Genomic DNA, 576,716 nt, shown 5'->3' with positions numbered 1-576,716 from the left:
GTCAGGGTGCAAGACAGGATTTGTTATTCAGACAGTCCAATGCTTCAATGCCCCTTTGTAGAGGTGAGAATTAATCATTGTCCTCCTTTCAGAAGAAAAGAAGAGAGCCAAACAGGTTAAGAAGTGGAAGGTTGCCAGCAGCAGCAGGATTGAGCCCCACGTGGGTGATGGCGCTGAAGAAGATGCCCTGGCCGCAGAAACCGTTACTGATAGTGCAGGTAAGTAATGTTTATTATTTTGTTCTTACTTTTAACTATTACCACCTATTGTGTATTATGGCAATCTATATTTTCCATTTCCAAAATTCTCTTTGTCTCTTTTAATGTTTGTTATTCCCCCATATGTCCTTGTGTTTTCTATAGTCCGTTTCCATAACTGACTTCCTCCAGTCTGTAGCTTTTTTATCAAACCTTTTTATTACAGTGCAAGAAACCTTTACCTCACTCCTCTTAATCAAATCTGTGCTCCATCTCTTGGCCATGCATGAAGGGAGGCTGACTTTCCCATAGCTTTCAGTTTGTCAAGATTTCAAAACTGTATGAAGCAAGGGGAGGAGCAATCTCATTTGTAGGAAACTGTGTGTAAGACATGGAAACAATTTTATTTTTATGGTTGAATTGGAGGGAATGAAAGGATTGCTTAATCAGACAGTAGATTTGTTTGCCTCTAAAATGTGCTTTTATTAAAAAAAGGATACCCACTAATAAGTACTATTCAATCTCCTCTTTATTTTTCCTTGTTTCAGGACAGCCCCCACCCCATCCATCATCGGACTGAAGCAACCTCCATCTCTGCAATTCCTGTTGGTGCAGCTGGACAGTCATATTTAATATTTTCTTCTTTTAAGCTATTATGCATTAGGGTCCCCTGTATTTTCTCCAACTTCCTCCTATCTACTTTAGGGTCCTCTTTAACCATGCATACCTGTCTTCTTGTGTTTCTTGTATATTCCCCAGCTTCCACAGCTCATGTCCTACCATCCATAGCGTTCTTCTTCTGCCTTGTCAGTAACCTTTGCCTCATCCCTCTTTTACATGTCTTGCTTTTAAAGGAAGATTCTTGGTAATGTAAAGAGGAGCGCAGGTTCAAGCATTCAAAATATGTTGGTAAACAGTAGGCTTTATTGAGCAAACAGTCAATAGTGTAGGCACTGAAATGTTTATCATGGACCCCAACAAGATGTCATGTCATACAAGGTTCCATGATGTCATGACTGCACAGCTTTGCAGGATACTATCAAATGTTCCTTCCATTGCTTTCACACCTTAATTATTTTTCCAATCTTTGCAGAGTGATGTCCCGACATAATGAAAAAAATATGTATACTCCGTCCATCAAATCTTTTGAAGTGATACTTTGGATAGTAGATAACCCAACATTAGTGATGTATTGCTTTTGTAACTTCTGCAAAACAATGGGATGGTTACAGGTATCTAAATATGTGTGTTATGTTTTGGTCTACGACCCAAATTACTCCAGCCTACTGCAGAGGAGAAAATCCGGTCTTAGGGAAGGAGCATCTGCTGAGACAAGTGGTAAGTCACTTTCCTTTACAGCATTTGTTAAGGGATTCCCCCTATTCCACCAAGCCCACTTAGAAATCCTTTTATAATGTACCCAGCCTCCTTTGTTTCTATCTCATTCACTCTACCATTCAATTGTCAGAAGAAAAGGTGTACTGCCCACCACTCACTTGCCTACAACTTACCCCAGTCTTCCTGTCCCACCCAGCCCAAAAAGTGCAACCTCATCTCGGCATGTGGAAAATTCCACTACAGTTTCTGCTTCTGTCTAACTGACTACTTGTTTGGCTTCCAATACTGTTTAATCTTCTACCTCTCACTAACTATGTGACTAAGCCTAATAACATATAACACTCAACCAGTGCATAGTTAAACATAAACCTAGTCAAAAGCCTATGTTTAACTTACTTTATCCTACACTCAGACGCGGCCAGCACAGGTAACATCTGTGGGGCAGGGGGGCGAGGTTTCATGGCGATTCATCATGGCCGCAACCTAGGGCTGCTCCACGGCCCCTCCAACCTACCACATAGATCCCATAAAAATATCCCACTGAGAGGTGCAGAATCTCTCATGGGACCATAAGTGACACCCAACAAAGCTTCCCCAGGCAAAATCGGAGGCAGTGGACCAGAGCTGTGTAGTTCGGCAACTCTGGGCCTGTAGCTGGAAAAGCCAGGGCCTCAATTATTGGAGCGGCCGGCAAGGAGGAAGAGGACATTGGGGCGACCCCTTCCCCCACCCTAGGGGGGTCGGCGGACATGTAACGAGCGGCCCGTAGCGGCCCGGGAGTCCCCCCACAGCAGTGACACTCCCGCCTGTGCTCGGGCTAACGAACTGCAGCCCCGGGCGGGCGGGCCACGACGACACCCGGACTGCGCACGTCTGTGCTGAGGCCCAGAACTACTGCTGGAGGTATGCGGGAAAGCCCCGGGACACACCCCATGTGGCCTTGATCGAAACAGGAGCCGCGTGATTCTGCTGGTGCCCCACGGAGTTGTTGATATACTTAAAGCCTGATTTACCTATGTGAACACTAAGGTGGGTGGTATGGTGTCCATAAGTGACTGCCCCTAACGTCTCCTCGCCATGAGGTGAGGCCTAGAGCTGGATGGTGATCGCGATTTTGGGGAGGAGCGCGCACAGCAACATTGCAGCTGCGCCCAACGTGGTGGAGATTGCAGGGGATCTGCAAGGCCCCACTGGGCAACACTGATGGTGGGGTGCATCCCTGCAGTAACGGGGCGGGCCCACTGTGAGAGCGGCTGATACTTATCCTTAACCTGAGCCCACTGACTTGACGTCCCCCAAGACCGCCGGCGAGAGTGCAATTCTTGCAGTGTGCTTTTGCAGTGGTTCATGGGGACATGGAGGAAAGTGCTTGGAGCGGACTCTCTGCTATGATTCTGTCACTGAAGCCGACTGCTTGGGCCACGTGAGGTGATCCGCCCTGTTTCCCCCATCTTTCCTTGACACATCGATGGCCCTTGGTTAAACCTTGCAGCAGATGCCCCCCTGCTCCTCGGAGAGTGTTTACCAGCTGGCAACGTCCTGGACCTTGGTGACAGATGGTCAGAGTGACAAACCGATGGCCTATGACTGAGTCGCTCTCCGAAACCAACACAACCAGCGAGGGTCTCCGCGATAGCTGCGGGCGGTGCCTTCGCGGCCGGCGACAGGTTGGGTGCCCACCTCCACTGCCTGCATCCGTTTTCTGAGCCCCACCACGCATCCGGGTAAGACAGAGCGGAATCAGTGTCACCTGCCTTGGTGCGCGACTGGCCTGGCAATTGGTGGAAGACCGCAAGAAGACCTCGCCAAAGATACATCTAACTAAAATCGCATCTGGGTATCCGTCCCAGGGAATTGAAAGGGCCTCCCCCTGTCTAACGCCAAGGGCTCCCGGATGTCTCAACTAAGTAGACTAGACCGATATACCTGCCCGAAGGCGGACCTTACTGAGAAGAAGGGGACTGGCGACAAACCACAGAGTGGAGCCGAGCAAGACCCTACCGAGCCCACAATGAAGAGTGGAGAAGAGTCTAGCCGGTGGCAGAGGCTGGCTCTATCTGCTTTGCGCTGTGCTCAACTACTATCACACTGTAAGCGCTGATTGTATAGCGTGTTTTTAACTTTTAGCGATTGTAGGCTAAATCTTAAAATTTTGTGTGTAATAATTTCTGTAAACAATTTCTGACTTTACCTCACCTCTAGGCTGATTCTAAAAGCTTCGGTGACTACGCATGCCACCTACTCCCGCCCCGGTCCGCCGCGTCCATTTCTGGGCATTTGATGCGGAGGGTGAGGAGGAGCCTAGCACTTCCGGGCTCAGGGCTGCCAGGTCAGCGCTCTAGTTGCGCTGTAGGTGTTTAGTACTTAAAGCCAGGTCGAACGCAGTCGCGCAGTGGAGAAGAGTCTAGCCGGTGGCAGAGGCTGGCTCTATCTGCTTTGCACTGTGCTCAACTACTATCACACTGTAAGCGCTGATTGTATAGCGTGTTTTTAACTTTTAGCGATTGTAAGCTAAATCTTAAAATTTTGTGTGTAATAATTTCTGTAAACAATTTCTGACTGCACCTCACCTCTAGCCTGATTCTAAATGCTTCGGTGACTACGCATTCCGCCTACTCCCGCCCCGGTCCGCCGCGTCCATTTCTGGGCGTTTGATGCGGAGGGTGAGGAGGAGCCTAGCACTTCCGGGCTCAGGGCTGCCAGGTCAGTGCTCTAGTTGCGCTGTAGGTGTTTAGTACTTAAAGCCAAGTCGAACGCAGTCGCGCGGTGGAGAAGAGTCTAGCCGGTGGCAGAGGCTGGCTCTATCTGCTTTGCGCTGTGCTCAACTACTATCACACTGTAAGCGCTGATTGTATAGCGTGTTTTTAACTTTTAGCGATTGTAGGCTAAATCTTAAAATTTTGTGTGTAATAATTTCTGTAAACAATTTCTGACTGCACCTCACCTCTAGGCTGATTCTAAAAGCTTTGGTGACTACGCATTCCGCCTACTCCCGCCCCGGTCCGCTGCGTCCATTTCTGGGCTTTTGATGCGGAGTGTGAGGAGGAGCCTAGCACTTCCGGGCTCAGGGCTGCCAGGTCAGCGCTCTAGTTGCCCCTATCTTTCTATAAATGTGTGTGGGCCAGCGACCGCGCAGCGGACGCGTGCAGCGGGCGCACCGGAAGCGCGCCGAAGTCGAGCCGAAGTCAAGCCCGTCTGCACCCGTCCGCGGCCGGACGGGGCTCGGGGCCATAAATCCTGGTCGACCAAAGTCCCCCTATATACGGTATGGTAGACAGGAACTGTTGGATTGACGTAAATAATTAATTTACTCTCTTAATTTCTATGCTGGTAAGTACTTAATCAATAATAACTCAATCGGAATGAAAAAAAGACAGAGTCCGTGGTGTTAGAGTTTCTAAGGGTTTTATTCCTCATAAAGGAATGGTCTTGACCAGGATATCATGTTCTGACCACCACAGGGGTGTCAGAAGGGATAGAGCAAACTTTATTGACATTACATAGCTTATATACTTAATTCACATCATAAGTAATAGTGCAAGAGGCGTAACAGCTGAGAGAAGACAAGATAACAGTATACACGTGGTACTAGTACGTAATCAAGAGGCGTGAACTAGGCGTGAACCAGAGGTGTGTGCTAGAAACGTCACTGATAGGTGACGCAAGTGGGTTGCACCAAGGGGTGGTGCTAACAGAATTGTTGCAATGTCAGCAGAAATCGGAAGCTTGGATGCGCGCGCAGCTGCATGACGTGTGATTGACGGGGTGCAGGGGACTTGACATTTACACTGACGGAAAGAGACAGAAGTCTGGCATGTCAGATCAACTTGTACTTTTATCGTATCTGATATCTGATGTTTAGGAACCATACTATCTGGGCGGAAAGGTCTCTAGGGCAGAAGCTATTCTATGCTAACTGTGGATGCGTGTATAAGCGCCTAAGTGTCTGCGTGAGAAGCGTGGGGGCACGGGGCCTTCCATGGAAGCATGGTAACAGAGGCTATGAATTGCTTGCATTGAGATGAGTGGTTTAGCTAGAAATGCATATTGAGGAATCCATTGTCTGCAGTACGAGGTGAGGCCTATGAAGGCCCGCACTTCCTTTTGTGTCTGGGGTCGTGGCATATTTACAATTAACTGAATGCGATCGGGAGTGAGCTGTCTCCCCACTTTGGACAGCAAGTGACCCAAGTACACAACTTGCTGAACACAGAATTGTAGCTTCGAAGGAGACACCTTGTGTCCCTTGTCGGCCAGGAAATGTAAAACTGTTAATGATGCTTGCTCACATTCGGGCTCATTTCGTGCGGTGATCAGTAGATCATCGACGTATTGCAGTAAAGCGGTGTTAGCTGGCATTTGGATACAATCTAGTTGTCTTTTCAGTGCTTGGCTATAGATGCTGGGGCTTTCTGTGAATCCTTGAGGTGCGCGGGAAAATTTGAAACTTCGTCCATTTAAACTGAATCCGAAGAGATATTGGCTCTCCGGATCAATAGGTACACTGAAGAAAGCGTTCTTGAGATCAATTACAGTAAAGAACGTTGCTTCTGAATCAATAGCAGTCAATAGGGAAGAGATATCGGGGACCACGGGGTACTGTGGTACAATGCATTTGTTCAGCTCTCGAAGATCAATCACCAGCCGATATACTGGCGGTGCATTGGGGTCTGTACGTTTAAGAATTGGAATGATAGGTGAATTACAGATATTGGAGTCAGTCTCTACGACCACTCCCTGGGCAATAAGCTCTTCAATGATTTTCAGTAAAGCCACTACAGCATCGGGTGGTAACTTGTATTGTCTGATTCTGGGTAGAACAACTCCTGTCTTGAGTGTAACACGATATGGAGTGATATGCATATAACCTACATCAGCTGGGCCTTTTGCCCATAAGTGATCTGGTACATTTTTCAATCTGACATCAAATTCACGTAAAACATAATGACCCTTGAAATCCCGTAGAAAGAGTCTGACTCCCTCCGGGGAACAGCATATTATGGCTCCTAGAGCCTTCAGTGTTTTAATACCTAACAGATTTTCTGGGCATGATTTCGTAAGTAACAAATCTGTAACTCGAGATAATGGACCCACAGCTAATGGTACTGGTTCCGATACTTCATTTACAATAGGCTGTCCTGAAAAACCAAGGGAAACATTCTGTGAGCCTGAGAGGGGTGCCCCTGGGACTTCATTATGACTGATTGTAGTGCGACTTGCCCCTGTATCAATTAAAAACTTTCTGTCTTTTCCCAATACGTGACTGTGTACATAAGGACCTTCTTGATCTACAGGAATTTCAATAAGAGGCAAACCACCTTCCCTCTCTAGGCTGTTTCATGTATATCGGGGGTAATCTGGATATGCAGATTGGGCATACTGGTACATCTGTTGTGAAACTTGCTGAGTCGCGGCAATGGGCTGTGGCTGCGGTACTGCTACTGTCTGTGCTGTGTGGGATGGAGCATGCATAGGCTGTGTGTTCTGCATCGGCTGTACATTTTGTGAGGTCTGTTGCTGGACCTGATCGTGTCTAGGCGGATGCGGTCTTTCTTTAGTTTTACCTGTTGAGATGTTATGTTTCAGGACTGGGCATTCATGTACATAATGACCTGGCTGTTTACAATAATTACATGTCCCTTTAACGGGAGCTGTAGTGTGATTTGTCTGGGCCCCACCTTTTCTTTGACCGTCGGCTGGGACCGTCTGAGCTACTAACATTTTCATTTTCGTGTCTTTCATACGTTTCTGTTCCTGATCTTGTTCTTCTCTAATTCTGTTCTGATGATACTGTAACATTTGTAACATCTGGGATGGCGTATTTGCCTGCCAAGTACTTTCAACTTTGTACACTCTATTTTTAACTAATGGTAGGGAATTCTCGACTAATTTGGATACAAAAAGGTGTGGATATGACTCGCTGCTTGGTTGTAGGCCACTATTTATAATGAAACATTTCTCGAATCTTGAATAGAAGTCACTAGTATCTTCATCTTGTTTCTGTTTACAGGACGAGATTGCGTCCCAATCTTCCTTTCTAGTTGTCAATAATCTTGGCAAAACCTGTACTATTAATCCGGGTAATGCTTTAGTCCTGTCCCCAAGGCCTAACCCTGGGATTCGTTTGCTTTCTTCGTCTTCTATTTCTGCCCATGCTATCTTTGTGTCCCCCACCTCCCAATCCTTTTCCTTTAATTTCTCGTAAATGCCCGTGGGCAACAGTACCTTCAACATTTTCATAATATCATCATACGTGTAATCTCCCATCAGTAACATGTCTTTGAGCTCTCTGTGAAAACCTGCAGGGTCTTTATCGTGACACGGGACTAGTTTCTTCATTTCTAACAGTTCTAACTTAGTCAGTGGTGTGTGAACATACACACGTTTCAAGACTTGATCCGCACCCATAACTGGGTGTACTTCTCGTAAGGGATTCTGACTTTCAATGCCACTCAGGCATTGCATGTGGTACGTTTTTCTTTCTGGAGGCGGGGGGGGAACATATTCAGAACTTATGAAGGTGCTATATTTATGTCGTTGTTCTAGAATTATTTGTATTAACTTGGTACTGAAACCTCTCCATCTATCCATGAGTAGTGCTTCTAATGTTTCGTGTAAGGGACCTGGATCGGAATGGTGGTTTCTGAACTTGATGAGGAGGTGCTGAATCATGTATACACCTGCTAATTTCTGCTCGTCTGGGGAAAGGTTCAAGAATGTCTGCGCTAACGTATCATCATTATATATGTCTGGGTTTTCGGCCCATAACACGGCTGACCGGGCTAGTTCCTGTTCATCCATAGAATTGAGTACATGGTACCCCATTCGGTCTCGGAGCCTTTTATCAGTTTCCTGGAACTGATGTTCAGAAGAATTCGGGTTTGTTAAAGCGGAGAGAAAAACTCTCTTGTTTTCCGGACGGATGCCTTTCCTAAGGTAGTTTCCCTTACCTACATACGCTATAGTATCTGTAGACCTTCCTGGTTCTGCAAGTTCTTCTTCCTCCTCGGAGGAAGCTTTGTCATTCCCTTTCTGGTGTGCCGTTATCACTGCCCTTCTAATTTTCTGGTACATACTGGCTATGCAAGCCCCCCTGTCATGTTTTCCTTCGGCTATATTTTGACCCCACTTGGTTAGTGCATCTAATTCACTTTGATCTGTCTCAGGCCTGTCTCGCTCTCTTATTAGACAATTTATGAAAAATCGTAATATCTGTGCTTGAATGTCAACTTTCTGTTTATCCATGGCGTCCTTGATACTGTCAGGGTCTTTCCCTGTCTGAACAAACTCATATATTCTATCTAGCCGTTCCTTCATTCCTACATAGCATAGCAAGATATCAGTGGCAGATCTTAATCGTAGTGATGCCAATATCATTAGATCGTTTTTTCCGGGTACTGGATCATATCTGCAAACTGACATGTTTTCCTTTAATGCGTCAAGGCGGGGGGACTGGATCGTGAGAGGACTCTGCGTGTCCCTAAAATTGAATCTACGTGTTAATGGCGGGGTCCGAGGACCCGCCGTCGCACCTCCTGAGGCAGATGCTTGGGCATTATCTCCTTGCGGAGTCTGGATCTGAACTTGAATTTGTCGTTTAGTAGGATCAGGTAGGACTTGTTTCGGTAGGTCAATCTTGGGTGCGGGAAGTGGCGGAGCTGGCGGAACAGGGGAGGCCTGTCGCGGTACTGGCGGAACATGATCCGGGGGCGTGGTGCCACCCCCATCCCTGTCAGTAGGCAGGGCACGAACAGGCAGATTGGTGTAAGCTGGTGCTACATCTTCTAAATATGAATTTAGGAATATGTCTTTAGTAGTTTTATGCATTACTTTAGTTGGAACTAATGGTGGCGGTAAGTTTTTCGGTATGTCTGATAGGGCCTCAGGTGTACCTTCGGCCGCGAGATACATTCCGTTTACAAGATTGTTTCGGGCACGGTCTATTTGTTCTGTTTTTACTCGGATCCCTTCAATAACTAATTCATTTTCTTGGGCTTTTTCTGATTCTTTAAGTCTGTCCTCTCTACGGAGTGCTTTCTCAGCACGCTTATGTGATTCCTTACGCCAGAATTCTATGGCGTCTTTCTGGGATTGTCTAGCTTTCTTTTTCCATAATGCTTCTTCTACCTTCATGATGCACTCGGCATCCCATGTTCCGGTAACAGGCCATCTGTGTCTTTCGTCTAGGTGCTTGGTGTAATCGGCCCATAAATCTAGATATAATATGGCATCTATGCCATGTTTGTGGTACATAAAGTTACCTGGAGTGTCCCTAGGGGGAATAGGAATTTCTTCCTCCAGTATCCCTTTCCTAGTTCCTATCTGCTTTAACTTGCTGAAAAACGGCATTTTGCTTACTTATTACTGAATGCTCAATCCTTATTCCTTAATACTGCTGACAGCTAGTTTATACGAGAAACACAAAAATGCACATTAAACGATCACATTCATACCACGACATTAATCACATAAGAAGACATTTAAAACATAGATGACTACCCCCCTATACTAGATGTACTGCTCAACAGTACAGATGCACTGATGTAACAGTGCAGAAATTCGGAAGACTAGATATACTGCTAAACAGTACAGATACACTGCCTAAAAACAGTGCAGACCGGACTTGTGTACCCAAACCCGTCTAGATACGACCCAGCAATGGTACTCACCGGGAAGCACGGAAACAGAAGGCCTCGGAAAACTCGACTGGACTCGACTCGGTACTTCGGAAAACTTCGGAAAACTTCGGAAACCTGGTGGGCCTCTTGACACCTCGGACCTTGCTTCTTTCGGCTAGGCTCTGGTCGGGATCCTCCGCACTCCTCACCGCCTCGTCTGGGCACTGATCGCAGTCTTCGTCACCTCCTTGAGTCAGAGGGAGATGCAGGAAATCCTGCCAGTACGCGTAGGTTCCTTCTAACTGATGGCAGGGGACAGAGCTTGCAACGCACCAACCGGCGCGTGAGGTGGGGGAGGGGTCCCTATTCGGGCGCCAAAATGACGTAAATAATTAATTTACTCTCTTAATTTCTATGCTGGTAAGTACTTAATCAATAATAACTCAATCGGAATGAAAAAAAGACAGAGTCCGTGGTGTTAGAGTTTCTAAGGGTTTTATTCCTCATAAAGGAATGGTCTTGACCAGGATATCATGTTCTGACCACCACAGGGGTGTCAGAAGGGATAGAGCAAACTTTATTGACATTACATAGCTTATATACTTAATTCACATCATAAGTAATAGTGCAAGAGGCGTAACAGCTGAGAGAAGACAAGATAACAGTATACACGTGGTACTAGTACGTAATCAAGAGGCGTGAACTAGGCGTGAACCAGAGGTGTGTGCTAGAAACGTCACTGATAGGTGACGCAAGTGGGTTGCACCAAGGGGTGGTGCTAACAGAATTGTTGCAATGTCAGCAGAAATCGGAAGCTTGGATGCGCGCGCAGCTGCATGACGTGTGATTGACGGGGTGCAGGGGACTTGACATTTACACTGACGGAAAGAGACAGAAGTCTGGCATGTCAGATCAACTTGTACTTTTATCGTATCTGATATCTGATGTTTAGGAACCATACTATCTGGGCGGAACGGTCTCTAGGGCAGAAGCTATTCTATGCTAACTGTGGATGCGTGTATAAGCGCCTAAGTGTCTGCGTGAGAAGCGTGGGGGCACGGGGCCTTCCATGGAAGCATGGTAACAGAGGCTATGAATTGCTTGCATTGAGACAGGTCGGCCCTTTGGCTCTGCAGCTGGAGAGGATGGTTACTGGAGCTAGTAGGCAGGAATGCATTCTCGAGGAGCGGAACAGATAACTCGAAGGTTATAGTCAGTCTTGGCAGAAAGCAGGCTGAGCTGAGCGCGAGGGGCCGCGCTGAAAGTAAGTCAGAGTTCACGGGTACAGAGGTAGCCTGGGCAGAGGCTGTCAGAGTCAGGAGCCAAAAGAGGTTCGATGGCAGAAATTCAGGGCCTACTCTGCCAGAGCAGGAAAAACATGTAGAGTGTACTACAAAAAGACGGTGGCATAGCATACTTAGGAACGGACTATATAATCCATTCATGGTGGATCTGAAAGAGGACAAGTTAACGTTGGACGCAAATGTATTTGCGTCTTCATAGCTGGCACAGGAGGGAAGTTACATGCACTTTAAGCTGGTACATGGAGTCGGTGGGGTACGCGCTAGGGAACATAACATGACCAAAAATTTATATTTCCTCAGGATCTTTGTCCTACTATCACCCTACCATGTAAACACACTATGGAGGCAGGATCGCTGCACAGCTGCTCAGTATGTCCTTTTACTCCTGAGTACGTTCCAACTAAAGCGCCCTCTAAAGGGCAGATAAAGGCGGCACTGATAAACTGCAGATCTCTCAGTAAGCATAGCATTCAAATCTATCACTTACTTGAGGATGATGCTCTAGACATCCTGTTTTTTACTGAGACCTGGTTAGGAGAACACTCAGACCCTGACATAATAGAGTCCATGCCACCTGGCTATTCCCTCTCCAGACTGGACAGGAAGGACGGCAGGGGTGGAGGGATTGCAATCGCAACCAAAGCGCCGATGGAATGCTCCATATCTCCCCTGACGATCGATCATTGTGAAGCAGGCTCTTTCACCATTATAATAGGGCCTCAACACTCCCTCTCGGGTATCCTTGTATATCGACCCCCAGGTAGGCTGTTTGATTTCACGGCTAGCCTAGTGGAAGCTACAGCTCACCTAGCCTTGAGAAAAACCAGATCCATAGTGCTTGGAGACATGAATGTTCATTTTGATGATCCCCTCGACAAATATGCTTCGGACATCAGGTCCCTACAGTTAGATCTCAAAAATCAGGACCCCTCACACAGACTAGGACACTTGTTGGACCCTGTATTTGGGAACTGGACCGGAGTGCAAACTCTTCCTCCGCTACCGGTACCCTGGTCTGATCACTTTTTAATTCCGCTGCAGATACGGGTATCTGAGACTGAGCTTAAAAAAGATAGTGAACATCGCTACCGGTGTCGGAAATGGAAACATTTTTCCCTAGACACCTTTATCCAAATACTTGAAACTGTAGGACCTCCAGGAGGATAAGACTGTGAAACTGCTTATAATCAATTACAGAACTGTATTTTAACTGCCCTAGATAGCACTGCCCCTATCCGAAATTTAGTAAACACCAAGAAGGTGAGGAAATCCACCCAGTGATTCACCCCTGAACTCCAGATAGCTAAATCTGCTTGCAAAAAACTTGAACGGGAATGGCGACCCAACTTCTGCCCGATTATTAAAACTCAATATAAAAAAGCGCAAAAGGACTATAACAAAAAGATTCAAACCACCAAAGCATTGCACTATAAAAATCGCATTGGGGAAGCAGAGAATTCTTCGAAAGAGCTTTTTAAGATCTTCAAAGAAATCTCTGTGGTAACTACTGATAACACGTCCCACAGTGACTCGGTGGAAACGTGCAACAAAATTGCCAAATACTTTGCTGGTAAGATAACTGACATGTATGCCAATTTCTCTGGTAACCTGACATCTGGTCATGGCTTTGTAGAGAGTGAAGGTGCCGCTCTCACAGAGTCATGCCTACGATGTTTCTCGGTCCCCCCTCCTGCAATACTCACGAACATCTGCAAAAGCATTAAATCGGGTTCCCCCCGGGATCCTGCTCCTCCCAAGGTACTAGGAGCAAGTCTAACAGTATTGGAGCCATACTTTAGACATGTGCTCCAAGTTTCCTTTGCTTCGGCCTGTCTTCCTGAAGAGTGGAAGAAAGCTATTGTACTCCCTATAAAAAAGAAACCCAATGTGAGCCAGGACACCTTGGAAAACTTGCGATCCATCTCTTTGCTACCTTACCTAGCAAAAGTGGCGGAAAAAATTGCCAATAATCAACTTATGGCCCATCTTGAATCCAACAATGCTCTCCATAGCTCGCATTCGGGTTTTAGGTCGGGCTACTCCACCGAGACAGCTCTCTTGAGAGCGACCGAAACTTTACGGGCAGGAGCAGATGAGGGTCATACCATGGCACTTATTATGCTGGACCTCAGTGCCGCGTTTGACACTGTAGCACATTCCATCCTGCTACAGTGTCTAAACAAAGCCGGGGTCACCAAGTCGGCACTGGGTTGGTTGAAAGCGTTCCTCACCGATCGCTGCTTTCAGGTTCAGAGAGGCACTTACCTCTCAGACAGCATAGCCTTAGAACAGGGGGTGCCTCAGGGCCCTGCCCTGAGTCCCACCCTGTTCAACCTCTATATGGACCCGCTGGCAGAGGTGCTTCAATCGTACGGCGTAGAATTAGTCTCCTACGCCGACGATACCCAACTGCTTATCTTCCTGTCCCAAGCTCCCACCACAGCTGCTGACAACTTTAAAACTTGTATGCAGGATCTTGCAGGTTGGATGACCCAACACTGCCTGAAGCTAAATGGCTCTAAAACTGAGGTTTTAGTGATAGGAGGTAAGGATGCTAGCTGGACTAAAGAATGGTGGCCATCCTGTCTTGGGCCGTTACCCACTCCTTGTAAGGAAGCAAAGAACCTGGGTATCTGGGTTGATCCCAAACTTTCTTTCGACACTCATGTCCATAAAGTTGTAGGGAAATGCTTCGGGGTTATGAAGACCCTCAACCGCACTCTGGACCTCCTTCCTCTTGAGGCCAGACGAACCATGACTCAAGCCCTAGTGACCTCACGAATAGACTACGGCAATGTGCTACTTCTAGGTACTACGGAAAAGAACATCAGAAGACTGCAGGTGCTCCAAAACATGGCAGCACGTCTAGTCCTCAGACTACCTAAAAGAGCAGCCTCAAAACCTACCCTGGCCACTCTCCATTGGCTGCCTATAAAAAAGAGAATCCTATTTAAAGCGCTCCTCATGTGCTATAAGATCACCTCACACAAAGCTCCTCCCTACCTGACAGATCTGGGCATTCCCTACGAGCCTAATAGAACCCTACGCTCTAAGGGAACAGGCTTACTCACAATCCCCCGCATAAAAAAAGCCAGAATGGGAGGCCGTTTCTTTCATGTGTTGGCAGCCAACAAATGGAACTCTCTCCCAACGATCATTAGGCTAGCGGACACTGAAGCCAAATTCAGAAAACTCTTGAAGACCTACCTATTTTCCCTCTAGTTTCCAGCTTTTTTCACCTTTCTCTGACTCTCTCTCCACAGCGCGGGGACACGCCGGGAGGGCGTCACCAGGCGCTTTATAAACCCCTTTATTATTATTATTATTATTATTATTAATGGCAGCTATCATAGGCGTCCGCACTTCTAATGACACTGTTTCCTCAGAGGTGACGCTGATCAGAGCGGATCACACAAAATACAGGGAGAAGGTCAAACAATTGGAAATCACCACTGCCTTCCTTGTGGAGGACACCTCACAACTCCAAACAGACATTGGAGAGCTTTAATCGTTTCGCAAATCCACAGAGGACAAGCTGGATGACTATGAGGGACGTCTGCGAAGCAATAACATACGCATTCTTGATGTACCAGAGAAATTGGAAGGGCCGGCTGCGGACTTTTTTATTGAGGAGCTGATCTCGACAAAGCTCCAACCAAAGGGCCTTTCTAAACTGTTCATGGTGGCACTAACCTATTTACAAAAAGCATCTGACCCTTTAACACTGTGCTGCATAATGAACTTTATTAAAGGGGCGGTCCGTTTAAGGGTAACCAGGGGAAAGAATGATGTTTAAAAATTGTTATTAATCTTTTTAATGTGTCATATTCCCTCTTTCCTTTTTGTATGATGGTAATATTAATGAGATTCTGAAATGATTTAATGCTTTTTTATTCATGTATATATGTATGTGCTTCTATGGTGATTTTTAATCATCGAATAAAGAATCTTTGAATTGAATTGAACTGTTCATGGTGGAGAGGGCCCATAGAGTGCCTGGGGGTCGCCCAAATCCTGGGCCCAACCTCGGCCAATTCTGGCCCGGCTGCTCAATTACAGAGACAGAGACACAATCCTCCTGGCGGCAAGGGTTGCTCCTCCAATCCAAGTGGATAGCTCCGAGTGCATCTTCTTTCCTGACTTCACCCGTGCGGTGCAGATGCGGCGGCGCTCCTTCCTTGATGTAAAGCAACGGTTAAGAGAAAGAGGGTCAAGTACGCCATGCTCTTCGCAGTGCGCCTGTGAGTTGAACTTGATGGTAAAAGCCACTTCTTTGATCTTCCAGAGGTGGCATCTGACTGACTGGACAGCCTCAAACCCTCACCGGACCGGGACTCTACCGACCAGTGAATCCAACAATGCTCTGTTGAAGACAGGGCCTTTGCTGCTTCACAACGCCTTTCTTCAACCACTATAGAACTTTGAACCTTTGATGCCTAGCCCAAGTTAACATAGAACTTTACACTGACATCCTGACACTCTCCCATCTGGCGACCTGAATATTGGACATGTCCTGCATCGACAATCTGCAGTGGTAGGCGGGGGGCCGATGCGGTACTGAAGCCTCCCCTTGTGTGTGTTTTTCTTTTCAGTAGAATAATTGGGCGACAGACACTCTGCATTTAAATAATATGGGCAGTTATAAGCCCGGAGTGCAGGGGAGCAGGGTGGGGGTTGTTGGGAGGGAATGTTCTTCTTTTTGAGTATTGTTTTGTTGTATTTTCTCAAAGATACAATGTGTACATGTGATCCCGTTAGGGGGATCTATGTAGCTTACAATAGAAATACAGTACAATAGGGAACTCACAATCTTAAGTTGGAATGTTAACAGGCTGGGGGACAAGATCAAGAGGAATGTTGTGTTGCATATATATTAAATGGCAAGCGCTGGACTTCGTTTTACTCCAGGAAACACACTTTGTTGGTAACTCATGTAAGGCAATGCATAGATGGGGCTATTCAATGGTAGCGCATGCAGGCTTCGCCTCTAGCTCCAGGGGAGTGGCTATTATGCAGAAAAAATTGTTTCCTTTCTTGCTCACCTCTACATACGTGGATGACGGAGGCAGATATGTTGGAGTCACAGGCTCTTGGGAGGGCAGGCTCATCACCCTCATGTCAATATACGCATCCCCCGGGATGCAGGGCACAACCTTCGCTGACTTGAGTGCAATACTCCTAACGTTGCCTGAAGGAAACCTGGTGCTTGGAGGCAATTTTAATTCTATCATCTCAAGAGCTTTAGACAGACACCCCCCTCGAGCAACTCCTCAGGCAGCTTATACATTTTCCTGTTTTCTAGAAGCAATGGGACTAATGGATGGCTGGAGGACACATCATCCCGATAAGGTACAACATACCTTCCACTCAGGGGCACACAACAGCTTATCCCGCCTGGAATATATACTGGTCCCTTCTTCGCAGATTACAGGTTTACATGAAATCTGACATCTGGCAAGGGGTATTTCAGATCATTCCCTATTATGGGTTCACATAGTGCTAGATCACACACAAGTGGGGAGAGTAGTACAATAAACCTCTGGTATCTTAAGAACCCCAAAATACGGAAAGGGCTAACCAAAACTATTGAAGAATACTTTCTAGATAACGAACACTCAGTAGAATCACCCCGGGCGCTCTGGGAAGCTTTTAAAATGGTGGTCCGAGGACAAGCCCTGTCCTTGATAGCTGGCTAAAAAAAGACAAGATGAGAGAGCTCTCAGACATAGACCAGGACTTATATCATCTAGAACAAGATGAAACCTCAGATGCCACGCCCGAAACCTTCCATTCCCTACCCCTGCGGCAGGAGGAATACCAGGCATTGTACACTGATCATGCCAAATTAATGGGGCAGGAAAGGCTGGGGCGAATATATGACTGGGGCAACAAGGCTGGCAAATTGCTCTCATGGTTAGACAAGCGTGATACGGCCAGCAGACTTGTACCAGAAATCAAGAACACTGATGGTTCCCCAGTGATGGATCCCCAAGACATAACTATCCATTTTTCAGCTCATTTTCAAACTGTATATAGTTCGGTAGCGCCGTACTCTGAAACAGACGTTGCTGATCTTATTAAGGATATAACTCTTCCTAGATTAACAGACTCAGATTTCACGTTCATGGATAGTGCACTCACTACTGACGAAATAGCTATTGCAATCAGAGCGCTAAACTGTGGGAAAGCTTTGGACCCAAATGGCATTCTGATAGAATTCTACAAGCTGCAACCGGACAAATTAGCATGTTGCCTGAAGTCTATGTTTGAGGATAGCCTAAGGGAGGGAACTTTACCGGGAGACCAAAGAATTGCAACTACAGTCACAATCCACAAAGGAGGGAAGTCCAGGGCAGAGTGCACCTTTTATCGGCCTATATCGCTGCTGAATGTGGAACCCAAAATTCTGGCTAAGGTGCTGGCCAATAGACTTATCAAGGTGATAGGCAATCTAGTTCATCCAGACCAATCAGGGTTTATGCCTAAAAGAAACATGGCCCTCAATCTGCGCCGACTATACGGAGTCCTGGGCAGGGTACTGACATTACGAGAAGACGCCGTTGTGGTCTCATTAGATGCCACCACAGCTTTCGACACATTGGAATGGCCCTACCTTTTTGCAGTACTTGCCAAGTTGGGTTTTGGGCCAAATTTCTGCCGCTGGATACGGTTGTTGTACAGAGCGCCAATGGCCCAGGTAGTCGTAAATAACAGAAAGTCTGAAACCTTTGAACTTAGCAGAGGTACCCGTCGGGGTGCCCCTTTTCTCCTTTACTGTTCGCTCTGGCCCTAGAACCACTCACAGCATGGATTTGTAAGGATGTAATGATTTGGGGGATGCGCTGGTCGGCAGAATGGGAACACCGGATCTCCTTATACGCTGATGATATTTTCCTTTATCTTACGTCCCCCAATAGATCCCTAATTGCAGCTTTTGATATATTGGCTACTTTTGGGAGGTACTCTGGGTTTCGAATCAATGTCCTTTGGGGAACTCCTCCCCCTTTGCCCTGAAATTGCCCGATTCCAGTGGTCTCAGAAGGCTTCAAATACCTGGGCATTTTTATATCTTTAGACCCTTCTGTCTGCTATGCCCCCAATCTACTCGCTCCACTGCAACGGCTCAAGAGTGATATTACACATTGGAAGTCCCTCCCGCTCTCGCTGTTGGGCAAGGCTGCCTTATTTAAAATGATTTTTTCGCCTCGCTTTCTGTATGCGCTTCGGAACTCAGCTGATCTTGTCCCAACCAATTACTTTAAAGACATCGAAGGGCTTCTTAGAGACCGGCTATGGGGAGGGAGGCCGCGCATAGCTCTGAAAAAAATAACACTTGGTGGGTATGATGGGGAAATCGGGCTGTCTGACATCAAAAAATACTACTGGGCTGCACATCTTACAGCTATCAACCACTGTACGTACGGACACCCGGACAACCGGGGATTCCTGATGGACCGATGGCTATTACCCAAAGGACCTTTTCGAGAGCACTATATTTGACGCCAATTAAATATCCACTCACCGGACTCTGCTACTAAATCAATTGGCTGGCAAAATAAATTGATGATGGCCACACCTTTGTGGAACTCACAAAAACTAGGCTATATGGGGAATTCAAAAGGATTTGACAAATGGGACCTAATAGGGATTTCCCATACAAAGACCTTTGGCTTGCGGGGTGGGTGAAGCCCTTCGGCCCTCTGCAATCTCAATATGCCCTGGCAGATTCCGAATACTACAGTTACTTACAAATCAAACACTCACTGCAAGCAACTATTCCTGAGGAGTCTGCTATACCAGACATTTCCCCACTGGAGTACAAGCTACTGGATGGCTATCTACCTGAATAGGCCATCTCCCTAACATATCTGAAGCTTATCAATAACATCGACAGGAAGGAAGCAGTCTCCTCTCCTAAGACGGTTGCTATCCCAGCGAGACTTCGAATGGTGCAATTAAAGATCCTTCATAGAATTTATATAACTGCTCCCCAATTGATACACATGGGTGGGTTGACAGACAGCTCTTGTAGGAGAGGATGCACACAACTGGGCACATCTATACACATATTATTGCACTGTGAGCAAATCCAAGAATATTGGCGCAAAACCCACGCAACCATGATTGAAGTGTTGGGGATAGACCTTAGACTGGAAGCACCTAGGTGCCTTCTAAATATCTGGGAACCTACCGACCTCAATGCATACACAACAAAATGGGTCACACTTGGATGCATGATTGCCAGGAGAAATATCGCAAAGCTCTGCGGAGCCCCGCATTTGCCCGTAGCCGTAGCCTGGGAACAAGATCTAGACTGGTGTATGTTGAGAGAGCAGACAGTGTATGTGGCTCGGGCTGTCCCCGCAAATGGTCTAAGGTTTGCGCCCCTTGGAACACCTATCGGGGAGATATATGTATACCCCCGTGATGCTGCTGAAGATGACCCCCCATCCCCGTGATTTTCAATGAGCTGTGTTGCTATATTGTGTATTACCTGATTCTACTGTAAACCAAAATGATTCTGTGATTTGTATCTCTGTGTCGAGACTGTTTAATGAAAAGATTTATAAAAAAACAAAACATCTGTGGGGCAGGGCGGGGTCAGGGTAGGGGAGAAGTCAACAGACGAAGGGATAGGGAAATTAAAATAAAAAAATGAATGAAATCACTGAACTTGTTCTCACGCATCGCAAATAAACAGTAAAACAAAGTTGAGAAAGAAGGGAAGGGGGCAGGCTTGAAACATTCTGACCCTCTAGGGTTGCTCAGGGGATCGTACATGGATGTTTAGGCTCTATTTTTCATTTTTTTTGTAAAGAAAAATAGCGGCATACGGGTACGGAAATCTGTACAATTACGAGTGTTGGCAGCCACCTTGTTTGTCGCGAGAACCGAGTGACAAGAAAACAGTAAAACAAAGTTGAGAAATTGGGAAAGGGGGAAAGGGGGCAGGGTAGAAACATTCTGACTCTATAGGCTTACTCAGGGGGTGGTACATGGATATTTAGGCTCAGTTTTTATTTTATTTTTTATAAAAAATCACAGGGTACTCATGCAGTACTCGTACGTGGTGGAAAAGGTGAAAAAAAACTAGAAGTCTGTTTTATTCATTAGGTCCCAGAGGGGCAAATTACGGGGGCATTTTCTTTCCATAATGGGGGGCTTATAAGGTGCCCCAAGCACTGGGGAACGCCACTCGTCTGGTTTTATTTTGAAGTATGCGGGTGGTGTTACGGTTCTACTCCCCGCAGTCTCGGGGAGCAGCACCCCTCGGGGCTATTTAAAAAAAAAAATGTTTTGAGCTCTCCCTCACTCCCCGTACACGTTGTGGGGAATGCCACCTTTTTGAGGCAGTAATATGTAAAATGACCTTCCAGTTCCGGGTACCTGCACTGTCTGGGGTTTTTTATTAATGTTGGGAGGGCGTCGCGCTGCCCTCTTAGTGGAACCATTGATGGTCCTGGGGAGCACCATTTCTCAGGGCCGGCTCTTGCAGTGTGTTGGAGTGCGTACTCCCGGGACACTGCTGTTGGTATGGTAGGGCGGTACCGTAGCCGCTCCCACTTTACCACAGTAAACTGTTTTTCTATTTGAAAGAGAGAGCAGGTTAATCTGCTCTCTTTTTCAAGTAGGAAAGGAGATTGGCAGGCAAGGGGATACATTATCGCCGCTTTTATCGGTAGGAAACTGCCGCTAAAGCGGCGATAATGGGCTTGATAATATAGCCTTGTTAATTTCCATAGAGGCTAGTGTTCTAGAGTTAACATGGGCTTCTATGGGAAATAACAAAGCCGTATTATCAAGCTCATTATCGCCGTTTTATCAGCAGTTTCCTGCCGATAAAATGGCGATAATTTTAACACCGGTCCTTGATAATATGCACCTAAGTTTACTGGTTAATAAAAGAGGTATATTTCTATGATAGTATGTAAAACTTTCCGTTGTTTCTTTGTGCAGCAGTTGTACTCTCTATGCATGCGCAGCCTCGTTTCAAAGCCCACGTTTTCTTCTTTTTCTTTTTCTTCAAGGTATTAAATTTGCCGCTTTCTTTTCCCAGGTCGTGTGTGTCATTCTCTGCTGTACTTTTGTAATATATTAATAATCATACTTTATCTATATTTATTTGAAACATAGTGCCGAGGCGCCAAACGTTTATTACGTACTCCGTCCAACGCCATTTTAGTAGTTTTTCACCGTTATTTTTATTATATCTGTTACTTTCATTTTACCGTCCTACTATTTTCTGTGATCGATGAGATTACCTGCCACAGACACCACAGTGTTTGTCCTTGACCTCTGATGTTATACTCCGTCCACCGCCATTTTATTAGTTTTCCACCATTATTTTTATTATATCTGTTACTTTCATTTTACCGCCCTCCTATTTTCTCTGTGATCGATGAGATTTTCTGCCACAGACACCACGGTGTTTGTCCTTGGCCTCTGATGTTATCAGACTTGGTCACACGTATATGTAAAAACTAATTTGAAGGACGTAAGCCACAGCCAATACAACGTGTGTCCATCAACACAAAGACATTATTAAGAATATGTATTTATCATGCGTGGTAAATGCATAGTAGTTTTAAATGCATGCATGGTAAAGGCATGCCTGGTAAAGCTATATGCGTGCGAATGGCTTCGTGGTGACGATCACGCGTGCTTATGACCGCATTGTATTGGCCGTTTCCCCCAGGATACTGCAGCAACCGGGTCTGGGCATCGTGGACTCCAGGGCAGTAGGCGGAGGGCCACGCAGCTCCTCATACAATATAGAAATCTTTGTGGGGTGATTGTTTCCGTGGTTTGATGGGCATGATTGAGGTCCACACATTTAATTTTGTAGTGGGGTACGTTTTAAACGGGAAAATGTGGCATGAGGTTTGTAAATGTGGTACACATTATTTCGTATTAATTTGATTTCTTTTGTAAGTTGTAGTCTATCCAGAGGAAATATAACTCAGTAGTTTTCAATCCTAGTCTTGAACATCTTTCTATAGTATTTCAACATTATTTTATTGTGGACCATCATACCCCCCACTCCCCCCACAAAATAAAAGCAGTATGCAGTTTTTTTAATTAACTTTTATTAAAACAATAACTCTAAACGAAACTTAATTATAACTATATTAGAAGCAACTAGAAAAATAACTTTAAAAAAGAACAATATTATAAACAAATTGTGAAATGGACTCCAAAAGATGTCCAATGGTAATCTGCAAAACAAAAAAGAAAATTAGAGATTAGAATTATGTAGATGTGAGTAAATGGAGCGCGTCCAAATATCCACGAGGAGGAGCGGCGGAGAACGGAGACCTTACTATAGGTACCGTCGCGTACTAATGCACTACACCCTGCTTTGAGCCGGTTACTCTACCGGGAAGCCCGACCCCCCCCCCCCCCGCCTTGGAGTTTCCCCTAAGGGATCCGGAACCACTACATCTCCGGAGTTGCCAAAGTGACACCTTCCAGCTAACCGGGGGTCTCGAATTACCATTTTTCTTTGGAATTGAGTACGAAGCCTTTTTCAGGAATACATCCTGGTCTACTGTGATCTCGCTTATACATCAGTTTCCTAGGAGGGACCTCATCTAGGACTGTCGCATGGACCCGACTTCTTTGTACCTTGCCCTGATGAAATTCCCTAGGCACGAATGGGAATGAAACGCGTTGGCTGTGCCGTTGTATATGAAAATAAAGAACACACTTTGAATAAGAACAGAAGATCTACGCTTTTCTTTGGACTTTCTTAGAACATTGACTTCATTGAGTGCGCCTCTCTACTTCTCTATAGTATTGCTCAGATATACATCCACGGCAGCGGATGGTGAGAGTAGCGGCACCACCAAATATTTCTGAAACAGACAAAGTCGATGTGCGAAACCTTGGTCAGCTGCTGTGTGCTTTTGCTTACAAATGAGCTGAAGCATTACAAGTCAAGGTAACTCTACGGTTTTACGTGTGCAGTGTGCCTGGTACAATTCACTTCTGTTATAATGCCGCCTTTAAGTGGTGTCTATATGGAAGTAAAAAACAACAAACTTGTGAATGGAGGGTCCCAGGGAATGTTTAATGACCACACAGTTATATCCCCTGAACAGAAGTACAATTAAACACACAAATAACTGTGGGTCAAGAAGAATGTGTCTTTTATAGAGCGTGTCACGGTGACTGAGTGTGTGTTGAATAATTTGTTAGAGCAGCACACAACAGAGTGTCGCACTAGGAGGGAAGATATCCATCAGTTTATCGTCCTTTGCCGCCCTGTCATCATTTGAACCCTTCCTAGGGTGTGGAAGCTGAGTTGTTGCCACTTCAATAAGGAAAGGGAAGTGCGCGGTAAAGGGAGTGGTAGTTACTCGATAACTGAGGAGCAGTGCAAGAGAAAATGTATGAAAATCAAAAGGAGAAAGGAGAAAAAGGTGCTCTATGTTAAAATTGGATAATGAACGCTAAGGAACTTTATTCTGGTGCCGTTCATTTCCAAGGTTAAAAGATAAATCAGTGCAATACAACCAGTGAGTGAACCTAATAGTCACTGGTTTATCATGGTGGTCGACATGTTTCTGCGGTCTAAAGATCACTAAGTATCACCCGCTTTATCAGGACCTAAGGTATATGCTACTGCTCAATGTGCAAGAAAATAAGTTCTTTGATACAGATACAGATATCACCTGATCAAACCTGGTAATCCTCCTGAGTGTGTGGGGGAGGTCCAGGGAAGGCGTCATCAAGACACAGACAACACAGATAAAAAGACACATACAAAGATAAAAACGACATTAACAAAATTAATGTAAATCATTTAGCATTATCGACTCGTGATATGGCATTCCTGTTACGTCAATTACCAATCACTCATCAACTGAGGTCCTCTCGCTCACCTTTAGGGTAAGAGGAACGTGCCACTCCTCGCCTGGCTACAGCTCAGGAAGATAGTACACCGCTCTAGAATGTAGAGGAAATGGGATGTAAAGTCAAGAAAACCCCTGCGAGTGCCTGACATGTGGGCACTACAACAAGTAGAGATATACCAATATACCCCTATTTTCTGGGGTATGTTTTCTTAATGTAAGTATCGTGGGCATGAGGTTTATCACCAATTATCATTGGAGCAGAGGGGTGAAAGACCGCATGCAACTATTATCATTGTACTGACTCAGCGGCGTATCACATGGGTAATGCATGTGTAGTACCCCCATAGAGGAAAAAGTGCTCAATCGCGGTCCTGGCTTTGTGGCAACCACCCCCGGAGATGCTTTTCAAACCCAGGTAGAGATTTCTAAATTCTTCCGTAAGATACAGCTTCACTTCTTCTTTGAAAAAAACACGATGGAAGATAATACAGAGAACACTGCCAATGTACAGAATACAGGATTGAGGAATACATCAACGTTTACACCTCTAAGCTCCACAGTTCCAGCGAAAGTTATAACTTTCGAAGAAGCGGTGACACACGATGTACAAAACCTATTCAGGGAAAGACAGAAACCGTTCATCAACATCACCAAAGCTGAACAGCAGGCACTACAAGACCTGTCAAAAGACCCCCTTATCACCATAAAACCATCTGATAAGGGTCGAGCGACGGTCCTGCTTGACACAACAACTTACAGAACAGAGTGTTCTAAGCACTTGAGCGACAATCGGTCTTATCGCCTCCTATCGGAAGATCCAACACCCAGACTGACAACCAAGATTGGTCATCTGATTGAAGAGGCCCTTTCAGAAGGATGGATAACCCCGAATGAAGGAAGCTATCTGCGCAGAGCACATCCTATGGTGCCTTATTTTTAAATCTTACCTAAGATACATAAGAAACAGAGACCTCCACCAGGCCGGCCGATAATATCAGGCATCGGCTCATTAATGGAACCCCTTTCATCCTTTGTGGATGTCTTTCTGAGGCCGTTAGTACGGACCATGCAGTCCTACTTACAAGACACCAAAGACATGCTGAGGCTTTTGCCTGAAATCGAATTCGATCCAACATCAGACATATTGGTGTCCTTCGATGTGGAATCGCTTTACTCCTCGATTCCACAGGACGAAACCCTGGAGGTCATTGAACATCTTCTGAATGAGAGTGATCACGACTCCATCACGCCAGTCCCTTTTATCATGGATCTCGCATCGATAGCAATGAAAGACAATTTCTTTCAATTTGAGGATAACTACTACCTACAGACGTCGGGCACCAGCATGGGCAGCGTTTTCGCGCCGAGCCTGGCGAACCTCTACATGCACAAATTTGAACAAGACCACGCACTTAACATCGCAAACCCGTATCTACCATCTGTGCGGGTTTGGAAAAGATATGTAGATGACATTTTGGTCATATGGCATGGCAATGTGCATGACCTGATGGATTTCCACAGCTGGTTGAACCACTGCAACAATTTTCTCAAATTCACCATCGAATACGACCACCATTCGCTGGCTTTCCTGGACCTGCTAATAACCGTATGTCCAGAAGGACTGAGATCTGAGCTATATAAGAAACCCATGGCTCGTAACTCGCTCTTAGAATATGGGAGCTGCCATCCAAAATATCTCCGGGACAACCTCCCATTTGGACAATTTTTACGTGTTCAACGTAACTGTTCAACCAAGGAGACCTTTAACAAGCACGCCAAGGATCTTGAAGAAAAATTACTAGAAAGGAAATATCCAAGGAAACTGATTCGAACCTCAAAAAAGAGGGCTGCTAACAACAACCGGGAGGCCCTATTGGAGCCGGCTCTCCCCAAAGAACAGATTGACAGGATAACATGTGTAAATACATTCAGCACAAGATCTAACGCCATCCAACAGATCATCCGTAAACATTGGAAGATCTTGAAAACAGGCCAGGATAAGTTAGAGCAACCTCTCTTTGCCTTCAAGAGAGGTACCAGCAATAGAGATCAGCTGGTCAACACAAGACCCAGGACTGAGAATACTCGTCAAATTGGGACACTCTAGGACATGCCCCCAGTGACAGGACACCACCCGTGTGGTAACTGTGCTGCATGTCCTCAAACAAGAAAATCCACCAGTATTGATATTGGAACTAGTAGAGCCTGGGAACAAAGGCGCTTCACTAACTGCAATAGCAGTAATTTGATATATTTGATCACCTGCCCTTGCTCCCTAAGATACGTAGGAATGAAAACCGGGAAAATAAGAACGAGGATCTCTGAGCATAAAAGTACTATCCGCTGTAAAAAACAGGCAACTCGGCTCACTAATCACTTCATAGAAGTCAACCACAAACCCACAGACTTCCAATGGACAGTACTAGAGCAACCTCAGATTCCTACTCATATCACTGATGTTTCTAAATACCTCTTCAGGATTGAACAAAAATGGTTTTATAAACTCAACACGGACAAGGGTGGCCTAAATGAGGACATCCCTTGGATGTCCTTGTAACAACATTGTAATTTTCACTACAATAGATACTCTGCTACTTCCAATCGATCTCTGATGAAATCATATTGTCCTAGTCACTCCGGATTTTTTCTACCTGCCTCTTCCCAAGATGGCCAACTTACTTCTATAGACAGGTGGACGTTGACAAAATTATGAGCAATTAGCTTAATTGCATACACTCGTGGCTGTTTTATAATATCATGATAACCTGTTTAATTTAACAGTCACAAACCGTACAATGAGACCTGATATGCCACTACCATCATATCGGCATGTCTCCGAGCATATGTACTTGAAAACTGATGTGCCTCATTAACGTTACGATGAGACCTGGTATGCCACTATCATTATATCGGTATGTCTCCGATTATAGGCCACACTCCACATGATGAGACCTGGTATGCAACTATCATTATATCGGCATGTCTCCGATTATAGGTATTTGATAACTGATGTGCCACACTAACATTACCAGCGTGATACACGATCCCTCAAAGACCTTTTTCCAACGTCTATAATTAGTTCGATATATTCTGTATAACCATCGCAGTTGTTTCAATCATTTGCCGTAAAAACGGAAAATGTAAACAATAGCGAGGTGGGCCAGACTACGTTTCCCGGCATACCACGTCGCATGCAAATTACGTCACACCCACGTCACGTGATTACGGCTCCAAAAAACAAACAAATAGCGATGATTCCTCCCTCCCGTTACCTCCCCGAGCAGCACAGACGGCTGCCGAGTGTACCGACGGGCAGGTAAGCCCAGGAGACTAGACCCTTTTGTTTAACAGTGAGTAGCGCTCTAGGCTCCCGTTTAACACCTTAACACCCGAGCACGGACAGGGTGTGGGAAGCCAACTTAGTCCATCTTTGTTTAGACTTGTTTTGTTTTGTTAACAGCGAGTTACGCTTCACGCTCCCGATAACGAGCGCCGACAGCCTGGGGGTAAAAAGCTAAGCCCAGTCTAGCGGACATATAGCACTACTAGATACTCTGTCATTAGAGCTATTTACAATAAGGGAATAGGTCTTGATATATTTTTGTTAGGGATATCTGGTTCTCAGTAGTATACAATCAGAATGTAAACGAAATAGCTTCCGTGTGGAAAGCAAACTTAGTCCATCTCTGTCTAGACCTGTTTTGTTTTTGTTGTTATTAACAGCGAGTTACGCTTCATGCTCCCAATAACGAGCGCGGACTACCCGGGGTTAACAAGCTAAGCCCAGTCCAGCGGGCATATAGCATTACTAGATACCCTGCCATTAGAGCTATTTACACTAAGGGAATAGGTCTTGACATACTTTACAAGGGATATCTCGCTCTCAATATCAAATAATCAGAAAGTAAGCGACATAGCTTGACATTCAAGCCATCTCGGTGTCTTCCAATTTTAATACTACACACGCATTACCCGCGTGATACGCCGCTGAGTCAGTACAAAGATAATAGTTGCATGCGGTCTTTCACCCCTCTGCTCCAATGATAATTGGTGATAAACCTCATGCCCACGATACTTACATTAAGAAAACATACCCCAGAAAATAGGGGTATATTGGTATATCTCTACTTGTTGTAGCGCCCACATGTCAGGCACTCGCAGGGGTTTTCTTGACTTTACATCCCATTTCCTCTACATTCTAGAGAGGTGCACTATCTTCCTGAGCTTTAGCCAGGCGAGGAGTGGCACGTTCCTCTTACCCTAAAGGTGAGCGAGAGGACCTCAGTTGATGAGTGATTGGTAATTGACGTAACAGGAATGCCATATCATGAGTTGATAATGCTAAATGACTTACATTAATTTTGTTAATGTCGTTTTTATCTTTGTATGTGTCTTTTTATCTGTGTTGTCTGTGTCTTGATGACGCCTTCCCTGGACCTCCCCCACACACTCAGGAGGATTACCAGGTTTGATCAGGTGATATCTGTATCTGTATCAAATAACTTATTTTCTCGCACATTGAGCAGTAGCATATACCTTAGGTCCTGATGATGCGGGTGATACTTAGTGATCTTTAGACCGCAGAAACATGTCGACCACCATGATAAACCAGTGACTATTAGGGTCACTCACTGGTTGTATTGCACTGATTTATCTTTTAACCTTGGAAATTAACGGCACCAGAATAAAGTTCCTTAGCGTTCATTATCCAATTTTAACATAGAGCACCTTTTTCTCCTTTCTCCTTTTGATTTTCATAAATTTTCTCTTGCACTGCTCCTCAGTTATCGAGTAACTACCACTCCCTTTACCGCGCACTTCCCTTTCCTTGTTGAAGTGGCAACAACTCAGCTTCCACACCCTGGGAAGGGTTCAAATGATGACAGGGCGGCAAAGGACGATAAACTGATGGATATCTTCCCTCCTAGTGCAACACTCTGTTGTGTGCTGTTCTAACAAATTATTCAACACACACTCAGTCACCGTGACACACTCTATAAAAGACACATTCTTCTTGACCCACAGTTATTTGTGTGTTTAATTGTCTATATGGAAGTGCCTACTGCGTTACTGACAGAAAAGTGGCACAACGGGATTGTAAAGATGCAGACTTATTTCTAATGCATTGCAATGAAGGCTTTGTAGATCTAGGCCTTTGTGCTTACCGTTGTATAAACACTGCGGCCAAACTCTTCGGCCAGTTGAATACACAACTTCTTTTGAACAATTCTTCTACAAGTCCAAGCAGACAGCAGTGTCTATAAGTTTAGGAGAGAAAGAGAAATGATGTCACAGAGAGCAAGAGAAAGAAAGAGAGAGAGAAAGCAACATTAAAACTGTCTCGCAGAGTCTGGAGTTGATTTATTCTTGAAAAGTCACACATAGATTTAGAAGCTCCTTCGTCACTTTCTCTATGTTAAAAGTGACAGAAAAGTGCCGTAATAAGTTTGTAGATCTGTTTGTCAGACTGTTGTATCCTATCTGCACACTACGCATTCTCTCCTTTCACAAATAAAGGTAAGATTACGTTTTTACTGCGTTACTGACGTACAAGTGGCACAACAGGATTGTAAATATTGCGACTTATTTCTAATGCATTGCTATGAAGGGATTGTATATGTAGGCTGCTGTGCTTACCTTGTATAAACAGTGCGGCAATCAGACTTCACAACTTGACTTGAACTCTTCTTCTATAGGTCAAAGTATATTCAATACGTTGCAGAGAATTCCATTGCTGCTGCTCGATAGGGCTTGATTGCTTCTGAAGGATGTTTGGTGAAGGAAACAAAAGGACATTTTGATTAATCATCGTAAACTGAGTTGCAAAACTACTGTCAAGAGTGAATTTTAATGTGGTTTTTAATATTCCGTACTTAGACTGTTGCAGCCCATTGAGTCTCAGAGTTTGGAGTTGAGAGTTTTTCTTGAAAAGTCAGACGCAGATTTACAAGCTACTTGCGTCACTTTCCCCATGTTAAAAGTGACAAAAAAGTGGCGTAATAAGCTTCTAGATCTGTTTGTCAGACTTTTGTAACCTATCTGTTGTCACTTGTCGGAGGTAATTATACATTTCTACACCGTGAAGCTGCTGCAGACTACCGAGTCTTTCCTTTCATAAATAATTTGTTGTTGTTTCTGAAAGAAAGGGGCATATTATTAAGCAAGGGCGATACATTATCGCCTCTTTTATGTGGAGGAAACTGCCGATAAAGCGGCGATAATGGGCTTGGTGATATGCCCTTGTGAATTCCCATAGCAGCCCAGGTTAACACAAGAACCTGGGCTACTATGGGAATTCACAAGGGCATAATATCAAGCCCATTATCGCCGCTTTATCAGCAGTTTCCTGACGATAAAAGCGGCGATAATGTATCGCCATTGCTTGATAATATGGTCTCAATTCTTTGTCACCTAGTGCCATCGGGGTGATTGAAAGATGGTGCTGTAGGTGTGGAAGAAGTATTCAGGGTACTCAAGAAAGTTAACTACTAGATTTCAGATAAGGTTGTATATAGCAGAGTGGAGATAGTTTCGTCAAAAACTTTAAAAAAGGAAGAGAAACAGGAAGAGAAACAATGTGAGAGAGTAAGAAAGAGAAAGAGAAAAAAGGACTTTAAAACGTGGGAGACACACACACGACAGGGGGGTGTACGTGAAGCGAGAGGCGCAACCACAGTAAAAATTTTCAGGGGGGGGCTTAAGTTCAAACAAAAAGAAGAGTGGAGCTGCAGGGGCTTTAAGCGGGGGGGATCATCAAAGCCTCATTAACAAGCAAAATGTCTTTAAAAGACCTGTGACGTACTCGGGTGCGACTGTGTGTGGGCGCAGGAAGGTATGTCATCCTAGCTGAAGCCTCGTTAGCCCAATGTGTGTTTTGCGCGCCTGCTGCATACTATAGATTGTCTCCTTTTACAGATAAGTTCAGAAACAAGCTTCTTTGCTCACCTTGTGCTACTGCTGTCTTCATTGTTACATGATCCATAGGGAAGTTGTACATCTAAAAGGAATTAAAAGAAAGATGTTGTGATTGATAATTGTTGCTAAATTAATTTGGAGTTAGATAATATTGCGGTTTTATAGACATTCATTGTCATATTTGTACGTACCAGGGAGCATATTATCAAGAACCAGTGATAAAATTATCGCCGTTTTATCGGCAGGAAACTGCTGATAAAACAGCGATAATGGGCTTGATAATTCGCCCTTGTTAATTCCCATAGAAGCCCATGTTCTGGGGTTAACATTGGCTTTTATGGGAATTAACCAGGGCGAATTATCAAGCCGACTATCACCGTTTTATCGGCAGTTTCCTGCCGATAAAACGGTGATAATTTTAACAGCGGTTCTTGATAATATGTCCCTGTTTGTATTGTGAATATATTCTGGACATTTCAGCGATTATAAAAACGTTAGTGCTATTGCGAAAAAAAATTATACATGTAAATTAATACATTATATAGGAGTGCATTTGTGTAAAATATTAAGTCGCATTTTTGTATGTAGTCGGCGACAACCCTTTGACTCCTTCTGATGCATACTCAAGTGTCACTGCTCACCTTTTGGGGAAACGACAGTTTCTTCATTATGTAGTCACGATCTCCAACAAAGACGTCTCATATATGGTGCCGAATCTTGATATCTCTATGGCTAACAACATACTCGTGCTCCCATTATAATCGCAGGTTGTTGACCTGCTCAGTGCTTCGGGCACTACTAACTCAGTGACCAAAGAGGCCACGCATGTAGTAGTGGACCCCTGGTTTGGTGCTTTGGTAACAACTCTAAAATGGCATACAACACGTGCGCTCCGTCTTTTTTATAGATAGGGTCACGTGTGTAGTGACGAATGCGCTGGATGGGTGTGGTGTGGGTGTATACCAACCATGCGGGAGTGTGTGTGTCGATCTGACAACCAGACCTGCAACTAAGAAATCACTACAATTGAAGTTTGGGACTTGTACTTTTGTTGTGTTTTCCTAGTACCGTAAGTGTGGCCTTTTTTTTTCTAAGTGACGTTACAGAGTCAGCATGTATGTTGCCTATTTTGTGACGCATTGTATTGTACAATGCGTTTCAAAAACTAGTTGTGGTAGGGTGCTTCTAAATTAAACTGTGTACTCTGCTTACGAGTTTGTTGAGTGTAGAAGTATAGATTTTTTTTCTATTTCGTATTCTATCATAATTGTGCTGACTTTTCTGCTTTAGCGTGCAGTACTATATTATTTTATAAATAAGAAACTGTTGAAATCATGTTTGAAATTAGAATGTAAGCATGTAAGCTGCTCTCTGTGTGGAATAGCAATGCTGGCTCCCGCAGGAAGTGGGGAACTGGCTGGGATCGTCGAGGCCTTGGGGCTGTTTCCACGATCTGCAATGTTAGATTTGAGCCCCGGGAGATGGGGTTCCTTGGGAATTATAGAAAATTATGTCATTAGTGATGTCATGAGTGATGTCACTGACTATGTCATGAGTGATGTAATATGTGATGTCATCAACAGTGCATTGCGGGCGCGCGAGTTATAGTTAGCTGAACTAACTATAACGGAGGAATATCAATGGTTTTGTATGAGAGAAATGTCCCGCTAACTATAACATCGGTGAAACCTATGGTTTTTTCAGTGAATTTTTAAGGTTTTTTAAATGCTAATATCTAACTATAACGTGCCTGAAACCTATGATTTTTTCAGTGAATTTCTAAGGTCTTTTTAAATGCTAATTCCTAACTATAACGTGCCTGAAACATATATTTTTTTAGTGAATATATATATAAATATATATTTTTGGCAAAACTCCCCAGTTTCCCGGGAAAAACGGGCCACACTCATCTTGAAGTAAAGATCCAATTCTATATTCCATTCCTTTGATCTGCATCATTTTACTGTGTGCTGAACAGATACTGGATACCTCCTACGCGTTTCGGCATTACAAATGCCTTGATCATGGTAATTTGCTGCAATCGTTACTTTGCTTTAAACATTTTCAAACATACAAGTGAAATTGCGTCATTTTCTGTTGTATGTCCATTGACTATAGTCTTTCTGGGACATGTAGTGCATTGCTAAAATAACCATGAATTGCATCAACCATGGTTTTAGGAAGTTCTGGCATGGATTTTGTATCAGGAATATTTATACTATTTACAACTTTGTGATTAACAATATGGCATTCAATTAGATGCTGAATTATAACCCAGTGTCTCTGGTGACCATGGTATCCCATCCATACTGGTATCTTTTGCTTTGATGTGCTCAGCCACTTGCCACTGTACGAATTATCAGTCTTTGTCCGTGGGCATGCTCCTTTATTTGCAGATTGGTGCGCCTTCCCTTCACATTGTATATGCACTGTCTTAACTCAATGTTTTTCTTGGCGGAAACAGATCTTTTCTTCTTTGCCTATTTGGACTTCTTCCCTTTGTTTTCAAACCCCCATTACTGGTTAGAGTAGCATTAAACACAGTTAAGGAGGAAGCACTACCAACACAGTGACAACGGAGACTGGTATCCAGACCTGTCCCATCACAAAATAATTATCTTATTGTGTCCATTCTCTTGCCTCTCCAAGCTTTTAGTATTTCCCACCTGATCTATCTTTTCATGTGTCGTTTAGTAGGCTACTTACCTTACCTCTTCTAGTCCAGAACCCCCTGCAAAAAGTGTTGAAAACCAGAATATAAATGACCATACACAGCCCAGCATCCTTTTAATGGCTTGATCAGGTTGAGCTGCACCCATCATCTCATCAGTGTCAGTAATATTTGTATACTACTTACTGTCCTTACCATACCCTCAGTAACTACTGACCTCTTATTAGGTCCTTGAAAAGTCAACATATAGCATAAACAATAATCACTCCATCCCTAGAGATTCTTTTCCTACCAGAGTAGATAAAGCAATGTCAAGCTACCTTGCCTACAATTTGTCAATACCACAATGCATGGTTTTTAAAAGTGCCTTCTTTACCCTAGTGGTGATGGCCAACAACCCTAACAGAAAAAGTATTACACGGCTTTCAATAGGACATCATACTTATTACAAATGTATCTGGTGACATGCACTAGTACATCACAGCCAGGAACTAGACTCAGGGCCTGATTTAGATGTTAGTGGGACTGGTCCAGCCATCGCTTTTTCAGCGCTCTTCCCGACCACTGCATTGGTGATCTGCCCACTTGATTTAGATGTTGGCTCATCACTGAAGTAAAGACTACTGCAGTACCATCAAAAGCTACTGTTGGAGGGAATCCTGCCCAGATACCCGCCATCCAGATTTTGATGTGCCTTTCCGCCGAGGCAACTGTATCGGGGCAATATCGGATTGCGAGTTGGCAGAATCGATGACGAAACGGGTTAAAACTCACCTTTTTAGGGTCCCACCACTGAATCCATCTTGAACGCCATTGACCAGGTTCTTCTTGTGCTGCTAGTACTTGATGATGATGCTCAGCCACCCCGTTGTCAATGGAATCTAAGATAGGCTTTTGTTTTGGGTGTGGGCGTACATTCCATAGTGTGTATGGTGTTGGTGTGCAATGCTATATGGAACAAAAATGGGCAGTACACATTACCTACATGTGCATTTTGACAGATTAACAACATGCATGTGTATTAAGATGAAAATAGGTAGTACTTACCTTCCTGCACACCAAAATGACCTCACTCCATCAGGGCTTCATGACCAGGACACCACCAGCACAATGGGAACAGCTAAATCAGTTCAGAGCAACCCAACAGATGACGATGGAGCACGGGAACCAGCAGAGAAGAGCACCCCTCGGCAGTTTCCTGTCTACTGCTGCAACATCTAAATATGGTGGGAGGACCACTGTCAGCTTGATGGAGTACTTGGGATCATCGCCTCAGAGGGGTTGTGGTAGTCCTGTCAAGATCTAAACCAGCCCCTAAAAGAAAAGTCAGAATGTAAGGAAAATTCAAGACTGAGACTATCATAATAAAACAACAATTAGCAACATAGTTTTGAGTTACTGACTAAAGTAAGCATAATTAACCCCTCAAGATTCAGGAGGAGTCAGTAGGATTCAGTACAATGTTACCTCAATACAATATATGAAGCAGAGATTGTGGAACATTATCTTTCCTCAGGCACACATTGATGTCATTAAGTCTCTCCACTACCATGTCCCTTTCATGCCTCCATAGCAGTGATGTTGGGCAAATGTCAGTTTTGGGAAACACCTCCAGTAAAAGTTGGCATTCGCATTAGGAATGTCCGCCCCACCAAGTGTAAGATCTGTTTGTGTGTAGAAATTTACACACAACTCAACTGATCACACAACCTGATGAAAGAGGGTTATGTATATTATGAATGAATGGGTAGTGGGTATTAGGGAAACGTGAGAGATAGACTAAGACAACATTCATCATGTTGTTGAGCCCATCACATCTGTTGTGGAAGGAATAGATGACAGTTCAGTTACCAATTACAAACAGTCCTTCAGCCCAAAGACTTCCATCTTAGCTAATCCATTTGTTACCTAGACTTCAAAAATGCAAAATATGGAGGACGCAAGTAATTAAAAAAATTGTTAAAGGTATGAAACGGAAATAATACTGTATACAAATGGATTGTGCATTCTTCTGTCACTGTCGGTCTTGGATTTAGGGCTGAACTGCAAAGCTAGAGCATTCTTCCTTAAGACTAGATAGCCTATGAAGCACAAAAATAAAATGTCAAGGAAAGTAAGGTAGGCATGGTACTACCTGAGGAGCAAGAGGGCATAGGATTGTGCAGTGGTGTGTCACTAACTAATTAAGAAAAAACTATTTTGTTCGACCAATCCCCGACAGCTATTTCATGTACCCGACTGATCTCTCTAAACAATAACAAAATGTTGCTGTGTTCATTCAAGCAGACCATAAGTCAAACACTTATTTAAAATTTGCAGTTTTCGTCATAAATCTGAATTTACCTAACGGACACATATCTCAAGTCCACAGTTGTAGACCTCTTTGGGGCCTCTTGTTTCCAATTGAAACAAATAGGCAATGATAATATCTTCTGACCGTTGCCAATGATACTCCGATTTCACCTGAAAGAGATAGAATTCTGGTGTTGGAAAGGAGAATTTGAAGATCAGTTTAGTTTTGGAAAATAAAGTGAACGTTCTCAGAAGAACTTATAGATGATGCTAACAAAAGGAAAATGAAAGTATATGTTAGGTATGAATGTAACATGCGTATTGTGTGAAATGACACAAGATTACGCAGAATTATGTGAGGAGCAAAACCCTGCAATTAGCACTATTTATATTTGCACAAAATGCACTCTTGGGTCCAAAATAAGCCCAAGGATGCAATTTGCGCTAAGAAAATAGTGCTACATGCAACAACACAGGAACATCCGATTACTCAAACAGGTTTAACTATGTACAAAGCTTTATTTCGATATAGAGATATCTTAAAAGCACATACCAATAAAAATACAATGCATGTTATTAATAAAAACACTTAATAAATAGTTGCTCCAATTGCTCTGATGTAGTTCAAATTTTGTAAAGGCCTATAATGTATCCCAGTAAAATGTGAAAGGCATGGATTGATGCAAAATGATCCCCATGAACATTACATTATCATGAGTAGCTTACAGGACACTCCAGTCCAGCACAGCATGAATAATTTTTATGGTAATACTCATTATTGTACGTAAGGTACTTGTTCCAAGTGTGTTGTTTTTATACCTAAGTATCTGTTTTCTCTATTGAAGTGATACATAATATAGGGCAGTATTTTCTTCACTGGCAGCCCAGAAACGGAATGAAACAGAAGATAAAGTTGGGAGATATCCTGATTTTAAATTCTTTTTAGCATACTGAGACTTTGAACTTATCAACATTTGCTCATTTCAAAGGCAATGGTTGAACCGAAGATTGAGATACTTTTTCCCATCTCTCCTCACTCAGCTAGCCCAGGCCAAATAACTGATGTGTGCAAAACCAACAATTGATGGACAGAATGCAGAACAATGCATGCATTCACCCCAGTACAGAGATCTGGGCCCAAATGCATTGCTTTTTTTGCTCCCCATGACATTCCAGTTTGAACTCAGCAATATGAAAATCATTCTTGGCCCTGTGCCCAATTCGAAAGCCCAGCCCAAACTACCGGGCCATGTCCTCCCCGGAATGGAAACAAGCATCCTAGGACCGGTTTCGGGGTTTCACCCCTCATCAGCTAGGATAGCTTGAATCCAGTGGCATGAAGAGCACGGGACCCACATCTGGGCATACTCCTACCACTCAGGTTGACAAATCTAAAAACCACAATTGATGGATAGAATGCAGAACAATGTCATACTTTCACCCCAGTACAGAGCTCTGGGCCTAAATCCATCAGTTTTTTTCTCCTCATGCCATTCTAGTCTGTACCCAGCCTTATGCAAATCAGTTTTGACCATGCTTCCAATGGGAATAGTCCAGTCCGAACTCCCTGGCCATGTTTGAGCATTCTGTCCATCACTTTTTGCATTTGTCGCCCTAAGTGGGAAAGTTATGCCCAGAATTTGGCCCCGTGCTCACCATCCCACTGGAGTCAAGTTAGCCTGACTGATGAGGGGGGTATTCTGAAACCAGTCCCTAGATGCTTGTTTCTGGTTCAGGGAAGACCTGGCTTGGCAGTTTGAGCTGGACTGTTCCCATGAGGCGCAGGGTCAAGAACGTTTGCATATTGCTGAGTTTGAACTGAGGTGGTGAAGTGTGCTAATGAAGGATGATGGATTCAACCCAGATCTGTGACTGAGGTAAGTGTCTGAAAAGTTTTAGTGCTCAGTACATCATCTTCTTGTGCTTGCCCTAATTTGGCAGGAAATGCCCAGGCATGGGTCCCTTGATCACTTTCCCACTGGATTGAAGCTAGTCTGGCTGATGAGGAGTGTTACCCTCATCAGCCAGGGTAACACCCTGGTCCGAGGTTGTTTCTTTCCGGTTCAGGGAAGACCTGGCTTGGCAGTTCGGGCTGGACTGTTTCCATGAGGCACAAGGTCAATGCTGATTTGCATATAGCTGGGTATGAACTGAGGTGGTGAAGTGAGCTAAAGAACGATGATGGGCTAAATGCAGGTCTGTGACTGGGGGTGAGTGTCTGAAAAGTGTCAGCGCTCTGTCTATCATCTCATTGTGTTTGCTTTGTTTGCCCTAAGTTGGCAGGGTATGCCCAGTCGTGGGTCCCGTGCTCACTTTGCCACTCGATTTCAGCTAGCCTAGCTGATGAGGGGTGTTACCGCAAAACTGGTCCCAGCATGTTTGTTTCTGATTCAGGGAAGACCCAGCATTGCAGTTCGGGCTGGACTGTTCCCATGAGGCACAGGATCAATGCTGATTTGCATATAGCTGGGTCTGAACTAAGGTGGTGCAGTGAGCTAAAGGACGATGATGGACTCAACCCAGATCTGTGACTGGGGTGAGTGACTGAAAAGTTTTAGAGCTCAGTCCATCTTCTCATTGTGTTTACTTTGTTCACCCTAAGTTGGCAGGGGATGCCCAGACATGTGTCCCTTGCTCACTTTCCCACTGGATTCAAGCTAGCCTGGCTGATGAGGGGTGTTACCCCGAAACTGGTCAGAGGATGCTTGTTTCTGGTTCAGGGAAGACTCAGCTTGGCAGTTCGGGCTGGGCACCGGGTCAAGACTGCTTTGCGTCTGAACAGAGGTGGCGAAGTGAGCTAAAGCACGATTATGGATTCAACCCAGATCCATCATCTTCTTGTGTTTGCTTTGTTCACCCTAAGTTGGCTGGCTATGCCCGTACGTGGGACTCTTGCTCACTTTGCCACTCGATTCAAGCTGGCCTGGCTGATGAGGGGTGTTTTCCCTAAACCGGTCCTAGGATGCTTGTTTCCCGTCCAGGGAAGACATCGCTTGGCCATTTGGTTGTGACTGTTCCTATGAGGCACAGGGTCAAGACTGATTTGCATGTAGCTGTGTCTGAAATGGGGTGGCAAAGTAAGCTAATGAATGCTGATGGATTCAACCCAGATCTGTGACTCGGGTTGAGTGTCTGAAAAGTTTCAATGCTCCATCCATCATCTCCTTGTGTTGGCTTTGTTTGCCCTTAGTTGGCAGGGTATGCACAGACATGGGTCCCTTGCTCACTTTGCCACTGGATTCAAGCTATCCTGGATGAGGATGGGTTGAAGGACCTGGTTCTCTAGAGCCGCACAGGTTGTACACAACCACCTGCTATGCCATCCCAAGAATGAAGAGTCGGTCAGACAGTAGAGAATGAAAATTTACATTCATTCAGGAATATACTCTGCAGAGGAGCCCAGTCAGACCTTCACCCTAGAATGTTTGTCGAGGGGACTGACTTCCCAGTTAGATAAAACCTTCTGAGAGACTTCCGCCACGCTCCTAATAGAAAAATACCGGCCTGAGTGGGGATGAACAAAGGATGTACAGAGAGATGAACTAACACCTGCCAGATGGGTGCACTATCAGTAGCCGAAGGCCACTATGCCGGGTCTCAGCGTCTCCTAATGTGGGAGCAGGGCTACATGCATACAATGGAATGCAGAAGCAGAATAATTGTCTGTTAGTGAGTTGAGTTACAGCCTTGGGCAGGAATGAGAAAATGGTGGAAAACGAGGCAGTATTTGTGAGGCCTGCACAAATAACATGAATACATTTGTCCTTCACTGGGAACCAAACACCCAATTGTAGCACCTGACTCTTGGAGGATAGCTTTGCTGAGCAGTCTGTGGCTTACTCAAGGGTGGTGGTGTGGGCTAGTTATCGCCATTACAGGTGCACAGCAATAACACTCAATAATTGATTGTCTAGTCTTTGCTTTATAAAAGTTAGAGTACATTTATTAAACACACACACTACTCAATACTATGCACTAATTTACAAATATACATAAGCTGTTTGAATTACTTTGTGACATTGCATAACATCTCCACCCCTCCTGCTGGGGGTGGGGTCTAGTACCACCACTCCAAGGCATGTACATCATCTTGCTCCCAAATGCAGTTAGTTGAACTAACCTGGAGCAAGGGTCCTGCGCACTGGAATCATCCCAGCAACAACCCACCCCGTTACCTCAACAAGCATTTAAAACAGGTACAACGGCCCTGGTGAGACACAACCCTGACTGAGCATTTCCTACGACCATGAAGTATACACCTCTACATCTTAAGGGCTAACAGTCTGGGTTGTTCACCTAAACGCAGCAGCAAAAATACATGTTTAAGCATCACTTTAGAATAACAGTACTCATCACATTTGTTTGACATTAGAATGCGTTGCAATGACATCCCCTAAAGCATCACAGATGAAATCACAGGATTAAGCATATACAGACCGACACCCTAGCAGGAATGTCTGGCAACATAATCCCATTTTGCTTATGACATCACCTTACACAGGTACTTCACATTACACATGTGACTTTCAGTCCCACTAAAAGAAATAACCCCAAGAGCTGTTAAAAAGCTGGCTGAGCCCTTGAGGGTTTTTTTCTTCCAGTTCTCCAGAAGACTTAGGGTGGTACTTTCCTCTTCAAGCTGGAGGAGACTGCATTGCTCCTGCAGCTCTCCTGGCAACGTGCACTCATCTGGTGGTGACCCCATCCTCCTGGGGTCACCACTCACTGAAAATGAGCATTCTCATGATGTTCTGCATGGTCTCTGCAAAAGATTATGAGGCGCTCTTCCCCCATCACTGCATATCTAATGAGCGGATCTCCCACTGTGCCAGGGAGAGCTGTGCTGCAGATAATGGCGGCCCTCCGCCGCCTTGGCCCTTCGTTGGTGGCCCGGTCCCACCTGGACCCCGTGACTGCCCACAGGTGAGGTTGGTGCTACACGTCTCGGAGAGTCCACTCCTGGCCGCTCCAGTCGCTTTACTTTTGGTGGGGGCCTGGTCCCACCGGACCCCCAGGGGGAGGTATTTCAGCTTGGGGAGCACACCCCCGGCTGGTCCTGCCGATTCCCCACCCGGCCGGCACCTCCATGCGCAACCGCTGGAACCAGCACATCCATTCTGGTCTGCCCTCTCCAGCGGGCAGACATGCCGAGTGCCGCTAGCCTAGTGAGGGCCACTGAGAAGTGTAATGGCACTCCCCCTCCTTTCCTCGGCTGTGGTGAGTGCAGTGGCACTTCCACATTCTCGCAGTATCACACGAGGGCTCGGGGTTGGGATCCCGGGTCCCAGGGCATCTTCTTTGGGGGGCCAGGGTGGGCTCCTGGTGCCCCATGCTCGACCTTACGTGGAGCACGACGGCACTCCCCAACTTTTTTCTCCTGCCGGGGTACCGGAGATGGGGTCCCAGACCAGGAGGCTTCTTCACGGGGAGCGCGACGACGCTCCCCGTCTTTTCTTCTGGCTGCGAGGGGGGACCCCCTCTTCCTCACTGACAGCATCGGGCCCAGAGTTTGGATCCTAGGCCCCAGAGTTCTCTTCAAGGGGGGTGGCACAACTGCGCTCCCCCTCCACCAATGTCTTCGGGGACCAGGGTGGGCTCCTGTCACCACATGGAGGCAATTTCACGGGGAACTCAACTGCGCTTCTCGACTTTACTTCTTCTGGGGCAGACCCGGGACCTGACCCACCCCGGGGGCACATTTGAGACCAGGGGCGGAGCCCCACGTGCTTTGTCATCGGTCCATTTAGAAGTCAAAGGTTGATTACCTTCTGGGGGCATATCTCGGCCCCCAGGTGGACAATTTTGGTGATCTTGGTCTCTTCTTGCTCCTGGTGGTGCACTCCAGCCACTGGGAGCACTTTCCTTCACCCTCCTGGTCACACGGAGGGTGGATTCAGCAGGGAGCTATCTTCACTGGCTCCCAGCACCAGCACCACCACCAGCCTTTCGCCTGGCTCTGTGGAAGTTGGCAGAGTTCACTGTTAGCATGAGTTGAAGCCATTTTGTTTGTGGCCTCCATTTTAGTTAAGCCACATGTTTGCCGTGGGTTTACCCATCTTCACTGTTGCCTGCTTCTCTATTTCACCTGAATCATCATCTATAGTTAACTCCTTCAGCACTGAGCCAGAGCACTGCGCATACCCAGAAAGGCCTGTAGCTGCTAGAATACACCTGTCGTAAATGTTACTGTCAGGCAATTTTAACTGATGTCAGCAACTATGTAACTCCTCCCATTCTGTTGACTAAGTGATTCTAATGTATCCTTATATGTGAATAGCTATCCGTGTGTATACTTTTTGAGCCTTCCCGCTTACTCAGCTACAAACTGGCTATAAAAGGTCCATGGTTTTGGTACTCCGGGTACTGCTTCATATATTGCCCGAGGGTTATGTATTGATGTAGTCCCACTCATGAGTGTTAATAAATTACTTTCTTGGTATTACATCTTCCGTGCCAATCTCTTTTTGTTAGTCTGAGGACTCAAGTATGCAGAAGATCGAACCCCTGCACCAGTGTGCCCCTGAAAAGGCTCACTCCCACAAATTGGCGTCCATCACGTGGGGCTCATCGGAGACCCGGCTGCCCAACAAAGTGGTCTTGACGGCGGTCTGGAATCTCGCTGAGGTCGTACGCTGCATTAGGAGACCCTTGTATTTGCAGACCAACGTGCTTTTCTGATTTTCCCGATTTGACCCCCCAGGTGGCGACCGGTCCCCGACTGAGATCCCTTTGGAATTCGTCTTACAGTGACCATTAGGTCAATTCAGAGCTTGGCAGTAGGAGGCTGGAGATTTTTGCTCGGTAAGGTCGCTAAAGCGGCACTCTTGATTTTTGACCAAAATTCTGGTTTGGTTTAGGTAATATGTGTGTTTCATCATACATAGCCAGGCAATGAGGAGATTTTTCTCTAACTTTTGAATTTATGAACAGTACTGTATTTGTGGTAAGTATTATTTTGTTATAATATTATATTTAGTATAATATTTATGACATGAATGTCACTAGCACGCTTCGTAGAATGTGTTGCTTTCTTGGAGGTACCAAAATGGATTTAGAATGAAGTCAGCCGGCTCCACGTGAGGGAACACCAAATAGGTATATGTACATTAAAACTGTATTCCTTCCATAATGTATAGTGCACTGTGGAACAAATACACTAAAAAGGATCTGGATCTACGATGGCCAATAAATGGGTCATTTCATCTTAGAAAGATTTAGTATGTGGAAAAATGTGTGTTTAAGCGTAATAGCAGACAAGATATGTTTAACTGTGTACAAATGTGGGAGGAAGAGGCACATGAAAGAGTGAGGAAAGAGCAAGCTTTAGCAGAAAAAGAACAGCACAAAAATATCTATATGAAAGCACTGGAAATTAAAAATAAAGAAATGAAGGAAATAAAAGAGTAAGAGGATAGGGAGCATTGTTTACAGGTAAATGGCCAATACCCTGTCTGGTGCCCCCTTAATCCTCTACTTAATCAGCCTCAGTATGATTCAATTTTGTAAGACCAATCTCTGCCTCCATATAATTTTCCCTCAGCCTCAGAGGATGATTCTGATGATGATAAATCTTACCCAGGTCAGAAACGGACAGAATTAGATGGAAAACTTGCTCTTTCTTGACCGCTGATCCTGCGGCTTTTCTTAGATCTGCTGTCCGTAAAGCAGCTCAGGGTACCACCTCTGCTCCAGACATTATAGCAGATGTTCAGCAATGGCCAGAATCAGAGCAGTTATATTATGCAGAGTCCTTTACTGGACAAGTAATAGAAAATTGTAAGAAACATTCTAAAGAGTTAGAGCCTGTTGATAAAAAATCTGATCATAAACAATTGAGTGACAGCCTTTTTCTCCCTTCCCTGGTAGCCAATTTAATTAGACGTGTGGGTACAAACTGATGCGTTCCATTTACGAGAGGAGAAAAAGGCAGCTGCCACAGCTGAAAAAGCAGTTCAGACCCCCTTGCCACAGGAGGAAGATCCAGGGACAGATAAGGATAATGTGAAGCTGTGCCTTTATATGTCCCTCCTAGGGGTGGGAAAACAAGTGACAATAAAGATTCAACTGATGCGAAGGGATATTTTGTTTATAATTGGATCTATAGATAGAGAGAAAATATGCAGAAAGAGAGCCTGCACAGAAACCGCAACAAGATATCTTAGGCCTTCCAAAGGCTATAATAACTAAATTGAAAACCCTTATACCTCCTAAAAAGATAGATTGGACTATGTTATCGTCCTGTAAGCAGAAACCGGATGAGCCAGTTTCTGATTCCTTTACACGTTTTGAGGAGACATTCCATGACTTTTCTAGGCAGTCATTGACAGATGACATGGGCAAGCATCTGTTCATTGACAAATTTGTCGTGAACATGTTGCCAGAAATAGCTATTGGCCTAAAGGCCAGCGAGTGTTCATGGACTAACTCTTCCCTAGTCTCTCCTTTGACTATGGCTCAGTATTATGAACTTCAGGAATTGGAAGCTAAGGACAAGGAGGATAAAAAAGCTAAAGATTTAAAGACAAAGTTATGTTAGCTCAGGTTTATGGTCCATCTTATAGAGGTGAAGGTAGAGGCGGACGTGTGATGTATCGCCCCGGTGCACCCTCTTTCCCTCGAGCTACTTTGTCTTCTGATCAGTCAGCTTATTGTAAATAGGTAGGACATTGGCATTTTGAGTGCCCACTTATGCAAGGTCAGCAGTATCAGCGTGGTATTGGACAAATGAGAAGCCGCCCAGGGAATCTAGCAAATAGGGGAAGTATGAATAATCGCACTAGGTTTGAAGCAGTAAAGCATACTCAGAATTCTTCTAATACTTTCGACTGGCGAAATCAATATCAAATGTCTGATTATTCGACTGATGATTTGAAGGATTCTAATTATGCATTGGAATGCTTAGGATGGGGTAAGGAACCAGTTGAAATCCCAGTAGATCAGAAGGGCCCCTATGTATATGCAAATGTCTTGGGTTCTACTGATCGGTTTCTGATTCATATAGGAACTACCCGTAGCGCTCTGTCTAAACAATCGGTTCCAAGGGCTCTCCTGTTTAGCTTAACAATGACATCGATAGGCTTTGATTGGCTGCCTTCCCTTAGCCCACTGTCACAACCACTTGCATTTCATGTTGATAAAGTTACTGGAGCATGTCCTTTTTTTCTTCCCCTTAAAACACCAGACAATATTGTGGGTCTCGATATGCTCAAACATTTTTGTGCTACGATACGATGTTCCCCTGAAGGTGTACATGTTATTTTGAATGATAATTATCCCATCGTTGAGAGGTCTTGTCTCATTAGAGAAGATGTTGCTTTGGCATCACTACCTAGTACCTTGTGGGCTACATCAGATACTGATGTGGGACAAATGGTTATCCCACCAGTTCACATTCAAGTAAAGGAAAGTGCTTTATTGCCACAACTTCCCCAATATAAAATATCAAAAGAAGGTGAAGAGGCACTAATATGTATTGTTCAAGGTCTGATTGGAGTTGGGGTTGTGGAAGAAGTCCCCTACAATATTTGCAATAGCCCTATCCTTCCTACACTGATACTAAAATATACAGGTTTATCATTGAGTTTCGAGAGGTTAATAAGATCGTAGTGCCCCAATATTCGGTAGTCTCTGACATTACAACACTTCTTACCATGGTTTCTTCGACTGCTACTACATTTACTGTGATTGATTTGAAGAATGCTTTCTTATCGATACCTATTCATCCTGACAGTCGTTATTTGTTCTCCTTCACTTTGAATAATCGATCATTCAGATTTTGTAGAGCTCCACAGGGGTATACAGAGAGTCCTAGTATTTATAGTCAGGCATTGAAAAGACAGCTTGATTCTTTCCCTGTGCCAAAAGGGATGGCTCTCATACAATATGTCGATGACATCTTGTTGGCTGCAGATACTCCTGACAAGTTTGAAGAAGGAACACAGTCATTGCTCTCCTTTCTTGCTTCTCACCATCACAAGGTTTCTAGGAAGAAATTGCTATATTATAGCCTGCAGGCTACCTATTTAGGTCACCTCCTGTTTAAGGAGAAACGTGCTCTCACACCAGACCGCATTCAAGCTATTTTAGACACACCTGTGCCCCGTACTCAAAAGGATGTTTGTGCACTGATTGGCCTTACTTCTTTTTGTAGACAATGGATCCCTAGCTTTTCACATATTGTTAAACCTTTGTTTGCCCTTTTGACTAAAGACACTACGGTGCCCCTCCCATGGATGACCAAATGCCAGGCTGCTTTTCAACAATTACGTCATACTCTGTGTTCTGCAACAGTATTAGGCACTCCAGACTACACTAAGGCTGTACTCTATGTACACAAGAGGGACGGTTGCGCTCTCTCAGTTTTAACACAGACACATTGTGATAAGCAGCGTCCTTGTGCATATTTCTCGGCTGTCCTCGATCCAGTCGCTCGTGCGTTGCTTGGGTGTTTTCACTCTGGGGAAGCAGCAGCTATGTCCCTAAGTCAGAGTGATGGAATAGTCTTGTTACATAGATTGCTTGTGTTAGTACCCTATACAGTTGATGCCCTGTTGAACCAAACAAAAACACACTATTTAACTAGTGCTTGCTTGACTGGATATGAATTGACACTTTTGGCCCCTCATATTACCTTAAAAAGATGTTCAACTCTTAATCTGGCTACTCTATTGCCGTTACCAGCTACTCAGTCCCAGTCACAAGAATCCCATGACTGTATATTCCTTACTGAGGAACAGACAAAGGGTTGTGTTGACCTGCAAGATACGCCCCTTTCAAGTGTTGGTGGGGAATTTTGGGTTGATGGGTCTTGTTTGAAACTGCCAGATGGCACAACATCATCTGCATATGCAATTACAATACTTCAGACCGTAGTTGAGACAACTTGCATCCCAGCTGAGTTGATAGCATTAACGAGTGCGTGTGAGCTTAGAACTGATTTGTCTGCTAACATCAACACCGATAGCCGATACGCCTTTAGAGTGGCTCACGATTTTGGGCTACTCTGGAAGGAAAGAGGCGTCCTTACACAACATGGGACACAAATAGTGCATAGAGAGTTAGTGCGTAATTTTCTTACTGCCTTGACATACCCTAAGAAAGTAGCGATTGTTAAGTATATAGCACACAAGAAAGTGACTGATAAAATAGGACAGGGCAATGCCAATGCAGCAAAGTACTACATCTATGTACATGGTTAAATCCCAGTTTGAACGTTGGCATGATGCCAGGCAAGAGGTGCAAGACCTGCAAAAATCTGCCTCTGCTGAGGAATAAGACCAATGGTCTAAGGAGAGAACATCGGATGATGAGGGCTGCTGGAGGAATAAAGACATGGCCAAATGGATATTGCCCACAGCCTACTTACATCCCATGATTCACATGGCACATGGGCCGGCACATGTTGGAGCATCCTCAATAGCAAAGTTACGTATGCAAGTTTGGGATCATCCAGACATTACCGGCACAGCTAAAAAGACAGTTCAATCTTGTCTGAATTTTCTTCAGTATAATCTTGGAAAGGGAACACGAACTCCTGAAGGAGGGTTTGCCACACCAATTGCACTTTTTGAGGTACTGCAAATGGATTATATCCAGCTTGAACGCTGTAATAACTTGAAGTATGTCCTAGTGGTGGTATGTGCCTTTAATAAGTGGATAGAGGCGTACGCTACGAAAGATAATACAGCTCTTACTATAGCAACGGTGCTTATAAAAGAGTTTTCACTCAGATTTGGTGTTTGCCGACTTTTGTGGAGTGACAACGGATCCCATTTCATTGGACAAGTTGTTGAGTATGTCTTGAAGGGATTGGGAACTAAGCAGAAGTTTCATGCTGCTTTTCACCCACAATCAGCAGGGCTAGTGGAATGCTGCAATTCTACCCTCAAGCTTAAGTTGGCAAAAATACAGGCTTCCACATCTCTAAAATGGACAAATGCACTGCCCTTGGCATTGCTATCCATTAGATCGGTGCCACATACACGGCCTGGCCTCACACCGTATGAGGTAGTATTTGGGAGCCCAATGAATATTTTAGAAGTTCCTGAGCCATGCCCTATATATGATGTACCTTATGTGCTGATGAGTGAGTACTTGTCTCAGTTGACTGACAGCTTGCTTTCTATTCATCAACAGGTTCGAGAATCTCTTTCTGACAGGTCACAAGGTGATGGTCATGATCTATGGTCTGGTGACCAGGTTATGGTGAAAGTGTTAGAGAGGTAGAACAGCCTGGAACCGAGGTGGCGTGGCCCGGAGCAGGTGCTCTTGGCGACCGGAACTGTAGTGCGGGTGACCAATTGGAAGAACTGGATCCACTCCACCCACTGCAGGAGGGTGCCGTCCCCCTTGGTGGAGCCTACTACATTGACCGATCATCGTGATATCCTGGACGCCGAGAGAGGCCAAGCTGCGTCACCTACAGAACCTGAGGAAGTGTTCCTGGACCACATGATCCCCGGTGCATCTTGATATCAGCTGCGACCATGGAAACTTTGTTGTTGAAAGAGACTGGTTATGTCACTGTCCTGGTTTATGAAAACCTGAGTAGCAAAGGGGGGACCCAAATAGCGATACCCGTCTCAACCTCAGTGAAGAAACTAACGACTACCCAGGACCTTAGTGTGAAGATCTGCGTTGTTGTTCAACATCGAGATAAAAATGTCTGCAGGAAAGAAATTAGAGTCTGTGATTGAAAGCTAATGTTCATTATTGGACTCACTTCCATTGTTATCATCATTGCTACAATATTTATTTATTTATAGGTTTGTAGGGTGCTCAGCTACCCAAAAAGGGTTTCCCGGCGCCAAGACGGGACATAGATAGTGAAACACGACCTTCCGTTGAAGGTCATGTGTTATAGAGAGAGTAACTCCTGCTCAAAATCTACTGACTGTCACAACTCCTGTCCCCATTGAGCATCATTACTTCTCCCTTCCCTATCATGAACAGCAGCACAAAATGTCCTACCTCAACAATACTTTCATTCAAATGTTGCACCACACCCATAATGCTACGGACATTACCAACTATTGGGTGAATTGAATGATGCCATCTCATCAGAAAAAGGGAGAAACGCCATTTATTCCTCTGCCATTTTCACATAACAGCTCCTGCGGGGCCTGGTTTGCACTGCTATGGGCATCTGAAATTGCTAATATTACTTAATATGATGTAGGAAGACAACATTTTCAACTTACTAAAGTATGCTACCCTGATGAGGAAGGAGATCCACAAGCTAAAGGAACTGAAGGGAAATGGAGCCGCCTTGAACAGCAGAAATAGCAGGCGCTTGACACGTGTTGTAGAGGCTGGAACCAACCAAACAGCTATGGCAATTGGAAACATTACAGAAGAACTGCAAATTGCGAGGATTGTGGCACTCCAAAACAGAATGGTCCTCGACGTTAGGTTCGTGGTGGTGCATGGTGCATCATCGGGAGCAGCTGTTATGTTTACATCCATGATCACGCCCCTTCAGTTTTTGATGCACTCTCTAAATTGCATACGATAGCTGCTGAGATTCATCACAATTCAGGAACATGGACTTTAACTGGCTGGTTGTGGACGTTGTTCGTTACTTGGGGCTGGAAACTGTTGATAGTTCTTTGTATATTCTTTGTGATCCTACTGTCATGCTGTTTATGTATACAATGTGGCCCGATGCTTTGGTCCCTTTGTGCCTCTGCTTGTATACCCATCAAACGCAATATTAAGAATGTGAACGCCCAATATGTTTTAGACCAAGAAGGTAATGAGATGATGCAAATCGACATGTTTTCCTTGTTCCTTTGAAACCACAGAGATGTTTTCAGCTAATGCTAAAAGGGTTGTCTGTGGATGTTGGCGGAGATCACTGTTAGCATGAGCTGAAGCCATTTTGTTTGTGGCCTCCATTTTAGTTAAGCCACGTGTTTGCCATGTGCTTCCCCGTCTTCATTTTTGCCTGCTTCTCTATTTCGCCTGAGTCATCATCTATAGTTAACTACTTCAACACTGAGAAAAACCTGTAGCTGCTATAATGCACCTGTCTTAACCCCTTCCGTGCTCATGACGAGCTCAGCTCATCATGAGGCACAGTGCTCGTGTGCTCATGACGAGCTGAGGTCGTCATGACCACACCCATTAACATTATGGCCCAGCACAGCAGAAGATGATCTCAAGCAGCCAAGGTGTTAAATGTAACTGTCAGGCTATTTTAACTAATGTCAGCAACTATGTAACTCCTCCCACTCTGTTGACTAAGTGATTCTCATGTACCCGTATATGTGAATAGCTATTCATGTGTATACTTGTACCGCCTCTTTTTGAACCTTCATGCTTACTCAGCTGCAAACCGGCTATAAAAGCCCCATGGTTTCTGTACTCCAGATACTGCCTCATACATTGCCCGAGGGTTATCTATCGATGTAGTCCCACTCATGAGTGTTAATAAATGTCTTTCTTGGTATTACAGCTTCCATGCCAATCTCTATTTATTAGTCCGAGGACTAGAGTACGCAGAAGGGCGAACCCCTGCACCAGTGGGACCCTGAAAAGGCTCACTCCCACAGCTCTTCTCCTGAGCCTCTCTTCTTCCTGGGCAGAGGCCCCTGCTTTAGTGCACTGGTCCTGGTCTCTTCTCCTGGTGCTGTTCAGGATCCTGGGAAAGTCAGGGGTTCCTCCTTCCAACTTCCCATTGCGACAGGCTCCAGCATGCTCTGCCTCAGCAGACCACACCCCAGAGAGAGCTTCTCTTCCTGTGCAAACCCTTTTTAAAGTTTGGGGAGGGGGCTGGCAGGAAGTCTCCATTTGTTCAATCAAATAGTGACACAACACTTCACTGCCCCTGCTCCCTCCTTCCTGCCTAGGCCCCTGGGTTGGTTCAAGATGGTGTCGTCCAGGGGTCTCCTGTCACATGGTCTTTGATAGCCCCTTCACCCACGCTGCCTTCTCCCTTAAGTAGCCTGGTGCCTAGCACCCGGTGACAGCTTCTGATGGATGAGCCTGTAGCTCCACCCATCTTCTCTTCTTTGGAGAGGAAGCCTTTGGTATTGGAAGGAAGGTGATTAATCCAGCCTGCCTGGATAATCCCCAGCCAGGCCCTGGTTATGACCTGACTCGGAGAAATATGACATTTCTGGATGACCCAAAAGTAGTACCAATATGACTTTGGACTCCGCAGAATACTTCTTCTCACACAAGTTACAGTGGACTCTAGTGTGTGTCTGGAATTTGTAGGCTCTAAGAAAGTGAAACTAGCACATGGACTCAACATCCCCATAGGAGAACAATGAATTGTAAACAGTAAAACACACTGACTTTTCCAGGCATGTTTCTTCCCAGTGTATAAAACCTATTCCATGTCACCACTCAATTCTGCATAAGTCCTGCCACACCATTCACTTTGTATCTGCTCCGGGGATGCGCATGCTAGGAATCTCCCCTGCAAAACCCATACAGGTATGCACACGCATGTACACATGTGTCTGCATGTAACCAGCCCAGTGACCCTTACTCCAGCTGCTGCGCAGTGGCCTAGTCAAGCTAGGGGGACACCATTAATATCCACATGCAGTCTCTTGCATTATGAATTCACTGGTGGTGAGTCTCAACTTATGAGGCTCTCCCACAGTAAAAGCTCAACAAATAGGTGCTCAAAAAGCAAAAAATACGGGCGGCTCAGAGTGTCAGAACCGCCTTCTAACAGAAAATAATAACGAAGAACAGTATTCTTCTGAGGCAAGCAGATTTGGAAATAAAGCCTAGCATGAGCACAGCCCAAACAATCTTCTAGTGATTGCGAAATACAAAATGGAGTCACACAAACTACCAAAAGCTTACATTCTGCAAGCAAGGAAAACTCAGTGGGTTGCATAGCATGAATGCAAATGGTGTCTATTTAGCCACATATTGCTAACATAACATAGCATAAGAAATGCATTGCGGAAAAGGCAATTTCAAATCTAACAGACCCTTCTTTTAGCATATGTGGCTAAAAGCTTTATTTCTATCCAGCAGGGTTTTTACAATTGTAAGTGGGAAGAAAGAAAATGCATGGTCACTCAAATCACAAAGGGAAACTAGACAGTACAGGTATATCAACATGTGTATAATCTTCTGGGTTTAAGGCACCATCCTTTTCAGCTGATGTAGGTGTATACCCTTGGTGCACTACTATGCTCTTCAACACTGTCATAATCAGACTGTAGTAAAACTATTAAAATGTTCATTATTATGAAGTAGGGGAGCTATAAAAAACACATTGACCTAAGATAGATGTACATTAATGCTCAACAATCCTTCTATCTCCTTCTGAAACATGATCTCAGCATCTGTAGTGTATGGATGTTCTTTCTTTAGCACTTAATGTACTTATGCAGTAAATGCTAAAAACTGGGAGACAATGTATACAAGGGTCTATTTGTCGTATCACATATTTTATATTATAACTGAGGATGGGCACAATTCGTAGATGCGGCAGCAAATACAATGGGGATGAAAAACAAACTGTCATACTAACTATCATGGCAGGTCTCTAACTAATATACACATTCTTTTGTAGGGCATGAATTACTAAGGAGCATATTAACAAGGAACAGGGAAAATTAACGAGAAGGGCGCTTAGAATTCATTTTTTTAACGCCCTCTATCGCTGGATTATATCGCCTGGTTATCGCGTTATTAACAATGCTAAGTGCCGAGGCGATAAATAATCCAGCGATAGCGGCATTTTGGGAGGTTATCGCTGGTAATGCAGTGATAAAACTACAAGGATAGGGATATCCCTGTTGATAGCCCATGGTAGACTTAGCCATGTAATCCACCTCCCATTGGAGAACATGGTTTAAGTCTGAAAATTAACAGACGTAAAAAAGCAGCGTTACCCGTGGTTAACGCTGCTTTTTTGTCTCTAACAGGGTTAGCATGAAGCTTGATAATAGGAGAAATGTCGCTTAGCAAAAATTCTCCTATTATTTTGCTCTGGAATGCCCACTTTGCATCTCATTAGAGATGCAAAGTAAAGCATAGTGAAAAAGGGCGCTAACATGCGATTTTGCATGTTAGCACCCTCTTGTTGATAGGGTGATATTTTTATCTCCGCTTCTTTGGATTTTAAAGCCAAAAAAGTGGAGATAAAGCCTTTGTTAATAAGCCCCTAAATGCCATATTGAGGACTGGAGAACTGATTCGAAGGTACACCAATATGAACAACCGTATTATCATGTTGTGTACTCCAATGCTCTCCTAAGCGAGGGGCCAAAGTAATAAGCATGTCCACAAGGGCAACTGGTGTTTTATAAACCTTGGAGTACACAGGATACCTTTCTTTCATGGAGTGGGGATATTCCTAACGCCATTATAGGGCCCTTTTCCTCATCAATTTAGGGAACAAAAGGATACATGGTGATTGGGAGCGAAATACAACACAATAGAATTGGTGGCCAGGGAACAAGAGGATGGGCAAAACTCTTCTGACCAGAGCCTTCACTTCTATGCTCCTATTGTTCATCTACCGTAGGTGCTATTGAGCACCGGCGGTGGAGCTGTGCGTCCAGCTCGTATCCAGATCTCAGGGCAGGGCAAGGTATTTCTTCCTCTGGAATCACAGTCACTTTGCTCTGTTCATTGACTGTCCAAACAATGCACCAAACTCTCTTCCTCTACTCTACCTCTGGTACCTTAGACAGGGTACCCGCACACTATTCTTCATCCACAAAGTCCTTTCCTAATAACCCTATTCTACCTCGGTGCACTGTTCCTCTGTCGGGTGGATGTCATACCCTACCCAAAAGGGGGTCAAAGGAAGAATGGGGTCAGACTCATGATTGACCAAGGGGCAAAGGCTCAAACATAGGTGAGCTCTTGAGCTAGGCTCAATGAGCTGGGTCTGAGGCACAAGTAGCCCAACGGGTTGGGGTTCCTAGATAGCCCTTCTCTCTCTTTCTCCTTTTCAGTGGTACTGCCTCGTCCAGCATGTCTTTGTTCTGCAGCTTCGCCTTGGTTGTAGTCATAGGCGTTCCATAACGAGCAGCCAGGCTGTGCATTGCGTCCGACCCTTCTCTCCTTCTTTGTGACTGAATGCGTTCCAGACCTATTAGTGAGTATAAAATGAACTTTTGTGAACTGGCAAGGGTAAAACGTTACACAATTAATCTTTCTCTCCCAATCCCAATAGTAGGGTAAACCTTAATTCTGTTACTGAGCTGTGAAAGAAGAATGCAGACCTTATCTGTCCATTCCTATATTATTTTTCTGAAGAATTTCAAAAGGGTATTTCAAGGCAATGGCTTCTTTGTGTTTCTTGTCTTAGCAAGCTTGTGCTGAATAAGTCATAGAGATCACAACACGTCTTCTACTTTGTGAACCTTTGCTACAGTGCAGAACTGCAGACACCTCCAGAATTATTTTTGTCTTGAGGAAGTCAACATAAATATTGCATTTGTGACCATGTTATAGGCGTGGCGGGGCAGTCTAAAACTGCTAATTTAAAAAAGAGATCCCATTTGTACTAAGTAACGGAAAAGTTAAGCATAATGTAGCAAGTACACAAATTCTCAAGCAAAACTTGTTGTTGCAAACAAACTCCTGTAGAGCTATACTTTCTTAAGAAACTGTTAACCACTAAAAATGTGTGGTGCACATTTACTGAGGACATACAGGCACCCTTTCTAGCATTGTGAATCATGTGCACTATAGTTTTCGTGATCTTGGCCATGTGTTATCATATGCAAGGGAAAAAACCCTATTCACCAGCTCTTGTAAGGCTGTCAGCTCAATAACACAGGCTAACTGATAAAGGACTTGTGATGCCTCTGCGGCCATATGTAGTATTGCAATAACATGAGCAATAGTGGTGTTGCCACCTGGAAATTTAAACAAGAGCCACTGACATATAGCTCCCCTTAAGGATCAAATAAGGGAGCATCAGTCTAGTCTACCCGTCCTTTCATCTTCATCCATTTCCAATTCCATTAGTTTACAGAAAGGAGGGACAGTAACATAGTGTACTTCAAGGTGGCACATTTATTTTAATATTTCTAAATATATATTATTTTATCCTGGCAATTTGTTCAAACAGTGTTATTTTTTAGCCAATTAGACGTGCACTGGTGAGGTGCTGTGTCTTTGTTTATTCAAAAGCATATTCACAGCATTCTCTGAAATGAATGGCTAAAGCGAGTCCACCCGATTGTGTCATGGCTGTTCTTAGAACGCTCTGGTAGGCTCAAAGAGAGTAAAAGCCCACAACAACAAGCTGTCTTGCATACTTACCATGCAAAACAGTACACAACAATACACATAGTAAGCACATAAGCCAAGGAAAATGTAAAATGTACAGTCGTCTTGTGTACGCACAACACAAAACAGGACACAACAATACATGTACCAAGCACAGTATCTACAGAAAAACGTAATGTTAGTTGCCCAAAAAGACGCTTTGATGCATGTCATGCATCTTATGCATTGTTAATGCACTTAATTTGCCCTGGAGCTAGTCTCCTGATTTTCCCAGGAGCTAGTTTCCTCCCCCCTTCAACAGTAGGCCACCTAAGAAGGTGACTTCCTGTCAAAAATATTACCCCATTTGTAGATGGGCACGAGCAGACAGACTGATCCCAAAGATAATGTATAAAGTATTTGTGCAAATATGCACAGTAACACAATAAAGACACCAACAAAAGGACTCTACATCAACAAGACAATCAAGTCACAAAAAGACAGAAACGCACAGAAATGGTGAACAAGAAAAATCTGCATCCTCAAAGTGCTGTGTTCAAACACAGACCTTAAAAACCATACTTACTTAAAGATGTATTTTGAAATTCTGATCGTATTTCTATTCTATATCTTATCTCTATGAAGGATACACTTGTTAAATGTTACAAAAATTCCCCATCCCAGTTTAGCAGCAGGACAGCCTTTTAATGAAAAGGCTTGCTTGTCCGCCTGCTTATTTTATTTTACTTAAAGTCCTGCTCTTGTTTATGATGTGATTTGGGGAACTGGGGGGAATTTTGACATGTTTATTGTGAATACAGTGATTTTAATGTAATTCCAGAAATATGTTCTTTAAATATCGCTAGGAGTGTGTTATACTCCCTTCATCTGATTTTTGCTCTTTCCCGAGGCCAGTTCAGTTTTCCACCCATTTTGGACATGCCTCGCGCTAATCGCGATCAGCGATCTAGTCGCTGCACGCTGTACACTGTCATCTCCCTAAACCTATTTAATGGCTTTCACTTGGACGGGCTGCGGACGCGTGCAGCGGGTGCGTCGAAGGCGCGCCTAAGGCAAGCCCATCTGCGCCCATCAGCGCCCATCAGATGTCAGGGCCAGGAATGCTGCCCGAGTCGAGCCATCCACCAACATCTCCCAGTTAGCGAGTGAGTATTTAAAAACCCTCAGACCCTCAGCATGCCCTTCTGATAGTGCCTACTCTTTGCCCCCTATTTCGGACTTTGTCTGCCCTGACTGTGGCTTCACCTTTACACCTGAATTCCCCCCTGCAACATGCTTAGGAAATCATATATGCCTCTGCACATTAGAGCTGCTCTTATCAATGCTAGATCATTGAAGAAGCACTGTGTGGACATAGCCGACCTGGTATCTGACAATTCGTTAGATCTTCTGTTTGTGACCGAGACTTGGCTGGATGCTCCCTCTAACCCTATTGTTGCTCTGGCCATGCCAGTCAGCTATACATTTCTTCGAGCTGACTGCTCTGAGGTTAGGGGAGGGGGACTGGCCTTTCTGTATAGGGATAATTGGGCTCTCATAGTGAAACATCGAATCTGTGGAGTGATTGTGGGATGCGGTGGTAATTGAGCGGCCACTGAGTTTTTCATACTATTTGGTCCTAGGTGATGTAAATCTTCACCTTGACCAACCTGAGGGGTGTGACTCTGCTGCCCTTCTTGACTCTCTTCATACGGTGCAGCTTTCTCAATGGGTCAGTCATCCTACCCATCAAGGAGGCAACACCTTAGACCCGACTTGTTCAAATTTTCCCATTCTGGCTGTAAAGCCCCTGCCAGTCTCTTGGTCGGACCACTTCCCTTTATTTTTTTCCTGGGAAGTCACGCCGCCTGCACAACTGGCCCGCAGCCTGCACCATCCGACTTATAGCAGAATTGACCCTCTCCAGTTCATTAGTTCTTTGGCTACCTCCCGGCCCTCTCTCCAAGAAGACCTCGAGGGTAATGTCTCCAGGTTTTCGGACTGGATTGCAGATTCGGTGTCTACCCTATCTGCTTTGCGTCCGCCCAAGCTGACAAGAGACTCCCCTTCTAAGCCCTGGTTTTCTCTTGATTTAAAGCCTTGAAACATGATTGCAAAATACTGGAGAGGGTGTGGCGCTCCAGTGGCTACTGTTCAAAAGCTAAACTTGCACTTAGAGTCAAACAAAAAAGCTACTATGCTGCCATTGTGGTTGCTAAAGGCCATTGCTACACTTCACGCATCGACCTGGCTAACAACAATTCAAAAGAAATCTTTGCAATCGTGCAAAGCTTTATGTCCCCCACTGCTCAGGCTCATGCCACGTCAGCTTCGGAGTCCTGGTGCAACACTCTTTCTAAGTTCTTCCTGGATAAAATACGCATTATACAAGATACTTTTGTTGCCCCTACTAGGGTGCCCTCAATTGCCTTACTGGGGCCTGGCCCTGTTAAAGTTGCTCTCCACTTTTTGGACAATGGATCCATCTTGCTCACTAAAAATTCTTAAGGGCTTGAAGTCAGGCTCTCCAAACTATCCCTGCACTGCTAGACTCCTTGCTGCTGCTGCAGACATTATTAATATCGACGTCAATGTAACAGTTAACATGTTTCTTTCGAAGGGCGAGGTCCCAGTGTCTTGGAAGCAGGCACTAATCCTTCCGATTATTAAGAAGCCATCGCTTGACCCGTTGCTACCCGGTAAATAGCGTCCTATTTTGATTCTGCCAAGTTTGGCTAAGGTCTGCAAAAAGGTGGTTACGAATCAACTCACCAACCATGTGGAGGTATCAGGTCTGCTGCACTCGATACAATCTGGTTTCCGGTCATTGCACAGCACGGAGTCGGCATTGCTGGAGGTGTTGGAGGTGATCAGGGAGTAATAAACACAGAGTGTCCACGGGTCTATCTACAACAAATCAACCTAAAAAAGATATGGACCAGCAAGGCCAGTGTGTGACAGAGTGCCCTAAAGGTACACCTAATGGATAAAGATACCCTTCAGTCACTATCCAATACCACCCTAGTCATCATCTGGGCTTCCTTATAACCCACTCATAGTGAATCATAAAAGATGTATATGAGTACTAGCTGGACACGTCCAAAAAATTATGAAGCACAGAGTCACTTGGAAGATGTTAATCAAAGGCATGAAGTGATGGGTAAAAAATGGAAAGAATTGCAGTGAGTGAAAATATGTGAAGTAATGGTGAGTTAAAATTGTGTAAATGAGAGAAGCATGAGTTTATTATTATCGCTCAGTTGCCCAAGACTAAATACACTGCAAAGAAATGGCAGTTGTAACAAATATCTGCCAATATAGTTTATGTGGTCAACATGTTTCAGCAGAAAAACAGGACACTATTATCCCCTGCCTTTGTCAGATCTCAATCAATAAATTGCTACTGCAAAAAGTGAATATATAGGAGAATAATTAGATCAATGAAACCATTTCACCTGGAATCCTAGGTGTCTGGTCACTCCTGTATGTGGATTTCTCAACCACTGTAAAGAAATAATGTTTGTTACATATCAGAGAAAGGGAAAACAAAATAAAAACATTGGTGTCTCCAAATATAGACATCCTCTTTTAGCACAATTACCATACTGTGAGTGTTGCATCAAAGTTAGCTTCAGTTAGTACACCGATATGCAGTGTATAACTGTTCCTCCTTACCTAGTTAGCAGGAGTGCATGGCCTCACCTCACCTGGCTTCGGCTCAGGGAGAAGAAGCACCGCTCGGTTAAAAACAAAAAGAAGGCATAGACATGACCCATGTTGCATGACCCACTCCTTGCGGTAAGAATGTGCATGTTAGAACAATATATACCATACCTATCATTATTGATACTTAACAAATGAGTCAAACATGATCCTCATCCAATTAGACAAAATCTATATTTCATGGTGCCAGATGTAAGTTCCATAAATACTCAGGTGTCATCTTTTTGTATATTGGATGCTCGTATCGTATAATGTCCGCTCAGCAAACTAACCAGAGAATTACGATTTTGCATCTGCCAAAGTATCTCCAGCAAGATAGGTTCAACCACGATTTACTCATTGTAGATCAAACTAAACATCCCGGTAATATTCCACACCTTGCCCCAGTTCGAAAATCTCAAAATAATGCCTGTAAGACACATATAAAGCCCTTTGTTTGGCCGTAACTTCCTAATTCCGTGCTGCCATAAGCTTTTAGACAGACCGCTCGAACTTACACAGTTATTGTCAAGACTCACCTCGAGATCTAACCAAGAAGCGTATTTACGGAATAAGTCCCCATTCAGTGGCTCACAGTAAGAGAACAGACACGAAAGATGCCTGCTCCTGTTCTAATGACACGCACACACACAGCCAGCTCACCTCTCTGTTGGTACTCCTGACGGTCAACCGAGCCGTCTCGGGGAGGTGACTGGTAGTGTGTAGTCGCCATCTTTTTTGGTGAGTCAATCATGTGATGCGGAAGGGCAGTCACATGATCGTGAGTATGTATTAATAAACACTCATGGGAAATGAAGTCTGAAATGCAAAGGGCATACCAATCGGAACTACCTCTCTGCAAAAACATACTTGTTTCGAGTGATTTATGATTATCTGTTTTTTATAAAAGAAATATTACGAGCATTATTTTCTGTATTTTCTGATTCTGGCAAAGTCAATGTTAGAAGCCCAGTAAGATTTCCCCTGTCAATAAAACTTTATTGACAGTGTTGTTCCGTAAACATTGTGTCTGTATTGGTGAATATTTTACTTGCCAAAAGGCATCGCACGCATGGAAAACAAATAATTATTCAGTATCAAATAATTTTTATGTTCTCCGTTTATCAATAAAGAAATATTCCAACAATTGCTTATGTGATGTTTTATGGTTTAAGCACAGCTAATACGACAAACCCTGTAATTCTATCCTCCGTCAATACAGCTTTATTGGCAGTCTAGTATACGTGAACCTTATCTAGACATTAGCAAACTATTTCTTATATGTTGCCATGGTGCGCACAGAGTGGTAACAATAATATAATACTGATATAGCCAAAATGATCAGTGGGCAGAGGGCCCCATCTAGATTTGTGCGAGAATGTTGGAAAAACCTTGAGAAAAAAAGGGGCTTTAGTGGTGCACAACAAGCTTGCTGGAGGAACAACCCATTCGCCACAGATTCAACCTTCCAGAAAATGAAAGCACTGAGTTATAATGATACTTGATTTCATTTTGTTTCAACGAGAATACTGTAGACTTGTTTCTTTATGGTTGAGAGGAGACAAATATGACACGCAATCTGACCTATCAAAGAGTTATGTGAGTCTATTCGTATTATGAAAGAATAAAGTCAAGCTTATTTCTTTTAGATGTCAGATGAATTTTTTTTATAATTCTTAATTTACTGCCTTACAGTGACATCCACGGGATTTCATCATTCAGTCCCTTTGTCAGTCCCTACTCTGTAAACCCATTTCTGTTCCTTAATCAGTAGATATTTGTAAATATCTGTCACATGGTCTGGGATGAACGGCTGTTCTATAACTGTCCACTCAAACTCAGTTGGACCATGTTTGGCTTCCAGAAAGTAGCTTGTCAATTTAGTCACTTGTTTCTTACAGCGTATTGTGCTCTTGTGTTCAGAAATACGCAGTTTAATTTTCCGTGTCGTCATGCCTAAGTATTTTAACTGACATGGGAAAGTGATCATATATATTAATTTATCACTATTACAGTTAGTAAACTTCTTTTGTTGCCACAAACGATTTGTACCTATGTCTATGGTAACTGATTTGCGTGTCTGAGGGCATGCTGCACAAGTCCCACATGGATGGTGCCCTTGTACAGCTCGTAAGTCCCACATTGTGCCAACAGCACGTTGCGCTTCGCTTTTAGGTCGTGTGTGAACCAATTGATCTTTCAAGTTAGGAGCACATTTAAAAGTAAAGAGGGAGGGGCTGTATGGACTCTTGTCCTGTGTTTAGAATAGACCAATGTTTCCTTATGACTTTTTGTATGTAATTTGACATTGTAATGTAGGTGTTAACAAAGGTCAATCTTCGAGTATTTTATTTTGGTATTGCCGGTTCTAGTAGTGCTTCTCTATTATTATTATCTGCACGTTTTAGGGATTGGCGCCCCAGCTTCTTTAGGTACTTTCTTGAATTTAACTGTTCAGCTAAGGTGGAAGAATGTTCTTTAAATGCCTCTTTCGTAGAACAGTTTCTTTGAATTCTCAGGAACTGTCCATACGGAAGGTTATTCCTTAATGACCTAGAATGACAGCTATCATAGCACAGCAGTGAATTTTGTGCCATGGGTTTTCTGTACAGTTCCGATTCAAGACCCGAAGGGCTGGCTGATATTAATAGGTTCAGAAAAGCCAGCTAGTTTTTATTATGTTCAACTGTAAATCGCAAAAAAACATTCCTGCTGTTGAGCCAATGTAGAAACAGATGGAGATTTTTAATATTTCCTTGCCATATGATGAAGATATCGTCAATATAGCGTTTCCAAACTCGTATTGAGTCTTGGTAAGGGTTTGTAGGTGTTAAAATATGCTCCTGCTCAAAGCTGTGGACATAAGGATTCGCTAGACTTGGAGCAAAAACGCTCCCCACACTTGTGCCCGAAGTCTGCAAATAAATCATGTCCTCAAAACGAAAAAAGTTTTCCTTCATGGCAAGACTGGCGCATGCCATGATGAACTGGACCGGGGTTATAGAATCCAAATTTCTCTCTGTAAGTAGAGCGGCAATCACCTCCAAGGTATCATCCTGAGGGATAGAGGTGTACAACGACTCTACGTCGAATGACATTAGAAAGTCAGTCCTAATGTCAAATTCAATGTCAGGTGATCAGGGAGTGCCAAGACGCCAGAGGGAGAGCAGCTCTAGTCTTGCTAGATCTCTCGGCCGAGTTTGACACAGTGCCCCACTCCTTACTCCTTGATTGCTTCTCAGAGTTAGGCATTTCCGGGTCCGTGCTGTGCTGGATCAGGTCCTTCCTGGGGGGCCGGTCACAGCAGGTCTGGCTTCCACCATTTGTCCCAGTGCCTCAGCAGGTGGCCACTGGTGTCCAGCAGGGGTCATCCATTAGTACCCTACTTTTTAACATCTATGTCACCCCCTGGTTTATCTAGCGGAATCCTTAGGGGCTAAGGTGATGGCCTACGCTTATGACACTCAGCATCTGTTCTCTTGGGGTAGGGACGATGACTCAGTCCTTGCTGCACACCACTGCCTATCCTCTGTGTTTCACTGGCTTGCTCAGGCGCAGCTGAAGTGCAATGAGGAGAAGTCTAAGGTCCTCTTATATGGCTCGTTTCCTGCCAACTTCAGAGAGAGGCTATGGCCACCTGGCTTCCCCCTGCCTAGTGCGTAGAAAAATGCAGCTAAAATTCTGGGTGTGTGGTTCAATGAAAATTTGAACTTTTCAACACAGGTCAAGAAGCTGGTGGGGACCTGTTGTGGCACCCTTAAGGCACTGAGGAAGTGTCTTCCTCTTCTCCCTAGACCTGCCAAAGAAACATTGGTCAGTGCGTTGTTCCTGTTCTATCTGGACTATGCGAACGCACTCTTTGTGGGTATCCCTGGCTACCTCCTAAAGAAGTTGCAAGTAGTCCAAAACTCGTATGCTAGACTCCTACTGGGTCTGTCTAAAAGGTGTAGTGTGAGCGCTTATCTGCACACCCTGCAGTGGCTCCCAGTGGAGTCTCAGATAAAATGTAAAATGTTGACCATTACTCATATGGGCCCCTATGGTATTTGCCCCATTTACCTACAGAAGAGATTTGCTTTTACAACCCAGGCAGACAACTTCGCTCCTCCTCTCAGTTACTGATGCAGATCCCTAGGTTCAACCATCAAAGGCTTGGCGTGAGCTCTTTTGTTCGGGAAGCTTACTTGGCACTGGCATTGCGTGGCATCCAGGATCCTATAACTTCAAAAAAAACTAAAAACCCTTCTCTTCTAGCACTGCTAGGTTTAGCTTCCTTTTCCACTGCAGGCGGCAGGACACTCTGGTGAGTAGCTGTGCGTGATACAAATAAATATAACATAACATAACATAATGGTGAAAAAGGAAATAAAATAGCAGCATTTCACCACCAGGACAGGCCACACACACACCAGCACACATCAGTGTTGCACAAACACTGCACCCTGCCTAGTGATGTACCCTGGGCCTATCATAGATGTGTCCTATGTTCAAACTGTGTACAGGCGTTCCGATGGAAGGCCTGAGGCATCTTTTCCGGGCTACCCATGTGGGTGGCACTATCAACGCTGCATGCCTACTAGTAGTTATTTATTTACCAGCTCTGGCACCAGCAGTGCACTTCACTAGGGATCTACTAATAAAAACCACTATGCCAATCAGGGGAAACCTAGCACAATATCAATTTACACAGAAAGCACTCGCACTCTTACACTGATCTGCAGTGGCAAAATACCCAAGGCATCTAAGCTAGCAAAAACAAAACCCAGCACAGCACTAACATTGAGGAGGTGGCGGCAAAAAGTCAGGGGAAACCACACCAAGGATGCCATGTGTAGCACCATGCAACTGTACTTTCCTGGAACTTTAGTGTGTGTAAAAAGATGAGCAAGTAACTACCTTGTATTTTAAAACTTTGCATTGATGCCCTGTCTTTCTGCATGGTCCTAAAAGGTGCAGCAGAGCCTATATCTTTTACCAGCTAATGTTATTCTAAACAAACACCCATCAGCTATTCTATCGGCAATACTGACAAAGAATGCGCTTCAGGTCAACAGCAGAAAAATATTGAGCAGCAGAAGAAACGTAATAATAGTCAGACCAACAGACAACTGGAGGGCCACATTTTTATTTTTCCTTTGAACTGTACACAGGTCAGTCACAAATTGCAAACACAATCAAATAAAGGACCATTACAATCTACCAGCCTTCTCCTCACCAGCACCTTCCTCAACCAAATACTGAATCATACACTACAAGGCTCATGAAATCTTCAGGAATCCCAGCTCTACATCACCAGTTGCCCACAAAATGGGTGGCACATCTGAAAAACTTGAGGGAAAACAAACACTACTCTCTACTGAGGAAATATAAATTTTATGGTCAATTAATGTTCCCTACCGTGTACCCCACCGTCTCCATGTACCAGCTTAAAGTGCATGTAACTTCCCTCCTGTGCCAGCTATGAAGACGCAAATACATTTGCGTCCAACGTTAACATGTCCTCTTTCAGACCCACCCTGAATGGGTTGAATGCTCCGTTCCTAAGTATGCTATGCCAACGTCTTTTTGTGGTGTACTTTACACGTTTTTCAGCTCTGGCAAAGTAGGCCCTGAATTCTGCCATCGAGCCTTTTTCTGTTTTCTGACTCCGAAAGCTTCAGCCCAGGCTGTCTCTTTACCCGTGACCTCTGCCTTACTCCCTGTGCGGCTCATGGCGCTTAGCTCAGCCTGCTGCCTGCCAAGACTGTATTCAACCTTCGAATTATCTGTTCCGCTCCTCGAAAATGCATTCCTACCTACTAGTTTAAGTAAACATCCCCCCAGCTGCAGAGCAAAGGGCCCGGCCTCACTGTCTCCGTGCAAGTAATTCATAGCCTCTGTTACCATGGAAGGCCCATGCCCCTCGCATCTCATGTAGACACTTAGGCGCTTATACACGCACTCCCAGTCAGTATAGAATAGCTTCTGCCCCAGAGACCTTTTCCGTTTAGATAATATGGTTCCCAAACATCAGATATCAGATATGATAGAGGTACGAGTTGATCTGACATGCCAGACTTCTGTCTCTTTCCGTCAGTGTAAATGTCAAGTCCCCTGCACCCTCCAGTTGCACGTCAATCACACGTCATGCAGCTGCGCGCGCATCCAGGCCTCAGATTTCTGCTGACATTACAAGATTCTACTTTGTTGCCACCCACTTGTGACACCTACCTGTGACGTTTCTAGCACACACCTCTATGTTCACGCCTAGTTCACGCCTTCTAATTACGTATCACCACCACGTGGATGCTGTTATCTTGTTTCTCTCAGCTGTTAAGCCTACTGTATTGGTTTCTATAATGTAACTTAAGTATATAAGCTATGTATTGTCAATAAAATATGGCTCTATCCCTTCCTGCACCCCGATAACCGGTCTTGACCATTCCTTTTTAAGGAATAAAACCCCTAAGAACTCTAACACCACGGACTCTGCCTCTTTCTTTCCGATTGAGTTATTAATTGATTAAGTACTTACCTGCATAGAAATTAGGACGGTAAATCAAATATTTACCACATTATTCTGGCGCCCGAATAGGGACCCCTCCCCCACCCCACGCGCCGGTTGGTGCGTTGCAAGCTCTGTCCCCTGCCATCAGTTAGACGGAACTACGCGTACTGGCAGGATTTCCTGTATCTCCCTCTGGCCCACGGAGGTGACGAAGACTGCGATCAGCACCCAGACGAGGCGGTGAGGAGTGCGGAGGATCCCGACCAGAGCCTAGCCAAAAGAAGCAAGGTCCAAGGTGTCAAGAGGCCCACCAGTTTCCGAAGTATCCACGTGTCGAGTCGAGTCCGGTCCAGTCCAGTCGAGTTTTCCGAGGCCTTCTGTTTCCGTGCTTCCCGGTGAGTACCATTGCTGGGACGTATCTAGACGGGTTTGGGTACACAAATTCGGTCTGCACTGTTTTAGACAGTGTATCTGTACTGTTTAGCAGTATATCAGTTATCCTTGTTCTTGCACTGTTCTTAACAGTGTATCTGTGCTGTTTAGCAGTACATCCAGTATAGGGGGGTAGTCATATATGTCTCAAATGTCTTTCATGTGATTAATGTCGTGGTATGAGTGACTGTTTTTAATGTGCATTATCGTGTTCCTGTATAACTAGTTTGTGTTCAGAATTAAGTAGCAAGGATTGAGCATTCAGTACTAAGTAAACAAGATGCCTTTTTTCAATAAGCTAAAGCAGATAGGAACTAGGAAAGGGATACTAGAGGAAGAAATTCCTATTCCCCCTAGGGACACTCCTGGAAATTTCATGTACCACAAGCACGGCTTAGATGCCATATTGTATCTAGATTTATGGGCCGATTATACTAAGCATCTAGACGAGAGACACAGATGGCCTGTTACCCGAACATGGGATGCCGAGTGCATCATGAAGGTAGAAGAAGCGCTGTGGAAAAAGAAAGCCAGACAATCTCAGAAAGACGCCATAGAATTTTGGCGTAAAGAATCACATAAACGTGCTGAAAAAGCACTCCGTAGAGAAGACAGACTTAGAGAAGCACCGGATAAAGTTCGAGAAGACGAATTAGTTACAGAAGGGATCCGAGTAAAATCGGAACAAGTAGACCGCGCACGAAACAATCTCGTAAATGGTATGTATCTTGTGGCCGAGGGTTCGCCTGAAGCCACTTCAGAAATACCGAAAAATCTGCCACCACCATTGGTTCCAACTAAAGTAACTCACAAGACTACTAAAGACATATTTCTGAATTCCTATCTAAACGATGTAGCACTCGCTTACACCAATCCACAGGCCCACGTCCCGCCTACTGACGGTGACGGAGGTGGCAACCCGCCCCAAGACCGCATTCTGCCACTACCGCAACAAGGTTCCCCCGTCCGACAGCCAGCTCCTCCACCTCCACCACTTCCCTCACCTAAGGTTAAGATACCAAATCCGTTCACGCCTGATCCTACAAAAAGACAAGTTCAAGTACAGATCCAAACTCCACAGAGAGATAGTGCTCAAGCATCCGCCTCAGGAGGTGCGACCGGGGGTCACCAGACCCCGCCAGCAACACATAGATTACACCTTAGGGATATGCAGAAGCATTTTTCGCTCCAATCACCCCGTCTCGACATACTCAAAGAACCGCTTCAAGTTTGCAGATACGATCCAGTACCCGGCAAAGATGATAGAATGTTTTTAGCATCACTACGCTTACGACAAGCTACAGATTACCTACTGTTTTTCTCAGGAATGAAAGAGCACCTAGATAGAATATATCACTTTGTCCAGACCGGGGAAGACCCTGACAGTATTAAGGAGGCCATGGCATATCAGAAAGTTGACACCCAAGCATATATACTACGTTTTTTCATAAATTGCTTAATAAGAGAACGAGACAGGCCTGAGACAGAACAGGATGAACTGGAGGGACTCAACAGGTGGGGTCAAAATATATCCGAAGGAAAACATGACAAAGGGGGTTGCATAGCCAGTATGTACAAGAAAATACGAAAAGCAGTAATAGAAATACACGAAAAAGAGAAAGAAAAAGCTTCCTCCTCCGAGGAGGAAGAACCTGAAGAACCAGAAAAGACTACAGATACGATAGCGTATGTAGGGAAAGGAACTTACCTTAGGAAAGGCATTCGTCCAGAAAGCAAGAGAGTTTTTCTCTCTGGCATATCAAAACCGAATTCTCCTGAACATCAGTTCCAAGAGACTGATAAAATGCTTCGAGAACGAATGGGGTACCATGTACTCAATTCTATGGATGAACAAGAACTAGCCCGGTCAGCAGTACTATGGGCTGACAATCCGAACATATACAATGATGACACTGTAGCGCAGACATTTCTGAACCTCTCCCCAGACGAACAGAAATTAGCAGGTGTATACATTTGTATTGTATTGTATTGTATAGGCATTTATATAGCGCACTACTTACCCGTAGGGTCCCAAGGCGCTTCGACCGCTGCGAAACCCTTCCTGGCTTCCCTGAGAGATGGTCCCTTAATGGGTATCTCCAGGGTGAGACCAGGCATCCCCGGCGGTCTGGTGGGGCCGTTAGTGAAGATGAGGCAAGCTAATGCCCAGAGTTGCCGAGTGTGATCGCTGATCAGAGTGGGCACCGAGGCGAGAGAATTATCGAGTCCGCTGACCCTGGTCCAGAAACATGATTCAGCACCTCCTTACGTTATACAGAAACCAACGTTCTGATCCAGGTCCCTTACACGATACATTAGAAGCACTACTCATGGATAGATGGAGAGGTCTAAGTACCAAGTTAATACAAATAATTCTAGAACAACGGCACAGATACAACACGTTCTTAAGCTCCGAATATGTTCCCGCTCCGCCCCCAGAAAGAAAAATGTATCATATGGAGCGTCTGCATGGTATTGAAAGTCAGAACCCATTACGAGAAGTGCATCCAGTTATGGGAACCGATAATAACTTGAAACGTGTGTATGTACACACACCCCTGACCAAGTTAGAACTATTGGAAATGAAGAAACTAGTACCCTGTCATGATAAAGATCCTGCAGGTTTTCACAGAGAACTTAAAGACATGTTACTGATGGGAGATTACACATATGAAGATATCATGAAAATGTTAAAGGTATTGTTGCCCACCGGCATCTACGAGAAACTTAAGGAACGAGAATGGGAGGTGGGAGACAAAAAGATTGCATGGGCAGAAATAGAAGACGAGGAGAAACTTCGTACCCCTGGGCTAGGCCTCGGGGAGAAAACGAAAGCATTACCAGGTTTGATAGTACAGGTTCTGCCAAGATTACTGACAACTAGAAAGGAAGACTGGGACGCTATCTCAGCCTGTAAACAGAAACACGATGAAGATACTAGTGACTTCTATTCAAGATTCGAGAAATGTTTCCTTATTAATAGCGGCCTTAAACCAAGTAGCGAATCGTACCCACACCTTTTTGTATCAAAATTAGTAGAGAATTCCCTGCCAGCAGTTAAAAGTCGTGTATACAAAGTTGAGAGTACATGGCAAGCAAATACGCCATCCCAGATGTTACAAAAGTTACAATACCATCAGAACAGAATTAGAGAAGAACAGGATCATGAACAGAAACGTATGAAAGACACGAAAATGAAAATGTTAGTGGCCCAGTCGGTTCCAGCCGACGGCCAGAGAAAGGGTACGACCCAGACCCAGAATTCAGCAGCTCCCGTTAAAGGGACATGCAACTATTGCAAGCAGCCAGGTCACTACGTACATGAATGCCCAGTCTTGAAACATAATATATCAACAGGTAAAACTAAAGAAAGGCCGCGTCCACCTAGACAAGACCAGGCCCAGCAACAGACTTCACAGAATACACAGCCTACGCATGCTTCGTCTCATACAGCACAGACGGTAGCGGTACCACAGCCACAGCCCATTGCCGCGACTCAGCAAGTTTCACAACAGATGTACCAGTATGCCCAATCTGCTTACCCCGATTATCCACGATACACATGAAACAGCCTAGAGAGGGAGTTGGGCTTGCCTCTTATTGAGATTCCTGTAGATCAAGAGGGTCCTTATGTACACAGTCAAGTATTGGGAAAAGACAGAAAGTTTTTAATCGACACAGGGGCAAGCCGCACAACAATCAGCCATGACGAAGTCCCAGGGGCACCCCTCTCAGGCTCACAGAATGTTTCCCTTGGTTTTTCAGGACAGCCTATTGTAAATGAGGTATCAGAACCAGTCCCCCTGGCTGTGGGTCCATTATCACGTGTTACAGACTTATTACTTACAAAATCATGTCCAGAAAATCTGTTAGGTATCAAAACATTGAAGGCTCTAGGAGCTGTGATATGTTGCTCTCCGGAAGGAGTTAGACTGTTTTTGCGAGATTTCAAGGGTCACTATGTATTACGAGAGTTTGATGTCAGATTGAAAAATGTACCGGATCACCTGTGGGCACAAGGCCCAACCGATGTAGGCTGCATGCACATTACACCATACCGTGTTACACTGAAACCAGGTGTTGTTTTACCACGAATCAGACAATACAAGTTACCACCCGATGCTGTAGTGGCTTTACTGGAAATCATTGAAGAGCTCATTGCCCAAGGAGTGGTCGTGGAGACCGACTCCAATATCTGTAATTCCCCTATCATTCCGATTCTTAAACGTACTGATCCCAATGCACCGCCAGCATATCGGCTGGTGATTGACTTACGAGAACTGAATAAATGCATTGTACCACAGTACCCTGTGGTTCCCGATATCTCTTCCCTATTGACTGCTATTGATTCTGAAGCAACGTTCTTTACTGTAATTGATCTCAAGAACGCCTTCTTCAGTGTGCCTATTGACCCAGAGAGCCAATACCTTTTCGGATTCAGTTTAAATGGACGAAGTTTCAAATTTTCACGCGCACCTCAAGGATTCACAGAAAGCCCCAGCATCTACAGTCAAGCACTGAAAAGACAACTAGATTGTATTCAAATGCCAGTTAACACCGCTTTACTGCAATACGTCGATGATCTGTTGATCACCGCACGAAGTGAACCCGAATGTGAACAAGCATCACTGACAGTTTTACATTTTCTGGCCGACAAGGGACACAAGGTGTCCCCTTCGAAGCTACAATTCTGTGTTCAGCAAGTTGTGTACTTGGGTCACTTGCTGTCCAAAGTGGGGAGACAGCTCACTCCTGATCGCATTCAGTTAATTGTAAATATGCCGCAACCCCAGACACAAAAGGAAGTGCGGGCCTTTATAGGCCTCACCTCGTACTGCAGACAATGGATCCCTCAGTATGCATTTCTAGCTAAACCACTCATTCAGTTGACAACACAGGAGGCAGCGACTTCGACTGTCCTTCCTTGGACTCAGGAACACACACAAGCCTTTGAAGAATTAAAGAAAGCTTTATGCCAAGCACCAGTTTTAGCGACACCATGTTACAGCAAACCTTTTACACTTTTTGTTACAGAACGTGATGGTACAGCGTTGTCTGTCCTCACTCAAGATCAAGCAGGTTCACATAAGCCTCGCGCTTATTTTTCAAGTACATTGGATTCAGTAGCCCAGGCACTCCCTGCGTGCTTAAAGTCAGTAGCAGCAACAGCACTAGCAATCAGACAGAGCGACTCAATTGTTTTAGGACATCAATTAACAGTACAAGTTCCACATTCTGTAGAGGTTCTTTTAAACAGAACTCAGACTCAACACTTGACTATAGCACGACTGACATGTTATGAATTAACACTATTCCAGCCACACATAGAAATCAGACGCTGCAGCATTCTGAACCCCGCTACATTGTTACCTTCAATTATGACAGATCCAGCGCCGCATGATTGTATAGAGATCATTAATACAGTAACAAAGCCCCGATGAGACTTAACCGATGTTCCATTGACAAATCCAGACCTGACACTTTACGTGGATGGTTCATGCATGAGAACAAGTAGAGGAGAATTAGTGGCCGCGTATGCAGTGACCACTGAAACTGAAGTTAAAGAAACATATCGTATTGACACACTGTCCGCTCAAGCGGCAGAGCTTATTGCTCTGACCCGAGCCTGCATACTAGCCAAGAACAGAAATGTTAACATATACACTGATTCCCGTTATGCGTTCGGAGTTGTACACGACTTCGGAATGTTATGGCAAGAACGAGGTTTCTTGACCTCTCACGGTGCCAAGATCCAACACGGTCCCCTCATTCAAGCACTGTTAGAAGCAATACATCTGCCTTCAGGCATATCTGTCATGAAGTGTAAAGCACATACTAAAGTTACAGATTCTGTTTCCCAGGGTAACAACCTGGCAGACCAGACAGCAAAACATACAGCATTGACTCACACTCAGACAACTGACGTGACAAAGACAATAGTACCGACACATTGTATGACAGTCAGGGATCCCACACTAGATGTAATCGATATTCAGACACATGCTACTGCAGATGAAATAAAGAAATGGACTGAACTAGGAGGGATCCAGACAGATCAAGGTTGGATGACGAAGGGAAAATCTACATGGTTTCTCCCCGACTCTATGGTTCAAGTCATAATCAATACAGCACATAGTCCAGCACATCTAGGAGAGAAAGCGATGTTAGACAGTTTACAGAATCTCTGGTATAACAAACACTTACGAGCAGCAGCAAAACAGAAAGTGCGTACTTGCATGATCTGTTGTCAGTTCAATCCAGGTAAAAGCGTCCTTGTAGAGCAAGGTGGATTTCATCCTCCCGATCATCCTTTTGAAGTCCTCCAGATGGATTATATCCAGATGGACCGTTGTCGAGGATTCAAATATGTCCTCGTAATTGTTTGTGCACTTTCCCGTTGGACCGAAGCATATCCAGTCTCAGATTACACTGCTCCGACCACTGCCAGGCAGCTGGTTCGAGAATTCTTCCCACGATACGGCTTGCCCCGTGTTGTGTACTCAGATAACGGACAGCCATTCTCATCCGAACTTATGAAACAAGTTTCCTTGCTGCTAGGATATCAGTGGAGATTCCATTGTGTCCGACATCCCGAAGCCGCTGGCCTTGTAGAGAGGCATAACCAGACACTAAAGACCCGCCTTGCTAAAGTTTGTAAAGAGAAAGGGGTAGACTGGATAGTCGCCCTGCCAGTTGCATTGGTCTATATGAGGATGGTCGCCCACTCGAGATCAGGACTATCCCCGTATGAAGTGGTCTTTGGCAGACCACCGAATATGTGGGGGACGCCCATACCTAAGAAAATTACCGATGTTGACTGTAATATGCTGACAGATTACCTTGCCTCCTTGATGTCTGCACTCCAATCATGTCGTTCACAGGTTGCCGCAGCCTTCCCTGACAACACTGATGTAAAGCCGCATGATGTCCGTCCCGGCGACCTGGTCTTAATTAGGAACTTCGACAGGAAAAGTCCGCTGGAGCCCCGCTGGAAAGAGCCGAAGACCGTCCTTCTTACAACGCGGACCGCTATCAAAGTTGAAGGCAGAAAGGGGTGGATCCATACAAGCCATATAAAAAAGTGTAACGAACTGATGCCAGAAAAAGACTCGTCCACCCCTTCCAAAGACTGTATCGAACCTAGAGACTTTAAAGTTCCGAAACAAGAGAAAACTCCCCAAGAGGAGTACAGATTGAAACTTCGATCTAGCAAGTCAGACAGTTTAATTGTTTAAGTCCTCCCCTAGGTGAATCGGTTAAATAGTTTCTGACATGTATCCCCTAGATCGAGATAGAGAGAGAGAGAGACAACTCAAGAAACGTACATATTGCAAATCACTCCGTAGTCACTGTATAGTGACATTATTGATTATGTTTTTTCTAAGCCTTCTGATTATTGTTGCTAGTATATTGCTTCCCATATACTACCCTATTTTCAAGCGTGAACAATCTGCTTACAATGTCACTGCTGAACATTCCTTTAGTGAATTACCTCCCCACGAACTTTCTTACAGACTCGCGCTGCGCAACAACACATTCATTAGTATGTTACATCACTCCCATCAGACTAACAATGCTACAAACTGCTGGATATGTGGCCGACTCCCTCCCTACCAGAAATACAAGGGAGTTCTGCCCCTCTTTCCGTACCCGTTCACTCACAATGGCTCCTGTGGTGCATGGTTTAGAATAATTAATTCCTTAGATCCTGATATTGCTGTTTTCAAAGGGAGCTGGGTTTGGGGAAACTTGAACTTAGTTCTGCTTAATGCCTGTTACCCTGACAAGAAGGGACTTCCCATTAGAATAGGAACTGATCTAGAAAATGAAGTATATGGATTAGGTAATTATACAATTAACCTTATGATTCTTACTGTCGAATCCGAAGCTGCACCAGTTCTCCCTGCTATGTCAGTATTACCAGTCACTGGTGATGTATGTGTCAGTAAGAAGGGTTCAGTACACTTAGGTCATAGCAAATGTACTACTGTGGTCGAATTCAGTGACCAAGGCAAATCTTCCTTTAGAGCTACCCGTCATTCCTACTTTGTTTGTGGCCATACCGCATACATACGCTTGCCTCCAGATTGGGATGGTACCTGTTATATTGCATTCCTTCTGCCCCCTGTTTTTCTAGCTCCTCCTGATTATCACAGAAATACAAATCTAGTAAAGAATAGACTCCGAAGAGATCTCCCGATTGTCGACTACACTGAAACGGCATGGGAGCAATACACAGATTTCAATAAAGGATTCTTTTTCTTCACAGGCCCAGTCCAAAATAGTAAACTAATACGCAGATTAACTAGAACACTTGAAGCAGTAGTGAATGAAACTGCCTCCGCCCTAGGTAACTTAACAGAGGAGCAGTCCGCCATGCGGGTTGTTGTTCTTCAGAATCGTCTTGTTATTGACGTCATCTTGGCAGATAGAGGCAGAGCTTGTAAGGTCATCGGGTCAAGTTGCTGTGTTTTCATCCCAGAAAACGCGCCAACGGTATATCAAGCTATTACACGTCTTCATAAAATTGCAAATCAGATACATCAGAATCCAGGCACCTGGACTTGGTCCGGTTGGTTCTGGACAACGTTAACCGCTTGGGGATGGAAGATCCTATCCTTCCTAGGCATTGCCCTTGTCATAGTATTCAGTTGCTGCCTGTGCCTACAGTGTGGGCCAGCGATTTGTGGACTGTGTGCCACATCGTGCATTGAACATTCCAGTTTTCTCTCAAAACGTGAAAGAAAGAAAGAAGAACAAATGATGTTACAAGAACAGACGGATCGATTTATGAGGATCGATATATCATGAAGGGACCGTAGGGAACAAGGAGGGAATGAGGAAATATAAATTTTATGGTCAATTAATGTTCCCTACCGTGTACCCCACCGTCTCCATGTACCAGCTTAAAGTGCATGTAACTTCCCTCCTGTGCCAGCTATGAAGACGCAAATACATTTGCGCCCAACGTTAACATGTCCTCTTTCAGACCCACCCTGAATGGGTTGAATGCTCCGTTCCTAAGTATGCTATGCCAACGTCTTTTTGTGGTGTACTTTACACGTTTTTCAGCTCTGGCAAAGTAGGCCCTGAATTCTGCCATCGAGCCTTTTTCTGTTTTCTGACTCCGAAAGCTTCAGCCCAGGCTGTCTCTTTACCCGTGACCTCTGCCTTACTCCCTGTGCGGCTCATGGCGCTTAGCTCAGCCTGCTGCCTGCCAAGACTGTATTCAACCTTCGAATTATCTGTTCTGCTCCTCGAAAATGCATTCCTACCTACTAGTTTAAGTAAACATCCCCCCAGCTGCAGAGCAAAGGGCCCGGCCTCACTGTCTCCGTTCAAGTAATTCATAGCCTCTGTTACAATGGAAGGCCCATGCCCCTCGCATCTCATGTAGACACTTAGGCGCTTATACACGCACTCCCAGTCAGTATAGAATAGCTTCTGCCCCAGAGACCTTTTCCGTTTAGATAATATGGTTCCCAAACATCAGATATCAGATATGATAGAGGTACGAGTTGATCTGACATGCCAGACTTCTGTCTCTTTCCGTCAGTGTAAATGTCAAGTCCCCTGCACCCTCCAGTTGCACGTCAATCACACGTCATGCAGCTGCGCGCGCATCCAGGCCTCAGATTTCTGCTGACATTACAAGATTCTACTTTGTTGCCACCCACTTGTGACACCTACCTGTGACGTTTCTAGCACACACCTCTATGTTCACGCCTAGTTCACGCCTTCTAATTACGTATCACTACCACGTGGATGCTGTTATCTTGTTTCTCTCAGCTGTTACGCCTACTGTATTGGTTTCTATAATGTAACTTAAGTATATAAGCTATGTATTGTCAATAAAATATGGCTCTATCCCTTCCTGCACCCCAGTGGTGTCAGGAACCCGATAACCGGTCTTGACCATTCCTTTTTAAGGAATAAAACCCCTAAGAACTCTAACACCACGGACTCTGCCTCTTTCTTTCCGATTGAGTTATTAATTGATTAAGTACTTACCTGCATAGAAATTAGGACGGTAAATCAAATATTTACCACACTACTTACATCAAGGCCCATCATAACATTCACCTGCCTGGGAATAGTGATAATAGGATGGTAAACTCATCACATGCTCACCACAACTAGGCATTAACTGAAATGAAAAAATCAAAATAAAAAAGTCAAATGCTCAGAGCAAGAGAGCCCAAAACATGTGCTAAACTAATGTGTCTGAAACACCCCCCCAATACACGCATAGCACTGTACTATGTTTAACACATAACAGAAGGAAACAATACAGACCAATCACATCCCAATATCTACAACCAAGTCGCTATTGCAAAATCACAATCAAAACAAATCTGCAAATAAACAATCAAATTCCTCTTTTGGGACACAAATCCTGTCGACTAAAATCTAAATGACACCTTCACTCCCTCATCTTTCCTCTGACTCACTGAAGGGATAGAAACAGTAGAAATAAAAGAGGTGCTGAATTTTAAAAGCAAACAAAATCAGTGATATTTGCAAATTGACATTTCTGAAAATAATGCTACAGCTGTCTATGGCTGGGCCATTTTAAAATGTGCATCTTAATCAGGAATTTGATAATTAACATCATCAGGTGTACAATTATCTGTGCTATTTAATTTGCAAGCTATTATTTTACCGCTAGGCCTGTATCACGAACAACAAATTGGCAACTTTTCTCAAATGGGTCTATTTCTGCTGACACCTTCTGTAAAACTGTACTTGTAATTTCTCTTTTTAAAACTCCTACAACAAAGTCTGGACCTTCCACTTTTTCGCAATGGATTTGGTGAATACAGAATCGTTAGTGTTAAAACTCCCATTTTCAAATACAGTAACCTGTTGAAATGAGTTCTCATTTTGTTTACGGAAATAATTCACATTTGCTCTGGACAGCTGATTAAATACATTTTTGCATTTTCCATGTTTTGTGGGAGCATTGGGGCTTGAAAAACTCCTGTCAGTGGTACCTGTTTCAGAATTGATATTTGCATTTGCTGGACTGGCACATTTTGCACATGCATTTCTCTGAGTGTGCGAATTTCCATTTGATGCATCATGTTTAAATTTACATTTCTTCTTCTAATGCTCAAATCTGTGATAAAGATGGCAAATGGATACTTTTCATAGTAGTGCAACATCCATACCTGAATTTGCACAAACCAAAACACCTTTACTTCCATCCTGTGAAACAACACCTTCTAACACACTCTCTTTATCTGCAAACAACTTACTATGAAAACGTTTCTGTGCAAACCTTCTCTGTACCATCATATGTTTTTCCTCAAACCTTTTCTGCTTCATTCCTTGTCCAGCACTATAGTATCCTTCATCCTTCAGAATACCATATATCAGCTTTCCTTGACAACAAAACAATATTTACTTACGTGCACACTAGTGTGAACAGAGAACATTAAACCAATAACCAACTGAGTAAAAAAGAATATATCATGCCACCAGCTCCAGGATACTCAATCCACAGTGTTGTAGAAACTCTGGATACCTACTTTCACAAAACTCATGAACCTATTCTACTACCTCTTGTAATGTTCCTTTAGTCCATTCTCAATTATCATCTTTTCCTGGCATTCTGCCTTTCAGACAACAAAAACCTGGCTCTGCGCTATTGCAGCTCAGCCTGTCTGTATCCGACACAGAAGCTGCTCCTTGAATGAGCCCTCTCTTCACAAAAACACTCTTTCCAGAGTCTCTTCTGTCCTGTCGGCTGCTTTCAGTCCTCCTGCTTGATGAGCCCCCTCCTTGGGAATGCCTCCCTTATCACACCGAAGGTCGTGGCAAGCTGGCCACAATTTGTATTCACATGCTATGTCTTTCAAGTTTGAACATCCTTTTTATTCTGCTAAACACTCACAGCCTAGAGTTTGAAACACTTTTCCCCAAAGTAAATACACGTTCCATTGTGGGAAAATCCAAATGAAGCTCTAAATTCAAACACACTGCTCCCTTTCCAGAACTCCAGCCTCCCCTCTTTTGTTAGAGAGAGAAAGAGCATATTCAGTGCTGCTGAAATATGAGTATGTATTTCACCTCTCCTTACTGCACCTTTATAATACGTGTCTGTTTGGCACAAAGATACATTATCATTTTAATTTTAAATGTGCATCCCTTCCTTACATTTTTCTCATGTTGCACTCTTCCTATGTCAAACAAATGTACATACTTGCTAGTACTTCTGATCAAACCATATTTCTATTTATGTATTGTTATTTTTATTCTTCAAAATTTAAAGTGTCATCCTTCCAATGGGCATCTGCAGACCACAATGACAACAAGAGACCAAATTTAGCTCATTCCAGACATTGTCAAGAAGGGGCAACACTCATCATTTTGCCTGGCAAAGGAATTTGCAAGTAATTTTCCCAAAGACGGTCGGTCCTCAGACCGTGTCAAACAAAAACCCACACAACACAGCTTACTAAGGCAAGGCATCCTCACCTCCAAACAAAAGCACAGTCGCTACTTCCTCAAACCAGCATTTCACAAACACCATCACAGATGTCGGTCTACACATCTCATAATACTCAAAAACACATCAATCAAACCACAAATCAGCCCAGAGACTGTACCAAGCTCAAGAAGACAGTCCAGAGACTGTACAAAGCTCAAGAAGACTAGCTCTAGTCCCAGGCCTCTTTGAGTGTATGCCAATTATCAGTTGGCCTGGCAGATTGTCCTCAAACAGTCCCTGTCCTTTTCTGCTTGAGCCAAATTTCCAGTTGGCATGGCAGGCTGTTCACGAACACTCTGTGTCTTTTCCAGGGGTCCGCAAACCAGCCAAAATCAAACCAAGATAGTTCTTGTCATCCAAGCAAGGCAGTTCACAAACTGCACCCAAGACAGTCCAGAGACTGTACCAATACAAGAGAAGAGGCCTCAGCCCCAGACCTTTTTCAAGAGCAAATCCATTTTCCAGTTGGCCTGGCAGATTGCCAGTGAATGGTCCCCGACCTTTTCACAAAGAGGCCAATTACTAGTTGGCCCGGTAGACTGCTCACAAGCATTCTGTGTCCCTCAAGTGTCCAGAGACCCATCAAGTTCAAGACAAGGCAGTCTGCATACTGTACCAGGACACACAGCCCATCTGCTAGTAGTGTTCAGCAAAGACAGTCCGCAGACTGTACCAGGGACACACAGTCCGTCGGCTTGTGCCGATGAACCAAGACAGTCAGAGACTATACCAGGACACATCCTGCAAGCTTGTGTTGTTTTAGAATGACCCCATTTTCCCAAGAGTCAAATCACTCACCTGGTGCACACAGATTAAGTCAAGTTATTCACCACTGCCGACTCTTCAGACCAAATGGTCAGCTCCAAGGTTTTACCTTCTCGGGACCCCAGCCGGGGACCACTAGACGAGGATCCACCCAATCAGCAGCTGCGAGAACCAAGCTTGGCGTAATGGATATGGTGCCCCGATCCACCCCTGCGACCTAATAACGGGTGAGGGGGCAACACTTCGTGGAGTACCTGTTTGGGGACCATCTGAAGGACGTGGCCCTCTAGGGCAAAGAGCATTGTACACAATCACCTGCTATGCCTTTCCAAGAATGAAGAGATGGCCAGACAGTAGAGAATGAACACTAACATTTATTCAGATATATACTCTGCAGAGGAGCCCAGTCACACCTTCACTCTGGGATGTCTGTCAAGGACTGACTACCCAACTTTCTGCAATATTAGATAAACCCTTCTGAGAGACTTAGGCCACACCCCAAATGGAAAAATACCAGCCTGAGCCAGGCATGAACAAAGGATGTACATAGAGATAGAGAGAGAGAGAGAGAGAGAGAGAGAGAGAGAGAGAGAGAGAGAGAGAGAGAGAGAGAGAGAGAGATGAGCTAACACCTGCCAGATGGCTGTAGCATCAGTAGCTCAAGACCACTGTGCCAGGTCTCAACATCTACTAACGTGGGAGCAGTGCTACATGTATACAACACAATGCAGAAGCAGAATAATTGTCTGTTAGTGAGTCGAGTTACAGCCTTGAACAGGAAAGAGAAAATAATAACAAAGTACAGTGTTCTGCTGAGGCAAGCAGATTTGTAAAAAAGCCTTGCACGAGCACAGCCCAAACAGTCTTCCAGTGATTGCGAAATACAAAATGTAGTCACACGAGCTAACTAAAGGTTACATGCTGCAAGGATAACTCAGTGGGTTGCATAACATGAATTCTAATGGTATCTATTTAGCCACATATTGCTAACCTAACAGAGCATAACAAATGCATTACTGGAAAGGGAATTTCAATTCTAAAAGAGTGTTACCCCGAAACCAATCTTAGGATGCTTTTTTCCGGTCCAGGAAAGAAATGGCTTGGCAGTTCGGTCAGAACTGTTCCCAAGAGGCACAGGGTCAAGCCTGATTTGCATACAGCTGTGTCTGAACTGGTGTGGCAAAGTGAGCTAAAGAATGATGAAGGATTCAACCCTCATCTGTGACTGGGGTGAGTGTCTGAAAAGTTTCAGCACTCTGTCCATCATCTCCTTGTGTTTGCTTTGTTTGCCCTAAGTTGGAAGGCTATGCCCAGACGTGGGTCTCTTGCTCACTTTGCCACTGCATTCGAGCTGGCTTGGCTGATGAGTATGTTACCCCAAACCCGGTCCTAGAATGCCTGTTTCCAGTCCAGGGAAGACATGGTTTGGCAGTTCGGTGCAGACTGTTCCCTTGAGGCACAGTGTCAAGACTGATGTGCATATAGCTGTGTCTGAACTGGGGTGGCAAAGTGAGCTAAAGAATGATGATGGATTCATCCCAGGTCTCTGACTGGGGGTTAGTGTCTGAAAAGTTTTAGCGCCCCAGCCATCATCTCCTTTTGCTTGCTTTGTTTGCCCTGCATTGGCAGGGTATGCCTAGACGTGGGTCCCTTGCTCACTTTGACACTGGATTCAAGATAGCCTGGCTGGTATGGGGTGTTACCCCGAAACCGGTCCTGGGATGCTTGTTTCTGAACCAGGGAAGATATGGCTTGGCAGGTCTGTCTGGACTGTTCCCATGAGGCACTGGGTTGAGACTAATTTGCAAATAGCTGTGTCTGAACTAGGGTGGCAAACTGAGCTAAAAAATGGATTCTACCCAAATCTGTAACTCGCGGTGAGTGTCTGAAAAGTTTCAGCACTCCATCCATCATCTCCTTGTGTTTGCTTTGTTTTCCCTAACTTGGCAAAGTATGCCCAGACGTGAATCCCTTGCTCACTTTGCCACTGGATTCAAGCTAGCCTGGCTGAGGCGGGGTGTTACTCCAAACCCGGTCCTAGGATGCTTGTATCCGGTCCATCAAAGACATGGCTTGGCAGTTCGATCTGGACTAATCCCATGAGTCACAGCGTCAAGACTGATGTGCATATATCTGTGTCTGAACTGGGGCGGCAAATGGGGCTAAAGAATGATGAAGGATTCAACCCAGATCTGTGACTGGGGTGAGTGTCTGAAAAGTTTCAGCGCTCCATCCATCATCTCCTTGTGTTTGATTGGTTTGCCTTAAGTTTGCAGGGTATGCACAGACGTGGGTCCCTTGCTCACTTTGCCACTGGATTCAAGCTAGACTGGCTGATGAGGGGTGTTACCCCGACCCAGTCCTAGGATGCTTGTTTCTGGTCCAGGAAAAAAATGGCTTGGCAGATCGGTTGGGACTGTTCCAAGGAGGCACAGCGTCGGGACTGATGTGTATATTGCTGTGGATCAACTGCGGCGGCAAAGTGAGCTAAAGAATAATGATGGATTTAACCCAGGTCTGTGACTGGGGGTTAGTGTCTGAAAGGTTTCAACGTCTAACCATCATCTCCTTGTGTTTGCTTTGTTTGTCCTGCTTTGGCAGGGTATGCCTAGACGTGGGTCCCTTGCTCACTTTGCCACTGGATTCAAGCTACCCTGGCTGATGAGGGGTGTTACCCCAAAATCATCCTAGGATGCTTATTTCGGTTCCAGGGAAGACATGGCTTAGCAGTTCGGTCTGGTCTGTTCCCATGAGGCATAGAGTCAAGACCGATTTGCATATAGTAGTGTCTGTACTGGTGTGGCAAAGTGAGCTAAAGAATGATGAAGGATTCAACTCAGATCTGTGACTGCGGTGAGTGTCATCTCCTTGTGTTTGCTTTGTTTGCCCTAAGTTGACAGGCTATGCCCAGATGTAGGTTGATTGCTCACTTTGCTATTGGATTCAGGCTAGCTTGGCTGCAGAGGGTGTTACCCCGAAACCGGTCCTAGGATGCTTGTTTCAAAACCAGGGAAGACAGGTCTTGGCAGTTCGGTCCGGAGTGTTCCCATGAGGCAATGTGTCAAGACTGATGTGCATATAGCTGTCTCTGAACTGGACTGGCAAAGTAAGCTAAAGAATGATGAAGGATTCAACCCAGATCTGTGACTGGGGTGATTGTCTGAAAAGATTCAGCCCTCCGTCCATCATCTCCTTGTGTTTGCTTTGTTTGCACTAAGTTGGCAGGTTATGCCCAGACATGGGTCCATTGCTCACTTTGCCACTGGATTCAAGCTAGCCTGGCTGATTAGGGGTGTTACCTCAAAACTGGTCCTAGGATACTTATTTCCGGTCCAAGGAATACTTGGTTTGGCAGTTCGGTCTGGACTGTTCCCATAAGGCACAAGGTCGAAACTGATTTCAATATAGCTGTGTCAGAACTGGGGAGGCAAAGTGAGCTAAAGAATGATGATGGATTCAACCCAGATCTGTGAGTGAGGCTGAGTGTCTAAAAAGTTTCAGTGCTTCATCCATCATTTCCTTGTGTTTGCCCTAGGTTTTCAGGGGATGCGCAGTCGTGGGTCCCTTGCTCACTTGACACTGGATTCAAGCTAGCATTGCTGACGAGGGGTGTTACCCCGAAACCAGTCCTAGGATGCTTTTTTCAAGTCCAAGGACGACATAGCTTGGCAGTTCGGTCCGGACTGTTCACATGAGGCAATGAGTAAGACTGATGTGCATATAGCTGTCTGTGAACTGGGGTGGCAAAGGGAGCTAAAGAATAATGAAGGGTTCAACCCAGATCTGTGACTAGCGTGAGTTTCTGAAAAGTTTAAGCGCTCCGTCCATCATCTCCTTGTGTCTGCTTGGTTTGCCCTAAGCTGGCAAGGTATGCCCAGTCGTGGGTCCCTTGCTTACTTTTCCACTGGATTCAAGCTAGACTGGCTGATGAGGGGTGTTACCTCGACCCCAGTCCTAGGATGCTTGCTTCTGGTCCAGGGAAGACATGGCTTGGCAGTTCGGATTGGACTGTTCCCATGAGCTACAGAGTCAAAACTGATTTGCATACAGCTGTGTCTGAACTGCTGTGGAAAAGTGAGCTAAAGAATGATGAAGGATTCAACCCACATCTGTGACTGGGGTGAGTGTCTGAAAAGTTTCAGCACTCTGTCCATCATCTCCTTGTGTTTGCTTTGTTTGCCCTAAGTTGGAAGGCTATGCCCCGCCGTGGGTCTCTTGCTCACTTTGCCACTGGATTCAAGCTAGCTTGGCTGATGAGGATGTTACCCCAAACCCGGTCCTAGGATGCTTGTTTAAAGTCCAGGAAAGACATAGCTTGGCAGTTCGGTCCGGGCTTTTCCCATAAGGCACAAGGTCAATACTGATATGCATATAGCTGTGTCTGAACTGGGGTGGCAAAGTGAGCTAAAGAATGACGATGGACTCAACCCAGATCTGTGACTGGGGTTGAGTGTCTAAAATGTTTCAGTGCTCCATCCATCATCTTTTTGTGTTTACCCTAAGTTGACAGGGTATGCCCAGACGTGGGTCCCTTGCTCACTTTGACACTGGATTCAAGCGAGCATGGCTGACAAGGGGTGTTAGCCCGAAACCGGTCCTAGGATGCTTGTTTCCAGTTCAGGGATGACATGGCTTGGTAGTTCAGTCTGGACTATTCCAATGAGGCACATGGTCAAGACTGATTTGCATATAGCTGTGTCTGAACTGGGGTGGCAAAATGAGCTTAAGAATGATAATGGATTCAACCCAGATCTGTGACAGGGGTTGAGTGTCTAAAACGTTTCAGTGCCCCATCGATCAACTCCTTTTGTTTGCCCAAAGTTGACAGGGTATGCCCAGACGTGGATTCCTTGATCACTTTGACACTGAATTCAAGCTAGCAGTGGCTGACAAGGGGTGTTACCCCGAAACCAGTCCTAGGATGCTTGTTTCCAGTACAGGGAAGACTTGGCTTGACAGTTCGTTCTGGATTGTTCATATGAGGCACAGGGTGAAGACTGATTTGAATATAGCTAAGTCTGAACTGGGGTTACAAAGTGAGCTGAAGAATGATGATGGATTCAACCCAGATCTGTGGCTGGGTGAGTGTCTGAAAAGTTTCAGCACTCAATCCATCATCTCCACATCTCCTTATGTTAGCTTTGTTTGCCCTAAGTTGGCAGAGTATGGCCAGACGTGGTTCCCTTGCTCACTTTGACACTAGATTCAAGCTTGCCTGGCTGATGCGGGTTGTTGCCCCAAACCCTTTCCTAGGATGCTTGTTTCCAGTCAAGGGAAGATATGGCTTGGCAGTTCGGTCCGGACTGTTTCCATGAGGCAAAGGGTCAAGACTGAACTGCTTATAGGTGTGTCTGAACTGTGGTGGCAAAGTGAACTAAAGAATGATGATGGATTCCACCCAGATCTGTGACGGGTTGAGTGTCTAAAAAGCTTCAGTGCTCCATCCATCATCTCCTTGTGTTTGCCCTAAGTTGGCAGGGTATGCCCAGACATGGGTCCCTTGCTCACTTTGACACTGGATTCAAGCTAGCATGGCTGGCGAGGGGTGTTACCCCGAAACTGGTCCTAGGATGCTTGTTTTAAGTCCTGGGAAGACATGGCTTGGCAGTTCGGTCCGGACTGTTCCCATGAGGCAATGCGTCAAGACTGATGTGCATATAGCTGTGTCTGAACTGGACTGGCAAAGTGAGCTAAAGAATGATGAAGGATTTAACCCAGATCTGTGACTGGGATGATTGTCTGAAAAGTTTCAGTGCTCCATCCATCATCTCCTTGTGTTTGCTTTGTTTGCACTAAGTTGGCAGGTTATGCTCAGACGTGGCTCCCTTGTTCACTTTGCCACTGGATTCAAGCTAGCCTGGCTGATACAATCAATCAATCAATCAATCATATCATTTGTAAAGCGCACTACTCACCCGTGAGGGTCTCAAAGCACTGGGGTGGGGAATGCTGCTACTGTTTGAAAAGCCAGGTCTTGAGGAGTTTTCTGAAGGTCAGCAGGTCTTGTGTCTGCCGTAGGTGGGTGTTCCAGGTCTTTGTGGCAAAGTGGGAGAACGATTTGCTGCCTGAGGTCACTCTTCGGAAGCGGGGGACTGTAGCGAGGGCGAGGTCGGCGGAGCGGAGTGGGCAGGTGGGGGTGTAGAAGCTGAGTCGTCTGTTGGGGTACGTTGGTCCGGTGTTGTGGAGTGCCTTGTGTGCGTGTGTGAGGAGCTTGAAGGTTATCTTCTTTTTGACTGGGAGCCAGGGCAGGCCTCTCAGGTGGGGTGTGATGTGGCTGCGGAGAGGGATGTCGAGGATCAGGCGTGCAGAGGCGTCCGCATGGGTTGGAGCCGTCTCATGAGTTTGGCCGAGGCTCCGGTGTAGAGGGCGTTTCCATAGTCAAACCTACTGCTGACAAGGGCCTGGGTGACTCTTTTTCTTGTTTCAGTGGGGATCCACTTGTAGATCCTACGGAGCATGCAGAGGGTGTTGAAGCAGGAGGAGAAGACTGTGTTGACCTGTTTAGTCAAGGAGAGGGTGGAGTCGAGGATGACCCTTAGGTTGTGTGCGTGGTCGGTGGGTGTTGGAGCGGTTGCCAGTGAGGTCGGCCACCAGGAGTCGTCACAGGCCGAATGGTTGGATCCGAGGATGAGGACCTCCGTCTTGTCCTAGTTCAGCTTCAGTTGGCTGTTCCTCATACATTCAGCAACGGCCTTCATTCCTTTGTGAAGGTTGGTTTTGGCGGTGTGGGGGTCCTTGTGAGGGAGAGTATCAGCTGGGTGTCATCGGCGTAGGAGAGGATGTTGAGGTTGAGCCGATGGGTGACGTGGGCGAGCGATGCCATGTATATGTTAAACAGAGTTGGGCTGAGGGATGAGCCCAGGGGTACGCCGCAGATGATATGGGGTGTTACCTCAAAACTGGTCCTAGGATGCTTATTTCCGGTCCAAGGAAGACTTGGCTTGGCAGTTCGGTCTGGACTGTTCCCATAAGCCACAAGGTCATTACTGATTTCAATATATGTCTGAACTGGGGTGGCAAAGTGAGCTAAAGAATGATAATGGATTCAACCCAGATCGGTGACTGGGGTTGAGTGTCTAAAAAGTTTCAGTGCTCCATCCATCATCTCCTTGTGTTTGCCCTAAGTTTTCAGGGTATGCGCAGACGTGGGTCCCTTGCTCACTTTGACACTGGATTCAAGCTAGCATGGCTGATGAGTGGTGTTACCCCGAAACCAGTCCTAGGATGCTTTTTTCAAGTCCAGAGAAGACATTGCTTGGCAGTTCGGTCCGGACTGTTCACATGAGGCAATGCCTCAAGACTGATGTGCATATAACTGTGTCTGAACTGGGGTGGCAAAGTGAGCTACAGAATGATGATGGACTCAACACAGGTCTGTGACTGGGGGTTAGTGTCTGAAAAGTTTCAGCGCTCCATCCATCATCTCCTTATTTGCATTGTTTGCCCTGCGTTGGCAGGGTATGCCCAGGCGTGGGTCCCTTGCTCATTTTGCCCCTGGATACAAGCTAGCCTGGCTGATGAGGGGTGTTACCCCAAAACTGGCCCTAGGATGCTTATTTCTGGTCCAAGGAAGACTTGGCTTGGCAGTTCGGTCTGGACTGTTCCCATAAGGCACAAGGTCAATACTGATTTGCATATAGTTGTGTCTGAACTGGGATGACAAAGAGGGCTAAAGAATGATGATGGATTCAACCCAGATCTGTGACTGGAGTTGCGTGTAAGAAAGGTTTAAGCACTCTGTTCATCATATCCTTTTGTTTCCTTTGTTTGCCCTAATTTGACAGGGTATACCGGACGTGGATCCCTTGCGGCCTTTTCCACTGGATTCAAGCTAACCTGGCGGATGAGTGGTGTTACCCCGAAACCGGGCCTAGGATGCCTGTGTGGCAAAGTGAGCTAAAGAATGATGAAAGATTCAACCCAGATCTGTAACTGGGGTGAGTGTCCAAAAAGATTCAGCGCTCCGTCCATCATCTCGTTGTGTTTGTTTTTTTGCCCTATGTTTGCAGGGTATGCCCAGACGTGGGTCCCTTGCGGCCTTTGCCACTGCATTCAAGCTAGCCTGGCTGATGAAGGGTGTTACCCCAAACTGGTCCTCGGATGATTGTTTCAAGTCCAAGGAAGATTTGGCTAGGCAGTTTCGTCTGGACTGTTCCCATGAGGCACATGGTCAATACTGATTTGCTTATAGCTGTGTCAGAACGGGGGGCAAAGTGAGCCAGGGTGTTCAGGAGGAAATGGAATTATATACTTAAAAAACGAAATTCTGCTGCAGAACTATGTGTCTGTGGCGGATGGATGGATGGTGGGTTGGCCAAGGCAAAATTGGAAAAAAAATAATAAAACAACAATTACAATTAAACATTAAAATAAAAACCTGGGGGGGGGAATCAACATTAATCAAAAAAAGAAATTCATATAAAAAATAATTGAAAAGAATTAAATAAAGAGTGAAAAATGTAAACCAAAGGGGGGCATGGCTTCGAGGGCGAAGATGGCGGACGCGGCTCTCTAGAGATCCTGCCGGCCCGAAATGTATCTGCTTAATTATCCTTGCCCTGAACCCTTTCCTCCATCTGCTGTTGTGGAGGTGGCTGCTGGTGACCGGGGGTGCCCGTTGGTGTGGTCGCTGGGGCCCCGGACCGTGTTTGGAGCGGCATTTGGTGGCGGTGCCTGCCGGGCCTACTCGCCGCGTGGTGAGCCGGGACCTCAATTTTTGTCCCGCCCGCCGGCTGGCCCTGGGCGCCGGGCAGACGGCAGACGGCTGAGCCCGTGGGGTTGAAGCTGAGTCGCCGGATGTGAGGTGACGGTGCACCCTGCCGCTGCTACATCCTGCGGAGTAGTGTCCTGGCGAGACGACAGCGCGGATCCGGAGATCGACCTGTATCTACTTGTCTGCCGGTAACGAGGTGCTTGCGGAGTCGACGACGTTCCGCCGGCTGGAGTGGGCGGACTGGCTGCGCCGCATCGGCGGCCTTGACTTTGGACCCGTAATTGGCAACTACTGCGCCTTAGCGGAGCGAAGCTGCCCGGGGGCCTGCTTGTGACTTGGCGTGCTGGTGGCGGTTGGCCACCGCGCGGCCTGGTGTGATCCGGACGCCCCGGCCTGGGCCCGCACGGTGGGCGTTCAAGCGGAGCGGCCCCCTTTACGGGTGTGTGTCGCCTTACTGCCTCTGCCGGAGCCATGACTAGAGGCGGGGGTGGCACGACCGCCACCAAGCAGGGAACCATCGATAAGTTCACTGGCCCTGGAGGAGGTGCCGGGGCAGCCGGAGGAGGCCAGAGTGCTGGGCCGGACAACGCGGCGTTGATGGCGGCCATTACGCAGTCCCGCAACATGTTGGATGCAAAGATCGGCGCGGTCGGTGCCGATGTGATGCTGCTGCGTCAAGATCTCCGTAACGCGGTCGCCCGCATCACCGAAACGGAGACCAAGGTCACAGCAGTGGAAGGGGATGTTGGCGCCCTTAAGAAGAAAGTTGCGGACATGGAGAGGATTCAGAAGGGCCTGGCGCTTCGTGTGGAAGATGCTGAGGGGCGGGCGCGACGAAACAATCTGCGCTTTGTTGGCTTTCCGGACGATTGTGAGAAAGGGCCCATGGATGCATTCCTGTCACAGTGGTTGGAAGGCTGGCTCCCCCCGAACACCCTGTCGCGCTGCTTTGTGGTGGAGCGCGCCCACAGGGCCTTGACGCAGAAACCGCCGGCTGGGGAGCGGCCTCGCCCGATCATCGCCAAGATCCTGAACTTCCATGACAGGGACGTCATACTCCAGGAAGCGCGGCTTAAAGACACTCTGCTCTACGACAACCATAAGATCATGATCTTCCCGGACTATACCAAACTGGTCCAGCAGCAGCGACACTCATTCCTAGCAGCAAAGGCCAAGCTGCGTGGCCTAAAAATCCAGTATTCACTGCTCTACCCGGCCCGCCTCCGGGTGATCTTCAATTCCAAGACTCATTTCTTCGACTCGCCAGAAGCCGTCTTCAGGTGGACCGACGAGGCGGTCAGGCTCCGACCGAACGTCCAGCCGGGGTTGCACTCCAGACCATCGCGCAGCTCCTCTCAAGACCGGAGCGACCCGCCCGGCAAAAGGAAACGACATCGCAAGTCCCGCTCGCGACGGAGGTCCCTATCCCGAGACCCCCTTTTGGGGGACACACAGCCCGACACGGATCAATCTGGCAAAGAATCCTGATCATCGTACGATGAGAACATCTACTGATTACCTTTGATCTGTGGCTGTACACTGCAGCGGCCAGGACTTGGATGGTGGAGCGGACGTTGACTGGTGCAGTATAGACTTATCTTTTGGCGAGTGCATGTGGCTCTCGAGGACTAGTATATATTTGTGTTGCCTTGCTTTTGGACCCGATGCCTGTGGGATGGGGGTTCGGGGCACGTTCTGTGGGCTGCCTCTTCCCTTTGGGACTGGGGGATGGTTCTGGGGGTGCGCCCTGTTGGTTAGTGGGGGGACTAGTTGGGATCCATTGGTATGGCTGGCTTTAGGCGCTATGTTTTGGGCCTGAAGTACCGTATGCCGCGACAGATACTTCATTGTTCTTTGAGGTATTGGGGTGGGGGGGTGGCTGGGGTGTTTGGTTGTTTGGGGGTGGGGGCTGGTTGAGGGGGGGGGTGGGGGTTGGGATTGTTTTCTGTGGGGTGCTCGTGATTCCTCTGATATTTGCAACTGGGGTGTTGGGGTCCTGGGTCGGGTTCTGGGGGTCGCAGAGACTAGCCCATCGTGACAATGGCTGATGCCCCGCGACCGGTACCTCCTAGTACCTCCATGCGGGTCCTGAGCTGGAATGTTCGGGGGCTCCTGGACAAGATCAAACGGGGGGCTGTGCTTCGCTGGGCGAAAAGGGATTTGACGGATGTGCTCCTCCTTCAAGAAACTCACATGTTGGGTACTAAAGCATTGAGTCTGCAGCGGTTTGGCTTCCACCAGGTGTTTCATGCAGGGTTTACAATGGGTTCGAGGGGGGTGGCCATTCTGGTCCACAGGCGGTTGTCTTATACTCATGAGCGTCAATGGCTCGATCCTCAGGGTTGGTTTGTGTTTGTGCAGGGGAAGATTGGAGTGGAGCCGGTGGTGTTTGGCAGTGTGTATGCCCCTCCCCCGCTGCAGTGGACCCTAGCGGAGAAACTATTTGCCTTGTGGACTGAGCTTCCCCATTCCCTGGCGGTGATTGGAGGCGACTGCAATGATGTGGTGGACGTGAATTTGGACAGGCAGAGGGGGCTGGGGGTCGCGGCTGTGGCCTCACCTACACGGTTGAATGCCATGATGGATGGACTGGGATGGGTGGATGTGTGGAGGCATCTGCATGCGGGGCAGCGGGAGTACACATATGTTTCTGCAGTGCACGGCTCCCTCTCACGCTTGGATTGTGTGTTCGTGCCGGGGGCCTTCCTTGACAGGGTGAAGGGGGCGGCGATCCGGCCTCGCGGGCTGTCCTCTGTAAGGTACACCAACCGTTCCGGTGGCGGATGTCCACGTGGCATCTACAGCGACCGGCTTACTCCCAACGTATGCGCTGCGCGATTGCCCGCTATTGACAGGATAACCTCACGGAGGGGTTGGACGCGGTGACGGTTTGGGAGGCTATGAAACCCGCCTTGAGGAGTGTTGACATCGCCTGGTGCGCTTCCGCACGCCGGACACGGCAGGAAAGTATTGTTACAGCGGCGGAGCGAGTGGAGGTGCTGGAGGCGCGACACCGGGAAGTGGCTGATGACAGAACACTGCGGCTGCTTCTACAAGCACAGCAGTCTTATTCCTCGGTCTTGCTGGATGGGGCTCGCCAGGCATGGCTGGCTACGCGTAGTAGGGTGTACCAGTGGGGAGACAAGTCTTGCACCATGCTCCACAGGCTTTGTCAGCAGACTCTGCAACGGATCATCTTGCCGGGGCTTATTGACGATGCAGGAGTAGTGATAACAGACCCTGCGATTCTCGCGGCGAGCTTTGCGCGCTATTACGCACGACAGTACGCCTCTCGGGAGAGCCTTTCCCCCGAGGGCATCGAGGGGTTCCTCGCGGAGGTCCCTCCTCATGCAGTCTCGGATGAAGTTCGAGATGCCTTAGATCTCCCCCTGACGGCCAAGGAATTGGGTTCCCCAGCGAATTCTATAGGAAATTCCACTTGCAACTCGGGCCACATTACAGGCGGGCGTTGGAACTGGCGCGGGAGCATGGCAGCCTGCCCCCGGACTGGCGCCACGCCGAAATTATGGTCTTCCAAAAGCCGGGCAGACCCCCTGACTGTCATGAGTCCTATCGTCCTATATCCCTCATCAATTTTGAAGCCAAGCTTCTGGCCAAGGCGCTCGCGAACCGCCTACTTCCGCATATCTTGGACCTTGTCCACCCAGATCAGGCGGGCTTTATGCCGCACCGGGCGACGAGACACAACATTCGGCGTGCGCAGGCCGCGATAGACGCAGTGGGGGAAACTGTCTATGTGACTGCCTCGGTGCGTGTCTCTGGGGCGATTTCCGAGCGGTTTCCCGTTACCAGGGGCACGCGCCAGGGATGTCCCCTCTCCCCATACCTTTTCGCGCTGGCCATGGAGCCTCTGGCCGCCCGAGTGCACCGGTATGCACTTTATCGGGGCTTTGTCTGGGGGGCAGAAACTTGGATCGCATAGCCTTGTATGCGGGTGACGTTCTTTTCTTTATGACTGACTTGCATCGCACGGGCCCTCGCATACTTGAGATGATGCGAGAGTTTGGTCAAGCATCGGGGCTCTTTCTCAATCCACGCAAATTGACCCTGTGGGTGTTGGGGGGTGAATCTGTGACATGTCCGTGGGCCGCGACCCTTCGGGTGGCAGTCGAGGGCATGAAATATTTGGGCGTCTTCCTCTCGGCCTCAGCTACGGTGGCGTGGGATCGGAACGTGCAGCCAGTGTGGGATAGGGTTCAGATGGATGTCAAGACTTGGACGCGCATGCCCCTTAATATCTATGGCCGATCGGCCATATTCAAGATGGTGGCCCTGCCACGGCTTCTCTATCAACTGCAGAATCATCCATAGAGAATAGACCCGCAGTGGTTCTGACGTGTCAACTCAGTGCTGGGCCGGTTTTTGTGGGCCGGGGGTGCCTCCAGGGTTATTAAAAACTCTTGTAGAGAGGGTGGAGCTGCGTACATGCTTTCTCTCTACATACTGCGGCGGTTTGGCGTCCACGGATCTTCTGTCCTACTACCAGGCCTCCCACCTCCTAGTGCTCAACGAGTGGTGGTATGGAGACCGTAGCGACCCGGCTTATGCTTTGGAACACTCTCTGATGGGGGGTGCCACACTCCACACCTTACTATACTCGGCCAGATGGAGGAGGATGCTGCCGAGAGTCACCCAGGTGGTCTTTGCGATCTGGCGGCAAGCTTTGCACCGTATGGGCTGGTGGGGCAGGCTGACCGCCGAGACCCCGTTATGGCATAATGGTTTGCTTCCGGCGCTGGCGTCCCTGTCCGGATTTGGCGGCTGGGATGCGATCGGGATTTCGTCCCTCGGTCATGTCCTCACTGGAAATACACTTAAGTCCTTTCAGGACCTTAGCTCTGAATTTAATATGCCCGAAATTATGGTCTTCCAAAAGCCGGGCAGACCCCCTGACCGTCATGAGTCCTATCGTCCTATATCCCTCATAAATTTTGAAGCCAAGCTTCTGGCCAAGGCGCTCGCGAACCGCCTACTTCCGCATATCTTGGACCTTGTCCACCCAGATCAGGCGGGCTTTATGCCGCACCGGGTGACGAGACACAACATTCGGCGTGCGCAGGCCGCGATAGACGCGGTGGGGGAAACCGGTGATCAGGCAGCGCTGTTGCTTGCGGACATTGATAGTGCTTTTAATTCGGTTAGCTGGACCTATCTCTTTACCCTTCTGCCGCTCCTTAATCTGGGGCCGGTGTTCACCTCCTATGCGAAATTGCTTTATACGGATGTGACTGCCTCGGTGTGTGTCTCTGGGGCGATTTCCGAGCGGTTTCCCGTTACCAGGGGCACTCGCCAGGGATGTCCCCTCTCCCCATACCTTTTTGCACTGGCCATGGAGCCTCTGGCCGCCCGAGTGCGCCGGTATGCACTTTATCGGGGCTTTGTCTGGGGGGCAGACCACTCGGATCGCATAGCCTTGTATGCGGATGACGTTCTTTTCTTTATGACTGACTTGCATCGCACGGGCCCTCGCATACTTGAGATGATGCGAGAGTTTGGTCAAGCATCGGGGCTCTTTCTCAATCCACGCAAATCGACCCTGTGGGTGTTGGGGGGTGAATCTGTGACATGTCCGTGGGCCGCGACCCTTCGGGTGGCAGTCGAGGGCATGAAATATTTGGGCGTCTTCCTCTCGGCCTCAGCTACGGTGGCGTGGGATCGGAACGTGCAGCCAGTGTGGGATAGGGTTCAGATGGATGTCAAGACTTGGACGCGCATGCCCCTTAATATCTATGGCCGATCGGCCATATTCAAGATGGTGGCCCTGCCACGGCTTCTCTATCAACTGCAGAATCATCCATAGAGAATAGACCCGCAGTGGTTCCGACGTGTCAACTCAGTGCTGGGCCGGTTTTTGTGGGCCGGGGGTGCCTCCAGGGTGGCGCTGTGTACATGCTTTCTCTCTACATACTGCGGCGGTTTGGCGTCCACGGATCTTCTGTCCTACTACCAGGCCTCCCACCTCCTAGTGCTCAACGAGTGGTGGTATGGAGACCGTAGCGACCCGGCTTATGCTTTGGAACACTCTCTGATGGGGGGTGCCACACTCCACACCTTACTATACTCGGCCAGATGGAGGAGGATGCTGCCGAGAGTCACCCAGGTGGTCTTTGCGATCTGGTGGCAAGCTTTGCACAGTATGGGCTGGTGGGGCAGGCTGACCGCCGAGACCCCGTTATGGCATAATGGTTTGCTTCCGGCGCTGGCGTCCCTGTCCGGATTTGGCGGCTGGGATGCGATCGGGATTTTGTCCCTCGGTCATGTCCTCACTGGAAATACACTTAAGTCCTTTCAGAACCTTAGCTCTGAATTTAATATGCCTAAGTCCCAATTCTTCCGGTACCTCCAGTACCGCCATGCCCTCGGCCCTAGCCTAGTGGGCTTAGATCAACTCCCCGACTTTAGTCCCATTGAAGCGAAACTCTTTATGGGGGACCTGGGCGACAAAAAGGTCGCTCAGATATACCGCTCCCTGGTTACGCACTGCTCCCCTTCCCTCTTAACATTGAAGGCCGCCTGGGAGAATGATGTTGGCCCCTTGGATGAGGATGACTGGCGTGAGGCCCTTGAATACCCCCGTGGGGCTGCTATAGCCGTCCATCTTAGATTTATTCAATTCAAATACCTTCACAGGGCATATTATACTAGGGAATGACTGTGGGCCTTATAGCCGCTCCGGAGTGCCTGAGGTGTGGTACTGAAAGGGGGACGCTCTTCCACACAGTGTGGCCTTGTGGGAGATTGACCAGATTCTGGGCTGGGGTCTGGGACTGCCTGTCAGAAGTGTTGAGGTGGGACCTTCCCCGTACCCCTAGATTGGGCCTCCTTCATGTCCTGGAGAACGTTGGGGGCAACGTCTACAAGCGACATCTTTTGCTATTGGGGCTGGTGGTGGCCAAGCGAGATCTGGCTCAGGCCTGGAAAAGTGAACGTGCCCCCCCACTCGGCGCATGGAAGGCGGGATTGGACTTTCTCATGGGGCTGGAACTGCCTGTTCTTTGAAGCCAGGAGGTGTCCGCGAAAGCATTACAAAATTTGGAAACGGTGGGCGGACTACAGGGGGCTTACTCTTGACCCCCCGATTGACATTGATGATGTTCTGCCTCCTGATGTGGACCCTGTACCTTAGGTTGTTGGCCGACACCCCTATTGCTTTCCATCTAATGTTGCTACTCTGTGAACACGTGCACTGGGCTAGGGTGGGATAAGGGGTGGGTAGTTGGGGAAGGGTGTTGAAGGGTATTTTTGGGGTTGGATGGGGTTTGTTTTCTAAAAATTTGGGTTCACTGTCATGCCATTACCTGAATATTGTTGACAGTCTCCTCCTGACTGTGGAGAGCTGTATTGATACTTGCTTGAACTCTCAATAAATAAGGTTTTGAAAAAAAAATGTAAACCAAAAACAACATTTCGTTAAAAAGAAGCAACAATTGCCGATGTTTATCTGGGAGGATGAGAAGAAACCTATTGGCGGTGCAAACTAAGAAAAATGCAAAAAATGCATGTAAAAATATATATAAGCACTGTTCATCAAAATCATATACTTAACATACATACTACAATGATCCTCAAGCATAATATTAAACTGACATCTCATACATCCATGCAAGCCTATGGCAAAGGGGCACTGGCTGGACTAACAAACTGGCTGCCAGCCAGAGCCACATGGTCAAATAACTAAACAGGCCACAACAAATAAGACTAGCATGCCTATGGCAAAAGCACACTGGCTGACTACACAAAATGGCCGCCAGCCACATGGTCACAACAGCAACCAGTAAGGAGGCATGGCCACAACAAAGAAGACGTGCAGGCATATGACAAATGCACATAGGCTGGCTACACAAAATGGCCCCAGCCACATGGTAAAAAAATGATAATAGCAACAAGGAGGCATGCTACAACAAAGAAGACATGCAGGCTTACGGCAAAAGCCCAGTGACTGGCTACGCAAAATTGCCACCAGCCACATGGAATGAGAACAAGCAGGAGGCATGGAACACAAAGAACGCATGCAGGTCTATGGTAAAAGCACACTGGCAGCCTACATAAAATGGCCACCAGATACATGGTCAAAGAACAAGCTTGAGACATTTAAAGCAAAGAACACATAAAGTCCTATGGACACTGACTAAAGGAAAAAATGGCCCCCGGTCACATGGCATGGGGAACAAAGACAGATGGTGGCCTATAACAAACCCATTCACACACTGGCCAGACAAAGGAGGCATGGTAACACAGGCGAAACCAACATTAATTCAGCAATGCGAGAAACAAAAATTAACTGGGCTTAAAAATGTTACACTAATAGATCCTCTAAATGCATCAAATATAAAGTGAAATACCCCCAAAACCCCACATTTTTTATTTTAATCCAATGCCATCCATTGCCTAAGTGATGTTCCAATTAAACAGACACCCGAGAAACAGTTTTTCCATGCACCCATTACTTGTAATGGGCCTACTGGCTGGAATGCTCATTGGAAGACTATGCCACATAGTGAATTAAATGACCATTGCAAATTTATTTAGAAATATTGAGATCATGTACAAAACTGAGCAATGCTTTTTCTTTACAAAACAACTAAAATTAAATGGAAAAAATAACTAGGCCCTACTGCAACTGCAGGCCACCCACCACAATACATTCTAAAAATCTAATTAAAGTACAAATAAGTCTTGGCATGCCCCCAATCAAAAAACAAAACTCTTACACAACAGTTTTGGAACTTACTTGAGATATCTCAAATAGAAAGTCCTTAAATCAAATGGTGTATCTGCAGCAGACAGGGAGAGTGATCGTTCCAGCTCCAAATCTGTATGAAAAATGACCAGGAGATGGACAAAGCACTGGGAGGAGACTGCTGCACAGGAACATGAAATTGGAGTCTTTGTGCCACATTCTTCCAGTTGGGAAAAAAGGCTTCTTGCAACAAAAAAAAAACAACTCCAACGGATTGCTGGAGAAGGAAATCCACTCAAAAAGCCTCTCAGCTGCTTCTCAAGCACTAAAGCAGCTCCAGCAGTGCTTTCGCAATTGCCATTGTCACTACATTGGCGCCATCACGACAGGAAGCTGTGCAAGCAAGCACGAAGAATTGCGCAAGCTCACTAGCGACCTGAGAAAATTGTGGCACTTGGTTGTGAGCGCCAAACAAATCATGAGCGTGCTCCAGAAGGGCAGAGTTCAAGAACTCCATGCTCTTCTGCGGAAGGCTCGAATCCTGCAAATTCCGCAAGCAGAGAGGAGTTTAGACCCGAGACTAGCTTCTGGGGTCTTGCAAATAAGTGAGCCTGCAGTGTTCGTGGAACCACGCAGCTCTGAGCATTTTGAAAAGAGGTGATCAGTAACATCTATGTGCTATTACTCTCTACACCGATTTTCACTGACTCATTGTCATCATCACTTCTTTCCTCACTTACTAAGCTTTCAGGAACATTACATTTCCCCAGTATCTTGAAGTTCTTCGGTTTCCGACTTCGTCCCGTATTTGGCCGCCATTTTGTATCCCGTCGCCATTTTGTGTTGCCCTCACTCAAGCAGCACGGCGAACTGAGTGTTTTTGCCTTTTCCAGCTGCTACGTGTCTCTTCTGTTAAAAAGTAACCCCCTGCCCTTGTTTACGAAACCGATGTCAGGGTCTGGCCAAGTTCACTAATCCATGTCTGGGTTGATTGATCCCTGTCTCGACTGACTATTTGGCTTCCCCTATTATTTCCTTACTTTATCGCATCCGACTGGCCTTCGCTATTCTCTCCTTGTATTCTCTTGTTACACAACTATACACAAATACGTCCTGCCACTTGCAAATTGGATTGTAGGCACTAGCGCTGATTAATTTGTGGGGAGGGGTGACACACAGGGTCTGGGAGAGGGGAGTATTTGGGACACCTGATAGTTTGTTTTCCAACTTTTCCTATTGGCTAGCTTTGTATGTATTGGGAGTATACGTTGTAAATATGTATGCTATAAAAGATTGTGCGCCACGGAATAAAGTGACAGTCTCCAGAGAACCTATTCTGTACTTCTGGGACAACTGTGCTTAGCTGCAGCTAATAAACCTGGTTTTCTACGCCCAAAAGAGTGTCTCGTGTCTCTGTCCGACAAGGCAGGTGAACTCGGGGATTTAAGGCGTATCCTGCGCCGCCAGGCCCATAAGGCCCGGTTCTCCAACTGGCGCCCAACGTGGGGCGGCTTCAGTGGTAGCGGTTCAGCCCGAGGGTTGTGAGAAGCCTTGCAAGAAAATTCCGGAGGATTCGCGAACCACGTCAAGCGACCCCTGTATGTCAAAGTGGACCGAAGGTCTTTTGCAGCACAGCTACTCCTTTCCGATGGCTGCTGACGACTGCTGCTCTGACTGCCGCCCTGCCTTGGCCCCTTTGGGGATGACTGGTATCCCAAGACGTTAGAATTTTGTTCAAAAGAAAAGCCCGGCCAGAGATGTTTGACTCTTTCCGCCTTTGGCGTAAAGAAGCCAAACAGAGAGAAATTAAGCAGGCAAAGAGAGTTAAGAAAGCGAAAGATATGACGATTATACAGGCTGCCCAGCAGTTCAAAGACAATGAGATTGATCGAGCAATTGAAGTTTCAGACAGACAGCATCGTATGGCAATAGATAGATGTTACCCTGTGTTGCCTACTTCTCCACAGAGTAAGGATCTTGACGAAGATCCCTTAATGTACTATTTGTTGAGATTGCCTCCGCCTTATGTACCAGGTGCTAACGCACCCCTATTGCTGCCACTTGTCCACCAACCTGTTGTTCAGCCAGTTGATCCAGCTCTTCCACAATTGCCCCTTCCAGTTTTGCCACCTCCGCCTCCTTTGCCACCGACTTCTGTACCTCAGTCTCCTTTGCCCTCGGTTCCTCTTGTAACGGTCAGCTCTTCTCCTCCTTTGCTTAATACCTTGTCTCCAGTTTTACTATCAGATTCTCCCTCAGCTCGTAAACGGTTGGTCGATACTGTTTCTGGTCTTTTCTCTCCCTTCTTTGGGTCTTTTTCCATGACTCCTGCTCTGTCCCGAAGGCAATCCCGTAGTCAAATCCCAGGTTCCGATGAGCGAGTTGTGTTGGACTCTCTTGCTCAGAACTGGATCATGAGTGGTCCACAGTATAGTGTGCCTGATATCCTGAGTACCTTTATGCATTGGAATGCGCCCACACAGAGATATGTTTTTAATGTTATGTGTGACAATCTTGTCAAAGGATGGGAGGATATGGATTTGGGTTCATCTCCTCAGGGTCTTTTCGACGTGCAGGCTAAATTTGATAAAGGTCTTATTGTGGATTCTGAAGTTGAAGATGCCGTTCGGACACTTGTCACTTTCAGGTCTTTATTTTCTTCTCAGACTATTCTTGAACCTGATTCTACAGTTAGACAGAAAATGAAACATTATCTTATGAGGGAAGTTCCTCCAGTATGGAGAGAAGAGGTTCCACAGGCAGGCAATATTCCCTGTGTCCCTGCTCATTTCCAGTGTACATGGGTACATGTCCCCTGGAAACGATATGAAGTCTTGGTGCTCAAACAGTCTTTACCGGACCCTCGTAAAAATCCTGCTGGATATTACAAAGAGCTGTCCCAGACTGTTGATGCGTGTATTATGAATTTGGCCGATATTGATATGCTGATGGGGAATGTAGTCCCACAAGCACTAAGGGCTCGGATTCGTAGGGAGGACCCTGACCAAGCTTTAGGTGGTAATTGGGCTGCTATAACTGTTGCGGATGCAGCACAGGTAGGTGGTGCTAAGCCAGATGATTTGATTGCACAATTGCCCGGTAGAATCATCACTTTAATGAAAATGATGATGCCTGTCTTACGTGTTAATTGGGATAAGTTAGCTGCGTGTAAGCAGAAGAAAGATGAGAGTGTCTCAGATTTCTTTACCAGTTTCAAGGAGACGTTCATTGATCACAGTGGTCAAGATATGAGTACTGAGGGTGGACAGCGATTATTCGTGGATAAATTCGTATTCAATTTACTTCCAGAATTGTCGCATAAATTGAAAGACACCGAACGTTCGTGGGCGGTTTCTTCGTCTGCACAGATATAAGCTACTGCTCAGTATTACGAGAATAGGATAAGGAAGAAAAGGATAAGGTTGAGAAGAAGACTAAAGAATTAAAAACGAACGTTCTTTTGCAACAGGCTTATCCCCCTCGTTCTGCTCAGCGCCAATTTCAACAGCCTCCCCAGCTTCAGAGGTTGTTACAAAAACCTGAACCTTTTGTTCCGCTACCTTTGCTAGGTCCTAATCAATGTGCCTATTGTAAAGAGGAAGGTCATTTTAAGAATAGCTGCACAGTTTTATTGCAGCGTAATGGTGGATTTCCAGGGCCGCGAGGCCGTGGTGGTTTTCAATCAGCACCTAGAGGTAGAGGGCGAGTTGCGTTGTCCCAAGGACAGCGTTCCTTTCCCCCTCAGAATTCTGTGAATTATTTTGATCAGCAGAATACTCAGTCTGCGCAATATTATAATGACGAATATTGTATTGAAAGTGAGGCTCCGGATTTCCACACTAGTTAGGACAGCCATGGACAAAGCAATGGAGTGGTATCAGTTCCAGTGGATTAGAATGGGCCTTATGTTGAAGTTGTTGAATTAGGTGTTTCAGAGCCATTTATTTTTTATACTGGTGCAATGAGAAGTTATATCATTCAGTCTAAACTCCCTGGGGCACCTTTGTCTGGCTTAACTAACGTTTCTGTAGGATTCTCTGGCGCCCCAGTTACTAACCCGGTTTCTTGCCCTTTGCCTATCTCGATTGGTCCTTATAATTTGGAGGCTCCGCTCATTTTAACGACTGGTTGCGGCGAGAATTTGTTGGGCTTGGACTTGTTTTAACGTCTTCATGCAACATTGTATTGTTCCCTCTCTGGTGTACATCTTACTTTAGGTGAGAAGTTGGTTTCTCCTATGTACTTGTCTAAGGACCAACTCCCACCGAATCGCATTCTCTTCCTGCTACGCTTTGGGCTACGGGTCTGAATGATGTTGGTCTGCTTCAGATTCCGCCTTACGTGGTTACTATTAAGCCTAATGTTAAATTACCACGCATTCCTCAGTATAAAATTTCCAACGATGGTGAACGAGCTTTGTTGGCTACTATCTATGATCTGGTTCAGAAGGGTGTGGTCGAAGAAACAAGAGGAAATGTTTGCAACAGACCTGTTCTACCTGTCCTTAAACGCACTGATCCTTCTCAGCCTTCTGTATATCGTTTTGTGATCGATCTTCGGGAGGTCAACTAAATTGTTGTCCCCCAGTTTCCTGTTGTCCAAGATATCACTGCCTTGCTCACAATGATCCTTGCTTCAGCTGCTTGGTTCTCAGTTATTGACCTCAAAAATGCTTTCTTCAGCATTCCTATTGCTGAGGAGAGTAGGGATATTTTTGGTTTCTCTCTCGTAGGCCGAGGTTTCCAATTCAAACGTGCACCTCAAGGCTATTGTGAGAGTCCCTCCATTTATAGTCAGGCTTTGAAATCTCAGCTCGATGCATTAATTTTGCCCCCAGGTGCCACTCTTATTCAGTATGTGGACGATTTGTTAGTTGCTGCTGATTCAGAGGATGTTTGTAAGGATGTAACTGTTTCACTGTTGCGTCATTTGTCTGACCTGCATCACAAAGTGTCACCCTCAAAATTGCAATATTGTCGCCAAGAGGTTACCTACTTAGGTCATCTCTTTTAGAAGGAGGGAAGACGATTGACCCCAGAACGTATTCAAGTAATCGCACAAATGTCTGTACCATCCACACAAAGGGAGGTGCGTGCCTTTTTGGGCATTACCTCTCATTGTAGACAGTGGATTCCAAATGTTTCTTTGTTGGCTAAACCTCTGCTGGCACTTACTCGGTAAGATACACCCCAACCTCTCCCTTGGACTAACGAATGTCAGAAGAGTTTTTCTGACTTACGTGTGGCCTTGTGTTCTGCCCCTGTGTTAGGAACTCCAGATTACAGTAAGCCTTTCACACTCTTGAAAGAGAAGGTTGCGCGTTGTCAGTTTTAACTCAACAATTTGGAGACAAACAACGGCCATGTGCCTATTTTTCGGCTACATTGGATCCAGTAGCCAAGGCATTGCCTAGTTGTCTCAGAGCTACAGCAGCAGCAGCGATTTCCATTCATCAATCTGCTGGATTGGTACTGGATAACACTCTTGTTGTTATGGTACCACATGCAGTAGATACTCTTTTGAACAGAACAAAAACACAACATCTTACGAGTGCCCGCTTGTCTGGGTATGAGCTGACGCTCTTGGCTAGTCATATACACATCAAGCGGTGTAATACTTTGAATCCAGCAACATTGTTACCCATTCCGGAAGAGAAAGACACTCAAGAACAGCATGATTGTTTTTTCCGAACAGAGGGGGAAATGAAAGGCAGAATAGACTTAAAAGACACACCACTTGTGGACCCGGATGGGATCCTATGGGTGGATGGGTCTTCTTTCAAGCTTCCTAATGGCGAGACAACTGCGGCCTATGCTGTTACCACCTTGTATACTGTAGTGGAGACAGCACGCATTACACAGAATTCAGCCCAAGCAGCTGAACTAATTGCCCTGACGAGAGCGTGTGTGTTGGCTAAGGGAAAGAGAGTAAATGTTTACACGGATAGCCAATACGCCTTTGGCGTGGCTCATAGTTTCGGTCGTTTGTGGAAGGAAAAGGGATTCTTTACTTCCCATGGGACTAAGATACAGCATGGTCAGTTGGTAACTGACCTTATCGAATCACTTGCTTTGCCTACCCAAATAACGATAGTGAAGTGTAGTGCACATAAAAAGATCACTGATTATGTGGGCCGCGGGAATGCTTTTGCAGATGAGGTAGCAAAAGAAACAGCGAGATATTCTACGAGTCGTATGTGTGTTGCAGGCCCTGCAAGATGGGTCAGAGAAGGAGGAATGTGTGAGGACACAATATAAAGTGTGAGAATGATTCAAGAAGAGGCTACTGAAAAGGAATTGAGTAAGTGGAGAGAAAGTACGGGAATGTTGCACGCGACAGGGTGTTGGACGGAATTGTCAGAACATCCGCGTTGGCTGTTACCAGACGCCTATGTACTGCCTGTAGTTACTATGGCGCATGGTCCAGCCCACATCAGTGCAAAAGGAACATGCAAACTTCTGGCTCCAGTATGGCAGAATGAAGGAATTCCTAAATGTGCGAAGAATGTGGTGAAACATTGTATCATTTGTTTGATGCATAATCAGGAAAGGAAACCCTAACTCCAGCAGGTCATTTTGCTCCCCCTACATATCCTTTTGAGGTATTACAAATTGATTACATTCATATGGAACGTTGTAATACCCTCGAGTATGTTCTGGTCATGGTGTGTGCCTTTTCCAGATGGATAGAGGCCTACCCCCTAAAGGACAATACTGCTTTGTCTCATGCTAAAGTCCTTTTGAAGGAATTCTTCCCGAGGTTTGGTTTGCCGCGAATTGTCTGGAGTGACAATGGAAGTGAATTCATAGGCCAAATTATGCAGAAGGTGTGTGCGGGTCTTGGTATTAGGCAGAAATTCCATGCGGCAAACCACCATCAGTCAGCAGGTTTGGTAGGATGCTATAATGGCACTCTCAAGCTCAAACTGGCCAAGATTCATGCCAGCACGGGTCTTGCTTGGCCCGAAGCTTTACCTTTGGCACTTTTATCAACGAGAACAACTCTACATTCTCGTTTGGGACTCAGCTCATACGAGATTGTTTTTGGGCGCCCAGCTAACGTCTGGGGAGTCCCCCGACCTAAAATGTACTCTGACATCCCATATCCTATGTTGATTGATTACTTACATGACCTCACCACTAAATTGCGTGTTCTTCACCAACAGGTTCAAAACGCTTTGCCGGAAGCTTCTGCAGATCCATGTCATTCCATTCAACCCGGAGACTGGGTTTGCCTGAAGAATTTTCAGAGTAAAAAGAATTTTGAACCTCGTTGGGGCCCGCCTCGGCAAGTACTCCCAGCAACACGTACAGCAGTAAAAGCCGTCGGAAAGAATTGGGTTCATGGCCTGCACTGCAAAAGCGTACCTTTGCCTTTGCCTTTTGACCAGTGGGTCCGTAAGGGTATAGGTGAAGGTGAAAGTGAAAGGGTGCCTCGGATTCTACCTTTCAGTAGTGCACGTCTGGATCCAACGAACTCTGAAAAAGAAGACTACAACGTGTTGCAAGAAGCTGTACCATCACATTTGCGATTGAACACAACAAATTCAGAGACTTTGTTTCGAGAGCAAACGGTACCTGATAAGACTCGGTACAACTTAAGACCCAGATCGATTAAAGACAATTGAACTTTTTCTTTCTCCTGTTTCTGGTTACACTTCCGAGAGACATTTCTTTTCACTATCCATTAAGTTGCAGGGTCACGGTAGGGGTCTTAGGCTGTGACCTGAGTAGTGACAGTAGGTCTGCAGGACTTGCAGTGTCATAGGATGGCTAATAATCACAGCTAAGTGATCTAGGAAGATTGCCGTGAGCAACGCCTCAGAGAATGGATATTAAAGTGGAAAAGAATGATAAGAAGCAAGAAATGAAAAGTAAATATAAGAAATTGTTGGTTAGTCCATGTGGCGTAACTTTATGTATTTTAATATGTTCATGTATTCTATTGGCTTGTGTGAGTTGGGTTGTTCACACTATGCAATAAGCACCTGTTCCAACTTCTGTTTCCCTGTCTTTTCCTACTACTGCCTCCCCGCATCAGTTCCATACACTCCCAGAACATGATCAAATTAGGAGAACTGAATACTTCAACAATTCATTCATCCAGTTTTTACATCAGCATCAACTGGTAGTCAATACTACTGACTGTTTGGTTTGTGGGCTCATGCCCCATAACAAAAAGAGAGGGATCCATATATAGTCCTTCCATATTCCTACGAAGGTTCCGCTTGGGCCTATTTGGCCATGCTTTCTAATGTGTACCAGAACCAACTTCGACATCCTCCTGATAGTCCATATGGTGGTGGAGCAGATTTTAGTCACAGTTCTATGATAAAGGGAATAGTGACCATGGCTAGAATTGCCGAAATTAGTAAGATTCCCGTTGATGAGAAACGAGCGTATGATGGTTGGAACGTGACTCGTTATGTTACTAGCCTTACAGATAAGGCTAGACGAAGGAGATCCCCACCAATTTGGACCGTACCTCATCGAGGTAATCTCTGTCGGCAGAAAATTGGCCAAAATTTTAAAGACCAACAGGAAGAGTGTTTGTTCCTATACATACGTTTATTCACCCCAGATTTCTTCACCGTTAGTGCCATCACAAGGCACATACTTTGTCTGTCATGATAGAGCCTACACGTGGCTTCCTACCTACTTTTCAGGAACTTGTTACGTGGTTTTTCTTCTCCCTCCGACATATACTGCTCCTTCAGGTCATCACAGAAAAAGACATGGCAGAGGGGTTATTGATTCTAAGGACACAGCAGGACAAGAAGGAGGTGACTTTATCAAAGGGTTACTTCCTTTCAGGGGCCCAATGGCCAATAGCAGAAACATTAGACAGTCAGTTCGCGTTGTTGAGGCTACCATAAATGTAACTTCTGGACCCTTGAGTAATCTAACAGCTGAATTTCAGGCGGATCGCCTTATGACTTTGCAGAATAGGATGGTTTAAGACATTGTCCTTGCAGATCGTGGAGGAGTCTGTAAATTGATTGGTCTAGTTGCTGCATTTATATTCCTGATAATCCCCCTACGGTATACCAAGCCATATCTAAATTACATGTAATTTCCGAGTCTATACACCAGGACACAGAAGATTGGACTGTGATAGGATGGTTTTAGGGACTACTGTCCACATGGAGATGGACGGTATTAACCTTCCTTGGAATGGTTTTGGCCATCATTTTCTCTTGTTGTCTTTGTTTACAATGTGGCCCTGCCATCTGCGGTCTTTGTGCCACCATGTGTGTCCCAAAGCCTGTGTCACAGAAAACAGAGAACATTAAAATGATGTTGCAGCAACAGCTTGATGACCTCATGGCCATTGACATCGACTCAGATTAACTTGAGTCCTTTGTGTTTTGCCTGAGTAATGGCAAAAGGAGGGTCTGAGGTTCTTCGGTTTCCGACTTCGTCCCGTACTTGGCCGCCATTTTGTATCCCATTGCCATTTTGCGTTGCCCTCACTCAGGCAGCATGGCGAATGGAGTGTTTTTGCCTTTTCCAGCTGCTACGTGTCTCTTCTGTTAAAAAGTACCCCCCTGCCCTTGTTTACGAAACTGATGTCAGGGTCTGGCCGAGTTCACTAATCCATGTCTGGGTTGATTGATCCCTGTCTCGACTGGCTATATGGCTTCCCCTATTCTTTCCTTACTTTATCTTATCTGACTGGCCTTCGCTATTCTCTCCTTGTATTCTCTTGTTACACAACTATCCTTTGAGGCACACAAATACGTCCTGCCACTTGCAAATTGGATTGTAGGCACTAGCGCTGATTAATTTGTGGGGAGGGGTGACACACAGGGTCTGAGAGAGGGGCATATTTGGGACACCTGATAGTTTGTTTTCTAACTTTTCCTATTGGTTAGCTTTGTATGTATCGGGAGTATACGTTGTAAATATGTGTGCTATAAAAGTTTGTCCGACACGGAATGAAGTGGCAGTCTCCTGAGAACCTACTCTGTACTTCTGGGACAACTGTGCTTAGCTGCAGCTAATGAACCTGGTTTTCTACGCCCAACAGAGTGTCTCGTGTCTCTGTCTGACAAGGCAGGTGAACTCAGGGATTTAAGGCTTACCCTGCGTCGCCAGGCCCATAAGGCCCGGTTCTCCAATCTTGGGTGGGATCCAGTCCATATCCAGATCATCATAAGGGGGGCTGGGACAAGACGGGGTGTAGTCTTTCTTTTCCCTTTAGGAGATCATGTGATGTCATTTGAGATGTCATCAGTGATGTCACTGACAATGTCATGAATAATGTAATATGTAACATCATCACCAGTGGATTGCGGGCGCGAGAGTTACAGTTAGTACAACTGCCAATAACGGAGGAATTTCAATGGTTTTGTATGAGTGAAATGTCCAGCTAACTACAACACCCCTAAAACCTATGGTTTTTACAGCGAACTTCTAAGGTTTTTTAAATGATAATTCCAAAGTATAACCTGCCTTAAACCCAAGGTTTTGTTCAGTGATTTTGAAAGATGTATTCAATAACAATTTTTAAATCTATTGATTGTTATATTTATTTCTTTGATACTGATTTACAAATATGTTTTAAATATATTCATTTTTAGATATCTTATTTTTAAGATTACATTACACATTTTTAATATATATATTTCTTTAAAAATGTAATATATATATATTTTTTTATATTTTTTAAAATATTTTTATAATAGTTTCTATTTTAATTTTTTTTACAATTTTTAGAGCAGTCCCACACCCAAAGCGCACCTCTCTTGATTGTTGTGCAGAACCTAGCTGCCATTTTACAATTGTTCTGTAGGATCTGCGTGGGGTGTGCATTGGATACATATTTTCATGCGTGATTGCTATGCGACCCATACGTGACTTCAAGCGCATACGCAACATATACGTATCACGCCACACCGCGCGCGTGCGTTTCCGCATGACATCATGTATGTGTTCAACGCGGTAAGTGTGCGACTTCCGCTAAATTGTTCGATATAAAAAAAGATATATATGTATTTAATATAAATATTAACCCCTCCCACGCTTGTGACTGAACCGTAACGCCCCTCGGGTGGGCTGTGCTGGTAACGGAATGGTTCCATCACGGCCCGCTCGCCGCGCCTGCGCGGCGCGTTCTATTGAGTGGGCGGGGCCTTGACAGAACCGTTCCAACACAAGCACAACTCACCCGAGTGGCGTGACGGAGCATTTCCATCACCAGCGCGGTAGTGCCGCGTGCCCCCGCCCCTTAGCACTGCGGTGGAATAGCCGCCGCAGTGAAAGGGTTAAGGGGAACAAAATATTATTCTTTTAGTTTTAATAAACTTTTATTACTTTTAAATGCAATTTGGAGAAGTCGCGCTAGATGCGTGCTGCGTGTACGCACCCAATGCTGATCCCATGCGACCAAAAAAAAAGAGATTTCATTGGTTTATAACACTTACTGTTCTAACTATTGAAGAACCCCATCCATTTCAATTACTCTTCTTAGACCTTCCTTACGAGAAGACCTACCCTGAAAAGAACGTCACTTTCTGTTCATTGGAAACCGGAACTTCTTTTTTGGATTCAAAGATGGCTACACCACTGAAATAATCGTCTGATTCTGATGATTTTGCTACTCAACAATTTGTACCTGCACCTCACCCTCCCAAAAGATACACATCCATTGTATGAAAATGTTTTACTTTTCCAGAGGGGCAAAAGAAATGTAATGCCACCAAAGTAACATGCAAGATTTGCCAGGCAGTACTGTCCAGAGGAGATCCGAACAAGAAATACTCTGGCACTGCTAGTATGCGCAGGCACCTCCAATCCATGCATCTTGTCAACTATGCTCACGAAGAATGTAGAAGACTGCACCAAAATGTACCTCCACCACCGGCAATACCAAGTACCTCTGCAGCATCACTTTCAACATCACAACCAGACATACGTCCCCAATTTGCGAAAGTTAGAATGCACTGCGTCAAGTGCAATTGTTTAATTTGTTATGGGGAGCAATCAGCAGACCTAATTTGCAGAGTATTTGATAACCATCAATGCTAGTTTTTTTTTATTCCCTCAAATTTCTTCGTCCTGTTGATTTTTTTTTTCTAAAAAAACAAAAAAGTTCTAAAAATAAAAAAATATATAAAAGTATAAAAAACAAAAAAAAAGTTATTTTCAGAACTAACTACTCTGGTTAAAGAAAGAGCTAAATGTATATGCTAGTGTGTGAAGTTTTACAAAAAAGTAAATATTCTGCATAATTGAGTAAAGAATGCATTTGTCATATACGGTGAATGTATAACTGCAGAACTATAAGAAAGTGCTGTACCATGACACTGTAAGCTCTGTATGCTAAAGCGTGCTGAGCTACTTCCGATGGACAGAGATGCAACATATGTACATAAATATGTTGGAAGTCTGTCCTTCCCTCTGCACTGCTGCTTAAACTGCAGGCATGTGGTAATACATGCACCCTTGCACCATGGTGCAACAATATCTGTGTCGGTGGAGTTTGTTTTTGTGCAGGAAGACACACCTGCATAACGTATCCTTTCCTTCTAAATACGGCCCCTTCATACGCAGCTCTTTACGTATATATATTACATCATTCAAGACATGGTTAGTGACATCACTGATAACATCACTGATGACATCTCATATGACATCACTTATGACAGCATCCAATAAATGTGGTTTACTTTGTTATTTAAATATGTACTATATATATAACAATCTGAATTGAAGAATAACTGGATATAAAAAATATGGATAAAGGATTTAGTAGCAGTGTGATTCATTGTTTACTTGAATAATTTATAGTGTCTAATTAAATATATGGGATAATCACTAAACTGTGTGAATATCTGTATTACTTTGTCAGTTGTTCTGTACACCGCTGCACCAGTTGGTTACTAGCTACATGAAAGTCTAGATTAGTTACTGATTAGTTAACTGAGTATTTGTATGGGAGAGTGAATGCGTGTGAGGTTCACTGGGGGGTGTCTGCCTGCCCAAAGATGTGTGAATAGTTGATTCAGTAGGTATATGACGTTAAGACTACATGTTATAACAATTGTATGGGTGAGTTAATATCTTTATGGGTGTGGTAATGAGCAAATATATCTCTCAATGGTACATGTGCAATAAAGTACAAAAATAAATGGCAGTGTGTGTGATATTTGTTGTATATAAAGAAGATATAAAGAAGTATACATATGACTCAGCGATTGCATCAGTAACTGGATGGATAACTGTATACTTGTAATAGTGATTTAATAACACTAACTATGAGTTACTATCTATATGAGTAAATGAAGTGCTGTTTGTATAAGTGTTAGGGGTAGTGTTTTAGGGTTTAGGGTAGTGTAGTGGTGTTTGTGTACTGAACGGGTTGTGCTGGCAATAAATTTAGGATTTAAGGTAGTGCATTGGTCCTTGTGTAGATTAAGGGGTCATGTTGGTAGTAGATTTAGCGTTTAGGGTAGTACACTGGTGTTTGTGTAGTGTAGGGGGTTGTGCTGAGGGTAGTGTTTTAGGGTTTAAACTAGTGCAGTGGTGTTTATGTAATATATAAGTTCATGCTTGGGGTAGTGTTTTAGGGTAGTGACATTTAAATATGTTTTATATATGTATATCTCAAGGTCGATGGAAGAATAAATGGGTATATAAATGTCTAAATGGATGATTTGTTTGTAAAATTGATTGTATAACTGACTGATTAATTGTATCTTAGTGAATACATGGGTTAGTGAGTAATGTGAAATATGTAAATATCTGTATTAGTCTCACTCATTTTTTGAATAAGTGGCTGCATGGGTTGGTGAGCAGCTACATGAGTGTCTATATAGGTTATTAGTTAGTTTATTGAGTATCAGTATGAGTGACTGAGTGTCTAGATGGTTCGGTGGGGGATATCACAGCGCATAGATGCATGAATGAGTGACTCACTGTTTGTATGCGTTTTGAAGACAGCATGTGTGCAGAACTGTATGGGAGGATGAGTGTGTGTGTATAGGTGTGTTAGTGAGTGAATGATTGTCTTTATGAGTAACTTCATATGTTTTAAACTAGTATATGTGAGTACTGATGTATATAAGTGATGACATATGAGAGTGAGGTCATGTATGAAAGACTATATAGAACTGTTGGTGAGTAAGTGGATGTTTATGCAGATTGTGGAATTACTGAATAGTTTGTTCTAACTAGTATAAGTATCTCCATTGTTTTGAAAGTGATAGTTTCTATTTTTCAATGTGTGTATCAAAGGTTATATTAGGGTGAGAGGAGGTGTGCCACTCTTTCACAAGGATGATGCCATCAGTGATGTCATCAGTGATGTCATTTGAGATGTCATCAGTGGTGTCCTTAGTGATGTCACTGACCATGTCATGAGTGATGTAGTATGTGATGTCATCAGCAGTGCATTGTGGGCGCGCAAGTTATAGTTAGCCGTACTAACTATAACAGGGGAATTTCAATAGTTGTGTATGAGTGAAATGTCCAGCTAACTATAACATGTGTGAAACCTATGTTTTTTTCAGTGAATTTCTAATGTTTTTTAAATGCTAATACCTTACTATAACTTGACTGAAACCTATAGTTTTTCAGTGAATTTGCAAGGTTTTTTAAATGCTAATTCCTAACTTTAACATGTGTAAAACCTATGTTTTTTCAGTGAATTTCAAAGGTTTTGTAAATAATGTTTAAATGAATTAATTATTATATTTCTTTCTTTTTATACTAATTTCCTACATTTTAATTATAAATATGTATATTTATTTTATTTTTTAAGTTATATTTAATATTTTTAATGTAAAATACTAACAAAACGTAATTCTAAATTGTTTTTATTAATTAATTTTTTTTCTACAATATATGAAAATGAAATTCAATATAATTCCTTTTGCATCATTTTTTGGGGGATAATCGTAAAGTACGCGTACGGTGATCGCACCGTCCTTTGTGCGGCTAATCGTACTCAGTGCGTACGCACACATAGATTGCTAATATGTTTTGACGTTATGCCGCGCATCAGGGCTTCCGCGTGACGTCATGTATGCTTGTACGGCACCCCGTACGCGTACCCCACAAAACATTTATAATGTTTAAAATGATATATCTATGTATTTAATGTAAATAATAAGGGTAGACATTATCTGGGATGACCATGAAAATAGTTTTTTTTACATTTAATAATAATAATAATAATATTAATAATACAAACTTTTATAAAGCGCCTGGTTACACTGAGGCCAGTGTGTCCCTGCGCTGTGGCGTGTCTAACAGTTAAACAGGCAAGTCTTTACCCCAACTTCTCCGATGCGAAACCTCCTCACTCTCTAACCAGAGGGAAGAGGTAGGTTTTCAGGTCTCTGCTCGCATTTCGGGTGGGAGTCTGTTTCAGTGTTGAGCAGCCTGAACTCGGAAGGAGCGCCCACCCATCCGAGCTCTTCTGAACTTGGGGACCTCAATCAGCCCTGTCCTGGAAGATCTCAATTGGCGCACAGGGGTATACGGGTTCAGCATATCCAGAAGATAGGAAGGCCCTTTACCCTGCATTGTGCAGTGACTAATTTAGCAGGGTTTTATAGAGCATCAGTTTTTTAATAGGCAGCCAGTGAAGGGATTCAAGGGCTTTCTTAGAGGACGCTCTTTTGGGCAGCATCAGGATCATATGGGCAGCCGCATTTTGTATACGCTGTAGCCGAGTGATACACCTGACATTGGCTCCCAGGTACAGGACGTTCCCATAGTCCAGCCTAGATGTAACAAGAGCATGGACAAGGGTTTTCCTGGCCGAAGTAGGGAGTAGATCAAGTGTCTTACGCATACTTCTCAGAATGCCAAAGCACTGTCCTGCCAAGCGTCTAGTATGGTGTTCGAAAGACATTTTATTGTCTAGCCAGACACCCAAATTTCTGACTTGTTCACTGGGAGAGGGTTGAGGCCCCAGCTTCTGCGTCCACCATGCCGATGTCCACACAGACAGTGCATTCCCCACCACCAACACTTCCATCTTACTTCCGTTTAATTTCAGACAATTATTGGCCATCCAGGCCTCTAATTCTTGTAGGCACATCGAGAAGTTACTGGCTGCTGCCTCATCTGGTTGGGCAAGAGACACCACAAGCTGGGTGTCATCAGCGTAGGTTACCACTTGGACCCCAAACCTTTCAGTGATCTCTGCTTTTGGAGTTACGTAGAGATTAAAAAGAGTGGGGCTCAAGCTGGACCCATGAGGCACCCCCTGATTCAGCCTGGTACTCTTCGACCGGTACGGTCCCTACGCTACTTGAAAGCTGCTATTTTGGAGGAATGATTCCAGCCACTACAAAGCTCTGCCTGCCACTCCCCCTTTTTTTAGACACTGCAGCAAGATGTGGTGTGCTACAGTGTCGAAAGCAGCGCTTAAATCCAAAAGGATAAGCGCTGTTGTCTGATCTTCATCTACCAACTTACGTATGGTTTCTGTTGATAGGAGCAAGGCAGATTCAGTAGAGTGGGACGCCCGAAAGCCTGATTGGGTGGGGTGGAGTAGTTTACATGTTTCAATGTGTTCTGTCAGTTGTAAGTTGACAAATTTCTCTGCAATTTTAGAAAAATATGGGAGAAGAGAGATTGGACGCAAGTTGTCCAATTGTTCCTCGCTAATGTTAGGTTTTTTCTTGAGCGGGAGCCCCACAGCCTCTTTCCAGGCTGACGGGACATTCCCTGACCCAAGCGAGAGATCTAACAGATGTCGTATATGGGGTTCCAGAGTTTTTATACTTTCCTTGAGTATTCTCGCGGGCGCCGGGTCATTGGGGGAGCCCGATTTAATTTTAGACTCTATGGCAATTAAGACGTCTTAATAAGCGTATATTACTTTTGAAAGCAATTACGAAAATCGAGACGGTACGTCGTACATACTTGTATTGTAAGAGCACCGTAAGTGCACTGTAAGCGTACGCAAAGCCAAGTGACCATAAAAGGAGAGTTTTGATTGGTTCATAATACTTCCTATTCCAACTGTTGAAAGACCCCTCCCCTTTTGATCATTCTACTTGGACTTTCCCAGGAGAAACATCTATTCTGTGGAGCTGTAGTCCTTTAGAACCAAACTCTACAATGGCTGCTCTTGTTCAGAGTTCATCAGAACATTCCTCTGAGGAAGATTTTGCTGCTGAGCCACCTCAGAAAAAAAGAAAAGAAGCTTTGATTTGGAAGTTTTTTTCATATCCGTAGATACAGAAAAAAGTGAATGCGCCAAAAGTAACGTGCACGATCGGTGAGGTTACTCTTTCTAGGGGTGACCCCACTAAAAAGTACTCTTTCAGGACAGCCAGCATGGTTTGCCATGTGAAAATTTTGCATCCAAATAATTATGCAAGGATGGCAACACAAAGGTTGCAGGAGAATCCTCAACCTGCAGTTCCTTCTACCTCAACTGCACCACCAACTCCTCCGAGCAGTCCGCATCCTATTATTGTGCCACAGTTTGCAGATCTTACAATTCATTGCAAACTTTGCAGAGAACTCCTTTGTTACGGTGAGCAGTCTATTGACCTCATTGTCAAGAGGAGCACAGTTGTCTAAGACAATAATTTTTTTTCTTTTTTGTTCCTGTTTCACAGTTTTTTTGTTTCCAGTTCCATTTTTTTGGTTTAAAACAAACAAAAAACCTAAAAACTTGTTGAAAAAAAATTAGAAAACTAAAAAAACTGTTCTTTTTAGAACTACCTTCACAGGTCAAAAAAAGAACTTTATTTCTATGTTAGTGTGTAAAAGTTTGTCAGAATGAATGTGTAGTTCATAAATGAATGAATGAATACATTACTAGTGTATGGTGAATGTGAAAGTGCAGAACTATAAGGAAGTACCTCCGAAGCACTTGAATGTAACACATGCACATAAATACAAGTCTATGCTTCAAATTGCACTGCTGGTGAAACTGCCTGAATGAATTTGTATGTGTTAGGAGCAGATTTAAAACCCCCTAGTGCCTCTTTTACACATCTGTTGCGTCACTTTTGTGATGCAGCAGTGGTGCTAAAGATGTGCCATGGTGTGTGGTATTTACAATGTGACGTATATGGAAGGCGCATCACATTGTAAAGTCCTTCACCAGAAGGAGGCTTTGCTGCGCAGGGGGGGGGGGAGGTGTTGTGGCACAGGAACGCCTCCTAAAAGTGACTGAGTGAAATCTATAAGATTTCATTCAGTCACTTTTGGGCTTTTGCTGCGTCAAAACCCTGCACCTGCTTGAAACAGATGTAAGGATTGACACAGCATTGTAAGCATGGGGCCCCAAGAGCATTGCTGGAGCTGCGTTGTGCTTGCAACGCAAGTCAAGCAATGCACCGCCTTCACAACACAAATACATCACATATCTGTGCCGTTTTTGCCCCATAATACACCACATTGTAAATAACGAGCATCCATGGTGGTGATGTCCCAGTGCACATTAACTGGCATATCTCTGGGTATGTACCACATATTGTACATCTGCTGATTAGTGTTTGAATGTGGTGAATGGATTACTACACACGGATCAATGAGTCACTACAAAACTACAACAGGAGGGACAGAGTGTTTGGTGGAAACGTAAGGATATAAACTAGGGAATTGAACATATAAAAGGTAAATTTGCAGGTGCATAAAACAGTGCATGCATAGTCTATAGGTGTATGAAGCAGTTCATGCACTAAGGCCCACTTTGCACCATGAGTACTGGGGTACTGGCTGAATGATTACAATTCTGCAAGGAGAGTGTGTGGCTGAATGTATAGCAGCTTTACTTTTACAACAGTGTATATGTATATATATATATATAAGCACATACTGCTGTATGGTACACTACAATACAGAAACAGTAGTATGAGAGTGTTAGGTGTAAGTATAATGATACAGACTGGGCAATTGAAGGTATAAAAGGCAAGTTTGCTGGTGTATAAAACAGTGAATGCATAGTCTATTGGGATTGGAAGCAGTCCATGCCCTAAGGCCTACTTTGGTGCATGACTACTTGGAAACCGGCTGAATGCTTACACTTCTACAAAGAGATTGTCTAGCTGAATATATAGCACCTTCACATTTACTACAGTGCATACATGAGAACATACTAATGTATAAGTCAATACAATACTAAAATAACAGTAGCAAAATGTTTGGAGGAAGTGTCAGGATCCAGACTGGGCAATCCAAAGTTTAAAAGCCAAGTTTGCAGATGTTTAGAAAAGTGCATTTATTATCTATAGGTGTTTGAAGCAGTCCATGCCTTTAGGCCTCCTTTGCTGCATGACTGGTTGGGTAGTGGCAGAATGATTACACTTCTCCAAGGAGAGTGTAGAGCTGAATGTATAACTGCAACACTTTTTGTGCAGTGTATAGATAAGCACATAGGGCCAGATGTAGGTCGACATTTACCGACCGGTAACGGCTGATTCGGCCGTTACAAACCGGTAAATGGCCATTCTAGATGTAGGTGGCCTATTTTACCAATTCAGTAGATTTACCGAATCGGTAAATTTACCAAATCGGTAAAATACCGAATCGGTAATTTTGAGATGTAAGTGGGACTCTTCTGAGTCCCACAGGCCTTACCGAATCGGTATTTTACCACCCAATCCAATTGGATGGTAAAATACCGATTCCAGGTGTGCATGCACATGTGTGCATGCACACCTATGGCATGTGACAGACAGACATGCCCTTAGGGCATGTCTGTGTGCCACATGTCCCACATGCCTGAAATCGGGGTGCTAGAGGGTGTCAAAGTGACACCCCCTGCACCCTTGCAACATTCGGTATTTACCAAATCGGTAAATACCGATTCATTCAATTACCGATTCTATCTACATCTCCCCCCTTCTAGTTTATCGATTCATAAATACCAAATCGGTAAAATTCGGTATTTATGATTCGGTAAAATATACATACCTACATCTGGCCCATAGTGCTGTATGGCTCAAAATAATACTGAAACTCTAGTGTGATAGTGTTCGCTGGAATTATAAGGATACAGACTGGGGAATTGACGGTATAAAACACAAGTTTACTGGTGCATAAAAGACTGCATGAAAAGTCTATAGGAGTTTGAAGCAGTCTATGACCTAAGGCCTATTTTAATGCATGAGTACTTAGGTACTGAGTGGATGATTACAGTTCTGCAAAGAAAGTGCCTGACTGAATTCATAACAGCTTCAGTTTTACCACAGTGCATTTATAAGGAAATACTGCTCACTATAATATTGAAACAGTAGAATGAGAGTGATTGGTGAACGTCTAATGATACAGACTGGGGAACTGAAGGTATAAAAACAAGTTTGCAGGTACATAGAAGACTGCATGCATAGTCTATACAGGTTTAAAGCAGTCCATGGCCTAAGGCCTACTTTGCTCCATGATGACTTGGGTACTGACTGGATAATTACTGTTCTGCAAGGAGAGTGTCTGACTGAATTTAAAAGAGCTTCATTTTTAGCACAGTGCATAGATAAGGACATTCTGCTGAATATCTCAGTACAATACTGAATCAGCAATCACAGAGAGTTTTCTGGAAGTGTAAGGATATAGACTGGGAAATAGAAGCTATAAAACAAAAGTTTGTTGGTGCATAGAAGAGTGCAAGCATAGTCTCTAGGGATTTGAAGCAGTCCATGCCCTAAGGCCCACTTTGCACCATGAGTACTTAGATACTAGCTGAATGATTAAAATTCTGCAAAAAGAGTGTCTCAAACCATTATTATTATATAATAATAAATGCATTCTTGTAATATCTCATAATTTAATAGAGCTTCTAAAATAATTTCATCAGGTATTTCATTTTCCTGGTTATCAATTTCAAAAGTCATATGATCAAACTCGATGTCATCTAATGCTTCCACAAAATCAGCATCCAAGGTTTCGTCTAGGAAATCACAGCTGATATCTGCAGCACTCATTTTTTCCTCTTCATTCTCTCTGCCCATAAAAGGTATGTTTAGCTCTTCTATGAGAAAGATACTAATTTCAAAACCGTCTTCTATATTGTTCTGTTGTTTTTCCATAGTGAATTTCTTATGTTGCAGGTCCTAACATAAACACTTCATTTTATCATTTTTCCTATTACATAACACAAAACTAGCTTTATCAACTATTTTGCCCTTTAATAAATATTATACAAATACCATTCTCAACAACTTTATAAGATTATATAAACATAATTATTTATATGAATGTTCAGTTATAAAATGTTCTTAAATGTTCAAACCAGTCACTCTTTATCACTATAGGAAAAAACTAAGGATGTTATAATAAAAAGCAGTACTAAAAAAAGCACAATATGTCCATTCACCTTACCTGTTCCAAACTAGTGGATGTGTTGTAGTAAAATGCAAAGAATACTGGTACACTCAGTATATATATTTAATTTTTTCAAATGTCTTTAAAAGATACAAACCATCTTTACACACTTATGTACTCCATCCATGTTTTGATACTTAAGCTCTGTAGGAGCACATCCAATCGATCATTTTTAACAGTTACTAATACTTACCTTCAAAAATAATTAAAAAAATTATATATTATAAAATTAGCATCTGTGGAAGACAAAAAAAATATAGTTACAATATATCTTTTACAACACAAAATAATTTGTGAAGCATTTCATTTGCCTTTTTTGCTGTTCTCCGAAAATATTGAATGTCACTAGAAACAGTGAGCTCAATAGTACTCATCACACAGCGGGCAAAAAAGAGACAATCAATAAGATTATCTTTAAAAAACCATTCAACATTCTCAATCACAATCTAAAAAAGAGAATTTTTCTAACAGCAATTTCTTACATAACTATGATATCTCAAACAATCTTAAAATAACAAAACACTATCATTAATTTTCATACACTGCAAATAAAGTTACTGTAAAGTTGGGGGCAACACAATGCATTAGCCGTTACAGGACCTAGCAAGGCGTTGACATTCGATGACAGGACTGATGGAGGTGTAAGACAAATGTCTAACACGCATTCCCCTCCGCAAAGCAGGCATCATAGAACAGGTAAGATGCAATCTTGCCTGATTGGTCTGAACGATAGAAGCCATGTTGTATTCAGATCTCTTAAACGAGCCAAGCCGAGAATCTGTGTTATCCTCTCACGATACCTCTGGGCACGGACCATCTGTTCCATGAGGTTCTGGGTATCGCCGGTTACTGGACTTGCCATATCAGAGCAGAAGAAATAAAAATAGTATTCCTGCTACGAGTCCCAAGATGAGAGGCAGGCCACCCAACACAGAGTGTACGAAATTTGGAAAAATCCCAAAGACTGCTTTAAATAGTGCTAACAGTCCCGAAAAATTCGTCTTAAATACATGTGCGATGCCACTGGTATCAGACATGTTTAAGATTTGACTTAACATTTCTGCGAAATGTACAGGGCAGTTTGTTGATAATAATGCATGTATCTCTGGAGATGTCCTTGCAACTTGCAGATCATACATTTCTCTTGATCATGTCCGTGGCACAGATTTTTGCAAAAGAATAGACTTTAGTCTGCCTAAAGTATCAATTTGTATAGAAGAGATATTCAATGAAGGCCATATTGCCGTCTGACTGTCTGACTTGCGAGTTGGATACAATACTTGCATACAACAAGTGACCATGGACGACACACTAACCAGATAAACTTTTCTTGGCACCATTCCACAGCAGCTGTGATCATTTAACATAATGCCATTGGATAGCTGCCTGAAAACGGGTTCTATCAGTGTGGAGGGAGTACCGTGCAGGTGGCATGAAAGGTTATTTGCAGAATCATCACAGGTTCCGTGTAAATTAATACCCTGGCACAGAAGTATACCACTTAGTGAATTTATACAATTTTTCCCACTAAGGAATACTTATTTCCCCTTATTCCAACAACTGTGTGTATATGGTAAAGTCCATGTTGACTTCATGTATTCTTTACCCAACCTTTCATACAGGCCTTCTGGTATATGCTGTAGACAATACTGAAACTGGAACATCGTTACTGGAATCATGATGGTGCCATGAATTATCCATTCTATTACAGGTTTCTCAGAAACTGTCAATGGTAATCTTTCCAGTTTTTCAATGCTCAGCACCGTATAGTCTGCTCCTCTTTGTGCCAAAGAGATTTGTCTATCTGTAAGGTTAAACCCAGTAAACAATGACCTTGCGTTGATAAGCCTCCATGGCACATAGCCTGAACGCAGATTTTGCAATGTCCAGCCTAGCTGTATTATAGAACGTAATTGAGACTGGCCATGTTGTAACATTAGCAAGTCTTGTTCCATTATGTCAATTGCAGAGGATACAATGCTGTCCAATGAATATATTCTGGAGGACAGAGTAGTTAACCCATTGTCCACTACAGAGAGAGCTTTCTCCAAGTTAATATGATCAATATCTCGTTTTCTTTCTGCAGTTTCAAATTATGTTATTTTCCAAGCCTCGTTGTACGCAGCATATATACCGGTGTATATGAAACATTTTTGCCGTGGTTTGCGAGGTCCCAATAAGAAATCTCGCAAATCATTGCTTTCTTTAAGTAAAGTCAAGTGTTGTTTAATTTCTGGAAGTGTAGAAGTTTTCAGCCATTCAAGGCATAGTTTCCCTACACTATATTTTGTTACTATCCCTGGATGTTTTCTCTGGGAGGATCTTGGATCTGGCCTGTTAAGAATTAAACCCTGTGTTTTGTTCAGGAATCTATCTTGACAGTGATTGGTGTCTGTGGGCCAGAGTAACTATTTTTTCCAATTAGGACTAGTTCTGTTCAATTTGAAAACATATTGTACGTCTATCTCTCCTTCTGTAGATTTGTTATGTTCAGGTATGGGCTTTGGTATAGACGGTTTATTTAAATCTTTTATTTTTGCTATGCCAAGACAAGATGTTTGTTGCACAGTGTCATTTAAAAACATTATTTGTTCGAGTATAATGCAGGCTCTGAATAAAGCTTCCAGACCTTGCACCTGCCATTATTTTGTGCCCCAGACAGTTTTTGTCTCGATGTTGTCTTTCCAGAAGTCGTAACCCAATAAGGACAATTTATCTTAAATGTTTGCAGAATAAACTTGTTTGGTATTGGTCAACATTGTTTTCAATCCTGTCTTATTTACATTTTTGAAATAAAACGTTTCTGGATCTGTAACATTAAACCCTGAGAAGTAAGGAAACTTTTCATAAAATGTTTTAGAGCTGCCTTTTTGTGGTGTTGGACAATGTTCCCATCGATTATACATAAAAACATTTCTCAGGCTTGCAGATTTGTGCAAATAGTGATGACCAAAATAGTTAAAACAATACATTTGTTCATAGTCTGATGACCCTTCTAAATAGTCATGTTCAGTATATTTCGTAGACATTTCTAAATCTGACAGCATATTATTAATTGTCTCAAAGTCCCAATCATCAGAGAATGTGCTGGGTGTTACAAAGTCATTCACAGAAACCTTGAACTGGTGTGGAATCCTCAGCACATCTACCGGGCCATAGATATCATAATCAGTTCTATCCCATACTATACCTCCTGGTATAGGGATGGCTGTGATGTTTACTGATGACAGTTTTCTTTTTTCAACATGTGATGATTTGTGCGGTTTTAGGACCAAGTTGATTTTCTGACTTGCTGTGTCCATTGTACTGTATTTTCCATCTATTATTTTCCCCAGACTTAAAACCAATATTAGCCAGAGCAGGAGGAAAAATGCACCTAAGCCAATCCAAAATTCAGACCATGGTGAATCCAGATATATTTTTTCAAGTTCATGAAAAAGTTCTGTCGTTTTTTCTTTGAGAGATTTCTTTGTTGTTGTATCTTCAGGTTCACTTGGATCCTCAGAAAAGTTATCAAAGTCGATGAAATATCCAAATGCAGTTCTGTCAATTGTTTGAATGGCATCAGGGTTTGTTGAAATCGCTGGAACTGATTTCTCCTTTGTCATGTTAGTGTATTCAGGTGCTACATCATTGTAGACTGGTGTTTCTGGTCGAACAGATATTTGGGTCTTCAGAGGCACGAGTTCTATTGCTTTGTTGCATAGTCCTTCTTTTCTTACTGCAGGTTCATCAAAGGTTACAAGTCTTTCAGGTTGAACCTCTTGGATTGTAGCAAGAATTTGCTGTCGGCTACATCTTGGGAGTCCACTTGGCCTACTACTTATTACTGGCCACATGTTGTGGTTTTACCAGGTCGATGGACACAACTCTGTTCTCCTTTTTACCAGCAAGGGGTGGTAATACTACTGATCTAGTTCCTTGGATTGCTAGGACAGGTACTGCTTTTCTGTAAGAAGGTCCAAATGCCTTCTTCACCGCTATCTTTTCCCTGACTAGATCCCCAATCTTTAGAATCCAGACAGGTCTTTCTGGGGCAGGTGGTTTATCTTCAGTGGCTGTTGGCTTTTGTGTTGTGTTACTCAGACTTCTGCTTGTTTCATTTAAGTCCTGTAAGACAGCCAAACGATCTTTGACATCAAAGGGTTTCTGTTTTACCACTGAAGTCTGACAATCGAGATCTTCGATTATCATTCTAGTACCAAATAGTAGCTCATAAGGAGTGATTACCCCCAGAGAATTTCTTGGCAGATTGTTAAGACTACATTGGACACTTATTAGATGTTTGACCCACCCATCACCCGAACCTAATACCTTTGCTGTTATGGATTGCTTTATGTCACGGTTTTTTCTTTCCACTACCGCATTAGCCTCAGGATGGAAGGGACTAGAATACCACAATGCAATGCCCAAACTCACCATGGCCTCTTTGTAAGCTTGAGAGCTAAACGCAGGACCCTGATCAGAATGTAGCGTGCCTATTGCGTATGTGCAGAGAAAGACTAGCAAATCCTTTATAACAGTTCTGGCGTCAGCCGAGCGCTGGGGCCCTAACCAAATAAATCTCGTGCAGGAATCCACTGTGACCATGATATATTTATAGTTGCCATCCCGTGTTAAGGGACCACAGTGGTCCAGATAAACACACGCTAGTGGTTTATCTGAAATCAAAAGGGGCGTTTGTGCAGGACGTTTCACTGTAGAGACTTTATTTTCTGGCATATATCACATTCCAGTACATAGTCTCTAGTTTGTTTCCTCATGCGTGGCCACCAGTATCTCTGTTTTAATAATGATACCATGGCGGAAACACTTGCGTGTGCAGAAGCAAGCCCTTCATGTGCTGCAATGATTAGTCCTAACCTGTGTTCCATGTTTGGTATTGCCCTATCCCCCACTCCAGGGATTCAAGCAAAAGAAACATTGTTCATATGAGTATTTTACTGGAAAAGCCTTTCTGGAGTATCTTACCACTGTCTTTGATTGAAGCAGTGACAGCTTGCATTATTTAGCTGTCTATTTTTGTTTTTGAACGGGTGATAGCAGCTACGGAAGCCGTTTGCACAGCTGCCTTCGCGGCTTCATCAGCTAATGAATTCTCTGCAACGTGAACGCCATCACGCTGATGACTCAGTGTATGTATCACATGAGTATTTTGTAGTTCTTTTTGTAATAGAACTACTTGTTCCCAAAGCAACTTATGCTTGATCGTGCCACCTTTAGCGTCTTTGAATCCGTTTTGATCCCAGTTATGCAGATACTCATTGTTAGATTGGATGCAGTAATATGAATCGCACACTATAAGTGTGGGGAATTCGTGATTGGTATTTTCAAGCTCCATCTTAAAAGCCTGTAGTTCAGCTCGCTGAGTTGTCTCCGAGTGATTGAGTTTTTGTGACCATAGGTCTAAATTTGCCTTCGCGTCAGCGACCTTTAACAATCGCGGACGCAGCACTATAGGCATGTTTACCCCCAATTGTGGGCTGTGCTGATCCATCTGTATATATTATACAGCAATAATGTTCAAGAGGAAGAATTTCGGTGGGCAGAGGACATTCGTGTTCGTATTGGAGAAATTCTTTTGTCTTTATACTAGGGTCAAAAAAGTATTGAACGTCTGTTGCAGCAAGAGAGTTAACCCATTGTATCCATCTCGGATGTAGAGCTTTTGAATTAGGAATGCTTGCTCTTGTCACTGCCTCCAAGGCAGGTACAGGTGTAACGATCATTATGCGTTTACCCTGCGCGAGAGCTCTCTTATTTGCTACCGCAGTTTTAACCGCTGTCAGAATTTTCTCTGTAGAAGTGAACTTCATTTCTGCTTGTGTGTACAAGTGTGATTTGTAAGCTATTGGTACCGTTTCTCCTTCATCAAAGGTTTGGTATGTAAATCCGCATCTTCCTGGGATGATTCGGATTACAAGGTTGAGCACGTTTTCGCGTTTGTCTAGTTTAGTGTTTGCTAACATGTGTGTTTGGACTGAACGCAAAATTTCTTTGTGTGTTTGAGTCCAAAGTGTTGGTTTAAAATCAAGTTTGATTAATTCGTAGATAGGTTTAACCCTCTCTGCGTAATTCAGAACATAAGTTCTTCCAAAATTCAGGAAACTTAGAATTGATTGTAAGTTTGTCAGCTTTTTTGGCGGTTGGAGCAGCGCACATTTCTCTAGAAAGTTTGTTGCTATGCTTTTTGGGGGAGACGACAAATTTGTCGGTGTGTCCCCAATATTGAGAAAGCGGTCAAATACCTGCTTTCTGGTGCAATATTTTGACAGAAAAATCCATTTGAAATATCTAATGTCTTTTATATTTTTTGCACACAATGTTATTCATCAGTGCTGCACTGTGTGAGTTTTGCACTGCAAATGTTTTGCAACAAGAGTTTAAGTGTCTGTAATCCAATACTAGACGATATGAAGTGTCTGGTTTGGATACAGAAAACAAAGGATTATTCATAGATGAGGTGCATGTTTCAATCACCTCCTGGCATTCAAGTTGATTTAAAATCTCCCTGACCTGTTTTTTAGCTACTTGCTTAATTGGGTACTGCCTTTGTGCAGTGGGCTGTTTTTTTAACTGGATTTTTTGGTGAGGAGAATCCTCATCCCATCCTGCGTGATTTTTATATAATGCTGTAGCTTGGTCTGCTGCCCATATTCCGGCATATGATTTTTTTTTAATTGGAATGTGATTAGAGAAGGCTGGCTTAATTCTCTCTTTGCCATGTAGGCACTCCCTGACAAATTCAGGTGGCCAATCTTGTTCAGCTAGAACAATGTCATAGCCCTTAGAGAGCTTCTCCCAAAAGAGTGCTCTTATTTTTCTAGTTATGTCCCCCTCCATCCAGAGTGTTACTTCATATAACTTATGGGGTATACTAACCCTGGTGTCTGCAGTTTCAACCTGAATGCATTCATTTATTCAAGTACACTGTCTCCAGATGATCCTTCAGGATCTTGCGAACTATGGTTACTTCTGCTGCGCTGTCTAGCATTGTCAGAGCCCACTCCCCGTTCTTGAGTTGTGTCCTCAAGATACTCGGCCTGTCTGACTTTTATGCTTGCTACCTTCTTTTTGGAAAACTGAGCTTTTTTACTTTGGTGAACAGGTTCCTTATCTTTGGACTCAACGCGTTCTTCCTTGTGTTCTGACCGTCCTCTTCTTTCCGATTTCTGCGAGGAAGTCTGAAAAGATCGAGAAGGTCGTGTATCATTATCTTGATATCTATCATGTTTTTTCAAATTATCCCTATTCCTAAGATTATATCTCTTTTCAGAGGGCTCTCTTTGGGGAGACTTGTCTCTCTGTTAGGGAGATCTTCCTCTGGGTTGAGAATATTTCTCTCTAGGAAGAGTTTGTTTATTTCTCTCCCACTACTTTTTTGGAATAGTGAGATTATTCTTAATAAATGTTTTTTCAGGATTTTCAGTAGTTGGGGCTTCAATGGTTTTCCACCCAAACTATCTCTACCTAATTCTTCATATGATTTTTCAATAATTCTGGCAAGCTCATAAGGTTGGTCTGCTATATCTGTTTCTTTTAACTTCTGGCGGATTGCCAAAGATGCTGCTTCACCTCTAATGTTAGCTAATAATATAGTTTGAAATCTTTCAGTAATTTCATACCTAGATTTAAGGCTCATTCTGGGCCATATTCATTCTGAATTTGTCTCAGAACGTCTGGTATTACCGCCATGGACAGTACACCATGTGTTTTTGTGTAGAATAAAGCAAAGACTGTACCCCAAGTGTCACAGTCCTCCACATGCAGTGCAATCCCCATTGGTAAGCAGATTGTCAGAATTCTGTGTTTTTCATGAGGTGTACTATCGGCGAATACTGCCTCTATTTGAGTATTTTATGTGCTATCCAAAACGTAATTTGTTCCCTTTTGGCAGGTAACTTACCAATGACTGACTGTATAGTCTGTGGTGTAATTTTGTTTGTGTTCCTCTGGTACGGGGTGTGTTGCGGAATTTCTATTGCTGGTTGGACTGTTAAAGTCCTCATGACATATTGAACCAATTGTCTATGTATTTTTAATAATTGTTTTAGTTGAGCTAAAAGTTCTCTATCGGACATTTCTTTAATGTTGGGATGTTGTGTATAGCTGGCTAGAACCGGCCATGTAGCTCCTGGTCTACCTAGTAGACCGAGCCTGGTAATGTGATTTTGATGTTTTAGGGCACCATTAAACCAGAGCTGATGCTCTTGGTAAGTTAGTGGAATTTCAACGTCCTCGAAAGGAACATATTCCGCTGGAGGTTCCTCTATTTTGTAGTAGTGGAACTCCTGTGTTACTGGATTTGCTTGTGGAAAAGTAATCCATGAATAGAATACCTCTGTCTGCCGATATTCATGTGCCTCTATCACAAATATAACTTTACCACCTCTTGATGATACCCCATTTTCTATATGTTTTATAGTTATGGTTTTCCTTATATTTGCCGGGATGAATATAGCATCCGGGTCATTTTGTTGGAGAGCTGTGTCATCTAAGATTGCTTTAGCTGCTATTCTAACTCTCTCCCTTTCGTCGTCATTTTTATTTACTAAAAGTTCTGAAGAACAATTTTCAAAGAAACAAAGATTAGGTGCACAATATTTTGGAACACTGTATCCTTCAACTTTGACTAAACCAAAAACGAATACATAGGATTCTCATCCTACCAAGTTTTGGCGGATATTATGCCCTTTCACCCACTCCAGGCGTCAATTGGAGTTTTTACGGGAAAGAGGGGTCTGTGTGAAAAGCACAACTGATTTACTCTAGTATCTAGTGTTAAATTATCGCCTTACCAAACGTTGGGCACCATGTAGTGTAGTTCCTATATTCCCAATAGACTCTGCGCATTGGAATAATATATCCTGTAGCTTAGACATAGGACTGAGGTCTACTAGGTCTCTACCAGCTATATTAGACTTAATTGTGAGTGCCAGCTAGCTCAGAGGTCACTACAAACTTTCTGAAATAAACAAGAATGGATTCGTTTCTGACAACCGCATAAAACATGACAACTTTGTTTCCCAAGAATAAGAAATCAAATCTCTAGAGTCGCGGAAACAATAGATAACTATTTCACTCAGTCAATCGTGCATGCTTAGTTTCACCAGGGGTGCAAGAGAAATAGAGAGACAGGAGTTTTCAATAAAAAGGTATTTATTGAACAGTCTTCTTTCTCAAGCTTTGAAAATGAACTGCTACAATAGTGAAGCTTACTATGAAGTACAATGCATATAATACGAACAGTATTATAAAGTAGTACTGTAATAGCATGATATGATTTCTAAGCCATAAAGTGCATAACATTTGTAAAATATATAAAATACTTTAAATACATACAGTGATAAAAGGATGACTAAAATACTCAACTAGTGCTTCTAGAATACGCCTACCCCGGTGTACCGAACCTAAGTTTGGTAAGAGGGAGGGAGTATAAGAGAAGGAGTTTAAGTCTAGTAATTCTCTGCCAGGAATCTGATTCCAATAATTCTCTAAGTCTAATCAGCTCCGTACTTTTGTTCTAGAATGAAAGAAGTCTTGTATCTCGTTCTCGGGACTTGATTTCCCAGAAATCCGCACGGTAGCCTGGAAACACTGGAGCTGGATTTCTCGGCAGGAGAAATGACAGAGTCTCGCAGTGCGTCTCCTGGAGGGTCGGCTTCCTTCGGCACTTGCTGCTGCAGGGCGTCGGACAAGTAGATAGTCGATATGCTTTAAACACTGTGTGTTTGTTTAGGCAAATCAAGACATATTTATACTTTGAAGGTGCTAAGTTTGACGCATGTTTGGACTTAATAATGTCACTCAAAGGCTCATTTCTTGGAAAACGCCGGGAGTTCTAGGATCTTAGTGGAAGTATCCATGCCGTATTTGGGCTGTATGGTTTAGGCCAAATATGGTAATGATTTCTATGCCTATATAAGGGAATGATAAAGTATACCTATATAAGGGCATGAATCGGGAAATTTATACTAGGGTCCGAGATTAATTTACAACACACCCTCACCAAGGTGCTACATACCACCAAAAGACGTTACGAACTGCATAAGGGTCAACTCTCTAAATCTCAACTCGGACCAACACAACAACGACTACAATGAGTCCAAAACACTTCCGCCCGACTGATCATCAATGTCCCCTGCCGCAGCCACATCACCCACCACCTGACAGATCTACACTGGCTTCATGTCAACAAGAGGATCACCTTCAAGCTCCTCACCCTAACAGCAGTAATCCTGAAAGGCCAACTTTGTTCCTAAAAGTTTGGCTTTAAAAATATAAGGTAAGAATTTGGTAACTCTTTAGGCAAACGTTGTTTAAAAACCAATTGACTGTTATTACAATGTATCCAACCTTTCAGACATTTTAAACAAACAGTGTAATGTCTAGATGTTGTAGAACATCCATCATGAAAAATAATTGCAACAGCTACAAAAGTTCTTCCTGAAATTGATACTTGAGTAGCTACAACATTTTTAATTAAAGTTTCCAATTTTCTTCCATCAGCTCTACAACATTGCCACATTCAAATTACTTACTGTCCATATCTTTGTATAAATAATGTTGATGACATTTCTAATTTACATTGGCTACACTCCATGTTTTGACTTGCTCCTCTAACTAGATTGTTAAAAGACACTGATTCACAGTCAGGTAAAGTCAAATATATGAATCTTTCAGTGTCTATGTTAGTGCTACATGTAAACAAACAATTTTCACAGTCATGTTGCCATTTATAAGAAAGGCCAAAAAGGTTTTCAATATCTATACCTTCATCTTCCAATACAACAAGCATAAACATAAAAAATTCCTGACAATCTTGCTGAATAGTCTGCGTAAATTGAGTAGAACCAGAACATATGTCCAAAACATTTTGAATATCAGAAACACTTTGGGGCAGATTTATGAGGCCCTTGCACCACGTTTATGCCGCTGTTGCGTCACGCAAGGCGGCGTAAACGTGGCGCATCCCTACGAACGATTTACAACGTGACGCATCTAGGCAGATGCGTCACGTTGTAAAGCCCTGCGCCGCTTGTGGGCGTTCCGGTGCAGGGTGGGCGTTCCGGGGCAGGTGCGCCTCGCAAAAGTGGCTGAGTGAAATCTATGAGATTTCACTCAGTCACTTTTAAGCCAATGCAGCGTCAAAAGCCTGCGCCTGCTTGAAGCAGGTGTAGGTCTTGACGCAGCATTGTTAAAATGGGGCTCCCCCGAGCCTTGCTGGAGCTGCGTCGCGCTTGCGACGCAACTCCAGCAATGCGCCACATTTCCGGCACAGATGCGTCACGCATCTGTGCCGTTTTTGCACCATGGTGCGCCGCATTATAAATGCGGCGCACCATGGCTGGCGGAGCTGTGGCGCACTGTGGCGCATGTTAACTGGCGCATCCCTGGGGATGTGCCAGTTAACATAAATCTGCCCCTTTGTATTTTACTTTTATCACTACTACATTTCTCATAAACAGAATACAACAGCAAACAGAATCTTTCTTCCCGATTTTCAACAATTTGCTGTTGCAAACTTTCAAGAAAAAAACAACATTAACAACTACCTCAGCATAGCAGTTGACACAAGAATTATTTTCAAACTGATAACCAACATTCTCTTCAACACAGTCCGTTTTTTTTGTGCTTGCAATCAAAACTTTTTTTTGGTTTATTTTTCTCTCTCCACATTTTCACTACAGATATTCCCAAATCTTCTTTTTTTACCTACCACACGCTTTTCAAATACTTGATATTGACCTAAATTGGGTGCATATTCTCTTCTTAACCTATTATACTCCTACACACAATATGCATCTGCACTAACCTTTGTCTCATCAAAATCAATCAAGAACAATCCAGATAAAGTTCTCACTCGAAACAAAGCAACATATGCCATACCCTCTTTAAACACGGTACTTCCAATATTGACTAAAGCACTATCTACACTTAAATCTTGAGATTTATGAATGGTCAGGGCACACGTCAAAGAAATAGGAAACTGTTTTCTGCGTACATACAAATCTTTTACAAGCAAAAACTGAGCTGGACAACAACTAAATTGTTGTACTTCTGCAATTTCATCAAATTTGATTTCCAAAAATTCAATACCATCTCTATTTACTTAATTAACAAAATCAACAATTTTACCCATTGCTCCATTTACTAAACCTTTTTCCACATTCAAATTACGTCGTAAAATTACCCTACAGTTTACACATACATTTTTTTCTAAAGCAGCAGTTTTACTTAACAATTTCGCTAAAGAATCCAATTTCCTCTTCAACTTTTAAGTCAAAATAATAGTGATTCCTTCATGTTCTATTTTATCTATAGTATCTTTACTTGCGTTGAACAAATCTTCATAGCTCTCAAAATCTCCAAGTAATTCCAATTGTGAACGCCACGACTTGAAAAGTTGCAGAAGAGCTAAATAATAAATTTCCCTTTTGTCAGGAGTTTCGCAACTCAGTTTACGGTGATTAATCAAATGTCCCTTTCTTTGTTTCACCAAACATCCTTCAAAACCAATCACGGCAAATATATAATTATTGATGTTTTCGGTAATATTCTGTTAAAAAATATAGTTCTGCAGCACTTCATAGAGACACTTGTTCTCAAGATGATGACTTCTATTTGGATAATATGTATGCAACATATTTGTTTTCACAATATCTGTACTTTCTGGCTCTTTTTCTGCTAAATATTCAATTTCTTGTACAGATTTAAGTACTCGATTTCGTGTTGCAGCAAGACCTAGACTCACCCAAATGATACTTCTAGATTTGGAGTATAGACTTGCAGATGATAAGCGATCCGAACATTCATACGCTCCAATTTCTCGATGAGATAACATCTTCAAACTGTAACTATATAATTTCTTACTTAGACTCTTCTCGTGGGAAATCTCTTCCCACATTTCCTTCAATTCTGTCTTTTCTGATTTGGTTGTGTAGGTTTTTACATATCGAGCAACAGCAATGGAATTGTCCGCAACATATTGAATATCCATGTTAGCGTTTCACATGGACAAAATGACTGAGATGTAGTCATTTATGTATTTTGACTCTTCATTTCTTCTTAAGTTGTAGGTATTTTTTGGAGACTTTCTTGTGGTAGTATGTCCCAAAGATGACATAAAACTGTTCACTCTTCCTTTCAATATTACAGGACGTGGAAATCCAAAACAACATTTGGTGTAGAATTTGTCCTTAGATTTGTACTTTCGACAACAGTATTTCCCACAACAATGGCTTTGGAATCGTAAGACTTGTTGTCTTAAATCCTTATCTGGTGTACTTTTGGGTATATCACATGTAGCATATTCTTCAATAAAAGACAACACAATATCATCTGGGTTTGTTCCAAATTTGGGAGCATCTTTGATCCATATTAGCATATGTATGAGAGGAGCACCTCTCGCTTGATACTCCTTTCTCCAAAAGAAATCCAGAACCTCTCCAAGAGGATGATTTTTTTATTGGTGATAAAAGACATCATAGCTTCAAATCTATGATTGAAATGCATGCATATATTAACTGGATCCAAAGAGCACAATTCTCTAGGTGTCTTGTATTCAATATTTAGTATATTTGGATTTGCCTCTCGAAGAAATTGAAGTAAATCATCCCAAGCATATTCAGCACAGCTTGGAGTAAGGAACCATGTAGGAGTTCCTAAGTTCATTAGCATACATTTAAGTTCTCCATGATGATGGTACCAGTACTCATTAGTACCAAGCTGACATTCCATGAGATTAATTAGCTGAGATTCCAAAACATTATCTTTCTGCAATACTTTATCCATAAATTCCTTTTGCCGAAACATTTTGCAGATGTACACCTGTTTTCAATATATGGTTTACTGCATAAGAAAGTCCAGATAAATCACTCTCAAACAAAAGATGAAACAAATACAGAATACATTGTTGAAATCTTGGATCTTCTGCATATAATCTTGATGTCCGGTATTCAGATGCAGGAATCAGCACAGGTCTGTCATCATATCGTCCTCCTTTTCCTGTGGGAAACAACTGAGAGAAACAATGAGCTTTTTTCCTGTGGGAAACAACTGAGAGAAACAATGAGCTTCCAATCATTTTCCCATACACTAATGGGACTTCCCTTTGCTTCTTTCATTTGGAATAACTCTATAATATTCCCCATCACTTCTTTACAATGAAGTGGATGAACACTGTAATGTTCCTAGATTTCTACAGTCCTGGACACATCCACTTTTCCAATTTCTTCAGATGGCGAGTCACTATCTTCTTCTACAGTTATTTCTTCTTCTTTCACATACACATTTTTATAATATTGATAATTTTTACCAGATACAACGTTGCCTTTTTCACTTTCCTAACACCCACTAATTCTTGACAGACTTTCTTACTCTTAGTAGGAACGCCATTAGCAAGAATACCTAGAAGTTCATCTTCTACATTTTCTACACCAATTGTTTCAATATTTTTCTTTAAATCTAGAGGCAAATATACAACTCTTCCCTTTAATCCTCTTGGTAAATTCGAAGGAGGCAATTTTCCTGTCTTAGGCTCCATACGAACAATAGCCTTATATAAATGCACACATTGAATAGACTCATTCCTTTATTTTTAACAGTGTTAATAATGTTTGATGTGGATTTTAAATCATGTACTGATGTTTTATCAAATCTGATACAATTATGTGATTTTTAAATTTATGTGTATCTTTTATGACCAAATGGTCGAAATAAAGATTGAAAATGAATAGACTCATAAGTATTTAAATCCATCAGTTCAGAAGGAATATTTACCAACTCAAGATTATTAAACACAGCTCTAGCAGGCATTTTGTTCTCATCTAAATTGTTATAACAATATTTACAAATACGCTGATCAGAACTCAAATCAAAACAATTCTCTACCAACAAATAAGTTGCAAATTTCATCCACTCATTATTATTTTCCTTTTCACTTTTTAAATACAGATCAACAGTCCTGGTCTGATTTTTATAATGAGGTCGTTGACAACAAATACAAGAATAATTTGGCCTTTCACCTGAAATCACCTGAAAATTTGTAATTTCTTGCTCAAAATTTTCTGTACTACAATGTTGTACATTCTCTTCTACATTTCCTTCTATTAATGTATCAATTTCTGTACTGTCTTCCTCATTTCCAAAGTAACTAACCTGAATTTCATCACAAACATTCATTACATCTGATACAGATCCACGCAAAAGAAATGGTGAAAAACACTTCGACAAACTTTTTTAGAAAGACAAGCCAGAGAATGACCTTACAAACCAGTATTTTCTCTCACTCTGCAAGGGTCTAGTCCTTGCAACATCTCAATCTTTTGTTCAACACTTTTCTTAGTATAGTTACGTACGAAATTGCGTAAAAAAATCAATAGATTCCGGCCGTACACTACAAATACTACTGCAATTCCGAGTGTACACTGGAGCTTTAGGACGTCTCCCTAAAACTTCATCAGCTAACACCTCTTCTGCATTTCTAGGAACAATTTTCTCTTTCTCAATAGGACAACCATTTGTAACCTCATAAGCACGACCACTGGTGTCAACTGCATGCAACAAATCATTACTCTAAAGATAACTCTCTTCATTAAAAAAAGGGTCAGAACTTGAACTGTTTCCATTCACCCAAAAAACCTCAGAAAAATGACTTCTGTTAATTGCTCTTCTGCACTTACTTTTGGCCTTCATTAAATGGATTGGCTTATTTAGTGATCAAATTCTATTAACTACTAAAACAAAAACAAAAATGTTCAATTCCAAAGCGTTCTCAACTACATTTTCTATACATTTCTTCTTGTTATAAAATGTTGGTTTTTTTTACATTTCTTAACTTCCTTGATCAAATTCGACAAAACTCTATTATAAAACATTCTTTTTCTAATTTCCTGAAAATTATTCCTCTTCCGTTTACTATATACTGCTTTTTTACAAGATGAATTCCCATGGTTGTTCTCTTTTCTCTTGCTTTCATTTTAATTTGCAGATACACAATTTGCATTTTTCGCATTGTGCACACTACTCTTAAGGTTTGATAATTTCCTCAAAAAAGTCTTTGTTCTCTTACACAGACTTTTTTTCTTTTTGTTCACACATTGTTCTTCAGGTAAATCTTGTGGATGACTTCTCTTTAAATAATACACTTTCTTTTGTTGTTTCGTTTTTTCACTTTTTGGAGGCATGATGAATTTTTTTCAGTGGTGATAAATAGAACCTATTATACAACGGGGGAGTATTAGGAGAGAAAGGTGAGAATGAATAAAGAGGGGGAATATCAGGAGAGAATAGGGAGTATTAGGAAAGAGAGGGAGAGTGTGAGGAGAGAGGGGGGAATATGAGAAGGGAGAGAGGAGCATGAGAAGAGAATGGGGAGTATGTGCAAAGAAGAGCGAGTACAAGAAGAAAGGGAAAATATAAGGAGAGAAGAGTATGTATAAGGAGAGAGGAAGGAATATAAAGAGAGAGATAGACAAAAATGTGGAGAAAAGACAAATATAAGGGGAGACTGAGTGCATAAGGAGAAAGGGGGTACTATGAGGAGACAGTAAGAACTATGAGAACAGGGGTGAATATGAAGACAAGAGGGAATATGAAGAGATGGGGAAGTATGGGAAAAAGGGGCAAGTATGAGGAGAAAAGAGAAGTCTAAGGAGAGAGGAATGTGTATGAGGAGACAAGGGAGAGTATGAGAAGAAAGAGGAAAGAATATGGAGAAAACAGGAGTTTAAGAAAAGAGAGGGTGTATTAGGAGACAAAGGGTACTATGAAGACATAGAAAAAATTATGAACAGATGGAAGAGTATGGGGAGTAAAGGAGATATGAGGAGAGAGGTGGGAGTTTGAGGAGATAAAAAAGAGTATGAGGAGAGAGAGACGAAGTGTGAGGAGAGAGGGGATAATATGAAGACAGGGGGAGTATAAGAACAGGGGTAGTATGACAAGACAAAGGTAAGAATGGGGAAAGAGGGGGAATATCAGGAGAGAGTAGGGACTATAAGGGAAGAGAGAGGGAGTGTGAGGAGGGAGGGGGGAATATGAGAAGAGGGAGAAGCGTATGAGAAGAGAACAGAGAGTATGTGCAAAGAGGAGTGAGTATAAGAAGAAAGGGGGAGTATAAGGAGAGAAAAGTATGTATAAGGAGACAGTAGGGAATATGAAGAGAGACAGAGAGAAGAATGTGGAGAAAAGAGAAATATAAGGGAAGACTGAGTGTATACGGAGAGAGGGGGTACTATGAGAAGACACTAAGAAGTATGAAGACAGGGGTGAATATGAAGACAGGAGGGAGTATGAAGAGTAGGGGAAGTATGCAAAAAGAGGGGCAACTATGAAGAAAAAGAGTATTATAAGGAAAGAGGAGTGTGTATGAGGAGAGAAGGGAGACTATGAGAACAGAGGAGGAAGAATGTGAAGAATGAGCAGTATAAGAAAAGAGCGGGTATATTAGGAGACAAAAGATACAATGAGAAGACGGCAAGAAGTAGGAGGAGACGGAAGAGTATGAGGAGTGAAGAAGGTATGAGGAGAGAGGTGCAAGTATGAAGAAAGAAGAAAGAGTGTTAGGAGACAGAGAGGTACTATGAGGTCAGAGGGGAAGTATAAAGAGAAAGGGGTCTGTATGAGGAGAGAGGGGGAGTATGACATGAAAGGGGAAAGAATATGGAAAAAGAGGCAAATATAATTTCTTAATGTACACAGACGCACAGTGTGATATTAGACAAAAAAAATGAGACCATCCATTTTTACCAAAACACATTTACTCCTGTAAAACGGTAAAGTGACTGCACACATCCCATGTATATAACTACTACTCTTTCAAAGAACACTGACTAATTTTTACAAATACATATGCAATTTACTACATTATTTTTGCCAACATTAAATCAAAAAAGTGACCCAATAGAACAACAAAAATGCAAAAGGGGCTTGTAATTCTCCCCAGAGTGTATGCAGAGAGAGAGAGAGGAGTAAGAGGAGAGAACAGGGAGAATGAAGAGGAAGATGAAGTATGAAGAGAGAGGGTGAAAATGAGGAGACTGGAGGAAGGAATATGAGGAGAGACACAGAAATATGAACACAAAGAAGGAAAGTACGGGAACAGAGGAGAACATAAGAAAAAGGGGGTAGTATGAGGAGACAGGAAGGAGTAAGTGCAGAGAGGGGGAGTATGACAAGAGAGAGTAGAAAATATGTAAAAAGGGGTGAATATAATTCCTTAATGTACACAGATGCACAGTGTGATATTAGACAAAAAAATGAGACCATGCATTTTACCAAAACATATTTACTACTGTAAAATGGTTAAGTGACTGCACACATTCCATGTATATAACTACTACATTTCAGTGGACAACCCTGACTAATTTTGCAAATACATATGCAATTTACTACATGATTTTTGTCAACATTACATCAAAATAAGTGACACAATAGAACAACAAAGACACACAAGGGGCTTGTAAATCTGCCCCAGAGTGTATGAAGGGAGAGAGGGAGGAGTAATAGGAGAGAACAGGAAGTATGAAGAGAAAGATGAAGTATTAAGAGAGAGGGGGGAAATAAGGAGAGAGGAGGAATATGAGGAGAGACAGGGGAATAGGAACACAAAGAAGGGGAGTATGAGGACAGAGGAGAATATAAGAAAAACGGGGTAGTATGAGGAGAGATGAAGGAGTAAGAGGACAGAGGAGGGAGTACAAAAAAGGGGGAGTATTATGAGACACAGGAGACAATAAGGACAGAGAGAAAATATGGAGACAGAGAGGACTATAAGGACAAAGAGCACTATGACAAGAGAAAAGTGAGAATAAGGAATAAGAGGGAATATCAGAAGAGAGGGACACTATAAGTAGAGAGAGATAGACTGTAAGGAGAGAGGGGAAAGATTATAGAAAAAAGGGCAAGTATAATTCCTTAATGTACACAGACGCTCAGTGTGATTCTAGGCAAAAAATATGAGAGCATACATTTTACAAAAACACATTTACTACACTAAAACGTTTAAGTGACAGCACACATTCCAAATATATAACTACTACCTTTCAGTGGACAACCCTGACTCATTTTGCAAATACATTTCCAATATCCTAGATTATTTTTGCCAACATTACATCCAAAAAGAGACACAATAGAACAAAAAAGAGGCGCAAGGGGCTTGTAAATCTGCCCAAGAGTGTATGCAGGGAGAGAAGGAGGAGGAGAAGGGGAGAGTAGGGAGTACGAAGAGAAAGGGGAAGTATGAACAGATAGGGGCAAAATGAGGAGACAGAAGGAATATGAGGAGCGACAGAGAATTATGAACACAGAGAGGGGGATTATAAGGACAGAGATAAATATAAAAAAGAATGAGAAAAGAGGGGAAATATCAAGAGAGAGTGGGGAGTATAAGGAAAGAGAGGGGGAGTGTGAGCAGAGGGGGGAATATGAGAAGAGAGAGATGTACATGGGAAGAAAATAGGGAGCATGTGCAAAGAAGAGAGAGTACAAGAAGAAAGGGAGAATATAAGGAGAGAAGAGTATGTATAAGGTGAGAGGAAGGAATATAAAGAGAGAGATAGACATAAGGGTGGAGAAAAGACAAATATAAGGGAAGACTGAGTGTATAAGGAGAATGGGGGTACTATGAGGAGACAGTAAGAACTATGAGAACAGGGGTGAATATGAAGACAAGAGGGAATATGAAGAGTAGGGGAAGTATGGAAGAAAAGGGGCAAGTATGATGAGAAAAGAGAAGTATAAGGAGAAAGGAATGTGTATGAGGAGAGAAGGGAGAGTATGAGAGGAGAGAGGAAAGAATGTGGAAAAAACAGGAGTATAAGAAAAGAGAGGGTGTTTTAGGAGACAAAGGGTACTATGAAGACATAGAAAACAATATGAACAGATGGAAGAGAATGAGGAGTAAAGGAGGTATGAGGAGAGAGGTGGGAGTATGAGGGGAGAAAGAAGAGTATGAGGAGAGGGAGACGAAGTGTGAGGAGAGAGGGGGGACATATGAAGACAGGGGGGAGAATAAGAACAGGGGTAGTATGAGAAGACAAAGGTGAGAATGAGGAAAGAGGGGGAATATCAGGAGAGAGTAGGCACTATAAGGAAAGAGAGAGGGAGTGTGAGGAGAGAGGGGGAATATGAGAAGAGAGAGGAGTATGAGAAGAGAACAGAGAGTATGTGCAAAGAGGGGTGAGTACAAGAAGAAAGGGGGGGTATGAGGAGAGAAAAGTATGTATAAGGAGACAGTAGGGAATATGAAGAGAGACAGAGAGAAGAATGTGGAGAAAAGAGAAATATAAGGGAAGACTGAGTGTATACGGAGAGAGGGGGTGCTATGAGAAGACACTAAGAAGTATGAAGACAGGGGTGAATATGAAGACAGGAGGGAGTATGAAGAGTAGGGGAAGTTTGCAAAAAGAGGGGCAACTATGAAGAAAAAGAGAATTATAAGGAAAGAGGAGTGTGTATGAGGAGAGAAGGGAGACTATGAGAACAGAGGAGGAAGAATGTGAAGAAAGGGCAGTATAAGAAAAGAGCAGGTGTATTAGGAGACAAAAGATACAATGAGAAGACGGCAAGAAGTAGGAAGAGACGGAAGAGTATAAGGAGTGAAGAAGGTATGAGGAGAGAGGTGCAAGTATGAAGAAAGAAGAAAGAGTGTTAGGAGACAGAGAGGTACTATGAGGACAGAGGGGAAGTATAAAGAGAAAGGGGTCTGTATGAGGAGAGAGGGGGAGTTAGACAAGAAAGGGGAGAGAATATGGAAAAAGAGGCAAATATAATTTCTTTATATACACAGACGCAAAGTGTGATATTAGACAAAAAAATGAGACCATCCATTTTACCAAAACACATTTACTAATGTAAAACGGTTAAGTGACTGCACACATCCCATGTATATAACTACTACATTTCAAAGAACAACACTGACTAATTTTGCAAATATATATGCAATTTACTACATTATTTTTGCCAACAGTACATCAAAAAAAGTGACAAAATTGAACAACAAAGACGCTCAAGGGGCTTCTAAATCTCCCAAGAGTGTATGCACAGAGAAAGGGAGGAGTAAGAGGAGAGAACAGGGAGTATGAAAAGAAAGATGAAGTATGAAGAGAGAATGGAAAATGAGCAGGCAGGAGGAATATGAGGAAAGACAGGGAAATATGAACACAAGGAAGGGGAGTATGAGGACAGAGAAGAATATAAGAAAAAGGGGTTACTATGAAGACATAGAGAGGAGTAAGAGGAGAGAGGGGGGAGTATAACAAGAGAGGGTGGAAAATATGTAAAAATGACAAGAAAGGGGAGAGAATATGGAAAATGAGGCGAATATAATTCCTTAATGTACACAGACACACAGTGTGATATTAGACAAAAAAATATGAGACCACACATTTTACCAAAACACATTTACTACTGTAAAACGGTTAAGTGACTGCACACATTCCATGTATATAACTACTACATTTTAGTGGACAACCCTGACTCATTGTGCAAATACATATACAATTTACTACATTATTTTTGCCAACATTACATCAAAAAAGTGACATAATACAACAACAAAGACGCGCAAGGGGCTTGTAAATCTGCCCCAGAGTCTATGAAGGGAGAGAGGCAGGAGTAAGAGGAGAGAACAGGGAGTATGAAGAGAAAGATGAATATGAAGGGAGAGAGGGGAAAATGAGGAGACAGGAGAAATATGAGGAGAGACAGGGAAATATGAACACAAAGAAGGGGAGTACGAGGACAGAAGAGAATATAAGAAAAAGGGGGTAGTATGAGGAGAGAGGAAGGAGTAAGCGGAGAGAGGGTGGAGTATGACAAGAGAGGGTGGAAAATATGGAAAATTGGGCGCATATAATTCTTTAACGTACACAGATGCACAATGTGATATTAGACAAAAAAACATGAGACCATGCATTTTCCCAAAACACATTTACTACTGTACAACTGTTAAGTGACTGCACACATTCCATGTATATAACTACTACATTTCAGTGGACAACCCTGACTAATTTTGCAAATACATATGTAATTTACTACATGATTTTTGCCAACGTTACATCAAAAAAAGTGACACAATAGAACAACAAAGACGCACAATGGGCTTGTAAATCTGCCCCAGAGTGTATGAAGGGAGAGAGAGAGGAGAAAGAGGAGAGAGTAGGGAGTATGAAGAAAAAGGGGAAGTATAAACAGAGAGGGGGTAAATGAGGAGACAGAAGGAATATGAGGAGAGACAGAGGAATATGAACACAGACGGGGGATTATGAGGACAGAGATGAATATAAGAAAAAGGGGATAGTATGAAGAGACAGGGAGAGGTATGAGGAGAGAGGAGATAATATGAAGACAGGGAGGAGTATAAAGACAAGGGGGGAGTATGAGGAGAGAAAGATGAGAATGAGAAAAGAGGGGAAATATGAGGAGAGAGTGGGGAGTATAAGGAAAGAAAATGGGAGAGTGAGAAGAGAGTAGGGAAAATGAGAAGAGAGAGATCATATAGAAAAAGGAGGAAATATAATTCCTTAATGTAAACAGACTCACAGTGTGATATTAGACAAAAAAATATGAAACCATGCATTTTACCAAAATACATTTACTACTATAAAACGATTAAGTGACTGCACACATCGCATATATATTACTACTACATTTCAGTGAACAACACTGACTAATTTTGCAAATACATATGCAATTTCCTTCATCATTTTTGCCAATATTACATCAAAAAAAGTGACACAATACAACAACAAAGACCGCGAGGGGCTTGTAACTCTCCCCTCAGAGTATATGCAGAGATAGATGGAGGAGTAAGAGGAGAAAACAGAAAGTATGAAGAGAAAAATGAAGTATGAAGAGAGAACGTGGAAAATAAGGAGAGAGGATGAATTTCAGGAGAGACAGGGGAATATGAACACAAAGAAGGGGAGTAAGAGGACAGAGGAGAATATAAGAAAAAACGGGTAGTATGAGGAGAGAGGAAGGAGCAAGAGGACAGAGAAGGGGGTATTAGGAGGCAGAGGACACAATGAGAACAAAGAGGAAATATGAGGATATGGGAGACTATAAGGACAAAGAACACTATGAGAAGAGAAAAGTGAGAATAAGGAATATTAGGGAATATCAGAAGAGAGAGGATACTATAAGTAGAGAGAGATATACTATAAAAAGAGAGGGGGAGATTATAGAAAAAGGGGCAAGTATAATTCGTTAATGTACACAGACGCTCAGTGTGATTCTAGGCAAAAAATATGAGACCATACATTTTACCAAAACACATTTACTACACTAAAACGTTTAAGTGACAGCACACATTCTATATTTATAACTACTACCTTTCAGTGGACAACCCTGACTCATTTTGCAAATACATTTCAAATATGCTGCTTTATTTTTGCCAACATTACATCCAAAAAGTGACACAATAGAACAACAAAGAGGCACAAGGGGCTTGTAAATCTGCCCAAGAGTGTATGCAGCAGTGTATGTATACTGACTGGGGAATTGTAAAGAGGCAGGTATGATGAGAGAGGGAGGAGTAAGAGGACAGAGAATGGAGAATAAAAAGAAGGGGGTATTAGGAGACAGAGGAGACAATGAGGACAGAGGTGAAATATGAGGACGGGTAGGACTTTGAAGACATGGAGCACTATCAGGAGAGACAAGTGAGAATAAGGAAAGAGGGGGAATATCAGTAGACAGGCGACATTATAAGCAGAGAGAAGTAGACTGTGAGGAGAGAGGGGGAAGATTATGGAAAAAGGAGCAGGTATAATTCCTTTAATATACACACACTCTCAGTGTGATACTAGGCATAAAATATGAGACCATACATTTTACCAAAACACATTTACTACACTAAAACGTTTAAGTGACTGCACACATTCTATGTATATAACTACTACATTTCAGTGGACAACTCTAACTCATTTTGCAAATACATTTCCAATCTGCTGCATTATTTACGCCAACATTACATCTAAAAAGTGACAGAATAGAACAACGAAGAGACGCAAGGGGGTTGTAAATCTGCCCAACACTGTATGCAGCAGTGTATGTATACTGACTGGGAAATTGTCAAGAGGGAGGTATGATGACAGAGAGAGGAGTAAGAGGACAGAAGAGGGAGTATAAAAAGAAGGGGAGTATTAGGAGACTGAAGAGACAATGAGGACAGAGGGGGAATATGAGGACAGGAGGGACTATGAGGACATGGTGCACTATGAGGACTGAGAAGTGATTAAAATTTAGAACACAAGCCTAATTGTAAGCAAGCAACACTATTAACTACTCTACAACTAAAAAAGCGACTGCACACATTCTACATTTTTTAGAACTGCACTTTATTGCATAAAGATGACTCACTAAACACATTAACTTACCAAATGATTTTATCACAATTGGTATCCAAATGCAGACAAACTCAGAATATGATTCTACAAACTTTAGAAGGATAAACACATTACTCTTACTAAAAATAAAAACCACCACATACGTTCTCTTACAAGTTATCAACTCACCTCTTAAGCTGATTGGTAGGTTAAGAAGAATGCCACTCACACAGCAGATAGTCTTATATAGAATCTCTCTACTTCAGTGCTTGCAGCAGAACCAAAGAATGGCACATTTTCCCTTTCAATTTACACATATATACACATTAATACCAAATCAAATTCCTTCACACATTAATTCAAAACCAAACACACATTTCTATAGGTTGAACATTTCAAACCTTTCCAACTAACATAACTTTCCACCCTACCTCCAACAGATCATGCAAAAGTCAACTGTCAACAGAGGTCAATAGTTCAGCACTCTATAAAACACTCCTCCTCAACAAGTTTAGACTATGCATAAGTACTTACTTATAAGTACCAATAAAGAAAAAAGGTCTCATTAGAATGAACCAACATATAAACACATAAACTTGACAGATCTCTGTAAAATATATTTTTAATTGATTTTTTTTTGCTTAGGCACGCTTACGGGACGACTTACAGACTTCGCACCGTACGTCGTCCGTACGTGCATGGTACCCGTACGGTAAATCTACAGTAAAAAAAAAATAGCCTTTATCACTAATTTTTTATTATCCCCGGGGACCCCACCCCCCGGGGCTGAAAAACAACATTGGGGACCGTGGGGGCGAGCCCCAATGCCCCCACGGTCCCAGCCGGCTCCCCGCGTCCTTTGGCAGCCGGCATTGCTTTTCGTCAGAGAGAGCAGCTTACATGCATAGAAAGAGCATAGGAAAGCAGTTTGCTATGGTAGGGTGGGAGCCAGGAGGCTCCTGCCCTACCATAGCAAACAGCAGTGTCCCGGGGTAGGCACCCGAGGAAATTGCAGGAGGTGGCAGTCCCCAGGGCCATAAAAGGCTCCAGGAGGGGGGGACGCACGGCCACCCCTCCCAACATTCAAAAGCCCTGAGGGGTGGTGGTCCCAGGGGCTGGGGGTCCGTCACGGAGCCCCTTATTTTCTATATTAGAGCCCCGGGGAGGTGGGGGTCCCCGGGGCGTGTGAGGAGGCTTAAGCCCACCAAACAGGTGTTTTAAAAAAATATTTTTAAAAAGAAGCCCCGAAGGGTTGGGGTCCCTGGGGATTATAAAAATTTGTGATAGAGGCTACTTTTTTTTCCGGTAGATTTACCGTGCGCGTAACATGCATGTATGTCCGTCGTACGGTGCGAAGTCTGTAAGTCGTCCCGTAAGCGTACCTAAGCCGGGAAAAAAAAAATTTTTGACCTTGGGGATCATTGTAAAACCCCCTAAGCAGCCCTAGGGGGTTAGGAAGTCCTATAGCAAATAGTAAACTTTTCCTGTCAATCTACACACTCAATCTACACACATAAACAAATAAATAACAAATCACATTTATTCCCACTTTAAATCAAAACTAAACACACTTTTCTATTGCTTGAACTTTTGAACCCTTTCCATCTGACAAAACTTTCAACCCTTCCCCCATTCCACATTCTGCCAGTTACCATAGAAACACTTCAGGGAACACCTAACTGAGCACACAGGTGAAAGGTTCATCATACATTAACGCAAATCAAAACAACAAATGTGCTTGACTTGTCAATATACCAGCCTATCTTAAATAATGTTCTTTTCTATCATTTTTTCTTAACAAATACATAACAGGCTTTTATAAAATAAAAAATCGCACCCTAGTTTTCTATCTAAAAAGTTTTCAAACAACCAAACAATTCTTTGCTTTTTTCAAAACTCCACCTATCCACCATTTTAGAAAAAAAAATCTTCAAATTGCCCTTTCATTTACAGAGACCATCTGAGTGCATCCCGACCTTTCTTCAAGATGCTTAGAGTGTGGATTGTGGGCACTGCTATATTTTCTGGAGCCAAAGGTACGCAGAACAGAGAGAAATTCACAAAGACCTAGGTTTACCAAATGTAGACATTAAATGGATTGGACAGAGAGGGTTAACGTGGCACCAATTGATGCCATTGTTGAAATCCTTTTTGCATCTCAAACACCCTGACCTCATAATTGTGCACTGTGGAGGCAATGACCTAGGCACTTTGACTAGGGTAGGGTGGAAATGTTTATGAAGGACACCTTTACTGAACTGATGTCACTTTTCCCTGAAACTACTTTGTCTATTCTAATATATGCCAAAGGCAGAATTGGAACTGCTATAATCAATTTTGTCCACAAATTGAGAAAGCTAGGAAATATATGAATAAATCTGTTTCTGCTTTTCTCCGAGACTATAGAATGGGGTCCATTTACAACAGCCATCTGAGTTCCAATATGCAAGGCATCTATAACGAGAGATGGTGTACATTTTACAGATGAATGGAACAGAGTCTTTCTCATGAACTTTAGATTTCGCATTGGTACTTACTTGTGTAGGTACTGAAATCTCCCAATAAACACAAGGGTTCTTTTTACAGCCACCCAACATGTAAACACATACTTTTCATAAATATCTAAAAAATATACTTTTATTTTTCTTGCTTAGGTACGCGTACGGGACGACTTACAGACTTCGCACCGTACGTCATCCGTACGTGCTTACATGCTGCTCTCCCTGACGAAAACCAATATGCTTTCCTACTTGAAAGAGAGAGCAGGTTTCCTGCTCTCTCTTTCAAATAGGAAAGCAGTTTGCTGTGGTAGTGAGGGAGCCACGAGGCTCCTGCCCTACCATAGCAAATAGCAGTGTCCCGGGGGTAGGCACCCCGGGACACTGCAGGAGCCGGCCCTGGGAGGTGGTGGTCCCCAGGGCCATCAAAGGCCCCCCTCCCAATATTCAAAAGCCCTGGGGGTGGTGGTATACCGGGGGATGGGGGTCCATCATGGACCCCGCTATTTTCTATATTAGAGCCCCTGGGAGGTGACGGTTCCGGGGCATGTGAGGGGGCTTAAGCCCCCCCCAGAGGTTTTTTCAATAAAAAGAGGCCCCGGGTGGCGATCCCTGGGGCAGGGGGGCCCCTCTGAACATCCCATTATCAAAAACAATAAAGCAGGCTTCGTTTTTTTGTGGTTTTTTTCACCACGTACAAGTAATGCTTTCTTCTGCCTCAGTTCTACAGAGGCACAGGATGGCTGCCAACACTTCCTGGTTTTGAGTCTTGACAGACAGCTAACAACCAATCAGCATGAAGCTCTAGCTCGTAATTGTACATTTTACGGCACGCTTACCGTACGCGTACGGTACTTCGTCTATAGATATATCTATGATTTTACTTTTTATTTTCCCAGGAACTACTGAACGGATTTACACCATTTAACAAAAAGCGTAATCTGCGAACAAAACACTACCTTTTTGCCAAATTTTGTGTAATTCCGTTCAGCAGTTCGGGTTGTAGCCGTATCTAAAGGTCCCTAAGGAAAATTGCATGGGGAAAACATGTTTTGGGACCCCCCTTTTTTCTCGGCCCCTGCTTCACGAATCATCCCAAAACTTTCAGGGAAGGAGCAGTGTGGAGCAGGCCATTTTCTTGGAGAATTTCACAAAGATTTGTCGACCGGCGCCAAAGTTATTCCAAATAGAATGTTGCGGATTTCCTATGGAATCTAGGTCCTAACTATAACTACCTACTGGCGACCGCCAGTAGGTAGTATATATATAAACTCACCCGACTCACCTGAAACTTGCACTGACCCGCTGGTTTACCCACTCCCCCATGCCACCAACTCGACGACGCCAAAACAGTGCTTGCTGGGACATGTGGTTCGTTATACTCAACACAAACTTTCATTGGTGTGCCGACTGCGTTAGGGGGAGGGGACCCAGGTGCATGAAGGTATTTTACACAGGAGGAGTGAATAAGGGATGGGACCTTTACAGTGATGGGCGCTGAGGAAGGCAACCATGCCGAAATGCATCCGCCGACGCTGGGACTTTCAATAAAGGTGTTTCCTGCTCCGAATTCCCCTTGTGGCCTCCGATCTTTTCTTGGAAGGATTTTCTGTCATATATTCTGCGCTTGCTGGCCATGCAGTATGGAAGGCCCTGCAGCATCAAGAGACTCAGAATCTAGCTGGCATCCCGCTGTTTGCAGCATTTTTGCAACCGAGGAATCCGTATTTCTGAAGTCCGCCAGAAACTTCAGGCCATAGTGAGTGGACTGAGGTATTTCATCTCGACGGGGGCGTTTTGTCTTTATTTTGGCTGCCCCTACTCATTTACTGACCTGCAGGGACTGGTGCAGCAGATCAAGGGGACCCAAGGCAGTCCATAACCCACCCGACTCACCTGAAACTTGCACCAAACAGCTGGTCTACCCACTCCCCCATGCCACCAACTCGACGATGCCAAAACAGTGCTTGCTGGGACACGTGGTTCGTTATACTCAACACGATCTTTCTTTGGTGTGCCGACTTCGTTAGGGGGAGGGGACCCAGGTTCATGAAGGTATTTTACACAGGAGGAGTGAATTAGGGATGGGACCTTTACAGTGATGGGCGCTGAGGAAGAAAACCATGCTGAAATGCATCCACCGCCGCTGGGACTTTCAATAAAGGTGTTTCCTGCTCCGATCTTTTCTTGTGAAGATTTTCTGTCATATATATATATATATATATATATATATATATATATATATATATATATATATATATATATATATATATATATATATATATATATATATATTATTTATATATGTATATATATATATATATATATATATATATATATATATACACATACACATCAAAGAGAGTTGCCCCAATGAAGCAGTCGCACACGGGGGTAGACTACACAGCTGCCACAGGCGGTAGCAGCACAACGCTCCTGCCGCACTACGTATTTCAAAGCCAAACGTGTTTCAAGTTAACAAACCCTTGTTCACTGGCAGGCAATTCATCAGCAATAGTGCACAGACTCAGCAGTTACTTTGAGGACATCAATTTATTGTGATTACAGGCTCCGCCCATGTTGGCGTTGGTTAGTTTACCCCAAGGCTTTATGGTTCTGATAGTCCAACAATGTTAAGCCAGGCTCAAGTCCCGTATACCCCAGTGGGTCACTGCAAAGTCCGTGATATCAGGAAGCACCATCGTTGCAACAATAAAACTAAAATAGTTCAAAGCGGTAGACAGGTTTGCTGTATTGCAACAAATATCAGCCCGTGTATATACATAAATATACATATATATATATACATATATATATATATATATATATATATATATATTACCTACTGGCGGTCGCCAGTAGGTATATATAGTTAGGATTTTTTCCCTATGGGATTTTTGAAAATTCTATGTCTAATAACTTTGGCGTTTGTGGACGGAATCGGCTGAAATTTTCAGGAAAATGGCACATTTTGTTTCTGAGCAGCCCCTGAAAATTTGGTGGGGTTTCGTCAAGGGGGGGGCCGAGAATAAAGGGGGGTCCCAAAACGCGTTTTTCCCATTCATTTTTCCATAGGGCGGTTGGACTCACTTTTAGCTCGAACGGCTGAATGGATTTGCACGAAACTTGGCAAAATTGTAGGGACTGTTAGCCCGATGTGCCTTTGCTAGGTCTCAATATATGTGCTTCAGTGGATTTTGAGAAATTAACGTTTAAATCAAGATATATATCTGTAACAGCGCTCCGGGCAGCGATCCGGTCCGCTTACTTTTCGCGTTTCGGAACTTTGCGCGCAGAAAGCTGATTGGCTCTCCGGTGTCTGTCAACATTCTAAACAGTCCGGAGCGGCCGCCATCTTGTCTCTCGGAAGGATCGAGAGAGAAGAAGAGGTGAAAAACGAAGGGGGAATTTAATGAAAGTGGGCAAGGTATCCCCCTCTTGACCTCCTAGGAATGTTGTTGGGGTTATTAAAGGGTCCCGTGGGGAAAAGAAAAAAAAAAAGATTTTTCACGGTAGAAGCGCTTCACGGGCCGCGAACTGGGCCGCAAACTGGTAGCGAAACGGGAATTCGCCATTTTGTGCTTCGTTAAATAAATTACTAGGTATAAGGGGGTGCGGGAGACGTATCCTAATCCCCTATGTTTCCTGAGGGTGGCTGAGGAGGCTGATATATGTTGATACATCTCTTCCAGCGGCTGTGCGTGAGCTTTTTTTTTTTTGCTGCGTGACAGTCCGGAGCGGCCGCCATCTTGTCTCTCGGTAGGATCGAGAGAGAAGAAGAGGTGAAAAACGAAGGGGGAATTTAATGAAAGGGGGCAAGGTATCACCCTCTTGACCCCCTAGGAATGTTGTTGGGGTTATTAAAGGGTCCCGTGGGGAAAAAAAAAAAAAAAATGATTTTTCACGGTAGAAGCGCTTCACGGGCCGCGAACTGGGCCGCAAACTGGTAGCGAAACGGGAATTCGCCATTTTGTGCTTCGTTAAATAAATTACTAGGTATAAGGGGGTGCGGGAGACGTATCCTAATCCCCTATGTTTCCTGAGGGTGGCTGAGGAGGCTGATATATGTTGATACATCTCTTCCAGCGGCTGCGCCATCTTGCCTTTTTTCCAATGCCACAATTTTGTCGTGCACGGCAGCCATTTTAGATGCCAGGCTGGTCCCAGGCTATCACCTACCCCTGCGGATGTAGTTTATGGCCCCAGCTGTAGAGAATTCAGACATGCCAACCCTCCCGATTCAGGCGTGTGACTACTGATTTCAGTGCTAGTCTCCCGCCTCCCGATTTCTGCAAGCAAAAACCCGGGGGCATATTACGAACAACTAGCGATAATTTTTGTCTCTAACTTGTTTAGAGACAAAAATTATCGCCGCACATCGGCGATTTTTATCGCAGATAAACCTTGCTATTATCGCAGAAAAGTAATGTAAATGTAAATGTAAATGTATAGGCATTTATATAGCGCACTACTTACCCGTAGGGTCCCAAGGCGCTTCGACCGCTGCGAAACCCTTCCTGGCTTCCCTGAGAGATGGTCCCTTAATGGGTATCTCCAGGGTGAGACCAGGCATCCCCGGCGGTCTGGTGGGGCCGTTAGTGAAGATGAGGCAAGCTAATGCCCAGAGTTGCCGAGTGTGATCGCTGATCAGAGTGGGCACCGAGGCGAGAGAATTATCGAGTCCGCTGACCCAGGTCCAGAAACCTGCCGCGCCGGGAATCGAACCCTGGTCCCGGGCCGTCCTCTGCTCTCGGGTCTGCCGCCTCTAACCAGTGAGCCACACTAGTCAGCGATATTCATGTATTATCGAGCAAATGCTCTTAGCCATGTTATCCACCTCCCATTGGATAACATGGCTAAGAACTGCTCAGGGCAGGTGTTAGATTTTGGAGATATTCGCGCTTAGCGCGAATATCTCCAAAAGTTGGTAATAGGAGATAGCGATGTTAGGGACTGTTTCCAGTCGCTAACATCTTGGCACGCCACTTTGCATGTCATTAGTGATAAGTATCACTGACATGCAAAGCGGGGCCCAAGATGGTCGCTATCTCCTTTTAGCTGTCACTAACTGGTGTTAGCGACAGCTTGGTAATAGGGAGATAATTTTATCTCCGCTTTCATGGCTTTTAAAGCCAAAAAAGCGGAGATAAACCCCCTTGATAATATGCCCCACGATTCCTTGGGGGTTTCAGCTGACAGGGCTTGGTATTGTGTTACATGGTAATTTTTCCAGGAAACGTCAGAGGGTCGATGCAGGGGTTCTAGAAGAGGTGATAAACCATTTAAGCCTCATGAACAAGCGCATGGTCTTTTAAAGATTTGTGAAGTACTCGGGGCGGCGGTGTGTGTGTGCCCTCTTTCAGGAGTGGGCGGGGGGGCACTGCCAGCAACTTGCCAGGTCAGGTAGTGTTCAACACGTGCATCACCCTTTCTCTGCCTGCTATTGCGCTCCATGCTTCGGAAAGGTAAGAAAAAGAACGTGCATTTGAGTTTGAAATGTCCGATCCTGCAGCAGCACACTTCCAAAGCCCACACATGACAATAACCCGATTCAAGGCCCTATTCACCCGTTTTTAAAAAAATAGATAACACTCCGACAAAGTAAGATTATAAAACTTTATTAACTTTTAACTATAATGAACGGAACAAAAACTAAAAACATTTAAACATTTTTCAACTCAAAAAGCAACAATGGTTAGAAGCTGTCTTTTGTGCGAATAGTCCCAAGGCAGCACAACGTGCAGAGTTCTGGACGGCACCCAGGTGATGTCGCCTGGGTGCCGCACTGGTTTTGGGATCCTACAATGCAGCACAGAAAAACAGCGTGGGGCGTCCCGGGTGGTGCGGGGGGAGGCCTCGTCAGTAGCGGTCTGTTGTGCGAATAGTCCCAAGGCAGCAGAACGCGTTGAGATGTTGATGGGACTGTGTCCAGTGTCCCATGGCTGACACAACATGTACGGCAGGCACCCAGGTGATGTCCAGTAAACTGCCGCACTGGTTTTGGTATCCTACAATGCTGCTCCGAAAATTGGCGTGCGGCGCCCCGGGGGGGGCGTGGGGGAGGCGGCGTGAACGGGCCTCCCCAGGTGGCGGCCATCTAGCTGAGTTGCGCCCGCTCTTGCGGTTACAGCGTCTCGCTCACCATGTTGTTCAGTTGCTCCCACTCTTGCAGTGCAGCGATAGGCGGCTGCCACATGGCTCTTAAAATGGCGGACGGCTCCTCGGTTTTGGGCCTGGTCCACTGAAATGGCCCTGGGACACCTTGGAACTCGGACGCTTGCCTGCTAGGGCTTGGGCTCCATTCTCGAAAAGCGTCCCCTCAGCCGTGAAGATTCTACAAAAGTCTTGGGGGCCCCCGACTCCCGCAGGCTTCCGGTGGGGAGCGGCTGCCATGATTGCTCGCGGAATGACCACGACGGAGCCACGAGATGGTGGTGCTCTCATGCTGACGCCAGCTTCAGTCTGAATGATCCAGAAACAAGGTGGGGCTTTCATCGTTTGGGAAAAAAAAATGTTCTAAACCAATGAAAAGTGTTATTTTTAGGTCATATGACCAAGCCTTCCATCTTTAGGAAACCAAAAGTAAAATGAACCAATGAAAAGTTTTATAAACAAGTCACATGACCTGTTATGCGGCATAGGGCTACAAAAAGCGTAGAAAATCCGTTGGCACGTGAGGCGGCGTCAGTAGCGGACCGATGTGCGAATAGGCCGAAGGCAGCACAACGCACCGAGATTCGGATGGCACCGAGGTGGTGTCCAGCAAATTGCCGCACTGGTGTGGCCATCCTACAATGCTGCGCCGAAAGACGGCGTGTCCAGCTGAGTTTCTCCCGCTCTTGCGGTACAGTGACTCGAACGCGCCGAGATCCGGATGGCACCGAGGTGGTGTCCAGCAAATTGCCGCACTGGTGTGGCCATCCTACAATGCTGCGCCGAAAGATGGCGTGTCCAGCTGAGTTGCGGTCACTGTTGCGGTACAGTGACTCGAACGCGCCGAGATCCGGATGGCACCGAGGTGGTGTCCAGCAAATTTCCGCACTGGTGTGGCCATCCTACAATGCTGCGCCGAAAGACGGCGTGTCCAGCTGAGTTGCGGTCACTGTTGCGGTACAGTGACTCGAACGCGCCGAGATCCGGATGGCACCGAGGTGGTGTCCAGCAAATTGCCGCACTGGTGTGGCCATCCTACAATGCTGCGCCGAAAGATGGCGTGTCCAGCTGAGTTGCGGTCACTCTTGCGGTACAGTGAGTCGAACGCGCCGAGATCTGGATGGCCCCGATGTTGTGTCCAGCAAGTTGCCGCACTGGTGTGGCCATCCTACAATGCTGCGCCGAAAGTCGGCGTGGGGTGCCCCGTTGGCTTATGAGGTGATGTCAGTAGTGGACCGATGTGTGAATAGGTCGGAACCAGCACAAGGCGCCAAGATCCGAATGGCAAGTCCTGGATGTTGAGTGCCTCAGTTGAGAGTTCTGAGCAGTGCTTGTAAGACTGTCTGAAGCTTATTTGCACCTGCTGCAGCTTCACTATTGCCCTGGTGTGGCCAAAGGTGGCACATGACATAGGCGGCCGGCTCCCGAGGTCCGGCGGAACTTTTTTCCTTTTCCTTTCTGCTTCTTTTCCTACAATCCGTTTCATCTGAAGACACGACCAGGTCCCTGAATGTGTGCAGGGGGACGCTATTGATTGAATGAAAATGGCGGCTTGACACAAAGCTGACTCAAGCGTTACTGTTGATGCTATACAGACAAAAATTGGTTTTCAGTTTGTACATTCTTCAGGTTTTTTTTTTCCATGTTATGTTATGTTATGTTAATTCTGCTTATATAGCGCATGGCTACCCCGGCAATGGGGCGTCCCAGCGCTGCGGACATACCTAGAAGCAGTGCAACACAACAGAAAAAGTGGAGCTGGGTGGAAAAGAATGGAGCTAGATGGAAGAGAACAGCCACGTTTTAATCTGTTTGCGGAATAGCAAGTGGTTGGAAGTGGCCCGAGCCCCAAGGGGGATCGAATTCCACAGCTTCGGTGCCAGGTGCCTAAAAGAGCGACCACCCGCTCGGCACCTACGGATCTTAGTCGTGCGTGCCAATGACAGGTCAGCTGAACGAAGGGCGCGCGTGGGGACATAGAAGGAGCAGAGTCCTTGCAAGGTTTGAGGGGCGGTATTGTACAGGATTTTATGCATTAGACAGAGGCTTTTAAACTGGATACGTTGTTTAACGGGAAGCCAATGTAACCGATGGAGAATAGGGGAGGTGTGGCATTTTTTTGGCAGAGCGAATAAGATGCGCGCCGCGGCATTCTGAGCTCTCTGAAGTCTGTGTATCACCGTCAAGTTAGAACCTAGCATCAGGACGTTGCAGTAGTCTAGATGGGATAAGACTAAGGCCTGAATTATAGTCTGGCGGATGCAGGGCTCAAAGAATCCGAGGATAGGTTTAAGAGAGCGCAGGCGACCATAACAGGTGCCTGCCACTTTCTTGGCATGAGTTTCCATGGAGAGTGAGTTGTCCAACATCACACCCAGGTTTTTTACAGCCTCTTTGGGGACAGGGGAGGGTCCCAGAGTAGAAGGCCACCAATGTGCATCCCATTTCTCGGTGTCTTTACCCACAATGAGTATCTCCGTCTTGGAGGAATTTAGCTGGAGATAGTTCTGTGACAGCCAGTTCGATATAGCCAGGATATCTTCCTGGAATTTAATTTGGTCAGCCCCACTGTTCTTAGAAAAGGAGAAGATGAGTTGTGTATCGTCCGCGTATGATGTTAGTTTGATGTTACGATCCCTGGCCAGCGTGGCCAGGGGGCGGACGTACACATTGAACAATGTGGGGCTGAGCGCAGAGCCCTGCGGGACTCCACAGTCCAGGGGATGTATATTGGATGAGTATGGCGGGGCGTGCACTTGGAATGAGCGGTCAGATAAGAACGACGTAAACCATCCCAAGGCACTCTCCCTGACTCCGATCTCCCACAGTCTCGCAAGCAGGATCCTGTGGGAGACCGTGTCGAAGGCCGCGCTCAAATCCAGCAGAACCAGGGCAGATGTCTCACCCTGGTCCAGCCCCTCCCTCAGATGTTCCGTAACGGCTAGCAGTGCAGATTCCGTGCTATGTTTAGCACGGAAGCCGTGCTGAGATTCGTCCAATATTCCATTCGACTCCAAATAGGTGGTTAGAGTGGAGTTAACATGAGCCTCCATCACCTTGGCAAGATATGGGAGCAAGGAGATGGGTCTAAAGCTGTCAGGTCTAGTGGGATCTAATGATGGTTTTTTTAGAAGGGGGACAACTTTAGCATGTTTCCAGGATGGGGGGATGGTCGCAGACTGGAGTGAGTTGTTAATTAACATCCGCCCTTCTCGTAAGATGGAATCCTGGAGTAGTCTGAAAAGTTCTGGCTTAACAGGATCTTCCGGGGAACCTGATTTGACTCTTTTAATCAGAGAGTCCATCTCAGTTTGCTCAATAGATGGTAAACATTGTAGTAAGAATGGCGAGTCGATGGACCCCATAAAGTTGGAATTAGCACTGGGTCTTTCTGAGGTTAAAGAGTTATAAATCCCTTTGACTTTGTCTACAAAGAAACAGGCCAGCTCTTCACATTGGGCATCGGACGCAATTAGATTACCTGGACCTTCTGGTATCTTGGTCAGATCTTTTACTAAGGTAAAAATGGTTTTGGAGCGATTGGTGCTGGAGTTGATCAGCTCTGTGTAGTATTTGGCTTTAGATAGTTTTATAAGTTTGTGGTAGGCTTTGGTAGCTACTCTGAAGTTGATTTTGGCCAAATGGTCGTACGACCTCCTCCAGAGGCGCTCCAACTGCTTACATTGTTTTTTCTGTAATGTAAGAGCCTCAGAGTACCACGGATGGGTTAGGCCCCTCTTGGGCCTAAAGCATTTCATAGGAATGAAATAGTCGAGTGATTCTTTTATCCACTCCCTATAGGCTGTGTCTGCCTCATCCAGGTTGCTCGGCCAAGTAGGGCAGGAAGAATGGAGTCTAGCTTCGAACGCTGCATTGTCAAGCTTGTTCCAGGGGCGTCTCTGCAACGGGTGAGGTGGTTTTTCCCTGCATCTAGCTGGAATCTGAATAGTAGTGAAAACCGGAAAATGATCTGTCCAGGTAAGAGGACCGGGAATGGAGACAGACGCTTCCTGGATGTTCGTGAACACCGGATCTAATAAATGGCCTGCCTGATGCGAGGGCCCTTCGACCAACTGGATAAGCTGGCAGGCTTCCATATCACCCAGGAACTTCAATATAGTGGGCGAGTCTCGACATTCAAGATGAAGGTTAAGGTCCCCCAGTACACATCCAAGTCTGATTGAGAGTTTGTAGAAAAATGGCTTCAGATTTTCCACATACTACTCTTCAACATTCTTCCTAAATGTAACAATGTGAAACTCACTAGGAGAACGGCTGTTTCTGTTTCCTTTCAAAATGCTGCCAACAATATTTTCTGAATGGAAGACACCATCTTGTAGCATAAAGGGCCGAAAGGGGTTCTGGTCTGGCCGATGTTTGGTGGAGACATTTTGACTATATCTTGGACCTGCCCGGCCTCGCCCAAAATGGCGCCGGTATAAATGGGACTCGTAACTCCTTGCCCGCAAATGTATATCTAGAAAATGTTATTGTAAGTGGCCCTGTCGTATTTTAATTACAAAATGTACGTCCACCGATTCCGCAACTGTTAGACACCTTTGTTCTTGCAACCTAATGGCCCGCTCGTTACGTTCTTCTACAGTGTAAATGTCTCCTCATCATATACGATTTCAGTTTGCTCCGTGGCCGGCCCACGTGGTTATAGGCCCGTATTTGTATACTGACATTTTCACAATAAAGGTTTTTAAAACAAAACACGGTAGTAGTATTTACATTGGTAAAGTTTTTACTTTTAGTCACTGTTTTCGAATCAGTAAAGGCAAGTGAAATAAAGCAGTCCAATTACATGACGGATAAAAGGTATAATATGTAGGAACGCAGTAAAGATAAATGCTTAAGGGCAGTTGTGTTTTTCATGTCTGCAATATAAAGTGATCGATAAGAATCTGATAATCAGGCGTATCGGCGACTAAGACAGCAGGCCGAATCTCTTTTACTCAACGGCTCCGTCATGGAAGGAAGAAACGCCCTTTTTCTCGAAAAAGGAATATATTTTACTTACAAGACAGTTGTAAATTTTCCGGGAAAGTACATTAGCCTGGAATATTATAACATATGTTTGAAAAAAATATATTGTTCGAAAACAATAAAAAGCGTAATTTTTAGGTCATATGACCAAGCTTTTCATCATTAAATTAACAAAAGTAAAATGAACCAATGAAAAGTTTTATTAACAAGTCACATGACCTGTTATGCTTACGTTACGCGCTGCGCGCCGCGCCTCGGATCACTTCCGGGTGCGGTAACGCGGCGTGTCATATAACGCATTACGCGACAACGTAGGTCAAGAATATAGTCAAAATGTCTCCACCAACCAGCGTTCGGAACACAACCCCTTTCAGCAGTCCAAAAAGTTCTGTTAAATGACAACAGAGGGGACAGGCAACAAGAACCATCAGTCAAAGAGGGGAGGGCAAGTTCTTCTCTTCCGGGTCATGTTGGGGCGCTACCGGAACTGATCGAATTGGTAGTCTACAGTGTTTCTGGATGTTTCAGACTAAAGCTGGCGTCAGCATGAGACCACTACCATCTCGTAGCTCCGTCGTGGCCATTCCACGAGCAATCATGGCAGCCGCTCCCCACCAGAAGCCTGCGGGAGTCGGAGGCCCCCAAGACTTTTGTAGAATCTTCACGGCTGAGGGGATGCTTTTCGAGAATGGGACCCAAGCCCTATCAGGGAAGCGTCCGAGTTCAAAGGTGTCCCAGGGCCATTTTAGTGGACCAGGCCCAAAACCGAAGAGCCGGCCGCCATTTTGAGAGTCCTGTGGCAGCCGCCTATCGCTGCACTGCAAGAGTGGGCGCAATTCAGCTGGATGGTGGGAAAGACGCTGTAGCCGCAAGAGTGGGCGCAACTCAGCTGGATGGGACAAGGTTCAGAATTGAAGAGTCATCAAAAGGCAAAAAGTTCCGCCGGACCCCGGGAGCCGGCCGCCTATGTCGGGGGCGATCTCAGGCTACACCAGTGCTATAAGACTTGGGGAGGGTGTCGGAGCCAAGCGTCTTCTCCGAGTCCATGGCCATCACACCGCCCCTCAGGGGCCTCCGTCAAGCTGTTTAGGAAGGTAACATATCACATTGTTTTCTAATGCAGTCAGGTCCACAAACGACACTCACTTACTTTGAGAATAGTGAAGCTGCAGTAGGTGGAAATAAGCTTCAGACAGTGTTACAAGCGCTGCTCAGAACTCTTAACTATGGCACCCAACATCCAGAACTTATGCCATTTGAGAATGGCAGTGACATCGAAGCAACTCAGGGACCAAAACCATTAACGTACTTTCACGTATGAAAATCTTACTTGGGGAGGGGGCAGGAGCGAAGCGCCCCCTCCCAGTCAGCGCCACCACACCGTATGTTGAAAATTTGAAGCCATCGTTCTACAAAGTCAACCAAACTTGGATTGAAAAATCTAGAAAAATGTACAAACTGAAAACCAGTTTTGGTCTGCATAGCATCAGTAGCAACGCTTGAGTCAGCTTTGTGTCAAGCCGCCATTTTGATTCAACAAAGCACAGGCATTGAAAAAGGCTCAAACTCAGAACTCTGAACTATGGCACCCAACATCCAGGAGCTTGCCATCCGGATCTTGGAGCCTTGTGCTGCTTTCGACCTATTCACACATCGGTCCACTACTGACATCATCTTATAAACCAACGTTATGTAAATAGTTTTTTAATAAAATGTTTTACCCTGTTTCTTTGCTGGTGTGTTGTCTATATTTTTAATATTTGCATAGGGTTTGTCGTTATTTTGTGCGGGATGGGTGATGAAGCCGAGCTGTCTTGCAGCCCTCATGGTGTGGAGCTCAGTTCATCTCACTATTTTCGTATTTCTCATGAAGGGTTGTTCCTAATATTTCTATTTTAGCGAGGTCAAAAAGAGATCCAATTAGTGGCCTACTGATTTTGCTCGATTACTTTTATTTTTTTACACGATTTTTCACTATCTGCAAAGACTAAACAGAGTATTGCGACTTTGTGCTTGTTTGTAAATAGAGAATGATCCAAAGAGAACCAATTCTAAAACAGTAAATGCTTGGACAACAATCAATCAAATGGAGAGACAAGCAGGCACAACGGATTACAACGGGGGTAAAGGCCTGCGTTAACTACCCTTCAGTATCTGCAAAGAGAGAGTACTACTAAGACAAAAGAGGGGAGGGGGGGGGGGTGCAGCGTTCAAAGCACATCAGCGTGCATAAATACGAAAATGTTTTTATCTATCACGTACTTGACATTTTAAAGCTTTTCATATTTGCTATTAAAAAACCAATGAAATTCACAGAAAAAACCATAGGTTATAGTGGATATATAGTTAGGAATTTGCATTTACAAAACCTTGAAAATTCAATGAAAAAACCATTGGTTTTAGGCCATATATAGTTAGGGATTTGCATTTACAAAACCTTATTTTACTCGCATAAAACCATTGAAATTCCATATATAGTTATAAGCGCTAACTATATATCGCGCACCCGCAATCCACTGCTGATGATGTCACATATTACATCATTCATGACATGGTTAGTGACATCACTGATGACATCACTGATGACATCTCAAGGGAGCTGGGGTGTTTTGTACCTTAGACTTGTCATCCACATACTGTCAGACCCTATTGCATCATGAGTTATGACATTTAACCTTTGTCACACCAGAAGGGGCATACATGTTTGTGCACGTGCCATTTGGATTGGCGTCCGCACATGTGATTTTTCAAATAGCAATGCACTATCTGTTCCAGGGATTGGCAAATGTATATAGTATTCATAGGATGACATTCTGATTTTCAGTGAAGACAAGAAAAATGCATGACAAAAGCTTGCATGGTGTTTTGTTGAAATTGTGTGACAGTGCATTAATGTCGATCAAGTTGGACAAGTGTAAGACTGAGAAGGATGGTGTAGAGTATTTTGGACATTGGTTGGAAGAGAATGATGTGTCACCTAAGCTGCAGTTGGTAAAAGCCCTGCATGTTGCCCTGGCACCTAAAGACAAGGATCAGTTACGTTCATTGTTGGGGTTAGCCAAATATTATTAAAGGTTTATATCAAATTTTTCAGAAAGGATAGTGAATATATGTAAAAACAAGGAATGCCACATTTGAGTAGTGTAAGGTTTGTGAACCAGCATTTGTGCAGTTCAAACAGAACATAGCACCTGCCCCTTCTCTGAAATCCTTTGACATGCGTTGCACATGTAAACTTTGCACTCATGCAAGTGTTGTGGGGTTGTGGGGTTGGGGGCAGTGTTGATGCAACACTGAGGAGAGAGAGAGTTGACGATAGCTTATGTATCCAAACCAATGAGGGAGACAGAATCAACGTTTTACATGATTGAATGAGAGACCTTGGTATGTTGGTGAGGTATAAATAGTCAAGAAGGAGCGTGTTCATCTAATCAATCAACAATCAAATATTGTAGTCTGAATAATGAGATCCTGATGCCTGCTTTGTGTTCCATTCTTTATTTGCAAGAATATTTTTTTCCAAAAGTGTTGAAATGTTTCGTAATCCAACATCAAACAAATTAATTATTGGTTTGCACAGCCTACGCGTTTAGTCTCACCTAGGGACATCATCAGGGCTGTAAAGTAAAAAACATAATATCACAATCCAATACATGATAGATTTAACAAAGACTTTATACAACAAACAATATACATTCCGACCAGTATTAATTATTCTAACAATAATGCATAAAAACCTGCCTATTTAACACTCTGCAAATCTCGGATAGAAATACCTATAGAAAGAATAATATTCTAACATTATTAAGCAAATATAATACATAAACATTGCAAATGTGAAACCCTATAATTATACATCCTGTATATGATTAACTTCCCCCTCCCCTAATGTAACCACATATTAAAGCATAGCAGCCTCCTGTACCTACATATCTCCCCTGTACCTTAAGAAATTCATTTCAAAGAAAAATGTTATTAAATGTACCTCCTATTTTATAAACAATCGAAATATGTGGAAAATAATAAATTTCTTCTGTGATCCTTCCTGTATATCAGAATGTGGTATTCCTCTCCGAATATTAAGCAAAATCTGCATAAAAACACAATTTTGCATCACTGTCAGTGTTTTCAGAACTTAATTTATTAATTAATCTTCCCGCTTGACTTTCCTCTGTCAGTCATCTAATAATAAGGCCTCTCATCTCCAGGGCTCAAATGAAATTCTATCTTCATCTTAATCTTGCATATATAGATGATATTTCATGACCTCCAACTATTTTCTAATCTGCCAAAAACAAGTACAAAAGAGATATATAGGTGTAATTCTTGTTAATTACATCTCCAAAATTGTCCCCTTATCCCCAATTATTATCTCCTTATCACATGCCCCACGCCATCCTCAACTATGTCCGGGTTATTCTAATCAGAACCGTCTCCAACCGCAAAATATTATTCTTTAATAGTACTTGATCCAAATCTGTGTCTAAAAAATATATAATGCAAAAAATATATGTATACGTCTCTGGGTATTGTGTAACTACTAAGTTTCTATTAGATACATCACTCTTCGATTACCCTTCAGCAACATACCTTGCACAACAGCCTCCAAAATAATGCTGCATCTACAGCCAGTACAATAAATACGCTGTGATGCGAGTTTCCCAACACTACCCCTATTTAAATCTCAAACTCACCAATCCTGTAAGCGGGTTTGAAACACCCTCATTTACATACGTAATACACAGTCTCCAAACTGGTCCGCTATCAGTATTACTGTCCAATAATAGTTCTAAGGCCATCCTACGCACAAAGCCGGCAATGACGTGTTCGCATTCAACAAATCCTAAGTCTAACTGGATTGGATGTCTGTCTCCTATTCAGTCCGCTACCTCTTTTCCTGTTGTTTCCGTCCTTCACAGACCGGAAATACTCTGGTATACCTGTCCTCCAATCTCCTTCTGCCTGATAAATCCACTGTGTTCTGTTACTACCAGATGTAGCGTTCTAGTGTTTCACGGGTCTCGGCTGAGACCCGGAAACACCTGCAAACATTGTAACACCTTCTGGCCAGGCGTGGGCAGGAGGCTTTAAATAAAGGGACGGTGGTTGCTCGTGGCTTCCGGTCCATGAAACCAGTAACAGTGTGTGGTCTCAGTATTTTATGTGTGCATCCCGTTAGCCCGTGGCCTGTGTGTAGTTGGCCACGTCTTGCTCCCCTACACTGGCGACGAGGGTGGGGACCATCGTGGAGGACCCCGACGAAGGAGCAAGCTGTCGTTACCGTATCTGGCGTGTAGGTGCGGTCGTGGGTCTGCACATCGCCCTGCGCCACGGTGTCGGAAGAGTGAGTGACGCCGCTGGACGACTCGAAGGCACACCGGTAAACAGCGTGACAGTGGCTGCGTGTGGGACCGGTCAGTCAGGAGCCCTGCGGGAGTCGGCGGCGCGAGGCAGGCTGTGCAGCGGAGAAGGCCCGGCTGTCGTTTCAAGTGGCGCGCACATGCGCAGAGGGCGCAACGCTACTCCCCAGCGCTGGAGACGCGCGAAGAGGCCTCCAGTCATCGCAGTGGCGGTGTGAAGCTTCACGTGGCACCGAGCAGCTGAGTACGGCTGGAGTGAGCAGTGGACAAGCACCGAAGGCAGCAGTGCCGGCGTGTGGTGTAATCAAGCACTGGTAAAGCCAAGTGTAACGATGGTTATGATGAAGGCATTGAAATAGTGGAAAGAGGGACATTGTGTGGCAATGTAAAGAGGTGTAGGCACAAAATACTCTTATGAAAGCCAAGCACACAGGAGCATCAGTCAGGCCATAGTATCAGTGCAAAAGGAAGACACAGAGCACGCAAGGAAGGCCAAGGGGTTGGAGTAGACCCAAACTATCAGGAGGATGTCGGGGCAAGATGCAGCGGCTACAGGAGGGGCACCACAGGTCGCAGCCCCTATGCAGGTAGCAGGGCCAGTGGGACATCAGGGGGCAGGACCGGTGATTCAGCAATCGCCACACTCTCAGATCAACCCAATCCCACCGTTCAGTGCACGGATTGATCCAAGCACAGCAGCACACAGATGGACGGTATGGTTGAGCCGCCTAAACAATTACTTCACGGCAACACGGGAAAAAGACAATGAGGTAAAAAGGTCCCTACTGTTGCATTTCGGAGGGGATGAACTCTATAAACTGTTTACACACCTACCAAACACAGGATTATCAACAGACTATGATGCGGCAGTACGAGCGCTGAACGCGCACTTTGACCCTCAATTGAATCCCCACTATGAAAGATTCAAATTTAGACAGTCTAAACAAAGGGAAGGAGAAACGATGGACGCTTTTCACGCAAGGCTAAGAGAGCTAATAAGCACATGTCCAGACGATGATCAGATGAAGGAGGTAACCGCCCAACTGATTCAGGGGTGCAGAAGCAAGTATTTGAGGACTCTGATCTTGATACAATCCCGCATCACACTTGATGAAATACTAATGTTAGCCAGGTCACATGAGTTGTCGGATGCCCGTGCCACGGTGATGGAATCAGCGATAAATCCGTCCGTGAGCGCGGAGGTGACCATGAAGACGGAAAGAGTGGATGCCCTGCGAAGCAGTAACCGCGGAAGCAGGGGAAGATGGCCGACCCGGACACAACGCCGCACGCCGTGCGGTGCCTGCGGATACGAAGAACACAGCCAAAATGGCTGCCCTGCACGTGGCAAGGCATGTGCCAAATGCGGGGGGCTGAACCACTTTGCCAGTGTCTGCAGGGGTGGTGCAAGAGGGAGTCTCAGAGGTCAGGAGATGGCGGGAAAGAGGACAACGAACAAGGCAGTCAGGCAACTTACCCTGGATGATGCCCGAGAAACGAATCCCTCGAGAAGAAGCAGATCGCAGCCCCATATCCGCAGCGGTTAGACGACTCGTCAACAGATGATGAGGAGGAATGTTACTACGTGTCATTCGTAAGTGAACTTAAGAGGAGGCGAAGACCGCAACCAAAATGTCAAATTCAGATCGACGGATCGACAGTGACTGGAGTGATAGATACTTGGGCCACAATTAACGTGATGGGCAGTCAACACTATAAAGCGTTAAAGCCAAGACCACAGTTGGTGCCATCGAAAGCACGCATTCTAACATATGGCAGCACCACGCCACTACCTCTGAAAGGGAAAATGACTGTGCAAGTAAAGGCAGAAGGGCAAGAGCTGACGACAACATTTCATGTGATCGATAGAGAGGCAGATCTGCTGATTGGGAGTCACACGTCGGAAGACCTCAAGTTAATAGCTTTCGCAAATGCGGTGAAGGTGCTGCACACGGAGGAGATCCTTCAAATGTTCCCGTCACTATTCCAAGGGCTAGGCACATCAAAAGACCACCAGTTAGAATGCACATCGACAAGGCGATACAACCGGTGGCGTTACGTCACAGGAGAATCCCGTTCCATCTCCGGTCAGCGGTGGAACAGGAACTGAGGAACTTAGAAGAGCAAGGGGTGATAGAGAAAGTAACCGGACAGACACCATGGGTATCGCCAATGGTGATTGCGGAGAAACCCCGACAGGCCGGAAAAATCCGGATATGCATTGATATGCGGATGCCAAACAAGGCAATCAAGAGAGAGAGACATCTCACGCCCACAGTCGATGACATCTTGACAGATTTGAATGGAGCACAGTGGTTCTCCAAGCTAGACCTCAACGCAGGTTATCATCAGCTCAAACTAGCAGAAGAGAGTTGTTACATTACAACGTTTTCTACACACTTAGGGCTGAGAAGGTATAAAAGGCTTAATTTCGGCATCACCTCTGCAGCGGAGATCTTTCAAAATACGATCAAAGAGATCTTGTCCGGACTAAACGGAGTACTAAGTGTCAGTGATGACATTCTCATCCATGCAAAAACAAGCGAAGAACATCACAAGAGATTGAAAGCCACGCTCCAGAGGCTAGCTGAGTTTGGGGTCACGTTGCACAAGGAGAAATGTCAATTCTTTAAACAATCGATTGAATTCTTCGGATATGTCTTCAATTCCGAAGGAGTCAAGGTGGACCCTTGGAAATCATCAGCGATAAAATGTGCTCCGGCCCCGACGACTGCCTCAGAGGTGAGAAGTTTCAAGGGCATGGCGCAATACTGTGCCCGATTCATTCCACAGCTAGCTACGATTGCTGAGCCCCTAAGAAACCTGACGAAGAAAGAAAACGTGTGGAGATGGTCTCAAATCGAAGCGGAAGCAGTCGACAAGATTAAAGCGGCCCTGCTGGACAGCACAACAATGGCGTATTTTGACACTACAAGATCAACGGAAATTCTCGTAGACGCCAACCTGGTAGGCTTGGGTGCGCTTCTGACTCAGGAATCAGAACCAGGTGTGTGGGTTCCCCTGGCCTTTGCAAGTAAGGCCTTCACGGCGACTGAAGCAAGGTACTCTCAGATAGAGAGAGAGGCGTTAGCAGTGAAGTGGGCCTGCAATCATTTTCACCTGTATATCACCGACAGCCCTTCAGGATGGTCACGGATCACCAACCGTTAATTCCGTTTTTTAGAGTAACGGCCCCACACCCTCCACCTCGGATTGAGAGATGGGCCTTTCAGATTCAACACTACCAAATGGAGTTAGTCTACAGACCTGGAGCAAAGAATACAGCGGATTTCCTGTCACAACATCCCCCGGAGGAACATGAGGCTGAGCGCGACCAAGAATCAAAGACAGAGGAATTTGTAGACATGGTATCCCAACTGGCGTGTCCACATGCAATGTCAGCGGAGGAAATCGTAAGTCAATACGACACTGATGCCATTATTGCCAGAGTCAAGACAGCAATAGCCACTGGGTCCTGGGAGAACTTTATACGCAATGTCAGTGACTGGAACGAAACAAACCGCGTTTCTGGAGGGTGCACAATGAGCTCAGCCAGGCAAGCATTGGGCTCATACTGCGAGGGTCACGGGATGTAATCCCGGTCTCTCTCCAAGACCAGGTGACTCTGCTAGCCCACGAGGGGCACCAAGGAACAAGAAGAATGAAGGCAAGGATGCGGGAAAAAGTGTGGTTTCCCCACATGGAAGAGAAAGTGGACAATGTAGTGAAAAACTGCAGAGCTTGTCAGTTGACTAGTGCCCCAGAAACACCAGCACCAATCATCACAGAAGAACCCGCCCCATCCCCATGGAGCTGGATCAGTCTGGACTTTGGTAGTTTCCCCGATGGGCGTGTGACAGTGGAGATGGTAGATAGTTACACCAAATACCCAGTGGTGGAACTAGCAGCGTCTACCAGTTTCGCAAATATACAGCCCCTGCTCAGTAAGACATTCGCAATGTTTGGCATTCCCCAGCGGATTAAAACAGACTATGGGCCGCCATTTCAAGGAAATGAATTCAAAGAATTCCTAAGAAGTCTAGGAGTGAGACATCATCGGGTCACTCCTCAGTGGCCCCAGGCAAATGGAGAAGCGGAACGTTTTATGAGAACTATTAACAAAACTCTCAATTGCGATGGTGGAAGGAGAGGACCCAGAGACAGCACTTCAACTGTTTTTGAGGGAATATCGAAGCACCCACCACAGCACCACACAGAGATCCCCGTGGTCGCTAATGTTTGCAGGACCCAGGCGAGATCGACTACCCATGGCAGAGAACTGTAAGCCTGCATCGTATGTGCCCGCGGACACCCAGGAGAGAAGGAGAAAAACCAATGAATGGGCAAGCCAAAAAAGGAGGGCAAAAAACAAGGAACTAACCCCAGGTGACACTGCACTGATAAAAACGCGACGACCGGGAGGGAAGTTCCGGACACCATATGAGACAGAGCCGTGGGTCATTAAAGCAACCAAAGGCACAGCAGTGACGGCACAGAAGGATGAGGAGGAAGTCACCAGGAACATGTCGTGGTTCAAACGCATTCCAGCAATGTGCGAAAATCCATCAAGTAGTGAAAGGCAGAACATTAATGCTGCGGAACAGCCGGAAAACATCATCCACACAGAAGACACTATCAACATACCCGGTTCTCCGAGAATGCCAGAGCCTGAGTTACGAACAACCAGAGGAAAAGGTCGTCACAATCTTCGACCGAACCCCAGACCTAATTCGAGGCTGGCTGAGTTTGCATGTTGACTATGTTATACTGTTTCAGAGGAAAAGAAAATACCAAGTTGGAAAGGGATGTAGCGTTCTAGTGTTTCACGGGTCTCGGCTGAGACCCGGAAACACCTGCAAACATTGTAACACCTTCTGGCCAGTTGTGGCCAGGAGGCTTTAAATAAAGGGACGGTGGTCGCCTGTGGCTTCCTGTCCATGTAACCAGTAACAGTGTGTGGTCTCAGTATTTTATGTGTGCATCCCGTTAGCCTGTGGACTGTGAGTAGTTGGCCACGTCTTGCTCCCCTACACCAATAACAGCCCATCTATGTTCGAGTAGCGATTTACAAAACAATCCGCTTTCCATGTTTATTTATAGAGTAATTTAAATACCTATTTAAAAGGGAAATTCTACTAGTTACATCTATTCCCCTTTTAATTTTACACACCATGTTAGGGTTTCTGCCACTCCCAAAACATTCTACAAAGATAAAAGTATCCCCGTTCAATCGTTCTCCGTAATCTTATACCCGTAAATGCACAAGAATTAATATAACTTAAGCTGATTGGCAGGTTATCTAATAATCAGATTTTGCATGAAAAATGGGTGAAAGCCTAGGTAAAGGATGTTGTGTTTTCAAGAAGTGTTAAAATATGTGGGAGATGAGTGTCCAAAGAGAGGGGAAGGTTCTTTTCGGTCTGATGAATATCAGCAAGTGGGAGATGAACTATCGCTCATTGATGGGATGCTGTGGAGGAATGATGTGTTGGTGGTGCTGGGAGAGCTAAAAGTCATGTCCTCGGTCCGGCACATGAGCGATATTCAGGAATGAGTGAAAGTAAGTGATGGTTAACATCTGAATACTAGTGGCCTGGCATTGACAGACACAGTATTTGGAACTGTTGAGCTTGTGCATGGAGCGATAAGTCACAGAAGACTGTGACATCCCGCGGGTGGTAACTTATAGGATGGATGCTGCTTTAAAGAAGGTTTGGTTGGATATTTCTGGACCTTATACAGTTTTAGGTGCTAGATCTGTGTATGCTCTAATGGCTGTGAATTACCATTCTAGATGGCCAGAAGTGAAGTTTACTAGATAGGTCATACATGAGACTGCCTTTCTGGAAGAGCCGTATAACAGAGAAGTGGTCAAAGAGGTGATAGTGACAGATAATGGTGTGCTGTTTGTGTCAAGTGAGATTAAAGATTTTTTGAAAAACGGGGTGTGGAGCGGGTCCATTTATCAATAGTGCAGAGATACCCCTCATGGGATGATTCGGGCTCTCTATACATTAATAAATATCAATTAAATTATCCCCAAGGGAATGGATTGGTGGAGTGGTGGAACAGAGCACTGAAGGAAGGATTACAACTGGCTTTGGGTCTGGGTGGTTTGTGTATGGAGGCTGCATGGAAGTTGATTCAGGTTTATTGTACAACACCCAATAGCGCCATTGGAAAATCACCTTTTGAATTGATGAGGGGCAGAAAAGTGAGGATGTTGTTATCTGTCGGACTTCAGAGGCAGAATGAGCAGAAGATTGTCAGTAGAGTAGATGGCAGGGAAGGACACAAATTCCCTAAGATTGGTGGTTGGTGATTGGCTGCATTTGCTTTGTGGATGTAAAGGGAAGAAGCAAATGTCTACTTTCTCTAGTCTAATGCAAGTAAAAAAGGTAAATGCACATACCATCCACCTGAGTGATGGAAATATATGGAATGTGTAAAAGGTTGTTAAGCAGGCGGACTGCATTACCAATGAACCTTTGGGAGCAACAAATTATGTGCAGACCGATGTGTTTCCAAGGAAAGCCAAGCAAGGAAGGTTCCGAGTGGCACCTGAATGGGTTAAGGACTACGAAATGTACTGAGGCGTACTTCTGTGATTTACCATGTTTTAATATTTGGCAAATCCATTGTGGTAAAGTTAGCATGTGTTTTCTCGAAGCAAAGACCTGCCAGATTTTTTCATGAAGCTGGTATGTTTAATTTGAATTAGTTTTTAGTGTATTTGTAGTCCTGTATTTCTGATATCCTTGTATGGTTTGTGGGAAGGGAGATGTGTGGCATCATGTGCCATGGAATGTTGAGGGGGTTGTGATGTATGGCATTCAAAGTGGGTCATTAAGAGCAGGCTTATGAGGGTGTGCAGCAACAGCTTCCTCTTGGATAAATAAACTTAACTTCTACAACCCACCTTCTAGTGAGGCCTCATCATTCAAAAGTGTTATACGCAGCAACACTGTATAGCAATCAGCCACAAATCAAATGAATCAGGAAAAAAACTAAAAAATGGCATAGGCCTCATCTATCAATGTTCCTTGAAATGGCTTTTAGAAGAAGCTGAAAGGGATTGAGGCACACACTGGCTGCACAAAATGGAGGAAGCTGGGTCATCTACCACATAGCTGCTGAAGAAGGAGGCAGGAAAAGCAAAGATAAAAGGGGAACCGTATACACGCACACTAACTGGCTCCACAAAATAGGGGTGACTACATTATCAGGAAAGAAGGAGGCATAGAGAAGAAAGACAAAATAACCAACACACAAGCACGCACTAACTACACAAAATAGCCACTGCTGCACACAAACAAACAGGCATGGAGAACAAAGAACACATGACAGCTTATGTCAAACACACAATGGCTACCCAAAATGGTCACCACTGCATGGCCAGCAAGAAGGAAGCATGGGGTACAAAGAAGACCGCTGCTCTGTCCTTTCTAGAGCACCACCCCCCAGAAAAAGGCACTGTATAAAAAAAGGCAAAGATATTATTTACCCAATGTGTCTGGGCCCACCCTTTCACCTGCCCGTTACCCACCAACATGAAATGACAAAAGTAAACATTAAATTAATTGTAAGAATTCCGCAACCACAATATCAACAATCTACACATACACAAACTCCCAAAAATGTAAAAATGTTGCGCAAGAAGAAGGTAGCTGAGAACAAATGAGATGTCTGGCTACATGGAACTGAACTTCAGAAGCCACCTAACACTAGCGAGCAACAGGAACATGCACATAAAAAGAAATAATAACCTACCTTTTGCATTCAATCCAAAGCCATCCCCAGCCAACTAAATGTTTTTAAAAAGCATATACCACAGCAGTGAGAATGTGAAAAATACATCCAAAACTACACACAAGGCCAAGCGTGGAGAAGCGTGGCTCAGTGGTTAGAGGCGGCAGACCCGGAAGCTGAGATCGACCGTGCACCAGGGTTCAATTCCCCGCCTCGGCGGGTCTCGGGCTCAAAGTTCCACGGACTCGACAATTCTCGCTCTGGTGCCTACTCAACTCACGGGGTCACACTCTGCGACTCTGGGCAATAGCTTGCTTAATCTCCACTACGGCCCCTCGCGGCGGGATGCCTGGCTTTCACCTTGTGGACACCCTGCCGTGGTTTCTCACAGGGGAATACCAGGACGGGTTCCCTAAGCAAGCGCCGGGACGCTCACGGGCAGCTGTGCGCTTTACAAATCCAGCACATTTACATTTACAAGTGCAGGGCTGACTACGCTCATACAGGTAAAAGAACATTACAGGAAAAGGATAAAGAGATCAGTACAAATTTCACAGAACTCATACAAGAAAATGGATACAAATTATATTCGACCTCCACCATCAAAAAGTACAAACATATCCTCCTACAGATGTTAATCTCACATGGGCCCATCCTACTCCAGGCCAAACTCCAGCTCACCCATCTACAAATATACATATAAGAAAAAAGATACAAAATGAAAAAAAGCCAATAAACATACTGCCCTCCAGCAAACAACTATCTTTTTCCAGTGTGCTACATTAAACTTACTTGTTTTTCCCCAAAAGGTTTCTAGTGGTGCGTATACAGCAAAGACTACAGACAAAGAGAGTGAGTGATGCTTTTCCTTCAAAATCCAAATGCAAAGTGGTCAAGGACTGGACAAAGCAGAGGGAGAAGTCTTCAGGACAGAAAGAGGAATGTGCTTCTATATTTACAGTTGCTTCCAAGTCTCTGTGGCACCTACTTTGTGTTTAAAAAAATAAATGTAATAAAAAGATGACTTCATGCCAAAAAAAAAATACCCACATCACCTTCAAAAAGACATTTTGAATTGACTGTCCAGTCGCACAAGTAAAATAATTTACACGAGTGGCAGACTGGACACTACCCGCATTAAATAACTCGCGTTCTCGAAATGCGCGCTGAACATGCTGTTCGCATTTGTCCTTCTGCATTGTTTTAGTGCTTCTCGCAGTCCTATTTTCCCCAAAAGGTAAAATCGGTTATGCCAGGTAGCATTTGTCCTAATAATCAATAATTACATGTCACAAGAGCAACATGCAATTACCAATATATTCCAGTGTTATTACAATTATTTCCCGGCCTCTTCCATTCGCAGGTTCAATACCTTCAAGCTTGGAATGACATTAACTTTGGCGGGTCCTCTCGTCAGTTATTGTTCAGGTCAGAGGAGGGGCAACATCTATAAGGCAGATGGGGGTTCGAAAATATGTATATGGGTTTTTATTGTGGATAATGTGGTGCCTGGACGGGAGGAGAAACTCCTCACACAAGTAAGTGCTGGCACCAAAAAAGGGTAATCAGGCTAACGAATATTATTGTGAAGTAAGTTGTAGTGAGCGCGCTAGCATGGTACGTCACGTGGCTACGTGACGTACGTTGACGTAGAGGCGCGGCAGGCGCAGCGCGGCATTCAGAGCGCGAGCAGGCTGGGCGTAGGACATGCTTTGCGCTCCTTGTATGTACGTACATGAATAAAGAGGTTGGCACCACTACCCGACTCCGAGAGTTATTGGGGGAAGAAAGTGCATCATTACAGTGGCGACGAGGGTGGGATACCGACCCACGACCCCCACCACGCAGACTACGAGAAGCACGGCGGAATGGAGTGGTGGCGCAGGAGGAACGAGGAAGGCCCGAGGGTACGCACAGCGACCCCACCCTCATAGGGCACAGCAAGGAGCGCAACGCAACCATCAGCAAGGAGAACAGAGCACCGAGAGCACAAATAGCGACGGTCGAAGAACCCTGAACAACCGAGGTAGGAAGCCAGTCACGGTCAAGGCCCACCGGTATACGCACTGGCTACTCCACCCGAACAGGAAAGGGCTGAAAGGAGCAGCCCTCCACCCTTGCTCAAGAAGGAAGAACGAAACGGTGCACCAGGGAGCCCGAGAAGCCTGGAAGGTACGCTGCCCGCAGCCTGGGCGGAGAAGATGAATGCACAAGCGGGCTACGCGATAGCGCCAGTCCAGTTCCTTCCCAGACCAGGGGAACCGCTCATGAAATGGGAGGACTGGAAGGAATACATAGACAATTTCATAGAAGTGATGGAAGACGAAAGCGAGGAGAAATTCAAGCCGCCGAGAAAGAAACGCATCCTGCTGCTAAATCTGGGCCCAGAAGGCCTAAGGATCTACAAAAGCTTGGTGCCGAAGAAGAGAGAGACAGAGGATGACGACGTGTACGCCCACGCACTGGAAGACCTAGAAGAACACTTCAAACCCTCAGTGTGCGTCTCAGTAGACAGGTTTAACTTCCAGCAAAGGAAGCAACTACCCGGGGAAACGGTGGAAGAATATGTGGCGGCGTTGAAGAAACTGGCGGTCTCGTGCAAATATGCCAACTGGGAAAGTGAATTCATAAAAGACCAAGTGGTGATGCACACCACGTGCACGAGCGTGCAGGACAAGCTATGGGCCGCAGGGGACACCTCGCTCAAGGACGTGTTGGTGATAGTTAAAAGGGCTGAACTGGCACGAAGGTGTGCAGCGGCTACGAAGAAAGAGATCGTGCCCAGTGGAACGGTGAACAAAGTAGACGATGAGGAACACCACAGGGATAATCAGGCACGGAAACAGCCAGAAAAGGGTCCCGACAAATGGCGGAACAGCCCAGGCAACCCTGGCAAACAGGCTGGAAGTAGCAAACGGCCTTGCTACAGATGCGGCAGTTGGACGCACGAGGCGCACGACCGGAAGTGCCCCGCGCTTCGCGCCAAATGCATGTTCTGTGGAATAGTCGGCCATTATGAAAAGGCGTGCAGGAAGAAGGCAGCCAAGAACGCAGTGAAGTACGTGGCCCAAGCAGCGGAGGAGCCAGAAGGGGCAGCAGAGGAAGAGGTGATCACAGTCCTCTGCATCTACGACGAAATCTTAAGCATAAACGACCGAGGCCGTGGCACCGGCGGAAGAAGAACGATGAAACCAGTCTTGGAAATGAAGATCGGAGGTGTCGAAATCCAAGTGGTGGCAGACACCGGGTCGCCTTACACCATCATCCCCCGGAGCGTGTGGGAAGAGAAGTTTGCTCCGCGACTGGGCCCCGAGCTGGACAAGCTGGACATACGTCCCGTCACCTACAACGGTGATCGAATCCCCATGGCCGGGTGCAGGAAACTGAACTTCGAGTTCAGGGGCAGAGAGGCCAGATGCAAACTGTATGTCTCCGAGAAAGGTCCCTCCGTCCTAGGGTGGCTCGACCAAGGAGACCTGGGCATCAAGCTGGACCCGGGTGGCAAGGAACAGATATTAATGATGGAGCCGGAGGAAGCGCTGGCACGAATAAATGGAGGAAGGAGTTCCCAACGGTCTTTGGAGGTTCAGTGGGCAGGCTCGACAAATTCGCGCACAAGATCATACTCAAAAAAGGAGCTGTACCGGTGGCACACAAGGTGAGAAACATCCCGCTAGCAGTAAGGGACGACGTGAAGGAAGAACTACAACAGCTGGAGAAAAGAGGGATCATTGAGCCGATAGCCTGTGCCGAATGGCTATCGCCGTTGGTGGTAGTGAAGAAACCGAATGGGAAGGTCCGTTTATGCATGGACCTACGTGAGTTGAACAAAAACATAGTGGTGGAGAAGTTTCCCCTTCCCCGGATAGAGGAGATGCTGGCCAGCACAAGGGGTATTCAGTGGTACTCCACCATAGACTTAACTTCAGCGTATCACCAGATAGCATTGCACCCAGAGAGCCGCAGCTTAACATCCTTCATAACTCCCTTCGGATGCTATTGATTCCGCCGCATGCCGTTCGGACTAGCCTCGGCGGCTGCGGTGTTTCAAAAGCTCATGCATCAGCTGTTTCAGGACCTCAAGGGAGTGCAATACTTCCAGGACGATATATTGGTGATGGGCCATGACAGGATGGACCACGACAGAAAGCTGGAGGCGGTGTTGGGCATCCTGGAAGGGAAGGGCCTCACAGCAGAATGGGCCAAGTGCCGGATAGGTATGGAGAAGGTAACGTACTTGGGCCACGAAATCAGTGCTCAAGGAGTGACTCCCAAGAGTGAAAATGTAAAGGCGATCTGCGACGCACCATCACCAGCTAACAAGGAGGAGGTCAGATCATTCCTGGGGATGGCGGAATACTATGGGAAATTCATTGAACATTTCGCCTCGAAAACTCACCATATGAGGCTGTCAACCCGAGAGAACAGCGAGTTCTGTTGGTCAGAGGAAGCTCAACGGGAATTTGAAATGATAAAGAGTGAAGTGGCAGGGGCAATTCCACTGCAAGGGTTCGACCCCCAAGGAAGCACCATACTCACTACAGATGCGAGCGATAAAGGACTGGGGGCAGTCCTCATGCAAGACCGAGGCCAAGGGAGAGTCGAAACCATATGCTTCGCATCCCGCACCCTGAATGACACTGAAAAAAGATATAGTGTGATCGAAAAGGAAATGTTGGCGGTGGTGTGGGCCATGTCCCGGTTCCGGCAGTTCCTGTGGGGCACAAGGTTCCGGTTGAGGACCGATCACAAGCCCCTGCTCAAAGTGCTCACATCGAGTGGACATGCAGAAGCGACACCGAGGATCTCGAAAATGTCGCTCAAATTAATGGAGTTCCGATATGATGTTGAACACATTCCAGGGAACAGGAACAAAGTGGCGGACTACCTGAGTAGGGCGGCAGCGATGGAGCCCAGTACAGAATGCCCCGAGGTGGGGGAAGAGTGGGTCGCACTCACCAAGGACCTCGAAGCATCCATCAGCAAACAGGAATGGAAAACGGCATATGACGGAGACCCGACTCTGGAGAAAGTGAAGGACTACATTGTAAGAGGCTGGCCGGACAAATGCAAATTAGAGCGTGGCCTTGTCCCCTACTTCGAGGTGAGAGAGGAACTATCTATGGATGACCAGGGCACATTTGTATACAGAGGGGAAAGAGTCATACCCCCGGCAACGATGATATCCAGATTGATGGACATGTTACACGAAGGCCACCTGGGAGCGGGAAAGTTGAAACTAAGGGCCAAGCAGAATTATTGGTGGCCAGGAATGGACATAAGAGCGGAAAGACATGTGAGAGAGTGCCCGAGGTGCCAGGGCGCGGACAAAACACTGAAACCATTGCGCCCTGCCCTGGGAAAGATTGATCCTCCACAAAATCCGTGGGAGGAACTGTCCATAGACATTTTAGGGCCAGTGCTGAATGCACAAGGTATACAGAAATACATATGTGTAATGGTGGATCGCTATTCAAAATGGCCGGAATTAAAGATCGAAGAAACAATGGACACTGAGAGGATAGTGAGCTTCATGGCGGAGACCTTCGTGAGAGAGGGCATCCCTAAGTGTGTCCTCAGTGACAATGGGCCCCAATTCCGCTCTGACAGATGGACCCAGTTTATGCAAAGAAACGGAATAGCGTCAAAACACACATCCATATACCACCCGGCGGGGAATGGTTTGGTGGAGCGCTTCAATAGAGTGGTGATGGGCTCGATACAAGCGGCTATTGCAGACAACAAAGACTGGGAGGCGGAGATATGGCACATGGTGTGGGCGTATCGGATAACTCCCACGAACACTGGCTATAGCCCTTTCCAGATATTGAGGGGCCGGGAGCCGTTCACCCAAGACAACAGGATATGGAAGGACAGAGTCATTAAGAGTGAGTGGTCACCGGCAGTGGTGCAAGCCAATCTAAAGAAGGCACAAGCAGTGTATACCAAACACTACGATGCAAGGAGGAATGTAAAAGACACTGCCCTCGAAAAGGGGGAATGGGTGAGAGTAAGATTGCCCACACTACAGAAAAAGGGGGAAAGTAAGTACAGCAGGCCCCTGAGAGTTGTGGAAATCAAGGGCCGGGCGGCTTTGCTGAGCGATGGAAATGTGTGGTCGCAGGATCGCATGGCCAGGTGCAATAAAATACTCAACTGGAGAAGCAGTGGCAACATGGAAGAGAGTGAGAGCAACAGTGACCACTCCAGTGACTATGGAGGTGAGGGCCCGGACTTTGGCGAAAGTAGTAATGAGGATCAAGAGGCAAGTGCAGAGTGTCAGCCGGAGGAAGACAGCAGTCGGAGTGTGCCTAGCGCGGCTGCGCTAGAGAGTGGATAAAGGGAAGAAGCAACGACTGCCAGTTCCCCGGTAAGACTGACGAGAAGGGGCAGGGCGGTGGTCCCACCAATGAGGTTCAGAGACTACGATATGAGTCAGGACTTGTTCACATAATTCGTTGGAAAAAAGGGAGATATGTAGTGAGCGCGCTAGCATGGTACGTCACGTGGCTACGTGACGTACGTTGACGTAGAGGCGCGGCAGGCGCAGCGCGGCATTCAGAGCGCGAGCAGGCTGGGCGTAGGACATGCTTTGCGCTCCTTGTATGTACGTACATGAATAAAGAGGTTGGCACCACTACCCGACTCCGAGAGTTATTGGGGGAAGAAAGTGCATCATTACATAAGTCACTCAAAGGACCAACACCTATGCTTTCTGCACACTTGTCTGTTATTCATGATGAAAGAACGTACAATCTCAAATCCCCACAGGGTTCATAACGCCCAGTTGATGGGAGGGGGATGGACATTTTAGAGTTTAGAAAATAAACGCATCGGCCTTCAGATGCTCATGATTTTTATGCTAGGCTGAGCTTGATGCAAAAAAACACCTTTTTTTAAAACTTTTAAATGTAACTTTTTCCTTTCCTTTCATTGGTCAGACCGAGCCCTCTTCATACGGGTTTGATTTGCACTATAAATGTACTGAATCTGCTTGAGGTAATGTGGAAAGAGATCTGCAGGCTAGAAATTGGCGGGATAACAAGGAAGGTAAACGTGTCCAGTCCGTGGGAAATGATGATCTCATACTACGTTTAAAAACAGTTCCACCTCTGACGCACTCGCACCCATTGCTGAGCCTGCACCTTCACCTCACAAACACATACAGTAATAGTAGAAAACATAGCCTTTTCCACTAGCGTACGAAACACTAAGCTTGGTTAAACCAATACAAATACCCATTGTGCCTGGTCAAGAAATATTGACTTCCTCCTCCTTTGATGCAGTGACAGCGTGGCTTTTTTTTTTGCTGTTATGCAGAATATGCAGTACACCATGTTCCTGTGGTTTTCGATATGTGACTCGTGTTTATCTTATAAAAAATTTCAGACGTCATGAACCGTTCAGGGTGTGGTGAAAATGAAAGGCCTTGAGGCATAACAGAATATTTTTGTTGCTCGACAAGGAAATAGGCTTTGTAGATGAATCATTTCCAACACAACTGTTAACTATTGACAAGGAAATATATTTTTAAGTGAATAATTTCTAACAAAATAACTATGAGTACTTTATGAATACAGAGAGAATTGATCAATTGGTATGGTATTGTCTATGTAACTATGGGGCATATTATCAAGCCTGGGCGATAAAATTATTGCCGCTTTATCGGCAGGAAACTACCGATAAAGTGGCGATAATGGGCTTGATAATATGCTCTATGGAATTCCAATCGAAGCTCATGTTAAATGTGAAGGACATCTAACATGAGCTTCGATTGGAATTCCATAGAGCATATTATCAAGCCCATTATCGGCAGTTTCCTGCCGATAAAGTGGCGATAATTGTATCGCCAGGCTTGATAATATGCTCCACTGTTTTCTTTTCTACCCATGAGCGAAAAAAATGCCTGCCTCTTCGTCATGCTCGTCCATCTACACGTGCTAAAATAATGACATTGTATGCAGAGCAGGTACCTTGGGGCATATTGCCAACAACTAGCGATAACTATCGCTATGTTGGTTTAGCGGCAATATTTTTATCGCCGAGCTGCGGCGATTTTTATCGCTTAGGAACCTTGCTATTATCAAGGTTTATCTCCTAAGCGATAAAAATCGGGCGAAATGCATGAATATCGCTGAAAAGTCAGCGATATTCATGCATTACCGAACTAATGCTCTTAGCCATGTTATCCACCTACCATTGGATAACATAGCTAAGAACTGCTCAGGGGCAGGTGTTAGCTTTTGGAGATATTCGCGCTTAGCGCGAATATCTCCAAAAGTCGGTAATAGGAGATAGCGATGTTAGTGACTGTTTCCAGTCGCTAACATCTTGGCACGCCCACTTTGCATGTCATTAGTGATAAATATCACTGACATGCAAAGCGGGGCCCAAGATGGTCGCTATCTCCTACCAGCTGTCGCTAACTGGTGTTAGCGACAGCTAGGTAATAGGGAGATAATTTTATCTCCGCTTTCTTGGCTTTTAAAGCCAAATAAGCGGAGATAAACCCCCTTGATAATATGCCCCCTCATCTCTTACTGCTCATATAGGCATAGGTTTGTAAGACATAAAGTGAGCGCTGATGGTGCGCTGAGCCACAGTTTTGGGCTGACTGCTATCTTCAATATCAGAAGAGATCAAGCAGCCATTTTACCACCTTAGATTGTGGTGAATAGTTGTTTGTCATTGGAACTTTACAGGAAAGTGGTATCTCCAAAGTAAAAACCAGAACACAGCAAAGAAGCATAACATAAAACAAGATAGTAGTACAACAGAACCATGACAGGCCACAACACAACAAAAGTCATAACCGACTACAATGCAAAAACAAACAAAACTAAGCACTATTCAAAACAACACCGTGCATTCCTGAAGCACAAACACATATCACAAAAGAACACAATATATCACCAGACTCCACAAAATCCAAGACAATAAAAATTCACAATGGTTCTGGCCACACATATTTAACTTCACAAATGTACTTTAATTAACAGTGCTGAACGGCTGGAAGGACATGCATAACAGGCACTCAAAAATATATGTCAGAATAGGTGTTATGATTTTGGATGGTTGAAAGCTAAGGGCAAGATTCAAAATATATCTGCGTACATGTTTCAGAAACTCACTCACATCTTACTCCTGCATAGGGCAGAAAAGTTCATTTCAAGATTATGAGAGTACAAATGCATCATATTTTCGTCTATGGAAATTACTACCTTGTGGAATTCTTGCATGTGTACATTTTACACATGCTTTTATGCTTAGAAATATAGGAATTTGGCAGAATTAGCCATATGGGAGCACATTTGGAGCTTGCAAAGCTGTTAATTTGTAAATCAGTTTACAAATATGTTTATTAGAAACGTCATTGGCAGCCTCATTGCATTGTGGGGGGTTCCCCAATCATCCAGGTACCCCTGCTGAGAAAAAAAGCATCATTTGTCAGAGTGTAATGTGTCCCAAACCACCCTCAACAGTCTACTATGGTTTTGTCCAAGATGTTTGATCTCATAGTGCATTGTGATAATGAGTTATACGAGCTACATGTACTGAAAGTATACTTCTTAGGGACAACTGCAATGGCTATCTATCTCACAACTCTGAAGAGATCATCTTTGGTTTTTTCAAACACTGTCACTCTATGAGGAGGTCGGGTGAACACCCCATTACATTTCAGAATTCTACGGGAAAATCACTGAAGGCAAGGGTTGTGCTGATTTCTAAATAGATCCTGGCTTGAGTCACCACCTCTTCCTATTCTTTTAGCATCTATGATCAACCTCCCTGTGATAAATTTCCTTTTTGCATCAGCGACTCTTCCAACTCCTCTGGAACTGCAGAGCACTCAGTAACACTTCTTCAATCATAGTCTCTTTTTCAGTAGCCCTGTCATCATTGTCCACCTACTACTGTACTTGCTTTTTATTCTTGTGTCTCTGGTCACAACTTTTCTCTTTAGTCATAAGGTCTGTCATGGCACATAAATACATTACATCGGCAGTCGTACGCCAAACATTTTGGCAGATCCTTTCAATGTATGCAGATCACTGTGAGGCCAGCAACTATCTCTAAATCTGATGGACGGATGCCCATCGGGATGGTGGAGTCAATGCCCTCAGCCGTTCAGAAGGACGAAGTACCTCTGTCAATTTCTTAATCAAGCCCTTAGTTTGGTTCTTCTGTTTCTACCAGTCAGTGTGGGCCTCACAAAATAAGGATGGGAAATGGGCTTTACAACGCTGGCAGAGCCACACGTGCCATTTCCACACATGCGCAACCATGTTTGCCTTAACCATGCATATCCCCTAACCACGCACATGCGTGGGTAATGCAGTGCGCGGTCTAGATGTGTGAATGGGTGGGCACAGCAAGAGGAAGGATCGGGAGAGGACGCAGACTGGAAAGTGGGGCTGGGGCTGGGTTTTGGGGGGCCCAGGCATAGATTTAGGGGTAGAAGGTAGTTTTCAGGGTTCGGGGGTTGGGTTCTTTATAGGGCAGAGGCCAGGGTTTTTGGGCTATGGGTGGTTGTTCAGACCCATTCATTGTTAGGGCTGCATTGTAGAGGCATGTGTGGTTTAGCTATGCGTGTCCCTGTTATACAACCAATGGGGATTCATTAGTCAGTGCATGTGAGTTACCTACCATGAACCAAAGTGACCTTGGCATGCTGAGAATGCAGTAATATTCACATTGTGTTATTGTATGTATATATGTCGTATTTGTATAGTGCAAACCTAGCCAAAAGGGAAGTAGAGTGCTGTACTGGGTCAAAGGCAAGCATACAGTCAATAAGTAGTGGGAGAGGTAGCTGGTTATTGGATTGTTGCTGAATTGTGTTGAACTGCTCTTTAAATAGGTGTGTATTGAACTCTTTTCTAAATTGGAGGAGCGTTGGGCTAGCCTTTATAGAAACAAGCGTAATGTTTCAGATTCTAGGTACATTGATGGAAAAGGCCTATTGCTATGTTCATGCTCAGGTAGAGCACTGAGTTTGACCAGCACTACTGCGAGATGAGAAGGGTGCTCAGTGGCTAACCTCAGTCCCGCATCCCCTACGGTAGGGGTCTCCTCTCCAGGGGGCCCCCTCTTGCACTTTGCACGATCTCCATGTACTTTGTAGGGGGGCCGCCTCACTTTTTGTTACACCACTGAGGTTGCGGGTCACAATTACTTTGTAAATGATGCAGTTGATCCTGTTTACAAAGAATAAAAAAATAGAATGGACACTTGTAACCGCGTTACTTCGGTTTCTTAAAAAACCCTCAGACGCGGTGATAAGATCATTTAAGCGGTGTATCTTTTGTCCGCCCCACACTTGCGTTCTAACATCGTCATCGGGTTTATTAAGTGTGCTGTATGCCTGCCTCAAGCCTGAGGCAACCTCTGATACAGTGCGGTAGTGTCCAGAGATAAATCTGTGCCCACAGTGAAAAAATAAAAATAAAAGTAAACAAAAAAAACATAAAAAAGCGAAAAGTACAAACACGTGGACCATCTCCACACGTAGCTGAAACAAGATGGTCACCATACCGATGCTTCCTAAGTTAGAATGATAGCCTTTTTAAATTAAAGCTCACCTCAAATTAGGATTGAGAATAGCACAGCATATCTAGCTGAATGTTAAGTTGTATGCTACCCACGTGTTTGTACTTTTTGCTTTTTTATGTTTCTATTACTACAGGTACAACAAAACCTCGATAAGAAACTTAGTGGTGACACAATACTCACTTTAAATACTACACAAATGGTGTGAGTATAACTTTCTTTTATATGTCCTGACGAATGCCCCATAGACCCGGCCGGGCAAGGAGGGGCAGAAACATGTTGACTGTTATTTACAAGTGGTATAATATGATCTAGTAACTCGATCTACAACTATACCCAGATTTTTTATTAACAAGCTACATCTCACCCATATTAAAATCCGTATTAGACATTAGCTTGTTTTTTATTTTTATTTTTTCACTGTGGGCACTGATTTATCTCTGGACACTACCACACTGTACCAGAGGTTGCCTCAGGCTTGAGGCAGTCATACAACAGTGTGGGGCGGAGAAAAGATACACCGCTTAAATGATCTTATCACTGCGTCTATGAGGGTTTTTTAAGAAACCGAGGTAACGCGGTTACAAGTGTCCATTCTATTTTTTGATTCTTTGTATACTGATAAGGGGAACTGAATGGACAGCTATTCCTCCTCCCTTCCTGTTGATTACCATAGTTGATCCTCTTTAAGCAACAATGCATTTTCAAGCAAGAAGCTTTGATAGGTGAACATGCTTCCTTTGTAAAATATACCACTTTATATGCACATATGTACTGCATTTTCAGACAAATAAATCCTTGTTAGGGTAACAGTTTATAGTCTTTTTTCTTTCAAATAAGCTGATGAACAGCTTTTCCACAGATTAAAACTGCAATACCCACTCCACATAAGAAAGTACTAATAACCACCATTTTGGAGACGTACAAAACCGTTACATCTTAGGTGCAACTGAAATATATTTGAATGTTATGGTACATTTCTTTAGAAGTCCTCAGTTAATGTGTCATGATACATTAAGTAAAGGTTCTGACCTGTCATGGTATATTAAGTAAAGTTTTGATGCAAGTTTACTACTCACTGTGTGCTCTCTTCCCCACCTATTTGTTTTTAGCATTTGAGCTGCTTTCTGCCCTCTTTTTCACAGCACTTGCTGCTTCAATGCATCCTCTGTCACAATGCTCTTACTTCCCAACCTACCCCCCCTACAGTCTGCAATTCCCTGTTCATTGATTCATGCACTCATCCATTCATATAGCCACCCATCCCGCCACTCGCTCAGCCATCCAACCATGGACTCATTCTTCCAGCCATACATTTAATCCCTCACACATTCATTGCCCCCACTCGCTTAACCAAATATCCATTCATTGAACAATGATGGAGGTGCACAACTTACAAAGTCCAGTAGACCAAAGATGTATGAAAAAAGTCACTTCTTTATTAGATCAAAATAATTCAAATTTTAAAACCAGTTGAATTAGAATATCATCCAACGCGTTTCGCTCCTACACTGAGAGATTCCTCAGGGCACAAAAATATATCTGCAATCAGTCAGTTTCACAAAAAGAGAATACGTAAGTTGAAATTGCTACTATATTCCTAGGCAGCGTGGTTGGTGGTATTGAAGCCAGTCGGTATCCAAAAGGATCCTTGGAGTTATGGGAGGTCAGTTTTAGTTTTTGCAATATGCAATAACAATAGAGAAGCTCTAGTCCTTGTCACACTGATCCCACGCTTCTGGAAGTCCAACCCAGAACATCCAAAGGCAGGGATCCACGCCTTAGTGAAGCTCAAGGATTGCACTAATTTATATTCCTCTCAAACAGTAACCTCGAAAAAATCTAATGAATATATAGGGAAAAATGTCCAAAGCGTAGGCTTGCAGTGACAAGCACAGATTAATATTGTCACAGTGTTGATCCACGGGAGAGAGTAACTGTAGTAAAGGGGATCCGCCTATATTATATAGCGTTGTCCATCACTCCAAACAGTTTCTGTGTGAGGGGCGGCATGGCGTGACTTGTTGCTCCCTCACATATTCATTGCCCCCACTCGCTTAACCAATTATCCATTCGTGTATTTTACATCCATGGACTCACGCTTATCCCCATATACTATACAATCACTCATCTATCGATTTATCCAACCATTTAGAGTTATAATATTCACCCACTGACTCACCACATAACCACCAATTAACGAAGGAACACTTTCCTCTAAACGCCTGATCTATTGTATCTGCCAACGCCTGCTTAAATAATATTTCAGTCCCTGAAGACAACAGTTCACTGACCCCACCTGTTGTGGAGAAGAGCTGTGCTTTTTAGACGACAATTTAGTTTCAGAAACAAAGATCACAAGAATGCCTGATCTTTAAATGGCACTTTGATAAATTTGTTGAACGAACTATAGTTTGCTGGCTTTAAAGCTCTGGCCTTCTTTGGACCTAGAGGCACAAGTCAAACATTACTGACTTGGTTGATGCTTTCATATCCTTTCTGGCATTTCAGAGAAATCAGCATCTCAAGAAATCTTTCCATTCCCAATAGGACGAGGTTTTCTTGAAGCATTTTTATTAACTAATATATAAGCTGCAATGTGCTGAAGATGTATATGGCAAAAGAGCTTCTGTATACGCGCAGACAAAAAATATCAGGTAACATTTTAGTTTCAGTAACTTCAACATTGCATGGTCACCATATTAAACATTTACCAGTGTCTAGCACCAAAATTAATTATTCACATAAAGCATTACCTTCTCTAGTGCCTCACTTGTTCTATCAAAGTCTGGTGGTATTGTAGGAATGCTTTCTGTTGGGCTTAGTTCATTTTCAAATGCTTATTTGTGTTTTCAACTTGATATGTAATTTCCTGAACCATTTTACTGTGTACCTTCATGCAAAGCAAAATATGCATATGTACAGTTCTATGTCCCTTGTTTTAGAACTAATCTTATTGTGTAGGAGGGCCGAACATTAACATGCAAATCTAAAAAATGATTTGAATTCACAACTTTACTCAAAATTCCAGAAGAACCCTTTTATTTTTAGGTTATGTATAGGTTGACTGCCAGTAGGTAATGTATGCCATTCCCATAGTAAGTAATACTTTATTGTACAGTTAATAAAAACCATTACAAAAACCATCAGCAGTAAAAAAGGAAAGTATTAAAAATATTTGTTGCAGCATAGATGATGGAGTTATTCGATTTAAGCTATATTACAAAGTGCAGTTTAAAAAAAAGTTAAAAAGAACGGAGTGTCCGTCTGCCGAATTTCGTAGCTCGCACTGCATTGCATTTTGCGATGCAAGGCGCAATACGAAATTCGTTTTATTAATTAAATTGTTTACTTACCTGCAATTATCCATATGCCGGTTTTTAGCAACCTCCACTCTGCCCCTCCCCCTCCCCACCCTCCTGCCCCACCGTAACTCCCTCCACGAGCCGTCGCTGAGTGCCTATTTCTTTTTGGAAGACTGGCTGGCATTTACCCTGAATGTTAGTAACTTTTAGTTATAGTATGCCAGTGTTTTAATTCAGTTTGAGTCTCTGAGCTGTCTTGATGTTTTGGCACTCACAGTATTGAGGGTGTGCTGTCCTTGTCCGTTTGTTCTTTCTTTGTGTTAATTCTGCTTTCTACAGCTCCAAGGTATTTTACCAGTCGGCAAGCCATTTGCACTTCGTCGCCTCTGAAGCAAGCCAGAGTTGCTTGTCTGCACGTCCTGATTCCTTTTTTTATGAATAGGGGTCTCAGTAGGTTCCTGCGATCTTGCTGCAGCTCTTTGCAGATGGTAATGAGATGTACTATGTTTTCCTCATGAGTTCCACACAGGCGACAGTTTGCCGGTTTTGGGGGCCGCAGCCAAGGGGCCATGTGGTCAGCTGAGGGTAATACTCCTAATCGTAATTTTAGGAATGTTTTTTTTGTTTTTTTAGTGAAGCTGGTCAGAAGGTATGCCTGTGTGGTGAGTTCATTGTAGGTTTGTACTGTCAGCCAGCCATGTGCTCTCTCCGTTAGTGAGGCTTTGTCTTGTAGGAGGGATTCTTTCCTAACTGTATTGTTTACAGCTTTTTTGAAACCTGCCAGGCTACCTTGCAGATCCCATAGTTGACTCGCCCCCAGCTGTTTAATTGCATCCTCTAGAAAGAGTTTTGCTGGGCAGTTGTCTTTGCTTTGTAGATCTTTCCAGAGGAGTGCGTTGAGGGTGTTTGCTCCCCCTCTGCTTATTTTGTGCCAGGTCTTAAGGTATGCTCCCTTGCGAGCAAGCTCTTCCGTAACCTGCCCAAATTTGAGTCGGATCTGCACCGGAGAAGTGTATCTCGGGAGGCCAAACATCATCCGCATTGCTCTTGTAATTACTCCTTTCAAAGTTCCGGTATCACCTGCCTCTCAATGCTTCGCTACCGTATGTAATGGATAGTTTCAGTTTGGCTTGTATCAGTTTTAGGAGTGGGGTGAAGCTTGGGCCGATGATCTTATTTTTCAAGTTCCTTAGAGATACAGCTATCATTAAGCCTCTCTTTTTTATCTCCTCACATTGCGGTTTGAAGCTCCCCCTATGATCAATAGTCACTCCCAAGTAACAATATTTATTTGTGACTTCCAATTTATTTTTATCCAGGTTCCAACTGAATGTTGGTTTCTTCTTGCGATAGTTGAGGCGCATGACTTTTGTTTTACAATAATTAATACTGAGTTTATTTGTTTTGGAGTGTTGTGCGGTGATGACGAGGAGCCGCTGTAGGCCGATCGGAGTCCGGCTGATTAGCACCAAGTCATCAGCATAAAATAAGTTAGACAATTGAGTGCCCCCCAGTTTTGGTGCATGTGAGTTGTTTTCGTTTAGTGTGGTAGATAGGTCGGCCTTAAAGAGATTAAATAAAGTTGGCGCTAGCACACATCCTTGCTTTACTCCTGTGTTAGTTGGAATTTTCTTAGTTAAAAAGTCGCCGGTACCTAGTTTAACCTGCACCCATGTATCACTGAGCAGGAGGATTAGTTGGTTCAGTAGTGTTGCTGGAATTTTCATTCTCTCCAGTTTTTGCCACAGCAGATTTCTGTTTACGCGGTCAAAGGCGGAGCTGTAGTGAATAAAACACAGGTACAAGGCTTGTTTTCCTTCTAGAGCTGAGTCGATCAGGAGTGACAAGGCAAGGATGTTTGTGGTCGTCCCCATGTTTTTTCTGAAGCCTGTTTGATTAAGTGGGATTGCTGAGGTTTCTTCCGCCCATAATGTCAGTTCCTGAAGTAAGAGGCCAGCGTAGTATTTTACTTCGTTGTCTAATAAGGCAATTAACCGATAGCTTCTTGGATCTTTCCTGTCGCCTTTTTTATATATTGGTGAGATTATTGCCCCCCTCCATGATCGTGGAATTGTCGCAGTCTGCCATATTTTTTCAAACATTGGTTTTAGAGTACGTGCCCAGTATTCTGGTGTCTGCTTGAATAATATTGGGGGTATACCATTGGGGCCTGGAGCTCCCTCTGTTCTCCCTTTGGAAATCCTATTAGTTATTTGTAGAGTCGTGATTGATACTGCTTCGTTGGTTGTCGAGGATTCTTTGAGTGGAGGCAAGTATTCTTTGCTCCTGATGTTGGTTTTGCCAGTTTCTTTCCATGTTTCGTTGGTGTCGCAGAAGTGTGTGCTAATATGGGTTGTCCAGGCATCTTCCCTCACATGGGATTCCATCGCCTGGCTTTGCTGGTGGATCAGGCCGTTAATCTTTTGCCAGAACTGTGCGCTGTTGTTTGTCTTGGCATCGTGTAGGAGTTTTCCCCAGAATGTCTCATCTGCGTCCTTTTTTAGTTGCCATATTAATTTCCTTCGGTCACCTTTTAACTGTCTTAAAGCCTGGTAGGCGGAGGGATCTATTTTTGCTCTTCGCAGAGTGTGATTAATTTGTGTCTTCAGTCTTTTTAGATTGGTATCATTTCGGAAGTTATAGTGGCTCTTGTGTATTGCATCGCTGGTCTTGCCTACTCGCTTTGTATGCACTTTTCTTTCAGCGATGTCTTTCATTTTTTTTGTGAATACCTCCCAACGTATTATCAGGTTTGATGATTCGAACTGCACTTCGTGGAGAGCGTGCTTCGCTTTCTCTAAAAGGTTTTGTGGGTCGGTAACTTTACATTTTACATGTCTTTCGTTTTTTTGTAAAGTCCGTACCCAGGTTGTTGGCGCTTGGCGGGTTTGGTATTGTCGGTGTGATTATTGTTGTTTCCTGGGGCAGGTGGTCACTGTAATCCATTGGGCAGATGTGGAAATCTCTTACCCTGTAGTACAGGCTGCGAGAGAGGAAGGTAAAGTCAATTGTAGAGCTTGCCAGTGTACTGTGGAATGTTGCAGACTGCGGTCGATCGCCTGAAAATCTACCATTCAGTGCCCTAAGGCCCAGCTCTTCTAGTTTGGCCAGCAGGCTCCTTGATGTTTTTGTGGTTCTGCCTCCCGAGTACAGTCTTGATGGTTGTACTCCCAGGCGAACGGGTCCTCGTCGTCTTTGGTTTCAGGATCCAAGGTGCTAAGCATATTTAGATTGAAGTCCCCTGTGATAATTAGGCTATTTGTGTTCTCGGTTTTCACTAGTTTTACGAGTTCTTCCTTCAGTTGTTGTGCTCCCTTCTTTTTCTCCCTGGGGTGCAGGTAGAGGTTTACTAAGATGATGTCCTCGTTTGTGTCTTGCGTGCGGAATGACAGTCGTATCGCTTGCAGTGCATTTGGGGCGGCTATGTTGTAGTCTAGTGGGGAGGCCTTCGTTATCACTGAAAGCGCGCTGTATATGGCGAGACCACCTTTCTTGTGGCTGAACAGTGAGCTCTGAGTGGGTGGTTGAAAGATCAGATTGTATCCTGATAGCACTGATGGAGACTCGGACCAAGTTTCTTGCAGAGAGATGATGGTAAATTTTGTCAAGTAGGAATTTAAGTCCGAGTCTGAGAGCTTGTCGCTTAGGCCGTTGATATCCCATGAGCATAAGCTAAGTGTACTAGTGGAATTCGCTAATTTTGTATTGTTTTGTCATTGATTTGACTCTTTTGCATTTATGGTCCTTGCGAGCCAGCTCCAGTTAGATAAGGGCTGGCTGTCATTGGCCAGTATTCTGGTGTCGGACTGGTCTAAGTACACTAGGTTCTCTGGCGTTTTGCTTCATGCTCCTCTTAGGACAGTTTTTTTGATAGATAGCTCTTTTGTTTTCTTTTGTTGACTGTCGTATAATAAGGGGTCTGGCCATTCCCATAGCACACAGTCTACTTTTCACACATACGTTGAACTATCTATAGTGTCACACCATCTTTATTTTGAAACTCGAGAAAATTGAGACACTGTGCATAGGCGTTCGAGGGATCTTGCTTTTAACATAACTTTGCTGAAAATGCAAACATTCAAAATATATGCATGCCATTCCACAAGTGCGCTTTTTCAATTGCTTGAACGGATTGGACAATATAGACGTGTAGAGACCAATTTATCTTAAAATATTATGGGATACTTTTACGACTAAAGTAGCACTTGGGCTTTGAAGGGCAGACTCTTTCAGAACGCTCAATACTGGTGCTCGTACACATTTGAGAATCCTAATGTCTATCCTTTGGAAAAGGGACAACTCCTTGTATGCTAGTGTTTGTGAAAAAGTCTGTTTTGCTGGAAGGAAGCAGAGCTCACAGGGGCTTATATACAAGCCTCTTGCTCCACCAGTGCCTCACTTTTAAAATGGGAAAATGTGACTTACTGGCAGAGCAAGGGGCTTAAATAATCTTTAGTGTCTTCGATTAGCCGCCCATCCTAAACATCCTAACCCTTTTCTGATAGTAACTTCTGAGCCCCTACTCCTACCCATTTACCCCAACCCCCCCCTCCTTGCCCTCTCCCAATATAGTTCAAAGATGTTCGTGAAACATCAGTACATTTATCCAGAGAAAAACGTGTTCACTTTGCATATTTGCGTTACCACCTCCTCTTCTTCTGCTTTTCTGCACAAGGCCCAAATGACCACACCGTCTGAGTTCAATGATTCTTTTTGGTACTTCTGCACTCCCAAACCTACAATCTTTTCCCCTTGCCTTCTCCAGAGTGCTCTTTTTTGGATACATCTAGTGACTATCCCTGGCATCTTATTGAACCTCTCTACAAATTATTAACCTGCTCTACCTGCTTCCAGACACTACCCCCTCCATTCTTTGCCAGGGCCCACAAATGGTTGTGGGTCAATTTCTTGCTGTGCAGAAGGGAATGCTTTCTCCCTCTGCGCATGTGCATGGATACTGCAGCTCTACGCCAACAAAAGTCACAAGCAAACCAGGTGTCTCTTGTTGCCTACCAAATCCCTCTGCGTGGAAGTGATGGTTCTTTCCCATCTGTGCAGTGATCGATTCGGGAAAGAGACCACTCCTGACATGCTGGTGTTTGTGGAAAAGGCTGCTTTATTAGAAGTCAGCAGAGCTCACTGTGAATTTTAAAGGCAGGAACTCAAGAGTTGTATTTTCAATGTAGCTTTATTCTTGAAAGAAGATCCCATCCAACCAGCTTCAACTCCTTCTAGAACCTCATACATTCCATCATGTCATACTGAGTTTCTACACTTATTTTAATGAGAGAGAAATACCACACATCTCCCTCCCCTAAAAACAAATATACATATAATGAAAGTAACAAGCAACTATATATGAAAGGAAAAGAAAAAAAATACATTAAACATAATCCTTCAGGTAACTTGGAGAATTTGAAGATCTTGAAGAACGCTGCAGACCAAGACCCCAAGTAGATGAAGTGGATTGCTTTTTCTTAGGAGATTTTTTAAAAGACTTCCCACCAAGGTCAGGAGACACATTCTCCAAGTTCGCTTGTCCATTCTTGACCGCAACAATACTGTTGAAGTTCCAAAATCTATGATCTTGAGTTTTGACAGCATTCTTGAAAACTTTTATAACAAGCATAGGTTTGCCATATTTAAAATTAGCATTTCCAACTTGCCCCGGTTTTTTAACCACCACCAAGTCATCAACATTTGCTTTTATAAGCTTCACCGAATTCTTTTGATCAAAATAAGATTTTCTTTGAAGTGCCTTCTTGTTTCCCTTCTTGTTTCCCTTTTCATTTAACCCATCCTCATTGCACACATCAACTCTACCCTTACTCATGCCACAACCATTGACCCAACTTGGATCAAGATAAGTATTGGGAACCCTTTTGCGAAACAAAACAAATGGAGTTTTCCCTGTGGTTGAATGGGGTGTTTTTCTATATTCTTCAACTTTCCTCAAAATTTCAGATCTCTAATCTAGAGATAAAGATTTTGCAAGGGTAATGGATTCTTTAAGGACTCTATTAAATCTCACTACCATCCCGTTGGCTTCAGGATGATAGAGAGAACACTTTTTGTGCACAATGCCACATGCTGATAAATATTCCTCCATTTCCTATGAAACAAATTGTACACCATTATCTGATGAAATTGATTTTGGCATACCCTCTCTAGAAAACAACTTCCTTAAACATTTAATATTACTAAACGAATCAATGTTTGACAAGAAGAAAACTTCTGGCCAATGCGAGTACATCTCTATCAACACTAGCAAATAGACAAAAGTACCGGAGTTGTTGATAGGTCCTAAAATGTCAATGGCTATATCATCCAATACAGCTTTGGCTCGACATCTTACAATCATAGGTTGAACCCTAGGAACTTTAGATTTATCACTCAAATTACACATCATACACTCTCGGATTTCTCTTTCCACAAATTTGTCTACACCTGGCCACCAATAAGATGATCGGAGCCTTTCTGTAGTCTTGGCAATCCCAGGATGACTAGCATGTGCTAAATTCAACAATTCTTTTCTAAGAGCCACCAAAGGAATGAGTTTGTTTCCACGAAATAAAATACCTTTGTCCACAGAAAGTTCGTCCCTCACATACCAGAAAGGCTTAGATGCCTCAGATCCACATTTTGAACTAAGCCATTTGCCTTGAATCAAAGACATCACTTCCTTGTGAGTATCATCATGAGCTACCTCGCAACACCATCTTTCCTCTGAGATGTAATTAAGTTCTACCGCACACACCGACTTATACACCTCATCGCCAATGTCATCCTCACCTTCATTACATTTATCTGAAGCCAATCTCGAAAACACATCGCAAACCATATTGTCCACTCCAGGAATGTATTTTAGGGAAAAAGAATACTCCTGAAGGGCAATAATCCACTTAGTAATGCGGCTAGAAATCATGTCCAAACCTTTACTCTCAAAAATTTCTACCGGAGGCTTATGATCTGATCTTATTTCAAAATCGACCCCACACAGAAATTTCTTCAATTTCTTCACAGCCCAGAAAATAGCCAAAGACTCCCGTTCCACTACGGAATACCTAGTCTCCGGTTCTCTTAAACTGCGAGAAAGAAACAAAATAGTCCTCATACCATTGGGACCGACCTGTTGCAAAACAGCCCCAAGGCCTTTTCAATCATCACAGTTAAGTTTCCACTGCTTAACTTTTCAAGCACAGATCTAGGACGAGCATCGTGTTGATTTAAGTCATCACCAAATAACCAGGATGTCGTCTTGGTAAATGCACATGCCATCAATACCCATGAGCAGACTTTCCATCACCCTTTGGAAAACCGAGGAAGCGGAAACAGGAAACGGAAAGTGCCAAATGGAGATATAAAGGCTGTAAAATCTCTGCAAGAAGATTCAAGTTCAATTTGATGATACGCTGAAGTCAACTCGATGGTGCTAAAGACCTTAGCACCACCCAACCTGACCAACAATACATTTATATTCGGGAGAGGATACCTATCCACAATCACATTTTTATTTAACTGGCAAAAATCAATACATAAGAGCAAATCTCCGTTAGCCTTCCTAGCAAGCCATTCGGTATCTTCAACAACCTCAATTATTCCATTACTTATAAGTTTATTTATCTCATTTTCCATTTCATCTTTGATAGCTAGAGGCACACCTCTGACCTTGCTTGAAACGGGAACGCAATTGTTTTTAAGTTTAATTCTATGCTGGTATCCCTTCAAACACCCTAGACCATCCCTAAATACCTTGGGAAATTCTGCTTTCAAATCTTTAATAAAATCACCCTCATCCTTATTTTCGATAGCACACACAGTGTCGCTTAATAAAATTTGAGGTTCAGAGTTCGGATCTAAATAAACACCCAGTTCACCCTGGTGTATCCAACTTATTAAACTGTCTCCTTTTTTTTATACACAAATTTTTCCTGAGATCATCCTCTTTCGGAATTCTATTAAACCCAGAAAATATCCATGCAATTTTATAGGTTCCCCACCATAAGCTAATGGAATGATGTCAGGTTTGAACAGTTCTACCTTATGCTTTAACCTCTTCATGAAAAAACCATTGGAAACTATGTTAATTCTAGCTCCTGAGTCAAATAATACACAAGTGGAAGAACCCTCGACCACAATTTCGTCAATAGGACATGCCTTTTTCACAGAATTGCTATTACCTTCTGAAATAATCTGCCTGCATTCAACCTCATTTGAGCTAGAATCCTCTTTTTCATTCTCTTGAATGCACACTTTTTTCACCCTCGGAAGAGGTTTAGTCTTACATATTGAAGGATAATGACCCTTCTTCTTACACTTACTGCAGACATTGCCAAGAGCAGGGCATCTTTTATCATTGGCTAAATGTCCACTTTTATCACACCTGAAACAGTTTAAAGACATGGTGGAATTACCAGATATTTTCTTGTTATTTTCAGAAAACCTCTTTGTCTTTTGTTTTCACAATGGATTTCTTTTCACTTACACTTTGTACTTTTATGTCCCCCATTTTATCGTTGTTGATAATAGCAACACATTTTAAAGAATGTTCCATTCTTTTGGCCACAGCAATCACTTCATCTAGAGTCGGCTCATCTCTGAGCCACAATTCCTCCCAAACTTTATCCATGTTGCAGCCCAACATGAATTCATCTCTTATATGCTCATCAGTTAACCCTTCAAACTTGCATGGCAAAGCTAATTTTCTCAAGTGAGTTAGATAACCCTCAACAGATTCTTCTTCACGTTGCATTCTTTTCCCGAAATGGTACCTTTCTAATATTGTACTTATCTTTGGGAGGTAGTGTTTGTCTACTTTACATATACAAATTTCGTAATCATTAAGACCATCAGCTTCAGTAGCAGACAAATCAGGTAAATTATCAAAAACATCCTGGCCTTCTCAGAGCATAAGCAATGAAGTAATACTCCTATGCACAGGAACGGGGGGAGCAGCATGACGCGAAGGAATCTTGTCCCACCCACCCACACCAAGGGATCAGCAATTGTCGCAAGGCTGAAATAGGGAAAGAGCTTTGCGAAGGAATACGCGGTGAACGGTTGGTACGGAGGCACACCGGAGAGCGGTGCGCCAGAATAGGTACTCTCACCTTCAGATGCCGCACGGCTGGGTGAGATGGCCTAAGGACAGCGGCTCTGGGATGCCTCATGGCTGGGTGACATGCGACGAAGGGAAGGGGGAATATGCAGAGACGGCGCTCCCGGCCCAGCCCCCGCTGGATGGCAGGGTACAACAAGGTCCGAAAGGTAGCGAGGCAGCCTAACTCTGGGACAACGAATATCCCCTTCCCCCACTGAGGAAGCGCAAGGAAATCCAACCTACAGAAAAAACGCCCTAAAAGGGCTAAGAGACATTGGCAAGGAAATGTATATGACATAACATGCAAATGCAAGTAATACCTGTTTCCTTGTAACCCTTAATAAACTGCGGCCAACAAATGACCACCACGAAGAAAGGTGTAGTGGCTTTCTTGGCGGAAAGGGAAGTAAGAAATGTTATGTGTAATTCACTGCGGGAGTGGGGCAGAGTGCGTAGGTTATGCAGCATGGTGCTGAGGCTAATATTCAATCTCTCACCTTCTCTCTACCAAAGCCTTGTCGGCCCAACCACATCAGTCATTCTCACTTAGGGCCAGATTTATACATTAGCTGTAAGCATGCTGCATTGCAACAGTGACAGAGTATGCTTACCACCAACATAATGGTCTGCCCACTAAATTTAGAAGCACATCATAGTTGGCCATGGTTTGGCAAACATATAGCCCTTTTTAGGTCTCGGAGACCTATTGTCGCCGAGTTCGCTCTCAAGGGAGATAGAGCGGTGCACGAGCCGACCAGGGTCTATGGACGCGCTTATGCAGGCCTTGGCCGAAGGCATGCACACACACACGCGCAGACACACACGCAGACACACACACAAACACACTCACACACACACGCGCGCGCGCACACACACACACACGTACCAAGCCCCACTTACCGCATCAGCGGCCTCAGCCACCACTCCCGACTTCTGCTGCCACCTGCCGAGACTTCTGCTGCCACCTGCCACCACTCCTGCTGCCACGCTCCCGCCTCACGAGAAGCCGTGAGCGTGCACATCCCGAAACCGGAAGTTCGGGGGTGTGCACGCTCACGGCTTGTTTAGGTCTCGGCCTGCGTAGACTGAGTAGGCCGCGGGAGTTCAGATTTCACTGAATCTGGTCGCAGCCCGTCTCCACCCTCATGTTTAAATTTTCTCTGGCTTGCTTGGGTTTGGCAGATTTAAAAGTCCCACCAGAGCTCGGCACGGCAAGGCACGGCCAGCAGCAGCTTCCCTCTGAGGGCGGCGGGGAGCGCACCAGTTACTCAGTCTGCCTCCCTCCCTACCCCTTGGACCCTCGCGCTGGGCACGTTAATGCACATCTGCTTAATGTTCAGTGTTTTCTGCAGGCTGGAGGAGGCCGCCGCGCAGTGCCTTCGCTTCTCTGGGAAGGTAGGTGGCTTCCATGGTGGACTGAGAGGGGGGATCTGAACACGCCGGGGTAACGTGGAGGCAATGCAGCCACAAGGCGCATGTTCACGGGAACTAGAAAAACATGTGCATCTTATTCTTGACACCAAGTTGCACGAATGTTTGACGCTCCATTGCTTGCACGTGTGCAAATTAAATAGGCAGCCTCTGATTTCCTAACAATGCGCTTTCCCGGACTTGGTGCTTGTAGCTGCGACTTAGGCTGTGAGCGCAGGGGATAACGCGCGCGAGAAGTGGCGGGGCAGAGGGGAGAAATGTCACAGACTCGCAGAGGAAGGAATGCAGCCTGGGGCTCGTCCGGAGCTGCCAGAGAGGAGTGTTTATTTGTAAAATAGGAAGGTAATCCGCCACCTGAGATAGAGCAATGGTGCCCACGGTAGGTGTTTTGGCTTGATTTGAACGTAACATTTTTTTCGCCTGGTGGTTGTGCAGACCGGCCTTGGTTCCCTGGCTTGTTTACCTAGCTGGTTATGGTTTGCCTCCGTTTTTTCACGAGTGGTGAATGGTCTGGAAAGGGGATAGCTGTGGGACGGGGAGTACGGCTGAAAGAAAGAAATGCCTTTTTTTCCCCTCTTGGACTCTGTACTCAGGTATTTGAATTTCAAGGCAGGAAATGCTGTGGGGGTTGGGGGATTGGAATGCGCACATTCTGCAGCGACATCTCTTTGGGGTAGATTATACTTTGCCTGGTGTAGTTATTTGCATGTAAATTAATCCAGGTTCCCTCACCTCTGTAGTGAGGTAGCTGAAGGGCGTTTTTGACATGAACCTATCCCGTTGCTTCTAGACTCTCCTTTAATAGCTCTTAAATTATGGTTCTGCTGTACTTATACCGAGTTGCGTATACATGAATCTGCACTTCTCAGCAGCATCCTTCTGCAGGAGTCCCAGGCTTTATACTTTATTTTCAGCATTTAATGCAGCGTTCAATCCCCATTAACGCTCCTGAGGTGTATTATTTGTTTGTTAATGATGTCTGTATGATCTTAAAGAAGTGCAAATAACATGTTGTGCAAAAGCCATAAGTATGAACAGATATAACACAAGTCTCGCTCACTGGGGCCAGTTTCATACCTTACAATAGTTGTATCGCTTTTTTGCCGCCCCCATGGCCCTGAGGACTTTGAAGGAGTTTTGCAGTGTACTGGTAAAATTTGACGTTTTGACTAACAGCCTGTAACCTCCCTCCTGTGTACCTCTGAGCCTTGAGATCACATTACAGTTCCTGGAGCATTCTGCTTTCAAAAGTCAGCCGGTGGAAGTTAGGATGATGACATTGAAATGTTGTTCCAACTTGAAATGTCCTCTGAAGTACATTTTACCTTATGATTATTATTTAGATTCATAGCTGTATTCAATCAATTTTAAGTCCTTTTTCTATTAAAAAAGAGGACTGGATCCTTTATAATGTCTCACTGTACTAATACACCTATTCTCAGGCTCTAGGTTCCAATTTGTGGTCAACGATTCAGTTCTTAGTTAGTCTGCTCATCCTGTCATCTTTCCAATGTTGATAATCTGACCATGAAAGTGGGGGAGGGGCTTGGAGAGGCAAAGCCCTGAGAGGGTCATGATGTCCCTCCCTTCCCTGAACTGTGGTAGTGAATAACGCTCTACACATAGGGCCACTGCAAATATAGTTTTTGCCATGACATTTTAGGTCTCAGCTAGCGTAGGCTGGCTCTGTGTGTGTGTGGCTCTGTGTGTGTGTGGCTCTGTGTGTGTGTCGGTGTGTGTGTGTGTGTGTATGTGTGTGTGGGTGACTGTGTGTGTCTCTGTGTGTGTGTATGTGTCTCTGTGTGTGTGTATGTGGCTCTGAGTGTGTGTGTGGCTCTGAGTGGGTGTGTGACTCTGTGTGTGTCTCTGTGCGTGGCTGTGTGTGTGTGTGTAGGGCTCTGTGTGTGTGTGTTGGGCTGTGTGTGTGTCTGTCTGTCTCTATGTGTGTGTGGCTGTCTGTGTGTGTGTGTGGCTCTGTCTGTGTGTGTGTGTGGCTCTGTGTGTGTGGGTGGGTGCGTGTGGCTCTGTGTGTGTGTGGCTCTGTGTGTGTATGGGAGCAAATGCAATAGGTCTCGCATTTGCGAGAGATTAAGCTATTGGCATTGTAAATGACAATGCCATTTATTTATATGTTTTAAAAATAAAAATAATGTCATGAGCAATGCCAATAGCTCTAACTTTAACAAAGACGAGACAGTTGCATTGTAAATGCTTGTTTACTACCTGTCACCACCAGAAAAACCCTGGTGGTAAGAGGCAGTTAAAAAATGTGCTCACCACACCATGGAAATTTACTTTCATAAAAAGGGGGCATTTTTATTTTTTTCAAATACAAAAATCCAATTTGAGGTTTTGTTTTTGAAAATGAAAACTTTTGAAACTTTGCTGTATGGCTCTGACGGAGCAGTACAGCGAAATTCCCATTTATTCACAGGAACCGCCATCAAGGCAGTTCCTGTGAATGCTTGAAATGCCTGTCGCGCTTAGGAACATTTAATAATTTGGCGGTTGGGACCTCCACTAGGGCAACAGAGTAAATTATGACCCGACCCCCAAATTATGAATTGGGCAATTTTGCGGTCAAACACAGATTAGAAACAGCACTTTAAATCAGAATTGATAACCTGTGACTCCTTGGCCCAGTGGGATAGATGCACAAAGCTTGAGTGAGTGAAGTACGCACTTGATCCAAAAAAGCGCCAAGGAGAGGGGATGAATAGGATTTGGATAGAAGACAGTTTTCAAGACAGTTGTGTTCCTTAACATTGATTCCCTGCAGCATTCACATTTATACCTTTTCTCACTGATCCTCTCTCTCTCTCTTTTAATCTCTCTTTTACTTTGTTCTTGGACTGTTCTCTGGCCACTGTAATTATACAACAACACAATAACTATGCATTCTTAAATGTACATTGGCATTATATGTGACATTATGTGCATGCCATTTTGTTAGTTGTGCCTTTCTTGACTGAATGACTACAAGACCTGATACACACTAACAAGATTTAGGTTGTTCTAGGAATTTTGTTCCCAACCTTTAAACTTTTTCTCTCAGAGTTTTCAGCCTAAGTAAGTTTTAACTTGAGTCTGTTTGAACTATTTAAGTGTTCATGTATAATTCAACAGTCGATTGAGAGGTATTTGCTGTGATGTTAGTGTCTTTGAACTTGATTACTAGGTTTAAATTAAACAGTTACATGCCCAATTAGTTCAAACAGCTTTTGAACTTTTGTTTATTGAATTTAGCAATATGCACATGCTTTTTTTACTCATCTGTGGTTTGAAAAAGTCATCCCAATCCATTTTCTTACTTTCAGGAAGATCTCCTCGAATTCACTGTATGCGGGATGTGGCTGAACCAAAGCACTCTTTGTACTGAGCTAGCGTAGCAACTTTCCTGTAAGCTGGAAGAATGACAACCAGGAACCTTCTTCTTCTGGAATCTCCAATTGCCAAGCAGTATTTGCCAATCAGGGAGTGCCGTTTATAGGCTTGTGAATTCAAGATGTCAACCAAGATTTGAAATCTTACACAACCATAAGATAATATTCCAGTGTCAAGCTCAAGCTACTTTGGGTATAGGTTTACATCACTTACAGGCTTTGCATTTTATTTGTCCCAACAAGAGTGCTTCCTCCAGACCCTCATCTTAATATTCAAATTGTTAGCTGTGCAACAAAGCTTTGCTTGGTCGCACAATATGTTAGGTCACAACATCTTCCAATCCAATCACCAGGCATGCCTCTTGCCTTCCACCATTGTGACTGGCATCTCCTACTCGACTTACATGCTGTCCTCACCCTCCATTGAGGACCCTTAGAACTCCTAAAAGGTCTCTCCTCACACACCTCCTGCTGTGTTCAATGCCACTCATCTCTACCTCAGGCCTTCAACTTTCATCTCTCTTCTGCTCTAACTCTCCATGTATAGCTGTATTAGCTTGGTCGATGCTCATTGCCAAATTATCCAGGGCTCGGACACCTACTCAATCTTGTTTTCTTCTACCGCCTTGTCCACAATCCACATCTCCTGTGCGGGAGTGTGGCCATCCTTCTTCCCCTTTAGTACTCCTGACAATGGTTCCCCAGGTTGGTTCTTTCTCTGTTATTCCCCCTTTCATATTGAGATTCTCGACACCAGTCCAGTGCACTCTTTCCTCAAACTGACCATTCTGTTTGCAAGGTTCTGCACTGTCATGGTACTCTGCTGCCCAACTGCTCCATTGCACCTGCTGAACATCACTGTAGGGGCCTCCATTGCAGCCCCTCTGCCCTTGGAGGTTCATGGCCTGCTTCACACGGGTCCACCTCTTTGCCTCTGTCTTCCTCTGGCACCATTTTCTTCTGGCTTGTGGGACTCTTTTTGCTTGTCAGCCTTGGTGGCCCCTTTGATGTGTCTGGGTGTCCTCTGCTTCATCCCCTCTGAGGGGGCGTCACACACACAACTAGGGTGGGTACCCCTGCTGATGCTGTTCTCTTGGGCCTTCTTCCCTGCACTTGAGTCCTGGGGTCCCATTTCCCATCATCCCACAGAAACTTTCAGAGCCCCAGCTTTGGCCACATCCATTCTTATGCTTCACAGAGTGAAATGCTTTCTCTCGCTACTCACAATGATGCCTTCTCTTGGGACACAGGTGGCCCACAACTGCTGATGCCACCCACATACAGTGTGTCTCTTTTGCCCACCACACTGCACAAGGCCTGCCATGTGAAATAAAGTATCTTTTCTCTCCAATTTTGCTAACAAATGTAGAGGGGGGTCACTCATAAGCTTTGCTTCACTGCAACTCACAGCTGCAAGCAGACATGTTGTATTTATAAATAGTATATATTGCATGGGAGACACCTAGAAGCTTACAGCATTAAGAAAACACACCCAGTGACCCTCCCCTTGTGGTGATTTTGCCCCTCTTCAGGCCAGTTTATTGAGATGGATAGTTTTCTTTTTAGCTGTGATGTCTAGAATGTCTACTGTGATCATGTGTGTTGTATTCCTTTGTTTCTGGTCATTTTATTTTGTATTGATTCTCTCATTTGCACCGAATAACACAGAAATGTATATGGCGCTCTGCAGTTCTTTCCTCTATGAGCTGAGTGTGGAGCATGCCGATAATACAAGGACAGCGCTACCTATTTCTTCACTCCGCTCCACTTCACTATCTGTTTGAAATTGAAAGGAACAAGGCCGAACATATATTAAGCATTATAGTCATATAGAACAAGAAAAACATCATATAAGTGGAACAGACGGCTCTGGACCCAACCGCAGTCTGTGCAGGTAAAGAGCGGTGGGGCGTTTGGGCTGGGTGAGGGTGGGTTTCGACAGACAACGAAAAGGGAAAATGGATTATTTCTTTAATTTTCCCTTGTGGTTGTCTGTCAATTCCCCCCCAATCTGGCCCACCGCTCTTACCTGCATGGGCCACGGCTGTCTGGATCTCGGGAGAGCTAGTGTGGTCCAATGTGTGTGTGTCCAGATGGCCGTTGTGGTGAGCATGTGATGACCTTGTGCGGTGTGCATGTAGTGTCCTGATTGGCTGAGTGTACCTAACTAAATGTGGAATCTAACTGTTGTGGTATTTGGGGAAAGCTCGCTTTTGGCCAACCATGTTTTACTGGGATCCATCTTCTGGCTCCTGTTTGTGGTGTGGATTTTGAAGGGAGGGCCAGACGGAACAATATACGCATCCTTGGGGTCCCTGAAAAAGCGGAGACTCCGGCCTTGGATCTCTTTATTGAAGATATTATCCTCAATCATCTGGAGCCCAAGGGACGGGGGAAATTTTCCACGGTTAAAGAGCGCACAGGGCGCCCAAGGGCAGACCTAGACCCGGTGCTCCCCCACGTCCGATGATCACGAGGATCCTAAATTTTAGAGACTGAGATGTAATACTACAGGCGGCCCGCACGGGGGGTCCCATTCAATATGAAAATGCCTCACTCTCCTTATTTTCGGACTTCACACAGCTCGTGCAGAAACAACGCCAAAGCTTTCTATCAGTGAAGAAGAAGCTGAGAGACAAGGGCTTACGGTATGGAATGATGTTCCCGGTGAAGTTGAGGGTGGAGGCGAAAGGGAAAACCTGGTTCTTTGACAATCCTGAGGTAGCAGCGGCTTGGATAGACTGCTTCCACTCAACCGAATCGGAGATACGTGGTCGGGAGGGAGAAGAAGACCAGCTGGAGACCGAATGAAGTAGGACGGTGGGAGTGAGACACTGAGACAATGATCAACTAGGGGACTATTCCCACTGTAGTATTGGGATGTAGATGTGGTGCTGTGGGGGTGGTGGTGGGGTGACTACAGAAGGATAGATTGTTGTTTAATATAGAGCTGGGGGGTGTAAAACATCGATTCTCCTCTCCATTACTATATTTAGTTAGGGTGTTGGGTTTGAGTGCGGGGCGACTGGCACACTGCCAGTTGGGGATGGGCGTATGCCATAAGCAGGGGTGCAGGGAGAAAGGGGGGATCCAGGATTGACAAATCTTTTTTGATTGAAGGATGTATGGTTTGGGGGTTTGTTAGGTTTTTGTTTCTCGCATCAGGTGCCAGTATTGTGATTTGATACGAGTGGAGTGGGTTCGATGTCACGTACTAGTCAGGGATCGGGGATACGGGTGCTGAGCTGGAATGTTAATGGCTTGGGTGACAACATTAAGAGAGGGATGGTAAGCCAATTAATCAGAAGACACTCCCCCGAAGTCGTATTACTGCAGGAGACACACCTTGTTGGGAAACAATGCATGGCCCTTCATAAAGGAGGATACAAACTTGTGACACAAGCTAGGTTCACATCGGGCTCTAGGGGAGTAGGTATTCTAACCAAAAATTACTTTCCATTGGATATTCAGGCTACTTGGTTGGACCGGAGAGGTAGATATGTGGGGGTATCAGGGCGGCTGGGAGGTAAGACAGTGACTTCAATATATGTACCGCCAGGTCTTCAGACTGATACATTAAAGGATTTGAGGGCTGTTTTTCCACCCCTGCCCCTGGGCCTTCTGGTGCTGGGGGGGGGGGGCTCTAGGGGAGTAGGTATTCTAACCAAAAATTACTTTCCATTGGATATTCAGGCTACTTGGTTGGACCGGAGAGGTAGATATGTGGGGGTATCAGGGCGGCTGGGAGGTAAGACAGTGACTTCAATATATGTACCGCCAGGTCTTCAGACTGATACATTAAAGGATTTGAGGGCTGTTTTTCCACCCCTGCCCCTGGGCCTTCTGGTGCTGGGGGGGGGGGGGGGGATTTCAACGCAGTACTAGATGGGGGAATAGATAGACATCCAGCATGAATACATACGCCATCCCAGAGATGACTTCCTGACTTCATTGAAACACTGGGATTGGGAGATAGTTGGAGGGTACGTAATCCGGTCCAGAGATACTTTACTCACGTGTCCGCCACACACAATAGTATGTCCAGGTTGGACTATTTACTGATACCGGCAGCCATGGCGAGCACCATCAGAGAAGCATGATATCTAGGCAGGGGCATTTCAGACCATTCCCCAATGTGGCCACAGGTCGAGTTAGGGCAACCAGTGGTTGGCAGAGTGGCCCTGATTAATGCATGGCACCTGAGGGACCCGGCCATTAAAAAGGAGTTACTACAGGTTTTGGACTGTTACTTTCAGGAAAATGTGGGCACTGTTAATTCGACGCGGTCACTGTGGGAGGCCTATAAGGTGGTGCTGAGAGGAGAGGCTCTCTCCTTGATTGCAGGCAAAAAGAAGACACACCGGGCGGAGGCACCCAGGGTGGAGGAGGAAGTGATAAGGTTAGAAGAACAGGCTGCAGAATCTGCCGCTCAGGGAGACCTTCACCTGCTGAAGTTGAAGCAGGAAGAATATAGGAGCCTCTTCAGGGAACAAGCAATTTTTCATAACCATGCAGTACAAAGCTGTATCTATGAACATGGTGACAAGGCCGGTAAGCTAATCGCTTGGTTGGAGCGTATAGAGTGGGCCTCTAGATTGGTGCCAGAGCTGGAAGGGTCCGGGTCCGACAGAATCACAGATCTGCAGGCAGTGGCAGATGCACTTTCTGAGTATTTCGGGGAGGTATATGCCTCAGCTGGTGGTTTCACAGAGATTGAGAATGGAGCCATGATCAAAGATAGTTGCCTGCCAACTCTCTCTGAAGATAATGTGAGATATCTAGACTCCTCATTCACAGATGATGAAGTAGCGCAGGCGATTGGAGGCATAAACTCTGGGAAGGCGACCGGTCCTAATGGGATACCAATAGAAATATACAAATTAAATGCCCATAAAATTGCTCCCCACATTCGTGCCATGTTTCTGGAAAGTAAGGAAGTGGGTCATCTTCTGTATGACCAGCGGGTGGCAAATATCGTTGTAATTCACAAGACAGGCAAAACTAAGACGTCTCCGTCCTCTTATAGACCCGTCTCACTTTTAAATGCCGAGCCCAAGATTTTGGCGAAATTGCTCGCCACTAGATTGGTCAAGGTCATTACAACCCTGATACACCCCAACCAATCCAGATTCATGCCGCGGCGTAACACGGCGCTGAATTTGCAGAGACTGCACAGGATATTGAGAGGTTCCTCCAAGATACTGGAACCAGCAGTTCTGGTGTCCTTGGATGCCACTATGGCGTTTGATATGGTTGAATGGGCCTATTTGTTTGCGGTTTTGGCCAAGTTGGGCTTCGGCCCGGAATTCATTGGGTGGATTCGACTGTTGTATGCTGTTCTCTTGGCCAGAGTGATCGTAAATAATTGTAAGTCAGCTGATTTTTCCCTTTGGAGGGGTACTAGATAGGGATGCCGGCTGTCCCCACTTCTCTTTGCACTGGCCTTGGAGCCACTGGCGGCATGGACCAGGTGGGACCAGTCGATACGTGGATTGCGATGGACGACAGAATGGGAAGATAACATTTCGCTTTATGCGGACGATATTCTGTTGTACCTTACTAATCCCGGGGCGTCCCTTAGTAATTTTTGGATGTCCTGGCCATATTTGGTCGTTATTCCGGGTTTGCTGTAAACTGGTCAAAGTCTGTGTTGTTCATCCTATCTGGGGCTCCGCCGGTGATTCCACAGTCATGCCCTATAAAGATTGAGCTGGAGGGGTTTAAGTATTTGGGTATATATATAACCTTGGACCCGAAAGAGAGATACAATAATAATCTAAGACCCCCCCTTAAATTGGTTTAAGAAAGATGTGGAACGTTGGAGGGCTCCCCCCCTGTCGTTGCTCGGGAGAGCAGTGTTATTTAAGATGATGGCCTTGCCTCAGTTCCTATATATACTCCAAAACACACTATAATATTTTATGGAAATAGAGGCGCTACAACGGCAGCTTCTTTGGGACGGCAGGCCCCGTATAGCTTTTGCTAAGTTAACCATCCCGTGGTATGACGGGGGCATTAGCCTCCCGGATTTGAGGGAATTTTATTGGGCCTCACACCTTGCGGCTGTGAATCATGTGGTTTATGGGCCCCCTGGAGACCCAGGCTACGCCATGGATCGTGGGCAAGCGCCGGTGGTGATATTTTAAAAGCCCTGTATGCCAAGCCTGGGAGAATCATGCTGGCGGGACCGACAGCACATGCTGTACAAGTTTGGCACGCTGCTACCAGAAGTCTGGGGTGGGAGGGAAGATTTACTTTGGCTACCCCCCTGTTCTTCTCAGAGAAGCTAGGGAGCTTGTGGAGATCCAAGGGATTTGATAAATGGGACCTCATTTGAATTAGTCAGATTAGGGATGTGTGGGGAAGCATCAATGTGCAGACATTTGACACCTTAAAAGAACAATACAGTTTAAATGATTTCTAACACTTTCGATATCGATATGGGAAGTCTTAGAAGAGCGTCGGAGGCTGAGGGACTGGAATTAGACAACGAGAACTGGGTAGAGGTGGTCTCCTCCCCTAAGGTAGTGGCCATTCAGATGAAGCTCCGATTGGTGCAACTTAAAATCTTGCATAGGTCTTATATCACGGGGCCTAGACTGAAGCATATGGGGTGAGCTGCGAGCGGAAAACGCAGGCGGGGTTGTGGAGAACTGGGCACTTTCATGCATATACTATGGCACTGTGAAGAGATACAAACCTTTTGGGTTAAGGTACATGATGAGATTAAGGAGGTGTGGGGGTGGGGCTACGACCGGAGGCCCGGATATGTATACTTAATATATGGGAACCCACGGATTTGAATGCAAACCTGAAACAGTGGGTGACGTAGGCAAAAATGGTGGCTATGTGAAATATTGCTCAGTTGTGGGGAGCTAGCCGACCGCCCCCGATTATTAAGTGGACCGAGAATTTAGATTGGTGCATGTTCAGGGAAAAGGCAGTATATGTGACCAGGGGTTGTCCAGAGAAATGGGGGAAGATTTGGGAGGCATGGTACAGTTATCGTAGTGAATTGTGCACCCCCCCGATATGTCAGAGAGAAATAGAGGCACAGATATCCCTGCGATCCCGAATTGTATAATTATGATAATTTATAATTCTGTACGTAAGACACACCAAAGCTCACAATGATGTTCATTGTTGTTCGCCTGATGCGATTGTTTATTTGTTTTTTCTTAATAAGAAGAAATCTAAAAAAAAAAAGTGCTGATTGACATGTTTATTGGAGAGAGCACAATGATTTTGACTCTAGTTACCAGTGGTAAAGTGTGCAAAGTCCTAATAGCAAACAAAAAAAGTTCAGAAAACAGGAGGGGTGAAGGCAAAACCTTTGGTGTTGAACCTGCAGGGAGTGCCAGGTCAAACAAGGCACTAAAAATTTAACTTTATATGTTCACATTGAGAAAGATATTGGATAAAGTCTCAAATGCGGGTTTTAGTAATGCATTCAACACATGGGGAAAAATCCAGGGTGGTGGTGGAAGTGCACGCTAGGGTTTAGGACTCCTGAAACATTTACGTAACCTGACCATTAAAGGTTTTAAACTAAAAAATAATCCCCAAGGAGCTTTGTATGCTCTGATTTTTGCCAACTGGCAATTTAGTTTTAAAGGGATCAGACCAATAAGGAAACTCTCCCTTAGGAAAATTAAAGCCAAAAAATGGTCAGCAGATATAAATGAACACTCGTGCATCCAGTGTCTTCTCTTATTAGACATTTTTGGCGTTCTTCTAGAAGCCTGAAGCTCCTGTTAGGCTGCATATGAGCATTCTAAGTGCTGTAGTCCTGATCTTAAAAGGTAGACAATGGAAATGCATAGCTCTCAGAGCAACGGGTTGCCTCTTGCTCCGTTCCATCACAGACATAGTTTCCAGTCCTAACCATTTCACCTAAAATCATTATTATAAGTTGTGTCAGTCAAATTAGTTGAAGGACAAAAACCAAGTCTACAACAACCAAAATGCCTCCGGCTGAAACAAAATAGCCCAGCACTGAAAGTGGTGTCCATTGTAACTAGAGGTGGGCTATTCATGGGAATAAAAAACCCAGCTAACAAAAAAAACAGGAGCAGGAGAAACATTGTTATGTAAAAGGTAGGCCAACTAGGAGAAGGTTGGGCTGGGCAGGGTCCACTTACCTTGCTGGTGTTTGATGCTGCAGTGCTCTACTCCATTTGGATATGGATGAATAGACAGTGCTGCAGAGTACAGTGTACCCCTATCCCTGTTCTTGCCCCCCCCCCCACCACCACCAGCCTCCATCCCCTCCCCCCATTTTAAGTGCACCATTGAGAGGGTTGTCGAAAGCATAATTCCAGGAGCTGTGCTGTGATAGTGCTGGTGATGAAGGGGGGAATGTTCGAAGGAGCTGGCATGTTACAGCCTCTTTAAATTTCCTTTTGAGCCAAGTGCTCTGAAAAAGTCTCCATTTCTTTTTCTGCCATTCTTTTAGCGAAAATCGAATTGTCCTGTTAAGGCCCATCAGTGATAACTTTCACACTGTCCAGAGCTGAGAGGGTGGGAACCATGAGGTAATTGAAAATGCAAAAGTCTCCTGCATTGATGCCAAGTTTCACAGGTCGCCACCTTTCCAAAAGAAAAATACTACCAGCCATTGTCCATGTTCCGTCTGCAAAGGCCCCGGGTAGTATGGTTAAAGAGAGCTTTATATAACTTTATCTGTACACATTTGAAACATGACCTTACTGTGTTTGTGTACTTTACCTATCGGATTACTAGTTCAGTTCTTACGTTGTGAAGTGCTTCCTCATATTTTCTATTTAAAGTATGTACTGGGGAAAATACCTGCTGCTTCATCCCTTCCCTTAAGATCTGGAGCGCTTTAGATGAGCACCACATTACACAAGGTCAAGTTCATTTTTTTAGGCGCAGGGGTAAAACAGTTTCAAAGTCGGCAGCTCTGGCATTCCTTTCCCCTCCATGGTGTTTTTAGAGTTTTAACACAATGATGGGTTTCATATCCTGTGAAAAACAACATTGCGTTACAATTCTAAGAAACACTTATACACTCAGGGGCAGATTTACAATTACTGGCGCATCCCTGCAAATTAGCAGGGATGCGCCAGTAATTGTGTGCCACAGCTCCGCCACCCATGATGCGCCGCATTTGGAAAGGGGCGACCACTCGGTCCCCCCGAACGTGTGGTCGGGTGCCCCGATCCCCCCGGGAAGCCATTTTGGGCGGGAGGCGTGTCACGGCTGGTATGCCCGAAGCGGCGTAGCCGGGGCGCGCCTTTTTCCCGCCCAAGAGGGGCTGTCCTAGACACCTACACCGTTGGCCACGCCCTGTAGGCGGTCGGAGGAGGGTCCACGCCCTCCCGGAGAAGAATAAATGGAGCAGCAATCCAAGGAAGCATCCTCTTGTTCCCGTGCTTGGAAGCTGCACCTCCTCGTTGCACGTGAGCCCTTGACGGAACAAGAGCCAATTTTGAGAATTTAATTTTTGTGTTTCTTCTTTCAGCGAGTTCGAAGCTTCCTGACCTAGGACCTTGAGGATTATCCGTGGACGATGCCTGGCAAGAAGGTCGGAAAGAGGGTTGGGACCGACCAGATGCTTCGTATGCTGGTGAAGGACATGGCGGACATGAAGAAGCAGATGGCGGCAATGAATGGTGCGGGTGGACCAAAGAGAGTCATCGGACCAGCATTGCCGGGAGTAGTCCCTAACGGGAGAGGTAGAAGGGCCAAGAAGGGGGCATAGGGGGGGGAGGCCCCGGTTCCCGAATCACCTCCAGCGAACCCGGTCACCCCGATCGAGGCCCCAGTTCCGGTCCCGAACGCGGGGCAACCGACCCCTGTGGTGGTCACTCCTGTGAACGAGGAGGATATGCCTCCTGAGCTGGCTGCCCAGTTGGCGGCATGGTTGGGCAGAGAGAATGAGGGGGCCACAGCTGAAGAAGCCAGGTCGATAATGAAGCAGTTGCGGCAATCGAAAGATGCTGCGAAGGCACCGTGTCCTCTTGTTTCCCCGCAAGCTCCCGTGGAACAACCAGTATCGGGCGTTGGTTCGGCAGCGACAACGGTCACAGCTACCGGTTCAGGTAAGCAGCCATTGCCGATGGCGGGGGAGGGATCGGTACCCTCAAGGAGGGAAAAAGTCGTTCAACATATCCCGATTGATGTGAAAGAAAGGATTTGGGCGGATAAATATGTGAACATGTTTTCCTTGTTGACCGATCACTATGAGATTGAGCATGTAAAAAACCAGAAAGAGTTTTTGCATCCTAGTGTATGGCGCGCAAAGATGGCGGGTTTCAGAGTAGATGAAACGATCGCCAATTGGGCCAGAGCGTTTGGAATGTTCACTGCAATTATGGGAGAACGTAGGCCCGAATTATTGGTGGAATTAGCCGTTTATCAGACACGTATCATGGAATCTTATGAATCATATGGGGGCAATCAATGGTGTTGTTATGATAGCATATTTCGTAAGTCCAAGGAGCACGACTCATCCCTGTCGTGGGATTGTTTCGACTCCATTTCCTGGCAAAAAATTGAGAAGTCGAGCACGGCGAAGTCGCCATCTTTAGGTGGAAACGGGGTTGAGCCTTCCCGCCATTCTTTGGGGGCGCCCTTTCGGGCGGGTACAAGCAGTGATCAGAACACAAGGAATAATGGCAACTCAGGTAAGAAAGGGGTCTGCTGGAGCTTTAACAGAGGCAAGTGTTCTAGGCCACAGGGGTCTTGCAGGTTCAGGCATGAGTGTGCAGGGTGCGGACAGTCCTCGCACCCCGAGAGTACGTGCAGAGCCAAGACTGGTGATACGGGAGGTAGAGGAGGTGCCAAACAGGTCTGAAGTAGACCGAGGGGCGCCTTTACCTACCCCGGTTGATATCATGGCACTGATCCCTTGGCTGAACGAATACCCTGATCATATCTCCGCCGGATTTTTGCGAGACGGTTTTTCGTATGGTTTCCGCATCCCGGCGGGGGATTTTCAGGGGGAAGCACAATGTAAGAACCAACTATCGGTTCAACAGAATACGGCGGTGGTACAGGCAAAGATTGGGAAAGAAGTGGCCCGAGGTCGGGTTGCTGGACCATATGGCATACCGCCAGTTGGCAATTTTGTTTGTTCACCTCTGGGAGTGGTCCCCAAAAAGGACCCAGGGGAGTTCAGGTTAATACATAATTTGTCAGCTCCTAGGGGCCTTTCGGTAAACGATGCGATTGACCCGGGAGTTTGTTCGGTGCGGTACGCATCCTTTGATGAGGCCGTCGCTATTTTGAATCGCCTAGGGCCCGGAGCGCTGATGGCTAAATCAGATATCGAGTCGGCGTTCCGGTTGCTCCCGGTACACCCAGATGATCAGCGTCTCCTAGGTTTTATGTTTCAGGGACGCTATTACATGGATAAATGTATGCCAATGGGTTGCTCCATCTCTTGTGCGTATTTTGAGAAATTCAGTAGTTTTTTGCAATGGGCGTTCACAAGAGCCACGGGCTTTACACATGTTATGCATTATCTTGATGATTTTCTGTTTCTGGGTGCAGCCGGGGACACGAAATGTGCACAGGCCTTGAAGGAATTCTGTAATCTTATGGAGGAGTTTGGCGTGCCGCTGGCACCCAGTAAGACGGTAGGGCCTTCTACTACACTCGAGTTTCTGGGAATTGAGCTCGATTCTGTAGAGGGGTGCTTCCGCTTGCCCAAAGAGAAGGTGATGAAATTCAGGGCCTCGCTAAAAACATGTCTCGGCGAAAGAAAAGTAACTCTCCATCAGTTACAGCAGGCTGTGGGTCAGCTTAACTTTGCCCTGAGAGTCATACCGATGGCTCGCCCCTTTTCCCGTTCTATCGCACAAGCCATGGTGGGCCTCAGGGAAGGGCACCACCGCACAAGACTGTCAACAGAGGTTTGCCAGGATATGCGCATATGGCTGGCATTTCTGGCGGATTTCAACGGTCGTGTGGTGTGGACCGAGCCACCTGTTTCCTCGGAAGAACTGGGGTTGTGGACCGACTCGGTGGGGAGTGTAGGTTTTGGCGCAATATTCGGCAATCAATGGTCGGCACGGACCTGGCCTGAGTGGTGGCACAATAATGGACTCACTGGTAATACTGGGTTTCTGGAGCTGTTCCCCATTCTGGTGGCCTTGGAAACCTGGCCAGAGGGGTTTCGTGATCGCTCTGTGGTGTTCTGGTCTGATAATATGACCGTGGTTGAGTGTATCAATAGTCAGGCAGCACGCTGCAAAAGGATTTTGAGATTACTGAAGGAAATTGTCCTGCTATGTATGAGACTAAACGTCCACTTTAGGGCAAGACACGTGCCAGGGGTATTAAACCAGGCAGTGGATGCGCTCTCTCGTTCCCATATGCAGGCCTTCCGGGGTTTTCTGCCCTCAGCGGACTCGGTGGCGGCACCATTTCCCGAAGCTCTCTGGTCTCTCGGTGCCCCGGATTACAAAACCTCGTGGGAGAGAGTCTAGCACCCAGGACAAGGAAGGCATATGAAGGGGCGTTCCGTTCTTATTGGTCCTTTTTGGGTTCAGCTAGGGGGGAGCATTGGGGGCAGGAGGAGTATGTCCTGAAATTTCTGGTATCTTTACATCAGGCAGGCAAATCAGTGGCTACGGCCAATGGGCACCGGGCCGCCATTTCTTTCATGGCACGGGCTCATGGCATCCAGGACCCCACATCGTCCTTTCTGGTACAAAAGGTGCTGCGTGGGTGGCATCGCCTTGAGGGTCGCAGAGTGGATGAGAGGTTTAGAAAGGTTGTCCCTGTTACTGTCCGTACTCCCGGCGACATGTTCATCTCAATCAGAGACGGTGCTATTCCGGGCCGCTTTTGCATTAGCATTCCATGGGGCTATGCGGGTAAGCGAACTGGTAGCAAGGAACAAGCAGGATACGGGGGAGGTCTGTGTCGAGAGCACATTCAAATTAAGGGGGAGACAATGGTAGTCTCAATTGCCAGGTCAGGGAGCGATCGGGGACAGTGTGGTAGTCCAGCGGATTCCGGGATCTCCCATGTGCCCGGTAACATGCGTTGAGGAGTATTTAGCGCCGAGGGCGGCATCATGGGGGGGAAGCTTGCTGAGGCACACCGACGCCACCCCACTGACTAGGTTTCCGTTTCAGCGGGTGCTAACAATGGCAATCGCAGCGGCGGGCTTGAACCCGGGCGATTTTGGGACCCATTCCTTCCGGATAGGGGCTGCTACAGAGGCTACAGCCAGGGGTCTGAGTGTTGAAAAAGTAAAGCGGTTGGGACGTTGGTCCTCGAACTGTTATAAAAGGTATGTGCGTTTGCACATGTTGTGAAGTTAATGTCTTGCACTCACGCTTCTTGTTTTCTGTTTGGTTTACAGTTTCGCGAGCAGGCTTTGCAGGGCAGACTGTGCAGTTGACCCGACACCTGGGGACCAGCGGTCAAAGTTCACCGGCTGAGGAAAGAGTGGTGTGGGTCGTTGGCCACTCATACGTGAGGCGCGCCGCAGACGTATTCGAAGCAGGTGACATGATTCACGTGGCTGGGGAATACGGGTACAGGGTGACCTTCCACGGAAGGGGCGGGCTCTGTATTGACCAGTTTCAAAGTTTCATTGAGGGACTGTTAGGGCGGACGAGGTCACCGCCATCTGTAATCATAGTGCATCTTGGGGGCAATGATTTGGTGACCGTTGGTCGACGAGTGCTTCTCGAGTTAATTTTGTCCACAGTAAGTTGGTTGGCAAGAAGGGTTTCGGGGTGCACAATCGCATGGTCACACATGATTCCTCGGAAGGTGTGGCGGGGGGCCCTCTCTGTGTCGGCTTTGAACCAGTCAGTAAAAAAGGTTAATAACAAGTTGAGTAGGTTGTTCCGTACAGGTAAATTGCAGTGTATTCCACATGGGTGTATCAGGGGGGACCATATGTATTTGGCGGATGGGGTCCATTTGTCCCGGGAGGGAAATGTCTTACTCATAGGAGACTTCTTAGCTTGGTTAAAGAGTTTACGTAACCATGACCTTTAGTAGGAGCTTTTGTGGGGGGTCCGGATAGCCGGTCAACTATCCGGCCTGTGGCGGTAAGGTCATGATCAGTGAGCAGTGATTGGAAGATCCCTAGAGGTGGGGCGCCACCCATTATGGATGGGAGCGCCCGGGGGGAGGCGGCCATTGGCTCCTCACACGGGGAGGCGGTACCCTTCTAAGGATGGGACCGCCGAAAGGGAAGGCGGTCAAGACCCCTCCCTGGGGAGGAGGGGCTACGGGTCCCCTCCTTGGAATTTCCAGGGGCCAGGACATCCGCGACGGCGGATGTGGTAAGCAGTGTGGGGTGGGAGGGGGGTCTACGCTACCTTCTAGACACCTCACACGAGTCCTCGGACGACCACCAAGATGGCGTCGAGTAAGTATGGGCCCCCGTTAAGACAAGGGAAATTGGAAGTTGGCACAGAGGTACAGTCCTCTGTGCGCCCGCCCCTCACAAGTAAGGGGGGGAGTCTGGTATTAGGGATCTGACACCGGTTACGACCTTGCCGTTGGCCCGTAATGTTAGGATGTACAATTTGAATCTTGAGAATGCATTTACAGGATGTTTTAGAATCGGCTAGGAGAACCTTTGTATTAGTGATATGTTAAGGTTAGCCAATAAACATCGTAATGTATAAAGGAAATTGTACATGATATGAAACTGTTATTTAATGTTTTAATTTTGTTTCATATTTTAATAAATACGGCCGGGAGGGTAACTTTCCTTCCAAAAGCTCAAGAACTGTATCCGTCTTCCCATTCTTGGGGATTGTGTTGGGAGGGGGTGACGGGTATCCAGGCCATATGGAAAGGGGCGACCACTCGGTCCCCCCGAACGTATGGTCGGGTGCCCCGATCCCCCCGGGAAGCCATTTTGGGCGGGAGGCGTGTCACGGCTGGTATGCCCGAAGCGGCGTAGCCGGGGCGCGCCTTTTTCCCGCCCAAGAGGGGCTGTCCTAGACACCTATACCGTTGGCCACGCCCTGTAGGCGGTCGGAGGAGGGTCCACGCCCTCCCGGAGAAGAATAAATGGAGCAGCAATCCAAGGAAGCATCCTCTTGTTCCCGTGCTTGGAAGCTGCACCTCCTCGTTGCACGTGAGCCCTTGACGGAACAAGAGCCAATTTTGACCCACCCACCAGCCCCTAATGACAGCGTTTGGATTGCAATAAAGTCGCTTGTGATGATATGAGCTCTTTTTTCAGGTTGTTTCTAATAAAGTGTGATGTCTTTTTTTTTCAGGTTGTTTCTAATAAAGTTGGATGTTTTGATGTAGATAAAGTTTATACTTGAAAAGCTAGTATAACTGTATATGTCGTTCGTAGTAGATTAAACAATGTCGTATTTATTTTGGTCGGGCGGTAAGGTCATGATCGGTGAGCAGTAATTGGAAGATCCCTAGAGGTGGGGCGCCACCCATTATGGATGGGAGCGCCCGGGGGGAGACGGCCATTGGCCCCTCACACGGGGAGGCGGTACCCTTCTAAGGATGGGACCGCCGAAAGGGAAGGCGGTCAAGACCCCTCCCTGGGGAGGAGGGGCTACGGGTCCCCTCCTTGGAATTTCCCGGGGCCAGGACATCCGCGACGGCGGATGTGGTAAGCAGTGTGGGGTGGGAGGGGGGTCTACGCTACCGTCTAGACACCTCACACGAGTCCTCGGACGACCACCAAGATGGCGTCGAGTAAGTATGGGCCCCCGTTAAGACAAGGGAAATTGGAAGTTGGCACAGAGGTACAGTCCTCTGTGCGCCCGCCCCTCACAAGTAAGGGGGGGAGTCTGGTATTAGGGATCTGACACCCGTTACGACCTTGCCGTTGGCCCGTAATGTTAGGATGTACAATTTGAATCTTGAGAAATGCATTTACAGGATGTTTTAGAATCGGCTAGGAGAACCTTTGTATTAGAGATATGTTAAGGTTAGCCAATAAACATCGTAATGTATAAAGGAAATTGTACATGATATGAAACTGTTATTTAATGTTTTAATTTTGTTTCATATTTTAATAATTACGGCCGGGAGGGTAACTCCCTCCCGCCTTCCAAAAGCTCAAGAACTGTATCCGTCTTCCCATTCTTGGGGATTGTGTTGGGAGGGGGTGACGGGTATCCAGGCCATATACAATGCGTGCACCATGGGGCCAAAACGGCACAGATGCGTCACGCATCTGTGCCGTAAAAGCGGCGAATTGCTGGAGTTGCATTGCAAGCGCGACGCAGCTCCAGCAATGCTCTGAGGGGACCTATTCTTTCAATGCTGCCTCAAGCCTTACGCCTACTTCAAGCAGGCACAGGGTTTTGACGCAGAATTGGCCTAAAAGTGCCTGAGTGAAATCTTGTAGATTTCACTCAGCCACTGTTAGGAGGCGTTCCTGCGCAGGAACGCCCCCCCCTGCGCAGGAACGCCTCCAAATGGTGCAGGGCTTTACAATGTGACGCATCTCCCAGATGCGGCACATTGTTAATACCCCGCACCATGGGTCTCATTTATGAGGCCGTGTGTCACTTTTACGCCGCCAGTGCGTCACTTTTTGTGACGCACCAGCAGTGTATAAAATATGCCTTGTTGCACCATATTTACAAAGTGACGCATCTAGGTAGATACCCTGCGCTACATTATACCTGCGCCAGGTGGCGTTCTGACTCAAGAAAGGATCATAGAAGTGATGCAGTAAAATCTATAAGATTTCACCGCGCCACTTCTAGGATGCAAAAGCGTCAATTTCTTACGCCTGCCTCACAGCAGGCGTAAGGTTGACACAGGCCCTTTCACATGGGGCTTGCCCCATGTGAAAGGACTAATTGCTGGAGTTCCGTCACTTTTGTGACACACTCCAGCAATGCGTCACTTTTGCGCCATACAGATATGTCAGAAATACTGACGTATCTGTAACTCCTTGCGCAAAGATGTGTCATACTGTAAATATGACGCATCATTGGTGTCGCAAGGAGGGCGCAATGAAAAGTGACGCATCGCTGTTTTCACGCAGCGATACGTCACTTTTCATAAATGAGGCCCCATGGTGCATCTTTTGCGCCGCCGCTGCGTCACAAGAGTGACGCAACGGCGGTGCAAAAGAGGCGCAAGGGCCTTGTAAATCTGCCCATCATTGTTTATTGTTGAGACTCGAGACGCGCCAAACGACAATGCGTTAGTCATGGATGTCATTTAGGAGTCGCAGGGGTCGCAATTACGACCCTTGGTTTTGCTCTTGCGACCCCTGAAAAAAGAAAAGAAGGGCTAGGATAACACGATAACAGGGCTCTTTGAGCTTTTAAAAATCATATTAGCCCGGAGCGAACGAGAAGTTAGCAGGCATATACACACAATGCTGCCTCCACCCATGCACTGGTGGCGTTGGCCTGAGCTGTATTTGCAGCATTTTGTAATGACACCACCGTGTGCCTAAACAGAAAATAAAACAAACGTGCAGCATCATTATCTATCGTTGCTGTTTGAGCGAACCAGGCAAAAAGGCGTCTGAATATAAATGTGACTGTCCTTGGACATTTGTAGCAGAGAGGGAAATAAGGCAGAGGCGAAAGACGGCCTCGTAAATAGAGATTAGAATAAGGCAACAAGACGCATGAGATTCAGATGAGGCAACTGAGAGAGCGCAATTTGAATATAAAGTATATCGTAGCCATATCTAGACGCATATGTTATAAACGCAAGAATGAAACGCATACCGTAATGTAAAATTGACGATTATAGCATAAAGGCCAACTAACGTGATAACATGGTATAGAAAATGTAAATATATTCACGTGTTAAACATGCATTAGATTTAGAAGGCCCGTATACATAATGAGTAAACATAGAAATGTGTAGAAATGCTTAAGAAATGTAGAACGTGCACAGTAGAATTCGTGTACGTGTGTAACTTTATATGGAAAGACGTAGAGAAATGTAACGTGGATAAATGTATAAGAGAACTTACATAACGATGTAACCAAGGAGAATGCATAAGTTATACTCTACGCAGTCGTATTCTATGTGTTATATATTCTTTGTAAAATGTATTCAAGTATAACTAAGACTTTTTGCTAAAATACGAATATATAAATGTATGCCAAAGGTTATACTGTGTAGAGGGGTTTTAGGAATGCTAGAAGAGTTTAGGTCATTTGTGATTGTAACCTGACTGACCAAGAGTTCGAAGGAGCATAGTCAAATGTATGTAATTTAGAGGGCTTGTAAAAGTCGTAAATAGCTTGATGTGGACGTGAGAGCCAAGAAGTCTAGCACTTGTTAGATTTAAGGTGACAATGCCGGACGGAGCTTATTGCTCGAACGTGAGGAGAGACACTTTTGAATGTGAACTATGTTTTGACAAGAGCATTCACAGGATCTAGAAGGTTAAAGAGTTGCAGGTATAAGTTAAAGACTTGTCTAAGTTCATATGACATTTGATCCGAAAGAGTCAGTAGAAGTCGCCAATGAGATGATGAAGATGACAACTAAGGAGAAAGGTCAACTTAAGGAACGACGCAAGGAATGGACCAATGGAAGAAGCAGGAAGCTGACATCATCGGGGAAAGTCCGTGGTGGGCGTCAAGGGGCGTTCCACCCACACTGTGATTGTGTATTTTAGGGACAGCACCCCGGGGAGGAGGTAGCAATTGGCGATCAGGAGAGGGCAATCAGAGAAGGGCGAATTGCTCAGAGCGAAGGCAAGGGTAGATGCCTTGAGCAGATGCGCTGAGAGATCAGAGCGCAAGGGAGCAGTAGGCCGAGGACCCTTAGAGAGAGCGGATGGGTAGGCAGATAGGGTACTGCTTCTGAAACTTAAGATTCCTTTAGAGGCTAAGAGAGTTTGAACTTCTTTGGAAGTCAAACTGCTGACACCTTTTTAGGGAAGAAACTTGCGAAGTAGGGATGTCACGTAGCATAGAGTAGGGACGGTTTTAACTTGATTATTTTATCTTACTGCAGATGACGCAGAAGGAACCACTTCACATCGAAGCTTAAGTTGCTGATATTGTAACTGATTTTGTATTTTGTATACTTTGAGATTTTATCCTGAGTGGATTGTATTGCATTCAAAATTACTTCATATAAAAACTCTTAAACTTTATCAGTTGTAAGTGGTTCTTCAGAGTGGCGTCAGTTAAAGGGGGTTTGTCTAACCTATGCGGGGGTTGTCTTTTACTCAAAGACAGATACAAATCGGTCCGAAATTGACGAATGAGATAAATTATTAAATTGATCATAATCATAAATTGATATCAAAATCTCATTCCCCGCAGTTGGTAGCAGAGTATGATGGTTATCTTCTTGAGGAAGACGACCTAGGCCAGGTTAGTTTACCCCAAGGTCCCTAGTCATCGACGACCAGAAGAAGAATTGCAGCTGGAGACGGTGCTGACGGTGCGTCGAGAGAAAAGCAGCAGAGTCGGTCGAGAGTGAGTATAAGGGTCATGCGTTGTAAGATTGCGGTGTTTTATGTTGTTCCTGTGTTGTGATGTCAAGCGGAGTTGAATGCCTGTAGTGTGATTGGGGGAAGGTTGTGAGCGCGCGCAACCGGATGAAATCTTATGTCCAGAGGACTTAAGTGGTTCGGGTGTATCGAACACCCAGAGTAATTTGTCTACCATTGAAAGGGGGTCATGAGGTACCATTGATTTCCCAACAGACCGATGATAGGGGGAGCGTATGTGTGAGTGAATGAGTAGCGGACGCTGGTCGTACGTTTACTGTGTGTAAGTAACCTATCAGTTGAGGCAAGTGTCCGACCGTAAGAGGAAAGACGCCGTGCCAGTTGAGGTAGCAATTACAGTTAGACTGTGGCCGTACAGTCAGAGAAAAGTGATCGCTTGGACGGAAGTAGTCATTTTTCAGTGTATGAATGAAAACGCATGTGAGATCGTGAGACGAGTTGAGAAAGAAGGAGAACTGCTGCAAGAGGGAACGAGTGACGTCAGCATAGAACCGCGCTGAGATTGGTTAGTTTGTCAGACGTCAGCGAAGAGTCGCACTGAGATAGGCCGAATAGCGAGAGCCGCGTAGGGATTGGTTGTTGGTTGTCATCGGGACGTAAACAAGGAAGAATAAGGGGAAAGTTGTAAAGTATCGAAAATGAAGTGTTTTAAGAGTTTAAGAGCACTCTTTAGGAGAAATAGAAGAAACTTATATGCCGGAGAAGAAGCTCCACCAGAGGGCACACCAGCTTATCATATGGCAGTAAATGTAGGCTTACATTCGATATTATGGATCTCCGAGTGGCATAGGCTAACTGAAGGGCAAAAAGAACTGGCGTTTCCAAGATTCGGAACGTTTAAATTAGATGTGTTGAACCAACTGAAGGCGACGATGCTTTCAATGAGACCTTTACCGAGGCCAACACAATTTGAAGCTCTTGGTGTGTGGTTTAGAACAGCACACGAAAGGGGCGTAAAGAGGCACCAAGAGAGAGTGAGACGATCAGTAAAGGCAGTACAGGATGCCAAATGGGATGAAGAAGCTAAGAAATGGAGAGTACAAAAGATAGAAGCGGACAAACTGTTCACCATGATAGAGGCTACGGGAGAAAGGAAACCTCTAGAACAAGAAGATGAGGAAAGCGAGTCGGAGGAGGATCTAATAGAGAGGTTATTAACAGATAGACCACCTCCATACAGCGGTGAACTTGCGAGTCCCATATTACCGCAAGCAGACGGAGCTAGGTGGGGGGAATATAAATCGATCCCAGTAACGGAGTGGGACGCTAACAAGACTGAGGAAATACCCCAAACCAGTTCTGAACAGAGAGTAGTGGGAATATTTGTGGTCCAGAAGGTGCCAGAGACGCAATGCGCTAGGTCGTACCAAATGCCGGACGCCTTGCAGGTTCCGGTTACCATAGGCCCTATTGTGTCAATCTATAACCCAGAAGGGGTTCAGCAGGATGAACAGGCACGATGGGACAGTGAAAGAGCAGAAGTGGAGAATAGGAATGCCACAATGAATCCCCACAGGCAAATACGAGCACCAATAAGTCGGAGTACCCCATTAGATTCTGCAACGGGTCCCAGGATAGAACAGGGAGGTCAAAGAGGGCCAATGGATTTGAGAGGTCCTAAACCGAAGTCTTTTAAGGAGTTAAGAGAATATTTGAAAGAATGGGAAACTGTCGAAGAGGCTCGGGGTAGGAGTTTAGAAACGGGACCTGAGTGGAGAGAGGAGGACAACAGGATTCTCTCTCATTGTGGAGCTGGCGAAAGCAGCCCCGAGTGGGAGAGAGGAAGTCAAGAGAGCAGAAGAGATACTTGTCCTACCAATAGTGGCAATAGGCCAATGTGCGAAGACAGAAGTGCAGGGTGTGGCGAAGTGCCTCGCGTCACCTTCAGTGAAGGGGAACGTAGGACACAGGAGTACCGGAATACCTTTAGGTGCACACACCATGCCCCAGGTGAAGATGTGAGACACTGGAGTCACGGAAACATGGAGAGTCGCGAAGCATCTCGACATGCATCCGGCGATAGTGGACGGAGTCAGGAGAACATAGGGAGTCGCGAAACGTCTCGCCATCCATCCGGTGATCGCGAAAGAGATCACGGGAACATGGAGGGCCGTGAAGGACCTTATCGTTTATTAAGTGACACCAGACAACAAGCGAGTTACGGTGGGTTAGAACAGAACGGTGGATCCTATCTCACATCTGGAGAAACCGAGCCGAAAAGTCGGAACGTAGGGTTGGGGGACGGAGCATTATTCCACCATACCCCACGTGAAGATGGAAAGGCTTGGGATCTAGAGGGGTGGGAACGAAGAGAAGGAAGGAAGACTCCTCATAACTCACCTGTGCTCAGGCGTAGGGCGCATAGTGGAGGTGAGAGGGATATGAGAGAACAACACAGAACTGAAATGCTGAAAGCTGAAATAAAAGCAAAACGACTTGACGTAATGAGTTTGAAGTCAGATTTGGATGAAATAATTGATGGTACAGTGTCACTAGAGAGATTAGACTTGTATACACCAGATGAAATACTGTTCTTATCCAAGGATATTACTCGTAGAGCGAGGTCAGCTCATGAGAACCTATCTAATTTGGCAAACAGGTACATGGTAGGCCTGTCGCGAACTAAGGCTTTACAGAGTAACCATAGGCTAACTTGCACAGATCGGGATCTGGATGAGCGTAGAACGATCGCGCTGAAGGTACACATAAGGGAATTGATTTTAAGTATCAGAATATGGAGAGATCTGGATAGATGGGAGGAAAGATGGTCCAAGAAGGGCTCCGTTAGACGGAGTGTGCTTGGGAAGTCCCAGGACGCAGACTTGATGCGAATGGAAGCCTTCCCTTTGCGAGAAATCGCAAATGGAAGCTACGTTCACGTGCCCTGGAGTAGGGGGGATTTGGCGGCATTTACCAATTCCTTCCCAAAGCTTAGGGATAATCCCGTTGAGTGGTACAAACAGGTAGAAAGATTCGTGAAGATCTCGAAGGTACTGTGGATCGATTTGAACACACTGTTCGATATCGTAGTACCCGGAGATCTGTGGACGGCGTGCAAGCTTAGTGTTGAATGGCCTACTTGTGAGCCTCCGAGAGATACTCGGACAAATGGTCCATCAGTTAGAGTCATGGAAAAATACGAGAGAGTAATAACATGGCTAAAAGAGAAAGTGCCAGTGCAAGACATAGACTGGGTAAAGATAGATCGAACTACTCAGGAGCCGAAGGAGACAGTTCATGAGTTCTATGAGCGATTGCTGAAAGCATTCAAACAGTACAGCGGGTTAGATGTGATGGATCCCAAGGACATAGGACAGTTTGTTTCAAAGTTTGTCCTCGGATTGAGACCAGAAATATGCCTAATGATCCAACAGCATCTGATCTGTTGGCAGAACAAACCTTTAGATGAGATTCTGAGGTATGCAAGGTACTGTAGTGACGAGATAGACTCTAAGGCAAAGAAGCTTAAAGAAAAGTTAATGCTAGTGCAAATGCAAGCTGCTGGAAAGGATAAACCGCGCCAGCAGGGAACAGGAACGCAGGCAAAGAAACAGAATAATCAGAGCAGGGATGAGGAAGAAAGACCGAGACCGAGAATGGATATCGCGACACTGAAAAAGACGACGAGATGCCATCAGTGTAATGAGGTGGGACACTGGCGACGCGAGTGTCCTTACAATGTTGAGTCAGGGGAATTAGAGCAGGAGGAGGAAGAGGTTCAGAACAACGTGGTTAAGGGAGCCACAGTCCCGAAGGGCAAGTTTGTCAGAGGGGGGACTCAGACTCCTCGAGCCCCGTTTCCTCAACCACCTCGCATCTCAAACGGAGGGAAAACCTACAGACAGATGCCATTGTTTGTAGGAGGAGAGGAATGCTACTACGTTGATCCACTTACAGGGCAGCGGGCGAATAGGGAGGAAGATTGTACTCTAGGAGCCGCCTTGGAAGTGGATCAGAGAGGACCATACGTAGAGGCTGAAATAGCGGGATGTCCTACAACATTTTTGGTGGATACGGGGGCCACTCGATCCACGTTGAGATCTGCGGTGGTCCCAGGTCTGCCAATATCAGGAGAAATGGTTCAGGTGGTAGGAGTCGCGAACAAAAGGATGACGAATCCCCTGACCGAACCAGTGTCAGTAAGGATAGGGAATTACAGTGACGAACATCAGTTTGTGATCTGCGACTCTAGTCCTGTGTGCTTACTAGGGAGAGATTTGCTGTGTAAACTGAACTGCACGATACATTGTACACCAGAAGGAGTAGAAGTGCAGACTAATGACGAGGATGCTGATTTTAAAGTCGTAAACTCAAAAGAGTGTGTGGAACTATATCCTACCATAACAGTGGAGGAGCTTCCACAGGACTTGAGGGAGAAAGTCTCAGCTGAGGTATGGGATTTTACTGGGGAAGAAATAGGATTGATCAAGGGAGTGGAACCGGTAAAAATCTTGGTAAGACCCCATGTTGAGTATCCAAGGACACCACAGTATAAGCTAACGACAGAGACGATTGCAGGAATAAAGCCTGTGATCGAATCCATGATTAAACAGGGAATACTGAAGGAGATCGTGGGTAGTCCATGTAACTCCCCGATCATGGGTTTGCAGAAACCTAGTGGAAAATACAGAATAGTGCAGGATCTTCGAAAGATTAATAACATTGTTGTCTCATGTTGTCCAGTGGTACCGAATCCATCAGTGATATTATTTCAGATACCGTTCCAAGCTGAATGGTTTACCGTGATAGATTTGTGCCAGGCTTTCTTTTCGATACCGTTAGATGAAGAGAGCCAGTATCTTTTCGCTTTCAAACTGGAAGATCGCGTCTTAACATGGTGTCGTATCCCTCAGGGGTATACAGAAAGCCCGTCGATCTTTAACCAGTTATTGAAACGAAATCTTGAGAGTCTAGTACTGCCCAAGAATTCAGTTCTGGTTCAGTACATAGACGACCTCCTAGTTGCGTCAGAAACTGAGGAAGCTTGCAGAGAAGACACCATAACCTTGCTAAATCACTTGGCCGAGAACGGGCACAAGGTGTCTCCAAGTAAGTTGCAATATTGTAAAACTGAGGTGCAATACTTGGGCCATAGGATTGAAAAGGGAAAGCGGAAGGTGTCTCCGGACAGAATAGAGGCGATTATGAAAATGAACGCGCCTACGACCCAAAGAGAAGTCAGGATGTTTCTAGGCATGGTTGGTTATTGTCGACAGTGGATAGCAAACTTTTCACTGAAGGCTAAACCGTTATTGCAACTGACGCACAAAGGAGTAAGTGATCCGGTACCATGGGACAAAGATTGTTTGATGGCATTTTTGCAGCTGAGGGAGGACTTATGTCGCGCCCCGGCTTTGGGAATGCCAGATTACACCAAACCTTTTTTGCTTTACTGCTGCGAGAGAGAGGGATGCGCTTTAGCGGTATTAGCTCAGATCCACGGAGATGCGCGCAGGCCAGTGGCGTATTTTTCGGCTACATTAGATCCAGTAGCCGCAGCGTTGCCCGGATGTCTCAAATCCGTAGCTGCAACGGGTGTCAGCATTGAGAGATCGGAGAGTGTAGTAATGGGACACCAGTTAGTGGTGTATGTGCCGCATTCTGTGGAATTGTTAATGACCAGGACCAAGACTCAGCATCTGACGAATAGCAGGCTCACACGCTACGAGCAAGTCATACTGGCTGCCGAGAATGTGACCCTAAAGAGATGCTCTGTCTTGAATCCTGCAACTTTGATGCCACTTCCGAATGAAGTGGACGATGAAAATTGTACAGATCATGACTGCCTCGATGTGACTGAACTATGTACCAAACCAAGACCTGATATCGTAGATGAGCCATTGACAGATCCAGACGAAATTTTCTTCGTTGATGGTTCATGCGTAAGAAACGATGTCGGTCAGCTGAGAGCAGCTTATGCAGTATGCACGATTACCAGAGTTATAGAAGCCGCTTGCCTGGAAGGAGTACACTCCGCACAGGTAGCTGAAATTGTCGCTTTGACTCGTGCTTGCTTAGCAGGCGACAAACTTCGAGTCACCATATACACCGATAGCCAGTATGGTTTCGGGGTAGTTCATGATTACGGGCAGTTATGGTCTCAAAGAGGTTACATGACCTCCTCGGGTTCTCCCATTAGGAATGGAGAATTCGTGAGACTTCTGTTAGAGGCTTTGCAAAAACCTATGGCCATAGCTGTGGTCAAATGTGTTGCGCATACAAAAAATGTTGATTTTGTATCACTAGGAAACAGATATGCTGATGAAGTAGCGCGCTATTGCGCAGAGCAGGGATATTCTCACACTGATGTAAAAGTGGGGGGAATCCAGGAAAGAACTGAATTGACAATGTTACTAGATACTGTAGATACATGGGATGAATTAAGAGCAGTACAAGAAAATGCACCAGATGACGAGAAAAGGAGCTGGGAAACAGCAGGTTGCGGAAAAAGTGAGATGAATTTTTGGGTTTCTGCCGACGGAAGGGCAGTATTACCAAATGAACTTGTTAGTCCAATGGCAAGGAAATTGCATGGATCAGCACACATAGGAAGAGATGCTATGGTGAGAGTATTCAGACAGACGTGGTTCAATCCTAAGTTTAGAGTAGCGGCAGAAGCAGTGTGTCAGCGATGTGCGATCTGTCAGCAACTAAATGTGGGAAAGAGAACACCAGTTACATTGAGTCACATTGGGAGGTCTGGGGGGCCTTTCAATAGGATGCAGATTGACTTTATAGAAATGCCTCCATGCAACAGACTCAGATACGTTTTAGTGATTGTCTGCATATTTTCTAGATGGGTTGAGGCTTACCCTACACGTAGGTGCGATACACTTACAGTATCAAAATTGTTACTTAGAGAGTTGATACCAAGGTTTGGGGTGCCATCCTCTTTGGAATCGGACAGAGGAACTCATTTTAATAGCGAAGTGGTGAAGATGCTGTGTTCAGCTTTGAATATCGATCAGAAGTTACACTGCAGCTATCGACCAGAAGCTTCAGGGATTGTAGAACAAATTAACAGTACCATCAAGTCCAGACTGGCTAAAGTTTGTTCATCGACATCCCTGAGTTGGCCAGACGCACTTCCAGTAGTTCTTATGAGCATACGTAGCACACCTGATAGAAGGACAGGCCTCTCTCCACACGAAGTGCTAATGGGGAGAGCTATGAGGTTGCCATCGGTTCCGACTGCAGCGCTAGTGAACATCACAGACGATTTGATCTTGGACTACTGCAAGGGACTATCTGATGCCGTTAATTCTGTGTCCCTCCAGGTCCAGGCTGCAGAGGTTCCATCAGTACAGGACTTGTGTCATGACCTGAGTCCAGGAGACTGGGTCCTGGTGAAGAAGCACGTCAGGAAGAACTGCTTAGACGTGCGTTGGCGAGGACCATTTCAAGTCATACTTGTAACGAATACCGCAGTGAAGTGTGGAGGTCTGCCAAACTGGATACATGCCTCACACACCCGAAGAGTGCCAACACCTCCAGAAGAAACAGCTCCTCTCTCGAATGAGAATCCGGCGGGAAGCGGAGAAGTCATAGAGGGGGAAAACCAAGCTGGGGAGGTGATTGAAGAAACTGAAACTGTGTTGGAACAGGGCGACGAAGGTCAGAACACTAGCGGGACCGAAGTCGCCTCAGGAGAAGAAAGTAATTGGGAGTCCGACACAGATATTGAACAGACTGAGAGTGACCAAGAGACAGGTCCTAGAATAAGGAGCGGAAAGACAAAGAGTGACGAAGCCAGTTGGCCGGAGAGAAGGAAAAGGCCAAGTACGAAAGAAAAGAAAGAAAGAACTCTTGCTCTGATCGCTGAAGAATCGGATCAGGAGGAAGAAACGACAGACTCAGGAACGGAGAGTCCACGAAGATCGAGAAGGGTACGTGTGCCCTGCAGAAGGTACGCCACCCCAGAGTGGACTTATCTAGCAGATGTATTGGGGACAGAAATCTGGGAGAGTGAAGAGCGTGAAAGTAATCGATCTCGATCCATTTGTGGCAGTGGAGATATGGATGTTGGCGCCTGGACTCGAGACTGAGGGGTTACTGACTTTCACACTTCCCATACCCCCACGTTTGAGTCAAATTCAAGATCTAGTACTAAAAAGATTACAATTTCCAACAGTTGGTCAGCAAATGTCAGAAGAAGAAGAAAAAGTTATTCGCTTTGAATTATTGATAATTGTTGTGAAAGCTGCAGGTCCGAAAATCATTGTTGATGCATAAAAAGGACTTTTGTATGTATGTTATAAAGAAGAAGATAACCTAGCGCCGAGTGGAAAGAAGAATAAAATTAGGGATTACATTTAGAGGACGGAGAAGGGCTAGGGTTGTCTGCTGCTAAGAGAGAAAAGGCATTTTTGTGAAAAAGAGACTTTATAGATAAAAAGCACTTTAAAGACTGAGAAAGCAACCAAGCAACCAAAGACTGGAAAGGAAACCATTTGCTAGAGAACGAGGTACGCTGTTTGATGACATGGAGAACGGCAACCCAAACAGAAAAGCTAGATGTATAGTAGGTACACTTATAGCAGTAGTGATATTTCTCATAATTACAGTAGTGACAATATCTTACATAATAGGACATGAGAAAGATAAAGAAATAGCGAATGTAAAAACTGTAACGACTTTGAAACCTGCTCTTATGGGAAAGAAGGAGGAGAGCACTGTTATACGTGAAAAGGCGTTACTTGCAGATGAAGCTCGTAGATTACACGTAGACGAGTCACAGGGAAATTTCAGGTCAAACGCATACGCTAAACTGTTATATGAGTATATCGATGCCATGGAGGCCAAAGATTGCTACGTTTGTATGCAATTGCCGGCTTCTGTAGACGAAGGCATTAGATATCACCATCTCCCATTGACTTATGGGATAACATGTAGTTTACTGCTTAGTATATTTTATGGTAGAGAAGGATTTGAGTACAACTTTTCAAATTATGATTCGGTACTGCCTGAAATTTCGAATTATAAGCAAATGAATAAGTGGGACTATTACAAAAAGGAGGATAGACTGGCTAAATTCTTTCTTCCTTGGGATACACTAGATACATCATATGCACGTAGAAATAATCTGACTTGCAAAGTGTCAGAGGTAGAGAAAAGGTTTATAGCACAAGTAGATGACCGATACAGAAGGCAGAAGATTCTAAAAGTGTCAGGACAATGGAAAATAGACTGGACAGAAGAAGAGAAGGCACATAAAAAGAAAGGTAGCAATGGTCCAATAGCATTGGATAGAACGCAGAAGGGAAAGTTATGCTTAGCTCGAAGCAAGACGTATTATGAGAGTGAATTTGTAGGTGAAGTTAGTTGCGAGCACTCTTTTAAACTAGAGTACTACACGAAAGATTTTATGAAAGGGATGCAAGCTATTCCGAATGTGTATTTTGTATGTGGGAGAAATGCCTATGTAAAACTTCCTGATAATTGGTATGGTTCGTGTTACTTGGCAATTGTCTTCCCCAAAATATATCATGCAAAGGATTTGGCGATAATAGAAGGAAAGGCTTCGACGAGAACGAAAAGGGAAGTAGGAGATGCAGAGGTAGTAGGAGATGTATTTGGAGCGATGTTTCCATTGTTAGGCTTGATCCTCAACGATGTTAAAATTAGAAGGTTAGCGACAGTCGTGGATAGATTGTCTGCCACTACTGCAAGGTCATTAATGTTAGTAGAAGGTGAGATGCAGTCGATCAGAGCAATGGTTTTACAGAACAGACTTGCTTTAGATGTGATATTAGCAAAGGAAGGCGGAGTTTGTAAAGCTTTGAAAGTTCAGGAATGTTGTACTTATATTCCTGATAATTCAAAACCACTTGAGAAAGTCATACGGAACATTACACAGATTCATCAAGAAATTGAAGATTTATCAAAAATAAATGTTTGGGAAAAAGTAGGAAATGGAGTGGGAAAGGTTGGAAGTTGGTTTGCTAATCTTGGCAAAAGTATAGTTTGGTATATTTTAAAGCCTGTATTAATAGTATTAATTTGCATAATTACATTAGTAGGATTAGTAAAATTGTATAAGTGGTATAGGTCGAACCAGTTACAAAGATCGATGAGAGACCAGGAAAGGAGACTAGCTGTTCTACAAGATCAACAGTATAAAAGTCTGAGAGCACTTGAATCGATAAAAAGAGGAACTGATGTAACTAGTTCTGTATAAAAGATGTATTCAAATTGCTTTTAGTGATGACTCCTAAAAGTCATCAAAGGGGGGAACTGAGAGAGCGCAATTTGAATATAAAGTATATCGTAGCCATATCTAGACGCATATGTTATAAACGCAAGAATGAAACGCATACCGTAATGTAAAATTGACGATTATAGCATAAAGGCCAACTAACGTGATAACATGGTATAGAAAATGTAAATATATTCACGTGTTAAACATGCATTAGATTTAGAAGGCCCGTATACATAATGAGTAAACATAGAAATGTGTAGAAATGCTTAAGAAATGTAGAACGTGCACAGTAGAATTCGTGTACGTGTGTAACTTTATATGGAAAGACGTAGAGAAATGTAACGTGGATAAATGTATAAGAGAACTTACATAACGATGTAACCAAGGAGAATGCATAAGTTATACTCTACGCAGTCGTATTCTATGTGTTATATATTCTATGTAAAATGTATTCAAGTATAACTAAGACTTTTTGCTAAAATACGAATATATAAATGTATGCCAAAGGTTATACTGTGTAGAGGGGTTTTAGGAATGCTAGAAGAGTTTAGGTCATTTGTGATTGTAACCTGACTGACCAAGAGTTCGAAGGAGCATAGTCAAATGTATGTAATTTAGAGGGCTTGTAAAAGTCGTAAATAGCTTGATGTGGACGTGAGAGCCAAGAAGTCTAGCACTTGTTAGATTTAAGGTGACAATGCCGGACGGAGCTTATTGCTCGAACGTGAGGAGAGACACTTTTGAATGTGAACTATGTTTTGACAAGAGCATTCACAGGATCTAGAAGGTTAAAGAGTTGCAGGTATAAGTTAAAGACTTGTCTAAGTTCATATGACATTTGATCCGAAAGAGTCAGTAGAAGTCGCCAATGAGATGATGAAGATGACAACTAAGGAGAAAGGTCAACTTAAGGAACGACGCAAGGAATGGACCAATGGAAGAAGCAGGAAGCTGACATCATCGGGGAAAGTCCGTGGTGGGCGTCAAGGGGCGTTCCACCCACACTGTGATTGTGTATTTTAGGGACAGCACCCCGGGGAGGAGGTAGCAATTGTCGATCAGAAGAGGGCAATCAGAGAAGGGCGAATTGCTCAGAGCGAAGGCAAGGGTAGATGCCTTGAGCAGATGCGCTGAGAGATCAGAGCGCAAGGGAGCAGTAGGCCGAGGACCCTTAGAGAGAGCGGATGGGTAGGCAGATAGGGTACTGCTTCTGAAACTTAAGATTCCTTTAGAGGCTAAGAGAGTTTGAACTTCTTTGGAAGTCAAACTGCTGACACCTTTTTAGGGAAGAAACTTGCGAAGTAGGGATGTCACGTAGCATAGAGTAGGGACGGTTTTAACTTGATTATTTTATCTTACTGCAGATGACGCAGAAGGAACCACTTCACATCGAAGCTTAAGTTGCTGATATTGTAACTGATTTTGTATTTTGTATACTTTGAGATTTTATCCTGAGTGGATTGTATTGCATTCAAAATTACTTCATATAAAAACTCTTAAACTTTATCAGTTGTAAGTGGTTCTTCAGAGTGGCGTCAGTTAAAGGGGGTTTGTCTAACCTATGCGGGGGTTGTCTTTTACTCAAAGACAGATACAAATCGGTCCGAAATTGACGAATGAGATAAATTATTAAATTGATCATAATCATAAATTGATATCAGAATCTCATTCCCCGCACACACAATAGCAAAGATTTTTGCGTGGGTGTGAGAGCAAGAGGGTTAGAGAGAGCGAGAGAGAGTGAAATGGAGAAATGAACTGCTGAGAAAGATGAGGAGACAGATGTTTGAAGACATAGAGGGGAGAAACGGGTGAGAGAGGTGCCAATGACAGAGAAAGGCTCAGAAGAGACTGCAGAAAGCCTGACAAAGGAAGGCAGGTGAGGGGCTTGACAGGTGCTCAGATCAGAAAGACACCGTTAAGTGAGACAGAAATAGAGGGGGAGACAGGTGTGAGGAAGAGGTGATAAAGAGACTGCTTTGAAAGAGACATCAGAGAGAAAGGTGAAAAAGACACATCTTAGAGAAGGTGAGAATGAGGCTGAGAGTAGGAGACAGATGTAAGAGGAGTGATAAAGAGAGGCTGGTGTAAGAGAAATCATAAAGAGTGATAATACAGAGAGAGGAGGAGACGGGTGAGAGAGACGTGTAATAAAGAGACGACTGGGACAGAAAGAGCTGAGAGGAGGAGGATGTACACCTGGATGACAGTTAGGAGTCACCTGGGGTCGCAGTTGCTTGGCCCTTGTACATCGCTGGCACTCCTTTTGCAACTCTTGGCCCCCCAAGATGGCAACATCAATGCAAAGATGGAAGGGGCATCTCATATATTTGTGCATTTAGGCTCTACCAACCTTCTTTCTGCCTATTCCATTTATACTAATAAGGAATAATATATAATTCTTTCAGTGTAATTTAAATTGGGCACCAGGAACTGGCAAAGACATTCACTGACAGCTGAGGAAAGCAAAACAAAATGCTTTTAAAACTGTATTGTTCCTGTGCGCAGGTGAGAGTGTGTTTGTGTAAGAGATAGTGTCTGTATGTGTAAGCATATGTGTGAGATAAGTGACAGGCAGGTCCGGACTGGCCATAGCAGGCACGAGGCGTTTTCCTGGTGGACCAGAGGGGTGGGGGGACAGTTTTTGACACGTGAAGTCCGTTGTTACTGAGGGAAGGTTTTGCAGCAGTGCTGCAATATTGGCCCACTGTAACAAAAGCAGCTGCGGTGCTGGACACTACCACCCCCCGTCTCCGGGGCTGGTCCTTCTCCGTAGCACCCCAATCCTCCCCTCCTGTGGCCGGATCAGCGGAATTGCTTGGGCTGGTTTCTATTCCCAGTCCGGCCATGGTGACAGGCAGAGAATACGCATGACTGAGAGTGTATCAGTCAATGAGTGTGATTGAGTCTGAGTGAAAAAGATTGAGGGAGAGAATAAGTGAGCGAGAATGAGTAACAATGATTGTGAAGAGACTGTGAGGGAATGGGAAAGAGTGACCGAGTAACAATGAGAGAGTGTAACTGAGTGAAAATAAGAAGGACTGAGATTGAGTGAGTGAGGGTGAGAACAAGAGTGAGAAAGTATGAGTGAGTCCGACTAAGAGTAACTGAGTGAGATCAAAAGTGAGTGTGAGCTACTGAGAACAAGTGAGAATGAATGACTGTGAGTGTGAACGAGAATGTGTTCTCATGCTTCCAAGACTGCAGCTAGCCCTGTAAACATGAAGGTAATTCTAGGCTTTTGTAGGCACCAATATCAAAATGCTGATGCTGGCATACTAGAGGTAATTTTGATCGTAACAGGCACCTGTGCTACATATTGGCAATGACACGCTAGAAGTAATACTTCGCTTATGAGAACACCCATGACAACATGCTGCTGCTGGCATACTGATGGTGCTTCTTGGCATAGAAGCATGTATGGAAAAATGCTCGTGCCGATATACTGCATGAAATTCTTGGCCAGGGCACCCATGGCAAAATGCTGGCGTGGGCATATTGGAGGTAATTATTTGCACAAGGAAGGACAGCAGTGGAACTGTGCTATAAAGAAAGGTGGTGCAAATGACAAAATGCAGTATAGAATCCATGTGGCCGTGGAGCAGAGTGATCCCACCATCCAGATGCAAGTAAGAGAGCTCAAACAGCAGTTCTATAGTTGCTTTCTGGCAGAAACAGTTTCACATTCTTTATATGATTGAGCTGGCAACAGGCTGTCTTTGCTTTTTGGCAATATGTTACAAAAGGGATGTGTTTAGCAACCATGGTAAATCCAAATAACTTGACATTTGGTAAAATTATGATTCAAAGGGCCAGATGTAGATAGCCCAATACCGGTCGGTAATGGCCGAAATTATCGAATTTCGGCCGTTATCGACCGGTATTGAGCATTTGAGATGTAGGAAGCATGTTTAAGGATTCTGTAATTTACCGAACGGTAATTTTAGGAATCGGTAAGTTACCGAATTCATAAATACCGATTTGGTCAATTACTGAATCCTTAATGTAGGGAGCACTCAAGTGAGTGCATTTTTCATTTAAGGATTCGGTATTTATCTCCAACTACAAGTTGGTGGTAAATATCGAAAACCTTTGAAAAAGCAAATTTGTGCTTTTCCAAAAGTGCCATGTGGCAGACATACATGCCCTTAGGGCATGTATGTGTGCCACATGTGCACCCATGCACTATTCAGGGGTGTAACAGAGTGTCAATGTGACACCCTGCCACCCTTGTAAGTCTTCCCCCTATTACCGATTTGGTATTTACCGAATCGGTAAATCTCATTAATTCCTATGGGCCTCCAGGCCCTTAGGAATGAATTGGAATTACCGAATCGGTAAATACCAAATCGGTAATTACTGAATTTTACTGATTCAGTAAAATTAAAACCAAATTGTTTCCTACAAAGCATTTACCAATTCTAAAATACCGAATTGGAAAAATTTGGTATTTTAGAATCAGTAAATATAGATTACCTACCTATGGCCCAAAGTCTTCAAGGTTCATGGCAGTCAGCCTCGTTTGTACTATTTCTTGCTTGTCATTGTTGGCAAATAGCATGAATTTTGTTTTTGTTGTGTTAAGCTTCAGGTATGCAAGGGACATCCAGGTCTTTGATGAGGTGCAGGTGGCACTTGAGGTGTTGGATGTCTGGAGCAAAGGAGACTTCCAGATAGAGTTAATGACTTATAATCTTATGATGGGGAGCCTCAAGAATTGAGAACTAGGACAAGGAAGACACACAAGGGGGTAATGCTTATTCAACTTTTCTTTTCTACCTAACTTTTGGTCATCATGGCAATGAAAAACATTGCTGTATACAAAGTTATGTGTAGATAATAACATATGTTTAAACCATTGGACGATATAGAAGTGACCTCCACATCCATACCGCTGAAAATGACGAAGGGAGGGGAGCTGCATGCATCCAACCCCTAATAAATCCATTGGGTCCCAGGGGTTTGGGCCCTTGGGCTGAAAACGGCATGGGAAGGGGGCTGTGCATGCCACTTCTCCTAAATATACCCTGCCCCGAGGTTGGTTCCCGGGGACTCGAAATAAGCTTGGGATGGTGGCCCTACTACCTCCCTCTTCATTTATATCTATACAAATTGGAGGCTGCCTTATTATTATTTTTTTCCGTGATCCCACGGGTCTTCTGCTGGATCACAGCATAAACTGCCGATTTTAGCCCCAGGGGTAGCCCATCTGGGCCCCCCTAAACGGCCTAGGAAGGCAGGGTATCCCTACCACGCCCATTTATTTTTTTTATTTTTTTCCGCAGTGCATAGGACTTTATCTCTGAGTCCTTTTGTGACTACTTGCAACATTTTTCTCATGATGCTGGCAGCCAATCAGAGCGCTCTTTCCTGTGGGAGCGAGATGACCCAAGGGAAAAAAAGATCCATAGAGCCAATCATAAGGCTCTATTTTCAAATTGGTGCTCCAGCAAAACCTTTGAGGGACTCTTGCTGGCACAACTGTCCAGATATAATAATATTTCTGACCCCTAATTTCTCAAAAACTACTGCACATATTCACACCAAATCACCAAAAGCACAATCTGCAGATCAAGGTCTGGCTTCCTGCCACATTTGGTGTAGATCCTTCAGCAGCTACTGCAGTAGTGATCCTTAAATAAGTCTATGGAAAATACATGGGGATTTTGCGTTTTTGGGCCCCGTTTTTGTTGTCAGCCTCCCCTTTGCAGATCACACTGAACCTTTCTATCTACAAACTAGGCAAAAAAAAACAAATAAACACTTTTTGGGGAAAGTAATGTGAATATTCATCAAGTGGTGCCAAAGTTATAAGCAAAACAAAAAAGGCATTTCCTATCGAAACGCTGACCTAACTATAACTAACCAGAGGCAACTATACACATACACACACTGAATGGACTAAACTAATTAAAAAATATTTTTTGACTTTTTGCTACCAAATACTTTTTGCTCCCAAATAACCATGTCTTCTCTCATTCCCACAGTATACAACTTAGCAATATGTTAACAAGTTAAACATTTTCTTTATGGGCCTTCCTATCACTAAGTAATTGACTACTAAGCATACCTGACCAGTTTTTATCACCCATGAAAACTTTATAGTGAATCCAAACAACAACAGAATCATGTGTCAAATATAAACATAAAAGACTAGAGAGGTTTCTATGGGAAAAGCGTAAGTAAAAAGACATATTGCCCAAAACATAGTCTTGCATTTTTACTGAGAGGGCATTACTAAAACCACGTTTTTTAATTCAACATGTAAACATTTTTCGACCTATTCTTGTAGAGAAAAAAACTGAAGTAAATCTCCTTGATATGATGAATTTTGCTAATTATAACTTGATTTTTATTCAATGACGTTTGATAATGGAATGCTAGTGTTTCTTAAAACAAGATCATTCTATTTAATTGTTTTTGTGTTTACAGAATATTTGAAGGCTGCAATCCCAGTCATTGCATTCACTGAATAACTCATTAACTCCCCCATCTTATGTTTCTCAATTGTTTAAGAGGCACGTGGTCTTATGACTTCCCACGAAGGGCCTTATTTACAAAACAATGAGTCATTTGGTTGCTTTGAGCTGCATCATTTTAAAAGCAACGGAATGCGTCGTATAATCCACAATTGAAACATCTGTGTGCTTTTCCCTGCACTGCTGCACAACTGGCTGCCCTGCGCCAACGCAGGCACCTTTTTAGTCATGTTGCAAAGGTTCCTGCAATGTGGGGAGGATTGGTTTGTGCAGGAAGGGACCCCTTCCTGCACAAAAACAATCATTGATGGCATTTTCACTTTTCAGAAAGAGGAAAAACAAGGAGAAATGAAAGTATTTTTCCTCGTTGTGCCACACCTACACCACCCCTTAAAAGGAAAAGGATTCTGACGCATTGCCAGCTGTCCAAAACTTTGTAAATCTGAGAATGTGCCAGGTTCCATGTATATTGCGCTGGAACACCCACAACAACACCCATGGAACGCCCCCTTCAGGCAGAATAATGAGTAAAAGGGGCCCATACTTATAAGGCCATGAAAAGTCACGCGGGTCTTTACATGGCCTTGTAAATATGGTCAGGCACACTGTGCCGCCAGTGTATAATAAAGTGGCACACCAGCGGCGCAATGACCTTGTAAATTGGGCACATGGTTTCTAAAGATTATTTGACAACATTACGTTTTTTGTCTGCCGCACTAAATGAATAAGCCTTTCTCTTCCTGAGATCTAAAAGTGATAAGATAAAAGAAACGTACAGATGTTCTGAAGATGCTTTATCATTTAACAAGATATGTTTCAAACAAACATGTTTAAATGTAATCAGAGTAGTATAGATTTTCACTGGTTAATTTGTAATAGAATGAGTTCGCGTACCCAAAGTTGTGTTCAGAAGCCCGTAGCCGGCACTTTGAAACTTAAGCATGCTGATTACCAATGCTGTGCAGGCTTCAGTCACCTTCTTCCTTTTATTCAACTACCACAACCTCCTTGCACTTTTATTTTACTGGTGTGGGTTCCTGCTAACTACTCGTAAGTCTTTTCTTTCCATCTTTCGCTTCTCATTTCCTTCCCATTGTGAGTTTTCCCTCTCTTCTTATCAAAAAATGTCTGATGAAGTGAAATATGTTCTAGTCCCCAAGAATGAGTGAGAGTATCCCCCATCGGCAGCCACTGGCTCAAAATTTGCACAAGCTTAACAAAGAGCTTCCTACATCAAAGACTTTTAGCAATTGGCAGGATTGTCAAGAGAACCCAAAATCATGACCAATATTAATAAAACAAAACTATTCAGTTTTAATCCAGCTTATTTTGATTGGTATGTTTAACACAGAAATATATAGCGAGTTAGTGTTATTATCCTTTATTATTTGATAACCATGATTTATTTTTCAAACTCAATTGCTTGTGTAAAATAAGACAAGCTTATCTGACAGAGGCTTATAGTCGCAGATTCCTTACTTTAGAATAATTCCCAGGTGACAGACTGGATCTGGAAATTTTTGTGAGCAGTACCCTTGTCCGCCAGTAGGTGGCCTTGTTCAGCTTTGTGTGGTGTCGTTTGCACCTGAAGTGAAATGTGTGATGTCTATATAGGTACCACCCCAACGCACTGATGTCAGTTCTTTTCTTTCTGCTCCAGTAAGCAGAGATCCGAGGAAGAGCTTCATCCAATCTTTTTTGAATGACCTTTTTTCGACTTTTTATCAAGAATTTTTCGAGACTTTGTCTCATGGTGCATTAAGAATGTCAGCTGGGAAAGCTGGTTTCAAGGTGTGGGATGCCTGCTACCCACAGGTGTTGGTGACGAACCCACCTTTGGTTTGCCTCTGGTACTTGGAACGAGAATACAATGCCAATACCTGCGTTTATTACTGTGCCATTCACCCCAAGGCATTAAGGGATCAGTCCATCAAGGTCTGCACCTCTGAATACTGCATCACTCAAGATTTTGTTTGAGAGGAAGATCCTGAGGAGAACTTGTGCGATGATCTGGCAGATGTCAATGGACTGGACATCTCCCCAGACACTGGCCTGGTCCCCTCCCAACCACTGTGGCTAGGGAGGAGCGTGTCTCATTCACAATGATGGTGCAGAGGGCAGCTGAGGACCTAGAACATTAGGCTACCCTCAGTGACAGTCAAGACTTGACGTGCTCAGCCGAGAGTTGCCCTCACTGAACCATTACTACCATTTAATTAAGCCATTACTGAAGTCCATCGCAGGGCCTGGTACAATAGGGCAATTGCCCACTACCATCGCCCCACCCCAGGAGACCCCAGTTTGCTCACCCAGCACCCTACTCCAGAGAGCTTGGTTGTCAAGGCTTCAACCTCTAAGTTACCCTGGTGCATTTCCTACCACTCCACCGGACAGGAAATTCAATAGGCAAGATGCCAGAAGGAGGATGTTCTCTTCCGCCAGCCTGGCACTGTGCAGTGAACACAGTGTGTTTCTTGGGCTGATACTCTTATACCATCTGGAACTTGGTTGCACAGGGGCTGCTAAGGGTCTCAGAGGAGGACTTTTTAAAGCAATTGCTGATGGGAGGGATGCAGCCAAGTTCTCCATACCATGTAGAATGGATTTCATCACAGGTTACCCTTGCTGATAGTCACTGACTTTTCAAGGGATGTTCAAGTCTCGCTCATGAACCTGCCCTTCTCGGTTCTGTGAAGAGGAGGTGGACTCTCCGCTTGAGTGCAATGGCCAGGTCCTACGGGCTATCCATTGCCCCTCCCCAAGATCAGTCCACCTTCTGTCCTTTTTGTCATTGCAGGGGAGGGCAGCGAGCCACCCCGCCTACAAACCAAACAATCTTTTTGTGGCTGAGGACACGGTTCCTACAGACCATGTGTGACAGACAGCCAGACATCGAGCCAGTCCCCCCCCCCCCGGCAGGCGCAGTCTCCAAACCCCTATAGTATGCACTCTGACCATCATGGTCATTCCCTGGAGGGCAGGATAAGCCATCACTTGCACCACTAGGGATCAATAACATCTGACGGTTGGGTTTGCAGCTAGTCCAAAGGAGCTACTCCCTTCACTTTGTGATCACCTTCCCACCCATGCCGCTTACGTGCGTCAAGTTGATGGACAATCACCTCTCCTTGCTTCAGCAGGAGGTATTAGCTCTCTTGGCCAAGGGAACTATTGAGAAGGTGCCGGCATCAGAAGTAGGTTGCGGTTGCTATTCCCGCTACTTTCTGGTGTCCACGAAGGGTGCAGTTCTATGTCCTATTTCAGACCTGCACCTTCTCAATCTCTTCCTGCAAAAGGAAAAATAAAAATGTTCAAGGTTATGCAAGTCTTGACTGCCCTGGACACAGGAGACTGGATGGTATAGCTTGACTTATAGGACACTTATTTTAAGATCTCCGTCCTGCCTGCCCACAGGCGTTACCTGAGGTTCACAGTAGGCCAAGAGCACTTTCATTTTGACATGCTCCCCTTCAGCCTTACCAGCACCCCTCTGTTGTTTACGAAAGTGATGGCGGTGGCTGCAACTCATCTGCTGAGGTCAGGAATTCCAGTCTTTCCCTATCTCGATGATTGACTGTTCAAGGCGTAGTCGCTGCAGACGGTTGTCTCCCACCTTCAAACTAAAGTAAACCATATGCATTTGGTGGGGTTCACCATCAACGTGCCCAAGTCAAATCTGACTCCTTCTCAGATGCTCCCCTTCATCAGAGCTGCTCTGTATAAAGTGGAGTTTCAGGCTTATCTTCTGAAGCAGCGAGTCCAGGATATTCAAATTATGAGACCGATGTTTCGTCCTCTAACCTGGATTTTGGTGAGACTGACTTTGAGGCCATCAGCCTCATGGCCTCCTGCATCCTTCTTGTGACACATGCCTGTTGGCATATGAGTGCTCTGCAGCGGGTCCTGAAGTTCCAATAGTTACAGCATCAGCGAAATCTCTCAGACATGTTCCAAATCTCAGAGGGAACTGAATGATTGGGTCAGTGGCAGACCCCCTCCCTTTCCCAACCAGAGCTTACTGTAGTGACAGGTGTGTCAATTCTGGAATGGGCAACCATCTGGGAGAGGTGGACATCAGAGGACTCTGGTCTTTAGCAGAATCCGGACTCCATATCAATCTGTTGGAGCTCGGAGTGATCCTGCTGGTATGAAAGCCTTTCTTCCTTCAATTAAGGGAAAGGCTGGCTCAGGTGTTCATAGACAGCACCACCACCATCTGGTATTAAAACAAGTAAGGTGGGGTGGGGTGTGGACCTTTTGTCAAGAGGCTCTGTGCCTTTAGAAATGGCTGGAGCATCAGGGCATATCCCTGGTAGTGCAACACCTGGTGGGCTCTCTGAATCTCAGGGCAGAAAAACTCTGCCGTCAATGCCTAGTGAATCACTAATGGTGTATCCATCCAGAGATGACTCAAGGCCTCTTCCAAGAATGGGGATAGTCTTGGTTGGAGCCATTCGCCTCTTCCAACCAACGGGCATGTCAGCAGGTTTGCACAGTGGAATTTCCAAGGTTGACTTTCACTCTAAGACGCTTTTTTATCTCCAATAGAGCTCAAGCCTCCTGTACTCATTTCCCACAATACCACTCCTGCCCAAAGTTTTCAAGAGTCTCAGGAACGACCCAACCCAGATCAATTTTACAGATTGGCCACAGAGAATCTGGTATCCTGAGCTGTTGAAAATGAGAACAGATCCTCTGATCAAGCTGCCTCTTCTGGAGGATCTTCTGTCACTGCAATAGGGCAGCGTTCTGCATCCAAACCTAAAAAGAATTTCACCCTTATGCTTGGAGATTGAGCAGCAACAGTTGACAGCTTTCAACCTTCTGCCCGAAGTATGTCCCTCCAGCAAAACTGTACACACCTGCTGTTTGGAGCAATTTTGTGGCATGGTGTAAAGAGAGACAAGTTGATATTTTTTGTGCACCCCTTTCCCAGGTTCTGTTGTTCATTCTTACCTTGGCCCAGCAAGGCTCTGCTTTGGGCACGTTGAAAGGCTATCTGTCTGTCATCTTGGCATTTTTGCTATTGCCAGATCCGCAATCCTTGTTCAAGTCCCCTTTTGTGCATAGGTTTTTTAAAGTTCTCCAACACATGTTCCCACCTGCACTTTTGCCACAGTGGGACCTTAATTTGGTCTGCACATTTCTAATGTGCACTCCCTTCAAGATGTTACACAAATGTCCTCTCAGGCTCCTTATCATAAAATTAGCCTTAAGGGTCAGTGAGCTACATGCCCTGTCATTTCAGCCTCAGTACCTTACCATTCTGTCTAGACAGTTAGACCTGACAGCCTTAGGGTGGTCTTCCCCAAACATTTTTCCTGCTTGCCTCACATGTTTGCTGATTCTTTTTGTTGGCCTTAGGACTCTGAGTATTTTACCACTGCAAATCATTGATGAAGTGAATGTGCTTCTCCCCTAAAATCTGGTTTGATTGACTTATCCACAATTGGCACATTTAATTTACCTGTTAGTCCCTAGTACAGAGCATTACATATGGCAGGGCCCGTAAATTAAATGCTACAGGTGGGACTATGTCACTGCTTGTATCACCCACTCAAGTAGCTCTTAAACAAGTCTCAGGCCTGCCACTGCAGAGCCTGTGTGTGCAGTGTGCACTACCATGTTTATGTGACATTTAAAACCCCTTGATAAGCTTTAAACTCCCCTTTTATTATATATGTCACCCTTAAGGTGACAGATAGGGCAGGGTGCTATGTAACTAAAAGGAAGGACATGTACTTTTAACGTATACATTTTCTGGCAGTACAAAGCTCCTAAACTCGCTTTTCACTACTGAGAGGCCTTCCCCTTTTAAAGGTTAACATTGGGTATTCCTTCTTACATTTAATAACCTGTAATTCCTAATTGAGAGAATGTGGACTTTTCATGTTTAATATCTCTGAAATGGTAATGCCAAATCCTCTTTATTAGTAAAATTGGATTTGTAGTTACCATGCTGAAAATGCCACTTTTAGAAAGTTAGGCATTTTCCTACTCTTAGCCATTTTGTATCTGCTGCCTGACTCAGTTCTTTGGCTGCGCTGGTTGCCAGTTCACTTTGTGTATTCCCTCTAGACAGCCACACATAAAGGGTATGCAACCGTTTCAATGCAACTTTTACAACGCATTCTTTTTCAACGAACACTATTACACCGCAGGATCCTTTACAACGAATGCCTTTACAGCGCATGACATTACATAGCAGATGCTTTTACAACGCATGCCATTACAACGTAAGTATTGGTAAGTATGTCATTTTATTTAAACATTTAATATTAAAAATAAATTAAATAAATTAATTTAAGTAATTGTATATATTTAGTTTTGGGTTATGGGGTACAGGGGTATTATTAGGGTTCAGGTCTAGGTTTGGGTTATGGGGTACAGGGGTATTTTTAGGGTTCAGGGCTGGGTTTGGGTTATGGGGTACAGGGGTATTATTAGGGTTCAAGGCTAGGTATGGGTTATGGGGTACAGGGGTATTTTTAGGGTTCAGGGCTGGGTTTGGGTTATGGGGTACAGGGGTATTATTTGGGTTCAGGGCTAGGTTTGGGTTATGGGGTACAGGGGTATTTTTAGGGTTCAGGGCTGGGTTTGGGTTATGGGGTACATGGGTATTTTTAGGATTCAGGGCTGGGTTTGGGTTATGGGGTATGGGGGTATTTTTAGGGTTCAGGGCTAGGTTTGGGATATAGGGTACAGGGGTATTTTTAGGGTTCGGGGCTGGGTTTGGGTTATGGGTACAGGGGTATTTTTAGGGTTCAGGGCTAGGTTTGGGTTATGGGGTACAGGGGTATTTTTAGGGTTCAGGGCTAGGTTTGGGTTATGGGGTACAGGGGTATTTTTAGGGTTCAGGGCTGGGTTTGAGTTATGGGGTACAAGGGTATTTTTAGGGTTCAGGGCTAGGTTTGGGGGTATGGGGTACAGGGGTATTTTTAGCGTTCAGGGCTGGGTTTGGGTTATGGGGTACAGGGGTATTTTTAGGGTTCAGGGCTGGGTTTGGGTTTTACACTAACTGGATTTTAAATATTATTTTTATACACCTACACTATTTAAAAAAAAATATTTAATGATTTTTACAAATATAATAATAAAAAATGTATTTAATAAATACAATTAAGTCAATATTAATTACATTTGTTAAAAAAATAATATACTCACCTAGACTTACGTTGTAATGGCATGCGTTGTAATAGCATCTGCTATGTATTGTCATGCGTTGTAAAGGCTTCCATTGTAAAGGTTCCTGCGTTTTAAAAATTGCGTTGTAATGGTGTGCGTTGAAAAAGTTTGCGATGTAACGTCATACATCCCACATAAACGAATGCTGGGTTTGGCTTCATGCATCTTCCAGGAAGGAAGGGAGGGAGGATCTAGGCACAGCCCGATACTTACACCTGAATAGACGTGGCCCTGTCCAAACACAAAGGTCTGGAGTCAGGGCAGAAAAAAAGTACCTCAGTGCACTTTAAAGACCCCTCTTTGAAGTCACCCCCACTTCAAAGGCACAACAGGGTATAAGTACTGGACCTCTGCCCTATCAACACTTCTGGACCTGAAACTAACTTGCCAAGGAGAAGAACTGCTGTGTTAAGGACTGCCATTCTGCCGGACTGCTGCTCTGGGAGACGGGTGCCTTGCTGGAATTGCCCTGCTGCTTGCTGCTCTCTCTGACCTTCATCACATGACCCAGAGTGACTCCAAGGGTTAGTTGAGTAGCCTCTTCTTCAGAAGACTCAGGGACATCAAAGTCTTCCATCCTGCTCCCATGCCTGGTTCATTGGAAGTGGACACCGGTGCTTGCTCTAGTGGAACTGATGCATCCTCTGCTGTAAATGCAAAATTGATGCATCGACCCTCTTGCAGGTACAGAACTGGTGCATGGCACTTGGAACCAGCGTATCGCCATCGGAACCACTGCATTGCCACCAGTGCAGAAGTACAATCAACGCATATTTTCGACAGAGTGGAGAAAACCAGCACATCCTGGAACTGGCGCTTCATCTTTAGAACTAGGGCACTGCCATTGTTGCATGGAGAAAACCAATGCATCTCCTGGAGAGCAGGGTCAACACCGACTTTGTCCCGGTCAAGTGTAACCAATTAACTCTTTTGGCGCCTACTGCTTCTCAGCAATATTTTTGCATTTAACCTTTAAAAATTCATAACTGGACTTCGACTTATTGGATGTTTGTTGTTTTGGTTTTGTTTTATTTATTAAATCATCATTTTTTGTTTAAACCTATGTGGATTCTTTTTGTGGAATTTTCACTGTTACTGTTACTCTTTGATGTGTTGCACAAATACTTTATATGTAATCAAAAGAGGACCAGCCTATTTTGTGTGATACAGGACTCAGGACCGTATGGGAACGGAAGACAGAGTTTTAGCATGATGTGGCACACTCATAATCACATCAGTACATATTTGCCATTAAATTTGTGCAAAATTAGCGGAAAGAATGCAGCAAAAGTGTGACCGTAATGGTGGTACGGCTTGGTGATTTTTTTACCGGTATGTATCCTGTTAAGTGTTGTGAGCTTTGTCGGAAAATCACACACACAATGCCATAGGAGAAGCTCTAGATTATCCTCACACTTGGGATTTGCAGCGAATGCCCCTAGAGATTCCGGCAGAGGTTCTGCTTCTGTGGAGAGAGAAACAGTGGCACGTCGGCCCTTTAAAAGCTGATAAGGAAAATCTTACCCGGTGACTGGGTTAGTGGCTTTGTGCAGTGTACTCATGACTCCGTTGATCAGAACCCTCATGAAACCTGTTGTTCTGTGGATGATCTCCGTTGGAAATTAGCCTGGTTTTCTACGATGGTTATATATCCAGTTTCGCGCGTTCATGTGGTCCCCATGGCTTCGGACTGTGAGTAGCGTCTTTGGGGGTGAGAACATAAAGGAAAGACTTTGTGTGCGTGGTGACATTGGGGCGTGTTTACGCCTGGTGTCATGGCAATGGAAAACCATGTAACGTACGGGTACTCGCCGATAACTATGTGTGCATTTAGACCCGAAGTGCTGGCAGATCTACAAGAGTCGTATTGTCTGGCAGCGTCATAGTAGAGCATCTAGACTAGATAAGCTGGTTGGTGCTAAACTGACTCGTTAGGACAAACAGAGTCATGTTGTCTGCCAGCACGGAGGCTACTCTATCGGTGAATAGCGCATCTATAGAAGATATAAACCCCACAGTGCTAGTGGGAGCAAGGAGAATACCTTACAGTGAATGAAGTTGTGGTGTTTATGAGCCCAGATGCTGGTTAGAGGTTTGGGGTAAAGGGAGTCATATTGCTTATAAGCCCAGATACCAGATAGTACTTTGGGCATTATACTTGGCAGGAATGCCCATAAGTAACCATAATCACACATGTTAAAAGTGTGGCTAAGAAAGATGGCTCTTGGATTATACAGTGTTATCTTGGGAACTGGGGTATCCTCAGTGGTCAGGCCATAATCCATAAGTGTGTTCAGACCCTCAGTGTGACCCATGCAATGGAGGTTTTCAACCCCTTGTGTTGGGTTGACAGATGTTAGATCCAGCGTTGTTCCTTGGTTAGCAGGGTTTTTTCATTGTCCTGTTGTATGTGTTCGAAGAGGGGTTCCTCGCATTGTCTTGTGCCAGAGTTTATGATGCGCCAGTGTTTTCGAATGATGCTGGAGACCTTTTTCGACGCCATGTTGTACGTGGTGACACATGTCATGGGTGGGTTAGGAGTTTCCTGGCATCTGGGCTCATAAGCAATATGACTCCCTTTACCCCAAACCTCTAATGGGCATCTGGTCTCATAAACACCACGACTTCAGACACAGATGGTAGATACAGCATTTTTCCTTGTTTAGTAGGGTTTTTTCGTTGTCCCGTTGGTCGTGTTCAAATTGCTCGATCACTGTCCACGTCATGTCATTTGGTCCGTGACCCAGTTGTAGGTAGTGGTCTGTGAGGCGACTTATGGTTTTTTTTGCATCTCATTGTGCTGCGGTGCTCACATAGCGGAGGCCACATGGGCATGTGAGGTGGTAAACAACATTGGTGGAATTACAGTTTGTATGGTGTAGCTGTTTCCAGGTTTTGCCTGGTTCCAGGTCAAGTGTTTTGGTTTGATGGGTTAGGTGGCATACACTGTAATCATTGCAGGGGTAGTGTCCAGTTACTTTGGAGAGACCCCATGTGTTCAAGATCGTGTTGGTGGTAGGTCTTTGGGGTGTTCTAGGTCATGTAGACAGTAGTCTGTCTTATAGATTGCGTGTACGTTTAAATGCAAAGACGGGTTCCTCCCGTTGTCTTGTGCCAGAGTTTATGATGCTCCAGTGTTCTCCAATGATGCTGGAGACCTTGTTCGAGGCCTCGTTGTACGTGGTGACACATGTCATGGGTGGGTTAGGAGTTTCCTTTATAACAGTGTCTAGCAGGGCCTTACAGTTTTGGTTGTGGGCTCTTTTCTTGGTTTTCTCAATGATTTTTTTGGGGATAGCCACGCTCCAGTAATTTAGAGGCAAGGGCAGCTGATTGTTTTTTATAGTCTGTGAGTTGGCTAATTCCTGGGTATGTGCAGGATTTGGCCGAAGGGAAGATTTTCCCTTAAGGCTCTGGGGTGGAAGCTATTGAAATGCAGGATGGAATTCCTGGCTGTGGGTTTGTAATAGGTGTTAGTGGTTAAGGTTCCTGCTTCAACTGTTATGTTAAGGTCAAGGAATGCCAAAGTGGTGGTGCTAGATGTGCTTGTGAACCGTAGGTAAGGGTCTCTCTAATATAGCCTTGTTAAGAACGTTGTGAGTGTTTCCCGTGTGCCTTCCCAGACCATGAGGATGTTGTCGATGTAGCGTTACTATACTTTGATTTTAGCTAAGTGCGGGTTGGTGGGGGATGATACATTTTTCTGTTCAAAATGATAGACGTAGAGCCCTGCTACGCTGGGGGTGAAAACGCTCCCCATGAATAAACACCACAACTTCATTCACTGTAAGGAAGTCTCCTTGCTCCCACTAGCACTGTGGGGTTTATATCTACTGTAGAAACGCCATTCACCGATAGAGTAACCTCCACGCTGGCAGGCAACGTGACTCTGTTTATCCTAACGAGTCAGTTGGCACCAACCATCTTATTGAGTCTAGTCACGCTACTATGATGCTGGCAGACAAGATCACTCTTTGGGTCTAAATGTGCACATAGTTACCGGTAAGTACCCGTACGTCACATGTTTTACCATTGCAACAAAGTCACCGCGTGCACAAAGTCTTTTCTTTATATTCTCTCCCCCATAAATGCTACTCACAGAACCGGAGCCATGGGTAACACCTGAACGTGTGAAACTGAAGATATAGCCATCGTAAAAACCCAGGCTCATTTCCAACGGAGATCCGCCATAGAACAACAGGTATCACGAGGGTCCTCACCAACTGAGTCGTGAGTACACTGCAAAGAGCCACTAACCCAGTCACGGGGTAACATTTTCCTTTTCAGCTTTTAAAGGGCCGGAATCTCTAGGGAATCTGTAGAGCTTCTCCTCTTGCATTGTGTGTGTGATTTTCCGACATAGCTTACCACACTCAACAGCGTATATACCGGTAAATCACCAAACCGTACCACCATTACTGTCACACTTTTGCTGCATTCTTTCCGGTAATTTTGCACAAATCTACCAGCAAATATGTACTGACATGATTATGATTATGCCAAATCATGCTAAAACTCTACCCTGTATGTTTGTCTGTCCTGAATCTTTTGTGTACAGTAATTCTTGGAGAGGGACTACCCCTCCCACACGCATGGCACCTTTGCGCGTGCAACACATTAAAGATCACACACTCACTTTTAGTGTAGATCTCACCCTCACATATTTAAGGTCCTGAGGAAAACCAGTTATTAATAAAAGGCCTGGGTAAAACATGTAGACCACCCAACCGGATGCATGAGATCCTAATTATCACTCCACCTACATCCACCGCCTTGCTTTTATCACTACCAGAGGCCCAAATATTAAAGGAAACCCCCTTGGGTATTGGGATAACTGGATCGCTTTTAAATTTCACCCTCACTCCACTGTCACTGCACAGTTAGTAAAATACCTGCTCCGCTGTAATACAGGCGTTGAAGCACACCCAGGAGACATTCGGTGTCACTGGGTGGGCCAGATGATGAAGCATGCTTCCAACTAGGTTGGTGGGTGAGAGTTTCATAAGGAAACCAAACCGTTTCCCTCTCTTCCTTTCCCCAACAGTCCTGAGTCCTGTATCACGCACTAAATAGGCTAGTCCTCTTTTGATTACATATAATAACCCGGGGGCTACGGACTAGCTTTCTAGTCCTCTCTCTTTGATATTTGAATACTATAAGCAACGCAGAGCAGTGAGAGCTTTCTCACACCTTCGTAACAGCCGCGGGAGAAAATCCAGGCTTAACCTACACTGAAAATTACATCAGCGAAATCCTTGCAGACCCCTTCCTTCTGGCAAATTTCAATATTTCCAACACGATAGCCCAAACCACAGACTGGGACACCTTGACAGAAGAGAAGCGCAACCAAGTCCTTTTTTGATCACATATATTAACGCTGGGGATACGGACTAGCTTTCTAATCCTATCTCTCTCTTTGATATTTGAGCACAAACACTTTATACATTGCCTCTTAAGTTAAGCCTACCTGCTCTGTGCCAAGCTACCAGAGCGGGAGCACAGGTTCATTTATAGTGTACTTCTGACTTACCCCGACTAGATTGATGGTTCCTGCTTCGACCGGGTGCACACCTCTGCCAACCAGAAACATAATTTTTAACACCGGCAAACTTCGGACTAGAGCATCCTTCCTTCCAAAGGTTGGAATTCCCTTTCATGTAGGCCAGTCCATCACCCTGCTTACTTTTTAATCTCGGCCTCACCCCTCTAAAGAAGAGGAGAGACTCCATCCCCTGAATACAAAAACAGCATTGTTGTTCTACCTTGACTACACAAAAGAGTTCTGCGTTGATGATCAACTCTTTGTGAGATATGTCAGAGCTTAAAAAGCAGTGTGGTGCAGGAAAGGACCATGATGGATAATGCTCTGCATGAAAACCTGCTATTCATTGGCAAAAAAGCAAACTTCTGAATGTTTATGAGCTCATTCCACCAGACCCAAGGCTGTGGCCACTGTGTTAGCTCACGGACTACCTGTCCGGGATATCTGTCAGGTAGCAATGTGGGCTTCTCTGCCAACTATTATGAAGCCTTACTGCCTGGTCAATGAGGTCCGGTGAGTCGGACATTTCTCCCGATCGCTCCTACAGGACTTTCTCATTTAATCCGTGTGGCAGCCCATAATCTGGGAATGCCTTGTTAGGTATCTATTCTAAAGTAAGGAATCTGCAGATAGAGGTCTCTATCAGATGACCAAGTTACTCACATTCGGTAACTCCTTATATGGTAGAGACTTTATCTACATGCAGATTCCTTACCGACTCATCCAACCTCCATGCTCTGCAAATGAATTTCAAGGTTAAGGGCTGTTTCTCCTTTAAGGGCCCTAGCTTTACACACCAGTGGTCAGTTTTCTTCATGGTTCTGAGCTTCTGGTGTGGAATGAGCAAAAAGAAACTGACGTAAGCACGCTGGGGTGGTGCCTATATAGGCAACTTGGACATCACTTCCGGCTTGGTTGAAGGCCACAGCACCACAAGGAGCCAAACAACATTCAATGGAGCTGCTCTCGAAACATTTCCAGATCCGGTCTAACACCTGGGAATTATTCTAAGGTAAGTAATCTGTAACTAGATAGAGTCTCTATCAGATATGGTGCTCTCACAGGTAAATAACTTGTTCTTCTCTTCCTCAGAATATATGGTTTTTTAATTGACAAGATTTTGTCATATTCTACACTCAGATGTAATAGCCACATACTCTACACTCAGATGTAATAGCCACCTACTGTATACATGTTCGTGTTTGGGATTTTGTCAGGGCTGTACTAATCTGGTAGTTTAGACACAACAGGAGGGATACTAATATCCGCATACCCAAAAACCACTGACAACTATGCAAAGGATACTTTTGGATGTCAACAGTGGACCCAGGGAAACAAAAATAGGACAAGAGAGGGCGAGACACTGGATACTTTCTCTCTGCCTTTTCCCTGTTCTTACTGATGTGTCAATCCACTCTACAGAAGTGTTAATATCTAAAACAATAAATAACTATTTTAGTATTTTGTTATTTCCATTACAGTACTCTATTTCTAATTAAACATATGATATGCCTTGTGACAATCTCTGTGTAACAGACTCTCTTTGGTTTTTTAAAACTCGTTGAATTCCTTGAGCTGAAAGATAAATAAAACCTGTATAACATATGTATATATAACCTGAACTATAGTCCATATTTATATATAGATAACTACCTTCTGTGAATTGAAACTAAAGTTTGTAATCTGAATACCTCTCAATTGAACCAGTTAATCATCTGCAAGATAATGAACACTCTACAGAGTAGTGCTTTCATTTCTGGCAAAATATGTTCAATTCTTCACAATGGCCCTCTCTGCAGTGTCACAGTGTCACCCCCAGACTTCTTGTCTCCATCCATCCTAGTTTCTGAACCTGTTTTTGATTGCTTTTAGAACTATGTAATATTAGTAATAATTTTATTTCGCATAGTTACTTAAAACCATTGCAATACAAAAATAGGTTAAGAACAGAGAATAATAAAATTACAATTCTAATAAAAGAGAATAAAACATTCACATTTTCCTTAGTTCGAATGTGCACGCAACAGCTTCATGAGCAATAAAGTTTTTTTGTTTTTTTGTTTTTTTTAAAGTTCAACTTTATATTTGTAAGGTATTTCTACTTTCCCGATATCCTCATAAACTCATGGAGTCAGTAATGTCATTCGACAGAGTAATATTAGGTCAATAGTACAGGGACTGTTATAGACTAATTTCTGGCATCTTTTTTTCCACTGCCTTCATAAATTTTACGAAGCTACAGCTCAAGCGAGAATCATGGGGAGAAAAGCAATCCAGAACTGCCTCCCTTCGTGTACGGATTCCTTGCCGATTGAAGTGGTGTTTCAACAAGTGTTTCCGTTCATCGCGTAATTTCTCGCAAGAGCATATCAAGTGCAGCATGTCCTCTTGCCCCAAGCCACATAGCCGACAAAGGGGATCAACTTTTATTTTAATCCAGCGTGGAAGATTTTGAGTACAGGGTAGCAGGCCCAGCCTGTGCTTTAAGAAGGACATTTTGACGGATTTGGAGTATCCCTCGCCAAAGTAGCTCTGTGGTGCCTTAGTAGTATAGGAGTTTAGGGTCATCCAACCATGCGTTCTTTTGGAGAGGGCTGCCTTATCTTGGACCCATGATAGCTGTTTGATCGATTTCTTGACCAATTTTTTGAGTGTTATATGATTTACTGGGGTATCCCAGAGCTGCTCTAGTCCCGTGTTCGTCCGGCTGTCCAGTAGGAACTTGGCTGCTGCTGAGCACGGATGTTGTACTAACTCTCTCCACAGATATTCATTTAATGTTCCCTGTTTTGATTTCCTTACTTTGTCCCAGGCTATCATGTAGGCTCCCTGCCTTGCTAGGAGCTGTTGATCGATGCCGAATTCTAGCCTGATTTGAGCTGGTGAGGTTTGTTTGGGCAGGCTGAAGATGATTCTGTAAGCAGCTGTTATTGTGTTATCAAGGATCTTGGCATCCCTTCCTCTAAGTGCCTCACTCCCATAGGTAATTGTTGGGAGAAGTTTAGCGCGGATTACTTGCGTCAAAGGCAGAAGAGAGGGGCCATAAAGTTTGAAATTGCCAAAGATAGCCCTTTCCCTCGAATACTCGTTCTCTGGGCGGAGAACTGCCCACCATTGTCGATCTTCACTCCTAAGTATTTATATATTGGGGTGTCTCCAATTCTTGTCTTATTCCAGTACTATGATGTTAGTTTCCTTTTTTTCCTGCTGATGGTCATTGTCTGAGTTTTCTCAAGATTTATTGTGAGCTCATTTTTATCTGAGTAGCATTGTGTTGCAGTCAGGAGGTGTTGAAGTCCTACCTTGGTATAACTTATGAGGACGATATCATCAGCATATAGTAGACAAGGTAATTGCAGTCCTCCTAGCTTTGGAGCGTGGGAGTTACAGCCGTTTAAAATGGGAACAAGGTCGCTTAGGAACAAGTTAAATAGGGTGGGGGCCAGGACGCAGCCTTGTTTCAGGCCCTTGTTGGTCTGTATACGCCTGGACAAAACGGAACCATCCCCCACCTTTATCTGTACCCAGGTCTCTGTGTGGAGGTTGATTAGCAGGTCCAAAATGGGTCTCTATATCCCCCAGTCGTTCAGTTTAGACCATATGAAGTTCCGGTTTATGTGGTCAAAAGTGGCCTTATAGTCAATGAAGCAGAAATGAATGGGCATTTTGTTAAATTCTGCCTTGTCTATGAGCATGCCCATGCTCAAAATATTAGTCATTGTGCCTACTGATTTGGCAAAGCCTGTCTGGTTGGCCGGGATTAAGGATCTCTCTGTTGCCCAGGCCATCAGCTCTTCTAGAAGGATGCCTGCAAAATATTTTGCCTTGTTGTCGATTAAAGCCACCAATCGATAGTTTTGAAGGGAAGCCTTATCTGCTGCCTTGTAAATTGGGGAGATAATTGACCCCTTCCAGGAGCTTGGCAGGATGTTGAAATGTCTTATCTCTAGAAAAAGGGGTTCCAGGGCTAATGCCCAGCCTGCCACATCTTGTTTATAGAGAATTGGCGGAATTCCATTCGGCCCTGGTGCTCCCTTACCTCTTCCCTTCTTGATTTGGCGCTGAATGATGTTTTGTAAGTTCGGCAAATTCCCTATTTCACTCGGAGTGTGCCATTCTGTGGAGCTTATGTCATTGCTCATTGGAAGTTTTTTGTGAGTATCAAACTCCTGGTCCTGGTTGTTTTCCTCAGCCTGGTTAAAATGGGTGCCAAGATAGTTTGCCCATGTGTCCTCTGAGATATTAGATGATACCCCATGGTGCGTAGGTCTTATAAATTAGTTTATTGATTTCCAGAACCTTGTCCCATCGTTCCGTTTAATGTCAGAGTGAAGTCTCGCCCATAAATTATCCTCAGCGGATTTATTTGCTTCCCATTTTGATTTTTTCAGTGTTGATTTTAATTTCCGTAATTGGTCGTGCTTTGCTGTATCCGTGGGTTTCTGTTGAAGCTCTCTCATTGTGCGGTAGATTGAGGTTTTTATGACTCTAATTTTTCTTTTATTTTCTTGAGAGAATTTGCCCGATTATTCATTGCCTGTTTGTGACTGTGGCTTAGGTCTTGTAGCATACGTAGATATAATTTTTGTAAATTGTTCCCATTTTGTGGTTTCGCTGGATCCAGAGGAACTCCCAAGATGCTGTTTTGCCCTTTCCACTAGAGTTTCATCTATTGCTGCTGAATATTTCTTTTTTTTTTAAGTTGACAGTGTGGATTGACTCTTTTGGTTCTTTAGATAGCTCAAAGTTGGGCTTTACGATCTTAAAGATGGTTTCTTGGGGGCAGTGATCACTTTCTCCACAGCGGCCTATCTGGTAGGATTTTAAGAACTGGAATAGTGGTAATGAGATAAAGGTATAGTCTAGGATGCTGCTTGTTCTTGTAGAGTGAAAAGTTGCGGCTGAGGGGTTGTCTCCTGAGGTCCTTCCATTTAGGGCCCTGATGTTGAAGTATTCCAGATCTTTTAAAATCTTATTACCTAGCTTTTTTTGCTTGGAGATTTGTGGAGTCACTTGTGATCTAATGTCCCAGATTGCATTTTGGATTAGTGGCTCGTCTTCTTGCGTGGTACCCATGAGGTTAAGGTTGAAGTCCCCAGTAAGAACAACATTTGTTGTGGGTCTTTCCCTTATGCAAGTCTCCATAAAGCTGCAAAGGTCGTTGGCTGCTTTTCTTTTCCTTCTAGGATGAATGTAGACGTTGATTAAAGTAAAGTCGGTGTCAGCGGCACCTGTTTTAAGTTGTGACAGGTAAATATTGACAGCCAGCGAGGCTGTAGAAGTTGGTCCGACTTCTTTAGCCGTCAAGATGCTTGTGGCCGATATATAAGTTACTAGGCCACCTTGAGGGTGCCCGTATTTAGCTGTCCTTTTTGCAGCGGAGTAAAAGCGTAAGTAGCCATGAAGGTGCGGGGGATCTGCAAGCCATGTTTCTTGAAAAACCACCACATCGAAGTTTCTAATATAGGTCATAAACTCTGGGTCAGTTATTTTAGGTGCCAAGCCATTAATGTTCCATGAACATATTCTCAATAAGTTGTGGGCGCCCTCCTTTGGCCCTCCTTTGGCTTGAGGCTAATTTGTCATTCATTATTATTTAAAGTTCTTGCTGTCCATCTTGAGTCGGGCAGTCCAGGTGGTTGTATGTATTCATCTGCAATACGTCGAGTGCTCTCATTATGTTGCTCGGCTTTTAGAACTATGGGCTTTTAACTACTGATAACTAGTGGTAAAGTGCTTGTGTTCTGCTCTAAGCATGATAAAATTGGCTTACACCTGATTGACATATTTAATTTACTTACTAGTAAAGTGCTATACCATAAACTAAGGGCTGGTAAAATAAATGATACTAGCGAGCCTTTTTGTGCCACCGACTTAAGTAACCCCTTAAAACACATCTGAGGTCTGCCACTGCAGCTAGTGTGCAGTTTTAAACTGCCGATGTGGCAAAATAAAATTCTTGCCAAGTCTAAAACTCCCTTTTTCAATTCGTATAAGCCACTCCTAAACCAGGCCCTAAACAGTCCATAAGGCAGGGTGTCATGTATTTAAAAAGTTGGAAATGTGTTTTTAAGTTTTTTTGAATTTCCTTGTAGTGAAAAACTCCCAAATTGGCTTTCCATTACTGTGTGTCCACCTCTTTCATATGATAACACTGAGTAGCCTCATTACATTTAATAAGTGATAACTTTTGTTTTGAAACAGAAGGAAATATCATGTTTGGCCACTAATGAAATGTAATTCAAAATCCTCTTTCATGGCAAAGTCAGATTTAAAGTCATAATTCTGAAAATGCAACTTTTAGAAATTTGCCATTTTATTGTCCTAAGCATTTGGTGCCTACTACTTGTATCCTGGGTCACATGCCTATATGAGAGGGGCAGTTTGCCTTGAGGTATTCCTCCCAGACAGCCACACTGGGAACTGGGGGCCATATTATCAAGAGAGGGCGATACATTATCACCGCTTTTATCGGCAGGAAATTGCCGCTAAAGCGACTAACCCTTCACTGGCAGGGAGGGCAAAAGGAGTGCTGGTGACATTTATTTCAGTTAAATATGGGTCTATCCGAGCAGAGGTTATAATTGATTTCCCCTGGTATCAACTTATTTTGATCTCCAACCTGATTCAGGTTAAGCGATTACTGATCAACTGGTATTATAATATCTTTGATCAAAATAGTTGCGAGGTGAACGAAAACCTTAGGGCCAAATTCAACAAGAAAGCAGGGAAGTGGCAGCCCCTGTGTATTCTTTGCGTGGGGGATTTTAAATTGCACTTTTGATTTGCATACTTTATATTGAGCTTTCAGGATGCTGGACACAGAGGGTCAACTGCTGTCGCATTTTATACACACACACCACAGGACGAGGCCTTAAATGTCGTCATTGTTGTAAACAATCTGTGCCCAATTGATACCCTGGTTAGTAGCCCCTTAGCACAGTGCCCCAAATACGTTGAAGGAGGTAGGGAAAGTGTCACATATTTATGTTTATATCAAGAAAGTTTGCCTCCCTTGTTGGCTGTAATGAGGTGGAGCCGAATAATGCCAGTGACCACAACCCCGTCACTGCCTCCCTATGTGTAATAGCCCAAGTGGGGAAAGGTGATGGCCACCCATTCAGTACAGTACCACCGAGGGGTGAGATTGAAATGGGGTAAAATAAATCCAAGCCAATTTGAGGAGAAATTTGTTAGGGGAAATCTAAGCTCTATGCTGAAAAGTTCACAAACAGAGTCTCCCCAGATAAGGTTATTCAGGGGTTTTCAATTAATTTTGCATGAATGTAGCCAAACGTTTAACTAGATCAGTACGGAGAAGGGAAATCCAGGAGATAGGCTGGTTTAGCGCCGAGTGTTCAATAGCCCAAAAGGATCTAAAAAATGCACTGCATGCAAACCCTTGTGATAAAATCCAATAGCAATGCGTCACTTTTGCGCCATACAGATACGTCAGAAATACTGACGTATCTGTAACTCCTTGCGCAATGATGCGTCATACTGTAAATATGACGCATCATTGGTGTCGCAAAGAAAAGTGATGCATCGCTGTTTTCACGCAGTGATGCGTCACTTTTCATAAATGAGGCCCCATGGTGCATCTTTTGCGCCGCTCTGCGTCACAAGAGTGACGCAACGGCGGTGCAAAAGAGGCGCAAGGGGCTTGTAAATCCATCCATCATTGTTTATTGTTGAGACTCGAGACGCGCCAAACGACAATGCGTTAGTCATGGATGTCATTTAGGAGTCGCAGGGGTCGCAATTACTACCCTTGGTTTTGCTCTTGCGACCCCTGAAAAAAGAAAAGAAGGGCTAGGATAACACGATAACAGGGCTCTTTGAGCTTTTAAAAATCATTTCAGCCCGGAGCGAACGAGAAGTTAGCAGGCATGTACACACAATGCTGCCTCCACCCATGCACTGGTGGCGTTGGCCTGAGCTGTATTTGCAGCATTTTGTAATGACACCACCGTGTGCCTAAACAGAAAATAAAACAAACGTGCAGCATCATTATCTATCGTTGCTGTTTGAGCGAACCAGGCAAAAAGGCGTCTGAATATAAAGGTGACTGTCCTTGGACATTTGTAGCAGAGAGGGAAATAAGGCAGAGGCGAAAGACGGCCTCGTAAATAGAGATTAGAATAAGGCAACAAGACGCATGAGATTCAGGTGAGGCACACAATAGCAAAGATGTTTGCGTTGGTGTGAGAGCAAGAGGGTTAGAGAGAGCGAGAGAGAGTGAAATGGAGAAATGAACTGCTGAGAAAGATGAGGAGACAGATGTTTGAAGACATAGATGGGAGAAACAGGTGAGAGAGGTGCCAATGACAGAGAAAGGCTCAGAAGAGACTGCAGAAAGCCTGACAAAGGAAGGCAGGTGAGGGGCTTGACAGGTGCTCAGATCAGAAAGACACCGTTAAGTGAGACAGAAATAGAGGGGGAGACAGGTGTGAGGAAGAGGTGATAAAGAGCCTGCTTTGAAACAGACATCAGAGAGAAAGGTGAAAAAGACACATCTTAGAGAAGGTGAGAATGAGGCTGAGAGTAGGAGACAGATGTAAGAGGAGTGATAAAGAGAGGCTGGTGTAAGAGAAATCAGAAAGAGTGATAATACAGAGAGAGGAGGAGACGGGTGAGAGAGACGTGTAATAAAGAGACGACTGGGACAGAAAGAGCTGAGAGGAGGAGGATGTACACCTGGATGACAGTTAGGAGTCACCTGGGGTCGCAGTTGCTTGGCCCTTGTACATCGCTGGCACTCCTTTTGCAACTCTTGGCCCCCCAAGATGGCAACATCAATGCAAAGATGGAAGGGGCATCTCATATATTTGTGCATTTAGGCTCTACCAACCTTCTTTCTGCCTATTCCATTTATACTAATAAGGAATAATATATAATTCTTTCAGTGTAATTTAAATTGGGCACCAGGAACTGGCAAAGACATTCACTGACAGCTGAGGAAAGCAAAACAAAATGCTTTTAAAACTGTATTGTTCCTGTGCGCAGGTGAGAGTGTGTTTGTGTAAGAGATAGTGTCTGTATGTGTAAGCATATGTGTGAGATAAGTGACAGGCAGGTCCGGACTGGCCATAGCAGGCACGAGGCGTTTTCCTGGTGGACCAGAGGGGTGGGGGGACAGTTTTTGACACGTGAAGTCCGTTGTTACTGAGGGAAGGTTTTGCAGCAGTGCTGCAATATTGGCCCACTGTAACAAAAGCAGCTGCGGTGCTGGACACTACCACCCCCCGTCTCCGGGGCTGGTCCTTCTCCGTAGCACCCCAATCCTCCCCTCCTGTGGCCGGATCAGCGGAATTGCTTGGGCTGGTTTCTATTCCCAGTCCGGCCATGGTGACAGGCAGAGAATACGCATGACTGAGAGTGTATCAGTCAATGAGTGTGATTGAGTCTGAGTGAAAAAGATTGAGGGAGAGAATAAGTGAGCGAGAATGAGTAACAATGATTGTGAAGAGACTGTGAGGGAATGGGAAAGAGTGACCGAGTAACAATGAGAGAGTGTAACTGAGTGAAAATAAGAAGGACTGAGATTGAGTGAGTGAGGGTGAGAACAAGAGTGAGAAAGTATGAGTGAGTCCGACTAAGAGTAACTGAGTGAGATCAAAAGTGAGTGTGAGCTACTGAGAACAAGTGAGAATGAATGACTGTGAGTGTGAACGAGAATGTGTTCTCATGCTTCCAAGACTGCAGCTAGCCCTGTAAACATGAAGGTAATTCTAGGCTTTTGTAGGCACCAATATCAAAATGCTGATGCTGGCATACTAGAGGTAATTTTGATCGTAACAGGCACCTGTGCTACATATTGGCAATGACACGCTAGAAGTAATACTTCGCTTATGAGAACACCCATGACAACATGCTGCTGCTGGCATACTGATGGTGCTTCTTGGCATAGAAGCATGTATGGAAAAATGCTCGTGCCGATATACTGCATGAAATTCTTGGCCAGGGCACCCATGGCAAAATGCTGGCGTGGGCATATTGGAGGTAATTATTTGCACAAGGAAGGACAGCAGTGGAACTGTGCTATAAAGAAAGGTGGTGCAAATGACAAAATGCAGTATAGAATCCATGTGGCCGTGGAGCAGAGTGATCCCACCATCCAGATGCAAGTAAGAGAGCTCGAACAGCAGTTCTATAGTTGCTTTCTGGCAGAAACAGTTTCACATTCTTTATATAATTGAGCTGGCAACAGGCTGTCTTTGCTTTTTGGCAATATGTTCAAAAAGGGGTGTGTTTAGCAACCATGGTAAATCCAAATAACTTGCCATTTGGTAAAATGATGATTCAAAGGGCCAGATGTAGGTAGCCCAATACCGGTCGGTAATGGCCAAAATTACCGAATTTCGGCCGTTATCGACCGGTATTGGGCATTTGAGATGTAGGAGGCATGTTTAAGGACTCTGTAATTTACCGAACGGTAATTTAAGGAATCGGTAAGTTACCGAAGTCATAAATACCGATTTGGTAAATTACTGAATCCTTAATGTAGGGAGCACTCAAGTGATTGCATTTTTCATTTAAGGATTCGGTATTTACCACCAACTACAAGTTGGTGGTAAATATCGAAAACCTTTGAAAAAGCAAATCTGTGCTTTTCCAAAAGTGCCATGTGGCAGACATACATGCCCTTAGGGCATGTATGTATGCCACATGTGCACCCAGTGCACTTTTCAGGGGTGTAACAGGGTGTCAATGTGACACCCTGCCACCCTTGTAAGTCTTCCCCTATTACCGATTTGGTATTTACCGAATCGGTAATTCTCATTAATTCCTATGGACCTCCAGGCCCTTAGGAATGAATTGGAATTACCGAATCGGTAATTACTGAATTTTACTGATTCAGTAAAATTAAAAACGAATTGTTTTCTACATAGCATTTACCGATTCTAAAATACCGAATCGGTAAAATTCTGTATTTTAGAATCGGTAAATATAGATTACCTACCTATGGCCCAAAGTCTTCAAGGTTCATGGCAGTCAGCCTGGTTTGTACTATTTCTTGCTTGTCATTGTTGGCAAATAGCATGAATTTTGTTTTTGTTGTGTTAAGCTTCAGGTGTGCAAGGGACATCCAGGTCTTTGATGAGGTGCAGGTGGCACTTGAAGTGTTGGATGTCTGGAGCAAAGGAGACTTCCAGGTAGAGGTAATGACTAATAATCTCATGGTGGGGAGCCTCAAGAATTGAGGACGAGGACAAGGAAGACACACAAGGCGGTAATGCTTATTCAACTTATCTTTTCTACCTAACTTTTGGTCATCATGGCAATGAAAAACATTGCTGTATACAAAGTTATGTGTAGATAATAATATATGTTTAAACCATTGGACGATATAGAAGTGACCTCCACATCCATACCGCTGAAAATGACTAAGGGATGGGAGCTGCATGCATCCAACCCCTAATAAATGCATTGGGCCCGAGGGGATGGGCCCTTGGGCTGAAAACGGCTTGGGAAGGGGGCTGTGCATGCCCCTTCTCCTAAATATACCCTGCCCCGGGGTTGGTTCCCTAGAACTCGAAATAAGCTTGGGATGGTGGCCCTACTACCTCCCTCTTCATTTATATCTATTACAAAATGGAGGCTGCCTTATTATTATTTTTTTCCGTGATCCCACGGGTCTTCTGCTGGATCAGAGCATAAACTGCCGATTTTAGCCCCAGGGGTAGCCCATCTGGGTCCCCCTACCAGGCCTAGGAAGGCAGGGTATCCCTACCATGCCCAATTATCTTTTTATTTTTTTTCCGCAGTGCAGAGGACTTTATCTTTGAGTCCTTTTGTGACTACTTGCAACATTTTTCTCATGATGCTGGCAGCCAATCAGAGGGCTCTTTCCTGTGGGAGCGAGATGACCCAAGGGAAAAAAAGATCCATAGAGCCAATCATAAGGCTCTATTTTCAAATTGGTGCTCCAGCAAAACCTTTGAGAGACTCTCGCTGGCACAACTGTCCAGATATAATAATATTTCTGACCCTTAATTTCTCAAAAACTACTGCACATATTCACACCAAATCCCCAAAAGCACAATCTGCAGACCAAGGTCTGGCTTCCTGCCAAATTTGGTGTAGATCCTTCAGCAGCTTCTGCAGTAGTGATCCTTAAATAAGAAAATACATGGGGATTTTGCATTTTGGGGCCCCCGTTTTTTTGTCAGCCTCCCTTTTGCAGATCACCCTGAACCTTTCTATCTACAAACTAGGCAAAAAAAACAAAGAAACACTTTTTTGGGAAAGTTATGGGAAGATTCATCAAGTGGTGCCAAAGTTATAAGCAAAACAAAAAAGGCATTTCCTATCGAAACGCTGACCTAACTATAACTACCCAGAGGCAACTATACTCATACACACACTGAATGGACAAAACTAATTAAAAAATAATTGTTGACTTTTTGCTACCAAATACTTTTTGCTCCCAAATAACAAAGTCTTCTCTTATTCCCACAGTATACAACTTAGCAATATGTTAACAAGTTAAACATGTTCTTTATGGGCTTTCCTATCACTAAGTAATTCACTACTAAGCATACCTGAACAGTTGTTTTTCACCCAAGAAAACTTTATAGTGAACCAAAACAACAACAGAATCATGTGTTAAATATAAACATAAAAGACTAGGGAGGTTTCTATGGGGAAAGCGTAAGTAAAAAGACATATTGCCCAAAAATATAGTCTTGCATTTTTACTGAGAGGGCATTACTAAAACCACGGGGCATATTACCAACAACTAGCGATAATTTTTGTCTCTAACTTGTTTAGAGACAAAACTTATCGCCGCACATCGGCGTTTTTTATCGCAGATAAACCTTGCTATTAGCAAGGTTTATCGCAAATGCGATAAAAAACGGCCGCAATGCATGAATATCGCTGAAAAGTCAGCGATATTCATGCATTATCGAGCAAATGCTCTTAGCCATGTTATCCACCTCCCATTGGATAACATGGCTAAGAACTGCTCAGGGCAGGTGTTAGCTTTTGGAGATATTGGCGCTTAGCGCGAATATCTCCAAAAGTTGGTAATAGGAGATAACTATGTTAAGGACTGTTTCCAGTCGCTAACATCTTGGCACGCCCACTTTGCATGTCATTAGTGATAAATATCACTGACATGCAAAGCAGGGCCCAAGATGGTCGCTATCTCCTTTTAGCTGTCACTAACTGGTGTTAGCAACAGCTTGGTAATAGGGAGATAATTTTATCTCCGCTTTCTTGGCTTTTAAAGCCAAAAAAGCGGAGATAAACCCCCTTGATAATATGCCCCCACGTTTTTTAATTCAGCAAGTGAACATTTTTCGACCTATTCTTGTAGGGAGAAAAACTAAAGTAAATCCCCTTGATGTGATGAATTTTGCTAATTATAACTTGCTTTTTATTCAATGACATTTGATAATGGAATGCTAGTGTTCCCTAAAACAAGATCATTCTATTTAATTGTTTTTGTGTTTACAGAATATTTGAAGGCTGCAATCTCAGTCATTGCATTCACTGAATAACTCATTAACTCCCCCATCTTATGTTTCTCAATTGTTTAAGAGGCACGTGGTCTTATGACTTCCCACAGAGGGCCTTATTTACAAAACAATGAGTCAGCGTCGCAAGCCATTTGGTTGCTTTGAGCTGCATCATTTTAAATGCAACGGAATGCGTCGTATAATCCACAATTGACACATCCGTGTGCTTTTCCCTGCACTGGTGCACAACTGGCTGCCCTGCGCCAACACAGGCACCTTTTTAGTCATGTTGCAAAGGTTCCTGCAATGTGGGGAGGATTGGTTTTGTGCAGGAAGGGACCGCTTTCTGCACAAAAACAATCATTGATGGCATTTTCACTTTTCAGAAAGAGGAAAAACAAGAAGAAATGAAAGTATTTTTCCTCGTTGTGCCACACCTACACCACCCCTTAAAAGGAAAAGGATTCTGACGCATTGCCAGCTGTCCAAAACTTTGTAAATCTGAGAATGTGCCAGGTTCCATGTATATTGCGCTGGAACACCCACAACAACACCCATGGAACGCCCCCTTCAGGCAGAATAATGAGTAAAAGGGGCCCATACTTATAAGGCCATGAAAAGTCACTCAGGGCCTTTACATGGCCTTGTAAATATGGTCAGGCACAATGACCTTGAAAATTGGGCTCATGGTTTCTAAAGATTATCTGACCACATTACGTTTTTTGTCTGCCGCACTAAATGAATAAGCCTTTCTCTTCCTGAGATCTAAAAGTGATAAGATAAAAGAAACTTACAGATGTTCTGAAGATGCTTTATCATTTAACAAGATATGTTTTAAACAAACATGTTTAAATGTAATCAGAGTAGTATAGGTTTTCACTGGTTAATTTGTAATAGAATGAGTTCTGGTACCCAAAGTTGTGTTCAGAAGCCTGTAGCCGGCACTTTGAAACTTAAGCATGCTGATTACCAATGATGTGCAGGCTTCAGCCACCTCCTATCTTTTATTCAACTACCACAACCTCCTTGCACTTTTATTTTACTGGTGTGGGTTCCTGCTAACTACTCATAAGTCTTTACTTTCCATCTTTCGCTTCTCATTTCCTTCTCATTGTGAGTTTTACCTCTCTTCTTATGAGAAAATGTCTGATGAAGTGAAATATGTTCTAGTCCCCAAGAATGAGTGAGAATATCCCCCATCAGCAGCCACTGGCTCAAATTTTGCACAAGCTTGACAAAGAGCTTCCTACATCAAAGACTTTTAGCAATTGGCAGGATTGTCAAGAGAACCCAAAATCATGACCAATATGAATAAAACAAAAATATTCAGTTTTAATCCAGCTTATTTTGATTGGTATGTTTGACACAGAAATATATAGCGAGTCAGTGTTATTATCCTTTATTATTTGATAACCATGATTTATTTTTCAAACTCAATTGCTTGTGTAAAATAAGACAAGCTTATCTGACAGAGGCTTATATTCGCAGATTCCTTACTTTAGAATAATTCCCAGGTGACAGACTGGATCTGGAAATTTTTATGAACAGTACCCTTTACCGCCAGTAGATGGCCTCACTCAGCTCTGCGTTGTGTCGTTTGCACCTGAAGTGAAATGTGTGATGTCTATATAGGTACCACCCCAACGCACTGATGTCAGTTCTTTTCTTTCTGCTCCAGTAAGCAGAGATCCGAGGAAGAGCTTCATCAGTGGCAGACCCCCTCCCTTTCCCAACCAGAGCTTACTGTAGTGATAGATGTGTCACTTCTGGGATGGGCAACCATCTGGGAGAGGTGGACATCAGAGGACTCTGGTCTCTAGCAGAATCTGGACTCCATATCAATCTGTTGGAGCTCGGAGTGATCCTGCTGGTATGAAAGCCTTTCTTCCTTCAATTAAGGGAAAGGCTGGCTCAGGTGTTCATAGACAGCACCACCACCATCTGGTATTAAAACAAATAAGGTGGGGTGGGGTGTGGACCTTTTGTCAAGAGGCTCTGTGCCTATAGAAATGGCTGGAGCATCAGGGCATATCCCTTGTAGTGCAACACCTGGTGGGCTCAATCAATCTCAGGGCAGAAAAACTCTACCGTCAATGCCTAGTGAATCACTAATGGTGTATCCATCCAGAGATGACTCAAGGTCTCTTCCAAGAATGGGGATAGTCTTGGTTGGAGCCATTCGCCTCTTACAAGAACGGGCATGTCAGCAGGTTTGCACAGTGGAATTTCCAAGGTTGACTTTCACTCTGAGACGCTTTTTTATCTCCAATAGAGCTCAAGCCTCCTGTACTCATTTCCCACACTACCACTCCTGCCCAAAGTTTTCAAGAGGCTCATGAACAACCCAACCCAGGTCAATTTTACAGATTGGCCACGTATAATCTGGTATCCTGAGCTGTTGAAAATGAGAACAGATCCTCTGATCAAGCTGCCTCTTCTGGAGGATCTTCTGTCACTGTAATAGGGCAGCATTCTGCATCCAAACCTAAAAAGCATTTCACCCTTATGCTTGGAGATTGAGCAGCAACAGTTGACAACTTTCAACCTTCTGCCCAAAGTCTGTCCCTCCAGCAAAACTGTATACACCTGCTGTTTGGAGCAATTTTGTGGCATGGTGTAAAGACAGACAGGTTGACATTTTTTGTGCACCCCTTTCCCAGGTTCTGTTGTTCATTCTTACCTTGGCCCAGCAAGGCTCTGCTTTGGGCACTTTGAAAGGCTATCTGTCTGTCATCTTGGCATTTTTGCTTTTGCCAGATCCGCAATCCTTGTTCAAGTCCCCTATTGTGCATAGGTTTTTAAAGTTCTCCAACACATGTTCCCACCTGCACTTTTGCCACAGTGGGGCCTTAATTTGGTCTGCACATTTCTAATGTGCACTCCTTTCAAGATGTTAAACAAATGTCCTCTCAGGCTCCTTATCATAAAATTAGTCTTAAGGGTCAGTGAGCTACAGGCCCTGTCATTTCAGCCTCAGTACCTTACCATACTGTCTAGACAGTTAGACCTGACAGCCTTAGGGTGGTCTTCCCCAAACATTTTTCCTGCTTGCCTCACATGTTTGCTGATTCTCTTTGTTGGCCTTGGGACTCTGAGTATTTATTTTACCACTACAAATCATTGATGAAGTGAATGTGCTTCTCCCCTAAAACCTGGTTTGATTGACTTATCCACAATTGGCACATTTAATTTACCTGTTAGTCCCTAGTACAGAGCATTACATATGGCAGGGCCCGTAAATTAAATGCTACAGGTGGGACTATGTCACTGCTTGTGTCACCCACTCAAGTAGCTCTTAAACAAGTCTCAGGCCTGCCACTGCAGAGCCTGTGTGTGCAGTGTACACTACCATGTTTATGTGACATTTAAAACTCCTTGCCAAGCTTTAAACTCCCCTTTTATTATATATGTCACCCTTAAGGTGACAGATAGGGCAGGGTGCTATGTAACTAAAAGGAAGGACATGTACTTTTAAGTTATACATTTCCTGGCAGTACAAAGCTCCTAAACTCGCTTTTCACTACTGAGATGGCCTTCCCCTTTCAAAGGTTAACATTGGGTATTCCTTATTACATTTAATAACCTATAATTCCTAATTGAGAGAATGTGGACTTTTCATGTTTAATATCTCTTAAATGGTAATGCCAAATCCTCTTTATTAGTAAAATTGGATTTGTTGTTACCATTCTGAAAATGCCACTTTTAGAAAGTTAGGCATTTTCCTACTCTTAGCCATTTTGTATCTGCTGCCTGTCTCAGTTCTTTGGCTGCGCTGGGTGACAGTTCACTTTGTGTATTCCCTCTAGACAGCCACACATAAAGGAATGCTGGGTTTGACTTCATGCATCTTCCAGGAAGGAAGGGAGGGAGGATCTAGGCACAGCCTGCTACTTACACCTGAATAGACGTGGCCCTGTCCACACACAAAGGTCTGGAGTCAGGGCAGAAAAAAAGTACCTCAGTGCGCTTTAAAGACTCCTCTTTGAAGTCACCCCCACTTCAAAGGCACAACTGGGTATAAGTACTGGACCTCTGCCCTATCAAGACTTCTGGACCTGAAACTAACTTGGCAAGGTGAAGAACTGCTGTGTTAAGGACTGCCATCCTGCCGGACTGCTGCTCTGGGAGACGGGTGCCTTGCTGGGATTGCCCTGCTGCTTGCTGCTCTCTCTGACTGGACCTTCATCACATGACCCAGAGTGACTCCAAGGGTTAGTTGAGTAGCCTCTACTTCAGAAGACTCAGGGACATCAAAGTCTTCCATCCTGCTCCCAAGCCTGGTTCATTGGAAGTGGACACCGGTGCTTGCTCTAGTAGAACTGATGCATCCTCTGCTGTAAATGCAGAATTGATGCACCAAACCTCTTGCAGGTACAGAAGTGGTGCATTGCACTTGGAACCAGCGTATTGCCACCAGTGCAGAAGGACAATCAATGCATATTTTCGACAGAGTGGAGAAAACCAGCACATCCTGGAACCGGCACTTCATCTTTAGAACTAGCACACTGCCATTGTTGCATGGAGAAAACCAATGCATCTCCTGGAGAGCAGGGTCAACACCGACTTTGTCCCGGTTAAGTGTAACCAATTAACTCTTTAGGCGCCTACTGCTTCTCAGCAATATTTTTGCATGTAACCTTTAAAAATTCATAACTGGACTTCAACTTATTGGATGTTTGTTGTTTTGTTTTTGTTTTATTTATTAAATCATAATTTTTTGTTTAAACCTATGTGGATTCTTTTTGCGGAATTTTCACTGTTACTGTTACTCTTTGATGTGTTGCACAAATACTTTATATGTAATCAAAAGAGGACCAGCCTATTTTGTGTGTGATACAGGACTCAGGACCGTATGGGAACGGAAGACGGAGTTTTAGCATGATTTGGCATAATCATAATCACATCAGTACATATTTGCCATTAGATTTTTGCAAAATTAGCGGAAAGAATGCAGCAAAAGTGTGACCGTAATGGTGGTACGGCTTGGTGATTTACCGGCATGTATCCTGTTAAGTGTTGTGAGCTTTGTCGGAAAATCACACACACAATGCAAGAGGAGAAGCTCTAGATTATCCTCACACTTGGGATTTGCAGCGAATGCCCCTAGAGATTCCGTCAGAGGTTCTGCTTCTGTGAAGAGAGAAACAGTGGTACGTCGGCCCTTTAAAAGCTGATAAGGAAAATCTTACCCGGTGACTGGGTTAGTGGCTCTTTGCAGTGTACTCATGACTCCGTTGATCAGAACCCTTGTGAAACCTGTTGTTCTGTGGATGATCTCTGTTGTTCCGGAATCTCTAGGGAATCTGTAGAGCTTCTCCTCTTGCATTGTGTGTGTGATTTTCCGACATAGCTCACAACACTCAACAGCGTATATACCGGTAAATCACCAAACCGTACCACCATTACTGTCACACTTTTGCCGCATTTTTGTGTACAGTAATGCTTGGAGAGGGAATACCCCTCCCACACGCATGGCACCTTTGCACGTGCAACACATTAAAGATCACACACTCACTTTTAGTGTAGATCTCACACTCACATATTTAAGGTCCTGAGGAAAACCAGTTATTAATGAAAGGCCTGGCTAAAACATGTAGACCACCCAACCGGATGCATGAGATCCTAATTATCACTCCACCTATACCCACCGCCTTGCTTTTATCACTACCAGAGGCCCAAATATTAAAGGAAACCCCCTTGGGTATTTGGATAACTGGATCGCTTTTAAATTTCACCCTCACTCCACTGTCACTGCACACTTAGTAAAATACCTGCTCCGCTGTAATACAGGCGTTGAAGCACACCCAGGAGACATTCGGAGTCACTGGGTGGGCCCGATAATGAAGCATGCTTCCAACTAGGTTGGTGGGTGAGGGCTTCATAAGGAAACCAAACCGTTTCCCTCTCTTCCGTTCCCCAACAGTCCTGAGTCATGTATCACGCACTAAATAGGCTAGTCCTTTTTTTATTACATATAATAACCCGGGGGCTACGGACTAGCTTTCTAGTCCTCTCTCTCTCTTTGATATTTGAATACTATAAGCAGCGCAGAGCAGTGAGAGCTTTCTCACACCTTCGTAACAGCCACGGGAGAAAATCCAGGCTTAACCTACACTGAAAAGTACATCAGTGAAATCCTTGCAGACCCCTTCTTTCTGGCAAATTTCAATATTTCCAACACAATAGCCCAAACCACAGACTGGGAAACCTTGACAGAAGAGAAGCACAACCAAGTCCTCTTCTGATCACATATATTAACGCTGGGGATACGGACTAGCTCTCTAATCCTATCTCTCTCTTTGATATTTGAGCACAAACACTCTATACATTGCCTCTTAATATAAGCCTACCTGCTCTGTGCCAAGCTACCAGAGCGTGAGCACAGGTTCATTTATAGTGTACTTCTGACTTACCCCGACTAGATTTATGGTTCCTGCTTTGACAAGGTGCACACCTCTGCCAACTAGAAACATAAGTTTTTTACACCGACAAACTTCGGACTAGAGCATCCTTCCTACCAAAGGTTGGAATTCCCTTTCATGTAGGCCAGTCCATCACCCTGCTTATTTTTTAATCTCGGCCTCACCCCTCTAAAGAAGAGGAGAGACTCCATCCCCTGAATACAAAAACAGCATTGTTGTTCTACCTTGACCACACAAAAGAGTTCTGCGTTGATGATCAACTTTTTGTGAGATATGTCAGAGCTTAAAAAGAAGTGTGGTGCTGGAAAGGACCATGATGGATAATGCTCTGCATGAAAACCTGCTATTCATTGGCAAAAAAGCAAACTCCTGAATGTTTATGAGCTCATTCCACCAGAACCAAGGCTGTCGCCACTGTGTTAGCTCACGGACTACCTGTCCGGGATATCTGTCAAGTAGCAATGTGGGCTTCTCTGCCAACTATTATGAAGCCTTACTGCCTGGAAAATGAGGTCCGGTGAGTCCGACATTTCTCCCGATCGCTCCTACAGGACTTTCTCATTTAATCCGTGTGGCAGCCCCTATTCTGGGAATGCCTTGTTAGGTATCGATTCTAAAGTAAGGAATCTGCAGATAGAGGTCTCTATCAGATGACCAAGTTACTCACATTCGGTAACTCCTTATATGGTAGAGACTTTATCTACATGCAGATTCCTTACCAACTCATCCAACCTCCATGCTCTGCAAATGGATTTCAAGGTTAAGGGCTGATTCTCCTTTAAAGGCCCTAGCTTTACACACCAGTGGGCAGTTTTCTTCGTGGTTCTGAGCTTCTGGTGTGGAATGAGCAAAAAGAAACTGACGTCAGCACGCTGGGGTGGTGCCTATATAGGCAACTTGGACATCACTTCCGGCTTGGTTGAAGGCCACAGCACCACAAGGAGCCAAACAACATTCAATGGAGTTGCTCTCGAAACATTTCCAGATCCGGTCTAACACCTGGGGATTATTCTAAGGTAAGGAATCTGTAACTAGATAGAGTCTCTACCAGATAAGGTGCTCTGACAGGTAAGTAACTTGTTCTTCTCTTCCTCAGAATATTTGTTTTTTTAATTGACAAGATTTTGTCATAGTCTACACTCAGATGTAATAGCCACCTACTGTATACATGTTCGTGTTTGGGATTTTGTCAGGGTTGTACTAATCTGGTAGTTTAGACACAACAGGAGGGATACTAATATCCGCATACCCAAAATCCACTGACAACTATGCAAAGGATACTTTTTGATGTCAACAGTGGACCCAGGGAAACAAAAATAGGACAAGAGAGGGCGAAACACTGGATACTTTCTCTCTGCCTTTTCCCTGTTCTTACTGATGTGCTCAATCCACACTACAGAAGTGTTAATATCTAAAACAATAAATAACTATTTTAGTATTTTGTTATTTCCATTACAGTACACTATTTCTAATTAAACATATGATATGCCTTGTGACAATCTCTGTGTAACAGACTCTCTTTGGTTTTTTAAAACTCGTTGAATTCCTTGAGCTGAAAGATAAATTAAACCTGTATAACATATGTATATATAACCTGAACTATAGTCCATATTTATATATAGATAACTACCTTCTGTGAATTGAAACTAAAGTTTGTGATCTGAATACCTCTCAATTGAACCAGTTAATCATCTGCAAGATAATGAACACTCTACAGAGTAGTGCTTTCATTTCTGGCAAAATATGTTCAATTCTTCACAATGGCCCTCTCTGCAGTGTCACAGTGTCACCCCCAGACTTCTTGTCTCCATCCATCCTAGTTTCTGAACCTGTTTTTGTTTGCTTTTAGAACTATGGGCACTTAACTACTGATAACTAGTGGTAAAGTGCTTGTGTTCTGCTCTAAGCATGATAAAATTGGCTTACACCAGACGGACATATTTAATGTACTTACTAGTAAAGTGCTATACCATAAACTAAGGGCTGGTAAAATAAATGATACTAGCGAGCCTTTTCGTGCCACTGACTTAAGTAACCCCTTAAAACACATCTGAGGTCTGCCACTGCAGCTAGTGTGCAGTTTTAAACTGCCGATGTGGCAAAATAAAATTCTTGCCAAGTCTAAAACTCCATTTTTCAATACGTATAAGCCACTCCTAAACCAGGCCCTAAACAGTCCATAAGGCAGGGTGTCATGTATTTAAAAAGTTGGAAATGTGTTTTTAAGTTTTTTTGAATTTCCTTGTAGTGAAAAACTCCCAAATTGGCTTTCCATTACTGTGTGTCCACCTCTTTCATATGATAACACTGAGTAGCCTCATTACATTTAATAAGTGATAACTTTTGTTTTTAAACAGAAGGAAATATCATGTTTGGCCACTAAAGAAATGTAATTCAAAATCCTCTTTCATGGCAAAGTCAGATTTAAAGTCACAATTCTGAAAATGCAACTTTTAGAAATTTGCCATTTTATTATCCTAAGCATTTGGTGCCTACTACTTGTATCCTGGGCAACATGCCTATGTGTGAGGGGCAGTTTGCCTTGAGGTATTCCTCCCAGATAGCCACACTGGGAACTAGGGGCCATATTATCAAGAGAGGGCGATACATTATCACCGCTTTTATCGGGAGGAAATTACCGCTAAAGCGACTAACCCTTCACTGGCAGGGAGGGCAAAAGGAGTGCTGGTGACATTTATTTCAGTTAAATATGGGTCTATCCGAGCAGAGGTTATAATTGATTTCCCCTGATATCAACTTATTTTGATCTCCAACCTGATTCAGGTTAAGCTATTACTGATCAACTGGTATTATAATAGGTCTAATCAAAATAGTTGCGAGGTGAACGAAAACCTTAGGGCCAAATTCAACAAGTAAGCAGGGAAGTGGCAGCCCCTGTGTATTCTTTGGGTGGGGGATTTTAATTGCACTTTTTATTTGCATAGTTTATATTGAGCGTGCAGGACGCTGGACACAGAGGGTCAACTGCAGTCGCATTTTATACACACACCACAGGACGAGGCCTTAAATGTCGTCATTGTTGTAAACAATCTGTGCCCAATTGATACCCTGGTTAGTAGCCCCTTAGCACAGTGCCCCAAATACGTTGAAGGAGGTAGGGAAAGTGTCACAGATTTATGTTTATATCAAGAAAGTTTGCCTCCCTTGTTGGTTGTTATGAGGTGGAGCCGAATAATGCCAGTGATCACCACCCCGTCACTGCCTCCCTATGTGTAATAGCCCAAGTGGGGAAAGGTGATGGCCACCCCATTCAGTACAGTACCAACCGAGGGGTGAGATTGAAATGGGGTAAATTAAATCCAAGCCAATTTGAGGAGAAATTTGTTAGGGGAAATCTAAGCTCTATGCTGAAACTTTCACAAACAGAGTCTCCCCAGATAAGGTTATTCAGGGGTTTTTAATTCATTTTGCATGGATGTAGCCAAACGTTTAACTAGATCAGTACGGAGAAGGGAAATCCAGGAGATAGGCTGGTTTAGCGCAGAGAGTTCAATAGCCCAAAAGGATCTAAAAAATGCACTGCATGCAAACCCTTGTGATAAAATCCAATAGCAATGCATCACTTTTGCGCCATACAGATACGTCAGAAATACTGACGTATCTGTAACTCCTTGCGCAATGATGCGTCCTACTGTAAATATGACGCATCATTGGTGTCGCAAAGAAAAGTGGTGCATCGCTGTTTTCACGCAGTGATGTGTCACTTTTCATAAATGAGGCCCCATGGTGCATCTTTTGCGCCGCCGCTGCGCCACAAGAGTGACGCAACAGCGGTGCAAAAGAGGCGCAAGGGGCTTGTAAATCCGTCCCTCATTGTTTATTGTTGAGACTCGAGACGCGCCAAACGACAATGCGTTAGTCATGGATGTCATTTAGGAGTCGCAGGGGTCGCAATTACTACCCTTGGTTTTGCTCTTGCGACCCCTGAAAAAAGAAAAGAAGGGCTAGGATAACACGATAACAGGGCTCTTTGAGCTTTTAAAAATCATTTCAGCCCGGAGCGAACGAGAAGTTAGCAGGCATGTACACACAATGCTGCCTCCACCCATGCACTGGTGGCGTTGGCCTGAGCTGTATTTGCAGCATTTTGTAATGACACCACCGTGTGCCTAAACAGAAAATAAAACAAACGTGCAGCATCATTATCTATCGTTGCTGTTTGAGCGAACCAGGCAAAAAGGCGTCTGAATATAAAGGTGACTGTCCTTGAACATTTGTAGCAGAGAAGGAAATAAGGCAGAGGCGAAAGACGGCCTCGTAAATAGAGATTAGAATAAGGCAACAAGACGCATGAGATTCAGGTGAGGCACACAATAGCAAAGATGTTTGCGTTGGTGTGAGAGCAAGAGGGTTAGAGAGAGCGAGAGAGAGTGAAATGGAGAAATGAACTGCTGAGAAAGATGAGGAGACAGATGTTTGAAGACATAGATGGGAGAAACAGGTGAGAGAGGTGCCAATGACAGAGAAAGGCTCAGAAGAGACTGCAGAAAGCCTGACAAAGGAAGGCAGGTGAGGGGCTTGACAGGTGCTCAGATCAGAAAGACACCGTTAAGTGAGACAGAAATAGAGGGGGAGACAGGTGTGAGGAAGAGGTGATAAAGAGACTGCTTTGAAAGAGACATCAGAGAGAAAGGTGAAAAAGACACATCTTAGAGAAGGTGAGAATGAGGCTGAGAGTAGGAGACAGATGTAAGAGGAGTGATAAAGAGAGGCTGGTGTAAGAGAAATCAGAAAGAGTGATAATACAGAGAGAGGAGGAGACGGGTGAGAGAGACGTGTAATAAAGAGACGACTGGGACAGAAAGAGCTGAGAGGAGGAGGATGTACACCTGGATGACAGTTAGGAGTCACCTGGGGTCGCAGTTGCTTGGCCCTTGTACATCGCTGGCACTCCTTTTGCAACTCTTGGCCCCCCAAGATGGCAACATCAATGCAAAGATGGAAGGGGCATCTCATATATTTGTGCATTTAGGCTCTACCAACCTTCTTTCTGCCTATTCCATTTATACTAATAAGGAATAATATATAATTCTTTCAGTGTAATTTAAATTGGGCACCAGGAACTGGCAAAGACATTCACTGACAGCTGAGGAAAGCAAAACAAAATGCTTTTAAAACTGTATTGTTCCTGTGCGCAGGTGAGAGTATGTTTGTGTAAGAGATAGTGTCTGTATGTGTAAGCATATGTGTGAGATAAGTGACAGGCAGGTCCGGACTGGCCATAGCAGGCACGAGGCGTTTTCCTGGTGGACCAGAGGGGTGGGGGGACAGTTTTTGACACGTGAAGTCCGTTGTTACTGAGGGAAGGTTTTGCAGCAGTGCTGCAATATTGGCCCACTGTAACAAAAGCAGCTGCGGTGCTGGACACTACCACCCCCCGTCTCCGGGGCTGGTCCTTCTCCGTAGCACCCCAATCCTCCCCTCCTGTGGCCGGATCAGCGGAATTGCTTGGGCTGGTTTCTATTCCCAGTCCGGCCATGGTGACAGGCAGAGAATACGCATGACTGAGAGTGTATCAGTCAATGAGTGTGATTGAGTCTGAGTGAAAAAGATTGAGGGAGAGAATAAGTGAGCGAGAATGAGTAACAATGATTGTGAAGAGACTGTGAGGGAATGGGAAAGAGTGACCGAGTAACAATGAGAGAGTGTAACTGAGTGAAAATAAGAAGGACTGAGATTGAGTGAGTGAGGGTGAGAACAAGAGTGAGAAAGTATGAGTGAGTCCGACTAAGAGTAACTGAGTGAGATCAAAAGTGAGTGTGAGCTACTGAGAACAAGTGAGAATGAATGACTGTGAGTGTGAACGAGAATGTGTTCTCATGCTTCCAAGACTGCAGCTAGCCCTGTAAACATGAAGGTAATTCTAGGCTTTTGTAGGCACCAATATCAAAATGCTGATGCTGGCATACTAGAGGTAATTTTGATCGTAACAGGCACCTGTGCTACATATTGGCAATGACATGCTAGAAGTATTACTTCGCTAATGAGAACACCCATGACAACATGCTGCTGCTGGCATACTGATGGTGCTTCTTGGCATAGAAGCATGTATGGAAAAATGCTCGTGCCGATATACTGCATGAAATTCTTGGCCAGGACACCCATGGCAAAATGCTGGCGTGGGCATATTGGAGGTAATTATTTGCACAAGGAAGGACAGCAGTGGAACTGTGCTATAAAGAAAGGTGGTGCAAATGACAAAATGCAGGCACAGACATACTAGAGATACGTTTTGACATAATGCCAATCTATGTTACATGGACGGCAATAATTACAACATTCTGGCACTGGCATATTTTATGTAATTTTTGGCCTTAGGGGCACTCATGGCGTACAGGCGGGGGGTGGTGGTGGTGGGGGGGGGGACCCATGACAAACTGCCATTCATTAAGATAATGTTTTATTGGCCTGATTCATCATGAAAGATCTGAATATTTAATGAGTGCACTTTCAGGGCCTATTTTATATTTAAAGTTATGTGAAAATTGTGCTTTACAATGCGCTATTTGGCTCAATTGTTTTCAGCATTTTTTGGGAAGGGAGAAACCCCCACTTGAACCTTTCCTGGAAGAAGTAGCGCTCACTCGCTTCACTCTCTACTTCTCAGGGAAAGTGTCATCATTGATGAGACATGCTGTGGTAGGTAGGATGACCCTAAGAGTTACCAGTGTACAATCTATGTGGCCGTGGAGCAGAGTGATCCCACCATCCAAATGCAAGTAAGAGAGCTCGAACAGCAGTTCTATTGTTGCTTTCTGGCAGAAACAGTTTCACATTCTTTATATTATTGATCTGGCAACAGGCTGTCTTTGCTTTTTGGCAATATTTTCCAAAAGGGATGTGTTTAGCTACCATGGTAAATCCAAATAACTTGCCATTCGGTAAAATTATGATTCGGGCCAGATGTAGGTAGCCCAATACTGGTCGGTAACGGCAGAAATTACGGAATTTCGTCCGTTACCGACCGGTATTGGGCATTTGAGATGTAGGAGGCATGTTTAAGGATTCGGTAATTTACTGAACGATAATTTAAGGAATCGGTAAGTTATCGAATTCATAAATACTGATTCGGTAAATTACTGAATCCTTAATGTAGGGAGCACTCAAGTGAGTGCATTTTTCATTTAAGGATTCGGTATTTACCACCAACTACAAGTTGGTGGTAAATATCGATAACCTTTGAAAAAGGAAATTTGTACTTTTCCAAAAGTGCCATGTGGCAGACATACATGCCCTTAGGTCATGTATGTGTGCCACATGTGCACCCATGCACTATTCAGGGGTGCAAAAGGGTGTCAATGTGACATCCTGCCACCCTTGTAAGTCTTCCCCCTATTACCGATTCGGTATTTACCGAATCGGTAATTCTCATTCCTTCCTATGGGCCTCCAGGCCCATAGGAATGAATGGGAACTACCGAATCGGTAAATACCGAATCGGCATTTAGCGAATTTTACCGATTCAGTAAAATTTACAGAAATTGTTTTAGACATAGCATTTACCGATTCTAAAATACAGAATCTGTACAATTCAGAATTTTAGAATCAGTAAATGTAGATTACCTGCATATGCCCAAAGTCTTCAAGGTTCATGACAGTCAGCCTGGTTTGTACTATTTCTTGCTTGTCATTGTTGGCAAATAGCATGAATTTTGTTTTTGTTGTGTTAAGCTTCAGGTAGGCAAGGGACATCCAGGTCTTTGATGAGGTGCAGGTGGCACTTGAAGTGTTGGATGTCTGGAGCAAAGGAGACTTCCAGGTAGAGTTAATGACTAATAATCTCATGGTGAGGAGCCTCAAGAATTGAGGACTAGGACAAGGAAGACACACAAGGCGGTAATGCTTATTTACCTTTTCTTTTCAAACTAACTTTTGGTCATCATGGCAATAAAAAACATTGCTGTATACAAAGTTATGTGTAGATAATAATATATGTTTAAACCATTGGACAATATAGAAGTGACCTCCACATCCTTACAGCTGAAAATGACTAAGGGATGGGAGCTGCATGCATCCAACCCCTAATAAATGCATTGGGCCCCAGGGGATGGGCCCTTGGGCTGAAAATGGCTTGGGAAGGAGGCTATGCATGCCCCTTCTTCTAAATATACCCTGCCCCGGGGTGAGTTCTATGGGACTCGAAATAAGCTTAGGAATTTGGCCCTCTTCATATATATCTATTACAAAATGGAGACTGCCTTATTATTATTTTTTTCTGTGACCCTACAGGTCGTCTGCTGGATCACAGCATAAACTGCCATTTTTTCCCCAGGGGTAGCTCCTCTGGGTCCCCCCTACAAGGCCTAGGAAGGCAGGGTATCCCTACCATGCCCCCTTATCTTTTTCTTTTTCTCCGCAGTGCAAAGGACTTAGTCTATGAGTCCTTTTGTGACTACTTGCAACATTTTTCTCATGTTGCTGGCAGCCAAACAGAGCGCTCTTTCCTGTGGGAGCGAGATGACCCAAGGGAAAAAAAGATCCATAGAGCCAATCATAAGGCTCTATTTTCAAATTGGTGCTCCAGCAAAACCTTTGAGAGACTCTCGCTGTCACAACTGTCCAGATATTATAATACTTCTGACCCTTAATTTCTCAAAAACTACTGCACATATTTAAACCAAAATCACAATCTGCAGATCAAGGTCTGGCTTCCTGCCAAATTTGGTGTAGATCCTTCAGCAGCTTCTGCAGTAGTGATCCTTAAATAAGTCTATGGAAAATACATGGGATTAAGCGTTTTGAGGCCCCCGTTTTTTTTGTCAGCCTCCCCTTTGCAGATCACCCTGAACCTTTCTATCTACAAATTAGGCAAAACAAAACAAAGAAACACTTTTTTGGGAAAGTTATGTGAAGATTCATCAAGTGGTGCCAAAGTTATAAGCAAAACAAAAAAGGCATTTCCTATCGAAACGCTGACCTAACTATAACTACCCAGAGGCAACTATACACATACACACACTGAATGGACAAAACTAATTAAAAAATAATTGTTGACTTTTTGCTACCAAATACTTTTTGCTCCCAAATAACAAAGTCTTCTCTTATTCCCACAGTATACAACTTAGCAATATGTTAACAAGTTAAACATGTTCTTTATGGGCTTTCCTATCACTAAGTAATTCACTACTAAGCATACCTGAACAGTTTTTTTTCACCCATGAAAACTTTCTAGTGAATCCAAACAACAACAGAATCATGTGTAAAATATAAACATAAAAGACTAGAGAGGTTTCTATGGGAAAAGCGTAAGTAGAAAGACATATTGCCCAAAAATATAGTCTTGCATTTTTACTGAGAGGGTATTACTAACACCAAGTTTTTTAATTCAACATGTAAATATTTTTCGACCTATTCTTGTAGGAGATAAACTGAAGTAAATCTCCTTGATATGATGAATTTTGCTAATTATAACTTGATTTTTATTCAATGACGTTTGATAATGGAATGCTAGTGTTTCTTAAAACAAGATCATTCTATTTAATTGTTTTTGTGTTTACAGAATATTTGAAGGCTGCAATCTCAGTCATTGCATTCACTGAATAACTCATTAACTCCCCCATCTTATGTTTCTCAATTGTTTAAGAGGCACGTGGTCTTATGACTTCCCACAGAGGGCCTTATTTACAAAACAATGAGTCAGCGTCGCAAGCCATTTGGTTGCTCCGAGCTGCATCATTTTAAATGCAAAGGAATGCGTCGTATTATCTACAATTGACACATCCGTGTGCTTTTCCCTGCACCGGTTCACAATTGGCTGCCCTGCCCCAACACAGGCACCTTTTTAGTCATGTTACAAAGGTTCCTGCAATGTGGGGAGGATTGGTTTTGTGCAGGAAGGGACCCCTTCCTGCACAAAAACAATCATTGATGGCATTTTCACTTTTCAGAAAGAGGAAAAACAAGGAGAAATTAAAGTATTTTTCCTTGTTGTGCCACACCTACACCACCCCTTAACCCCTTGGCTGCGGGGCCGATTCCCCCGCTGTGCCTGGGGGAGGATGGGGCGCGCACCGCGCCCCGGTGCTCATGACGAGCTCAGCTCTTCATGAGCCACGTTTCTCGTGTGCTCATGACGAGCTGAGCTCGTCATGACCACGCCCGTTCCTTAGAACACCCAGCACAGCAGGGGAATCAGCCCCGCGCCTGAGCGTTCTAACGGTCATGATGAGCTCAGCTCGTCATGAGCACACGAGAACCGTGGCTCATTACAAACTCAGCTCGTCATGAGCGTGGGAGGGGTTAAAAGGCAAAGGATTCTGAAGCATTCCCAGCTTACCAAAACTTTGTAAATCTGAGAATGTGCCAGGTTCCATGTATATTGCGCTGGAACACCCACAACAACACCCATGGAACGCCCCCTTCAGGCAGAATAATGAGTAAAAGGGGCCCATACTTATAAGGCCATGAAAAGTCACTCAGGGCCTTTACATGGCCTTGTAAATATGGTCAGGCACAATGACCTTGTAAATTGGGCTCATGGTTTCTAAAGATTATCTAACCACATTACGTTTTTTGTCTGCCGCACTAAATGAATAAGCCTTTCTCTTCCTGAGATCCAAAAGTGATAAGATAAAAGAAACTTACAGATGTTCTGAAGATGCTTTATCATTTAACAAGAAATGTTTTAAACAAACATGTTTAAATGTAATCAGATTAGTATAGGTTTTCACTGGTTCATTTGTAATAGAATGAGTTCTGGTACCCAAAGTTGTGTTCAGAAGCCCGTAGCCGGCACTTTGAAACTTAAGCATGCTGATTACCAATGTTATGCAGGCTTCAGTCATCTCCTGCATTTTATTCAACTACCACAACCTCTTGCACTTTTATTTTACTGGTGTGGGTTCCTGCTAACTACTCAAGACTTTACTTTCCATCTTTCGCTTCTTATTTCCTTCCCATTTGTGAGTTTTTCCTCTCTTCTTATCAAAAAATGTCTGATGAAGTAAAATATGTTCTAGTACCCAAAAATGAGTGAGAGCATCCCCCATTGGCAGCCACTGGATCAAATTTTGCACAAGCTTGACAAAGAGCTTCCTACATCAAAGACTTTTAGCAATTAGCAGGATTGTCAGGAGAACCCAAAATCATGACCAATAATAATAATACAAAAATATTCTGTTTTAATGCAGCTTATTGTGATTGGTATGTTTGACATAGAAATATATAGCGAGTCAGTGTTATTATCCTTTGTTATTTGATAACCATGATTTTTTTTAAAACTCAATTGCTTATGTAAAATAAGATAAGCTTATCTGACAGAGGCTTATAGTCGCAGATTCCTTACTTTTGAATAATCCCCAGGTGACAGACTGGATCTGGAAAGTTTTATGCGCAGTACCCTTTACCGCCAGTAGGTGGCCTAACTCAGCTCTGCTTTGTGTCGTTTGCACCTGAAGTGAAATGTGTGATATCTATATAGGTACCACCCCAACACACTGATTTATTTCTTTTCTTTCTGCACCAGTAAGCAGAGATCCGAGGAAGAGCTACATCTAGTCTTTTTTTAATTAACTTTTTTCGACTTTTTATGAAGATTTTTTCGAGACTTTGTTTCATGGTGCATCAAGAATGTCAGCTGGGAAAGCTGATTTCAAGCTGTGGGATGCCTGCTACCCACAGGTGTTGGTGACGAACCCACCTTTGATGTGCCTCTGGTACTTGGAGCGAGAATATGATGCCAATACCTGCGTTTATTACTGTGCCATTCACCCCAAGGCATTAAGGGATCGGTCCATCAAGCTCTGTGCCTCTGAATACTGCAACACTCAAGATTTTGTTTGAGAGGAAGATCCTGAGGAGAAATTGTGCGAGGATCTGGCAGATGTCAATGGACTGGACATCTCCCCAGACACTGGCCTGGTCCCCTCCCAACCACTGTGGCTAGGGAGGAGCGTGTCTCATTCACACTGATGCTGCAGAAGGCAGCTGAGATCCTAGAACATTATGCTACCCTCAGTGACAGTCAAGACTTGACGTGCTCAGCCGAGAGTTGCCCTCACTGAACCATTACTACCATTTAATTGAGCCATAGCTGACATCCGTCGCAGGGCCTGGTACAAGCCCTGCACAGGGCTTCCTGTTCATAGGACAATTGCCCACTACCATCGCCCCACCCCAGGAGACCCCAGTTTCCTCACCCAGCACTCTACCCCAGAGAGCTTGGTTGTCCAGCCTTCAACCTCTAAAGCTACCCTGGGGCATTCCCTACCACTCCATCGGACAGGAAATCCAAAAGGCTAGAAAGAGGATGTTCTCTTCCGCCAGCCTGGCACAGTGTGTTTCTTGAGCTGATACTCCTATACCATCTGGAACGTGGTTGCACAAGGGCTGCGAAGGGTCTCAGAGGAGGCCTGAGACATGCTCTTTAAAGCAATTGCTGATGGGAGGGATGCAGCCAAGTTCTCCATGCCACGTGGAATGCATTATATAACAGGTTACCCTTGCTGATAGTCACTGACTTTTCAGGGGATGTTCAAGCCTCGCTCATGAACATGCCCTTCTCGGTTCTTTAGAGAGGAGGTGGACTCTCCACTTGAGTGCTAGGGCCAGGTCCTTGGGGCTATCCATTGCCCCTCCCCAAGACCAGTCCACCTTCTGTCCTTTTTGTCGCTACTGGAGAGGGCAGCCAGCCACCCCGCCAACAGACCGAACAATCTTTTTGTGGCTGAGGACGCGGTTCCTACAGACCATGTGGGACAGACAGCCAGACGTCGAGCCAGTCCACCACCCCCCGCAGGTGCAGTCTCCAAACCCCTATAGTATGCATTGTGACCATCATGGTCATCCAGTGGTGGGCAGGATACGCCATCACTTGCACCACTGGAGATCAATAACATCTGACGGTTGGTTTGCAGCTTGTCCAAAGGGGCTACTCCCTTCCCTTTGTGATCACCTTCCCACCCATGCCGCTTACTTGTGACAAGTTGATGGAGAATCACCTCTCCTTGCTTCAGCAAGAGGTATTAGCTCTCCTAGCCAAGGGAACTATTGAGAAGGTGCCAGCATCAGAAGTAGGTTGCGGTTGCTATTCCCACTACTTTCTGGTGTCCACGAAGGGTGCAGTTCTATGTCCTATTTCAGACATGCACCTTCTCAATCTCTTCCTGCAAAAGGAAAAATAAAAATGTTCATGGTTATGCAAGTCTTGACTGCCCTGTACCCAGGAGACTGGATGGTATAGCTTGACTTACAGGACACTTATTTTCAGATCCCCGTCCCACCTGCCCACAGGCATTACCTGAGGTTCAGAGTAGGCCAAGAGCACTTTCATTTTGACATGCTCCCCTTCAGCCTTACCAGCACCGCTCTGTTGTTTACGAAAGTGATGGCGGTGGCTGCAGCTCATCTGCTGAGGTCAGGGATTCACTTCTTTCCCTATCTCGATGATTGACTGTTCAAGGCGTAGTCGCTGCAGACAGTTGTCTCCCACCTTCAAAGTACAGTAAACCTTCTGCATTTGGTGGGGTTTACCATCAACGTGCCCAAGTCAAACCTGACTCCTTCTCAGATGATCCCCTTCATCAGAGCTGTTCCGTATGAAGTGGAGTTTCAGGCTTATCTTCTCAAGCAGCGAGTCCAGGATATTCAGATTATGATACCGATGTTTCGTCCTATAACCTGGATTTTGGTGAGACTGACTTTGAGGCCATTCGGCCTCATTGCCTCCTGTATCATTCTTGTGACACATGCCTGTTGGCATATGAGGGCTGCGGGTCCTGAAGTTCCAGTAGAAACAGCATCAGGGAAATCTCTCAGACATGTTCCAAATCTCAGAGGAAACTGAATGATTGGGTCAGTGGCAGAACCCCTCCCTTCCCCAACCAGAGCTTACTGTAGTGACAGATGTGTCACTTCTGGGATGGGCAACCATCTGGGAGAGGTGGACATCAGAGGACTCTGGTCTCCATATTAATCTGTTGGAGCTAGGACTGATCCTGCTGGTATAAAGGCCTTTCTTCCTTCAATTAAGGGAAAGGCTGGCTCAGGTGTTCATAGACAGCAACACCGCCATCTGGTATTACAACAAATAAGGTGGGGTGGGGTGTGGACCTTTTGTGAAGATGCTCTGTGCCTTTAGAAATGGCTGGAGCATCAGGGCATATCCCTAGTAGTGCAACACCTGGTGGCTTCTCTGAATCTCAGGGCAGAAAAACTCTGCCGTCAATGCCTAGTGAATCACTAATGGTGTATCCATCCAGAGATGACTCAAGGTCTCTTCCAAGAATGGGGATAGTCTTTGTTGGAGCCATTCCCCTCTTCCAAGAACGGGCATGTCAGTGTCAGCAGTTTTGCAAAGTGGAATTTCCAAGGCTTACTCTCGCTCTGAGATGCTTTTTTATTTCCAATAGAGCTCAAGCCTCCTCTACTCATTTTCCACAATACCACTACTGCCCAAAGTTTTCAAGAGGCTCAGGAACAACCTAGCCCATGTCAAAAATACAGATTGGCCAAGGAGAATCTGGTATCCTGAGCTGTTGAGAATGAGAACGGATCCTCTGATCAAGCTGCCTCTTCTGGAGGATCTTCTGTCACTGCAATAGGGCAGTGTTTTGCATCCAAACCTGAAAAGCATTTCACCCTTATGCTTGGAGATTGAGCAGCAACAGTTAACAACTTTCAACCTTCTGCCCGAAGTCTGTCCCTCCAGCAAAACTGTAGACACCTGCTGTTTGGAGCAATTTTGTGGCATGGTATAAAGACAGATACGTTGATATTTTTCGTGCACCCCTTTCCCAGGTTCTGTTCTTCATTCTTACCTTGGCCCAGCAAGGCTCTGCTTTGGGCACTTTGAAAGGCTATCTGTCTGTCATCTTGGCATTTTTGCTATTGCCAGATCTGCAATCCTTGTTCAAATTCCCTATTGTGCATAGGTTTTTTAAAGTTCTCCAACACATATTCCCACCTGCACTATTACCACAATGGGACCTTAATTTGGTCCGCACATTTCTAACGTGCACTCCCTTCACGATGTTACACAAATGTCCTCTCAGGCTCCTTATCATAAAATTAGCCTTAAGGGTCAGTGAGCTACAGGCCCTGTTATTTCAGCCTCGGTACCTTACCATTCTGTCCAGACAGTTAGACCTGCCAGCCTTAGGGTGGTCTTCCCCAAACGTTTTACCTGCTTGCCTCACATGTTTGCTGATTCTTTTCGTTGGCCTTAGGACTCTGAGTATTTTACCACTGCAAACCATTGATGAAGTGAATGTGCTTCTCCCCTAAAACGTGGTTTGATTGACTTATCCACAATTGACACATTTAATTGACCTGTTAGTCCCTAGTACAGAGCATTACATATGCCAGGGCCCGTAAATTAAATGCTACAGGTGGGACTATGTCACTGCTTGTGTCACCCATTCAATTAGCTCTTAAACAAGTCTCATGCCTGCCACTGCAGAGCCTGTGTGTGCAGTTTACACTACCATGTTTATGTGACATTTAAAACACCTTGCCAAGCGTTAAACTCCCCTTTTATTATATATGTCACTCTTAAGGTGACATATAGGGCAGGGTGCTATGTAACTAAAAGGAAGGACATGTACTTTTAAGTTTTACATTTCCTGGCAGTACAAAGCTCCTAAAATCGCTTTTCACTACTAGGAGCCCTACCCCTTTCGTAGTTTAACATTGGGTATTACGTATTACATGTAATAACCTGTAATTCCTAATTGAGAGAAGATAGAGTTTTCATGTTTGATATCTCTGGAATGGTAATGTCAAATCCTCTTTATTAGTAAAGTTGGATTTGTAGTTACCATTCTGAAAATGCCACTTTTAGAAAGTTAGGCATTTTCCAACTCTTAGCCACTGTGTATCTGCTGCCTGTCTCTGATCTTTGGCTGTGCTGGGTGACAGTTCATTTTGCGTATTCCCTCTAGACAGTCACATTGTTAGGAACCAACCCCGGAGGACATATTAGGTGATGGGGATGAGGATCACCTACCTCTTTATGCCTCTCCTGTCTTTCTTTTACAGTCACCCTGGGACCTGATTGATCTGGACAGCACTGGCCCCTTTAATTCCACGTCATTTCTCTTTCCCTCGGAAGCCCAGCCATACCATGTGACTGGGTCACATGCACCAATTAGAGTATCAGACGAGAAAGGAAGGGCTTTTTCAGCCAGTACGGAACCCGGTGACGGGGTATCATCTTGGGATCCCGGAAGCCGAGAAGGTGGAGAAAAATCCCCGACGAACAGTAGGACGCCGATACAGCCCGGGGAACGGGAGGACCCTGACGAGGCCGCACTATACCCCAGTGAACTAGAGACGTTGGAGCCACGGAGCCGCAACCCACGGACAAGCCAAGAAAGGGAGCCGGACCCGATCCGGTACCACTAGCCTGCCAGCCACGCTCACCAGGGAGCGTGTCTCCCAGAGGTAGGTTCCAGAGTAAGGGGCTGAGTCCATAGGGGGGCCTCCACTAGTGTTCCTTGTCTAGGGGAGGGAGGAGAGCTGTAAACCCCTGTAACCTCCTGACACACAAGTCCCTTGTGATATTTGTTTATCAGTACTCTGTTTTGGTTTGCATCACCCGGGAGTTTTCTGTACATAGCGTTGGTGACGGTTTTGGGTGCTCCCCTCGCTCCTTTTCCCCTGACTTAATTGAATGAAGGAAAATAATCCAGAGTGATGGTTGTTCCTCTTTTCTTTGTTTTTCTTACATTGACCGGTATACTGGGCCCAAGCCTGCCGGGAGCGGAGAATACACTACAAAGAACGGGCTAACCACTTCCTGACGAATTAGTAGAATGGTACTAAAAGGACTAAACAAAGATCTTTGTATAAAAAACCTGTGACCTATTGATTTACTTTAATTTGAGAAACAACTATAACAATAAATCTTTAACACATCGAAACAGGTCTGTCTCTTGCTGATAATCTACACACACATAAAGGAAGGCTGGGTTTGACTTCATGCATCTTCCAGGAAGGAAGGGAGGGAGGATCTAGGCACAGCCTGATACTTACACCTGAATAGGCGTGGCCCTATCCACACACAAAGGTCTGGAGTCAGCGCAGAGAAAAAAAGTACCTCAGTGCACTTCAAAGACCTCTCTTTGAAGTTACCCCCACTTCAAAGGCACAACTGTGTATAAGTACTGGACCTCTGCCCTATCTACACTTCTGGACCTGAAACCAGCTTGCCAAGGAGAAGAACTGCTGTGTTAAGGACTGCCATTCTGCCAGACTGCTGCTCTGGAAGATGGGTGCCTTGCTGGGATTGCCCAGCTGCTTGCTGCTCTCTCTGACTGGACCTTCATCACATGACCAAGAGTGACTCCAAGGGTTAGTTGAGTAGCCTCTTCTTCAGAAGACTCAGGCACATCAAAGTCTTCCATCCTGCTCCCATGCCTGGTTCATTGGAAGTGGACCCCGGTGCTTGCTCAAGTGGAACTGATGCATCCTCTGCTGTAAATGCAGAATTCATGCATCGCCCCTCTTGCAGGTACAGAACTGGTGCATTGCACTTGGAACCAGCGTATCGCCATCGGAACCACTGCATTGCCACCAGTGCAGAAGGACAATCAACGCATCCTTTTGACAGAGTGGAAAAAACCAGCACATCGTGGAACCGACGCTTCATCTTTAGAACTAGCGCACTGCCATTGTTGCATGAAGAAAACCAATGCATCTCCTGGAGAGCGGGGTCAACACCGACTTTGTCCCGGTCAAGTGTAACCAATTAACTCTTTAGGCGCCTACTGCTTCTCAGCAATATTTTTGCATTTAACCTTTAAAAATTCATACCTGGACTTCGACTTATTTGATGTTTGTTGTTTTGGTCTTGTTTTATTGATTAAAACATAATTCTTTGTTTAAACCTACGTGGATTCTTTTTGTGGAATTTTCACTGTTACTGTTACTCTTTGATGTGTTGCACAAATACTTTATATGTAATCAAAAGAGGACCAGCCTATTTAGTGTGTGATACAGGACTCAGGACTGTATGGGAAAGGAACACAGAGTTCTAGCATGATTAGGCATAATCATAATCATTTCAGTACATATTTTCTGGTAGATTTGTGCAAACTTAGCGTAAAGAATGCGGCAAAAGTGTGACTGTAATGGTGGTACGGTTTGGTGATTTACCAGTATGTACGCTGTTAAGTGTGGTGAGCTTTGTCGGAAAATCAAACACCCAATGCAAGAGGAGAAGCTCTAGATTATCCTAACACTTGGGATTTGCAGCAAACGCCCCTAGAGATTCCACCAGAGGTTCTGCTTCTGTGTAGAGAGAGACAGTGGCACGTCAGCCCTTTAAAAGCTGAAAAGAAAAATCTTACCTGGTTACTTGGTTAGTGGCTCTTTGCAGTGTGTTCACGACTCCGTTGATCAGAACCCTCATGAAACCTGTTGCTCCGTGGCAGATCTCCGTTGGAAATTAGCCTGGTTTTCTACGATGGTTATATATCCAGTTTTGCGCGTTCATGTAGTACCCATGGCTCCGGACTGTGAGTAGCGTCTTTGGGGGAGAGAACATAAAGAAAGACTTTGTGCGTGTGGTGACATTGGGGCTTGTTTATGCCTGTTGTCATGGCAATGGAAAACCATGTGACGTACAGGTACTCGCCGGTAACTATGTGTGCATTTAGACCCGAAGTCCCTTTACCCCAAACATCTAACCGGCATCTGGGCTCATAAACACCACAACTTCATTCAATGTAAGGTATTCTCCTTGCTCCCACTAGCACCCTGGGGTTTATATCTACTATAGATGCGCCATTCACCGATAGAGTAACCTACGCGCTGGCAGACAACGTGACTCTGTTTATCCTAACAAGTCAGTTGGCACCAACCAGATTATCGAGTCTAGTAATGCTACTATGACGCTGGCAGACAAGATGACTCTTGGAGATCTGCCGGCACTTCGGGTCTAAATGCGTACATAGTTACCGGCGAGTACCCATACGTCACATGGTTTACCATTGCAATAACAACAGGCGTAAACACGCCCGACGTCACCGCGTGCACAAAGTATTTTCTTTATGTTCTCCCCCCCGTAGATGCTACTCACAGAACCGGAGCCATGGGGAACACCAGAACATGCATAACTGAATTGAAAATCAACGTAGAAACCCAGGCTCGTTTCCAACGGAGATCCGCCATAGAACAACAGGTTTCAAGAGGGTCCTCACCAAAGGAGTCGTGAGTACACTGCAAAGAACCACTAACTCAGTCACCAGGTAAAATTTTCCTTTTCCGCTTTTAAAGGGCCGGAATCTCTAGGGGCATTCGCTGCAAATCGCAAGCGTGAGGATAATGTAGAGCTTCTCCTCTTGCATTGTGTGTGTGATTTTCCGAAATAGCTCACCACACTCAACAGCCTAATACCGGTAAATCACCAAACCGTACCACCATTACGGTCACACTTTTGCAGCATTCTTTTAGCTAATTTTGCTCAAATCTACCGGCAAATATGTACTGACATGATTATGATTATGCCAAATCATGCTAAAACTCTACCCGGTATGTTTGTCTGTCCTGAATGTTTTGTGTACAGTAATGCTTGGAGAGGGAATACCCCTCCCACACGTATGGCACCTTTGGGCGTGCAACACATTAAAGATCACACACTCACTTTTAGTGTAGATCTCACACTCACATAATTAACGTCCTGAGGAAAGCCAGTTATTAATGAAAGGCCTGGCTAAAACATGTAGACCACCCACCAGATGCAGGAGTTCTGAATTATTACTCCACCTACATCCACCAGCTTGGTTTTATCGCTACCAGAGGCCCAGATATTAAAGGAAACCCCCTTGGGTATTGGGATAACTGGATCGCTTTTAAATTTCACCATCACTCCACTGTCACTGCACAGTCAGTAAAATACCTGCTCTGCTGTAATACAGGCAATGAAGCACACCCGGGACACATTCGGTGTCACTGGGTGGGCCAGATGATGAAGCATGCCACCAACTAGGATGGTGGGTGAGGGCTTCATAAGGAAACCAAACCATTTCCCTGTCTTCCTTTCCCCTACAGTCCTGAGTCCTGTACCTCACACTAAATAGGCTAGTCCTCTTTTGATTACATATAATAACCCTGGGGCTACGGACTAGCTTTCTAGTCCTCTCTCTCTCTCTTTGATATTTGAATACTATAAGCAGCGCAGAGCAGTGAGAGCTTTCTCAAACCTTCGTAACAGCCACGGGAGAAAATCCAGGCTTAACCTACACTGAAAATGACATCAATGAAATCCTTGCAGACTCCTCCTTTCTGGCAGATTTCAATATTTCCAACACCATAGCCCAAACCACAGACTGGGACACCTTGACAGAAAAGAAGCGCAACCGAGTCCACTTTTGATTACATATAATAACGCTGGGGATACGGACTAGCTTTCTAATCCTCTCTCTCTCTTTGATATTTGAGCGCAAATACTTTATACATTGCCTCTTAAGTTGAGCCTACCAGCTCTGTGCCAAGATACCAGAGGGTGAGCACAGGTTCATTTATAGTGTACTTCTGACGTACCCCGACTAGATTTTTAGTTCCTGCTTGGACAGGGTGCACACCTCTGCCAACCAGAAACATAATTTTTAACACCGACAAACTTCGGACTAGAGCATTCTTCCTACTAAAGGTTTGAATTCCCTTTCATGTAGGTCAGTCCATCACCCTGCTTACCTTTTAATCTCAGCCTCACCCCTCTAAAGAAGAGGAGAGACTCCAACCCTTGAATCCAAAAACAGCATTGTTGTTCTACCTTGACCACACAAAAGAGTTCTGCGTTGATGATCAACTCTTTGTGAGATACGTCAGAGCTTAAAAAAGAAGTGTGGTGCAGAGAAGGACCATGATGGATAATGCTCTGCATGAAAAACTGCTATTCATTGGGAAATAAAAGCAAACTCCTGAATGTTTATGAGCTCATTCCAGCAGAGCCAAGGCTGTGGCCACTGTGTTGGTTAACAGACTACCTGTCCGGGATATCTGTCAGGCAGCAATTTTGGCTTCTCTGCCAACTATTATGAAGCCTTACTGCCTGGAAAATGAGGTCTGGTGAGTCGTACATTTCGCCTGATCGCTCCTCCAGGACTTTCTCATTTAATCCGTGTGGCAGCCCCTCCTCTGGGAATGTATTGTTAGGTATCAATTTTAAAGGAAGGAATCTGCGGATAGAAGTCTCTATCAGATGACCAAGTTACTCTCATTCGGTAACGCCTTATATGGTAGAGACTCTATCTATCTGTAGATTCCTTACCGACTCATCCAACCTCCATGCTCTGCAAATGGATTTCAAGGTTAAGGGCTGTTTCTCCTTTAAGGGCCCTAGCTTCACACACCAGTGGTCAGTTTTCTTCGTGGTTCTGACTTTCTGGTGTGGAATGTAGCAAAAAGAAACTGACGTAAGCACGCTGGGGTGGTGCCTACATAAGCAACGTGGACATCACTTCCGGCTTGGATGACGGCCACAGCACCACAAGGAGCCAAACAACATTCAATGGAGCTGCTCCCGAAACATTTCCAGATCTGGTCTGACACCTGGGGATTATTCTAAGGTAAGGAATCTGTGACTAGATAGAGTCTCTACCAGATAGGGTGCTCTCGAAGGTAAGTAACTTGTTCTCCTCTTCCTCAGAATATTTGTTTTTTTAATTGACAAGATTTTGTCATATTCTACGCTCAGGTGTAATAGCCACCTACTGTATACATGTTCGTGTTTGGGATTTTGTCAGGGTTTTACTAATCTGGTAGTTTAGACGCAACAAGAGGGATACTAATATCCGCATACCCAAAACCCACTGACAACTATGCAAAGGATACTTTTGGATGTCAACAGTGAACCCAGGGAAACAAAAATAGGACAAGAGAGGGAGAGACACTGGATACTTTCTCTTTGCCTTTTCCCTGTTCTTACTGATGTGCTCAATCCACACTACAGAAGTGTTAATATCTAAAACAATAAATAACTATTTTAGTATTTTGTTATTTCCATTACAGTACACTATTTCTAATGAAACATATGATATGCCTGGTGACAATCTCTGTGTAACAGATTCTCTTTGGTTTTTCAAAACTCTTTGAATTCCTAGAGCTGAAAGATAAATAAAACCTGTATAACATATGTATATATAACCTGAACTATAGTCAATATTTATGTATGGATAACTACCTTCTGTGAATTGAAACAAAAGTTTGTGATCTGAATAACTCTCAATTGATTAATTAATCAACAGTGGGAATGGACACTAGTCTCTACAATAACCATTGGTTATTCTTTGACAACCCTCATAGACGCTGACACAATCGGATGTTGAAAACGTACGGTATATCTTTTCGTCCGCCCCTAGTCAGGCGTCAGGGCATAGTCATTGGGTTGTCAAAATAACGTGCTGTATGCCTGCCTCACCCGAGGCAACCTCAAGTTAGTGTAGAAGTGTCCAGAGATAATTCCAGTATAGTGAACCTCCTGAACTCCCTCCCTTTCAGATCTTCCTCCCCACTAGGTGCCCGTAATTAGGTGCGCTTTCATTTGAAGAACTAATGCTCTTCGTATCTAGCTCAAAACTTTGAGCCACGCTTGCGTGCTATGTGCCATTATTCTTTAAAAATGTTTATTAGCAATACCTCTGTTTGTCTTACTATTACAGGAATCTCTAATTGAGAACTTCGTACAAACCTTTTGAAAACTACACAAATAGTGTGAGTACTTTCTATGTCCTTTTTCTGTGTTTTGTCCTGACGGAAGCTCCATAGACCTTCTGGCCCTAGGTGAGCTGAAACATGTCGACCTGTCTTTAAGAGTTATATGGTAATACGGTAACTCAATTACTCAATATAACCATCACTGTTTTATCTAACGGTACTCACCTTCTTTGAATAAATATTACTGTTACGGGGAACTACCGTTTTTTACAACTCCCTCCCCCCCTTTTTATTCATTACCTCTTGAGATCTGTCCCCCTATCTCTGGACACTTCTACACTAACTTGAGGTTGCCTCGGGTGAGGCAGGCATACAGCACGTTATTTTGACAACCCAATGACTATGCCCTGACGCCTGACTAGGGGCGGACGAAAAGATATACCGCACGTTTTCAACATCCGATTGTGTCAGCGTCTATGAGGGTTGTCAAAGAATAACCAATGGTTATTGTAGAGACTAGTGTCCATTCCCACTGTTGATTAATTAATGACTTACTAAGGGGAACTGAATGGACTACAATTCCTCTTCCCACCCTTTTGATGAAATAACTCTCAATTGAACCAGTTAACCATCTGCAAGATAATGAACACTCTACAGAGTAGTGCTTTCACTCCTGGCAAAATATGTTCAATACTTCACACTGGCCCTCTCTGCAGTGTCACAGTGTCACTCCCAGACTTCTTGTCTCCATCCATCCTAGTTTCTGAACCTGTTTTTGTTTGATTTTAGAACTATGGGCACTTAACTAATGATAACTAGTGGTAAAGTGCTTGTGTTCTGCTTTAAGCATGATAAAATCGGCTAACACCTGATTGACATATTTAATTTACTTACTAGTAAAGTGCTACACCATAAACTAAGGGCTGGTAAATGATATTAGCAAGCCTTTTCGTGCCACCGACTTAAGTAACCCCTTAAAACACATCTGAGGTCAGCCACTGCAGCTAATGTGCAGTTTTAAACTGCAGATGTGGCAAAATAAACCTCTTGCTAAGCCTAAAACTCCCTTTTTCAATATGTATAATATGTATAAGCCACTCCTAAACCAGGCCCTAAACAGTCCATAAGGCAGGGTGTCATGTATTTAAAAAGTTGGAAATCTTTTTTTAAGTTTTTGTATTTCCTTGTAGTGAAAAACTCCCAAATTGGCTTTCCATTACTGTGCAGCCACCTCTTTCATAGGATAACACCGAGTAGTCACATTACATTTAATAAGTGATATCTTTTGTTTTGAAACAGAAGGAAATATCATGTTTGGCCACTATAGAAATGTAATTCAAAATCCTATTTCATGGCAAAGTCAGATTTAAAGTCACAATTCTGAAAATGCAACTTTTAGAAAGTTGCCATTTTATTGTCCTAAGCATTTGTTGCCTACTACCTGTATCCTGGGTCACATGCCTAGGTGTGAGTGGCAGGGTGCCTTGGGGTATTCCTCCCAGACAGCCACACTGGGAACTAGGGGCCATATTATCAAGAAAGGGCGATACATTATCGCTGCTTTTATCGGCAGGAAACTGCCGCTAAAGAGGTGATAATGGGTTTGAAAATATGCCCTTGTGAATTCCCATAGAAACCCAGGTTAACACCAGAACCTGGGCTTTTATGGGAATTCACAAGGGTATATTATAAAGCCCATTATCGCTACTTTAGCAGCAGTTTCCTGCCGATAAAAGCGGCAATAACGTATCGCCCTTTCTTGATAATATGGCTATAGGTATTGGAAGGATGGGCCATTTTAGCAGGATGGGGGATAAAGCTGTGCACAGCCTCATTTAAATGTCAAAGAAATGGCCTCAGCACACACACAAAAAGATGTTCATACTAGTCCATTGCATCTCCAGACATCCTGGGTCTAAGCAGGGAGGAAGGACTTTCCAGAACCACCTGTGGAGGGAAAACCTCAGAAGTTTCTTGCACTTCAAAGTTGGCACCACATATAACTACAGGACCCTCAGAACTAGTCTTCAGTTCACTTCAGGAGGGACCTTTGGTGGACTCTCAGAGGACTACCCTTCTGCCTGTGGCCTCTTGTGTACTTCAGAGGCTCCCTGCTGCACCAAGAGGACTGCCCTGCTTCCTTAAGCCTGCCTCGTACCCTCAGAGGACTACCCTGCTACTCTAGACTTCCTTTCTGCTTGAACCCAGGACTTCAGAGTAACTCCAAGGGCTATTTACTTGGACTCAGGGACAGAAACGGCTCCAAAGATCATGCACCCGCATCTGGACCCAGCCTGAGTGAGACCTGACCCCCCAAATAGTGTCCCTCCAGTCTTTGACCCTTGTAAGTGGTGCTAAATGTACTGTGGTAGCCCAAATACAAAACTTGGGACTTGGAAAATTTTCAGCCAAAAATTGCTCTGAAAATCGAGAGTACAATGTGACCTACTTGCTTGGTGATCCGGCCAAGGTGCATCGCTGGTCGGGCTGACTTCGAAGTAGCTCGATCTTCTCCACAGCATCAAATCCTGTTGAGAAGCTCCTCACAGAAGGGATATCCAGCCTCATGGAGTCCTCATCAACTACAGCTTGGAGCTTTGTCCCACTAAAGATTTTTTACTTCCAAAAAGAGTTGAGGGCTTGGTTTACATCTTGGCAGATCTGGTCCCGCCGTCACTTTTCTGTTGGAAAATCTGACTGACTAATAGGAGGTATGCCCATTCTATTTATATGCTGGTGGGTCTATGGATGATAGTCTGTACATGTCTCGCCGTCTCTGCTGGAATTTTTCACCTGCACTGACATTATAGGCAAAAGTGGTTGTCAGAAGACGTTCAGTAAATATTTCTACCGGGCCAATTACGATGTGGCTTCCCATTGAAATGATTGTGGAGGGTAAACCTCTACACCTGAGTTGGCGGTTTCAAAGGGATATAAGGTAGAAATGTACATTTGATTCTTTTTTCCACTTCCTTTTCCATCATGAAACTGATCATCCAAGTCCTTCCTTTGCTGCTGTTACATGACCATGAAGTAAACCAACCCTGTAGTCACTGGAATCGAAGGTAAGCTTCCTTTTTACTTGTTTTCTTTTGAATTTTTTGTTTACATTTGTTATGGACTCATGCATTTAAAAATCAATTCTCATAAGCAATTTTTTTATAATGTGTAATGCTGTGAAAGTTAAAGAAACACATTTATAATAACTTTTTTTTTCTTCAAATTTGGGGCAAGCTTCCATCATGAAAAAGCACACTTGCACAAAATACATAATGTGTTCATACTGGTGAGTTTAATCATGTTTTGCAAACTATCAAATTATAGAGATATGCCTTACACATCTTTTGAATAATTTTACTTTACTATAATTCAGTAATTGCACTAGACAAGGGAAAACTTTTTTTTCCAATAACTGTCAAATGAATGTTTGTTCTAAACTTCAATCCGTTTTTTATATAGTATATGTAATTCACATTTCATCATTAATGTTTTTAATAACCAATAAATTGTAAATGAATAATAAGGTTAGGAAAAAGTTTGCAGAGTTACATTTTTTTATTTGCATTTTAGATAAAAAGTAAGGAAAAAAGGGTTTTCCACAACAACACCTTGTGTCTTTGTTGCCCATTGCTTGCCTCCTTAACATAGCAGAAAGTAGTGCCACCAGGAAGGGGCAAATATTGAGCAATGAGCAGGTAATTCAAGGATTTTTTAGGGAGATGTGGGATTAGGTTTGTGAGGGGTCAAGGACAGATAAGAGGGTAATTTTTAAGGAGGATTAAGGGTAGGAAGGATGGTAGAGGATTGGCTTTTTGAGGTAGAGGGAGCTGGAGTGGATGATCTGCTTCTGTCTGAATGCTTGGAAGTTGCATGTGGATCTGGTGTTTGCTGTGCATGCTTGGATGTTTATCTTTTGGCTGGTGTATGTTGTTTCCGTGTTTCTTTGTGTGCTTTTGTTTTTGTATGTGTGTGATCATGCTGCTTCTGTCTGGTGGAGTGGGTTCTTGCAAAGAAGTGAGTGTGGTTGGTATTGGGATGGGAGTTTGGATTTGGGTTGAGGAAGGGACCTGAGTTGGAGCAGAAGGTTGTGCTGGTTGGGAGACTGGGGTGAGTGAGGAGGTTGAGATATACGTATATACGTTTACCAGTTCCACCTAAAGCTTCACTGCACTCAGTGCGGGTGCATTCACTATGTGGAGGTGGGGCCACGCTAGATACTCTAACAATATCCTAAAGGAAAATGCGAAGCCCTCACGGGGTAACTGAAATTCCATTAATTTGCAAGTGACGCGTTTCGGCATTTGCCTTTTTCCAGACTTGCTTCAAACCAGGTAACATGAAAACAGTGGCATTTAAAATATATATGCATTTTATGGTTCCTTTCCATTTTTTGGCGTTTAGTACCTCACTATTTTAAAATGTTCAGGAATTGCCTTTGACATACACCAGTTGATTTACTGATCAGAACAATAGTGCTCAGCTCCAAAGTTTTGTGTATCATAGTAAATCATTTTATTGAGAGATTGAAAATAATGTGTTACTTAATAGTTATACTTGCAAATAAAGCTGTACTTTGACATATGTGTAAGTATGCAATAGGGAATCCTTAGAAGTAGCAGAATAACATGCTAGCTGCTTTACTTTAGTATAATTGTTATTAATGTCACTTCATACCTTACATGAGGGGATATTTCACAGAAACAGCATTCCACTATTTTCTATACATATATGAGTGTTCATACTGTTAGCAAAATGCTTAATCATGTCATAATTCAAACACTGGAGTTTACACAGTTGATTTGAAACTGAGGCACAAATGCAATGTATGCCAACCCTATCTCCTTCATATGTCCAGATATTCAATAAATATTGTGTGCAAGCCACATTCCATACACAAAGTTTTCATCACAATTTGCTTGTCCGTTACTACAAATATATTCTAGCACTTTAGTGAGATTCTACTGTTGATATGGTGGCCCAAAATGTGTTTCCTTATTATATGAGAAATCATAGACCTGTCAGCCTTAGGGTGGTGTTCCTCTGAACTTTTTGCCTACGTACCTCCATTTCTGGTGCTGAAACGCAATATTGTTAGCCGTAGTACTGTGTTCACTATACCACTGCTAAGGTGTTTGTGCTCACTCCTGAAAACACCTGGTTGGCATATTTAATGTACATATAAGTCCCTTGCAGAGTGGTGTACCGTACACCCAGGGCCTGAATATCAAAAGCTGCTAGTGGGCCTGCAGCATTTATTGAGCCGTCTACTCAAGTAGCACCTTAAAGCATATAACACGCCTGCCATTGCAGTCTGAATGCAGTTTTAAGCTGCTATGTCGACTTGGCATTTTAACCCCTTGCCAATTCTTAAGCTTTCCTTTTATTTCATATAAGGCATAGGCCCTAGTTAGCCCATAGGGCAGTGTGCTGTGTGAAGAAAAGGTTGGACATGTACTTTTAAGTTTTACATGTTCTAGTAGGGAAAAACTCCTATATTAGATTTTCATTTCTGTGAGGCCTACCCGTTCCATAGGATAACATTGGAGATTCCTTATTGCATTTATTAAGGTGTAATTTCATATTTGGAGCAGGTAGCAAAATCATGTTTGGTATCTATGGAGATGTAAGGATAAATCCTCTTTAATGGTAAAGTCTGTTTTTCAATACAAATTTGAAATTGCTACTTTTAGAAAGGTGCTGTTTTTCTTCCGTTAGCCCTTTTGTGCCTGTAGCTTGTCTTGGGTCGTATGACTGGGTGTAGTTGACAGTTCAAATTTGTGGATATCTCCCAGATAGTAACAAAATAGAGGGATTAGGTGTTCCTCAATGGCTATTCTCTGGCAGGATGGGGATGTGGAACTAAGCATAGTCCCACTTGAAACTGAATAGGGTGTGTTCTGCTTTCACAAAAGAGCCTAACAAACCCACACTGTCACTGCCGCCAGCTTAGAGTCCGGGCAGAGAAGTCAGGAAGTTCCATGCACTTGAAAGAATCTTTCTCGAAGCTTCTCCTACTTTCCAGAGGAACGACACCAATGTATAAATGTAGTACCTTCAGGCCACTCTTCAGTGTACTCCTGGACCTGCAGAAGAACTCTCAGAGAACTGCCCCCTGCTGTGTACTCTGCAAAACTCTTTTAGGCAAAGTAGCAGTTTAGGCACATGCTCATCCAGGATTGGCTTTTGACTCCTATCCAAACAACATTAACCACTACTTTATGTAAATAATGAAGGTATCTCAGATATCCTACTGGTGTGTGTAAGTTGTTATAAGACAAGGACTGCAGCTAAAAAATGGGCATGCCTCATATGTGGTTATAGTTGTGATACACATAACTGTTCCCTGAGTGTTGATCCAGCTAAATCTTACAGCCATTCAGAAATGTGATTGAGCTGAAACATGTATGAATGTTTACTATGGGCTGCTGTTTTTATTGACTATTTTGGCTTATGATATGTATTCTATTGACTCCTGGTGTTGTATATTTCTAGCAGCTGCTACATGTATATATATTTTTTACAGAGCCAGGAACATGTTGGCTCAAAACATGCACAGCATATAATCTGAAGTCTAATGGATCTTAAGTGTTGAAAGTTTCCTTTGTAACATGTAGGCAGGGATTGTGTCCAAACTTGGACAGGTGAACCAATGCTCATAATGTGATGGACCATGTTTAGGATTTTTTTCAAGTTTGACAGACATTACCATAGGACAATTTCAATGATCTGTGGGTACGCAGTCGACTGACACATAGTGTCATGGTACAGGATTGCCAAGGACAGCAGTTTAATGTAACAAATCTTATTAAGATTGAATTGATGTTGTGACCTAATTAACAACCAGTAAAAATAGACTAGTCATAAGTTTTGTTCACATGATAAGTGAGGGAGGCATGGCCAGGAAGGTAAGAAAGCAGATCCCTAAAGGGACTCAAAAGGTGGTACATCTAATGCTGAAGAACCCAGTGGCATGGGGGGTGATGGGACTGGAGAGGAGGACTCAAACTCCTCAGAATCAGCGGCCTCTACAAAAACCAGCCCCAAGTGGTGGTGGACCCAACCACATCTCCTGCACCTAAAACACAATCAATCACCAGGAAGAGCCGCACCTACTCTACTGTTTTCTCATATGTTGACCAACACTCAGCTTATAAAAGGGCTGGAGTCATATTTGCCACTGGCACCTCTGCTCCTGCCCCGGTCCATCATGCAGTGATGTCTGAGGAGGTTCTAGACATGTTGCGCAGCCATCCAGGGGGTCAGTCAGCATTTGACTCAATTACTGTCTTTCTAGGATAGCATCCACAGGGCAGTGTGTGCCATGCAAAGGGGTATGCCACATCTCCTCTTAGACTTCACTGCCTCCCACCCAAAACAACCCCTGCGTTCCTGTTATTGATCCTCACTCTATCATAACCTTTTATACCCACTCCATACCACTACCATCCACCTCCATCGGTCCTTTACCTAGCACACCCACACACCCACAAACTCTGCCAAACAAAAACACACTGATATCCACACACAGTCATACAATGCATCATAAACATATTCACAAACCTACACATACAGGCACCTACACTACCACCACAACCATCACCTCCACAACCCATCACAATCACCACAGCCACCATATCCACAGCCGCTACTACAGCCAAAACTACCACCACACCAACCTCCACAACAACAACCACTACACCCACTACCATTACACCCACCACCACCCCCCACAAAAAGCACAAACTCCCACAACAACATCGTCCAAAAGGACCTTTTCATCACAATACACAATATCTCATACATCATCAACACCACAGAAACACAAAGCACCCAGAATTAGCAACACATACACCACAAAATGACAAACCCACAGACAAGCAAACAACATTATCAAAATTAACACCAGTCAAACACAATCCCACATACAAGCACCCATTTCATCAACACATACACCACAAAAGGAAAGGCTCACATAAAAGCTAACAAGATTACCAAAATTAGCATCAGCCAAACCTAAAGCTACAGACAAGCACCTGACATCAACACATGCACCACAGAGGACAACCCCACATCCAAATAAATAGCATCAGCCAAACACACACCAAAAATACACTCACTCAAAGCAACACCTTCCACTACACCAAGACATTCATCACAGTTACAAAGAACAAATAGACTGCAGGAAGCAATACTACACATACCCAAACGTACAACCACATCTTGCTATAGCACTCCAGACAATTACTCATCCGCACCAACCCACCCACCAACAATGCAACAGCTCCTATACCTCTCGTTCCCACACACCTCCTACACTTACTTTATCCAACCTTCCTACTCATTCCTCAACAATTCCTACTACTCCCAAGCCCTTGAAGAAAAGACCCATGCCTCCTCTCAATTTGTAGCAAGAGGTGGCTGGATTCCATCCTGGTAATGTAGAAACATATGCCCCTTTTGTATAAAGTATTTAGTGTACCAGTAAGTCTAGAGGCAATGTTCCTCTATGAGAACATATGACCAGAGTTGGTTTAAGATTATATTGCATTTTTTCTCATTTATCGTTTGAATGTCTTTGTCTTTCTTTTAATATTCTATGAGAGAGAAATCTCATTTTGTGATACATTTTATTTTCTAATTTGTATTTTCGTATGGTGTACAAACATCTCAATGTTCAAACATATATATTACATACCCAATAATAATTAGGGTTACATAATCATATTATTCAATGTGTAATGTGCCCTGGGAGGTTTAGAACTTTGAACTTTGTGCTACTGCTTAGGCCCCATTGTGTGATGACACTTCCATTATTACTTATTTAAACCTTTGAGTTCTATTATCATTTGTTGGCAGGCAAAATGTTCATTTTTCTGTATTCATATTGCAGTATCCACTGCAAATGTTTTTGTGCCACATACAAGATCAGAAGCATATGCCATATCTACATTTATTTTTATATATTAAAACGAGTAAGACCAGTAAGTCTAGAGGCAATGCTCTTCTCTGGGAACATATGGGCAGAGTTTGTCTAAGATTATATTGTATTTTTTCTCATTTCTCATTTGGATTTGTCTTTCTTTTGGTATTCAATTTGGTGGGGACACGCTTTCTGCCTAAAGGGGAGAGCACCACAACCACCAGCATTCCGTGAGGCGCGCAGCCGCCCATGTCAATGCGCCAACGCCAGGAGGCGCTACAAAATCGTTTGCGAGCTCCCACAGCGCGGGACCCGCTTTCTGTCTGAAGGGGAGAGCACCACGACCACCAGCATTCCTTGCAGCGCACAGTAGCCCACGTCACCGCACCAGGAGGTGCTACAAAAGCGGCTGTAGGCTCCCGCAGCGCGGGACATGCACATGCGTGCCCAGCCTAAGGATGGGCCCGTCTGAGCCCACAGGAGGCTGGGCCACTCCTCTTGGTCTTACCGGTCGACACCTTGGGCAAGGAGTCACGTGTCAAACCAAGCCCCAGCTGGGAAGAGGGACGTCATGGTAAAAAGACTAATTTGTTTTTTAATCCAAGGTTTTTAATTCCGTGCATACAGGACTTTTGATTTAATTCTATATATTTGGGAAAAAGAAAGACATGCCAGCTGCCAAAAGCACCAATGCAACCCTGGATGTTTTTTACAGAAAGCAGTGGGGACATTATTAAGAAAATTTAAATTGCTGAAAGTATTCTCTCATTAGTTCCACTACCCCCGCCCGCTGATCTGACTGCTCAACCTGTCTCTGCCACTGGGGTCCCCAACTCAGTCACACAGGTAACATCTTCTGAGTCAGTGGCATAACCTCCCCCCCACTCTCACCCACTGTGATAATACTGATCCAGGGTGATCCAGGCACAGTGTAAAAGGGAGTGGAAGTTGCACACGCTCATCTAAGGGGAAAATAGGGATCCAGAGTGCAGCAGAGGGCAAAGAAAACGCCCCGAATTGGCAGGGATCTACCACCAAGCAGGAAGCCAGTCAACTAGGGTCAAAAGAACAAAGCAAAACCTGCCTGGAACTGCTGGTAGATCCCTTAGCGGAGGAGAAAATATGACACGGACTGAAATTGACATATTGACCAACCAAATCAGTAAAGTGGTGTTAAGAGTCTTTGGAACCCATTTTATCCCGCCTAGGTTGTTTAGAGAAACAGCTTGATCGGCTATTGTTGACCATAGGGAAACCAGCTGCGTAAAATGGCAAGACTATTACATCTAGTGGTACAGGAGCTGATGCTTTCCCTAGCATCTCCTGAGGGTGGGTGGGGCACTTAAAGTGGGACAATAAACACTCACAATGTGCCAATACAACCTGAATTTCCTTCCATTTCAGTTAATTGCACTAATCATTTTATGGCACTACCAGTGAGGGCACCTGTTCAAGATGGGATTATCAGTGGGGAGCAAGGGATCACTAATCATGAGAGATCTGACAGCCATGTGGAGAAGTGTGGCTCAATGATTAGAGTACTTGTAAACAACTAGAGAGGTAGGGTTAAGAGGCACTCCTCTATCCCAGTTAAGTTATAAATAACAACAAAGGAGTGACTACAAATTATGGCAAAAACACATAAGGGCTAATGTCTTCACCCAAGAAGAAAAAGGCAAAATGAAGAAACGTGAAATGTGACAAAGTGTACCGAAAAACCCTAAAGGATTTTAAGAAAACCCTCACTCACTCACCTAGTGGGTGACATGCTTCATCATCAGGTTCCACCGGATGGGCCAAATGCCTACCCGGAGTGCTACAACACCTGCAATTGCAGTGTAGCTGGTTTTTCATGAGTCAATAGTGAAATAGTGATAAGTGTAGTTAAAATAGAGCAAACTGTGGCCAAAATTTAATTTTAATAAAGGCACAGTAAGTTCTAGTTAAAATCAAATCTGGACAAATGATTGGCCATTAGTTTGAGCCAACTGTGTCCATATAGTGATCAAACGGTCGACATGTTTCTGCTCAAAATAGCGGCTGAGCTTTCATCAGGACCACATAAATAGTGAAAGAAGAGCCCACTGTGCGGTGTACACACGCTAAGGAGTACCCTGACCTCAGTGGTGAATGTGAAAAATTGCAAAAATTGTAAAACTCACAATTTTGTACCAGACTGTCCTGGCATTTCCAGATGTCCGAACGTGAAAGCAATTTGTGCTTCACTTCATGGGACCGGTGGTGGGGGTTGCTTCACGTTGGAGGTATTCGCTGCAAGCGGCTCCCCACATGAGACCTAGCTTGCTCGCATCCACCACCCAAATGTTTAATGGTTAGAGAGGCAGACCCTGATGCAGAGGTCTGGCCCGGGACCAGGGTTCAATTCCTACCTTGAAGGGTCTTGGGCTCAATTTCCTCGGACCTGATAATTCTCGCCTCGGTGCCTATTGTAATCATGGGTCCCACTCTGCAACTCTGGGCAATAGCCTGCTTAATCTCCACAATGGCCCCAACTGGGCTGGGATGCCTGGCTTCACCTTGGGGGTGCCCAGGAGTGGACATATCACAGGGAAAAGCCAGGAAGGGTTCCACAGCGGTATGCGTACAGCACCAGGAAACCCTGGTTGGGGTATAAGTGCGCTTTACAAGTACAAATTCATTTCCTGGAATATTGCAGGCGTCTGCCCAAAATTATCGGACGAGGCCTGGTTAGAATAGGTTAAGGTCTTTGATGTCAATTGTATTCAAGAAACTTGGTATAAGGATGACATCAGCTTGGAAGGTTATTACTCTCTTAACGTCCATGTAATCCCTTCACCGGCAGGGAGGGCAAAAGGAGTGCTGGTGACATTTTTTTCAGTTAAATATGGGTCTATCCGAGCAGAGGTTATAATTGATTTCCCCTGATATCAACTTATTTTGATCTCCAACCCGATTCAGGTTAAGCTATTACTGATCAAGTGGTATTATAATATCTTTTATCAAAATAGTTGCGAGGTGACCGAAAACCTTAGGGCTTAATTGAACAAGAAAGCAGGGAAGTGGCAGCCCCTGTGTTTTCTTTGGGTGGGGGACTTTAATTGCACTTTAAATCTGTATAGTTCATATCGAGCGTGCGGGATGCTGGACACAGAGGGCCAACTGCTCTCGCATTTTATAGACACACACCACAGGGCGAGGCCTCATATATCGTCATTGTTTTAAACAATCTGTGCCTGATTGATACCCTAGTTAGTAGCCCCTTAGCACAGTACCCCATCTACGATGAAGAAGGTAGGGAAAGTGTCATAGATTTATGTTTATATCAAGAAAGTATGCCTCCCTTGTTGGTAGTTATGAGGTGGAGCCATATAATGCAAGTGACCACAACTACCTCACTGCCTCCCTATGTGTAATAGCCCAAGTGGGGAAAGGTGATGGCCACCCCATTCAGTACAGTACCAACCGAGGGGTGAGATTGAAATGGGGTAAAATAAATCCAAGCCAATTTGAGGAGAAATTTGTTAGGGCAAATCTAAGCTCTATGCTGAAATGTTTACAACCAGAGTCTCCCTAGAAAAGGTTATTCAGGGTTTTCAATTAATTTGCATGGATGTAGCCAAACGTTTAACTAGATCAGTACGGAGAAGGGAAATCCAGGAGATAGGCTGGTTTAGCGCCGAGTGTTCAAGAGCCTAAAAAGTTCTAAAAAATGCACTGCATGCAATCCCTTGTGATAAAATCCAAATAAAAAATGCGAGACAGGTTTAAGAAAATACCATTAATCAAAGGAAAGCCGAATTGAGAAGGTTAGCCTGGGAGGACCTCGAGATAGCTAGCGTGCTTAAATACACCAAGAGGTTTTGGGAGGTCATTAATCGCCCCCTATTCTCGACGGATGCCAGGGGCATGGCCTTTACGATACTTGGGGAAGTTTGGGAATCTCATTCTCACACATATTTAACCTAAATGATATTTCACCCCAGGAGTTAAGAGAAGAGGTGCCAATAGATCCAATCTTGGCTCACCAACTTAGCATTTCCCTTACAGTGATTGAGGTTGAGGATGCCCTGGCGAAGGGCATCTGTTTGAAAGCCCCAGGCCCGGATGGGGTACCTTTAGACCTCTTTAAATTCAATCCCCAGCTTTGGCCGCCCCTGTTGGCAAGCATCTTCAGGGCAGCAATAACTGACCCCATCCCAACATCCTGGAAGGAGGCCATAGTAGTACCAGTATACAAAAAGGGTAATAAGAACGACCCCACCTGCTACAGGCCTATTTCCTTAATTGATGCCACCGTAAAGGTGTTGGGGAGGGTTATTCCTGCGCGTCTCGAGACTTTGGGAGGTAATTCCTCTTTTAGGAGGAGGATGGGGATAGATGAACAGTGTCTTAAGTTATCCTTGATTATGGGGAAGTACATGAAGGTAAGGAAGGGGTCTATCCACTAGGCTTTCATGGACTTATCCAGCGCCTTCGATATGGTCAATTGAGAGAAATGGTGGGCTCAGATGGAGAAAAGGGGTATTGAAGAAACTCTTATCTTCCTCCTGCACAGGTTGCATGCGTCCACCAGTGTTGCCATACGATATGACCCCTGGGGGGAGAAGACTAAACCTATTGCCCCCACAGAAGGTGTTCAGCATGGGTACATCCTCACCCCTTTCCGTTTTTCTATTATATACAACTGGCCTAGAGGCATTTTTAACAGAGAAGGCACTTTCCCAAAATAGGAGGCAATCCGGTCCCTTTGTTGTCATATGCAGACAATACTGTTGTAATTGCTTTAACAGCCTATTGTCCTTAAAAATCATAGAATGCTTTCACTGAGTTTATGTCTGCACTGGACCTAAAAGTTAATTTTAGTAAGTCTTATATCATGGTGTGTGGCCCTAATCAAACCAAAACAAGAAAACCTACTGTAAAGGGTAAGACCATTGACAAGGTGTCTAATTTTATATATTTGGGGAATGTTTTTAATAATTAATTGAATTGGGACCACCTTGTTACAGCTAAGGCTATCCTAGCTGGGTAGTGGTGGGTCTATTCCATTTTGCCTGCAAATTAGGTCATGAGCCAGTTATGGAATTAATTACCTTATATACATCAAAATGCCTATCTGTTGCATCCTAAGGGGCAGGAGTGTGGGAACATCATAAAAGCACTCAGTTGCACATTTTAGTAAATACATTTAGAAAAAGACTGTTGATGACCCCAAAAAGCACCACCACAGCCTTCTGTCTTTCTGAGGTCGGGCTGGATTATATAGAGACCTTATTAATATTGCACCATTGGTTCTTTGGTCTAAAATCTGGACAGCTGAGGACTTAACATTCTCAAGAGAAATCATCCAGGACAATATGAACCTTGATAATGCCCTGGCGATACCATGGCTTTGTTTTGTTAAAGAAAATTTCAATGTGATTGGTCTAGGGCACTATTACGACGACCCTGTTAGCATTCATACAGATATGAAAATGATTATAAATGAAGCATATTATGCCGAAGCAAATAGGCGTCGCTGGCACTTGAGAACACAATTTCACTCAGTTCTGTCCCCCTCACAGCAACAATTTTATTTATCTTTCACTAGTAATGCAGAGATAAATTTCCTTATAACTAAATTTCATCTTTGCACATTGCACTTTCAAGCGGCTTTTCCCAAACAGTCAGACTGGAGAAATACACTGTCCATGCAACAATTTATCTGCACAGAGCATGGTACACTTTATGTTCTTTTGTACACTTTAAAAAAAAACAAGGGCGCGATTCCTAAACCCAATCTTGAGAGAAATCCACCCTTGTACTTATCAGGAGGGTTTTAATTTCTTACACTTCTTGTCTATCATTTCTATTTGCAGTGCTGTAACTAGTTATATCAGAATTACATTGACAATAAGAACGTTATTAACTGTAATAGATAAACTGGTGTTTTAATTGGTTTTACATTTTTTACTAAGTATTGATATTATGGAATGTGGCAGGAGGAACTGAAGCGTGTAGTTTAGAACTGTGAGCATGTGGAAGCTAGACATTTGAGGGCGTTATTAGGATTGCAGGTGGATCTCCACCACTGGCCCGGCGGTGGCAATCAGCCCGCCATCCCAACCTGATTTACCCCCGCCATAATATAATGGTGGGGGGTATCACGGTGGACGCAAAGTGCGTCCACCACTTTTCTGCCGGTCAGCAATTGTTATAATTGCAGGCCGGGTGGACTGGCCCACTAATATGGTGGCAGTGCCTACCAGGCCCCGCCATCCATATTAGGATGTATGCGGACACTGGCCTTTCCATGGCAGCGATGCAGCCATGGAAAAGCTGGTGTGGATTTGCTTTGGGGCCCATTGCAGGCCCCTGGTGAGTAGGGGGGTGGTGGTGTGCACTTGGGGGGTATTGGTGTGGCGTGGTGTGGCTCACTGGTTAGAGGCGGCAGACCCGGGAGCAGAAGTCGGCCCGGGACCAGGGTTCAATTCCTGACACAGCAGGGTCGTGGACCAGGGTCAGCGGACTCCACAATTCTCGCCCCTGTGCCTACTCTAACCTGGGGTCCCACTCGGCAACTCTGGGCATTAGCTTGCCTAATCCCCACAACTCACCCATCAACGCCTGGGATGCCTGGCTCCACCTTGGGGATTCCCAGTAGGGACCATCCCACAGGGAAAGCCAGGACAGGTTGTTCCCCAGCGGTATACAGTGCCGGGACGCCCCTTTGCTGGGGCAGCTGTGCGCTTTACAAGTATACAACAAATACAACATTGCAGTTCCATGCACCAAGTGGCAGGCACCTCGTGGTGCCTGCCACGTGGTGCAGGGGAATGCTGTCCATGGCCTTTTACCATTGCGGATGTTACTGCAACCAGAAGCAACGTCCACAATGGTAAAAGGGCAGGATGCGCCCACCAGTATGGCGGGCACATCCTAATTGCGCAGGTGGGACCGCTGCACATCTGGCAGTCGGTCCCATCACTGTTATGGTGGCGGGGGGACTGATGTTCGCCCGCCATCATAATGAGCCCCTTGGGTTTTTAAGAAAATCGTAAATTGAATCAAATATTTTGGCTCTTGGCATTTAGTGATTTTAGTTATTTTAATATATAAATTGGATATGAAATTCTTTTACAGTTCTATGTATGTATGTTAAACTTTTATGGTCCGTATGCCCCAATAAAGTTATTCTACCTGACTGACTATTCGGTTTGCAGACAAAATATCAAGTTGGAAATTTCAAACGACAGAAATATCGAGTCCTAAATATCGTCAGTGAAATATATCGACAGCAAGAATATTGTGGTCAAGAAAATTAATTTGAAGGTAAGAAATATCGTTTCAAAACCATAGAAGTCAATAATTAGATTTGCAAAAATATAGTTGTTTAAACTATTGATTTTTTAATTAGTGTTATGTATTATGGTATATATTTTTAGTATCCATCAATTTTATTTCAATTCAATTTTGTGCTTTTTAGTTCTGTAGTGGGTTGTGGGTTTAAAGGGGAATAGGGTGGAAAGTAGTTTAATTATAATAAATGCATAATATATTTTTATTTATTAATATTTATTTAATTGAGATGTTATAGTGTTAGTAGTGGGAAGTAAATTCTTTTTGATCAATTATTAATGTGATGTTAATTAATTTTAATTAATTAATTGAAAATTAAATATATAAATTTTGCAATTAATATTAGGTGCGGGTTGTGTGGTTTATAGGGGTAAAGGGTAGGAAGTAATTTATTTTTAATTAATTCATAATTTTTGTTAATTAATATTTATTAATTGAAAATTAAATAGAGAAATTGTGTACTTATTTGTAGGTGCGGGCTGTGGGGTTTATATGGGTAAAGGGTGGGAGGCAATGCATTTTTAATTAATTACTAATTAGGTGTCAAATAATATTATTTTATTAATTGAAAATTAAATATGGGAATTCTCTAATTCATTTTTGGTGTGGGTTGTGGGGTTTATACAGGGTAAAGGGTGGGAAGTTAATTAATTTGTATGCGTTTTATTTTGATTTTTAATTAATATTTATTTAATTGATAATTAATTATGTTAATTATGGAAGTAAATGTTATTTTTAATTTAGATGTGGGTTATGAATTGCGTGGTGTTATAGGGTAAGATGTAAATTAGATAGTTGTATATAATAATGTTTTTGTTTATAAATAATTTTTAACTAAAAATATTTGTTGAAAAATACTTTTATATTTTATTTAATATAATATTTGTAGGTATTTCTGATATGTATTCAACATTATAATATGTTTTTATGTTTTTTAAATGTATAATATTAAATATATTTGTATTTTAGGTTTTTAACATATTGATATATTTTTTAATTTATTTTGTTTTTCAAATATTAGTTGTTGTTGATATTTAATTTGTTTTTAATTTTAAATTGACTGCATTGAGAATAGTAATTTTTATCCCTCTGTAATCCAACACTTTCCCTACTGTTACACTCACTGGAATGGGAATAGTAATTTTTACTCTCTGATATCCAATACTTTCCCTACTGTTGCGCTGATTAGAGTGGGAATAGTACATTTTACCCCTCCGCTATACAACACTTTCCCTACTATTGCACTCATTGGAGTGGGACTAGTAATTTTTACCCCTCCGCTATCCAAAACCTTCTCTACTGTTACACTCACTGGAGTGGGAATAGTAATTTTTACCACTCCGTTATGCAAAACTTTCTCTACTGTTACAATCACCGGAGTGGGAATAGTAATTTTTACTCTCTGATATCCAACACTTTCCCTACTGTTGCACTCATTGGAGTGGGAATAGAATTTTTTACCCCTCAGCTATCCAACACTTTCCCTATTGTTACACCCACTGGAGTGGGAATAGTAATTTTTACCTCTCCACTATCCACCACTTACCTTACTGTTGCACTTACTGGAGTGAGAAAAGTAATTTTTACTCCTCAGCTAGCCAAAACTTTCCTTACTTTTGCACTGATTAGAGTGGGAATCGTAAATTTTACCCATCCGCTATACAACACTTTCCCTACTATTGCATTCATTGGAGTGGAAACAGTCATTTTCCCCTCCGCTATCCAAAACTTTCTCTGCTGTTACACTCACTGGAGTGGGAATAGTAATTTTTACCCCTCTGTTATCCAACAATTTCCTTAATGTTGCACTTAATGGAGGGTGAATAGTCATTTTTACCCCTCCGCTAGCCATCACTTTCCCTACTGTTGCACTGATTAGAGTGGGAATAGTACATTTTACCCCTCCGCTATACAACACTTTCCCTACTATTGCACTCATTGGAGTGGGACTAGTAATTTTTACCCCTCCGCTATCCAAAACCTTCTCTACTGTTACACTCACTGGAGTGGGAATAGTAATTTTTACCACTCCGCTATGCAAAACTTTCTCTACTGTTACAATCACCGGAGTGGGAATAGTAATTTTTACTCTCTGATATCCAACACTTTTCCTACTGTTGCACTCATTGGAGTGGGAATAGAATTTTTTACCCCTCAGCTATCCAACACTTTCCCTATTGTTACACCCACTGGAGTGGGAATAGTAATTTTTACCTCTCCACTATCCACCACTTACCTTACTGTTGCACTTACTGGAGTGAGAAAAGTAATTTTTACTCCTCAGCTAGCCAACACTTTCCTTACTTTTGCACTGATTAGAGTGGGAATAGTAAATTTTACCCATCCGCTATACAACACTTTCCCTACTATTGCATTCATTGGAGTGGAAACAGTCATTTTCCCCTCCGCTATCCAAAACTTTCTCTGCTGTTACACTCACTGGAGTGGGAATAGTAATTTTTACCCCTCCGTTATCCAACAATTTCCTTAATGTTGCACTTAATGGAGGGTGAATAGTCATTTTTACCCCTCCGCTAGCCATCACTTTCCCTACTGTTGCACTGACTGGAGTGGGAATAGTAGTTTTTACCGCTCAGCTATCCAACACTTTCCCTAACGTTGCACTCACTGGAGTGGGAATAGCAATTTTTACCCCTCCAATATTCAATGTTTTCCCTATTGTTGCATGCATTGGAGTGGTAGTAGTAATTTGTACCCCTCTGCTATCAAACCTTTCCCTACATTTGAACTTATTGGAATGGGAATATTAATTTTTACCCCTCCGCCATCTAACACTTTCCCTACTGTTGCACTGGCTGGAGTTGGAATAGTGATTTTTACCCCTCCGCTATCCAACACTTTCCCTACTGTTGCACTTATTGCAGTAGAAATAGTATTGTTTATCCCTCCATTAACCAACAGTTTCCCTACTCCTCCACTTATTGCAGTGAGAATAGTTATTTTGTATCCCTCCGCCATCCAACACTTTCCCTACTCTTGCACTCATTGGAGTGGGAATAATAATTTTTACCTCTCCAGTATCCAACACTTTCCCTACTGTTGCACTGACTAGAGTTGGAATAGTTATTTTTAAGCCCTCCGCTATCCAACACTTTCCCTACTGTTGCACTTATTGCAGTAGGCATAGTAATTTTATCCCTCTGCTATCCACCACTTTCCCTACTGATGCACTTATTGGGGTGGGAATAATAATTTGTAACCCTCCGCTATCCAACACTGTCCCTACTATTGCACTCATTGGAGTGGGAATAGTCATTTTTACCCCTCTGCTATCCAACACTTTCCCTACTGTTGCACTGACTGGAGTGGGAATAGTAATGTTTCCTCTCCAATATCCAACACTTTCCCTACTGTTGCAGTGTCTAAAGTGGGAATAGTAAATTTTATCTCTCCGCTATCCAACATTGCATTGACTGGAGTGGGATATTTAATTTTAAACATTTTTAAATAGTTTAATGTTTTTAATATTAATATAATGTTTTTTTAACATAAATGTTATGTTATTGGTATATGTTTTTGGAATTTAAAATGCACACAGAAAACGCTGTCTTTCATTCAGCAGTATTTGCCACTGAAGAAAGGATGTGATTCCTGAAACGCGTCTGGCCTGGCTTTGAAATGAATATTCTGGTATCCTCATTGTTGCCTGAAAAAGATGAACTACTTATCTGTCGGAGGCTTCTTTCTATTGAGGCTACCATTTTCTTGTGTTATATATATATAATTGTCACATTTTTATATATTTTGAAATGGTAAAAGAAATAATTGTATTAATAGTTTGACAGCAAATACATATAATAATTATTATATATATGTGTTTAACTTTTTACGTTAAGTTTATTTGTTATTTGTGCTAAAATGTATATAAAATCCATTTGTTAATTAAGTTTATATATATATATATATAACAATATTTTTTACATCTGAAAATGAACTATTAAATCCCAACAAGACTAGAGAAGAAGACACCAAAGTCAGATTCATAACAACTTTTTCGGGGCATGCACATCAAATAAGAAATATTTTCCACAAACATTGGCATGTCCTTCTGACAGACAACCATTTGAAACCATACCTGAGTCCCAATCCACAGATAATCTTCAGAAAAAGCAAATCCTTGAAGGATGACCTGAGCCCCAACTGTGTAACTAGTAAGAGTGACCCGAAAGATATTCCTGGTTTTAAATGCTGTGGATCTTGTAAGGCATGTCGGAACAGTAGTAACTGTAAAGAACTTACAATTCCGACTTCAAAAAGAGTGTTCACAATCAAGAAATCACTTTCCTGCCATACCATGTACAGTGTATATGTACTGATATGTCCTTGTGATAAGTGGTATGTCGGAAGCACTACGCTGAAGGCAAAAGAAAGAGTCCTACAGCATTTAAGAGCTATCAAAAATCATAATGTTCAATATCCTGTAGCTCGTCACTTTTACGACCAACACTACCGAAATGAAAACTTACTAAAAATGGTAGTCATTGATAAGGTAAATCTGGGAGTAAGGGGAGGCAACAGAAAACTTGCCCTGAGTCAACTAGAATCAAGATACATTATTGATTTTGAATGTACGACCCCGAATGGTTTGAACATTAATGAGGAACTTGCGGTACACTTAACATGAAGATGTAACTGATGATTTTTCTGAAATATAGTAGTAATCTGCAGCAAGACAAATTTGGTCCTTTCTTTTAAAACGGTTCTATGTATTTATTTTTCACAGGCACTGGATGAATAGATGTGGCATGGAACTTTGAGGTCAATATAATTGAAACACATGGTTTTCATTGAATGACATCTCAGATCTATTGGACAGTGAGTTTGCCCACTGGGGCATTGATGGTTGGTGATTTAAAAATGTGTAACTTAACACATTATGGGCAACTACGGCCCATAAGGATTGGATTGACCTTTTGCTCATAATGTGGCCAAACAATATGTATTTGATACAGTGTGTACGGAATGAAACAATCTACAACATGTAAATATCTATTGTTCCCTGTTACGATCTGGTACAATCAGCAGGACTCCGAGTCTAATCATCAGGGATATATACCACATTGTGAACTTGCCCACTTGGGCTAGGACTCAAAATTAATGTAGAGGACTTGGTTAATCCTTGCACTATCAACGCTTGGGTGCATAACAATATGCTTATAACAATATGCTGATAATAATTGTGCCCACTTGGGCTAAGCTGGTTTGAAGTAATATATTGTTTCGAACATTACCCAATTATGTATGAGAAATAATCATTGCTTTTGTTGAGTACCCCCAACTTTATGTTACATACATTGTTGCAAAGACGCTACTTAACTCACTACTCATATGTACAAATCTAATTATGTTAAGCACATTTGACCATCTCAATATGTCCGCCACACATTCTACATTTTCACGTATATGGGTGTTGGTCCGTTGTCTCTTTTTCTTACTGAGAAAACAGAGTAAAAGGACGATTTGTTTGGCAACAATTTGTAAACGTGATCAAGCTGTAAAGCGAAACGCATTGTTTTCCTGCTGCTGAATAAAATTGCGTGCACAGCAACCTTCTGAGAGTCGGGTACGTCTGTTCGAGAGAATGGAAAATGCTGTCATTGATGGGTGACCGGGAGCCCTACCCCGACCCACTCGTGAACGTGACTGGTGTACTACCGGGACTTGGATTTGCGGATATATGTATATATATATATATATATATATATATATATATATATATATATATATATATATATATATATATATATATATATATATATATATATATATATATATATATATATATATGTCCAAAGGTCGTAGTCACAATCCTGCTTTCCGCAGAACAACGAAGGAAGCAAATATATATAATTGTTACATTTTTATATATTTTGAAATGATAAAAGAAATAATTGTATTAATAGTTTGACAGCAAATACATATAATAATTATTATATATATGTGTTTAACTTTTTACGTTAAGTTTATTTGTTAGTTGTGCTAAAATGTATATAAAATCCATTTTTTAATTAAGTTTATATATATATATATATATATATAACAATATTTTTTACATCTATATGGATGTAATTAATAGCTTTTTCAATATGTTTGTGCCTATTTTTATAACCATAGGGTGACGATATATTTTACATCTAAATTTATGACTTGATATTGTGGAATGGGGATGTTTTGGGTGTAGATGTTTTGTCAGTGAACCATTCTACTCAATCACATTTTGTAATACATTGTATTGTCTGCCAAAATGCAGCTCACATAGAAAAAGGAAAAACAAAGAGAAATAGAGATATTTCTCTTCGTTGTGCCTCCCTGACGAGGCGTACTTTTTTGCGCTGTCTCAGATTTACGATTTCTCGTAAATCTGGGACAGTGTCAAAAGGCCTTAGTTGTTCCCTGGAACGTCCCAACAACACCCATTGCACGCTCCTTTAACGCACAAAACTGTGTTAAACGGAGCCATATTTAAGAGGCAGCATTAAGGCAAAACAAATAGGTCAGTGCTGACATGTAAATATGGACAGGCTCCTGCACCATGCAATGTCACAAAAAGTGACAAAGGGCCTCATAAATTAGACCCTCACTTTGGTGCCAATATTACCAAAGCTCAATATGAGGTGCCACTACACTCAACGAACCCAATGCTGTCTGCCATACTCTTTATACTGTGTACACTGCAGTTCTGTCAACATATTTTGGATTGGCTGAGACATTTGAAAAACATTAGAGGAAATCAAACAAGAGGACTTCATCTCCCATCATTTATCTGCAATGGAAACAACTTCACTGGTTTCTGACTAAAACCATTATTAAAAGAAGATCCAGGCAAGAGAACTTCCATCCCCATCATCTAACTCCATGGAAAGTGACATCATTGCATTTCTCATCATCATTGCCTGCCCATGGGTCTCCAGCAAAGGACGGACACCGAGAAGAACATTGCCTTCTTATGCCTGTTATGACAGGCATAAGGACCCTTAGCACCCACCTCCCACCTACAGGTCCCTGGTGCAACCCTAGGGCAAGCAGTCCATAAAAAGAACACCCAAAGCCTTAAAGCTGTACTCATCCCTCAGATCACCCACCCCACGACCCCCAGCCCAAAGCCCTAAAGCTGTACCTGGCCCTCAAAACCTCCCAAAAAATTAACACTTACCTCACCACAACAGCGACAAGGCAGATCTTCAAGGCTCAAGTGTGGCGCAGGTCATCAAGAGGAAGCAGAAGTGTCTCCTCAAATGACGTTGATTGCCACACATATGCCTGTACCACTGTAACCACACATTTGCCCTTACCACCAGTGCCACACATATACCCTTACCATTCATACCTTTACAACATAATTTGTTGTAAAGGCATGCATGGTAAAGGCATATGAGTTATACAAAAATGTGTGGTAAAAGCTATGCATGATAACGGTACACACTTTGTAACTACAACATGGTAAAGGCTATGCCTGGTAACAGCCACACTGTAATGGTTGTTTCCATTCATCTATAAGTCCTGCTGATCATGAGCCCCAAAAAGAGCAGATAACACTCACCTCCAAGTAGCTGCTGACAACCCATTTCCCACTCTCTGCAACTCGAACATTCACCTTTGTGTTCTAGAGGCCCCCTGGGCAGTACAAGAACTTTTGTTGAAATCTCAGATCTCCTCATCATCCCATCCCACATGCCCACACCATCCACTAGGCTCACTTCAACTTCCCATCTCAAAATACACAAGAAAAACCCTCCTCAATCTCATGGATACACTCAATATGTAAAGCAGGCTACACAATTTACTCACTTCAAAGGCCACACAATTGATCTTATCTTCTCAACATCACCAACAATCTAGTGTGAACCACTCATACCTCTGGACTGGACCAACCATTTTGCTAGCATTGTGTCGGTGATCAGTTTACTACCAACAAACCAACTTAAATTTAAATGAGAAGACCTTTGAAGACTTCTGAATAGATAATCTAATGATTGAGCGTATCTTTCACCATGTCAAATCCGGGTCTGGTGCCAGCACTGTTCTAAATAACTTCATACCTTTTTTGGAAAACGTAAAATTTAGGGGCCCATTAGGATGGCGGGCTGATTGCTCCCGCCAGGGTGGCGGTAGCCACCTCCGGCCTAGCGGGGGCAATCCGCCTGCCATCCTCACTGAAATGACCGCTCGTCACATTAGGATGGCTGGGGGGTCCGCGGTGGACGGAAAACCATCTGCCGCTTTTCCGCCCGGTCGACTTGCGACTGGGGCGGAAAAGGTTTAATATGGTGGCGGTGTCTGTTTGACACCACCAGCCATATTAGTATGGGCCCAATCTGATGCCTTCAGGCAGGCGGTCTTCACCTCAGCGGCCCCCTGCGGGCCCCCGGAGTGAAGGCGAGGTGAGGGGTGCACACGGGGGTACCTGTGGTACCCCCCAGCATTTGCATACAGAAAGCGGCAGGCACCGCGCGGTGCCTGCCTCTTTGTGTATGCAAATGCATACATGCATTTTTAGCATTGTAATGGGTGGTGCTTAGAGCACTGCCCGCCACAATGTTAAAAATGCAGGATTCGCCCGCCTCTGTCGTGGGCGCATCCTAATACCCCCCACGGTACCCCCACCCTTATGGCGGGCGGTCGCAATCCCCGGGAGGATGGCGGGTGGGCAAAGTCTGAGGAGTGCATTATGACACCAACCAAAGGGGTGGAAGAAACTCCTGAAATATCCCTCACCAATGAGGTAAAAGGTCCCAGGGATGACCCTATCCACTTTCAGTCCTTCCAGTCTCATAGTGCCCATCTCTGCACCAAAATTGCTGAACCTTCCTTTTACTGTGCAGAGATTCTGTGCCCACCCAAGTGGTATGGCCAAGAACATGAGCCATCCCACCTCTATGGTCATTCAAAACTGGTTCTGTGGGCATGCAGTTCTCTCACCAGGCCTGGTTGTGACTGGCTAGGGGGAATGGGCTGGTGTAGGTGTTAGCTATATCTGCCTATGGCAGAAGAAGCACCTTTGAAAGAAATTACCTTCCTGGCACAGCCCACATGGTCGGCCTTCCAGAGAAACAGAACACCAACATATACCATACACTTTACACTCAAAGCCTTTGTTTTAGTTATGAGCTGCCCCTGCTGAGGACGTTTGAGGCCCTCCACCACCCACAGGCTGCCACCTGCGCTTCATCCCTGGTGGCCAGTGGTAGGCCGTAGGTAGGTTTTTTTCATCCTCAGATTTATTGCCTTTATTGGATTGCCTGTATTTTCATTGTTGTGTCTGTGACTGCTGTTGTCTGTCTTCCCCCGCTGCCTGTACGTGGTCCGTGCCCCTTTGTCTTCCCTCTGTTCCCCTTGCTGTCCCGGTGCTCTCTCTGCCCGGTCTTTCTTTCTGAACCCCTCGCTGCCCCGTGTCTCTGCCCAGTTTTCCCTTCTGTTCCCCTTGCTGTCCCCGTGCCTCTCTGCCCGTTCTGCCCTCTGTTCCATTCATTTTTCCCTTGTTTTTTGTGCCTCTCTGCCCTCTGCTCCGCTTGTTTTTCCCTTTGTTTTTTGTTCCTTTCTGCCCTCTGTGCCACTCGTTTTTCCCTCATTTTTGTGCCCTTCTGCCCTCTGTTCCACGTGTTTTTTTGTGCCCTTCTGCCCTCTGTGCCACTCGCCTTCCCCTCGTTTTTTGTGCCTTTCTGCCCTCTGTTCCACTCGTTTTCCCTAGTTTTTTGTGCCTTTCTGCTCTCTGTTCCACTAATTTTTTGTTGTTCCCTCATTTTTTGTGCCTTTCTGCCCTCTACTCTACTCGGTTTTCCCTCATTTTTTGTGCCTTTCTGCTCTCTGTAAAAACAACAAGTGATGGACCGAATGTGGATCAATGTCACACATTCCCCCAGTCAAAGGATCTGGGCCCAAATCCATCATTTTTTTGCACTCCACACCACCCTGGGTTAGACAATGGCGATATGCAAATCAGCTCTGACCCTGCTGCCCCATGGGAACAGTTCAGTCCAAACTACAAAAGCCATGTCCTTCCCAGAACGGAATCAAGCATCCGAGGACCAGACCGGTTTCGAGGTAACACCTCTCATCAGCCCGGCTAGCTTGACTCCAAGTGGTGTGGAGTGCCTGGGACCCACGTCTGGGCATCCCCAGCGCACTTAGGGCGGTAATTGCAAAAACAACAAGTGATGGACCGAATGTGGATCAATGTCACACATTCCCCCAGTCAAAGGATCTGGGCCCAAATCCATCGTTTTTTTGCACTCCACACCACCCTGGGTTAGACAATGGCGATATGCAAATCAGCTCTGACCCTGTTGCCCCATGGGAACAGTTCAGTCCGAACTACAAAAGCCATGTCCTTCCCAGAACGGAATCAAGCATCCGAGGACCGGACCGGTTTCGAAGTAACACCTCTCATCAGCCCGGCTACCTTGACTCCAAGTGGTGTGGAGTGCCTGGGACCCACGTCTGGGCATCCCCAGCGCACTTAGGGGGGCAATTGCAAAAACAACAAGTGATGGACCGAATGTAGATCAATGTCACACATTCCCCCAGTCAAAGGATCTGGGCCCAAATCCATCGTTTTTTTGCACTCCACACCACCCTGGGTTAGACAATGGCGATATGCAAATCAGCTCTGACCCTGTTGCCCCATGGGAACAGTTCAGTCCGAACTACAAAAGCCATGTCCTTCCCAGAACGGAATCAAGCATCCGAGGACCGGACCGGTTTCGAGGTAACACCTCTCATCAGCCCGGCTAGCTTGACTCCAAGTGGTGTGGAGTGCCTGGGACCCACGTCTGGGCATCCCCAGCGCACTTAGGGTGGCAATTGCAAAAACAACAAGTGATGGACCGAATGTGGATCAATGTCACACATTCCCCCAGTCGAAGGATCTGGGCCCAAATCCATCGTTTTTTTGCACTCCACACCACCCTGGGTTAGACAATGGCGATATGCAAATCAGCTCTGACCCTGTTGCCCCATGGGAACAGTTCAGTCCGAACTACAAAAGCCATGTCCTTCCCAGAACGGAATCAAGCATCCGAGGACCGGACCGGTTTCGAGGTAACACCTCTCATCAGCCCGGCTAGCTTGACTCCAAGTGGTGTGGAGTGCCTGGGACCCACGTCTGGGCATCCCCAGCGCACTTAGGGCGGCAATTGCAAAAACAACAAGTGATGGACCGAATGTGGATCAATGTCACACATTCCCCCAGTCAAAGGATCTGGGCCCAAATCCATCGTTTTTTTGCACTCCACACCACCCTGGGTTAGACAATGGCGATATGCAAATCAGCTCTGACCCTGTTGCCCCATGGGAACAGTTCAGTCCGAACTACAAAAGCCATGTCCTTCCCAGAACGGAATCAAGCATCCAAGGACCGGACCGGTTTCGAGGTAACACCTCTCATCAGCCCTGCTAGCTTGACTCCAAGACTCCAAGTTTGTAGTTCGGACTGGACTGTTCCCATGGGGCACAGGGTCAGAGCTGATTTGCATATCGCCATTGTCTAACCCAGGGTGGTGTGGAGTGCAAAAAAACGATGGATTAGGACCCAGATCTTTTGACTGGGTTGAATGTTTGACATTGATCCTCATTCGGTCCATCACCTGTTGTTTTTGCAATTCCGCTATAAGTGTACTGGGGATGCCCAGACGTGGGTCCCAGGCACTCCACACCACTGGAGTCAAGCTAGCCGGGCTGATGAGAGGTGTTACCTCGAAACCGGTCCGGTCCTCGGATGCTTGATTCCGTTCTGGGAAGGACATGGCTTTTGTAGTTCGGACTGGACTGTTCCCATGGGGCACAGGGTCAGAGCTGATTTGCATATCGCCATTGTCTAACCCAGGGTGGTGTGGAGTGCAAAAAAACGATGGATTAGGACCCAGATCTTTTGACTGGGTTGAATGTGTGACATTGATCCTCATTCGGTCCATCACCTGTTGTTTTTGCATTTCTGCTCTCTGTGCCACTCATTTTCCCTAGTTTTTTGTGCCTTTCTGCCCTTTGTTCCACTCGTTTTTCTCTAGTTTTTGTGCCCTTCTGCCCTCTGTTCCACTCGATTTTTTGTGCCCTTCTGCCCTCTGTGCCACTCGTTTTCCCCTCGTTTTTTGTGCCTTTCTGCCCTCTGTTCCACTCATGTTTCCCTAGTTTTTTGTGCCTTTCTGCCCTCTGGTCCACTCGTTTTTCCCTCATTTTTTGTGCCTTTCGGCCCTCTGTTCCACTCATTTTTCCCTCATTTTGTGTGCCTTTCTGCAATCTGTTCCACTCATTTTTCCTTTGTTTTTTGTGCCTTTCTGCCCTCTATTCCACTCGTTCTCCTCTCGTTTTTGTGCCTTTCTGCCCCCTGTTCCACTCGTTTTTCTCTTGTTTTCTGTGCCTTTCTGCCATCTGTTCCACTTGTTTTTCCCTAATTTTTTTGTGCCCTTGTGCCCTCTGTTCCACTTGTTTTTTGTGCCCTTCTGCCCTCTGTGCCACTCATTTTCCCTTAATTTTTTGTGCCTTTCTGCCCTTTGTTCCACTCATTTTTCCCTAGTTTTTTGTGTCTTTCTGCCCTCTGTTCCACTAGTTTTCCCTTGTTTTTTGTGCCTTTCTGCCCCCTGGTACACTGTTTTTCCCTCGTTTTTTGTGCCCTTCTGCCCTCTGTGCCACTCACTTTTTTACCTCATTTCTGTGGCTCTTTTGCCTTTTGTTCCACTCGTTTTTTTATGCCCTTTTGCCTTCTGTGCCACTCGTTTTACCCTCGATTTTTGTGCCCGTTTTTCCTCCTGTTACCTTTGTTGTCCCTCATCGCCCTCGCCGCTGCATCCCCTGCGGCCCCGCCCCTCTGACTGCCCGCTGCCCATTCGCTGCTCCCGCCTCCCAGTTGCTCAACCCTCCCACCTACCCATATTTGCCAGCCGCTGCCCGTGAAATCTATTGTATTTTATATATATTAAAAGGGGCTTACATTCCCTATATTTTCAATTTGTTGCTGTGCTTGCCACTTACTTTTCCTCGATGTCTATTGGCTGTAGCATAATATTTCCTGTTTGTTCCTCTTGTGTTTCGCTTATTAGTGTCCCAAGGGCCAAGTACTTTTTAAACCACTTTCGTGGAACTCTTTCTTTATGTTTTGCCTGCCTTGTTTACTTAAGCTCCCCTTGGCTGCACACATGTCAAGTATGCTTGTTTTTTTAAACCTCTGAGCCACCGCCCCCCCTTTTGCTTCCCCATGTGCCCCACCAGTAGTGCACACTCAGTAAAAGATGACAGGTATTTGTTATTCCTCTCTATAGGACTTCCATCGTTGACAGCGCTGTTACTCATGCACTTTGTTTTTTATTGATGAGGTACTAGGTCCTCACCAGCACAACAAAGGGTGCGACCTGGCATCTAGAACAGTGTAACCCCCTTATGATTAATGTGGTGTGCTCACATTTACGTATGGATGCATGTTTGGCTTGCTGTGCACTGCCCTCTCTGCCCCAGGCAATTTACTTTAGCTGTTGTCAGGCTCTGCATGCCTCACTGGTTGAAATGATGATGCCCCTGTATCTTTGTTGATATGTAATTACATGCAGTGGTGCAGGCTTTGAAAAAAAGGAATTTGATCTGGCCAGGTATACACGTGAGAATGTGGTGGCGGGCGATGCCATTCGGAGACAGTGCTCTTGGACACAAAATACTTAAATAAAACAAGAGAATGGCTTAGACTCCAATAGGATCGGTCATCTATTGTTCAAGGCATGAAGGCAGCTACAGACTAGGTTTGGATTGTTTTCTTGATGCAGCAGTATGCCCCGGGGCAAATGGCTACGCTCAGTCCACAGGCTGATCTCTGGACTAGTGATGGTGGTCAGAGAGGATAGCAGGTGAAGATGATGCAGGAAGTTTGCCTATAAAAACGTATGTCTCCCACTCCCTCCATCCTTCTACCATTTCATGGGCCAGATTGTGTTTTTTAGTAGGAAGAATATCTTGTACATGGCTACAGGTCTTTAGGAATTTATCCCAGGCAGGTCTGGCTGGCATGGGTCAAGTCAAATGCACTGTTTGAAGTGCAAGTGCCGGCCTGCCCTGATTAGCATGCACTTGAATGTGTGATTCTTTCCACTGGTTAATGTGGGAGTTGTCAACAGGTTTTTGTTGAGAGGACAGTATACGTGTGCTCAGCTTTTCTTTTATAGAAGATTGTTTGGGAGTATGGTTAGGGAAACTTCTGAGAGGTAACTTTAAAGATTACTGCAGCTCTAAGTCACCCGCATATGTATTCCAGTTTAAAAACTGCATGTGAGACATGTTAGTAAAATACATACGAGTTAATGGAAAACAAGGGAACCCAAAAGGTAGTAAAGGACCCTGGGTGTCAATCTTACTTTATAACAACGGTCCTTAATACATACATTAGAACATTTAAATAAATATAGTCTGTAATAAGCACTATATTCAATGGTGTCCAGCCTGACACATAGTTTAATTAGTCAAATTGTTGCCCGCTCTCTCCCGAGTCACTGTTGGGAAATAAGGGAATTTATTATAAATCAGGAGCTTGATATCTTATTCATCACTGAATCTTGGGGAGATGCGTCCTCGGGCCCGAATTTCTGTTCAGCCACCCCGGAGGGCTTCTGTGTGGTGAGACAGGACAGAACTACGGGGAGAGGAGGTGGCTTAGCCATAATTTATAAAGCAGACCTAAGAGTTAAAACTGACCCTTTAGGTCGACCAGACTGTGAAGCGTGCGCCTTCTCTATCGCACTCAATCACAATCAGGCCTTTAAAGGGATTTTGTTATACCGACCCCCTGGCCCTCACTTGCGCTTCCTTTTGGCCCTGGAAGAATTTGTAGAACTCTCTAAAAGCCATCCGGACTTTACCATCCTAGGAGATTTTAACTTCCATTTAGAGGACCTAGGGGATAAAGACACTACCCAACTAATAACTGATCTACACGTGGCCGGCTTATCACAGCTGGTGGACGTCCCCACTCATCAAGCAGGACACACGCTGGATGGGCTGTTCACCAACAACCCCAAGCTTTCCCTCTCTTTAGTCAGTCCCGTCGTATGGTCGGATCATTCTGCTGTGATCTTCACCATCCAGGCTATCAACCGCAACCTCTCTAAACCTATGCCCCGCATTCCCATCAGCTCTAGAGCCTGGAAAAATCTGGATCACTCACTTCTATCCCAGACTCTAGTAGACTCCCGGTATGAGGTCTCTCCTAATCCCAGCGTAACGTCCAGCAGATACCAGGAATGGATTTCTGATGCAGTGAACCATGTGGTCCCTGCTAAATCCTTTATTTCTAACAGGGCATCACCATCCGCACCATGGTTCACGGAGGATCTCCGCTTACAGCGTCAACACTGTAGGAACTTGGAAAGGCGGTGGCGAAAGCATTACAATCTTGTAGACAGGCAGACTTATAAAGATGCCCTAGCACTATACAAAAAATCCATTGTAAAATGCAAAAGTACCTTCTTCCTGGCCCAAATTGAATCAGCCCAAAACTCAGCCAGAAAGCTGTTTCAGGTAGTTGACACTCTTTCCAACCCCCCTACAGGCCCTCCGACGGAACCCTCTCAAGTCCTGTGCAATGCATTGGCCAGTTTCTTTTTCACTAAGGTTTCCAGAATCTACTCGTCATTCTCCCTCCCCACACGTTTCATTGCCCCTGATCCCCCTTCTCACATACCCAAGTTCACTAACTTTCCTCCGGTCTCAATCGAACACATCAGTAGGTTAATTACCTCTATCAAGTCCGGCTCCCCATTTGACCCATGCCCCCCAGCGATGCTGAACACTCTCACTGAGGTCATAGCTTCTCCTTTAACGGACCTTTGCAATTTCATCTTCCAAACAGGCATTTATCCGGAAGTCTGGAAAAAGGCAGTTATTAAACCGCTATTGAAAAAGCCGTCTCTAGACCCCACTGACTCGGCCAGCTATAGGCCTATTGCTTGCCTACCTTTCCCGGCCAAAATATTTGAGTCGGTTATGAACCTGCAACTATCTGAGTTCATTGGCCATCACGATCTTCTAGATGATACTCAGTTCGGGTTCAGGAAATATCATGGCACAGAAACGGCCTTGATAAAGGCTTCCGATGAGATCAGGACCATCATGGATCAGGGGGGGCGGCGGTCTTGGTGCTCCTTGATCTGTCCGCCGCCTTCGACACGGTCGACCACTCCATCCTGGTCGACCGGGTCGCATCCATGGGGGTAACTCATCGCGCAAAAGATCTCATTGCCTCGTTTCTGGCCAACCGAACTCAAGCAGTGAAACTGGGCAATTTCTACTCACCCACTTTCACTCTTCCTTGCGGGGTCCCTCAGGGATCCTCACTAAGCCCCACATTATTCAATATATATGTGGCAGACTTGGCGAGGGTTATAAAAGCTCACGGGCTGTGGCTAACCACCTATGCCGATGACACCCAACTGGTGCTGGCAGTTCAAAAAGATGGTCCCGCAGTGGCCGCTAGATTCCAGGAAGGGATGATGGCCATCAGCTCTTGGATGGCGGATAGCAGTTTAAAATTGAACTCGGATAAGACCGAGGTGCTGACCTTCGGCAGGCTCTCTCCTGAGTGGTCTGCGACCTGGTGGCCCAGTGATATGGCCCCCCCCCCACACCAGTAACCAAGGTCAGGAATCTCGGCATCATGTTCGATGATAAACTGTCTTTTAAGCATCATGTCAACGCTGTGGCGGCATCCTCTTTCTATATGTTGAGGAAAATCAAGAAGTTGCTGCCGTATCTCCCCTCAACTGCAGGAAAAACCTTAATCACCACGCTTGTCTTCTCAAAAATGGACTACGGCAATGCCCTTTTCCTCAATGCTCAGGAGCAGGTTATATCCAAACTGTAATCAGTGCAGAACGCATCAGCTAGAATACTGCTCGGCGTTCCAACTCGTCACCCCACTTCCGCAGCCATATACCACCTACACTGGCTGAGAGTAAAGAGTCGGATAAAGTTCAAGGCTCTTTGCATCGCCTATAAAGCCATTCATGACTCAGGAGCTAGGTTCCTGAAGGACACCTTCCGAATCTATGTTCCCAAAAGATCTTTACGATCAGCCTCCACACACATGCTCCCGGTGCCACGCACCAGAACCACCACATGGGGAGACAGGCGCTTCTTGGTAGCAACCCCCTGGCTGTGGAACTCCCTCCCATTGGCTATAAAATCTTGCCCTACTCTCATCATGTTCCGCAAGCTCTTGAAGACTTGGTTATTCAACCAGTGATCCCTTTAGATGACTTCTGTTATTAGGAAGTTCTGCATGCGCCGAGACACCCTAGGGTATTCGTGCGCAATAAAAATCTCAAAAACATAAACATAAACATAACAATATTTGCAAAAGCAACCAACATTAAAGTGGGATACAATCCTGCATCCAATACATGAAAAACAAAAACAAAACACACATAACTTGGGAATTTTCAGGCAAACAAGGAAGAAAGCTTCTGAATAAATGAGAATAGAGCAAAAGCTATACTAAATAGTCATCACACTAATGAAACACAATGGTTGACTGTGTGAAACTATTTCCAAAGGTCGACGACGTTTCAATCCCTTTTATGATTGTCGGGATCATCATCAGGACGGTTTTATAAACATGCCTGAATTATTAGAACACTGCCTAGATGATGTGATTGTCAATTTACCAAGATCAAAGCTAGGTAGCCAGGTGAACCATCAAAGCGATAACGGGTCCTAGGCTCCGGTGGAGCCTCTGAGCAATTATTTAAGTGAAGATCCAGGGTCTGAATTCGCAGTGCTGGTAACCGCTGTAGAATTCCTTAATACTCATTGTGGGGAATCAGTGCTAAATAGCAATACCTCTTTGACTGGCTACAGTGGCTTTATCTGGGATTCTGACTGCGCGTCACCATCGCGCAATCAGAATCCCGGATACAGCCACTGTTGCCGGGATTCTGACCGTGGGTGGGGTCTCCCCGATACAGCTGGGCTGCCCTGATCCTGGAGGTGAGTTGCGGATGATGTCCATGACGTTTTGGAGAGTTTCAGTGTTGATGCTGGTGGTGTCCTCCTCGTCATAAGTGAAGAGTGGCTAGGACTGCTCTGTAGGGGGTTTTGACAGCGCCCCTGCAATGGGAAGGGGAGATGGTATATTACAATGTGTCCACATGTATGTAGCCTCATTGTACATGTTGACATTCAGACAGCATATCATTGTACACTTGCGCTTGATGTCAATCTATCGCCTCTTGGCCTCGTCCATTGACCTCCTGTGCTCTCCGACGGCATTCATCTTGTCCACGATGTTCTGACATATCCCATTTTTGGTTCCCAATGACACGTTGGAGGTGACGAACAGTTGTTGATGGTGTTTCATCACCTCCATAATCAGGATCCTGTTTTCCTAAGGACTGAGCTTCGTCTTCCTCTTCTTCTTGTCCTTGCCCTTCCCTGAGGGTCCCAGGCTGGTCGTCCGGGGTACTTGCGGGGTTGCGCTCGTCCTCTGCACCTGCTCTGGCTGCCTCCATGGTGCTTGGGTGTTAGTCAGTTTGTGTGTGGGTGTTTTTTCTACTTTTATAGTGATTTTGCCCACCTGCCATGTGTGTGTTGCAGGTCTGGCACTGCTTATAGCTGATTTCCTCATCGCACTTTGGCCCATCGCATTTTTTTTTGTGTTGAGGTTTGTATTTTTATCACCGTCGAGGTGGTTGTATCAGGGACATTGTCCGCGGTTTCGGCAGACTATTGTATGCTACCGCCTTGTTGTGAATTCCACGTTAACACAGGGTTATTTTCCTGCGATCGGCTGCGATGTGTAAAGGTGCTTTAGCATTTTTTAGTGATGTTTAGCACACATTCTTGTGAATATATCCCTCAATCCCCTTGCTGACGCTTTCAAAAAATCAAGAAATCTAGTGTCTATATATGTGCCTTCAGCTAAGTTTAAATGAAGAACTTTGGGTGGGGACACCACAGAGCCAAAAGTAGTCAACTGTCTTACAGGGATCTTTAAAACTCTGTGCAGTCAGTGCTCCAAAATGACCTCAGGGTGACACTGCTAAAATGTTACCAAACTCCCTAGGCAAATCAATTTGCTTATTGCACTCATAAGGCATCTGAGCCCAATCAGCAGAGTTCACTCGTTCCTTTGCCATGTGCATTAACCCACTAAGCTGCCCTTCCAGTTTATATTGTACTGACAACCAGAGGCATGTTATTATTTTTTATTTTTTTCTGAGAGATAAAAAGACAAGGGGTTGTTCTACACAGAACACGAATAAATGTGTTTAATAAAATGCAAACCCGTGGGGTGCACACACAGCAAAATGTGAATTGCCAGGCTTGGGAAAACACTGAGTAAAAAAGGAGCCATGCAAAAAAATCTATGGTACAAGTCTACAACAAGTGTTCATTGTTCTCTAAAACTTACTCAGTGTCTATTGAATAGGATAGAGCCATGAGTGATGTCTTTGCACACGAAGCATATGCCGCCACAAGAACTTACTTATTGATGTTCTGTGTCTAAGGAGAGAGAAACAGATGAGTCCTGATCAGCATAGTAGGGAACAGAGACTTCTGTATCATAGTGCTACGAAGTTGAAGTCCCAACCTGTGTCTGAATTTGCTCGCAAGAAAGTGTCATTCTTAAATGTCACACATTTGCACTTCAATGTCACTTATAAGTGTGCTTTAACAATTTAAATGTCACACTAAGCAATCTAGAAACTTGGCCGCTATGCAGCAAGGCTAAGACAAATTAGTATAGCCAATCTCTCTCATACAGATGAGATTGGTTGGTTTTGCCAATGCTTGTCTTTCCCCTGTTACTAGAATTCAGCTCAGCTCATACATCCAAAAAACGTACCAACTACTCCAAATCTGAACTTAAGAAGAATGCTGCTGCCTTCTCCCTGGTGGCGCTGGGGGACGGTACCAATGAAGGGCATTAGCTCACATCACATGCCATGTATGCTGGGCCCATTGCGGTCAGCATCGGGTGATGTTTAGTCATTGCCCCTAATGATATTGACTCTGCCTCGCCCTTATAGCTCATTAGTCGAGGGCGGAATTGGCCTGCACATAATATAAACTATGTGTGGCATGAAGCACAGAGGCATCGCACATAGGCCAAGCTGTGTCATCAGCATGAATCACAATGCCAGCTCTTGACTCAGAGTGGCTTTCTTACCAAAGCACAGCCAACTTCTTCCAGAAAAAAATACGTATTAAAACAGTTACTCTAATAAACTAAATTCAGGCTTCAATTCTTCCCACCAGTTTAGGATTTCCAAATACTCTGCAGAGCCAAACTGGTAACCATCTCCACTGTCAACGTATATTATGTTTTATTTTCAGGTTCTCTAACTTCAGTTGTTTATTTAACTTTTTATGTGTGGTAGCCAAAAGCTTTTTAACACAATTAGTGGCAGTCGACATGGCTCCCGGGTAACAGGGTGGGCTTGGGGGGGTCGTGGAGGGGTCTCACACTGGAGGGAATAAAAATAATAAATTTACGTTGAGGCCGGGTCCCACGTCTGTGCTCCTGCTTTCCTGCCTCCGACTCCAGGAACAGGAAAGCAGGCAGCCATGTTCCCTCCCCTAAACCAATCACAAGGCTGCAATGCAGCGTTTTGATTGATCTGAGCGTTAGGGGCTGGAGGGGTGGGCATGTTTTCCAAGCAGGGTATAATGCAGCGTGCATGGAGAATGGGATTAGTGTGCATGACTTGTTGGCCGACCAAACAGTCATTGAGCACTTAGGGCAAACCACTCCTCCCCTGTTTCGAGAGCAGAGGAGCCCGCTTACATGCCTGTCCACAAAGCAGCAGGTCAAGAAATATAAAATGATAATAACTCTAAATTATTAGCATTTTATGTTTCTGCTTGGCACCGCTTAAAAGCAGCGGGCCGACGCGCCTCCGCCATAGAGAAGGAGCTGCCACTATCTCTAATAAAGATACATCGAAAACCACAAATACAAAAGAACATAAAACTACAATACCATTAAACATATTAGAAGGATAGCATGATTTTACTCCCACAAAAAAGCCTCTTAAGGTGGCATCGACATGCACCTTTAATACTTTTGACTCACAAATGTGTGCCCACCACTCTCCATACTATTCTTACTAACAGCGCACACCCCATCACACACACCCACATGCTTACTCAGTTCAGTGCGATTGTAGTCCCTCTACCCCCGTCAGGTGCACCTTCCCTTCTTCCCTGCACCTCCCTTGTTCCTTGTTTAGTTTTCACCATACCACTCCTCCCACTCTCTGGTATGGTTATTTATGCTTCCTCCCTCGACCTTTGTTATAACCGATTGCACAGCAGACCAGCCTGCTGTGTACCATGGCTTAAAAAAAAACGCTATTATGTAGATTATGCTGGCCGTTCATTGCCCTTTTTTTCTTAACTTTAAGCCATGTTGTACAGCAGTTTTCGCTGTTTTCCAGCACGTATAAAAAAACGTTAACAAAGCTAATAGTTCTCACATAGTCGAATATGCACATTTCATATAAATCTTACGCATGGGGATAAATATGTATTTGTCTGGAAGCAAAGAACTGTAAAAAAAAATATTGGTGAGGTTAACAGGACAGGTAACAGTTGAACTGTCAAAACAGACCTAAAAATCCATGTCTTGAGCTCTGGCAATGCCTTGAGACATCAACAAACACAGCCCCACCCTACATAAAGAAGAAAAAAAAATATTTAGACGTACATGTCCATGTAGCCAGTTTAACAGGGGGCATGTTAACAATGAGCCAAACCTGTAGGTCTTCACACTCAGTGACTACTCCCCCACCCCGTAGGTGCTGAGAACATCACCTCTGCTCTCATGATACTACTGACCTGGCACTTACATAGACACACAATGAACAATAACTTCCTAGACAATTCTTAAGATAGAAGACATATGATAAACTTTGTGTCCAGTCAATGTAACCATGTGCAACCACAACAATTAATTTCTAAAATACATAAGGTGGATATCCTTTGTTTAATTTTTATTCATGAATTCCACAAAATATAAAAACAATGTTATTTAATACAAACATACAATAAAATCTTTACACTTTACAGAAAATGTTTTTCCAATAAAACGGGGGCAATTAAAAAAACACAGACAGTTCTGTGGCAAATTTGTTTACTTTTCCATGCGAGTTTCGGCGTAAAGTACACCTCCGTCAGGAAAAGCCACAAGTCTTTATATGCTATGGCTATTGATGGATGCCAGAGTTTGGTATGATAAAAACGTCCACAGGTGACGAGACTTTATCTCTTATATTATAGTCCACCCACGATATGGGAGTATCGGCCGGTTCTGACAGTCAGTGAGGGTTTCTTGGATGGTGAGATTGTAACTTTCCGTTACTGATAACAAATTTATTTTATAATTAGGTCCCACATTCAGGGATGCAGTGGAATTGTCTTGCATGGATGGTGGACGTATAACCCACGTGCTTTTTTCCTGGATACGGGTATTCCCTGCTGCATCGTACCCTCCTCTGATGTATACCGGCAGGCTGTGTAACAATGGTCATCAGTACATAGACACATACAGGGGTGACCCCCCTGACCTCCCACCCCTTTATCTCACCATAGGTGGACAAACAAGAGTGGCACCGCAACTCTCGCACAATTGCGTTTTTGCCCCTGAGGTCGACATTCCCTACTACCTTGGAATCCCATACACTCATCAACATGTGCCTTTACAATGTACCTATTGGTTAAGCATACATTCCCCTCTGACATCCTATCTGGTCAGCCAAACACGCTTTGAATCATTTATCAGGATCTTTTTCACGTTCCCTGACCTCCTGTTTCTTACATTTAAAAAGGCCTCCACTTGCGACAGCTGAACACTATTCACCACACATGCGCAGTAATGTAATGCAATGTAATGATGTCTTGTAAAGCGCATGAATCTCCCCACATGGGGTATCTCCGTGCTGTAGACCGCTGGGGAACCCGTCCTGGCTTTCCCTGTGAGATGGTCCCTACTGGGTATCTCCAAGGTGAAACCAGGCATCCCCGGCGTATGTGGGGGGGCCGTTGTGGAGATGAGGCAAGCTAATGCCCAGAGTTGCCGAGTGTGATCACTGGTTAGAGTAGGCACCGAGGCGAGAATTATTGAGTCCGCTGACCCTGGTCCACAACCTTGCCGCGTCAGGAATTGAACCCTGGTCCCGGGCCGTCCTCTGCTTCCGGGTCTGCCGCCTCTAACCTGTGAGCCACACCACTCCACATACCACTGAGACTAGTGGCATCCCTGCACAAATGTGCACAACGGACATTTGCCCTCATGCATGCGCAGCTCAACTCCGTGCATGACTAGGCATACCGGATGAGGTTGCCGCCCGGTGACTAATTAGCGCTACTATATCTGATGATTCGCCTGCGTTCTCACTCACTACCAGGCAGACGTGAGGTACGAGTGGGTGCAGACGAGCTGGCATTCAATTTGATTTGTACGTAATATACAACAAGGCTCTGGCTAAGGACCAACAAACAGTAAATCATTGTACAGCTGGATGTATGCTTTTAAGGATACTAATGCACTGTGCCATGTCGTCGTGTGTTTTTCTCCCTGCAGCCCGGTAAGGTGCGGGCATCCCACATTCCTAGCCTTTGGAGTACTTCTCCCTCTCTTTCTAGGTAAGGGCTCTGCTGCACATCCTCTCTTTTGCTCCATTTCTATGCCCTTGAGTTCCTACGGTGACATGACTCGTGCACTCTGGGCCCAGTCTTGGTGCAAGGCATTTTGGTATTGCTTAGAGTGACAGTGTTTCCTAGACATGCTATTTCCAAGCACATCATATTGGGTGCCTGTGTCCCTAGTGCACTAGACATCCCACAGTGCCCCCAGGACTTGGCATTACCGGAGGTCCCCATATCACAGCATGGTTCCGGAAGTGGTACAATCTGGGGGGTTGGTGGCCCAGTGCGCCTCATCCACCTCCTGTGTGGCTCTGCACTGAGCTCCTACCACCTACCTCCTTTGACCTTTTGGTTATACCGGGTTGTGCAACTTCATCTTCCTTCTTGAACAGCTTGTCATGTCTACTATATGACTTTCTTCTGCCTTAAGATACCGCGTACATCAGTGGTCTGCCATTAAGTCTACTCTCTTGCCTGATATGCGTACCTTGTATTTTTATCTCTCTTTCTCCCTACGCCGTCAACCAGGAAGCAGTTTCAACGATTTAGTTGTAGCTCACCAGTAGCATTCACAGGTTTGGGCCTGCCCTGGTTACCTTAGAGGGCGACTATACCCTCTGTGTACATATATATAATTTTCTGATTTGTGCATCACTTTTTTATGCACTACACCACACTTAACGTACACCTGGCCTCAGGGCCGGCTCTAGGCTCATGGTGGCCCTGTGCAGGGAGCGTAGGTGGAGGCCCCGGAAGAGGGGGTCCGGCCGGGGCGGAGCTCAGGAAGGTGTTTTAATAATACGTCCAGAAAAGTCATTAAATGACCAGTACCTGCGGCTGCTCCTACCCTTCCGAATTCGTCTCAGAACCGGGTCACTCAGTGATACAGAATACAATCCCCTGCTACATACAGCGCTTAGAACAGGCGGAAATGTAAACCTTAGAGGGGGGAGGGGCAAGAGCGGGAGGGCATCAGAAGGGGCTCAAAATGTGCTTTTGTCATGGCCCCTATCTGAGCAAAAACCCGCCGTGGCTGCAGTTATAACAATTTAAACAAGCATTTGCAATGCAATATTCTCGCCTTTGGGACCTTATATGTGATTTACCTATGTAGAACCGGGTGCTGAAATATCTACTGCTCTTTACCATGGAGGGAAAGTAAGCACCAAACTACGTGAAAAACGCCTGGTATGGTATTACATGGAGAGAAATATTGCCTTTCAGTTGGAAATGGTATAGTCCCAATCTCTGTTTTTAATATAAAATCCGGGTCTTCTGTGGTCATATCACTGTACAAGATTTGAAAAAAATATTATTGTATATGGGTGCTCGTGGAATACAATTTCTACGGCCTGGAATCTAGAGAATGCTAAAGTGCACAGAACACTGCAGGGAAAAGGGCAGGCCTCAGAGGTGAGAGGAAAACTAATTATGCTTAAGGCTTTCTACAAGGCGGACAGAACCCCTACAAAATAACAGAGAGAGACGCCTCATCCAACTCTCAAAAAGTCGGAAAAAACTGTATTTTTACATTGGATTTTTTCCTTTATTTTGGATGTGTTCATATTTTCAATCTTACTTAGTTTTAACATAAAATGTTATCACGGTCATCAGGGTAACCCGGCTCCGCGGTAGCTACGCATGGTGGAGTCCTTGTGGTAATAGTGTTGGGGCAGCAGAAATAACCCCTGGCTGGACGGGTGATTGTGAACAGAGATTCTGAACCTGAAGGGTCTCTTGCAGCTCCCTATACTACCCTGCGTTACTGCACAAAAGGATAGTAAAGGCAAGGCATTAACCTGCTTCAACAAACGCCATTAACTGACGCAGCAGTCAGTCAGAGTCAGTAGTCAGTGACACTGCTGCAGAATCAGAATCGACTACATTCAGATCTGCCTCCCACGCGCCAGGTGCGTTATACTATTACTTCACTTAGTTTACCTTATTCTGAGCTCAGCTTTAGGACCGCCACCAGTGGCACCACCACACCAGAGAAATGGCTGCACTGCAGAGACTAGAGAGAGAGACTCACATACGCCAAGGCACCACAACGCACGGGAAGCACTAGGTTAGGTTGAGTCTCAGGCTTTGGTTGGAAGTTAGTAAAAAGCCGGGGTCGGAGGCAGGGGCGTAGCTAGAGCTTGTGGCGCCCGGGGCTATCCCTCAGATTGCCGCCCCTTGGGGGTAGGGGGAGGTGCTGGGGAAAAAGGACGGTGAGCACACTGGATACCACGCCCTCCTAGCTGTCCTGCCTGCAGATACCTAGGACTCAACAAGCAATGGGGAACAAAGATTGGCCTGCCTTGTGAATTATGGGTACTCCTATTCTCATCACATGCAAGTGAAAGGCCCTTTTTAGTATTTCGGGCTATTTGGTCACATACCCCCACATGCATCAACCTATTTAGGAAGTGCAAACGGCGCGAATCGGTAAATTCGTCCGTTTGCACTTCCTAAATAAGTTTTTGGGATGCATCATGCATTTTTGTGAAATTCGCTATTTTTAGCGATTTCCAAAAATGCGATTGCTTTTAAGGAATCGCAAATTTGAGATTCCTTAAAAGCAATGCATGATTGTTTTTCTAATTGTGAATTAGCAATTAGGAGGTGCAAATTACCACGAGGTTGAACCTCGTGGTAATTTGCGAAAAGTTTTGAAAATGCTCAAAAATGCATTTTTTAAACTTTCATGTTTCAGACACACATGTCCTTAGGACATGTGTGTATGAAACATGCACTTCAAATTACATTTCTGGGGTGCAGGGGGGGTTCCTTTGGACCCCCCTCTGCACCCTTGGAATGCATTAACAAATTGCGATTTTCAAAAAGAAAATCGCAATTTGTTAAAGCCTTACCATTGATCCCTATGGGCCTTTTGGCCCATAGGAATCAATGGGAATTGCGACTTCGCACTTTGGAATTTGCATAATATTTGCGATTCGGTAAAAATTGCGATTTTTACCGAATCGCAAATATTTTGCGAAAATATACATGCATCCCATTTTGCGAATTCCAAATTGCGATTCCCTATTTTTCGCAATTTGGAATTCGCAAAAGGCCGGGATGATGCATGTGGCCGATTGTGTTAAATGTTCCTGTAGTACTTAAGCAGCAACTTTTTACTGTAACTTATACCCTGACTTAAAGAAACCTTATAAGTTTAAAGTAAACATATCTAAAATGTCAGTAATAGTGTTTTAAACTTCATTCACACAACCCACTCTCCTGCAGTACGTCGTCTATCCTCTTTCCTTTACATGTTTTGCAGGCTATATAATCGATAACAGCCATCCGGGCACCGCCACATTCATCCCACCTAAAGGCCCAAGTTAAACTGTAAGGTGCGCCATAATATGCATGCAGTGTTTTTTTATTTATTTATGTATGCGTTTTTATATAGTGCGAACTTTACCCGAAGGCGTCAGAGTGCTTCACAATAGGAACAGAAAATTACAAGTGAACAAATTACAAAAGCAGAATTACAAAAGCAGACGATAAGTTACATGAGGTAAAAGTGACAATTGTGAGCAAAAAAACTATATGAGGTAGCAAACAGTGCATTACAGGAGGAAAGAGTGACAAGTGTGCAGGTTACAAGAGAAAACAAAGTACATTTAGAGGTAATATACTGCAATATAGGGTAGACACAGAGGCACAAGAACAAACGTTATTGAGGCAATGGTGGCACTAGTGCAAGTATTAAAAGCAAACAAAATGTGAGAGGTAGCAAACAGTGTGTTACAATAGAAATATACATTTGCGGTTTCCATAGAAAGGATAACTTTCTAAAATGTATTTCCATCCTCATATAAATACACATGTTAGCTGCCTTACATAAAAATAGGAAACTTAATTTGATCATTGGTGGCATGATTAGGATTTAGATATTTCAGTGAATTACGTTTTAACAGTGCCGTGGGAAAAAACAGAAGCGCCTGGTGAAAGAGCCGAATGAAATGACGAGGAGAGCCTGGCAATCCGGTGCATTATATCTGGTGAAGAGAGCCTCTGAAGTTTAATTAAATAAAACAGATGCACGCACTTACCCGCCCGACATTGCAGCGGATTGCTGTGTTTTTCCTACCTTCATCTGGTCATCAGGCCCCACTTCACAGATTGGCCTCAAGCTGAAGACTTCCTTGCCTCTGGCACGGGCTGCCTGGGCCCCTTGTTGCAGTGCGCCCGGATCCCCTAGACTCCGTGCCCAGAAGTTTAGCACAGCATTAGACAATGGCGAGTGGGGACCTGGGTGCTCCGTCAGGTCAGGACTGCGCTGTACGGTGAGAGGAGGCTGCTGCAGCTGGTGCAGTGCTGGTAGCCGGTGGCTCCTGACTCCTGTGCCCTTGGGGGCTGGCTCTGGGAACAGGGGCCCCTCTGAAGACATTTGCCGCCGCCGGGGGCTAAGCTGCGTGGGCAGATCCAGAGCCTCGCAGCCCTGTGGAGGAAACTCTCCCTGGATTGAGCGAGCGCTCCAGCCTTCGCTCGCATGATTGGTGCTTAAACCCCACACCCCCGTAGGGCTGTGTACGGGTAAGACTTCCGGGGTCTTCCGCGCCTAGCATATAATATACCTGCCAATTGGTCCGATGCCCCGTTTCAAGTGTAGGCCTCAGTTTTTGCCAGTAACCAATTGGAATGAAATGGTGCTATGCGGGTGGTCGGTCTCGGAGGCCGCCAAATCCTGCCAGGGGCCGCCAGTGCCATGAATATTGTATGATTGGTATCCGGTCGTCGTGGCGGCCCCTGGGGTTTGGCGGCCCTGTGCAGGTGCACAGTTTGCACATGCCTAGGGCCGGCCCTGCTGGCCTGGTTCTGAAGAAGTGCCACGGATCCTATGGGACCCCAGAGGCGTGAAACATGTTGACCTTTTGAGTAACCCAGGCACATTACGCTTTGGAGGTAACACCTGACCTACAGGTCTTTTATTTGACATGAGTACCGTCATATTAAAACATATATCTTTGGTAACCCTTAGTCAATTTTAACCACTGCAAGCACTCTGCACATTCCTCACTTAGGACTCTCCCAGCACACCCGCATGCACCAAATGGCAGTTCGCAGAAGATCTTCCACAAAGTGACCCTTCGTAGCACCCGTAGGGCATTGAAGCGCCGACCCGACGAGCAGCAACTGCCAGATGATGAAGCATGGCATCCTTCAGGGTGATGGAGGGCAACATGGGACAAGAGTTGTTCTTCCCCTTTCACTATTGAAACCAAGGCCTAGTACACCTAGTACCCTTCTTCTCCTCCCTCTTTTTGTCTCTCTTTCCCTTTAGGAATGAGCAATACTTTGCACACCTCCCTAGGAACAGTGTCCTCACCCTTGTGCCTAGACATCAACATTCTACATAAATCAACTCCAATAAAAAATCCCCTGTGTCTCCACAAGTTTATTCATTTTTTATTTATTCTGCAGTTTTATGTAGCACAAACCAGACTCAGTTGATCTGCACAATATATGGTCGGGAAAGGCAGGGCTGTTATCTCATTGTATTTCGTTATAAATCCCTAACTTTTAATATTGGCTTGCGCATTTTCACTACAGAGTGTGTGGCCACCCGCATTTCTTGTATGTTAACCGTTTACCTCAGGCATGTCACAGTTTGCCCCCAGTAAACTACTGTTGCATAGATCCGCTATACCCCCAGATCACCTCTGCATTCAAATCTACTTTTCACTGTTTTATTTTGGGGTCAGTTTTGAAATAGCACCATCATCATCCAAAGGTACAGAAGAGTTTCATAATTTCACCACTTACTGAACAATATATTGCATTTCTCAATATTCAAATCATAAAACTTTTATGGACTTTCTTTAACATATACTGCACAACTGCTCACCAAGCAAAAACGTACCAAAAATGCATTATTAATCCAATAGACAAAACATATTGCATTTGCTAATGCGTGTTTATTCTGTTTACTCTTTCCTCATTATTTTTACTTCCCCCTGAATCAGGGAGTTCGGTCTCAGATAAAAGCCTTAAGCCTCACATATGTGCATGGAATGCATGCATAGGTAGGTAGGGATACGCAAACAGCCCTGACGAAGGCCCCAGACGCGGATGGGCTCTTGGCCATAGCTGAAAAATGCTGGCAAAGTAAAAAGAAAAATCAGGGGCAGTTGAGAAACTAATGGTCAAATAAAATCCTGTATCTGCTTTTATTCATGTCCACGGTACCCTACAAAAAAGAGGAATTATTTTGGGTATACAGCGAGGAATTTATACTTTTTTTTCCTATCTGGATCCTTGCATTATCCAAATAAATACTTTATATAAGAAATGGGTCTGGGCGGAGTGGCCCAAAAACTCGCCACGCTACGTGGAGATCCATAAGTGTGGGGTGCGTTAGGTCACTGTGTTTGTGCAGATTTTTAGTGCCGGGTGTGTGAGCCACGCAGAAAAATCAGCGAGAAAGTCACCATTCGCAGTGCAAGAGGGCGCTGCTTCTTTCTGCCGCTCTAGTAGATGTTCTACTTAAGCGACTGCTTCCTCAATGGGACTGGAATGTTTCTCCACGTGACTGGTAGTGGCCATCCACAACCGCCCGCATTGAGAAATCTCGCCGGGAGGTGGTTTGGAGTAAGATTTTCCTTGCTCACTAACTTAACGTTTGCGAGCACAAGGTTAGAAAAAACTCCTCTATGCAGAGCAGAGTATTTTGGAACTCTGCAAGCTATGCAGAGTGTTAAAAACTCTGCAAACTCCACAAGCGAAGCTGAATTTCACGCCCAGGTCTAATAAGAACTCCCAGTGTGTGGATAGGCATCAATGATGAAGCATGTCAGGATTCTGTGAGTGAGGCATCTATTAAAAAATCTTTGGATGCTTTGGTTGGACAGTCACTTTGTTTTCTTTTTGCTTTTCTTGTTTCCCTCCGCCTAGTTGCCCTTTGTATATAAATGGATATTTGGGAGAATGCAATTAGGTATTTTTTCTCTCACTCTCGCTGCGTGAATAAATCATTTTAAAAGTACCGGTTTTCAAAAAAATACCTTCTGCTGTCATCTTCAATCTTTACATGAAGCTGCTTGGTGTTCTACTCACAAATAGCATTAAGATTCAGCAATTTGCGAATGCAACACAACTTTGTATGAATGTCTCCTCTGTTTCAGACAACCAACACCTCAATTACTGCCCTGCTCATCATCCAAACCATGATGTCCAGTGCCTAGGTGAAGGTTAACCCAATCAAGACAGAAGTCCTGTTATTTGTCAAGACCAACAAACAAAAAATAGTTCACACTGACACCTCTGTAATCCATCCTACATGCCGCAGCACGTCCCATGCATTGCCTGAAGAAATATTATCACATCCCTAACCCATTCTGATGGAACTCTATTGGCTCCTTTTGCCAATTGAACCCCATTATATCATTTACAAAGCCACCATGGCCTGCCTATCTTGCAGGCAAGCTCATCTTCTCTTGTGATTCAAGGCACACCCATATTCAGGACACCTTCAGACTGAAGTATAAGAAGTGTAAAAGGAAAAAGCAGGGCAGCCAGTCTTTTCCATCTATGTATCCAAACTCTAAAACAGCATCCCAGTGTACATTGGGACCACCTCACTGCTGCCCCCAATATAGGGAAGAGTTGAAGACACCCCTCTTTAAAGAACACTTCATCACAATGTATTAATCGATTGCAAATCAGCTACCTCTCACTGACTTTATGCTTGTCTTTGACCATGCACAGTTCTCCCCTGCCTTTTGGCTGGGTTCGCACTACAGAAATGACACATACACACATGCATACATACACACAAGTTTTAGAGTAGCATCCAGGAATAGGTATGCAAGGCCGCTTGTGATCTGCACCATTTGTAGTCTGTGTGCTACAGAAATCTTCAGACCTGCTGGAATGGTGTTGTAATGAAGTTGTTGCTGATTTTTTATCCATGATTCCCATTTTTCCAAGCATACGTTTTATTTTTACATCAGATCCTGATTCCGTTTGCTGAAAGGTAAGGGTGGGGATGGGATGGGGTCAAAATACTGACAATGTTCTGTTTCCACTACCCAATAGTAAATATTTCAGATGATTTCTGCAGAACTGTGAGGTTGAAATCTAAACAATTCGTGTTGATCACAGAAAATATATTGTTTGAATTCATATCCTAAAGAACAACATATTTATCTTGAAGTCATTAGTTTCCTCAGATCAGAGCACGGGTTTGTGTAAACCACAGTTTTCCGATCTGTGCTATGGGAAAATGAGTCGACATCTCTGGAGGGTGTTGACAGCGTTTTGAGCAGATTTACATTTTACACGCTCTTTCCATCTGTCATTAAAGGGAAACAGATGGTTTCATTTGTAATTGTCCATAACCATGTCATGTAAATGTCTTGAAGAACTCATATTTACATTTCGTGGGACGTCTGAGGCAGATGGGAGATGAATCAAGCTGACACTGTCCTGCAGAAAAGCGATTCTCGAGATTGATTTCAAGTTTGAAATGATTTCAGACGCCTCATAAAGACAATGAGGGACGCGAAGAATGGCAATAAATGAAAATTCAATTTACAAACACATTAAAGACTTAGCTGCCCTTCCCTTCCCTTACCAGATGCCCAGAAGGTTTGGGCACAACATTTGAAAAGAGAGAGGCATTAGCACCAAGTGCCTACACGACTTACATTCTGGGGGCACCTAGTGGTCCCCTGTTTCAACAGTTAAATCAACAGTAAAACGGTCTAATTCTAATCATAATGTCATTTACAAAGTAAATGTATTTGTTCTGCAATTATTTAAGTGGGATCATCCCGCAGTGACTTTTGACCATTAATAAAATGCAAAGAAACACATGGAGAACTGTGGGTGGTGTCGGGTGGTGAGGGGCAGTCCCTTGGCACTATGTCTTGAGATGTAGCTGACTGCCAGATGTGTAAAAGTTGTTGATTCTAGGTTATGCAATGCCTTGTGTTTACAGATGTAACACAATGCAACTTCGTTAAAAAATGGTTATAAAACAATGCAAAGAAATAATGGCATAACAATAATATGCGCTTCTATGGTATTATTGTAAAAATAAAAACAATTATAACAGGAAGACAGGGTACTTCAACGTAAGCCATTACATTTAAAAAATGGGTAAATGACACACACTAGTCTTAATTGGCTGCCCTGTTGCTCATGGATGAAACGTATGCATTCCCTTCAGATAAAGAAGGGAACATCAGTCAATTGTAGCTTGAAACATTTACAATAAGGTTAAATGAATACAGGGTAGCAGAGAGGTGTGAAAAATCATTTTACAAAATCACAGGGTATGCAAAATTACGTGGTTTGTGACAATAATGTAATATAATAATGTGCTAAATAATGGCATGTACCCGATGTGTTCGTAGTTTTATCTTCCGGTTTGACTAATGTTCGATAAAAACATGTCCAATAAAAAAGAATGCAATAATGTGCAAAAATCATTTAATGAGTTGGGAAAGTCTTTCCATCTTGTAAAAGATATTTTGCGACCCTTTCTGAATCCAAAATGGAAGAGGTGTGAAAAAAACAACTCTTCCATGCATTCTGAAGAGTTGTATCAATGTTTTGTTTTCACAGTTGTGGCTGGACAGGGGCTGCTTCTAAAAAGATGTTGGGATGTATGGATGAAGGGCTGGTGTGCCTTGCAAGCCCCGATCCCTGCATTCACTTCCTATCACAGTAGGTTGATATTGTGACCTGCATAACTAATAGTCATTAGGCATTTCTTTTTACGACCCACTCGGAATGTACAGTTTGGGGTCTGACCTATACTACAAAGGTTGCATCGCAAATTGCATTACCAACCAAAAAAACAGTCAGTGTGCAAATTCAACTAGTTTGCAAATGGGAATAGTGTATCTGCTTGTTCGAACGATGAGTAGTAGCCCTGACAACAATGTTAAAACCCGTAGCGGTCGGTGGTGGGAGTAGCTGCCGGGCGGTGACGATCGGAGGGGGAGGGGCAGGGTGAGGGGTAGTAATCCATGGATTACGGAGGATTACAGGTAAGTAAACATATAAATAAATAAAACATCCCCAAATGCGATGCAGTGCATGCAACAAAATTCGTTTTATTCGTTTAAATGTTTACAGCCCTGTAATCCTCCGTAATCTATAGATTACTACCCCACACCCTGCCCCTCTTCCTCCCCATGGCACCGCCCGGCAGCTACTCCCACCACCGACCACTACTGGTTAAAAATGTATTTATATAAGTGGGCTACAGTATATTCTGCTAACTTAAATTGGCTTTCTAATCTTGAATAGGCAATGGTACACTGATTCGAAGTCTGACAATACTAAAGCCATTAGTCTGAAACTTGGAGAGAATAGCTTGAATGAAAAGAACATGTGTTCCAAAAATCACAAGCAGTTCACAAGTTTTTATGCATTAGGCTAATTTGGTCTTTGTGCCAAAAGGAGCACTTGATATAAAAAGTAATTGGATACCATGTGCTGGATTGGGCCCTTTCTGAAGGGTCATCCCCAAACTTCTTACCTTCACCCACCTATTTTCTAAACGTGTTTTTGTTGGCTTTTAGGACTCTGCGCACTTTGTCCCGGCTAACCAGTGCAGAAGTGCTTGTGGTCTCTCCTTTAAACACGGTGAAATTGGCTTACACTCAATGGCACATATAATTTACTTATAAACCCATAGTAAAGTGGTACTTCATGCACACAGGGCCTGTATATTAAATGCTACAAGTGGGCCTGCAGAACTCACTGTGCCACTCACGTAAGTAGGCCTTTAAACATCTCGTATCAAAAGAGGGAAGAGGAAATAACGTCCATTCAGTTCCCCTGAATAGGTACCTCAATAATCACAAAGAGAATGGACACTTGTATCTACAATAACCATTGGTTATTACTTGACAACCCTCATAGACGCTATGGTTTTGTTGTTGCGGTGTTTCTTTTATCTGCCCCTTCTCTAGCGTCATGGCATAGTCATCGGGCACTACTAAACAAAGAGAGAGTAAGGGTATAGCAGATCACTCTCGTACCCCCAAGGAATGACTACAAAAACAACTGGAGAGTGATAGAACAAACCACACTTTACTATTTCCAATATCAGGCACATATACAGATACCCATACTACAATGGACAGGGTAATGACACATCAGATACATTACCAGCAGGCTTTGTGTTGCACATTACTAACCATCGATGTGTGCTTACATAACAACCTGTAATAATGTGCGCAAGGCACTGCCATATCAGACGTCTTACCAGATGATGTTAACCACACTATGATGTGAAACACTATGACTGTCTCTCCACAGAAACGCGACGTGAAGCTTTCCCTCCATCGCGTTTTGCCCATGAGGAGAGTTTGTCTTCCTCTAAAAGTGAGTTAGAGTCTGACTCCCACCTTCCTGATTTGACCCTACCGCTTGGCAATAATTTCCTACTCACTTTATCATCTCCTTTTAAGAGTAGATATGGACATACTATGTTTCTTCAATAAATTGATTGCACCTTGGGCTAAAAGAGCCTTGATTTATAGATTAAATCCCTATTACTTCTGAGGATCTGTTTACAAGTAATGGGACAGATTGGTGTTCATGATGAGTATTAAAAATAATATTGGACCCACATGACCCTGATAATTATGAATTATCGTTCGGAATCCTTTAAGAACTAGTTGACAACATGATTTGTCATGACTCCCCACTTAGCATAAGCATTGACACTGCCCGTTGATATAAGTTCCATCACCCGGGTGGTTATTTGTGGTGAAGGATTATCATGATATACTGATTTATTGTGAATAACGTATCAGAATGATGTTATGTTAACGGTACATAACTTTTTTCCTTACAGGTACAGACCCCAGCGACTGGCTGCATGGGTCACAACCGGCTCTAAGCCGTCATTATTTTTGGAACAATTTTCCGGATATTTTAAATCTTTTTTCACATAACATTCCTTACGGTTGGGTGCACCTTAGTGTGTGCATACCACCGGAGGATCACTGTCCTTTGGTCCTGACGAAAGCTGAGCGACTTGGGCTCACCAATAGCAGAAACATGTCGACCATTTTTTCACCCAGTGGACTAGGTGTCTTTAATTATAGATACCTTCCCTAAGTTTCCACTTAACATTGTTTTTACTAGTGCTCGAATAAAATAGTTTACTGTCACAACTACGCACTTTTTAATTTGCACTCACATAGCACTTTTTGGTTTCTTCTCGTTTGCACCCTCAACACTCACAACAACCAGCTCCGCTGCAAAACAGGCGTTGTAGCACACTGGAAAGACGCTAGGTCTTTCCAGTGGGAACCCAGTGATGAAGCATGTCACCACTAGGTGGTGAGTGACGGTTCTTACTAAACCTTCCTTTGGTTCTCCTTCACCTTCTGTCTCCTCCTTTCATTCCACCTTAATTTCCTTTTAAGTGTGGTTTGTTCTATCACTCTCCAGTTGTTTTTGTAGTCATTCCTTGGGGGTGCGAGAGTGATCTGCTATACCCTTACTTTCTCTTTCTTTAGTAGTGATTTCGACAGCGCACAACTGTGAGAGTTTACATTTCATAAGGTTTGCACTAATCTGTAAGAAACAAGTCCATTCGCCAAGCGGTCAACATGGAAGATCTGGGTCTCTCTTTCTCTAAGGAAGAGGTTGATGCATTGTTAGGGGATAGCTCCCTTTTCTCAGATACCTTACTCGCCCAAACTATCTCACAAACAGAAGATTGGGACAAATTAGGAGAACTAAAAAGAAGTCGTATTAGAGCCATATTGCATGGCACAATGATCAAAGAGTACCTGAACAATAATGCAGCGCCTAAGGGACTATTTGTGGCCAATGCTCCCCGAATCTTTTTAGACGATGCTGTGTTTCGGAAAGAATGGGCACAGATATCATGGCACTGCACAAGAGATTGGGGTATATTGATCATAAAAACAGCCCTACGACTTTTGGAAACCCTACTTTTGGAAATTCAGACCACTGAATCCCAATTCAAAGCCACATTAACGGGTTTTAAGAAGAAGCTAGAAGAGCTCAATAAGGAGCAAAATGAATATAAAGAGAACTTAGCCCAATCAAAAGCGCAGAAATTACAGAAGGACCTAAAAAAGTGGTCATACACCCGGGTGTATCCATATTCGAGTCCCGACTATGTCCAACCAACGACAACTGATTACAGTTCTGATTCATCGGTTGACTCAAACATGAGTGGCTCAAGCGGAGTAACTACAAGGAGAGGCAATAGAGCAGAGGCCGTGGACGGGGATGAGGTAACCAACCCTTCCCCCCTCCTTACCAGGGATGGCCTAATCTCTTTCAACATCCAGGCATGATGCCCTATCAAAACAATCCCTTCCAAGCCCCCATACCACCAATGATGGGTTGGAACCCACACTTTGCCCCACCCCAATTTCAGGCAAACACCTTCAGGCAGCCTTTTTTAGACCAGGGCCGAAGAGGCTGGGGGAACCGCAAAGGATCCAACCAGGTTCATTGGGAACCAACAGAAACTGTGGGGGACAACACCAGAAGCAAAACCGGGGAGCAGAGATTGCGGGCCCGAGCAACAGATAAGTTTAATAACAAACCTATCGACATACATCTTGAATGACGCAGAGACATCAGTCCTAGAAAAAGGCTTAGGTTTTCTTCCGACCCCAAGATGTGACAAATTCAAATTACTCTGCGAACTCAATGAGTTCTTTAGAAAACGTAGATTGAAAAGTTTTTTTGAGAAGAGTAAGGACACTGAGCATTCAGATGTGACTAAACCTGACACCCCATTCAGAGTAAAGTCAAATTTCACACCCCCCACACATCACATTCAACCGGAGATTGTGACTTTTGAACAGGCTGTTCTTTCCGAAGTGGAATCATTCAACAGTCCCCAAGCCTTTAACAATCTTAGTGCTGTTGAACATCAAGCCATCCAATCACTGAAAAAGAATTCCAATATAGTGATAAAAAGTGCTGACAAAGGCGGAGGCATAGTGATCCAGGACAAAGCAGCCTATGATGTTGAATGCAGAAGATTACTGAACAACACAGTCAACTATACTGCTTTGACGGAGGACCCTACGGAAAGCCTCCGGGATGAGATTTTGGAGCTGGTTTCCACAGCCGAATCTGAAGGATGGTTATCCAAACATGAAACAGACTTTCTTACATCATCGGCTGGCAGGGTACCATATTTTTACACACTACCAAAAACTCATAAGAACACTCTACCGCCACCTGGACGCCCAATAGTGTCCGGGATCAGGTCACTCTTGGTACCTCTTTCACAATTTTGCGATTTATTTCTAAAACCAATCATACAGTCAACGGAGACGTATATCAAAGACACTAAAAGCCTACTAGCAATGCTCAAGACCATCGAATTACCAGATGAACCTACCTTTCTCGTGACTCTAGACATCGAGAGTCTCTATACCTTTATACCGCAGGATGACACCATCAAGGTAGTAACAGAGATCCTCAAACAAACTGACTGGAATTTCTCAGTACCAAAAGGCTTTGTGGTAGATTGTGCCACTTTAGCACTCAAGAGAAATTATTTTGAGTATGAGAACCAAATCTATCTCCAAACCACATGGACCTCAATGGGCAGCACGTTTGCCCCTTCGGTGGCCGGATTGTACGTTTACAATTTTGAAAAGAAGTTCATTCTGAGTCATACGAACCCTTTCAATTCCAATTTGATCTTATGGCAACGTTATATTGACGATGTCCTGTTTCCATGGAAGGGAGATGAAGTCTCTCTGACTCCTTTTTTCACATGGGTCAACACCTGCGACCCCCATCTGAGGTTCACGCATGAATATGCCAGTGATAGCGTCACCTTTCTCGATATCACCATAAATAAGAGAGAACATCTGCTTCACACAAAGACGTACTATAAGCCGACGACGAAAAACAACTTGTTGTTGTTTAATAGTTTTCATCCCCGTCCTCTACGGGAGAATCTCCCCTATGGACAATATCTTCGCATTAGAAGAAATTGCAGTGAACAGTCTGATCTCAAAAAACAAGCAGATGATTTGACAGAAAAATTGGCAGCACGCAATTACCCAAAGAGGATCCTCAACAAGAGTCGGAAGAGAGCCCTAAACCAGAACAGAGACGCTTTGCTGGAGAACATCCCTAAAAATACAGCACAAGAAATCCCACTAACGTGTGTAACAACTTATAACACGATGTCCAACATGGTGAGCCGATGCATCCAGAAAAATTGGAAAATTCTAACAAGCAACAAATTGAAATGGGAAAAACCGCTCTTTTCTTACAGAAGTGCGAGCAGTCTGAAGGACGCGCTAGTCCATACACGCCCGGCCAAAAAACAAAACAACTCTGTTTCTACTGTCCTATCATCCTGGGGGCTCCCAGCAGTGAAGGGACATTTCCCTTGTGGAGATTGTAGTATTTGTCACCTTACCACCCACTCAAAATTTCTGAACCTTGAACCAGGCAAGCAATGGGAACAACGTGGTCATACCAATTGCAATACCAGTAATGTGGTATATTTGATCATCTGTACTTGTGGTTTAAAGTATATTGGTATGACCACCAGAAGAGTAAAGTTAAGAATCTGCGAGCACCGCAGTAACATTCGGTGCAAACGCAATGCAACGAAACTCACCAACCATTTCATTGCCAATAATCACACACCGAATGATATGCGGTGGACGGTGGTGGAACACGTCCAGGGTGACGAAAGACTTCTGTTTGAAAAAGAGCAGCGGTGGATTCATCGTCTATCAAGTCACAAACATGGATTAAACGATGATATCCCATGGGGTTCTGTACTTAGGCGCTAAATGTGATAATAATCGATACCCCTATAAAGCAGATCCCGCTCCCCCCCCTTCTGTTCATGAAATTACCCTCACAGAGCTCTTTGAGTAAACTTATGAATATAAATTTGATATTGAACATCTAATCTTGGAATTTAGCCATGCCATGTGCCTGATCACAGGTACTTATGTAATAGCCTGCCTTAGCCTCCCTCCGCTTGACACACTACTAGCCGGAGTCCTAAGGGAGCTAGTAACACACAAATCAGTGCACCAATATCACCATGGTGCACCGACTCCTAGTGGGATAAAAATACCTGATATAAATATTGTATGCGAACCTTCGGTATCGAATCCCTGGTGACAAAGTTCAGTCACGCCATGCACAGGATCTCCTGCACTGATTAACAGCCTGCCATTTAGGATCTCCTGCACTGATAAACAGCCTGCCATTCCCTACCTCTGCTTGAAATACCATCAGCCTCAACCTCCATGAGATTTAATCTTATACAAGGCAGTTCACTATTCTATTATCCATGATCTACCAATGAGCTGCCTTATAACAAATTACTTTTTCGACACGCAGTAGTTATCACTTCCCCGAACACGATCAGTTTACATAAATTGCGCGCTCCCAAATAAAATAATGAGAAGCGACTGATCTTGCTATATGAACACCAAAAACTGTCAAGTGATTGTAAAAACTTGAACTGTATTACATCTTTATTGCAATAATGCCATCTGTTATAACGTAAACTGAACCATAAATCAGTAACGACGGGGCCCTTTTAACTAACGATGACGGTCATGGCTCACACCAGGTCACGTGTCCAACACGTGACCCCGTCAAAGACATCGTAAACCTACACTCCGCAGACTCGGCGTTCTTCCGGGCCGCGGTGTTGACGAACTTAGGTCCCGAGTGGAGAGTCGTCAGCGGAAACGTAAGTGTTTTGTATTTCACTCCCGGAACCCACGCTTTTATACAAAAATCCCTGGTCATTATCGCTCGAATCTACAACCAAGTACGGATGCTAATTTAAATTTTAGCTGCACGCATCACAGCTCAGAAAAGACCGGCGCTGCGTAGGAGACTTCAGACATAATGCATTTTAATACCGGAGTACGGATGCTAATTTAAATTTAAGCTGCACGCATCACAGCTCAGAAAAGACCGGCGCTGCGTAGGAGACTTCAGGCATAATGCATTTTAATACCGGAGTCACCGGGTAAAACTCGCTGTTTATCTGCAGGCTTTGTTTCCTTTATTATTTCCAATATCGGGCACATATACAGATACCCATACTGCAATGGACAGGGTAATGACACATCAGATACTTTACCAGCAGGCTTTGTGTTGCACATTACTAACCAACGACGTGCGCTTACATAACAACCTGTAATAATGTGCGCAAGGCACTGCCATATCAGACGTCTTACCAGATGATTTTAACCACACTATGATGTGAAACACTATGACTGTCTCTCCACAAAAACGCGGCGTGAAGCTTTCCCTCCATCGCGTTTTGCCCATGAGGAGAGTTTGTCTTCCTCTAAAAGTGAGTTAGAGTCTGACTCCCACCTTCCTGATTTGACCCTACCGCTTGGCAATAATTTCCTACTCACTTTATCATCTCCTTTTAAGAGTAGATATGGACATACTATGTTTCTTCAATGAATTGATTGCACCTTGGGCTAAAAGAGCCTTGATTTATAGATTAAATCCCTATTACTTCTGAGGATCTGTTTACAAGTAATGGGACAGATTGGTGTTCATGATGAGTATTAAAAATAATATTGGACCCACATGACCCTGATAATTATGAATTATCGTTCGGAATCCTTTAAGAACTAGTTGACAACATGACTTGTCATGACTCCCCACTTAGCATAAGCATTGACACTGCCCGTTGATATAAGTTCCATCACCCGGGTGGTTATTTGTGGTGAAGGATTATCATGATATACTGATTTATTGTGAATAACGTATCGGAATGATGTTATGTTAACGGTACATAACTTTTTTCCTTACAGGTACAGACCCCAGCGACTGGCTGCATGGGTCACAACCGGCTCTAAGCCGTCATTATTTTTGGAACAATTTTCCGGATATTTTAAATCTTTTTTCACATAACATTCCTTACGGTTGGGTGCACCTTAGTGTGTGCATACCACCGGAGGATCACTGTCCTTTGGTCCTGACGAAAGCTGAGCGACTTGGGCTCACCAATAGCAGAAACATGTCGACCATTTTTTCACCCAGTGGACTAGGTGTCTTTAATTATAAATACCTTCCCTAAGTTTCCACTTAACATTGTTTTTACTAGTGTTAGTTGGACCTTGAATAAAATAGTTTACTGTCACAACTACGCACTTTTTAATTTGCACTCACATAGCACTTTTTGGTTTCTTCTCGTTTGCACCCTCAACACTCACAACAACCAGCTCCGCTGCAAAACAGGCGTTGTAGCACACTGGAAAGACGCTAGGTCTTTCCAGTGGGAACCCAGTGATGAAGCATGCCACCACTAGGTGGTGAGTGAGGGTTCTTACTAAACCTTCCTTTGGTTCTCCTTCACCTTCTGTCTACTCCTTTCATCCCACCTTAATTTCCTTTTAAGTGTGGGTTGTTCTATCACTCTCCAGTTGTTTTTATAGTCATCGGGCAGTCAAGTGACGTGCTATATGCCTGCCTCACCCGAGGCAACCTCTGGCAAGTGTAGAAGTGTCCAGAGATAATTAGGACTGTTCCAGAGGAATTTACAGCAATTCCAATAAGTGGGTATAAAAGCAGTGTTGCATCAACAAACCAAATTTATTATAAGAAAATGCACACTGTTAGTTAAAAAGGAGAAATAGTGGTATATTCGGTAATCGAGTTACAGGACTACCATATAACTCTATCAGAAGGTCAACATGTTTCAGCTCTATATGGCCCGCAGGGGTCTGTAGAGCTTTCGTCAGGACAAACAAAAAGGTTGATACTCACACCATTAGTGCAGTTTTCAAAAAGGGGGGTATGAGATTCTCATACTGAGATTCCTTATTTCCAGGGGCAGAGTCAGCACCAGCAACCACTACGAAGCAACGAGGCAAACGCCTTGTGAAACGCGGCTCTTTGGCCTCCTGACGTTGAGAGGTTTCTTATAATAAATTTGGTTTGTTGATGCAACACTGCTTTTATACCCACTTATTGGCATTGCTGTAAATTCCTCTGGAACAGTCCTAATTATCTCTGGACACTTCTACACTTGCCAGAGGTTGCCTTGGGTGAGGCAGGCATATAGCATGTCACTTGACTGCCCGATGACTATGCCATGACGCTAGAGAAGGGGCGGATAAAATATGCACCGCAACAACAAAACCATAGCGTCTATGAAGGTTGTCAAGTAATAACCAATGGCTATTGTAGATACAAGTGTCCATTCTCTTTGTGACTATTGAGGCCTTTAAACACGTCTCAGGCCTGCCATTGCAGCATGCATGCAATTTTAAACTTCTATTTCGACCTGGAAAAATAAACCTTTAGCCATGCCCAAACCTTTCTTTTTTATACATGTAAGTCACCCCTAGGATAGGCTCTAATCAGCATATATGCAAAAAGAAAAAAGTACAGATGATTGTTGCAATGCTGAACAAATTAAAACACTCACCCCGACTCAAAGATCTGGGTTAAATCCTTTATTTTTTTGCACACCACCTCATTCCAGTTTATACCACGCCATATGCGAATCAGTCTTGACCCTGCTTCCAATGGGGACCGTCAACCCTGGAATGCCCGGCCATGTTTCAGCATTCCGTCCATCAATTGCTCTTTTTGCATTTGCCACCCTAATTGGGAGAGGTATGCCCAGACATGGGTCCCGTGCTCACCATGCCACTGGAGTCAAGTTAGCCTAGCTGATGAGGCGTGATACCCTGAAACCGGTTCCAGGATGCTTATTTCTGGTCCAGGGAAGACTTGGCCTGGCTGTTCAGCCTTGACTGTTCCCCCGAGGAGCAGGGTCAAGAATGATTTTCATATGGCTATGTCTAAACTGGAATGGCATGGTGTGCAAAGAACCATGGATTTTGGCCCAGATCTCTGTACTGATGGGTCAATGTTTGGCATGTTTCTGCATTATATCCATCAATTGTTCTTTTTGCACTAAACAGCCCATAGACAAAGTATAGCATGGTGAAGTATATATACAAAATGGGCAGGTGCTCTTAAGTTTTACATGTCCTGGTACAGAAAAATTCGTAAATTTGTTTTGCACTGCTATGAGCCCTACCGCTCTCATAGGCTAATATTGGTTTGCCTTATTAAATTTAATAAGCAATAACTTTTGGTGTTTGAGAATTTTACTTAAAAATCCTCTTTAAAAGTAAACTCAGAATTTAAGTTACAATTTGTAAAATACCCCTTTTGGAAATTTGGCATTTTCCCGCCTCAGCTATTTGGTATCTGTGGATCAAGCTGTCAGTTTAACTTTGCTAATTCCCGCCAGAAAGCCAAACAATAGAGTGAATAAGTGTGCCTAGGTGGGTCATCAACTGGCAGGATCGGGGGTCAGAACCGGTTACCGCCCAACCTGCACCTGAAAAGGCTGTGCCCTGCCTCCACAAACGGGACTTGTCTCCACTTCATTGTTCAGGCAGTCAGCCAGGAGCTAGGGCAGGGGATGCAGGACACCTCAAGCACTTCTAAGAGTATTCTCTAGATACATCTCCTACTTGAAAGAAGGCACCAATTATGAAAATAGGACCCTCAGAAGAGGTTGGACACAGCTTAGGGGTCCATTAGGATGGCGGGCAGTAGCACCACCGAGGTGCTGGCGGGGCGGAAAAAATGCATTTTTCCGCCCACGAGCAGCTGGAGACACGTCTGCCATATTAGTATTGCAAAACATAGGATAAATCCTGTCCGCCGCGGAGCAACGCGTACCGCCATCAAAGTGCGTCCACTACCGCGGTGGTGGGAGCCAATAGAGACTCTCCGCTGTGCAGAATGACGTCCGCCCCGCTCCACAAATTAGGATGGCCCAAACAGGATGGCCCAAACCGCAGCGGAGACACCGCCCAACCAGAGACGGCGGAAACCCGACACTGGAGCGCGATAATAGAGACCTGGTCCAGACCACCCTGTCACGACCACCATGGACCCAGCTCTACATGTGTATCCGGTGCTGTACCTGCTACACCACTATCATCTAATGGGCCACCGCGGACGATGCCACAGGTACGCAACTACACAAATACAACACACAGGCTGACACAGGGTCCAAAACCACAACAGACACCCTGCTGAGGGCAACAACACATCCAAAAGGGCACCCACACATAACCCACCTGCCACCAAGTCACCCCACTGGATCCTGGACACACATCAACCGCGAACTTGCAGCAATGTCCCAGGCCCGGTCACTTCACCGCAGCGGTCAACACATGCGCACAATGCAGAAGGCTGGGCCAGTCCAAGGCATGGGCAGGGCACAAAGACCACAGGGACACACCACCCCCAACCATACATCAACACACCCCATCAAGTCACAGGCCAGGTGCCCATCCTGTGACCCTCATGCACAGCAACAAGCAACAAGCACAGCAAAAAGCACACACAATCCACCACCTGCACCACACAACAGACAACCAGGGAGACAACCGCTGCAGGAGTGGCTGACAAGGAACACACAACACCAGTGCCACACACACTGAAGCCTGCCAGTACTTGCCAGTACATACACACACAAACAAACACACACCCTGGGTGTAGCCACAAACATAATGCACATAAAGGGATGCCTGAACAGATGCCTGAACAGATGCCTGCACAAAAGCAACACACAAACACACACAGAACCCCATCAGAAACAGACATACCCTGTCAGCCAAACTGTGGCAAGGCAATGGGAGCACAGACACAACAGGAGTGCACAATCCCATCACTCAGGAACAAAACACACACAACATACCACAAATCACACAAGTAGTGCACCATCACAGATGTTCACTGCCACATGAAACCAACCTTCAGATGCACATGAAATCAAAAATGAACAAACACTACAGGACATCAGTGGATGCACATCAGGCAATGCCAAGGCCACATACACACAGCACTGTATGCACAACAAGCAGTGTGTGCACGCCAAGCAGAACAGTCACACACAGACAAGACTAACACAACATCAACACACACAACACAAATCAGCACAGCACAAACACAACAACACACCCAGGAAGTGAAGCAATACCACAGCCAACACACATACATCCAACACAACAACAACAGATGCACCACTCTGGGATACAAGAGCAGAACCATCTTGACCAGAGCACTTGGCAGAACACAGAGCTGAAGTGCACATGAGCAATACTCACTGATTAATAGCACAAGAACACCACACATAAACCATCGGGGCAATGTCCAGAGTGAAACATCACTCTTGGCCCAAGAACTGCACCACAAAGCACAGTGTTACAAATGAAGTGATGGGGAGGCACACACACATGTAAACCAAGGGGACAGCTGACATCAAAGTTAACTGACTTGCATGTGAGTAGTAGACATGTAAGGGGTGTACCATACACAAATAGAGGGAGTGCAGACCCACAATGGGTAGACGTAAGTGGCACACATAGGGGATGGCATTACACAACACACACTATGCCATACAGGGCACCATGTGCCTGCAATGCATGAGAAACACAACCACAATGGCAGTGTGGAGCAGCAGGGCTATACAGTCTATACAAACACACTCAAGACACATGGATGATCAAACAAACACAACACTGATGTGCAAGTCACAAACTTTGCACACACATAAGTGACTAAAACATCAAGGAGGAGTCAGACAGAACAGCATGGACACACCAACACACTGCACAGTGCACAACTCACACATGTGCATACAACCATATCCACAGGTCAGAACAATCCAAACAACAGGCACACAACTCCTGGGTGACACATGTGTGTCTTTCACAATCCAGGGGCACACACATATCCACACTCCCTAAAAAGTCACACCCTTCACACTGCACACCTCTTGACTACCCAAGAGCACACATCTCCTGCAGGCCATGGGACCATGACTACGCGCCAACACAAGATGACCATACACATACACAGCTGGGCACACATAAAGAAATAACACACATACATCATGACATTGCCCAGCCTGCATGCAAACCTGTGCACAGCATCACACCCTGTGCTAGCAGTGTCCCCCAACCTGACGTGAGTAATGTAGCCAACAATATCAAACCACTAAAAAGAGAACTGCGTGACAGGTAAAATAGTCATCACAGATAACACTAGTATCAGTGTCTGAATGGACTGAAGACCCTGTCACCCCTTTTTTTTATTTATTGTTTTATGCAATGAAAACACAGTAAATACAAGTCAAATATTTCACAATATTGCAGTCACTTAGATGAGTTCATCAGACACCATTATCATAGTACAAATCATAATACAAAACATATCTGAAGCATCGCCAAATCCTAATCCATTCAATAATGGGTGCCCATATCTTTACTCCCGTTACCCTCCTCTTTAACCCTTTGGTTTTATAGATAGACAATTCCAAATTGTACATTGACAATAATCTTTCACGCCAACTGAAAAAGAAGGGGGCTCAGGATTAATCCAGTCTCTTGTAATACAGGCTCGTATCACAGCCATACAAATAAAAAGGAAGCATGTTGTAGCCCTGTTGAAAAATGTGATGCTGCCAAAGAGCTTGGAAATGTTTAAGTGACACATAGAGCATGGGGCACAGGCAACCAAATGCACACACCAAAATAACTTTAATCAGCAAGGACACTGACAAAACAGACAACTGTCTTTATTCACATATTGCATAAATGTGACAGTAGATCAACAGTAGACAAGAGCAAGGCACAAAATGCTGATCATATGCAAGTTAATCTGCTCAGGCAAACTCCAAACAGAAAGGCCAATGTCCATGGCAGGGTGCACAGCAAGTGCATGAGAGGCTGCATAGGGAAGACTCCAACACAGCAGAGCAACAGGGCCAGTGTCCATGGCACAGGTGAGAGTACAACACAGCAGGGCAACAGGGCCAGTGTCCATGGCACAGGTGAGAGTACAACACATCAGAGCAACGGGACCAGTGCCCATGGCAGGTGGCACAACAAGTACATGAGAGGCTGCACAGGGGAGACTCCAACACAGTAGAGGAACAGGGCCAGTGTCCATGGCACAGGTGAGAGTACAACACAGCAGAGCAATAGGGCCAGTGTCCATGGCGCATGTGAGAGTACAACACAGTAGACCAATAGTGCCAGTGTCCATGGCACAGGTAAGAGTACAACACAGCAGAGCAACAGGGCTAGTGTCCATGGCACAGGTGAGAGTACAACACAGCAGAGCAACAGGGCCAGTGTCCATGGCCCAGGTGAAAGTACAACACAGAGCATCAGGGCCAGTGTCCATGGCAGGTGGCACAGCAAATCCTTGTGAGGCTGCACAGGGGAGACTACAACACAGAAGAGCAACAGGGTCAGTGGGCATGGAAAAGTACAGAGTCAGTACATGAAAAGCTGCACAGGCAAGGCCAGAACAGCAGTGAATGACAAGGCCAGTGTGCATGGCAAAGTGCAGAGTGAGTACATGAGAAGCTGCACAGTCAAGGCCAGAACAGCAGTGACTGACAAGGCCAGTTGGCATGGCAAAGTGCATAGTAAGTACATGAGAAGCTGCACAGGCATGGCCAGTACAGCAGTGAATGACCAGGCCAGTGGGCATGGTAAAGTGCAGAGTGAGGACATGAGAAGCTGCACAGGCAAGGCCAGAAGAGCAGTGAATGACAAGACCAATGGGCATGGCAAACTGCACAGTCAGGACATGAGAAGCTGCACAGTCAGTGTGTTTGACTGTACCCTACCATGGTGAGCAACACACCCAGGTGGTAAACGGTGAGCAGGACTAGCACACCTGTATGAGAGACAGGTGTATGAGGGGGACTACCACTCATTCTTGGCAGTCAGGCGGACTTGGAACTGGCTGTGTGTCGGGGACAGCAGGACCACTTGACTGGGGAGACAGAGGCCCTGGTGATGCAGGGCTATCAGTGGCTTGGCAAGATGGAGTGCAGTTTGGACCAGGTTGTGTAGTGGCACGTGGAGGCCGAGTCATGCAGACCTTTGACACATTGTGGGTGGGAGAAGTTTGAGGGGTGCCTTTCCACTTCTTGGGAATTTGAAATGCCTTCCCTTTCTTGGGGTCAATGGGAACTGGTGATGATACAACAGGCACACACACCAACAGACCAGCATCAGATGCAGACTCTGGCACTCCCTCTGGTGACGTGTTGGATCCTGCGGAACGCTTTGTCTGGCTATGTCTTTAGACCACCTACCCTGTTTTCCAGGTGTACCCCCTACAGTGTCCTCCTTTGCCTGTTTGCCAGGTGTCCCCCCTACAGTACCCTCCTTTGCCTGTTTGCCAGGGGTAGTCCCTACAGTGCCCTCCTTTTCCTGTTTGCCAGGGGTAGTCCCTACAGTGCCCTCCTTCACCTGCTTCACTGGGCTTGGAATTGGAGTTGATATGGCAGGGAATGTTGCCCTGAGCCCTTCCTACATGCACCCTTGCCATACAACACCTCGTCAGTGGGCATAGACACTGCACGCCTAGCTCTGCGTGAAGTTTTAGGGACAGCAGAGTTCTTCGCTGGTGATGCCTCTGAGGCATGTGAGCCTGATGTCTGTTTCATTGCTTCTTCAGCCTTGCTCCTCCCTGATGGGTCTTTGCATTATGGGGTGGCTCTGCTCTTCTGTGGGGATGGTGTCTGTGGGCGGGCCCGCTTGGGGTGTTTCTGCTGGGTGCTTCTTGTGCTGAATCGTGACTGTGACACAAGGGAACCGTGGTCACTATTATCCGATGTGGCCACTGACTGGGGGGTGTACAAAGGCACTGGAGCAGGAATGGGAGTATGTGCCTGTTGAAGGGCAGACATCACTGTGGACGACAAAGCCTGGACTGTACGTTGTAGCCCACCCACGTTGGAGTGTGTGCCCTCCATGTAGGCAACCACCTGGCCTATTTTTTGTCATGGTCACATGGTCTGTGGCCCACACAAAGCTGGCGCAGGAGCTCTACAGACTCAGCACTGAGGGCAGCAGGGGGGACAGGTGCAGTCTCAGCAGTGCCAGGTGTGAATGTAACTCGTCCCCTCTTACTGACAGGGACACGGGCAGCACCAGAGGAAGTGGATGGGAGGCTGGCCGCTGTGTGGTAGAAGATGATGCAGAGTCCCCATTCCCTGTGCCTGCCAACATGGATGCATCGCCGCTGGAATAAGATGATGTAGTACTTTGTGTCTCAAAGTGGTACAAAAGGGGGTGGTGATGGACGGAGCACCTGAACCAATCAAACACTCACACCCAGTCAACAGATCTGGGTTTAATCCATCACCGTTCTTTAGTCTCATGTGCCTCATGGGAACAGTGCATCAAGGCATGGCTTGGCAGCTCAGACGTGAGTCCCTTGCTCACTTTGCCACTGGATTCAAGCAAGCCTGGCTGAAGATGGCTGTAATGCCAGAAACCAGTCCTAGGAAGCTTGAATCCGGTCCAGTGAAGGCATGGCTTGGGAGTTCGGGCTGGACTGTTCCCATGAGGCACAGGGTCAGACTGATTTGCATATGGCCATGTCTGAACTGGGGTGGCAGAGTGGGCTAAAGAACGGTGACGGATTAAACCCATATCTGTTGACAGGGTGTGAGTGTCTGATTGGTTCAGATGCTCTGTCCATCACCACCCCCTTTTGTACTGCTTTGTTCGCCATAAGTTGGCAGGGTATGCTCAGTTGTGAGTCCCTTGCTCACTTTGCCACTGGATTCAAGCAAGTCTGGCTGAAGAAGGCTGTAATGCCAGAAACCGGTCCTTGGAAGCTTGAATCCGGTCCAGGGAAGGCATGGCTTGGCAGTTCGGGCTGGACTGTTCCCATGAGGAACAGGGTCAGACTGATTTGCATATGACCATGTCTGAACTGGGATGGCAGAGTGGGCTAAAGAACAGTGATGGATTAAACCCAGATCTGTTTACTGGGTGTGAGTGTTTGATTGGTTCAGATGCTCCGTCCATCACCACCCCCTTTTATAGTTCTTTGTGTCTCAGGCAGGGATTCCTCCTGCATACTCCGGTCCCCCTCAGATGGGCTGGTGAGCTCTGTGTCACTGGGCTCCGGTGTAGGTGTAGTGCTACTCTCACTACCACTGGTTTCCGGCTACAGTTCCTCCGTGTCCATTGGCAATTCTGCATGAGAGAGAGATGCAGGGTTGTGTTAGTGTCATCAGCAGGACAAATCAATTCAATCAATGCATTACAGGAGATGACCAAATCAACATGGTGACCACCACACCCTGCAAACACATTGCAGCAACACACTACATAGACCACAAAAGTGCCTGTAACCCTGAATATCTGCCATGACTGAGCCATGTTAAGGTCACACAGCACAACACCCTGCCCGTGTATGAAGTGTAGCAGACACACAACTTGCTCTGCCCGGATGTATGACGCTACAACGCATGCTTTTACCACGCATGCCTTTACAACGCGGTTTTTACAACGCATGCCTTTACAACACATAGCGCTTTGGGGCGCTGGATAGTGAAAAGTTTGATTTACTATTCCAACTCCAGTCCCCGTGGACACTAGGGAAGGTGTTGGATAGTAAATTAAACTTATTCCCTATCCTAAAGTGCCCCTGTAGTGACCGTGTTTTTGGCTCTATTTCTGAGTGATGGTGACTTTAAGCTTGCTACCATCCTGAATCTCCATTCTTGCCTTGTGTTGGTCCTTTTCAGGCCTTTTTCCAGACCTAGAAGCATAAACTAGAGGATAGCTGCTTTATATGATGATAGATCCCTTATTCTTGACTCTAATCCATCTATTGCCTATTGGCTTTGACATCATTATGTGTTCTTTCATCATCCTACCTATAGTAGAGGGTGGATCCTGTATTCCTGACTTTATATTAGATATTGGTATGGTTTGTGTATGTACTCTGACAGAGCTAAGTGTTATTTCATCCCTTTCGGGCCTACAAGGCCCAGAACTAGAGAGACTCCATTTTGCTTTCTGTCCCTGCAGACTGAGATGCTTGCAGGGTAAAGGTGATGTTTTAGTTATGAGATGTTGTTCACTTGGAGAGAACCGGTCTGGGCCGGCCCTTATCGGTAGACTGTATTATACTTTGTGTCGAAGGCCGGCCGGTTGGGTGTGTGTCCTTGACCCGGAGTGGTGCAGAGATCTGATGGGCGGCAGGCTGATGGCTGGAACTTTCCATGAGGAGAGAGCATTCCATATTAGTGAAGTGCAGAAGAGGAGGAGTGTCAGTTTGGAGCTGGGGAGAGAAGAAGTCAGTCAGTCAGTTGGAGCCGGGGAGAGAAGAAGTCAGTCAGTCAGTTGGAGCCGGGGAGAGAAGAAGTCAGACAGTCGATGCTTGGAACAGAGAGAAGTCAGTCAGTGAGTTGGAACCAGAGAGAGAAGCCAGAAGCAGTTGTGAGCAGATGGTGTTTTGAACAGAGAGAAGTGAGATGATGTTTGGAACTGAAGGAAGCAGTCAGAAGCAGTTACTTATCAGAAGGAGTTGTGATCAGCTGGAGTCTGAAGTGATGTCTTTTGGAAGAGACTGAAGTTATATCGTGGATTAGTCTGTGGGAGCAGCTGGAGTGAATTGGACATTAGAGCTGGGATAATCAGACAGAGTGAAGAAGCTAGTGGAGCGAACGGTTATCAGAGCGGCAGAAATTATTAGACTGAAGCTGGAAGGTGAAGAAAGTTCGTGGGGGAGAGGAATCCAGTGCAGAGTGATCAGCGCAGATGCGTGTCCAAGAGTGCAGGGGAGAATCTGAGACGAGCTAAGGCACAGACGAGAGAGGAACCGAGATGACAGCTAGAGCAAGACTTCGTACTAATCAGGTGATATCTGTCCTGTTATATTAGTTTGCTTTACATTTAAACATTAACCTTGTCCCTATTGTATTGCTAATCCTTTTTCTTTCAGCGGTGTGCAGTCCCTGTCAATTACATGTGGATGTGTTATAGTAATAAAGCTTTCCATTATAATAAATAGATCCCGCTGATCTGTGTATGTGTTTATGCCCCTTTCACTTTTCAGGCTATGTGTTATAGTGCAGTATTATATTGTTAATGTTATTGTTAATAAAGGAACCCCAGTTCTTAGTGAACTAGTGTGTAACTGTTGTTTTCTTATGATAAAGCTAACCTTTCTTCTAGCCAGATGCTGTAATGGTAACTGATGGATCAAAAGGGAGGAGGAGCGCTTAAATCAGGGAATAACCTTTGCATATAGTGTGTAACTGCTATTGTTTTATGATAAGGTTAACCTTTCTTCTAGTCAGGTGCTATTATGTGGGCGGATGCGACTTCCGGACAAGTAAATGGTAACTGAATAATGAGGGGGAGAGGAGAACTTGTATTAGATGACAATAATTGCACAGTGTAATTTGGCCATTCTTGTGTGATCCATAATATTGTAGTATTGTACCTTTAGTGGATAGTGAGAGAAACTTCCCAACAGAGAGAGAGCTGAAGGTATTAATAGGAAAGTGATCGTCGTGGTAAGGCGGCGTTAATGAGAACACCAGGGGGGACACTGGTGCGTATACCCACAGGATTGTGGCTTGTGTATGTATGAAAGAGTGAGAGCACTGATTGTGGTCAGTGTGTAATGAGATCGCCGCTAGGGAAAGTGGCGTTAATGAGAGCATTGATTGTGGTCAATGTGTATACCAACAAGATTGTGGCTTGTGTATGTATGAAATAGTGAGAGCACTGGGAGGACACAGTGCGTATACCCACAAGATTGTGGCTTGAGAGAGCACTGAGTGTGTCAGTGTGTAATGGTAAGTTATTGGAACTGCTCCCTTCACTATGAGTAGGAGGGTAGCATAGTCTGGGTCTGAGTTGCCGCGAGACTATAAGGTATGAGTGTGGTTTAGGGCATGGACGTCCGTAGTAATCAGTGAGTATTCCTAGTAATCCCCATAGATTTAGTGGTCGTTACAGCCCCCCAGCGCAATGCGTTGTAATGGCTTGCGTTGTATTGGTCGTGTTGTAATGGTGGTGCGTTGTAAAAGTTTTGTTGTAAAGGTTGTTCACCGCTCTGCCCACACCTAGGAACATGATGTGGGGACACCACATATTACCACTGACAGACCTTTAGAGAACAGGAGGGGACAACACACACCTATTAGGACATGACAGTCCACAATGGCAACTTGCCCATACCAAATACCATGTGGTACTCTGAGGCACATTGTTGTCAGATGTGTGGGCCTCAACGATCATTGTTCATGTAAAGTAGGCATACATGAAGTCACACTCGGATAGTGGACACTGCTGTTCACCTCCTCATAGATTCCCCACACTATCCGAATGCTGAATGACCATGTAGATACTAACACATCTGGCTATGGGAATGCACAGCAGGGAGGATCACTTTTGTAAGGCCAGTTTGGGCCAATGCATGACACTGGCACCCATCCCAGCACCCACTCACATGACAGAGCACAGCACCACCCCACGAACATCACATGGGCCACCGCTGCCACAGGCCCTGTATATATGCATCCACTCCTAGACAAATACTCACCCCTGCCTTGCTGCAGATGCTCCTTCAGACATGCAACCAGCTCAGGATGAGTCACTGCCAAGATGCTGCCCATCAGTGGTGTCATGCTGCGCCGTGCCAAACGCCCAGTGTGTGGTCGCATCCCAAGGTCATCTCTGCCACTTTCTTTGCCAGCCAGCTGATGTTGTCCCACCTCTTGTGGAAGTGGGTGCGTCGTCGGTTAGATACCCCCAGGGCTCGCACCTTTGCTGCAATGGCCCTCCACACAGCCTTACGCTGGTGTACCTTGAGCTGCAGGCATGGAAGAAAAGAAGGGGAAATGATCAGTGACACAGTGTCATGTACCAACATCTATCAGTGAAGTAGCAAGACACAGACTCATTACCAAATGTAATCTTCCTCCATCCCAAACTGGGGTACACCTCACAAGGGCACTCTGCATGGGCCAAGCAGATGTGATTGCATGCATTTATGAGGGCGTACAGGGTCCCTGATAATCTCACTAGGCCTGGGAGGTAAATTCCATTCCGCCCGTGGAATTTGCAGAATTTGGGTAATTTTGCGTTCCGCAGAGAATGCAAAATTGCCCAAAATTCAGCGTTATGCGACTTTGCGAAATGTTTTGCTTGTTCGCGTTCTCAAAATGCGTGTTCATGAGATATTTTCCCCCAAGCACGCAAACGCAATTGCGAACAGGAAAAAAGCATTACGAACAAGCATTTTCGCGTGTTTGCGGAATTTCTGCATGCTCGCTGAGATTATTTACCATTTCGCTGAGATTTGCGTAAAGCCATTACACAAATTCCGCCCACCCCTAAATCTCACACACATGCAGGATGACTGTACTGAACCCCCTTTGTGGCTTGCACACATCTCCAGTCCTGTGCATGTCTGGCTACTACATACATAAACATCAACCTGTGTCTGTGCATAGAATCACTGTGTGCATGACTGGACAGCATTCAATGAGCATGTCCTGTGAACATATGTGTATGTAATGTGTGTGGCATTGGGATACATGGACTCACCAACAAAATATCCATCTCCACAAGTGTGGTCGTGTGCAATTATACAGGGCTGACATGGTGCTTTTTTTTATTTCAGTGTGAATGAACAAGAGTAAGGGCACAGTAAGTGCAGTGTTGTGATCTTGTCTTGATGGGCGGGCACTGGGCATAGCCTCTGGGTTCACACTGAGTCAAACAACAGGGGCACACAGAGACAATCAGCCGAGCAATTACTGTCCTGGCACCTGCATGTTCAACATCCTGTGGCTCTGTATGGCTGACAATGTAACACAACCCACTCAGACATACAACTGCAGGCAGGGAAAACCGTGACATTGGGACACACACACTCCTTCGTCCTGGAGACAGCATGTTTGTCAATGTATGACACAACCCCAAACCCTCAGGCATATACTGCAGCAGTGCAACTACATGTCTGCCCCCCATGCAGTACACCTCCCTCTACGATGACTTACCACAACATTGGGGGCACCATACAGCCTTGGGTACTGTGCGAGCACCTGGTCCACCAGGACCTTCAGCTCCTCGCTTGTGAATGGATTGGCATGGATCTTCTCGGTCCTTGCCATCCCTGTGGACACGGAACACCGGTGGTGGAAGTGGGTGGTAAGGGATCCCAGACAGCAGGCTCTGTAGACAGCAGCAGAAAACGGTCCCAGGCAGCAGGCTCTGTAGGCAGCAGCAGGAGAGGGTCCCAGGCAGCAGGCTCAATAGGCAGCAACACAAGAGGATCCCAGACAGCAGGCTCTGTGAACAGTGGAAATGTGAGGGCCACTCCCACAGATTTATAGCCCACTAGGGTCATTTCTTAGGTGGCAAGCTGCAACAATTGGTTGTCCAGGTCTGCCTTTTCAAGAGCACGCCTTCCGCAATTTTCAAAACTGCATCATGCCACCTCAATCATCACTCCCATTGGCTGTAGGCAAAGTTCCATGGTCGTGATACACCGCAGGGGCCCAGGGTGCTTTACCGCGATGGTGCATCTTTCAAAAGCATCCATTGACCACCTCTGCGATTTCCAAAACTGTATCATGCCACCGCAATCATCACTCCCATTGGCTGTAGGCAAGGCTCTATGGCAGTGTTACACCGAAGGGCCAGGCGTTGGCTACCGCGAGTAGGGTGGCGGAGCATGCCCACCGCCATCTTCCCATGTCTCCATGCCAATGACTGCTGCACTTGTGTAAGGGGTGGTGCTGGTGACACACCGCCTGGGCCAGGCGGTAGCTACCATGAGTAGGGTGGTGGAACAAGCCCACTGCCATCTTCCCATGTCTCCATGCCAATGACTACCGCACTTGTGTAAGGGGTGGTGCTGGTGACACACCGCCTGGGTCAGGCGGTAGCTACTGTGAGTACGGTGGCGGAGCATACCCACCGCCATCTTCCCATGTCTCCATGCCAATGACTACCACACTTGTATGAGGGGTGGTGCTGGTGACACACCGCCAGGGCAAGGCGGTAGCGACCGCAAGTAGGGTGGCATGCAATGTCAATGTCCATCAGGAACAGTTCAAAAGTACACAGTGGCAACATGGTGAAGGGCACATCATCGTGCACACAATGCCATTATTCCATTGAATTCACAGGTGCCCGCATGTGCCATGGTTGGGTATGTGTGACGTATATTAGTCTGTAGTCCCTGCCATGTCAATTATGCATTTGATTGTTGATGATTCATGACAGGGTTGAAGTGGACTCAACAATGTGTGCACTAATCAATGTGTTGTGGGTCAGTGATGACAGTGGCAAGGCTTGTCTCACTGTATGATGTTGTTACTTATTTGCGCTTTTATATCTGCTCTTACACACAATTGACAGTTCGCTGACTACTGTGATCATTGTGTTGTGGATGTGTGCTAAGTTTACATGATTCATTGAGGTGTGACAGGTACAGCAGATGAGTATGAGACCCTCATGTTCATTTTACACACATTAGCTGGATGGTACACTTCAAGGAGTGCATATGTGAAATGTGGGGTTTAGGATGTGTGCACTTGTGTATGGTAAATAGAGAGGTGTGCCCTCTATGTGGCTCAAACGCACACCCATGTAACCTGGTGTGTCACGCATTACTCAGGGCAGTCTTTTTTTCCGTGATATCCTTAAAGGGGTCTGCTGTGGCCATCTCATGATGGTTGTCATTGACATGTGCCCATTGTCATCTCAACTAGGAGGAGGCCTAATCTTCTACGTCACGTGACACGTCAGGTGACACTGATGGAGGAAATGGGGGATGTTGCGATCATTCGCAAATTCCGCCTCGTCAGACCCACCCTGAAGACCCTTTGTGATCTGTTGGAGCCCCACCTGCAGCCTGGTCACCACTACCCAACAGCTTTTACATCAACGTACAAAGTGATGGCAGCTCTCTATTATTTTGCATCTCGTTCCTTCCAGGAGACCGTGTTCAGCGCTGCAGGGATGTCTCAAACCATATTCAGCCTGTTGCTGAGGGATGTTCTTGCAGCCATGATGATCTATAAGGACAGATACATACATTTCCCCAGGGAGCAGAATTGGCCATTGTGAAGGGAGACTTCTATCAGCTTGGGAACATCTTGCCATTGATTGCACACATGTCCGTCTGGTGGCAACACAGGCGAGTAAGCACATTTTTCACAATCGAAAACATTATCACTCGATCAATGTGCAGGTGGTGTGCCTGGCAGACATGACCATTTCGCATGTTTGTGCCAGATTCCCCGGCTCGGCCCATGACTCGTACATCCTGAGGAACAGCATTGTGCCCCGGATGATGGCAAATCTGCTTCCCGAGCGTGCTTGGATTGTGGGTGAGTATACATAGTAATATGGCGTGCTGTGTGTGTGACCTGCTGCCCTCTGTCTGTGCAACATTGCAATGTGTGTTTGGTATTCCTAGGTGACTCTGCATAACCCAGCCGTCCATGGCTGCTGAGCCCACTACGTAATCCCAGGACCCCGGCTGATATCAGGTATAAGGAGTCCCATAGCAGGACCCGTTGTGTCATTGAGCAGACTTTTGGGCTGCTATAGTCAAGATTCCGCTGCTTTGACAGGACTGGAGGTGCACTCACCTGGGAAGGTCTGTAAGATCGTTGTGGAATGCCTAATGCTCCACAACATGGCCATTCACAAGGGGATTCTCCTGCTCCTGGATGATGATGAGGACCCAAGACCCCGCCTGCCCAAGGACCTGAGTCCAGTGATGAGGACAGTGGAGAGGAAGAAGGAGTTGACATGCGTCAACAGCTCATCACCTGCTACTTCAGTTGAAGGTGGGTGACAAGGTACAACTTGTACTATGTATAGTGTGATTGCTGTGGTCCTGAAGGGCTATGTGCGGATGGTATGGACAGGAACATGTTAAGTCACCTGTGTGTGAAAATGTGGCAGTGACATTTCATCTGCGAACATATACAGGACTCAGTTTGTTGACACTTGTTGCACATTGTGTTGTCTGCCTGTTGACTTATGTAGATGGTTGGTGTTGTGTACTGTCTGTGATGCCACACTCACACCAGTGACTGTTGTTCTGTTGTGTCTCCATAGGTACCTTGAAATTATCCTGGCCTACATACTGTACATCTTTTGGATATATTATGGACATTTTGAACACTGTAAATATTGCACTAAAGACAAAGCTGAACCAATTGACGTGTGTAAGGTATTTTATTTACAAAGTTGACATGTGAGGGTTGTGGCCAGATTTACATGAAGGTAGTGATGGAACAGTGAGTTGACAGTCATGGTAAAGGAGATGTAAGAGTAGAAACCACATCGATGTGGTGACCCAGTCCAACAGACAATTGCTATTCACAAGGCAGTTTTGGGAAGGACAGTCCAAACAGTCAATGCAGTGGGGAAGAGGGTTGCCATCAAGGCTGGCTCCTTGACTGGCGTTTGGCTGGTGCTTTGCCTCCAAAGACTCCCAGAGGGGGGCAGAGGTGTTGTTTGGGACGCAAGCCTGTCCCTCAGTAACGCCACTTGCTGGCCCATGAGGTCCACCGTTTGTCCCATGCGGGTATCGATGTACCTCATCAGCAGGATGAGCTCACGTAATAGTTCTTCAGACCGGCCACATTATCCCTGGACCTGTTCGTAGGCCCGATGACTCTGGTTAAGTGGTCCAGGGATGGTGTCCCAACCTCCTGAGGTCTGGGGGTGACCCTGGCCCTCTGACCTGCCCTGCTGCCACGGACCTGTTGCCTCGCCACTGTGGGTCCACGCATACTCTCCCTGCCGTCCACAGTTGTTGGTGTGGGCTGGTCATCCCATAGGACAGGGAGGGTGCTGCAGGTGGCACTAGTGGTGGTGGTGGCGGTGGCAGAGGTTGTGGCGGTGGAGGCACAGGCCGTAACTTCAGGTGTCTGCTGTGCAGTTGTTGTTGCAGCAGACATACTGGTGGAGAGGATGGGGGCCTGGGACCTGTTGCTCCCTGGCACACCAGATGGCTTGGCCTGGAGCTCATCGTCTAGAGAATCCTGGAGTCTACATCCGAGAGTCCATGTACCAGGGGTTTGAGTCTGGCTCTGCTGGTCATTGTTGACATCCTCAGCAGAGAGTTCTTGGTCACCTGTGGATTAGATGTGGAATGGTCAGTGTTCTGCACTGTGCAAGAATTATGTTAGCTGTGTCTCAGCCACTGTCTGTACACTACACAATTGACTGATCGTCACTATTTTTTGTAAGTGCAATACTGTGCCTCATTACATGCTGCAGAGGTACATAAATTACTCATACATGTCAGGTATCGATGCATTGCATGCAATTGGTTCTGTGTGTAGTGATGCAGGTCTCCCACCCACAAAGAGCCAGCCCAGGGAAGATGGCTACCTACCTGTAAGTTTGTTTGGTGTACTTGAATGGCTTCAAAATGCTTGTGGGAGAGAGGGAGTGCTCCATGCTGCTGGGGTGTGGGACAGGGGACATGGTGGTAGTAGGAGTGTAGGCCTCCCTCCCATATTCAGGCCTCCCAGTGAGGATGGCTACCTACCTGTAAGTTTGTTTGCTGAAGAATGCAATGGCGTCCATGTGCTCCGGGGTAGTGTGGGGAGGGCTCCATCTTGCTGGAGTATGGGGCAGGGGCATGGTGGGAGTAGTATTGCAGACCTCCCTCCCACATACAGGCCTCCCAAGCAAGATGGCTACCTACCTGTAAGTTTGTTTGGTGAACAATGCAATGGCTTCACAGTGCTTGTGGGAGGGATGGGTCCATCGTGTTGGGGTGTGGGACAGGAGGCATGGTGGGAGTAGTAGTGCAGGCCTCCCTCCCATAAACACCCTCACTGTGAAAATGGCTACCTACCTGTAAGTTTGTTTGGTGAAGCATGCAATGGCTTCCATGTGCTCCTGGGTGACATGGGGGAGGGCTCCATCTTGCTGCGGTATGGGACAGGGGGCATGGCGGGAGTAGTAGTGAAGGCCTCCCTCCCACATACAGGCCTCCCAAGCAAGATGGCTACCTACCTGTGAGGTGAGGGTGAAGAATGCAATGGCTTCCCGGTGCTCCTGAGTGGTATGGGGAGAGAGGTCCATGCTGCTGGGGTGTGGGACAGGGGGCATGGTGGGAGTAGTAGTGCAGGCTGTCGGTGCTCATGCTCCCATGGTTATATTGCTAGCTACGTTTAGGGTACATGGGAGTGGGTGTCTGTTGAATCTGTGAGACAGGTTTTTGTGGGTGTGTGGTGAAGATGGATGTGATTTGTCTGGTATGGTGTGCGTTTTTGGATGTGCAAAACAGTACATATCAATGTGTTGCTTGACATTTGTTTGTACTTACTAGCCTCCACTCCCCGGATACTCCTGCGAGACTCCCAGGATGCAGTATGGCAAGCACCTTCTCCTCCCATGATGTGAATGTTTACTATGGGATGGGAGGGCCACTGCCAGTCTGGTCAGCCAGCTTACAGTTCTTGCTCCTCCTCTCTTTGACAACCCTCTTGAGATCATGCTACCGCTTCATGATCTCCTTCTTGGATCGCGGGGTGGACCCTACTGCATTGACCCTTTGTACTATACTTTCCCACATTTGAGTCCTTGTGACTAACAGTGTCCGTTGGACCAGGCTACCAAACAGTTGTGGTTCCACTGACTATCTCATTTACCATGACTGTCAACTCACTGTCTGTGAATTTGGGCATTTTCTATGATGCCATGGTGTGTGGTGTTTGAAGTGTTTGTGGGTGCAGGGGTGTGGGTGGTGGGTGTGGTGTTTTTCTGTGAGGTGTGTTATGTGCTGGGGGATTGTTGGTGCTGCTTTGATGGTGGTGGTGGTGGGTGTGCTGTGTTCTCTTGCCTCTCCTGTCAGATCTGGTGGGTGCCCTTCTCTTCTGGAGTGTTGCAAAGGATTGTGGTCAGTGAAGGGGCTGGTTTTATACACAGCTGTGTGGGTGTGTCCATATGGGATTTTGCTGTCAGGTGTGTTGTGGAGGTTGTCCTGGGAATTGTATGTTTCTAGTTGGCATATTTTCTTTTCATTTGGTTGTGTTTTGTGTATTGGGGGGCATGGCTACTCTGGTTTGTGCAATGTTTGGCATTGCGGTGGTGTTTTGCATTGTCGCCCATGGTTTTCATGTATCGTCCGCTGTGGTGGATATGTTGCAGCTCTTTCACTGTCTCTCACATTCACTCCTGTAGGCAACCGGGGTGGTCGGAAACAGTGGATCATACTGCGGGACCATCGGGGATATACTAATTTCCGGTGCAGAGTCTCCGCTATGCTTGCGGTGGGTTGCAGCTTTTCTGCTGTGTTTCCGACCGCCGCAGTTGGTTTTTGGACGTCACCGCCCGCGTCGGGCGGTTTTGGTTGGTCATTGTTTTTGGGCGGTTGTTCCTAATTTGACCGCCGGTTTCTCCACGATCCCGGCGGGCGGTTGTTTCCTGCCTCCATGCAGTCGGGGTGGTTTTCTGCCCGTCATCCTAATGGGGCCTGTTAGAAATGCGATCCTTGGCTGGCCAGGGCTTGCGCCAAAGTCAGTCAGAGACCACCACTCCTAAGTCAGGGCAAGGGAGTTACACGCCAAGATAACCCCTGCTCACCCTCTAGGTAACGTGACGTGAGCAGAAAGGCTAAACTTGGAGGCTATGTAGGTTAAGTGTTTGCGCACTCACCCAGCAACAACACCCAAGGCCCACCACAAAGGAAACTCAATGCAAGGTTATATATAAAAATAGCCTTTGTATTATACCAAAACACATTAGATAAGAACACACACTTTACAATGTGCCAACAGGCATGGGCAGAATTTACAGGGGATATGTACAAGACAGGGCCACCTGGACCACTGTCAGGAATAGGAACTTTTAGAACTTAGCACTGGGTATAAATTGGCACTTAGCACATATTATAACAATCACTGTAGCACAAAATAGGACATAAAGCACACCACCAGTCACTACTGGTAACAGGTAAGTACCACATACGCAACCCTAACCACTTTAGGAAAATGTCACGCAGGGAACCAGGACCTCACTAGCAACACCTGTATTAGGAGAAAAACAACCACCTAAGTATCCCTATACATGTAGGGGTATAGGCACATTACACATGATGCATCACAACACATTCAGAGGTGTAGAGAAGGAAAACACATGATGCAGAACCTACATTCAGCGGTGTGAGAACAAGGCACATGACGCATAAAAACACATTCAGAGGTGCCGCACAGGAGAACGCATGATGCATAAACAACACATTCAGAGGTGTAAGGAAGGAAAACACAATTGCGCCAACTCACATAAGTCACCACCTGTGACTCCTTAGGCCCTCTGGCCTTGTTGGGGCTAGGACGCCCTGTGTCCCAAAGTCAGGGGGGACGAAACGTAGCAGCTGCTCACTAAGTGCTGGGCAGCTGTAGAGCAAGGATGGGGGCCAACATGTTGGAGCCTCGCAGGCTCTGCGCCACTGACTGTCCCCTGGGCCCCTCTGGACCCTAAACAAAGGACTGGCCCCTTGGAGCCTCACTGGGATCAAAACGCACAATGGGGGCTGTGAGCCTCTCAGGGCTCGTAAACAACAAGCTGATTGCCCCCTAGAGCCTCGCCGGCTCGTAATCACCAAGAAATGCCCCTCTGCGTTGAAGCCTCTGGGGCTCTAAAGAACGGATTGCCACCTTGGTAGGGGGAAAGTCCCTCTCGGGGGACTAGTAAGCCAAGATATGCCCCCCGGGCCATGGTGGGCCAACCAAGGTCGTTGGAGTCCCGCACGGGGGACTCCGAATCATGGGAGGCCCCACGGGCCTCTCAGCACCACCGGCCTCGCAAGGGGGGGGGGGGGCACCAGCAATGTGCCGCGACGTCCTCCCTCTCGTTTGAACGCACTCACCGGTCTTGTCTCGGTGCTCTGCGTTGGCTCTCTCTCCTGGGCGGCGGGGCTCTCCTTCTGACAACGGAGCCCCGCCTGTACCTTCCGCTGCCTCTCTTCTCACTGCTGGGCTTTCCTTTGGGCAGCGCGGGGTTCTCCATGACACCAGAGCCCCACCTGCACCTGCAGCCCCTCTGCTCCTCGCGCCGCGGTCCCGAGGGCGGGACTTCCAGGTTTCTGGAGGGCGCTTCCGGGTCGTTGCAAGCAGCGCGGCGGCCCGGCGGGGGTGGTGGACAGAGCAGCAAATGCCGGGTGGGTACTGGCTGGTTTAAAATATCCAATAAATCGAGGTGGGCACTCAATAGGTTCAGAAATCCTGGGCAAATGCCGGGTGGGCACCGGCTTGGCAAACAAAGCGCTCTCAAGTGCAATAAATAAAATAAAGCGCTCCCAGGCACCATAGAGGTGAAAGTAAAGCGCTCTCGGCGCTAGGGCAGAAATAAAGCCCTCCCAAGCGCTATAAGGAACCAAAGTCCAGCAAAGTTCTTTTAGGCAGGCAGGGGGGCAAGGCTGGGCCCAGAGCCAGCTCACTGGGCCTCCAGGCAGGGAGTCAGTCCAAGTGGCGGTCCTCCTGGTGCCTCCAGAAATGGATCCAGGAAGAGAACAGTTTGTAAGGGGACCCATCCCCTTTTTACACACAGTATTCCATGCAATTTCAAGGTTTTATGTAAAAATAGTGCCTGGAAGTACAACACAACAAATATTGTTATTTGGTCATGCTGGACCAGGATAAAGTCACAAGCTCAGGCCAACTGCGATGGAGTGCGGGCTGGATACAGCAATCAATGTAGGCTCGCCGAACAAAGTTTTCAAAATCCTGGTACTTGTAGTGTTGCAAAATCCTGCAGTGAGGATGCGCCACGCAGAGGTAGTTCCGAGAAAGCTAATGGGCTGCAATGCGAAGGCCTTGCTCAAGGATGCGTTGTGGAGTAGCGGTTCTGATGTGGAGCAGCCGGGATGAGATGTGTCATGCTGCATTAGTTATGTCCACAGGACCACAACTAGGCTGACAGAGCACCTTCAATCTCAAAGGTCCAGGACTAGGGTGGCACCACTTGGGGGTAGGACTCACAACAGACAGAGCCCAGCTCCTGTTTTCAACTTGGGTGCAGCTTTTTCTGCCCCTGAGGCTCTGATCAGGAGGCCAGCCTTTGAAGTCACTCTGGTGGCCATGGGTTTAATATTCAGTTCCAATCCTTCCTGCTTAGGAAGCAGAGCAGCAGAGTAGCAGTCCTTCTTGTACAACAGCACAGCAGTCCTTCTGAGTCTTCCAGATGTCCAAAGGTGTACTGAGGACATCCAAAAACTCTTGCTAGTTTAGAAATTATTAAATTATTCTTTGCTGGTTCAACACCTGTTTGCCTATAAACAAGGGTAAAGATGCTTTTAGTTTTTAAAAAGCCAGTTTTGCAAAGACACAATTTGTCATTTATTTGCTGCTCATATCTGCTGTGGGTGAGTAGCAGGGAGTTTCATTTCAAGTACAGTCCCTGTCGTGGAAATTGAAACTGTGGATGCCATTGGAAACTCTGGGGCCTTTTAACGAAAAAGTCATGCAGTGCCGTGCAGCAAGCCACCTTCCTGCATTGCACTTGCTGACAGGTAAAGGGCAGGAATGTGCTCTATTTAAGGTAATAAGGTGCATTCCTAAATGTTCCCCTGTGCTGGCGCCCTTTTGGCAGCCTAGGGCCAATGCAGGTACCCTTGCACCAGGATTATTTTTGTGCCAAAAGGGGTACCTTCCAGCACAAAAACAATCCTGGGAGGCATATTCCTCTATGTGTGCTGCATTCTGCAGCACACATATAAAGAGGACATAACAAGGAGAAATAAAGATATTTCTCCACATTACGCCTCTTCTGGAAAGACATCTTTTGGCACATTCCTTGGTCTACTAGTTCTGGTAAATATGGGAATGTGAAAACACACTTGAAGAGACAAGGGATTAATACTTCTCTGACTCCCTCTCTATAAATTTAAACTCACTCAACAGAGAAGTACTAAAAACAATACCCTATCCTTTCAAGTTCAAGATAGGCTTGAGCTACAGGTCATGTAGTTATCCACATGGGAAAGGTACATTTCATATCTACTCAGACCCAGAACAAACAAAGGGAAGACAACAAATGTCTTAATACTGCCCTCACACACTTTGCAGTGTCTTGCTTCATCATAGGGCTGCATCATACATCCAGGTGCAGACCAACACTCTGGATGGAGCACAATATATTTTTTGACGAACAACAGTGGGGAGGGTAGACAAAGAAATTAAAATGTAATAGAACATACAGGAGACATGCACAAAACGTGATACAACTCAAAACAAAAAGAAGGGCAGTCTAATCCCCTCTGAATGTGGCAAATACCATGAGAGTTGCTTAGGAACATCCACGCAAAGTCCACAGAACACCTTACCAGGGCCATAGTAAGGCAATGCAGCTATTTTCACTGCATTGCATTACTCCAGATTTATGGAGCTACTCAGGGCCATGCAAAGTGGTCTTTCATGGCTTCATAAATCTTACCTAAGGTTTGCCTCGCACATGTACCACATTGCATGTTGCAAATACGATGCAAACGATCTCGTAAATAGTCTCCTCTGCGAGGATGGCTTTGTCACAGAGAGGGAAAGGACCCTAGGCAGTTGGATGTAAATAGGAGAGGGTGCTAGGAGTTCTGGCCTAGGGACCAATCAAAATGGGGAAATGGATCATGTGTTATGTAATTTTAGGTCTAATGATTGAGGTATGGCATGTATCTCTCTCAAGAGAGGTTGCTTGGGAAGGTTTTAATTGTGCAGCTCTCAATTTAGGCACGGGTGTAAGAGGCCCAATCATCTGTTAAGCCTTAGTCTCCATTTGATCCTTTAAGAAAGTATTTATATCCTACCCGCCTTCACCAACTATCAGGCACATGCATCAAAGGAAAAGCCGGTTGAAAAGGGGCAGATTCTCAGAATCTGCCCCTTTGCGACTGGTATTTTTGCATTTGGGATGCATCATATCAAATGCAAAAATCGCAATTTAAGGAATCTCTAAATTGCGATTCCTTAAATTGTCATTGCATTAAAGGAATCCCAAATTGAGATTCCTTAAATGCAATGCATGAAAGTTAGCGATTTCACTATTAGGAGTAGCAAACTATCATGAAGTTGAACTTCATGGTATTTGCAAAAACTTTTAAAAATGCACTTTTGTGCATTTTTCAAAGTTTCATGTTGCGCACACACATTCCCTTAGGGCATGTGTGTGTGCAAGATATGTGCACAGATCAATTTCAGGGGAGCAACAGGGTGTCATTTTGACACACGTACCTGGAAAATTGCATGAGCAGTTTGCGAGTACCTAAAGGTACTCGCAAATTGCTCATGCAATCTCCAATTCAATTCTATGGGCCTGGAGGCCCATAGGAATGAATGGGACAGCATTCCTTAATTGTGACTAGCAATTTGCGAGTAGCAATTAAGGAATGTGTAGGAATTGGTATTTTTATAGCGATTCCTACATGCATAGGCTTTTGCGATTCCTAAATAGCGATTCCTTAAAAATCGCTATTTAGGATTCGCAATTCCTTCTGTTGATGCATGTGTCAGTATGTCTCTTCCTTCAATCTCTATGGAAATAATCCTAAGAGGAAATTCAGGCTCTTAAACATTACACGGAAGAGACCAATATTCGCCTTCAACATCTGGAGGATAAATGGTCCCACATGGAGAGCTGGGTTGTTGATGTAGAAAACAAAGCAGAATCTTTCTATTCTGTTGCCACTCAAGTCCCCTCTAGCCCATCTTAGATCTCACTTCTTCAAAAACAGTTTGAGAACCTTGAAAACACAACAGACGTAACAATCTACGTATTTACTGCTTAGTAGAGGAACTTGAAGGCCATACTCAACTCTCTTTTTTCCAATCATTTCTCCCAAAATTTCTGGATCTTCCTGATTCTCTGACTTTGATCATTCAGAGAGCTCATCACTTACGTCATGTTTCACAGTCTGCGTCTCCCTCGAATAAACCAAAAGGAGGTATTTTGCATTTTTTTAGAATTCACAGACTTGTTGAAAATCCTGCAAGCAGTCAAGGTCAAGGGTAGACTCTCCTGGCATGGCTCTACCTTTTTCTTTTCCCATGGCTATTCCAAGGCAACAGCAAAAGAAGGTTTTAGACTTGAGGCCAGCACTGAGAAACATTAATCGCAGATTTGGTTTTATCCATTTCTGCCCGTTTAAAGTCACTGATTAGAACAAGACCACGACCGATAAAAAACCCCTTTCTTCTTCAACTATTTTTAGACAATTGTGGGCTGGAAGATAAGGACGTTACTAGACCTACTGTTTATCTTACTTCAATAATTCTTGTTAATATGTAATACAGTCCTGGATAAATGTTTTTATATGTTTTTTGTATTGTTATTTTAATACTTGTATAACTTGTTTCTCCTTCTTTTTTCCTGCCTTTGTAATAAGTCATACATGTGACTCCTCTTACGTTTTTGATGATATTCCTCCCTCTTCCTGTGCGAGTTTCCAAGAGTGCCAATCGTTGTACCATTTCCTTAATGTAGCTCAACTACCCTTGCATTTTTTTTTTTGGTATGTTATTCTTTATATTTTATGTATGGGTTTAGTCTCTCTCTCTCTCTCTCTCTCTCTCTTTTTTGCTTTAACATCTCCCTCTTTTACTTTCTTTTTAAAAGTTCCTCTCTGTATCAGCCCTTCTTTTTCTATTTTTTTGTCTTCTATTCTCCTTTTATTCTCTCTCTTCTTCTCTGATTTCAATTTTTGACTCATATGCAATTTACTAGGATAAGCTGGATTATTCTATAGTATCTTTTGTTGTTATTTTATATAGCATTCATATACTGTTAATTATTACTACCTGTTTTGTGTTCTCTGAATTTATTATCGGTTTATAGGTGGCTTTAAGTTTTATCTCATAGAATATAAAAGGTTTATGCTCCCCTATAAAGCGTCAAAGGGTTTTGTCTCACACTGCCAACTTGCAAGCAATACATATTTCAGAAAAAGAAGTGTATAAACTTAAAACACAATGGGTTGGTAATGTTTTTGCTTCTCCGGGCTCCAAGAAACGTAATAGCGTAGCTATTACATGTCAAGAGCACCTTACTATACAAACTCTTTCACAAGATGTTGACTTATTTATTGATAAAATTCTGCTTACTAATTTTAATCTGTGCGCATCTACTAATCCAGATTGTTCCTTTTGGCCAGGAGTGTTGTCAAAACTGATGGATTATGCTGATGAATGAGGGGGGCGTGGCTACGGAGGCGACCAAGATGGCCGCAACCGCTTAGAGCTCCGCCGGTCGGGCGATGTTTCCAGCCCCAATCCTGCAATGTGGGAGCCTTGCCGCGAACACACACTTCCCCCTTTGACCGCAGGGCCAGGCGACAGCTTTTGATGTCGCCATTGCTGCTGGGGATCAATCCTGGACGTCGCCGTCGCCCGATGACACCGGGACCCAGCTCAGGCCTACCAGCCTCCATCGTGGTGCCGCCGAGGACGGGGTGAGTCTGCTGCCCTCTTGCCGTCCCCTTCCCGATCGCTTTCCCCTCTCCCGCCTGCCCTGGTGCCTGCTCCTGTGGCCTGCTCGTTGTCCACTGCTCTCTTGCCTGGCCCCCGCTGCTAGTGTGGATACTTTGGCCAATTTGGGCCTACCGCAATGCGGAAAGCCGGCGCCTCGAGTAGGGGAGGGATCCAGCTTTGAGCATTGGTCACGGGCGGGGTGACCCGGGGATCGGGTGAGTGTTGGGGTTAGGTAGTGGACTTGTGGTGGTGGGCGGTTGGGCTCCCCATCCCCTCAATGCCTGGGGGTGCTCCGTAGCCAGCTGGGTGGAGGGCCTATCAAGCCCCCCCTTCCTTCCGGTTCGGGGACCCTCTGGGTTTCACCTGAGGCCCTGTTCGCCCAGCTGTGTTGGTGGCTGCCTGGGCCATTTGATTTGCATACTTCCCTGCTGGCTGAGCCTCCATCTACCTCTTTCCCTCCTGGACTGGCTGCTGCACCTATTGGCCGTTGGTCTACCAGCAATTGGCTGACCGTTTGCCACGTGGCTCTCTCCTGGCTGGCCTGCCAGGTTGCCAGTATCGATTCACCTCTCTTTGGCGCTATGCTTTGCCCACCTGAGAGCTACTCCTCCCTGATGGCGCTCCTCTAAATCCTGGGTTAGTGTGCACCTGGAGGCCCGGATTTCGCTACTCCTTTCACTGTGCCTGTGAGGTTGTCTACATGGGCGACCTCTCCCATCCCCCGGGACCAGTTTTACACCCCTGTGCCTGCTCTCTTGCCTGGCTGCATCTACCTGCCCAGTGCCACACGTGGGGGTCATATAGTCTGGTCCTCTTCCTCGCCCTCCTGGTGCACCTTGCTTGCCACAATGGTTAAGAAGGACCCTCGGCAGCCCGAGCTACAGTTTGATAAGACTCCTGGTGCCACATCGGACCCCGCTGCGTGCTCGGACACAGAGACCGCACCCCCTCAGGACGCGACTGGCTCGGCCCCCATTGCTGATGTCATGCTTGCTAAAATGAGGGTGGGCTTCAAGGCTCTGGATGCCCGGTTTGACGACCTCGACAAGAAACTTGTCGACATGAATGCTAAGGTCCAGGGCCACGATCGTCGGCTGGATGTGGTTGAAGCCAGGGTTTCTGATATTGAAGATGGGACCTCCTCCTCTCTGAAGCAGCCTAAGCAGGTTGAGAAGATCCTTAAGGAAGTGGCTACTAAGAATGAAGGTTTGGAAGCCAGGCGACGCCACAATAACATTCGCATTCTTGGCGTGCCGGAGTCTACAGCCACTGGCCGACTGGACTCATTTGTGGAGCAGCTTCTTTCTGATCTGTTCGGCAGGGAATCTTTCACCCAGGGCTTTGTTGTAGAGCGTGCACATCGATCCTTAGGCCCTTGCGCCAGACCTGAGTTGCCTCCCAGACCAATTGTCGCCAGACTTAGGAACTTCCGCGATCGGGACGCTGCCCTTCACGCGGCAAGCGAGAAGGGTGAGATCCAGTGGCAGGGAAGCAGCCTCTCTTTCTTTCCGGACTTCACAGTCATGGTGCAGGAGGCCAGGCGCAAGTATCAAAGTGTCAAGGCCATGCTTAGAAATCTGGGCCTCCGCTACGGTATGCTTTATCCAGCTCGTCTCAACGTGGACATTGATGTCCGTCCTAGGATCTTTGACACTCCGAATGCTGCACAGGAGTTCTTTCGTGACTTTAAGAACAATACAGGCAGGGCATTTAATGGCTCCAGGTCCAATTCTCCTTCGCAGCAGGCATCACAATCCAGCCTGGACCTTTTCTCCCCTACAGGAAATGGCTGAGAACAGATTTTTATTCTTTTTGTTTCTTTTTTCTTCTCTTTTGTAACTTGGCCCTGTGGCGTTTAACGGACTTTGGCTCTTTCACATGTTTTCCTGATTGTCACTTATTCTATTGTTTCATTGCTGGTTTGCCCGTCTGGCATGGCGTCTCCATGCCCCATGGTGAATACCTCCATGGGGTTTTTGGGGGGATTTGATAATAGGGTGTTCCTCTTTCTGGTAACTGAGAGGTTGGGTGGTGGGTGGAGGGGGGTTTTGTTTTGAGTAGTGACGGATATTTCAACTTCAGAAAATGAGGCTTGCTTTATGTGATGTGATGCATTTTTACACTGACTTCCCTTTTTTGTTACAGTATAGATGGTTCAGTTAGGAAATGTGCCTGGTCCTTCCGGGCTTTCGTTATTAACATGGAATGTGCATGGTCTGAATAATAACAGGAAGCGTTGACAGGTTTTGAATTATGTAGCACAAAATAAGGCAGACATCCTCTTTATGCAGGAGACACACTTGGCTGGCACGGGTGCTAACGCAATAGCTTCTGCATCGGGCCTACACAGGTTTTTTGCTACTTACAGCTCTTATTCAAGAGGCGTTGCCATTTTTGTACACAAAATAATTCAGTTTGGACATTACTCCACACATCGGGACCCTGAGGGCCAGTTCTTGATTGTAAATGGTCTGCTGATGGGACATAGGGTTTCCATTGTGTGCGTATATGGTCCGAACACTGACTCTCCCTCATTCTTTTATTCCCTGTTGACCTGTCTTCTAGCTGTGGACGCTGGGCTTTTGATCATGGGTTGTGACTTTAACCTCCTTTTGGACCATTGCTTCTACTCCAGACTCCAAGCCCCATTCCCGACTGGCCCTTCGTGAGATTTGCACACAGTACTCCTTGGTAGACGTTGAGGCCCATTTACATGCACACCATCCTGCCTTTACCCATTACTCTGGATTCCACAACACCTGGACCAGAATTGACTATTGGCTGGTCTCCCCCGGCATCGCTAGCTGGTTAGGGTCGGTTCGGACATTCCCACGCACTCTCTCCGATCATTCCCCGGTTCTCCTCCAGCTATTTATTCCCCGGGAGGGTGGTTATAAAAGGCAGTGTCGCTTTCCCGGCCGGGCCTTGCTTGACCAAGTTTGCAAAGAGGAAGTCAGACAGGCCATAGAAGATTATTTTGACCTGAACACTGGCTCTGTCGACACTTGGGCGGTCCTGTGGGAGGGCTTTAAGGCTTATATAAGGGGAGTCTGTATTTCTAAACATGCCAGGGTTCTCCGCAATCTGCGTTCCACGTTGGATCGGGCTGATGAGAAAATTGCGGCAGCAGATTGCGAATTGCTCGGCTCTCTCTCGGACTCTCTTGCTGCCCGCAGGTTGGAACTGTAGAATTTCGGGAGGCGGCCGAGAGGGAACTATTGTTCCTTAATAAACACTGTGTGGCACTGCGGTACGGGGAAGGTGAGAGCCCGAGCCGTTTATTGGCCAACACGCTTCGTCCCCCCAGAGGTCCCACGTACATCATTTCTATGGCCGGACTGGACGGTTCCCCCATCCACTCCACCCCCGCGGTCTGCGATCTGTTTCTCACTTATTATAAGACCCTTTATTCCTCACGCCTCTCTGGAGATACCGGGGGTCAGGCGGATTACCTATCCGAGGTGGCCTTGGTCTATCTGGAGCGTTACATGCAGGAGTTTCTTCTGACCCCAATCACGTCGGACAGTATTGTTGAGGGGATCGATGCCCTCCGCGCGTCCTCTGCCCCGGGACTTGACGGTTTTTTGGCGGACTTTTATAAAGCTTATAAAGACCTGTTTGTGCTGCGCTTGGTTGAGGTGTATGCCGAGGCACTGGAGGTTGGTGTCCTCCCTCCAACGGTTCAAGAAGCGGTGATCATTTTATTGCCCAAACCCGGGAAGGATCCTATGCACTGCGGCTCGTACAGGCCACTGTCCTTGTTAAATTTAGATTACAAGATATTAGCCAAAGTTATCGCCATTAGACTATCACTGCTGATGGAATTTGTCATCTCCCATGCGCAGTCGGACTTTGTTCCACACAGGTCCACCTCTTTTAATCTCCGGACGCTATTCACCGTGCTACACCGTATTGACCCCTCCACTCCGGCCGCCGCAGTTTTACTTGATGCAGAGAAAACCTTTGACTCCCTTGAGTGCCCTTTTTTCCTTTCAGTCATGCGTCGGATGGGTATGCCAGAATTCTTCGTGGCCACTGTCACACTTCTATATACTAAGCATACGGCCCGGTTGCATCTTAACTGCACTTTGTCCGATTCTTTCCCTTTGTCGCGTGGCACTAGGTAAGCGTGGCCCCTATCCCCTCTCCTTTTTATTTTAGCATTGACCCCTTTGCCCGTCAATTCCAGGTGAACCATCAGCAGCGCGGTTTGAAATTCCGCATGGGCCCGCTTTCAATGTACGCAGACGACATGGTTTTGTATGTCCATCTTCCTCACAACAATCTGTCACCATTGATTCGGGAAATCATACGATTCAGCAATTTTCCCAGGCTGCATATTAATTGGCACAAATCTGTCATATTCCCGCTCACAGCTAGCCCCATTCCTTGGTCTTTCGAGTTTTCGCTGGAATGGTGTGATGATTCTATTAAATAGCTTGGTATCCACATTCATCTTGACTCCGCATCGGTTATCCGTCTCAACAATGGCTCCGCAATTGACGCATTGGAATCGCAGGTTGCCCGATGGTTACGCTTGCCCCTGTCCATGGCAGGCAGAATTGTAATCATTAAAATGTTAGTTTTATCTCGGTTCTTGTACTATTTTAATAATCTCCCTGTTCCTCTAACTAAAGTCTTTTTCACGCAACTCTGCTCTATTTTGATTCGCTTGATCTGGGGGGACAAGACGCCCCGAGTCAGTTGGAAGGTCTTGACTTTGACCCCTGAAAGGGGAGGGCTAGGTGTTCCAGATTTGTACTTGTATTATTTAGTTGCGCAGTGCTGCTACGCATACGCCTGGTTCCATCCGGACGCACGCATCCCGTATTTGAGACCGGAGGCAGATATTGTCCTCCCGAGACGGCTTCTTACAATTCTTCCCACTGGCTTCCCTCGAGACCCCCGGGACTTCCAAACAGTTTTCACCATCTGCTGGGCTTGGATCAGATTGCGTAGACTTTTGGGTTTGGATCTTTTATATTCCCTCTGCCTTGCCCTTGCCCAACACCGCCCTTTTTCCTATTACTGGTGAGACTTTGGTTGAGGGCACGCTGGCGAAGTTCAGCATATGTACACTCGGAGACCTGTTCCCGGACGGGCATGTATTCTCCTTGGCGGAGGAGGCTCGGTTTAGCGACCGCTCCTTTACGGACACTTTCATTCTCACTCGGCTGCGCTCTGCTTTGAGGGCTAAAATTCCTTCCTTCCCTTTGGCTCCGTCCGAAACCCCTCCCCTCACCTTATTGATTCAGAGCCCAGATAGTGCACACTTGATTTCCAAATTGTATAAACAGTGCGGTACGCTCAAACCAATAGATGAGACACAGCTTAGGGCTGTTTGGGAGTGAGACCTGGGTGGACTTATTATTGATGACAGTGGGCATATTGCTGTAGGACCACAACCAACGTCTCTTTGAATAGTCGTCATAAGTTCCTTCACTTCAAATTCCTTCGCCGGATGTATTTCACCCCGGCCCACGCACATAGAATTGCCAATTCCAGGCCTCACCACTTGCGGAAATGTTTGGCCCCATTTGCTGATTTTGCACATTTAACCTGGACTTGCCCTAAAATACACCAGTATTGGCTAGATATTCACTCCACCTTGGGAGATATGTTGTCCATGCTCCTCCTTCCTTTACCTGAGATCGCCCTATTGGGTTATGTAGCGAACTTCCCTATGAAGATTCGTAGGCTTGCTGCGTTGGGCTTCCTTTTGGCAAAACGAGAGATTATTGTTTTTGTTCCTAACTGTGTAAATTGGTTTCAGATTTGACACATGTTTGTTTTGTTCATTAAGTGTATTATATTGGTCGCAGTCGGTGCTTATGTATCACATCGCCTTGTTTTTTTTTCTTCACTGTGGATATTATGATTGGTACTGATGTTTCAATTGAACTGTTTTTCGTTTTTTATTTTTTATTTCAGCCTCATTATAATTGTAATTTTATGTCATCATATTGCATTTTCAACGCTGTTATTTGTTTTTTATTTCTTTATTTGTCTTTATGTAAAAATGGAAAACAAAGTTTAAAAAATAAAAATAAAAATAAATTATGCTGATGAATTTTTGATTGTTAGTGGAGACTGTAATACGGTTTTTGATCCCATCAAAGATAGAAGCGCGAAATCTAGATTTCTACCTTCACAAATACATTCTCAGTTCACGTCGACAATATCTCAGTGATCTCCCATTATTGCTTGGAGATTGTGCAATGCAACACGTCAGGAATACACTTTCTTTTCTCCAGTCCGTTTTTCCCAATCACTTATAGATTATGTTTATTTTTAACGCTCTTGCTCAACACGTCATTAACTCTGATATAGGATCCATTTTGATCTCCGACCACGCACCAGTCACCTTATATTTAGATCTCCTTCCACCTTCTCAGGAAACTAAGCGGTGGAGATTTAATAATTCTCTTCTACTAGATTTGCAATTTACACGTACCTTTGAGCAATTTGCCAACACATTTTTCAATGAAAATGAATCCTCTGAGCTATCTCCTGAAATTATTTGGGGTGCTGTTAAAGCCGCTTCTAGAGATTTTATTATTAATTTTGTTTCTCAGAAATGGAAATCTACCTCCATTAAATTTAAAGTACTTAATTCACGAATTAAGCAATTAGAAGAATATTTTTATAATTCTCACAAAGAACGTATCTTAAATTATTTAGTGTCTGCTAAATTTGAGTTTGGTACACTTTCTACAGAATGTGCCAATTCTTACCTACTTAAATCTAGTGTGGAACATTATGGGGTCAAAATAAAGCATGGAACTCTCTTGCCAATTACCTTAAAATCAAAAAAGAACATACAAAAAATGATTCAATTTTAACCTCTACTAATCAACATATGCACAAAAATGAGGATATAGTTCTAGAATTTACAAAATCTTATCAGGACTTTTATACCCCTGGAGTCTTCATTTAATTCCCAAGATCCTCTTCATTATTTATCATCCAGCCATTTGCCTTCACGCCATGACATTGATTTTTCCATTTGGGAAAAGGATATTCTAATCCAGGATATTTCTAATGCTATTCATTTCATTAAACGTGGCCAAATCTTCCTTTATTTTATATCTTCTCATACATCTGGTGGCTCCTTTCAAGAGGCATGGATATGTCTCCTTCCCAAAGATAATAAATATCACAGATTGTGTAAAACCTATTGTCCTATTTCCTTAATTAACTTCATTTGGACAAATAATTACCCCAGTTAATTGGTAGAGAACAATGTGGTCTTATTAAAGGTAGGCACCTTTCAGATAATACTCGACTATTTTTTAATGTGCTGAGTAAATCCAAATCATATAAATCTTCTTTGGCAGCTCTCTCTTTGGACGCAGAAAAAGTGTTTGATAGAGTTATTTGTTTTTTTCATTTTCTCCATGCTTTCCTGGTTTTGTTTTGGTCCTAATTTTATTATATTCCTCCCCTAAATCATCTATTTTGGTTAACGGCCTTATGTCTCCTTTTTACCCTCTTCATAGAGGCATTAGGAAAGGTTGTCTGCTATCCCCTTTATTATTGATACTTGCATTGAGAACAATTTAAAAAAAAGATTTGTTCTAATCCACAAATTACAGGGTTTGCTTATGGGACACTCAACACAAACTCTCTGTCTATGCTGATGATATTTTGTAAATATGGGCTGAAAATTCGTTACGCTCTCGGAATTTGCAAATTTTTGGCAATTTCGAATCCGCCAATCGCGTGTAATTGCCAAACAATTCTCTATTCGAGAGTTGGCAGATTTTTTTTGCTTGTTCGCGCTTCAAAAATACAATCTCGCACGCACGGTGTTGACTTACCGTGATTCTGAGTTTGCCGAGTTGTTTTCCTCCCTGTTTGCATGCACTGTGCCATTTTGTATCTAGCTGGGTGATCGCGCAAGACTTTTCGACCGGGGGTATGTCTTGGAGTCCCGCCATCTTCCACTACGAAACTTCGCGAACACGAATACGTCATAAGGGCCCGCGATCACATATCGCGAGAGTAAACAATATCGAATACATAGATGCGGCGCGCAGCTGACATCCGGCGGGAGATTTGAAGAGCTCTCCTTCCCGAAGTCGCACAAATTGCAATTCTGCACAAGAAATCTATCGCTGGCAGCATAAACCTTCTGAAAATGATGATTTGGATCAGAATAACTCCTCAGATTGACATTTGGCTGCACTTTTTTGTGTAAGGAGTCCATTTTTGGGGGGTGGGAGGAAGGAAGTGCCCCAAAGTCTCCAACTTTCTGTTCCTGTCCTGCAGGCTCCTCCCAGTGCTTTGTCCATGTCCTGGTCACTTTTCATTTGGATCTGGAGCTGGAAGGATTACTCTTTGTGACTGCTGCTAGATATTTGTATTTGAGGACTTTTTGTTTGGACCACTTTTGGATTTGAGATTTTACAAGTAAGTTGGTGTTGTTTGTTTGGGGCATTGCAGTTGCTGCAACTACAATTTATAAACTTTTTCACAACTTTAAAAAAAATATATTGTGGGCAACCATAGTATCCAGTAGGCCCAGGGCTAGTCATCGGTGCATGATACAACTGTTTCTGTGAGTTTTGTTGAACTAAAATATCATTTACGGGCCAGCATGGATGGCATGGAATTGAATGGCTCACTGTTATATGTGGATTTTTTATTTTATTTTGGGGTGCGTGTTAAAGCCACACTAGCCAGCTGGCCCAGGGGTAGTCAGTGGTGCATGGACCAAGTTTTTCTGTGGGTCTCTTGAATTTAAACATCATTTAAGGCATGGATGGCATTGGATTGAGGTGGTTTTTGTGTGCATTTTAATTTTTTGGGTGTTGTTGGGGCCTGGTCCAGGGCCTCGCCATGTGGGTGGGGGCATTTTGAGGCCTGGTCCAGGGGCTGGCCAAGTGGGTGGGGGTTCAGGGGCCATTTTGAAGCCAGGCAGTGTGCTTTGTGCCATAGGCCTGCACCCAGTCTGCCTTGCTTTCTTCCATTATGCCCAGGGGTACTCAGTGGTGCATGGACCAAGTCTTTCTGTGGGGTCTCTTGAATGTAAATATCATTTAGGGCATGGATGGCATTGGATTGAGGTGATTTTTGTGTGTATTTTGATTTTTTGGGTGTTGTTGGGGCCTGTTCTAGGGCCTGGCCATGTGGGTGGGGACCTGGTCCAGGGCCTGGCCATGTGGGTGGGGGTCCTGGGGCCATTTTGATGCCAGGCAGTGTGCTTTGTGCCATAGGCCTGCACCCAGCCTGCCTTGCTTTCATCCATTATGCCCAGGGATACTCAGTGTTGCATGGACCAAGTCTTTCTGTGGGGTCTCTTGAATTTAAACATCATTTAGGGCATGGATGGCATTGCATTGAGGTGATTTTTGTGTGTATTTTGATTTTTTGGGTGTTTTTGGAGCCTGGTCCAGGGCCTGGCCATGTGGGTGGGGGCCATTCTGAGGCCTGGTCCAGGGCCTGGCCGTGTGGGTGGGGGTCTAGGGGCCATTTTGAAGCCAGACAGTGTGCTTTGTGCCATATGCCTGCACCCAGTCTGCCTTGCTTTCATTCATTATGCCCAGGGGCTCTCAGTGGTGCATGGACCAAGTCATTCTGTGGGGTCTCTTGAATGTAAACATCATTTAGGGCATGGAAGGCATTGGATTGAGGTGATTTTAGTGCGTATTTTGATTTTTTTGGGTGTTGTTGGGGCCTGGTCCAGGGCCTGGCCATGTGGGTAGGGGGGGCATATTGAGGCCAGGCATTTTTTGGCATAGGCCGTCAAGCTTGCGGTCCAGTAGGCCTAGGGTTATGAATGGGTGCGTGACACAACTCTCTCTGTGTGGTCTCTCTTCTATTAATTTAAACATCCATTTTAGATTAGAATTGCAATTTTTATTTTGGGTCTTTCTGTTTTTGGGTGTGTTGTGTTAATAATAATAAATGCCTTGTTGCAATAGTATTAATTGAAGCACAACATATGCAACATTTATTTAACTTATGTTCCTCTGGCTTCTTTGCTTTTAGGTGCACAAAGATTGAGAACCAGGAATCATCCTAATCATCATCACTTGTTGCAGTGCCAGGAAGAAGTCCTGCTGGGGTGTGTGCACAACGTCACATGACGTCACGTGTGGCCACAGACAACTCTGCAACTCGTGCAACTGCGTCCTGCTGTTCTGACATCTGAAGAAGATTGGCCCAAAGAAAGGTAGCCGTAGCTTCTCTACCAAGAAAGTTGCCAGTGCCACTGGCAGTAAGAATGAGCGGAAGAAGCAAGTGGTGCCACTTACCAAGGAGACTGGTGTGTCGACCGCCACTTTTTAGGAGGAAAAAAACTACGCCTGCAGCAGCGGTGTCTACCGGGGACCAAGCTGGGAGCAGCACTTCCGCTTCATTGGTCTCAGTGCCACCACACCAAGTTAGGCCCAAGCCCATGAGTGCCGCAGAGGCAGCCACTTTAATTGCTCTTTCACCATCATCCAGTGATTTTGGCATTGACTCATCGCAAACTAGCATCCAATCAACGCAGGGTGTAACTCATGCACTGTGCCATTTTGGATCTAGCTGGGTGATCGCGCAAGACTTTCCGACCAGGAGTATGTCTTGGAGTCCCGCCATCTTCCACTACGAGACTTCGCGATCGCAAGTATGTCATAAGGGCACGCGATCACATATCACAAGAGTAAACAATATCGAATACGTAGATGCGACGTGCAGCTGACGTCCGGCGGGAGATTTGAAGAGCTCTCCTTCCCGAAGTCGCAAAAATTGCAATTCTGCACAAGAAATCTATCGCTGGCAGCATAAACATTCTGAAAATGATGATTTGGATGAGAATAACTCCTCAGATTGACATTTGGCTGCACTTTTTTGTGTAAGGAGTCCATTTTTGGGGGGGTGGGAGGAAGAAAGTGCCCCAAAGTCTCCAACTTTCTGTTCCTGTCCTGCAGGCTCCTCCCAGTGCTTTGTCCATGTCCTGGTCACTTTTCATTTGGATCTGGAGCTGGAAGGATTACTCTTTGTGACTGCTGCTAGATATTTGTATTTGAGGACTTTTTGTTTGGATCACTTTTGGATTTGAGATTTTACAAGTAAGTTGGTGTTGTTTATTTGGGGCATTGCAGTTGCTGCAACTACAATTTATAAACTTTTTCACAACTTTAAAAAAAATATATTGTGGGTAACCACAGTATCCAGTAGGCCCAGGGCTAGTCATGGGTGCATGATACAACTGTTTCTGTGAGTTTTGTTGAACTAAAATATCATTTACGGGCCAGCATGGATGGCATGGAATTGAATGGCTCACTGTTATATGTGGATTTTTTTTTAATTTTGGGGTGCGTGTTAAAGCCACACTAGCCAGTATGCCCAGGGGTAGTCAGTGGTGCATGGACCAAGTTTTTCTGTGGGTCTCTTGAATCTAACCATCATTTAGGGCATGGATGGCATTGGATTGAGGTGGTTTTTGTGTGTATTTCAATTTTTTGGGGTGTTGGTGGGGCCTGGTCCAGGGCCTCGCCATGTGGGTGGGGGCCATTTTGAGGCCTGGTCCAGGGCCTGGCCATGTGGGTGGGGGTCTAGGGGCCATTTTGAAGCCAGGCAGTGTGCTTTGTGCCATAGGCCTGCACCCAGTCTGCCTTGCTTTCATCCATTATGCCCAGGGGTACTCAGTGGTGCATGGACCAAGTCTTTCTGTGGGGTCTCTTGAATTTAAATATTATTTATGGCATGGATGGCATTGGATTGTGGTGATTTTTGTGTGTATTTTGATTTTGTGGGTGTTGTTGGGGCCTGGCCATTAGGGTAGGGGCCATTCTGTGGCCTGGTCCAGGGACTGGCCAAGTGGGTGGGGGTTCAGGGGCCATTTTGAAGCCAGGCAGTGTGCTTTGTGCCATAGGCCTGCACCCAGTCTGCCTTGCTTTCATCCATTATGCCCAGGGGTACTCAGTGGTGCATGGACCAAGTCTTTCTGTGGGGTCTCTTGAATGTAAATATCATTTAGGGCATGGATGGCATTGGATTGAGGTGATTTTTGTGTGTATTTTGATTTTTTGGGTGTTGTTGGGGCCTGTTCCAGGGCCTGGCCATGCGGGTGGGGGGCCTTGTCCAGGGCCTGGCCATGTGGGTGGGGGTCCTGGGGCCATTTTGATGCCAGGCAGTGTGTTTTGTGCCATAGGCCTGCACCCAGTCTGCATTGCTTTCATCCATTATGCCCAGGGATACTCAGTGGTGAATGGACCAAGCCTTTCTGTGGGGTCTCTTGAATTTAAACATCATTTAGGGCATGGATGGCATTGCATTGAGGTGATTTTTGTGTGTATTTTGATTTTTTGGGTGCTGTTGGAGCCTGGTCCAGGGCCTGGCCATGTGGGTGGGGGCCATTCTCAGGCCTAGTCCAGGGCCTGGCCATGTGGGTGGGGGTCTAGGGGCCATTTTGAAGCCAGACAGTGTGCTTTGTGCCATATGCCTGCACCCAGTCTGCCTTGCTTTCATCCATTATGCCCAAGGGTTCTCAGTGGTGCATGGACCAAGTCATTCTGGGGGGTCTCTTGAATTTAAACATCATTTAGGGGATGGATGGCATTGGATTGAGGTGATTTTTTTGCGTATTTTGATTTTTTTGGGTGTTGTTGGGGCCTGGTCCAGGGCCTGGCCATGTGGGTAGAGGGGGCATATTGAGGCCAGGCATTTTTTGCCATAGGCCGTCAAGCTTGCGGTCCAGTAGGCCTAGGGTTATGAATGGGTGCATGACACAACTCTCTCTGTGTGGTCTCTCTTCTATTAATTTAAACATCCATTTTAGATTAGAATTGCAATTTTTATTTTGGGTCTTTCTGTTTTTGGGTGTGTTGTGTTAATAATAATAAATGCCTAGTTGCAATAGTATTAATTGAAGCACGACATATGCAACATTTATTTAACTTATGTTCCTCTGGCTTCTTTGCTTTAAGGTGCACAAAGACTGAGAACCAGGAATCATCCTAATCATCATCACTTGTTGTAGTGCCAGGAATAAGTCCTGCTGGGGTGTGTGCACAATGTCACATGACGTCACGTGTGGCCACAGACAACTCTGCAACTCGTGCAACTGCGTCCTGCTGTTCTGACATCTGAAGAAGATGGCCCAGAGAAAGGTAGCCGTAGCTTCTCTACCAAGAAGGTTGCCAGTGCCACTGGCAGTAAGAATGAGCGGAAGAAGCAAGCTCCCAAACGCCACCTCCGATCAGCCAACCACGCCCTCGCCGCCGTCCCCCGCATCCGAAGAGCGACTACAGGAGGAAGGTCCTTCTCCCACCTGGCCGCCAAGACCTGGAACTCCCTCCCGACCGACCTGCGCCTGACCCAAGACCACCTCTCCTTCAGGAAGAAGCTGAAGACCTGGCTGTTCGAGCAGTAGCGGCTCCCACCCCCCCCAGCGCCTTGAGACCCCACGGGTATGTAGCGCGCTTTATAAGTGTCACTGATTGATTGATTGAAGTGGTGCCACTTACCAAGGAGACTGGTGTGTCGACTGCCACTTTTTTGGGGAAAAAAAACTACGCCTGCAGCAGCGGTGTCCGCCGGGGACCAAGCTGGGAGCAGCACTTCCGCTTCATTGGTCTCAGTGCCACCACACCAAGTTAGGCCCAAGTCCATGAGTGCCGCAGAGGCAGCCACTTTGATTGCTCTTTCACCATCATCCAGTGATGTTAGCGTTGACTCATCGCAAACTAGCATCCAATCAACGCAGGGTGTAACTCATGCACTGTGCCATTTTGGATCTAGCTGGGTGATCGCGCAAGACTTTTCGACCTGGAGTATGTCTTGGAGTCCCGCCATCTTCCACTACGAGACTTCGCGAACGCGAGTATGTCATAAGGACCCGCGATCACATATCGCGAGAGTAAACAATATGGAATACGTAGATGCGACGCGCAGCTGACGTCCGGCGGGAGATTTGAAGAGCTCTCCTTACCGAAGTCGCAAAAATCGCAATTCTGCACAAGAAATCTATCGCTGGCAGCATAAACATTCTGAAAATAATGATTTGGATCAGAATAACTCCTCAGATTGACATTTGGCTGCACTTTTTTGTGTAAGGAGTCATTTTTGGGGGGTGGGAGGAAGGAAGTGCCCTAAAGTCTCCAACTTTCTGTTCCTGTCCTGCAGACTCCTCCCAGTGCTTTGTCCATGTCCTGGTCACTTTTCATTTGGATCTGGAGCTGGAAGGATTACTCTTTGTGACTGCTGCTAGATATTTGTATTTGAGGACTTTTTGTTTGGATCACTTTTGGATTTGAGATTTTACAAGTAATTGGTGTTGTTTGTTTGGGGCATTGCAGTTGCTGCAACTACAATTTATAAACTTTTTCACAACTTAAAAAAATATATATTGTGGGTAACCACAGTATCCAGTAGGCCCAGGGCTAGTCATGGGTGCATGATACAACTGTTTCTGTGAGTTTTGTTGAACTAAAATATCATTTATGGGCCAGCATGGATGGCATGGAATTGAATGGCTCACTGTTATATGTGGATTTTTTTTTTTTAATATTGGGGTGCGTGTTGAAGCCACACTAGCCAGTTGGCCCAGGGGTAGTCAGTGGTGCATGGACCAAGTTTTTCTGTGGGTCTCTTGAATTTAAACATCATTTAGGGCATGGATGGCATTGGATTGAGGTGGTTTTTGTGTGTATTTCAATTTTTTGGGTGTTGTTGGAGCCTGGTCCTGGCCCTCGCCATGTGGGTGGGGGGCATTTTGAGGCCTGGTCCAGGGCCTGGCCATGTGGGTGGGGTCTAGGGGCCATTTTGAAGCCAGGCAGTGTGCTTTGTGCCATAGGCCTGCACCCAGTCTGCCTTGCTTTCATCCATTATGCCCAGGGGTACTCAGTGGTGCATGGACCAAGTCTTGCTGTGGGGTCTCTTGAATTTAAATATCATTTAGGGCATAGATGGCATTGGGTTGTGGTGATTTTTGTGTGTATTTTGATTTTTTGGGTGTTGTTGGGACTGGTACAGGGCCTGGCCATGTGGGTAGGGGCCATTCTGAGGCCTGGTCCAGGGCCTGGCCATGTGGGTGGGGGTCTAGGGGCCATTTTGAAGCCAGACAGTGTGCTTTGTGCCATATGCCTGCACCCTGTCTGCCTTGCTTTCATCCATTATGCCCAAGGGTTCTCAGTGGTGCATGGACCAAGTCATTCTGTGGGGTCTCTTGAATTTAAACATCATTTAGGGCATGGATGGCATTGGATTAAGGTGATTTTTGTGCATATTTTGATTTTTTTGTGTGTTGTTGGGGCCTGGTCCAGGGCCTGGCCATGTGGGTAGGGGGGGCATTTTGAAGCCAGGCAGGTTTTGCCATAGGCCGTCAAGCTTGCGGTCCAGTAGGCCTAGGGTTATGAATGGGTGCATGACACAACTCTCTCTGTGTGGTCTCGCTTCTATTAATTTAAACATCCATTTTTTATTAGAATTGCAAATTTTATTTTTCAGTCTTTCTGTTTTTAAGTGTGTTGTGTTATTAATAATAAATGCCTAGTTGCAATAGTATTAATTGAAGCACGACATATGCAACATTTATTTAACTTATGTTCCTCTGGCTTCTTTGCTTTTAGGTGCACAAAGACTGAGAACCAGGAATCATCCTAATCATCATCACTTGTTGGAGTGCCAGGAAGAAGTCCTGCTGGGGTGTGTGCACAATGTCACATGACGTCACGTGTGGCCACAGACAACTCTGCAACTCGTGCAACTGCGTCCTGCTGTTCTGACATCTGAAGAAGATGGGCCCAAAGAAAGGTAGCCGTAGCTTCTCTACCAAGAAAGTTGCCAGTGCCACTGGCAGTAAGAATGAGCGGAAGAAGCAAGTGGTGCCACTTACCAAGGAGACTGGTGTGTCGACCGCCACTTTTTTGGAGGAAAAAAAACTACGCCTGCAGCAGCGGTGTCCGCCGGGGACCAAGCTGGGAGCAGCACTTCCGCTTCATTGGTCTCAGTGCCACCACACCAAGTTAGGCCCAAGCCCATGAGTGCCGCAGAGGCAGCCACTTTAATTGCTCTTTCACCATCAACCAGTAATGTTGGCGTTGACTCATCGGAAACTAGCATCCAATCAACGCAGGGTGTAACTCATCTGACGAGTGTTCAACCACAGCTGCAACAACAACCACAGGTGCAACAAGGAGAGGCGCAAGGAGAGGCGCAAGGAGAGGCGCAAGGAAAGGCGCAAGGAGAGGCGCAAGGATAGGCACAAGGAGAGGCACAAGGAGAGGCACAACTGCCCACAATACTTGTTCCTCCAGAAGTAGGGGCACATCAGGAAATCGAGATTCATGCGGAGGTATCAGCCGAGCAAGCCACTCCTGATGATCCGTTGTGTTCCAGATTCCCAGCAAGTAAAAGAAAGGCTAGTACAACTTCTTCTTCAAGCCCCCTTCTTTCTGATGAGCTAGATATTGATTGGCACTCACCAGTTCAGTCTGAGAGGGAGGCACACCATGAGCCGACAAAGCTAGGTAAAAGGAAGGTTCCCGCAAGGCTTTCAGTTATGGGTGATGACGAAGAAGAAGTAGAAGTGGTGTATTCTGCTGCTGATGAAGAGTCTGACAATGACGACCCAGTCATCACTCCAGCCCCAGGAGGCATGCAGCAGACACACATTTGTACCCTATCCCGAACTGCTGCGTGGGATGTGGGTGACATGGGACTGGTACCACCACCAACACAGGTAACTACTACACCAACACAACCTACAGCTTCCATATTTTCTCTTCAGAAGGGCCGACAGGGACCTCCATCCAGCTCGACCTCCATTACCTCAAGTAGTGGTGCTGTAAGTGCACAACAGAGTAAAATTCCGCCACGCCCACCCGCCACTTCATCTGGCATTGAAAGTGGCACCTCCACCACCACCAGAAATCACAACTCCCCAGTTTAGGACTTCTTTAGTATTAGCAAAAAGGCGGAAAACCAAGTTATTTGTTCAATTTGTAAACAAGTAGTTAGTCGCGGTAAGCTTGGTACCAACTATGGTACCAGAGGCCAGAGAGGTCATCTCCAAAAACACCACAGCATCCAGTGGGAGGGGCACCTAAGTAACATCCGGAAAGCCAAAAGTAGAAATCCAAATGTAGCCATTGATATTGCATCTGATGACGAGGAGCTGATCATGCAGGGGTGAGGCGAAGAAGCGAGAGACATTTTTTCAGGAACACACAGTGCCTCTGGCAGCAGCACTGCAGTGGTAGCGCCCACACCCTCTACCCCAGCAACATCTAGGTGGCACAGTATGAGTCTGATAGAGACACCAATGCGAAAAAAGTAAATCAATGAGCCTAACTGGGTTGAAGAAGTCTGGATCATCATCACATATGAAAACGGTCCAGACCACCATTAAATGCTTGTTATGGTCGGGGGCGCCATTGGAAAGCAACCACCCAACGGCACGTCTGTATAATGCAATGCTGGCTAAAATGTTAGCGCAGGGCCTTCTTCCTTTTTCTTTTGTGGAAGGGGTGGGTTTTCTAGAATTTGTGGCAACAGTCGGCCCTAAATGGAAGGTTCCTAGCTGGTCCTATTTTGCCAGAGTTGCAGTTCCAGCACTACATCAAGATGTGCTGGACGTGATTGGGGCAGCCACCTGACAACAGACATGTGGACCAGTTGCCAAGCAGTTGATTACATGTGCAACACTGCACACTGGGTCTCTTTTGCGGGGGTTAGAGAAGGTAACTGCAGGTGTTACAGTGCCACAATTGTTCAAGCTGCTCAGAAACATGCAACAGTATCTATGATTGCCATGGAGAAATCTCATACTGCCGTAATTATTTTGGAGGAGTTTAACAGTAAGGTCTTTGAATGGCTGCAGCCAAGAAGGCGCATCATTGGTTATGTTTCCACGGATAATGGCAGTAATAAAGTTAAGGCCATGGCTGATGGTGCTATTTCAGAGTTCCGTGTTTGGCGCACAGCATTAACATTATTGTTCAAGATTCATTGATAAAAGAAAACACAGTCAGCAAGTTACTGACCACCTGCCGAAGAATCTGCACACATTTCAGCCATTCTTTTAGGGCCCGGAAGCAGCTGAGGATCATTCAATGTGACCCTAGAGTGCCAGTCAGAGGACTCATCCAGGAGGTGGCAACACATTGGAACTCAACCTTCTACATGCTTGAGCATCTGTTTGAGCAGTACTTGGTAATCAATGAGTATGTCTTTCACGCACGGGGTGCTTCTATTAAAGACATGAGGCTAGAGGTGGCGGAATGGGACCTAGTTAAAAGCCTGACAAACATGTTTCGTCCTTTTGAGGTCTTCACGCGTGACATCAGCAGGGAGGACTGTACTTTGGGTAAAGCTATCCCATTGTTGCGCATGCTAGAGCACCAACTGAAGGCGGTGTCTTCAACTTTCCGAGTTGATGCTGAAAAACAAGATGCATATCAGTTGGCGGAGAGCTTTTTAAGCCACCTAGTTGACAATGCAACTCTTAAAGCAATACATTCAGAACAACATTGCATTTGTGCCACTATTCTGGATCCACAGTACAAAAAGCAACTGGTCAGCAATATATTCATTCTTTTTTCTGAAGCAAATGTTTCCAAGTACAAACATTGGCTAGCTCTGTCAGCCACTCGGTTCGAAAAGGAGCGGCAGGAAATTGAAGGAACCACCAAAAGTACTACTGAAGCAGCAGGCCCTCCAGCATCAAGGTCCACTTCTGTGGCCAAAGGCAGTCACTTTCCCTCAGAGCTTTTACCGACACCAGCAACCGTATCATCATCACCTGTACCAGGCCCAGCCATAATATTGTCGGAAGCGGATTGGATAACTCATCAAGGGTTTGCTCATTCCAGTGTTGATACAAAAGCAACAGATGGTATGCAAAGTGAAGCACCCCTGAAGGACCTTGAGTGGATGGTGCTGGCCTATCTGGATGACCCAACAGAGGTCCTATTTGATCAGAACCCATTGGTGTATTGGTATGGGAAAAGGCCTCAATGGACACTGATCACCAAGCTGGCTATAAATTATTTGGCTTGCCCACTCACAAGCGTGTCTTCTGAACGTGTTTTCAGTTTTGCTGGTGCCATTGTAACTTCAAAAAGGACCCGCCTCTTGCCCAAAATTGTGGAGAGGTTAACAATGATCAAGATGAATCAGCACTTCATACCACCAGATTACAAAATACGTGAATCCACTCAGGAAGAAGAGGACACTGACTTAGGTGACAGAAGTTCTTCTCTGTTAGCTGACCTACTCCCGGTTCAATTCACAGAGTTTGAGGACGAGCTTTACTTCCCTGACAACTAGGCTTGAAATACTTACTTTTTTTTCCGTCCATATTCACTTTCATTTCTGTGTGTCTTTCTTTGTTTTGAAACTTTTAGCACAACAAATCCATCAGCAGCACTGTCTTCGTCTTATTTCCATGTTGAAGGTGCCGCTGTCTGCATTCCTGAAGGTCAGAAGTTCACAACTCAGTCATGCTCCTCTATCCTCCTCCTCCAGACTCCCTCTATCCATTTCCCTCAAGGCAGATGGCCGGATTATTACGCAAAATCAAGAAACTGTTGCTTCGTAGACAAGTCCCCTCAAAAGAAGTGGGACTGGAATGACTGAGTGACTATGCTGACTGTTACTTCTGAAATTGACACAAAAGGCTGCCCTGTGGCCCTTCACTGAAGAACAAGATGCATGCAGTGGACAACACTGACTGTCTGGCTCTGATGAAAGCAATTGCTGTTGGTTTTCTTGTGCATGAAATTAATCCTATGTGTTCTGTTATTTTTTAATCTTTTTCACACTAAATGTAACTCAAGTCTACTCTGTTTACCTTTGTTAATACAAATTGTACTTCTACTGCAGGGGCCACTACATTGAATTTTTTAATATGGAAAATGTCCTTGGACTCACTGTGTGTAGACTGTGACTGCATGAACAACATTGAGTTTGCCAATATCATGATGATGATGAGTCACGATGACCAAAGTTACATAATATCTTTACAGTCACTCACTGGGATGGATGGATTATCATTGTCGATTTACGGAAGAACTATGGCCATTTCGTGAGTGGCAAACAGGTAAACAAGTCAACAACATCCACAGCAGAACTACATGTCTGTCTAGTCGTGGTATGGAGTGGTCAAGCCAGTGTAGTGTTATGCCAGAGTCCAGACAGCGTTTCATGTAAAATTGTGGCTATGTGGCTTGCTGTATAAAATTAGATCTGCTTTGTCTGCCTGTGTCAAAGAGGTATGCTACATGGAGGTTGGTTCACTCCGTGGTGCATGCTTTGACTGTCTGCATGGCCCTAGCCTGCTGTGTGCTAATTATTATCCTGTAAACAGAGACTCAGAGTAGGCACTTTAGAAAAAGTGAAAGTGTTATTTTTGCACTACACACCATACCTTATATTTTTCCTACGGGGTGTTTTAATGTCCCTTTCTTTTTTCCATCGACAATTACAGGCCAGCACTTACCCTGTGCGATGGGAAAAACATTAACTCAGGCTTACCATAGCAATCCTTAATTCCGCATCCGCCAGGCAGGCAGTGGACAGTGTGGTCACCAAGATTGATAAACAAAGCGCCCGATGGAATGGAGGAGTACTGCGAATAAGAGGAATGGCTGGATGCATGCAACTTCCCAATTTGACCAGGACAACTACAACATACAGTTACAGTATCCACTTCACTTGTCCTTATCTTTTAAAAAATGTTATGTTGTGAACTTCTATGAGTGCGACTCTGTGCGTTTGCTCTCTGCTTCAAATTCATCCCTACAGCTATTTGATAAGTTTCTTTGCTATTTGTAAAACTAATGTAATGTACTACTAAGCGTTTATTCTCTCTGAGGGCAGATAGGCAAGTGAAATTGCGTACTTACTGCAGCCCTGTACTGTCTAATTGTTCTGTACTAGTTAGTAAGTTGTAGTAAGGACTACTTTTCAGTAACCTAAACATCCATTTAGCAAAAAACTTCATGCATGCACTTCCTTTATGTCCCTTAAAAGATTTATGGATATCTTCGTATCCAAAGATTCGTTTTTCTTCATTTGTTGTTTGCCCATGCGTACTGTGTTTTTTTTTTCTCTCTCCAAAAAGCTTTCCTAAAAACCCCAATTCCCATCCATTTTTCAAACCCTAACCCTCTTCCCCCGGGCTGTGTGGTTTTCATTGAGGTGTGACTAAATGACACCAAAAATTCCACATGCTTGCTGGGGAGGATAAGGTCAAAAGCAACCGAAAAACAATTTCAAGGCAGGGCAAGGAATCAGAGGATATATTCTTATTCTGCTTGACACACACCCATGAGTATTTGCAAATCAATTCAGAATTTCATGTCCGCCATCGAGTGGATTCATCATCAACAACATCCGTCTACATGTGCCTAAAGCTTACGCTGCTGTGTCCTTCAGTACTAAATCTTGTAGTAGCCATAATGCAAAGCAACTAGTAGTTAACTTTTGATTGAATACTTTACCATTGCTTAGGCTACAATTTATGGCACTGTTCTTGTGTACTGTACTATCGTACTGTTCTAATGCTCGCTCCTCTCAAGCCACTGAATGTCTCATTTCCTTTTTTTCCATATGTTGCTACTGCCAGTGTGTACCACTACTACTACCACCACAACAATGCCATTTCACCCGTCCAGGATTCCATAGCCAACCTTAATCACCATTTGCCATGCAGCCATCCCTATGCCTAGCCCTATTCTCAAACACAAATCACAGGTAAGATAAGCATTTTGGGGAGGAAGAATAATGGAGAGGAGGAGAGGAGAGACTGACGGCAGTACTAGTAAAGTAGTAGGACAATTGAATTCACTAACTCTGTCAGTGGCACTTTTGTACAAATGTAGGCGCTTACTTAGACAATTTGAATCAACCAGCCATTTAAGTTTCAGGAAAACAAACGCACAGTTAACCCTCCCCCTGCCTCCCCCACAAAACATTAAAACACGTATGCTATGTTTAAGAGGAAAATAAATAATATTTAGACCCTAACAAAAAAAACTATCCGACAAGACCCGACCCCCCCTAACCCTAACCAATGTCCATGAAATAAATGTCCCCAAAAGTTTAAAAACCCCAACGCCCAATTCCCACCCCCCCAGAAGTCGCCGGCGGTGTCCTGTGGCCAGGTGGTCCCGCAGCTCTCTCCAGGGGGCATTTAGCAGGACTTTCTGTCTCTCCACCTCCTGCTCCAGGTAGCCCACTCGCAGGGTTAGGCGGTGCACACGCACCTTGCAGGTACTGTGGGGGGCAGCTGTTGGTTGGGCTGCTCAGCGGCGGCGGGTGGCTGCCAGACCATGGCGCCGTGCCGCTGGAGGATTGCTCTGGCTGGATGACCCAGGGGCAGTGGAGGAGGATGCAGCTGTTGTTGTACTTGACTCATCCTCCTCCTGATCTACCAGCCGCCGATATTTGGCGACAATTGCCTCCAACATCCGGCGCCTGGCCCGGATAGCCAACTCCTTCCTCGATGGTTTAGAAGGAGTATCTATATGTTGAAAAAAAAAATACTGTAACCAATACTCTTCAAGATTAACACAAAATAATTCAACAGAAAGTTGTGTCACAGTAGCACTAGCAACATAACATTTGTAGCATGTATCTATCTAACATCCCACTTTGTCGGCCTCTGCTCTAACATTAGTGGGAGTTTCAGGAATTCTATTAGCACTATGGACTCACTACTTTAGACTTAGACAGTACACCAGTCTTCTTCTCTCTTAGTTAGCGAAATTAGGACATAAACTTGTGGAAGCCAGCATATTTCCAGCGCAGTCAGCTTGCACTCAAGAAAAACAGACGCAAGCCATGATGAAGCAGACTCGCGCTACTGTTACCAGTACATACAGGTGGGGAAGCTCTTACTTTTCTATCACGGGTGGCACTGGCCATACTCTGTTACAACAAGGGCTTTTGCTCAATTAATTTAACTTTCCCCCTGCCCTGCCCCTGACTACTACAAAAGGAAAATGAAGAAGATAATATGATCCTCTATCCCTTCACATGATACTTGCTTAAATAAGAGATGACTTTAGGTGCTTTGTTTTTATTGATTGGGTGAACACAGATAGGCCACACATGAATGACAGAGTTGAACAAAAATTATTAACACAGGTAGTGAGTGGTCTCAGTAATTGCCAGAGGAAGGCACTTGTGACTTGACTTGACTTGATAATGTGAACTATACAATATAGATACACAATATATGCTGTGCTTGCAAACTATTGTTAATCAAGGGAGTATTCTGAAAAATTACAACTTCTACTTTCCTCGGCTATGCTACTCTGGCATGGACGTGCGGTGTTACATGCTCTTCAAACTAACACTCTTCATCCAGTGACTGTTACTCTGTCTACTCTACATACACCTATGCTATATATGAGGAAGAGACCATCCAGGCATCCACCCATTCAAAGTAAATGTCAATCATTCTTCTTAATGTCTCAACTGGACAAACCTTACTTTTTCTCACTGACAAACACCCTTTTTATTTGATTTTGTAAACCATCACCCATGCATTCATGCTTGACTTGCATTTGAATTTGACCCAAAGGATATATTGCGCAAACATACAGTTTCTGTTTCACCCACCCAGGCAGTCCTCTTTTCTTTCTCCTACCACCCATCCTTGCTTCAACCGGCCATGCATCAGATTCCTACCAGCCACCTCTGCCTGCATTCAAAAATATGCATCATTCTTTGCCCGTCATTAATGTAACTCGCTCGTCCTTCCTTCTTCCTTACACCCTTCTTTCCCTTTTCGTTCATCCCATCCATCAAGTTCATCTCTGATCTGACGTGGCTTCTCGATAAAACTTTCACAGCTGAGTTGAAGTCAAATTTAGAGGAGGCCGTTGGTTACTAGTCAACTCCCGCTGCTAATGCTATTGCTAATGCTAAGTCAAGGGTGACTGTCTTCTGCCTGGTTGACAAAAACTTAGTTCTAAATTTGTAAGTCTTCTTAAGAGTACAGTGTACTTGTACTGTACACCATACACCCCTGCAGCGAGCCTACTACTCAGCAATCTCAATAAGTAAGGAATATAATAGCTTACCACTGCCCGCCACTTCCGAGACATCCCCCACAGCAGTTCCTGCTGGCACTGGTGGCACCCCATCCGCCCCTGGAGTGACCACCTCCGTGCTGGCCCCGGCACTGGAGGTTGTCTCCTGTGCCGATGGTGTTCCGCCCGCGAAAAGCATTTCATATTTTTAGATGCCATATACACCACTCCCTATTTTGTCTACAAATGAAATAAAATGCTAATACATAAACACATTTAATTATTTGTGACTCTCTAGTCTAAACTAAAAATTCCTTTTTCGGAAGCGGAGGGTGTTTTTATTTATGCTTAGCCATAAAATGCTACACTTTTTGGCACAACTGATAAATGCTTGCTTTTTAACGTGCACCATTTTTCTCATAACTGACAGAAGATTCTCTTCTACGAACAAGAGCAATATGTTACTGATCATCATCACCACCAGTACTTTAAGTTCCAACCAGGTGAGGGGTCTCCCACAATTAATGTGTAAATCAGCCACTGATCGGTTTTCATGAGTTCAACGTTTCTCTTCTATAAAGTTGATTTTAATAAATGTTTTTATATAATGCACAATTGAAAATTACTATGCAGAATACACACAGAACTAGTTGTTTTATTTTTAATAAAGCTTTGAAACTCACATAGACTCTGTGGTTTTTGGTCTTGAGTGAGTGAGCGAAAGGGTTTGCAAATTGCAAGCATGATTCCGTGACTCTGAGAGGTTGGGGCTCTGACTCCGTAGTCTTATGTTCTGGGTTGTTTAATCATTGGGGATCAACGTTGCATTTGGGAGCTAGCTAGTCAGTAAGGAGATTGGGGGTTCAACTTCTGTTATGACTGAGGTATGTGGAAAGTCTAACTGCGCCTATTATCATCAATGCCCTATTTCTTGTCCATAGTACTGTATGTGCAGAATAGTCCCTGCAACAGTAGTAGTATGTCCTCCTATCCAATCAAAAAGTAAACTAGTATCTTATTCTTGGTGGCCATTGACACTTTATTGTTGGGAATTGTCAAAGCATAAACATTAGGAAGACTTCAATAGACATTATGGGCAACCCAGAGGACTACACTCAGTGCCTAGAGCTATTGCTGAATAGGAATTTTGTTTAACATCTTTTGCCAACTGTGCAAGCTTAGCTAGCTACACAGACAGACTAATAATAATAAATAGTAGTAGCACAGAGAGTCATAGTAGAGGCAGGATAATAATTTAGAAACAGTCTACAAGAAGATCAAAGACAATTTAGGAAAAAATAGAATTATGATGAACGTTTGGAATAAATGGGTGCTGTAACAGTTAGGGAAGTATAATTATTTTAATATTAACAGGAAAACTTACTGGGGCCAGCAGAGGAGCCCTCGGTGGGCCGATCCTGGCCTTCCTGCTCCGCCGGCCCCGCTACGCCTGTACTCTTGCCCTGGGAGGTGCTGAATGTACATGAAAGAAAGACACAAACATGGATGATTGTTGTCAACGAAATCAAACATTTAAAAAAAAACAATAACAAATTATTTCGGGGAAATAAACAACAATTGCACTAAATTTATTGAACTATCTGATGTGGTCTACTAGGATATTAGTATTGCTGGATTTGCGGACCGTCTACATGGAAAGTTATGTAACTCACTAAACCAACTACAAAAAGGTTCTACTAGGACTGGCAGCACTCAGCAGCATGCAAAGTGACAGACACAGTCCGTCATGATTGCAGACCACTAAAAAATGTCCTACTAAATAACAAGTCATAATATACTCAACCTATCAATCCACCAACACTATCTCTTCTTAGTGGCAGGAGTACAAAGGAAGGACTGGACTTGAGTCTCTTGTCTCTAGCATTGCGCAGTTCTGTAAAGCACACTCATACATACTTACTCAGGCCAAAGGAGCACAAAATTGAAAACAAGTAAGCATAGTAGCACCTCCACTGAGCAGGTGAGCACCTGCAAACATAGAAGCTTTTGAAACATAATTTACCTGCAATGTAATCGGCAGCATTCTTACTCTTCAGAAACAACATATATTTGCAATATAACACAGAGCAGAAGAAAACAAAGTTGGTATTAAATAGCTACTAGCACTCACCAAGCCCAGGGATCTTGACGCCAAGCAGGTCGTTCAGGTCTTGTTCCAGGTCCAGTACGTCGGACCACCGGTGTGTCACCTTGATTTAGGTGCGCCAGACCCCTGACTCCTGATAAATATCCCGGCACACCGTACCCCATAGCTGGCGATGCTCCCGGAGGCCGTACCCGGTACCGGGCCTGCCCCCTGCTGCTATGGTCTTGGGAAGGTGGCGCTGCACAAAGAAAACAAGTGCGGCCACCTCCACCGCACTGAAGATCTCCCTGGGACTTACAGACACCCCCCTTAAACGCCCGCAAGGGAGCCAGCTGCGGGGTGTGGGACTCTTCCCCTTTGAGTTCTTGCCGGCTCCCTTTGCCATGGTCCTGGGTTAAAGGAAAAATAAATAGGAAAGAATAGGGAAAAAGTAAATAAAAGAAAAGAGAGAGTTAAAAAAAGTAGTTATTAAAGTAACGAAAAGTAGAAAAAACACAAAATATAGATGTTCAAAAATAGAGAGATAGATAATGAGTAAAAAAGATTCAACCAAACAAAGGATTACAGAGATTTAAGCAGGATAGAAAAGGCATGCCCAGAACCATAGCAATGAATAAAAAATAAGATGGTCGCGCCCATTGCAACCGCGTGGCTAAGTTTGCACAATATTTTCTTTGCGAGCACCCAAAAATGGACGCGAACACGCAACTGCGACCCGGAACAGGAAATACGCAACGCGAGCATGCAACTCGCAGGTGTAAACGGAAATACACAATGCGAACAGTAAAAAACAAGATGGCCATGCCCATATACGCCTTATGGGTAACTTCGCGGTAGCCGCAGTGAAAAAAATCCTGCGAACTCGCAAAAATAAAAAAAATCCACAATCTCACGAAAGTTCACGCATTTTGCGAACCACGAGTACGCTTTTGTGTGAATTTGCGTTCCGCGAATTCGCAAAATTCGCCCATACTTAATAATTTGCTTTATATCTCTAATCCGCAAGCATTGGTACCAGCTTTTTTATTAGAAGTACATAAGTTTGCGTATGTCTCGGGTTATAAATTAAATGCAGATAAATGTGAAATGCTCCCTCTGAATAAGTTATGTTTTCTTGCTGATTTTAGATCATCTGCTTTTCATTGGAATCCAGATAATATTTCACTGTCCTAATATAAAAAGAAATATTAAGTTTTATCTACTTTTTTATGGAACAAAAAGAAACCTAGGATGTAGCTTATTAAACCTAAAAAACCAAAGCATCTGGGAGATTTAATTTTCCAGATTTCCATAAATACCACTTAGCCTTTTGCCTCAAACAAACATCGGTTTTAATACAAGAAAATTATTCTACACTTTCTCCTTTATGGACAGATCTTGAAAAATCCTCTTGGCATCGTTTCATACCTGATGGAATGTTTACTTCTAGGCTCTTATCCTTATCTCTTCGGATTTTTAGGAATACATCAACATTTTATCTCTCACCTAAGGATCAGTTTTTTAACTCATCATTTTGGAATAATACCTATATTAAAATAAACAATAGAATTGTTTTCTGGGAGGATTGGTACTCTAGAGGTTTTAAATGGATTTATAAATTCTTTCAAGATGGTACCTGCTTGCCATTTCCAATAGTTCAGTCACTTTTCTCCTTTCCAGATTTATGTGAAGTCAAATACCATTTGCTTATCTTGGCAAGTCAGTCCTCTTATACCAAACTCACTGTTGATCAAGTAGCATCTCCCTCACTTCCTCCTATTCATAACTTATTGGATGTACTGCTTTCTGCATCCCTAATATATATAAACATCTTACTCTTGTTTTGGAAGATAGAGATAAAACAGCGGTAGTGAATCTTTGGGAAATTGATCTGCTAACTTCTTTTATCATCCCAATTTGGAATAAAATGTGGGTTAAAATAAGGAAATTATCTAGAGCGGCTAATGCAACTCAAACTTTATTTTATATTTATAACAGCCTTTTGATCAACTCTGTTACGTTACATGAAATAGATTCTGCTGTACCTTTTAATTGTTGGTCTTGTTCTCAACCCTCAGCAGATCTTAAACACATGCTTTCTGAATGCCCTCTTATTCATGAATTTTGGTCGAAAGTTTGGCACCCAATAAATACTATTTTTAACACGCAACCTCATTTAATTTTATTAAAATTTTTCTAGGTGGTATTTCCGACTATTGGACTTCCCAATCCAAGAATTTTTATGTAATAGATTTACTTTTAGCTGTTGCTTTTCAACACATTATGACATCTGGGAAGGATACATCTCAGGTATCCTTTCAGGCTTGGTGGTATGGAGTGTTTTACAATCACAGACTTGATAGAGCATACGTTTATCCAGTTGCACTTTCTATTAAAAGCAATCTTTTGTGGCTACCCATAACTACCTTTTTAAATACATCTGCCCGTATTTCACACTTACATAATTCTGGAATTGAAGAAGTTCCTAAACCTCCATGAATTGTTTTCGAATAATAAAATTAATTTAATGATTTTATACCATTTAGATCTTACTACAGTGTTTTCAGGTTGCCATAGAATTGATACATTTCTTTCTGTTGGTGTTCTATATTGAATATTTGAGATGACATACTTAATGAGTTTTTTGTTTCTTTGTATTCTAATTGCTTAATTATTTCAATAAACTTCTATTTTCAAACTAAACAAAAATAAAGTATTTATATCCTAGATGTTGGTCTTTTACTATTATGTCTAGATTTCTTTCATAAGACTGATAACCAAATCGCTATTTTACCCACCAGGGACAATCGATCACAGAAATGTATCTAGGGAAAATTTGATTGGCAGAGATAGGGGTTTATGATTCTTTGCAGTATCCTCCTCTTCTAGCTTTCTTTGACCCAGTGGCTACTGCTACTCTCCCACCTGCAGCTCTAGCTAATGAAGTCCAATGAGGTGAACCAGGTGTAATGAGCGACATCCTAGTTCACGTTTGTTAGTTCCAACTGAGAGACAAAGTAGCTACAGATGATGTACTCAAATGACTCATAGCAGTAGTACAGTGATAAAAAAATAAATTCAACATCCACAATAAGTTTAAATAAAAAGATAACAATTCATGAAAAATAAAATAACAATGAACCAAAGCTAAGAAGGAGTTCAAGGACTATGAAAAAAAAGTAATGAAACAATCATTGACAAGAATTTCTGGGGGGCATGGCCAAGATGGCAGTTGCAGCAGACTCGTCTTAGTGAGCTCCACCGCCCACCCCTTCATAAACCTACTGATACGCACGTCCGTGCCACGAATGAAGGCTATGAGGGGTTGAGGACCAGAAAGGGTAGCCTGGGACACTGCCGCATTGGAGGTTAGGCCTAGCTAGTGCCTAATGTGTGTCGCATGCCCCGGCCAGACCAGAGCTGGGGAACGGAACAGCCCACTGGTGGTGAGACGCAGATGCTGTGGTGGGAACCCTGCTGCAGTGCCTGGAGCCCGTGAGGGGCTGGCTAGTTGATAGACTGGGTGGTGGCCTAATGCCGGCACTAAGGTCCCCCTAACAGGCAGCAGCTGGAGGCCCTGTGGAGCTGGAGGACTGGCCATGGGGCCAGGAGCATGCACCCCAAGGAATGGCACCTATTTGGCAAGCCAGGTGCGAGGTTGATGGAACGCACTCAGAGCTACTGAGCTTTTTTGGTGAGAGCGGAGCCGGAGGGGGCATGTGGGGTGCTTTCCAATGCCCACTGGTGCAGGGTCTGCATGACATCATGGATCTCCGCCATGTCTGCAGTGCCTGGAGCCCGTGGGGAGCTGACCAAGTGAAGGCCTCAGCAGTGGCACAAGAAGACGACTGGAGAGGGAGTTCACCGAAGCTGACGAAGACTCACATGGGGGAAATATGGGATAGACTGAATTGTCTTACTAGATGCAAATATCACCAATTGTTGCTTGGGAGGGTGACAAGTCTGGGAGACTATTGGAGTGGTTACTGCAGTGGGAGCACCCACCGATTATGCTGACACTCAAACAACTGGATGGGCTGGAGGCCACCACACAGGTGTCTCTACTGCTGGACCATTTGGCAGCGGTCTGCAGGGGAGGCCTGCGTGTCACTGTGGCTGAGATTGGAGGGTTTTTAGATGACCTACTGCTCACCCGTCTAGCGGAGGCACAGGCAGATGAGCTTGGTGGGATGCTCCGAATCGATGAGCTGCGAGAGACCCTGCAGAACATGGCACGTTGGAAAACTCCAGGGCCGGATGGTCTTCTGGGGGAGTTCTTTCAGGCATTTGCTGACCTCCTCCTCTCCTGTTTACTAGAGACACTACAGGTGGATAAGCGTACAGGAGTTCTGTCGCAATCTATGCTTGAAGCACAGATAGTTGTACTCCCGAAGCTGGGTAGGGACCTTCTTGCCCTGGCTCCTATCGACCTTTATACATGCTGGAAGTGAATGTCAAAATATTGGCCATGGTACTGGCGAAATGTCTGGGCAAAGTGGTCACATATTTGGTCCATGAGGACTATTGCGGGTTCATGCCGGTTGGAGAGACAATATGAATCTGCGGTGACTCTCACATGTGTTGCATTCAGTGGCTTATGTGGATATCCAGACAGCGGCAGTCGCATGGGACATCGAAAAAGCATTTGATACTCTGTGATGGGAATAATTATAGGAGGATGGATCTGGGCCAGGAGTTTATCTCTTGGGTCCATCTCCTGTACTGTCAACTGATGGCCTGAGTTCACAATGGCTGCATAGTTTCTGAAGGTCTTCTAATTGAGAGGGGCACATGACAGGGCTGTCCAATATCCATGCTCCTCCTTGCCCTGGCAATGGAGCCACTGGCGATCTGGCTGAGATGAGATGAGATGTGAATTGGTGGGGAGTTCATGTGGGTGGTTGTACCTATGTTGTTTCTTATATGCGGATGATGCTCTGCTATACGTCCATTACCCAGAGAGAACTGTGCCTGCCATCTTAAATATGCTGGTCCCATTCAGCTTGGTATCACGGCTATATGTTAATAGCCAAAATACAGTTATATTCCTGCTGCCAGCATTAGTTGGGGTAGATGCTTTGGACCTTCCTGATGATGGGTTACGGTGGTAGGTTGACCATTTTCGCTATCTGGGCATAAAGCTGTCCCATACCACCGACGCTCAAAATGCCCTGAATATGGGAGCGGTCGTCATAGTCCTGGAAATGTCTATATGGTTCTGGAATCGCCTACCTATTTCAGTCATGGGGAGAAGTGGCCTTGGTTAGGATTATTCTGCTACCCCTTTTCCTCTATGACCTCAAAACTTTAAAGAAATTATGGAACTCAATGTTCTCGATAAGGTTGAGCCACTTGGTAAAATCCAATGTTGCATCTTTGACGGCAGATACCTTTAGCTCGACATCCCAAAATACTTTCATAAACTTTAAGTATTTGATCATAAATTATAACATCATTGATAACGACAGATGTTGAATCATAAAACATCTAACACACCCCTTTTAATGCAAAAAGATTTAGCACAAATCTTGTAATATTTGCTTTTAAAGGCTTTTTCAATTGTGGATATTCTGTGCATTTTATACTGAATACATTATTAACAATGTGCAGAGTAGTAATCTACACTCTAATTTACATGTGCGCACTGATATGATGCTATTGCTTTTGACACAATTTTGATATGACCTATGAAGGTGTAATTTCATGACTTATGCTAACTATGCCTCAGCTAAGCCTTGACGTCATCTTGTTTAAAATAGATATCATATTTGTACACTGTTGTTTTATTTCTGCTGCATGTACTCAAGGGAGTCATGTTTGTTTATTTCTGATTGACTCTGTATCAAAGAAGCCTTTCTAGCACATGCTCAGTAATGTATCTTTTCTCCAAGATTCTGTCACCTGCATGCAGTATTGGATTCATTCAAGAAGGCTCAAAGTTGCTTTGTAATCTGTTTGTTCAGACATCTCCGGATGACACTTGCTCAGAGGGGCCTGAATCAATATTCATATAGCGGGGTAGTATTTTGGTGTTAAAAACTTGTCTGACACTCATTATTCCAATATTCTGATTTGTTGAAAATGTATTTCCTTTGCTGACGCCAAGATTAATCTGCACTTTTATGATTGTCTGTGAGAACATTTCTTATATAACCCCTTGAACTTCGGAGTGAGCCAGATGACTTTCAGATGCTACTATACATGCTGTCCAATTTCTTGTTGCTCATTTGGGACTTCAAATCTTTTTAATTTTGTCTATCATTTGGCATTGTTCTCTTACTGAAAGTGTTTATGGTAATGACTTTATGCACATGTATGTTACCATTTCTGTAGTGCGCCTTCACATTTTTTAAATAAATCTTTATGTAAATTTACATGTAAATGTAAAATGTAATATGTAAAAAAATGTAAATGTAAATTCTGCCCTAGAACTCACTGAGTCAGTCCTTTCTTGCTTAGAAGATTTTTTGATGTGCTGGTTTACACCTTGATTCTGATAAACATTTCCTAATGAAATTGAGGTTTAACATCACCTCTGATACATCCACCTGAGGCATGCTGTTAAGGAGTGTTTTGAGATGGTACACAGTGCCTACAAAATCCAACATAAGATGTGTGGAAATAGCGTAATGGGGTCTTCATTACTGGAAAACAGCCCTCTGTGCAATCTGGCCCTTGCCCTCTACCTACGAAATTAAAAGCAGCCTACCAAAAGAACACCAGCATGCCCCGTCCCACAGTGAACACATAAAGCAAATAAAGAAGGTTATTAGTCCAATACTGATGTAATTTTATTAAAGTATTCGACATATCCTCCTCTTTCCAAAAGAGCTAGAGCAGATGGGTGGGAAATGTTTTGTAACCCCTGGAAGGGATAGCGCTGCTCTAGTATACAGATGGCGTCTCCAACTGGAAAGCCACCATAGATGTTCTCACCCTCACAATAAACAATTACATAAAGGAATATACAGACTTAAATCGAAAATACTGGAGAATAAATGAGATGTGCACAGCCGGATATAATGTGGCAAAAAACTAGACACTAGATTTGTAAATTTGCACAATCATAGCACAGTTTTTTAAAAGAATGTTATTGTTTTTAGAAGTATGGAGTTTTATATGTACAAATTGTCTTGAAATTAAATATTTTTGTATTGCAATGGTTTTAACAAACTATGCAAATAAAGTAAAAATTGAAACGTGAAACAATAAATAACAGATAGATCAGAAATTGCAATATATGGTTTGTACACATCATTTGACTCAAGTAAGAATAAGAGAGTCCCATTTTCTCTAGATTAAGGAGCTGGAACATAAACAATGAAATGACAAGGTTGTTGGTGCTCTCCCTAAGGTTTCTCCCAAGTGTCCTAACTTGCATGGAGGAGTTGGAAGTGTGAGACAGGCTGTTCGTCACAATAGATTCCTTTCAATAATCCTTCCACAGCCAGCTACATTGTAAGAAATAAGGCACAGTTGTGTTAGAGCTGGAGGGAAGTGACTCTGGGACTTTTTATGTCTTTGACTAGTGTCGACCCACAGGAGGACCACAAAGACAGAGGTGTACCCACCTGCTGGATTCCTCGTTGAATCCTGGGTGGGCGGGTGGGTGGTGCGGCAGTAGTCTCACGGCAATGGTATGTTTGGCTCATAGGAGAACCTAACATGCAGACTGCCGCTGTGTGAGAGCCAACTGTACTTTCCTGCACAGTGTGGAATGCACCATGTTGTGCATGCCAAACAGTGAAGGAACGAAGCTGCAGTTGCAGTTGGTCCCCCCCCCCTGCATGCACCCCCATGTCCAGTTGCAGCCAGGGGTCCTATCATGGTCCCCTCACTTGCATCTCCACCACCATTTTCATGGTGGGCTCCCCATGAAAAGGGTGGTGGAAACACAAGCCATATTAGGCTCCCCAGTCTGCACCAGCACGGGATCCTGGATCCCAAAGGAGTTGGTGGTCATTTGGAGGCCCAACCACCACATTTGAAATACTGCATGCGGACCCGCAGTGGTGGCGGTGGTCGGACTCCCACCACATGTACGGTGGTCTTCAGGGCCACCATACTTGTAATCATGCCTTCTGTCTGCAAGACTGATGATCCATTGGCTCACACAGAGAAAGAAACTCAATCCAAATCCAAAACTCAAAGAAGGAAAATTACTAGAAACTCAAATCTTTTAAAAATTGGAATAAAATATTATTGTTTCAGTAATTCCTGCTTTCACCTTAATATACCATTGAGAAACAATTTTAAGAAGTGTGCCACCTGTAAGCACCCTATAGCTGTTGCAAGAGATGCTCTATACATCTTTAAAAGCAATGTATAACTAAGCTCATGAAAGATGGAATATGTACAGCACAATTTTAAAAAGTACACAACACTGAAGGAACAATAAACATTTTACTGATTCCTTTGTTGGAGTACTAGCTTTATTTCACACTTACACAGGATTGACACATCGTTATGGAGGAGGAAACTGGAAAATGTAAACAGGAAATTAAGAAAATACATCAAGTGTGATCTTTTTCATTACTCACTGTCATGTGTTTTACTCCATTCCCACATACTGCCTAGTCATGCTGATGGCTTCTGTGATGTGTAGATTTGATGAGTGTTTATTATGACTGTTCAAATGACTGTTGCTTAGGAAATGAATGTTATCTGACTGTAAGAGTGAGAATGCTCATGTTGACCTTCCTGGAAGGTGGAATTCTTGCTGGGTGTATGCATTCACTTTAGAGTTTGCAACTTAAACTTTGCCTCTGTTTTGTGTTTTTAGTAGCCATATTTATTAAGTGCTCTGATGACAGTAATAGTTGCCAGAGTATGTAGACCAGGCCAGCTGATCACAAGCTACCAGTAGTTCACAGAAATCTTCAGAGTAGCTCCCATTCTGGAGTTAATTATTTTTTTTTTGTAAAATTTTTATTTATAGTATGCAAGGTGAAAAATAGAAAAGGGGAGGGGAACAGAGCAAGGGGATCAAGAAAGAAAAAAAGGAGAGAAGAAACAGGCGACATTCCGCCACAGAACCCCACACAGGGGGTGCCAAAAACATGATCGCAGAGGGAGGGGAAATAGGGCATCAAAGCCTGCATCAAAAGGGCGGTAGTCAGGTAGAGCAGCAGAAGTGCGGACAAGAAGGCCCGTCCACCACAGTGTCCAAATTGTGCCTGGAAATTCCAACAGGTGATGCAATGTCCCCAACTCGGGAAGAGCAACCCAAGCCCCATCTTAGTCATAGTGTCCATTCTCGGGAGTACAGCAAGTCGCAACAAGAGAAAAAACAACTTCCCCAACTACCACCCCCTACCCTCCTTCCTTCCCCACCACCCACCTCCCACCCAGTGTAATCAAATTTGGAAGAGATGAAGTGCCCGCAGCGCTGACGGGCAAACTGCCGAAGGCAGGCCTCGGGACAAAAATCTCACCAAGGGGCCCCAGTTAAACATAAAGTTTTTAAAATTCCCCAGGAAGATGTCTGAGAGCCGCTCCAAACTCAAAAGGCGCCATAGCCGGGCATGCCACAAAGAGACGGCAGGGGCAGATGGGCTTTTCCAAGCAGCTGCCAGAGTCAACTTGGCCGCTCCCAAGCATAACCACATAATGCGCTTATCAGCCCTAGTCTGGTGTTCAAGCAGTGGGTCTCTAAGGCCCAGCAAAACAAAGTCCATGGAATTTGGGAGTGGGTACCCCAGTACATCTTTAATGTGGGAGAGAACCTCGGCCCAGAACGGCCGGATGGTGGGACAGTCCCACCATATATGGCTGAAGTCCCCCAACATCCCACATCCCCGCCAACACCTATCTGAGGCCGTTGGAAATATGCGGTGTAGTTTAGATGGGTACAAGTACCAGTCGAATAGGAGCTTCATTTGGGCCTCCCTGAGGCCGGTAGAGTGGTTATGCGATGTCACGTCCCGCCATAAGCTCCTCCACGCGCTGTCGGAAATGTCCCTCCCCAGTGTGTTCTCCCAGTGATCCTGATATCGAGGCCGTGGGGACATAGCAGTGTCTAACAGCAGCCCATATAGAAAGGAGATCTCCCCCTTCATGGTGGATGTGCGGAGGAGGAAAGTTTTGAATTTCGTCAAGGGTCTGGTAGCGGCATCCACCACTCCAGGCGACGTCGCCCAGTGCAGGAGCTGAAGGTGTCTAAAGCGCTCCGTCGGCAAAACACCATAATCCCTCATACAGTTATGGAAAGTGAGGGGTTCGGCACCATGGAACAGGTGGGTGAGGGCTCTACAGCCACCCTCCCTCCAAGTCTCAAAGGGACCCTCCGTCAACGCCGGGGGAAAGGCCGGATTGAAATGGATCGGGGTGAACGGGGACGGGAATGTGGTCCACCGGTCATCGCTACTCACCGTATCCCAGACCTTTAATACCGTGCTGGTAGGAGTGCTAATGTACGCGTTTCTGGGCCGGTCCACCGAAGGCTTCCAGGCCAGGTCCCAGATGGAACGACCCGCAACGCTCCGATCCATGTGGAGCCAGTGCTTCTCCGAAAGCTGTTGGGACCACTCCACGAGGACTCTCAGTTGGGCAGCCTTGTAGTATAAATGCATGTCCGGAAAGCCCACTCCACCCTCCAGCCGTGGGCGTCGGAGAACCGTAAACGGAAGCCGCGCCCGACCGCCTTGCCAGACATACTTCAGCATCACGGTTTTAAGCCTACGAAAGTAGTCCAGCCCTATCGGGATAGGCAAGGCCTGAAAAAGATAAAGGAGCTTAGGTAGGAGAACCATTTTGAGTGCATGAATCCTACCCAGCCACGAGATAAATTTGGGCTTCCACCGGTCCAGTTCCGTACGAATCGACGCCAGCATCGGGGGGAAGTTAGCCTGGAACAAGGCGCCTATGGTAGAGGTCAGCCGCATGCCCAGGTAGAGCAAAGAGGATGACGTCCATGAGAGCGGAGTAAGCAGCCGGATCTGTTGCACCTTCCCCGGTGGTAAGGTCAAATTCAAGATGTAGGACTTGTCAAAGTTAACCTTAAACCCCGCCACCGTTTCATACTCAGAGAGCACCGAATGGACATGGGGTAGTGACAGCGCCGGGTCTCGAAGGGACAACAGGACATCATCGGTGAAGAGCGAGATCTTATGCTGCTCGCCCGTAAAGGGGAGCCCTAGGATCCGCTCATTTTCCCGTATCGCCAGCACCAATGGTTCTATGCTAAGGGCGAAGAGAAGGGGCGAGAGTGGACAGCCCTGGCGCGTTCCTCGGGAATGACGAAAACTCCCGGACCTATGGCCGTTAACCAACACTCGGGAGGTAGGGTTATTATGATTGGCCTCAATCATTCTTATAAAGTGGGCCGAGAACCCGAAGGCTACCAGCGTTCGGTGCAGGAACCCCCAATCCACGCGGTCAAAGGCCTTTTCCGCGTCCAGCCCCACCAACACCGCTGGTATGCGGAACCGCTCCGCTTTTTCGATTAAGTGGACGACGCGCCGCAGATTGTCATGAGTTTGCCTACCTTTAATGAAGCCAGATTGATCAGGGTGGATCAGAGCAGGCATCAGGTCTTGCAGCCTGCCCGCCAGGATGGAGGAATACAATTTAGCGTCCAGGTTAAGGAGCGCTATCGGACGGTAAGATGCACAGGATGTAGGGTCCTTGCCTGGTTTGGGGATAACAGTAATCAAGGCCTCGGCCATGGAGTCCGTGGTTCTACCGTCAGTGGCCATCGCGTTGAAGAGGGAGACTAAGTAGTCGCAGATGTCGGGTGCAAACGTCTTGTAGAACAAGGCCGTATAGCCGTCAGGCCCAGGGGCCTTATGCAGTTTCAAGGCCTTGATAGCATCTAAAACCTCCTCCCTAGAAATGGGGGAGGACAACAAGTCATTCCATTCACTGGAAACTCTCGGTAGAGGCAGACCTCCCAAAAACTCGGATTGAGCCTCCGGATTGAGAGCGTCGCTCGAATAGAGCGCTTCATAGAAGCGACCAAATATGGCCGCCTTGTCCGCGTCTTTATGCTGAACAGAGCCAGCGTGGTCACGCACGCCCCCTATATAATCCCTTTCGCGTTTGTCACGAAGCTGCCGAGCAAGGTGGCGCCCAACCTTATTGCCCTGGGAATAGGAGGCACGACGAAGGCGCAGAAGGGTGAATTCCGCCCTGTTGTTATAATGGGCCTTTAGTTTCCCTCGCACCGCCGTCAGGGGGCGCAGGGTCACCCTGGAGGGGTTCGCCATATGCGCCTGTTCCAAAGTGGCAAGCTCCGTCTCCAGAGCTTCCCTCTCTTCCCGCCGAAGTTTATTAAGGTTCGCGTTGAGGGCGAGGCACGTGCCCCGCAGGGAGGCCTTGCACGCGTCCCACGTGTTATACACCGACGTGTCAGAAGGCGGATTGAGGACAAAAAAATCACCAATAGCCTTCCTCAGTGCCTTACAGGACACCTCATCCCTCACCAGAGCCGCCGGGAAGTACCACTTTCGCCAGCCGTCTCCCCCCGCGGCCCAGTGCAGCCCCAGGACCACCAAGCTATGATCCGACAGCGAGAGCGGAAAAATATCAGTCATTCGTATATCCCCCCTGAGAGCCTGGCTAACCAAAATATAGTCTATGCGGGAATACGAGCGATGAACGTGAGAGAAGAAAGTATAGTCCCTGGCCTGTGTGTGGACAAAGCGCCAGCTGTCCACCAGTCCCATTTCACCCACTTGACGCTGTGTCTCCTCCGAGAAGATGCCAGTATCTGCCCTGCGTGCCCCAGAACTATCCAGGTCCCTGTCCCACACCATGTTGAAGTCTCCCAGCATGATTAAGTGCCCATCCACAAAGTCCCCCATCTTATCTAACAAACATTGCAAAAAGCCATTTTGACCTGCATTCGGAGCATACACCACGACAAAGGTACACAAGCGACCATACAGCGTCCCCTTCACCATTAGCCAACGACCCTCCTTATCAACGCTCACCCCCAGGGGCTGAAAGTGGAGGGAAGCCCGGAAGAGGAGGGCCATCCCTCTATGCTTCGTGGGCGCGGACGCCCTGTAGATAAGGGGGAACTGCCTATGGCGAAGTCTCATTTTGTCCCTCCTAGCCAGGTGGGTTTCCTGAAGAGCAACCACGTCCAGGTGGTGGTCCGAAACGTACTTTCAAAGCTTCTGCCGCTTCTGCGGTGAATTGAGGCCCTTCACGTTCCAGGTGCCTATACTAACAGGCATAATGGGGATCTAAAACTCCACGCTATGTACGCGCCCAGACATCCACACTCCACCCCCAGATCCCCGTCACACACCGGATCCCAATCACATCGAGGGCAACTACTCATAGGGAACCAAGGAAAAGTCCCTAGCCACAACCGCACAGGAGGGACCACACGCAATCCCCCCCAGCATCCCAGGAAGGACTCTCCTCTATAGAGCACAAGAGCTGAAGGAGCACCATCATAGAACCAAGGAAAAAACGCAAAGGTAAATAGCACTGAAGCCACCAACATCAAGCATCCATCACACACGGTCGCCACCACACCACCCCTCCCCCCAACCCCAACCCCAACCGCCCTGCCACCGTACCCACACTCAGAGCACCAACTGTCCCACCCCCCTGCAACAACCCGAGAACCAAAAAAACAGAGCACAAGGCCCGTAACCTGAACCAAGCATTCAGCAGTTCCAATAGGCCACAGGTCACAAGGTCCACATCAGACTGGAATCAGGGTGGGGGCACCAGTTCGGGGGCCCCCAGAGCCAAGGCCCGGGGTGTCTTCTCCAAAAGTACCATATTACCCCAGGGCCGTAGGGACAGAGACCCTCCGGCGCCCGACCATCGAGGAAGTCAGGGATCATGCCGCTCCAGAGCTCTGCTGAGTATCTGCAAGCGTGGCCGAGGCCACCGACGCTACCGCTGATCCTCTCTCCTGCAAGCTAACAGAGTGGTCCGGACGCAACCGGTCCGGGGAAGAGCCAACCCGGTGCCATGATGAAGAACGACGCCGTCGTCGCGATGGTGAGGACTGTGCCGTTTGAGAAGCAGGGTCGTCCTCCAGCCCCAGCAGCTCCCTTGCGGCCTTCAGGGAGCGAATCTGTGCCAGTCTGTTCTGCCACCGAAATATAATACGGAAGGGGTGTCCCCAGGAGTAGGAGATTCCACGCTCCCTCAGAAAAGCAGTCACTGGCCGGAATTCTCTCCTTTTTTGAAGCGTGGACGCCGCCAGGTCCTGGAACAGCTGCGGCCGATGGCCACGAAATTGCAAGGTGGTGATGGCCCTAGCCTTCCGGAGGATGCGTTCTTTTGTTTGGAAGTCATGTACACACGCGAGGATGTCCGGGGGGGGGGCACCTCCTCGCCTAGGCAGGCCAACTCTGTGCACCCTATCCAACTTGATCTCCTGAACGTCTTCCTCATCCAACACTTGTAGGAATAGGGCCTGCACATATTCTCTCAAGTCTCCAGCCTCCCCCTCCCAAGGGACCGCTCTGATACGGACGTTGCTTCTTCTGGAGCGGTTTTCCAGGTCCTCTGCGTATGCTTGCAGATTCAGGTTCTGGTCAGTAAGGCGAAGAACATCTTGTTGCAATTGGTGAACGTCATTCGCCATACTTAAGTCATGATCTTCCAAGGTGGCCACCCGCTCACCAATTCCGTCCACATCTCTCCGGACCTCCCGTAGGTCCGACGCCAGCTGAGCTCGAAGCTCGGAGATATCCTCCTTGATAGAGGCAAAGAGCTCCGTCATAAACGCCTTGGTGGCGGGCGCCTCCTCGTCCGATTGTCTAGTCGAACTACTAGCTCCGGGGGAAGATGGCGGCTGCGATGTTTTAGAAGCTCCGTCCTTCAACGTCCTCCCCTTGCGCGGCAAGTTCGACATCTCGGCGGAGTCGTGGATTCAAGGCCACTGGGGATGTAGACCGCTCAGCAGCACCTGCGTCACGGGCCGCAGCCGCCCGATTAAGATGGCGGCGTGGGAGCTTCCCGCCAGAGACCCAGAATGACGGCGGCAAGCCCGAAGTCCCCGTCAAAACAGCCGGGCCACGAACGCAGCCACTCGATACCGCCAGAGCACAACGTAGTCCACCAGCACCGGACAACATGGGCCGGGCAGTTAGTCCGCAGGGCAGGGTAGGCCTCTGAATCCAACCAATGTCCAGGCCTGGGTGCTCTGCGCAGGGCCAACAACTCCGAGTCGCAGGCGGTGCAGGGCACGGGTCCACACCAGGCGGCACGGTACACACAGGGACAAGAAGGGCCCTCTGACCCAGCAGTGGCCGCCGAGGGCGCCGCCGCGCCGTCCAGAAGTAGCCGCGATCAGATCGCACGGCTCCGCTAAAGATCCGGGGCTCACCCTCCATGTGGTCGGCCGTCTGCCGGGCCTCTCAATCCCTTACAGCAAGGAGCTCGCTATCAAACCAGTGTCCCGGCGTAGAGGAGGGATCTCGATGGTGAGGGGAGGCGGAGGGCGACCGCCACTCCGTGATGCCACGCCCAGCCGGCGCCGAGTCACTGCACTCCAAGGTGGCTTCTCTCCCACGCAAGGCCGGTGCGCAGCAGGCCCGAAGATGAAGTGCACCTAGCGGCGTTGTATGGTCACTCTGGAACCCGCCGGGAACACCGGACCACTCCGCTCGATGCTGCTGGCCCCTGCGACCGTTTCAGAGCCGAGTGGCGTCCCGAAAGCGATGCTGTACAATGCTTAGCAGGTCGGGCGCCGGAGCGACTCGAAAGCACGTCTTACTCCGACGCCATCTTGGCCACGCCCCCCCTGGAGTTAATTTTTAACCAGGAACTGTAATAAATAAGTGTTGTGTTTCCATCTCAATATTAAGGAAAATATATGTTTATTTTAGGGTTTTTATCAGTTACAGATTGCAGAGCCTGCTAATGAGCACTTATCCACTCAGTTGTATGACCCATGTGGGCCTCAGAGGTTCAGCACTGAAGTACTGAGGTGTTTAACTCTTAAATAAATGGTTCTTAACTCAGTATTGGAGCATGACAAAAACATTATATTTCTGAATGCTTTTGAGAGAAACTGAAAATGAAGAGTTAACTTAACGATTAAGTACACTTTTTATTTAAATTCTCTCCCTTTTCCAGTATCACAAAAGCGGGCATCTTCCTCTCAGTGGCTGGTAGACAGAGGGCCATATTTATTACAGAAAAATACAGTCATTTTCTTTTAAATAATAAACATTTAAAGTGCAAAAAAATTAGTTTTTTTCCGTTCTTTAAGTTTCTACCATTTTAAAAAATGGTTGTATGTTTGTGTTGTACATGTAACAGTGCCACATACGGCGAAAGGTATATCCTATGCCACAAGTACATATGACACATGCTCTCAGTCACCCATACACATATATCCCATTAATTCACACAGAATATGCAACGTTACAATGCCACATATTACATCACGGTAGGTAACAATGCGGACGTTACATCGTCCTTGTTAGCACGCATGACATTACAACGCAAGTCTTTGCAACGACTTGCACTAGATGGCGCGCTGAACTTAAGAATAGTATACATTAATAGTCCTACTCCAGTTAGCGCAACAGCAGGGAATGTGTTGGACTTAAAATCCAACACATTCCCTGGTGTGCAACGCAATCTAGCGCAAGTCATTGAAATGTAATGCCATGCGTGGTAACAACGCGGACGATGTAACGTCCGTGTTGTTACCAACTCGCGTGGTACTGACAGCATTATAAACGCTGTCTCCCTTCACACATATGTTTGCAGATCCCCACAGACTATGCACTCAGTCACACATGGCAGCTCTATCATAGTACCCCTAGTCACACTTTTTTTTCAAACCACAGTATCAAGATCCATGGACATTAGGTTTAAAGTCAATGAAGTTGGGCAAGGGGGGGGTCTGGTTAAAATATGAGAGTTACTTTCCCTTTAGTAACTAATGATGGTTTTCACTTATCCAAAGTAGCTCTCATTACAGAAAAGTTTGGAGACCCCTGATGAATGTGTTAACTGCCTTGAGTGAAGAATACAGGACAATTACTGGTGATGTGTCTGACTCTCTCTGCTTTTGGAATGTGTGGTGATTCTTATTGTGACAAAGGCAGTATGCAGTATGATTGATGTGAATGCTTGGTACTCACTGAATTGCATTTTTAGAAAAAGCGTTGTAGGTGTGTAGATGGTTTTGAGGCCTTTGCTGAGCATACATGTTTGTGTTGCTGCTCTGTTAGACTGTCAGCCTAATGATGGGAGGATGGTTTGCAATTGCACACTATTGTTTATACCCAACATTGGATATGATATATTTTTTGGCATCCCTGTCTGGATTTTCAGCCTGGGGACCATGTTGGGTGTATTCTCATTCAGGCTTTCCCTGGTGCTGAACTATAGGGAGGCCCTCAAGAGGCACTTTTTGAGTAATGCCTGCTTCAAGTACTAATGTAGAAGTTATAAAACATTGTTCACAAAAACAATCCAGTACAAAAAGTTCTGTTGCACTTGTGTAATGTGTGCAATTCACACAATTTTACTTATACAAATTTAATGCAAAGTCATGTCTCCTTGAAATTTAGCACAATTATTTTGCTGCAAAGTACTGGTTGAAGCAGTAAGTTGATTAAGGGATAGAGTTTCAAGAAAAAATATGTTGAGAGAAATATTCTTCAGGAATCAGATATCTTGGCCTTTTATTGAGTGACTTTTGAATATCAATGATGCACTCGCAGTTGATTTTCACTCGTGTATAATGTCTCCAAAGTTTTTTCTCAATTTCAAAGGAAAAAAGGACAATTTTGCACAAACTTCACTTCCACCAGTAGGCTTACACTCTAACGCGAAGGATTTTTTTCTTCACTTTTTTTATTAAAACACAAATGTCCTGAAATATGCCAGGAATTCTACAATGATCACAAGTTTCCAGGGGTACCCCAATAAACCGTATGTGAATTGTTTTTTTAAATCTGCGTCTTGGAATTTCGCCATCTTAGTTGTACATGTTGTACTATTTCACATGCTTAAATGTCATTGCTTTTATAGAGTAACATTTTTATGCTTTTTATGCTCACATTTAATATTAGTCCTTTGAGGGGTATTCCTGTAAAAAAAGGATTTCGATTGAAAAGTCGCCATTTGTGAATAAAACAATGACGTTTGTATGAAAATTAAGTGAAACAATAACCTCAAAATGGCATGCTGGTGGCAACTAGGAGAATCTAGGAAACAGAATAATCTAATTAATAGGAATACACAGAAGTGAAACCCCTGGTTTTAAAGTGCTTTGTGGAAGAGATGTTGACTCATGATTTGCACTTCCTTTTTTCAAAAACGATTCACAGATTTCCATGAAAAGTGATCGTAAACATAGTTCGCATTACCACACCTAGAAATGAATGAGCATAGCTCACAGAGCTGTATTTTCAAATAGGAAAGTTACCATATATTGCTATATCATCTGCTCTGAGTACTCATCACCCACCTATGTTATTTATATCCGATTGTAGTCTCAAGATGGTGCCACAAGTTTTAATTTTAAAATGATTAAAAATGTGTTTTCCTTTCTTTGAAACAGTAAGCATGATAGGTGTTTCGATATAAAACTGAAAACGCTGTTTCACAGCTTTGTTGGAAATGTGTAATTTTCGGTGTTTTACATTGCTAGCGCCCTCGCTCATAAAACTTCCATTAAAGTAGCTGTAAGTGCACTCCTGCCGCCGTGGCACCTTCTGAACAAAACGAATTACAGAAACATTTTACGCCCCAGGTGGTCAATTAATAATATTGCATGATTTACATTCTCAATGTACTGCTAAATTTGTTTTGATAAATAATGTCTTCCTTTCATTTACTACTGTAACCCTAGTAGGAAAATAATGCAGTGGTAGAAGAAGAAGACTCCCTCCTTACCTTAAGTTTAATGGACCTGGGGCTGTATTATATCTTGTACCACGGGGGCGCAACATGCATGTGCGACCGCTTTGTTCGCCCCCTTGGCACAATGGTATTACGCAGACGCTTTTGCTTCCCCTTCTGTAATATTGTTAGCGCTGGCCACATGTAATTCCAGCACTATCATGGGAGGGCGTTCCCTCATTTTCATGGGGGCAAGGTCCCATGCAAATAAGGGAATCACTTTGCCTCTTCGTCTGCACCAAAATAGGGACACAGGCACAGAGGCAAACATGCCCTTAGGTGCATCCCAAATCATTGGCACACTTTCAGTACGCCTCCTAAAGGGATCCCTCTAGAGGGGAGAAAGAGGGTCCCATGGAGCCCCCAAAGATTTCCCTGCAGGTGGGTGCAGTCACTCACTGCATCTGCCTGCAAGGGGATCTCTCTTCCCTCTTCAAAGTGCAGGCAGCATACCGCCTCCACTCTGAAATACACAGCGGCTGTGAAGCAACTACTCAAACTGTTCCCTTGAATGATCTGCCCTGGGAGCAGGGTGAGTTCTTGCCTGCCCTGAAGGCAGTACATTATTTATAATAGGGTGCACTGTCCCTGTTTGTCCCCAGCACAGCTTTTGAAAGGTGTGCCGTGGAGCAAACAGGGAAGGTGCGCTGTATGCCTAATATGCTGTGCATTTATACAATAGAAAATGAAGGAGGTAGAAACACTTGTTTCGTGTCTCAATCTTTTACATTATGAACACTTTGTACCTGTGTCATCTTTTTTATTTTGCAATATAGGGCGATATTACACAAAGTGCCCAGGGGTACAACTGTAATGTGCGCCCATTTTGTGCGCTCCCAGGTGCACTATCTAGAGTGGACATTCCCTCATTCGCATGGTGCATGGCTACATGTAAATGAGGGAATCTCTTTGGTTCTTTACTCAGGAATATTACAGATGTGGGTGCAAGGGCAAAGAAGCTGTCAAGAAGTGTACTGGAAGTGTGCCACAAAAAGGAGATGTACTCCCAGTGTGCCTATTGATGGCAGCTGCCTGAAGAGGAGAAAGAGGGTCTCATGGACCCCTCAGACATCCTGATACTGACATCCCAAGATCTCTCTCCCCTCTTGAAAGTGCAGATCGATTGTTTCCTGCACTGTGAAACACAGAGCAACTGTTAAACAAATGCTCCGTATTTCACTTGAATGCACTGTCCCTAGGTCAGGGCGAGTTAATGGCTGACCTGCAGGTGCGCCGTGGTACACACAGGAAAAGTGAGCCATCTGCATAATATGGCCCCATGTCTTTAGGAGACATCCAGGTATTGCTGGCTGGAGGTCTTGCCATTGAAGACATGTTGCCATCAAAAGGCCAGGGGCCTCATTTATGAAAAGTGACGCATCGCTGCGTGAAAACAGCGATGCGTCACTTTTCACTGCGCACTCCTAGCGACATTCCTGATGCGTCATATTTAATGTATGACGCATCATGTCGCAAGGAGTTACAGATACGTCAGTATTTCTGACATATCTGTAAGCGCAAAAGTGACGCATTGCTGGAGTGTGTCACAAAAGTGACGCAACTCCAGCAATGCGTCCTTTCACATGGGGAAAGCCCCATGTGAAAGGGCTTGCGTCAGTCTTACGCCTGCTGTGAGGCAGGCGCAAGATTTTGACGCAACAGCGTCCTAAAAGTGACGCAGTGAAATCTCATAGATTTAACTGCGTCACTATTACGAGGCTTTTTGCGGGGGAACGCCCCCTCTGCATACATTATACCTGACGCAGGTATAAAGTGGCGCAGGGGCTTAAAAAGTGACGCATCTACCTAGATGCGTCACTTTTTAAATATGGCGCAACAAGGCGCATTTCTTACACCGCTGGTGCGTCACAAAAAGTGACGCACCGGCGGCGCAAAACTGACGCAAGGCCTCATAAATTAGGCCCCTGGTCTCAACCAGGCCCCAATGATGACATACAATTACATATTTAACAATTTGCGATTGCGCCGGTTTTGAAATGAACAGGGCAGCAGTATGCATACGACGCACCTTTCAAAAGGAGCACCGGGCGCAAACAGAAACATTTTGCCCTAATACCGAGAATCAACTGCCCTCAGGGCAACAGCAAAATCGTGCTGCCCCTGGGGCAACACATTGAAGTAACATATGGAGTGAATGCTTCAAAGCCACTCCGTGTTTCACATTGTAGGTGGCATGCCACCTGCTCAATCGAGATGGTAAAGGCAGCCCCTTTCAGGCAGGTACAGTGAGCTACTGCACCCACCTGCAGGGCGATATATAGGGGGGTCCATTGGATCCCCCTTTGTCCTTGCAGAAGGCTGCCTTTTGGAGATGTGCTTAAAGTGTGCCTCCTAAGGGTATGTTTACCTCTGCCTCCGCCTCCCTAATAGAGCGCAGGTGCAGAGGCAAAGTGATTTCCTCATTTGCATGAGGCCAAGCCCCAATGCAAATGAGAGAAAGCCCTCTCATGATATGGCCTTCTGTAACACCATTGTGCCACGGGGCGCACAAAGCAGCCACATAGGCCCATTGCACCCCCTCTTGCAATGAATAATGCAGCCTCAGGTGAGCTATTTGCATCCACGATTTGCCCCATGTTTCAAATTACCTGCCTCAAATTGCAGGAGTAAACACCTTCAATGTGGGGGCAAATTGTACTCAAATTTTGGGCACAAACAAGGGTATATGCCTAAAACTGAATTACCAGGTTCTTTGAGAGGAGAGCTAAAAAAAGACTGTGTTGGATTTTGTCATCCTGTGTGTAGCGTCTGGCAACATCACTCTAAAAGAATAAGTGCAAATTCACTCTTGTTATTCAAAACTTGTTATATACTTATAATCATGTGTAAATCCTCTACCAGGGGCTGAGAGGAGACCTTTTGGTACGTGGACATTGTAAAGTTTTGAGGTATTCACAAACTTCCTCAGTTCACTTTCTCACATAGGAACAGACACAGCTGTGAATCTGTTCACATGGCAAGTTTAGGAAATAGGTTCTAACTCTGTGGATTTTTGCTTTTGGACTGCCTGTTTTTTTTTAACTATTACTGTGAGTGGGTCTCACTAACTGAGTCTTATTCACTGAAAACTGTAAAAATGGAATAGGAATACTAGCGGCCAGTATCCCCCTTTGAATACAAGATCAGCTGCCATGCACCCGACTCTGGGTTGGCAATACTTGAGCATGTGTGCACACACAAGTACGTGGAACTACCGTCTGGTTCAGCCTGATATCTACACGCAGGTAGCTCATCACAGAAGGGACTGGTGCTGACTCAGAATAGGCTTCGTAATGTGAGCGGACATTCATAGTGGTCTGAAGTGCTTCACTGAAAAGAGTGCATGCTTGACTATGTTTTACAATATGGGCGAAATCTGCACCAACTTACCATTTCACCATAGTTAGTCTAGAGACTGAAATTAAGCGATCATTATCATATTGTAAACATGGATCTCAAGTGCAGATTTAATATCACTTTTGTCATATTTGAATTTCTTGCACTTGAAGATTTTTCATGTTTCTTAGACTTAACTTCATAATAAATTCCTGGCTTTTGTTCCCCCTTTTGGGACATTTAAATACTCTGCTGCCAGTCAAAGTATCAAAAGTCTCCCATAGAATAGTGCTATTTTACAATCATTGGGCCTGTTCCAGGGAATGGAGAGAGTGGGAGCGGAATCTGCCTGAGCTAAATACTTTTTACACTGCACCAGGCCAGGGACGACTCAACCAAACAACAACAAAGGGGAGCAGTCCAGACCGTAAGAGAAAATCACAGGAGGGGCTCCTCTTAGAAGTCTTTAAGGGCAGAGATAAGGCAGCTGTGGCCGTTAGGGTTATGGTTTCAGGCTCAAGGAGAGATCTGTCAACAGACCACTTTAAGATGCCATCTTGAAATGTTCCACAATTCTGTTTGGTAGATGGGTGGAGTGGTGATAGGTTATCCTAGGATTGGACAGAAGTCCCTACCTTCTGAAACCTAACCCACTAACAAAGCTTTGAGCAGAGGAAGAAGAGAAACGATGAATTTTTGCAGGACCTTAAAGAAGACCAGGCCCCTGTCTGCAGTGTGGAGCACCCTGGTTTTGGACTGAAAGGTGAATGGGACTCTGGGATTCTCCTCTCCAGGTCCAGTGGCACTGGCCCCTTATACTCTCTGATGGATAGTAGAGTGATGGATCTGCTGTGATGCCCTGGAGGAGAAGGATTTCCCTGCAACATCTGAGGACTGGGCCTGCAGAGGGATGACCGTCAACAGAGGTCTGCCCCTTACCATTGCCACACATGATTTCCCTGCAAGTGGCCAAAAGAGGCCATGGGACATGAAGAGTGCACACAGGGAGGATATTCTGGAGGGGTTGCTGGAAGGGCTGGAGGGGTTTGCTTGAAGTGACATCGTGCTGAGGAGAACACCAGCTGCAGGACAGAGGACAGGTCATGAGCACAGACTTAAAGGAAGCAGACACTGAGCTTTCCCTCATCAGAGGAAGAGTCAAAAAGCAGGTTCCCTAAGGAAATGAATGTAAGTTGCCAGGAGGATGCCACCGGGATCAAAGCTAACCCAAACCAGCAGAAACGGTGCAATAGAGTCAGAGAAATGGGGGAGTTAAGTTTAGTCTCCCAAGGGATGAGCCAGAAGTCCTCATACATGCTACCCCATTCCCTAAGCCTTTAAAGCTCTCCAGGGACTGCTAAAGCCCTAGGACTAAAATGGTCAGGGGAGTGTTTTTGTCAGGGACACCTATCCTTCCTGGGGACTGTCACAGGACAGAGACCAAAACCAAACCAAAGATAAAAGGCACTTCCTTGTCTCTTTTTGGAACATTGCTGGAGACACTCAAGTTACCCTGGGACAAAGTCGAGAATTATTGTCATCTTTACCAGAGGCAAGAGTTTCTCCCTCTCCGTTGCAACAGTTACTGGAGTAGATGGGTGCACCTGGTCAGCAGCTGATGCCTATGATCCACATGGGTAGAGGTAGAAAGAAACAGCCAGCTCTCAGATCGATGTGTAGGAGCAGCTTTTGGCATGTAGGGAGCCGGCAGGGGCTACAGGGGAGGGGTCCTAATGTTGTCAACCTCAGTTGTCTAATTAAGGCCGGGCATCTGATTTCAAAAGAATAATGAGAGCCACACAGTAGGAGTGTGGCCCAATGGTTAGAGCGGCAGACCCTGATGCAGAGGTCTGGTCCGGTACCAGGGTTCAATTCCCGACGCGGCAGGGTCTTGGGCTCATTTGTCTGCGGACTCAATAATTCTCACATCGGCGCCTACTCTAATCATGGGGTCCCACGCTGCAACTCTCGGCAATAGCTTGCTTAATCTCCACAACGGCCCCTACAACACTGGGATGCCTGGCTTCACCTTGGGGGTGCCCAGGAGGGGCATCTCACAGGGAGAGCCAGGAAGGGTTCCACAGCGTTATACAGCGCTGGGATGCCCCGGTGATGGGCAGCTGTGCGCTTTACAAGTATCCTGTGGTTTGTTATTACGAAATGAGGTCAGAAATACTGACTAAAACAAGACGTGTGGGGGCGAGTTGGTCTGTGGGAAGTCCTAATTTAAATAATCAACAGGTAGGGCGGAGGATAGGTAGTCCATTCAGTTCCCCAGTTACAAACTTACAATCATCCAAAAGAATGAACACTTGTAACTACTTAACCTTTGGTTAAGATGGAACACCCTCATAAACGCAGTGTCAAGCGTGCGGTATATATCTTTTATCCGCCCCACACTCGCGTTAAGGCATTTTATCATTGGATGCTCCATAGACGTGCTATATGCCAGCCTCATGAAAAGAGGCACCCCTGAGGAAATTGTAAAAAACAATAAACTTCACCAGTGACAGAGTTTAATGAAGAAGGTGAGGTTATATGTTATTAAAAATTGGTCGGTATCACTTGAGGTCAAGTTATTGGATCTCGTGATACCTTAGGTTAAACACAGTCAACATGTTTCTGCTCCATATTGCCCAGCCGGGTCTACGGAGCATTCGTCAGGACAAAACAATACACACAACAGTACTTTTACTTACACAACTTGTGCAGTAATTCAAAGAAATAATTGTTATTTCAGTTATTAGCTTTTACAGGATGCAGAAGAAATATACATTTGCATAATAGGGATGCACATATAGCACTTTCAAGGTATCTCATATTGAGAGAATTATCGCTAGCGCAAATTATGCACATAAAATAATGAATCATCATGAGGACAGCTAAGTATAAAGCTACACTGGAAAAACTTTTGTAAATGTTATCTTTTCGTGGCAATTGTGTAGGCAGTAAACAGGAGTGGGAATATTTTATTAGGAATCACAATTTATGGTCCCTGTTAGATGTAATTCTCAGGGCTTCAGTAACATTATGCAGCCTAAATGGTACTGTGGTAATAGGAGGCATAAATGCATTAATATCTCAAGAAAAGGTACACTGTCTGACTGTGGGTTCAATACAGGCGTCAGCATGGGAGCGCGTTGAGAAATGCTTATGAAAATGTGCCGAGAAAACGTGACCAGCGTTATCAGGGAAGCGCATTAGGGGATGTTTGTGAAAAAGATACCAAGTCGGTAATGAAACACAACCAGCCGGTATGAAGCGGCTCTTACCTCAAATCGGCAAAACTGATACTTCAACGGGTGGCACTGGGACTCACTGGACCTAAGCTGGTGGAAGCGAGAGATTAGGAAAGTGAAATCACGGTCTTACCCTGTCTGTAGGACGCTGTGTATTGCGTATACACGCCCTTCTTACCAACACATGCGGAGTTACCGCGTCTTGTGATGCCTCTGCCCCCGGATACCGGGAGCTCCCTTACTGGTGGTTTTTTAAGTAACACAGAGAGTGGAACTAGAGAGAGGACTGCGTGTAGTAACCAGTGCTGAGAGGTTATCGTCTTCTCGGTAACAAAAGCCTTACTATTGTGACATTTATGTAATCACCGATCTTCTGGACAATAATCTTTTAACCTAGTGGGGTTAAAAATTAAGCATTTGAATTTAGAAATAAAAATAAAAATAAAAATAAAAATAAAGTGTTTACTCTCCGATGTTTAAAGAGTCTCATGTCGTGATTTCTGTGTTTTATTAGAAACCAACCTATTGTTTGGTCAGACATTGATGTTGGAGATACTATTCAAGGTGTATTAGAGAATGATTTGTATATTAGGTCTCACATGTCTGAGTGTGCTTGATACAGAAATTAACAGAGTTGCATAAAGGGCTCAAGTAAATTGGTGCCATGGAATATTGTCATTTAAGCCCGTGATGTGGGTCTTTAAGCGGTCCACCCATCTTTGCTCCTTCTCAAAGAGGATTTTTTCTGCATTGCCGGTCTTATCTGTAAGTGTCTCAAGTACTGTCCACTTAATTCTTCACAGTCATGGCCAGTTTCAACAAAGTGGGAACACAACTTGGTGGTGTTTTTTTTAAGTCTGATATTGCTTTTGTGTTCCCCAATGCGTGTTTTAACTTTTCTGCATGTCATTCCTATGTATTTCTTGTTGCATGGACCCCATATCATATATACTACGTGAGTAGTATTGCAGTTCGTGTGTTGTTTTTGGGTCCAGCTGAGGGAATCTGTGAGTTGAAGTGTCTTTGTTATGGTTGTCAATTTACATACTAGACAAGTGCCACAAGGATGGTGGCCAGTGACAGGTATCATATCAATGTTCCTCATATTTGTTGGTCTCTGTCTTGATTGGACCAGGCGTGTATGTACTAATAGATCTTTAAGATTTTTTGTACGTTTGTCCGCAAATCTTGGTTTTGGGCAATCAAATTGTCCAGTGCCTAGGATGCGCCAGTTCTTGTTGATAAGTTTCTGAATTTCATATGTCGCTGGACAGTAGGTGGTTACACATGTGACCAAGTCAGGGTTTGGTTCTTTTCTGTTAGTTTGGAGGAGGCATTCTCGAGGCTGATTCTTAGCTCTTTTTCGACATTTAGAGATGATCGATGGAGTGTAGTCTCTACCTTTCAGCTTATGGCTTAAGTCCTTCGCTTCAGCCTCATAATCTACAGTTTTGCTGCAATTTCCCTTGAGCCTTAAAAATTGGCTGTAAGATAAATTGTCCCGTAGGGGCTTGGGGTGGTAACTTTTGTAGGATAAGAGACTATTTTTTGCTGTTGGTTTTGTGTAAATTTTTGTCTCTAGTTTGCCATTTTCGATAAAGATCGTAAGGTAAAGGAAATCTAGTTGGGTGTTATTTGAGGTATAGGTACATTTTAGCCACTTATCTCTTTTATTTAGCCAATCGATGAATAGACTGAGATCCTTGTCAGTGTGCCAAATTAATAGGATATCGTCTATATAGCGTTTCCAGTATAATATACTGGAAACGAAAGGATTGGTCTCATTCAGAATGAAGTTGTTCTCGGATTGGCTCACATAGAGACCTGCCACTGATGGAGCTAATTTCACTGAATGTTTATGGGGTTGTTTGAGGAGAAATTCATCTACCAAACCAATCCTTTTGACAATAGTATTTCGCATTACATGCGATATATTGATGATATATTCATGGTCTGGACTGGCGGACATGAAGACCTTGGCCAATTCGTAAGCTGGCTGAATTCGAGAACAATAGACATCCAGTTCTCTGTCACAGCATCTCATGAATCCATCAACTTTTTGGATGTGAAAGTGACACCCTTCGAGGGAGGCCTAAGCACAACACTTTTCCGGAAACCTTCGGACAGGAACAAAGCGTTGCATTTTAATAGCAACCACCCCCGCAGCTTGAAACAAAACCTGCCTTATGGGCAGTTTTTGAGAATACATCGAAATTGTTCGAGCAAGGAAGAGTACTTCTTTCATGCAGAATGTTTAAAGAATCGTTTGATTCAGAGGGGTTACCCTAAAAAACTTCTAAAAAACTCACTCAAACGAGCGTGGTGGACCCCACGAGAGACATTGTTAGAAAAAAGAATGAGACCTGAAGTCAAAAGGATGGTGTGCGTTACCACCTTCTGTTCGGCAGCCAACGCACACAGAAAGCTCATTATGTCTAACTGGCATTTACTAAAAAATCTGCATGAGGATTTCTCAGCCCCACCACTTTTTGCGTATAAAAAAGACAAAAGTGTTGCCAACTACGTGGTTAGGGCAGCGTTACCAATGAAAAGGGCCCCCACAGTACAAAGTATCTTTGGATTACCTCCGCCAAAAGGACATCATAAGTGCGGTACTTGCACCTGTTGCATCGAGACCATTGAAGACACAGTGTTTACATTCGAGAATACCCATTGGAAACATGAGACTTTTACGAATTGTAAATCAAAAAATGTGGTATATGCAATCATTTGCCCTTGCCCCTCAGTCTACATTGGCAAAACAACACAGGAAATCAGGACCAGGATTACGCAACACAAATCACGCATCCGCAGAGGGGTAGAGAATGCCCCTTTAGTAAATCATTGGACTAGGTGTAAACATGTGATCACGGATTTACGTTGGACCGTCTTGTCTAAAATTGTAAATGACCCTAGGGGAGGGGATATTGATGCAAGATTATCACAACGTGAAGCAATGCTCATCATGAAGTTCAATACTGCCACACGAGGACTGAATGAAATCTCTGAAATCTACAAGCCGAATGCTTAGACCCTTTTCACTTCTTTTCGTTAGCACATTGCCTCTAGACTACAAGTCCCAGAATTCCCGGGCCACCCTTCCGTCATAACACCAACCAGGAAGTACTCAGGCCACACCCCCATTCGAGGACTCCAGCCGGTAGAACCATGTACACCAGCTAAGGAGAAGGACCATCGCCTTGCTCCCGTCCCGGTATGTGAACTCGATCTATACGGAATCTACGCGCACACGGGGAACCGCCACAGCACTAACAAACGCTTTCGCTCCCTTTCTACAGAATAGGAGCAGCCGCCAAAGAAAAATATCAGAGCAGCGAGACTTTCACCGCCCGCTCGCAGGTAAAGAAGCAGAATATTTGATTACAAAAGAACCCAAAACCCCGTTCTTTTATTCACTTCCTAAAACTCACAAGAACAGACACCCACCACCAGGACGTCCGATAATATCGGGGATTGGTCCATTATTAGAACCATTATCTAAATTCGCTGATGAGTACCTGAAACCAATGGTAAAAAAAAACCCACCTATCTGAAGGACACTTGTGACTTACTCACTCAAATATCAGACAAAACATTCAATTCAGAAACAATGCTACTCGTAGGCTTAGATGTAGAATCACTCTACACCAGCCTCCCACAACAAGAGACCCTCCAGATGCTGGAAGACTTGTTATTCATGGAAGAGTGGACCTACAATACCCCCAGACATTTTGTGTTGGAGTGTTGCCGTCTAGCACTAACAGAAAATAATTTTGAGTACAATGGCGATCTGTATTTACAATGCCATGGCACTTCCATGGGGAGTGCCTTCGCTCCATCAGTGGCAAGTCTCTATGTGAGCCAATTCGAGAACCACTTCATTCTGAATGAGACCAATCCTTTCATTTCCAGTATATTATACTTGAAACGCTATATAGACGATATCCTATTAATTTGGCACACTGACAAGGATCTCAGTCTATTCATCGATTGGCTAAATAAAAGAGACAAGTGGCTTAAACTTACCTATACCTCAAAAAACACCCAACTAGATTTCCTTGACCTTACAATCTTTATCGAAAATGGCAAACTAAAGACAAAAACTTACACAAAACCAACAGCAAAAAATAGTCTCTTATCCTACAAAAGTTACCACCCCAATCCCCTACGGGACAATTTACCTTACAGCCAATTTTTAAGGCTCAAGCGAAATTGCAGCAAAACTGTGGATTATGAGGCTCAAGCGAAGGACTTAAGCCATAAGCTGAAAGGTAGAGATTACACTCCATCCATCATCTCTAAATGTCGAAAAAGAGCTAAGAATCAGCCTCGAGAATGCCTCTTCCAAACTAACAGAAAAGAACCAAACCCTGACTTGGTCACATGTGTAACCACCTACTGTCCAGCGGCATATGAAATTCAGAAACTTATCAACAAGAACTGGCGCATCTTAGGCACTGGACAATTTGATTGGCCAAAACCAAGATTTGCGAACAAACGTACAAAAAATCTTAAAGATCTATTAGTACATACACGCCCGGTCCAATCAAGACAGAGACCAACAAATATGAGGAGCATTGATATGATATCTGTCACTGGCCACCATCCTTGTGGCACTTGTCTAGTATGTAAATTGACAACCATAACAAAGACACTTCAACTCACAGATTCCCTCAGCTGGACCCAAAAACAACACACAAACTGCAATACTACTCACGTAGTATATATGATATGGTGTCCATGCGATAAGAAATACATAGGAATGACGTGCAGAAAAGTTAAAACACGCATTGGGGAACACAAAAGCAATATCAGATTTAAAAAAAAACACCACCAAGTTGTGTTCCCACTTTGTTGAAACTGGCCATGACTGTGAAGAATTAAGGTGGACAGTACTTGAGACACTTACAGATAAGACCGAGAATGCAGAAAAAATCCTCTTTGAGAAGGAGCAAAGATGGGTGAACCGCTTAAAGACCCACATCACGGGCTTAAATGACAATATTCCTTGGCACCAATTTACTTGAGCCCTTTATGCAACTCTGTTAATTGCTGTATCAAGCACACTCAGACATGTGGGACCTAATATACAAATCATTTTCTAATACACCTTGAATAGTATCTCCAACATCAATGTCTGACCAAACAATAGGTTGGTTTCTAATAAAACACAGAAATCACGACATAAGACTCTTTAAACATCGGAGAGTAAACACTTTATTTTTATTTCTATTTTTATTTCTAAATTCAAATGCTTAATTTTTAACCCCACTAGGTTAAAAGATTATTGTCCAAGAGATCGGTGATTACATAAATGTCCCAATAGTAAGGCTTTTGTTACCAAGAAGACGATAACCTCTCAGCACTGGTTACTACACGCAGTCCTCTCTCTAGTTCCACACTCTGTGTTACTTAAAAAACCACCAGTAAGGGAGCTCCCGGTATCCGGGGGCAGAGGCATCACAAGACGCAGTAACTCCGCATGTGTTGGTTAGAAGGGCGTGTATACGTAATACACAGCGTCCTACAGACATGGTAAGACCGTGATTTCACTTTCCTAATCTCTCGCTTCCACCAGCTTAGGACCAGTGAGTCCCAGTGCCACCCGTTGAAGTATTAGTTTTGCCGATTTGAGGTAAGAGCCGCTTCATACCGGCTGGTTGTGTTTCATTACCAACTTGGTATCTTTTTCACAAACATCCCCTAATGCGCATCCCTGATAACGCTGGTCACGTTTTCTCGGCACATTTTCATAAGCATTTCTCAACGCGCTCCCATGCTGACGCCTGCATTGAACCCACAGTCAGACAGGGTACCTTTTCTTGAGATATTAATGCATTTATGCCTCCTATTACCACGGTACCATTTAGGCTGCATAATGTTACTGAAGCCCTGAGAATAACATCTAACAGGGACCATAAAGTGTGATACCTAATAACATTTTCCCACTCCTGTTTACTGCCTTCACAATTGCCACGAAAAGATAACATTTACAAAAGTTTTTCCAGTGTAGCTTTATACTTAGCTGTCCTCATGATGATTCATTATTTTATGTGCATAATTTGCGCTAGCGATAATTCTCTCAATATGAGATACCTTGAAAGTGCTATATGTGCATCCCTATAATGCAAATGTATATTTCTTCTGCTTTTTCCCCAGAAATCCTGTAAAAGCTAATAACTGAAATAACAATTATTTCTTTGAATTACTACACAAGTCGTGTAAGTAAATGTACTGTTGTGTGTATTGTTTTGTCCTGACGAATGCTCCGTAGACCCAGCTGGGCAATATGGAGCAGAAAAATGTTGACTGTGTTTAACCTAAGGTATCACGAGATCCAATAACTTGACCTCAAGTGATACCGACCAATTTTTAATAACATATAACCTCACCTTCTTCATTAAACTCTGTCACTGGTGAAGTTTATTGTTTTTTACAATTTCCTCAGGGGTGCCTCTTTTCAATTAAGATTTTTATCTCTGGACACTACTACTTTAGCCAGAGGTTGCCTCTGGATGAGGCTGGCATATAGCACGTCTTTGGAGCATCCAATGATAAAATGCCTTAACGCAAGTGTGGGGCGGATGAAAGTTATATACCGCACGCTTGACACGGCGTTCATGAGGGTATTCCATCTGAACCAAAGGTTAAGTAGGAAGTCCTAATTTGTCAATTAAATTGTAGTGGCAAATGAATATATAGAACACTTTTCTTACTGTATACCCAAATAATATAAAATAAACAAATTCACCAAAGATATAAGAAATTTATGTAAACAGCACAGTTTATTATAATACCTTCCTTAAGGGTTACAATCTAAATTATTCAAATGCAATAAAATAAATCTTCCACATAGTGAAAAATCTGTGATAAAAAAGTCAAAAGAGAGAGTCGACGCGGCGTTTCGATGTACGTTTAATATAGTCACACCTTCATCAGGACATTTTGACATTTGATCTGTAATCTAAAAAATTAAAAGACAGTGTTTTAGGTATCTTGTAAATAGGCAGATATACAGAAATACATACATAGTGTTTCTTTTTCTTTTTAGTGTTCATTTTGCTCTATGGACTCCTAGACCTGTTCCTCTGTGGGGACCACCCTTTGTCCCTCCCTTATACACTTTTGTGTGCTTATCATGAAACCTATTTTTAATTAATTGGATAAATAAACAGGGGTAGTTGGATTGAAGACTATGTCTTCAAAATTAAGAAACGTTTTATAAACAAATACCTGCATTTTTGAAGCTTTTATTTAAATTTAAAAGACTTCTAGAACAACTGGAAACTTGTATACATCTGTTTCTTGTATACATCTGTTTCTTATGATCAATGTTTATGTTTTCAAACGAACCCAAACAAACAGAAATCTCAAATGATAGATTGATATTCGTCACAAACTTTAGTGTAGCTAGCAATAAAGTAAAAAAACATAATCAATAGAAATTGGTCACTCTTAAACGACAAAAGTGACACAAAAATCCCAAAACCTATGTTCAGTTTTAGAAGAAATAAAACTGTGAGAAACTGCTTAGTGCACACGTTTAGGGAAGATAAAACTGAAAACCAACAAACTATTGATAAAAGGCCCTTACCTGTTGGCAACTTCTGTTGCAATATGTGCACTAACTGTGAACTACTAATGAAGGTGAATACTATTGAGCATATTGGTATCATGCACAGAATAAAAAGTTTTATAAATTGTAGAACTAAAAATTTAGTCTACTTTGTACTCAGTCCATGTAACAAGGCTTACATTGGCGAAACATCTAGAGAAATTAAAACGCGGATCACAGAGCACAAGTCAGCCATTAGAACCAAAAAGAAAACAGCGCCACTAGTGGAACATTGGCTGTCCCACAATCATAAGATTGAGGACTTAAAATGGTGTGGCATAGAAGTAATGCAGCATAACCTAAGAGGAGGTGACATTAGGATAAAGAGAAAAAAGAGAGAGCAATTTTATATGTCCCTCTTTAACACCTTTAGGAGTGGCTTAAACAACAAAGAGGAATGGGAAAGACTGATCCTGTAAGACATGCAATTGCTACAACTCAATGGGGTTCATAAATCTGTATTTAGGTTGTACCATGAACATAGATGTAAACATTATCCTTTATATTAGTTGAATCAAGTATTTTCAACACTAGATGAATGTTATAATGACTTTAGGACATGACGATTGTGAAAATTTTATATACTGTTTTCGCACTCCAAGATGTAAGCATGTAACGGTTATCATTAATGTATTGTGCCAGTATATAGGGAAAGGATGTGATTTATACAACAACCATGGAATGTTATACCTAATCACCATGTTAACACCTTTTAAGCCATACCCGGTTGAAGATAGGGCAATGTATCTTTATATGTTTTGCACAAATATCTTCGTGTCTAATTATATTGATTTTGCCAGAAATCTTATTTATAATAGGCATAATTGTATATGTACATAAATTGAAAAAAAAATAAAATAAATAAATACATTTTTAAGGATTTCTTAACAAAATGTGTCATCATCATTTCGAGAATAATGAGAATATTGTGAAGATCAACATGAGATGGGTTAATACAAACATAAAGCTGATGAATTTTATAGGAAAAAAACAGGGCTGAATATTTGTCGAGTTTAGATACAAGTAAGGTTCAACCCTCCCCAATCCAACATGGCCGCCAAAGTCAGATCGGGACTCGGAAATCGAACAAAATCGTGCAGCCCGTATTCTAGAAAAAAAAAATGTGCCACTTTGGTACCTCAAGAATAATAATATACAAATAGGAAATAAACCAATAGGAAATAAACACCAGTTTTCAAAATATAACTTGAATATCATCGGCAACTTCCGGGTCGCAAGACGATCTTTGAATGATCGGAAAGTATAAAAATCAAAACTTTTACTAAATTATATAGCCAAGAACCCTATACACGGAAAGGGACAGATAGAGCAATACAATCCTAAAAAAATATAAAACTTAGGAAAATGATATTAGTTACTAAACATCTACTTCCGGGTCACGAATGGAAGAGTCAGCATAAATGCTGGTTCCGAATTTCGGTTACTATTTCCCCGGAGGACTCGAACACAGAGGATCAGGGAGGCCGAATCAATCTACAAATGTATGTGAGCCCTAACTAGACAGGAGCATCTTGACGCCGTAATACTAATGTCAAGTCGAGTTCTGACTTTGCGCTAACTTATAGTTAGAGTAATTTGCATAGAAATAGCGAGATTCACTTTAGAAGCTCGACCGCATTGATAAGTATTGCCGTAATTATCCCGCATGGCCTAGAATACGCGGTAAACATCTGTAGAATTCTCATTAGTAGTTACCGCGTCAATCTCTAGAGCCTAACCCCTAGAAAGGGACCGCAAAGTATGGTCAATAACATCACCAGTAACTGACCTCATGGCGATCGACTGTGTGTTTAAGTACGTCCTATACTTCATAAGTTATAACTGCCCATCTATGAAGATGAATGCTGAAGAGCTTTTTTTTGTTTTTAAACAAGCTTTTGTATATTCACAGTAATATGTGCCAGCAAAAACTTATTAAATAACTATTAGAACTAGCACATTCATCACTGTGTATTCTATTCACTTTAACAGGCCTAAGAAAAACAAGAAGCATTTTTAAAATTCAAGGCACCAGACAAATGATCAATTAATCACATCGGCCGCATAAAAATGAATACATAAACTCGGTAAGTGGGGGATTTATAATATTATTTAGACTCTACAATGATGGCTTAATCCCAGGAAGAGACTATTATACAATATGTCCTATGCTATATACAGCGATTCCGAATTGACGAAGGGATCCTGAGCCCTTTTGAAACTGACCCGAGAGTGAATTACGGTGGCTCCTCCGTGTCTAACTACTTTACGTAGTTGCCTTATCACAGGTAAAACAATCATGAATGAAATATAGTATAAATCACCGGATACCTTGATATACCAGATAGATAACTGTGGAAATTCTTCTCCCCTTATCAAGGTACCCCATGATCATAAGAAACAGATGTATACAAGTTTCCAGTTGTTCTAGAAGTCTTTTAAATGTAAATAAAAGCTTCAAAAATTCAGGTTTTTGTTTATAAAGCTTGTCTTAATTTTGAAGACATAGTCTTCAATCCAACTACCCCTCGTTTATTTATCCAATTAATTAAAAATAGGTTTCATGATAAGCACACAAAAGTGTATAAGGGAGGGCACTAAGGGTGGTCCCCACAGAGGAACAGGTCTAGGAGTCCATAGGGCAAAATGAACACTAAAAAGAAAAAGAAACACTATGTATGTATTTCTGTATATCTGCCTAATTACAAGATACCTAAAACACTGTCTTTTAATTTTTTAGATTACAGATCAAATGTCAAAATGTCCTGATGAAGGTGTGACTATTGTAAACGTACACCGAAATGCTGCATCGACTCTTTCTTTTGACTTTTTTATCACAGATTTTTCACTATGTGGAAGATTTATTTTAATGCATTTTAATAATTTAGATTGTAACCCTTAAGGGAGGTATTATAATAAACTGTGCTTTTTACATACATTTCTTATATCTTTGGTGAATTTGTTTATTTTATATTATTTGGGTATACAGTAAGAAAAGTGTTCTATATATTCATTTGCCACTACAATTTAATTGACAAATTAGGACTTTCCACAGACCAACTCGCCCCCACACGTCTTGTTTTAGTCAGTATTTCTGACCTCATTTAGTAAGAACAAACCACAGGGTCTCTTATTTTGCACTGTTCTCCCCCTCCCTGTGAAAACAACCAGGGGAACCTTCCAATACATTTTTGGTGTATACGTACAGCTTGTCAGCTGGGAAGGATAATAATATGAATATTCAATTATCCTGACTGATTATTAGTTAATGCAGTGTTTCCAAATTTAAAAATGGACACTCTTAAAACAAAAGGTTTTTCAGAAGAGGAATTCAATAAAATTATAAATGGAACCTCAAAAAATTATTCATCAATATCCACAGCGAACTGCGATGAGGATAAATGGCGAGAACTCTGGAATAACAAAAAGAAATCGGTCAGAACAGAGTTACACGCAGATTTTTTAATTGAATACTGTAAGAAAGGTATTATCCCCAGAGGACTGCAAGTAAAAAACGAACCAGGCATATTCATACGCCATGCTAAATTTATTAAAGATTGGACCCTCATCGCAAACCACTGTAGTAGGGACTGGATGTTGCTTATCATCGAGACAGCCAGCTCTATACTAATTGTTGAAAAAAAGGAAATTGATGAACTTGAAAGCAAACTTATGGGTAACACTGTCTTAGACGACGCAAAGAAAAAACTAGAGGAAATCCAAAAGGACGTCTCTAGTTACAGAGACTATCTTCTGAATAATAAATCTAATAAATTCAGAAAAGATGTCGCTAACTACAATTTAGAAGCAGTATACCCATACACCCAAAAAGACTTCTTTGATAGACCAAGAGAAGAACATTATAATCGTAACCAGTGGCAACAACCCAGAAGAATTTATCCAAGAAAAAGAGTTACCTTTTCAGATTCCTCCTATACAAGCGCAGAATCCGATAATGAAAGTAACCCAGAGAACAAGAATGGGGGTGAATCCTCCTCAAACCAGAGCTCCTTACCTTTTTTAGATCATTGAACACAAAGGGGCAATCAGAATCGAGGGAGAGGCAGAGGGAGAGGGAATTTTTACCCTCAACCTCCGCGACAAAAGAGACCATATATAAAGACTCGGAGCCAATCCAAATGGGATTAAACAAAAAAGCAGCAATTATAAACCTATCAGATATAATCCTTACTAAAGATGAAACATCAGTACTAGAGAAAGGTTTAGGGTTTGCTATTACTACACAAATAGATACATTTAATCTTGAAAGAGATCTTCAAGGTTTCTTCAGAAAAATTAGACTACATGACTTCTTTAAAGATAAAGATCAGAGAGATCGCCCAGTGAATAAATCAGGGCTTAAATTAAAATCAGATTGGACACCCACTATATATATGGTTCATAAAAAAGTTGATTTATTCGAACAAGTAGTTGAAAGTAATATGGCTGATTTACTAGTACAACCACTAAGAGGTAACAGCAATTTAAGCAAAGCAGAAAACATAGCTCTTAGAAACCTTGAAAATAACAAAAGACTCACAGTAAAACCAGGAGACAAAGGGGGCAGCATTGTCCTTATGAACACAGAAGACTACAATAGAAGAATGATGCTTCTTTTAAATAACACTGAACATTACTGTAAATCCAATAGAAACAAGTGGAATGCATTGATTTTAAAAGTGAGTTCTTTATTAGACTTTGCCAAGGAAGATGAAATTATATGCGAAGATGAATTCAGATTTCTTAAAAACAAAGCCCCCATTATACCAGCACTATACGGACTCCCTAAAGTCCATAAAAATCTATTAGACCCACCCATGCAACCAATTGTGTCTAGTATAAACTCAGTGACAAAACCACTAAGCAATTATGTGGATAAGTTCTTACATCCACTAGTAACTGTCCAACAGGCCTACATTAAAGATACCACTTGCATAATAGAAAAAGTGGAAGGCTACCGTTACGACATCCAAAACCAGTGGCTAGTGACGTTAGACATAGAGGCCCTCTACACTAACATCCCCCAGGATGATACCATCAAGATGTTAGAGGGCCTCCTAAGCACTGGTGAAGTTGACCTAAATAGTCATGCAACTTTTATAATCGAATATCTGACTATTATTCTGAAAAATAATATCTTCCTTTTCAAAAATGATTTCTACAAACAGTTCAAAGGCACCAGCATGGGAGCCACCTGTGCTCCCAGTCTGGCTTGTTTGTATGTAGCGGCCTTTGAAAATAAGCACATTTTTAATAATGCAGCTCCTTATTTTGAAAATGTCACCTGTTGGTCGAGGTTTATAGATGATATTTTTTCATCTGGACAGGAACCGTTGAAGACCTGACCAACTTCATTAGCTGGCTGAATCTCGGAGATGTGAACTTACATTTCACCTCCAAGTATAATAAAGAAAGCATTGAATTTTTAGATATCAGCATCAAAGATAAAAACGGTAGATTAGGAGTCGGGCTTTACACTAAACCATCTGATCGCAATACTTTATTACATTACAATAGTAACCATCCAAGAAGCCAAAAGGACAATATCCCCTTTGGCCAACACCTAAGAATCAGACGAAACTGTACAGACATCAGAGATTTTAATAGACATGCGGACGTTTTATCACAAAAACTGAAAGAGAGAGGTTATCCAAAACACCTAATAAGAAAAGCTTACAAGCGAGCTAAATATTACAACAAAGACTCCTTGTTTTCAAAGGAACCCAAACAAACAGAAATCTCAAATGATAGATTGATATTCGTCACAAACTTTAGTGTAGCTAGCAATAAAGTAAAAAACATAATCAATAGAAATTGGTCACTCTTAAACGACAAAAGTGACACAAAAATCCCAAAACCTATGTTCAGTTTTAGAAGAAATAAAACTGTGAGAAACTGCTTAGTGCACACGTTTAGGGAAGATAAAACTGAAAACCAACAAAATATTGATAAAAGGCCCTTACCTGTTGGCAACTTCTGTTGCAATATGTGCACTTACTGTGAAACACTAATGAAGGTGAATACTATTGAGCATAATGGTATCATGCACAGAATAAAAAGTTTTATAATTTGTAGAACTAAAAATGTAGTCTACTTTGTACTCTGTCCATGTAACAAGGCTTACATTGGCGAAACATCTAGAGAAATTAAAACGCGGATTACAGAGCACAAGTCAGCCATTAGAACCAAAAAGAAAACAGCTCCACTAGTGGAACATTGGCTGTCCCACAATCATAAGATTGAGGACTTAAAATGGTGTGGCATAGAAGTAATGCAAAAACAACAGGTGATGGACCGAATGAGGATCAATGTCACACATTCAACCCAGTCAAAAGATCTGGGTCCTAATCCATCGTTTTTTTGCACTCCACACCACCCTGGGTTAGACAATGGCGATATGCAAATCAGCTCTGACCCTGTGCCCCATGGGAACAGTCCAGTCCGAACTACAAAAGCCATGTCCTTCCCAGAACGGAATCAAGCATCCGAGGACCGGACCGGTTTCGAGGTAACACCTCTCATCAGCCCGGCTAGCTTGACTCCAGTGGTGTGGAGTGCCTGGGACCCACGTCTGGGCATCCCCAGTACACTTATAGCGGAATTGCAAAAACAACAGGTGATGGACCGAATGAGGATCAATGTCACACATTCAACCCAGTCAAAAGATCTGGGTTCTAATCCATCGTTTTTTTGCACTCCACACCCCCCTGGGTTAGACAATGGCGATATGCAAATCAGCTCTGACCCTGTGCCCCATGGGAACAGTCCAGTCCGAACTACAAAAGCCATGTCCTTCCCAGAACGGAATCAAGCATCCGAGGACCGGACCGGTTTCGAGGTAACACCTCTCATCAGCCCGGCTAGCTTGACTCCAGTGGTGTGGAGTGCCTGGGACTCACGTCTGGGCATCCCCAGTACACTTATAGCGGAATTGCAAAAACAACAGGTGATGGACCGAATGAGGATCAATGTCACACATTCAACCCAGTCAAAAGATCTGGGTCCTAATCCATCGTTTTTTTGCACTCCACACCACCCTGGGTTAGACAATGGCGATATGCAAATCAGCTCTGACCCTGTGCCCCATGGGAACAGTCCAGTCCGAACTACAAAAGCCATGTCCTTCCCAGAACTGAATCAAGCATCCGAGGACCGGACCGGTTTCGAGGTAACACCTCTCATCAGCCCGGCTAGCTTGACTCCAGTGGTGTGGAGTGCCTGGGACCCACGTCTGGGCATCCCCAGTACACTTATAGCGGAATTGCAAAAACAACAGGTGATGGACCGAATGAGGATCAATGTCACACATTCAACCCAGTCAAAAGATCTGGGTTCTAATCCATCGTTTTTTTGCACTCCACACCCCCCTGGGTTAGACAATGGCGATATGCAAATCAGCTCTGACCCTGTGCCCCATGGGAACAGTCCAGTCCGAACTACAAAAGCCATGTCCTTCCCAGAACGGAATCAAGCATCCGAGGACCGGACCGGTTTCGAGGTAACACCTCTCATCAGCCCGGCTAGCTTGACTCCAGTGGTGTGGAGTGCCTGGGACTCACGTCTGGGCATCCCCAGTACACTTATAGCGGAATTGCAAAAACAACAGGTGATGGACCGAATGAGGATCAATGTCACACATTCAACCCAGTCAAAAGATCTGGGTCCTAATCCATCGTTTTTTTGCACTCCACACCACCCTGGGTTAGACAATGGCGATATGCAAATCAGCTCTGACCCTGTGCCCCATGGGAACAGTCCAGTCCGAACTACAAAAGCCATGTCCATCCCAGAACGGAATCAAGCATCCGAGGACCGGACCGGTTTCGAGGTAACACCTCTCATCAGCCCGGCTAGCTTGACTCCAGTGGTGTGGAGTGCCTGGGACCCACGTCTGGGCATCCCCAGTACACTTATAGCGGAATTGCAAAAACAACAGGTGATGGACCGAATGAGGATCAATGTCACACATTCAACCCAGTCAAAAGATCTGGGTCCTAATCCATCGTTTTTTTGCACTCCACACCACCCTGGGTTAGACAATGGCGATATGCAAATCAGCTCTGACCCTGTGCCCCATGGGAACAGTCCAGTCCGAACTACAAAAGCCATGTCCTTCCCAGAACGGAATCAAGCATCCGAGGACCGGACCGGTTTCGAGGTAACACCTCTCATCAGCCCGGCTAGCTTGACTCCAGTGGTGTGGAGTGCCTGGGACCAACGTCTGGGCATCCCCAGTACACTTATAGCGGAATTGCAAAAACAACAGGTGATGGACCGAATGAGGATCAATGTCACACATTCAACCCAGTCTAAAGATCTGGGTCCTAATCCATCGTTTTTTTGCACTCCACACCACCCTGGGTTAGACAATGGCGATATGCAAATCAGCTCTGACCCTGTGCCCCATGGGAACAGTCCAGTCCGAACTACAAAAGCCATGTCCTTCCCAGAACGGAATCAAGCATCCGAGGACCGGACCGGTTTCGAGGTAACACCTCTCATCAGCCCGGCTAGCTTGACTCCAGTGGTGTGGAGTGCCTGGGACCCACGTCTGGGCATCCCCAGTACACTTATAGCGGAATTGCAAAAACAACAGGTGATGGACCGAATGAGGATCAATGTCACACATTCAACCCAGTCAAAAGATCTGGGTCCTAATCCATCGTTTTTTTGCACTCCACACCACCCTGGGTTCGACAATGGCGATATGCAAACCAGCTCTGACCCTGTGCCCCATGGGAACAGTCCAGTCCGAACTACAAAAGCCATGTCCTTCCCAGAATGGAATCAAGCATCCGAGGACCGGACCGGTTTCGAGGTAACACCTCTCATCAGCCCGGCTAGCTTGACTCCAGTGGTGTGGAGTGCCTGGGACCCACGTCTGGGCATCCCCAGTACACTTATAGCGGAATTGCAAAAACAACAGGTGATGGACTGAATGAGGATCAATGTCACACATTCAACCCAGTCAAAAGATCTGGGTCCTAATCCATCGTTTTTTTGCACTCCACACCACCCTGGGTTAGACAATGGCGATATGCAAATCAGCTCTGACCCTGTGCCCCATGGGAACAGTCCAGTCCGAACTACAAAAGCCATGTCCTTCCCAGAACGGAATCAAGCATCCGAGGACCGGACCGGTTTCGAGGTAACACCTCTCATCAGCCCGGCTAGCTTGACTCCAGTGGTGTGGAGTGCCTGGGACCCACGTCTGGGCATCCCCAGTACACTTATAGCGGAATTGCAAAAACAACAGGTGATGGACCGAATGAGGATCAATGTCACACATTCAACCCAGTCAAAAGATCTGGGTCCTAATCCATCGTTTTTTTGCACTCCACACCACCCTGGGTTAGACAATGGCGATATGCAAATCAGCTCTGACCCTGTGCCCCATGGGAACAGTCCAGTCCGAACTACAAAAGCCATGTCCTTCCCAGAACGGAATCAAGCATCCGAGGACCGGACCGGTTTCGAGGTAACACCTCTCATCAGCCCGGCTAGCTTGACTCCAGTGGTGTGGAGTGCCTGGGACCCACGTCTGGGCATCCCCAGTACACTTATAGCGGAATTGCAAAAACAACAGGTGATGGACCGAATGAGGATCAATGTCACACATTCAACCCAGTCAAAAGATCTGGGTCCTAATCCATCGTTTTTTTGCACTCCACACCACCCTGGGTTAGACAATGGCGATATGCAAATCAGCTCTGACCCTGTGCCCCATGGGAACAGTCCAGTCCGAACTACAAAAGCCATGTCCTTCCCAGAACGGAATCAAGCATCCGAGGACCGGACCGGTTTCGAGGTAACACCTCTCATCAGCCCGGCTAGCTTGACTCCAGTGATGTGGAGTGCCTGGGACCCACGTCTGGGCATCCCCAGTACACTTATAGCGGAATTGCAAAAACAACAGGTGATGGACCGAATGAGGATCAATGTCACACATTCAACCCAGTCAAAAGATCTGGGTCCTAATCCATCGTTTTTTTGCACTCCACACCACCCTGGGTTAGACAATGGCGATATGCAAATCAGCTCTGACCCTGTGCCCCATGGGAACAGTCCAGTCCGAACTACAAAAGCCATGTCCTTCCCAGAACGGAATCAAGCATCCGAGGACCGGACCGGTTTCGAGGTAACACCTCTCATCAGCCCGGCTAGCTTGACTCCAGTGGTGTGGAGTGCCTGGGACCCACGTCTGGGCATCCCCAGTACACTTATAGCGGAATTGCAAAAACAACAGGTGATGGACCGAATGAGGATCAATGTCACACATTCAACCCAGTCAAAAGATCTGGGTCCTAATCCATCGTTTTTTTGCACTCCACACCACCCTGGGTTAGACAATGGCGATATGCAAATCAGCTCTGACCCTGTGCCCCATGGGAACAGTCCAGTCCGAACTACAAAAGCCATGTCCTTCCCAGAATGGAATCAAGCATCCGAGGACTGGACCGGTTTCGAGGTAACACCTCTCATCAGCCCGGCTAGCTTGACTCCAGTGGTGTGGAGTGCCTGGGACCCACGTCTGGGCATCCCCAGTACACTTATAGCGGAATTGCAAAAACAACAGGTGATGGACTGAATGAGGATCAATGTCACACATTCAACCCAGTCAAAAGATCTGGGTCCTAATCCATCGTTTTTTTGCACTCCACACCACCCTGGGTTAGACAATGGCGATATGCAAATCAGCTCTGACCCTGTGCCCCATGGGAACAGTCCAGTCCGAACTACAAAAGCCATGTCCTTCCCAGAACGGAATCAAGCATCCGAGGACCGGACCGGTTTCGAGGTAACACCTCTCATCAGCCCGGCTAGCTTGACTCCAGTGGTGTGGAGTGCCTGGGACCCACGTCTGGGCATCCCCAGTACACTTATAGCGGAATTGCAAAAACAACAGGTGATGGACCGAATGAGGATCAATGTCACACATTCAACCCAGTCAAAAGATCTGGGTCCTAATCCATCGTTTTTTTGCACTCCACACCACCCTGGGTTAGACAATGGCGATATGCAAATCAGCTCTGACCCTGTGCCCCATGGGAACAGTCCAGTCCGAACTACAAAAGCCATGTCCTTCCCAGAACGGAATCAAGCATCCGAGGACCGGACCGGTTTCGAGGTAACACCTCTCATCAGCCCGGCTAGCTTGACTCCAGTGGTGTGGAGTGCCTGGGACCCACGTCTGGGCATCCCCAGTACACTTATAGCGGAATTGCAAAAACAACAGGTGATGGACCGAATGAGGATCAATGTCACACATTCAACCCAGTCAAAAGATCTGGGTCCTAATCCATCGTTTTTTTGCACTCCACACCACCCTGGGTTAGACAATGGCGATATGCAAATCAGCTCTGACCCTGTGCCCCATGGGAACAGTCCAGTCCGAACTACAAAAGCCATGTCCTTCCCAGAACGGAATCAAGCATCCGAGGACCGGACCGGTTTCGAGGTAACACCTCTCATCAGCCCGGCTAGCTTGACTCCAGTGGTGTGGAGTGCCTGGGACCCACGTCTGGGCATCCCCAGTACACTTATAGCGGAATTGCAAAAACAACAGGTGATGGACCGAATGAGGATCAATGTCACACATTCAACCCAGTCAAAAGATCTGGGTCCTAATCCATCGTTTTTTTGCACTCCACACCACCCTGGGTTAGACAATGGCGATATGCAAATCAGCTCTGACCCTGTGCCCCATGGGAACAGTCCAGTCCGAACTACAAAAGCCGTGTCCTTCCCAGAACGGAATCAAGCATCCGAGGACCGGACCGGTTTCGAGGTAACACCTCTCATCAGCCCGGCTAGCTTGACTCCAGTGGTGTGGAGTGCCTGGGACCCACGTCTGGGCATCCCCAGTACACTTATAGCGGAATTGCAAAAACAACAGGTGATGGACCGAATGAGGATCAATGTCACACATTCAACCCAGTCAAAAGATCTGGGTCCTAATCCATCGTTTTTTTGCACTCCACACCACCCTGGGTTAGACAATGGCGATATGCAAATCAGCTCTGACCCTGTGCTCCATGGGAACAGTCCAGTCTGAACTACAAAAGCGTGTCCTTCCCAAAACGGAATCAAGCATCCGAGGACCGGACCGGTTTCGAGGTAACACCTCTCATCAGCCCGGCTAGCTTGACTCCAGTGATGTGGAGTGCCTGGGACCCACGTCTGGGCATCCCCAGTACACTTATAGCGGAATTGCAAAAACAACAGGTGATGGACCGAATGAGGATCAATGTCACACATTCAACCCAGTCAAAAGATCTGGGTCCTAATCCATCGTTTTTTTGCACTCCACACCACCCTGGGTTAGACAATGGCGATATGCAAATCAGCTCTGACCCTGTGCCCCATGGGAACAGTCCAGTCCGAACTACAAAAGCCATGTCCTTCCCAGAACGGAATCAAGCATCCGCGGACCGGACCGGTTTTGAGGTAACACCTCTCATCAGCCCGGCTAGCTTGACTCCAGTGGTGTGGAGTGCCTGGGACCCACGTCTGGGCATCCCCAGTACACTTATAGCGGAATTGCAAAAACAACAGGTGATGGACCGTATGAGGAACAATGTCACACATTCAACCCAGTCAAAAGATCTGGGTCCTAATCCATCGTTTTTTTGCACTCCACACCACCCTGGGTTAGACAATGGCGATATGCAAATCAGCTCTGACCCTGTGCCCCATGGGAACAGTCCAGTCCGAACTACAAAAGCCATGTCCTTCCCAGAACGGAATCAAGCATCCGAGGACCGGACCGGTTTCGAGGTAACACCTCTCATCAGCCCGGCTAGCTTGACTCCAGTGGTGTGGAGTGCCTGGGACCCACGTCTGGGCATCCCCAGTACACTTATAGCGGAATTGCAAAAACAACAGGTGATGGACCGAATGAGGATCAATGTCACACATTCAACCCAGTCAAAAGATCTGGGTCCTAATCCATCGTTTTTTTGCACTCCACACCACCCTGGGTTAGACAATGGCGATATGCAAATCAGCTCTGACCCTGTGCCCCATGGGAACAGTCCAGTCCGAACTACAAAAGCCATGTCCTTCCCAGAACGGAATCAAGCATCCGAGGACCGGACCGGTTTCGAGGTAACACCTCTCATCAGCCCGGCTAGCTTGACTCCAGTGATGTGGAGTGCCTGGGACCCACGTCTGGGCATCCCCAGTACACTTATAGCGGAATTGCAAAAACAACAGGTGATGGACCGAATGAGGATCAATGTCACACATTCAACCCAGTCAAAAGATCTGGGTCCTAATCCATCGTTTTTTTGCACTCCACACCACCCTGGGTTAGACAATGGCGATATGCAAATCAGCTCTGACCCTGTGCCCCATGGGAACAGTCCAGTCCGAACTACAAAAGCCATGTCCTTCCCAGAACGGAATCAAGCATCCGCGGACCGGACCGGTTTTGAGGTAACACCTCTCATCAGCCCGGCTAGCTTGACTCCAGTGGTGTGGAGTGCCTGGGACCCACGTCTGGGCATCCCCAGTACACTTATAGCGGAATTGCAAAAACAACAGGTGATGGACCGTATGAGGAACAATGTCACACATTCAACCCAGTCAAAAGATCTGGGTCCCAATCCATCGTTTTTTTGCACTCCACACCACCCTGGGTTAGACAATGGCGATATGCAAATCAGCTCTGACCCTGTGCCCCATGGGAACAGTCCAGTCCGAACTACAAAAGTCATGTCCTTCCCAGAACGGAATCAAGCATCCGAGGACCGGACCGGTTTCGAGGTAACACCTCTCATCAGCCCGGCTAGCTTGACTCCAGTGGTGTGGAGTGCCTGGGACCCACGTCTGGGCATCCCCAGTACACTTATAGCGGAATTGCAAAAACAACAGGTGATGGACCGAATGAGGATCAATGTCACACATTCAACCCAGTCAAAAGATCTGGGTCCTAATCCATCGTTTTTTTGCACTCCACACCACCCTGGGTTAGACAATGGCGATATGCAAATCAGCTCTGACCCTGTGCCCCATGGGAACAGTCCAGTCCGAACTACAAAAGCCATGTCCTTCCCAGAACGGAATCAAGCATCCGAGGACCGGACCGGTTTCGAGGTAACACCTCTAATCAGCCCGGCTAGCTTGACTCCAGTGGTGTGGAGTGCCTGGGACCCACGTCTGGGCATCCCCAGTACACTTATAGCGGAATTGCAAAAACAACAGGTGATGGACCGAATGAGGATCAATGTCACACATTCAACCCAGTCAAAAGATCTGGGTCCTAATCCATCGTTTTTTTGCACTCCACACCACCCTGGGTTAGACAATGGCGATATGCAAATCAGCTCTGACCCTGTGCCCCATGGGAACAGTCCAGTCCGAACTACAAAAGCCATGTCCTTCCCAGAACGGAATCAAGCATCCGAGGACCGGACCGGTTTCGAGGTAACACCTCTCATCAGCCCGGCTAGCTTGACTCCAGTGGTGTGGAGTGCCTGGGACCCACTTCTGGGCATCCCCAGTACACTTATAGCGGAATTGCAAAAACAACAGGTGATGGACCGAATGAGGATCAATGTCACACAATTAACCCAGTCAAAAGATCTGGGTCCTAATCCATCGTTTTTTTGCACTCCACACCACCCTGGGTTAGACAATGGCGATATGCAAATCAGCTCTGACCCTGTGCCCCATGGGAACAGTCCAGTCCGAACTACAAAAGCCATGTCCTTCCCAGAACGGAATCAAGCATCCGAGGACCGGACCGGTTTCGAGGTAACACCTCTCATCAGCCCGGCTAGCTTGACTCCAGTGGTGTGGAGTGCCTGGGACCCACGTCTGGGCATCCCCAGTACACTTATTGCGGAATTGCAAAAACAACAGGTGATGGACCGAATGAGGATCAATGTCACACATTCAACCCAGTCAAAAGATCTGGGTCCTAATCCATCGTTTTTTTGCACTCCACACCACCCTGGGTTAGACAATGGCGATATGCAAATCAGCTCTGACCCTGTGCCCCATGGGAACAGTCCAGTCCGAACTACAAAAGCCATGTCCTTCCCAGAACGGAATCAAGCATCCGAGGACCGGACCGGTTTCGAGGTAACACCTCTCATCAGCCCGGCTAGCTTGACTCCAGTGGTGTGGAGTGCCTGGGACCCACGTCTGGGCATCCCCAGTACACTTATAGCGGAATTGCAAAAACAACAGGTGATGGACCGAATGAGGATCAATGTCACACATTCAACCCAGTCAAAAGATCTGGGTCCTAATCCATCGTTTTTTTGCACTCCACACCACCCTGGGTTAGACAATGGCGATATGCAAATCAGCTCTGACCCTGTGCCCCATGGGAACAGTCCAGTCCGAACTACAAAAGCCATGTCCTTCCCAGAACGGAATCAAGCATCCGAGGACCGGACCGGTTTCGAGGTAACACCTCTCATCAGCCCGGCTAGCTTGACTCCAGTGGTGTGGAGTGCCTGGGACCCACGTCTGGGCATCCCCAGTACACTTATAGCGGAATTGCAAAAACAACAGGTGATGGACCGAATGAGGATCAATGTCACACATTCAACCCAGTCAAAAGATCTGGGTCCTAATCCATCGTTTTTTTGCACTCCACACCACCCTGGGTTAGACAATGGCGATATGCAAATCAGCTCTGACCCTGTGCCCCATGGGAACAGTCCAGTCCGAACTACAAAAGCCATGTCCTTCCCAGAACGGAATCAAGCATCCGAGGACCGGACCGGTTTCGAGGTAACACCTCTCATCAGCCCGGCTAGCTTGACTCCAGTGGTGTGGAGTGCCTGGGACCCACGTCTGGGCATCCCCAGTACACTTATAGCGGAATTGCAAAAACAACAGGTGATGGACCGAATGAGGATCAATGTCACACATTCAACCCAGTCAAAAGATCTGGGTCCTAATCCATCATTTTTTTGCACTCCACACCACCCTGGGTTAGACAATGGCGATATGCAAATCAGCTCTGACCCTGTGCCCCATGGGAACAGTCCAGTCCGAACTACAAAAGCCATGTCCTTCCCAGAACGGAATCAAGCATCCGAGGACCGGACCGGTTTCGAGGTAACACCTCTCATCAGCCCGGCTAGCTTGACTCCAGTGGTGTGGAGTGCCTGGGACCCACGTCTGGGCATCCCCAGTACACTTATAGCGGAATTGCAAAAACAACAGGTGATGGACCGAATGAGGATCAATGTCACACATTCAACCCAGTCAAAAGATCTGGGTCCTAATCCATCGTTTTTTTGCACTCCACACCACCCTGGGTTAGACAATGGCGATATGCAAATCAGCTCTGACCCTGTGCCCCATGGGAACAGTCCAGTCCGAACTACAAAAGCCATGTCCTTCCCAGAACGGAATCAAGCATCCGAGGACCGGACCGGTTTCGAGGTAACACCTCTCATCAGCCCGGCTAGCTTGACTCCAGTGGTGTGGAGTGCCTGGGACCCACGTCTGGGCATCCCCAGTACACTTATAGCGGAATTGCAAAAACAACAGGTGATGGACCGAATGAGGATCAATGTCACACATTCAACCCAGTCAAAAGATCTGGGTCCTAATCCATCGTTTTTTTGCACTCCACACCACCCTGGGTTAGACAATGGCGATATGCAAATCAGCTCTGACCCTGTGCCCCATGGGAACAGTCCAGTCCGAACTACAAAAGCCATGTCCTTCCCAGAACGGAATCAAGCATCCGAGGACCGGACCGGTTTCGAGGTAACACCTCTCATCAGCCCGGCTAGCTTGACTCCAGTGGTGTGGAGTGCCTGGGACCCACGTCTGGGCATCCCCAGTACACTTATAGCGGAATTGCAAAAACAACAGGTGATGGACCGAATGAGGATCAATGTCACACATTCAACCCAGTCAAAAGATCTGGGTCCTAATCCATCGTTTTTTTGCACTCCACACCACCCTGGGTTAGACAATGGCGATATGCAAATCAGCTCTGACCCTGTGCCCCATGGGAACAGTCCAGTCCGAACTACAAAAGCCATGTCCTTCCCAGAACGGAATCAAGCATCCGAGGACCGGACCGGTTTCGAGGTAACACCTCTCATCAGCCCGGCTAGCTTGACTCCAGTGGTGTGGAGTGCCTGGGACCCACGTCTGGGCATCCCCAGTACACTTATAGCGGAATTGCAAAAACAACAGGTGATGGACCGAATGAGGATCAATGTCACACATTCAACCCAGTCAAAAGATCTGGGTCCTAATCCATCGTTTTTTTGCACTCCACACCACCCTGGGTTAGACAATGGCGATATGCAAATCAGCTCTGACCCTGTGCCCCATGGGAACAGTCCAGTCCGAACTACAAAAGCCATGTCCTTCCCAGAACGGAATCAAGCATCCGAGGACCGGACCGGTTTAGAGGTAACACCTCTCATCAGCCCGGCTAGCTTGACTCCAGTGGTGTGGAGTGCCTGGGACCCACGTCTGGGCATCCCCAGTACACTTATAGCGGAATTGCAAAAACAACAGGTGATGGCATATCGCCATTGTCTAACCCAGGGTGGTGTGGAGTGCAAAAAAACGATGGATTTGGGCCCAGATCTTTTGACTGGGGGAATGTGTGACATTGATCCACATTCGGTCCATCACTTGTTGTTTTTGCAATAGAAGTAATGCAGCATAACCTAAGAGAAGGTGACATTCAGATAAAGAGAAAAAAGAGAGCAATTTTATATGTCCCTCTTCAACACCTTTAGGAGTGGCTTAAACAACAAAGAGGAATGGGAAAGAGTGATCCTGTAAGACATGCAATTGCTACAACTCAATGGGGTGCATAAATCTGTATTTAGGTTGTACCATGAACATATCAATCAATCAATCAGTGACACTTATAAAGCGCGCTACATACCCGTAGGGTCTCAAGGCGCTGGGGGGGGGGGGGCGCTACTGCTCGAACAGCCAGGTCTTCAGCTTCTTCCTGAAGGAGAGGTGGTCTTGGGTCAGGCGCAGGTCGGGAGGGAGGGAGTTCCAGGTCTTGGCGGCCAGGTAGGAGAAGGACCTTCCTCCTGTAGTCGCTCTTCGGATGCGGGGGACGGCGGCGAGGGCGTGGTTGGCTGATCGGAGGTGGCGTTTGGGAGCGTAGAAGTTGACTCGGCTGTTGAGGTAGCTCGGGCCTTGGTCGTGTAGGGCTTTGTGTGCGTGGGTGAGGAGGCGGAAGGTGATTCTTTTGTTGACGGGGAGCCAGTGAAGGTCTCTCAGATGTCCAGAGATGTGGCTGGTTCGTGGGATGTCGAGGATGAGTCTGGCTGAGGCGTTCTGGATCCGCTGGAGTCTCTTCTGGAGCTTGGCGGTGGTACCGGCGTAGAGGGCCTTGCCCTAGTCCAGTCGGCTGGTGACGAGGGCCTGGGTGACGGTCTTCCTGGTCTCGGTGGGGATCCACCAGAAGATCTTCCGTAGCATGCGTAGGATGTTGAAGCACGCCGAGGAGACGTTGTTGACTTGCCTGGTCATGGAGAGGGAGGAGTCCAGGATGAAGCCCAGGTTGCGTGCATGGTCTGTCGGTTTGGGTGCGGTGCCCAGGGCGGGAGGCCACCAGGAGTCGTCCCAGGCGGAGGGTGAGGAGCCCAGGATGAGGACCTCCGTCTTGTCCGAGTTCAGTTTCAGGCGGCTGGTCGTCATCCACTCGGCTACCACTTTCATCCCTTCGTGCAGGTTGGCTCTGGCGACGGCGGGGTCCTTGGTCAGGGAGAGGATCAGCTGGGTGTCGTCGGCGTAGGAGATTATGCTGAGGTTGTGTTTGCGTACGATGGCCGCGAGGGGGCTCATGTAGACGTTGAAGAGGGTGGGGCTCAGAGATGATCCTTGGGGGACGCCGCAGATGACTTCGGAGGCCTCTGACTTGTACGGTGGTAGGCGGACTCTCTGTGTTCTTCCGTCGAGGAAGGAGATGATCCATTCCAGCGCCTTGTCCTGGATTCCGATGTTGCTGAGGCGCCGTACTAGGGTGCGGTGGCAGACCGTGTCGAATGCCGCGGAGAGGTCTAGGAGGATGAGGGCCGCTGTTTCTCCATTGTCCATCAGGGCTCGGATGTCATCGGTGGCGGCGATGAGGGCGGTCTCGGTGCTGTGATTGGCTCGGAAGCCGGACTGTGAGGGGTCGAGGGATCCGTTCGTCTCGAGGAAGGCGGCCATCTGCTTGTTGACGGTCTTCTCGATGACTTTGGCTGGAAACGGGAGGAGCGAGATGGGGCGGTAATTCTTGAGGTCGGTGGGGTCCGCTGTTGGTTTCTTGAGTAGAGCGCTGAGTTCGGCGTGTTTCCAGCTCTCAGGGAAGATGGTGGTGTCGAAGGATGTGTTGATGATGTCTCGCAGGTGGGGTGCGATGACAGCGTCGGCCTTGTTGAAGACGTGGTGAGGGCAGGGGTCGGTCGGTGATCCGGAGTGGATGGAGTTCATCGTGCGGATGGTGTCTTCGGTGCTGATCGGGGTCCAGGCGTGGAGGGTGGTGGTGGGGGGTGGTTGTTCGGTCATGGTGTGCGTTGGTTGGTTGTTGAAGCTGTTGTGTATGTCCGCGATCTTGTTGTGGAAGTATGAAGCGAGGGAGTTGCAGAGGTCTTGCGATGGGGTGATGTCGTTGTTTCCTGCGCTGGGGTTGGAAAGCTCTTTCACGATGTTGAAGAGGTCCTTGCAGTTGTGTGCGTTGTTGTCCAACCGGTCCTTGAATGCTGTTTTCTTGGCGGCGCGGATCAGCTGGTGGTGTTTCCGGGTGGCAAGTTTGAAGGAGGTCCTGTTGTCCGGTGTCGGTTCCCTTCTCCAGACTTTCTCGAGGGCTCAGCAGTTCTTCTTGGAGCTCTTGAGTTCATCGGTGAACCATGGGGCCTTCTTGCTGCCGGGTCTGCTAGGCGGGGTCCTCAGTGGGGCGAGTTCGTCCGCGCAGTTGCTGTTCCAATTCGTGAGGTTGTCGGCGGCCTGGCTGGGGTTCGCTGAGCTGGCAGGAGGGTGCTGGCTCAGGGAGGTGGCGAGCTGGTCTGCTGTGATCTTGTTCCAGCTTCTGCGGGCGGCCTGTTGCTGGTGTTGGTGGGTCGTCGTTCTCTTGAAGGTGAAGTGGACGCAGCTGTGGTCCGTCCATTAAAGCTCTGTGGCGTGGCTGAAGTCGATGTCTGTGCTGGAAGAGAAGACTGCGTCGAGTGTGTGTCCGGCGAGGTGGGTGGGGGTGGAAACCAGTTGCTTGAGTCCCAGGTTGGCGAGGTTGTCGAGCAGGGTGCTGGTGTTGCGGTCGTTGTTGTTCTCCAGATGGAAGTTGAGGTCTCCCAGTAGGATGTAGTCAGCGGAGGGGAGGGCATGCGGGCTGACGAAGTCGGCGATGTCCTCGCTGAATTGTGTGCGTGGTCCAGGGGGTCGGTAGATCAGGGTGCCTCTGAGGGTGGTGTTCGGGTTGGTGTGGATCTGGAAATGCAGGTGTTCGGCGCTGGTCAGGGTGTTGTCGGTGCTGGTCGTGAGACGGATGGTGTTCCTGTGGATGATGGCGATGCCTCCTCCCATCTGGTTGGCGTTTCGGTCCCTCCGGACGATCTTGTAGCCCTCTGGGATAGCGATGGCGATGTCGGGAGCTGAAGAGGCGTTCATCCAGGTCTCCGTGAGGAAGGCAACGTCAGGGGCTGTGGCGTCTAGAAGGTTCCAGAGTTCGATGGCGTGTCTGTGGACGGAGCGGGTGTTGAGCAGGATGCACTTGAGGTGGGTGCTGCTGGTGTTCGACTTGGCGGGAGCTGGTGCGAGGCTGGTCCGGATGCAGGTGAACTTGCAGGCGTGGCAGCTGAAAGGTCCGTGGGTACGTCGTGGAGTGGCTTGATGGCATTCTGGGAGTCGGCCGGTGTTGAGAGCGGTGAGGGTGGCGGCGGAGTACGTCAGGCGGGTCGGTCGGGGTCCTCGTGGGCCAGGGGTCCTGGCACTGGGCGCGGTCCAGGCGCGGACGGGCGTAGACGGGCTTACCTTTGGCGTGCCTTCGGCGCACAAACGGCGCACCCGCTGCGCGTGACCGCTGCGCGTTCGCACGGTCGCCATACCGATGTAAACAGTATCCTTTATATTAGTTGAATCAAGTATTTTCGACACTAGATGAATGTTATAATGACTTTAGGACATGACGATTGTGCATATTTTATATACTGTTTTCTCACTCCAAGATGTAACCATGTAACGGTTATCATTATCATTAATGTCTTGTGCCAGTATATAGGGAAAGGATGTGATTTATACAACAACCATGGAATGTTATACCTAATCACCATGTTAACACCTTTAAGCCTACCCGGTTGAAGATAGGGCAATATATCTTTATATGTTTTGCACAAATATCTCCGTGTCTAATTAGATTGATTTTGCCATAAATCTTATTTATAATAGGCATAATTGTATGTGTACAAAAATTGAAAAAAGAAAATAATAATAATTTTTTAAGGATTTCTTTACAAAATGTGTCATCATCATTTCGAGAATAATGAGAATATTGTGAAGATCAACATGAGATGGGTTATTACAAACATAAAGCTGATGAATTTTATAGGAAGAAAACAGGACTGAATATTTGTTGAGTTTAGATACAAGTAAGGTTCAACCCTCCCCAATCCAACATGGCCGCCAAAGTCAGATCGGGACTCGGAAATCGAACAAAATCGTGCAGTCCGTATTCAAGAAAAAAATAAATATGTGCCCCTTTGGTACCTCAAGAAGAATAATATACAAATAGGAAATAAACCAATAGGAAATAAACACCAGTCTTCGAAATATAACTCGAATATCATCGGCAACTTCCGGGTCGCAAGACGATCCTTGAATGATCGGAAAGTATAAAAATCTAAACTTTTACTAAATTATATAGCCAAGAACCCTATACACGGAAAGGGACAGTTAGAGCAATACAATCGTAAAAAAATATAAAACTTAGGAAAATGATATTAGTTACTAAACATCTACTTCCGGGTCACGAATGGAAGAGTCAGCATAAATGCTGGTTCCGAATTTCGGTTACTATTTCCCCGGAGGACTCGAACACAGAGGAGCAGGGAGGCCGAATCAATCTACAAAGGTATGTGAGCCCTAACTAGACAGGAGCATCTTGACGCCGTAATACTAATGTCAAGTCGAGTTCTGACTTTGCTCTAACTTATAGTTAGGGTAATTTGCATAGAAATAGCGAGATTCACTTTAGAAGCTCGACCGTATTGATAAGTATTGCCGTAATTACCCCGCATGGCCTAGAATACGCGGTAAACATCTGTAGAATTCTCACTAGTAGTTACCGCGTCAATCTCTAGAGCCTACCCCCTAGAAAGGGACCGCAAAGTATGGTCAATAACATCACCAGTAACTGACCTCATGGCGATCAACTGTGTCTCGCGTTCTAAAAAATCTAAAAAGTTAATAAAGGCATGGACTCTAATGTGTTTAAGTACGTCCTATACTTCATAAGTTATAACTGCCCATCTACGAAGATGAATGCTGACCGAGCTTTTTTTTTTTTTTAAACAAGCTTCTGTATATTTACAGTAATATGTGCCAGCAAAAACTTATTAAATAACTATTATAACTAGCACATTCATCACTGTGTATTCTATTCACTTTAACAGGCCTAAGAAAAACAAGAAGCATTTTTAAAATTCAAGGCACCAGACAAGTGATCAATTAATCACATCGGCCGCATAAAAATGATAACATAAACTCGGTAAGTGGGGGATTTATAATATCATTTAGACTCTACAATGATGGCTTAGTCCCAGGAAGAGACTATTATACAATATGTCCTATTCTATATACAGTGATTCAGAATTGACGAAAGGATCCTGAGCCCTTTTGAAACTGACCCGAGAGTGAATTACGGTGGCTCCTCCGTGTCTAACTACTTTACGTAGTTGCCTTATGACAGGTAAAACAATCATGAATGAAATATAGTATAAATCACCGGATACCTTGATATACCAGACAGATAACTGTGGAAATTCTTCTCCCCTTATCAAGGTACCTCATTATCATAAGAAACATATGTATACAAGTTTCCAGTTGTTCTAGAAGTCTTTTAAATTTAAATAAAAGCTTCAAAAATTCAGGTTTTTGTTTATAAAACTTTTCTTAATTTTGAAGACATAGTCTTCAATCCAACTACCCCCCATTTATTTATCCAATTAATTAAAAATAGGTTTCATGATAAGCACACAAAAGTGTATAAGGGAGGGCACTAAGGGTGGTCCCGACAGAGGAACAGGTCTAGGAGTCCATAGGGCAAAATGAACACTAAAAAGAAAATAAACACAATGTATGTATTTCTGTATATCTGCCTAATTACAAGATACCTAAAACACTGTCTTTTAATTTTTTAGATTACAGATCAAATGTCAAAATGTCCTGATGAAGGTGTGACTATTGTAAACGTACACCGAAACGCCGCGTCAACTCTTTCTTTTGACTTTTTTATCACAGATTTTTCACTATGTGGAAGATTTATTTTAATGCATTTTAATAATTTAGATTGTAACCCTTAAGGGAGGTATTATAATAAGCTGTGCTTTTTACATAAATTTCTTATATCTTTGGTGAATTTGTTTATTTTATAATTTTTGGGTATACAGTAAGAAAAGTGTTCTATATATTCATTTGCCACTACAATTTAATTGGCAAATTAGGACTTCCCACAGACCAGCTCGCCCCCACATGTCTTGTTTTAGTCAGTTTTTCTGACCTCATTTAGTAATAACAAACCACAGGGTCTCTTATTTTGCACTGTTCTCCCACTCCCTGTGAAAACAACCATGGGAACCTTCCAATAAATTTGTTGTCTTTACAAGTATCCTACATTTTACTTGAGAGTGCAATAAAGAAAACTTAATAATGAAAAGGCCATTGGCCACATCAAAAAAGCACTGCAGGTTGTTCAGCTGGAGCCAGGGGCATCCTATAAGCCCACAAGCAGGCGTCTATAATTTTCATATTTCCTTCAGTGGTGCCCAGAGATGGCAGGGGCACCATCATCATATTATCACTGTTCTGTGGGCCACCTCTTGCCAAGGTGCACTCCTGGAAGTGGCCTCCAGAATTGAGAGCATGAAACCTTAAGTCTCCCTGGGTATAGAATTGGTGTCCTCAGGAGAAGCTAAACTATTCAAACACCCCTTTAGATGAGGCTTTTATTACAAAGGTTCTGGAGTGCAAGGATGCCACTTGGTAGGTATTTAAAGTTGTTTGCACGATGTGTACAAACTGAACATGCATTATTAAATGTCATTATAAAGTGGTATCATTCTTTTGCGGTTTCTATGATAACACATGTACAAAGCCAATAGGCCTGCCTTTTAATAACTACACCGTATTATATTACGTCCAATGTGTGGGGAATATTGTGATTCTGTGGACTGGAGTACTAGTCCACACCACCTCCCTTGAGTAGACCGTGGGCTGCTCTGCCCTGCTACCCTGAGCAAGTACAATGCCTGAATGGGCCACTCTATTCTTAGTAGATGAAAGGCTGTAGACTCATTATTTGAAAAGGAAACACATCCATGCCAAATGAAAACACACTTACTTAGAAGTTGAATCAACTAGCCTCTAAATTGGTTATTTTTTAAAACAGTTCTTGCACATGCTATGTTCAGATCTGTTTTCAACGGATCACTGACACAATATCGAGGGACAGAATATCGACTACCACAAATATTGTGTAAAAAATATCGACAGAATATCGACTTTGTATCTACAAACAGGTAAGTACAAACATATTGAGTATAAAATATTGTTTACTAAAATATAGTTTATAAAAATATCGACTTTATTAAAAACAATATTAAATTAAATTAATATTAAAAATTAATTACTAAAATGTACTTAAAATACTTAAATTAACTTATAATAATTAAATAATAAAAAAAATTAAATCACATTTGTTAAAACATATATATATAGTAAGATAAAATAATTAAATAATATCCAATATTATTACCATACAATAGCAGAAGTGTTGAATAGCGTAGGGGTTAAAATTACTATTCACACTCCAGTGAGTGCAACAGTAGGGAAAGCGTTGGATAGCATAGGGGTAAAAATTACTATTCCCACTCCAGTGGGTGCAACAGTAGGGAAAGCGTTGGATAGCGTAGGGGTAAAAGTTACTATTCCAACTCCAAGGAGTGCAACAGTAGGGAAAGCGTTGGATAGCGTTGGGGTAAAAATTACTATTCCCACTCCAAAGAGTGCAACAGTAAGGAAAGCGTTGGATAGCGTAGGGGCTAAAATTACTATTCCCACTCCAAAGAGTGCAACAGTAGGGAACGCGTTGGATAGCATAGGGGTTAAAATTACTATTCCCACTCCAGTGGGTGCAACAGTAGGGAAAGCGTTGGATAGCGTAAGGGTAAAAATTACTATTCCCACTCCAAATAGTGCAACAGTAGGGAAAGCGTTTGATAGCGTAGAGGTTAAAATTACTATTCCCACTCCCGTCGGTGCAACAGTAGGGAAAGCGTTGGATAGCGTAGAAATTAAATTTACTATTCCAACTCCAGTGGGTGCAACAGTATGGAAAGCGTTGGATAGCGTAGGGGTGAAAATTACTATTCCCACTCCAGTTGGTGCAACAGTAGGGAAAACATTGGATAGCGTAGCAGTTAAATTTACTATTCCCACTCCAGTGGGTGCAACAGTAGGGAAAGCGTTGGATAGCGTAGGGGTTAAAATTACTATTCCCACTCCAGTGGGTGCAACAGTAGGAAAAGCGTTGGATAGCGTAGAGGTAAAATTTACTATTCCCACTCCAGTGGGTGCAACAGTAGGGAAAGCATTGGATAGCGTAGAGGTAAAATTTACTATTCCCACTCCAGTGGATGCAACAGTAGGGAAAGCATTGGATAACGTAGGGGTTAAAATTACTATTCCCACTCCAGTGAGTGCAACATTAGGGAAAGTAAATACTTCATATATTATTCTAAAAAATGAATATTAATATCTATAAAAAATTATTTATACGTAATTACCAATTTAATATAATATAATAATATTCAATTAAAATGACTAATTAACATTAATTATTACAACTAGTTACCTATTAATACAAATTAATTACTAATTAACTATTAATTATTTAATAATTAAAAATTAATTAACAATCAAATTGAATTAAATACTATTAAATTAATTTAATTATTTAATTAAATATAAAAAAATTACTTCCCACCCTATTTCCATATAAACCAACAACCCGCTACAGAAAATAAATTAATAAAATTAACATAATTAGCAATTAATCAATTAAGTAAACTAATTACCAATTAAAATTATAATTAATTACCAAATATAAATTAATTACCTATTAATTATAAATTAATACCAATAAATAAATATACATATTTAATTAATTATAATTAAACTACTTACCACCCAATTCCCCTATAAACCCACAACCCCTACACAATTTATTTTAGTAAAATTAACATAATTAGCAATTAATCAATTAATTAAATTTAATGACCAAATAAAATGTAATTATTTACCAAATATAAATTAATTAACAATTAATTAAAAATAATACCAATAAATAAATGTACTTATTTAATTAATTATAAATAAATTACTTCCCACCCTATTCCCCTATAAACCCACAACCCGCTACAGAATTAAATTACGCAAAAAAGAAAAATACAAAATCCATTAATAAAAATTAATTATAACATAAATACACACTTTTTACACATAATATAACATATAAAAACACTACAAAAAAATTAGATATTATTAAAAAATCGATATTTTTAACAATCTATATTATATACTTCGATATTTTAACTTTCTATATTTTTAACATTCGATATTACATCACTTACCTTAAAAACGATATTTTTGATATCTATATTCTGTCCATTCGATATTTTGTCCAATCGATATTTAAAACTCGATATTATGTCCAATCGATATTTTGGACTCGATATTTTGTCTGTGCACCATTTTCAACTGCCCGATACTAGATGAGGGGCTGATTCTGGTGGTCTTAACCCATAAAGCACAGCTTTCTTGCTTGGTGGCTTTGGGGGTTCCAGTGAGTATGTAGGATCCACAGAAAATTTGGATAGGTAGCCCATTGACCAAGCAATCAAGATGGCCAAACTCACTCTGGTCTACTGTGGCTCCCAGTCAAAATAAAATGGCTGTGCACAAATATGATGGCGGACATTGGAGGTCTTTTGTAGGAACGGATTCCCGGGATGCATCCCAAAGATTGATGTTGTAGTGTTGCAGGAGAGGGAGGGTTGGATATGTGGCTGCTGGTCTTGTGCAAACTAAGTATCTGGCTTAGTTCTCCAAGGTTTGACTTTCCCACCAACAGATGCTCTAATGTGGTTCAGCATGCAAACACTTGAGCATGAAAGCCAAGGGTGTTGTAGCGCCACAAAACCTGTCTCAGCATACTTGTTGAGGTGGTGTCCATGCTTTCTCAGTTACTAACTATTAGGAATTGGGTTTCTGGTTGGCGGAAATATACACCCTGTCAAAGCAAGAACCACAATCCTAGTAAGTCACAAACATACCCTAAATTAACCTGTGCTCACCCCCTGTAGCTTAGCACAGAACAGTCAGGCTCAACTTAAGAGGCAATGTGTAAAGTATTTGCGCAACACGCCAAACATTAAAACAGTGAAACCACCACACAAAAACTTGCCCCCCTGCTTGGAAAAATAGAGCTTAATTTAACGAACAAAACACGACTAAAATGCAAAAAAAACAGTAAGTAGAAGACGCATTTGTGAATTTGTAAAGATTAAACTGAAATCTAGTGCTCAGAAATATAAAATGCCAACCATGGATATCTGTTTGCGCTAGACCTGGTTAAGTTTAAAAGTTCAAGCTGACTGCAATGGCACTTGTGTCAGAATGAAACAGTTCCAGATATGTCCCGCTGAAGTTCAATCTTCTCAAGAATTGTGCCAAGAGTCTCGCTCTTGGGAAAGAAGTTCATCAGGAGCAAGGAAAGTATCTCTGGCAGTGGTCCGTGGGGCACAAAGATGCATACTGGGTGTCATGGACTAATGGGCTGGTGCCTCGTGGTCAAAAGAGTTGATACTTGCTGTGCAGAGAGACAAACTTGCGGCCACTTGTGCTGGTTGCAGAGCCTGTTTGCATTTGTGAAGAGCCCAAAAGCTTGACGTCAAAACCTGCAGATCCACCCAAGGACTCACAGACCTAATAGACACCCCTCGGGAGTCAGGAACTCTTTGAAGACGGGTACAGGAACTGTGGTGAACATGTTATGTTCCCGAGGCTTAGATCAGGAGGTCAGCAGACTGGGCCTTGGAGTCTCTCTGGGGTCCAGGGTTCAAGGTGGTTTCCAGGTCCAGTTCTTGTTCCACAGGCAAGAGAGCAGCACACAAACAGCAGCTCCTTCAGACTAGCAGTCCAGAAGAATAGCTGTGTTGTGTTTCGTTTTAGATGTCCATATATAGGTTTTCCCAATACATGTCCTTACATAGGCACAATTTACATTGTCCTTATATAGGCACAAGATCCCGCCCTTATTTAGGCATTAGCCATGCACTCCAAATTTTTCATGATCACCTACATCTGTCCACCCCAACATCACAACGAGATCTTAGAAAGCAGACCTTTAAGCTGTTGGGAGTTTCCCTAGCCCAGGATTATTGATTTCTCCAAGAACTCGTTTATTATGCATGAACCGCTATACCCTAAGGGTTCATTCATGACTTCTTCCTCTGCCCGACTTAACGTCAATGCAAACAATCCTAGCCACCTACCTGGTATAAATATACCTTCCCTTGCTATGGCAACATACGGCGGCAAGCAAGGAGGAGACCTTGATTTAGAGGAGCCCGTTTCCCGGCCTGACACACTGACAAGACGCTGTCATTCCTGCTCACAGAGAATCTAGCTTCAAGTGTTCTGATACCCCTTTGCAGGGTGTTAAAGTTCGAGACCCGGAAAGATATTCCCACCTCTCTCATTCTTAAGGTATGGAGCTGACTAGAACCTAGAGGGAATCTTGGCATACCAAACTATAGCTTACCATACTATGGAATACCGCACCTACTTCTTATCTTAATCTACACTTAGGTTGAGTACACTGGGGTAGAACTAGTTAGAAGCATAAGACGAGTATCCACATTTCAGCCTGTTTTATTTATGTATAGTAATATGTGTCATAGCTAAAAGACAATGCTATTGCAGTATTAATTCTTTCTACGGCTTACGATGGATGTAATATATTTTGCATATTGGCTTACGATTGTAACAGCTCATATCTCTTACACAAGAAACAAGGCTGTTCAATAAATCCTTTTATTGAAACGCCCGTCTATCTCTTTCAGTGTAACTCTGAAGAAACTAAGCATGCACGATTGACTGAGTGAAACTGTTATCTTTTGTTTTCACGATTCTGAGTCATGTTCCGATTCTAAAGGGAAACAAAGTTGTCATGTTTATGCGGTTGCCAGAAACTACTCCCTTCTTGTTTTACACAGAGGTTCTAGTGGCCTCTAAGTTAGCTGGCACACAAAGTAATTAAGTTTAATGTACTCGATGGGGGCATACTGACCTCAGTGCTATGCCAAAGCTATAGTGTATATTATTCCAATGCACAGAACCCTTTTTGGGAAATAGGAACTACATTACATGGCACCCAACAGTTTGGTAAGGCACTAATTTAACTCTAGATACTGAAGTAACTCAGTTGTGCTTTTCTCAGAGACCTCTACTCATAATAATCCATAAGACGTCTAGATTGGGTAAGGTTAATATCCGCCAAAGCTGAATAGGACGAAAATCCTATGTATTAGCTGTTTGGTTTGTTCTACATTTAAGGATACAGTGTTTCAAAATATTGTGCACCTTATCTTTGTTCCTTGAAACTTGTTCTACATTTTTCGAAAACAATGTTCCTTAACGGGGATACTATTACTGTGACGGTTGACGCTGTGACTGACCCAGTTGTAACAGTTTTTAATTTGGTTTAAAGGCGCCCTAAAACATTACAATCATATTACCAGGCTTGGTCCACCAGGTAGATCAGGAGCAATATGGCTGATTTTAGCTGGCTACACACTTAAACCTGACATCGAAGAGATGTCAAACAAGAAATACTCTCTCAACTCAAAAGGTTAATAAAACTTTACAGACAATTAGTTCAATCTGTCATGCGGGCTTTCACAGTCCAACAACCTTTAACCATTCTAAATCAAACCCCTCAGCAGGGGAATACACAAAAAATTACTCCACAGACTTTACACACAGTCATGGGTAGAATGCCTACAAAACGTGAACAAATTCTTTTCTGGATAGCTAAAAAAATGACTCAAATCGAAGCAGTATTTCCTAATACTAGCTACTAGCCCTTATGAGAAACACGGAATTCTAACACTCTGTTTGCCAATGGGGATCACAACACATCTGGAAGACTGCACCACTTCGGGCACAGTCTTTGCTGCCATCTATACTAAAACACATAGTGTTCCCTCAATGGCGGTGATACCTTATGACCTGAAACAAATTCAAAACAAATACGGGGCAGAGCCTGCTCTGAATTTAGGTATGAAATTACTGAAAATTTTCAACCAGGTCTCAACAATAATGTTATCTAATATTAAAGGGGAGGCAGCATCTGTGGCTATCCGCCAACGCTTAAGGGAATTTGACGTAACAGAACATCAACAAGAACTACCCAGAATATTAATAAAATCCAATGAAGAATTAGGCAGAGACCGTTTGAGTGGAAAACCTTTGAAACCACAACTCTCTGGAGTTCCTGAGAAGCACTCAATTCAACACAATTCTACATCTTCTAAAAAGAAGTGGGAAAATATCAAACAACATTCAAAAGAGAAACTTTCTCAATCCCGAGGTTGGCCTCCTCAAAAGGAGCCTTCTGAAAGGATGTATAACCTCAGGAATAGGGATCATTTGAAAAAACCTGACAGGTATCAGGATCCTGATACTCGTTCCTTTCGTACCTTTCAGACATCATCACAGACATCCGAAAGAAGAGGATGGTCAGATCACAAAGAAGAACGTGTGAAGTCCAAAGACGATCAACACGTTCAGAGAAATAAATCAAAACCTAAAGTCTCCAAGAAGAAGGTAGCAGGTCTGAATATCAGACATGAAGAGAATTCTGCGAACACAACTCAAGAATGGAGAATGGGCTCATAAAATGCTGGACAGTGCAGCAGAAGTAACAATAGCTCACCAGAAACTGAAGGAACTTCAAGAAATAGTGGACTTGAATGAGTACATCACAGTTGAGACTGTTAGTTCTCCACAAATGTTATATGAATTAACACTCCTGATGGAGGGTTACATACCAAGAAAAGTGAAAGATCTCTTTTGGGAAAAACTTCCAAGGGGTTATGATTAACCCTGGGCGGTGAACTACGCTCCGCTCGCAAAGTTTGCGAAGTTTTGGTAACTTCGCGCTTCGTGTAGAGTGCGAAGTTGTCAAATACTTCACAATCTAGGGCGTAGCGTAGTTGTTTTTCTTCCTCGCGCGCTCAATATGCATTCTAATTTGCACGGTAACCACTTACTGTGATTCTGCGTTTGCCGACTTCATTTTCTCTCCTGGTTGCGTGCGCCACGAGGTTTGGAATCCGGTCGCACAATCTCGTGAGACTGTGCGAACGGAAACTCGTCATTCGGACATGCAAACACGTCATTCGGACGTGCTATCTTTCTTCTGGCGCAATGTTGGTAAGATCGGATTCCCAAACACGCAGAAACTGCAATCTGGCACAGAATCTCTCTCGAGCACGATAAAACTTTCTCGAAAATGATCATTTGGCTCAGAAAAAGCCCTCAGATTGTGATTTAGCTGTAGTTTTCTGTGCAAGGAGGCCTCTTTTTTCTACTCTTTTTTTCAAGAGGAAGGAAGTGCCCATGAATCTCCAACTTCCTGTTCCTGTCCAGCAGGCTCCTCCCAGTGCTTTGTCCATGTGCTGTTCACTTTCATTCGGATTTGGAGCTGGAAGGATCGCTTTTTGTGTATGTCCGCTGCATCATATCATTGGATTGGATTTATTAAGGACTTTTGGATTGGAAATTTTATTTTAAAAGTAAGTTGGAGAATTGGTGTACATGTTTGTTTTATTGGGGCTTTTTTTTTACCGACAATTTTCTGGGCTTTTGATCCTTTTTAAAAATTACTGTTATGGGAGGCCTACACTTTCATTAGGGGCCAAGTTGTATTTCAGCCAGTAGGACTAGAGGTACCCATTGGTCCAACCATGTTTATGTGGTGTCTTTGGAATTTCAAAATTTTAAACATCGTGGATGGCATTGAGTTGTATTGCAAACAATTTTTTGGGGAGTGGAATTTCATTTTTTGGGTGTGTGTTAATTAAATAGGTGCTTTTCAGCCAATAGGTAACCTTAGGAATTCATACAGTTAGTGTAGGCTTGCCGAATTTGCAATCTGCAGAGCAATATGTCTCAAGATGCATTAAACCTTCTCGAAAATGATGATTTTTTTCATTTTGCTAAAATCCAAAAAAAAATGCACAGCTTGTCATTTGGTTCTAGTTTTTGGAGAATGGAGTCATTTTTCTGTTTTCAAAATTTTTTTAAAAGAGGAAGGAAGTTGCCCATAGACTCCAACTTCCTGTCCGTGTCCTTTGTATTTACTTCCTTGTTTTGGGTGGGCTGACCATGTGGGTGGGGGCCATTTTGTGAAGCCACGCATTGTGCTTTTGCCATACGACTGCATTGTCTGTCTTCCCTTTCTTTTCATGTTGTTTTGGGTGGCCAGGCCATGTGGTGGCGGCCATTTTGTGGGACCTTCCACTGTGCTTTTGCCATAGGCCTCCAAACTTGTGGCCTATTCTACCAGTAGGCCCCGACTCCCAGAGGCACTCATCGGGGGTGCTTGATGTAACTGTTTCTATGTTATCTGTTGAATTTAAACATCCTTTTGGGCATGGATGGCATTGGATAGAATTCCAAAATGTGGTGTTGTTAACTTTTTGGATGTGTGTTAATAAATACCTTTGTTGCATGTGTATGTGTTGTTTTTGGGTAACTTTCCAACCTTTTTAGCAGTGCGGATTTTCTTTTTTGCATTAAAGCTGTGATGTGTAACAATTCAGAAAAGGGGGTGGTGATGAACAGAGTGTCTGAATTAAGCAGACCACTCTAACCCAGTCCAAACATCAGGGCTTGATCCATCACCATTATTTATCTCACTGCACCATCCCAGCTCAGAACCTGGCTATATGCAAATCAGTCTGTCCCTGGCCCAGTGCATCATGGGAACAGGTAAGCCTAAACTACCAAGCCAATTCTTCACCAGAAAGGAGACAAGCTACCGGGGACCGGTTTCTGGCATTTCAGCCGTCTTTGGCCCGGCTTGCTTGAATCCTGATGGTGCAGTGAGAAAGGGACTCATGTCTGAGTATACCCTGCCACACCTATAGTGGCCAAAAACTATTCAGAAAAGGGGGTGGTGATGAACAGAGTGTCTGAATTTAGCATACCACTCTTACCCAGTCCAAAGATCACCATAAGCGTGGAAGGGTATACTCAGATGTGAGTCCCTAGCTCATTGCACCATCAGGATTCAAGCAAGCCGGGCCAAAGACGGCTGAAATGCCAGAAACCGGTCCCCGGTAGCTTGTTTCCTTCCCAGTATATGAATTGGCTTGGTAGTTTGGTCTGCCCTGTTCCCATGATGCACTGGGCCAGGGTCAGACTAATTTGCATATAGCCAAGTTCTGAGCTGGGATGGTGCAGTGAGCTAAAAAACGGTGATGGATCAGGCCCTGATATTTGCTCTGGGTAAGAGTGGTCTGCTTAATTCAGACACTCTGTTCATCACCACCCCCTTTTCTGAATCATTTTTGTCCACCACAAGCGTGGAAGGGTATACTCAGATGTGAGTCCCTAGCTCATTGCACCATCAGGATTCAAGCAAGCCGGGCCGAAGATGGCTGAAATGCCAGAAACCGGTCCCCGGTAGCTTCTTTCCTTCCCTGTATATGAATTGGCTTGGTAGTTTGGTCTGCCCTGTTCCCATGATGCACTGGGCCAGGGTCAGACTAATTTGCATATAGCCAAGTTCTGAGCTGGGATGGTGCAGTGAGCTAAAAAACGGTGATGGATCAGGCCCTGATCTTTGGACTGGGTAAGAGTGGTCTGCTTAATTCAGACACTCTGTTCATCACCACCCCCTTTTCTGAATCATTTTGTCCACCATAAGTGTGGAAGGGTATACTCAGATGTGAGTCCCTAGCTCATTGCACCATCAGGATTCAAGCAAGCTGGGCCGAAGACGGCTGAAATGCCAGAAACCGGTCCCCGGTAGCTTGTTTCCTTCCCAGTATATGAATTGGCTTGGTAGTTTGGCCTGCCCTGTTCCCATGATGCACTGGGCCAGGGTCAGACTAATTTGCATATAGCCAAGTTCTGAGCTGGGATAGTGCAGTGAGCTAAAAAACGGTGATGGATCAGGCCCTGATCTTTGGACTGGGTAAGAGTGGTCTGCTTAATTCAGACACTCTGTTCATCACCACCCTCTTTTCTGAATCATTTTTGTCCACCATAAGCGTGGAAGGGTATACTCAGATGTGAGTACCTAACTCATTGCACCATCAGGATTCAAGCAAGCCGGGCCGAAGACGGCTGAAATGCCAGAAACCGGTCCCCGGTAGCTTGTTTCCTTCCCAGTATATGAATTGGCTTGGTAGTTTGGTCTGCCCTGTTCCCATGATGCACTGGGCCAGGGTCAGACTAATTTGCATATAGCCAAGTTCTGAGCTGGGATGGTGCAGTGAGCTAAAAAACGGTGATGGATCAGGCCCTGACCTTTGGACTGGGTAAGAGTGGTCTGCTTAATTCAGACACTCTGTTCATCACCACCCCCTTTTCTGAATCATTTTTGTCCACCATAAGCGTGGAAGGGTATACTCAGATGTGAGTCCCTAGCTCATTGCACCATCAGGATTCAAGCAAGCCGGGCCGAAGACGGCTGAAATGCCAGAAACCGGTCCCCGGTAGCTTGTTTCCTTCCCAGTATATGAATTGCCTTGGTAGTTTGGTCTGCCCTGTTCCCATGATGCACTGGTCCAGGGTCAGACTAATTTGCATATAGCCAAGTTCTGAGCTGGGATGGTGCAGTGAGCTAAAAAACGGTGATGGATCAGGCCCTGACCTTTGGACTGGGTAAGAGTGGTCTGCTTAATTCAGACACTCTGTTCATCACCACCCCCTTTTCTGAATCATTTTTGTCCACCATAAGCGTGGAAGGGTATACTCAGATGTGAGTCCCTAGCTCATTGCACCATCAGGATTCAAGCAAGCCGGGCCGAAGACGGCTGAAATGCCAGAAACCGGTCCCCGGTAGCTTGTTTCCTTCCCAGTATATGAATTGGCTTGGTAGTTTGGTCTGCCCTGTTCCCATGATGCACTGGTCCAGGGTCAGACTAATTTGCATATAGCCAAGTTCTGAGCTGGGATGGTGCAGTGAGCTAAAAAACGGTGATGGATCAGGCCCTGATCTTTGGACTGGGTAAGAGTGGTCTGCTTAATTCAGACACTCTGTTCATCACCACCCCCTTTTCTGAATCATTTTTGTCCACCATAAGCGTGGAAGGGTATACTCAGATGTGAGTCCCTAGCTCATTGCACCATCAGGATTCAAGCAAGCCGGGCCGAAGACGGCTGAAATGCCAGAAACCGGTCCCCGGTAGCTTGTTTCCTTCCCAGTATATGAATTGGCTTGGTAGTTTGGTCTGCCCTGTTCTCATGATGCACTGGGCCAGGGTCAGACTAATTTGCATATAGCCAAGTTCTGAGCTGGGATGGTGCAGTGAGATAAAAAACGGTGATGGATCAGGCCCTGATCTTTGGACTGGGTAAGAGTGGTCTGCTTAATTCAGACACTCTGTTCATCACCACCCCCTTTTCTGAATCATTTTTGTCCACCATAAGCGTGGAAGGGTATACTCAGATGTGAGTCCCTAGCTCATTGCACCATCAGGATTCAAGCAAGCCGGGCCGAAGACGGCTGAAATGCCAGAAACCGGTCCCCGGTAGCTTGTTTCCTTCCCAGTATATGAATTGGCTTGGTTGTTTGGTCTGCCCTGTTCCCATGATGCACTGGGCCAGGGTCAGACTAATTTGCATATAGCCAAGTTCTGAGCTGGGATGGTGCAGTGAGCTAAAAAACGGTGATGGATCAGGCCCTGATCTTTGGACTGGGTAAGAGTGGTCTGCTTAATTCAGACACTCTGTTCATCACCACCCCCTTTTCTGAATCGTGATGTGTAACAGGCATCCTCTTTTGTCTGGCCATATAGGGATATAGGCCTGCTTGAGTTCATTGCATATGCTTTCTTGGTAATGTTGGTGGGCTGACCATGTGGGTGGCGGCCATTTGGTGAAGCCAGGCATTTTGCTTTTCCCAAAGGACTGCATTTTCTGTCTTTTAATCCTTTTTTTTTTTTGTAAGTGCCTGGCCATATGTTGGCGGACATTTTTTGGGACCAGCCACTCTGCTTTTGCCATAGGCCTCCAAGCTCTTGGCCTACTCTGCCAGTAGGCCCAGAAGTACTACTCAAGTCATCATCAGTCATCATGGGTGCATGAAAGAAACAACTGTTTTTGTGGTGTTTGTTTAATTTTTAACATCATGTATGCCATGGATGGCTTTGGATTGATTTGCAAAATGTGGCTTTTGGGGTGTAATTTCAGTTTTTAGATGTGTGTTAAATAAATAGAGCTTTTCTGCCAGTAGGTAACCCTAGGAGTTCTGCTCCAGTAGTTTTGGTAACTTTGCACAGCGCGACAACGCAAACTTACAGTTTTTGTCTTCTTCGCGCGCTCAATCTGCGTGTTTGCATACGCGATACCGACTTGTTGTAAAGTTCGTGATGCCGAACACACCGAATTCACAATCTGGCGAGCAATATCTCTCGAGCTGCATGAAACCTTCTCGAAAATGATGATATTGTTCATTTTGCTAAAAAAACTCCTCAGGTTGTCATTTGGTTGTAGTTTTTGGAGCATGGAGTCATTTTTCTGTTTTCAGATCTTTTTTAAAAGAGGAAGGAAGTTCCCTAGAGACTCCAACTTCCTGTACCTGTCCTTTGTATGTACTTTATTGTTTTGGGTTGGCTGGCCATATGGGTGGCGGCAATTTTGTGAAAACAAGCATTTTGCTTTTGCCATAGGCCTGCATTGTCTGTCTTCTCTTACTTTTCATGTTGTTGTGGGAGGCCAGGCCATGTGGTGACAGCCATTTTGTGGGACCTTCCACAGTGCTTTTTCCATAGGCCTCCAAATGTGTGGCCTATTCTGCCAGTAGGCCCAGACTCCCAGAGGTACTCATCGGGAGTGCTTGATGTAACTGTTTCTATGTTGTCTGTTGAATTTAAACATCATTTAGGGCATAGATGGCATTGGATTGAATTCCAAAATGTGTTTTTTGGGGTGTAGTTAACTTTTTGGATGTGTGCTAATAAATGCCTTTGTTGCATGTGTATGTGTTGTTGTTGTGCAACTTTCCAACCTTTTCAGCCATGCCGATTTTGTGTTTTGCATTAAAGCTGTGATGTGTAACAGGCATCCTCCTTTGTCTGGCCATATAGGGATATAGGTCTGCTTGAGTTAATCGTTTCCCGGGCCTTACCCTTGTGCCTGTGATGGGTAACCAAGTGGCTGGGGGCCATTTTGTGGTGGTCGTAGTTGTGTGCTGTTTTGTTTTTGCCACATAGGCCTGTGTGTCTCTCCATTGTTCTTCTTGGCTTACTGCTTCCATTCCCATTGCCAGCCGCAGGTCTCTGATGCTGCATCCATCCCACATGATGCACAAATTAAGGACAAACAGGTTCCACTTCTACTACATCTGTATTTTAGTTCTTTGCTATACTTTCTCTTACTGAGTGTACACTAGTTTTAATTAAAATGAAAATACAACAAATTCCATGTCTAACTGATGTTCTTCTGCCTTCTTTGCTTGTAGGTGCACAAAAGACTGAGGAGGAGGTGTCTTTCATCATCGCCCTTTGTACTGCCATACAGACATCCTGCTGTTGTACGTGACGTGTGGTGTGACCTGACCAGACATCACTGCAACTTGTGCAACTGAGTGCGGCTGACATCTGAAGAAGATGGGCCCAAAAAAAACAGGTACCAGGTCCTCCAAGACCAAAAAAGTTGCTGAGAAGAAGAAGGGAGAACAGAAGAAGGAAGTGACACTTAAGTGTTGACCCCAAAACCTTTTTGGGGAAACCAAAAAGTACGCCTGTAGCAGCGGTGTCCGGGGGGCATGCTGGGGGCAGCACCTCTGCATCAGTGGGCCCAACTCACCAACCCAGGCCCAAGCAGATGAGTGTGGAAGAGGTAGCCAACCTAATGGTGGAAAGTAGTGATGCTGAGCCTGACCTATCTCAAAGTGGTTCAACGCATGAGGGAACACAGCAGATAAGTGGTGAACAACAACAACCGCAACCACCGCCCGCAATAGTAGTTGCTGTTCCTCCCAAAGTAGGGGCAGTTCAGGAAATTGAGCCTCATGCAGAGGAAGAAGAAGAGGAAGCCATTCATTCAGGAGATTCATTGTCTCCCAAATCCCCGGCAAGGAAAAGGAGGGTTAGTTTATCGAGTTCTTCACCAAGCATCCCTTCTGATGATCCAGATCTCACTAGGGAGACACAACAATCTGAGCATGAGAGGGAGATACATCCTAAGACCAGGCTAGGGAAAAGGAAGGTTCCAGAAAGCCTTAGACTTATGGAGGACGATGTAGAACAGCAGGATAATGATGATGAAGAAGAGCCAGTTATCACGAAGATCACTCCTGGCCCCGAGGACATGGAGACCAACATCATTAACCTATCCAGAATGGCTGCGACTAGGGATGTAGCACGCATACCTCCAACACAGGCAACACTAACATGACCTCCAGCTTCTATATTTACAATAGCAAAGGGCCGGCAGCATCCAATATCCAGCACAAGCACCACCTCAGCAGAAGTAGGTAGTGGTACTGCACAGCCACAGAGTCAAATTCAACACTCACCCTCCAGCTCATGCGGCATTAGAAGTGGCACCTGGAGCAGGAAACAAAAGTTAAGCTCCCCAGTGTGGGACTTCTTTACGGTTAGCGTAAAGGAGGAGAACAGTGCTATATGCTCAATTTGTCATACCTCTGTTAGTCGTGGTAAGCTTGGTACAAACTATGGCACCGGAGGCCAAATGACCCATCTGAAAAACCACCACGCAATCACCTGGGAGGACCACCTTAGTCGCATAAAAACTGGAACTATTGCTGTTGGTGGGGATAAAGGAGTAGAAGGTCTGCTCACGGTGTAACAGGAAGAAGAAGAAGAGGGTTACATTCTCTCTGGTAGTGGTACACAAAGTAGCCCTGTCCCCAGCACTGCAGTGGTACCACCCACATCCTCATCATCAGCAACATCTCAGTGGCACAAGAGTAAGAGTCAGCCTGAGACACCAAGGAGTACTGCGATGCAGAATTTCTGCATCGAGCCGAACAGAAAGGAAAACCACACAGCATACCATTCTTAGCATGTTTACTAGGCAGGAGGGACAGTACGAACGCAACCACTCAATGGCATGTTTGTATAATGCGAAGCTGGCTAAAATGTTAGCACTGGACCTTTTTCTTTTGTTGAAGGGGAGGGTTTTCTGGAATTTGTGATACCCATCTGCCCAAAATGGAAGGTTCCCAGACGCTACTATTTGGCCAGAGTTGCTGTTCCAGCACTACATCATGACGTGCTGGAATTGCTTGGAAAAGCCTTAAAACAGAGTGCTGTTCAGAGTATCCGCCTGACAACAGACATGTGGACCAGTTGCCAAGCCACTGATTACATGTGCATCACTGCACACTGGATCTCTTTTTCGGGTGTTAGAGAAAAGCCATGTGCAGGCGTTGATGCTGCTGAGATTTTTCCTGACGCTCTCAAACATGCAATTGTAGCCATGTTTGCTATTGAGAAATCTCATACTGCTGGAAACATTTTGGATGAGTTTAACAGCAAGGTCTTTGAGTGGCTGCGACCAAGAGGGCTTAACATTGGTTTTGTTGCCACGGACAATGGCAGTAACATAGGTAAGGCCATGAAAGATGTTGGCTATTTCAGGGTCCCGTGTTTGGCACACTGCATTAACATTGTTGTTCAAGACTTTCTGAAAAATGAAAGCAAAGTCAGGAACTTACTGACCACCTGTTATGCACACATTTCAAGCATTTATTTAAAGCCTGGAAGCAGCTGAGGGTCATTCAATGTGAGCATAAAATGCCAGTCAAACACTCATCCAGGAGGTGCCAACATGTTGGAACTCAACTTATTACATGCTTGATCATCTGTTTGAGCAGTACATACCACTTAATGCTTATGTCATGAGAAGAAGATTAGGGGATCCTACTGTGAAAGCCATGACTGTTGAGATGGGGCAATGGGACCTCGTTAAATGCCTGACAGAGATGCTACTTTCTTTTGAGGTCTTCACACGTGCAGTCAGCAGGGAGGACTGTACTATGTGCCAAGCTATACCATTGTTGTACATGCTAGAGCAACAGCTGAAGGAGGTGTCTGAAACATACGAAGGTGTGGAAGACAAAGTAGACACATGTAATTTGGCGAACGCCTTAGACGTTCCCTTATCTGAAAATACAAGGATTCAAAATAAGATTGTGTCACATCAACATTACATTACTGCCACAATTTTGGATCCACGGTACAAATTATTTCTGAACTGTATTGCAGTAATTCCTTTTTTAGAAGTGGATGTTGCCAAGTACAAAACTTTAATAACTGAGGAAGCCACTGATTTAGAAAACAACTGGCTCTTAATTAGAGGCCTGCCAGTGCAAACCCAGGACAGAGCAAGTACTACAGGGCATCCAGAATCAAATTCTACTCACAGCATGAGCACAGTGCATTTTCTTCCCAGTAGTCACCAACACTACCAATAGTAATATCAACAACAGCACCAACAGGATCAGATTTATCAGACACAGCAAACCAAATGATAACTGATTGGTTTCTACGGAAAGGGATGGGTAAGTCCGTTGCTGATGCAAAGTTAAAAGAGGCCAAGTAAATCGGAGCACTCCTGAATATTGAGCGGATGGTACAGGCCTATCTGGATGACACAGCAGATGTCTTCATGGAGCAAAGCCCATTGGTGTATTGGTACGGGAAAAGAAGCCAATGCTCAGCAGGCTGACGATAAAGTATCTGGCTTGCCCTGTCGCAAGTGTCTGTTCTGAGCGTGTTTTCAGTGCTGCTGGTGCCATTGTAACTGTGATAAGGACCAGTCCCTTGCCCAAAAGTGTGTAGAGGTTAACCATGATCAAAATGAATCAGCACTTCATACCACTGGACTACAAAATACGTGAGTCACAGCAGGAAGAGGAGAGCGACTCCGAAGACATAGGTAGTGGGGTTACATGACCTACTTCTGTCGGAACCACCAGAGTTTGAGGATGAGCTCCTCTTCCCTCACAACTAGGCTTTCAAATTGTTACTTTCTTCCTGCCTTTATTTGTGTGGTTATCTGTCTTTCTGGTTCAAATCAAACCACAACAAATCCATCACCACCGTCTCCTATTTTTATTTATCTATTGGAGTTGCACGTCTGTGCATTTAACTATCCTCTCCTCAGAGTCCTGCTCCATCTTCCTGACTCACCCTAAATACATTTCCATCAAGCCAGACATTGAATGGAGATGGAGAATAGTACAATAATGTAGCCTCTAAAAGTCCCTCCATAACAAGTTAAACGTACTTGACTATAGCCATCTTCTGTTTTGTTTCCAAGCCGAAACTCATCACTGTCCTAAGGCTACCGCCTCTGTCTGCAGGCATCCACAACTCTTCACTGTCAGAACTTGAGCAGGCATCCAAAAGTAAAGTAAACTCGTCATCACTTTCAGAAGGCTCGTCATCTCTGATCTGATAGCCAAAGAGAAGAGCAAGACAGGTATACAATTAATGAATGATGCCATGCATTGCATGGGATGCTTGCTGACTCTGAACGAATGTGCATGAAATTGAACTATACTAGTAGTTAAAATACAACGTAAAAGTTACTCAAGTGGCAGTCAATTTCTCCTTGTTGTTTAATAACCACATTGTACTCCTACTACTGCAGGTGCTGTCTGGACTTACTTAATTGGAGTCACTCACTACAGACTGAGTTGGTGTTGGATAACACGTACATGTGCCACACCTTGATGATGACCATACTGTCTTTGCACACAGTCAGTCAGTTGGATCGGAGATGATTGATGGAATAACTGTGTATCATGAACTGACATAAAAGGTAAACACATCAATTCAACAAGAACCACAGCAGACCTAGGCTACATGTAAGTGCAGTGGTGGAGTTGAATAGTGGTATGATGACTGACAGTGGCTCATTGATTTAGTCACTTGATTTGGAAAATGCTAGGTTGCTCTATATGCCTTTTGTCTGGCTCTGTTAAAATTTAAGGTAAATGGAGTTTGGATCACGGCCTGGTGCCTTGGGCCTGTTCTGTGCTGGCTCCTGTCCTGTTGTTCTTGTAGATTAATGCTGTGTAAATAGTACTTGAGTAGACACAATGTATCCAAGCCGCCTCAGTCTGAAAGTGTTCTCTCTCAAGAGTCTTGTCTTCTTGCACTACATCGTAATTGATGCTTTTTTTATTCATTTATTTTTCAATACCTCTTTTGTTTTTCCATCTACACGTACAGGCCTCCTTTATCCAGTGCTATTATACTTGGAGCAACAACTCACACTTACCTTACCAATCCGCATCAGCCAGCCAGTGGCACCCAAGAATGAAGTGCAGATTGTCCATGGAAGGGAGGACCAAGATGAATGACGAGAGACAACTCCACATTGGACCTGGATAATACAATAACTTTAGTATCATATTCATCATTAGTCTTTTAAATAATTTGATTCCTTTTTTCTCTTCAATCACTTTATGACAGTGTGTTGTTGTATTGTTGTTTGTTTGCTAAGTGATCCTTACAACTATTTTTTCATTTTCTTTGCTAGTTTTCAGCCCCGTGCAGCAGGTAATTAGGGTGTCTGTGAGGGCATACAGGCAAGGCAAATTTCATATAATACAACATCCCTGTAATGTCTAATGGTGTAGTAGTAGTAGTTAGGTACTACTCATTAACCATCAAGTAATGTTCATCATGCATGCATTTCCTTTTTCTCCCTTTATAGATTAATTGGATAGTGGATCATCGTCATCTTCAAAGATTGTTTTACTTTTGTTGTGTCCATGCGTACTGTTTTTCTTTATTAAACCTTTCCCCAAACCCCCCTTCCCATTCAGTCATCAAACCCTAACCCTCTTACCCCGGGCTGTGTCATTTTATATTGATGTGTGATGTGACTACATTAAATGTACACCAGCAATTGATCACACGTTGCTGGGGCAGATGTGGTGAAAGCAACACTAATTCAATTTTAAGGCAAGGCGAGGATCTTATTCTGCTTGCCCACCCATGCTCAGTCTATGTACCAGCCAACTTGTTTTCCAAAGGGACCCAACCACATCATAATTAATTGCCAGCATTGATTGGGTTCACAGCAGTAAAGTTTACGAATTACCATTGTGTTAAGTCACTCCTTCGACACAACTACAGTTTAACTTCTTAACTTCTTGTACTAGGCTGTCCCGCCACCATTATGTTTTCTTTTACTTTAGCAGTTGCAATATTATTTGTTTGGCAGTCTTCTTCTGTACTGTACTTTTCTACTACTCCCACAGTCTCTCTCAGGTAAGTGACTCTCCCTTTTTTTATTTGCAATTGCTAGTGCCAGTGTCTACTACTACCACCACAACCATGGCTTCTTCTCCATTCTCTTGGAAAACCATGCAGCCATTGCTGTGCCGAACTTAATCCTCATCAATCACAGGTAAGATAAGTTTGCTGGGAGGAATAATGGACTAGGAGGAGCGACTGACAGTACTAGTAGGACAAATATAACTCATTGCATCTATCTGTTTGCAAGTTACAACATTGGCAGATTATTTAAATCCAACACTGGCTGCTGCCCAGCATCAGTAAGGAAACCTTGTGACATAAAATACATTCATGAAACAGTAACCCCCCACAAAACATTAACATCGTATGTGTAAGTATAAATAAATAACATCTAATTTCCTAACAAAAATAAACTATCCCACACCACACCCATCCCTCTCCCTAACCCCAACCAATGTCAAAGTCCAACCAATGTCTAAAACATAGGAAACCGCAACACCCAATTCCCACCCACCAACAAAAGTACTAAAAAAGGAGCATATTAACACTGTCCATCTACAATTGGCGGCCTTTCAGGTGTTTATCCACCAAGATTTTGACTCGCTCCTCTAATTGGTCCTCGAGCTGTGCCACCCGGAGGAGAATTTTCTGGCAAAATGCCCGGCACTTGCATTTGCATCCATGTGAGGAAGCAGCAGTTGTTGAAAAAGGGCAGCGGTGGGCGGCTGCGGTGGGCGGCTGCCTGACCCCGGCGCCGTACTACTGGAGGCGGGTCCCAGGGCATAAGAAGAGGCTGCAGCTGCTGCCGCCTCATCCTTCTCCTCCTCTGCCTGAGCCACCAGCCGGCGGTATTCTTCACAGAGGGCCTCCAGTTTCTGGCGCCAGGCCCTGGCTGCCAACTCCTTCCACGTTGGTTTTTGGGAAGGAGGATCTATAAAGAAAGAGACAGAATTGTAACCAATATTCTTAGCAAAACAGTAACACAAAATTAATTCAACACACAGTGGCACAGTAGCACTAGCAAGCGCAGTACATAACATTTGTGGTAAGTATCTATTCTCCCGATTCCTCGGCCTCTAACATTTGTTGGAGGTTTTTTCCCGCATTATACTTACCCTAGTACTATGGATGGACTCCAGTACACAGAACACCAGTCTTTTTCTTATCTCTAGTTTAGTTAAATTACATTCCTTTGTTGTAGCCGGCATGCCAGCTCAGTCAGCTAAATTTGCGTCCAAGACCAACATACAAGTCAATACGCAAACTCCTGTTACTTTTATTTACTACTCTGCAGGTGGGGAAGCTCATATTTTTCGATTACGGGTGGCACTGGCCATACTCTCTCTGTTACATGAACGGCAATTGCTCAATTTCACTTTCACTGTGCCCTGGCTACTACAAAAAGGCAGATTAATATAATATATTTCTGATCTAATGATCATTGCTTATATAGAACGACGACATATCAGTCCAGTAGCGGTCAGTGGTGGGAGTGCTGGCAGGCGGTGATGTGGGGAAGGGGAGGGGCACGGTCGGGGGTACAAACTATGGATTATGGACAATTACTGGTAAGTAAACATATAAAAAAATAAAACAAATTTTGTTGCGCGCACTGCATTCATAATCCATAGTTTACTACCTCCCACCCTGCCCATCCCCCTCCCCACTCCCACCACCGACCGCTACTGCATAAGGTACTTCATTAATTGATTGTGTGATCAACAGATAGGCCACTCTTTGCAGGCTGGCTGACACAATAAACAAAAATTAACACAGGTAGGAAGTGGCCCTTGGAGTCAGAGGAAGGCGCTTGATAATATATATATATGATGTGCTTGCAAACTACTGAGTCATCAACTGTATTCTGAAATAAAATCCTAGTTTTATATAAATATTACCCTCTGCTTTGCTAATCTGGCGCAGTTTCTTTTACATTCTCTTCAAAGTAAAACTCTAGTCTGCATACAGTGACAGTCTCCACCTATGCTGCCTATGATGAATACATCCAGGCATCCATCCATTAAAAGTAAATGTCTATCATTCTTTTGTTATATATCACTTAACAAACCTTAGCTGGTTTCACCAACAACCACCCATGCGTCCACTCTAAGCCTGGGCGTAGTTCGCGTAGCCGCACTCCGCGAGCTACGCGAAGATGCACTTGCACTCCGCGAACTACGCATAGCTCCGCGAGCATGCGTAGTAGCTTGCTTTACCCGTTCGCAAGCCATTTTTTGTCTTCGGGAGCGCCGTGGAACTTTGGAACCTGCTTGACACCACATCTCCAGACGTCGCCTTCCTCACGGAAACATGGATGAACGCCTCCTCAGCGCCCGACATCGCCGTCGCCATCCCGGACGGATACAAGATCACCCGGAGAGACCGCGTCAACGAGACAGGAGGAGGCATCGCCATCGTCCACAAGAACTCCATCCGCATCACAACCAACTCAGACGACACCCTCACAGCCGCTTAACATCTTCACTTCCAGATACCCACCGACCCCAAGACCACACTCAGAGGCACCCTCATCTACAGACCCCCAGGACCTCGCACACAATTCAGCGAAGACATCGCAGACTTCATCAGCCCGCACGCCCTCGCCTCCGCTGACTACATCCTCCTAGGGGACCTCAACTTCCACCTGGAGAACAACAACGACAACACCACCACCACCCTGCTGGACAACCTCGCCAACCTCGGACTCATGCAACTGGTGAACACCCCCACCCACTACGCCGGACACACGCTTGACCCAGTCTTCTCCTCCAGCAAGTACATCTCCTTCAGCCACTCCACCAGACTCCACTGGACAGACCACAGCTGCGTCCACTTCAGCTTCAGAAAGACCACGACTCACCACCACCCGCAACAGGTTCCCCGCAGGAACTGGAACAAGATCACCACCGACCAGCTCACCACTTCACTGAGCCAGAACCCGCCCGCCAGCTCAACGGACCCCAACCAAGCAGCCAACAACCTCACACAGTGGATCACCAATTGCGCTCGCCCAACCAGCCTCGACCACTCGCAGTCCGGCTTCCGCGCCAACCACAGCACCGAGACCGCCCTCATCGCAGCCACTGACGACATCCGAGCCCTGCTCGACAACTGGGAAACAGCGGCCCTCATCCTTCTGGACCTCTCCGCAGCATTCGATACGGTCTGCCACCGCACCCTAGTGCAGCGCCTCAGCAACATCGGAATCCAAGAGAAGGCACTGGAGTGGATCATCTCGTTCCTCACCGGAAGAACCCAGAGAGTCCGCCTCCCCCCGTACAGATCCAAGGCCACCGAAGTCATATGCGGCGTACCACAAGGATCATCACTCAGCCCCACCCTCTTCAACGTCTACATGAGCCCCCTTGCAGCCATCGTACGCCAACACAACCTCAACATCATCTCCTATGCCGACGACACCCAGCTGATCCTCTCCCTCACCAACGACCCAGGAACCGCCAGAACCAACCTACACGAAGGGATGAAAGACGTTGTCGAGAGGATGAGGAACAGCCGCCTGAAAATGAACTCAGACAAGACGGAAGTCCTCATCCTTGGATCATCACCCTCCGCCTGGGACGACTCCTGGTGGCCCCCTGCCCTGGGCAGCGCACCCAAACCAACGGACCACGCACGCAACCTGGGCTTCATCCTGGACTCCTCCCTCTCGATGACCAGACAAGTCAAGGCCGTCTCATCATCATGCTTCAACATCCTATGCATGCTCCGAAAGATCTTCCCATGGCTCGCCACCGAAACCAGGAAGACGGTCACACAGGCACTCGTCACCAGCCGACTGGACTACGGAAACACCCTCTATACCGGAACCACAGCCAAACTCCAGAAAAGACTCTAACACATCCAGAACGCCTCTGCACGACTCATCTTGGACATCCCCCGACACAGCCACATCTCCGGACACCTGAGAGACCTTCACTGGCTCCCCGTCAGCAAGAGAATAACGTTCCAACTCCTCACCCACGCACACAAGGCCCTCCACGACCTGGGCCCCAGGTACCTCAACAACCGCCTGACCTTCTACACTCCCACCCGCCAGCTACGATCGACCAGCCACGCCCTCGCCGCCGTGCCACGCATCCAAAGATCCACCATGGGAGGAAGATCCTTCTCCTACCTGGCAGCCAAGACTTGGAACTCCCTCCCCATCCACCTCCGCCTGACCCAAGACCACCTCTGCTTCAGGAAGCAACTCAAGACATGGCTGTTCGAGCAGTAGCGGACCCCCCTCCCCCAAGTGCCTTGAGACCCTCTGGGTGAGTAGCGCGCTATACAAATATCCTGATTGATTGATTGATTGATTGATTGCCTGCATGCTCGGGATGTGTAGCGCGCGAAGTTACCCATGAGGTTTGTCCCGCCCGCTCGCGTCCCCTTATTTCCGGTCACTACTAACGTGTTTGCAAGTTATTCTGTGCCAGATTGCAGTTTCTGCGTGTTCGGCAACTCGATCTTACCGACAAGCATCCTCGCGCACGCGAAAATGCTATTGAGCGCGCGAGAACTACGCTACGCAGCAGTTTGCGGAGTATTCGACAACTTCGCGTTCTCCGTGGAGCGCGGAGTTGCCGAAACTCCGCAAACTCCGCGAACGGAGCGTAGTTCTTCGCCCAGGGTTAGTCCACTCCTTCCTTCCTTGCCTTGGCTTTGAGTGTGACACAAACACCGCTGATGATTCTTGCTATCCACTATCCACCTATGGCAGGCATCTTCTTTCACCTTACACCCATCCTTTAACAAACCATGCATCTGATTCCTATCAGCCACCTGCATGCTGCTTTCAAAGTATCCTTCTCTGCTAGTCGTATTACATCTTGCCCGTCCTTTCTCCTTCCACCCTACTTTCCCTTTTTGTTCAACACATTCATCAAGATCATCTGATCTGACTTTTAGTCTTCTCCATAACTTTCACAGCTGAGTTGGAGTCAGATAGAAAAGGCCATTGGTTACTCAACTCATGCTGTTAATGCTATTGCTAATGCATTGGTAATGCTAAGTAAAGGATGTCTTCTTCAACCATTGTATATTGTTCAATACAACTTCAAGTTCACAGTACAGCGAGTAAAGTGTTCCCCTTCCAGCTAATAATGCCAATAAGTAATGAATATAACACCTCCTCCCACCACTGCTGCTGTCTCCCGCCCTGGAGCTCCTGCAGGTGCCGCATCACCTGCCCCCTCCGGAATGGCAGCATTGCCATCGCCGCTGGCCCCGCCGGCACTGGTGGTTGGTACTGGTAGAACACCTTTTTAGATGCCTGTACACCTCCCCCTATTTTACTTGTTTTCACTAGGAAGGAAGATTGAAAAAACTGTTAACGTACAACATACATCATCAATAGTCCAAATTGCATACTAGAGTAGAGTCAGTAGACAGACATTAGTAGTATTATATGGTCCCTAGGGTCATGTCTACTCCCACTCTACTCTTTTGAAAGTTAGCCTGAGCCATGTAACCATTTAGATTCATGTCTACTCTTTTGCCCATGTTAAGTCGCAACTTGTTGTGCAGTAAGACACCTTTGAGGCCACATGAGTGTTGCATACAAGTGTAGAGGTCGAAAAACAAGCCACTTTTTTATGGAGTTCGGTTAGTCCCTATTGCTTAGCCATAATGTTACACTTTTTGGCATAACTGCAAAATGCTTGCATAATTGCATTATACTGTCTAATGTGCACCATTTTTCTCATAATATACAGAAGATTCCCTTCTACGAACCAGAGATTTGCAGAGCTTACGAAAGATGCATGTAACCAGAATTTCTACGTTCAAGGGTGAGGGGTCTCACAGAATTCACACAGATCTTTTCTATCATGCACTAGTTGTAACAAATGTTTCCTGTTTTAATCTTATTTATTTTGCATGTTGGAGCTGGCTGTAGTAATTTCATGGAACAACTTACAAAGCTTGTTATTTTGAAATTAATAAACTTTTTGAAGTTACACCTAGACTCTGTGGTAATTCGTGTGGTGTTGTGGACTTACATGAATGAGTGAGCGAAAGGGTGTTATGTTCTGGGTTGCGTAATAATCATTGGGCATCTTCGTGTGGGGGTTCGGGACCTAATGAGACACTATAGCTAGTCAGTCAGGGAATTGTGGGTTCTGAGTTCTGACTGAGGTGTGAGTAAGGTCCAACCTCCTATTGTCTTGTGCATAGTTCTGTATGTGGCTGTGCATAATCCCCACAACGGTAGTAGTATGAACTACTATCCTAACAAAAATATTAGTCAAACATCTGGTTGTGCACTTTGTTGGTGGGAATTGTCAAAGCCTCAAGATTAAAGAGGACAACCCAAAGGACAGGAGTGAACCCAGTGGCTACAGCTATTGGTCCATCAGAGCTTTATTTAAAAGAAAACCTTAAATAAAGAGTGGCCAACAGGGCAAGCTTAGCTACAGACTGTCTAGTAGTAGTCATACAGAGAGTCATAGCACAGGCAGTTAGAAGGAACTTAACCCCTTCGAGGCTGATGACGAGCTGGGCTCGTCATGGTGTAGCCTCCTCAAACACTGATGACGAGCCCAGCTCGTCATGAACAATGGGATTTAGAAATCTGCAGCACAGCAGCAGAATACCATGAGCATCGATGGTGTTAAAGGCAGGGATAACCAAAATTTGGAAACAGATAATCAAGATCAAAGAAGATTTTGTAAAAAATTGAATTAGGAAGTGGAACCGTAGCTAATAGTTCAGAAAAAAGAAGGTGCGTTAAAAGTTAGGGAAATATAATTGTTAACATAACCACTGGAGGACTTACTGGGGCCAGCAGCAGGACCCTCGGTAGAGGAGCGGTCCTCTGGTGGTTGTCCTGCTGACTCGGACCTCGTCTTCTTGCCGCTGGGTGCTGATCATGTAAGAAATAATAAAAAAAGAGATAAACATTAATGAGTGCTGTGAAACAAATAAATCAATAAAAAAAGCTCAAACAACATTTTAGGAAACAACAATTGCAAAAAACTTGACCTATCTAATCAAAACAACTACAGGCTTGCAGGATTCACGGACCGTCTACTTATTATGAACATTAATCAAATGTTCCATAATCATTCTGATTCCAGGATACTAACAAAGCCTAAGTACCACCTGACCTACACCACCTATTCCAGACGGGCCAATTGTTCCGTAAGTCTGCATTTTCATTTTATTTTAGCCTTCAAATATGCCTGGATGAGATGGAGGACACATGCATAAATTTGTGCATACACCAAATTGTTGATTGGTTGCGTCATCTGTTGTTCTGCTACTGACTGACAATGCTGAGCCTATCACTCACTAAACAAACTTCAAAAGGTTCTATGGAGGACTGGGGTAAGCAGCATTCAGTGACAGAGGAGGCGTCACGCAGACCGTAACAAAATATGAACTAATGTCAAGTAAACATATTATCCATCCACCACTATTTCACCGAAGGACAATGGAAGGACTAGACTCTCTAGCAATAGCATTAACTAACTTCAGTTCTCTAAAGTAAACTCTTACATGATTAATCAGCCCAAGCGAGCGCAAAGTAGCAAACAAGTAAGAGTAGTGCCGAGCAGCACCTGTGTCCTACAATCACAGAAGATTTTGAAACATAATTGACCTGCAAAGTAACTAAGAGCACCAGTAATTGTGTTATTCGTCAAAAAATACTATTTCAATTCAATTTTATTTAAATATGATTTGGAACTCCTCAGAGATCCACATATAACAAAGCAACAGACAAGTAATATAAGAATGAAACCACGTGTGATCTGGCTTATACAAATTATCATGCAACTCATCTAATACAATTCTAAAAAACATTTAAAAAAATTAAAAATTCTATTACAGAAAATTTCATTTGGGGGACAGAAGATAGCATCAATAAGAGATCTTGCCGATAAAATACCAAATTGTATACATACAGGTTTCACCCACAGGCGGCGGTGAACCATTAATGCTGGACAAACTAACAGAACATGTATAGAGTCTTGGACTGAATTATTACAGAAATTACATATATTGGATATACCATACCATTTGGCCAACAACTTATTCAGTGGAAGAAGATCCTGCCTAAGAAGCAGCCAAAAGCGGCGCAGACCGTGAGGTATATTCCAAGAGGCGTAAGGTTGTATTTGTCTAAACAGAAGAGAGTTAACAGCTTGAGTAACCCCCTTCTTCTGTACAATAGAGTTGCGATCCCTTTCGTAGCTTAACTTCCATGTAGCTTGTTTTAGTGTAAATTTTAGTTGTTGCATAGAGAGGTCTAAAAGAGTGGCTTCCTCCAGATCCAAGAGAGTAATGGCCTTCCTATAGTTCTTTATGAGTAACGAGTGCTCTTTTAGGGGGCCCATCAACTCTTTTGTGATGAGGGATCTTAATGTGGCTGGCTTTCCTTTGATCAAGCAGGTAACCCAGCGAATAACTCCTGCCAAACCCTGTGCCCAGCTACTTCTTAAGCCGAATTCTAATCGAAGGGCTGCTGCACTGCAACTATTATTAACCGAAGTTAGGTTTCTCAAGAGGGAACCCTCAATAATGTCCAAAAAACCCCATTCACCTAAATCAATAAGTTCTACGCCGTAAAGCAAAGTTGAAGGTATTTTTGCCCGGAAGGCCTCCAGCAGATACCCGAAGTGTCTTTTACCGGTTGATTTATATAAAGCTCTCAAACCATTTCCCTGCGATTTTGCCTTACGAGAACTACTATCTATATGGGATTTGTTGTTCAAGTTGCTATTGACAACCTTACCCAAGAATACATATGATTTTACTCTTTCTAATTTTTGACCTCCCAGCTAATGTGTTCCAACTTCAGTTTTTTTCGCCCCTCCATGCACATTACCTTGCTTTTAGAGATATTTATTCTCAGGAAATGATCTTCGGAGAATACATATAATGAATGCAGACGGTTGTTAAGACCTTTCGGGGTAAGGTCTAGGATTAGTATGTCGTCCGCATACATTAAGCAAGAAATGTATGTATCTCCCAGGCGTGGGGCAATTCCTTCACATGTGGATATAATGTGGGGGAGATCACTAACATAGAGGGAAAACAAAAGGGGAGCTAATAAACAGCCCTGTTTGAGGCCATTCGCAGATGGAATAAGCTGAGATAAGCCCCTTTCTCCCCCCAATAGCACTTCACACCACGTGTTGTCATGCAAGTCTTGTACCAAAAGTAAAAGTCTATGGGGCATTCCAAGAGCAGATAGCTTTTTCCACAGTAATTGTCGATCGACCTTATCAAAGGCCGTGGAAAAATCTATGAATGCCACATAGACTCTCCCCTTTCTGGCTCCAATGTATTTATTGGTTATTACCTGGAGGGCTGTTAGATTGTCCATGGTGCCATGGTTTTTTCTGAAACCAGTCTGCTCGAGTAGAAGTATGTTTGAATAATCCACCCAATCATTTATTTGTTTCAGCAAACATCTTGTAAAAACTTTGCCGATTGCATTCAACAATGCAATCTGGCGATAGTTCTGAGGGGATAAGCGGTCTGCCTTTTTAAACAATGGCACCAGGATGCTTCCCTTCCAGGAGGGTAAAACCTTACCTCTCAGTAGACAAATATTAAATACTGGACAAAGTAATTTGCTCCATTTAGCCCTGTTTTGTTTTAATACGGTGATGGGCAATTCATCCGGGCCCATTGCCCCGGAATTCCTCATTTCACCAATAGCTAAATCTATGTCTTTTTCTGAGAATGGCTCTAGAGGCAGACTCATCTCTTTTGACCATACTTGTGGGGCCACAGGGTTGTTGCTTGCATAAAGGGTAGAGACAAAGTCCCTCCATATTTGTTCCTCAATAGGGATGGGTAAAGGTCTTGTTCTCAATCCGCACCCCTCACCTATAAGGGACCAAAACTGCCTCATTTCCCCGTTAATAGCGGCTTCTCTCATTTTTACCCAGATGGTATCTTCTTTTTCTTTACGTATTGTGACTGATAGCCTTCTCCTTTTCCTTTTTAGCAAAGTTATTTTTCGTGCTATAATAACGGATCTATTTAAGTATTGGGCCCTTACTAATTTATTAATTTCTATGTTAAGCAGTCTCAGAGGGCTTGGGAATATTCTAATGGACTTTTTCTTATTGGACTTTTTTGCCCCCGCTATTACTGCCTTCATGAACAGAGAGAAATTTTCTATTTCCGAGCCATGCCAGGAAGGGAGCTCAGATATTGCTATGTCGAGCATTCCTTCCAAATTTCGTTGCGCTCTTGCATTCCAGTAACACCTTCCTGATTTAGTGCCGAAATTTATTTGATCGCTATTCAGAGACCACTGATCGCATTTGGAGGGCTTTACATTCACCAAAATAGAGAGTATTCTATGATCACTTAGCGGTATGTCGATAATATTAAGGTCCTTCAACAACTCGAATGAGTGAGTCCCCACTATGACATAGTCTAAAATCGATTCCCCCTGATAGGATTTATGAGTAAAATTAGCAGGGGAATCCGAGGGGAGTCTCCCATTTGCAATAATCCCATCCATTCCTGCCAACTCATTTAACAGTTGTTTTCCACGTTTATTTGTTTTAGTATTTTCGGGAAATACTGCCCGAGGAATGTGGAGAGTTTCTTCTCTAAATTTATCGCAAAATAAATTTATGCTTGAATTGGAAATCTTGCAATTTAAGTCCCCGACTAAAATTATAGCCGTCATTGGATCTTTCTCCCTGATACTCTGGATATGTGAAAAAACCTTTTTAAAGATTACATTATAGCCAGCTTCCGGTGGTATATAAGCATTAATCAGAACCAAATGTTTATAAGCTTTCGTGTTACTAGACCCAAGTAAAGTTACTACTTGAAAGAGGTTATTGGGGTCCATATAATGTACATAATTCCAGTTTATTCGATTCGATAAAAGGCAAGCTATCCCCCCACTGGCATGTCCTTTCTTATTAAAAGTGGCACTACCTTCCAATACAAAATAATCTTTCCCTGCTTGAACTTTATCGGGCACCATGTCTCCTGGAGGCATATTATATTTGCTTCCAGGGACATAAGGAATGCCATTTTTTCCGGACTGTTTTTTAGTCCAGCTGCATTCCAGGATATTATAGATAACTTTTTGCTAAAGATGCGAATTAGGCGATTGTTTATTTAGGGATTTTTCTGCAAGAACTCTAGGAAGCCAATTCCATTGAACATTATCATCTCCGGTATCTAGTTGACGAGATAACAAAGGCGGATTAGCATAGGACACTAAACGAAAGTCCTTAGACTTGCATATTTTTAACTCTGTAAGCTCACCTACATTATTTATACTACCTGTTGCTGCTTGCAACAGAGAAAAAGGAGACTTCTGACAAATTTGGGATTTAAGGACATTATTTTGTCTAGTATGCCCTAACACCGGGATTACATCTATCCCTCTGCTCTGTAGATCTTCTGAGCGTTGCAGGATTAGATTACCTACTAGCTTAGAGTGAAACTTCACCCTAGTTATCATCCCCACATCTGATTTTAATATTTGTACCCTGTCTAAATCAGCTGATTGTATTAATTTTAAGTTAGCCGATTCTTGAAAATATTGAAGCAAGAGGGATCTATTCAAAATGCTTTCAACATCAAAAAGTGGAGAAAATTCTACCCACACGGTGTCAATGCTTTTCTCCTTAGTCTCTATTGACGAGACACCTTGTGCAACTACTCCCGCAAAGGATGTTGCTAGGGGATTAAGGCTTGGAACTACATGGCCGGGAGAATTATGCTCCTGTCCCAAAGATATAGAATTTTTTGTCCCAATTATATCCCTATTAATGGTAGCTGGTTGGAAGAGGGTATTTGTATCAATTGTTATAGGTGGGGGGGGGGAGGAAATTACTAGTACTGGGGTGGCCGCAGGTCGGGGAACGATATTTTCCTCAATGTTCTTAATTTCGGGGTTATTATCATTTTCAGCTACCACCTGAGTTTGATGTACCTCATTATATATAGGGGAGTTAAGATGTTTTCTAAAAAGGATTTTCCTCCGCCTATTTTTTTCTATCCATCTTATTAATTTCCTCTTATTCTTTCCATTCTTTTTTAGTTTCTCTAACTTCCCATTATTACTATTCTCTTCCAGCGCAGCATCCACCTCTCTATCTCCTTCTCCCTGTTGCCTCTTAAAAATTGGGAAAAGATCATTCCTGGTTTTAGGGTGGAGTTCCCCACAGGATTTTATTTCTAAATCATTACCTGTTGGGCAATTTAAAATAGAGGGTGGCTGAATAGCACTTATATTTGCTTCCTCATTTACTATTTTTGGATCATCATTGACTATAGGTAACTGATCTTTTATTACTACCTCGTCTTGTACTAAGGAGGACTGCTCCTTTAGGATTGCATCCTTCTCGCTTCGAGTGCCCAATAAAACTTTCAAGATTTGGGTCACTGTATTTAATACACAGTCGGAGCCCCCCACAAATTTTTCCAGTAATTGTAAAATGGACGACAGTAAGTGTTCTAATACGTGGAGAGAATCAGAGATAGGTTTATCTATCCCCTGGTGTTGTAGTGCATTTATCCCAGTCAAATTTAGGTTGGGGCTTATAGAGAAATTTGTGTGTGAGGACTTGGAAGGGGTGCTACTGTAGAGCTGTAAGCCAGCATGGGTTGATGTTACAGGTGTTTTTAAATCTATTTCGTCTTTGACCAAGTCAGTCTCTATGTATCTTTGACATAGATCCTTATCTAGGACCATAGGAGACAAGCCGTTGTTGAAAGAATCTCTTACTGGTGATCTATTTACTGTGTGATGGACATCATCATGTGGAATTTTCCCTTTGTACAAATTATCTTGTTCTATGTCTTTCCTTGTTTTTATAATTACTTCTGGGGCTAATTCAATGTTATTTTTCATTGTGGAAAATAAAGGTGAGAAACCGCACTCAGATAGTATAGGTACTACACTTGTTGCGACTGAATTGTTATCCACAATTACCTTTCTATCTACAGGCATCTCTCCCGATATATTGGGTAACAATTCTAAATGAATAGCTCCAGAATCCTTAGTATCCTCCGACTTGTTGTCTACCACTGTAGCTTTATTCTTACCCCTTTCCCAAAGATTAAAAAGCTGACAAGTGCTTTTCAAATGAGTAGCCTGGCTAATCTTATTGCGTAGAGGGTTCGATCTGGTTTTTGAGCAAGATCTTCCTACTAATATTCTCCCAGACCTTAATTTTTTTGTCGTCATCTCAATCAGTGGGAGTGGTGAAGTATATGATAGAAAGTACTATTCAGCATACATAAACTGAAATACTTGACAATTTTTCTCGAAAGTATATATTGGAAAAACGAAACCAGAGCTAACAAACTGTATCACACAACCTATATAATAATCTCAAACATTCTAATACTTTTCTCAAAAAGAGCATGGGAGTCACCAAGCGGGTAATCTGGCCAAACAGTATGTGATGAGTAAAATGTTAGAGGACTGGCCTAGCCTGGCCTTCTCGTGCCTCTGAGGGCCTCAGAGGGCCCGCCCTTGTCCCGGGCTTCTCCCGGCGCGCTCCCGCACTGCGGGGGTACAGTCGTTATTATATGCCTAAGAGGAAGTGGGCGTGTCCAACAGGGAGGGCGTCACCAGGTGTTTGCAGTCAGGTGATTAGCAGGGACTCTTGGGAGATGTAGTCCTGCTACCTGTGCGCTCGCAGCCCTGTCCTTAAGAAACCCTTGGTTCTGCTCAAACACCCACAAACAGCACGACACCGCGTAGCGGGGCCCACGAAGCGGGTCCGGCAAGGAGCTGCGGTGTAAAGTGCTGAGAGCGGCAAGATGATTCAGGAGACGCAGACCGGGTTCATCGGCGTCAGAGTGTCACATCCAGGAAACAGCAGCCAGGAAAAGCAATCCACGATAGATCCGTGTCCAAGAGCTTTTGATGAGAGGAAGGGGGCGTGTCCAACAGGGAGAGTGTCACCAGGTGTTTGCAGTCAGGTGATTAGCAGGGACTCTTGGGAGATTAGTCCTGCTACCTGTGCGCTCGCAGCCCTGTCCTTAAGAAACCCTTGGTTCTGCTCAAACACCCACAAACAGCACGACACCGCGTAGCGGGACCCGCGAAGCGGGTCCGGCAAGGAGCTGCGGTGTAAAGTGCTGAGAGCGGCAAGATGATTCAGGAGATGCAGACCGGGTTCAACGGCATCAGAGTGTCACATCCAGGAAACAGCAGCCAGGAAAAGCAATCCCAATCAAAAAATACTACACAATACTTATACTACTATATATTAGCTACTCACTAAGCCCCACGACTTCGACACCTAGCAGGTCCAACAGGTCCGGTTCCCAGTCATGGATGGCTGACCACCGGTGGGCGAGCTAGTTGTGGGTGTGCCAGATCCCTGAGCAGCGAAACACTGTCCGGCGCACCTTCGCCCACCGGCTGTGACGCGCCTGGGTAAGGTACCCGGAGCCTGGCCTGCGCCTGCTGCCAATGTCAAGGTCCGCCTCACCGAAAAGCTGACCGGCCTGCACCCCAGCAGGGGGCTTTCTTTTGCAAGGCAGCCAGCTCTTGGGCACAGGCGCCTTGCCCTTGGAGCCGGTACTGCTGCCTTTGGCCATGGTTCTGGGGTGAAGGCGGAAAAGCAAAGAAGGAAAAAATGAAGTGAGGGGGAAGAAGTAAGAGCCAAAAGAAAGAAGTAAAAAAAACGGTAGAAGATTGAAAAAACACAGTAAAAGTAGAAATAAATGCAAAATATAAATTATGGGCCAGAGAGAGATAGATGATCAATAAAAAAAGTGAGAAAAACAGTGAAAGAAACTAAGGATTGCAAAGATTAAAGATGGATAGAAAACTAGGTCCAGAACCATAGCATAGAGTGAAAAAAACAAGATGGGCGTGCCCATCGCGACCGCGAGGGTAAGTTCACGCAATATGTCTCGCGAGCATGTACTAGTCATCGCGAACAAGTAGATAGTGTTCCCGAACATGACATTTGCATAGCGAACACACTATACACGATCCGGAACAGGAAATAAGGCATCATGAGCGGGTGGGACAATTGAAAAAAAAAGATGGCCGCGCCCATAGGCGACCGCATGGGCAAGTTCGCGAGCTGCTATTCCCCGAGCACGCAAACAGCACCCCGAACATGCACAAAGCGCTCCCAAAAAAGAAAAACTCATCACGAACAGGCGCGACAAGCAACTATGCACGCTAACGAAGCTCGCTTAGTGCAAGAACATCTTCGCGTAGCATCGCGTAGCGTGACTACGCGCACTACGCCCAGGCCTAGTTATGATATACTTCTAGCAGAACAGGACTGGCCACCGAAATTTGTTAGGGAGTGCCCACAAGGCAAGGACATCATTAGGTCAACCTTCTTCAAAAATATTCAAATTCACTTAAAATATACTTATGCCAGGATATGGGCAGATGCCCAGGCCCGAGCATTATACAAATATCATATAGGATGGGATGAGGACTCACCTCACCACAAAATACAGTTACAAAATCAACCTACTTCACAAGGCAGTAACCAATTAAGCAAGAAGCTAAAAAACAGGTCAGGGAGATCTATGATCAACTTGAATACCAAGGGGTGATTGAAACATGCATCTCCTCAATGAAGAATCCTTTGTTTCCTATTTCCAAACCAGGCAATACATATCGCCTACTTTTGGGTTACAGACACTTAAACACTTGTTCTTAAACATTTGCAGTGCAAAATGCATATAGTACAGCATTAATGAATAACATTGTGCAAAAAAAATATAAAACCACATTAGACATTTCAAAACATAGTACCCGAAAGCAGGTACTTAACAGCTTTCTCAATAATGAGATCCCAGTGTCAATTTTGTTGACTCCCACAAGGGTTCGAGAACAGCCCGGGGTTATTATCAGCAAGAGTAACAGAGTTAATGCAAATTTATGATGATGAAGCATTGTCATATGTCGATGATATCTATCTGACAGGCGATGACCTAGATAAGCACTTGAACAGGGTAAATGACATTAAAGTGGGCTTCGTCGCTGAGGGCTATAAATTCTACTTTAAAAAATCCAGAATTGCCCACCTCAATGTCCTTTTCCTAGGATATGAGCTTTCAAATGAAGGCAAAAGCCTGTCAGCTAACTTTTTAGAAAAGTGTACGCTTCTCCAACCTCCAAAAACGTTGAAAAATTTGCAGTCGATTCTAGGTTTCCTGAATTTTGGAAGAACTTACATTCTAAAATATGCAGAAAGTATTAAACCTCTCTACAAATTAATCAAACCTGATTTCCCAATCAAACATTGAACACAAGAACACACAGAAATATTGCGTTCACTCCAAGCTAACATGTTAGCAACAAATCACTCACAGACACGTGTGAATACACGCAATTTAGTGATATGAATAATTTCGGGTTAATGTGGATTCACCTACTTAGCTTTAAATGAAGGTGAAAAAGTACCAATTGCATACAAATCACATTTGTATACACAAGCGGAAATTCGCTTCACTTCAACAGAAAAAATTCTGACAGCAGTTCAAACCGCTGTAGCAAAAGAAAGAGTGCTAGCTCAGGGTAAACGCATTATTGTTGTGACTCCAGTACCAGCCTTAGAGACAGTTACAAAAGTGAGCATTCCAAATGCAAAAGCTTTACATCCAAGATGGATACATTGGGTTATTTCTCTTGCTGCAACAGATGTTGAATACGTTTTTGATCCTGATTTAAAAACACAAGCATTCCTGCAACATGAACATCAATGTCCTCTGCCTATTGAGATTCTCCTTCTTGATCAGTACAAATTTATAGTGACGGATCAGCACAACCCGCTACGGGAAGTAAGCAAGCTTACAGTGCGGTGTTTGTAATCATTAAAGGTCACATGCGCAATGGTAAATTCCGACCTATGGTCACTAAAACTCAATCTCTAGGAGATTGTACGGCTCAGCGAGCTGACCTACAAGCATTCAAATTGGCACTTAAATACAGATCGTGGGGTGTGTGGCCAGCAGCATGGTCGAGTAAGACGTGCTTTCTCTGAGCTCTGGCTGAAAGCTTCATCCGCCATCGATTCCGGTGCCCTGCAGACCCAGCAACCACTGATACTGCTCAAAGTTATGCCCCGCTGTTGCCTGCAGTTGAAATTGGGGGGCATACTCCTCTAGTTAAGCCCTGAGGGCTGAAAATTGGGTTCGCCTGGACGAGCTGGGAGACCCCAAGATGGCATCACACAGAAGCTGAAAGATGGAGGCACTGCCTCGAGGTCTGAGACCTGGGACTGCGGGGCCGCGGAGAACCGGGGCTGACTCGGTATGCTGTGCCCCTTCTGAACGACGTCGGGAGCACCCAGGAAGGATTGATACCCCTGGAGATGCGGCCGGGCTGATGGGACGCAGCGGACCCGAATGAGGAGCCCCTGCCCCACCGGGACTGAAGGCTGCTGCAATGGCCGGGAGCTGAGCCGCAGAGACTTCGTGCGGTGAGTGTGGGTCCGCTCTCTAGGGAAGCTGAGAGAAGTGAATTAGACCTGCTGCAGGGAGGCCGAGTACGAGCAGCAGGACCCCCAGGAGTGCGGGACCAGGCAGAGGGGGACCTGACCAGAGGTAACGGGAGGCAGCACCTTAACACTGGGTCACAGATCAAATGCAGTGCAGCTCCGCGGTGGGATGCTGCAACGGATGGACCCTTGCCACCCCACCATCCAGGAATCTGCCCCAGGATACGTGAGGGAGCTACACGATGGTGCCACAACAGAGATGAGGTATGGGGAGGAAGAAGCTGGTGCCTGGACTGTGGCTACACATTGACAGAGTGAGCGTCCCCCCCCTGAGCATAACACTCAGTGGCCTGTGTGAGGGTTTGCCACTGAAGGGGCAGCAGCGATGGATAGGACGCCGGGGGAGGCCATGACGAATAGGACTTCGGGGGCCTGCGACCAGGCCCCCCGTTTCCGCCCCATATCAATGATATCATATCAGTGATAACACTGCTACTATTGGACACTGGGTCAGGCCTGGTGGTGCAGACAGAACGGAGGCCCCTGACCAGTGGAACTGCCTGCATATACTTAGGACAGTTCCACTGATCATGAGAAATGACGGCAGTGATCTTGACATCAGGTGGGGAAAATCCCGAGCATAATGCCTGGAGGTGGATAATGAGACTACGTAAGGGCTGCTACGACTGGGAGAGACGGGGGAAACTACTGGAGGATAGAGCCTTTGGACTACTGAGGTGAGGCCTGATGGTTGGCTGGCATGCCGGGCTGGCCCTATTCCCCCCACGTATCCGAATGTCTGCTTGAACTTGGATGCCCCCCTGGGACACTACATCCTTGGGAGGCTGCCCATTTGCGGTCACAAAAAGCGGGCAACGTACGTACTACAGGCCGAGGGTGACCTTGACTACAGGACACGGGGAAGTGGAGGCTGACCAAAACCTGAACCTGAGCAACCTCAACATGGGAAGGGACAGGGAACCGAAACCACCTCGACAGGGCATAATGGACCAGTATGCGAAGGTCATCGCCACCCCCCCCAGGAGGAGCGCTCGGGCGTCCGCTCGGACGCCCGATTGACCTCCAGGCAATCCAGGCATCCAGGATGGTGCTAGAAGGCCAGATTGGCGCAGTGGGAATGGAGGTAGCGCTTTTACGCCAAGACCTCAGGAACCTAGCTGGAAGGGTTACCGAAGCGGAGACATGGCTGGGCGAGACGGAAGGCTCAATAAATTACCTTCACAAAGGTATGAAGGAACTCGAATAAGGACCTGCTGTGGAGAGTGGATGATGCGGAAAATAGCGCTCGACAAAACAATTTCCACCTAATGGGCTTTAAAGAGGCAATTGAAGGGACAAACATGCCGGAATTTCTATACACCTGGCTGCGGAACACCTTTCCGACAGACAAGTACTCCTATTGTATTGTCATAGAAAGAGCCCACCGGGCACTGCTGGCAAGAATACCTATAGGGGCAAAACCTAGGCCCATGATAGCGCGCTTTCTGAACTTCCCAGACAGGGACATGATACTTAGGGAGGCCCGGAAGCTAGGGGAAATATGACATGAAAATACCTGTATAATGATCTTCCCTACAGTAGGGAAGTACAAAAACAAAGGTGCACTTTTGTCTCTGTAAAAGCTAAATAGAGAGAAAGCAAGATATAATACATTTTGCTTTTCCCCACAAAACTGAAGGTCCTGTTTCTGGGGAGATCCCACTTCTTACAGATGCCAGAGGAGGCTTGGCAATGGCTGGAGGAGTGCCCCCCTGGGGCACTTGGAAACACAGACAAGCGGCACGGCACCATCCGGTAGAGTTGTCAACCGGCCCTTGGGCTCACAACGCTCGCTTAGACTCCGGCAGCTGCGAAAGGGTCGCACTTTGAAAGCCACCCCATATGACCCGAAGGGCACAGGCAAACGAAGACGACGCACTGATGGATCACTCGACACTGAAAAGAACGTTGGCACAGAAAGTGGACATTCTTCCTCGTAAGGGGAAGATGTGTTGGGCCCCTCGATGCACCCCCTGGCGGCTGAAATACTGGCGATAGAACAAGCATTGCTGACTGAGGCTTGGGCATCCCAGAATGAACCCCGGGATTCTAACTCATGAACAAGGGCCTGCAGGGTCGACCGTGGTTTGGACTACTGTGCTGGAGCAGGCAAGCTGGACACGCACACCCTCTTCTTTCCAATCTTTTTCCACTGATCTCAACTCTTTTCTTACTCTTCTTTCTTTCTCTTCTTGCATTGACGTCTCTGACTTCATTTTTTCTGGACTTTGCCATGATGGTTCTGGGACAGCCGCAGGAGTTTGAACCTGTGGCATAAGTTCGGCAAGGGAGGGCGACAGACCTCTGCCTGCCCTAAAGTCCACTACCCGACATATTGCCATGGATGAGTCATGGGGGAGGGAGGGATGGAGTGGGAGGGGAGGGGGGTTGCACTTGTTTTCTGGTTGGGAAGGTTTTGGTTTATGTTTTTTTTCACGTTTGATTGGCACACTGATTGCAGGACCGCACTGGTGGGTGCACATATCGTCCACCCCCGCTAGGGATAAACTCAAAACATGCCACTCCATGGCCTCTGTGACTGCTCATAGAACCCCCAAGGGTGGGTTGGTGACTGTCCTCTACAAGGTTTTCACGTGGAACGTGAATGGTCTACGGGATAAAATTAAGAGAGGACTGGTGACAGCACACATTAAATGGTGACACCCTGATATAGTCCTCCTCCAGGAGACCCACCTTAAAGCACCGAAGTGTGGGTTTCTGGCAAGAGGAGCTTACAAAGTATTGGCACATGTGGAATACACAGCAGGCTCCCGGGGGGTTAGCTATTTTAATAAAAAAATCCCCTCCCTCGATCTACCCTCCCCCGAAACTCCATGCCACGACCCTCTCTGCATTGACCGATGTCCTGTTGGGCACACCGGACACGTTACACATCATAGGTGGTGACTTCAATGACATTATGTCCACCCCCATGGATCGAGCAGGGACCCGCGATGACAACTCCCCGACTACGCCCATGGCCAGGGTTATGACTGTGCTAGGCCTGACAGACGTGAGACGACGGCTACACCCGGATACCAGAAGCTACTCATATTACTCAGGGGCACATAAGGTACATTCCAAACTGGACTATGTCCTTGTCCCCGACATGCACTTGAGGCTGATGACAAAGCAGAGTATCTGGCATGGGGTATTTCAGACCATTCGCCCCTTTTGGTTCGGCTGTGTGAGAAGCCTCGAGCCAGTGGTGGAGGTTGGAGACTCACGCCATGGGATTTTCAGAATAGTGAGATAATGCAGGGCCTTAGGGCTGACACCAAAACTACTTTTCAGAAAATGTGGGCTCAGTGCAGTTGGGAGTTGTTGTGTGGGAGGCATACAAGACAGTGCTTCGAGATAGGGCTCCAAACCAGATATCCTGGGGGAAACGGAAAGCACAAGAGGAACTTAATACCCTGTAAACCCAAATACTAGACCTAGAACTGCAGTATCTGTCGGGAAGGGACCCACCAGTGCTTCGGCGCCTGACTGATGTCCAACAGTAGTACAAAGCCTTAGCAATGGATGAAGCCAAAGCACAGGCACTTGTGACCTTACACAGGTTATTTGATATTGGGGACAAGTCCGGAAAGCCATTGGCATGGCTAAGCCCTAAGGAAAGGGACTCCATATGGATAGAAGGTGTGGTTGATGGTCTGGAATATTTTTCTTTCTACTTTGGCTAGCTTTAGTAATGACACTTTGCATGCTGATAAATGGAAGATATATTGACATGGACACTGAAAGTAAAAATGTGAACTTACTTTTGAAACCACACAAATCTTCACATCGTGTAATAAGAGACTTGTCAGCAGTGAACATCACAGCCGTTCCTATACAAGATGGTATAGTTTGGGACAAAACGGATTATAATATATTAAGCACGTCTGAACTTTTGAAGATTCCACACTTGTTTAAAATTTCATTAAGTTACTTTATTACCGCTAGTACCTTTTCTGATGATTGGGACTTTGAGACTGTTAATAACATGATGTCTGATCTAGAAAAATCAGCTGCATTCTCTAACCATGAAAACTTAGAGGGTTCATCCGACTATGAACAGCTTTATTGTTATAATCACTATGGTCATAATTTCTTGCATAGATCTGCAACACCTAGCAATGTATTTATGTTTAACCAATGGGAACATTGTTCTACACCACCAAGGGGTAGCTTAAATACGTTTGCGAACACATTTCCAGATTTTTCAGGGTATAAATCACCCAATCCAGAAATGTTTAACTTTAAAAATGTGAACAAAATAGGAACGAAAAATATGTTAACCAATACAAAACAGATTTATTCTGCAGCCTTTATTGCCCAACTGTCTAGAAAAGGGTTCGACTTTTGGACAGACGCAATTGACACAAATCTGTCTGGGGTTCAAAGGATTGGCAAGTGCAGGGGATATAAGCTTTGTTAAGAGCCTATATCATCCCACAGCAAAAAATGTTTTTTTGTCAAATAGCAATGCAATATTACTACACAGGAAACGGTCAAAGTAGACACAATTTTACAAAACAACAGATCATATCCTGAATGGGAACAATGGTTGCTCTGGCCTACAGACACAACATCTGTCAAGAATGATTACTATCAATAGGCCAGACCCACGATATGTTTAAAGACAGCATCCAGGGGAAGTAACAACATACAGTATAGGAAAATTATGCCTTGATTGGCTACAGAAATCTACATTTGAGGATGTGAAACAACGCTTATCTTTACCTAAAGAAGACACAGACCATAGGGATTTCTTGCTAGGACCAAGAAAATCGAATCAAAAACGTTTCATATATGCCGGCATCTATGCTGCGTATAATGAAATATGGAAAGTTACCCGTATTCATTTAGAGGAATCTCTTGCTGTGGTCGACAATGGGTTAACGACTCTGTCATCCACGATATATTCACTGGGCAACATTGTATCCTCTCCTATAGACATACTGGAACAAGTTTTGGCCATGCTGCGACAAGGCCAGTCTCATTTACGTTCTATTATGTTATTACGCTGAAGACTACAAAACTTGCGTATAGGCTATGTGCCGTGGCATTTCATCAACACATCATCTCTGTTTACAGAATACAATCTCACTGATAAACAGATCGAACTGGCAACAAGGGGAGCAAAGTATACAGTGTTCAGCATTGAAAAACTAGAAAAATTGCAATTTACGGTAGCAGAAAAACCAGCTACAGAATGGATCATTCATGGCAAAATAACTCTGTCTGTTACAACTTTCCATTTTCAGTATTGCCTTAAACTAATGCCAGCAGGCAAACATGAAAGGTTGGATAAAAAATACATTAAGACATCCTGGGATTTACCTTACACACACAGATGTTGGAGTGGGGGGCATGAAGTGTTTCTTAGTGGTAAACAATGTGAAAATGCACTGAGCGGTTCACTCATATGTCGGGATATTCGTTTACACAGGGATTGTAACAGCTCTGTGGCAAACCTATCCTGCCACCTGCAAGGTTCACCGGCTGCTGTGATTAATCCAATATTTGGCCAATTTTCGAATGGGAGTTACCTCATGTTGAATGATCAGAGTTGCTGTGGCATGTTGTCAGGAATCCTATATCTGGTAACGGTTAGTGCCAGGGTCACTTGTTTTACACAAGTATTATTCCCCCAAATAGACACAGTCACCTTTATCGCCTTCACTGAACATCTCTACTATACTATTTGATACTTTAAGCAGAATGAAAGCCATTGCTTTACAACAAACCATGCCTTTGACCTCGGCCAAAGAAACCTATGATCTACAAATTGCAAGTTCTTTGTCTGAGATACAGGCTTTAATACGTATAAACTGCCCTATACATTTCACAGAAACTATGGGACGTATGTTAAACATGTATGATACGAGCGGTATTGTGCATGTATTTAAGAGCATCTGTCCAGGACTGTTAACACCTTTTCAGGCAGTCCTTGGAATCATTCCAAACTTTGTGCACTAAGTTTTTGGTGGTCTGCCACTAATTCTAGCATTAGTTTCAGAAATCTTGTTTTTATTCCTACTACTACGCTAAGGCAAGTCAATCCACTGGTGTCACTCCCAGAGACTTGGAGAAAGCACTCCCAGAACGGAAGTGTTGTGAGCGCATAGTACAATTGTTGGGCTTCCCTCGTCTATGAGAATTAAATACAACATGGTCACATCTTACCTGTTCTACTCTGTCTGCTTTGCGGTGAAGAATGCATGCTAGACATCTGTCTAACACTCCCATCAGTCATGCCAATGGATATCGATACTCTGCTGGACCCGATAACGGCCCATGCTCTGTGTTGTCCCCAGAGGCTAGCAATCCTGATGATGGCATTCATTGAGATCTCACAGATGCAAAATGCTACTGCTGAGGTACGAGATGGATCAACAGGCACACAGGTAACATCAGAAAGGAACATTGCTACTGGCAATGATTCGCATCTATGTGCAGTTAATCTTCTAAACAAGGTATTCCAACTGCACCGACATAGGTAGACAATGTTTTGTCTACAGAAGTGCAGGATTTCATGTTTTCACCAGACCCGTATACTGACTTTGATTCGGCTCACAGTGTACCGGGACAGCTATGAATTTGGCCTTCATTTTTCAAAAACAAAGACAAACCTTCGAACTTTTTCTAAAAATTTATTTTTTATTTTAAATTTGACTTTTTATTTTTTATGGCAAAAGTAATTTGCTTGCAGTAGAACTATTCATAGAGAACAGACTTCTTTGAACACTTCCAGGGACACATTGTCACCTTTATTCACCACTATTTCATTTATGTACCAATACATGAAATGACTTTTTAGACTTTCTTATATAATATGTATATACTTATGTTCATTTATTTAGCATTTCTGTAAACACATGCTTAGAATGAAACACTGTTTTAATATGTACAGCATCTTTGCATTTCATGTCTAGCAATTTTTTTATAACAAATACTTATTTTAGTATGCTTTTACTAATGTTTTTAGCAACATATGATACTCAATTTTAAATGTTTAGCATTTTATTTTTTAGCATTTAGAACTATCAATCATTCGTTAGTGGAGTGGGTGTTGTGTTTCGGTTTAGATGTCCGTTTATACGTTTTCCCGATACATGTCCTTATATAGGCACAATTCGCATTGTCCTTATATAGGCACAAGATTCCAGCTCTAATTTAGGCATTAGCCATGCTCTCCAAATATGGCATGGTCACCTACATCCGCCCATCCTAACGTCACAAGGAGTTCTTAGAAATCAGACTCCTAAGCTGTTGGGAGTTTCCCTAGCACAGGATTATTGATTTCTCCAAAAACTCATTTATTATGCATGAACCGCTATACCCTAAGGGTTCATTCATGACTTCTTCCTATGCCCAACTTTACATCAATGCTAACATTCCTAGCCACCTACCAGGTATAAATATACCTTCCCTTGCTATGGCAAAATACGGCTGCAAGCAAGTAGGAGACCTCGACTTCGAGGAGCCCGTATCCCGGCCTGGCGCACTGACAAGACGTTGTCATCCCTGCTGGCAGAGAATGTAGTTTCCAGTGATCTGACTCCCTTTGCGGGGTGTTAGAGTTCGAGTCCCGGAAAGAGATTCCCACCTCTCTCATCATTCTGAAGGTACGGAGCTGACTAGAACCTAGAGGGACTCTTGGCATACCAAACTTTAGCTTACCATACTATAGAGTACTGCACCTACTTCTTACCTTGTACTACATTTAGGTTAGCTACACTAGGGTAAAACTAGTTAGAAGCATCAGACTAGTATCCACATTTTAGCCTGTTTGATTTATGTATATGTATATGACTATGTGGCATAGCTAAAAGACAATGATATTGCAGTATTATTTCCTTTTACTGCTTGCGCTGTACATAATAAATCTTGCATACTGTCTTACGAATGTAACGGCTCATATATCTTACACGAGAAACAAGACTGTTCAATAAATCCTTTTATTAAAATGCCCGTCTATCTCTTTCTGTGTAACTCTGAAGAAACTAAGCATGCACGATTGACTGAGTGAAAATTGTATCTATTGTTTCCACGAATTTGAGACATGTACGGATTCTAAAAGGTAAGAAAGTTGTCATGTCTATGCGGTTGCCAGAACTACTTCCTTCTTGTTTTACAAAGAGTTTCTAGTGGCCTCTGAGTTAGCTGGCACACAAAGTCATTAAGTTTAATGTACTCGATAGGGGCATACTGACCTCAGTCCTATGCCAAAACTATAGTGTATATTATTCCAATGCGCAGAGCTTATTAGGGAAATCGGAACTACACTACAGCTGGCCTTTCAGAAGCACAGCAATCCTTCTTTCTGGCAGAGTATTCACAGCTATATAAGTGTACTGAGTTGGTGGTTTCAGGGGTCCAGTAATTTTACCCATTTGTGCCTTTGAAGTGGAGGAGACTTCCAATAGAGGCCTTTGAATTGCAGAGTCCCTGCCCTTCCTGCCTAGGCTCCAGACTTGATACAGGAAGGTATGCAGCCCTTTGTGTGTGGCCCATCAGGATGTAGATGGCCCCGTTGTCACTCCCAAGCTCCCTTTGTGTGTGGCTGTCTTGAGGGAAGGCATAAAACCCAGGTGTCACCCACCCCAGATGTGTATTCAGAGACACACCACACACAAAGGATAAGGGTATCCACAGCAAAAGGCTTTTTCAGTGTAAAGGGAACAATTGCGCTCAGCAGGATAACCGGCTGTCAAATCAACATAGAACTGAGTAATCTGGTGCTAACAGAAAAGGGGTGACCCTAATACGCCTATGCTAGGGTTTGGAACTCCAAACCCATACAGTAATAATCAATGGACCTGTGCACACATAAGATCACTACATAGAGTATGTTAAACAGATGGACGAGAAATCGCCACGTCTTTTCTCGTTGTCTTTAATGCTTGTTTGCACAGAGACCAGCTGACTCCTGTTTCGTCAGAGAACAATCATCTCTGACTATTCAGGGCTGGAATTCAGAACAAAAGAAGCTCCCTCAGTAAAACGCACATATACATTATACACTCCCGTAAGTGAAACATAATGACCAACTGTAACAAATCTGGCAATAGCAGAAATATGAAGGAAAGTTTTATGCAATGGAAAACTGCTTAGCCCACATTTGGAAAACTGTGTAGTCAGAGAAAAATGGTGGGACAAGCAAAGCTTAAATGAAATGACAACCTTAGTGAAAAACACATGCACATATTTCACACAAGGGGTCGAATTTAAAGCTAAACAAGGGTTCAAGTGAGTTTCAAGTAAATCTAAAGAACATCAGAATTGACCAATTTGTGTACAAGGAGTGCAAAAGACATCAAAGTGCTGATACACCCAAGACCACACGTGCCAACATAAAGAAGGGAAAGTGACTCATTGTCATTGTTTGACAAGTGGCATGCAAAACACATACCCAAGTCCTAATAGATGGCATAAATAATCTATAGAAGAAGTAAAAAAAAGAAAGATAAAGATCAATTGAAAAGCTACTTAAAAAACAGAGTATAAGAAACATTGGGTAAGTTAATGTCACTCTGAGAACTTACCCCATGACCGGTGATAATTCTAACCCGGTCGGGATCTGGGTAGGTGAAGAAACGATCGTAAAAATATAGAAATGCAAGGTTTTCAGCTAAGGAAAAGAGGAAGGGAAGACCATTTAGGAAAATTAGTCCAAACTCCAAAACACTGGAGGAGCATACAAAAATTTCAAATGACCCGTAATACCTATTAAAATGTACTAGTAATTCCAAGTTCAATGACCACAACCGATAGAAAACCTTTGTATATCAATCTGGAGTCAAGCGTAGCATTATTCCACTGTGTAAGAAAGATCTGGGTTTAATCCATCACACTTGTTTCCGGTCCAGGGAAGACATGGCTTGGCAGTTCGGGCTGGACTGTTCCCATGAGGCACAGGGTCAGACTGATTTGCATATAGCCATGTCTGAACTGGGGTGGCAGAGTGGGCTAAAGAACGGTGATGGATTAAACCCAGATCTTTTGACTGGGTCTGAGTGTTTGATTGATTCAGATGCTCCGTCCATCACCACCCCCTTTTGTACAACTTTCTAAAAGGGGCATTTTCAGAATTACAATTTGAAATCTAGCATCAAGCTGGGATTTTAAATAGTTAATCAATAGTCACCAAACTTGGGGTCCCATCTCTGCACAATTGGAAATTAGACATATAAGTTGTAATAAGGTGATCTCAATCTTAATCTATGGGAGAGATAGACCTTGCAATAGCAGTTTCACTACCAGGAGATGTAAAAAGTAAAAGGGCATGTCCTACCCTTTACATACACTGCACCCTACCATTGGGCTGCCCGGGGCCTACCTTAGGGGTGACCTAGGTGTATTAAAGAGGAAGGTTTGGGCCTGCCATGAGAGGTAACTTGCCAGGTTTACATGGAAGTTTAAAACTGCTCACACAGGCTCTGCAAAGGCAGGCCTGAGAAATGTTGAAATGGCTACTGAAGAGAGTGGCGCAATCAGCGCTGCAGTCCAACTAGTAGCATTTACTTTATAGGCGCTGGGCACATGTAGTGTACTTTATTACAAACTTATAAGTAAATAATGAAATATGCTAATTGTAGATAAACCATAAGTTACATTGATTAGAGCAAAGAGCACATGCATTTAGCACTGGTTAGCAGTGGGAAATTGTGCAGAGTCCTAAAACCAGCAAAAATGAAGTCAGCAAAAATAGGAGGTCTGAGGGCAAAAAGTCAGGGGAAACCACAACAAGTATGACAGGGATGTGTCCCCCAGCTGAAGTTGGGAAGAGCTAACCAACCCCCTTGGGAGTTCTCTTCACTAAGGCGGAAGTACCTGGAGAGACCATGAGCATTGGAGTTGTCTGTTCCATGATGATGTTCCACTGTAAAGTCCATTTTGTGTACTGAGAAGGACCACCTCAATAGTTTGGGATTCTCATCCCTCCTCTGCATTAACAATCTGACGGGTCTGTGGTCTGTTTGAACCCAGAAGTGAGCACCAAACAGGTATGATCTCCGCTTCCACAGTGCCCAGACCACAGCAAAGGTTTTCCTTTCTATTGTGCCCCACCTCTGTTCCTTGGAAAGTAACTTCCTACTGATGAGGGCTACAGGCAGATCAAGGCTCTCTTCATTTAGCTGTGGCGAACACAGCCCCTACACCAGGCTCTGGGGCATCTGTCTGCAGTCTGCACACTTTGAATAGAATCTCTTTAGAGAAGTTAGGGGCCTTGAGCATGGATGCTGTGCTGTTTGATCAACCCCCATCCCACCATTGAGGAGCAAGTCAAGAAATTAGCTACTGTCACCTTCAGCCTTCTTGGGACACTAAGGAAGGTTCTTAGTTGGCTTCCTCAGACCACCAGAAGAACAGGGTCTAGTGCTGCCCCGGCTTGACTATGGCAATTCAGTTTACTTGGGAAGCCCTCTATATGTAACCAAGTGCTTACAAAGTATTCAAAATGCTGCTGCATAATTCATCCTAAAGATCCCAAAGTTACAGTCGGTTTCTGCATCACTGGAAGTTCTGCACTGGCTGCCGGTTCTCAAAAGACTCAAATTTAAAACTCTCTGTTTGGCCCACTGGGCAATATATAATAAAAATTCCCCTCTAATCCAATGACTGTTACACCTCTCTAAATCTAAAAGACAACTACACTCCTCTGATCACTGACTTCTTACTTTGCCAAAGATAAAGAAAGCAGAAAGTGGAAGTTGCTCATTTTCTTACTTTGCACTGAAGCTCTAGAACTCACTATCCCCAGCACTGAGAGCGATTAGAGAAAAATCCAAATTCAGAAAATTGCTCAAAACATACTTTTTTGAATTACATACTTTTGTTTCAGCCACTATGATACAGACTCGATAAGGAGCACTGGGAGACCTGTTGGGTAGAATGTGCATTACAAATCCTTAGCATAGCATGTTATGTTATGTTATGTTACGTTATATATGGATTTGTATCGCGCACTGCTACTCAAGAGTGTCCTGGCGCTTTGGGGAAAACAGTGACCGAGCAGACTGGGGCGGCTATCATAACATAGCATGGTCTCCTGCAGGGTATCAAAGCTTTCAGGTACACCTCTGCCCAGATCACCTAACTTAGCAGCATCCTGGAAGTCAGCTCTGTCAAGGGGGCAACATTGGTGTCATATCCCCTGACAAATCCCCTTTAAAAGCCAGTGAGGCCTAAGAAGGCTCTTATCTCTGTCTGGTTCTGGAGAGTTCCCAAGCCAGAATGCCTTCAATTTTGGCCTGGAGGGGCTGCACCTTGTCACCTCCCACTTGATGACCCAAGTAGACCACTGGAACGTGGCTTATTTGGCACTTACTGCCATTGATAGTCAGGCCTGCACTCTGCATACCCCCAAATCACTTCCTTGAGGTGTCACAGGTGGTCCTCCCAGCTAGAACTCAAGACTGCAATGTCATCGAGAAAGGCAGCACTGAAGTTCTCCATCCCAGTCAGAACATGGTTGACTAACCTCTGGAAGGTGGCAGGGGTGCTCTTCAACCTGCACAGCAACGCCTGGAAGTGACCTTCTTGGGTAGAGAATGAAAACCTCTCTTTGATTCCTTTGGTCAAGGCAATCTTCCAGTACCCAGATGTTACATCAAACGTGCAGAGGAACTTGGAAAGCTCCTAGCCAATCTATGAGCTCATCAACTCAGAGAATGGGGTCTGCATCAGTCTTGCTGATCACATTGAGTCTATAGTGTACCCGAACAGAACCTAAGTTCAGGTGTGACACCTGGAGGGGCAGACTTGGGGACCAACACTACTCGACTGTACCAAGGTCTATTGAATGACTCAATAACCTCAAACACCAGCATATTGGAGACCTCCTCCTTTATTCTGGCTCTCACTTTGTCAGACAACCTGTAAATGTTGTTTTTCACAGGTGTGCTATCCCCTGTATCAATATCATGGTACACCATGTAGAGAATCCTGGGGTGAGTGAGAATAGAGAGGCAAACTGCCCAAGCAACTGGTGGCAGTCTCTCTGTGGTCTAGGGTCACTGTAGGACTAGTACCTGACTCCTTACCAGAGTTCCCCTTCATGAGAAATCATTTTTTTGAAATTGCAGCTTGAACTGGTAGCTAAACAGCCCGATACTTCCCCCTATAACTGTTTCTTTTAACTCCGCTTTCTTATTTTCTTCTCTTCCCTCCAAACCCCTTATTAATCCATTGTGTTTTTATGAAATTGTGTTCTTTTTAAATTGTAGCTTGAACCGGTAACTAACAGCCCGATATCTCCCCCTATAACTGTTTATTTTATATCCGCCTTTTTATTCTCTTCTCTGCTTTCCAAATCCCTTATTAATCCTATGTGTTTTGGATTTACGATGCACCGCTCCCAGGGTGCACTATGCGGGCTTCTGAATAAGGGTGGGCGTAGTTCGCGAAGTAGCGCTACGCGAAGCTACGCGAAGTGCACTTCGCACTACGTGAACTTCACCTAGCACTACTCGAGCTGCGTAGCAGCATGTTCGCACTGTGCAAGAAGTGTTTTCATTGATTGCACTGTGCGGACCAGCATCCGGCACTGTGCAATCATTGAAAACGGCATCTTGCACAGTGCGAGCTGTAGTTTTTTGCTGCTCAAGTAGAATATTACTCGAGCTGCAGCTTTCTTAACATGAACTGGTAGTTTCTCATTGAGAGCGGTCGCGAGCATGCGCAACCACTCACAATGAGAAACCTTACCTCCCCGCGTTGAGAATGTCGCCGGGATGTCATTTTGCTTGCTTGCGGTCGCGAAAATGACGTTCAGGACCGCGAACAAGCAAAAAATGAGCTCTGCACTACGCTACACTGCACTACGCATGTTCGCACTGTGCTACGTGCAGCTCGCGTAGTGCGAAGTTGCGCAAACTTCGCAAACTCCGCGAGCGTACCGTAGTGCTTCGCCCAGGCCTACTTCTGAAATAGTGTATCTCTGCCTTTTGTAATTCCATCTCTGGAACCTTTTTTACCTACCCATCGCGTCTTTAAGATCGTGAATGCACCGTGCCTATGGTTCATTTAGCGAGCTTCATGAATCAGGAAAGAAAGAGAATGCAATCCGGTTTCCGGGCCTTCTCTTAGATCCAGCCTTGTTGCCCGGGAAAACTGCTATTCAGGTGCTGTGACTTGACAATCTCGTCGAGTGGGGCCCGCTATTTAAACCCTGTAAGACCCTGACTCTAACTTTTGCTGGATCACTCCTGACGGCTCGGAAAGTGGCATTATTTCGGCTTTGGATTCAACATATCAGGTAAGCATGCTTGACTTTGAAAGCTCTTATGCCTTGGTATTCCTAGTCCCTACTGCTTTTGTACACCCAATACTCTCGGCCTGCCAGCTTTATTTATTTGTTTCATTAACCATGAGCGGCTGGGCTCGAACCTTGTTGTTTTTCCCTTTCATGCATTAATTTTCTAAGACCATCTGTCCAGCAGGGTTCTTGTTTAATCTTCCTGAGCTGCCCGTCTCTCTTTTGAGGCCGATATAGACTGTACCTTAGCTCAAAATCATCCGTTTGACTAAATATTTCGAAATCATGTTTAGTCGGAGCTCTTATTAATGGTCGGTTCTACGTTGGTTCAGTTTTTTTCAGTATTTATACAAGAACCGTCGAAATTGAAACTGAATATCTGGGTACCTGCGGACATTACCCCGGAATATTGCTGACAAGCCCCTGTAACGAGCTCCTGCGATCACGTGACCTCTGGTTGGTCGCATACATGGTAATTATTAGTCACGATTAATCTCTTGTTTAGGAATAGGCGCTCAAATCAGTTTGAAATTACATAGCATCCATGCTGCGTGTCCTGCTTGAACTCCCATGGAATTTTTTCTCTTATTCAGCAGTGTTCGACCATTGATCGAAACTGAGTATTTTTGCTCCGGCGGATTATGCCTCGAAAATTTGCCTACGAGACCCTGTGACGTGTCCCTGTGATCGTGTGACATCTTGTTGGGCGCACACACAGTAATTATTAGTCACTAATAATCTATTGTCAAAGAATAGGTTTTCGAATTATACCTTCTGGTGCCACTCTATTTAGCTCCCCTGTTGTATGTTCTACTTGGGCCCTTATGGATCCTATTTCCTTATTCAGCAGCTCTTGACTATTGCCTGGAGACTGGCCTTTTTGAATTGCGGAGGTCCACACACTTGGAATTAGCTTTCCGTATCTGAGCCACTGTCTGGAAAGGAACCCTTAATTAGATGAGTATTTGGCGGACTCTACGTAGAGCTCTTACAGACTGACAAAGCAAACTTGAACTTGCTCTCCCTTGCAACATCGCTTTAGTGTTGATATTTTATCCTTACTCCCTAGGTGTACATCTGATGCACTTTTGTATCTTTCTCCATAAACGTTGAAACCGGATTTCTGTATACGAAATATTCCGCTGATGGCCTAGACGGCCCAATTTTTAGGTAAATCTTTTATATAGTATTTGGACTAAACGATGGGAAGAGTTGTCCTCTCTCAGAAAAGTGCAGCCATGCTCGCTGTAGGGACTTGTACAGATTCGGAAAAAACCTACACTAATATGACTGAGAAGTATGAGCTGTTTAGAATGTGAGATTTATGGCACCTGTGTGAATGTACGAGTGTTATGTGGCTAAGGGGTTTTTCTTTTGTTCGCCCAATCTGTGAACTTTCCTGTTAATCATTTTTATCTACTATGTATGTACAACTTCTGAGCTCACTACGTTCACGATCCAAATGTTTGTACTAGGATGTCTTTTTGAAATGATAAATCTCTCATGTTCGCATGTCTCTATCAATTAAATTTTAATCCATTGCAAATCATGGAACTAGAAGAATACAGAAATGTTGTCAATAAAATGTGTCTCCATGATGTAAATTGTACAAATGTGTTTTTTATATACCACAGACTGGCCACTGGTTTGATTGTTTTGTTCTACCCCACCCCACCGACGTAAAAGCCCTGATGAAGGTGCAGCCATAAGATCGGGCCAAGCACCGAAACGCGCGTCGGCGTTGTCTTTTCGGATCCTTCTAGTTTGATCTGGGGTCTCCGGCCTCGTGCCGAGAAGACCCTCTTGGGTCCCTAAATGTATCACTCTGTTAATTGATGATTAGGATGTTATATGAACTGTGTTTCATGTGGTTAGTTGTGTGAATGTGAGAGGAGGTATAAGTGAAGAGAAAGGATGATGTTGGATGATTGTTGAGAGGGTGAGGTGGGGTCGTTATGGAACCTTGTGAAATGTGAAATGTTACAAATTGTATTGTTATTTAAATCTTTGATGCACTACGAAACTATATACTAAAATGAGAATAAAAATATCTATTTTTCTATATGTAGTCTGATCAATCATGTGGCCTGATTGTGTGTTGTGGTGAGCTTAATGTTGTTAATTTGAATCCTCTGGACTCCTTGTGAGCCGCTAACCTGCATCTATCAGGGCAGACTGTTTTCAGTTTGGTTGCTCTTGTTTCCCCTACTGTCTGCCCTGCACACTTACCAGGGAGCCTCTTTTTTTATTGGTCATTGTGGGGGAGAGGCTGACACCCTCCACTGACTCATCCTGCTCCATGTACAAAAGTAGGTCGTGCAAAGGTCCACTCTCCTTTTCTACCCCATCATCCATTACTAGGAGAATGGTAAATTCAGACCTCTCAAAGTGGGGCTTGAGGTGATTGACATGAAGGACCCTTAAACAGTCCCTAGGAGTCTGGAAGTCCAGCAAGTAGGAGAAATCACTCTTGTGCTCCTTTACCTCACAAGGCCAGACCAGTAGTGTTGCAGGTCCCTGGGCTTCACAGGTTCCATCATCCACAGTTTTTGACCAGGCTGAAACTCAACCAGAGTGTCATTCTAGTGATTTCACAGTTTCATATCTTCCTGGCTGGCTTCCAGACTCTCCTGTGTGACTTTTCAGAAGCACGCTGTCTGGTTATGGAGTGCCAGCATGTAGTTGATCACATCCTGGGGGCACTCCAGGGAGCTTGCTCCCTGCCCCCCCTCACCAAACTGAGAGGCCCTTTCACAGGATGCCCATACAGAGATTTAAAGGGGCTGAAGTCCACACCTCTCTGCAGTACCTCCCTGTAGGCAAATAAAAGGTATGGCAGGAAGACATCTCACGTCCATCTGATAGGCCCATAGTCATGCCCTTCATGGTCCTGTTGAACGTTTCAGAAAGTTCATTGGTTTGTGGGTGGGAAAGTGTGGAAAACGCATTGGTTACCCCACACTCCTTCCACATGGCCTTCAATGTACCCTGTCAAAAAGCTAGTACCCCCGATCAGATACCAACTCCTTGGGGAAATCCAAATGGGTAAATATCCCCATTAATGCCCTGTCCACTGTGGGTGCAGTCACAATCCATCGAGGGATAGACTCTGGGTACTGGGTGGCATCTGTTTACCAGTCTGAAGGCCCAATGATGCTGATTTCCACCCTTTCCAATGTAGTGGCAATGACAGGGAAAGATTGAAGGCGAGCCTTGCATCTCCCTCCTGATTTGCCATTGATGTAGCAGGTCGGACAGGATCTGCAAAACGCATCTGAGGCCTACCTTATTTAAGGCCAATAAAAGTGGGTAACAAGCCAGTCAAAGAATGTGTCCTGTTCCAAATTACCTGCCAGGGTTACATTATACGCCAGCCCTAGTAGGAAGGCCCTGTAGCACTGGGGTACCACCAACACATGGGTTGCACAGGGCTCTGGACACTTTATAAGAGACCATGCTCTCAGTATATCAGGTGTGACCAGCTGCCTGAGTCTCACCCTGCTGCGAAAGACCCACAAGAGTAGCGCATTCCCTCTATGCCTTGCAGAACTACTCCCTGCCTAGGTAGGTTCCAAAGTTGGGACACATCTACTCCTGTAGGTTCTGGGGTGCCTCCCTAAATGTAAGCCTCCTCCTGAACCGTGGGAGTTGCAGGAGAGGGTTGTTATAATTTCTTGCCCTTTCTCTTCCCAGCTGGATCCTGGGCCATTCATCCAGGCTCCTGGTCCTTCTTGCTAGCCTCTCGGCCTGTAATGGGCCATGTGATCAGGCACACCTCTCAGGCAAACCTAACATTTCCAAATGGGACCTAAGCTCCACCTACTTCCTGGCAGTATGGTCCAGGTCATAGCCAAGCAGACAATCCACAGTCAAGGACGGACTCAAGGAAACTAAGACCACTTCCTCCATTCACAGGGAACCAGATCCACTGAGCAGTGACTCTCATGGTTGTCAGTTGCGACAACCTGGTGGAACACCTTGGGGACCACCTACTCTGAGGTCACCAGAAGACATTTGACAGTTGCCATGCTGTCTCCAGTGTTTCTGAGAGCCTATTGATGGTGGACCACTGACAGTATTTCCTAGTATTACCAGGCATTTGAGTTCTCTGCACCATCTCACTGTCACCCAGGGACACTAATATAACCTCTACTCTATTCCCCACACTATTTGGGATAATATCCTTCCCAAGCGCTACACTAACCAACACCAGTTGGCCGCTTAAGACACTTATCATCTCCCTTGACATGCACTTCCTTTCTGGCACTCAAAGTATTTAGGGGGTGCCTTCCATGTAGACTTACTATCATGGAAAAATGTTTTCTTCTTTTCAGTTGGGGGATGGGAGTCTGACCCGAGGAACTATTTTGAGACCCTTTTAAGAACTCCTTGATTTTATTTTTCCCCTCCTTCTGATGGGGACCCAAATCACCTTTGTGGTGATCCCCCACATATCTTCCTGTGGACGCTGGTGCTGACAAAGCGATCCAACTCCTTAGCAAGCTTGCAGTCTCTGATAATCTTTACTTCACTGCCCTTCACCCAACTATCCAGTGCCTTGTAAAAAGAATCACAAAAGACACACAATTGATGGACGGAATTCAGAACAAATCAAAACATTCACCACCAGTCAAGAGATCCGGGTTAAATCCATCATTCTTTTGCTCACCTTGCCACCCCAGTTTAGACCGGGCCATATGTAAATCAGTCTTGACCCTGTGCCTCATGAGAACAGTCCAGCCCGAACTGCCAAGCCATGTCCTCCCTGGACCAGAAACAAGCATTCCAGGACCGGTTCCAGGGTTTCACCCATCCTCAGCCCGGATAGCTTGATTCCAGTGGTACAGTGAGCCCAGGATCCACGTCTGGGCATACCTGGCGGACTTAGGGGAGAAAGCAAAAGACACACAATTGATGGACGGAATTCAGAACAAATCAAAACATTCACCACCAGTCAAGAGATCCGGGTTAAATCCATCATTCTTTTGCTCACCATGCCACCCCAGTTTAGACCTGGCCATATGCAAATCAGTATTGACCCTGTGCCTCATGGGAACAGTCCAGCCCAAACTGCCAAGCCAGGCCCTCCCTGGACCGGAAACAACCATCATAGGACCGGTTTCGGGAACCAGAATAGCTTGATTCCAGTGGCACATTGAGCCCGGGGCCCAATTCTGGGCATAACTTGCACACTTAGGGTGAGAAAGCAAAAGACACACAATTGATGGACGGAACGCAGAACAAATCAAAACACTAACCACCAGTCAAAAGATCTGAGTTGAATCCATCATTCTTTTGCTCACCATGCCATCCCAGTTTAGACCTGGCCAAATGCAAATCAGTCTACCCGGAACACAGTGATTGCCCGTGAGGAAACCCGAAGCATACACGCTACAAAACTTGTAACCTAGTGCGAACACCCCTCAGACACTCGTTACCCTCACAGCACCCTCATCAGGAGAAATTCGTTTTCAGGTATTTTTAACATTGTTTCCAGTCCAGGGAGGACATTTCTCACCCCTTGTGAGACAGGTATGCCCAGACGTGGTTCCTGTCCTCTCCATGCCACTGGAGTCAAGCTACATGGCTGATGAGGGCTGAAAGCCCGAAACCGGTCCTAGGATGCTTGGTTCCAGTACAGGGAGGACCTGGCCTGGCAGTTTGGGCTGGACTGCTCCCATTGGGTGCAGGGTCAAGACTGATTTGGATATGGCTGGGTTCAAACTGAAATGGCATGGTGAGCAAAAAACTATGGATTTAGGCCCAGGTCTCTGTACAGAGGTGAGTGTATGACTTTGTTCTGTATTCTGTCCATCAATTGTTCTTTTTGCATTTGTCACCCCGAGTGGCTGTATGTCAGTACAACGCATGCTTTTACACCGCATGCCATTACAACGCGGGGATTACAACGCAAGTGGTTACAACGACTTGCGTTGGGGGGTGCTGTATAGTGGAATAGGTTCATTTTCTATTCCAACTCCAGTCCCCGTGGATAGTAGGGAAGGTGTTGGATAGAAAATTAAAATATTCCCTATCCAACAGCGCCCTCCAGCGAAAGTCTTTGTAACAACTTTCATTGTAATCCCCACATTGTAATAGTTGCGTCGTAAAGGATGTTTCCCCCCCGAGTGAGACGGGTATGCCCAGGCGTGGGTACCGTGCTCTCCATTCCACTGGAGTCAAGCTATCCTGGCTGATGAGGGCTGAAAGCCCGAAACCGTTCCTAGGATGCTTGTTTCCAGTCCAGGGAGGGCCTGGCCTGGCAGTTCAGGCTGGACTGCTCCCATTGGGCGCAGGGTCAAGACTGATTTGCATATGGCTTGGTCCAAACTTGAATGGCAAGCAAAAAACAATGGATTTAGGCTCAGATCTCTGTACTGGGGTGAGTGTATGACATTGTTCTGCATTCTGTCCAACAATTGTTCTTTTTGCATTCGTCACTCCGAGTGAGATGGGTATGCCTAGACGTGGTTCCCGTGCTCTTCATGCCACTAGAATCAAGCTATCCTGGCTGATGAGTGCTGAAAGCCCGAAGCCGGTCCCAGGATGCTTGTTTCCAGTCCAGGGAGGACCTGGCCTGGCATTTCGGTCTGGACTGCTCCCATTGGGCGCAGGGTCAATACTGATTTGTATATGGCTGGTTCCAAACTGGAAGGGCATGGTGCACACAAACGATGGATTTAGGCTCAGATTTGTGTACTTGGGTGAGTGTATGACATTGTTGTGCATTCTGTCCATCAATTGTTCTTCATGCAACTGTCTAAAAGTGGCATTTTCGGAATCAGAATTTAGAATTCAACTACAGGATAAGTTGTGATTTTAAACTGGGATTCCAGAGACACCAAACTAGGGGTCCAACCTCTTCCAAATTGAAGATTGCACTTATAGAATATATTGAGGTAACTCCAATTATATCTTATGGGAGAGATAGGTCTTGCAGTAGTTAAAAACAAATTTGAGAGTTTTCACTACTAGCACACGTGAAGCATTAACGTATATCATACTAGTTAAATACAATGCACGCTGCATTTGGGCTGTCTAGGCCCTGCCTAAGGGGTGACTTATATGACTTAAAAAGGAAGGGTTGGGCCTTGCTGACCAAAGAGAGATACCACTCTGTTTTTTTAATTTCATCACAGTCCCTCAAAATATAACCAACCACCCCTGCTGGACTCCCGAGTTACTGGAGATCCAGTCCATGTTTGTTTCTCCCCTCTTAGTTTCTTAGTACCTTTTGTTATAGGTTTTTCCTTAATGGAACCCTCGGTGTCTGTCTTAATTTTTTTAATATGGCTTAATGGCTCGCATACCAAAGGAATTCCTGTCCATGATGTTGAACTGGAACCACTGCAAGTTTCTGGTGTATGCCCGGAGTAGTTTTCTCGCTTAATGTTGCCTAGGATGATTGAGTAAACCGTAGAGAAGTGTCCTGTTAACTTCATATCTAAGTCCAGAGCAGGTGCAGTCTGTGCTTGTTATCTCCTTGTTTTAATACCTCGGGGGAACTGCTAGTGAGGGTGTGCATACATGTTAATGCACATGCATGCAAATTTAATTCTCTAGGTGTTGCACTCTTCTTCGGGTGGTGCCATGCCCAGGGGAAGATACATAGTCAGTATTCTATGCTTGTCTTGAGGTGTCATGTGAAAGTAAACCATTTCCAACTGGTTGGTCTTGTGAGCAGCACACGTGGCAATTTCATCACGCTTCGTGGGCGTCTTACCCATGACACTGTTTATCATCTGTGGACTGATTTCTTGTAGGGCAACCTGCCCCTGTGCTCCTAGTCTTGCTAGAGCTGATCTAGTACTCATGGTTCTGAATTTTGAATTGATGGCACTGATTGTGACTGTTGTGTCCTTAGCAGCAATAACGACTGACAAATCTTCTGGGGCCTTATTTATGAGGCCCCTTGCGCCATCGGAACTTCACTTTTCATGAAGTTCCGTGGCGCAGAAGCCTCCGTGGTATTTATCAGGCAGCAGTACGCCAGTTTTTGTGGCGTACTGCTGCCTGATAAATATCAGTCCCTTTAACTCAGTGTACTGCGTTAAAGGGGCGTGCAATGGGTGTTGCTGGGGGCGTTCCCAGCAACATCCATGGCCTTTTGACACTGCCCCAGATTTATGAGAAATCGTAACCCTGAAGCAGTGCCAAAAGCTTACGCCTCCCCAGGGGAGGCGTAAGGAAGGCGCAACAGGGAGAAATGTCTTTATTTCTCCTCGTATTTCCTTTTTCTATGTGTGCTGCATTCTACAGCACACATAGAAAGAGGAAAAGCCTCTTGTGATTATTTTTGTACAGAAAGGTTTTCCTTCCTGTACGAAAATAATCTTCCCCGCAACGCAGGCACCCTTGCACCATTGTGCAAGGGTGCCTGCGTTGGCGCAGGCAGCCCATTGTGCGCCGGCGGAGGGGAAAAGGACAGGAATGCACCGTATCTTATAGATACGGCGCATTTCTGCCCTTTTCTTTTGCCGTAGGGAAGCGCAGCAGGAAGGCCTGCTGCGCTTCCCTACGGCAAAAAGTCATAAATGAGGCCCCAGGTTTATAGGAGCTTTATTTCTCTCATCTTTCTCTGACCCTGTCCCTACTCTAACTAACCCCTTCCTGTCACTGCTCCTCCTCTTCCCCCAACCCCTGGACTCCTCCCATCCCAACTACTAGAACATGTACATCATCACATCTCCCCCTTTGTTAACAAAAGAACTTTAACCATTCCTAATCCATCTCTTCAATCAGTCTCTTTGGCTTGAGTATGTCTCTTCGTGGTCGGAGACGCGTTCTAGCATTCGCAGGCGCATCTTCCTTTGGCCTGTTGAGTCTCAGGGTTGGATTTGGTTGACTCAGTCCGTCAACATCCCGTTGTGCTGTCTCTCTATCAAGTGTCTCTTTTCATTTTCCGGGTAAATTGACTTCTACAAAGTTCGTAATTTTCCACTCAGCCCCATGAGTCGGCAGACAGCCTGTTTGGGCCACAGGAATGTGTCTCCATGCATGAGCTCAGATTTAATCAGGTCTTCAAGCATCAGTAATATTGAATCAGGGATGGACCTGTCTTTGGTCGATCTTTCTGTGGTCTCAACACAAACATCTTTGACCACAGGAGCGCATTCTTGAAAATGTGAGACATCGTGCATGAACTGCTTGTTCTCAGATTCCACAGTTGTTATGGTTTCTTTTTGCTGTGGGACTACTGATATCTCAGCGCAGTAGTGGCAATCTGTTCTCCATTGTGACACTTGTTTTTCTAGGCATCCGCTTGTGGTTTCACTTCTTTTACCCATTCGGTCAGGGGCATCAATGCTCTCGTGTTCCCGGCCCTGCATTTTGGACGATAGGGCATTGCCTGATAAGACTTTATTTGAACTGAGTGTCCTGGTTCGGCTCTGAGACTTGTTTGCGGGCTCTATTTGTCCTATCTGCTCCCACTGGTGTTTGTGAATGTTAAACTCTTTGATTATGGGGGCATGAGCAAGTACCGTTCACGTCCCCTCTTGTCTTCGTGATGTGGATCCATCTTTGCCAGCATGCCTTGTCTTCTTGACGGAGTGAGGAGATGGTCTTTTCCCCCGTCAGTGTATAGTGTCCCATATGATTGTCTTTCTACTGAAAACCCTTGGAGTCAACCTCGCAAACCCCGTCAGGGGTGACGGTACCCTCCTCAGGTCCGGATAAGACTGCAATGGACAGGACAAGTTGCTTGACGAGGTGATCGATTGTTCCGAGCCATCGGCGTGAGATGTGTTGCTTTGGATGGGTGGAATAGTCTCTGAGTCCAATGTCCGCTCAGGTGATTGATGCCATGGGGGTTGTCGTGAGCTTGAGTCCGTTGATCCGAGTGATCGTACTGACATGTCTTTTGACTCAGGGAAGTCTCTTGCTGATTTCCTTCGGGACCCTTCTTTCAAGTGTGTTTTGACTGATACACTTCTTGATCCGGTAGACTGTGACAAACTGCTTTTGGAGTAAGAACTGTCTTTGGGACATTTCTTGGGATATGTCTCTCGACATGTCTTCCACGCTGTTTCCGTGGAGAGATTGTCTGACAACCAAGCGTTTATTTCTTTTGTTCGATCCCAAGGCCTTTTGTCACTGCCCCTCTCGTATGATGTTATTTGTCTCTTCTCAGTTTCCTCATTTTCACTGGTATCATGAGTGTGCTTGCCTATCACTTTCTGGTGTCGGAGTGAATCACCCAGTTTTGTGAGGTCTCTTTCTTCTTCTCGCTTGTTGGGGGCCCTGGTGTCTGTGTCCTGGGAGTGGTGTTTTCTTCGGCTACATGGTTCTTCTGACTTGTCTGTGAAGATTAGTGACCCGCACTTTGCTCGGGCGTGCCTGTGTAGCGGCTCCCAGAGTTGACATGACTGGTCCGGTGTTCTGTGGCTTGTCTTTCCTTCATACTTGTTGAGCAGGCTGACATCGGTTCTGTCCATGTGATCCGTCCCACTTGACTCTTCTTCAGAATAGTTTGTACCATTTGTTGAGTGACTCCTTGAAGTTGAATAACTCCCTGAGGTTATGTCGGTGGGGCTGTCATAATCCTGGATCATCTCAGTCTTTTGTCTTCGCGTTGTTGACTCAGAGTATTTCATGTTACTTTGTCTTTCCTGCTGTCTTGTCGCTGGTCTACATTTGTCCTCCCTCTTTCTGGTTTCGGTTGCCTCTTGGATTTGATGCTCTGACACGAGGGATGTCTCCTTTCACTTATCGTCCTTTCTTGCATTGACATGCAATTCTCTTGACAGCTCTCTTGTTTCGGCTCGCTCTCCAGCTTTAGCCCTCCTAATGATTTCCTTTAACAAGAATTGCCTTCGAAGTATCTTGCGCTATGCGTCTGGTTTTAAACAGCTCTCAATCGCCCGGAGGCAGATCGCTTCCTCATTTGTGAATGTATTGAATTGACAGTATCGTACTAACTTTTGTAACCTCGTTATGAAGTTTGATAGTGATTCCCTTGGTTCCCACCGTGCTGCATTGAAAACGATGCGTTCATGATCGACCTCTTCCTTTGTGGTAAAATGAGCACGTATTGTTCTTTTGAGTTTTCTATATGTCCCTGTGTCCTTTGCCGGAAAGGTTCTGATTAGGCGTCAGCCTTCGTGACCCACCAGTTGAAATAGTAATAGTAGATGTTTGCTATCTCTTCGCTCGCCGGTTACATCAAGAAATGCATCCAGTGATTCTAACCACCGGTTCCATTTGGGACCCAAACTTTGGTTGTCGGTCTGTGTCACTGGGGGTGGCACTCCAATGCAGGGGTTAGATGCATGTGTTTCTTCTCTCCCCACCAGGATGGTGGAATGTGGTGGCATGACAATGTCACAGGACTGTTCCCTTTGCTTCCTGTCTTTTTCTGGCGACCCTCCTCGGTCGATAGTCTTTGTTTGGTCGTTTCCTTTGATTTTGATAAGATTCGCGGCTCCCGGGTGACTATTGTATGTCGTCCGCCCCTGGCACGACTGTCTCGGTATGCTTCAGTGAGTTAAGCTTGGATCTCCTGAGGTCAAATGGCCACCATTCAGCTGCACAATGCGCAACTCGTTTCTCTGCGAATTCCCGCTTTCTTTGGTGTTGCGTGCTAACTGCAGGTGGTCGGTGGGGCTGTCGCAACGATAGGTGGCACCATTGACATCCTCTTCTTGCGCTTTGTTCCAGACTAGTGCAGGTTGCCCAGCCACTTGGTCAATGAGGGAAGGCTTCTTTGATGTTTGCTTACTCCTACTTCTGCATTGTTTGTTTTTTTCGCTTATGTTACTTTTACTTGTCTGTCTTCATGTAGTGCTGAATGATATTCTTGTCTGGGCCTTCCGTAATTCCGCCCTCTTTTGGGGTCTCCTACAGGACTGCCCCCTCCGGGGTCTTCTGCAGGACTGCCCTCTTCAGTTTGTGCCCAATGTTGTCTTTCCTTGTTGCTTGCATTTACTTTCGCGTAGTCTCTGGTACCTCTTGCACTTGCCAGTGCTTGTTTTCTTACCCCACTTGCCTTTGCTTGTGCTTGTTTAATTGTTTTCACCAATGCCACTCCTTGTTCGGTCACGTTTGCCACGGTTTGTTCGTTTACATTTGACAGTGCTTGCGCCGTTACACTTGTCATTGATTGTTCCTTTACATATGTCAAAGCTTGTTCCTTCCACTCACTTGCATTTACCAATGCTAGTTTTCATATCGCGCCTCTTGAATCTGTTTGGGCTCGTTCTCTCGTTTCCTTTCTGCCTTCACTCATGTTTGTTTGTTGTGCAGTTATCAATGTTTGTTTGGCTATTGTCGCTACTTCAATCTTGCATGTACCAATGCTTGTTTTTACAATTGTCAGTGCTTGTTTTGCAGTTTCCAATGCTGCCTGACTTCAAAATGGCCGCCCATTCACTTCATTGGGATGTCCTTTACTGCCGCCTGACTTCAAAATGGCCGCCACCAGTCATCCACGAGGTTTGAGCTCCTCTTCAGCCTCAGCCACACCCGGGCTCGTTCTGCACTCACCGAGGGTCCCTTCTTCCAGCAGCAGGGATTTAGCAGCTCCACATCCACTTCTGGGCCACTTTCCACCATTCAGGTAGGCCGGGGCAGGCTCTAGCGTCTTCCGCTCGCCGCGCGCCGTTTCTCACGCATCGGGGGTGAGACCCGATGTCGGCGAGATCGGCGCTTTCGCTCTGGTGCCTCCGCAGGCTTCACTTGCCTCTCACTGCGCTCCTCACTTGAGCAGGAAGGCTGAGGTGGGCTCCCAGTCCCTTCCTTCTTGATGCAGTCTTCGGGACACACTCCCGATTTTGGCGCGAAAATCGCGCCGGACACCAGAGGGTCAGTGCTTCACTTCTCACTGCTCGGGGGTGGCCTCACACGATCTCCTGGTCGTGGGACAACTCCTCCACCGCAGGCCTCAGGCTGTAGGCGGCGGCGATCTCAGGGCGCAGACGTCGCAAGCGGCGATCGCGTCTGGCTGGTGTCCAGGACAGGTCAGTTCTTCCTCTCGCTCTCCAGCAGGACTAGCAGGTCACTTATATCCCACCCTTGTCGCCAGTTGTCGTGTCGTAGCAGCAATAACGACTGACAAATCTTCAGGTTTATAGGAGCTTTATTTCTCTCATCTTTCTCTGACCCTGTCCCTACTCTAACTAACCCCTTCCTGTCACTGCTCCTCCTCTTCCCCCAACCCCTGGACTCCTCCCATCCCAACTACTAGAACGTGTACATCATCACAGTGACAACACCCTATGACTGGCATGCTTCGAAGGCAAAATCAAATTTGACTCTGACGGAGGATGCTGTTCCCAGACTATACTGAGTAAGAGCATCCACAGCAGAAATCTTTCCAGAAGGTAAAACAGAATATGAAAGACGAGGACAGTGCATTTTCTACAGCATCCACGTATGGATTTTGTATTTGCTTTCCATGCTTTACGAGCAAACGTGCAGCAAATACTGCTGATTATGATAGATGCCTACCATTGGAAATATTTTCAATACGCTAACAAGCGTATGATTACATTAATATGGTTCAAGAGATGTCGGAGAAGACGTGTCTCTTTTTGAATTTGTTTTTTAATGTTTTTTTCTCAAAGCCTGATTTAGAGTTGGGAGGTAACAAAACATTGGAATATTTTTAGAGAATCGCCCTCCACCACGCTATCTCAAATAGACAGGGAAACCCTTTGATTCTTTTTTTCCTGTGCATTCAACTTTTCTAAAATATTTTTATTTTTAAAAGCCTAGAGAAGTTCTCTTACCCCCCATTTGACAACTTGACTCTTACAAATGAGGGATCTCACTGCTTTTGGAGGCCTAACGTTTCTATCTACTTTTTATTAAGGAATTGTGCACTGATAAATTAATTAGAATCTTCCAATTTCTGAAAAGATTAGTAAATTCAGGGAAAAATCCAGTATTTTTTTTTTTACTGTAAGAAAGTATGATAGATACAATTCCTTCTGTGAATTCTCCTCGCGGTTTAGCATTTTCTCATTAAATTGGAGTAGGTACCAGCCACCCCTACATTTGGCCTTTAGCAATAGATCTAAAACCAAATGTCAGAGCAAAATTGAACAAAGTAGTCTTCTTGAATTCACACAGTAATAAATTACAGCTCTTCCTATAATGCCATCCATTAAGCCCATTGGGCATTGAAAGAGCACACATTCACAGCTCGGAAACCTTTAACCACATTCAACTAATGCGGTAATTTGTTATGTTAGCAGTAGAGGGCAGAGTTGGCTTACTATTAAAATATTTATCGTGTCTGAGATGCATTTTATGAAATGCTCTTTGTGTCACAGTGTGTCGGATCTAAGAGAGTGTAGCTTTTGTCCGTGAAACTCTCTATCTGCCAAACACTGCAGGGGGTTCCTCCATCATTGTAAATATTTTCCAAAGTTATGCTAAATTTAAAATGTACTCAGCATTTTGCTGTCATTAACATGTCTTGTGTTTAATGTGTATTTACAAGATTTGTTTTGAGATTTTTAGAATCTTAGACGCTTGTTAGTAATTCCACTAAAAATGCCTTGAATGCATCGGGCCTCATTTATGTGTTTTGCCTAGGGAAGCTCAGCAGGCCTTACTGCTGCGCTTCCCTGCGGCAAAAGAAAAGAACAGGAATGCGCCGTATCTATAAGACACGGAGCATTCCTGTCCTTTTCCCCTGCGCCGGCGCCCAATGGGCGGCCTGCGCCAACGCAGGCACCCTTGCACAATGGTGCAAGGGTGCCTGCATTGCGGGGATGATTATTTTTGTACAGGAAGGGAAACCTTTCTGTACAAAAATAATCACAAGAGGCTTTTCCTCTTTCTATGTGTGCTGCAGAATGCATCACACATAGAAAAAGGAAATACGAGGAGAAATAAAGATATTTCTCCCAGTTGCGCCTTCCTTACGCCTCCCCTGGAGAGACGTTGGGCCTCATTTATGAGAAATGACGCATCGCTGCGTGAAAGCAGCGATGCGTCACTTCTCAGTGAGCACTCCTTGCGACATACCTGAAGCGTCATATTTAATGTATGAGGCATCATGTCGCAAGGAGTTACAGATAAGCCATTATTTCTGATGTATCTCTAAGCGCAAAAGTGACGCATTGCTGGAGTGTGTCACAAAAGTGACGCAACTCCAGCAATGCGTCCTTTCACATGGCGCAAGCCCCATGTGAAAGGGCCTGCGTCAGTCTTACGCCTGCTGTGAGGCAGGCACAAGATTTTGATGCAACATCGTCCTAGAAGTGACTATGTGAAATATCATGGATTTCACTGCGTCACTTCTACAAGGCTTTTTGCTGGGGAACGCCCCCCCCCCCTGCATACATTATACCTGACGCATGTATAATGTAACGCAAGGGTTTACAAAGTGACACATCTGCTTAGATGCTTAACTTTGTAAATAGTGAGCAACAGGAGGCATGTGTTACGCCACCGATGCTTCACAAAAAAGTGAGGCATCGGAAGCGTAAAACTGACGCAATGACTCATAAATGGTCCCGAAAGCTTTTGGCACTGCCTCAGATTTACGATTTCTTATAAATCTGGGGCAATGTCAAAAGGCCATGGGTGTTGCTGGGAACTCCCCCAGCAACACCCATTGCATGCCCCTTTAGCGCAGAACTTCGCGTTAAAGGGACTGATATTTATCAGGCAGCATTAAGCAAAAAAAAGTGGCTTAGTGCTCCCTGATAAATATCACGCAGGCTTCTACGCTATGGAACGTTACAAAGAGTGACGTTCCGATGGCACAAGGGGCCCCATAAATGAGGCCCATCGTATCTATGGTACGGCGCACCATGGCTTAAGGTCCCATGGTGCATCAAAAAAACATGACGCTTCAGTGGGACGGCGGCTGCAGATAAAACTCGACACATGTGCAGTAAAAGTGACTAGGCTGCTTCGAGGCATGTAAAGTAACGCAAATCAGCCTAGCTTCACATTGGAGTACGCCATGCATCAGAAATCCATCAAAAGTTGGTGCATTTGAATGAAAAACTTTTCCCATACCCCTTAAAGGGAGAAATGGTCCTGGCAGTAGGCAGGAACAAGCAACCAGTGCTACAACCCCAACAACCCCAGCACCAGCCAGGATGGCCATACCGACGCCCAGGGGAAGAGAAAGGGTAATTTTAGTGAGGCGGAGAATCAAATCTTGATAAGAGAGGTGAGAAAGTATAAACATCTGTGTCAGGTATAAATTACATTTAGGGAAGAAATAGGTCATTTGGATGTGCATAGTGGACAGGTTTACAAATGTTGGGCAAGCTAAAGGTTCTCCTTATTTCTCTGAAGGCAGAGAGTGTCTGTACCTAGTCAAAACCAGTTATGTTCTCCTGGGTGCAGCTTACTGGCAGGAGGTGGAGACAGCATTGTTTGAGAGCAGACCTGACCCAGTTAACTGACAGGAAATCTCCTCTCCTTACTCTCTATTCTATGAGGGCTCATGTCAGTGAAAGGAAATCTCTGCCCCCTACTCTCTATTCCTTGAGGGCTCAGGGCAGTGAAAGGAAATCTCTGCCCCCTACTCTCTATTCAATGCAGGTCCTATTCAACCAGCCCTGGCACATCAGACTGCTGGAGTCAAGGCCCTCTCCAGCCCCCTTTCACTCACAAAACAGACATGGAATATACAAACCCAGCAGAGACATACTGGATGGTTAGGCAAGAAAATACCTACTTTCTAAAAGTGATATTTTCAAACACAGAATGTAAAAATCACCTTCACTAAAACATGTATTTTAACATTCTGAGTTCAGACATACTAAACTCGAATTTCTACCTTGTTTCCTGGGTCAGTTAGGATTATAAGATATTATAATCAAACTGCCCATTCTGGCCTATGGGAACAGGTAGCCTTGCAATAGTGAAAAACAAAATTGGCTGTAATTTACTATCAGGACATGCAACACACATCAGGGCGTATCCTACCTTTTACATGAAATGCACCCTGCCAACCGGGGTACCTTGGGCCTACCTTAGGGGTGATTAACATGTAGACAAGGGAAGGTATAGGGACTGGCAAGTGTGTGCACATGCCAAGTCGACAAGGCAGTCCCAGACTGCACACAGGCTCTGCAATGCCAGGCCTGAGCCATATTTTACAAGCTGCCTCTGTGGGTAGCACAACCAGTGCAGCAAGCCCACCAGCAGCATTTGATTTAAAGCCCTGGGCAGACACGGTGCACTGTACTAGGGTCTGACAAGTAACTCAAATAAGCCAACCATGGAGTCACTAATCCATTACAACAATTTACAATAGGGAGCATATGCACTTTAGCACTGATCACAGTGAAAAAGTGCCCAGAGTCATAAAACCACCAACAACAGGTAAATAAAAATACAGGTGGAAGACAAACAGTTCAGGGATGACCCTGCAAAAAGGGCCAAGTCCAACACAACCCCCTTCCAGCCAAAACGCAGGGTAGACCAATCACTACAGTGATGTGCTTCCCTGCTTTGGGCGATAGAACATGGACCCTTTCCCGCAACTGCAGGGGCACACTCCATTTCTACACCAGTTTGAACCTATTTGGATTCCTCTGTCCATACTCTCAGGGCCTACTAAGCTAACCCATGGGGAACCCTCCTCCTCACCTGTGGACACAATCTGTGCAGCACCTAACTTTAGCATGCTCACAGGTGTGTCCCAACAGACAGACAGTACCCACATGGCCAACACAGTGGTATGGCCCAGTCCACCTGGGGTGTGACTCCTGTCCCCCTCCCCTGGGCAACTCTGTCCACCAGGACAGCAAGCCACAGTGGCCACTGATAGCTGTCAGTGATGAGAGCCAGGCCCCTGGCCTTTTATGGTTCTCCAACCATTGTGGCATCAGAGAGTGGGGGCCAGTAGTCCTAGGTGTCAGGTACCCTGGGTCAACTCTCCCTCCTGTCAGGTCAGGTCAGGTATGACATCCTGACACAAAAACCACCAGCCCCGGGCCTGTACCCAGTGGCTGGACAGGAGACTGGGATGGGCTTTCCCACACCCGGTCCTCCTCCTCGGGGCTCTGCACCCACCTATCTGGAGCAGTACCCCCTTTTAGAATTTTCGAGGTACCTGAGCAGGTGTCCTGCACAACTCACCCACCAGTTCAGGGGTACTATCCTGTAACTGGGATCCCAGCGTAAAGTCTGTACCCTCACTGGGCAGAGGTCATGGGTGAGGCTGCTCTCTCCCCGCACCCTTACTGAGGCCCTGCACCCTCCCACCTGGAGTGGTGCCCCCAGAAGACAAATCGGTAGGGACACTGATTACACGTGTCCTTCCCTCCAGGTCAGGCAACACCTGAACCTGGCTTCTCAACCCAGCGACTAACCCCTGTGGCTGAGCACCTGCCCAGTGCACCAGGACATCCTGGGGAGCACACAGCACCCCCCTGAGGGTACCACATAACTCTTGTGTTGTGTGACAGTCTTCCTGATGCAGATCTCCGGACCCCTGTCCATCTGACAGTGCTTGAAGATCCCCCAGGATAGAAGTGGTGTTACCATGGTCACCCCTAGGAGACTCAGCTCTTCTGGCTGTTCCTTGACCCACTGGTTCTCCCCGACTGGGGACTCTCTCCCACTCTCACCCCTCCATCTGGACACTTATACTCTCCACTTAGGATTGGCACTGCTAGACACCAGAACTGATGGAGGTCTGCTTACAGACACTCCAAGTTCTCCTGGCACTAGGAGAACCCCCTCACTGGACGGCCCATCCGGACAGCATAGCCTCCCTACCTGGCGTTCCCTTAAGGAACCATCCAGGCCCTGAGACTGAGGTTGGGGCATATCAGGGTGCATTCCAGTCTCACTCCTTCTCCACGGAGACAGGACGTGAGGCCCTACAGCCCTCCCTCTACACCGGGACATAGCTGGGCTACTCTTAACCTCTCCAACTAATTTGGGCTGGAAGATACCTGAGCAACTCCTCTTAGGTTCACTCCCCAATGCCTCTTCAGACCCTCTGTAATTCACCAAAAGGTCTGCCTCCCGGCTGAGCTCCCTGAGATCAGAGAACTCCCACTCCCACATGTGTTGGCATAGCTCTGTAAAACAGGGACTTGCAATATGCTCTCCACATTGGATCACACAGCCCCCCACAGGTGTTAACCAAACTATCCTTCACCTCACCATCCAGTGCCTCGCACCCATATTCATATCACTCTCCTGGGATGAGCAAGACAGTATCTGACTGTCTCTGTCACTCGACCCATACTCTTCTGGGCAGTCTCCACACTCACACCAGGATTTCAACCATGGGGGAACCCCTCTTCCTGCACCTCTCATCTAGAGTCAGTAGAGTGTCCCGCCCACCACTAGGACTATGAACCCTTGCGTTAGTTTCCCAATTTACATCAAGGACACTACGCACCATTGGATCTACCTCATATCCTTGAACCCCCTGGTGTATGTTAACCCCCTCCTTCAAGTCCGCGCCACATTTCTGGGTATATGTACTGCTCCCTCAGAACTAGCTAACTCAATTTTGCTGCCATCGTCTGAACTGGACTCCACCTGCAACACAGCCAAGCTGGGTTGAAGGTGGTGCTACACACATTTCCTCTTCTTGGGTTGAGGCCCTCTTGGCCTCAGCCCTTTTGAGCTCCTCAGGCTCTCTAAGCCTCTGCTCACAAGCCAGAAGCCAACCTTCTTTTTCTGTTTCTTCCTCACTTTCAGAGAAGGCCTGCTCCTCAGACTCAACTGGTAGTGTTGGCCCCCAGCGGGGTAACTCATAATGAAATAGGGTTGCCTCTATATTCTCCCTGGACCTTCTCCTCACAGGCAGCCCTTTTTCCTTGCAGAACACACGTAGCTCCTTCATTGTGTAGATGAACATGTGCCAGAAGTTAAGTTCTATTTTTCAATAACTAACCAGAGTCCTAGTATCAAAAATACTTCCAGGAGGACCCCAGAAAATAGAAAAACAGTATTTGGTTGCATTATGGTCTGCACTCACTAGTAGTGTACACCAATCACTGTATATGAGTTACAAATGCAAGTGCAAATCCTTACCGCTGACCACCAATGTTAGAAATGGGGGTCTCTAGTTGGCAATGGTTTGCACCTTTGTCCAAATAGGGACCCTTGCTTTTAGTCAGGATAAGGGGGATATACTCCTAGATAACTCCTGCTCACCCCCTTAGTAGCTTGGCACGAGCAGACAGGCTTAACTCAGATACATTGTGTAAAGCCTTTGGGAACATATAGTAATTTAGTGAAAAGAATACAAATGAACACCACACCAGCTTAGAAAAATAAGTAATCTTTACTAGACTCAACACAAGACCAAACAACAAAAATCCACAATAGAGTAATCAAAAATAGGACTTCAAAATGGTAGAAATAGCTCAGTTCAATGTAGATGGTAAATGCAACACTTTACTATCAAAGTACCTTGGATGCGTCATGCAATACAAACAAAAAAGGTCGCAGGGAAGGTGATACGTTGGTTCCTGGCTTCGAGGAAGGTTATGCGTTGGTCCCTTACTGCAGCACAGGGGAGGTGATGCGTCGGTTCCTTACCAGAGAGGAGGTGATGCATTGGTTTCTTACTCCGTTCCTGGCTATGATGCGTCAAGATGGTGCCTCGATGTGATGCGACGATCGAGTGCGATGTGACAAAATGGCATCTTTGATGCGATGTGACAACATTGGATGAGATGAGTGCATGTCTGACGCCTGGGCAGCAAAATCAATTAAATTTGGAGCCGCGACAGGCCCTGCGACACGCTTCACTGGTGATGCTACGGCAACCTCTGCGGTGGCGGCACGCTTCTCCGGTGATGCAACACGCTTCATCTACAATGCGACGGCGAACAACTGCGGTGGCAGCACGCTTCTTCGGCGATGCAACGGCAACTGCTGCAGCGGCGACATGCTTCTCTCGTTGTGTCGCACTTCCAGCTTCCAGTGAAACACAGTCTCTCAGAGGGCCCAAACAACAGCAGGCACCCCCCTCCAGGTAGAATTCCCAGCAAGGGACTACAGGGGGAGCTGGTGGTGAGGTCTTCGTGTCCCTGAGACTTTAGAACAGGATGCAAGCTCAGTCACAAGCCCTTGGAGATCTTCCTCAAGATGATAAAATACGCACAACCAATTCCTTTTCTCCTTTACTTGGCAATAAAGTAACCACTGCAGGTCAACCCCAACAGCAAACAGCACAGGGGCAGTAATCTTTCGGCAGCTTCTTCAATTCTTCTCCTTGGCAAAGGTGTGTCTTGATTCCCAGAAGTGATCTAAAGTTCTGGGGTCTGGGCCCCAATATTTATACTGCAAAATCCTTTGTTCTCTGAAGGCAGATAGTGTCTGTACCTAGTCAAACTCAGTTCTGTCCTCCTGGATGCAGCTTCCTGGCAGGAGGTGGAGACAGCATTGTTTGAGAGCAGACCTGGCCCAGGTAGCTGAAATGAAATCTCCTCTCCCTACTCCCTATTCGATGAGGGTTCAGGTCAGTGAAAGGAAATCTCCGCCCCCTACTCCCTATTCTATGAGGGCTCAGGGCCATGAAAGGAAATCTTCACCCCCTGCTCTCTATTCAAATGCAGGTCCTATTCAGCTCAGCCCTGACCCATCAGACTGCTGCAGCCAAGGCCCTCTCCAGCACCCTGTCACTCACAAACCAGACATGGAATACACAAACCCAGAAGAGACATACTGGATGGTTAGGCAAGAAGGTATCTATTTTCTAAAAGTGGTATTTCCAAACACAGTATGTAGAAATCACCTTCAATAAAATATGTATTTTAACATTCTGAGTTCAGGCATACTAAACTCGAATTTCTACCTTGTTCCCTGGGTCAGTTAGGATTATAATATATTATAATCAATCTGCTCATCCTGGACTATGCGAACAGGTAGCCTCGCAATAGTGAAAAGAATTTGGCTGTAATTCACTATCAGGACATGCCACAAACAACAGGGCATATTCTACCTTTTACATAAAATGCACCCTGCCCAAAGGGGTACCCTGGACCTACCTTACAGATGACTAGCATGTAGAAAAGGGAAGGTTTAGGGACTGGCAAGTGTATGCACTTGCGAAGTCGACATGGCAGTCGCAGACTGCACACAGGCTCTGTAGTGACAGGCCCAACCCATATTTTAAAAGCTGCTTCTGTGGGTAGCACAACCAGTTCTGCAAGCCCACCAGCAGCATTTGATTTACAGGCCCTGGGCACACATGGTGCACTGTACTACGGTCTGACAAGTAAATCAAATAAGCCAATCATGGAGTTACTTATCCATTACAACAATTTATAATAGGGAGCAAATGCACTTTAGCACTGATCAGCAGTGAAAATGTGCCCAGAGTCAGAAAACCACCAACAACAGGTCAGAAAAAATACAGGAAGAAGGCAAGTATTGCAGGGATAACCCTGCAAAAAGGGCCAATCAGACAAAATGAAAGCCAAACTGCCTAGTCACATGTTGCACAGCCCAGTCCAGCTCCTTTAAGTTTTTCCAGTCCATGTGTGATGTGCAGCATCAGTCCCGGTTAACCTTTGTATCCTGGGACATGCAGTGTTATAATACTGACCAGCACTACAAGACCCACAATACAAAGCAAAAAAAGGAATTGGAACACTACATCATGCCTGGACACTGGAACACTGCCCACCCTGACTTTGACAATGCATGCCCCCTTCCACCATGAGGCTAGCATGTCTGTCATGGGGTCAGGCAGCCAAATCTGGACTACAAAGCAATTGAATGAAATGAGGCTGTAAGAGGATTAACTCCTCACCTGGGAGAGGGGTTGGTGTGGGGCATGTGAAGTATCAGCACATAGGAACATGTGAAGAACCATGTGAATAGTCACTAGAATTAAACTACCTTTCATACAGCTGTCCTGGTGTGCGTGGTGAGAGCACATAGGTGTTGCCTTGCCATGGTAGGGACCAACCTAACTCCTCCCATGTACAAATTCATACTAGGGGTGGAGGTGAATGTAAATGATTTACACCACAGGACCTTTTTGTGTTTGTTCAAAGAAAATATGATGAGACAGCCTGGTAGTCCCTGGCAGTGCAATGCAATGTAGGCGTGGCTGAACACATTGAACTGGCACTGTGTCTGAATACAGATACATTGCATAGCAAGGAGGTGAGAAGTGGCATGTATACTGCAAGGTAAAAACAGCAAGATGATGGACGTGTTGTACAGCATTTCAGGACCCTTGTGTAATTTTCCCGATTCATGCCCTTAAATAGTTATAAATCACCTTGTCCTTATATAGGCATAGAAATCATAACCATATTTAGACATAGCCCATGCAGTCCAAATACAGGCATGGATACTTCCACTAGTTCCGAAAAGCCACAACGATTTCTTGGAAAACTCGACTTCAGCAGTTAGGGATTTCCCTTGCTTGAATATTGGGACTCATGGAGTTTTCAAAGAACTGCGACTCTTTGATAACGTTATTATGTCCACCTTTACGTCAAACTCGGCACCTTCAAGGTATAAATATGCCCACATTTTCCCTAGCAAATACACAATAGTTTGTAGCAGTTCGACTATCTACTTGCCCGACGCATCTCACTACAGCAAGTGCCGAAGGAAGCCGACCCTCCAGCTGACACACTGAGAGAGACGTTGTCTTTTCTCTTGCCGAGATATCCAGCTCCAGTGTTTCCAAGCTCCCTCGCGGGGTGTTGGGAATTCGATACTGGAGACAAAGAGATACCAGACCTCCTTCATTCTAAACCAAGGTAGAGAGCTGATTAGACCCTAAGAGAAATCTTGGAGAGATTCTTGGCAAAACAATACTAAACTTATGCTACACCACACTTACTCATTCCCTCGTACTAGACTTAGGTTAGGTACATCGGGGCAGGCGTATTTTAGAAGCACCAGTTGAGTACTTTTATTCTTTATTTATTTATGTATGTATTTTATGGCTTAGAAACCATACCATGCTTTTACAGTATTATTTTATAATACTCTTCTTGCTGTATGCATTATACTTTACAGCCAGCATTATGATTGTAGCAGTTAATTTCTTCTTCATGAGAAAGACGACTGTTCAATAAATACTTTTATTCAAAACGCCTGTCTCTCTATTTCTCTGCAACTCTGGTGAAATGAAGCATGTTTCCACAACTCTGAAGAAGCGTTTTATCTTGGGGAAACAAAGTTGTCATGTTTATGCGGTTGTCAGAAAAGAATCCCTTCTTGTTTATTCGAGAAATTTTCTAGTGACCTCTGAGTTAGCTGGCACTCACAATTAAGTCTAATATATTCGATAGAGACCTAGTCGACCTAAGTCCTATGTCACATATATAGGATATATTATTCCAATGCGCAGAGCCTATTCGGAATATAGGAACTACACTACATGGCGCCCAACGTTTGGTAAGGCACTCATTTAACACTAGATACTAGAGTAACTGAGTTGTGCTTTTCACTGAGACCCTTTTTCCAGTAAAAATACTCCAATAGACCTCTGGAGTGGGTTAAAGGATAAAATATCCGCCATAACTGAGTAGGATGAAAATCCTATGTATTTGTTTTTGGTTTTGTTCAACGTTGAAGGATACAGTGTTACAAAATATTGTGCACCTTATCTTTGTTTTCCTGAAACTTGCTCTGCAAACTTTCAGTCAACAAAATGTCAAATAGTGACGAAGAAAACGGTGGAGATGCAGTAAATGCAAACCAACCGGGTTTAAACCTTACAGGTTTCAAAGAAACCGATGCGGATGCTATAATCATCCCGGAAAGCGTACGGAAAACCATCGCTATAAAGCTTATACAAAATGGCCTATCATCAAGAGGTGGTAGGGTAATTTTTGTCATAGAGGCACACGAATATCGGCAGACAGAGGTATTCTATTCATACATTATCTTCCCTGAAGCAAATCCAAGTACACATGTGTTCCACTTTTACTAGATAGAGGAACCTTCAGCGGAATACACTCCTTTCGAGGATATTGAAATTCCATTAACATAACAAGAGCATGCGCTCTTGTTTAAAGGCGCCCTACAACATCAAAATCACATTACCAGGCTCGATCCACTCGGTAGACCAGGAGCAACATAGTCGGTACTAGCCAGCTATACACCACATCCTGACATTGAAAGAATGACAAGTGAAGAACTATTAGCTCAGCTAAAACAGTAAATTAAAATACATAGACAATTAGTTCAATAAGTCATGCAGACTCTGACAGTCCAACCTGCTATAAGAATTCCACAGCACACCCCTCATCAGGGGAACACAAACAAAATTACACCACAGACTATACAAACGGTCTTTGGTAAATTAACCACAAAAAGGGAACACATTCCATTCTGGTTAGCTCAAAAAATACTCAAGTCAAGGCAGTATTTCCTGATATTACACCTCATAAGAAACACAGGATTCTAACAATCTGTTTACCAGTGGGGATCGCACCACACCTGGAGGACTGTGACACTTGGGGTACAGTCTTTGCTGCAATCTACACAAAAACACATGTATTCGTCTAAGGCGGTAATACCTGACGTCCTGAAACAGATTCAAAATGAATACAGGGCAGTGTCTGCTTTAAATCTCGGTATGAAGTTACTAAAGGATTTATAACAGGTCTCAGTTATAGTATCAGCTAATATTAAAGGAGAAGCAGCATCCGTGGCCATCCGCCAAAAAGTAAAAGAACTCCATGTAACTGAGCAACCGTATGAACTGTCCAGAATAATAGAAAAACCCTATGAAGAACTAGGTAGAGATAGTTTGGGTGGGAAACCAGTGAAGCCCAGACTAACAGAAAATCCAGATTTTTTTTAAAATTAAAAACACACTCACTATTCCTAAAAAGAAGTGGGAAAATACTAGACAGACACTTCCAAAAGAGAAGCATTCCTAATCCAGAGGTAGGTCTCTTCAAAAGGAGCCCTCTGATAAGAGGTATAACCTCAGATACAGGGATAATTTGAGAAAACCTGATGGATATCAAGATACTGAGACACGTTCCTCTCGTACCTTTCAGACTCCCTCACAGAAATCGGAAAGAAGAGGACGATTAGAACAGAAGGAAGAACGCATGAAGTCCAAAGACGATCAACACGTTCCTAAAAATAAGAAAACCCAATTCACAAAGAAGAAGGTAGCAGGTCTAAAAATCAGACATGCCGAGGATCTTCAGGATACAACTCAAGAACGGGGAGTGGGCCCAGACAATGCTGGACAGCGCAGCAGAATTTACCATAGCTCGCAAGATCCTGAAGGATCATCTGGAGACAGTGACTTGAATGAATTCATTTAAGTTGAAACAGCTGATACCAGGGTTAGTGTACCCCATAAGTTATATGAAGTAACACTCCGGATAGCGGGGGACTTAATTAGAAAAATAAGAGCACTCTTTTGGGGAAAACTGTCTAAGGGTTATGACATTCTTCTGGCTGAAAAAGACTGGCCATCTGAGTTCGTCAAGGAGTGCCCACATGGCGAAGAAATCATTATGCCAGCCTTCTCAAATCATATTCCTATTCATAAAAAAATACACCTATGCCAGAAAATGTGCTGTAGCAAAGGCTCCAGCATTACATAAAAATTATGTGGGATGGGATGAGGACTCTCCTCACCATAAGATTCAGTTAAAAAATCAACCTACTGCTCAGAGGCAGTATCCAGTTAAGCAAGAAGATAAAACACAGGTCAGGGAGATCGTACATCAACTTGAATACCAAGGGGTGACTGAAACATGCACCTCGTCCATGAACAATCCTTTGTTTCCTGTCTCCAAACCAGACAACACATATCATCTGGTTTTGGACTACAGACATTTAAGTACTTGTTGCAAAACCTTTGCAGTACAAAATGCACACAGTGCAGCACTGATGAATAACATTGTGCGCAAAAAATATAAAACCACATTAGATATTTCTAACAGTTTCTCTGTGAAAACATTTTACCTGAAAGTAGATACTTGACCACTTTCTCAATTATGGGGACACAGCGTCACTTCTGTCATCTCCCCCAGGGATTCAAGAATAGTCCAGGGTTATTTTCAGCCAGAGTAACAGAGTTACTACAAACGTATGATGATAAGGCATTATCTTATGTCGATGACATCTATCTTACAGACGTTGACTTGGATAGGCACTTGAATAGAGTGAACACAATAATACTTGGCTTCGCATCTGAAAGGTAAAAATTCAATTTTGAGAAATCACGAATTGCCCACCTCAAAGTCCTATTCTTAGGATACAAACTTTTAAGTGAAGCCAAAAGCCTGGCAGCAAACTTTTTAGAAAAGTGTGCGCTGCTCCAACCTCCAAAAACGCTGAAAAACTTACAGGCAATTCTAGGTTTACTGAATTTTGGAAGAACTTACATTCTAAATTACGCAGAAAGGGTTAAACCTCTCTACAAACTGATCAAACCTGATTTCAAATCAACTAATTGGACTCAAAAACACACGGAAATTTTGGGTTCAGTGCAAACAGACATGTTAGCAACAACCCATTTACAGACATGCGTAAACGTCCGCGACCTTGTAATCCGAATCATCCCAGGAAGATGCAGATTCACGTACTTAACCTTTAATGAAAGTGAAAGGCACCAATAGCTTATAAATCACACTTGTACACACAAGCTGAAATTAAATTCACTTCAACAGAAAAAGTCTGACAGCGGTTCAAACTGCAGTAGCAAAAGAGAGAGCCCTGGCACAGGGAAAACGAATAAAGGCCGTTACGCCTATACCTGCCTTACAGGCAGTGACAAAAGCGAGCATTCCTAATGCAAAAGCTTTACATCCAAGGTGGATACAATTGGTTCATTCTAATGCTGCAACAGACGTTGAATACGTTTTTGACCCCTACTTGAAAACTCAAGAATTTCTACAATACGAACAAGAAGGTCCTCTGACCACTGAGATTCCTCCTCTAGAACATTATGGATGTATAATTTATACAGACGGATTAGCAAAGCCTGCAATTGGGGGAAAACAAGCTTATAGTGCAGCGTGCGCGATTGTTAAAGGTCGCTGGTTCAATGGTAAATTCCGACCTATGGTCACAAAAACTCAATCTCTAGGAGACTGTACAGCTCAGCGAGCTGAACTACAAGTTTTCAAGATGGCGCTGGAAAATGCCGATCGCGAATTCCCCACACTCATAGTGTGCGATTCGTATTACTGCATTCAATCTTACAATGAATACTTGCAGAACTGGGTTCAGAACAGTTTCAAAGATGCAAAAAGTGGCACAATCAAGCATAAGTTGCTTTGCAAACAAGTAGTTCAATTACGGAAAGAACTACAAAAGACTCATGTGATCCATACACTGAGTCATCAGCGTGATGGCGTTCATGTTGCAGGGAATTCATTGGCTGATGAAGCTGCGAAGGCAGCTGTGCAAACGGTTTCCGTAGCTGCAATCACTTGTTCCAAAACAAAAATAGACAGCGAAACGATGCTAGCTGTCAATGCCACGAGCAAAGGCAGCGGTGCAGCGCTACCTCTAAACTATCCACTCGAATATTCATACTTAATTGATGCAAACTCCGTTCCTTTTGCTCGAATCCCTGGAGTGGGGGATAAGGTGATTCCAAACAGGAAACATAGAGGTGCCTTGATACAAGAATCACATATGGGAGAGGGTCTTATACATCAAGGGATCTCAAAATCTCTACTAGAATTAAAAGAGACATACTGGTGGCAAGGAATGAAAGCCCTCATTTAGAATTTGCAAATAATTGCGATGTCTGCTACAGAGATTACAGCCTATAATCCCGCCAGATACCTGACTACAGTATAGGTGTGGGCGGAAAATCTGTTCCGCTCGCGGATTTTGCGGATTTTCGGGAAATCCGCAATCCGCGAGATTTGCGAATTTCCCGCAAAATCCGCAAATCCGCGAGCAGCGGATTTTGCTCGCACTGCTCGCACTGTTCGCGTGAGTTCGCGCCCCGCGAATAAGTGCAAAATTGCAGAAATACGATTTTAGCAAAACTGAAAGTAACTACTTACCAGGTTCAAAAGTTCAGGCACATCATTAGTAGCCATTTCCTGTAGTGCTTCCTGAGGGGCCCCTCCAGAGTTCAGTTGCCAGTTGAAACTATTATGTGACCCTGCTCTGAACCTCAGAATAGTTACACATATGCCACAAAGGTCCTGAATTACAGCTAAGGGAGACAAGCAGGAGCCAGGCTGGAAGTTAAAATCCATTAATCAGCCCCTAATTCATTATTGTCAGTTGGGGCAGGGCAGGTGTTGTAACTAATTTTGCAACAATGAAAGCACTTAGCAAGTGCAAAAGATCACTAATCAGGGCGCACTAAGGAAGCAGGTGCCAGCTAAAAAAATATTCTGTGACACATTAATCAGCCCCAAATTAATTCAGGTCACTTGAGGCAGGCTTTGCCGAAAATAATGTACACTGGACAACCAGAGGGTGTGATGATGAAACAGAGGGTGGCATGGGTGGGCCAAAGGGTGGCATGAGTAGTCAGAGAGTGGCAGTGGTGACAGAGAGTGGCAGTGATGAAGAAGAGTGTCCCAAACAGGCTGGACACGTAGAAACAACAAGTTCGCAAAACTTGCGACCCGACAGGTAAGTTCGCACATTGCGAAATTGTAAAAACCCTCGCGAACTGGCAGAAACACGGGCGAACACAAAAAAAAAAAAAAATCCGCAAATTCGCGGGAATTCGCGGATTTTGCGGATTGCGAATCCGCAAATCCGCAAAATTCGCGAACGCGAGATCCGCAAAATTCGCTCATGCCTACTACAGTATAGCCAGCCCTGTATAGACACGATTGTTAAACAGCACTAGACTTTCTACACGCAGACATCACTAAGGACGAATGCGGTCCCAACAACTGTCAGGACAAAATTCATTTGGATGTGGCCTCAGCGCTCGGCTGACACCCGAACTGTTATAAAAGATCTGCGAGTCTTTATCAGAATATACGCAATCAGCACGCTATATTCTGACCAGGGTCCTGCCTTTAGCTCTAAAGCTTAAAAGAGACCATGGCCATCTTGGGCGTTGCATTTCAGTACTCAAGTCCATTCCATCCTGAGGGAAATTCGGTTGTTGAAAGAAAAAAACGTAACATAACAGCAAGGGTATTAGGCTCGGGTGATGGGTGGGTCAAACATCTAATATGTGTCCAAGGTAGTCTTAACAATCTGCCAAGAAATTCTCTGGGTGGAATCACACCATATGAAATCCTTTTTGGTACTAGAATGATTGTCGAAGACCTCAATCGTCATACTTCAGTGGTAGGACAAAAACCCTTTGATATCAAAGACCGTTTGGCTGTTTTACAGGAATTAAATGAAATAAGAAGTCTAAGCAACGCATTGCAGAAGCCAATGGCCACTGAAGAAAAACCACCAGTACCAGCAAGACCTGTCTGGATTCCAAAGATTGGGTATCTGGTCAGAGAAAAAATTGCGGATAAGAAGGAATTTGGGCCTTCCTACAGAAAACCAGTACCTGTGCTAGCAATTCACGGATCAAGAACAGTGTTACTGCCGCCCCTTGCTGGAAGAAAGGAGAACCGGTTTGTGTCCATCTACCTGGTAAAACCAAATCATGTGGCCGATAATAAGTAGTAGGCCCAGTGGACTCCAAAGGTGTAGCAGACGACCAATTTTCGCTACTATCCAAGAGGTTCTAACTGAGAAACTCATCACCTTTGAAGAATCTGCAATAAGAAAAGAAGGACTATGCAACAAAGCCATGGAACTTGTGCCTCTTGAAACCCAAATAACAGTTCGTCAAGAAACTCCCGTCTACACTGATGTAGCATCTGACTATACTAATATGTCAAGGGACCAAGCAGCTCCAGCGAATTCAAATAATCCAGATGCAATACCAACAATTGACAGAACTGCCTCTGGCTATTTCATACATTTTGTTACATTTTCTGAGGATCCTAATGAGCCCGAAACAACACCAGCAAATAAAACTTTCAAGGAACAAGTAACAGAACTTTGCAACCAGCTTGCGAATACATATCTGGTTTCACCATGGGTTGAATTTTGGATTGTGTTAGGTGTACTTTTTCTCCTATTATGGCTCATTCTGGTTTTAAGTTTGGGAATGCTGATAGATGGAAAATATAGTAAAATTAACGCAGCAGGTGAGAACATCAACGTGTTACTGAAGCCGCACAAATCATCTCATCTTGAATAAAGAGACCTTTCATCAGTGAACATCACTGCCATTCCTATACCTGGTGGTATAGCATGGGACAGAACTGATTATGACATTTATGGTCCTGTAGAGCTTTTGAAGATTCCACACCAATTTAAGGTTTCCTTGAGTGACTTTGTTTCACCTAGCACATTTTCTGATGATTGGGACTTTGAGACTGTTAATAACATGATGGCAGACTTAGAAATGTCAGCAAAATTTACAAAACATGAATAATTAGAAGGCTCATCAGATTATGAACCAATGTATTGTTTTAATCATTATGGTCATCATTATTTGCACAAATCTGCAAACCCTCATGCCTACTACAGTATAGCCAGCCCTGTATAGACACGATTGTTAAACAGCACTAGACTTTCTACACGCAGACATCACTAAGGACGAATGCGGTCCCAACAACTGTCAGGACAAAATTCATTTGGATGTGGCCTCAGCGCTCGGCTGACACCCGAACTGTTATAAAAGATCTGCGAGTCTTTATCAGAATATACGCAATCAGCACGCTATATTCTGACCAGGGTCCTGCCTTTAGCTCTAAAGCTTAAAAGAGACCATGGCCATCTTGGGCGTTGCATTTCAGTACTCAAGTCCATTCCATCCTGAGGGAAATTCGGTTGTTGAAAGAAAAAAACGTAACATAACAGCAAGGGTATTAGGCTCGGGTGATGGGTGGGTCAAACATCTAATATGTGTCCAAGGTAGTCTTAACAATCTGCCAAGAAATTCTCTGGGTGGAATCACACCATATGAAATCCTTTTTGGTACTAGAATGATTGTCGAAGACCTCAATCGTCATACTTCAGTGGTAGGACAAAAACCCTTTGATATCAAAGACCGTTTGGCTGTTTTACAGGAATTAAATGAAATAAGAAGTCTAAGCAACGCATTGCAGAAGCCAATGGCCACTGAAGAAAAACCACCAGTACCAGCAAGACCTGTCTGGATTCCAAAGATTGGGTATCTGGTCAGAGAAAAAATTGCGGATAAGAAGGAATTTGGGCCTTCCTACAGAAAACCAGTACCTGTGCTAGCAATTCACGGATCAAGAACAGTGTTACTGCCGCCCCTTGCTGGAAGAAAGGAGAACCGGTTTGTGTCCATCTACCTGGTAAAACCAAATCATGTGGCCGATAATAAGTAGTAGGCCCAGTGGACTCCAAAGGTGTAGCAGACGACCAATTTTCGCTACTATCCAAGAGGTTCTAACTGAGAAACTCATCACCTTTGAAGAATCTGCAATAAGAAAAGAAGGACTATGCAACAAAGCCATGGAACTTGTGCCTCTTGAAACCCAAATAACAGTTCGTCAAGAAACTCCCGACTACACTGATGTAGCATCTGACTATACTAATATGTCAAGGGACCAAGCAGCTCCAGCGAATTCAAATAATCCAGATGCAATACCAACAATTGACAGAACTGCCTCTGGCTATTTCATACATTTTGTTACATTTTCTGAGGATCCTAATGAGCCCGAAACAACACCAGCAAATAAAACTTTCAAGGAACAAGTAACAGAACTTTGCAACCAGCTTGCGAATACATATCTGGTTTCACCATGGGTTGAATTTTGGATTGTGTTAGGTGTACTTTTTCTCCTATTATGGCTCATTCTGGTTTTAAGTTTGGGAATGCTGATAGATGGAAAATATAGTAAAATTAACGCAGCAGGTGAGAACATCAACGTGTTACTGAAGCCGCACAAATCATCTCATCTTGAATAAAGAGACCTTTCATCAGTGAACATCACTGCCATTCCTATACCTGGTGGTATAGCATGGGACAGAACTGATTATGACATTTATGGTCCTGTAGAGCTTTTGAAGATTCCACACCAATTTAAGGTTTCCTTGAGTGACTTTGTTTCACCTAGCACATTTTCTGATGATTGGGACTTTGAGACTGTTAATAACATGATGGCAGACTTAGAAATGTCAGCAAAATTTACAAAACATGAATAATTAGAAGGCTCATCAGATTATGAACCAATGTATTGTTTTAATCATTATGGTCATCATTATTTGCACAAATCTGCAAACCCTAGAAATGTTTTTACTTATAATCAATGAGAATATTGTCCGACACCACCAAAGGGTAGCTCAAAAACATTTTATGAAAAATTTCCATCCTTCTCAGGTTTTAATGTCATAAGTCAAGAAAGATTTTACTTTAAAAATGTTGATAAGACAGGAATGAAAAGCATGTTGACTAATACTAAGCAAAATTGGAAAACTCAGCTTCAGCAGTTGGGGACTTCCCCTTGCTTGAATATTGATTTGTCCAAGAACTCATGGAGTTTTCAAAGAACTGCGACTCTTTGATGACGTTATTATGTTCACCTTTACGTCAAACCCGGCACCTTCAAGGTATAGATATGCCCACACTTGCCCTAGCAAACATTCCGTGGTTTGGAGCAGTTCGACTATCTACTTGCCCGACACATCTCGCTACAGCACGTGCCGAAGGAAGCCGACCCTCCAGCTGATGCACTGAGAGAGATGCTGTCTTTTCTCTTGCCGAGAAATCCAGATCCAGTCTTTCCAAGCTCCCCTAGCGGGGTGTTGGGAAATTGAGACCGGAGACAAAGAGATACCAGACCTCCTTCATTCTAAACCAAGGTACAGAGCTGATTAGACCCTAAGAGAAATCGTGGATAGATTCTTGGCAAAAGAATACCAAACTGATGCTACACAACACTTACTCCTTCCCTCGGACTAGACATAGGTTAGGTACATCGGGGTAGGCGTATTTTAGAAGCTCCAGTTGAGTACTTTTAGTCTTTATGTATTTATATATGTATTTTATGGCTTAGAAACCATACCATGCTTTTACAGTATTATTTTATAATACTCTTCTTGCTGTATGCATTATACTTTACAGCCAGTATTACGATTGTAGCAGTTAATTTCTTCTGCATGAGAAAGAAGACTGTTCAATAAATACTTTTATTCAAAACGCCCGTCTCTATTTGTCTGCACCTCTAGTGAAACGAAGCATGCACGAATGACTGAGTGAAATATCTATCTATTGTTTCCACGACTCTGAAGATACGTTTTATCTTGGGGAAACAAAGTTGTCATGTTTATGTTTATGCGGTTGTCAGAAACTAATCCCTTCTTGTTTATTCGAGAAAGTTTCTAGTGACCTCTGAGCTAGCTGGGACACACAATTAAGTCCAATATATTCGATAGAGACCTAGTCGACCTAAGTCCTACGTCACATCTATAGGATATATTATTCCAGTGCACAGAGATTATTGGGAATAAAGGAACTACACTACAGACGGAGTGGTGAAACTTTTCAACCACTCCAGAGATCAGGGTTTAATCCATCTTTCATTTGCTCACTATGGCACCCCTGTTTGAACCCAGCCATATGCACATCAGTCTTGACCCTGCTCCTCATGAAACAGCACAGCCTGAACTGCCAGGCCAGATCCTCTCTGGACTGAAAACAATCATCCTGGGACAGGTTTTTAGGTATTAACCCTCATCAGCCAGGCTAGCTTGAATCCAGTGGCAAAACAAGCAAGGGCCCCACTTCTGGGCATACCCTTGGCCATCTAGGGCGAACATAGCAAACACAACAAGATGATGGACAGAGTGAGGAAACTTTTCAAACACTCACCCCCACACATAAATATGGCCATGTTAAACCACAGAGGTTGTGGGTGGCCTACATGACATTTTCACTGCAATTTTATAGTTTACTAAATTTACCATGTGCTATTGATGCAACAATTTGGTGCAGTTCAAACATATCACATGCATTTTTATGCTATTGATTGTCTGCTTTCAACTATTGCTTTTTACCAGACAGGTTCTCATGGTGTACTTTGATACACACATATGTATTGCAATGTGGACCATCTTTCTGTGGGTCACACTGATGTTGATACAAGGAGATGTATACTACACATTTATGAACATTACATTCCATTTTCGTATGTAAGTGTGTGCCTCTGACCATTAAGGGATTGTCAGTTCTATGCCTTGGTTTTGGCTTCTTTGCTGAGGCAAATGTCATGCTGAGATTGGTATCCTGAGTACACTGCAGTGCTCTGTCCAGGTTGGAATTTAATCTAAGGTGGGAACTGATATATGACATGTTTGTCAGCATTGTCTTTGACGTAGTGAGTTTCACATTGCTGGATATATGTGCTTTACATTTGGCCTAATTGCTTCATGGAACAGATGAGCCATCACTTTGGTTACAACAGTCAATGCAGCCATCAACCGATGTGTATGTGTGTATGTAGATTGCCAGAGTTGCTGTGACATATGTGTATTTTTGTACTGTTAGTGTCACAATGTTATCCAGTATTGATATACACACATCTCTGGAACCTACACTGACATTGCTTTTCCACATACTGCTTCCTATGTTGCTCCTGACACTTTGGATAACATACAAGTTTACAGCCAAGTGTGACACACTTGCTCCTTCCCACAGTTCTTGTTCTCACACCACTGGCCTTGTGGAACTTCGAATGATAGCAGGAGTTTGTGCGCCATTGCAGAAATACTCACCTCAGATCTATTACTTGTTTTGACTTTGTATTCATAATTACCTTGTCGGTCATGCTACATGATTTAATTCAGGATTTTTTACCCTGTGCATTTGATGTGGTTCCATCCACACACACTGTAGTGTAGTTCCTATGGGACCCTCATGCAGGACCTGCGCTTTTGGAAAACATACACTGTGGGTCGGGTGGTAGACTGACTCTTTGCACCCCCACTGCATATGTTAGCATTGTTTTGCAATAGGTAGCTCACAGGGCCACTAGAATCTCCTTTTATCAGAGAGATTAGTTTTTGGCAACCTCAGAACACAACAAAACCTGATTCTTCAGACTCGTGGAAACAATATACTACTTTTCACCTCGTCACTCGTGCTTGCTCATTTTGTCTCAGAAAGATACACAGAAGAAACAGTGAAGTGTGTTTACAATAGGAATTTATTGTACTGTAGTTGTTCTAGTGTAAAATATATGCGCTACTACAACTGTAACACAGTAGCAGAGATATAGGATCAGCAGTACAATAAATAAAAAGGAATAGTAGTAGAGCCAAGAATCCCGCTAGGATTTAGTCAAACCCCATTACTTGAAGAATGAAAGTGTGGGACCTCGTCCTGGACTCGAGTTGGACACCCCGCAATGGATGTTCAGACCACTGCAGCTGGAGTGACTGCATGCAGGAGTCTCAGCGTCTCTGGTCAGTGTGTTTGCCTTGAAGTCTCGGTTCCCTCCTGCCTACTGATAGCAAGAGGTGCTGTATTTAAATAGTCCTTGTGTGTGTGCTAGCCATTGTTCACTATGAGGATGACATTGAGGATTAAACCTTGTGCGTGGATAGGAGAGGTGAAGTATACTCCTTGGGTAGTGTTTTCATAAATAATTCATATGTGCTAAGGATGACTTCTTAGCAATATGGATTGGGAAAAACCCTCCCTCTGCATGGAACTATGTAAAAGGTTTAGTCCATAAAAGGCGTCAGTCCTTATAAGGCGTTCTGTCCCCATGCAGGATTTAGTCCTTATTAGGGGTTATGTCCTTATGAGGCTCGTTCATATGAAATGAAGGGGAGATGATGTATGGAAAGTGTATGATGTTCCCTGGACCTATATTAGGGTACCAATATGAAATATAACAACACAGAGTGAAGCAACACATTGCTACTTACTGATGTTCTGTCTGTACTACTATTGATTAATAAGTGCATGTCAATGTGGCACATTATTATCTCCACTTGGCAGTTTAATATTGCCACTTGGTGCAGATGACACAGGGGCACAGGGGCCTCATTTATGAGGCCTTGCTTCAGTTTTGTGCTTCCGATGTGTCACTTTTTGTGACGCATCGGAGAAGTAAAACATGCCTCCTGTTACGCACTATCTACAAAGTGACGTATCTAAGCCGATGCGTCAATTTGTAAACCCCTGCGCTACATTATACCTGTGTCAGGTATAATGCATGCAGGGGGCATTCCCAGGCAAAAAACCTTGTAGAAGTGACGCAGTGAAATCTTTGAGATTTCACTGCGTCACTTCTAGGACGCCGTTACGTCAAAATCTTGCGCCTGCCTCACAGCAGGCGTAAGACTGACACAGGCGTTTTCACATGGGGTTTGCCCCATGTGAAAGGAAGCGTTGCTGGAGTTGCATCACTTTTGTGACACACTCCAGCAATGCGTCACTTTTGCGCTTACAGATACATCAAAAATACTGACGTATCTATAACTCCTTGCGAGTTGCGACACGATGTGTCATACATTAAATATGACGCATCAGGTATGTCGCAAGGAGTGCGCACTGAGAGGTGACTCATCGCTGCTTTCATGCAGCGATGCATCATTTCTCATAAATGAGGCCCCAGATATTTTGAAAAGTAGCACTGTGCACTACTGTAAGTCACCTGTCTGCACTGCACAACGTCTCAGAGAAAGGTCAGTAGTGCACAGTATTTAGACCATACAGCACATTCCTGACCTTTCCCCCTACACTGGCAATCAATGTAGTGCCTAGCATAAACAAAGAGACACACTTCCACCACGGTATTTGGGTGCCTTCATTGCATGCTGGATTGTGTTTTGCATAGGAGGGGGCACCTTTGTACACATGACACACCCTCGGTTCCATGATCGTCTATCTGTGTTTGCCATAGACTGCAGTACACATCGGCAGTGGGAGTGACGTGTCTGACTTCGGTTCAGTTTCCCAGTTACACATCACTTGAGGAATCCAATTGATTTGTCATATTCCAAGGGTTACCTGGTGTGAGATATATGACATGCCTCAAGAAGCATGGGAGCTGCATGGAGACGCCCCCACATCACCCATGGATTTCCTCCCTTGAGCAGAGGGATGTTTTGTATTTCTCTGTACCTTTACGCCATTTAAAGGCACAGAAAGTGGCTTTGCGTATCCCAACATATGTGTTACCCTTTACACATGTGCCATGATGCATGGTGTATGTATGAGGCACAACCCACAGACATAGGGCCCTATCTTTTTCAACAGACACAGAGATAGCTATTATGTCATACATTTGTTACTGCTAGTTTTTCTTACCAACAAGTAGCCCATTCCCATATTGGCCAGCCTGGAAGTGGTAATTGATGATGGAGTGCCTGAAGATGTAGGCATCATACGCACTCTCTGGGTATATAACAAGCACATTTGTAAACATCCCAATGGTCCACAATGGCCTCGACTTTGATAGAGTATGTGTGCTTCTGGTTCTTGTACAGATGTGATGTAGCTGCAGGGGGAACCATATGCACATGTGTGCAATCCATGCACCGAGCACATGTGGAGATCCAGCCATGGTGCTTGGTGTCCAGCTGCTGTTGTTCTGTCTTGGGGAACAAGAGGTAGTGGGGTGTGAAGTGGATGTGGGATCCAGGACCGAGGGTAAGAAGGCAGAAAAAGATGATTGCAATATTTCTGCCATGCCTCAGCTACAAGATGATACACAGAGACCGGGTCATAAAACACAGAGGAAGCATCGTCATCATCTACAGGGTGACCCTCCTGTGCATGCAGCCCCACTGAGGATGACATTGCAGCAATCATGGGACAATTCTACTCCGAAATTCAAATTGACACAAATACTTCAGTCAGCTAAACCCTTGCCTCCAAAACCCTGGGCGCCCACCTCAGCTTCTGCTACGCGTTCTCTAAAATCATCGCCCCCTAACAATTGACCCCAAGCACTGCATCTTCCTCGTTGACCTCAACTTCCACTCGATGACCCCAATGACACCAACTCCGCCAATCTCTTGGAAAGCCTGTGCAACGTGGGACTCACGCAACTGGTCACTAGTCCCACACAGTGTGCAGGACACACCTTGAACCCAATCTTCATGGCCAGCGATAGATTCAAATTGGTCCGCACTACTGAACTCACCTGGACAGACCATAGCATCGTCCACTTCTCCACTGCAGGATCACCACGACTCAACCTCAACCTCACACCCCCACACATGCCTGCCGCAAATAGAGCAAAATCACGCCGTCCCAATGTAATGCTGCCCTCCAAACCAGCAGACCCCGCACCACCAGAAACCTGGATCCAGCTATCTAATACTTCTTTGGATCTCAAGTTGCACCAACACCATCACATCCGTGAAAATGACCAGCACCAGAAAACCCCTTCAAACACACCAACTGGTTCACCCCCCAAAATCCATGCCTTCGCAACTTGAGTGTAAGCAACTGGAGATACGCTTCAGCAGGAACCCCTTGGACTTCACCACCTTTAAATTCACCCTTAGCAAATACCACCACTGCCTCAAGGAAGCCAAAAAGTATGCCCTTACCACCTGCATCAAACACCACGCCAATCACACAAAAAAAACTATCATCAGAGAATTTTCCTGTCCTTCAGCTACAATTCAACTTTTCCAAGCTCTCTACGACTCCCTGGCGGACTACTTCCACAGCAAGATAGTAGACATCAACAGCAACTTTGACCCACAGCCAACCAACCTCAACCACCTCCTGACAGACATCAACTACTTCTACAGACACCTCACTGAATGGACATTGCTCACCACAGCATTCATGACTTCCATCCACTCCAGAGCACCAACAGATCCATGCCCCTACCACACCTTCAACCAGGGAGATAAGGAAATCAGCAGTGTCCTCACCGACATCCTCAACACATTCATCAACACAGCCACCTTCCCAGACACCTGGAAACATGTGGAGGTGGAACCCCTCCTGAAGAAACCCTCTGCTGCACCCAATAAACTCAAGTATTATGGTCCCATTTAACTGCTTCCCTTCCCGGCCAATGTCCTGGAGAAAGTCATCAATTTGCAGCTCACAGACCACCTGTAAGAACACTACCTACTCGATGCCACCCAGTCCGGCTTTCGTTCCAACTACCGCACTGATACCAAATCAATAGCCGCATCTGATGACATCAGATCTTTCCTCAACCGTGGGGAGACTGTATCCCTGATCCTCCTTGACGTTTAGCGGACTTTGACATAGTTTTCCACCACACACTCATCACCAAACTCCACCACATCGGCATCAGAGGAAACACCCTCAAGTGGATAAACCCTTCGTCATAGGATGCACACAGAAAATCCACCTACCACCTTTCACCTCCAAGTCCAAGAGCATAATCTGTAGAGTCCCCCAAGGATCCTCCCTCAGCCCACTATTTCATTGTCTACATGACTCCATTGGCTGACATTGTCCGTGCCTATAGACTTAACATAATCTCATATGCTGACGACACCCAACTCATACTCTCTCCCACGGAGGACACCGCCACCTCCAGAGTCAACCTCCAGTCGCCGACTGGATGAGATCCAACTGCCTGAAGCTGAACATGGACACAACAGAAGTTCTCATCTTAGAGAAAAATACCTCCCCATGGGATGACACATGTTGACCCCCCATTCTTGGACCCTTACATATCATCATCATCATGTAAACTTTATTCGACAGTTAAGTCATAAAAGCACAACAATAAAAACAATAGAAACAATCATCATAAGTCATTACAATGTAAAACTCCCATAATTAGGCATTTCGAATAAATAATTAATGTAATGTAATGTAATGTGTCTTGTAAAGCGCACTGCTGTCCTGAGGCGTCGTGGCGCTGTAGACCGCTGGGGAACCCGTCCTGGCTATCCCTGTGAGATGGTTCCTACTGGGTATCTCCAAGGTGAAACCAGGCATCCCAGGCGAATGTGGAGGGCCGTTGTGGAGATGAGGCAAGCTAAGGCCCAGAGTTGCCGAGTGTGATCCCTGGTTAGATTAGGTACCGAGGCGAGAATTATCGAGTCTGCTGACCCTGGTCCTCGACCCTGCCACTTCGGGAATTGACCCCTGGTCCCGGGTCGTTCTCTGCTTCCGGGTCTGCTGCCTCTAAGTGATTAAATTCCATAAGCAACTATCAAATAGATTTTTAAGCTTTTTAAGAATAAGATTGCTTTCATTAAAACATTCATATCGCATTTCGGTGTTTCATTAACAATATTAAATTGTATTTCTAATTCTGGGAGTCTATCATTACATAGGAAAACGCTATACCCTGTATGGCACAGAATATATATGACCACTATCACAAATGTACATGGTAGTATTGAAGAATGATGAGAAAAACCCACTGTTCTAAGGTAGCATTCTTGATATAATAGACCATGCCCAATTCAAAAACTTCGCCATAGTTATAGCAAGTGGAGGGGAAGGATCAGAACATATAATTCTCATAGCCTCCCCATGTCTTCTAATGCCCATCAGATTACAAATGGGCTTTATCCACTTGGGGCCTGGTGGGGCATATGGCGGGCAGAAAAACAGTATATGACTTACTGATTCCTGCTGATCCAAGCACCTGAGGCATTTATCAGTAATAGCTCCAGCCCATTTGCCAGTGAACAGCCTTGTTGGTAAGGTGCCTACCCAGAGCTGGAAATACACATTTCGGTCATAGGGCTTTTCTATAAGATCCCAATACTTCTCTTGCGCTGGGCAGGACTTATGTTCCAAAAAAAGACCAGTGAAATGGGTGGAGAGCCCTTTAGAGCAAGTTACTGAAAGGGCCATTTCCCAACATCTTTCCTTCAAGATCTTTTTTGAAGGAAAGTCAGCATTGAGGGGATCGTCCCACCAATTCAATCATGCCCAATCTCGCTAGCAGTGATTTTATCTCTTTCAGCCATTTTATTTTGTGGAACGAATCAACTTTGATAATGTCCATTAGGGGCTGAGCAGAATAAGATAGTTTCTCTGTACACCATATTCTACGAATTGGCCAGATCTTCCACTGATTTCCTGCCTAAATCCAAAAAGAGATGTCTAAGTGGGGTACTTTTTTGGACAGCAGTAATTTTGCGGAGAAACACGTTCTCCGCCAGGGACAAGTCCTTCAAATTTTCAAACCCCCACAGTTCGTCACCATATAGAGCCAAACTTAATACCTTCGTACCATAAATTTCTAGTACAGGGCTAATCAGTTTTGTTAGTGAGGATTTCAATTTTGAAAAAAGAATCCCTGCTTGCTGTTGGAGTTTGAGAGCAGCCAGATCGAGTTGGCTTTTCCAGCGCATATCCTTCTGCAAAGTAACACCTAAATAAGTGAAGGCCTTAACCTGCTCCAGGGGAAGTTTGTTCATGCACACGCTGCCTTTAAAAGATCTATGTTCATTGAAGGACATAAATTTGCTCTTGGCAGTGTTTATTTCTAGTCCACGTATGAGGCAGAATTCTTTAAACCTTTGTAGGGCCGTCTGGACACCGCTTGGTGTTTTGGAGATGATCAAGGTATCGTCCGCGAACATGAGGATTGGGATATAAATACCTGCCAACACCGGTGCTTCCGTGGGGGCCCGGGAAAGATGGTCCGCCACCCCGTTAACGAAGAGCAAACACAGGGTAGGCGCCAAATCGCATCCCTGCCGCACTCCCCGATCAACGGGAAAGGCTTCCGTCACCTCGCCCTGTGACCCCCATCGAACCCGGGCGAAGTTATCCTCATGTAATCGGACGATCAATGAGACGATCTCCGGGGCCATCCCCATCTCCTCCAAAACTTCCCATTATTTACTACGTGGTACTAGGTCAAAAGCTGCCCTCAAATCAAGGAACACAGCGTACAGTGCCCCTTTTCCCAGAACCACTGTGTTGGACCTAAAAATGTCAGGTCACCTAGGGTAGCCTGGCCTAGGGTATGATAGTCACTAAACAGAGGCACATGTGTAAAGGTTGCACCCCACCCAGCAGTAATTAAATGCACATCCACACAAAAATTACGCTACACCAATCTTTTGTGGAAAAATACGAATTGTTTTATAAAAGTTCTTTTCCCTTCTGGATTTCAAATTCCCACCATCATATATATCAAGTTCACTGTATCTTCTTTCTTCTCTATACTTTACAGGTAAATATATACATTCTTCAACAGATCATGTGCAATAGTACTGTACTCCAATTAACACTTTTTAAACCTCCTTCTGAAATTAAGCTCTTGTCAGATAATTACATCCTTCCCACAGACATTCCATTTCAGGGAAACAGACTGGCATTCTCCCGTACAGATTATCAACTTCTTAGACAACCCCCTTTCCAGTACTAGCTGAAGATGGTTCCATACACCAGTGGCTGAGAGAGAATGTGCAATTCAAATGACATAGGCTTCTGACACCTCCAAACCCTCTAAGAAGAAGGTGAATATAGATTATCTCAGCTGGCTTATCAAGAAACTACTACCTAGCAGGCCCCCTATTCCCTTTTGTGTGCGGGAACCAGCCAGTGCTGCACTGTTTCTTGGCTAATAGGCCAGGCAGGATGAAGTACGGCCCAGTCCTCCTTTACCGGCAGGCGTTGGGGTTGTCCTGATTCTCCCTCCCTCAGGCTTCCCAGCTTACTTGGCGGTGAAGTATTAAATCCTTTGTTACCGGCCGCTCCCTTCCACTTCGGATGAGTTCTCCACTTAGAAAGGGCTTCCCTGCTCCCTCTCCTACCAGGAGAGCAGGCGCCCTTCTGGGTGTGACTCACAGCGCTCTCACAGGTTGGCAGACGCTCTACGGAGCCGCTCCGGCAGACGCTCTACGGAGCCGCTCCTCCGGGATCTCCCCTCAGGCTGCCTTCGATGATTTCCCCGCGGTGGCCCTACTGCGCATGTGCGGGAGAGAAGCGGTCCAGGAACAGGGTCTGCCCCGCCCGCCTGACGCTGGCAGTGTCTCTTCAACGGGCCTGCTCGATCCTAGGCCCCTCCTGTCAGGGAGAACTGTATCGGCTGGGGATATGCGCAGTGGCGCACGGCTTCCGGCACGTCCAGCCCCCTTTCTCCTCAGATGAGTCGCGCTGCCACAACAGTGCTATCAATTCCCCAGGGGTCCCGCCCACGGCGGAATCAGCACGAACAACACAGCCACCAGAGCCCCGACTCTCCTCTCCTCTTCCTCACGAGTGGGGAGGTGTATTCACTGCCTGCACGACCAGACACCGGTGAGGGGCCACAGTTTCACAAGGGCAGTAGTCTGCTTCACCGCCCTAGAGAAGGGGGTTAGAGGTGAAGTCTCCCACTTTTGAGCCCCAATCCTCTATTCTCAGCAAGAACACGCTAACCCTCCATACTGGACAAGGGAAGGCGAAGGGGGGATTCTCACTTCCGTTCCCCACAGCAGGGATCTCTGCAGCTCCACAGTTAACTGGGATTAACCCCTTCACCTGACTTGAGGTATCTCCCTCTCCAGGGTCAGCAGGATGGGACTAACTTGATTAGGTCAACAGGAATGGGGGGTGGTGATCCCAATCAGGAGGCAACCCCTGGGAAGCAGTCCACCCTGTGAGGACCCTACCCCTTCCAGACCTCAGCCTTCACTCTAGCTGTTCCTCTCTGACAAGACAAAATGGCTTCCTGACCTCTGCCCTTATATAGCCTGTCCACGCAGGGTCCAGTAGGGTCTAGAAGGTTCTTGAAGGCTCTAATGTTAGCCTATGGGGCATCCTAGGGAATGGCAGTTGTAAACCACCATTTTGTATGTCTGTGTGAATTCTTGTCAGGAAAAGGCACCTAGGCCTGAGGTGAAAAATCATGAGGGCAAAAGAACATCTATCCCCCAGGCCAACACCATAAAAATCTAGTGAACACAAAAAGATACAAAGGTATGAGGGGCAAAAAGGGAACAAAATAAATAAATATTAGGAGGGGCTACGCAAAAGGCCAGACAGGTCTAACACACGTCCCCCCCAGCTGAAAGTGGGGAGAGCTATCCAACCCCTTGGGAGTCCTCATCACTAAGGTGGAAATACCTAGAGAGACCGTCTGCATTGGCGTGGTCCACTCCAGGCTGGTGTTCCACCCGGAAGTCCATTCCCTGTAGGGAGATGGACCATCTCAGCAACTTGGGATTCTCCCCCTTCGTCTGCATTAGCCAGTGAAGGGGTCGGTGGTCAGTCTGAACCAGGAAGTGCGAGCCAAACAGGTATGGCGGCAACTTCTTCAGAGCCCACACCACCGCAAAAGCTTCCCTCTCAATTGCACTCCACTTCTGTTCCCGGGGAAGCAGTCTCCTGGATAGGAAAACTACAGGCTGATCCAGGCCCTCTTCATTAAGTTGCGATAACACTGCCCCAATGCCATGTTCTGATGCATCTGTCTGGACAATGAACTCCTTGGAGAAGTCTGGGGTCCTCAGGACCGGTGCTGCACACATTGCCTGCTTCAGTTTTTCAAAAGCTTGCTGACAAGCCTCTGTCCAAACTACCCGTCGAGGTTGTTTCTTTGAGGTAAGCTCTGTGAGGGTCGCTACAATAGTGCCATACCCCTTCACAAAGCGACAGTAGTAGCCTGTGAGGCCCAGGAAAGCTCGGACCTCAGTCTGGGTCTTGGGGGGTGCCCAGGCCATGATTGCCTCAATCTTTGCCTGTAGGGGCTGCACTGACCCCCTACCCACCAAGTGTCCAAGGTACACAACCGACCCCTGCCCAATCTGACATTTGCTGGCCTTGATTGTCAATCCAGCTTGCTTCAGGGCCTGGAGAACTGCTTGCAAATGTTGCAAATGGTCCTCCCAACTGCTACTGAAGACAGCAATGTCATCCAGATAAGCAGCGGAGAAACCCTCCATTCCGGAGAGGACCCGATTCACCAGCCGCTGAAAAGTGGCAGGGGCATTTTTGAGCCCAAAGGGCATCACACAAAATTGGAAGTGTCCCTCAGGCGTGGAGAAGGCTGACCTTTCCTTTGCTCCATCTGTCAGGGAGATCTGCCAGTACCCCGAGGTGAGGTCAAAGGCACTTAGGTATTGGGCAGCTCCTAGCCGGTCAATCAATTCATCCGCCCTAGGGATCGGATGAGCATCAGTTTTTGTAACTGAGTTCAGTCCCCGGTAATCCACACAGAACCTCAGTTCTGGTGTGGTGCCTGGCGGAGCGGCTTTTGGCACTAGAACCACCGGACTGGACCAGGGACTGCTGGAAGGTTCTATAACTCCTAGCTCTAGCATCTTGGTGACCTCACCATGAATGCTAGCCTTCACCTTGTCGGACAGCCGGTAGGTCTTTGACTTCACTGGTGGGCTGTCCCCTGTGTCCACATCATGGGTGCACAGGTGAGTCCTTCCCGGGACAAGGGAGAATAACGTAGAGTACTGCTCCAGTCTTGAGACGAGAACAAGTCTGGGAGAGGTTCGCTTTCTGCTTCCTCTCCCCCATCAGTCACCATCATTAAGATGACCTCGGGCCTCTCATGGTGGGGTTTGAGTCGGTTGGCATGAACCACCCGTAGGGGCTGTCGTGGGGTCTTAAGGTCCACCAGGTATGTGGCCTTACCCTTCTTCTCCAACACCTCAAAGGGACCTGTCCAGCGATCCTGGAGGGCACTTAGCTCTCCAGGCTCCATTGGAGTTCTGGACTTTTTGGTTCCGTCCAGAGGTGTCAGGGTACAACACCCAAAGACCCCGGAGTTCCACCTGCCTTGGTGCACAAATGAACAGAAACACGGGCTTCTCGATGGTGGCGTCAAAGACCAAAGGTTTATTACTGCAGGGACACAGAAGTCATAGATACTACACACGGGCAGTAACCAGGAGCCTGTTCGATTTGTACAAAGAGGGCTGCTCCTTATATACTGTTTTTTATGCTAGGGGCAAATTCTTTACATGTAATACATTCCCAAAACCTTTGTGTCTAAAACAATAAATATTTGGCGTTACACAGGAACCGTCGATAATATCTGAGGCCAAACATTGCGAAAAGAGGGGTTCCCACTAGTTTGTCACAATTCCCTGTCAATATTGCATTCAGGACCCGGACCGCCTCATCGTAAAGTTCGTTACCTCCCCCTAATAAAGATTCAGAAAGAAAGAAACAGAGCCAGGTGTGGAAGATAGGAAAGCGGGATAAGGGATGCTTGTGGGTTGTAAATGGGCAAGGCTACCGGCTTCGGCCGCCTAATCATGATCAGGTACAATGGACACGAAGACCAGTTTGGCAGGACTGGCCTCGGGCAGAGGAGGCAGCCTTTGTCGAGTCATGCAGCCACAGCGTGATCTGGTTTAAGGTGCACGTGTCATGTAAGAGGTGAATCTCCGGCTAAGGCTACGTGTCCTTAATCAAAGTGGAGTGATCAGAGGCTATTGCATATGTGAGGGCAAGGAAACACAAAATGGCGGCCATGATCTAAGATGGATGCCGTGGGTAGATCAGAAATGTGTTCATAACAGGAGTGCTCTTGCTCGTAGCATAGCGAAAACACAAGGATATGCTAAATGGATCATTTGCGGTTCGCTGATACCAATATTATGTATTTCCGACAATATTGAAAACACGGGTTCAAATAGTCACGGAACCGTCACGGAACCTCAGACCCTCCTTTTGCCCTTACATAGGCAATTACTCAGTCTATGTCAGAATCTAGTTCTATGCTCATCAGGTCAGTGACATGCTGTTGTATCATCATCCTTTCTCGTGTCTTTTCTCCAAACGCAGGTGGTTTTCTGAGACAAGTTGCAGCACAAAGACTACACAGAGCAGGACCACACTGGATAATCAGACAACATGAGAATAGGAATACTAGGATGACACCAATGACCATTAGAACCTTCCATCCCCACGCTGAGATCAGAGTCCAAAACCACTCCATGAAGGACCAGTTTCCCTTGTCTACATGTATGGAGTCTGAAATTTTGTGCAACTTAGAGATCGCCTCATAGACTGTTGGAGCATTATTAGGAATAAAGACACAGCAGCTCGATTGGATCATTCTGCATACCCCACCTCGATCTGCAAGTATAACGTCTAGAACCATACGGTTCTGCAACGTCATGAGCCTATCCGCCTGAAGCTCAGCTGTTAGATTGCTAAGGGCACCAGCAGTTTCGGTAATAGTAGATTCAACTACCCGTGTTAGCTGACGTATGTTTCTACTATTGGCCATAGGCCCCCAGAACGGAAGGAAGCCTTTGAAGAAGTCTCCAGCTTCCTGACCAGCGGTATCTTCCTTGCTGAAGACACCTCTCGCTACTCTTGTTCTGTGGTAATCAGGTGAAGCAGTGTATGTCGGAGGCAATAGTCGAGCAATATAACATGATCCTGAGAAGTCGGCAGGCAACCATGTATAAGCTCTGTCTCGACAAATGAAATAGGTACCCCTAGCAGTGAGAAAGGCAGGGGAAGAGTTAGCCGGAAACACATAAGTCTCTACGCACTCACTCCTCCCTAGCTGAGCTCTCGGATTTCTCCCATTACCTTGCAAACAGACCTGACCTCGGTGAGGTACGACCCAGATTGGAGTTGAGCTTTTACGCTTGCTTTCTCCTAAACTAAGGCGATACTCTGAAGTATTCCAACTTAAATATACTCGCAATTCGTCTCTAGGGTAAGATGGAGTATTATTGACGTCCTTGACCATGTCAATAATTCCCTGGACTAAAGCTTTGTTGGCAGAGTTATATTTAGTGGAACGCGGTGGACGTGGAGGATAGGTCTCAAGGGCATAAGCAAAGATGGTTTGGAAGGCCTGAAATGATCCATTATAGCTGTAAGGCAAAACCAGATATGGAATACCTTTATCCATGGTGTGAGGTATCAAGCCACACACCCAACAGTCTGTCGTGTTAACTACCAGTTGGTGTTGGTGTAAGAGCTGTACAAAAGTGTTGTTGGTAAATTCTGAGCGTCGGGCTTGCTCATGTTCCGGAAACGAGTGAAAAGAGTGTATAGAAGAAACAGTAGAAATAGCAGGATCAAGGGGAGGTACTGTAGAAACTGGCACAAAAATCAAATTTATGCTAAAGACGATTCCACCCACCAATGTTGCTAAAACAATCAAAAATGTAACGGCACATTGCATCAGAAAACATTTGCTATGAAGAATTCTATTAAGTCTGTTTCTGCGAACATAAATCACATTTTCTCGTTGCAGCGCAGGAAGCTCCATCTTCTACAATCCGCTCGCGACCACTGATGATGTGTACGTAGATGAAAATGCCTCTATCAGCCCTGGGAGTTCCCAGAACCAACAGAAAGATCGACCTTGTGTCAGACCCCTGCAAATTCAAACTAGGCACACAGCCACGATCCTACGGCTACCCAGACGGCAAGGCAATTTTAAAAACAATAAACAATAGCAAACTTCCTGGCTAAAGGCAAAAGTTCAATATATATATATCAAAATCACAATATGCAGTTGCCTGCTTTATTTGTCCATATAATGGCTTCTTAGGTTGTATCTCTTCTTCGCTGGTACTGTCTGATCGGAAAATAGTGTATCACTAGCAGCTGTTGCAGAGTTTAAGTTCGCAGATAGCAAAGTTTCTTCTGATGCTGGAGACAAATGTTCAATGTTCAAAGGAGTTTTTTCAGGAGGAGAGTCAGGTTTCAAAGTGTCAGTAATCAATTCGGCATCGCTGAAAGAGATGAACTTCGGTGTGATTTCAGATTCGGAGGCACCAATTCCCTTCTTCACCCAGTCGTCGTAAGGGAGCGGCAACGGAACACGCTTTACGTGAGAAGCGTGAATCCAGTGTTTACGGCCAGCGACACGTACGGCTGTCCTCGTTGCCAGTAAGATCTGATAAGGCCCCACAAATCTTGGTTGAAGGTTCTTCGTCCTCGCGAAGTTCTTTATTACGATGAAGTCACCCGGTTTCAGCTGGTGCCCTGGACTCTCCGGAGGTTTTGGCAAGGCATCGAAAACCTGTTGATGAATAAGACTCAATTTAGCAGTCAAGTCGTAAAGGTAGTCTATCAACATAGGATATTCAATGGAGCAAAATTGCTTAGGCCTTGGCACACCCCAGATATTTGCCGGGCGGCCAAACACAATCTCGTATGGACTAAGCCCTATTCTAGAATGTACTGTTGCTCTCGTTGATAACAGGGCCAAAGGAAGTGCGTCTGGCCAGGCCAAACCTGTGGATGCTTGTATTTTGGCTATTTTTAGCTTGAGGGTGCCATTGTAACCCTCGACTAAACCAGCAGACTGGGGGTGGTTTGCACTGTGAAATTTCTGTTTCAATCCTAAACCGGCACACACACTCTGCATAACTTTCCCTATAAACTCACTTCCGTTATCTGACCATACAATCCGTGGCATTCCATACCTAGGGAAAAATTCCTTGAGAAGAATTTTGGCAGTCGATAGGGCAGTGTTGTCCTTTAGTGGGTATGCTTCTATCCACCTGGAAAAAACACAAACTACCACCAGGACGTACTTTAAATTGTTGCAGCGTTCCATGTGAATGAAGTCTAACTGAATTACTTCAAAGGGACAGGAAGGAGGAGCGAAATGACCAGCTGGAGTTGGAGTTCCCTTGCCAGGATTATGCATCAAGCACACCATACAATTTTTCACCACTCTTTCTGCACACTTACTGATTCCCTCATTCTTCCAGACCGGAGCCAACATCTTACATATCCCTTTAGAACTTATATGCGCTACTCCATGCGCCATCGTCACTACTGCAAGCACATACGCATCGGGCAACATCCAACGCTGCTGTTCTGTCAAATCAATCCAACATCCATTCGAGTCCAACTTGCCCGTACTTTCTCTCCATACACGTTTCTCTTCCTCAGTCGCTTCTTTCTGAATCTCTTTCACACTTTCCATAGTGTCTTCACACATTCCAGACTCAGCAATCCATCTTGCAGACGTAGCAACATACATTCTACTCATCATGTCTCTAGCTGTCTGTTTAGCAGTTTCATCAGCAAAGGCATTCCCCCGACCAACATCATCCGTGATTGCTTTATGAGCACTGCACTTCACAATCGCAACTTCAGTCGGCAAGGTTAGAGATTCCAACAAGTCGTTAACTAGCTGACCATGTTGGATCTTAGTCCCATGGGATGTAATGAAACCCCTTTCTCTCCACAACCGGCCAAAACTATGGGCCACGCCAAAAGCGTACTGACTGTCTGTAAACACATTCACTCTCTTTCCCTCAGCTAAAACACACGCTCTTGTTAGAGCTATTAATTCTGCAGCTTGGGCAGAATTCTGACTCACTCTTGCAGTCTCCACAATCGTCTTCAAAGTCGTTACCGCGTAAGCAGCAGTCACATCACCATTCTCCAATTAAAAACATGACCCGTCCACATACAGCGTACCATCTGGGTCGGATAGGGGAGTATCTTTCAAATCGATGCGTCCTTTTGTCTCTTCCTCCGTTTTGAAATAGCAGTCATGTGGCTCGGAATCACTCGACTCTTGATCAGTCGGCAACAATGTTGCTGGATTCAATACATTGCATCTTTTGATCTGAATATGACTCACTAGTAATGTCAACTCGTAACCAGATAATCTCGCACTAGTAAGGTGTTGTGTCTTCGTTCGGTTCATGAGTGTATCCACTGCATGAGGAACCATGACCACTAGCATATTGTTCATCACCAAACCAGCAGATTGTCGAATGGAAGCTGCAGCTGCCGCTGTAGCTCTCAAACAACTAGGTAACGCTCTGGCTACCGGATCTAATGTTGATGAAAAATACGCACAAGGGCGTTGTTTATCACCAAACTTCTGTGTCAGAACACTCAACGCGCAACCTTCTCTTTCGTGAACGTAGAGCGTGAATGGCTTACTGTAATCAGGTGTACCCAATACAGGAGCTGAACACAAGGCTTTTCGTAATTCAGTAAAACTCTCTTGACATTCATCAGACCATGGCACCGGACTCGGAACATTTTTCCCAGTCAAAGCTACCAACGGTTTCGCTAACAGAGAAAAATTTGGAATCCACTGCCTACAGTAAGAGGTAATACCTAGGAAGGCACGTACTTCTCTCTGTGTGCGTGGAACACTCATCTGCGTAATTGCTTTTATTCTTTCTGGGGTCAACTTCCTTCCCTCCTTTGACAAGAGGTGACCTAGGTAGGTCACTTCTTGGCAGCAGTATTGCATTTTCGAAGGAGACACTTTGTGATTCAAGTTAGACAAATGATGCAATAGTAAAATTGTAGCTGCTTTGCAAGTCTCCTTGTCATCGGCAGCCACTAAAAGATCGTCTACGTACTGTACTAGGGCAGAACCTGGAGGAAGGACAAAAGAATCTAACTGACTTTTTAAAGCTTGACTGTAAATTGATGGACTCTCACAATAGCCTTGTGGAGCGCGTTTAAATCTGAAACTGCGACCTCCTAGGCAGAAGCCGAAAATATCCCTACTTTCTTCGGCTATCGGAATGCTGAAAAAGGCATTCTTTAGGTCAATAACTGAGAACCATGTGGCTGTGGCAGGAATCAATGTTAACAAGGCAGTAATGTCTGGCACTACAGGAAACTGCGGGATTACAATCTTATTAACTTCTCTAAGGTCTATGACAAACCTATATACTGGAGGTTTTGTAGGGTCAGTTCGTTTTAGAATCGGTAATACAGGACTGTTACCGACATTTCCTCTAGTTTCTTCAACTACACCCTTCTTAATCAAATCTTGCACAATCAATAAAAGTGCACGCTCACCTTCACTCGATATTTTATATTGGGGAATTCTTGGAAATTTCACATTCGCTTTCAAAGTTACTACATACGGTGGAATTTCTAGGAGACCTACATCATTAGGACCAGTCGCCCAAAGAGAATCAGGGAGTGAACGTAGCTCCGGCGGGAGTGCGTCCATTGACAAATACATCGGAGAGGTGATATTTTTACCCAACGTAAGCTGTACTCCTTCCGGAGAACAGTACAATGTCGCATATAGTCTTTTTAACAAATCTAAACCAAGCAGGTTTTCATTACAACCTGTCGTCAAAATCAGGGGTGCTTTCAATTGGCACGGTCCAACAGAAATAGACAAAGGACCAGATATCGGGTTGTAAACAGGGGCGCCTGAAAAACCTACGGAAACATTTGTTGAGCCAGACAAAGGTGCGCCAGGGAGTTTCGCATGAATGATAGAACTTTTTGCGGCACCAGTATCCAACAGAAACGGTTCGACTACACCTGATGTTGCTACTGCGACATAAGGCCCACTCTGATCCACTGGAACTGATACTACTCCCTCTCTCTGTCCATGGCTGTCCTAGTACCCATTTTGTTGATAACCCTCATCTACTTCATTATAGTCCTCAACAAGGTATTGTTGAGATCTATTTTGCTGAGTAGATTGTCCATTTCGTTGATCAAAGTGATTGGAGGGACGATCATTCGTTTGTGGAGGCATAGCGCCTCGCCCTCGACCTCTAGAATTCTGCACAAAACCACCACGACCTCTCTGTGCTGCTGCTGCATTATTTTGCGCTAAGATCGGACATTCATTTTTATAGTGACCCTCTTTCTTACAGTACGCACACTGATTCCATTGATATTGAGGTCTTGATGAACCATAATCTGTCCTTTGGTATGAGTTTTGCTGCGTATTAGTTTGATTCGTGCGAGGCGGATACGCCTGCTGCAAAAGAACTTTAGTTTTTAAATCTTTCGTTTTCTTCTCTGATTTTTCCTTTTCTTCTTTATCTCTATTTTCGTAGTACTGCGCAGTTGCAAGTATTTGCGCTGTCGTAGATACAGCCCACGCACTTTCTGAGTCTTTTAATTTATTGCATAATTCAGGTAACAAATTATGCACAAATTTATCGACAAACAATCTCTGTCCTCCTTCTGTACTCATGTCCTGACCACTATGATCCACAAAAGTCTCTTCGAACCTCGTGAAGAAGTCGGAGACACTTTCGTCTTTCTTCTGTCTGCATGCTGACAACTTGTCCCAATTTACACGTAGTGCTGGCATCAGAGTCTTCATTAGATCAATTATTCTACCTGGCAGATTAGCAATTAAAGGTTCGGGTTTCGCACCACCTATTTGTTGACCATCTGCTGCAGTGATAGCTGCCCAATCACCACCTAAAGCAGCTTGATGATCCTCTCTACGAATTTTAGCCCACACTGGTTGCGGGACTACGTTACCAAACAACATATCGATGTCGGCTAGGTTCATTATACAAGCCTCAACTGTCTGTGTTAATTCCTTGTAATATCCGGCTGGATTCTTACGTGGATCTGGCAAGGCCTGTTTCACCGCTAACACTTCTGCTCGCTTCCATGGAATGTGTATCCACACTCGTTGGAACTGTGCTGGAGCAGCTGCAATTCCTGCATTATCATCACGTTGTATTGCTTCGCGCCAAATTGGAGGAACCTCCCTCATAGGATATTGGCGACTTAGCTTCATTTTACCTTTTTCTAAATCTCTCGGTGAACGAAGAGATGGATCATTCCTAAAACTTAAAATGAGTTCCATCGCTTCCTTTATTTTCTCACCCACTATCATTCCAGCAGCAAACTCCTTTTGAACCCTAATTAAATCTTCCAAATCTGATTCAACATCGTCTTCTTCTATCTCTTCACGTAACAATGAGCACATCTCATCAAAGACGTACCGTTGTGTTGGTTCCCCCCACTGCATAAATGTGTCTAGCACATCTCTCGTACTATATCTTCTACCCTTCGAAATCCATCTAAGAGCCGTGGAATCTAAAACTCCCCGTTCCTCAGCACTTGGAAGCTGACTCCGTCTCTGTACAGAATCAGGAGTAGGAGTCTTAATCAAAGTTTTATATATAGGAGACAGCATATTAGTAACAGAATCAGTGATTCTTCGACGAACAGAAAGTGGAGTTAGTACACTCGCAGACGTAGAAAATGCAGTAGAGGTAGGAATAGATAACGGAACAGTAGGAGTATCAAGAAAAATAGTTTGAGGAACAGTGGGTACAGAAGTAGGTATAGAGGCTGGCAGTGTAGGAAGAGGAGGAGCTGTAGGGACATTTACATTCACCACAGGAAGTACAGGAACTTGATTCTGAGGGACAGGAGCACCAGGTTGTCCAGCAACCGGCAATTGAACATTCGGGACGAGTGGAGCCGCAGCACCTTGTGCATACGGTGGAGGTGACCGTAACAGATAAGATAACAGAGGATCGTTTTCGGAATCCTCCAATATCTTAGCCATTTTCGATGGCAAGGCAGGATAGCACTTGTCAATCGCTAGATTATGCTCTCTAATGGCTACATCTATAGCCTTCTCACACTCGTTAGCCTGCAACTGTTTAGTCGCTTGCTCTAGAGTTAACTCTTCTTGTTCTTTCTGTTCTTTCTTCAACCTTCTCATTTCTCTCTGTTTGGATTCTTTTCGCCAATAACGGAAAGAATCAAACATTGCCGGCCGGGCTTTCTTCTTAAACAATTTCGCTTCTAAGTTGTCGAGAATCTCTGGTTCAAAACTACCATGCAGTGGCCAACTAAGGACACCATCCTTCTTACAATAACGGACCCATATCTCATTATAAGATATAGGACCCACGCCATACTTGCAATATAAATCATATAGGGGAGTCCCAATCGGAGGAACCAGACAAGAGTCCTCCAATCGTGAGTCACTGTTGCAACTAAAACAAGACAACATTTTCCGACTTACCATTTTCAGTCCGGAACACAAAACAAACAAACACGGAACAAATATGTGCACTAGAACCAAGAACTTAGGCCTACCAAAACGAACTGATGTATCGATACCCAAACTAAACCAAATAGATTATCGTAATTAGAACAACCAATGATAATCTGACAAAACCAAACCAAACCAAGAACCGATCAAGGATTTTTAACAATCCTCACAAAAGTAACCAGCTAGCTATCACTAAATACTTAACTGAGTCACTGAAGACGTCACCAAGGAGAAACCCGTCACGTTTCGCCGTACTAAGGACTGCACCTCTTCGGGTCCAAGACAGGGCGACGGTCAAGGCAACGGCCCACTGCAGCCGTCCTGAACGGGAAACCCTCGTGGAAGAGAACTTCGGGCCACTTTTGCGATATGCCGGGATCGATGAAGTGGGGCACCTCCCTCAGGAATCTTCACACGAAGCTTCTCGAACTCTTCAGGCTTTTGGACCGGTACCGAATGACGAGCCCCACTGTGGGCGCCAATTGGAGTTCTGGACTTTTTGGTTCCGTCCAGAGGTGTCAGGGTACAACACCCAAAGACCCCGGAGTTCCACCTGCCTTGGTGCACAAATGAACAGAAACACGGGCTTCTCGATGGTGGCGTCAAAGACCAAAGGTTTATTACTGCAGGGACACAGAAGTCATAGATACTACACACGGGCAGTAACCAGGAGCCTGTTCGATTTGTACAAAGAGGGCTGCTCCTTATATACTGTTTTTTATGCTAGGGGCAAATTCTTTACATGTAATACATTCCCAAAACCTTTGTGTCTAAAACAATAAATATTTGGCGTTACACAGGAACCGTCGATAATATCTGAGGCCAAACATTGCGAAAAGAGGGGTTCCCACTAGTTTGTCACAATTCCCTGTCAATATTGCATTCAGGACCCGGACCGCCTCATCGTAAAGTTCGTTACCTCCCCCTAATAAAGATTCAGAAAGAAAGAAACAGAGCCAGGTGTGGAAGATAGGAAAGCGGGATAAGGGATGCTTGTGGGTTGTAAATGGGCAAGGCTACCGGCTTCGGCCGCCTAATCATGATCAGGTACAATGGACACGAAGACCAGTTTGGCAGGACTGGCCTCGGGCAGAGGAGGCAGCCTTTGTCGAGTCATGCAGCCACAGCGTGATCTGGTTTAAGGTGCACGTGTCATGTAAGAGGTGAATCTCCGGCTAAGGCTACGTGTCCTTAATCAAAGTGGAGTGATCAGAGGCTATTGCATATGTGAGGGCAGGGAAACACAAAATGGCGGCCATGATCTAAGATGGATGCCGTGGGTAGATCAGAAATGTGTTCATAACAGGAGTGCTCTTGCTCGTAGCATAGCGAAAACACCAGGATATGCTAAATGGATCATTTGCGGTTCGCTGATACCAATATTATGTATTTCCGACAATATTGAAAACACGGGTTCAAATAGTCACGGAACCGTCACGGAACCTCACCATCACCCACACTTTCTGGCCAGGCTCCAACTCCACCGGGTGAGCGTTGTGGTCATACCACTCCTTCATTACTGCCTGGCTGGCCTCCAAGTTGTCAGAAGCTTGCTTCCACAACTTCGCCATTTGGCTCCTGAAGGCCAGCATGTAGCTCACCACATCCTGGAGGGGTTTCCTGGGAGACTTTTCCCATCCATCCTTCACCAGGCTGAGAGGACCGCATACAGGGTGCCCACACGGAAGCTCGAAGGGGCTGAAGCCCACTCCCTTCTGTGGCACTTCCCTGTAGGAAAATAGCAAACAGGGTAGGAGGACGTCCCATTTCCTCCGCAGGCTTTCAGGCAGACTTCTGATCATGCCCTTCAAGGTCTTGTTGAACCTTTATACCAGTCCATTTGATAGGGAGTGGTGAACCGGTAGGGCACTCCACACTCCTTCCACATTGCCCGCATGTATGCTGACATAAAGTTGGTCCCCCTGTCGGACACAACTTCTTTGGGGAAACCCACTCGGGTAAAGATCCCCATTAGGGCCCTAGCCACCACAGGTGCAGTGACAGTCCTCAGAGGAATTGCCTCTGGGTACCGTGTGGCATGATCCACCAGAACCAGGATAAACCTGTGACCAGCTGTTGTTGGTGGATCCAATGGCCCTACAATGTCGATGCCCACCCTTTCAAAGGGGGTGCTAACGACAGGAAGTGGTTCCAGGGAGCTTTCAGCTTCAACCCTGTTTTCCCACTGGCCTGGCAGGATACACATGTCCGACAGTAGGTGTTGGACGCCACTTTCATCTGAGGCCAGTAAAAGTGGGGGACAAGCCGAGCAAAGGTCTTGTCCTGACCTAAGTGTCCTGCCAAGGGTATTGCATGAGCCAATTCCAGCAGAAAGGCTCGGTACCGTTGTGGGACTACCAAGGCCCTTGATGAACCAGGTAAGGGTACCTTGGGTTCACTGTAGAGGAGTCCATCCTCCCAGTAAATGTGGTAGTGTCCCGCAACGTCCCCTGCTGCCTGGGCTTCAGCCTGTTGCCTCAGTCCCTCAAGGGTAGGGCACTCCTTCTGGCCCTCACAGAACTCTTCTCTGGTAGGTCCTTCCTCCACATGCCACTCAGCAGGGATGGGTAGGTCCTCCAGAGAGACTACTTCCCCCTCCACGGACTCCTGGTCCACCACCGCAGGTGGCCGATCTGTCACATGGGGTGTGGAAGCCGAAGCAGGCTTCTCCTGTCTTCGGGTCTGTCCCTTTTTGGCAGCGGGTTGGGCCATTGTTCCAGGCTCCAACCCAGGCGAACTCCCTCTCCGGGCAGTCGCAGACCTTGTGCTTACACAGGCCCAGTCAGGTGTACCCAGCATCGCTGAATGCGTCCGGTATTCCACCTTTCACCAAGCATTGTGCTCCATGTTATTCCCCAGCAGACAATCAACTGGCACGGCAGGGCTTACGGCAACTCAAAGTGAACCTGCAACCCCTTCCCACTCAAAGGGAACCTCAGCCACCGGATAGTGGCCCATTCTGCCGTCAGCCATAGCGGCGGGGTGGAGTACATTGGGAACCACCTGCTCTGGAGACACCAGTTGACTTCTCACCATAGTCATACTGGCTCCTGTATCTCTCTGAGCCTCCCCTCTCTGGCCATTGATGGTGATCCATTGCCCATACCTAGCAGTATTTGGGGGCACCTGGATCTTAGGAACCATCTCCCGTTCTCCCAGGAACACTAAGGTGACACCCGCCCACTCAACCCCCTTATCTAAGGGCAACTCCTCCCCGAGCGCTACACTAGCTACTCCCGGGGTTTTTCCTCCGGTGGGAGGGGGTGGTCTCTTTGGACATCTGACATCTCCCTTATAATGTCCAACACCACCACACTCGAAGCAGTGGACAACCCTTGGCTGCTGGCTTTGGCCAGGATGAGGGTTTCTGGGCGGGTTAGCCTTAGGGGTGAAACCTGTTCCCTTTCCCTGGAAATTGTTTTGGGGACCTTTTGAGAACTCCCGCTTTTTATCTCCCCCCTCCTTCTTCTGAGGGGCGCCCTGTCCGGCCTTTTGGGAATCCCCTCCAGTCCCCTTTGAGGACACCCGGGTACTTGCCCAGATGTCCGCCTCCTCTGCAAGATTCCGGGGGTTAGTCAGCTTGCTGCCCACCAGGTGTTGGCGCAGCTTGGGAAAACATTTCTCGAGTAGATGCTCTTTCAAAAAAAGATCATACAACCCCTCATAATCCTTCACCTCACTGCCCTGTACCCAGCCCTCCAATGCCTTCCTCGCATAATCCAGGAAATCCACCCAGTTCTGGGTGCTTAACTTGTGGCTCCCCCTGAACTTTTGGCGATACTTTTCTGGGGTTAGCCCAAACTTCCTGATCAATGCTAGCTTCATGGTGGGGTAGTTGGTCTGCTCCTCCGGTTCTAAAGCTAACAAGGTGTCTCGACCAGTAGGAGGCATATACTTATACAACCCCCCCCCCCAGTGCTTTTCTGGATCCCATGGGCTCTTAAGGAGACCTCATAGGCTGCCAACCATTTGGCTATATCATCCCCCTGACTACAGCTGGCAACTATGTCCTTAGGCAAGTAGGGTCTGGACTCCCTAGTTGGTTCTCTAGATTCGCTGCCACCATTCGGAGTAGAAGAGGGTCCCCGTTGCAGGGCCTGGAGTTCTAACTCCTTTAGTTTGAATTCATGAGCCATCCTCCGCTCTTCCCTCTCCTGTTCTAGCCTGGCCAACTCCCATTTCAGTTGCCTCATTTCCCTCCTGTCAGTGAGTTCCGCTTCGGTCAAACTTCCCCCGGAGACACTACTGCCCCTACTAGAGTAGGTCATTGATCCTGGGAGTAGGTTTTCCACCTCAGGGTGGAATAATCCCTCTACCCCTATGACCGTGTCCCGGTCTGTCCCCTCATCCTCTTCCTTCCCTTCTCTGTGTGCTTCCACCCAAGCCCTCAAACTGGTCTGAAGTTCTCCCTTCTTGGCACCACGCTTAAAGAACACCCCCATTTGTTAGCAGAAGTCCTTTAGCTGGGCCACAGAATAAGTGTCCATTTCTTCCAGTGCAAATTCCATTTTGCTAAAGGCAATTCAAGGTCAAACACACAAAAAGAATAGAGTTACAAGGGCAACCTGAAGCTACCTCCACCCCACCACCAGGAATAAATTTGGAAAAAGCAAAAGTAAAAATTAGTAGGTGCGCCAGGAGAAAACTCCAGGTGTAGGTTAGTGGTTTACACTTAGTTACTGCAGAGTAGTCGCAACCACAGTTTTCATAACACCGCTAGACACCAATATGTTGGACCTAGAAATGTCAGGTCACCTAGGGTAGCCTGGCCTAGGGTAAGATAGTCACTAAACAGAGGCACATGTGTAAAGGTTGCACACCACCCAGCAGTAATTAAATGCACATCCACACAAAAATGTCGCTACACCAATCTTTTGTGGAAAAATACGAATTGTTTTTATAAAAGTTCTTTTCCCTTCTGGATTTCAAATTCCCACCATCATATATATCAAGTTCACTGTATCTTCTATCTTCTCTATACTTTACAGGTAAATATATACATTCTTCAACAGATCATGTGCAATAGTACTGTACTCCAATTAACACTTTTTAAACCTCCTTCTGAAATTAAGCTCTTGTCAGATAATTACATCCTTCCCACAGACATTCCATTTCAGGGAAACAGACTGGCATTCTCCCGTACAGATTATCAACTTCTTAGACAACCCCCTTTCCAGTACTAGCTGAAGATGGTTCCATACACCAGTGGCTGAGAGAGAATGTGCAATTCAACTTACATAGGCTTCTGACACCTCCAAACCCTCTAAGCAGAAGGGGAATATAGATTATCTCAGCTGGCTTATCAAGAAACTACTACCTAGCAGACCCCCTATTCCCTTTTGTACGCAGGAACTAGCCAGTGCTGCACTGTTTCTTGGCTAATAGGCCAGGCAGGATTAAGTACGGCCCAGTCCTCCTTTACCGGCAGGCGTTGGGTTTGTCCTGATTCTCCCTCTCCTCAGGCTTCCCAGCGTACTTGGCGGTGAAGTATTAAATCCTTTGTTACCGGCCGCTCCCTTCCACTTCGGATGAGTTCTCCGCTTAAGAAAGGGCTTCCCTGCTCCCTCTCCTACCAGGAGGGCAGGCGCCCTTCTGGGTGTGACTCACAGCGCTCTCACAGGTTGGCAGACGCTCTACGGAGCCGCTCCGGCAGACGCTCTACGGAGCCGCTCCTCCGGGATCTCCCCTCAGGCTGCCTTCGATGATTTCCCTGCGGTGGTGCTACCGCGCATGTGCGGGAGAGAAGCGGTCCAGGAACAGAGTCTGCCCCGCCCGCCTGACGCTGGCAGTGGCTCTTCAACGGGCCTGCTCGATCCTAGGCCCCTCCTGTCAGGGAGAACTGTATCGGCTGGGTATATGCGCAGTGGCGCACGGCTTCCGGCACGTCCAGCCCCCTTTCTCCTCAGATCAGTCGCGCTGCCACAACAGCGCTATCAATTCCCCAGGGGTCCCACCCACGGCGGAATCAGCACGAACAACACAGCCACTAGAGCCCCGACTCTCCTCTCCTCTTCCTCACGAGTGGGGAGGTGTATTCACTGGCTGCACGACCAGACACCGGTGAGGGGCCACAGTTTCACGAGGGCAGTAGTCTGCTTCACCGCCCTAGAGAAGGGGGTTAGAGGTGAAGTCTCTCACTTTTGAGCCCCAATCCTCTATTCTCAGCAATAACACGCTAACCCTCCATACTGGAGAAGGGAAGGCGAAGGGGGGATTCTCACTTCCGTTCCCCACAGCAGGGATCTCCGCAGCTCCATAGTTAACTGGGATTAACCCCTTCACCTGACTTGAGGTATCTCCCTCTCCAGGGTCAGCAGGATGGGACTACCTTGGTTAGGTCAACAGGAATGGGGGGTGGTGATCCCAATAAGGAGGCAACCCTTGTGAAGCAGTCCACACCGTGAGGACCCTACCCCTTCCAGACCTCAGCCTTCACTCTAGCTGTTCCTCTCTGACAAGACAAAATGGCTTCCTGACCTCTGCCCTTATATAGCCTGTCCACGCAGGGTCCAGTAGGGTCTAGAAGGTTCTAGAAGTCTCTAATGTTAACCTATGGGGCATCCTAGGGAATGGCAGTTGTGACAGTTGAGAACCACTATTCTGTATGTCTGTGTGAATTCTTGTCAGGAAAAGGCACCTAGGCCTGAGGTGAAAAATCACGAGGGCAAAAGAACATCTATCCCCCAGGCCAACACCATAAAAATCTAGTGAACACAAAAAGATACAAAGGTATGAGGGGCAAAAATGGAACAAAATAAATAAATAATAGGAGGGGCTACACAAAAGGCCAGACAGGTCTAACACACTGTCCTCCAATAAAGTGTAATAAAACAGAATACTTGGTCAGTCATACTTGTTAAAGGACTAAATCCGGCCTGTAATGGGGTCAAAATGTTGAATTCTTCCATCCGTGTCTGAACCTTACTCAAAACTAATCTACCCATGACCTTCTGCATCAAGTCGATTAGGCTAATAGGCCTATAATTACCCGCGACCGAATTCTCTCCCTTTTTATACACCGGAATAATTTCTGCCCCCTTCCATGGGGGGGGGACAGCAGCTCCGTGTGCGATTGCATCAGTCAAATGAGCAATATATGAACGCCATGTTTGTTTATCATTTAGAAATACATCGGCTGGAATGCAGTCCATACCCGGAGCTCTTCCCTCTGTTACTGCATCTAATGCCTTATCAATCTCTTCAAGTGTGAAGACCACCCCTTCATAAAATATGTGTAGATATGTTTCATTGTTCCCTTCACTACCACATCTTGCGTACTGTGGCTTAAAGTAGTCAATCCATAGATGTTGAGCTACATTATTCTGGGGAAGATCTGGATATCCTCCCCTATCCCATTTGAATGTATCCCAGAATAATTTTGGGTTCTTTGCCCCGCATGCTTGTTTTAATTCCTGCCATTTACACTCATCCCATGGCTTTTTTGCCTCCCTCTGTACTTTCCTATAATAGCCCCGTGCCACTCTTACGTTACTTGAATCCCTCTCTCTCAGTGCTAAGGCCAGCTTAGCCCGAGCTTGCCGACATGACTCGTTATACCAGACTTTGGGTTTCTTATTATTTTTGCTCTTGACTGAGCCTGACATACAGAAATTAGTTTTTAATCGAGAAAAAAGTTTAATATGAGTGTCAACCATAAAAGAATCGAAGTCCACATTACTAGTACATGACCCCAACTCTGCTAATACATTAATAACATCTTTATTTATGATAGCCAGGGTTTCGGGATATTCAATAACTTTACTCCAATTGAGGTGGTGCGGTGCATATCATTGGTTAAGATAGGGTCAGGTGCTATTGCACCATGTTTTGCTAGTACCACCTTACCCATGTTCAAATTAAATGATGAAGGAAGGGGATTTTGATCACTTTCTACACGTCCCATTATAGCCATATCCTTGAGACAGTGCCACAATTCTATATGAACTAACGGATAATCTATGCGACTAGACCTAAGGCCATTATCATATGTTCTGGCACCCTGCCTGTCAGATGGTGTTCGGCCGTTAGCAGCCCTCAGTCGCTTCCTCATACATAACCCCTTTAATTGGATGGCTGCCTCTGTCCACTTTTTTATAGATGACATATCGAGATGAGGGATACCCCACCTACTATCTTCCTCCTCTGTGAGGCACTGATCTTCTTGCCCTAATGGCTCAAAAGTCGTGTTGAAATCTCCTGCTACAAGCGGCAGTGTGTTATTGGGCATGTCATCTATTAGGTCATTTAAGGCTGAGATTACCTCTGATTTATGCCCCCCTGGATATCCTCTTGCATAGATGTTATAAATATCTATGTGTTGGCCTGATGGTAAATTAAGTCTCACTGCTAAAATATCGTTGTTGGATACAAGGATTTTCCGAACTTTACAACACATGGCCTGCCTGACCCATACTATTAATCTGCCAATTGGGCGACGTTTATCCTTCTTAACAACTGGGACGTGAAAATTGAGATAGCCCAACCGAAAAACAGGATCCACCAACCAAGTCTCCTGAAAGAGACAAATGCCGTATTTTTCAATAAAATCAGACCAGTCGGGCGAAACTAGTTTGGATCCCAAACCCGTTATATTCCAGGATAACATCAATGTTAAACAATTTTTAGGGGGCAAGTCATCTACATTATCAGACCAGCTAGATGAATGAGATGGGCTGTTTTCAATACTTTGCTCGAAGGGTAAAATTTGGTTTATTTCTCCCAGCGGTTGAATCGGTTGAAACTCACAACCCAATGAATCCAAATCTGATCTCTCTACATTAGTTTGAGTTCTGTTAACCTGGGAATCTAATGCCCCATTCTCAATACTAGCCTTTCCAACAAATCGGTTCATACTCCTTACTACATTGCCATCCTTTGTCACTACTCCATTTGTCCTCAGACTATATTTAGGTAGTCGTCAATTGCAATATTCCAAACCTGACAACACCTCATATCTATTGGTCAACCTAATTCCCCCTAAGTTATTCCAATTTTGTCTCCCTCCGTCTAGTGTCACATTTCTGGGGACAATACGTGTAGGGGGATAGAAGTGAGTCTGGGATAGGGTTTGTATTAGAGTAGCTGGGCGACCAAAACCCATTCACAGATATGCTCAGCAGCCCTTCTGTCCCTATAATCAATATTTACACAGTCTCCCTCGATAGACTTTTTCCATGGCCCAATCCAGTTCACGCACCTTGCAAACAAAATTTCACTAGATACCATAGGGGGAAGAGGCCTGTTATAATTAAGCCAATGGATACATTTGTTCTTAAGCTCTGTATACTCCTCCCTTCTACCATGGATCATAGATGGAACCCCCGCAAAAACAACCACATACGGTGTGGATTCCGGGAGGAATATTATTGTTCGTTTGGCGTGGTTGGGTATAGCCTTGCTCGCTTCTCCTATCTCCACCCTTCCGCTCAACACAATGTGATCAATCTCTGCAATATCACTAGGATGAGATGGAGAAAGATTAGGGGCAATTACATCAGGGGCACTGATGATAGCTGCATTACTCGTAGGCAATGGGGTAGAGGGAAAATCAGATTAATTAGTTTGCTTAGATAATCTATTTTGCTTTTCTGTGATCCCTTTATCCCGGTTCCCACAACATGCCTGAGCCGAGGCAAACAAAGTCTGTTTGCAATCAAATTAAGCCTGTCGTAAATGGGGAGACATGTCTTTTTAATAATGTGTTCCAGCTTGGTCCAAAAATCCAATCCCAATTCAGCAGGATGCACATCACCAGGGCTGGATACCAATGTAGGCTCTTCCGTCATGGGCTGGCATGTAGCAGGACTATGCGGAGTTGATGACATTGTGCTACCCCCTACTTTATCAGATTTCTGAATTTTAGCTTTTCTTCCTTTCAGGGCCCCCCCGCTTCCTTTTATAAACTGAGTCTGCCACTGGGTCAGATGACGCTAAATTAGAGCTACCCGCGGATCTTGTTTTGACACTTAAGGGGTCATTAGGATTGCGGATTTTCCGCATCCTCTGGGCCGGCGGAAGCAACCGCCGGCCTGGAAAGTCCGCAGCGGACCCACCAAAGACCCACCGCCACATTAGGATGGCTGGTGGGTCCTGGTTTCCGTCCGCAGCTTTTCCACCGCGGCTGGCTCACAACTGCGGTGGAAAAGCTTTAATATGGTGACGGTGTCTGTCAGACACTGTCCGCCATATTAGGATGGCCTGTTTCAGATGCTTTTCCGCTGCGGGTTTTCTGCCGTGGAAAAGCATGTGTAACTTCACTGCGGGGGCCCGTTGCAGGCCCCCTAGGTGAAGGGGGCGTGGGGGGTGCACATGGGGGGTACCTATGGTACCCCCTTGCATTTGTATGCGGAAAGCGGCAGGCACCGCGCGGTGCCTGCCTCTTTCTGCATACAAAAGCAACACCTGCATTTTTAACATTGCCGCGGATGCAGCTTGAAGCCGCACCCGCCGCAATGATAAAAATAGGGGATGTGACCGCCAGGGTGGCGGTCACATCCTAATTGCACAGGAGGAAACTCCGTATGCCATGCGGAGGTTCCCTCCTGCTCTGGGGTCGCGGACGGACGCAAGTCCGTCCGCGATCCTAATGAGGCCCTTAATGTCAGAGATCCAGTATGTGCAGTATTGAGGTTAGGGGCATTTCTAGTGCTTAACATAGCGGCTTCAAATACTGGGTTACAAGGCAAACCCCCAGCGATTTGCAATGGTTGGTTCCCCTCTCTCTCGCCATTGCCATCTGGCCTTGTGAAATCAATATTTAGTAGGGGGGTTGGCAAAGATGCCTGGGCCAAACTTCCCATTGATGACCGTTTGTTGAAGGCAGGGTCAAGTGATAATCTTCTTTCTGTCAGCTTTATTTCGTGGGCCAGAACGGAAGATGCTCTCGTGAGAAACTGGTCCAGAGTGCCCACTACTGACCCACCATTAGTTGGTTTCCTGCCTCTCCCAGCCTTAGGAGTGGTCATTTCCGAAGAGGATTAAAAACACCTACTCCTGTGAGTGCTAAAATAATAGCTAGTGATTAGATGAATTACAGCCAATGGCAGGGTATAAATCATACACTGACCTTGGAGTGGAAATGTTAGGGGGGGATCCCCGTCCCGTCCTGGACCGGTCTCAAATGGGCCCGCCCTGGGCCTGGGCCTGGGCTTGGCCCGGCGCACGTAGCACTGTGGGCTGGATTACGCTTCAGCCCAGGTGAGTGCAGTTAAGGGAATCCTGGTGTCTGTAGTTCCCAAGCCTCCTTGTAGCAGAAAAAACACCCAGCTACAAAGTCCGGCTGCGAGCGGCACCCTTACATATCCTCACCAGCCACGCCTGAAATTTCTGCATTATCCTGGACAGCAATCTCTCCATGAAGCTCCAAATCAACTCAATAATCTCCTCCTGTTTCCACACCCTCTGCATGCTTCATAAGATTTTCAGATGGATCCGCATCAACTACAGGAAAACAGTGAGTGAAGCCCTCTTCAACAGCCGACTGGACTAAGAAAAGGCTCTTTAAGCCGGAATAACATCCCATCTCCTAAAACAACTACAGCAGAAATAGAACGCCTCTGCCAGACTCATCCTTGACTCCCCAAATGGATCAACATCATCCCTCACCACAGAAACCCCAATTGTCTCTCCATCCAGATGAGATGCCAGTACAAGCTGCTGACTCACACCTACAAGGCCCTCCACAATGACGGACCCTCCAACATCAACTACCACCTGACTTTACACTAGCCAACCAGACAACTTGGATGAACCTCCCTAACCCTCACACACATCCTCCATATCAAGCAGAGCTCCAGCAGAGGGTGTTCCTTCTCCTACCTTGCCATCAAGTCCTGAAACAAATACCTTATCCACCTCTGAACCTCCACCTTATTTGCCGACTTCAGGAAGAGACTCAAGACCAGGCTCTTCGAGTAAGGATCCCCATTCCTCAGTGCCTGAATACCCCCTGGGTAATAAGCCATGCTATGCAAATACTGACTGATTGATTGATTGACTCTGGCTGTTGTGATCTAGAATGAACCAGATGTCAGCATGTGGAGGACAGACATCAGCTTGACCTGCGGTTGGATGTTGGTGGGCCTGGCAATTGGTGGCTGGAGCCTTGGCTCTATCTGGTTCAGCAGTTCTACTAAGGACTCTATCCCTAATCAGTAGCATGTGATAACCTCATTCTCCCTTCAATGAGGGTAGTCCGCTAGTGAAAAACATGCTCCTTTCTCCTGCTCTGCCTGCGTGGTGGGAGTGGGGATGGTGGTCTCCTTGCAACAAACAGCTGTAA

This window comes from Lissotriton vulgaris, chromosome 4_1 (assembly GCF_964263255.1).
Source record: "Lissotriton vulgaris chromosome 4_1, aLisVul1.2, whole genome shotgun sequence".
NCBI lineage: Eukaryota > Metazoa > Chordata > Amphibia > Caudata > Salamandridae > Lissotriton > Lissotriton vulgaris.
Note: the sequence above shows the minus strand (reverse complement) of the source record.